This window comes from Trichomycterus rosablanca, chromosome 12 (genome assembly GCF_030014385.1).
Source record: "Trichomycterus rosablanca isolate fTriRos1 chromosome 12, fTriRos1.hap1, whole genome shotgun sequence".
Classification (NCBI taxonomy): Eukaryota; Metazoa; Chordata; class Actinopteri; order Siluriformes; family Trichomycteridae; genus Trichomycterus; species Trichomycterus rosablanca.
In genome coordinates, this window is record NC_085999.1 from 4,488,009 (window position 1) to 5,047,464 (window position 559,456).

The following is a 559,456-nucleotide window of genomic DNA, read 5'->3' on the forward strand; positions in this document are numbered from 1 at the left end:
GTGCAGTACAGCTCAGCGTTGTGTACGGAGAGACACACCCTGAGAGCACTCTCTTTTCATCTCTGTGCAGGCGCCATCAATCAGCCAGCAGAGGTCACAATTGCACCAGTCATGCGAGAGAGACCCCATCCGGCTTAATCCCACCCATATCTGAACAACAGGCCAATCGTTGTTTATGTGGCCGCTCATCCTTAGCCGGCAAGCAGAGCTGAGATTCGAGATCCCAGCTCTGGTTCCAGCGTGTGATTTTACCGCTGCGCCACCTGAGCGGCCTGATTGAATTTAATTTGATTAAAGATGAAGACTGAGGTGTTTATATGTGATGACATATTTGTTTACATGCACAATTAGTGACAGACACACTACTCTGTGGTGGTCCTGTGGGGGTCCTGACCATTGAAGAACAGGGTGAAAGCAGGCTAAAAAGATATGCAAAGAAACAGACTACAGTCAAAGTGCTTCTATATGGTAAGTGGAGCTGATAAAATAAACAGTGAGTGTAGAAACAAGGAGGTGGTTTTAATGTTATGGCTGATCGGTTATCGGAAGCTATTATTCTTCAATTTAATGGAAATGATTACCCACCTCGTTCACTCAGACAGAAATTGTATTCAGAATGGCCTCAACTCGACTAGGCTGTCCTGATTGAGCTATTAGTCAGATTATTAATGGATTATTAGGCTGGATAATGACTGGCACGGTTTCTTCACCCAATCATGCAGCCTGCTTCTGTACACTTCTGTACACTTCTGTACACTTGGTCCCTGGTCAAGAAGGGTAACCAAATTTAGCACGGGTACTTAGATACAGCGTGGGTAACTTGGCACTGGAAGCAACCACTAAATGTTGGGCTGCAGATTTATAAATACAGCCCATCATAGTTAACCATGCACTGTTAAAGGGGTATTAGTGTGCCTTATGTATTTAGAAGAAGTATGCATTTGTTTTTTTCAGTTCTCCCTAAACACGTCATTTTTTTTGCAGTGGTGAGTTCACACCTCACACATCCAGCAGCTGGAAAGACAGAGTGGTGTTTTCACTCACACCATGTAGTACACGTCTAAGAAAATAGAGAGAGTGAGAAAAGGAAGGGAAGAGAATCAGTAAATAAGAGAAGATCATTACACTCTGGTGTGAAAAGTAGCCTCAGGTGTAAAGAGCAGGAAGTGTCTTATTTCTCCTGTTACAGTAGCTTGAAGTGTGTGTGTGTGTGTGTGTGTGTGTGAGATGCTTTCCACACGCAGTAAGACCTCCAGTCGACACTGACTGAGAGGACCTGGTTTACAGGTGGTTGGTCTAGACATCTCGCTCCTCCCTGCAGCTTTATAGTGCATCCCAGCAGCATGAAGAGCTTCAGGCGAAACACACAACACTATCATTATCCAGCCCTTCTATTTACTCCCACACACTTTCTCATCACATCTGGAGCTATTTTCCCTTCTGGATACAGATGCCCTGTGCCTAGTGCACACCACACAGATCTCAGCTTGTTTTTTTTCCCCTTGATTATACACTAAATAATGTATTAAGTTAGCTCTCCACCAATGAATAGAGGTTACTATTTGAGTGCACTGTGTAGTAAATACAGTGAGGTTTAAACAAAGCCCTCCGACTTGCTGTCTGAAACGGTGTCTCCACTAAACGGTATCCATTTTCTATTTCTGCACTATTCAGGTAGTTACATATTGAGCTCTTATATATTTTAGATGGACTGAATTTATTAGTAGACACATTAGTACATGACTAATTATTTATTTACTTATTTTTTTCTATTTATTTATGCATTTTTAGCCTAGTCAATCTGTCTTCCGCTGCTGGGGGATCCCTGATTGCATTCGAGGAGGGTATGTTTCCTGCTCACGCCTCCTTCGACCCATGCGCAGTCCTTAGCGGACCCGTTCTTTTCGCCCATGCATTCTAATCAGGTACTGTGTTTAAAGACCCCACCCACATAGTCCGGTCATCCCGCCCTAGCAGACACAGTGACAAATTAGTGTCTGCTGCAGGCACTGCCAATTGTGGCCGCTAGATGGCGTCTATCAGAGTTTCGAACCGAGGAGTTCAGAATCTCGGTGCTCTAACGGAATATCCCGCTGAACTCACACGACACGTGATCACAAAATTTCTCAATGTTTGTATTGTACAATGGTTCGCAGTTTCCAAACTTATGTGGTTTGCATAGGCTTTAGTAGCCACGTATTGTCCATCTTCTTAGGCAAGGTTTTAACTGATTAACCTTAGGTGGTAAGGATGACCTGTACCACGTACAACCACGCCCTGCTGTAGGTTGTTGGGTACTAAAACATCAACGTGTAACGAATGGGCTAAGACGTGACACGAGAGGGGCAGACACACACGCAGAGATGTTTAAAGATGTGTAATAATAACAAAAGACAAGACAAGGATACACAAGACAAGATACTAACACGTGACCTAAGCTAAATGCCAAGCTAACTGCTAACTGCTAAACACACATGAAATCTGACTATACTATTCTAGACTCTAAGCTAAGCTAACACAGGCTACCTCCAAATATGACACTAAACACTAAACAAGCAAGAGCATGAGCGTGAGCAACAACATGAACATGAGCAAGAGCGAGACCTGACAACAACCAAAGATCTATCCAAAACCATGACAAAGTCAAAATAGCCTCCCCTGAATAATCCAATCATTGCGAAGGGGTGTCAACTTGAAACCATAAACAAGACCACCTCCAACATGTGCTACTGGAGAAAGGGGCGTGGCACATAAACATGAGCACTAGGAGCACAAACAGGCTTAATTTGTGACACAATGCTGCACGTATTTGTGTTTGTAAATTGAGAAAATTGAGTTGCAAAAAAGAATATGTAATGAAGACAAAGATGGGCGGCACGGTGGCTCGGTGGGTAGCACTGTCGCCTCACAGCAAAAAGGTCCTGGGTTTGATTCCCAGATGGAGCAATCCAGGTCCTTTCTGTGCGGAGTTTGCATGTTCTCCCCGTGTCTGCGTGGGTTTCCTCCGGGAGCTCCGGTTTCCTCCCACAGTCCAAAGACATGCAGTCAAGTTAATTGGAGACACTGAATTGCCGCATAAGTGAATGGGTGTGTGTATGTGTTTCTGCCCTGCGATTGACTGGCGTTCCGTCCAGGATGCTACTGTGTGCCTTGCGCCCATTGAAAAGCTGGGATAGGCTCCAGCAACCCCCACGACCCTAATTAGATAAGTGGATAAGAAAATGTATGAATGAATGAATGAAGATAAAGATGCTAGGTGTTCGGTCCCCAATCAGTTCAGTCCAAATGATAATGACATTATTTAAAGTGTGCTAACTTGACCATTAGACCACTAGCCCATTATTCATTGTGATGTTTGAATGTAGTCTGATTTATTTTTGTCAGCGATTAGACGTTTTTGGGGCTAATCTTAACTCTATAACTATAACCTTAAGTCCAACAATTGGCAGTTGTAGTCCAGCGGTTAAGGTACTGGACTAGTAAGAAAGGTCGTTCATTCAAGCCCCCGCCACTATCAGGTTTTCATTGTTGGGTCATTTTTTTGGTGTTGTTTTTCATTTATAATTTTTCCCCACTTTTTTCCCCCAATTTTCTCCCCTAATCTAGTCGTGTCCAATTACCCCGATTGCGTCCTCTATACTGATTCGACCCTTCACCGCTGACTGAGGACGCCTCTCAACTGACATACATACTCCGGCACGTACAGTCAGTACAGACTGCATTTTTCACCTGCACGAGTCGAGTTCATACACAAACGGGCACTGTGTAGGAGGGCCACACCCCCATCAGCATTATTCCTCAGCCCTGTGCAGGCGCCATCAGTCAGCCAGCAAGGGCCGCAGTTGCACCAGTTATGAGGACCGATGATCCGACTTTTTTACCCTCTAACCCTGAACAACAGCCAATCGGTGTTCATGCAGCCGCCCAGCCCAGTCGGAAGGCAGAGCTGAGATTCGATACGATGTATTCGAAACCCCAACTCTGGTGCGCTAGCGTACTTTACCGCTGCGTCACATGAGCGACCCCATTGTTGTGTCCTTAAGCAAAATTGCTTATACAATATGCTGTCACAGTTCTGTAAGTCGCTTCGGATCAAAGCAAGAAAATGTAAATATATAATCAAGGCCCACGTCTGTGATTTTGTGTTTGTGTGCATTGTGGGAGCTGGTCTACAGTTAGAGATGATAAATCCATAGTAAAATTAAGCTGTGGTGATAAAACACTAGCAGATGTGTCCTGCTCTCTCTCACTCTCTCTCTCTCTCTCTCTCTCTCTGTATCCTTAGCTTTCCAGTGTGGTGAAATTGGCAGGCAGTTGGAGGTTGTTTTTGTTCATATTTGTTGTTTTCTTTCTGAGGAACTTCAGACAAACACAACGCCCTCAGAGACATCCAGGTGGCTACAGTTCTAATTAGACCCAGGGGTTTCCAGTAAGGGAGGAACTGTGTACCAGTAATGATTGATGTGAGCAGACAGCTTTTTAAAAAATATATTTGGTTTACGTAGCACCATCATGAAAAGGCACAGATGACACGTCATTCTCAGGGTTCACAGACTGCACTTTTAGCCCATAAACGACAGGATTCCTGCAGTTCTGAGAGAGAACATGGAGACAGCCATGAGGTGAGGTCATTCCCATGTGCCTCCTATATCATCTTTACTAATACAGTCTGAAACACACATGGGGAGGTTGTATGCTGTAGACTGGTTTGGAATAGTAGGCACTGCCATCTGCTCCCTCTTTTAAATTGTTAAAGCATGACACGGCATTAAAAATTGATTTCACCTGGCTGACGTATTATTTTGCTACTGAAATTAATTTGAAGAGGAAAGAGTAGTGTACAACAGTATAGAATTACAAAAACCTTTCTGATGAGGACTCATGTGATGGACATGGCTTTAAGTAATCCCAGTAAAAAGACACATCAGACCATTATAATAACCCAGACGTCCAAACAACAAGAGGAACACGATGCAATCTGGTCAGCCATATTAAAGCTAAAGTGGACAATACAAATTCCAAACTAGATGAATAGTCAGTTGCTGGTAGCATGTCTGGAATCTTAATGATTTTAATTGTTTGGGATTTTCCCTGATAATAAGCAAATAAGCACAGATGAATCATTTAAGGGGCAGTGGTAGTCTAGTGGATAGAGCTTTGAGCTATCAACCGAGAGGTTGAGAGTTCGAATCCCAGCTCTTCCATTCAGCCATTGTTGGGCCCTTGAGCAAGGCCCTTAACCCTCTCTGCTCTAGAGGCGCCGTACGATGTCTGACCCTGCGCTCTGACCCCAGCTTCCAATTTCATTGTACTGTACACCTGTATATGTATAAATGACAAATAAAGGCGTTCCTCTATGATTAAATAAATATGGTATTGCCCTCTTGTCTCAACATTTATTTTTCAATTTTTTTGCTCAATTTTACATATTACTCAATCTTAGTCCTAGTCATTGGGTCAGACAGAACAAAGCAAGGGTCCAAACTGATTTGGAGTATCAGAACTTGGCATTAAACACATTCCAGCTTAGAATGTAGATACTGCTCCAGTGTCTGGGACAGACTATGCCTACCCGAACAAGTACTTGTTTAGTTGGCGCCCAGGTGGCACAGCGGGATATTCCGCTAGTACACCAGCGCAGAGATTCTAAACTCCTCGGTTCGAAACTCGGCGTTGCCACTGGTTGGCTGGGCACCATCTAGCAGGCATGGTTGGCAGTGCCTGCAGCGGACGCGGTTCTGCTGGGGTGGGATGGCCGGACTATGTGGCTGATTGGGGTGGAAGGGAGTTCCACAAAGGGCTGCGCACGGGTCGTAGCAGGCGTGAGTGGCGGTCTCGAGTGGCCACCTCGACTGCAATCAGGGATCCCACAGCAGCGGAAGACAAACTGACTACGCTAAATTGGGAGAAAATGGGAGAAAATGCATAAATAAAATAATAAAAAAGTACTTGTTTAGTTGTATAAAGCACATTTTGTAAATCATAATCTTATTTATTTAAGAACATTTCAATACCAAATCACCCTTGTAAATATGTTATTGCCCTGCATTCCAGATAAATTGTAGATAATGCTCCAGTTTGGGACAGTTAGTCCAGTGGCTGTGTCATGAAACCAATACAAAATGTTTAAAATCAGGAAAAGCTGATATCCTCACATTATAAGACTAATTAATAATTATTAATGAATTACAAATTAATTTGGAGTACCCAAACGTGGCATTAAACACATTCCAGATAAAATGTAGATAATGCTCCAGTTTGGGACAGTTAGTCCAGTGGCTGTGTCATGAAACTGATGCAAAAATATGTTTAAAATCAGCTTAAATCCTCACATTATTATTGTGATATGCATTAAAACTAAAAGAAAAATTATGATTTGACTAGATTACACAACTGAACTAGATTTGACACCCGCGGTCGTCCTCGATGTACATTAGTAATACAAAGAAACATCGGCACGGTGGCACAGCTCTGAGCATCTCATTAGATCTCTACGGTGATGAGTCAGGGCCACCCGCAGGTGGCTCCATTAAACTCTCTATGCATAAATGTTAATGCATCTAATAAACACTGGCAACACAGTGTGATGGTGCTGCCAGAGCTGCCTGTGGATTTTCACTCTACCTTTACTTTAGTAAATCTAAACAGGAGGTGAAGAAGTGTTACATCCACATACTGTATCTATTAGTGCATACACCGATCAGGCATAACATTAAAACCACCTCCTTGTTTCTACACTCACTATCCATTTTATCAGCTCCACTTACCACATACAAGCACTTTGTAGTTCAACAATTACTGACTGTAGTCCATCTGTTTCTCTACATGCTTTGTTAGCCCCCTTTCACCCTGTTCTTCAATGGTCAAGACCCCCACAGGACCACCACAGAGCAGGTATTATTTAGGTGGTGGATCATTCTCAGCACTGCAGTGACACTGACATGGTGGTGGTGTGTTAGTGCGTGTTGTGCTGGTATGAGTGGATAAGACACAGCAGCGCTGATGGAGTTTTTAAACACCTCACTGTCATTGCTGGATTGAGAATAGTCCACCAACCAAAAACATCCAGCCAAAAGCGCCCCGTGGGCAGCGTCCTGTGACCACTGATGAAGGTCTAGAAGATGACCAACTCAAACAGCAGCAATAGATGAGCGATCGTCTCTGACTTTACATCTACAAGGTGGACCAACTAGGAAGTAGTGTCTAATAGAGTGGACAGTGAGTGGACACGGTATTTAAAAACTCCATCAGCGCTGCTGTGTCTGATCCACTCATACCAGCACAACACACACTAACACACCACCACCATGTCATTGTCACTGCAGTTCTGCGACTGATCCACCACCTAAATAATACCTGATCTGTGGTGGTCCTGGAAGACTCCTGACTATTAAGTATGTAGAGAAACAGATGGACTACAGACAGTAATTGTAGAACTACAAAGTGCTTCTATATGGTAAGTGGAGCTGATAAAATGGACAGTGTGTGTAGAAACAAGGAGGTGGTTTTAATGTTATGGCTGATCAGTGCATATACAGGAGAAAACATATATAAATAGACACTAAGATGTCATATTTTAGTTAATCATGCACAGTTTACAAGTGCCTGGTCTAGGAGTGAGCATGTGATACAATGTGTGTGTTGGTGTAGCATGTTTCTAGCCTTCTGAACTCAGCAAACCTACTGTGTTTATTAGCTGTAATCAACCCCCTAAGTGTAAATCAGCAAGTCTGTACCAGTAAGCTTTTAGACAATTAATGAAATCCTTTAACATTTTCTTATTAGCAAACCGACTACACAGACAGGCCGCTTTGAATGGGCATGAGCAGTTTTAAAGCTAATTGTGATTGCGGTCCATCCTGATGCCCACAGGCTGCTGTCTCCTCTGAATTTCCTGTTAAAGGTGAGCTGAACGTTAACAATAATGGAAGATATATATATATATATATATATACTGTATATATATATATATATATATATATATATATATATATAAATATATAACCGAGCTGTGTTTCTGTCCAAAGATTTAATGCAGCAACATCACTCTAAGCCTACGGGCCTGATGAATTCACATTGTGATGTTGTTTGTTTCTACTAAGTCAATGGGGCATTTAAAATGACACTTTTATGACAATATGAAAGACATTTTTCTGCATAACCACCCACTTTACGTTACTAACTTGTGCAGTGACTTGAAATGGTTTTTGACCACAAAAATTACATTTTATTGTCTTATACATCAAATTTTATTACAATTTAAATTTTATCCACTATAAAGAAGATGAGAAAATACAAATACAGCTTCGATGCCTAGGTCAGAACACCTATTCAAATTTAGATTTAGGATATTCTGCTAGCACACCAGTGTCGAGATTCTGAACTCCTCGGTTCGGAACTCAGTGTTGCCACTGGTCGACTGGGCGCCATCTAGCGGGCATAATTGGCAGTGCCTGCAGCAGACACGTTTTGGCAAGGGCGTGATGACCGGACTGTGTGAGTGGGGTCTTCAAACGCTGTGTAAGGACCCCGATGAGCAGATAGAGAAGCGCCTGTGCAGAATGCATGGGTCAAAAAGGCTAAGGGCTGTGCGCGGGTCGGAGTCAAGTCAAGTCAAATTTATTTATATAGCGCTTTTTACAATGGACATTGTCTCAAAGCAACTTTACAGAGTCCAGGACCAACAGACCAAAAACCCCGGCTGAGCAAGCCAAGGTCGGAGGAGGCATGAGCAGCAATATACCCACCTCGACTGCAATCAGGGATCCACCAGCAAGGAAAGACAAACTGACTACACTAAATTGGGAGAAAATGCATAAATAAATAGAAAAAAAGAATAGAATGGCTTTATTTGTCATGTATACATATACAGGTGTATCCCAGCTCATTTGAAAGCTGGGATCAGAGCACAAGGTCAGCCATTGTACGGCGTCCCTGGAGGGGTTAAGGGTCACATAGGGTTAAGGGCCTTGCTCAAGGGCCAAACAGTGGATAAATGGCAGAGCTGGGATTTGAACTCTCAATCTTTTGGTTGCTAGCCCAAAGCCCTACTTACGATCCTACCACTGTCCCGTGCTACTCTAGCACATTGTGTGACATTACTTGCTCCAGTTTAAATGTGTATGTGTGTGTGATATATGAGATTCAGTATTTCTGACTATTGTTAATATTCATAATCAAGATTTACGGCGCTGATAACTCCACAGCTTAAAAAAAACATTATTGACAGTCTAGAAAACCCTCATTAACCTTTCTGCCCAGAGCAACGAGCACAAATCTGCAATCAGCCCCTTATTGATCTCAGTTAAGCATGAGCATGGGGATGATTTTTATTCAAACGATCGCTCGTTCGCTGGCACTTTTAATATCACTCATCTGTAATTCATATCGTTCATGAATTAGAGATGAGCAGTATGTATCGGCGATGTGCCAAGATTGTCACATTATCAGCTGGATATTTTTTTTGACACTATGAATCTTATATTTGTCATTTATGCATGAAGATTAGTATTCAGTGAAAATTCTGTCACATCTTCAGCCTTTCCTAACGTCCTCAGACACTCTCTTATTTCTCTGTGTTCACACTTTCTTTCTCTTCCTCGCTGTAATGTTTTAGGGTAATTTCCTCCTCTTTGACATGTTTTACAGTAAATCTGCACGGCATCCTGAGTTATTCACCTCATCTGTGTCTTACGAGATCTACATTTTACTATCAGTACATTTATTAGGGTCTGTGCGGCAGGCTGGCACCGTTCACCACTCTGGGAGGACAGATTAACAGCACTGGTACTACAGGCCCTAATTTAAAAGCACACTGTGTTTATGGTCCCCCAGTGTGCACGTATATGTGTGTCTGTAAACAACAGAGCCTGTGGACATAATGATGGACAGTTAGATGTGCATGAACAAAATACAATACACAATTACTTATTATCATCTTTAGGATTCACTTCATCCTGGGCATGGTCACGGCAGGTACAGATTTCACTTGGGAAGGCCACAAGACAGGAATATACACTGGACAGGGCACCACATATGTAATCAGTCGCTCACTCACATCTTACACAAATGATTCTATTGAAAATCTATGCAAACATGGGAAGAACATGCCAATCTCCACCTATTGCACCATCATAAGGTGAGGCCTAAACATAGATCCTCAGAACCCCTGTCATACAGCACTCACAATACTAGCTGCACCACTGTGCCACCAGTTCAGCATTCAAAATAGTCTTCGTATTTAGTCAAAATACATTATTTATTCAGAATATCATATCAGTTTCAGTTTTTAATATAATGTATTTAATATTTCTTGTTATAATCTAATATAATGTGTCATTAACACAGGATACGTGATCAAACTTGTTCGTTACAGACAAACTGAAAATGAGCCAGTGTTGAATAAAATAGGATGATGGATCAGATTATTCCTGGAGTTGAATTATTGAAAAAAACAGAGTGGCTCTCTTCCATACAGCACTTTAGATAGAGTTGCCAGATACAGATATCTTCTTACATTTACATTTTTGGCATTTAGCAGACGCTCTTATCCAGAGCGACTTACAGAAGAGCTGTCACAGTAAACATTTCTTTACTCTAGTTTAAGTAGACACCAGTCCAAGGATGCAAATCTGCTGAAACCCTGTTAGTTTAATAGTTTTATAAGGTTTTACCAAAGGTAAGTGCATGTTATGTATGATATGTATAGAGGACCACCTTCCTAATATTGTGTTGGTCCTTCTTTTGCTGCCAAAACAGCCCTGCAACTGTGATGCACTGTGTATTCTGACACCTTTCTATCAGAACCAGCATTAACTTCTTCAACAATCTGAGCTACAGTAGCTCGTCTGTTGGATCGGACCACACGGACCAGCCTTCGCTCCCCACGTGCATCAATGAGCCTTGGCCGCCCATGACCCTGTCGCCAGTTCACCCCTGTTCCTTCCTTGGACCAATTTCGATAGATACTGACCACTGCAGACCGGGAACACCCCACAAGAGCTGCCGTTTTGGAGATGCTCTGACCCAGTCGTCTAACCATCACAATTTGGCCCTCGTCAAACTCACTCAAATCCTCACGGTCGCCCATTTTTCCTGCTTCTAACATCAACTTTGAGGATAAAATGTTCACTTGCTGCCTAATATATCCCCCCCACTAACAGTGATGAAGAGATAATCAGTGTTATTCACTTCACCTGTCAGTCCTCATAATGTTATGCCTGGTCGGTGTATTCTAACTATGTTATTTTGTAGTACTGTAAGTATTGCACCTGAAAACCTCACTTGTACATTTAGATTAGTATTTAATTAATATTTTTTTAAAGCAATTTATACTTTTATCCCACGAAATCCTGGAATAGACAAACACAGGCGAAGAACAAAGCAGGGGACACTTGGGCTTGTTCGATTGGCTGGAGTAATTCACCACTCTGGTATGTCAGTTTTACGCTCAGTCTCTTCCATCATGCCTGCCTCTCTTTCTCCTCGCTCCTTATCTGGAGTTCCCTTTCAAAGGGATTAAACATCCGTGGCATCACCAATGCAGAATCCCAGAACAAAACAGAAGGAGCAGAGTGAAGAGTGTCATTCCCACCTCTGGCTTTTATATTAAAGGTGTCTCCAGCTCCTCCATACTGATGGAAGTCAGTGGACAGTGTTGATGTTTGCTTTGTTTATTGCACAGCATGTTCACAGACACGCCTCCACGCAACAAGAGCAGGATTTAGGTCCTAGCTGCTTTCTTTCTCTTTCTCTTTTTCCTCCCACCCATGGCAGCCATGCCAGCCTGCCAGTGCACCTGCCCTTTTCTCTCTGCTTATTAGCCACCAGTGTTTACAGTTAATTTGGCTATTCAGAACGGGACCTGGCCACACTGAGACATTGAGTTGTCTTTTGTGCTGTGGAGATCTTTTTTTGTTTAAAAGTCATTGAGATGCAGTTGGAGTAAAAAGCTCTATAGAAGGTTTGCTTCGGCTCATCCTGCCCGTGGGCATATTTCTAATTTTGATCATTTGCTTCCCATGAAGGAGTTCAGGACATTTCTTTCTCTATAGTAATGTCTTAGCTCTTAAGAACCTGCCCCTGATTTCCTTTCCTTTAATGCTGTGCACCAGATTGAACATAAACATGGGAAGTAGTTCTGGTAGAATTGAGATCTGGTGTAGAGTTGTTGTTGTTTATTAGGATTTTAACGTCATGTTTTACACTTTGGTTACATTTATTTATTGAGGGACAGTGGTAGCCTAGTGTGTAGAGCTTTGGACTATCAACCGGAAGATTGGCGGTTCAAATCCAGGCTCTGCTATGCAGCCACTGTTGGGTCCTTGAGCAAGGCCCTTAACCCTGTCTGCTCCAGGGGCGCTGTACGATGGCTGATCCTGCACTCTGACCCCAGCTTCCAAACAAGCTGGGATATGCGAAGAAAGAATTTCATTGTACTGTACACCTGTATATGTATACATGACAAATAAAAGATATCTTCATGACAGGAACGGTAGTTACTCATTACACAAGGTTCATCAGCTCACAAGGTTATGTCGAACACAGTCTTGGACAATTTAGTGTCTCCAATTCACCTCACTTGCACGTCTTTGGACTGTGGGAGGAAACCGGAGCACCCGGAGGAATCCCACAGAGACACGGCGAGAACATGCAAACTCCACACAGAAAGGACCCGGACCGCTTCACCTGGGGATCGAACCAAGGACCTTCTTGCTGTGAGGCGACAGTGCTACCCACTGATGTGCCTGGTCTGGTGTAGAGAAGAAATACAATCAGGTAATTGAATACGAAATGCATAAAAATAGTGATTGAGATAACCAAATAAACCAAGTATGCATTTAATGACTCCCTTGAGTAAGGATGCATTTTAAATGTACTTCAGTTCATTTACAGTCAGGGCAGATCGCATGATGAATTGCATTTTTAAAAGTCATTAAATTTATCAGGCCTCAGGGCTCATTAAAAATGATTAATATATTATTTAAGTGAGGACAGTCAAAAACTGCAGTATTGTAGGCAAAACTTAAAGCCACTGGTGTCAAAAAGAACTAAAGAAGTCCGGAGAGAAGCCCAGGCACCGCAGCAGGATATTCTGCTAGCACACCAGTGCCAAGATTCCGAACCCCTCGGTTTAAAACTCGGTGTTTCCACCGGTCGGCTGGGCACCATCTAGCGGGCATAACTGGCAGTGCCTGCAGTAGACATGTGGGTGAGGTCTTCAAACGCTGTGTAAGGACCCTGATTGGCAGATAGAGAGGCATTTGTGCAGAGTGCATAGATGAAAAAGGGTTCAGCAAAAGGGATGCATGCGGGTCGTCGGAGGCGTGAGCAGCAATATACCTACCTCAACTGCAATCAAGGATCCACCAGCAGCGGAAGACAAATTGACTACACTAAATTGGAATTGACTGTAAATTGGGAGAAAATGGGAGAAAATGCATAAAAATAAAATAGAAACAGAAGAACTGAAGTCCATGGTAGCAGTTTGTCTTAATGAAAAAATGTTTACATATCATCTGTTTTATTAAACTATATGCAGCAGAAATATGGCATTCATTTGGGATCTGTCTAATTGTTTGAACAGCGCAAGAAACGCAGCTCCATACCGGATCCGGCGGATCAGGAAACGTCTCAGCTGGGACACTACCGTCGATTACAGAAACAGTTTCTGAAAGATAAGCAAACCATTCTTCCTACAACTGCTGCATTCAGCATAAAACATGAGCTCTGCTTCTGTCATAAATAATAACCGGGGTGCACAAACAACTAACAAACAACGGGATTTGCTGAAGGAACGTCCCAGATTTTTCATACATCATTTTAATATCTGCCAGAGTTTTTCTTTTTCCAAGTTCTGTGGTGATTTGTTAATGTCATGCTGCACTGAACTGATTAGAGCAGCATAAACAGACTTACCTCTGTTATATAGCATAAACAGACTTACCTATGTTTTATATATTTTCTCATATTGCATGAGAATTTTATATCAAATTAACAGCAAAAGGTTAACACTTTAAGACATTAAAATCTTGATAGGTTTTAATTACCCCAGTATTTAGTGGCACCAAGTTAAATCTTATGCAACACATGAACTCGTAGCTGTTGTTGTTTTTAGTGGTTTGGCAATTTCAAGACATTTTTTATGGCTGAAATGGCAAAAACATTAATTACAGCATTACAGCACCACCACCATGTTACTTTGGTAGTTGAAGCTGGATGGACACTAATATACACCGACCAGGCATAACATTATGAGCACTGACAGGTAAAGTGAATAATACTGATTATCTCTTCATCACGGCACCTGTAAGTGGGTGGGATATATCAGGCAGCAAGTGAACATTTTATTTTCAAACTTGATGTGTTAGAAGCAGGAAAAATGGGCGAGCGTGAGGATTTGAGTGAGTTTGACGAGGGCCAAATTGTGATGGCTAGACGACTGGGTGAGAGCATCTCCAAAACTGCAGCTCTTGTGGGGTGTTCCCGGTCTGCAGTGGTCAGTATCTATCGAAAGTGGTCCAAGAAAGGAACAGTGGTAAACCAGTGTTAGGGTCATGGGTGGCAAAGGCTCATTGATGCACGTGGGGAGCGAAGGCTGGCCCATGTGGTCCAATCCAACAGACGAGCTACTGTAGCTCAAATTGCTGAAGAAGTTCATGCTGGTTCTGATAGAAAGGTGTCAGAATACACAGTGCATCACAGTTTGTTGCGTATGGGTCTGCAAAAGGGGGACCAACACAATATTAGGAAGGTGGTCATAATGTTATGCCTAACCGGTGTGTATGCTATATTATTGGTATGTGAAATCAACCAGAGCCAGTCACATAAATACTCACTGTATGGTATCATATGTTCTGGAGAAACACTAGCCATTTGGATGCCAGTAGTTGGAATCCACCTGTCAGCACCTAAAATAATAAAAATAGTAATAACAACAACAATACTAATAATCATGAACATAGATGTAAGAAAATAGTACTTAAATTACAGTATGTACATGATTATGCATTTTTGCTGTCATTTGAAGTAGCCTTATTATCATCTGGTTGTTGCACTTTAACGTGGGAAATGAATGGATGCCTGTTTCTTGGGGCCAGTGATAGCTCAGTGGTTAAGGTACTGGACTAGTAAACACAAGGTTGCCGGTTCAAGCCCCACCACCACCAAGTTGCCACTGTTGGGTCCCTGAGCAAGGCCCTTAACCCTCAATTGCTCATTGTGTTCAGCTCATTGTGTAAGTCGCTTTGGATAAAAGCGTCTGCTAAATGCTGAAAATGTAAATGTTTCTTTGCCACGTTGTAGTTTAAAAGAAGGCTAAAATGGCTACTGGAAAACTGATACTAATGGTAATTGTAAAGGATTAAAAATATCTATGGTTTAACACACTCAGTTTTGCTTAATTTGTGAATTAAATCCAGGAAGGCACTGCAGCCTTGAGTCTCAGGTACCACAATCTAGCAAAATATGGTCATATTAACAATGTCATAAGGATAATGACAATATGATCAGAATTAGTAGCAAAATTACTATATAAAATGCACAGAAAGCTTAAACTGGGTAGCTACTTCATCATTAAACAAGAGAATGACCAAGTTCACTCTGCCAAAGCAACATGTTCTAAAAATTTATGTTTTTACTCCAATTCTCTTGATGCATGCTCAATAATCCAGGTACACAAATCCCCAGAGTTGAATCAGTTCATCTGAATGCAAAGTTTAGTGTGGAGAACCAAATTGATACAAACTCCAGGTTGTGCCAATCATGATCTCATATGACCTCAATGTGAAAAAAAAAAAAAAAAATTGGGGGATGACTACTACTTCAAGACACTTTAATATTTTGTCTTAGGCATGTCTGAACACCCCCAAAAAAGGTCAAGGCCAAGATTACTTCTAAGTTGCCCTAACATCTTGATTAAAAAGACATTACTGTAGCTCTGTCTCTAATATAAAATCTTTCATTTCCGAATTAATTATTACATCCGTTCTGGGAGTCTGTGAATGAAGCAGCTCTATATACACCTTCAGGGAGCTCAGGTAATTTAAAGTTCATGAGTTTTCATATGCTGTAGCCTGCACCTGAGAAGCAGCATCATTAGTAAAACATAGAGAAGGTCTGAAATAATTCATCCAGTCTTCATTCATGTGGCTTTATGAAGGGATGTGATATTGTTAAAGCCAGTTGATCCTGGCCTAAGGAAAGACAAACCGAGTGGGTGGATTTTTCTGGAGTCTCTCAGTCATATTACTCCAAGCTTTCTTTTATTATCAGTGCTTTTAAATTTCATTTGAGGCCAAGGTTGCTCTCATAGATTCTCCTTAAGGCCCACGGGGAGCAGAAGCCACTGCCATTATATCAACATCTCAAAGCTTTAACCCAATCAAATCAACTACAAAAAATGTTACTTACTCACTGCTTAAAGTCTGGATTCATTTTATATTTCCATTGTTTTAAATAAAATGTGTGTGAGATAAGGGTGAATGTGACCTTCCGAAAATCAAACTGAATTGAACGCTACGGCTTGTTAGAATGAAAAATGAGTTCACTTCAAAAGCGTTGAGAGCATTGTGAGCGATGTTTGATCTCCACATGGCATTAGTTCATTCTTCAGCTAAACTGTTAGATTGTCTTAACCATCATTCGATAAAAGCTCTTTTTAAGTTTCTTATCTTTGAAGTGATTGATTCCTAGAAATAATTTTTATAAAAGCAGAAGCTGATGGTCGGTGATAGTAACTCTGCACGAATTAAGAGTATACTGAGGTTTATTACTACCTGACAGAAAAGCATATATGGTGACTTTTATTTACCATGTTTGATGTCTTGTAGGAGAACTTAAATTTATCTTGCATTTACACCAGAACAAAATCACATCTCGTCACAAATTCATGAGCTATATTATTATTATTATTGTCTTCTGAGAAGGCTTTCCACTAGATTTTAAGGCATAACTGCAGGGATTTGCTTTATTTAGTGCTGATGTTGGGCACCAGAATGTGATTATTTCTGGCATTTCAATTTTTCCAAATAAGATGGATAGGATTGATTTCACATTTGTAGATTTGTAGATTGTAGGAGAATTGTAGATTTACCTTGAATTTACTCTAGAACAAATTCACATCCCGTTACATTCAAATCCATGAGCTGTATTATTATTATTATTATCATCTTCTAAGAGGGCTTTCCACTACATTTTAAAGCATAACTGCAGGGATTTGCTTTATTTTAGTTTTGAGCAACAGGGTGTGATTATTTATTGGATTTCAATTTTCCCAAATAAGATGGACAAGATTCATTTCATCTATACCAAACTTTTCAAACAAGTCTGTACCACATGCAAGACATCCATGCTGACCGTAAAAAAAGAAAGAAAGATAAATAGATAGATAGATAGATAGATAGATAGATAGATAGATAGATAGATAGATAGATAGATAGATAGATAGATAGATAGATAGATAGATAGATAGATAGATAGATAGATAGATAGACCGAAAGAAAGACAGACAGATAGATAGACAGACTGACAGGTAGATAGATAGACAGACAGATAGATAGATAGACAGACAGACAGACTAACAGATAGATAGATAGATAGATAGATAGATAGATAGATAGATAGATAGATAGATAGACAGACAGACAGACAGACAGACAGACAGACAGACAGACAGACTAACAGATAGATAGATAGATAGATAGATAGATAGATAGATAGATAGATAGACAGACAGACAGACAGACAGACAGACAGACAGACAGACAGACAGACAGACAGACAGACAGGTAGATAGATAGACAGACAGACAGATAGATAGATAGACAGACAGACAGACAGACAGACTAACAGATGGATAGATAGATAGATAGATAGATAGATAGATAGATAGATAGATAGATAGATAGATAGATAGATAGATAGATAGATAGATAGATAGATAGATAGATAGATAGATAGATAGATAGATAGATAGATAGATAGATAGATAGATACTTTATTTATCCAGAGAGAAATTATTGGCTGCAGACTAACACTTGCCTCGAACACACTTTCTTTATCGATCAGCAATAATTTTTTACAGAGAGCTTTAACACTGTGCTGTACTCTCTGTATTCTTCAAGCACTTCTACCTGACAGTAGGTGTCAATAATGCAGTGGGGTATCTTCCTATCCAGCCTTCTCTCCCTTGGGCATGTGTTTATAGACAGATTGCCATGCTTAAATAATAATGAGCCTTCTAACTGTCACAATCAAGTGCAATGTCATTGTATGCTACAGCAATAACATTACCCTTTAACCCAACAGCCAAGTGCAGCTTCTGGGTACATAGAGGTTTCTTCTTTGCAATAAAAGCTTGATCATGGTAGCTCTTACAAGGACGATATTTAATAAATTGACTTGATGGAAGTGTGGCCAGGCTAAAGGTCATCAGCTCCTCAGAACGACCAACTCTGTTTGTCTATGATGATAAAACAAATGCTTCCGTTACCAAAATAACTACATTATAAACTTTTTTAAATGCCTGTTGTGTCAAACACAATAGCATGTTATCATTTCCGGCGTCCCACCAGCAGCCCACGGTGCTGTTAGCACATAAACTGAGTCTAAATGAAGTCATGTCTGATTTAAAACCTGTTTACTATCAGACCACCTATGTGGTCCAAACACAGCTGCTGGTTCTGTGCATTCAAATGGATGTTTGGCTCAATACCATAGAACACATTTGTTCACTCAAACTGTTAAGAAGGTACGTTTTGTCTTCAAGAAGCTGTCAAGATGTTCTTTGTAAATGTATAATCTAAGAATAATTCAATTACTTGTTTAGCACAAATTAAGAGAACACTGTTGTATAATAGACTATTGTTTCTATCATGAAGAAACAAGACGCTTCCATGTTTTTTGCAGACACGGCTTTGAAATAGTCCCAAATGCAAGGAGCCATGTTATTATGATGTCTAGTGTGCACAGAAAACCTAAAAACATAACAAAGGTCTTTGTCATTGTTACCTCCATTTAGAAATGTGACTTCAGTACTATTGGACAGATGGGCAGTTCAGTGAATGGGCTTTTTCAGTTAGGTTTTATTCAATGCGTCGCCTGGCCTGGCACTTTTACAGACACGCCCTTCCAACACAAGGGAAGACTTCATTTTAGGTTCAGGATTCATTCGCTCTCTTATTTCACCCATTCCAGCTTGTCCCTGCCCACTGACCATTCTTTAAGATTAACTAGCCCATTCGGAATGGTACCCGGGTAACATCCGCCATAAAGCAAAGTGAAACAAAAATCCCATTACAGCATCCAGCCATTACAATCAGGACATCCTGGGCTTCCCGGTAGGGACTTTAGCCATTGACAGCTGTAGGTGACTAAAATAAATCACAGTTAACGCCCCAACCACAAAAGTCAAAGTCTCTTAGCAACAACTTTAAAATAGTGGTAGCGTGGAGGCTTTGACAGACCTGCTTTATGCTTTATCTTAGAAAAATAACTTAATTACTTGTTTAGCACAAATGAACAGGACATTGTTGTATAATAGACTATCGTTTCTATCATAAAAGAAACAAGAAGCTTTTATGTTTTTTTTTTTCAGACATGGGATTGAAATAGTCCCAAATGCATGGAGACTTGTTATTATGATGTCTGGGGTGCATGGAAAACCTAAAAACATAACAAAGGACTCTGTCATTGTTACCTCTATTTAGAAATGTACTTAGAAGCTTATCTCAGAAAATGTTATATCTTCTTATATCACATAAAAATTCTCCTGATGTGAAAATGGTCTCGCTTTACTCCTGTACCAACCGTCACTCATCTGAGAAGGGTTTTTTATATATTTTTCTATGCATTTTCTCCCCTTTTTCTCCCTTTAGCTCGTTCAATTGCCCGATTGCATCATGCTTCCTCTCCACCGGTGCCGATCCCCGCTCTGATTGAGGAGAACGAAACTAACCCACGCCCCCTCCAACACGTGGGCAGCAGCCGTGTGCATCTTGTCACCTACACTTTGTTACTCGAGTGCAATGCGGATCAGCACTGTGTACGAAGAGACACACCCTGACAGCACACTTTTCCCATCTCTGTGCAGGCGCCATCAATCAGCCGGCAGAGGTCGTAATTTCATTAGTTATAAGAGAGTCCCTATCCGGCTTAATCCCACCCCTATCTGAACAACAGGCAATACGATGTATTCGAGCTCTGGTTCCAGCATGTGTTTTTACCACTGCGTCACCTGAGCCTAGATTTGTAAGCCCCATTTCCAGTTGGTAAAGACTGATTCACCTATTTGTAGAATGTGTTCCCACTTTTCTAAAGTCCAGTAGTACTGGGCTTTATGCAGAACTAGCCAACGCTTCACATTGTGTATGGTAATCTTAGGCTTGTGTGCCACTGCTTGTCCATGAAATACCAACCCATGTGGCCAACGACGGTCAGTTCTTGTGCTTATGTTGTTCTTACAGTCAGTTGTCTTGCAGCAGAGGACAAACAATATTAATGTGGTCCTGATCTGAGTTTGTCCAGCCTACCTGTTACTAGACACTACTAGATATTTTCACGTCAACAGCGGCACAATCCTGTCTGCTTGTCACATTGCTGCCCTGTTTAACAGGTGGCATCTTATGACTGTGCCATGATGAATGTTATGCAGCTCCTCAGTATGACAGATTCTCCTGAAAATGGTTGTCAATCAGAGTAGCGTAGCTGTATGGCTGATTTCATGCATCTGTTAGTATATTTCAGCTAATAAATTTGTAAATACATTCTGCATTATTAAAAAATGGTGTTGTCTTTAAGCAACATGTTGTACCAGCTGCTGCAAATTGACATTTTTATCATAGTAGAACAACAACTCTACTAAATAACTCTTGCTTATTCTAATCATCCTATCAGTGGAGTGGTTGAATGCACACCACACACCATATTAATAAACTCTTTTTAATTTGCTTGTTTATTTAAGTGGGTAGCACTGTCGCCTCACAGCTAGAAGGTCCTGGGTTTGATCCCCAGGTGGGGCGGTCCGGGTCCTTTCTGTGTGGAGTTTGCATGTTCTCCCCGTGTCTGTGTGGGTTTCCTCCGGGAGCTCCGGTTTCCTCCCACAGTTCAAAGATGTACAAGCGGGGTGAATTCCAGACCCTAAATTGTCCATGACTGTGTTCAATATAACCTTGTGAACTGATGAATCTTGTGTAATGAGTAACTACCGTTCCTGTAATGAATGTAAGCAAAGTGTAAAACATGACGTTAAAATCCTAATAAACAAACTTGTTTATTTTCTGTAGACACTTTATTCTGGGTCATGGTGGGTCAGGTTCTATTTCAGAAGCACTGCCTACAAGCCAAGAATACACCCTGAAATGGAAACAGGTCAATCATCAAACAATTACCCACATATTGACTCTCACAACAATGGTTAGCATTTTTCTGATGACAAAAGTAAGTGAATCAACACAGACACTTGTAACAGTGTGTGGATTAAACCTGGGTTGTTTGAGAGGTGCACCACCAACACTGCCTGCTCAGCCACCGTGCCATCCTGACATATAAATTCAATCACAAATGCTTCAGGATTCCTGTCGGGTCTGGGCCGGGACAACTAGAATATTCATTATGGACACTGTTATGAAGATTGACGTAAGGTGGATTTATCCCAGGCCTGTCATAACAAACTCCTGTGTATTGGCATATCGAAATGTGCTCCATAAATGTCACTGTGGTCTTTCCAAGATCACTTAACATGTCAAAAGCGTCATCTGTTAAATAACCAATAACATTAAGGGGCTATACCGGCGAGTGGGCCCTCTGTGTATTGCATTGTCATCATTAACGGGTGGAAATTCAAAGGCGCTGCGCTATACCGGACAGGATGACAGCCATATTGCACAAGGGTGAGCGTCTCCGATGGCAGCAGCAGCCTTCCTGCTTTATCGCCGCTGCCCACGCTCGCACCAGCAATCAGCGATCCACAAGGGGAGGCTCTGTCACTCATGCAGACTGACAGGGAAGTGGGCCAGGTTGCCGTGGCAGCAGCTGGAGGTTGATGATGCCGTTCGGATTGTGGCACACGGCTCCTCCAAGTCCATTGTGGTGCCAGCTGAACGTGACAGTCCGGTGACACAAATGAATGGATGCGTTTATAAAAGGCTGTTCTCCAGGGATGTGCAGACAGTTTGTATGAGGATGAAGCATCGAGCAGGTTTGTGTCAGAATGTGTTACCTCGTCTGTAAATAATGTGCCCGGTTAATATGTGAACACAGACAGCTCTTTCATCTCTTCTTTGATAGTTTTGAAGGATTAATTGGCTTTGTTGCTGCTTTCAATGACAGTGGGTGCTAATGGAAACAAATCTAACCTTAGATTCATTATGTTTTGCCACAATAACAGGACTAGTGCACACATTCATCCTATCCTAAACTACAACCCCTTCTTATTATTGAAGGTGTTTGGCCACACTTATTGCTAACAAGTGCAAAAAAATTATATATATATAAAATATATATATACACCGATCAATCATGACAATAAAACCACCTCCTTGTTTCTACACTCACTGTCCATTTTATCAGCTCCACTTACCATATAGAAGCACTTTGTAATTCTACAATTACTGACTGTAGTCCATCTATTTCTCTACATGCTTTGTTAGCCCCCTTTCATGCTGTTCTTCAATGGTCAGGACCCCCACAGGACCCCCACAGAGCAGGTATTATTTAGGCGGTGGATCATTCTCAGCACTGCAGTGACACTGACATGGTGGTGGTGAGTTAGTGTTTGTTGTGCTAGTATGAGTGGATCAGACACAGCAGCGCTGATGGAGTTTTTAAACACCTCACTGTCACTGCTGGACTGAGAATAGTCCACCAACCAAATATATCCAGCCAACAGCGCCCCGTGGACAGCGTCCTGTGACCACTGATGAAGGTCTAGAAGATGACCAACTCAAACAGCAGCAATAGATGAGCGATCGTCTCTGACTTTACATCTACAAGGTGGACCAACTAGGTAGAAGTGTCTAATAGAGTGGACACAGTATTTAAAAAATCAGCGCTGCTGTATCTGATCCACTTATACCAGCACAACACACTAACACACCACCACCATGTCAGTGTCACTGCAGTGCTGAGAATGATCCACCACCTAGTGCTCCTATATGGTAAGTGGAGCTGATAAAATGGGCAGTCAGCACAGAAACAAGGAGGTGGTTTTAATGTTATGGCTGATCAGTGTATATAATATATATATATATATATATATATATATATATATATATATATACACACACATTTTGTTTGTTTATTCATTTTCTTGCCTTTTTCTCCCAACTTTAGCGTATCGTTACTCAACTGCATTATGCTTCCTCTCTACTGATGCTGATCCCTGTCCTGTCTGAGGAGAGTGAGATTGACACACGTCCTCTCTGACAGGTATGCAGTACCGATACGGATCAGCTTTGTGCATGAAGAGCCACACCCTATCAACGCATTATCCCTCGACGCATTATCCCTCGAACCAGCCAGCAGAGGTTGCAACTGCATCAGTTATGAGGTCCCTATCCGGCTCCCACCCTGCATTTACAACAGCCAATCGTTGTTCATGTAGGTGCCCAGCTCAGCTGGATGGCAGAGCTGAGTTTCGAACCGACGAGTTCGAAATGTCAGCTCTGGTGTGCTAACATGCTTTACCGCTGCACCACATGAGCGCCCCAAAATTAATTATAGAAAATAAACTGTATTTCTTTAACAGACACTTTGGAGGTGCAGTAGTAAACTGCACTTGCTCACTAGCGATGGGATCTGATCCAGGGTTTGAATTCCCAGTACTGCTATTGACCAGTTGGCTATATCTGTATTGTACCCAGTGATTCTGAAGACGCCGATCCAACCACGACCCAGACCAGGATAAAGCAGCATGTAAATGCATGACTGTGCCACATGCAAAAAGGCAATGTCCATAAATGTTTGATGTAGAGGAAATCTGGTGGCCTGCAATGAGCCCTGACCTCAACCTCACTTAACACATTTGAAATGAATTAGAATGTCAAGTGTGAGCCATGTGTTATCATCCAAAATAAGTGCCTGGCATCACAAATACTCATTTAAATGGGCACAAATTCTCTTCGATATTTACCACAAAAAGTAAATACTGCTGTTGCCACAAATGGGAGGGCAGTTTTAATGTCTCTATTTTAATGTCATTTCTTGGAATGGGATGATGGGATCACTACACTAATGAGTATGGAACCACTCCAGGCATGGAGCTTACCTGAAAAGAATGCTAATACACTAAACAGTCTGTCTTCCTCTGTAGAGAAACACAAACAGAAGTCCAAGGCTTGGGCTGCGCTTTTCTCTGGCTGGACAGCGTTTTGTATTCAGCCGCTCCCAACAAAATGTCCTCTTGATTCTATTGATCTTTCTTCTCAATAATTAGAACAGTCCAGGCACCTAGATTGATATTTGTTTAAGTTTTGTTCAATAAAACGGGGTAAAAACTCAGGCATGGGCAGAAAGAACCACTGGAACAGAAGACTCAAGCAATATTTACCAGTTTAAAATAATTCAGGTATCAGCCGGCATGTCATTATTTCACAAACTGTCTCCAGCTCTCTGTCTAGCTTTGTAGTGCATCATTAGTGTTCAGGAACTCATTTTAAATTCCACACAGACATTAACCAGCAGCAGGGATTGAACACAGGCCACACCAACACTGCACGTCTGTACCACCGCGATCTAAAAACAACTAATCTATGAGGAGTCGTGTACAATACTTCTAATCCCAGTTGTATACAACTATTCATTACAGTCTCACATTATTAAATAATCTGTTCTTGTGTCGCCTCAATCAGTCAGACTCATTTCATGAGAAGCAACAATTGCATTTGGAGGAAAAATGAGCAAAGGCAATGCTATTAATCCAGAAATTGTTTTTCACTCTTAGTTATTAAAACAAGAAGGATTAGTGCGATTGTACAGTATTTCTCAAACAGATAAACAAACCATTGTGTCCTCAATCAATTTGCCTCCAGATGACCGACCATTTGTTTAACGCTTTTCCTTGCAAAAGTTTCCATTCTTTACTTCAGTGGAAACCAACGGGGAGTCAGATGGCTCACCGGGGACGAGCCACATATTTTTGATAAAGGAGAAGAAATAGCTTGTGTGGAGCCTTTCCACTAATTATCACAAACAGACTTCTGTTTATGTCTCCTCAGAGAAATCTTTGATTCAGAATTCATGCTTGTAATTGGTTTATTTTTTTCTGACTGTAAGCACTCACAGTGACAGCCAGTCTAGCGTAATTACACTGTCCAGTTATTACATCTACCCAGAGACAAAGCAATGTTCAGGGTAAGTGCCCACACAGACGATAGTAGAAACAGTACAGTGGCTTTGAAATGGCTTATAGCAAACTGCTTAAGTACGTACTGAATGTGGCACACTGCTCCTGTAGTATCCTGCATTCATAAATGATACTACACTGCCTGTGAGAACACAGACAAGGTCTTTGTATGAATGCAGTGCTTTTCATTTTCTTATCTTCCAAAAACGTGAAGTGGCTACTCTAAATTGTGCATGACTGGCAACTTGTTCATGAATTAATGGTTATGCATGTTTATTTATATTTTCTTAGTACAATTCATGTTTTACTTTGCCAGAATACAGTTGGGTTGTTGTTGTTATTATTATTGCATTTTCTCCAAATTTAGTCGTATCCAATTACCCAATCGGATTTTGCTTCCTCTACTGCTCCTTCTCTCTGAGCAGAGCCATCACTATCACACGCCCCTTCTGAAACATGTGCAAGAGCCGACTGCTTCTTTTTACCTGTATGTGGCGAGTTTATATAGCCACCTGTAACCACTGATCTCCATTCTCCCCCGTCTCCACAGTTCAGTGTAAGTTAGGAGCTTGGGTGGCCCAGCGGGGGTTTTAATCTTAACTGTGCTATCGGCCAGCCGGGTGTCTATACAGATATGATTTGTGCAGATATGCAGATGCCATTAACCAGCCAGCAGAGGTCGTAATTGCAGCAGTTATGAGGAATCCCCTCCAGCATCCCTACCTTTGGATGAGCCAATCATTGTCAACATAGGCCTGCCAGTAGCAGAGCTGAGATTCAGACTTGTGAGTTCCAGATTATTATTGTTTGTTGTTGTTTTTGTTATTATCATTATATAAATTATGATAAAATAGTGGTTTTAATTAATATCAGAATCAGCAATAACAGAATAACCCAAAAGCTTTTAGGTTACTGATTCAGAATATAAAAATGAAGTATTTGTATTCAGTCCAGGACACTTTTGAAAAGGCAGTATTATTTTAACTTTTGCATACTTTCCATTATTTTCCCCATCTGTATACTTTCTGTTATATTAATGAGATGTGCCATATGTTAGAGCTCTATTCTGTAACCATCAAAGATAATTAAATGCTGCATCCATATTTGTATTTTATAATATTTCAGCTGCTCAAAAATATGTTTGAATATTGCACTTCATAATGCACACCACTAGTTAATGGGGAAACAGGTCAGGACTGCAGGCAGGTCAGTCTACAACCTGCACTTTTTTTTTACTACTAACTCACACTTGTGTGAAATGTGAAGACGGCAGCTTGGCATTTTCTTGCTGCAACAAGTATGGACGTCAATAAAAAAAACCTTGTCTAGATGGCAGCCTCAGCGTTACTGGTATCTTGCTATTAGCTATAACACATCCCTATATCATGATATCATTGAACTATGTGTTGTAAATCACAATTGTAAGTCACTTTGGGTGGCTTGAAAGGTAAATCATTAGTGTATCCTGAGAGTACTGGAAATATTCATGCACACTACATCACCTTTTTCAGTAGGTTGTAGTATAGGTAGTACACATAGTATGGTCTAGTCTAGTCTAATCTTTTGCTGCTTCTCCATTCAGATCGTCTCCATTCATCCATCGTCCCTCAAGCTACTGATGGAATTACACTGCCCTCTAGTGTACTTACATCTGTTTCTTCTAAACTGTAAATCTGCACCATGGCAGATATGGAATATGTGCCAACATGGGGGCAAAGTGTGCAATCAGCCTCCTGATGTCATCAGCCAGACGTGATGATAACTCCATAAATACTTTAACAGCTGGACCCCCACAATGTTGACAGCATGACCCTGTTCCAACCCTGACACGATGCTTTCTACAGCCTACAGTCAATTCAAGAAAATAATCTTGCAAAAAATGATAGTCCCCTAAAAACACTTTTAAACCTCTCTCCTTTATCAGCTAATGTGATCTGATATTGGATGACTTCACCTTCCAAAAAGCTGCAGTACTGCATAGCTATACAATCACAGACCGAGCACAACGGCCACATTAGTGAAATAGACTCATGAAGCGTGTTCTGATAAATAAGCGCTCTTTACTTTAGAATTTGTGCTGGATGTCTTAATAAAGCTTGTTCCTGATCTTATCTACACCCACAAGCACCACTCTGAGGAGTGCAGGAGTTCATGAACTCGAAGCCGGAGAGCCATTGTGGTTGGCATGAATGACTCGGTGTGATGAGATCTTATCCAATAACTTCTCCAGACCACAGACTCTACTAGCTGCATGTCAGGAGCGTGTGATGTATTCTATCAGAGATAACAAGCTCACTTCCTTTTTCTGTCCTGCTGAATGGGTCTAGGGCCGTTAGATAAAATGTGCGTGTTTGTAAGGGGGAACTCATTGTTGAAACACACCGTTTCTCTCAAGCATAGAAAAGATATTGCAGATCTGCTTGTAAGGTTTACTTTAGCTTAGTCAAGCCACCTGAATAAAGGATGACAGCATACATTTCATCAGCAGTTATCATTTACTGCAATTTGTAAAATTCCAATATATTTTACTGAAGAAAGGCAAAATAATGATAGTCTAACATTAGTCCCATCATCAGGAAATCATCATCCATGGCTGAGAGAATATTTGGCCCCACTATCTGGGTGGAAAATTATTGTATACGATTGTGTTAAAAACACAACACATTATCCAACGTTATACAGCACCCATATCTATCACCCATTGTCAGTAGGTGTATAAAATGAATTATATAAAAATGTTATGCTTCCAAATGTGTGGTGACAGTTTGGTGAAGGTCCTTACATATTCCAGCATGACTGTACCCCATAGAGAAAACGAGGTCCATAAAGATATGGTTTGATGATGTTGGTTTGTAGGAACTCAAACCTTGGTTTAAAATGGAACAAGGATAAGTGTGTTCATACTTAGCATACTATACAGCAGCGGTCCCCAAAATTTTTTGCAGCACGGACCGGTTAAATATACGATTTAAAATAGAATAACTATAGAATGGAAAATCAGTGTGAATCCTGAGATTTTTTTGATGCAATGAGACGCTGCTCCCACCTAGTGGTGATTGGAGACAATAACACCCGAAGAGTTTTGGAAATTTAATTGCTGTTGTAGCGATCTCTAATTATTTATTCTTTCTGTGCAATCCGGTAATAAATGACCCGATATCGGTCCGCGGCCCAGTGGTTGGGGACCACTGCTATAGAGTGTCTGTGTAGCATAAATGCTTTAGTATTTTAACAATAACAGAATATTCAGGTACTACCCAGGCTGTACTGTGTAACAGAATGATCAGGTACTACCCAGGCTGTACTGTGTAACAGAATATTCAGGTACTACCCAGGCTGTACTGTGTAACAGAATGATCAGGTACTACCCAGGCTGTACTGTGTAACAGAATATTCAGGTACTACCCAGGCTGTACTGTGTAACAGAATATTCAGGTACTACCCAGGCTGTACTGTGTAACAGAATGATCAGGTACTACCCAGGCTGTACTGTGTAACAGAATATTCAGGTACTACCCAGGCTGTACTGTGTAACAGAATGATCAGGTACTACCCAGGCTAGTAGACAGGACTGTCAATTAAATTCAACTGAATTTACTTTTTATTTGAATAACACATTAACCAATAGACAGTTTTACAAAGCAACTTTACAGAAATGTGGGTCTAATGGCCTGCTTTTTTATTGTACTGTAATATGTAGATTTTTAAGGCAAATATATAAAGTTATTTGTACTCTGCCAAGTAAACATGCATATTCAGAAAGCCTTTAAATGTAATTTTTTACTACCATATTGTGATGATAGCATAAAACCGAAGCTAGTACGTGTCAGTATCATATCAATAACACAAGAAAAAGCTTTATGGACAATAAAATAAGATTTTACAATAAACTCAACTTGCATTTCTTTATGATATCATACTGATGCTCAAATAAATGAAAATAAACTTGATTTAATTAAGATCTATATTGCCGTTAGTTCTTCCACAGGAGGGGATTTTGCTTTTACACAGGAAACCGGCGAAAAACAATATTTCTCTCAGACAACACCTACACTATTCACACTGCCTGCCCCCCTGCTGCACACAGCAAATGCTTGAACAGGATTCCCTCTGTGCTGTTTTGTCTGGAGTTGAAAACACACACACACACACACACACACACATAAATGAAAACTCACATGCACACCACACCTAATGTTGTCTTGTAACAGGAACGTCTGTATTAAAGCACTTTTGCATTTGTTTTTTGTGTGTCCAATTGTCCGATTGCGTCATGCTTCCTCTCCACCAATGCCGATCCCCGCTCTGATCGAGGAGAACGAAGCTAACCCACACCCCTCCGACACATGGGCATTTTATCACCTGCACTTTGACGAGTGCAGTGCAGCTCAGCACTGTGTACAGAGAGACACACCCTGACAGCACTCTTTTCTCATCTCTGTGCAGGCGGCATCAATCAGCCAGCAGAGTAATTGCACCCGTCATGAGAGAGAGACCCCATCCGGCTTAGTCCCGCCCATATCTGAACAACAGGCCAATCGTTGTTCATGTGGCCGCTCAGCCTTAGCTGGCAGGCAGAGCTGAGATTCGATACGATGTATTTGAGATCCCAGCTCTGGTTCCAGCGTGTGTTTTTACCGCTGCGCCACCTGAGCGGCCCCACTTTTGCATTTGCATGATGCTGTGTGTTACATGTGTTGAGCATGGATACACAGTTACGTGGCTTTACTACTTTCTTGTTGTGTGATCTGTTTCTTAGCCAGTCCATCACAGAGCAAAGCTCACTCACTCACACCTAGGTGCAGTTTAGACTTTTAGACCGTGCAGTTATACGTTTTTGGAAGGTGTTAATAAATCTGAGTACCAGAAGAGATGGTTTATTGGGATTTTAACGTCATATTTTACACACTTTGGTTACATTCATGACAGGAACGGTAGTTACTCATTACACAAGGTTCATCAGTTCACAAGGTTATATCAAACACAGTCATGGACAATTTAGTATCTCCAGTTCACCTCACTTGCACGTCTTTGGACTGTGGGAGGAAACCGGAGCTCCCGGAGGAAATCCACGCAGACACTGGGAGAACATGCAAACTCCACACAGAAAGGACCTGAACCGCCCTATCTTGGGACCTTCTTGCTGTGAGGCGGCAGTGCTACCCACTAAGCCACCGTGCTGCCCACCAGTAGAGAAAAACCAATGTAGACTATTTTCCTACAGACAATAAGAGGAAATGATAAATAAATTAATAAATGCATATCTGCAAAAATCATATTTGTATAGACGCCCGACTGGCCGATAGCACAGTTGAGATTCGAACTCCCGCTGGGCCACTCAAGCTCCTAACTTACACTACCCGTCTGTGCTGCCAACCTTTTATCCTCCCTAAATTTCATTTGGTTGGTTCGGATGGATTACGAAGAGACTATATTTCTATTCAACAGGGCAATAAGGCTGAGGGTACAAAATGAGCTATGTGATGGACAGCATAAAAGCTCACCTAACATCCAGCAGACAGGCGCACAGCTATTAATCCCCAGCCTTTCTTACAACACACACACACACACACACACACACACGCACACAATGGGAAGGAGATAAGTCAGATAACTGTCCACCACAGAAAGCAGCCCATTGTGGTCAGAGATGATAATGTCTTCTCTTTGTCGTTCTCACTCTTCTTTGTCTATCTCCACATGCACTGAATCTATCTATTTTTCTTCTAGTGCCTTTTCATGTCTGTTTTTCCCCTCTGGTCTTTTGTGAGGGTTTTGAAATGTAGGCCTAATCAATTTTTTTGTTTGCTTCAGTCTCACATAAGGAAATGATTCTAATATATAAAAATGGAATGGGGGAGTTCAGTAGTGTATACACCGATCAACCATAACATTAAAACCACCTTCTTGTTTCTACATTCACTGTCCATTTTATCAGCTCCACTTACCATATAGAAGCACTTTGTAGTTCTACAATTACTGACTGAAGTCCATCTGTTTCTTTGCATGCTTTGTTAGCCCCCTTTCATGTTGTTCTTCAATAGTCAGGACTCTCCCATGACCACCACAGAGCAGGTATTATTTAGGTGTTGGATCATTCTCAGCACTGCAGTGACACTGACATGGTGGTGGTGTGTTAGTGTGTGTTGTGCTGGTATGAGTGGATCAGACACAGCAGCGCTGCTGGAGTTTTTAAACACCTCACTGTCACTGCTGGACTGAGAATAGTCCACCAAGCAAAAACATCCAGCCAACAGCGCCCCATGGGCAGCGTCCTGTGTCTCTGACTTTACATCTACAAGGTGGACCAACTAGGTAGGAGTGTCTAATAGAGTGGACAGTGAGTGGACACGGTATTTAAAAACTCCTTCAGCGCTGCTGTGTCTGATCCGCTCATACCAGCACAACACACACTAACACACCACCACCATGTCAGTGTCACTGCAGTGCTGAGAATGATCCACCACCTAAATAATACCTGCTCTGTGGTGGTCCTGTGGAGGTCTCGATCATTGAAGAACAGGGTGAAAGGGGGCTAACAAAGTATGCAGAGAAACAGATGGACTACAGTCAGTATTTAAAGAACCTCAATGTGCTTCTATATGGTCAGTGTAGCTGATAAAATGGACAGTCAGTGTAGAAACAACTAGGTGGTTTTAATGTTATGGCTGATCAGTGTACACCTACATTTCAAAATACACTTTTTCAGAAGATTGGTCTGCCAAAATCAGCTAGAAGTACCTCATTTAAAGCAATTAGCAAATTTAAAACCCAATGTACATTTTCATTAATTTCTTAGTTATTGTTTTATTCACTTTCACTGCCAGGTAACAATAGGTGGAGGGCAGTAATACACCTTGGATTACACTTACACTTACACCTAGTTAGAGTAGGAGGTAAATTGACTGCTCTAAATGACCTGTAAGTGTGGGTGTGATGTCCTACAGTGGACTGGCGAGGATCTATTCAGACCTTGTGTACATTATTTCTAGTATAGGCTTTAAATCCATTGAGATCTTAACCAGGAAAAGTGGTTACTGAAGATGGTTAGAAAAGCAAATGAGAATATCATACACAAAATGTTGCACAGACTTGAACCTTTAGTGTCTCAACAGAGTCTCTGTTTGATTTTTATTTTCCACATTCCACATATTCCATACATCAGAGGAGCAACAGGCAGCCGTGAGTCATTCCAACATAAAAACGTAAACAGCTTAATTTAAGACTTAATTTAAAAACCACTCACTGGTAGCATGTGATTTTATTTTAATTAATATAATTAATTATATCTAATATATTTAATATAATTAATTAAACCTAGAATTTCAGGAACCATGTTGCTATGCAGCACTTTATTTCCCCTGCTATGCCACAGTGCAGCTCATACATACATGGTTATATACAGTGTATCACAAAAGTGAGTACACCCCTCACATTTCTGCAAATATTTCATTATATCTTTTCATGGGACAACACTATAGAAATAAAACTTGGATATAACTTAGAGTAGTCAGTGTACAACTTGTATAGCAGTGTAGATTTACTGTCTTCTGAAAATAACTCAACACACAGCCATTAATGTCTAAATAGCTGCAACATAAGTGAGTACACCCCACAGTGAACATGTCCAAATTGTGCCCAAAGTGTCAATATTTTGTGTGACCACCATTATTATCCAGCACTGCCTTAACCCTCCTGGGCATGGAATTCACCAGAGCTGCACAGGTTGCTACTGGAATCCTCTTCCACTCCTCCATGATGACATCACGGAGCTGGTGGATGTTAGACACCTTGAACTCCTCCACCTTCCACTTGAGGATGCGCCACAGGTGCTCAATTGGGTTTAGTCCATCACCTTTACCTTCAGCTTCCTCAGCAAGGCAGTTGCCATCTTGGAAGTTGTGTTTGGGGTCGTTATCCTGTTGGAAAACTGCCATGAGGCCCAGTTTTCGAAGGGAGGGGATCATGCTCTGTTTCAGAATGTCACAGTACATGTTGGAATTCATGTTTCCCTCAATGAACTGCAGCTCCCCAGTGCCAGCAACACTCATGCAGCCCAAGACCATGATGCTACCACCACCATGCTTGACTGTAGGCAAGATACAGTTGTCTTGGTACTTCTCACCAGGGCGCCGCCACACATGCTGGACACCATCTGAGCCAAACAAGTTTATCTTGGTCTCGTCAGACCACAGGGCATTCCAGTAATCCATGTTCTTGGACTGCTTGTCTTCAGCAAACTGTTTGTGGGCTTTCTTGTGCGTCAGCTTCCTTCTGGGATGACGACCATGCAGACCGAGTTGATGCAGTGTGCTGCGTATGGTCTGAGCACTGACAGGCTGACCTCCCACGTCTTCAACCTCTGCAGCAATGCTGGCAGCACTCATGTGTCTATTTTTTAAAGCCAATCTCTGGATATGACGCCGAACACGTGGACTCAACTTCTTTGGTCGACCCTGGCGAAGCCTGTTCCGAGTGGAACCTGTCCTGGAAAACCGCTGTATGACCTTGGCCACCATGCTGTAGCTCAGTTTCAGGGTGTTAGCAATCTTCTTATAGCCCAGGCCATCTTTGTGGAGAGCAACAATTCTATTTCTCACATCCTCACAGAGTTCTTTGCCATGAGGTGCCATGTTGAATATCCAGTGGCCAGTATGAGAGAATTGTACCCAAAACACCAAATTTAACAGCCCTGCTCCCCATTTACACCTGGGACCTTGACACATGACACCAGGGAGGGACAACGACACATTTGGGCACAATTTGGACATGTTCACTGTGGGGTGTACTCACTTATGTTGCCAGCTATTTAGACATTAATGGCTGTGTGTTGAGTTATTTTCAGAAGACAGTAAATCTACTCTGCTATACAAGCTGTACACTGACTACTCTAAGTTATATCCAAGTTTTATTTCTATAGTGTTGTCCCATGAAAAGATATAATGAAATATTTGCAGAAATGTGAGGGGTGTACTCACTTTTGTGATACACTGTATATAAAGCAATGCAATGTCTTTGCCATTTAGTCCTCAGCTTCTTTTTGCTGGGTTTTATTTTTAGAAGGCAATTACTTTTTCACTATTCATGAGTTTAAATCTTTAAATACAATGTTTATTTATTAGGATTTTAACACCATGTTGTGTATAGAAACCAGAGCTTTCAGAGAAAACCCACACAGATATGGGGAGAACATGCCAACTCCACACAAAAAAGGACATTGAACCTAGGACCTTGTTGCTATGAGGCAATAGTGCCACACTTAGCCATCGTGCCCCCTTATTTAATGAATGGTATAATCATTTACAAGCTGATTTTTTGTGTTTACGAGTTCTAAAGATCTGAAACAATTAAATGTGACAGGTTAGCAATAGTAATAGAAAAAATGGATTAAGGGGGAAAATACTTTTACGCAGCGCTGTGGATGTGGAACTCAGATGGGAACAAAAAACACTTATTTATTTATTAGAATTTTAACGTCATGTTTTACACACTTCGGTTACATTCAAGACAGGACATGTACAGTAGTTACTCATTACACAAGATTCATCAGTTCACAAGTTTATATCGAACACAGTCCTGGACAATTTTGTATCTCCAATTCACCTCACTTGTACTGTGGGAGGAAACCGGAGCTCACGGAGGAAATCCACGCAGGGAGAACTTGCAGAACTCCACACAGAAAGGACTTGGACTGCTCCACCTGGGAATCAAACCCAGGACCTTCTTGCTGTGAGGCATCAAGTAAAGAAGTAAATGTACAGTAGCCATAGAAATGACCAGCGACAACCAAAGGTTATTATTTAGTAGTATTTACACCGATCAGCCATAAAACCACCCCCTTGTTTCTACACTCACTGTCCATTTTATCAGCTCCATTAACCATATAGAAGCACTTTGTAGTTCTACAATTACTGACTGTAGTCCATCTGTCTCTCTGCATACTGTTTTAACCTGCTTTCACCCTGTTCTTCAATGGTCAGGACCCCCACAGGACCACCACAGAGCAGGTATTATTTAGGTGGTGGATGATTCTCAGCACTGCAGTGACACTGACTTGGTGGTGGTGTGTTGGTGTTGTGTTGTGCTGGTATGAGTGGATCAGACACAGCAGCGCTGCTGGAGTTTTTAAACACTCACTGTCCACTCTATTAGACACTCCTACCTAGTTGGTCCACCTTGTAGATGTAAAGTCAGAGACGATCGCTCATCTATTGCTGCTGTTTGAGTCGGTCATCTTCTAGACCTTCATCAGTGGTCACAGGACGCTGACCACAGGGCGCTGTTGGCTGAATATTTTTGGTTGGTGGACTATTCTCAGTCCAGCAGTGACAGTGAGGTGTTTAAAAACTCCAGCAGCGCTGCTGTGTCTGATCCACTCATACCAGCACAACACACACTAACACACCACCACCATGTCAGGGTCGATGCAGTGCTGAGAATGATCCACCACCTAAATAATACCTGCTCTGTGGTGGTTCTGGGAGAGTCCTGACCATTGAAGAACAGAGAAACAGATGAACTACAGTCAGTAATTGTACTACAAAGTGCTTCTATATGGTAAGTGGAGCTGATAAAATGGACAGTGAGTGTAGAAACAAGGACTGTAGACCATAGACTTGTAGACTTGATTTTGGGGGAAATTCCAAGGAGTGGCAACACTGGGAATAATTGTGGAACCGAACCCAGCAGTAAAACCGGGCACTCACGATAAGAAAACACGTGTAAACAAATTAATTTAAATCTAACCGATCTGGCAACCTTGTGTTTAAGCGCTTGGTTCTGTGGATCACGTGACTAGAAGCCGGGCAGTCATATGACCGGTGAGCGCTGTTGTTTGGTGACGGTGGTTCGTGTTTGTACTTTTGTTTTCACTGAACAAAAAAAGCAACCAAACACGCCTGAGAATAAAAGTGCTGCTGTTACATAAAGATTTACATACGAGGCTTATATATGTACAACAGCTGATACATTTCTGGACAACTCGCTGTGAAAATGCGCAAATGTTTATGAAGCGACAGAACATGAACAGAACAGCTTTGCTTTAAATAACCTGAAACTCACAGAGCAACAGATGGCGAGAAAAAGTAAAAAGAAGGAAGCAAAAGAAACAGATTTTACATTATGTGTGGAGGTAAGAGACTGTTAGGACATGCATGTTTTTATAATAATGAACAATAGCGTTGACCTGCATGTGTACAGCTGAGGACTGTAATACTGTATTATCAGCTTTAGGAATATAGAATATAAGAATAAATGTAGAATATAGAATGCCTTTATTTGTCATATATACATATACAGATGTACAGTACAACTAAATTCTTTGTTTGGAAGCTGGGGTCAGAGTGCAGGGTCAGCCATTGTACGACCCCTGGAACAAAGGGCCTTGCTCAAGGGTCCAACAGTGGCTGCATGGCAGAGCCTGGACTCGAACTCTTAACTTTTCAGCTCAAAGCCCTACCCATTAGGCTACCACTGACCTTATAAAGGTCAAGGTTGGGTTCTTTTTCAGTTATAGATGGTCTACAGGTTTAAAACGCGTTTAGGTAGTTTGAAAATAGTGATTTAACAACAATCTTTAGCTCGGTGGCACTGTCGCCTCACAGCAAGAAGGTCCTGGGTTCGATCCCCTTACTGTGTGGAGTTTGCATGTTCTCCCCGTGTCTGTGTGGGTTTCCTCCCGGTGCTCCGGTATCCTCCCACAGGCCAAAGACATGCAAGTGAGGTGAATTGGAGATACAAAATTGTCCATGACTGTGTTTGACATTCAAACTTGTGAACTGATGAATCTTGTGTAACCAGTAACTACCGTTCTTGTCATGAATGTAACCAAAGTGTGTAAAACATGATGTTAAAATACTAATAAATAAATAAAACAGTGTAAGTACAGTAAATAAGGTAAATAGACTAGAATAAAAAATATAGAAATATATTGACTATGAAATGCAATTACTATTATACAGCAGTATGACATTTGAAGGTCCGGGTTGGTTTCTCTTTCAGTTATAGATTGCCTAAGGGTGTAAAACAGGTTTCATTAATTACATCAAATAGTGATTTAACTAAAATCTTTTTGTATCTGTATAATGAATTGAATTATTATTAGATAATCAATTTCAAGGCACAGGAAATGTTAGTTGGTACAAATACTCTTTATACTTTTAAGTTATTTGCACTGTCTAAAAATACCTATGTTTGTAATGACTGCATTGCACTGGAGTATATTTAAATAAATCTAATTACTTTGCATACACATGTTCATTTCTTTAACTCTTTTAGCTTTCTGTGGTCAAGCCGTAGCTTAGTGGTTAAGGTACTAGACTAGTAATCAGAAGGTCGCTGTTTCGAGCCCCACCACTGCCACGTTGCTTTTGTTGGGCCCTTGAGCAAGGCTCTCAACCCTCAATTGCTCAGACTGTGTACTGTAGCTGTAATGTAAGTTGCTTTGAATGAAGTCGTCTGCTAAATGTTAAAAATGTAAATGGTCACACTACATATTTTATAACAATACCTGCCATATTTTTTGTTATCACAGAAAAAAGACAGTACTAAACACAACTATAGTAGTCAATGCATCTTTTTCATTGGCAGTGTGCTTTACACCAGTCCATCTGATTCATGGCATTGTACTTGATGATGTAAGGCTTACATGCACTTGCTCAGCCATGGAAATCCATGCCATGAAGCTCCTGGTGCACAGATTTAGTGCTGATTGCCAGAGGAAGGTTTGGAACTCTGCAGTTATTGAGTCACCAGAGCGTTGGTAACTTTTATGCATTATGTGCATTCTTATTATATCTTATTACAGTACCACCCTTAATTCAGTGAGCTCTTTAGAACGGCCCATTCCTTCACAAATATTTATAAAAGCAGACTGCATGGCTGGGTGCTTGTTTTTTTACACCTATGGCAATGGGACTAAATGAAACACCTGCATTTAATTAGTCTTTTAATAACATTTTGTATTTTTTTGTTTCCAGCCCAGCAGTGGTGGTCGACAGGCTCAAGTTCATGAGGTCAAGGTTGTGTCCCAATCTACATGGCAAGGCTGGAAGAGGAAAGTGGCTTTGCTTCTGCCCTACATGTGGCCGAGAGCGAGTGGTCCACTCCAGATTCTTGTGTTTTTGTGTCTCTGCCTCCTGGGAACAGATCGTCTCATCAATGTATTCGTGCCCATTTACAGCAAGAACATAGGTAAGAGGCAGTGGCTGCTGCATGACGTGAACTGGTAAACTTTAAAATCAAAGGTGGGTTGGGTGTAAAATGCAGCTTAAAATAGGTGAATCGACCAGCACTCCATGCAGTGTTAGTTATCACACACAAGAGGGCACAATATTCAAACTTATGTCAGTGTATGAGCTTTAGTAAATGGAAAGTGTGTGCCTTTACAATCTGTGTCCAGTTCTTTCATATTGCAATAAGTGGACTACAGTTATTTATAGAAATATTTCTGGAAATAACTCTGGTCCTGCACTTTACACAACTGTCATACAGGCAGTATATATGTATAGTTATTTAGCAGCATCTTTATATAGTAATAGTTACAGTTGTATAGTTATTTATTTTTACAGTCCGGGTCTTTTCTGTGTGGAGTTTGCATGTTCTCCCCATGTCTTCGTGGGTTTCCTCCGGGTGCTCCGGTTTTCTCTCACAGCCCAAAGATGTGCAAGTGAGGTGAACTGGAGATACAAAATTGTCCAAGACTGATAAACCTTGTGTATAGGAACTACTGTTCCTGTCATGAATATAACCAAAAAGTTTTTGAAAAATGACATTAAAATCCTAATAAACAAACAAATCTGGGCTTGGGACCAGCACTATTATACAGGCAATAGCACTGCTGGGATTCAAACCCCAGATCTTAGCAGTAGTGGACTAGTGTGATTTACACCTCTGCCACCTGAGTGCCAGTTTGTGTAAATGTATGCAGTATTTTATTTTTATTTAAAAGCTAAAATTGTAATCAGACAAAATTGATGTATAAAATGTTTTGACACACCAGGCCACATTATGTATAAGTAAATGCTGCGTCTTTAGCAAATTATTAAAATAAAATCTGCAAATGTTAATGCATAGTTAGTTTATATTCTTAAACTTTATGTTGTGCTAACTTGCCCTGACCAATTGACCATGTCCTCTTTGCAGCTGACTAATATACCACAAATAAAGTGGTTATAATGAAGTGGTATTTCATTTTACGTTTTTGTTCTTACTTTTAGTTGTTCTTATCCAGAGGGACTTACAAAAGTGCTACCATAGTAAACGTTACCTTACTCTAGTTTAAGTAGACAACAGTCAAAAAATACAAATATGCTGAAATAAATAATAAATAAGAGCATTAGTAAGTTCATGTCAGTTTAAGTGCTTAGTAAAGAGGTGATGAAGGTTTTTAATCGTCTTTTGAAGACAGTAAGAGACTCAGATGTTTGGACAGACAGAGAAAGCTTGTTCCACCACTTGGGTGCTAGAACAGAGAAGAGACTTGATGCTGGTCTTCCTCGAGTTCTGGGTGTAGGATCAAGTCGAGCAAGACTAGTGGCTTGGAGGTTGCGTGATACAGAGCGGGTTTTATTAGACCTTGAAGGTAGCTTGGGGCTGGTCCATTTTTGGCTTTGTAGGTGAGTAAAAAACTGAATGTGTGCAGCTACAGGAAGCTAGTGAAGAGAACGCAGCAGTGTGGTGATGTGGCAGTGGTTTAGGTTGGTTAAAAACCAGGCGAGCAGCTGCATTTTGGATGAATTGCAAGGGTTTAATAGCAGGCATGGGAGCACCTGCCAGGAGGGAGTTGCAGTAGTCCAAGCGCACATCCAACCCACATTTTGTACTCCGCATAATTAGTTATGTCACCTTCCCCAAATATTTCATACCAGACCCACAATAAGAAAAAACCCTACTGTTGTTTTTACTGTTCTGCTTTTTCACTAAATGGCTATACAAGATGATACTGTCTTAGTTGTGCAGACAGTGAGACTCTTAGCAAGTCAATATATGTCCAGATGTCACATTCGTAACACTGGCACTAACAGTAACTTGTGGTTACTTGTGGTTACTAGTATGAGAACAGGAAGGTAAAAAAATAATTCAAGCCTTTAAGTTTCTTAGCTCCTTGTTGTTTTGGGCCAACTGCATGGCAGACCGACTCAAAACCCCTGAGCGAAATCAAAGCCCTCCCTTCTCACAAGTCAAAAAGCATCTGACTCTTTTCAAAGGAAACATGGGACAAAGACCAACTATGCTAAACCTTTCCATGGCCCAAAGCTTTGTTTCACTCCTTTCTCCTGCCTGTGCACCCCTTCTTTATTCTTCCCCTTATTCTCTCCCTTGTCCTCTTTTTTTATTTTATACTCACCTCACGTTGAGTATCCTCATACTGCTGATCATTATTACTAATTAGGCCTCTGCCTCTTTCAAGTGAGCATCTTCCCCCTGCTGTCCCAGACTGACTCAGGTTAACAGCAGCCATGAATTTCTCTGTCCTTTCAGCGCTCTGACGGCTATAGTGCTTTCTGTGAGATGAAAGCAGTCCCGGAGAGAAGTGAGCTTTTGTCAGGCCGAGTGAGGTCGGTGGGGTGATAGGGGAGGTCACCAACCCTGCCAGTCACGATTAGGGGGCATTAGGAGCCTTTAGCAGAGTTAACATGCTGGTACAGAGGGCTTTTTGTCCACAGCCCCCTCTGCCCAATGCCAAGGCTGAAAATCAGCTCACTCGCCAGCACGGCCAAAAGAAAAGTTGGGTTTTTTTGCACTTGCATTGGCGAAATTTCCCTTTATAGTTTTTTTTTTTTTTTTGCTTTTCTTTAATTCCCCCACCTTTTCTTCTTTCTTTTTGATGCTTGGTGCACAATCCAAACGGCCATGAATGTAAATGAATAAAAAAAGGTCCGAGTTCTCTGTCGGCTCAGACGGAAGCCCTCCCTCTTTAATATATCATCCTGAGTGGGTATGCACCGTGGCTCCTCTGCGATGCTTTCTATTCTAAGCTCATGCATAAGTCAGTGAGACGAGGACAAAGAAGTGAACAGTCTTTAACTGAGGTCATGGACTTAGGTTTGGTTCAATGAATCTTTTATTATATGTGTTTCCTTACTCAGTAACCAGAGTTCAAGTTCAATTCCTAACATGCTGGTTCAGTCTAAAAATATTGTATCAACAAATACCACGTATTATATCAAGGGTTTTATTTTATGCAATACACATATATTAATAAACTTGTCATTTAGTTGTTAGGTGTTGCTCTACCTAGTTCATATACATGGATTTCATACTGTTTGACCCTTAGTATTAGCTAGGCATGCCTGACCAGACAAAACTTGTCCCTCTTCCCCCCAGTACAGGCCCACATGAAACCAGACCCTCACCTGCCTCAGTATTCAGCCTTATGTAATAAACTGTATCTGTGTGCTGTGCTTGTACATTATACAGTAAATCAGCTGTCAGAAAAAGAGACGTGGGGAACACTCGCAACCACAGTGTGTATCTACGTCCTTCTCAAGTTCCTACAGGGTGGGGGAACAGGTGAGCTGCAAACACACACACACACACACACACACACACACACACACACACACACACACACTGCATATTCTGCATCACACTCTCTCTGCCCCCTTTATTGCAACCCTTAGCTGAACTCCCAGACATGCTCTATGTAGTGCCAAAAGTTTATGGACTCCCATTTTAATTATTAGGTGTAATACTTTTAGTCACACCGGTCATAACCAGATGTATAAAATCTGAACTTAAACATGAACTTAAAGTTTCAAATGCTTTTAAGGCACTTTTCTATTCCAACATGATCATTAAGAAGTGTTTTGATGTGTTTGTAGTGGAATAATACCTGTGAACTGCAGAGCCATGACTTTATCCACTTTGTACACCTTTGGTATACATTACAATATAATTTGCAAGCCAGACATTATTTTCATCCAACATCACTGTCTAATCTCATAAATGTTTTTTGACTGAATGGGCACAAGCTCCTACAGACACACTGTAAAATCCCAAAAGCATGGAGGCTGTTATAGTTCACCGGAATGGAACTATCAGCCAAAGTGTTTAAACCTGGAGAGATTTTTGAAGTGTTAATAGTGTTAAAATAATCAGAATTTAATTAAATCCTGCTAGCTCTTCTTCCAAGCCTGTATGTTGGACCATTTCCGTGTTTGTCCGTAATTACTTGATGTACTAGAGATTACCAACTTTTGGTAAACGAAGTTTATCTGCTTTGCTACACACAGCCTTTATAACAAACCTTATAAGCAGTCACAGAATAAAACAGAAATTGTGACCCATCCAAGTAAAGATAAGTAAACCTCTCACGTTGAGTATGTGCTTTGTTTAACCTGCTTTTCAGCTTAAAAAAGTAATTACATACAGTCGCAGTTGGAAATATTCAACCCCCTCACCTTAAAGGTTATGTTGATATGTTTAGATTAGAATAAAAATGTATAACAAGACATTTCAGTAAACAGAAGAAAGTATTGTTACATGCAGGCAATTTTGAGAACATTAGTTGACCATAATTTTGAATAGACTGTTATTCACCCCCCTGCCTCAGTACTTGGTGAAAAATCCTTTTACCTTGTTAATTTTTGTTTATCTTTTTATCTCTGGTAGGAACCTCAGGCTTTGTCAGTAACATGCGCTCCTTTCTGTGGACACGAGTCCAACAGCACACCAGTCGCACAGTACAGCTTCAGCTGTTTGCCCACCTGCATTCACTTTCTCTGCGCTGGCACCTGGGCAGAAAGACGGGTGATGTTCTGCGCAGCATCGATCGCGGCACCTCCTCCGTCACCAACCTATTAAAGTAAGCTTGCGTCCTTACGTTATCTTAACATAAATGTCTGTACTGGTTGTGTTTGTCTAATAATAATAGTTTTTTATCTGTTTTACAGCTACATCTTGTTTACCATCCTGCCTACTATTGCAGACATCATCATCGCCATCATTTACTTTATCTCATATTTTAATGCCTGGTTTGGCCTTATTGTCTTCATCTGCATGTTCCTCTACCTCAGTAAGTTTAGGAATTATTACATAATTATTGTTCCATTTTGTTAAAGTATTCTAATTGCTATATATTGTTTGATTAGTTAACATTGATTAATGTATTATTTAATAGTCTTTATATAATATACTATGAGCTATGATAGCAGCATGATATGATGTTTGACAATCTTTATTGCAGTGTTGGCATTTGCAATAGTAATTAGTCCAAACTAAGAGAGTTGCAGTCAAAACGAAAATTATTAGTACTCTTGTAATTAATCATATTTTTTGTAATTAATTTGCATTAATTAAAGGTTAAAGTTCTCTCATTACCTTGGTGGAAGACTGAGCTAACTGACCACTAAAAAACCAATTCCATTACCTTTTTACCCATCTTGGCGGCATGGTGGCTCGGTGGGTAGCACTGTCGCCTCACAGCAAAAAGGTCCTGGGTTTGATCCCCAGGTGGGGTGGTCCGGGTCCTCACTGTGTGGAGTTTGCATGATTCTCCCTGTGTCTGTGTGGGTTTCCTCCGGGTGCTCCGGTTTTTCTCCCATAGTCAAAAGGCTTGCAATTGAGGTGAATTGGAGATACTAAATTGTCCATGACTGTGTTCGATATGACCTTGTGTTTTCTGTCATGAATGTAACCAAAGTGTGTAAAACAAGTTAAAATAAACAAACAATTTACCCATCTTTACCAGGGGTGCCAATAATTCTGGAACTGACTGGAAGTTTTTAGTAAATGTTGAAATAGGTTCTGGCATAAACCAAAAACTTGCTAAACTGAGTGCTGGCCTAACTTTAACTGTGACATTGTGCTGTAATATTACTGGGTAACTTGTCTATTATGTCTTTAGTGCTGACCATCGTCATCACAGAGTGGAGAACCAAGTACAGACGAGACATGAACACACAAGACAACAATGCAAAATCCAAAGCAGTGGACTCGCTTCTTAACTTCGAAACTGTAAGTCACAGCTGAGCAAATATCCCTCTACAGAGATGAGCTTTTTTGATGAGTGCCTGTTGTGTTTAAACCTGCATCACAGGGCATAAATGACAGCTGTTTTTCTTTGAAGGTAAAATACTACAATTCTGAGAGTTATGAAGTCAGGCGCTTTGAGGAGGCAATCTTACAGTATCAGGTACATTTCATTATAATTATCGTATTGATTTTAAAAGTTGAAATTAACCTGTTAAGGATGTTTGGGTAGTTCTATGCAGAAATACCACCAAGGTTTCTGGGCAAAGCTGTTCTCAAGATTAACACCTTTGTCATATAAACATATTCAGTGTACAGTACAATAAAATCGTTTTCCCATGTATCCCATTGTTTGCATTGTATGGCACCCCTGGAGTCATGAGGGTTTAGGGCTTTGTTCAGTGACCCAACAGTGTCTGCTTAGCAGTGTAGTCCATGTTTCAGCTTCTGTTTTGGGGGGAAAAAATAGACATCAAGTTTTCCATGCCAGAAACTGAACGGGCCACTCGGACTCCAATGGCGCATCTGCTTTAAGTGTGTTGCAGTTCTCAATTTCTATTTCTATAGAATTAAGAAGTCACATTTTTGTATTGCATTTTACATATACATCTACAAACACAAAGAAAAGCTGGGACCTTTTGTGAAGTGTGTAGGTTATAATGTGGTTGTTTTAACTGAGTCCTTTGTTATGGCTTTTTCCTCAGTCCTCAGAATGGAAAAGCAGTGCCTCCCTGGCCCTCCTAAACCAGACCCAGAACGTCATCATCGGCTTTGGCCTGCTGGCTGGATCTCTGCTCTGTGCTTACTTTGTCACAGTGGATCAGTTTCAGGTGCAGTTTTCAAGTGCAATCTTCTCACCTTTTAGTCCTTATATTGTGTATTCATAATTAAGCGTATTTTAATTATTACAAATGTTGTTTCTTATAAATGAAACTAAAATATCAATATTGACATGCTAAGCTAGAAGCTAGAAGAATAATTGATTAATGTAAGGTCCACAAAGCTATGCGGTGGCCTACGAAAAAAAACTCAAGCATGCAGGTTTTAGAAATGCAGATAAATTGTGACGCTAATTTCGATCTGTAACCTAAAATTATTAGCATTCACACAACTTTGTCTAAATAATTGTGGCCAATATATTAAGTGATGATTTTTTTTATAAACGTGACTAGCTTTACAGAGAAGATTTTTTTTCTTTCAGTGTAATTCTGTGCACTAGAGTGTAGACTATATTTAATCTAGTTTAGTTCTGTATGCATGTGCATATTTGTCTTATTTTACCTAAATAATATGTTCTAGGTTGGAGACTATGTTCTGTTTGGAACTTACATTATCCAGCTCTATGTTCCTCTCAACTGGTTTGGCACTTACTACAGGTAAAGTAACATTTATACATCAAATTTTACTGGTTTAGAATTAAAATGCAAACAAAAAATACACAAGCCAGAGATTCAGGGTTTAAATCTCAGTGGTGCCATCAGCTGGTTGGGAAAGCCAGGTCAATAGATGCACTTATTAGTGCACTTTTAGTGCTGGTCCCAAGCCCTGGTAAAAGTTAGAAGTGTTGTGTCGGGGGGCGCCCAGGTGGCGCAGCGGGAAATTCTGCTAGCACACCAGCGCCGAGATTCTGAACTCCCCGGGTTGAACCTTGGTGTTGCCACCGTTCGGCTGGGCACCATCTAACGGGCATAATTGTCAGTGCCTGCAGCAGACACGGTTCTGCTAGGGCGGGATGACTGGACTATGTGGGTGGGATCTTCAAACACTGTGTAAGGACCCTGATTAGCAGATAGAGGCGCCTGTGCAAAGTGCATGGATGAAAAAGGGTTCAGCCAAGGACTGCGTGGGGGTCGGAGGAGGCGTGAGCAGCATTATACCCACCTCGACTGCAATCAGGGATCCACCAGCAGCAGAAGACAAATTGACTACACTAAATTGGGAGAAAATGGGAGAAAATGCATTAATAAAATAGAAAAAAAAAGAAGTAGTGTTGTGTCAGGAAGGGCAATCAGTGTAACAACTTTGCCATATCATGTATGCAGACCAGAACAGTCGGCTGTAAGGGTACCCTAAAATACAGGACCAGCCAAAAGGTAAAAAAAAAAAATATATATTAGATAATAAATTTGATTTCTTTCTTTAGGCTCATCCAGACTGCTTTTGTTGACATGGAGAACATGTTTGAGCTCCTAACAGAAGAGGAAGAGGTGAGAAATTAACACACTTAACCTACTTATAGTAGGACTGCATTTAACAAGCTAATTGTCTCTTATGCTGAATTTAATCCACATTTATTGTCACTTTTTAGTGTGTAAATAACAGCACATGTAGTTTAAATGAACTGAATAACAATGTGATCATGTAATATTGCTTGTAGCTGGTAGCTGGTGATTGGTACATTTGCAACATTTTCAGGCACTTTTGTCCAAAGTGATTTACAGTTGGGACTGTATAGAATGCAAGGAAATGAGGGTTGCGGACATACCTTAGGGGCCCAAAAACAATACTCACTGAACTACCACTTCCTTTCTATAGTCGGGAGTTTAACAAAAGTCATGTCCCTTTTTAATTCATTTCCTTGTGGAATCACCTTTAGGATTTTAGAATATCGTTTAGTATTGAATAGGTGCCGGGTGTGTGCGTTTGTGTGTGCCTGTGCCAGAGTCTCCATGCTGGTCAGGACTTGGGGCTTGGCCCCATCCGGTGGGAAACCTTTCCACAAAAACAGTCAACCAACACCCGGCAGCACCGCTCAGCATTCACAGCTCCTTTAGAAGTCATTGATATGGTAATGATGGAAAAATAAATGAAACAAAGCATTCTTTAGATGTTTCGATTTCTTTGAGTATATCTGGCAACCCTGTAACTGTTGCGTTATGGATTTCTGCACACATTTCTGCACAACTGGACCTGAAATTTTGCCTCATTTTACATTTTTATAAAACAAATTACGTAAATGTAATACTTAAACAGCAGAAGTTATTAACCCTGTTTCACCTTCTGTTTCTACAAATACAGTGCCTTGCAAAAGTATTCGGCCCCCTTGAACTTTTCAACCTTTTGCCACATTTCAGGCTTCAAACATAACGATATGAAATTTTAATTTTTTGTGAAGAATCAACAACAAGTGGGACACAATCGTGAAGTGGAACGAAATTTATTGGATATTTTAAACTTTTTTTAGAAATAAAAAACTAAAAAGTGGGGCGTGCAATATTATTCGGCCCCTTTACTTTCAGTGCAGCAAACTCACTCCAGAAGTTCAGTGAGGATCTCTGAATGATCCAATGTTGACCTAAATGACTGATGGTGATAAATAGAATCCACCTGTGTGTAATCAAGTCTCCGTATAAATGCACCTGCTCTGTGATAGTCTCAGAGTTCTGTTTAAAGCGCAGAGAGCATCATGAAGACCAAGGAACACACCAGGCAGGTCCGAGATACTGTTGTGGAGAAGTTTAAAGCCGGATTTGGATACAAAAAGATTTCCCAAGCTTTAAACATCTCAAGGAGCACTGTGCAAGCGATCATATTGAAATGGAAGGAGTATCAGACCACTGCAAATCTACCAAGACCCGGCCGTCCCTCTAAACTTTCAGCTCAAACAAGGAGAAGACTGATCAGAGATGCAGCCAAGAGGCCCATGATCACTCTGAATGAACTGCAGAGATCTACAGCTGAGGTGGGAGACTCTGTCCATAGGACACAATCAGTCGTACACTGCACAAATCTGGCCTTTATGGAAGAGTGGCAAGAAGAAAGCCATTTCTCAAAGATATCCATAAAAAGTAACCTGGGAGACACACCAAACATGTGGAAGAAGGTGCTCTGGTCAGATGAAACCAAAATCGAACTTTTTGGCCAAAATGCAAAACGTTATGTTTGGCGTAAAAGCAACACAGCTCATCACCCTGAACACACCATCCCCACTGTCAAACATGGTGGTGGCAGCATCATGGTTTGGGCCTGCTTTTCTTCAGCAGGGACAGGGAAGATGGTTAAAATTGATGGGAAGATGGATGGAGCCAAATACAGGACCATTCTGGAAGAAAACCTGTTGCAGTCTGCAAAAGACCTGAGACTGGGACGGAGATTTATCTTCCAACAAGACAATGATCCAAAACATAAAGCAAAATCTACAATGGAATGGTTCACAAATAAACGTATCCAGGTGTTAGAATGGCCAAGTCAAAGTCCAGACCTGAATCCCATCGAGAATCTGTGGAAAGAGCTGAAAACTGCTGTTCACAAACGCTCTCCATCCAACCTCACTGAGCTCGAGCTGTTTTGCAAGGAAGAATGGGCAAAAATTTCTGTCTCTCGATGTGCAAAACTGATAGAGACATACCCCAAGCGACTTGCAGCTGTAATCGCAGCAAAAGGTGGCGCTACAAAGTATTAACGCAAGGGGGCTGAATAATATTGCACGCCCCACTTTTCAGTTTTTTATTTCTAAAAAAAGTTTAAAATATCCAATAAATTTCGTTCCACTTTATGATTGTGTCCCACTTGTTGTTGATTGTTCACAAAAAATTACAATTTCATATCGTTATGTTTGAAGCCTGAAATGTGGCAAAAGGTTGAAAAGTTCAAGGGGGCCGAATACTTTTGCAAGGCACTGTATGTGTTATATACAGTAAGGATTATTCTTATATATAAAGAAGAACATTTAAAGGTCAAATTATCTATAGTAGGAATAACCTATGAGGGCTCAGTGATTTGTATTATATCACTAAGACATCCTGCATTCATAGTCTGCATTCCTGTCATGGAGCTTTGGGCTATCTAATGGAAGGTTGTGGGTTTGAATACCAGGTTTCTTGTGCAGACACTGTTGGGCCCTTGAGCAAGGGCAAATCAGCTTGGCTTCAGGAGCGTCATTCCCACAGGCCCTGTTGTTGTAGTGTGGTGTTGTTATTATGCAGGTTCTTGTTTGTATTTTGTGAATCTTTATAAGGTGTACTATTACTGTTGATATATGTAACAAGCTACTGAGGCCTTAATTTTCTTTAAGATTAATAATCTATCTATCTATCTATCTATCTATCTATCTATCTATCTATCTATCTATCTATCTATCTATCTATCTATCTATCTATCTATCTATCTATCTATCTATCTATCTATCTATCTATCTATCTATCTATCTACCTACCTACATTGACCCTGCACTCTCACCCCAACTTACAAACAAGCAGAAATATACAAATAAAGAACTTCTATACATATGTACTATACATGTGTGTCTGTATATATGACAAATAAAGGTTTTCCATCTGCCGAACCAAGTTGTTTCCTAATGCCCAAAAAATCTGGGCTTATTGCTTTACTGGGGCAGTCATACAACATTAGATTGGAAAATGCCAGTTTTAGTAATTTCACGATCCTTTGCACCTGTAAGTAGGCTGTTTAATAATCTGTTGTTCCCACAGGTGAAAGATGATGAAAATGCAGTAAATCTCCTGTGTACTGAGGGGAGAGTCGATTTCCAAAACGTATGCTTCAGGTACACTGCAGGGTAAGTTGAAACACATCATAGTAATTTAACAATAATACCAAACCAAGACCAAAACAATTAGATAAACAGTGTTGATAATCAGTGATAGATGCTTGTCTTAAAGTTTTTTTAATTATAATTTTAGTAGTAAATACTGCATATACACACATTCTGTCTTGAAAATAATTTATTCTGGAGAAATGTGCTTAACTCCAGCTCTAACCCTCCTGGGGCAGCTGTGTGACAGTGGTATCCTCCGGCTTGCATGTTTAGCCCCTCTATGGTGTTGCTTGACGGGCTATATAAAAAGAGAGGTTAAGACACTTTACATGTTTCTCGGGAGGCATGTTAGCTGTTATGCATTTGAGGGCAAAATTGGGAGTAAATTGGGAGAAATTGGGTAAAATCCTAAAAATATACAGCCTCTTTTGTACATTTTTAATCACCAGCAATACCCCCTGGTAAGTGGGGTGGGGGCAGTTTTAGGACACTATTGTGAGGCTTGCACAGATTTGCTTTTATTTTTATTGTGAACTTACTAAACACAAATGAAACCTTGTCTAGTAGCATTATTACGGCATGTTGGAACAGTACAGACAGTCTATAGTACTAAGTTTGTTAGCTGATTGGGTTGTGTATATCCATAATGTATATCCTATGTCTTTATTATCTTCATTGCAGGAAAGACATCATTAATGATGTGTCATTCACCGTGATGCCTGGTCAGACAGTAGCTCTGGTAAGGTCTCACAATGTTTGCTGTAGTATTGAAAAGTTACATGTACTGAAAGTGCACCATCACTAATTTTTGTCTTTAATACATGCTTCAGGTGGGACAGTCAGGATCAGGCAAAAGCACCATCCTACGGCTGCTCTTTAGGTTTTACGATGTACAGGAAGGCTGCATTCTGATTGATGGTCAGGACATCACAAAGGTGAGCATTTTTATTAGGATATGGTTCTGCCAAAACATTCAAATCCTTCCTCAAAAATGTTCATGACATTTCCTATGTGGTAACAGTTGTGTGTGACTGTAAGTGCTATATAATGATAGGCTAATGGTCATTATATGGGCAGGCATAAAAACCTGAGTAACTTAAAGGGCCAAATCATTATTAAAATGCGACTGGGTTGAAGTATCTTCTAAACAGCAAAGGGGTGCTCACAGGCAGTTGTTGTTGAAGTACCTACAGACAGTGGTCCAGACCGGTGTTTGGAGGCCAAGACTTATTGGTGCCAGAGGACATAAAGGCTATGATGTCTGTAGGAACCAACATAAGTCAAATAATAATTTGTTAGCCCACCACCAAGGAGAGATCGAGCTCTCGGTTTCGAATCTCACCAGCACTATGGACCTAGTCAGGTGTCTACCTTGCACAAATGGCTGTGTCTAAGAAAGGAAAGGTCAGCAGAGGTTAAAGATAAATTGGACCTGTGTCATCTGATTAAGGTGCGATGTGAGTGCTGAATGATTCACAAGGGAACAGTGTGACTCTCTGTGTGCTGTCTAATGAAATGAAGGTGCTGACAACTACACATCTATTAATATTATAATAATATTATTACAGCAATGAAGTTTTAGTTCTGGCTGGGTCATAAAAATGCTTATTTAATTGTGACTATTTTCTGGCAGCACTTTTGAGGCATTTAGCAATTGTCTTGTAAACCTGCGTCTATTCCCGTCAGTAAACATCTGCTTGCATCGACTGTTCGTGTTAATGCTGCGTGTCCTTGTTTGACACACAAAAGCCTTGATTTTCGAGACTGTTCTGTGACTGATGTACCTGCAGTTCAGCCACCCACTATTTGGCCTCTTTAAAACCTCATTTTTTACTGAAGTCTCACATATTAAAGTTCTTCTTCACAGAGTTTTTTCATAGCTGATACACACTGGAAATCCATTAAAAAATCTGCAGCTGGTTTTGTAATCACTTTAAAGTCAGGCTCTGCTTTTCTTGGCTGTTTGTATTATTCTGTCCTCCACCTGTATCCTTATTGTAATACGCAGCTGTATTAACCATCTTTAAAAGTAGTCTGCTAATGCTCTCAACAGTATATTGTGGTGGAATTATTATAATATTAATGTTATGTTTTCTTGCCAACCTAGTTTGAATCAGGTCATTTTAGTATGTTCATCACTGCCATGAACATCTTAAATATATATAAAATCCTGTTATTGAAATACACGGTACTCAGTATTAGCACAATGAACTGAATTTAAAAAATAATGCATAGTTTAAATGTCCCGACTGACAATAAGGATTAAAATGTTAAACACTAACTGCTCAGCTGGCGCAGCAGTAAAACACGCTAGCACACCAAAGCTGACGGATGGGAACCTCATAACTGATGCAATCACGACCTCTGCTGGGTGATTGATGCACAGAGTCGGGGAATGCTGATCAGGGTGTGGCTCTCTGTACACAAAGCTGATCCACATATAAACTCGCCTCGTGCAGGTGAAAAGATGCAGTCGGCTACTGCACACTTGTCAGATGGGGCATGTGTCAGTTCGCTCTCCTCAATCGGGGCGGGGCTCAGCACCAGTAGAGAGGAAGCATAACGCAATTGGGTAAAAATTGGACGTGCTAAAAATCGGGAGAAAAAAGGAGAAAATGCATTTAAAAAATAATAAAAAATCTATATTAAACACTGATTATATAAACAAAGAACATAATAAATCTGGTGTCTGCCAACACATGTAAATGTATAAATATGGATAATAATTATTTATTGCTTTCTTTTATAGTCTTAAGCTCAGAATTTGTGAGATTCAGAGATAATGATTGTGACAGATCTACCAGTTATAGAACATCTAGTGCAAAAAACTTTACAGCTATGAGTGAGCCGTCTTTAAAATGTGTTTAAAATACCGTTTATTCAGCATAACTCAGCAGATTTTTGCACTTAGAAGAATAAATAGTGTCAATCAGTACAAAGAGGAATAGAAGAAAACAGCCACTTTTACATAATTAGGCTCAATTAAACCAAGATTGGCATTAACAGTTTTATCTCACATTGCTGATGCTATAATATGTTTTATAATATGTATGTAGCACTGTAGCCTCACAGCAAGAAGGTCCCGGGTGCTGTTGGCTGGATATAATTTTGATTGGTGGACTATTCTCAGTCCAGCAGTGACAGTGATGTGTTTAAAAACTCCAGCAGCACTGCTGTGTCTTATCCACTCATACCAGCACAACACACACTAACACACCACCACCATGTCAGTGTCACTGCAGTGCTGAGAATGATCCACCACCCAAATAATACCTGCTCTGTGGTGGTCCTGTGGGGGCCCTGACCATTGAAGAACAGGGTGAAAGCAGGCTAAAAAGGTATGTAGAGAAACAGATGGACTACAGTCAGTAATTGTAGAACTACAAAGTGCTTCTATATGGTAAGTGGAGCTGATAAAATGGACAGTGAGTGTAGAAACAAGGAGGTGGTTTTAATGTTGTGGCTGATCGGTGTATAATAATGCTTCTGTGTTTTGTTACTGGTTTTAGGATAAGAGGGATCCGATGTAAGCTTATAATTCTGACTTATTTGATAAAGTATTATACAAACAGATTCTTAACATACTTGCTGTGTTATTAGATATTCTTTGTTGTTTAAAATTCTGAGCTGCAAATCACTCTGTATCCCGACTTTCATTAGCACTGGTGTGACCTGCTTACCGTGTGGAATCCGTAAGCTTGTAAAGCCTTTGAATCCTTTAAATCAAAGCAACTTCCTAACCTAACAGCATATTACCCATCTTTCCTTTCTCAATTATATACAAAGTCATTTTCCACCTTCAGTAAACACTCAGAAAGGAGTAACTGATATTTAGGGCACTGTGTGGTTTTGATGACTACCCCTATTTAATACCAAAGTAAAAGTTTTTAATTAGAATCAACCTTTTAAAGTAATGCTAATCCAAGCCCTACACGCTAAATCATGAAACGTTTTAATTATAGTCAGGTTAAAGAAACCACACCATTCAAAGAAACCACATTTGTTTACATAAGCATTCATACTATTAAGATTTTAGTGTTTCTTTCAGTCAGTCAACCAGCCTGTGGTAAATAAATCAGTCTAGCGCTGGTAAATAATGAATACAGAGCTTTATATCCTTCTGAAATGAGTTGTGGCTCATATGCACAATTCACTGCTGTTTGCTGGTGGAAGCCACCTAGAGTTCATCCTTCATGTCTTTCTGTCACTACTAGCCAGTGTTTCCTCACCTGATTGGTAGCTTTTTACAAACTACAGTTTACAGACAGCATTTTTACCTACACATAATTGCAAAAACTATTAGTTAAGATGTGTTTTTAGATGCTTCACATTCTACAGTCTGTAAAATTACTAAATGATCCAAACAGTTTTCTGTGCACAAAGGTCAGGGCCAAAAAACAGTTCTGAATTCCTGTGATCTTCAAGATCCTCGGCTGGTACTACATTAAAAACCAGAAGGCTTTTGCATTAAATATAATCTAATGACCTAAAATTACTGTAGGAGATGGTGCAGTACACTGCTGCGTCTACAAATAAAAGTTGCCTTATAACAAACACTTTAGAAACACTGACGACTTTTTGGGATCAATATTGTCATAGACAGACAAAATAGAAACCTGTGCTGTGGTCTTGACAAGTCTACCTATCTGCTTTTTAAAATAAAGGACACGACGCCCAGGTGGGGCAGCGGGATATTCTCTAGCACACCAGCCCCGAGATTCAAAACTTGGTGTTGCCACCGGCCGGCCGGGGGCTATCTAGCAGGCAGAATTTGTATTCATATCACTAAAAAAAAAAAGTATCAGATCCTCCAAGCTAAGTGGGTTTGTAGTAATATTCACTACTTTTTAGTAGTGTCTTGGCTTAATTATATAGCACTGTCACCTCACAGCAAGAAGGTCCTGGGTTCGATCCCCAGGTGGAGCGGTCCGGGTTCTTCTGTCTGTAGTTTGCATGTTCTCCCTGTGTCTGTGTGGGTTTCCTCTGGGAGCTCCGGTTTCCTCACACAGTCCAAAGACATGCAGTCAGGTTAACTGAAGATACAAAATTGTCCATGACCGTGTTTGACATCAAACTTGTGAACTGATAAATCTTGTGTAACCAGTAATATATATTATTTATATTATATATATATATATATATATATATAAAGAACACTTCTTTAGACCAGCGATCCCCAACCTTTTTTGCACCACGGACCGGCAGGGGCGGAGGGACTTAAAATAGAATAACTATACTGCTCACAAATGAGCTTTTTTTTGCTGCAACGAGACACTGCTTCCACCTGGGGGTGATATGAGACGATAAACACCCATGTGTTGGAAATAAAAGCAGTGTTTTAATGACTGATGTAGCAATCTCTAATTATTTATTCTTCCTGTGCGGCTCGGTAGTAAATGACCCACGGACCGGTACCGGTCCGCAGCCCGGTGGTTGGGGAGCTCTGCTTTAGACCACCGAGGAACAGGACTTCATATTGCTACCAAAGTTAAGGTCTACGTTATACTCTGAGGGTGTTTTAGTGCTGATTAGTTGGGCTAATTTGCACTTGGGTGAAGGCCCCGATAATGCTAGGACTCATACATTTGGATCAGCTTCATCTTTTTCAAGGATGTCCCATTTTTTAAAAATGTGTTGCAGATATAAGATATAAAATTGTTTAGTTAAACACTAAATATCCTCTCTTAGTATTACTTTCAACTGAATACAGAGCAATACAATTTGATGTCTGTTTTTACACTTTTCGGAACTGTCCCAGCTTTTTTGGAAATGGTGTATCTTTTATTGGTTAGTAAACAGAAATGTATTTCATGCAGCACTTTTGAAAGCTACATACCTGCTTTGTATTCCTCCTTACTTGTCTTGCCTCTTATTAATATTTTTGTCATTTTTGTTTTGCTTTTTGCTGGATGTTGGTTACATCTGGTTCCCCTCACAAAGAATTAGCATGGCATTAAGCCCAATTTAAAGTTCCAAATTTACCGATAATCAATATCTACACCAAGACGCACTCGTCAGCTTGAACCGTGCTGCAAGGTAAGCAGTTTATTTAGCCCAGGATTAGAATTGCAGATGTGCAGGTAAAGCTACAGTTTGTGATCATGTGCTGAATGATTTCTGCTCTGCTATTGTAATCTATCTCTGACTTGTTTTTGGGCTCGGTGACAATGAAAACTTTCTCTGGAAATCCCATTTCTCAAGAGACTGCGCTAGTCAGCGAGTCAAATACTTGGATAACTTGCACATGGAATTAGAAGAAAAACATCCTCAGTTTTGCCTCCTCTCAAATTCTCTTTTTTGCCGTCTTCACTGTCGTACAGCTTGACTGCACATTCCTGTCAGATTAACATGCACGGACATCAGCAGGAAGCATGAGTTGGGCTCGGCAGGCCTCGGGGAGTGTGAGTTTTCTCACAAAGCAGGCATAAGAGGCCATCGCTTTTATAGAGCAGCTGTCATCAGTTTAGTTTCTCATTCATGCATACAGCAACACTAGACTGTACTCTGTTTTGTACTTGCTGGTAAATGGGTGGAATTTATTAACACTGGTAATGAAATGTTGCCTAAACTTGCTTACAAAAATGCAGCTCAGGTTCATTTTCAGTATTTGAAGAGAGGGGCATTCATTAAGTTATTTTGTTGTGAAACTGATTTGCAATAAATACGGGAAAATTAACCTTTTAGAATTATTCTGATCTTTACCCAGTGCTTTTATAATACCAGTAGCAAGATAGCTCATTAAAAAGCACACTTCTTAATGGCTTTCAGTTGGTGAAAGAGGAATAAGGGTCTGGTGATGGTTTTTATTATTTGGACTGGTTCTACTGAATGGAAATATTATTTCACTGACATTTTTAAGAACTGTGTGCTTTCAAATTTGTGTAAAGAGTGACAGCATTACTGTTTCAATAGTCGATAAAAACATTTTTGGAAGAAGAGCTTGATAAGCCTGCACAGAGCCTTGTGTTTTTTGTACCAAACCCAACATTAAAATGATTGCACTCACAAGTAGCAATCATAGTGAAGGTGAAAAGCTTAATGTACTTGGGCATATTAAAGAAGAATTTAATTAGACAACAGATTAGCCAATAAACAAAATTTGGACATTTGTACATGCCAACAACGCCAAACGTAAACCCAGAGTACTGGCTGGGTTATAAAAAAAAGGTTAAAGGTGCTTGCGTGGCCTAACAATCTCCTGACTTGAATTCCATTAAGTGTTGGAAGGATTTAGAAATTTTAAAAAACCACAGGAGACACACTCATAACCTTGAAAGATTGAAGATGGTTTCCCAAAAGTAAATGGGCTAAACTGTAGCCCCAATGCTTCAAAAAGCTCATTATTTTTTTCCACTGATCTCTTAAAGATCTAATTGTCATCAACAGCTTAGCACTAATGTATAAGTCAAAAGTCTATTTGTGTATACATTTAGAAGAAATGTTTACTGAAATTATATAACAAATTATATACGTTTTTACTCTTTAGCCCAGTGGTGGTTAAGGGTGCTAATAGTGGTTTGCATTTGCCACTATAACAAGTCTTGAAGCATTGCATCCAACCACTTTCTTGGTGACTTAGCCAAACAGGGTCTACAAATTCTATTAAAAAAGCATACATGTAGAAAGGATGACTCCAACTTTGGCTTAATTCTAACTGCAATGTTAAATATATAGCGATACATCAATAAGCCATAATGCATTCATCATTCTGGAGTACTTTCCACTTACTGCTTAGGTACTCTTAACAAGGTAAAACCACCTTCAGCATCTTCAGTCATGAAGCAGCAACAACAATTTATCTGTGTTCATATCACAAAAATAAAGTATCAGATCCTCCAAGCTAACTGGGTTTGTAGTAATATTCACTACTTTTTAGTAGTGTCTTGGCTTTATCTCTATTGCACTGGTGGCTCAGTGGGTAGCACTGTCGCCTCACAGCAATAGGACCCTGGTTCTTTCTGCCTGTAGCTTGCATGTTCTCCCCATGTCTGCGTGGGTTTCCTCTGGGAGCTCTGGTTTCCTCCCACAGTCCAAAGACATGTTAACATCAGGTTAACTGAAGATACAAAGTTGTCCATGACTGTGTTTGACATTAAACTTGTGAACTGATGAATCTTGTGTAACTAACCAGTAACTACTGTTTCTGTCATGAATGGAACAAAAGTGTGTAAAACATGATGTTAAAATCCTAATAAATAAATACAGCACTGTTGATAAAAGTACAGGAATGCTTTAATACACAACTTCAACTCACAGTGACACGTAATTAGTTTCCATGTCCAATAGTCCAAAATGGTATAAAGAGGAAGTTGATCCTGATGAAATGTTCCCATTGTAAACCAGATGCCTGTGATTGTTGGTCACAGGGCTGCACACACTCACCCCTACACTCCCTCACACACCCTGGAAGTGGGAAACATCTGTTGGCTATTCTTTGTGCTCATTTCTCAGGGAAGAGCCTTTACGGAAATAATGGATCAACACTCGAGTCCCTGGGCCTTTGATGGTAAGGACAGCTCCAGGCTGTTTTTGTTCAGACTGCGGTCACTGATTCAGCTTTCTCGGTGCACTTTAGCTTAGTGCACTGTTTAATGAGAACACGCCAGAGGAGCCAGATATGTTAGTATCTTAATTACTATCCAAAGTTGCTTCGCAGTCTAATGGGCAGAGTGGCTGTAAGCTGGGAAGCAAAATGATGATAATTAAGGCACCTTAGTCATTTACATTTTCGACATTTAGTAGACGCTTTTATCCAAGTGACTTGCAGTTTTGTGACAGTATATATTGTCTAAGCAATTGAAGTGAAACAGTGAAACCTGACAGTGGTGGTGCTTGAACCAGCAACCTTTTGATTACTAGTCCAGCACCTTAACCGTTACTACTTTTAACACTTTTAAGTACTTTTAATAACGTTTGATTGTGAAGAATCAAGGCTGTTTGCAAACACGTTGACAGCTGTGGTAGGACAAGCTGCAAACGATTAATCCTGTAAGCCAACACATGCCACACAGACACCTGATAGGTCATGAGGTCTCTTAAACACACTCAGGTATTTTCCCTCCAGCATAAAATCAGGTGGCATTACCAGCCTAGATTCTGTCCCATTGACAACCGTTAATTGCAGCTAGTTCATCTTCACAGGTTTTGAGTCTTAAAATGAGAAAATTAAATTATATTGGCTAACAATGGCTTATCTTTGATCTCAATTTGTGCTTTAGTATCCAGATTAAAGTGAGTAAGTAAAACACAGCATGCCCATGACCCGAGCATTCTGTATTGCACTGTGCCACTAAGCAAACCTCACTGAAATAGACACGTTTTCTTGCTAAAACAGATGCAAGCCAATCAGCTCTTTCTAGATGCTTTACTCTCACCACAAAACACATAAACAGTGGAAGGATTAGTGTAATACAACACACAGTGACCATAGTGTTTGTGAAAACGAACCAATGAACAGAGTTTATTCCTAGACTAAAGATTAAGGATTTAATGTGGGCATTTCCACTGTCTTAATTTTAATGAATGTCCAGAGATGTGAACTAGTCAAGTCAAGTCAAGTCAACTTTATTTATATAGCGCTTTTTACAATATACATTGTCTCAAAGCAACTTTACAAAATCCAGGACCAACAGATACAAAAACCCCTGTTGAGCAAGCCGAGGGCGACTGTGGCAAGGAAAAACTCCCTGAAAATTACAGGAAGAAACCTTGAGAGGAACCAGACTCAACAGGGCCCATCCTTCTTGGGTGGTCTGGAGGATACTTTAAATAAATACACGATTTACACAAATCATACAAACACAGAATTGAATGATCTAAAAGTCATACAGTGGTAATAAATAGATAAATAAACAATTAAATAATAATAGAGTTGTTATCCGCTCTAGTCTTCAATAAAGTCTGTAGTGATTTCTTGTCGTTGCAATTACTCCAGACCCGTCACATCTGACAGGAGCAGCATCGTTGTCCCGGCAGTCTCGACTTTAATCCTTAACCTCGGCGGGTAAACAGGTTTCCATCAGAATGCCCTCGGGGTAAAACAACAGAGAATGTAGTTAATAATGTACAATGCTAGTTGACAAACAGTTTTACAGAGAGTTTTAGACTCCGGCAGCCCTAATTATTACAGCATAACTAAAAGGGAGAGCAAGCAGGTAACAAGGTCATGAAGGCTTTCACAGGACATCAGCGCCCACCTCTCCTACCCAAACCAGAGTGATTGGACAAGAGAGGCAGAACGACAGCGACCCAACATCCCTGATCACCACAAGTTTCTATGACCAAGAACCCCCAAGCTCTGCGCCTTTGTCTATACTAATCAAAAGCCTGAGAAAATAAATATGTTTTCAGTTTAGACTTAAACATTGAGACTGTGTCCGAATACCGAACAGAGGCAGGAAGATTATTCCAGAGTTGTGGAGCTTTGTAAGAAAATGCTCTTCCACCAGCTTTGGTCTTTTTAATTTTAGGAACTATAAGTAACCCTGCATCTTGTGAACGAAGTGGACGTGCTGGGTTGTAGTAATTAATAAGCTCACTCAGATACTGTGGAGCCAGACCATGTAGCGCTTTATAGGTTAGTAAAAGTATTTTGTAATCAATGCGAAATTTAACTGGCAGCCAGTGTAGAGATGATAGAACAGGAGTGATATGATCAAATTTTTTAGTTCTAGTTAGCACTCGAGCTGCTGCATTTTGAACTAACTGGAGTTTGTTTAAGGATCTACCAGAGCATCCAGTTAGAAGAGCATTACAATAATCTAACCGAGAAGTTATAAACGCATGGATCAGTTTTTCGGCGTCATTAACAGATAGTATATTTCTTATTTTAGAGATATTACGCAAATGATAGAAAGCAACTCTAGTAATATTATTAATGTGTGTATCAAAGGAGAGATCTGAATCTATTGTGACACCTAAGTTTTTTACATCTGGGCTGGGAGTAACAGAGAACGTGTTTAAGTTTAGCACCAGGTTAGACAACTTGTCTCTTGCAGCTTTAGAGCCAACAAGTAAAACCTCAGTTTTATCTGAATTAAGTAAAAGAAAATTACACGACATCCAGTTTTTTATGTCGTTTACACAATCTTCTATCTTACTGATTGTGTCAGTATCATTTGGTTTGGCTGATATATACAGCTGTGTGTCATCTGCATAGCAGTGAAAGTTTATGCCATGTTTATGAATAATTTCACCTAGTGGAAGCATATAGAGTGTAAATAATAGCGGTCCAAGTACCGACCCCTGTGGAACACCACACTTTACTTTTGTAGTTTCTGAGCATTTATTATTTACATAAACGAATTGAGAGCGGTCAGTCAAATATGATTGAAACCAAGAGAGTGCGAGTCCTTTAACACCTACTGTATTTTCTAGCCTCTCCAGTAAAATGTTATGATCGACCGTATCAAACGCTGCACTAAGATCTAATAGAACAAGAAAAGAGACACATCCATTATCAGAAGACATTAACAACTCGTTAACTACTCTAATTAATGCGGTTTCGGTACTATGGTTGGGTCTAAATCCTGATTGAAATTTTTCATGAATACAATTTTCATTCAAATAAGAACATAGCTGTTTGGAAACGACTTTTTCTAATATCTTTGAGACAAAAGGAAGGTTTGAAATTGGCCTATAATTAGATAAAACATGTGGATCAAGATTAGGTTTTTTAATCAGGGGTTTAATAACAGCACTTTTAAACAATTTAGGTACATACCCAAGGCTAAGGGATGCATTGATTAATGTAAGCAGGGGCTCTACAATAGCTGGGAGTAAATCTTTAAGTAAACGAGTTGGAACAGGATCGAGTATACACGATGATGACTTCGATGATTTAATCAACACAGTTAGTTCATTTTGGGAGATTGGATTAAAGGAATTTAGTTGGATTAACTCGTTACTATTATCACCAATGCTGCTCGGAGTGAGTCCATACTTAACATTGGCAAGTGACACACTCTGACTCTGAAGTCGTATTTTTTCTATCTTGTCATTAAAGAATTTTAAAAAATCATCACTGGTACAGTCGGGCGGTATATTAGATTCAGTTTCATTGACGTTTTTAGTTAATTTGGACACTGTCTCAAAAAGGAATCTAGGATTGTTTTTATTTTTCTCTATTAGGGATGAATAATATAAAGATTTAGCATTTATAAGTGCATGTTTATACTCAGTTAGAGCATCTTTCCAAGCAATCTTATACACCTCCAGTGTAGTGTGACGCCACTTACGTTCTAATTTCCGTGCTGCTTGTTTAAGTGCGCATGTGTGGTCATTGTACCAAGGAGCAAGTTTTTTCTCCCTAATCAGTTTAGTTTTGAGTGGGGCTACGTTATCTAAGGTTGTGCGCAGTACGGTCTCTAGGTTTTGAGTTGCCTGATCTAGTTCTTTAGGTTCTGATGCTGATATATTTGGTAATTCTGGTAGGCAGTTTATGAACGCTGCTGCAGTTGCAGATGTAATAGTGCGCTTACATTTAAAACGATTTGGTTGCTGTATATTATTGGACAGGGACACTTCATATATTAGTAGGGAGTGATCAGAGATTAAGTCATTCTGTGGTATAATTTCCAGGTTGTCTATGTTTATACCATAAGTAAGTATTAAATCTAAGGTATGTTTACAGCGGTGAGTGGGTCCTGTTACATTTTGGGTGATGCCTAAGGATTCTAAAATAGAATCAAACGCAATTTTGAGTGGATTACACTTATCCTCATAATGAATATTAAAGTCACCAACAATTAAAGCTTTCTTAGTTGATAAGACTAATTTAGAAAGAAAATCGGCAAATTCGTTAAGAAATTCTGAGTAAGGACCAGGGGGTCGATAAACAGTAACCAGTTTAAACATACTATTTTTATCAGATGAACATTTATTGGTTATGTCAGAGATAAGAACTTCAAACGAGTTTGTTATGGGAGATGATTTTACAGTAAGACCTATGTCTTTATCATAAATTGCGGCTATTCCTCCACCACGACCGCTAAGACGTGGCTTATGTTCATAACTGTAACCCGGAGGAGATGCTTCATTTAAACTTAGATACTCATCAGGTCTAGCCCAGGTCTCGGTTAAACACAGGGCACTAAGACAATTATCTGTAATTATTTCATTTACAATTACTGTTTTGCATGCAAGTGACCTGATGTTTAGAAGTCCTAACTTTAGTTTAACTTTACTAGGGTTTTCATGATGCTCATTTAGATTAATTTTAATTAAGTTATTATGACATACTTTTTGATTTTGTTTTGGCTTACACCTGCCACGGTAAACAGACACAGTCTCAATGGTTTGTGACCTAAGGATTCCGGGTGACGTCCGATGGCGACTCGCAGACAGTCGGTTAGGCCTGTTAGTCTGCTGCCTGGTCTTGGCTCTGGATAGTCATTTAACACTATCTGCCGCTACACTAACGCGGTGGTAAAGCCTGTCACCTATGCTGCAAGAAATGCGAGCAGCACCCTCCCACGTGGGGTGGACACCATCCCGCTTCAAAAGACCAGGCCTTCCCTCAAAGGTGGACCAGTTATCTACAAAATCGATGCAGTTTTCTGAGCACCATTTAGACATCCAGCGGTTCAGCGACAACAACCTGCTGTAGGTTTCGCCACTGGGTCGAATCGGTAAGGGGCCAGAGCACACTACTGCCTCAGACATCGACCTAGCTAACTCACACACCTCTTTAACATTACTCTTAGTAACCTCAGACTGCCGTAAACGAACATCATTAGTGCCGACGTGGATAACAATCTTCGAAAATCTACGATTAGCATTAGCCAGCACTTTCAGGTTTGCTCTGATGTGTTTTGATAGACCTCTGCCAGTACCTATTTCAACCTCTGCAGGAATCCTACTTTATTAACCATCAATGCAGAGGCCCACCAATGCAGAGGCCCATTTTAGTTTATGGAACACTTCATAAAACATTGAAAGACTTGCTTTAGTTGTTGTGTTGACAGGTACATGTGGTCACCAGACTTCTTGTCGAGGTGGTCTGTGCAGACTGGTATGGATCTGTCAGCTTGGTATATTGATCTAATTTTAAATGAATGGATGGAAGGAAAGTATTAAGATAGAACTCAGAGTTTCTGATGTAGATGAGAACTGAGCAGAACAAACTGGAGTCTATTATAAAGTGTGTGTAGTGATAATCAGAACCCTGTGTGGTGGATTGTGTGAACCTTGTGCTTTCTATACGTTTGCCCAGGTTAAGCACACATGGGTAGTTCCTTTTCATCAATCTTGTGCTTTTCAACCCATGGCTAAATGTACATCTGGTGAAAGAGACCTACAATAGTGACAAAAAGTTATGAAAGGGGTCATATTTTACTTTTTTTCAAATTTATGGCATTTAGCAGGCAACTTTTGTTTAAAGCAACTTATAATTGGGTTCAAATTTTATTGTGGGTTTAGAGCCTTGTACAGGGGCTTAGCACTAAAATTGACCAGCAAGCTTCTGATTGTTAGGCTATGAGTTACCACTACCACTAGCGTCATTTATTTATTATTGCATATTTGTCACATTGCTGCAGTCCAAAAAATTGCAGTCTATTCATTTTTGCCCGATAAAATTAAACACACTGCAAAGTTGTTGGGCTTAAATTTACATGATAGAGTATCTCAAAACATTTTTGTTTGATTCAGCCATTCTAATTGACAGATTCTTATTTTCTTCTCCAGAATAAAAAAAATCATCGTTCCATCACTAACAACAGGTCAATACAAGTCCTGATGCCAACAAAGCAACCACCACGTTGTTACCTACCACCACTATATTTAACTGTTAGAATAATGTCTGTATTATCAGACTTTTTCTGTAATTTTTAAGACCATAGTTTATTTATCCTAAACAATTTAGGGTAACCACTTGACTTTAAACTGAAGTTTAAAGGTATTTGAGATTAAATTCTGCCACACTTACTGATTTTAAGCCTGGCTGTCTTAGCTCAGAGGTTATCTATATAGACTCCACCAAAGTAGACTCTTGAGCGAAGTCCTAAACCCAATCGGCTCTGGGGCGAAGTATACCTGGCTGACCCTGTGTCTTATATACCTGGCTTACCCTGTGTCCTGACACCAGCTTTCAATCAAATAAAAAATTAATAAATCAAATAGTGGCGCCGCGGGATATTCCGCTTGCACGACCAGCCGACCGGTGGCAACACCAAGTTTCGAACCAGGGAGTAATTGGCAGTGCCAGCAGCAAATACTAATTGGCCACCGTATCTGCAGGGTGGGGGCCGGACTATGTGTGGTTGGGTGGGTCTTCATACGCTGTGTAAGGACCCTGACTGGCTGAAGAGACGCCTGTGCAGAATGCACGGGCGAGAAGAGGAGGACTGTGCACGTGTCGAAAGAGGCGTGTACAGCAACGTGCTCTCCTTGGATGCAATCTGGTGTCTCTGGTAGCAGCGGAAGACAAAATTAAGTGCGCTAAATCTGGAGGAAAATGGGGAGAAAATACATTTTAAAAAACAAAAAAATAAAAAGGCAATAGTTAAAGTGGCTTACCCTTACATCTGCTTAAAAACTAAAAGGGTTAACTTTTTTCAGAAGGGTGATACATGTGTTGGGTGACTTTGTCTCATTAAATGAAATGATATTGTTTGGCATATTATTTATTATTTTAATTATTTCAAATAACCTGTTCAGAGGTGCTGTAAGTTCTAGATTAATAAACTGCATTGTTATTTTTTCCTTACAGTTAACCTGCAATTATTCATCTTTTTGAATCAGTTTAAAAGACTCATTAGTTTAGGTCTGTTGCCTCATTTATCAAAGACTCTGAAGACTTTGTTTGTAATATAAGATGCACTGAGGGGTGTGTTGTGCCTCAGGAGGCGCCTCGTTCTTATCTTCTTTAAAAGAAAGAGGTGCCCCAAAGTGGCCTTAATAGTGCATGCTCGTGGCAACAGTGGTTCCTCCACCTGAAGTATCTGTCTCAGATGGTTTCATTTCCAACTCTCAAAGCAAAAAATGCCCCAAAACCACCAAAGCATAATTAGAGTTCAAAGAAATGACAGAAAATGACCAAAAACAATAGTTTGCTTTTTGAAGTTTTAAATACAAGGATGACAAAAAGCCAAACTCACTAAAACACACTAATACATGAAAAGTGTCCTTATTCACACACACACACACACACACTGTACTTGTAAATGTACGTGACACCATTACATTTTTTTTTTTTTTTTTTTTTTTACCTTTAGCGGTGCACGTTGTGCTCTTGGTGTGACCTTTGCAGGAGACCTACTTCTAAAAGTAGAAGCAGCTGTAGTTTGTAGTAGTTTGTAGACGACTGTGTATTGATAAACACCAAATGTTTTGAGTGTGATGTCTAGCATCACTAGTACTTTTTGTATCTGTATATGTAGTTCATTTAGGATCCTCTAAATCCTAAACCTTAGACTTAATCAGCTATGGTTCACACGTGTTTTTTTTTATATAATAACAAATTCATACTTTATGGGTGTTTTAATAAGCCTGCTTTACAACAAATGAGTGAATGTGGGAGTGTTTTGTTCTGTGATTGCTCAGCACCCTGTCCAGCTATAGAAAGACCCTGACCAGAAAGACACTGTTAGTAAATTGATATATGATAATGGCTAAGCTACTAATGCTTTACATTTAAAGTACACTATATATTGCCAAAAGTATTCGCTTACCTGCCTTCACACGCATATGAACTTTAGTGACATCCCATTCTTAATCCATAGGGTTTAATATGATGTCGGCCCACAGCTTCAACTCTTCTGGGAACTTTTGACCATTTTTCCAGAAGCACATTTGTGAGGTCAGACACTGATGTTGGACGAGAAGGCCTGGCTCGCAGTCTCCGCTCTAATTCATCCCAAAGGTGTTCTATCGGGTTGAGGTGCAGGCCAGTCAAGTTCTTCCACACCAAACTTGCTCATCCACGTCTTTATGGACCTTGCTTTGTGCACTGGTGTGCAGTCATGTTTGGAACAGGAAGGGGCCATCCCCAAACTGCTCCCGCAAAGACGGGAGCATGAAATTGTCCAAAATCTCTTGGTATGCTGAAGCATTAAGAGTTCCTTTCACTGGAACTAAGGGGCCGAGTCCAACTCCTGAAAAACATGGATGATTTGGATGGGTGAGTGAATACTTTTGGCAATATACTGTAGTGTATCTTCTATCTAAGTGTCCTTATTCACACACACATTGTACATGTAAAGAGCATGGCTTCCAGCAAACTGGCAATTGTTGCAATAAGAGCCAAAACGCAGCAGTGAAATGAATGTGTAGAAGAATAAAAGTGGCGCTGTTGGAGCACAGATGGCCCTCTATTATAAAAACCTGGAAAACCATTTGTGTTTCGCATGGCTGCAGTAAACCTCGTCTAACCCAGCTCAGTCTGATCTTAATTAGATCATAAATTTAAAACACTGACTCTTTTGCAAGACAAAAAATGTGAACAACAAATAAAACGTTAATGAATTAATAAGCGTTCAGGGAAGGAAATAAATTGAGACAGGCAAAAATAAACAGAAGGAAGAAAAGCAAATAAGGACTTCAAAGAAAGGATCTAATTTAGCTGGTGTTTGAAGTGAAAAAAGCTGAGACTGGTTCCACACACCACATGGATTAATAGTGGACGGGACAGGCAGTCTTTGCCCCCTTCCTGCATTTTTTTTCTGTTTTATGCCAGTATAAAACCAGTTTATAAACCAGTTATAAAACCAAAAAGTTGTAATTATTATAATGTGTTAGTTGTGGTCAGCCTACATTTCCTTTCGTACACCAGATTATTGTCCTGGCAGTGGCTGAATTAATCTTACATCAGGGACTTTCTTTTTTTGAATGTTTATACAAAGTTTTTTTTATTATTATTGTTTATTTATATAAATGGGGCTGGTTGTGTGGTGCAGCAGCAAACGACACTAATCCACTACTGCTAGGCTCTAGGGTTCAATCCAGAGCAGTGCTATTGGCCCACCAGGCATGGATGTACAAACATGATTGACTGTATCTGCAGGGGGGAGGCCAAGGCCCTCAGATGGACTGGCATCCTGACCAGGTTGTATTACTGCATTGTGCAGTAAAACATGAAAATGGAATAAGCCGGAGCACACTATCACCTTCCTACAGCACAGCTATCTTTCAGTACCAGGATAGTACCTTTGTCTGTTAAATACAGTTAATATAGCCTATATAGCCTATTACCTGGCAGGGGCGCGGGACCATGATCAAGAAGGTGCTTCACCCTGGGCGAGGTTCAGCCATTGCATTCAGGTTGTGCTGACCCCTGCAAATCCCCCAAATGTGGAAATCTTGACTGCATAATTTCTGATAGTGGGGGACTGTGTTTGTGATCTTCCCTATTTATCTGTCTGTCTATCTATCTATCTATCTATCTATCTATCTATCTATCTATCTATCTATCTATCTATCTATCTACAGTGCCTTGCAAAAGTATTCAGCCCCCTTGAACTTTTCAACCTTTTGCCACATTTCAGGCTTCAAACATAACGATATGAAATTGTTATTTTTTGTGAAGAATCAACAACAAGTGGGACACAATCGTGAAGTAGAACGAAATTTATTGGATATTTTAAACTTTTTTTAGAAATAAAAAACTAAAAAGTGGGGCGTGCAATATTATTCAGCCCCTTTACTTTCAGTGCAGCAAACTCACTCCAGAAGTTCAGTGAGGATCTCTGAATGATCCAATGTTGACCTAAATGACTGATGGTGATAAATAGAATCCACCTGTGTGTAATCAAGTCTCCGTATAAATGCACCTGCTCTGTGACAGTCTCAGAGTTCTGTTTAAAGCGCAGAGAGCATCATGAAGACCAAGGAACACACCAGGCAGGTCCGAGATACTGTTGTGGAGAAGTTTAAAGCCGGATTTGAATACAAAAAGATTTCCCAAGCTTTAAACATCTCAAGGAGCACTGTGCAAGCGATCATATTGAAATGGAAGGAGTATCAGACCACTGCAAATCTACCAAGACCCGGCCGTCCCTCTAAACTTTCAGCTCAAACAAGGAGAAGACTGATCAGAGATGCAGCCAAGAGGCCCATGATCACTCTGAATGAACTGCAGAGATCTACAGCTGAGGTGGGAGACTCTGTCCATAGGACACAATCAGTCGTACACTGCACAAATCTGGCCTTTATGGAAGAGTGGCAAGAAGAAAGCCATTTCTCAAAGATATCCATAAAAAGCCACCTGGGAGACACACCAAACATGTGGAAGAAGGTGCTCTGGTCAGATGAAACCAAAATCGAACTTTTTGGCCACAATGCAAAACGTTATGTTTGGCGTAAAAGCAACACAGCTCATCACCCTGAACACACCATCCCCACTGTCAAACATGGTGGTGGCAGCATCATGGTTTGGGCCTGCTTTTCTTCAGCAGGGACAGGGAAGATGGTTAAAATTGATGGGAAGATGGATGGAGCCAAATACAGGACCATTCTGGAAGAAAACCTGTTGCAGTCTGCAAAAGACCTGAGACTGGGACGGAGATTTATCTTCCAACAAGACAATGATCCAAAACATAAAGCAAAATCTACAATGGAATGGTTCACAAATAAACGTATCCAGGTGTTAGAATGGCCAAGTCAAAGTCCAGACCTGAATCCCATCGAGAATCTGTGGAAAGAGCTGAAAACTGCTGTTCACAAACGCTCTCCATCCAACCTCACTGAGCTCGAGCTGTTTTGCAAGGAAGAATGGGCAAACATTTCTGTCTCTCGATGTGCAAAACTGATAGAGACATACCCCAAGCGACTTGCAGCTGTAATCGCAGCAAAAGGTGGCGCTACAAAGTATTAACGCAAGGGGGCTGAATAATATTGCACGCCCCACTTTTCAGTTTTTTATTTCTAAAAAAAGTTTAAAATATCCAATAAATTTCGTTCCACTTTACGATTGTGTCCCACTTGTTGTTGATTCTTCACAAAAAATTACAATTTCATATCGTTATGTTTGAAGCCTGAAATGTGGCAAAAGGTTGAAAAGTTCAAGGGGGCTGAATACTTTTGCAAGGCACTGTATCTATCTATCTATCTATCTATCTATCTATCTATCTATCTATCTATATGTCTGTCTGTCTGTCTATCTATCTATCTGCCTATTTATTTATATGTATAGGAGTCAAAACCACAATTGTCAAAATGTAAAGTTTGGTTTGTGTTTATCTAATACCCAAATTATTTTTATGTCACCTTGTTTGGCTTAATTTATTTGATTTACTGATTTATCTGACCAGACAACTTTCTCCTTCTGCCTCAATGTCCAGTTACAGTTAGTCGAGCATATCCATTGTGCACACTTTTACTGGCCATTTGATAATACATCCCCATACACCAAAGAGTTTGATGCACTGTTTCTGATTCTTGGTTTGTCTGTTCTCAAATTAATGTCAGTGGGTACTCACCATGAGCAGCATTAGCAGTTTTAGAGATTATTTTGACCCAGTCGTGACTATAACAATTTGACCTTCATCAGAGTCACTCAGGTCTAAATGTATGCACATATTTGCTTAATTGTTCTGGACTGTGATGTGAGTGTTTCTAAATACGCTTTTCTGTTAGCGTTTGTGGGGCTGGTCACAATGTTTATTGATGCTGGTGCATACGCTCAGTACACAGTTAAAGGAAAAATAAAAAGGTAATTGAGGCAGCAAATAGGGAATATAGAAAATGGAATAAATCCTGCCTTAGGTGTAGATAAATAGATGTGGGGTTTGTGTTAGAGATTAGATAGTAATTAGACTGATAAATCCTGGATAATGGGACCCTGTTGGTTGGCTTGAACTATAATCACAGTGGACAATCTGAATGAGTATTGATTGTAAGAACCTTGTTTGCTTGCTTCTGATTTTAGTGTTTATTTGTCAGAAATGATTGTGCCCAACTGGGATATTTACAGAAACAATGTTTTTTACCTTTATTAATGTCTGCAAAGTCTCTCCACCATTGTAGTTGTGATGAATTTGTACTTTCTTTATTTTTATTGGATTTTTTTTACTTTAACATTCTTCAGCAGTGCAGGTTGTGCTCTTGGTGTCACCTCTGCAGGACACCCACTCAAAGGGAGAGCTGCAACAATACTGAAGTAGTAGACAATTGTAGATAGATAAATTAATTGAATTGTGGGTGGTGCCAGACCATGAAGATGCCTTCAGTAAAAGTGAATGAATTATAAATGCAGAGCTACCAATGCATTATTTTAAAGCATCTTCTCTAAGTCAGTACACTTCAATGGTGGCACAATGGCACAGTACCTGGTGTTGGTTCTTCTGTGGATTTTCTTAAGACATAATGTGTGTTGGATTCTAAGTCAGAATAAAAAATAGTTTGGATTAATGCTGCTAAACAAATGACCTGCACTATAATCAGTCCTTTATTTGTGGATTTTTGTGTGCAGGTTAAACAAAGCTCTCTCCGGTCGTATATTGGAGTGGTACCTCAGGATACTGTCCTGTTTAACGACACTATCCGAGACAACATTCGCTATGGACGCATCAGTGCCACTGACCAGGAAGTGGAGGAGGCGGCGCTGGTTGCTGACATCCACCATAAGATCTTATCCTTTAACGATGGTGTGTTACTTTATAGCTGCAAAATAAGAGTGTCTCTATTAACATGAATTAAGAAAACATCAAACCTCAACATTTCAGCTCTCAGCTAAGTGTAAAATAGTAGCATGTTAAATCTGTCATTTGTTTATGTCAATTATTTGCCATCTACATTGGACTAATTTTAACTTTTAACTACTATAATCTAGTATTACTGTCTGGTTAACCAGGCTTGTTATGCTTGTGAAAACAGTAAAACGTCTTTGGACCTGTCTGTATTCTTTCCCTAATTAAAATATCATTATATGTTTTAAGCTACATATAACTGAATTAAGTAGCATGCCTAGTTATTCTGACCTTTGGTTTTACATTGTGTATAGTTTTTGAATCACTCAAGCTCTCTTAGCAAGCAGGTTAACTAAAGGTCTGGATGCATTATTAAAGGCATGCATTAAAAATGTGTTTGTGATTTTTATGTTAGGATATGACACTCAGGTGGGCGAGAGGGGGCTCAAGCTAAGTGGGGGTGAGAAGCAGAGGGTCGCTATTGCTCGAACTATTCTAAAAGCCCCCCAAATCATCTTGCTGGATGAGGTGAGTAATGCCCAATGAGATTATCAATATCAGAGCTGTGACATGAAGCTGTTTCACCTAATTACTAATTTAACTGCTTTTAGGCCACTTCTGCTCTGGACACACAGACGGAGCGCAACATCCAGGCCTCTCTCACCAGGGTGTGCGCCAACAGGACAACCATTGTGGTGGCCCACAGGTAATCAGTAGCTCTTGTTCTGCCATGTCCGCTCAGGTTCATAAGATTAATAATACTATTGTCATACTGCACAGAGAACAAAGTGCTTCTAGTTAAGGTGCATTTGAATGTGATCAAGGCTTGCTGTAACCCCACTCACCCAAGCCCTCTGGGGTCTAGGACATAAAAGAGAGAGACGTTTTTTTTCCATCAGCTCCACTAAATCCATGGCTTTATCCTTCAGATAAGATCATGTATTTATACAGAATTCAATGTGGCCATCCGCAGAAGATCTCAGGTCCTAATTAAATTAATCCATTTGTCCTTAACTTGGTGCCCTCAAAGTGACAATTCTGTCTGATGTGTGTGATTTAATCATGTTTAGGACTGTTCGAACAGACTAATAAAGGAGACTGAGAGAACAGAAGTTTGGTTAGAGTTGAATAATAGGGCTATACAGGTACATGAAGTACAAGTCAAAGCACAATTAAAATTATTGCTATGTTTATTGGCTGCTCCCGTATTTATTTATCATTCTGGTCTGCATCACAGACATATTTTTATTTATTTATTAGGATTTTAACGTCATGTTTTACGCTTTGGTTACATTCATGACAGAAACGGTAGTTACTCATTACACAAGGTTCATCAGTTCACAAGTTTAATGTCAAACACAGTCATGGACAATTGTGTATCTTCAATTTAACTCACTTGCACGTATTTGGACTGTGGGAGGAAACCAGAGCTCCCGGAGGAAACCCATGCAGACACGGTGAGAACATGCAAACTCCACACAGAAAGGAGCGTTTCTGGGACCTCCCTACCTGGGGATTGAACCCAGTTGTACTTTTTAAACACAGCTCTCCTTTGTTCTGGGTTTGGAACCGGGAGTGACAAGTGCACCTCTCAATGACTTGGCTGTTTTGGCTATCTCGCCCCCTCAGACATAGCCAGTCATGTCCTTGCAAGTATGTAATATTTTGAATTTGGGTATATTTAAAAAAAGTTTATGAAAGCATGTGGCACATTATTGATCATTTTTCTGAATTTTTAACTTCTGGTATCACCAGAGGTACCTTTGCTTTTACTCGGAGTTATGGTGTGTTTTCTTTGTGTGTGTGTTAGTTATTACTGAGGTATTAGTTCAGATAAGGATGTGATTAAATGCTTGAGCACATTTGATGCCACTTCATGTTCTTGCTCTTTCTCATATTCCCCTACTGCCTTCCTTCATCCAGATTCTGTTCTCTCAAGCACTCGCCCGCTTCTCATCCTGCCCGTCTTTTCTTTGGTTTCTTCTGTATTTCTATTTCTTTTTGTCTTTTCCGTCGGCCTCTTCTGTCCTTTTTCATCCTCAACGTGTTCGTCCCCCTTTTTCTCACTTCTTTTTCCCCTTTAGAAAATTGCAAACACATGCTTTGATCCCGTCCAGCCTCTGAGACTCTGGTGCCACTTTGATCTGTTTTGGTGTGGTGGTTGCGGGGGGTGGCAATCAGTGAAGAAGTCTCGGCGCTTTTGTTTGAAGATGAAGAGTGACTGTGGGAGAAGATGACCTGCAGAAGGGCGGGGTGTGAATGAAAAGACACTGCGGCGTGTGCGTGTTTGTACATGCGTGTGCAAGCGTTATGGACCTCTGTGTTTAGCTGAGTGTTCCTCCGAACAATGAGATCACATCGTTGGTTCCTCTTTGTGTTCGCCAAGGGCAAAGTTGATGGAGTTTCCATGAGAATGGACTTCAATTTATGCAGAAGTGAACTCTCCTTTTGTCTGATGACTTAGTTTGGGCATCTAGAAAACTTTTTATATCCAGTTCTTCTTAACCTGCAGTTATGCATAAACTTTTGAAGGCTGTAGGTCATTTTAGCAGGTAGTACTGATGTATCAAAGTTTGTAAATGTTGTATTGAAATAGAAAATATATTATATTATTATATTTTTAACACTTATTAAATGACCTTTACAGTTTGTCACTATGGAAAACAGTGTGCATCATGGATTCTTCTTGTATTAGATCTGCATTACTGTTTATTTCTCATATACAAAAGGGCGGCACCGTTACCTCACAGCAAGAAGGTCCTGGGTTCGATCCCCAGGTGGGATGGTCCGGGTCCTTTCTATGTGGAGTTTGCATATGTTCTCCCTGTGCCTCTGTGGGTTTACTTCAGGTGCTCCGGTTTCCTCCCACAGTCCAAAGACGTGCAAGTGACGTGAACTGGAGATACAAAATTGTCCATGACTGTGTTCGATATAACCTTGTGAACTGATGAGTCTTGTCTAACGAGTAACTACCGTTTCTGCCGTGGATGTAAGCGAAGGCAGTAAAGCATGACGTTAAAATCCTAATAAACAAACAATATGCTAAGTAGTGCAGTAGTGCTGATTGAACTATGGTTTAATTTAATTGTGTAATATAATTGTTTAATTGTTCTAACCTACTGTCTAAACATTAACGTTTAATCCTTGATGATGTTGCATTAATCAACTCTCATGGAAGTGATAGCTCAGTGGTTAAGACTAGTAATCAGCAGGTTGCCAGTTCAAGTCCCACCACCTCCAGGTTGCCACTGTTGAGCTTATGAGCAAGGCCCTTAACCTCAATTGCTTACATTGCATTCAGTCACAATTGTAAGTCATTTTGGATAAAAGCAACTGCAAAATGCTATAAATGTATATAAAACTCTTTAGTTGATTATATGTGATGCTATTCAAGTTGTTTAATTTGTAAAGAATGTATTGAAGCTTCCATGATTGCAGAATGTGTAGATACAATCAATGACACGATTGCAGAATGTGCAGTTTTGACATTGGCCTGGTTACGTTGCTACACATATGCAGGTTTTTGAATAACAAAAGAGATGTGCTCTTCTTAAGTAAACAAACTGCTTAGGTCTGATTTTAGCATTGATTGCAATGCAATAACAGATTTACCCCAATCTATAATGATAAAATGTGTTTTTACATAAGTATTTAAATGATCATATAAGATTACTGTGCATATAAATGTAGTCATTGTGACACTGCAAGCTTTTCTTCATGACTGCAATCAGAAACAGATTTATTTGTTTGTTTGCAGGTTGTCCACGATAATTGCATCAGACCTGATCCTGGTTCTGCATGAAGGCCAGATCGTGGAGCGAGGAAGGTTGGTGAATTTTTACGATCTGATACTGCGGTTAAGTTTAGTTAGGACCGTTTGTTTAGTTATAATTGTCTTTAAAGAAATGTGACCCTGCTTACTTCATGCTCAGTTGGGCTGAATCAAGAAAAGTGTGTGTGTACACGACCACACACTTGTATGCGTTTCCCCCTGGTTGGGGCTGTTTTGAGACGGGGTTCCAGATCACGCGGGGTGTGGGCTGCTCGGACATCCAGAGACCGTATCCTGTCTCTAAGAGAACGAGCACAGGCTCTGACAGCCCTGAGGTACAGGCTGCTGATCAATGGATAACACCAAAGTCACTACACGCTCACCCTCTCTTGCTAATGGCGTTTTTCACTGACTCCTGTTCTAACGCTCCACACACAGTTCTGTCCTTTCCTGCTCTTTGATATATGATTCGCTCCTCCAACTGGCACAGATTCTCATATACATTTACACTCGCACAGCTACAGGCTATAGGGATGTAACCCCACACTCTGCACATTCAGCTCTGACTGACAATGCGATGTAAACACACAGGCTTTTAAGCCACAGGGACTGAATATCGGAATACACACTCATTCATTTACCATCACACACACACAGGAAGTGCAGGGAAAGGTGAAGGGTTAATGCTTTTAGGAAAGAGCAGATAATTAAAACACCTTGTCCAGTCCTTTGGCCAAAAGGAACAGGTAGCTCTTCCAAAAAGACACTTCTTTAAAAAAAAGTAGTCTACACAGCCTATAGTAGTCTGTCCAAGAGTATTACACCTCCAGATTGAGCCTGTATCACCCTGCTTTTACTGCTGTGTGTTTTTAAGAGTCATTTCTTCCATCTCCAGCCATACATTGTTTGTTTCAGCTCTAAAATAAATCGCACCCTTATCAAATTTGACCTTAGACCCTCCTAGCTGGCTCTTGCTTTTAACCGATCTAATAGAAGAGGTGCTGGAGCTCGACCTTAGGTAGTCTGCACGTAATACAATTTTAAGCTTCTAACTGCTGACACATTTTTGGAGGTAACCGAGCCTCGCCTTGATCTGCAGCTATGTTAGAAATTATGTAACGTAATTCCTCCAGTCTCTGATCAATCATTGGTACCAGTGTTTTCCAGCATGTTAGAAACGTTCAGCCAGATGTCATGTCTGAACCCTGTTACAGTTGTGTGCTCAGTGATCAACAACAGTCACGGAAAGTACAAAAGAAAATAACCAGAGGATATAGAAAATCAAAAACTGTCAAAGCTTTCAACTTTCAAGCTTTTGAACTTCATATTACTTCAAAGTAGAAACAACGTCTTTGGTGTAATAGCAATGTAAGATCATTTTTAGGACATATAGGAAACAGCAGATCATAGAAAGCCTCTCCTCTGCTTTTAATCCACTTTGAAGAAGTTTTTGAGGTTAATACTAAGGGATAACATGTATCCTGATAATTTACTTCTGATAAGTTCGTTTTAATTTAAATGACTTATTTTAGAGTGTGATCATGCACAGTTGTAGCCTAGCTGTTAAGGTAAAGGTAAAATGTGATTCATCAGACCAGGCCACCTTCTTCCATTGCTCCATGGTCCAGTTCCGATGCTCACGGGCCCATTGTTTGCGCTTTCGGCGGTGGGCAGGGGTCAGCACGGGCACCCTGACTGGTCTATGGCTATGCAACTCCATACTCAACAAACTGTGATGCACTGTGCTGTGTATTCTGGCACCTTTCTATCAGAACCAGCATTAACTTCATCAATTTGAGCTACAGTAGCTCGTCTGTTGGATCGAACCACACGGGTCAGCCTTCACTCCCCACGGGCATCAATGAGTCTTGGCCGCCCATGACCCTGTCGCCGGTTTACCACTGTTCTGTTCTTGGACCACTTTTGATAGATACAGATAGCTGCAGTTTTGGAGATGCTCTGACCCAGTCGTCTAGCCATCACAATTTGGCCCTCGTCAAACTCGCTCAAACCCTCACGCTCGCCCATTTTTCCTGCTTCTAACATCAACTTTGAGGATAAAATGTTCACTTGCTGCCTAATATATCCCCCCCACTAACAGGTGCCGTGATGAAGAGATAATCAGTATTATTCACTTCACCTGTCAGTGGTCATAATGTTATGCCTGGTCGGTGTATACATCTAATTAAATAATAGAAAAAGGAACACTGTACATAAAAATAGAATAAACAAAACAACCATGACATAGACAGTACAGCATCAGACGAAGTGTGCAATGAAGATGTAAGATTATTACAAGTAAATAAGATGCACTTGTGTATTGACTGCATAAGGGAGAAATGTGGGAGCCACACATGTGATGTGCAGCATGTATGATCAGATCCATGTGTATTCTGTTAAAGCGGAGATGATGTTGTGATTCCGTGTTGATGTTGCAGACATGAGGAGCTGCTGACCATGCAGGGACTGTACACAGCCATGTGGCAAAAACAGCAACAGCAGCAGGATCCAGAACCACAAGAGAATACAGACGCCCAGAAACAAGAAGCTGAAGATTAAACACAGACGAGGTGAAACTGAAGAACTTGAAGGACTTGATATGTCCTGTAGTTTAGGTGATCTCAGGTCATGCCTGGAATAAGGACAATAAAGGAAGCTCATTTATAAACATGTACTGTTTAGCACATATCATGACAAGCTGTTACTTTATGGTTTACAATGTTATGACATGCTGTCTATTAATTCTTAGACGATCGCATATTTGTACTGTTGGGTGCTTTGACGTCTAAATTTTTAGATCACACTTTTATTTTTTCACCAAAAGAGTGCAGTCAGTATTGTCATGCACAAAGCAAAATGTTTTAAGAACATTTATTTTATTCTTGTTATGGGATTATTATACAGGTTTGAGATTATTCATCCAATTTCTTAACAATTGTTGCAACATATTGGCAAACGTAATTTTACAAATCAAAGCTTTATGTTAGAAAAGTTAGGATATTTTGTATAATGCTGCAAAACCAACAATCTGTGATTTGTTCATTCTCTTAAACCTTTATTTACCTGACAAACGTACAAAGAAATTTAATGACGTTTAATGTTATGACTGTAAATATTAAGAGATTTAGGTTTTGGTTCTTGCAATACACTCAAAAAACATGGGACAGGGCAAAATAAGAGTGAAAAGTTTAAAACGTTCCTCAGTAAGCAGGTGAATTGGCAACAGGTGATGGTATTATTGGATATAAAAGGTTTATTCACTGCAAGCAAAGCTGGGTTGTCGCTAACCACTTTGTGACAGTATTTGTGAGAGAATTAGCAGTAAGTTCAAAAGAACACAATATAAGGCAATACGTTAGCTCACATTTTAGTTTAAGGGAAAAATGGACGTCAAGTTAACCATGCAAAAAGGACCATCCAGGCTTTTTCAGTGAAAGGTGACTTGCATATGTGTGAACATATCTCTGTCCCAACTTTTTGAATGTGTTGCAGGCAGTAAATAATACATTTCTTTAAATTTAAAAATACAATGAAGTTGTTCAGTGAAAACATTGGAAATGGTTTGATCGAATGACCAAATCACAGATTCTTCTTTTTATGGCATTTTACAAAATGTCCCAACTCGATTAAGAAATGGAGCTTGTTGGGAAATCAAATTTGATTTACATGAGTAAAGCAGGCACAGGAAATGATCTTTTAAAAGTGCAGGTTGATCCCAGCTGCTTCAGCTCCCTGAGCTTTATACCAGTCAGTCAACACAAAACAGCCTTATTACAAAAAAGTGCCATGATATGTGTTCAGCAAACCAAGATCAATATGCAACTTGAGTTCACTTAACCAGATTTTACCACTGATTTAACCATTTAAAAAGCATAATGCACAAAACAACAGCTGAGATATAAACTCTCAGCTATAAATGCTTTGGAGCACAAACACATCTGCCAATAATAACCTTAAAGTTTGCAACAAATGTCAAGAAATAGGTTGAATAAGCTCTAAAGTGGTGCAATGGAATACGTGTTTGCCCAATAATCCAAACCTCATGAGTCTGAGCTTTAAACACCAGCACAAGCAGCTTATGTTTGAGGGTTAACACATTCTCCTGTGTTAATTATGTTTCTGGCATTAATGAGATTATGTGTTTGAAAACCAAGCTCAGAAAGATAAAATTGACTGGCTGTTTGTGTTTTATTCATTCATTCATTCATTCAGGGTGGCGGTGGGGCTGATTTATTGACATAAAGGCAGGAAACACCCCTCCAGTCCATCACAAGCGCACACACACTTACAATTTTTAATAGCTGACTGCATGTCTTTGGACTTGTGGAAGGAAACCCACTTTGACAAGGGGTGAACATGCAAACTCCACACAGATTCTCGGCCAGCCGGAGAATCAAACTCAGGCCCTTTTTGCTATGAGGCGACAGCGCAACCCATTTTACCACTATGCCGCCACTATACATCATGTGTCTAGATGTTTACAATTTCTAAGATCTATTTTATCTATTTTTTTAAATAGCTGTAAGTCAGCCAACTTGTTAATCTGAATTTGTTTGTGATATGTGAACAGTAGTTTAAGTATATTGTATGGCCAAAAGTTTCTGGACGCTGCTTCTAGTTATTGAGTTAAACACCTTTTGGGTGAATTATAATTGTTACTCAATTCACAAATCTTCTTGTGACTAAACGAACACACTCCAGTATCATCTGGAAAGCCTTTCAGAGGAAGCTTATGCTCACAGGCTTATGCTCAAGTGTCCACATACTTTTATCCATATGATGTTCTACAGAAGCTACAGAACTTTATTGTTTTTAAATACCAAAGAAGTGAAGAATTCATTGTTTCATGACTACATTCTTTTGTTTACTCTATTTGTAAGATTTTAGAGGAACATGCTGCTGCTGATGTAACTGCATTTTGCACCAATTTTGCATTGATTGTTCATAAAACACTCATGTTATATACAAATAAACATGTTATATACAAAAGTTAATTTATTTTGAGTATTTACATAAGAACACACTGATTTAACAACCAACAGAAACAATGACATCACAATTCTTCTGTTTAGCAGAACATGACATTTACAGAATGAACACATTTATGATCTTTACAAACACAGACTATATTAAAGTCAGTTCTAGTAAACTGTGTGTAGCTAACATGCGCTGAACATGGTTTACTGAGAGAAAGAGAGGTGTACGACTCAAATCTCACAACATTTTTCTATTATATAGAACAAGTAAAGGGTTTATCAGGAACTGTATGTTTCGAATTTGGCTTAAAGCATCTCACTTGCTTTCCATGCAATTAATATGTCAGAATTTAACGGGTACAGTAGCTCAGATGTGTGTACTGATGCTTGTAGTACAGTGGTACCTTGAAACTCAACGTCAATTGGTTCTGGGACTGGCATTGCTTTGAGTTTCAAGGTATTTTTTCCCATAAGGATGTTTGGGGAAACCTGTTAATGTGTTCCATGATCCTGTGGAACTGCATGTATTTTAGGCTAATGTAAAATAATTCTGTTGTTTTTGACACTTATACACTGAAAATAACACAAATATAATATAAAAACACTGAAATAAAAAGCTGATTATTACAATTTCTCAGAACCTCGAGCTGTAACACAAGTTTAAAAGTGAAACAGTGAGGAAAATCCAGATGAACACATACATGTGGAGCTTTCAGAGTGAATTTGATGGTTATTGTACACAAATGCAGATTCGTCTCATATTCACACTTTGATGACGTTTTATCGCACCGCTCAAGCCGAACGCTGTTCATTGTTAATTTGAAATTAAATAAATACATTTTTAAAAAACAAACTGAACACGTTGAGTTTAAGGGAAATATTGAGTTTAAGGGTACAAATTTCTTGACGAAGGGCGTTGAGTTTAAAAGATTTTGAGTTTAGGGGACATTGAGTTACAAGGTACCACTGTATTGAGATGCTAGTGTCACTTTTATAGTGTACTTATGTTTCTTTGGGAAAACAACAGCAGAATGTTGATTCTACATATAGACTTTTACCAGTGGGCACAATTGGACAATAATCTATCACATGTCTAGAGCAGAGTTTACAGGAATTAAGTTCATTTTAAAATCCTCATCAAGAGCAACATGTATGCGGACACCAGCTTTAGTCAATAATATTCATGAACATATATTAAGAGGCAACAACTCAAAGTTAAATAATATTACAGAACTTGCATTACAAATACTTTTGATTTAGCAGATTTAGAAAAAAAACTAAAACATGATAAAATTATGAAAACTTAAATTTGTACCTTTTCATGTTCTAATAATTTAAACACAGAAAAAATCAGTTGCAGAAATAATTGAAATCCCAGGACTGCCGTGAATGACATTTCCCGTACATGTTTTCTCTGTTTTTGCGTCATAAATGAAAAACTGAACTAAATGGGAAACACAGCTAAGCCATTACCGCAAGCGCTTAAGGGCCCTACTCCAGGGCAGTGACAACCCGGCAACGATCAGGCTTGAAGAAGTTTTGTTTGTTTGTTTATTAGGATTTTAATGTCATGTTTTACACTTTGGTTACATTCATGACAGGAACGGTAGTTACTCATAACACAAGATTCATCAGTTCACAAGGTTATTTTGAACACAGTCCTGGACAATTTAGAGTCTCCAATTCACCTCACTTGCATGTCTTTGGACTGTGGGAGGAAACCCATGTGGACATGGGGAGAACATGCAAACTCCACACAGAAAGGACCCGGACTGCCCCACCTGGGGATCGAACACAGGACCTTCTTGCTGTGAGGCGACTGCTACCGACTTAGCCACCGTGCTGCCCGCTTAAACAAGTAATCTTCAGATTACTAGTCCAGTGTGTTAAATGCTGATGTCTTTATCAGATTAAAAAAGAAACAGTATCAGCGTACACTTTATACGATCGCCTAAATAATCAGCTACCTGATGGAAGCAAATATTAATTATATTATTTGTGTGCAAAACAAAATTGTGTCTAACTTAAACCTGCATTTCCTGCGTCCTCCACTGCTACTAATCCACTCCTCTGTACTGACGTAGGTAAGAGAATTCAGAAAAAATTTACCTTACACAGGTTAGCAGGAAATCCTAACACATATAGAAAGTAGCCTTGCATAAGCCTGAGCCTGTCATAGGAATTATTGTCATGACTTGATCATGGCTATGCCTAGGGTGCTTAGGGGTGATGGAAAGGGAAACATAGATTCGTCCTGAAATGTTCAAGTAAGCATGAGGTGTGTGGTGGAGAAGCCTTCTCCAGATATGGCACAGGCATTGATGCACGCCGGAACATTCTAGCTGTAAACAGGTCCAAAAGCCCAGTGGCTGATGGTTAAACCCCAGCAAAAAAACATTGGAACGGTCTGTCCTGCTGTAAAGTGTAGAGTTGGGTTCAGAGTAAGCACATCATCCAGGTTATTTTTTATATCATGTATATTTCTGCTTTAATGTTTGTCCTCTTTTAGTTCCTTTTGTTTGTGCATAAGCCCATTTATGTTCATCCACATCTTTCCAGCTTTTTCACTGAATGGCCTGGATCCAGTGAATCGTACATGTTGAGTTTTATTCTTGTCCAGCCAGTTACTAAAGCAGCTGTCTGAATCTAGGATTAGAACCCATGAAGAAAAGCCCCAGTGAGCACTAAGATGACCGAAAAGCCATTGTCTCTAGTCTGACTGCTGGTTATAATGGAATGAATGAGCGCGAGACTGTAAGGCTGATGAAAGAGAGCGAGACTGTACTGAAAGAACACGAGTTCCTCTCAGTTTCTCTTGCCGTCGTGGGGCTTGCGTCTGCCATGGTGCCAAAGCGCTGTCGGCAGGTTTTGGCAACCCATGTACTCCTTTCTTATTTCAGCCTCGGTGAGAGGGGGTGTTCCGTTACACGGGGCTCCCGCCAGAGTCACGTTCAACAGGCTCGTCCCATCTTCTGCTAGTCGAGGTATAACAGCATTCTGGTAACCGATATAAGAAAACAAAAATGTTAGCATGTTATAATATTGGCGATATCATACATAATAGCATACACAATCCACTTTTTATTTTGTTATTTATTTTCATTAATCTCTGTATCTTAGTCAGTGTTGCAGCAGGTCTAGTTCCACCCGGAAACACAGGGTGCAGGGCAGGAATATCCATCACAGGGCTTCGGCCATTGACCATAACTAATACTCAATCCTTGATACTGGTATCATTATCAAATAAAATAATGGAGAATGGTTTTTATTGCATTGAACGTCTGTTTTTCACATACCTTACTGAGGTGGTCTGTGAGGCAGTGGGATGGATGCAGGGAGGCCCAGAACTGGGCTGTGTTTCCCCAGGGCAGGCTGTTGAGCAGCACCACCACATTGAGGTGTTTAAAAGAACTCTTAAGTCTCTTGGTGAGAACTCCAGTGTAGCTCTGTTCCACAAACAGCAGCACTCGACTGGCCCTGCAGCCTGCCAGGTCAGCCAGTAACTCCCCCACTGTGTAGCGCTCCTTCAGATCTGCCTACACAAACAGAGCAAAATCTTTAACAGTGAACGCTCTTTTTCTTCCCCTTTTTCTTGCAGCTGATCCCATATATCAGAGTCACCACAGTGGATCTGGTCTGGATAGCAGATTCGGCAGTTTTTACATCGGATGCCCTTCTTGACACAACCTCCTATTTTTATCCAGGCTTGGGACCAGCACTGTGAGTGCACTGACAGTTGCACCTCCCAATGGCTAGGCTGTTTCAGCCATCCCACTTTGGACATTAGTCAATCGTATTATTGAAGATGCCAGATTGGTTGATAGCACTGCTGCAGTTTTGAGCCCAGATCTTAGCAGTAGTGGGATAGCGTACTTTACCGCTGCTCCACCCAAGTTCATACAGTGTACACTCTATATGGCATTTATTAATTTATTCATCTACCATGTTGAGTTCATTCTGGTTCTTTTTGTACATTTTATGGCCACTAAAAGTACTAACCAATCACTAAACCACAAGGGACCATGCACTAATGACTAGCACTCATGCATTACCCAACATAACACTTCAACTTATATTTTCTAATTCAACACACAAAATGTATCTGACTGTCATTTCTTTGTATGTGTGTGTACCTGCCTCCTCGCCATTTATGTTGGGCAGTTGTAGCCTAGCAGTTAAAGTACTGGACTAGTAATTAAAAAAAAAGAAGCCCCATCAATTCCAGGCTGCCACTGTTGACCCATTGAGCAGGGCCCTTAACCCTCAATTGCTTAAGACTGTTTATTGTAAGTCGCTTTGGATAAAAGCGTCTGCTTAGTGCTTAAAATGTAAATGTTGTATATGCAGTGATTGTCCTGCTGCAATAGGTTTTTCCTCTGTTCAGACGCTTATCCGTTGTTCAGAAGCTTTTACTATTATTTGGTCTTATCTCTTTCCAGTATGTAGCATTTACTTTTGATTGACTATCCACTGTGTTGACTAAGCGACATCAAAAAAGTAATATATTCTAACATGATACAAAGTCCATACACATCTTAAGCTTGTACAGTTTAAACCAGCGCTATTTAATTAGCTACCTGGGAGCCAGATCTACTTCTTTAGTAAATGCTAACTAATAAAATCATACATACAGTTATAATTAGTCTGCATAAATATATACCAGTACTTAAATGTGGACTAAGCCTTTCTCTGATAGTCATGAGACTTTTCAGTGAGGACTTTATTGACACCTACAGACTGGTTGCATGTAGTGGCGTGTTTATGGTAAAACGTTGGTAATGCAAAATAATTAATAAGTACGAGGGATCTTCAAAAAGTTTCCACACTTTTATATTTTGGTTGGAAGCGGTGAGGGTGGGAGGAGGAGTAATCGGTTGTGTATGAGGGACTGAAAGAGCTTATAGTCCATCTGATTGGATTTAGCGCCATCTGATTTCCACCTTTTTGGACGCTCAAAGAAGCTTTAAGTGGAAGAAGATTTTCACATGATGATGTGAAAGCAGCGGTGCATTAGTGGCTACACACTCAACCAAAAACATTATTTGCTGACGCAGGGAAAAATGCATCAGAAAGACTATGTAAAAAAGTGATTTTTGTCATTCTTAATAAATAGAGTTTTTGAAGAACCCTTGTAAATAACTAATAAATCACTGACTAATTGAAACTACACACCATTAACAGAGAAAATAAAGGAATATTATGAGACAGAAGGTAAGGATTTATGGTATGACGAGTTTTTGAGTGGCATTTAAAAAAAACATTTCCTGTTGTCCAGTCCACTGTGTGCTTTTGTTCAAAGAACTATGACTTGGCTTGAGTAGAATTTCTATTTGGTTTGGGGGGCAACTATCCATATGGAAGCTCTTAAAAGTTGAAAGAAGCTGCTTTTTCATAGGCAGCTGACGAGTCTGTGGTCCTGAGCCTGTGTGGTCCAGGTTTCTCAAGTCCCCCCTTTGACACTGCCATCCCTGTCTGGAGATCGGGTTGTTGCTTTTGTCCCTGGAGAGTCTGTGCCTATTGTTACAGAAGGGAGGGCTTTAGGACAAAGTCTGGACCTTTTCGTCTGCCCAGCTCTGAGCATAAGGCCTGGATTACTGAGCACCTTTAACACGGGATGGTGGGATTTCACTGAGGTCAAATTAATGTGCTTTGTAAAGGGAATATAATTAAATGTCTTCTTGCTCTGAAAATAGATTATTAATAATAAATGAAAGATTGGTTTAACTGACAAATCTATTGTGCTTTGAGATGAGAGTACGGCTCTATGTGCTTTAATAAGCTTTTAGGCTTAATGTAATACTCAGTGACATCTAATATAATTTAATCTTTTATATTGAAGCTTTAAGATCTCTGAGGAAGAAGACTTTACTTCCGTGTCATTTGTATGTGGCTCTGGCATTAGATGTTTTTTTTTTTTTTTTTTTTTTTGCAGTGTTTTACAATCCAATGTTCCAAAACCACGCCTAGGTATGAGGGCGAAAAGATAAGCTCCCAAACACCAAAGAGCAAGAACACTGGAGTTTTGTTTCAAGTCAATAAAGGGTACACTGAGATGAGAGAGGGCAAGAAAGGTTTTTTTTAACCCACTTCTGTCACTAAATGGCTTTTTTGTTGTCTTTGATTCTGCAACCGGCACTTTGAAGTGAAGGGCCGTTCTGATTTATTGAGGGGGGCATTTCATTTATTCACGAGAAGATAAGGGACTCTTGCATTCCAGAGGTCTGCCTAAGCTTGTGGATGTTCTGCTATAGCACCGTCGTACACAGAGAGCAGCGGTTTATGTGATCAGGTTGTAAAAACTCACAATGCCGTTGTCGTTGCGGTCCCACAGCAGCATGGTTCCGTCGTTGCGTGTCGGGCTGTTCAGGTAGAGGACGAGTGTGTCTGCGCAGTGCTGTTTGCGGCAGATGTAGGAGATGTGGTTTCTGATCACCTCCTTTTCAGTAGCTGGGTACATTCCCTCTGCCTCTTTAGCTATAAGATAAATTAACATTATAAAATTGCATTTGATTCAGTTATCAGGGTAAATGAGGGTTTGTGGCTGTGCTGGGAGGAACTAGAATGCCATAATCACTAACTAATAGGTGAATTGGCTGCACTAAATTGCTTCTAGGTGTAAGTGTGGGAATGTGTGTGGCTCTTGAACAGACTGGCACCCTGTCCAGGGTGTGTGTTGCACCGGACCCACCATGATCCAAACCAGAATAAAGTGATTAGTTAAAATTAATATTATTTTTCTGTGTTCACTTCGGTTCTCCAGTTTTCTATTTTATTTATGCATTTAGCGTAGTCAATTTGTCTTTGCTGGGGGATCCCCGATTGCAGTCGAGGTGGGTATATTGCTGCTCACGCCTCCTGCGACCCGCACGCAGCCCTTAGCAGAACCCTTTTTCACCTATGCACTCTGTACAGGTGTCTCTCTATCTGCTAATCATGGTCCTTACACAGCGTTTGAAGACCCCACACACAAAGTCCGGTCATCCCGCCCTAGCAAAAACGTGTCTGCTGACCGTTAGATGGCGCCCATTTCAGAATCTCGACACTAATGTGCTAGCGGAATATCCCACTGAGCCACCTGGGCGCCGTCAGTGCTGTTTTATTAACAACAATGAAACAAGATTTAAACAATGTACCATGTTGTGTATTCTAAAAATACACAAAAAATGTGATGATGTGATGATGATCATCTTCAATAGTCAAGAAACAAAAACATTCAACAGTCTTTAGTTTGTGCATTTAATTTGTTAAATTTCTTTAATGAATATAAAAAGAGGACAAAACTTACGACCATGTATGCACTATGGCTATATTTCCTATAGAGTACACTGTTAAAGTGTAAATATGAATATTTCCACAACTAGTGCACAATACAGGACATAGAACCAATAGTGAATTTGTCCACTACAAGCGTCCTCCTGTATTGTTTTATGATCTGCACTGTTACTGCTTTTAATTGAGTAGAAACTTTGCTGTAACACGAAGAATTAGAATTGTTTTTCCACTCTAATGTTGTCTTGTGGTAAAATTCATCTTTTTGGAATTTGGTTTGTACATAACATTAAATTAAGTACAAATTAAGTTCTCACCTGCTACCTGTCCATTTCCTGCAAAGAAAGTTTTGATGTGATCCTTATGGAAGCCGTTGTTCATCAGCATCTGGTAGAAATGCAAAAGATTCTGCACATGACGCTGGTATGTGATCTGTTCCTGCCAGCCTCCTGGACATCAAAGGTAAACAGGAGGATTAGGGGTCAGGTAGTGCACCCTCACTGAGAAGATGCTCAACCTCACATGAGTAAAAAAGATTCAGATAAGAAAATCATATTCTATTGTCCTTGTATGCATTATAGTAATGATTCTACACTCACTGAGAAACAAAGACATTAAGTCGTAATAAACATTCATTTCTGTCTAACCTGAGAGTAGGACTGCATGGTCACAGGTCTGGTAGAGGCGGCAGGAGAGATGTGTGGCAAGGGGCTGTTGGTGGCATCGTCGGGTGTTTTTATTGAGTTCACAGCTGGAAATGGGCACACTGGGACTAGTGAGGGGCAAAGGCTGCGGGCATTTGGCAAACTCTGGAAGATCTGTCACAGAAGTAACAACAAGCACATTTTATTAATTAATACTTTTTTTTTTAAACATTCATAAATAAAATTTTACATGGTGCAGTAACATGGGTCATGATGGTTGTATCCTTATATCTGCTCACCGCATATAATTCATTTAATGTCATTTGATTTATATACAGTACTTGTTAGCAATGAGTGTGACCTAAAAATCATATGGAAGGCAATATGGTGTATATTATACAAATTGTATGTCGGTGGTCATGGTTTTTAAATGAACGTCCAACAATCTTATGGTATATACTGTACATATACTGTATGTGTATGCACACAAATATATGTATGTATGTGACGTATGTGACAAAATGGGAACATAAACTTTAAAGCCTGTCATTTAAAAGTCGTTCTGCATGATTCTACTTGATTTCAGACAGTAATTTGATTGGTATATTTTTATATATACTTACATCTATTATCAGATGCATTAAGATGTAGTAATAGAGTTACAGTACAGAATTTTGGGTCACACTGCCATGTGACACGGGCCGCAAACTGTCCAACACCTACAGGCTGAAAAACCCTAATTTATTCAATAATGTGTTTTTTCTATTCCATTTTCATGTATTACTGTTTGTTTGTCTTGGTCAGGAACACTGAGGGTCCGGTTTTTCCAGAAACAGTGGGCACAACGCAGTAACCTACCCAGGCAGGACACCAATACATCACAGGCCACTGGCCACCCCAGCTCCCCATCCCACACACACACACACACACTGGACATAACTAGTCATGTCTGTGTGTAAATGCTTTACCAGCTGCTGGGTATTCAAACCCTGTATGCCAGTGGTAATGGGCTAGGGCTATTTACTGCTGTACCACCTGAGCACCTGTATCTACCTTTTATTACCATTTGTACACTTATTTGTCACAGTCGTACGGCATTAGGCAGCAGATAGCTGTTCTTTGTGATGTTGATATCCACCACTATGACCGTAATTTACATTATTAACAATACACGCTTGCAGCTTACTGGTGAGCTCTAACCGGACACAGACTGCAGACTCCAGAATAGAGAAGTTTGGCATGGATCTGATAACATTTGCCTCTCTGTCCTTCACTTACCTACGCATCGTAGGCGCTGAGTTCGGTTGCTGTCTTTTACTCCCACCACACGGGGCAGAAAGTGAATTTCACAGAGGCCGCTGCTGCGCTCTACATGGCTCAATCTGGACACAGCACTCTTACGAACCCGCGCGCGAGCCATCGAGCGGTCACTGCGGCTCCTCCTCCGCTTCAGCTGGTTCTGGCAGCGAGTTTTTAGAGCCAGCGTCATGCACTCCTCTCCTGAAAGGTATTCAGTTCATTTTATGTGATGAAATGAAAAGGCTCAGATATGTCAAGTACAAAACAGTAATAAATCCATCAAGTTACTGCTGCTGCCTGGACACTTTTGTACATTTGAATACAGAAATATACTTACACTTGTAAGGAACAGGTCATGGTAAGTTAAGGATTTTATTCATGCATAATCCTTAATGCAGCTATTCATTTTTTGTGTGTGACTAAATGATTAAAACAAAGAAAATCTGCTTGGTCAAAAAATATACATACAGCAAGTTATATTATTAACTGGTTGTATCGAAGGTCCTATAATATTATTAACTTTGTTGCAGGGCTTCCTACTTTTTCATTAGTGATTCTTATTGACAGGGCAGGGCAGCCGTTGCCTAGCAGTTCAGGTGCTGGACTAGTAATCGAAAGGTCGTTGATTCAAGCCTCACCAGTGCCAGGTCGCCACTGTTGGGCCCTTGAGCAAGGTCCTTAACCCTCAATTGCTTAGACAATATACCGTCACAGTTCTGTAAGTCGCTTTGGATAAAAGCGTCTGCTAAATGCCTAAAATTTAAATGTATTGACTAGAACTGGTGACTTCTCTGTGCCCATATAAAAAATTGTAAGTTGCTTTGGATAAAAGCGTCTGCTAAATGCCGCAAATGTAAAGGTAAATGCAATGGTGCCCTATTTATAGTGTATATCCATCTTCAACCTTGTCTCAGTCTGTCAATTTGGTACAGGCAGAGATCTTAATCCACACAGCACCACAATGATAAGAGCCAATCAGAAACTAGTATAATTCAACCATGGGTAATTTCAGAGATCTACTAAAATGACCCTTGAACTGTAATGTTTCATTGGTTTACTGAAGCCGTATTGTCATCAAATGCCCTAATGTATCTTATTCTCTGTTTGCAGCCATGTATGGACCTGGGAACATTTTAGATGTGGTCAAACAAACCTCAATTTTTTCCCATTTCCCGCATCTTTAGATTACGTTGTCTAGCTTGGACTAAAACACCCAAAAACATTACCAGCCTGCTTTCTCTCTTCAAGTCCCTGGACTGAAGCCACTTCCTTTACCTTCATCATCTCTGGCATACTTAGTAATTATTACACTTCCACAGACTGCTTTAATTCTGTAGATCGTAAGCAAAGACAGGGTTTGGTCTGTTTATTATTGTAATAAATTACTTGTTTGCTGCAAAATCAGAATAGTAAAACAAAACATGCTCATAATAATAAGAGCAACCTTTACCGTTCCTCAAATACCAACATACAGTATGTTCTTAGAATTATGCTTAGCATCAAGGATCACATCACTAACAAGGGTCAATTTACTCTAAAGAAGATAATTGGCAGCTAGGTGGTGCAACTATCACCCCCCCCCCCCCTATTTTTGCATAGCCTAAACCTTTGGAGTAAAGTGTGCTTCTGTACACCTTACAGAGCACACACACTCACTGGCCATTTTAAAACTTACAAATTAAGGGATTTTTACGTCTTTATGACGTAAAACATCTTTTTAAAAGCTTAATAGTTGTGTACAGCTGATGGTTCAACATGCATAGATTAATGTACAGTAAAAATCAGGGGAAAAAAAGAAAAATCAATAATGAATGGTAAATGCTAAGTTATATATTATAAATGTTAAGATTTAAGAATGTCATATATAATATATTAATGTTATATATAAGAATTGGAAAAGTGTTTTCCCATTGTTTGTTGTAAGAAGTCATTTTCAGATCCTTGCTTTATACTATTATGAAACAAAGGTGTTTTTGGGCAGCAAAATGTCATCATTGTTAAAAACACTTTTACTTTTGACACCTTTATTTTAAGTGTTGGTGTTTGTTGCTATTATGAAAATAATAATATCATTATGAGGATGCGAACTTAATGATTATTTTCCCTTAAAAAATTCAACCTTCACTTTTAAATTATATCAACAATAATTTTACAATATTTGTGGGGTGGCACGGTGGCCTCACAGCAAGAAGGTCCTGGGTTTTATCTCCAGGTGGAGCGATCCGGGTCCTTTCTGTGTGGAGTTTGCATGTTCTCCCCGTGTATGTGTGGGTTTCCTCCGGGTGCTCCGGTTTCCTCCCACAGTCCAAAAAACATGCAAGTCAGGTAAACTGGAGATACTACATTGCCCATGACTGTGTTTGATATTGAACTTGTGAACTGATTAATCTTGTGTAACGAGTGGCTGCCGTTCCTGTCATGAATGTAACCAAAGTGTAAAACATGACATTAAAATCCTAATAAATAAATAAACAATATTTGTGATGCTATAGAATCGGTTTCTGTTGCTGCCAGGTTGATTTTTTTTCTTTCTTTCAATGATTTGTGGATCAACATTGCAAAATTTTAAATAACCGTTTAAAACAATGTATAAATGTGCGCTTAAGAGCTCACTCACCTAAATAAATGCCCTCCATGTGGGCACACTTCTTTTTGGTCACAGTAAAATCCACGTAGAAGAGGAGCACAGGGTGACCGAAGCTCTCACCCGGACTCGGGTCCAGCACCAGCACGGCGTCGTGCGCGTTGGCACCGGGGTACTTCTCTCTCTCCAGCCCGCTTTCTCCCAAGTACCCGACTTTTTCAGCGGGGTAAGAGTCCGGCAGGATGACCAACACTTTACCCGTGCTGGGATCGGATGAGTACACGGCTACACCGCTCGGGTGCATGTGCGCAAACCTGCGACACTCGCTCTCCGGCAGAGCCACCCTGCGGCACAGGTGCACCTTCAGGTACTGAAACCCAGCCTTCACCCAGCGCTCCAGCCGAGCCGGGACCCCGGGATGCCCCCCCACCAACAGCACCAGCAGCACAGCCGAGACGAACTTCATGCTTCCGAGCCGTAAAGGCGGAGATCCCAGTGCGTTTGTGCTGCTTTAGATCAGAACAGATGCAGATCGAATCTTTAAAGTTGCTCTCGGCGGGACAGTGACGGTGTGATCAGGTGGGGAAGATTCGATCCTCCTTTATGAGACAGGACATTAAAAAGGGTCCGGGCAGCAGCATCCAGCTGAAAGTGAACTGCAACACTAACTCCATCCCACAGGCGATTACATGCCGGTAAAACAGGGGAAGGAGGGGGTGAAGGAGGGGGCAGGGGGGCATTGTTGATGGTCATCCCACCTGTCACTCAGATGCCATCACTTCAAGTGGCCAACAGTATCAGAGTTATGGAATATTATAGATAGCTTCTATGATAGTACTGTAGTTTAATAAACTCAGTTGTATAGCGGTAAAGGTACTGGAATCAAAAGGTCGCTGGTTCAAGCCCCACCACTGCCAGGTTGCTGCTGTTGGGCCCTTGAGCAAGGCCCTTAACCCTCAGACTAATTTCTCAGACTGTATACTGTCACACTACTGTAAGTCGCTTTGGAAAAAGGCGTCTGCCTTAAATGTAAACTGTGTCAACTTTTTTCCAATTTTGATGATAAATGCAGAATTAGGGGGCCATGCCTCAAAGTACAATTTACATTCATGGCATTTATGACGACTTACAGTTATGATCGAATACCATGAAACCATTTAAGTGTTAAGGGCCTTACTCAGGGACCCAACAGTAACAACCCTGCTGATTACTAGTCAATTACCTTAACCACCAGCTACCACTGCCCTATAAGTAATCATAGACATCATAGAACTTTTTACACAATCACAATAACAATGTTCTGTCTCTGTTTCTGTGTGTTTACTTTTTCACCCAGCATATTTTCAGAAAACTAACAAAAATCATTAAATAAATGTAAGTACGTAATAACATGGTGCAATAATGTCAACATGGACCAAAATCACTTTGTAGTGGCATCTACAGTTTATCAGTACATATACACTCAAATATCATATCAATGTTGAATGGTATGTGAAATGTTGGTCCCTTTTGACAGTATGGTGTCAGTCGTGTGCTGCCCGGACACGGGCGTTTCACTGACTGTTACCAGCAGGTGGCGCACTAACTGTATTTATTTACCAGCGTTGCTTAGTAAGTCTTAATACAGTAGCCACTAAATAACATTATAAAATCCTTCCACCCATGAATACATTGTTTTACTCAATTATTAAGGTAGTTATGTGAAATCTTAGTTATTCATCTGTAATAAGTATTTATTTATTGGGATTTTAACGTCATGTTTTACACTTTGGTTACATTCATGCAAGAACAGGTAGTTACTCATTATACAAGATTCATCAGTTCACAAGTTTAATATCAAACACAGTCATGGACAATTTTCTATCTCCAATTCACCTCACTTGCTCTTCTTTGTACTGTGGGAGGAAACCCACGCAGACAGGGGGAGAACATGCAAACTCCACACAGAAAGGACCCGGACTGCTCCACCTGGGGATCGAACCCATGACCTTCTTGCTGTGAGGCGACAGTGCTACCGCCCTATCTGTAATCATTAATTAAGTTTTTCGCTAATAATGTGGCATTGAGTGAGGAATTACTTTATTATGACAACAATAGTACTGCAGTGGCAACCTGGCAGTGGTGGGGCTTGAACCAGTGACCTTTCGACTACTAGTCCAGTACCTTAACCACTAGGCTACAACTGCCCTATTATTTAGTGTTACTAGCAATAATATAATAATAAGTGATAGTAATTATTATTCAATTCTAACAATACTTAAAACAATTATAAATACAACAGTGATTTTATTGTAGACTAAACAGATATTTTACTAAATTGCTAAAAATATTCGCTTAAAATATTATAGTGGCGCACATAATCATGGGTCCTGGGGACCTAGGATTGGTTCTGGTCTTACTTTAATATATCTGAGGGTGCGGCATGGTGGCTGGGTGGGTAGCACTGTCGCCTCACAGCGAGAAGGTCCGAGGGTGGAGTGGTCTGGGCCCTTTCTGTGTGGAGTTTGCATGTTCTCCCCATGTCTGCATGGGTTTCCTCCGGGAGCTCCGGTTTCCTCCCACAGTACAAAGACGTGCAAGTGAGGTGAATTAAAGATACAAAATTGACCATGACGGGGCGGCACGGTGGCTAAGTGGGTAGCACTGTCGCCTCACAGCAAGAAGGTCCTGAGTTCGATCCCCAGGTGGGGCGGTCCGGGTCCTTTCTGTGTGGAGTTTGCATGTTCTCCCCGAGTGGGTTTCCTACGGGAGCTTCAGTTTCCTCCCACAGTACAAAAACATGCAAGTGAGGTTAATTGGAGACACTGAATTATTGCCCTATAGGTGAATGTGTGTGTGTGTGTATGTGTGTCTGCCCTACGATGTGTGTCCCGTCCAGGGTGTTACTGTGTGCCTTGTGCCCATTGAAAAGCTGGGATAGGCTCCAGTTTGCTTGGGTTTTTTACTGGGTATTCTGGTTACCTATCTTCTTTCACAAACAAGCATGTGAATTGTGGATTTACTGCTTTAAATGATTAAATTGAAGCGATAAAATGATTGTGTATTAATTTAAGTTAATGCTGGTATGTTGAAGGGGTGTGCATGAACTACAGCAGGTCGGTGTGTGCTGTTGCTAGGAGACAGACAAAAGCCCGGGCTAATACAACACGGAGAAGCGGGTAAACATGGAGAGCCGGTACAGCTAACAAGCTACTGCTTCCTAATGCACGCCGACATGTAACCTGTCGTTCCGTTTCAGGTAGGACACGCTTTACAATGTCTAACTCTTTACACTGATATTCGCTTAAATTTGGTTAAAATCTTTACAAAACGTGAGGTTGACATAGCTAGCCTAATGCTAAAAGGCCGCTAGCATAGCTTAGTAGCAGACTAGGAAAATCAGTGGCTTTGGTAAATAAACTAATAAACATGTTAGGAGCTAGTTCCACAGATAAAACACAGATTTGCTATTTCTGTCTTTTTTTTTACTTTTTCATAATGTTTGTTAATGTTCGGTAGTTATAATAAAAATAACTGGCTGTCACAAACAGCACACTAAAAAGTATATCTAGTGCTGGGAGTCGATTCCTAAAAGAATCGATTCCCTTGTTTACTGTACTGTGCATTAAGAATCCGACTCCGAATCTGAAACTCTGCAGTCGATTCCTGAAAGAACCGATTCTCTTGTTTCTTGTGCATTAAGAATCCAACTCCGAATCTGAAAATCTGGAGTCGATTCCTGAAAGAACCGATTCCCTTGTTTACTGTACTGTGCATTAAGAATCCGACTCCGAATCTGAAACTCTGGAGTCGATTCCTGTAAGAACCGATTCCCTTGTTTACTGTACTGTGCATTAAGAATCCGACTCCGAATCTGAAAATCTGGAGTCGATTCCTGAAAGAACCGATTCTCTTGTTTCTTGTGCATTAAGAATTCGACTCCGAATCCGAAACTCTGGAGTCGATTCCTGAAAGAACAATCTGGAGTCGATTCCTGAAAGAACCGATTCTCTTGTTTCTTGTGCATTAAGAATTCGACTCCGAATCCGAAACTCTGGAGTCTGGAATCGATTTCACAACTACAGAGATTCCCCAACTGTCAGTCAGATCAAATCTAATTAAAGGTTCCTGTAGTTGTCTGTGCTAGATTTGTATTGGTTAAATCCAAAACAACAACAACAACAACAACAAGGCCCTTGGGTGTCTTAAAATTTAAGACATAATATTAAGAATAATTTTATTATTATGATCTTAATTTACAGAGCATGTGTTGATTTAAAAAGCTAAAATCTAAACAGCACAAAAAACAGTAGTTTGAAGGCAGTATTTGAATATGCTTAGTATAGTGGGGTAAAACAAGCATTCAACCATTTTGTTGTTAATTAATATACTTTGATAAAAAATAGTAATATTTATATAATTGTGGTTCAGTTTTTACCTATTCCTGTGATTTGTCTTCAGTTTCTCAGTGTCACAAGGGTCCTTCCTGTTGACTCTAATTTCAAAATTTCGAAATTTTAAAATTGGAGAACAGTGGGGACAGTGGTAGCCTAGGTTGGGAGTTTGAATCCCAGCTCTGCCATGCAGCCATTGTTGGGCCCTTGAGCAAGGCCCTTAACCCTCTCTGCTCCAGGGTCTCGGCCCTTGAGCAAGGCCCTTAACCCTCTCTGCTTCAGGGTCTCTGTACAATGGCTGACCCTGCGCTCTGACCCCAGCTTTGCGAAGAAAGAATTTTGTTGTACTGTACATCTGTATATGTATATATAACTGACTATTTTAGAAATCAGTATTAATTCCTTGGCGTTGTTGTCTATTTAAGCAATAGAACACTCGAGCTCGTGTGTTATCGCGAATAACATCACGGCTGTGATTTGGTCGCAGGCACGAACCGAAGGCGAGTAGATCATCACAGCCGTGATGTTATTCGCGATAACACACGACCTCGAGTCTTCTATTGCTTTTATACAACAGTTTTTACAAAATAAAGAAAGAAAATAAATCAAAGAAGCCCTGAATTTCATATTAAATATGCTTTAATATTGACAATACCTTCCGCCAAAAAGTACTTCCACAATGAATATAAAGTTTAACACTACAAAGCAGACGTCCCAAGTTGCAAAAACTCATTTCAGGGAGGTAAGAACAAGAAGAAGAAGAAAGCAAGAACCTCCGAAGGGAAAAAAAGAAATAAAAAAACCTCTCGCACACACCAAAGGCTATGGATGAAAACAGAACTACTAGGAGCTGCTAACTGGCTTAACTAACTGTTCACGTTACAAACACATTAATGTTCCCTAAATAGTGCACTAGATTGTGTATCAGATCATGGATATATGTTCCCTACATAGTGCACTAGATAGCGAATTAGACAATTGGTTATGTTCCCTACACAGTGCGCTAGATTGTATATCAGATAACGGATTTAAAACGCGACCGGGAATAAAGTCTGTGTCGCCTGCGTGCGCGTTTGTGTGCATGAAGCTTTTCGGTCGTTAATGGCAACGCGTCAGCGGAGTAATACCATTGTGGTGTGAAAAGACCGTGCTGTTATCACGAATATCAGCACGTTTAGAACGCTTCTCAACCAATCAGATTGTAAGGTCGGAACTACCTGTTGTATAAAAGATAAGATAGATATAACAGCTTTTTTCGCCAAAGCTGTGGCCCCCATCACATACCACAGAACTGAAAAAGACACACAAACACAGGACTATGGGTCACACACGGACTATGCAGCATTTGCGCACACAGTCAGTATTTAGTATTTAATATTTAAAGCTATAAATGTAAATTTACTTAAGAGTGTAAAATTTTATTTTAATCTTATTTTTAGAATGTAAATATTTTTTGTGATTACTACTACTGTCTTTTTTCTGTACTGCTGCTACTCTTGGAGAAATGCCATTCGAAATTTCATTGTACCTGTGTATAGTCACTATAAATATTCTATTCTATTCTGTATAGTTTTTCTTATTGTATTTTTTTATATTTACATGTTACATATAAAGACTGAATACTGCTAACAATTGTTTAACATACTATAAATACTTTTTTGTTCTTAAATACAAAGTCAAATTACGTTGTGTGTAAACTTGGAGGAGAAATATGCACTGTAAGGAGACTATATTAAATAAAAAAACTATAGTGTATACTGTATATACATGTAATTATACGCATTTCTGTGTGTTTTGTGTTTACATCATTTAATTGTATTGTTATTGTATTATTGGGGGAACCTAAAACCTAACAAAACAAATAAAAACGTAATAAAACAAATCGCTTATCTCTAGCAAATAAATAAGCTAAATACCATTGATATTCAATATTACTGAGCAGTGTATATAGTATATAGCAGTGTCAGAAGTTGTACTGCGTACAGCGCATGCGCCCGGTACACGCGCATGCGTAAATGGTGCATGATACGAGCTGCCAGTCCGGCTGAAACAGAGCGGCTATTGACAGCGCTGCTCCGGTCCACGTGTGTCCCTCTCCGGTTAGCTTACACTGCTAAATGACTGCACATGGCAGCTAAACTGTTCACAAGCTGACCCGAGCTGGATGAACTGTTTGTTCCGCGGCAGAAATGGTAAATATTTGCTTCCATGTCATAAAGCTTGCTAGCTACCAAACTGAACAACAATGGTAGCGGTTGTAGCTAATGGTATTTACACGTGATATGTTCTCTGCTTTATGGTGGTTGATTTAAACATCACAGTATGTTTACCTAGTAGCGTCTGCTTTCTCATAGGGTCAGTTTATATAGCTAACAAAAAAACATTGTCCATATTAATTTGGCTATTTATAGATAGGACAGTTTCATAAGGTTACCAATAGAATTGGAGTGTATGTTAAAATTGTATCACATTAATTAAATGTATTTGTATAAGGTATTCACATTTTTAGACTTGCTAACTGCAGTTAAACGCCAACACATTATTGTGCCATACAGAGGCTCAGTTTGGATATTCTGTATAGTTTAGAAAAAACATTTCACATGGGAAATGAGACAGATTGGAATAAGATGATAATGGAATACTTTGGCAGCAACTAGGTTACCCCTCCATGTAATAATCCAGAACAGAAAACCTGTTCTTAGAATGATCTATTCACACACGAGGTTGTTACCTTTTATTGTTGAATACTATTTGATCTAGTCTACCCCTCACATTCCAGCAAATTTGTAGTATATAACAAGTAACTTTATATTAAAGTGCTTTATATTCAGTTCTGTTGATTTAAGATAAGGCAAAACATCAAATTTCTGTGATGTAGCATGAACTATACACCGATCAGCCATAACATTAAAACCACCTCCTGGTTTCTACACACACTGTCCATTTTATCAGCTCCACTTACCATATAGAAGCACTTTGTAGTTCTACAATTACTGACTAGTCCATTTATTTCTCTACATACTTTTTAGCCTGCTTTCACCCTGTTCTTCAATGGTCAGGACCCCCACAGAGCAGGTATTATTTAGGTGGTGGATCATTCTCAGTACTGCAGTGACACTGACATGGTGGTGGTGTGTTAGTGTGTGGTGTTCTGGTATGAGTGGATCAGACACAGCAGCACTGATGGAGTTTTTAAATACCGTGTCCACTCACTGTCCACTCTATTAGACGCTCCTACCTAGTTGGGCCACCTTGTAGATGTAAAGTCAGAGACTTTTGAGTTGGTCATCTTCTAAACCTTCATCAGTGGTCACAGGATGCTCCATCAGCGTTGCTGTGTCTGATCCACTCGTACCAGCACAACACACACTAACACACCACCACCATGTCATTGTCACTGCAGTGCTGAGAATGATCCACCACCTAAATAATACCTGCTCTGTGGTGGTCCTGTGGGGGTCCTGACCATTGAAGAACAGGGTGAAAGCAGGCTAAAAAGATATGTAGAGAAACAGATAGACTACAGTCAGTAATTGTAGAACTACAAAGTGCTTCTATATGGTAAGTGGAGCTGATAAAATGGACAGTGAGTGTAGAAACAAGGAGGTGGTTTTAATGTTGTGATCTTTCTGAATCATGTTTACTAACTGTATCCTCTTAGAGCTGCATGTTGCAAAGCCAGGCACTGATTTCAAAGTGGCCTGACAGTATATTTGGTCCAGATTACCTACAAGACTTCCAGAACTGACTGCATTTAAACGTTTTAATAAATAAAATTGTAAATCACTTTTTTTTTTTTTTTTTAAGTTTGTAGGTATTCTCTGGCTTGGCGACTCAATCTATTAGTATTCCTGCTGGGAGAGAAAAAGATGGCACTTCATGGCTTCCAATGGAGCTGAGGACTTGAGGAGGTCTTCTCGGCCAACTTTTGCCCTCCAGCCAAAATCTGCAGCAGTACATTGGTCCAACATAAATGTGTCATCTGCTGTCATCGAAAGGAACAGGCATTATCCTTCAGCCCTTAGCCACTCTGTATCTCTGCCTAATGTGCATGTGGCATATGATCGGCCCCATCGTTTCTCAGGGATTTACTCACAGCGTCACTCTTCATCTGTACCTAGAGCAGCTACAGCTTTATCCAGGGTAGTGAATGCACAAAACACGGGTGCTCGTTCTCCTAATAGTAAAAGAACACCCAGTATTGTCTCCAAGAGCTCACCTAATATCAGTGGTTTAAGCTCCTGTCACCTAGAACCAATTGTCCAGAGCTATCAGGCGCGACGGCACATTGATCCACCTTCTTTAAAATCAGGACTTTTAGGAAAAAGGACTTTTGCACCTTCGCCCTCAATTTATCATAGTTGTCCATCACCACCTAAGACTTCCTCTCACAGAACTTCTGTGAAACTTAAGAAAACCATGCCAACAAATAAGTCTTACCCATTGCTGAGCAGTAAGCTCAAAAGCAACAGCAATGGTTTAGTACAACCCTCCAGTGCCAAGGTGCCTACAGATGTCAAGCTTGAGAGAAATCCTGTTGAAAAGTCTAATGGTATCATTCATGCCATGGGAGATTATGAAGCTGATTTAATCAAACCCGCCCTAACAACTGTGCCTAAATACACAGATGTGCCTATAAACTCCGTCTCTGTGGCTCAGGATAACAAAATAATAGAAGACACCAAGGAGAATGAGCATGTGGTGGCGTGCAGCATGGAGCATGGCACAAGTGAAGCACCTCAGAGAGTGAGAAAAGTCAGCTCTGAGGTACAGTTCACAGCTGCGGTACAAAAGCTCAACAAAAGCATGGTACAAGTGAGCAGTGGGACACTTAATGGTCATAGTGGACCATTTAAGGCCAACTCTGATTCTCTCTGCCACAGGACAGCAGTAAAGACCGGGATAACCACAAGTGCCAATACCTTAACAAACGCCTCATTATGCCTTATTAATGGAAATGGAGAGTTTTGTATGGACACTGAGCCCTCAGCTGGCCTTTGCTCAGATATCAGCGCTTTTTACAATGGAGTAATTCAGGACAGTGTATGTGCCATTAAAGAGGATGTTAGTACCAAAATGGACTCTCCTCAGTCTCCTACTGTTTACTTTGTAACGAACCAGATATCTGCCATAAATCTCACAAAAGAGAGCAGCCACCACCCCTCAGGAGAGAGTCCAAGCCTCTGCCGTATAAATGTGGACAACAGGGCACAGACCCATTGGCAGGACTTTGGGTAAGTTTATGCATATGTTATTTTTATAGAATTAAATGTGAGGTTTTTTTGGTGGCTGAATGTAGGGCTGTAGAACTGGACCATGTAAATTTTACATCACATTACTCAAGACATATAGTTTATTATTTTTAGAGCTTTTAAATAATGACCACTAATAACATGTACAGTGCCATGAAACAAGTATTCAACAAATTTTTTTGTTTGACTTTTTACGTACGTAATTGTGTTCAATTTGATTTTGAACAGATTGGTACAGAATTTTACCCATCAATCTACTTTTAATGAACCATAAGGAAGCAAAATTTCATCCTTATCAAACACTTTATCCTGGTATGGATGTTGTGGAACACTGGGCGCAAGGCAGGGCATCAATCCATCACAGGGCTACATAGGCAATCGTGTCTGAGTAGATGCCCAGTCGGTTGATAACACCACTGGGGCAAGGTTCATCTTTTAATGTCTCAATGACCCGAGACATACAGCCAACACAATAGTGGAGCGGCATCAAGGCGATTTAATAACCAAGAAGTCTTCCAGCTGTATTTGCTCCAAAAGGGGCTTCTACATAGGGTATAAAAGGGTCTGTAAATATGGTTGAATACTTATTCCCTTTTGCTGTTAATACACTGACGATAAACAACGCTAGATTTAGGAGCAGTAACTCCATCTGTTGGTATTTCATACAGTTACAGTCAGTCTTTGATAACATTTAATATCACAATATGCTCCTGTTTCATTGCTTATTCCTGGTGTGTTTATGATGAAGGCAGACCTGTTGCCTTTTATAAAGCATAAAAGTTAAAGCTTTTTAAATAGATTATACTACTTTTGCTAAACGTTGTTGAACTGAGCTTTCAGGTGTTTAGGTTTTAGGAGTAAAACTCTAAACATGCCCAACTGCTTTTCAGGCAGGACAGTGTTGTCCTAGTACAGGATGAGGAAGAGCGCCCAGCCGAGTTAGGGAATGTCTGCAGTGACAATTATGGTAAATGTTTATATTAATCTAATTCAACAATATTTATGACTACTTTTTGAGGTTATAAGATAAGATTCCTTTATTAATTCGAGTGTTACAGCAGCTCCAGTACAGTGTAAGTACAGTAAATAAAAATAGAGTAGAATAAAATAAAGAATTATACAAAAAATACTATTATACAACAGTATGGTAATGGTTATGAAAAAGAAATAATTTTTGTTTTCTTACCCTCCCAGATGGACCAGATTCTGATGCCTCCTCGGCAATCTCTGTTGCAACCTCATCCAAGTAATGTGTTTGTTATTTATAATAACAGTATGTAGAGGTATTTTCTCCTCTTCTGTTAATGCCAACAAAATAAACTTGAAGTAACGATAGGAAAACATTGTGGTTCATAGAGTTTACACCAGCTTTTATTCTTTGACTGTGTTTTTTGCTGGTCAGCTGACACCCCCCATAGTTGTGGCAAATACAGGGCTTTCGTTTTGTTTTTATTCTAGTGGCTGCTGTGCTTCAAAAGCTACAAAGCACAGGAGCCAGTGGAATAGTCTATCAGTTGTGAACCAGTGTTAAAGTTGGAACTCTCCCTCTCTAATGCTAAATGAAAGGCAAATTGTGTTGGACCTTACAGGCTATTGTTGGTTGACATCCCTGCTGATGGTCTTTTAGTTATTGTTTTGGCTAGTTTTTTTATGTGCTGAACGTAAAGGCCCATGTTGTGCAGGGCCTGGAACTGAAAGCTATTTCCTGTTAGTATTAGCCATCGTTGTAGTACCTGAGCCAGAGCAGATAACCGACTATGACAGTCATGTAAGTTACATTTTCCTTGTGAATAATTTATATTTTTGTGCTGTATCTAACACCAGATCCTGTTTAACAGATAAAGCCTTAACTTGTATTTTCACAAGTTGTTTTTTTCTTAGTCTTTCTATAGTCAATTTTGGAATGCTGTTTTAGTTATTATTTTAAATTTCATTTAATAGCATTACCAGTTTTTGCAGATTGCATATACCTTATTAAAATACCAGATTAAACAGATTTATATATCAATTCTTATTATTTTTGGATAGTCTAGCACACCTCGGTCAAGATAGTTGTCATGGTGTAATATAATAGTTATGTGGTGCATATTAGCATATACACTGATGAGCCAAAACATGTGGACTACCCACCTAATATGCTGTCAAAACAAGCCTGACCTTCTGAGACCTGGACTCCAAGATATCTCGAGGAGTCCTGTGGTATTTGGAACTAGGACATTTCCAGCAGATTCTTTAACTTCTGTATGTTGTGAGGTGGCTCATCCTGGTGCCTCTTTCATGGGTAAACAATGCACGTGTGCCTTACAGTCCACATGATCTTAGAGAAAGCTAGGTTCATTGGACTGGTTTACAACCCTTACTTTGAAGTCTATGTGCCCTTTAGCACACTTCTTTGTATGTTTTTGACCGTGGACAGAAGTTAGCATGGAGTTAGAAGGGTTTAATGCTCTTGTGTTGACACACATATACCTCATCACCAGTATTTAATTTATTCGTGGATTGAGGCTTAATAGCCCTTCTTTTGGTCTGTACCACATGTCATAGGTTGATGGGTACTTACCATGGCTGCCTTTGTAGTTTGGGACATACTTCATCTCAGTTGTTTGGCCATAACTATTTGGCCTTAATTAAAGTCACTCGGGTCTTTATCAAATCTGCTTTGTTTAACACATGCATTACGAGTAACTACCATCAGCTGAACATTTAATATCCCTGACCATAACATGCAATAGTTAGGATAGAGGGTTTGCCGTGCACATTAGAGGGGTTGTCCAAATGTTTTGGCTGGTCAGTGTATATTCATATGAACCTTTTTGATTTTAACAATTTTGGTTTCTTAAATTGGATTGTGTTGCAGCATTGAGGAGCCCATGAGCTCTGAGCTGGAGGATGATCGGGAGGTAAAGCCAGCATTGGTGCCAAGCCTGTTTCCATTCCTACCGCCTACACTGTACTTTAGTACATACAAAGAAAGAGGTCAGAACAAACTCACAGCCTTGTTTCCTTATTATTATTACTACATGTCATTCAGTCATTTGTAAAAGTCAGCTTGGTAATACCTATTTCCTTTACACAATAAGAGAAGTGTAATAATGGATCAAATCAGCAATTATGTGTACTGTGTATCTGAAAAACACTTGTTTACTTTCTGCTGTACATTCTGTGCTTGTGTGTTTCACCTACAGTGGAGCCGTTGCCACCAGAGCAGAGGAAACTCCTAAAATGGAAAATGAGTACTGTGACCCCTAACATTGTCAAGCACACTGTGGCTAGGTCTTATTTCCGAGCTACCAAGAGTGAGTCAACATGACTTTTATTTATACATACACATTACTAAACAATCCATAGTGTTGGTCTTTAGTAATATGCAGGTCTGCTTATATTTAAACACCATTTAATTAAAGAACGCCACACAAAGGGTGTAATTTTTCACCCTCACTAACAAATATAATATTTATTATTAAAATAAATAGGAAGCCTTATTTGCTGGACTTGGATTAGGTAACAAAAATTGCCATGTATTTTAGAGCTTTCCTTGTTTTCAGTGTTTTTTACTGATTATTTCTAAGAATTTCAATATTTAATCTAATCATAGACAAGCTGTAATTGGTGGTTTTATACAAATAAACAACCAATGTCTGCCCAACTGGTGCGTGAAATCTAAACTTAAGAAGGTCTGAGCTGTCCATACATTATTAATGCACACATCTTTAAGTAGTTAATGTACTGATTGTTTTACTGTTCCTTAATATTAAATGTCTTTGGCATTTGCCTGCAAAAAATCTTACAAAGTGACATTGTGTTGTAGAGAACCATGACTGGCTGGGCTGTTGGGGACATCATATGAAGTCACCTGGATTCAAAGCCATACGAGAGTACCAGAAGGTCAGAAATCCTATATATAAATCATATATATATATATATATATATATATATATATATATATATATATATATATATATATATATGAGTAACCATTGAGTTTGAAATATCACAATGCTTTGCACTGTCAGCAAAAAGTGCAGGATGTTCACATCTGTATTAAATAAAATACAGTTGTTACTTTTAAAATCCATAATTAACTATTTGTCCTGAGGTCTGGATAGTATAATTGGATATACAGTCTAGCTACACACAAACACACACACAATACAGCTGTAGCACTTACCTCCTGTTGTCAGGTGTTATAGATGCGTTGTGCTAAAGTATGGGTGAGGGATCATGATCTATCATGGTAAAAAAACAGGATCTGCCACATGCTCAGGCTCACCACTGTGGACCACACAATTATCAGTTCAACCAGTTTTAACACCTACTATACATAATCTTGTAAAAAGATTCTGGGAAACGGGAGAAATTTTAGTCTGTGTAGGGCAAGGCCAGAAACCACTGTTGAATGTGCATGACCTTTGAGCCCTCAGGTGGCTGTCATGCTCCTGTGATAAATATAGCCACAAGGACTGGGGACTACTTTAGAACACCATTTGTCACTCAACACAGTCCACCGCTGAAACTTTATTACACAATAAGAAAACCATGTTTTAATTCTATGCAAAAAGACCTGGGCCAGAGTTCTCTGAGCCGGAGCTCATCTCAGGTGGACCTGAAGACAGTACAAATGTATGCTATGGTCAGATTAATCTCTTGAACCTTTTTCTGATATCGGTCTGGATGGTCCTTTTCATCTTTGGGAAGGAGAACCTGATGTCAGCTGCCCACAGTACACATTTCCATTGTCTTTTGGTCTATCCAAAATATTTTCTAAATTGTCAGTTCAATAAAGATGCAAAACACTGAACAAATCACAGATAATCATTTCATGTACGTGATTAAATAGCCAATACAACAACCAAAAAAGTCATGTAACCAATAAAATAAAACACACCATTCCATCGACTGCAGTGTAGATGTGTGTGTGTGTGTGTGTGTGTGTGTGTGTGTGTGTGTGTGTGTGCGCGCGCGCGTTTATGAACGCTGCTTATCCATGTTTAACATTCTTTGTTTCTGTTTGACAGCTGAACCACTTTCCAGGTTCCTTTCAGATAGGACGGAAGGATCGTCTGTGGCGGAACCTGTCCAAGATGCAGACGCGTTTTGGCAAGCGAGAGTTTGGTTTCTTCCCACGGTCCTTTGTGCTCCCACAGGACATGAAACTGCTGAAGAAGGCCTGGGAGGACGGAGGAAGCAGACAAAAATGGATCATCAAACCGGTACTGCTTGGCATTTGGGTCGTCATGAAGTTTTAATATGGTAATTTCTAGTGGTTCATTGCTGTTTTATGTTCACTGGTTTTACAGCCGGCTTCAGCCCGTGGAATTGGTATTCAGGTTATTCACAAGTGGAGTCAAATGCCACGCAAGAGACCACTCCTCGTGCAAAAGTGAGCTTTTTTTTGTTTGATTCTGAATTTTGGGTCATTTAATCTGTCTTGTTGTTCTGTCTTGTTTATTTCCAAGTAAAATTACTTGCTTAGGGTGAAGGTTATTATAAGAGAAAGTGTGGAAAAAGTTCATGGGCTTTTTAGACTTACCTTGTTTTCTTCCTTCTGTGTAACCTTAATAATCCACAGATACCTTCACAAGCCCTACCTCATCAGCGGGAACAAGTTTGATCTGCGTATCTACGTCTATGTGACCTCATATGACCCACTCCGTGTTTACATTTTCAATGACGGACTCGTCCGTTTCGCAAGCTGCAAGTGAGTCACCAAATTGAAATAAATACACCAATATAAAAATATAAATGCAAATAAATAGTTTGTAGCGTTCATAATAAATTTGCATTCATATATTGTCTGCTCGTTGTTGCTTTTTACACTGTAGATATTCGTCTTCTATGAAAAGCTTGAACAACAAGTTCATGCACCTGACAAACTACAGTGTAAACAAGAAGAATTCAGAGTATCAAACCAACAGCGATGACAAGGCCTGTCAGGGACATAAATGGTAAATATTACTCGGTATATTTATGTTCTGAGCTTGGATTAGCCTGCAGATTTGATGCTTTAGCATTACATTTGATATTAACAGTAGCTGCACATATGCATGATGAAAATAAGTTTCAAATGTCCACTTAAAATGACTGAAAATGTGAAAATAAATATTTTGGTATTTTTATCTCCTACATAATTCCAATTAAATGCATTTTCATGTTGTAACATTACACAAAATATTTAAAATTCAAGGTGGTGAATATCTATTCGAGGCAATGTAATACAGTGGTACCTTGAAACTCAACGCCAGTTGGTTCTGGGAGTGGCATTGAGTTTAAAAGGTATCGGGTTTCAAGGTAATTTTTTCTAAGGATGTTTGGGGAAACCTGTTAATGTGTTCCATGGTTTCCTGGAACTGCATATATTTTAGGCTAATGTAAGATGATCAGAGTTAGAATCAGACTTTATTGGCCAAGTATACTCACACATTTGACTTTGGTTATACAGATGCTTGTAGTGCACGATAAATACAATAAGGACAGTCTTATACACACACACACACACGTACTCTCTAACACATATTGGGGTTGTTTTTTACACTTATACACTGAAGATAACACATATAAAAAACATTAAAATACAATTGAAAACAGTTAATCAATAAAAAAATGTAATAAAACCTGCACTATGCCTTTACTTCTTATCATGGAGAACCTTGTCACATGAGAAGTGTCAAAACTGCTTTTTCGCTGCTGTACTGCTATTTTGTATGAAGTGTGGCGGTGCACAAAGCTTAACGTGACTTATTGTACTAAAACGAGCTAGAAATGTTTACTAGTGGAGAGAACTTATGATCAGTAATAATTAAGAGAATTTTAGTGTTTCTATGTCGTTCTTTTAATACTTTTTTTTTTTAACTGAACATGTTAAGTTTAAGGGAAATGTTGAGTTTAAGGATACAAATTTCTTGACGAAGGGCTTAGAGTTACAAGGTACTACTAGATGTAGTTTTCCACTTTTATTGTCTTCTTTTCAACATTTTCTTTATTGATTACATTTGTAAATGCAGCACCTCTAAAATTATAATCACTGTTTCCATTTACAAAAACATTTTACCTTTAAAACCTCGGATAAAAGCTGGATTAATTACAAAAGGAGCTAAAATGTTTTGCTTGCTTTACGGTGCTTTGCTGCCTGCAGGGCACTGAAGGCGCTCTGGCAGCACTTGGATTCCAAAGGAATCAACCGCACTCTTATCTGGGAGAAGATAAAGGACATGGTCATGAAAACAATTATCGCGTAAGTGTAATGTCTCTTAGTCTTTAAATATGTCTGGCTTGACCTATGACTTGGTCTTAGGACAGAATTTTCTGGCGCACCTGTTTTCGGAAGGTTGTTGGAAACATAAGTGCTGTTGATGTGAGCTAATATTTTCTCTGGTAGGTCTAATAAAGTTATCACAATTACAGTCAGTTCAGTGCTTATCAAATCTCCTGTTACTAAGAGCTTACTGTCAAGGTCATTGACTGAACTGGTTTCTTTAGTCTTGAACATCTTGACATTTTTATGATGATGATATGATGATAACATGGTTGTGTTGTAAATACAATGCCATCTTAACATTTAATGAACTGATTTCATAAGAAATAGCGCAGCGTACATGTCAAAGGGAGTGTGTGATTGTCTCTGGCTGAGGAAGACGTCACAGTTGGACATTTTGATAGATTGAGAGTTAGATTGGGAGTAAAAGGACAAAAACTGAAGTAAAAATACTTTATTACTATTGGCACAACAAAAACACGATCTTCCAAGATTAAAGTTAGATTGTAGCTACTAGTCTTATTTAATTATTTTGCATAGAATTAAATATATTAACTAATTAAAATGGATTCTGCCTGTATCTTAAATATAAACTTTGACAAAAGCATCATTAGGTAATATACGAACATATTCTTAAATTTTTGTGGTCAGTAACCCTATTTTCACAAACTCATCCCGATTCTCCCTTATGTCAGTGCTTTTTTTTTTTTTGTAAAGAAATGCATTTTCACAGAATATGAACTTAATCAATAATTTAGTTCAGTATTAAATTTCCTCTGTGCTGCAGTAACTGATACCAGCAGTCTTGGCTCCACTCATGAATTGTTAGTTTTTGAAAATGCAGTGAAACAGCACTGATTGATTAGACTTAAAATCAGTTTATCTGTTGGTCGTTGGTTTGGTACATCCCCTAATGTTTACTAAATGATTCTCTCTCATTGTAATTTTCTATTTTAAGCACTTGTTTTATTAAAACAATTATACATTTCTTTAAGAAAGGTATTCTCTGTCCATTACCAGGTCGGACCCGTATGTAAACACCCTTTTGAAGACGCATGTGCGCTCCCCTTACAGCTGTCATGAGCTGTTCGGCTTTGATATCATGCTGGATGAGAACCTGAAGCCGTGGGTTCTGGAGGTCAACATCTCACCCAGGTATTAAAAAGGTATCTTGATTTTGCACCACCAGAACATGTTGTTCAATTTTTTAATACCAAACCCTCTCTGTACAGTCTGCACTCCAACAGCCCCCTCGATGTGAGCATTAAGGGACAAATGATTCGTGATGTGCTGAACCTGGCTGGCTTCGTGCTGCCCAAAAAAGAGGACGTGGTTTCCAACAGCAGCTCCACCAGCAGGTCAGAACCTGAACTACAAATAAGAATCTTTCATGTTCTGAAGCAATAGAAGTTTAATCTTGTTTAATCTGCTCCTGTGTCATTGTAGTTGAGCCAGCTGTTGTGCATAGTGGTGGTTACGATAATCACCAAGAGCATCCTTTTCATTCCTTTTTATCATATGAAGCCTTTCATTCAAATATACATTTAAAAAAGAGAAATAATCTTTGTGTATTTAGGTGGGATTTTTCTGTTTTGAAAGACATGAATAGAAATCAGTCAGTAGTAATATTGCATGAATAAAAATTCTGCAGTTCTGCAGGACTTGGGTGATTAAACCACTGGTGTGTTTTGCCCTTTTGCCCTTCAGTTTGTGCGATGGATTGCGAGAGAGAACAAGATCAGAGTTGTCTCCAGATGAGAAGCTTAAAAGAGCCTTCTATCTCACTCAGCGCGTTTGGGATCAGGTACCCACACCAAATGTATGGCTTTCTGTGTCAGCTGTGTGACATTTTGCAGCGGGAAGTAAACTCCGCACTGCTTTCGCAGGAGTTTTTCTCCACGGTTTTAGATGTGCTGACCCCCGATGATGTGCGAGTTCTGGCTGAGAGTGAGGATGAGCTGACTCGTCAGGGAGAGTTCGAACGCATTTTTCCCTCCCCTGCTTCCTCCCGCTACCTCCGCTTCTTTGAGCATCAACGCTACCTCAACGTCCTTCTTAACCAGTGGGAACAGAGATATTACCAAAACCGGAGCAAAGGTGTGTGTGTGTGTGTGGTGTGTGAGACACTTGTGTGTTAGTGCTGTGACTTAGATGAACGATCAATAATACACGCTGACCTGTGTGCAGGTATTGAACTGCTGAAAGGTCTGTGTCAGAAAAAAGTGCACTTAGGAAACCTTGATGACGCTGCACATCATGTGAGTAAACATGATCAGTATAGCTGGTCATTTTGAGCTTTTTCTTTATATCTTTCATGTGTTTTTTTAATGACAAATGTTGAAGTGTTAATATTAGGGATGCATCGATACCATTTTTTTCCCCAACCGAGTACAAGTACATGTATTTTTGTACTTGCCGATACCGATACCTATTTAGAATACCGATTATTTTTTTTTTAAACAAAAACACACGTGAGAAGTGACGAGAAGTTTAATGAGACCACGTCCAAAAATGCACGTCAACAAGTAGCGAGCGATCAAAGTGTTTGTGCGCTGACGTGATGAAATCAAGGAGGAAAAATAAATGAATCTGAGTGGATTTGGCAACACGAATAGCACGGATTGTTCTGTAGTGAGTTGGAGGTTAATAAATATTTTTGCAATGTTGGTGTTTTGTTGTTATGTTTTGTAGAGAACGATCAGGTCAGAAATACTGTAAAACGTGTGTGTGCCGGTGTATTCTGATATAAACTATATCATCCCCCTGTCCCACCTGTTTACACTCCTCTCCTGCGTTGCCCCTCACACCGTATCCTGCGTTCTCATTGGCTGTTCGACATGTCACTCATTCCCAGTCGCACATTGCTAGAAAACTCGAGCGCTCGGTGAGCCGGTCGGATCGAGTTGTTGGATAGTTCACACTTAGCCTTCGAGAGCCGAGTTTTGATCGCCGAGCGAACGCCGAGTTGCTCCCGAGCCGGCAGATCTAGCGCCGACCGGCCGCCGAGCGAAAATCAGGGCAAAAATCGTGTAGTGTGAACCAGGCATAACGCAGCAACGTGCACTAGGCACACGGTATCGGATGTTTAGTATCGGAGCCTCGTTTGCGAGTACGAGTACGAGTTAATGAGCGCGGTATCGGTACTCATGCATCTCTAGTTAATATTGACAAAACGGTTCTGACAACTGAACATCATCAAATTAATTTAGCTTTCAGTACACCATACACCTCTAGTAAAAATGAGCTTTTATTCTTATGCCAAGCATATGTCAATTTCACTACCCTGCAATTAGCATGAGTGGACACTTCATAATGCATATTGCAGTGGTGTTTCATTTAACATCTATTTATTACCCATTCCATAATGCAATTAAATATATAGTAATTATAGTGAGCTTATCTACAGCTGTTCCCGGCGGCACGGTGACTCGGTGGGTAGCACTGTCGCCTCACAGCAAGAAGGTCCTGGGTTCGAACTCTAGGTGGGGCGGTCCGGGTCCTTTCTGTGTGGAGTTTGCATGTTCTCTTCACGTCTGTGTGGGTTTCCTTCATGAGCTCCGGTTTCTTTTCACAGCTCAAAATCATGCAAGTGAGGTGAATTGGAGATACAAAATTGTCCACGACTGTGTTTGATATTAAACTTGTGAACTGATGAATCTTGTGTAACGAGTAACTACCGTTCCTGCCATTAATGTAACCAAAGTGTGTAAAATGTGAGGTTATAAATAAATCAATAAATAAACTACAGCTATTCCCTTTAGTGCCTTGATTTTTTTTTTTTAAGTTAATCACAAATCTTGTTTAAACAAATACTTTTGTTTTGTATTTGTAGTGGTCTTCAAAAAATCGACCCAGATCTGACCTCCACAGTACTAAAACAGAGCTGAGCAAATCAAGGTATGAGAACAGCATGAGTTGGATATTTTACTTTAATGGGTTGGATATTGCATTAGCTACTTTTCAGTGTGCTCTGGTAGTTTTAATAGTGGAGAGGTAAACTAAAAAAAATTGTTAAGCAATGTTTTTAGATCATTCTACTGAAAGCTACAGACTGGAGGCAGTGGTGTGTTTATACTGCCTGGGTGTAACTGTGAAATAGCCACAGGAACTATTCGGAACTATTCTATTCTGAGAGCTGAATCTGACATAGTGAGTTTGTGTCGTGTAATGTGAACAGCTGAGCTGCTTGTTGAAACTTGACCCTTAGTGCAGTGCAGTGCAGTGCAGGCATTCCCTGTGCACACAGCAGAAATCATATAGTCTGGTATTAAAATGTCATTAACTTTTCATAACGTAATACACCCCAAAGACTAAAAAGCAAACCAGTGTAGTAATTCTTGATTTGTTCAATAAAAGTAAGCATTTCGCAGGGTAAAGCACTGTAGCTACATCCAAATAGATAACAATAGTCATCAGAACCAGAATATATGACGAGAATTAAACAAATACAAACATTTACTGGAGCTCAGAATAATATTTAGTGTGACATGCACTCTGCTTTGTTTAACTGAACCTGGTTGGTATTTTAGTGATGCCCTCCCAATTCAACCAGCTCAGGGTAAAGTGTGTGTACCATTAACCAGTGGGGGGCACCATCACAGTTACTCAAACAACACCTTAATTCATATAAAGTCTCTTCATAAATTCCTATAAAGAAACGTATCATCACCCACTTTGACTTTTTGAAGATGGAACATTTAATTTAGCCTTTGTAATAGTCATAGCAGCTGACATGGTGTTAAGAATCAAACAACCAAACAAAACCAGTTTGGTTGGGGTCATTTATTTTGATTTAACTTGTTGTGGCGGCTGTCGGGACTGTGCATTGTACAATTAATCTGCCTTTTTAAAGCCTGCAGTTCAGTTTGCCAAATTGTGATGGACTTGGTGATAAACAGCACACTTCTAGTTATATTTAGAGGCAATACTTGTCATGTAATTTGTTTTTCCTTTTTAATTTGTGTTTAATGGTTCTATATCACTTCATTTCAACTTTTGTCTGCAGTACTACGGTAATTTGTGTTCTCTAACTCTTTACATGTGTCACAGTGTTACAGCGAGTCAGAATGTCGGCTCCCAGCTGGAAGACGATGACGACGACTGGTCTGATGAGGCGCAATCCACTACCTCGAGTATTCCAGACATGAATCTGATGGAATCAGAGAGCCTGAGCCAAAATGTGGCCAGTGCCAACCTGCATCATCAGGACTATCAGTGAGGATAATCATGTACTCGCAACATTAGTGCTAACTTGGTACTCACAACCTTCAATTCAGGGCTTCCAATCAACAAACAATGCATTAACTTGCACACCTAGTAAAGGCTTAATGGGTTTTTTTAACACCAGGAACTCACAATATTCATATCCCTGCAATATGTTGAATACATATGAGACAGGAAAGCTTTGTAAAAAAGTCACAGAAATGTCCAGCCAAATAGATTACTGTTTTTATTCACAAACATTTTTAAAATAAAAGGTGCAGTTTTGAAGTATGAAGTGGACATGTCCAAAACACACATGTATGTTTATGCGGTGTTAATATATGCAAGCTTTTCCTGTACTGAAGGGAGCTAATCTGTAGGTATGCCTGTGTGCAGCAGCCAATCAGATTCCTTTCCCGGTTTGTTTACATTTTAGGACTGTCCACTTTTGGGGGCCAGTACTACTTATAACTGACAGATTTGTTAAAGAGTTTCAATTGTAGTATTAATAATAAATAATAATAAATTTATAATATTTTATCTCCAGTGAAGAATGAGAAGAATTGTTCTGCTTTAGAATTTTCACATTAAAACTGTTTGAAATAAATAAACTCTTACAGCCTCTTTATTATTTGTGAAGGAAGTCGAGTAGAAATTTTTTTTACAGAGAGCAAGTGCATCCAAAAACTGATCAATCTCATGGAGCAGGTTTACAATATGCTCAGAACTAAAACAAACAAAAAAACCTATTGAACCACATTGAGTTTCACACATTACATTAATTTGTACTTAATGTTGTCATGTGGGGGCCTCATCACAGGCCAAGAATAAGTTGAATTCACATCACAATGTGGATTGTGTTATCTGGAGATGGCGATCACGAGACGGCATTGGAAAAAGCTGACCCACCTGTGCGGCTAGCCATCGCAAAGTGATGATTATGTAGTGATATGTCGTCATAGCTTGCGATTAGGTTTTTCTGTAGCACCTATGGCACCAGATTCAGTTCAATGGATTGGTATCATTTGCTGATCCATGTAAATTATTGAATTGATATCCACTTCTGTAAGAAGTTAAATTTGCTGTTTAAAGTGGTGTCTGCATACAGATGTGGCCAAATTGTTGGTATTTAGTTATCTGAAGCTGAAACTGAAGTGTATCGTATCCACTATTCTTTATTTTGCATTATATAAAACAAACTTCTGATTTACAGACAGTTTATCCAGTGCCTGAGACAGCAAAGCAACTCCAAAACATCAGTGATTCTTCATGTTTCATAATAGCCTATATGGATATTTAAGCTTTATACTGTATATATAAGCTTATTTTTCATGTAAACAGAGTTTGTGATTTACAAAAAACTCTTTATCACCACAATGCAAATGTTTCTAACAACTGGTTACCTTCTTTATTTTATAAGTGGAATATAGGGGTACAATTATTTTATTATGGCCATGTTTTTATGTCAGTGATTATGGACAGCGTTCCAAATGCTTTATTAAAACTATTGGTATATATTAAGTCATGAACCTGAGTCTTGTGCTGGTCGAAATAACACAACTTGGTTACACCTGCTCATGTTAGATGCTAGATTATTTATTCATGTTTATTATAAATTTTTATTACAAAGGTTTAAGAAAAAGCTACAAAGCCATATTATCCTTAAGTGAAGCAAGAAGTAATCAGCCCCGGATGAGTCCACCATGCTCCTTTTATACCAAATCATGATTGTCACCTGTTACCAGTGTGGGATGTTTTGAAACCTTTTTTGCCTTCGTTCAAACTTTGAGTGTGTTGCTGGCATAAAATTCTAAATGTGTTTATATTTCCAAAATGCAATTGAGTTTATCAGCAACATTAAAAGTTGATTCTTTAAATTTTTGTCAGTTAAATAAAGGTTCTAAATTTGAAAATTAACAAGATTCTTCTTTTTATTGCATTTTCCAAACCGTCCTGAATTTTTCTAAAAAATGAGGTTTATAGTTATGTCTCTGTACATAACATCTGTGTGTCGTACTTTCTCGTCCTATCTTTGTCATGGAGACAAAACAAAAATTGTTTAAACAACAGAGCAATGTTTGTTTAACATACAGGTTTTAGGCACCAGCGCATTCAGGTTAGCACACTCTAATGTCTGTACTCACACATACATAAGCTGCGTTTTAAACTACCTTCCCCTATTTACATATACAAACAGCAGCTCACAAGTGGTCTAAAGTTAGGTAGCATCAAAACAGATCATCTGTTCATCATGCTTACTTACTCATGGTGACAACGTCCATGATTTAACACTACTTCACACATTCTACACTGTTTAAAATGAATTTGATAAAAATTTAACACCGTACTTGAGTTTTCATGCCTGTTCCTGGTCTCTTACTCTTGTGTTAACAACTGCATGTCTCATCATAAAAAAAAAAGTACATTTTAGTTTAAATAAGATTAAAAGTCAGGTTTTGCCATTTGGTCCAAGCAGGTACTTGTTTTTCACTGAATACTTTTGGCAATGGGCAGTCATGCTGATGAAGGATCTTGTTTGGATGTAAGAGAGCTGTACTCCATGTTCCATAATGCAATGCAGCTATAAATAATGTTGCAACCCACCAAAGAAAATAATTTGTACCTCTAGACTTTTCTGCACAGCTAGATTTTACTTTGTCTTGTATGAATTAAATGATGTATAATTTTAGAGTAGAAGGATATTTTGTTAATACTGCTGTGCCAGTTATTTTCCAGCTGATCTTAAAACCTACTGCTGGTCTGTATGACCTGAAGTTGGGTTACAGCATGATTAAACCAACAATGAAATTTCTTCAGCTGTGATGTGTTGTAAACATTATAAACACCGCCCAGAGATATGTTCAACACTTATGGGTATTAGAGGATCTCCAAGAACTCACATTTTCCTAGAGACTCAGGAGTATTTTCCAAAATTTCAACCTTTAAACAGTGTAGAAGCAAAACAGGCTTGCTTCGCTGTGGCATAAAGCACAACATTTCATCCAGAGCCTTTAGCACTTCACCAGAACCACAGATAAAAACCTTTGTTAGTGCAAAAACTTACAGGCTGACTTGATAAATGGTGGGTCAAATGTGTCAGTGGTGACCATAAGATCATCACTTAACACCCAAGGACATCATGACTGGAATTCATGACACCACTCTTGACCAAGAAGTACATGACAGGTCAACTAGATAAATCGTCCTGCAAAGTTTTTTTCCTCCCGTCTTTTAGTGCGTCCAATTGCCCGATTGCATCATGCTTCCTCTCCACTAATGCCGATCCCTGCTCTGATTTGAGAACAAAGCTAACCCACCCCCCTCTGACGTAGGCAGCAGCCGTATGCATCTTTTCACCTGCACTAGGCGAGAGCTAATGCAGATCAGCACTGTGTATGGAGAGACACACCCTGATCAACGCACTCCTTCCCCGCCCTTGTGCAGGCGCCATCAATCAGCCAACAGAGGTCGTAGTTGCACCAGTTACAAGGAGCCTCCTACGAGGAAAAAGCCTTATCCGGCTTACTACCACCCAACCTCTGTATGAACAACAGGTCAGTCGTGGTTCATGTGGCCGCTCAGCCCAGACGGATGGCAGAGCTGAGATTCGATACGATGTATTCGATGATACGATGGTTTCACTGCTGCGCCACCTGAGCGGGCCCTATTCGAGTCGAGCTTTATTTGGTTGAGGATCCATTTGTTTGTCGTCTGCTTCTCTGATGTAAATCTGGACAGAGAATTAATAAATAAATTGGAATTTATTGATCAAGCGGAAACAACACATTGATATGGCGTATAAAAAAGTCATGAATTAATTCTTAGATGTTCCTGTTGGATAAATTTAAATATTTAGGTACAGGTGAAGTGTTTCATCCAATTTTCATCCTTTTTTCAGTCTGAAAGAATCAGTAGAAAATCTAGTACTGGCCGGAGTTGTGAGTACCAGAAGCGACCCTTCATACCACATAGGAGGTAAAAATAGCTGCTTCCATAACAGTACACTCTAATTTTAACACATTTCAGTAGCTTCCAGCTACTGTAACTAAGTATTTTCACAAAATGGTGTGTTTTTAAACATTTTCCTAGATTTTTCCTGCACATCTACAAGTGTTTGTGATGTTTTAATGCCACCTCAGTGAGCCAGTTTATGTAAACTATATATTTTAGTCATTGTAAACATTTAGAATTTCATGAATACCACTGTCATGTTGATAAGGTCAGCTTTCTAAGCTGTTAAAATTGATAATATTATGACTCGGCATGTTCAATACATGTTTTATAAGAATATAGCTCAAATGAGTTCAGATTCTTTTGTGCTGTTAACTATATCATGTCGTGTTTATGTGAGCACCAAAGAAATGGGCCACTGTTATTCTCCAAATTATTGCAGCAGCTTCTAACTGAGAATCCAAGCCCTGCAGTCCAGCCTCTCTGCTGTGTACACAACGTCAACTACCACAACAAGTGCAGTGTCCCTTCCCCCACCGGCCTGGCCAGTCCCCTGCATGCCTGGATCATCTCCTGATTTAGACAGGGCTGCTTCGCTTTACTTTGCTCGGGTTGACTTAAGTGCATTTGGAGCCTGATTAGTGCAGGAGAGCATGGACAGTGATCCTCTAAGTTCGGTCATGGACCCAGTTCCTGAGGTAAGACACAATCACTGTGTGTATGCATGCAAGACTGAGATACAGAAATGTTTAAGCAACAGGTGCAGTGTTTTGGCCAGAGATTAGATAAGAGTATGCAGCACTTAAACAATTATGTAGGAGTGCAGGTGGGTGTGTTGGCATTTCCATGTACACCCGAACCGTGGTGGATATTATGATTTATTAAAGTTCAAATCTCGATGGAATAGAAACCACTTTATCTAAATACACTATTAATCTGACTGAACATTTGTAAACTTGTTGAGGTGCTTGTTGCTTCCCACTTTCTCTGACTGTAGATCAGGGGGTAAAGTCTTTTTAAACATTATATAAGAATATGTTTTCTACCTCACCTCATCATTTACTCAGCACCATGTACTGACCAACACTTGTCTCTAGTCTTGCCTCCCTTAATTACTTTTTAGATTAGAAATGTTTTTTTATTTTTATTTTTATTTTAGGCCTTTCTTGTATTTATTGTACTGTTGTCTATCTGCACTGTGTACTGTACTGTCTTGCACTTTTTGTTCTGTGTTGCACCCTGGTCCTGGAGGAACGTTGTTTCATTTCAATATGTACTTGTATATAGCTGAAATGACAATAAAGCCTCTCTTGAACTCTTGAACCAACATTCATTCTACGCAACACCCATTGAGAGCAGTAAGTGTTGAATAAAAGTAGTGATGCCCGATGACCATTTACTTAATCCATAAAGATTTGTTGAAGTCATCATAGAAATAACAGTTCAGCACAAAGTAGTAATCTAATAGGAATTAAAATGTTATTATTTAATATAGGTATAACGAAGAATACGGGAGATACATGCTTCACACATTTCCTAAGGACAGCATTTTATATTTTATTTAATTGTTTATAGTGAGAATGCAGTAATTTAAGTCAGATTTTTGCTTCTTAATTTGGGCTGATAAACATACAAAATACAAAGAAACTATCAATACTCAACAAATCAGACCACAAGGTTATTCTACTAGTTTTTTTAATTAGTTCAAATGCATAATTACATGAGGTGTGTGTATGGCTTTTTTTTCTTTTTTTCTCTTTTTTCTTAGAATTTCCCCCCCAATTTTCTCCCCTAATCTAGTCATATCCAATTACCCTGATTGCGTTACGCTTCACCTCTACCGATACAACCCTCCACTGCTGACCGAGGAGCTTCGCAACTGACACATGCTCAGTACCGACTGCATCTTTTCACCTGCACGAGGCGAGTTCATATGTGGTTCAGCCTTGTGCACAGAGAGCCACACCCTGATCAGCATTATTCCCCGACTCTGCGCAGGCGCCATCCATCAGCCAGCAGAGGTCGTAATTGCACCAGATATGAGGAACCCTGGTCTGGCTGATCCCACCCTGTGAACAACAGCCAATCGGTGTCCCTGTGGCCGCCCAGCCGGATGGCAGAGCTGAGATTCGATACGAAGTATTCGAAATCCCAGCTCTGGCGTACTAGCATGTTTTACCACTGTGCCACCTGAGCGGAATAAAGGCAATTAGGATGTAATTAGTTGGAGTTAGCAGCTAAGCATTAGCTAAAACATTAAGCTTTTCCAGCTGCAATTTATACTGTACGTCTACAGTGATATGATAACAGTTGCCAGGAATGCCTTTCTATGTCATCTCATACTTTACTGTGCTGAAAGCACTTACAGTTGCAAAGATAATTATTCAAGCATCAATTTAAATAGCTTAGCACACCGACTACTCAAAATTATTTAAACCCCTAAATAGAATCCCTTATTATTGTAGTGTTGTAGTTACTAACTTGTTTTATTCTTTCTGGAATGTTATTTCTTTAATTTGGTGACACGGTGGCTCGGTGAGTAGCACTGTCGCCTCACAGCAAGAAGGTCCTGGGTTCGATCCCCAGGTGGGGCGGTCTGGGTCCTTTCTGTGTGGAGTTTGCATGTTCTCCCCGAGTCTGTGTAGGTTTCCTCCCACAGTCCAAAGACATGCAAGTGATGTGAATTGGAGATACAAAATTGTCCATGATTGTGTTTGACATTAAACACTTGAACTGATGAATCTTGTGTAATAAATAACTACTGTTCCTGTCATGAATGTAACCAAAGTGTAAAACTTGACGTTAAAATCCTAATAAATAAATATTTATTTAACTTAAATGATTTATTCAGTAAATGCGGCGTCCTGATTAGTATTGTGGTGGATCTGGCGCCCCCTAGAAACACTTGGTCTTTTTGTAATGAATTCTTCACTGCAGTATTTATTCATTACTTTATAGCACATACAGTATATTTAGATAGTAACCCTTTAGCTGCAAGTAATCTAGCAAAAAACACAAAGGGGAATCACTAGATTTGCTCCCTTTACTAGATCATACAGCTATCAGTCATTTACGATGTTTTACCTAATCAGCAGCTTTAAATTTATCTAGAATTATGGCTCTGAGTTGAAGAATGTTATGTTTTTGGTCATCAAAATACAGTACATTGTAATAACAAAGGCAAAAAATAGAGAAATGCTTACACTTAATAGGTAAATAGACTCATGTGGCTGCACTTTTATTTAAATAATGAATGCATATTATTCTGCTACCTTTGTTTATATATATATATATAATAACTTTTTCAGGAGGTTCCACTAGAAATGGATGATGACTGCCTTATGATGAAGAGGATAGGTATCTGTTGTTTGCCAGTTTTATTTACCATCTTTGCAAACCACCTTTTTATTATGGTCTGTCTGTCATTTGCCTTTAAATATTTTTTAATAGTCAATAATAGAAAACAAGGATCATTTTATTACCTCACAAGTGCTGCTCCTTAACTGGAGCTTGTTGTAGCGTATAGTTTGTACAATAGTTTGTGCCTGTACTGGCTGCAGAGTCATGCTGACAGATCTGCAGCAGGGTTCTCCTCCGCTGCTTTTTCCTACAGAGCCTCTTCAACATCCTGACACGTTCGACTATACCAAGTTCTTCATGAGCCACTGCTGCTACGATGCCATACCAACCAGCTCTAAACTGGTCATCTTTGATACCACTCTGCAGGTAGGCTCCACCGCACGTATGTAAAACAAGTCTAGTATATTCTCTATTAACTATATAATATCAAACACATTTGTAATGTCTCTATAGTGACATGTAAGTCTAGAGGAGTCCTAAAAATAAATGTTTGTATTTGAATGTTCATACTGACACTCGGGTGGTTCAGGGGTCTATTATGCTCCATGGTATGAATCTCAGCTGTGCTATCAATCAGCTGGGTAACTACGCAGACATGATAGGCTTTGTCTGCGATTGACTGGTGCTCTTCCCAGTGTAGGATGCGGGTAGAAATCAGGGTACAAATATTCAGGCATTTTGAACAGTTGGTCAGACAAAATAACTGTGTATCGATAAGCAGTGACCCCTTTCTCTAACCCTAAACCAAAATGCCTCCCATAGCATGCACTCATCACGTTTCCCCACTTAGTTTTTCCTTTATTAAATTCTGTTATGCTCACAGGATGTGTCTTACTGCAGGTCAAAAAGGCGTTTTTTGCATTGGTTGCTAACGGAGTCCGAGCTGCGCCGTTATGGGACAGCAAGCAGCAGCGATTTGTAGGTAAGTGGACCTGAGCACACAGTGCTGTACATTTCAACCTTTAAAGGTTAAGCCATTTCTGAACGTGAATCATATTACTGACTCAGCTGAACTGTGTGATAAGTCCAACTGAATCTTTATTAATGTGTTCATTCTTTATCTTTTATGCTCTTAAGTCTTGTATTTTAAAAGGCATGAATAACTCATAAATATTTACCCAATTATTTGATATTCCAGCATCAACATACAGTGACTTTGCAAGACTTTACATACACTTGTAATGTCCATGTATGTCACGTTTAGTGATTTCTGCACCCGTCCGTTTTCTGACTGAATTATTTAAACAAAAACAACAAAACAACTTTAATAAATTTGAGTTCCATTATGTGTTACAGTATTGGGTGTTTTCTGAAACATGATGAAAATCGGATGGGTCAAATATATACAAAATCCTCCTACAGGTGAACACTATAGAATTAGAGAATTAAATATAAATAACTGAAAAATTACATTTGACTTGGCATCTTGGTTGAATGGATCATATCTGTCTTTATAAACAGCTTTTGAGGAACTAAGGATTTATGTCACCTATTTTCCTTCTGTCATTATTTCTAACCTTTATAATAATCCCTTATCTGATCTGATTTTTAACATTCAAACACTGGCATGTCATGTTTTTTATGCTTTTAAATAATTATGGTTTTAGAAAGCATATGATGTTCTTTATTTTCCACTACGTTTAACAATAAATGCTGTAATTAATAACTACCACATACAGACAACATGATGTCCAGTACAGTATAAAAATATATAAATATTTATATGAACATTTACACCAGTCATCTGTGCATTACAAAGCTGGGAAATCAGGAGCACAATTACAGAGCACATCCACATGGCCAACATTTGCTTTCTGTGCCATAAATATTCACCCTATCATTTACAGCAAGGCGTCAATTTTGCCAAGCAGCATAACTCAACTGAGTTAACAAAACAAGAGCTTAGATTTTCCTGTGTGGTTAATGTAAAAAGTTAACTGAATAATAACTGGCTCAATATGCTAATAAATTATTTAATCTTGCAGTGTGAACATGGCCAAAGTGGGTCTTTCAGTGTTGCCCCCCCAACCCTGTATTTAGAAAGTGTTGAACCAGACAATTGTGTTATATACAAGGAAACCGATTGTACTTTGAACACTTCTAATTGCAGAATAAACATAGCTTGTAATAAAAATGCTAGAAATGTTCTTGTTTGTTTGTTTAGCTCCACTCAATTTACTTCCATGTCTTTTAACCAATCATGTTAACATATGTCCTTAAACTTTTAAGCAGCTCTGCTGAGAAAGACATTACAAAATACAGTATAACTAGGCACCATGCTCTGACTCATTAGGAATCTCATTTCAGTGCTTAATTTGAAATGAATTGGCCTCCCTGGTGCCCACGTTCTAACTTTAGCCAGACTGGGTGCTGGGACAGGGACAGGGCAAGAGAGTGTTCTAATTCTCAACCCTCTCCCAAGGGTATTAATAGCTACACGATCAGACTAGTCTACCATGCTAAAAGTATTTTGAGAAGTGTTAGTGTAGTGAATTTTGAATGCTTTCGTGCATGTCACTTACGACACCTGCTCTGGTACAGCCCTAGTTGACCCTGAGCCAGTGGATCATTGTTTTGAGGTCGTTTGTGTTTATTATTAGGTGTTCATTATTTTCTCTATTGCACTTTTTATCTTTACAGGGATGCTGACTATAACAGACTTTATTAACATTCTCCACCGATATTATAAATCACCCATGGTAGGTGTTTCTGATTTATAAACTACTGTGTAAAGTTAGATCTAGCAAAGAAGTCTTTTATTTAATTATATGAGTCATGTAAATGTACTGCTTCTATTATTATTATTGTACCAGATGCACAATTTGCACATACTTTTTTGCATACAGTATATTGTATATATGCACGTTGTACATTCACTACACCTTACTTACTTTGTTTATATTTGTATTAGTTTCTTTTCCTTTGCTTATTCAACTACTGGAGGGCAATAATTTCGCTCAGGATAAACAATCTATCTATCTATCTATCTATCTATCTATCTATCTATCTATCTATCTATCTATCTATCTATCTATCTATCTATCTATCTATCTATCTATCTAAAGTGTAAAAGAAGCATGTGTCCTACTTATTCTATAATTTCTAGGTTCAGATCTATGAACTAGAAGAGCACAAGATCGAAACCTGGCGAGGTGATTAAAATTATTTTGTGTACACTTTCGTTTTGTCATTTCCAGTTAGACTAGTTTTTAAGCTTGTTGTCCTTCATATTGTTGCAGAGATCTATCTTCAATACAACATCATCTCTCTGATCAGCATCACCCCTGAGTCCAGGTAAAACTAGAACCACCTCGACCGTCCTTTGTCTTTTGTATTTTTCCTTATAGTGTCACGAGTGACAGAGTTATGTTTGCCACCATCAGCCTCTTCGATGCCATTTACTCCTTACTGAAGAACAAGATTCACAGGCTGCCGGTTATAGATCCAGAAACAGGGAATGTTCTGCACATCCTCACCCACAAACGCATCCTGAAGTTCCTTCACATCTTTGTGAGCATTTAATTTTCAGAATAAGTTTACATTTAGATTATAAATATTTAATGTATAATTAAATCCTCTTTTTAATGGAATTTCACAGGGTTCCACGATCCCAAAGTCACGATTCTTACTAAAGCAAATTCAGGAGGTTGGCATCGGAACGTTTAGAAAGATCGCCACGGTCCAGGAGAGCGCCACTGTTTATGAAGCATTAGCAATATTCGTCGAACGGCGAGTTTCAGCCCTGCCTGTTGTGAATGAACAAGGTATTTTCTATTAGAGATACCGGTATTAGACTATGTATTTCTATTCTATTCTATTAGCAATACTATTCTGAAGCATGTCTTTTGTCTGTAGAGAAGGTGGTGGCCCTCTACTCACGATTTGATGTAATTGTAAGTAACTCAGTTCTGTTTTTGCACCACACCAGAACAGGCTGTACATGCTTGACCTACATGAATATTTAGAAACTGTGCCAGAAATAAACTGTGGAAATACACGACCTGATCGACAAAGCCATTCCTGAACCTCACATTTGCTATATAGGGCACTAGATGTTGTGAATAAGCCATAATTATGCTGAAGCCCATATAGTAAAAGCAGTTGTAAAGAGTATTAAAAATCCTTACTCAACTGCTGCATCATAACAAATGAAAGTGGTAAAAACAAGACACTGGACAGAGTCAACATGCCAACATCGAGTTTAAATGCAGAAAACATTTGGGTGATGCACTAAAAATGCCAGTGTGGTCAAACAGGTCTGTGAAATCAAGTATATAAAATAAAATTGTACGCTTTTGAATTCTTTGCTGTCCCTGTGTAAAAAGACATTAAGGAGGCCCAGAGGACATTAACAAGTTTGGCTCAAGAGCTCAGCGCAGTCAGGTTAATTTGAGATACTAAAAAGTCCCCCTAGGTATGAGTGTGTGCCCTGTGACCTGTTGACCTGCCCAGTGACCCACTGCAACCCTGAATAGGATAAGGCGAATGTAAAACAGACAATAAATTACTGAATGAATGAATGATGGTCAGGTGTTCACATATTTTGACTAAATTGTGTATATTATGATACTATACTAATTTTACCATCTATTTTGATGTCTCTTTGCCTTTCTTTTGTGGTATTTGGATGCTTTGTTGTTTTCTTATAAAACAACAGCTATGACTAACCAATGCATCATCTACTTTCTTGGTTGTAGAACCTGGCTGCCCAGAAAAATTACAACAATCTGAACATGACAATGCGAGAAGCCATTGAGAGCCGCTCATGCTGCATTGAAGGAGTGCTGAAGTGTTACCCACATGAAACCCTGGAGACCATCATTGATCGAATAGCTGAGGCTGAGGTAAGTCACATTCTAAAAAAAAAGTGCCAATCAGGTGGCGCAGCGATGAAATACACTAGCACACCACAGCTGAATCGTTGGTTCAAAACTCAGCTCTGGGCTGGGCGTCTACATGAACAACGATTGGCTGTTGTTCATACAGGGTGGTCCCAATTAGGGACCTCATAACTGATGCAATTATGACCTCTACTGGCTGGTTGAGTCCAGGAATAATGTGTTGATCAGGGTGTGGCTCTCCATTCACAATGCTGATCCGCATGAACTCGCCTGGTGCAGGTGAAAGGAAGCAGTCAGCTACTGCACACGTGTTGGAGGGGGTGTGTGTTAGACATGGCTCTCCTCAGTCAGGAGTGGATATCAGCATCAGCAGAGAGGCAGCGTAATGCAATCAGGTAATTGGATACGACTAGATTAGGAGGAAAATTAAGAAAAATGCAACATGATGCAGTTTTCACTTTTCAATTTTATAAACAATAAAAAATCTTTGACTACATTGGCGAGATTTGGCACTTCAGATTTCATGGGCTGCCTGCTTTTTCTAGGTTCACCGATTAGTCCTGGTGGATGAAGAGGACAGGGTGAGAGGAATCATCTCACTGTCTGACCTGCTTCAGGCGTTGGTCTTGACACCTGCAGGTATTGATGCTCTATTCTCTTAACTCTCGATAAGAAGCACTCCTTATTACCTTCCTCGAGTATCTTCTTGTTCCAGATGTGCTGCTATTTAAGTGCAATGACACTCTTCTAACGTGCCTAATTTGCCATAGCATTGTGCATTTCTTCTCCCTTTTCAAAAAACCTTGGTAATGCAGTACCTGTACAGACAGAGTTAGGGTCCTGTGCTACTACAGCTGTGGGGAACAACTTATACTGAACTAAGCTGAACTGTTGGCATGAAAGTTTCAAACCAAAAAAACTCTGCAACAATAATAATTCTGTATTGTCATATTGCAATTGTGCTGCTTTTTTATTTTATTTTAATTTAATTCTTCGTCTAAAATTATAACTTGTATTTTTAATGGCAGGATGTGCCAGACAACTTGCTGGACAAAGTTGCTCTGTGATTATTAAGTGCTCACTAGGCTTTTTCTTGTAACCAGAACTTGTAAGTGTAATAATGGGGATCTGATTTTTGATTTTTACTTCTAATCAAGTGCACTGTGTAGGTAATTGCTTACTTGTGCATCTCTTGCTATACACAGAGCTAAACAGTGGAGACCTGGAAATAAAACACCATTTATTCATAGCATGAGTCTGTTTTTTACTGATAATCTTCAAACCTGATGACTTACTTAAATGTATTAAAATTATTTGTATTTTTATTTGCTGCATTGATACCTACAACTTGATTAGAATTAAATTTATGCACTGAAAGTATATTAAATACAATACAATAATATTAAAAACAAAACAGGCTAAATACGTTCCTCTTCTGTGTCAACCTTGTATTTATTTAGCCAGAATACATCATGTGATTGACAGCAATTAATAGATAGTAACACAGTTTAATGTCTAATAAATGTTGTCCATTTCTTTTTGAGATCTACGTTTTGTTTCCTTCTTCATTCCACTGCCGTGTTGGAAACACACATTTACTTTAAATTACTTTTACTTTTAAATGAGTTTTAAATGATTGTGACGACACTCACTGGTTACACAGTAGTAAAGAACAAACACTGTCTGATATAATATGTATAATTGTTTCTCGTTATGATCTTTGTGTGAAAAGGGATTGTAAATATTTGTTTTTGGATTTTCAAATTGATCTGCATACATATGATTAAATTGTATTGATCTCATTGTGAAAATTGGTTTTGACAGCCTGCATATGAGGTTTTATTAGTAAGGTTCCTGAAATACACTGTGTTGCACAATCCCCATTATAGACATGTATTATACTTTTGTAATATGCTTTGTTTAAAAATCTATCATCGCCCAGTTTCTTTTAAAACTGTTCTTAAACTCTAAATCATGCAGCAGGTAGATTTAACCTCTACTTTCTGATAAGTATCATTTAATCTCTCAGGCTGAAGGTCAGTGTTTTCATGATATGTTCTAGTGAGGTCGACAAATGTACCCACCTAAATTTAAGGTAACTTAATTCATTATGGATGATTATGGTTAACTAGTTTTTTTTGCACAATCAGTTGTTGATGCAAAGTTAGATTGCATACAAACTAAGAAAAAAAATCCAGCCGATCTTTGTATATTAAGATTTGACCAGTGTAGTAAGAATCATATTTCATGTTATAATCAGTAAATGAAGCCATGTTTGATCAAATATTATCATGTGTTAAACAAGCTTGAATTAAACGTTTCATCACATTGTATGTAAAGTACTTTGTCGTTAATAAATGAATGCAACTTTTCTCTTTGTGCATTTTTATTCCAGTATTCTGTTCATCTTGATGGTAATGTTGTATTGACCTTGATGATAATGTTGTATTGACCTTGATAATAATGTTGTTTTCACTGCACCTCATGTAATTTGATATTGTTAAGTTTAAAAAGCAATTGCTGTTTTTTCACAAAAGTGATATGGACGTTGGATAACTTTGTCTGTGAGGTAAATAAAAGATTTTTTTTACTCAAGCACCAACGTGTAATTATTTTGTTGAATGACCTGAACATCTGTACCGTTTTCAGGTAACAGAAAGTGAAATAAAGCTCAGGTCAGCAGATTGAGTTTATTTGCACATCCTTCATTCACACACATACAGACATTCAGCACTGCACCTACAAATCATGTCATACTGGTTTAAAAATACATAACTGTTATTTTCAAAACACAACCCATGTGTTTAAACTTATATCTGTTAATGTAGATGTAGTTACAGACAATGAAAAGAAAAAACTTAACCCTTAATTGTTTGCATTGTATTTAGGCACAATTGTATGTTGCTTTGGATAAAATAGGCTGCTAAATGCCATAAATATAAATATCAGAAAGTTGGGGAGGCTTGATTTATTAATTTTATATAAATCATGATAAAGCACTAATAAATACATAAATAAAGTAATAACCATAATAGTACGTAGTTTGGCTTGAAGCCCCTGCTGAGCTGTATCTCATATATAAATAGTATATACTGTAGAATAATGTACAGAAAACCACCAGATCAAGAGCCAACATGCATGTAGGCTAACTGTTGTTGACATTACAGTTTGCAGGACTTGCTTTTGGTTAATCTTAACTCCCAATTTTAGGAGCATTGGGTAAACACGAATAGTTCCTGCTAGAAGGTGTAAATACCAGGAGAGATAATGAAGCAGAACTGTTAAAACAATGTAAACAACACAGATTCTAACCGAAAAAGCAGCATCTAAAACACAGAGCCAGGCTGACTGTTTACATTCCTACTGATAGTGACATGGGCAGGTAACCCAAAAGCTGTTTTCTCTACAACAGTTCAATTAAAATATATTTATTTACAATACACTTTATAATACTATGGTATTATATATAGAGTCTGAGTTTAAATGACTTTTTATTTTAAAGTACGTACATGAGCCAAGTTTGACACATTTAGAAATTCTGATTCTTTTTTCATAATCCCGTCCTAATCGATAATATGGGATTTAAAGTATGTATATGATACAGTAATATTTGTTTCATAAGATATAATGTTCAGCACATCAGGTGCCTTGATCTGCATATTTACCAGGGGTGTGTTTGCTCACCTAGCAGTTTCATACATCCTGGTCTCACTTAGCAAACACTGTTCCTGGCTGTGATGTTGTGTAACACTGTGATATATACCAAATTTATCACCCAACTTCTTTAATCAAACTGATATGGAGAACATCATTTATTCTCTGACTAAATGTAGGATTTAGGTTGTATTATTTTACTAAATGTGTAAATTGTGGCTTTTAACATTTTATTGTACTTTATTTTGGTCTAACTTTACAGACATATGGACGGATCAGTTATAGATGCCATCAAATTAGTGTAAACATGATCGTGACTCATGTGCCATGTGTTAAACACATTTATGGCTCAGTAAACACCGGCCATTATGTTGCACCGCTGATTCCTGCAACGTTTTCTGTGGCTCGATATAACATACTTTGTACAAAATAGTATTTCTTTATTTTTTGAAAATGTGACACAATTCATTAGGTCAAAAATGTACATTAATCTAATATTTGATTATACACTGATCAGCCATAACATTAAAACCACCTCCTTGTTTCTACTCTCACTGTCCATTTTATCAGCTCCACTTACCATATAGGAGCACTTTGTAGTTCTACAATTACTGACTGTAGTCCATCTATTTCTCTGCATGCTGTTCTTCAATGGTCAGGACCCCCACAGGACCACCACAGAGCAGGTATTATTTAGGTGTTGGATCATTCTCAGCACTGCAGTGACATTGACATGGTGGTGGTGTGTTAGTGTGTGTTGTGCTGGTATGAGTGGATCAGACACAGCAATGCTGATGGAGTTTTTAAACACCTCACTGTCCCTGCTGGACTGAGAATAGTCCACCAACCAAAAATATATAGCCAACAGCTCCCCGTGGGCAGCGTCCTGTAACCACTGATGAAGGTCTTGAAGATGACCGATTAGGGGTCCTAGGAAAGAGGGGGGCATATTTTTAGAGGGCCCTGGTTATGAGAGCCTCTACCAGGGGGCCCTAGAGAAGAGCAGGGCATACCATTAGAGGGCCCTTGATCACGAGGGCCCCTGCTATGGGGCCCTTGACTTCCATAGAAGTCGTTTACCATGGCTCCTTGCGCGGGGTGGGGGTGGGGGTCAACTCTTTGCCCAGGGGCCCAGACTATCCTTAATCCATCCTTGACTGTAAAGAGACAGTTTTGGAATTTTTTTCCTTTCTTACCTTAAGATAAGATAAGACAATCCTTTGTTCGTCCCGCAGTGGGGAAATTCACAGTGTTGCAAAGGGATAGCAAGGCAAAGCATAGCTTGACAGAGACCACTGTTTAATGCCACACATAGATGATTAAGAATACCGAATTTTATGTTATATGTAACAGTGTCTTCGTTGCTGCATCATGTTGCAGGACTCTACACAAACACACAGTTGCAGGTTAATTCCTCCCCTGTTTATCCTTTTCTTACAGAAAGGTAAATATACGTGACAGGGAGGGATTGTTGTCTGTAGTAAGGAAGTGTCAGTAAAACGTACATGAAGTCACTTGGAGTTTTGTCCAGCGAACATCCTTCTTATTCTGTGTGGTGTAAAGGAATATCAGGGAGAGCTTTTATATGTGTCCTCATTAACAAAAAACTGTAAAAAGAAAGGATGGATAAGGACAAAACTGACTCTGGATTACCAAGGTAAGCACAGCTCAGAATTGGTTTATTAATAATCTAAAATGAGACTTAAATATGGTGTGAATATGCCATTATATCCATGTTTAGCTTAAATTATTTGCATTATTATTTAATGAATTATTTAGTTATTGCAGTTGCATTATTTGTTGTTATCTGAGTCCATTTTAATGAATGTTTAAGATAGACAGCGAGAGAGAGAAAGCATAACTTTTCTATATTACATCTGTCAATATTTTTTACTTTCCAGCAAAGGTGTTTTTGGACTCAAGGTAAAGAAGAAGAAGAAGAAAGGCAGCAAAAGTCTAGTCTTTGCAAACAGCGCTGCTCAGGGTACAGCCTTAAAAACAAACACATAATCATGTGAAGATGAAGTCATTATAGGGATTAACTTCATATCATTGCTGACAGATCACAAAGTTGATCCTGTAAATTAGTTTACTAGTACATAGTATTCTGACATAACATTAAAACCACCTCCTTGTTTCTACACACACTGTCCATTTTATCAGCTCCACTGACTGTAGTCCATCTGTTTCTCCACATACTTTTTTAGCCTGCTTTCACCCTGTTCTTCAATGGTCAGGACCACCACAGAGCAGGTATTATTTGGGTGGTGGATCCTTCTCAGCACTGCAGTGACACTGACATGGTGGTGGTGTGTTAGTGTGTGTTGTGCTGGTATGAGTGGATCAGACACAGCAGTGCTGCTGGAATTTTTAAATACCGTGTCCACTCACTGTCCACTGTATTAGACACTCCTACCTAGTTGGTCCACCTTGTAGATGTAAAGTCAGAGACGATCGCTCATCTATTGCTGCTGTTTGAGTTGGTCATCTTCTAGACCTTCATCAGTGGTCACAGGACGCTGCCCACGAGGCGCTGTTGGGTGGATATTTTTGGTTGGTGGACTATTCTCAGTCCAGCAAGGACAGTGGGGTGTTTAAAAACTCCAGCAGCGCTGCTGTGTCTGATCCACTCATACCAGCACAACACACACTAACACACCACCACCATGTCAGTATCACTGCAGTGCTGAGAATGAATCACCACCTAAATAATACCTGCTCTGTGGTGGTCCTGTGGGGGTCCTGACCATTGAAGAACAGCATGAAACGGGGCTAACAAAGCATGTAGAGAAACAGATGGACTACAGTCAGTAATTGTAGAACTACAAAGTGCTTCTATATGGTAAGTGGAGCTGATAAAATGGATAATGTGTGTAGAAACAAGGAGGTGGTTTTAATGTTATGGCTGATCGGTGTAGTTGCCGACATTAACCTGATCTAATCCTTTTAGAAGAACCTGAGACCAAAGCTCCTGATGAAGAACCATTAGTTAAAGATCCTTTAAATGTGCCAGCTGAAACCGCTGAATGTGCCAGTAATCTCGTCCCCTCTCAATATTTGTCCTTCAGAGAACATGTCAATACTAAGAGGTACCAAACTATAGATCTTTGCTTAATTTTATATTTAGTTTACACATTCAGTCTTTTGTAATACTTTTCATTGTCTTAATAGATCCAAAACTGTTGCTAAAGTTTTGGAAACTGAAAGCAGGCCACAGACTTTCCAGGTAGAAATGTATTCACTTTAGTAATATTTATACATAGTACCTATTTAATGCATACAATCAAAGAAATGATTTTGTTTTGTTACAATTCTCCGAAGATCTCCATCAATATCACAGAGGCCAGACAGCTGGTGGGTGAGAATATTGACCCCAGTGTGGTGATTGAAATTGGAGATGAAAAGAAACAAACATCGGTAAAAGAGAGTACGAATGCACCCTTTTACAATGAGGTAACGTTTCTTTAACATACAACGTGTTTAAAACCTAACCTGTAAATATTTAGCTGTATATTGTTTTATTAACCTTTATCATTTATTCTCCACAGTACTTTGTGTTCGACTTCTTTGCCCATCAAGAGATCTTTTTTGACAAAGTTATTAAACTTTCAGTAAGTATTCAGTATGTATTAATCATTGAATGTTTATTTTATTAATATTTAGATTACATTTAGAGATGCAAATATGGTATTTGTATTTTAAAAGGTGATGCATTCAAAGATCATGAAAAGCTATTGTATAGGAGCATTCAGAATTGATGTAGGAACTGTCTACAATCAACCTGGTGAGAGCTGTCTTATTTAAAGATATTATATATACTGTAGATGTGTGTGTGTGTGGGGGGGTACTTCTTTAAATCAAAAGTCTTGTCCTCTTTATTCTAGGTCATCAGTTCACTAATAAGTGGGCAGCTCTTTTCGATCCATTAGACGTCAGGACAGGAGTGAAAGGCCACCTGAAGTGTGACATCTGTGTGACAGCCAAAGGAGACGTGTTGCCCCGTTCTCAAAAGTTTTCTGATGCTGAAGAGCAGATTGAAAAGTATTGCCTCATCATTTTAGTTATTTGTTTAAAACATTTAGGCCAAGGGTGCTCGCGGTAAAGCACGCTAGCTCACCAGTGCTGACATCTCAAGTATAAGCTTGCAAGTTTGAATCTCAGATCTGCTTACAGCCAGATAAACAATAATTGGCTCGTCCAATGGAGGGAGGCTGTACGGATCCTTTATAACTTCTGCAATTATGACCTCTGCTGACTGATCGATGGCGCCTACTTAATGAGACAGGGAATTATGGAGATTAGTGTGTGACTCTCTGTGTGTGATACGGATCTCCAAATGAACTCGCCTCATGCAGGTGAAAAAAAGCGGTTGGATACTGTACATGTGTCGGAGGGAGCTTGTGATAGTTATGGCCTGACTCAGTCAGGAATGGAGGTCTGCAGTAATTATTATTTATAATAATAATTGGATACTACTAGGTTGGGAAGAAAATTGGCGGGGTGCATAAAAACTTTTATGACCATTGTCTTGTATCCTGTTCACTAAATTTAGTTTCACTTTATTCATACCTAAAACAGAACAGCCTATATAAAAACTTTTTAACTAGCTGGCTAGGTAATTACAATAAACACCTTAAATAAACATTGATAATATTGTTTATAGAAACAGGTTAATTAGTCCTTTTTTTTTATCTCAAACAGTGCCATTTGTCCCACATGTTTTTGCTTAGAAACATTTGAGGTCTTGATACCTTTTATTAATTACCTACCTGAGATCTTGTAGACACCAGTGCATAATAATAATAACAAATAACAATAACAGTTAAAAAGGCACTGCAATAAGCTGGTATAAACATTAGGGCTATTTTGAAGCTTGATTGGTATAGTAAGTAGTTTATTAGATCAATTTATGGGCTGTGGGAGTAAATTTGCTTACGATCCAAATAAAGATGTTAGTGGGCCTGATTACCATGGCCCCCTTATGCCCCTGGGTGATGACCCTCCCTGTACTGCAGATAGTTACACTACGGCCTCTTGTTTTGATATCTGCTGTTTGGTTTGGTCTTACAACCGTCTATGGAGAATCTGATGGGAAATTCACCATTTTACAGTAGAATAGAATAGAATGCCTTTATTTGTAATTTATACATATACAGGTGTACAGTACAACAAAATTCTTCCATTGCATATCCCAGCTTGTTTTTGGAAGCTGGGGTCAGAGCGCAGGGTCAGCTATTGTTTGGCGCCCCTGGAGCAGACAGGGTTAAGGGCTGTTTTTTGCTCAAGAGCCCAAAAGTGGCTGCATGGCAGAGCTGGGATTCGAATTTTCCAGTTTGAGAGTGTTCAATAATTATATCATAATCATCTGATTAAATGTAAACATTACTAATATTGTATATATTTTTTCTCTATCCAGGAACCCGCTGCTACCTGAAGGCTTTCCCTCGATGCGACCATGGGCTAGCTATTCTGTCAAAGTCTATCGGGCAGAAGGTCTTCCCAGAATGAACTCTGGCCTCATGGCCAATGTAACCAAAGCCTTTGTTAGTGACAACACAGCTCTCATAGATCCGTATGTGGAGGTGTCATTCTTCGGCCAGACAGTAAGTGTTGTTGACAATTGATGATTGAATCCAGATTTTTACTTCAGCATTTACAGTAAATTTCACTCTGGCATGAATCTTTCCAACAGGGACGGACATCCACCCAGAAGAGCACAGCAGACCCTGTGTGGAACGAACAGGTGGTTTTTAAAGAAATGTTTCCTCCTTTGTGCCAAAGGCTAAAAATTCAGATATTAGATGAGGGAAGCATGAATGACGTAGCGATTGGGACTCACTATATTGATCTGCGCAGAATCTCCAGTGACCAGGATGGAGATAACGGTATGTCAACCTGCTCATCATAGAAACCTTCATAGTAGCCAGACATGTTGTAACTCACTCACTCACTTTCTTAACCGCTTATCCAATTTGGGTCATGGAGGGTGCTGGAGCCTATCCCAGCTTTTTAATGGGCGCAAGGCACACAGTAACACCCTGGATGGGGTGGCAGTCCATCGCAGAGCACACATACACACACATACACACACACACATTCACCTATAGGGCAATTCAGTGTCTCCAATTAAGCTGACTGCATGTTTTTGGACTTTGGGAGGAAACCGGAGCTCCCGGAGGAAACTTACATGGACACAGGGAGAACTTCGCACAGAAAGAACCCAGACTGCCCTGCCTGGGGATTGAACCCAGGACCTTCTTACTGTGAGGCGACAGTGCTACCCACCGAGCCACCGTGCTGCCCACATTTTGTAATTTTCTTTCCAAAGTCCTATAAACCTAAATAGAATACAAGCATAAGTTGTATTATTTCTTTTTCCTTTCCTAGGTTTCCTCCCGACATTCGGTCCAGCCTGGGTCAACATCTACGGTTCATCCCGTAACTCAACTCTTGTGGATGATAGCCATGATATGAATGAGGGAATTGGGGAAGGGGTGTCATTCAGAGGTAGGATTTACATCCAGCTAACTGTGGAGATCCTGACTGGAGGGGCTGAGTCGAAGTCTTTGCTCTCCCTCAAGACTCCTAAAGATGCCAAGGGAGGAAAGGGAGCAGCTAAAGACCCCAAAGCTGGAGCAGGAGGAGCAGGTGGAGAGGAGGAAAAAACCAAGGTCACAGGCTCAATAGTGCTACCTGTGGATCCACCAGAAATGGTGAATGTCTAAGAAAACCATCCCTACTATTTCCTTTGGTGTCCAAATGTCTTATTATACACCGATCAGACATAACATTATGACCACCTCCTTGTTTCTACACTCACTGTCTATTTTATCAGCTCCACTTACCATATAAAAGCACTTTGTATTTCTACAATTACTGACTGTAGTCCATCTGTTTCTCTACATACTTTGTTAGCCTGCTTTCACCCTGTTCTTTAATGGTCAGGACCTCCACAGGACCACCACAGAGCAGGTATTATTTAGGTGGTGGGTCATTCTCAGCACTGCAGTGACACTGACATGGTGGTGGTGTGTTAGTGTGTGTTGTGCTGGTATGAGTGGATCAGACACAGCAGTGCTGATGGAGTTTTTAAACACCTCACTGTCGCTGCTGGACTGAGAATAGTCCACCAAGCAAAATATATCCAGCCAACAGCGGACTGTGGGCAGCATCCTGTGACCACTGATGAAGGTCTAGAAGATGACCAACTCAAACAGCAGCAACAGATGAGCGATCGTCTCTGACTTTACATCTACAAGGTGGACCAACTAGGTGGGAGTGTCTAACAGAGTGGACAGTGAGTGGACACGGTATTTAAAAACTCCAGCAGCACTGCTGTGTCTGATCCACTCATACCAGCACAACACACACTAACACATTTACATTTTTACATTTTCAGCATTTAGCAGACGCTTTTATCCAAAGCGACTTACACAATGAGCAATTGAGGGTTAAGGGCCTTGCTCAGGGACCCAACAGTGGCAACTTGGTGGTGGCGGGGCTTGAACCGGCAACCTTCTGTTTACTAGTCCAGTACCTTAACCACTGAGCTATCACTGCCCTCCATGTCAGGGTCACTGCAGTGCTAAGAATGATCCACCACCGAAATAATACCTGCTCTGTGATGGTCTTGTGGGGGTCCTGACCATTGAAGAACAAGGTGAAAGCAGGTTAAAACAGTATGTAGAGAAACAGATGGACTACAGTCAGTAATTGTAGAACTACAAAGTGCTTCTATATGGTAAGTGGAGCTGATAAAATGGACAGTGAGTGTAGAAACAAGGAGGTGGTCATAATGTTATGCCTGATCAGTGTATACTCTAGATATAAAGTTACCAATCATTTGAATTTTTATTTGCCTAGATTAGTGATGAGGACAAGGAGAACTTCCTGCTGTTTGGTGCTGTGTTTGAGGCTACTATGATTGACAGGAGGATTGGTGATAAACAAATTAGCCTCGAGTTCACAATTGGTATTATTATTATTATTATTATTATTATTATTATTATTATTATTATTATTTTTCTCTTATAACAGTAAAATATGGAACAAAAATTGGATCCCATCTTAAAAATATTTGGTCTGTTTACTTTTCCGGCTCTTCAGGAAACTTTGGTAACTTCATAGATGGTACTGCTCAAACGGCTTCCAAGAAAAAAGTGGAGAATCCTTCAAGCCAAGAAGCTGATACAACTTCTCTTCTAGAAAATCAAACACCACCAATGACCTGCAAGTCCACCACACCACCTGAAAAACCTCTTATAGGACATAATAACAGGTACCTTCAGTTGTTCTTCGATGTACTCTGAGTCATTCTCTGAAACAAATAATAATAAATTCTACTCTATTTTTCCTTTTCTGTGCAGGACCTACTTTTATTTACCTTTTTTAAATAATAAGCCTTGTGTTCATATATGGAGCGCTTGGGAAAACTGGACATACCGTCTCCACCAGTCCAACATGCTGGATAGGATAGCCAAAATGTTTGTGAGTTGTTACGCAGTATCTGGACATGACAGATAGTGACCTGCTGATGGTTTACTGTTTATGATAATGTTTGTGTTGCGCCTCATATCTTATTCAGGAACAAGGTGTGGCCAAGGTGGCAGAGCTGGAAAAGCTGGTGAATCCCAATGCAGAGCCTCTTATGAGAGCTGTTTTACAAGAATTTTGTAAAGATGCCAGGTTCAGTAGAGGTCTATTACTTACAAAAATGCTGTCAATCATCCAATGTGGTTTTTTTTTGTTTTATTGATACAGTGAAGTACACTTGAACTATATAAACACATTATGTAAACTGAAGTGAAATAACACAACTACAGTTACAATGAAACATTAAATATCACCATTATTCCTATATTGTTAAAGAACACTTTAGCTGCTCAACAGTCTGGGGTCTCCGTTGTTGTTTATTGTGCTTTACAATGCACCACATGTTCCAGTTGGAGGCAGTTTACAAATGCAGACAGGCCAGTCTAGCACATGCAACCAAACACAAACTGTCTTGCCATTTGTCTTGCCAAAACAAGCAGAGATGTCCCTGAAAAATTTGTTAATATAGTACTTCAATTTGCATTATAGAGTCTTAAATTACATTTGTAGATGCAGCAACCAACTGCATAACCGACAGTTGTTTTCTGAAGTATTCCAGAGCCCATGTGGTCAGTTTTTAATGCAGTGCTTTCTGAGGATTTTAAAGTTACAGACATTAAATCCTTTTTGATCTTGTCCTTTTTGCACAGAAATTGCTCCACATTCTCTTTTTTTCATTTGATCTTATTTACTGTTTGTGGTAAAATTCCTAAATTCTTTGCAATTGTGTACAAAATTATAGTAATCCACATACACCAATTTTAACCACATTATGACCACCTTCCTAGTATTGTGTTGGTCCCCCTTTTGCTGCCAAAACAGCCCTGCAACCGCAATGCACTGTGTATTCTGACACCTTTCTATCAGAACCAGCATTAACTTCTTTAGCAGTTTGAGCTACAGTAGCTCGTCTGTTGGATCGGACCACACGGGCCAGCCTTCGCTCCCCACGTGCATCAGTGAGCCTTGGCCGCCCATGACCCTGTCGCCGGTTTACCACTGTTCTTTCCTTGGACCTCTTTTGATAGATACTGACCACTGCAGACCGGGAACACCCCACAAGAGCAGCAGTTTTGGAGATGATCTGACCCAGTCATCTAGCCATCACAATTTGGCCCTCGTCAAACTCACTCAAATCCTCACACTCGCCCATTTTTCCTGCTTCTAACATCAACTTTGAGGATAAAATGTTCACTTGCTGCCTGATATATCCCCCCCACTAACAGGTGCCGTGATGAAGAGATAATCAGTGTTATTCACTTCACCTGTCAGTGGCCATAATGTTATGCCTGGTCGGTGTACTTCTCAGTCTTACATTGCCTTAGTCCCAACTTTTATGGCATATGTTGCAAGCTTCAAAGCAGCAATGAGTGTATATATACTGTATATAATCTAAATCTATTGCATTGCAAGACTAAAATCACTACTTTTTCTTTTTACTTGCATTTTACCTGCTGTCCCAAGTTTTCTGGATTTGAGTTTGTAGAAAACAACCAAACAATACTAAAACTATCAGTCAATTAATTTCAATTTTACACAATACCTAGCAATGTGGTTAAAATACTCAAGCTTGTATACACCCTAATACAGCACTGTTTTGCACATACAGGGAGTTTATCGGTTTTGCTGAGAACAAGGTGAAGAAAACTTATTTAAACGTGTTGGATAAGAAACGGCTCATGCTGTGCAAGCAGGAACTGGTAAGAGTGTTAATCTTTCTATTCGTGAATTTACCTGTGATGGTTTGGCAGTCCTACATGCTTGTCTCTCACTGTGTTTCAGGAGAGTATGATTGGTGTAGCAGGAACCATCACTGAACTAAAGAGGAAACCCCTTACTGTCAAAGAGATGCTGGCAAAGGCGCAAAGACTCAGTCACAGAATCAGATTCCTGGTGGAAGAGGTTAATACACAGACCATTACTGTCAATTTTTGTCTTTTACTGTCTTTTTACTGTCTGTTAAAATCCTGTCCACTGTTTTATATTTTTCTCAGCCCCAGCACACCCTGCCAGATATATTTGTGTGGATGCTCAGTAATAATAAGCGTGTGGCGTACGCCCGCATCCCTGCACGCCACCTGCTTTACTCTGAGAACCTCGTGGAAAAAGGAAAAGACTGTGGAAAGATCAAAACCCTCTTTCTTAAGGTATTGCACATTGAGTAGACACATTTTATATGAAAATATAAGTATTAAGACAAGAAATAATAGAAGATTGTGTCTTTTTTAGCCCCCTTCTAAGCGCAGCACAGGCTGGATAGTCCAGGCTAAAGTGGATGTGTACCTCTGGCTCGGCACCAGCAAAGAGACTTCCTATATGATGGAAAATCTCCCAGAAGGCTTTGAGCCACAAGGTGTATTATCAGAGGATGGCAAATGCATCTTTCCAGAGACAATATTTTTCAAAGGTAAAGCTTACACTCCTTTTCATACTTATTTTACTGCCATAACAGTTTGATTGTCATGGACCAAAGCAGACACGTTTATTAGGACACTTATGGGTTGTTGCATCTTTCTGCAGCTCTTGATCCTCAGGGCCAATACATATACAATTAAAGATTAAAACATGTCAAGTGTGGAAAAATGATAAAATATATATAAAAAATATCATTGATGTTTACAGTATTTAGCAGACACTTTAATCCAAACTGACTTACACCTGTGTTTGTTTGTTTGTTTGTTTATTAGGATTATAACATCATGTTTTACACTTTTGGTTACATTCATGACAGGAACGGTAGTTACTCATTACACAAGGTTCAGCAGTTCACACAAGGTTATATTGAAGACAGTCTTGTACAATTTAGTGTCTCCAATTCACCTCACTTGCACGTCTTTGGACTGTGGGAGGAAACCGGAGCTCCCGAAGGAAACCCATGCGGACACAGGGAGAACATGCAAACTCCACACAGAAAGGACCCGTATCACCCCACCTGGGGATCAAACAGTGCTACCCACTTAGCCACCGTGCCGCCCCTTACACCTGTGATCAGATACAATCCACGCGATGAACTACCAATACCCTGGTATAACAATGTAACACAGTCAACACAGCAGAAGAATTTAGTCATACATTTACTATAATCAGGTGTTTGCTTGCTTGTTTGAGCACAATTTCTAGTGCTCAGGTGCTTGGAATAAATCATGTCGTAATTGTAAATTGCCTTAAATTTAAGTGTTTGCACATTGCCCAAATATAAATGTACAATACAAATATTGAGCCAACTATTATTTTTAAAACCATTAGGTGCATGTGCTAGTAAGCTGGATAAGAGAGATATTTTATATATATTTTAAGTATAGTGCCAAAGAGGAAAATCTAGATAGCAAGATGAGATGAAAGGGGGATTAATTAGCCTGGTTAATAATAAATAATAAAAATAATACCTTGCAACTATTAACTAGTTCAGATTTCTGTATTCATGGAAGTACAAACTGTACAGATTTCTTTTGTTACCCTGTTAACAATAGCATACAATAATTGATGACCTGCAGGTGAGGCACAATACAGTCCACACATAACTTGAAAGAAACCACAGGGGATTTAATGTGTGAAGGAATAAGTCCAGTTCATGATACAATACTGTTCTTTTTTCACCAGAAAAGCATGAGTTTCAGCTGAGGTCTCATATGTACCAGGCTCGTGGGCTTATAGCAGCAGACAACACAGGCCTCTCAGACCCCTTTGCAAGGGTGTCATTTCTCTCCAACAGTCAAGTTACTGCTGTAAGTATGTGTGTTATACTAATGGCAAACTGGACTTATTGCTGTCAGAAAACTTAGTAAAGAAAATATGCACATTAATTTCTTTTTTAATTGTTTTAGATAATTAACCAGACTCTAACGCCGACCTGGAACCAGATGCTGATATTGAATAAGGTGTCTCTGTATGGAGAGCTCAGTGAACTGGTGAAAGAGCCACCTCTGGTTGTTATTGAGGTCTACGATGATGATGCACTGGTGAGAGTTTCACTGTACTGGATTTCTTTTTCTTAAAAATGAAGCGTAATTAATATGTAGTTGATGACTTTAAATATTTGATATTTTGACATATAGCCAGTATGGAAGAATCAAGGTTACTGTAATGTGTCTTTTAATTGTATTACCAGGGAAAAGCAGAGTATCTTGGCTCCACTGTAGCTGTACCAGAGGTCAGGCTGAATGAGGAAATGTATATTCCCCCTCAGCTACAGTACAGTGCTCTGTACTGTGGTGGCCTGTCCGGTGGAGACATACTCGGAGCTTTTGAACTCATTCAGGTAAGAATAATATCACACAAACTGTAATATTTAATATATCTTTCTCAGGTTCAGAGTACCAGCAACCTTCTGCTTACTAGTCCTTAACCACTAGGCTACAACTGCCATAAATCTCTGAGATTTTAATGATGTAACTTGCTCTCATGGTGAAAATAAATTTCAGCTTTAACTAGCCAGCAAACTACTCACAAAATGTTGTGTTAAAATACTAACTAAAGTACTAACAACATAACTGATAATTTGACACAGAATTTAGTACAGTTGTACAGTTGTATCTTATGCTAAAGTTTGGACACTGTGGTCAAATTATGTTGTTGTATTGATTTACTATTTAAAATTGAAAACGTAGCCTCTACAGGAAACACAATTCTGCACATGTAATGCTTCATTACTGCTTATTTGCTTAATGCAAACATAAAACATGAAATATTTAATGTTAGACTGTATGAGGCTTAGAACACACTGGCTTAATTTATTGTTATTTCTAACACTAATATATTGTACAGTACATCATGGTGCTCTAAGCTATTTATTTTGTGTTACCCTCAATGTAAAGACAGGACAAAATCCTTTACCTGCCATAGAAGAGCCAGAAGGTGGGAACTACACTGTACCCTCTTACATTCGACCTGTGCTATGCAAGTACAGAATTGAGGTAAGCTGAGCATTAATGTATATTATTCTCTAAAAATGAATGCTGTGTGGTGAGGTGAACATCTGTCTAGTGTAGAAATTAGCATTGATTTAATTGATACATATAATCACAATTAGACTCAACATTTATGAGCAATTATACCACCTAAACAGACATGCTGATGCAACAGTACAGCCCCCTGGATCTTGATCTCTTCATGCAGATTGTTTAGTAAGGAGATACTGATACGCAGTCCCTCACACACGTGTGTAAAGACAAAGCTAAACTAAATTTTACCTTAATAAAACTTTTACTGAAGCTTAGATGGTAAATGACATGCAAACAGATGCAAACAGGTTTTAGAGCCAAGAGCAAGAAAGCCATCCAGGCCCACTCTTATAGCCAATAGAATAGTTTTTATCTAATATTAGCTCTAGCTTGCTTGATCTAATTACTACTTAACACTAACACTGGGAAGGGGGATTAGAATTGCAAGCACCAGTGAAAAATTATACAAAACTTGATCATGATTAAAATATAAATATATGCATTAAATATGAGATGATGTGGTGGCACTGCAGATGATGTTGGTGGCATACAGTTCATGGCACCTGGGTTTGACCCTTTTCTTCAGTTGTCTGTGTTCAGTTTGGAATGCTATTTCTCTGTCCACATGGGTTAAGTTTGTGTAGGCCCACTCTGATTTTCTCACACCTTCTAAATAACATGGCAGTCCGAGAGGTGACCACTGTGGAACCTTCTCCTGAGTGTATTTCCACCTTGTGCACTCAGTTAGCCTCAGTCTCAGATTACCATGTCCAAAATAAAATAGACCTGAATATGAATATGTGAATGTCATGTTTAATGCAATATTTTTGATTTAGGTTTTGTTCTGGGGTTTAAGAGAACTGAAGAAAGTACAGCTCCTTTCCGTGGATCGGCCACAGGTCTTCATTGAGTGTGCAGGAAAGGGAATCCACTCGTCTGTGATACAGAGCTACAAGAGCAACCCAAACTTTAGTGTGATTTTGGACTCATTTGATGTGGTAATGCTAAATGTTCTAGTTGCAATTTATTGTTGATAGTTTCATTATTGTGCTCTGTGTGTCCTGTAATACCGGGTTTTAGCAACCCACCATCTTATGTAGCTACCTGAGATACAATATACACGGATCAGCCATAACATTAAAACCACCTCCTTGTTTCTACACTCACTGTCTATGTTATCAGCTCCACTTACCATATAGAAGCACTTTGTAGTTCTACAATTACTGACTGTAGTCCATCTGTTTCTCTACATCTTCACCTTGTTCTTCAATGGTCAGGACCCCCATAGGACCACTACAGAGCAGGTATTATTTAGGTGGTGGATCATTCTCAGCACTGCAGTGACACTGACATGGTGGTGGTGTGTTAGTGTGTGTTGTGCTGGTATGAGTGGATCAGACACAGCAGCGCTGATGGAGTTTTTAAACACCTCAATGTTACTGCTGGACTGAGAATAGCCCACCAACCAAAAAAATATCCAGCCAACAGCGCCCTGTGGGCAGTGTCCTGTGACCACTGATGAAGGTCTAGAAGATGACCGACTCAAACAGCAGCAATAGATGAGCGATCATCTCTGACTTTACATCTACAAGGTGGACCAACTAGGTAGGAGTGTCTAATACAGTGGACAGTGAGTGGACACAGTATTTAAAAACTCCAGCAGCGCTGCTGTGTCTGATCCACCCATACTAGCAAACACACACTAACACACCACCACCATGTCAGTGTCACTGCAGTGCTGAGAATGATCCACCACCCAAATAATACCTGCTCTGTGGGGGTCCTGACCATTGAAGAACAGGGTGAAAGCAGGCTAAAAAAGTACGTAGAGAAACAGACTACAGTCAGTAATTGTAGAACTACAAAGTGCTTCTATATGGTAAGTGGAGCTGATAAAATGAACAGGTAGTATAGAAACAAGGAGGTGGTTTTAATGTTATGGCTGATCAGTGTATATATTTAACTGATTGTATAAACATGTATACCGGCATCCATTTAATAATAGAGATTCCACATGCACAATGTTACTAATTTTGCATAACATTCTCTTTAGCAATCTGTTGATATTAACTTATTTTCTTCCTTTGGTCATCCGTGCAGGAGCTGCCTGAAAATGAGTACCTTCACCCCCCTCTCACTGTAACTGTGGTGGACTGGAGAGCCTTTGGGAGAAGCACTTTGGTGGGCAGTCATGTCATAAACAACCTGGGCTTGTTCAAATACACTCCTCCAGCTCTGCCCCCTTCCAGAGCGCAGTCCCAGGACACACTAGCTATAGAACGTAATGAGCTTTTATTTTAGACATGCACCATTGTTCTGTCTGGATAAAAACAACATTTCACTTCTTTTGATTTCTGCTGAAATGGATGTGTTTTAACTTCTAGCTGCACCGCTTCCTGTACAAGAAGGAACTGAGGCGCAGTCCAGTGGGGATGTTAGCGTTACTATAGATCCAGAGGTGTGTAAGATCCCTGTAACTGAACCAGTGCCTCAGGACAAGGAGGTGAGTTAAAGATACACTACAGTGTTTTTAAACCTTATTTACATCCTTTAATGTCTGTAGCATATGGACAATTACCACTGCTAATGTTTCCCTCTACTGTAAATCATTTAAAAACTAATTTCAAAAACAAGTTTTGTTTAACTATACACAATATTTAGATAATTATAGTTCTCATACAGGCACCTGAGGTAGAATCTCTACATTTCATATGTATTATTATACAACCCCAAATCAGAAAAAGTGCGGACAGTATGGAAAATGCAAATAAAATAAAAATGCAGTGTTTCTTACATTTACTTTGACTTTTATTTACACACTGAATATACTAGCCCTAAATTGCCCCCGTCCCAACTTTTTTTTGGAATGTGTTGCAGACCTGAAATGCAAGAATGGATGTTTATTAATACATTTAATGTAAAAAGTTGAGCAGATAAAACATGAAATATCTCAGGTTCATCCTGTCTGCAATCAAATAAAGTCAAAGTCAATGTAAGAAACTCTGTGTTTTTTTATTATTTGCTTTTTCCATGCTGTCCCAACTTTTTCTGATTTGGGGTTGTAGGTTTTTTAATAGTAATAATAATAACATTTATTTTACATCAATATTATCATGTATATACATATAAAGCATAGCTCCTTGAGCAAGGATCATAAAGAATAAATGTAAACAAACTGCTCCAGGTCTTATAAGCACACAGTTTCACAGACGTTCCTGCAGGCATACAGTTGCGATCAGAAATATTCAACCTCCCAAAGAAAATAAGGATTTATTACTCAATGTATTTGCAGAGCTTATTTTACTTTAGATTTTATTTAAAACATGTTTATGTAATTGTATTTGTTTTACTTCCAACCCTGTACAGATAAAATACAGTTAGTGATCTAAAGCCAGACTTACTGTATCATTAAACTTGTTTTTATATCTGGTTTGTTCACTCACTTTCTTAACCGCTTACCGAATTTAAGGTTGCGTGGGGGTTCTGGAGCCTATCCCAGCTTTTCAACGGGCGCAAGGCACACAGTAACACCCTGGATGGGACGCCAGTCCATCACAGGGCAGACACACACACACATACACACACTCATTCACCTATAGGGCAATTCAGTGTCTCCAATTAACCTGACTGCATGTTTTTGGACTGTGGGAGAAAACCGGAGCTCCTGGAGGAAACCCACGCGGACACAGGGAGAACATGCAAACTCCGCACAGAAAGGGCCTGGACCACCCCGCCTGGGGATCGAACCCAGGACCTTCTTGCTGTGAGGCGACAGTGCTACCCCTTGAGCCACCATGCCACCCCTTGAGCCACCATGCCACCCCAGATAACAACAGTACAGATAAAATACAGTTAGTGATCTAAAGCCAGACTCATTGTATTATTAAACTTGTTTTTATACCTGGTTTGTTCATGGCTGATCAATTTTTATAATTGTTGTTTTTCTTTGCTACTGTCGCCCTCAGCTTGCTCAATAGGGGATTTTGGCCTGTTGGTCCTGGATTCTGTAAAGTTGCTTAGAGACAACGTCCATTGTAAAAAGCGTTATATTAATAAATTTGACTTGACTTAACTTTAAAATGCAGGATGTCATCACTCAAACCTGCACATGTATTTTTGTATTTTGTCATTTTGCTCGGAACTGTTTAATAACTGTTTAATAACTTTATTATCCTGCAGTGGCTAAATATTTTAAACAGTTTTAACAGTTTCAATTTCTTTAATGTTATTACGTCTCTATCACAGAACTGGTGAGAAACCACAACAGTTAATGTAACAGAAACTGAAAAAGGCTTGAGATCTCTGTTATATTGTACATTTGTGATGTTTTCCCTACCAAAGAGGTGATTTAAACCTGCAATAATTTTATACAGTCAGTGCGGCTTTTGGGTTTAAAACATAATTTTACCAAAACTGCATTTTGCAACACCAATTTTACTGATTTAGTGTTTTTTCTACATATAAAGCTTTAAATGTGAATATTGGGAATGACAAATGTAAAAAGCATAGTATGAAAATAAGCTTAAAACTCAGATTTGTATTTTATGTTCATTTGAATTGGTGTTTTAAACCATAAATACATGTCACTATTCTTTGTCGTAGTTACACACATGCTTTAAATGTGTTTAGGATGTTTGGTTAGAGTGATGTTAAAAGACACAGGTGTATTTAAAAAACACAACACAGCACAGAACCTACATTCACTCTCTACATACACACTCTTCCACCTTTTTGTCCAGATCAAAGAATCTAGAAAGAGCAAGCGAAGGTCTTCAAAACGAAAGAAACGCACGGCCGCTGATGAGTCTGCTGACAGCGTCATTGACTGGTGGTCCAAGTACTACGCATCAATGGAGAAAATCCAACTGGTCTGAATAAACTCCTCTTCAGTACAAACAGAATTACAGTCTGGATTATTTAGCTTGTCTTTATGGTCACGTATAACATTGTCACCCGCAGGTAAAACAAAGGGAGATCAATCCATTTCCTGACCTTTATGAAGCTGGTAAGAAATTCTTTAAGTTCCAAACCCTGTACAAATTACCTTCAGTTCCACTGGCTGTATCCCTTTGCTCACATGCACGTGTTGTCATGTATTGCAGTTCCTTCACTTCACAATTTGATCTCAGATGGAATTTCTACTCTGGGTAAGAACATCTGGTTTGTGGTTTTAACTATAATAATGAACAGGTCACTGACAGACATTTACATTTTCAGCATACGTCTGTATCCAAAGTGACTTACATTACAGTGACAGTATACAGTCTGAGCAATTGAGGGTTAAGGGCCTTGCTCAAGGCCCCAACAGCAGCAACCTGGCAGTGGTGGGGCTTGAACCAGCGACCTTCTGATTACTAGTCCAGTGCCTTAACCAGTAGGCTACAATTGCCTTGTACAACAGACATTCTTAGCCATATAGAAGTACAAACCCCATTTCCAGAGACGTTAGAGGGATATTTGTAAAATGCAGGAAAAACAAGAATCTCACTCACTCACTTTCTTAACCCCTTATCCACTCAGGGTCGCGAGGGTGGTGGTGGGGTTGGAGCCTATCCCAGCTTTTCAGTGGGTGCAAGGCACACAGTAACACCCTTGACGGGGCGCAGGGCAGACACACACACACACTCATACACACACCCATTCACCTACAGGGCAATTCAGTGTCTCCAACTAACCTGACTGCATGTCCTTGGACTGTGGGAGGAAACCGGAGCTCCAGGAGGAAACCCACACAGACATGGGGAGAACATGCAAACTCCACACCGAAAGGACCCGGACTGAGGATCAGACCCAGGACCTTCTTGCTGTGAGGCGACAGTGCTGCCCACCGAGCCACTGTGCTGCCCAAAAACAAGAATCTGTGGTTTGTTAATTTGTTTAGAGCCTATATTTTTATAAACCCTGAAAAAGCTGGAGCGTTTTGTAAAATGTGATGGGGACAAAAATATGTGATTTGATGATTTGTAATCTTTTTTGAACTAACAAAAGTTAATAAATGACCAACTAGATTGTATTTTGTAAATTAAGTTGAGGGTGTTGTGAGCATTGTAGATATAAAATCAGGATCAACCAAAGGCCCAGTTGGTGCAAGCGAACCTTCATAAGCTGCACATGCTTTATACCAAATTATAACTCAAAACTTAATGCTTATATGTTGTGTCACATTTTACCCTTTAGGTAAAGGAATGAAAGAAAAGAAAAGAGAGGTCTTGAAGGGCTCTGTACTGGAACAGCCCAAAATAGCCACCTTAACAGTAAATATAAATAAACCTTATTTATAAAAATAAAAAAAATTATTTGGAGTCTGTCAGTTATACTGAAAGGTTTTGGGATCACCTAAATAAAACTGATGTCGTCCTTTTCTACTCCCTGTAGATATATGACAAGGAGCTGGAGGCAGAGTTTGGTCCTTTCGATGACTGGGTTAAAACATTTGAGCTCTTCCGTGGTAAAGCAAATGAAGGAGACAGCTCTGGTGCTGAGAGGCTTGTAGGAAAGTTCAAGGTAAAGTAAATGGCAAAGTAGTTTTTACATACCAGTATACCTCCCATACATGTTTGTTTTGATTTTAAATGAATACTAAATACAATTACGGTTTACATATGCTGTATAATTGTCATCTTCAGGCTGGGTTCTGTCTGTATAAGCTGCCTGAAGGTGATGAAGGATCTACGGATCCAGGAGAATATAAAATAAGCCAGGGAATTCCACCCAACAGTCCCGTAAACGTCCTAATCAGAGTCTACATTGTTTCAGTAAGTTTACTGTCTATCAGTTCAGAAACACTTTACTTTAATATACAGTCAAATGTCTACATACACTTGCTGACAGTGACACTTTCAGGATTTCTGGTGTTTTTTTACCCTTTTTTTCCTGCATGATTGAAACCTTTTTGTTTATTTTTGGTTTTTGGAAAATCTACTTGGTCAAATACATACATACAGCAACTTAAATTATCAATCTGACAGTGTAGAAAGTTGTTTAATTAAAACTTTTGACAGTTCCATTAATTAAGTGGTTTTGCATGTTCATCCTGTGTTGGCGTGGGTGTCCCCTAAGTGCTCCACTTTCCACCCATATTTCAAAAACTATGGACGTGAAAAATTCTGAAGGTGAAATGATTACTCTAATTTGCCCCTGGGTAACTGAGTAAATTGGTAAGCTTGTCAGTCTTTAATGGATTGGCACCTGCCTTGTTGTACTGTGTTCCTGCCTTGTGTACAGTGTTTCCAGGTGTTTCAAGACCAACCCTGGCCATGTTGAAGTGGTTAGCGAAAATTATAGATAGTCAGGTTTGCTAACAAATAGTTTTGAGTATTTTAAACATACTTTATCATGATGTTTCCAAGATGCGTATATTAACCTCCTCTTCCAGACATTGTGGCTCTTGTGTGATAAAGTCACCCCACTGACAAGTGTAAATTGGCAGCAAGTTAATTTGGTGCAAACAGTTTACATGCATATTACCTCAAATATTTGCAATAAGTAATGGCATTTACATTTTACATTTTCGGCATTTGGCAGACGCCTTTATCCAAAGCGACTTACGTTACAATTACAATATACAGTCTGAACAATTGAGGGTTAAGGGCCTTGCTCAAGGGCCCAACAGTGGCAACCTGGCAGTGGTGGGGCTTGAACCAGCAACCTTTTGATTACTAGTCCAGTACCTTACCTGCTAGGCTACAGCTAATTAAATTATGTATTTGCCACTCTGCTGCTGTAAATTCTTATTAGGCCTCAAACCTCCATCCAGCTGACCCTGATGGAAAGGCAGATCCTTACATTGTGCTTAAGCTTGGAAAAACTGAAATCAAAGACAGGGACAATTACATCCCCAAACAACTGAACCCCGTGTTTGGCAGGTAATACATTCAAACACATGAGCAAGAAGAACGTTGTTTGCATTTGTTGTGGTTGTTTTTTTATTAACAATTTGTTAAATTGTTTTTCTCTTTTCTCTCCTAGATCTTTTGAAATCCTTGCCACCTTTCCTAAAGAATCCTTACTAAAGGTTCTCATTTATGATTTTGATTTGGTCGGTGGAGATGATTTGATTGGTGAGACTGAGATTGATTTGGAGAATCGTTTTTATAGCAGGCACAGAGCCACCTGTGGCCTTTCTACTGAATATGCCATGTGAGTAAAAACCTGAATCATTGTATGACTTCAAATTGAGTTCCAGGTCTATTTGTTAAATTGTGTTAAATTATTGTTTTTAATAGGTATAACATCTGCGCATCTTTATTTATCTGTACCATTATTACATTTTATTTCTATTGTTTTTCTTTCTGTATCACTTCTAGTGATAGCTACAATGCCTGGAGAGACGCCATTAATCCAAGTGACTTGCTGATAAAGCTCTGTAAAGAAAATAAACTGGACCACCCGGTTTTTAGTCCTGGAAGAATAACCATCGGAGATAAAGTTTACACTGGCAAAACTGTATTCATAGATGAAGGTGATGAGCTCTTCAAATAATAATATAAATGTTCTTAAATTATTGTATGTTCCTAATAGCTGAGTGTGTGTGTGTGTTTCCATTTCAGACCAGGTGGTCGAGTCTTATGAACACTTGGCTCTGAAGGTGCTACACAGATGGGAAGAGATGCCCGGTGTTGGCTGCAAACTGATTCCAGAGCACATTGAGACCCGCACTCTGTACATAAAGAATAAGCCTGGCATGGACCAGGTAATACAATAATAATAAATCAATAATAATATCAATTAACCTGTTGTCTTATTTGTAGGGTGAAAGTTCTCCATAACCATTACATTTCTGGTTTGTCTGATAAGGCTCTTACTATTACGATCTCTAATCAAATTATTAATTAATTTACTTTTACTGTTTTATCTTGGCCAGAATTGCCATAGGCACAAGACTGGAATGCACTGTGGACAGTGACAGTCCATCCCGGGGTAGCACACACTCACCCATTCCTTTATAGCAGCCAATCTACCTTCTACCAACTATTGTTATTCCTAAATGTTGGGCTTATTGTAGTTACCCATAATACAAATGTTAAATGCAGCAGAAATTACAAGGCATAAAGACCTGAGTGACTTTATTAAAGCTCAAATAGTTATTGAAGCAGGGACTAACCACAAACCGCTGACAGTTTGTTGGGCAGCCTTGACACATTGATGCCAGGGATGTGTAGTCTCAAGCCAGTGAAAGTTCACGATGCCTATCCCTGTCCACCGTCAAAAGTACACAATGAGCGTGCAGGCATCACTGGAGAATGGACGGACTGGCAGTTGTAGCCAAGCGGTTAAGGTAGTAAACTAGTAATCAAAAAGTCGCTGGTTTGGGCCTTACCAATGCCAGGTTTTCACTGTTGGGCCCTTAAGCAAGGCCCTCAGTTGCTACCAATTCACCTGCTTATTGCGGAATGTTTCAAAAAGTATAACTTATATATATTTTATAAATGTTTAACTCTTATTTTGCTCATTTTTTAAATGTGTTACAGGCATTAAATTGGTTTGATAGTCAAGTTAAATTAAGCAGACATGATTTTTTTTTTTTTGCGCCCAGTTTGAGTAAGCACAATTTCATAGTGCACTTTGGCGCCCTCTGTCGGCTGCACAATTCCCTTGCTGGTCAGTAGCGCCTCCTCGGACATACACATCTACAGCTGGCCAATGGCAGATTCTTATAAAGAGTTTAAGCACGCCCAGAGGACCATGCTCTTTCTTTGTATTCTTCTGCCCCGTTCTGAACTATAACTAGACAGTAGGAATTGATGTTGAAGAGGCAAGGAGGTCACAACTTGGCCGTCCCTTTCTCAGACTTGGCTAATTGTACATGGCAAGTGCCAGGCTAGACTGTAGGCACAGCATAACTTTAGGGTCTTGGCAGTTCTCTGAGGTTGGCAGGCATGTTTACCATTTAGATCAGATTGAAGGTAATTATCCTGTAGATCTAAACAGCAAGAGGGTCCTGGGTTTGATTCCCAGGTGGAGCAGTCTGGGTACTTTCTGTGTGGAGTTTGTATGTTCTCCCCGTGTCTGTGAGTTTTCTCCGGGAGCTCTGGAAAAAAAGCTGGTTTAAGCCCCCCACAGTCCAAAGACGTGCAAGTGAGGTGAAATGGAGATACAAAATTGTCCATGACTGTGTTTGATATTAAACTTGTGAACTGATTAATCTTGTGTAATGAGTAACTACCGTTCCTGTCATAAATGTAACCAAAGTGTGTAAAACAATGTTAAAATCCTAATAAATACATGAATAAATAAATTATCTGTGTGTTCATAAGGGTCAGCTGCAGATGTGGGTAGACATCTTTCCCATGGACATGCGTCATCCTGGACCTCCTGTGGACATTTCCCCTCGCAAGCCCAAAGGGTGAAACTGCATATCTACAAATAAATATACTAAATAATAAGGCATCTTTGTGCTGCTCAGTTGCTGATGTGCTCTTATTTTATATTTACAAAGTTACGAGCTGAGGATCATAATCTGGAACACAGAAGATGTCATTTTGGAAGACACAAATTTCCTAACAGGCCAACAATCGAGTGACATCTATGTCAAAGGGTAAATCTGTACTGTTACTAATGGTACCAATGTACAGCTGTCTCAGTACAGTATGATATGTGTGTGGGATTCAATATCAGTATAGACGAATACTAAGAAAGTGGTTGTTCTTGCTGTTTCCTAAGGTGGCTGAAGGGCCTTGAAGATGATGGCCAGGAAACAGACGTGCATTATAATTCTCTGACCGGTGAGGGCAACTTCAACTGGCGCTTTGTTTTCCCCTTTCACTACCTCCCAGCTGAGAAGCAGGTGGTCATCAGCAAACGAGATCATATCTTTTCTCTGGACAAGACAGAACAGAAGCTGCCTGCAGTCTTAGTGCTGCAGGTGTGGGACTTTGAGAGGCTGTCATCTGATGATTTCCTGGGTAAGACACTAAACACTTCGAGTTCTGTGTTCATTTGCATGATCTGTGATGGGCCAGTGGGCGTCTCATGCCTTCATGGTATCAAATTCATCAGTGGATTGGAAAGTACACTAATCAGCCATAACATTAAAACCACCTCCTTGTTTCTACACTCACTGTCCATTTTATCAGCTCCACTTACCATATAGGAGCACTTTGTTGTACTACAATTACTGACTGTAGTCCATCTGTTTCTCTGCATGCTTTGTTAGCCCCCTTTAATGCTGTTCTTCAATGGTTAGGACTCTCCCAGGATCACTACAGAGCAGGTATTATTTAGGTGGTGGATCATTCTCAGCACTGCAGTGGCACTGACATGGTGATGGTGTGTTAGTGTGTGTTGTGCTGGTATGAGTGGATCAGACACAGTAATGCTGATGAAGTTTTTAAACACCTCACTGTCACTGCTGGACTGAGAATAGTCCACCAACCAAAAACATCCAGCCAACAGCATCCTGTGGGCAGCGTCCTGTGACCACTGATGAAGGTCTAGAAGATGACCGACTCAAACAGCAGCAATAGATGAGCGATCTTCTCTGACTTTACATCTACAAGGTGGACCAACTAGATAGGAGTGTCTAATAGAGTGGACAGTGAGTGGACACAGTATTTAAAAACTCCAGCAGTGCTGCTGTGTCTGATCCACTCATACCAGCACAACACACACTAACACACCACCACCATGTCAGTGTCACTGCAGTGCTGAGAATGATCCACCACCCAAATAATACCTGCTCTGTGGTGGTCCTGTGGGGGTCCTGACCATTGAAGAACAGGGTAAAAGCAAACTAAAAAAGTGTGTAAGGAAACAAATGGACTACAGTCAGCAATTGTAGAACTTCAAAGTGCTTCTATATGGTAAGTAGAGCTGACAAAATGGACAGTGAGTGTAGAAACAAGGAGGTGGTTTTAATGTTATGGCTGATCAGATCCAGTGCTATTCAGTGGAAATCTGTAAGCATTGAAGGAGACATCATGTATATATTTAATTTTTTTCAGGCTCAGTGGAGTTGGATCTACATGGGTTTCCCCGTGGTGCCAAAACAGCAAAATTATGTAAGATGGACATGCTAACAGACATCAGTGACTCTATATCCATCTTTCAGCAAAAACGTGCCAAAGGCTGGTGGCCTTTTGTGAAGGCTGAAGAGCTCACGGTATGTAACTGAGGTTTTTTTATGGTTACTTACTTACCCACGAGAAACAAAAGCCCAACTTAGCTAAAATCTTCTAGCCTAGTGTTACCACCAGTGTACATTATTGAAATGAATATTTTAACTTATTTGCTCAAGGGAAAAGTGGAAGCAGAGTTTCACTTGGTGACAGCGGATGAGGCAGAGAAAAACCCAGTAGGACGAGCACGCAAGGAGCCAGAACCACTGGAAAAACCCAAGTAAGATTGATGTTAGATTTGAATTCTTTTTATGTATTTCTATGTGAACTGTATTCCTCACTTTACTTTTGTTTCTTCTTTCTCTAGTCGGCCAGATACAACCTTCTCCTGGTTTGTAAACCCCTTCAAATGCTTCTTCCATCTGATCTGGAAGAACTATAAGAAGTACATCATCGCTGGCCTGGTGTTACTGATCCTGGCTGTGTTCCTCGCTTTGCTGTTCTACACTCTGCCAGGAGCAATAAGCAACAAGATCGTCAGTGGATGATCAACGATACGTGGTCATGAGGCATTCGGTCTGTCAGAGAATTACTCATGACAAATTATTGCACTGTGAAAGACAAAAGGCTTTTATATTGATGGTCTTTACTAAGAAATACTTATAACAAATCTCTTTGTAGGACTGTTGTAGTTATTTAAACTTAAAAGATGGATATATTTACTGATAACTGCAGTTTAGCTGATTAAAATGCCAGTGAAATAACCAAAGACATTGTTAACACTGTCAAACTCAAAATATTTCTTTGTGCATGCAAACGGTGCATCAGCAGTAATATTTTGCTACTTACTTTAGATTTAATTACATTTTGTTCGCAAACATTTCTCAACAACTGAGACTTTAACAATAAATTGTAGGGATGTAACAATTCACCACAATACAGTTAATAACCAGTTTAAAAATTCCACGATTCAAATCGATTTGACATGTAAAATGAATCGATATTCACTTTAAACAGCAGAGAGCACTGGCACTATACACCTCGCCTGGTTGACGTCACTGGCGCTATACACCTGGTTGCCAAATTCAAAATTGTTTTGCATAGTTTGTACCTACCTCAGAAATAAAAGGGCATTCATTATTTAGATAAATAAAAGATAATCACAAATACCGTATTTTTTTTTTTTTTTTAAGAGAAATAATAAAAGGAAACTTTGTCATAATTTCGTATCATGAACCCGGTATCGTGAATCGCATCGCATCGCGGGTAGAGTGTATCGTTACATCCCTAATAAATTGAAAACAGAAATGCATAATTTTTCTACATTGTTTTTAAGGAAATGCCAAAACATTTCTACTAAAGACAAAAAGGGGTTTTTATTAATCATTTATTTAAGCATAAGAAAAAAGACGTTTAAAAAGTACAATAAATGACATCTGTTGGAGATTGACAGTGGTAGTGTTTTCAATAAAATGTTTGCATCTTAAAATGATTTTTTGATTAAAAAAAATCTACTCTACATTCCTTCAATCCAACACTGTTTTTATAATGAGACAGAACTGACCGTTTATAATTATCTTATCCTTACAACGTCAAAGCAATAAAAGTTCATATAATGGAAAACGAGATTCTCAATGTTTTTTTTTCTCTAAAAAAAAATGAACATATAAAGTGGATGATATGATGAGTCATTTAAAGGAAAAATCCAACATTAATCACACACACACAAAATGCTATTGAACTACACTGATAGCTTGTAAACCATGAAGGTTATATAGTTAATATGGTTAAAGTTAATCAGCTTTATATATATACAGTGGCAAGAAAAAGTATGTGAACCTTTTGGAATTTTATGGTTTTCTGCATTAATTTGTCATAAAATGTGATCTGATCCTCATCCAAGTCAAGCGTATTGACAAATATAATGTGCCCAAAATAATAACACACAAAAATAAATTTTCTTTCAGGTCTTTATTGAACACACTCATTCAACATTCAAAGTGGTAGTGGAAAAAGTAAGTGAACCCTTGGAATTAATAGCTGCTTGACCCCCCTTGGCAGCAATAACCTCAACCAGGCGCTTCCTGTAGCTGTGGATCAGACCTGCACATCGTTCAGGAGGAATTTTAGCCCATTCTTCCTGGCAGAACTGCTTTAGCTCCGTCATGTTCCTTGGACGCCTCATGTGTACGGCTCTCTTCACGTCAATCCATAGCATTTCTATAGGGTTGAGATCTGGGCTCTGACTTGGCCACTCCAAAAGGCGGATTTTGTTTTTCATAAGCCATTCTGTTGTGGACTTGCTCCGGTGTTTTGGGTCATTGTCCTGTTGCATCACTCAACTTCTACAGAGTTTCAGCTGGCGTACAGACACTCTCACATTATCCTGTAGAATTTTTTTATACACTTGGGAATTCATCTTCCCCTCAATGACTGTAAGCTGGCCAGGAACCTGATGCAGCAAAGCAGGCCCAAATCATGATGTTCCCTCCACCATACTTGACGGTTGGGATGATATTTTCATGATGATGTGCAGTGCCTTTTTTACGCCAGATGCGTGTTCTTTCCAAATAGTTCAATCTTAGTTTCATCTGTCCACAAAACATTATGCCAGTACTGTTGTGAAGTGTCAATGTGCTCTTTCGCAAACTTCAGGCATGCAGCAATGTTCTTTTTAGTAAGCAGCGGCTTCCTTCGTGGTGTCCTGCCATAGACACCCTGCTTGTTCAAGGTTTTACGAACTGTAGACTCATGAACACAGATGTTAGCCTGTACCAATGCCGCCTTTAAATCTTTGGCTGTCACTCGGGGTTGTTTCTTCACCTCATTGATGAGTCTCCGTTGTGCTCTTGGGGTCATTTAGACTGGGCGCCCACTTCTTGGCAGAGTAGCCACAGTCCCAAATTGTCTCCATTTGTAGATTGTTTGCCTTACTGTAGACTGGTGAATTTCTAAAGTCTTTGAAATCACTTTGTAACCCTTTCCAGCTTTATGTAAATCAACAATTTTTGATCGTAGATCCTCTGAAAGCTCTTTTTGGCGAGGCATAACTTACATACGCGTATCCTTCTTGTGTGGAGCAAACTCAAAAAGTCTAAGTGGTTTTTTATCAGTCAAAGTAGCTCTAGTCCACACCTCCAAACTCATTTTCTTAACAAGACTCCAGGTATGCTAACACCTGACTCCAATTAGCTTTTTTGAGATCATTAACTCAAGGGTTCACATACTTTATCCACTAGCACTATGATGTTTTTATTGTTGTTCTCAATGAAGACATGAAGTATTACAATTTTTGTGTGTTATTATTTTAGGCACATTATGTTTGTCGATACGCTTGACTTGGATGAGGATCAGATCACATTTTATGACAAATTAATGCAGAAAACCATAAAATTCCAAGAGGTTCACATACTTTTTCTTGCCACTGTATATATATATATATTAGGGCTGTCAAACGATTAAAATTTTTAATCGCGATTAATCTCAGAATTTCATATAGTTAATCGCGATTAATCGCATAAAAAAAAATCTGTGTAAATGTTATAGAAAACAAGGATTTTTATGTGAAATGTTACAGTTAAAATGGTGAACACATTTTATGCTAAATGTACTGATGTTAAAAACTGCTGGGACAAGAGAAAACTGTAAGGGAGTTTTATTCACTCACATACTAGGCAGTATATGTCAGATTGTAGTTTAGAATTTCTCCATCAGCAAACATTGTAGATCAGCGGTGCTTTAGGTGGGATAAGGCGTAGTTATTGTAACAGACTTTTCTGTGGTTGTATTGTGACAATGGTTTGATGGCCGTTTCTACACGAAGTGAGTGTGTTTTGACCCTTTGGGGCTTCCATAGCGCATGGACTAACGTGCTTGACTCAGCTTTCCGGTATTTGGTACCTTAACAGAATAAGTTAATAAAAGTGTTCTGCTCCCGACAACTTGTGAATATAGCGTGTATTTATTTCTTTATAAGTGCATCACTACAACGCTCGGTTACATTATGTTAACAAACCGCAAATGAAAAACGGTGGCAAGTCCGACATTAAAACGTTTGTTTTAACATAATGTTAACATAATGTAACCGAGCGTTGTAGTTCTACCAGTCAAGTCTCAACATTAACTAGAATTTGCGTTAACGGCACTATTATTTTTAATCGCGTTAAATTGAAATCGCGTTAATGCGTTATTATCGCGTTAACTTCGACAGCCCTAATATATATATATATATATATATATATATATATATATACATACACAGGGTGGGCCATTTATATGGATACACCTAAATAAAATGGGAATGGTTGGTGATATTAACTTCCTGTTTGTGGCACATTAGTATATGGGAGGGGGAAAACTTTTCAAGATGGGTGGTGACCATGGCGGCCATTTTGAAGTCGGCCATTTTGGATCCAACTTTAGTTTTTTCAATGGGAAGAGGGTCATGTGACATCAAACTTATTGAGAATTTCACAAGAAAAACAATGGTGTGCTTGGTTTTAACGTAACTTTATTATTTCATGAGTTATTTACAAGCTTCTCTTTGTTTACAGCCATTGACATGTCGCAGAGGTTAACACGTGAGGAGCGGATAGAAATTGTGTTGATGTCTGGTAAACGCAGTACCCGGGTCATTGCAGCAGATTTCAATGCAAGACACCCTACGAGACCACCCATCTCCCATGCTACAGTTAGCAAACTGCTTGCCAAGTTTCGTGAAACTGGTTCAGTGTTGGATTTGCCAAAATGTGGACGCATGAAAACTGTCACTAATGAAGAAACATCAGTGGCTGTCCTAGCTTCATTCAGCAAGAGCCCACAGCGTAGCACTCGCCGCATGTCACTGGAGAGTGGCATCAGTCAAACATCCCTTCGGCGGATATTAGCTACTCACAAATGGCACCCTTACAAACTCCAGCTGCTGCAGCATCTCAACGAGGATGACCCAGATCGGCGCACTGAATTTGCAGAATGGGCAAAACAAAAATTGGAACAGGACCCTCAGTTTACACAGAACATTTTGTTCAGTGATGAGGCAAACTTTTATGTGAATGGTGAGGTTAACAAACAAAACCACCGCTATTGGTCTGACACTAACCCACATTGGATAGATCCCTCCAAGACTGGAACACAAAAATTGATGGTATGGTGTGGTATATGGGGTACAAAGATAGTGGGGCCATTCTTCATCAATGGAAACCTCAAGGCCACTGGATATTTGAAATTGCTACATGATGATGTGTTTCCCTCTTTATGCACTGAAGCTGGCACGTTCCCTGAGTTTTTCCAGCAAGATGGTGCACCACCACATTATGGGTGTCAGGTCCGAGCATTCCTAGATGAACAGTTTCCTGGAAAGTGGATTGGTCGTCGTGGGCCAGTTGAATGGCCCCCAAGGTCTCCCGATCTGACCCCCTTAGACTTTTATCTTTGGGGTCATCTGAAGGCAATTGTCTATGCTGTGAAGATACGAGATGTGCAGCACCTGAAACTACGGATACTGGAAGCCTGTGCTAGCATTTCTTCTGCGGTGTTGCTATCAGTGTGTGAAGAGTGGGAGAAGAGGGTTGCATTGACAATCCAACACAATGGGCAGCACTTTGAACACATTTTATAAGTGGTCAAAAACTTGTAAATAACTCATGAAAGAATAAAGTTACGTTAAAACCAAGCACACCATTGTTTTTCTTGTGAAATTCTCAATCAGTTTGATGTGTCACATGACCCTCTTCCCATTGAAAAAACTAAAGTTGGATCCAAAATGGCCGACTTCAAAATGGCCGCCATGGTCACCACCCATCTTGAAAAGTTTTCCCCCTCCCATATACTAATGTGCCACAAACAGGAAGTTAATATCACCAACCATTCCCATTTTATTTAGGTGTATCCATATAAATGGCCCATATACTGTATATATATATAATTAATTAACTGTTTTTTGTTTTTCAAAAAAGACAGAAATTGTGATTTTTGGTCACTTAACAAGCTTAAGTCTGCACTCCTTTAGTAAACCAGCTACACCTCTATCTGGCTCTGCCCCTAATTCAGCTCAGCTGAGTCCTGTGATTGCAGTGCGTCCTGAACCCTTGAGTTTCTGTAATCTCCTCGGCCTCAGTGTTGAATTTTTGTTGGTGGTATTGGTTGGTATTTTGCTGCAAATGGCTGAAAAATGGTGAGTGAGATAAAGCCCTTGTTTTGTGTACAGTACAAACAGTAAAACCTGATTATCAAACAACAAATTAACATCAAGTCTATCACAAACGTATCACGTTTTTAATTTAAGGTGGACTTTTCCTTTAAATGTGTCAGATCATTAAAAAACTAAAATAGTGAACACTCTCGGTGGCTCTTTGAGCCTTTTAAATCTTAAACAGCATTTCCAGCAGGTGAGCAGAACAAACTCTTGATCCTCTGCTGTCTACTAAAAATGCATAAACAAAAAATGGGTACTGGTGCTGTATGCAAGATTTAAATTCACCATTTAAAGCCGGTATCATCCTGCCTGTAGTGAGGAAAAATGGGTGGCTGTGTTTCAAATGGTATACTACTTATACTACTTATACAAAGCAGACTCAAGCGCAGTGTGTAATACACGATATAAACACATTTCCCAGTATTCTACGATAAAACAAAACTGGATGGGGTTTGTATTATCCTCTGTTTAAGGGTTTGTTTAGTGTCATGAAGCAAACACTGAAAGTATGGATGATGCATTAACAGAAAATGCTGATTATTTTGTATGGTTTACATGCCTTCCTTAACACTTGTGCTACACCTAATCAGTTTGTTACAATCTACATGTTGTTCTACTGGCATTTACTTTGCTGTGACTGGGTTTTAGCACTTTACTTGTACTCTACAGTGTGCATGTGTAAAACACGACCATATGAGTTTAAATACTTTTTGTCTTTTTACTAAAATCTTGATGCTTTTACTTTCTTACTTTAATTCAAGTACTTTTACTCAAGACGGTGTGTAATACACAATATAAACCAATTTCTCAGTATTCTACCAGACCTAACGATATCAAACAATGTTTATAAAAACTGAATGGGGTTTGTATTATCCTGTTTAAGGGTTTGTTTAGTGTCAGAGAGCAAACAGTGAAAGTATAGATGATGCATTAACAGAAAATGCTAATTATTTTCTATGCTTTATATGTCTTCCTTGACACTTGTGTTTTTGGTGTCATTCTGGATAATACACTCTTATCCACTAAGACTAGCCGGCTACAATCGACCAGTTTGTTACAGTCTACATGTTGTTTTAATCTTTTAGTAAGTCAAATGTTCTACTGGTATAAACAGAGCTGTGTGCTTTACTTGTACCCTACATAGTGTGCATGTGTAAAACACAACCATATGAGTTTAAATACTGTGTTTAAAGTAAAGACTAAAGACGGTGTGTAACATACAATAAAAATCAATTTCCCAGTATTCTACCAGACCTAACAATATTAAAACTATGTTTATAAGAACTGGATGGGGTTTGTATTATCCTCTGTTTAAGGGTTTGTTTAGTGTCATGAAGCAAACACTGAAAGTATGGATGATGCATTAACAGAAAATGCTGATTATTTTGTATGTTTTACATGGCTTCCTTAACACTTGTGTTGTTAGTGTCATAGTGGACAGTACACTCTTATCCACATCTGACCAGTTTGTTACAATCTACAAGTTGTTTAATCTGTTAGTAAACCAAATGTTCTACTGGTATAAACAGAGCTGTGAATAAGTTTTAGCACTTCACTTGTACCCTACACAGTGTGCATGTGTAAAACACAACCATAACAGTTTAAATACTTCTTGTCTCTTACTAAAACCTAGATGCTTTTAATTTATTTCAAGTACTTTTACTTGAGTCTGGATTTTGGCTACTATAGCTCCGCAAATCAAATATGTAATACCAGGAATCTTCAAAAAGTTTCTGCACTTTTATATTTTGGTTATAAGCGATGACTGTGGGGGGAGGAGTAATCGGTCGTGTCAGAGAGACTGAGAGACACTTATAGTCTGGATTTAGCTCCATCCGATTTCCATCTTTTTAGACACTCAAAGAAGCTTTAAGGGGAAGAACATTTTCATGTGATGTCAAGGCAGTTGTAGCCTAGTGGTTAAAATACTGGACTAGTAAGCATAAGGTTGCTGGTTCAAACCCCACCACTGCCAGATTGCCACTGTTGGGGTACTTGAACAAGGCCCTTAAACCTTCTATTGCTTAGACTGTATACTGTAAGTCGCTTTGGATTAAAGCGTCTGCTAAATGCCAATAATGTAATGTAAATGTCAAAGCAGCATCAGTGGCTACACGCTCAACTAAAAACATTTTTTGCTGGCAGCATTAAAAAGTTGGTACAACGCTGTTAAAAATAAATCGTAAGGTGACGATGTAGAAAAGTGATGTTATTTGTTTTTAAAAGTCTTAATAAATAGAGTTAAAAAAGTGAGGAAACCATTGTATTTAACTACCAGTTTAAGTACAAGAATTTAGATCAATATCTATATTCAAATAACTCTTATATACTGATTGTTCCTATATACTGCACACTATTGCAAGAGCCGTATGCAGTACACCATTTAAAACACAGCCACTAACAAATATCTTACAAAAAATTAACTTCACAGTATCTCTGTCCTAAAATCTAATTTATAACACATCCGATCACTGGTAGGACTCTGATCCGGTTGCTGAAGTTCTCTGCTGCAGAAATGCATTGGCGCCAGGCTGCATTTGACCCTCAGTCATGCCGAGTCTCTGTGCTGTCAGTAGAGGACTGGTGCCCATCTGCAGTGGCATGGTGTACACCCCAGACTCGGACTGAACCGCGCCCAGGCTAATGTTTCCCTGCTGCATGGTGGCGACCCCTCTCCTCCTGCCATTGCGCTGGGCGTAGAGTACCTGTGTGCTGTTGAAATGTGCCGTCTGTGCCATCAGACAGGCCTGCAGCTTGCGTTTGGCTCTCCAGCGAGCCACTCGGAGTCGAGTCTTCTCTCTGCGCTCCTTCACCAGGTCGGCCAGGAGAGCCTGAGGGAGGCTCTGTTCCAGCTCCCGCCGCCTCGTCTCGCTGCGTTTACGCACCTCGTTCCGTTTGCGCTTGTAGTCCTCGTACACGGTCAGGTCTTTACAGTAGGGACGCATGTGTCTCTGTGTGCCAGCTACAGCCAGCTGAGACTGAGTGTCTGAAAGCAGATTAAAACAAATAGAAGGGGCTAGTTTTAGGGTCAGCTAAGTTGGGGACACAGTGGAAAGGGAATACATGGCCCAGAACCTAAAGTTCTGTAGGCAGGGTGACTTGCACAAAACATTAAGTACATTTATGTCTATATAAAAGTGCAAATAATGTAAGTCTAATTTGTCTAATGAATTTTAATGAGGAAAAAAATACACAAAATGTAAACGCACACTAATACATATTTGTGGCCTAAAATATCCTAATATACATGAGAATTCAAAACAGAGTGGAACTTAATCATGGAATTAAAAAATAATAAATCTGATACACAGAGCACCTCTAATTCTGTGTTTGGAAAACAAAAAACACAAAATTCTGCAAACTGCCCAAACCAAAGAATAAAGATCTGCCAACTACATGTTAGGACGTGACCAGTAAAAAAACACCAGGCTTAGGGTAAGGAGAGCCGTATTCAAATAATGACCAGTTTACCAAGTTGCAAAAACAGAAACCAAGTTTTAATAACAAAACAAATAATTGGCATACACATAAATATATGGGTAAATGTAAAATGTTAAGCGCTGCTTAGTGAATATGCAAAAACCTCAAAATGAGTTAAAAAGGCCAACTTTATACAATATCACATTTATTTTTAATTAACGACATTTTACTACTAATCAAACTATTAAATCTAACACTTTAAATGCATTGTTATACCATTTCTTTGTATTTTTTGTATTTTTAATGACAAACTATTGCACACTATTCCTAATAAGTGGACAAGAATTTCAAAATGAGCCATATATCCTGTTGTTCCATGATATGCACATGTCTCCTTTAGTCCTTACAGATTAAATGTATGTGCAGTCCACTGTTGCTTACCTAATGTAAACAATAAGGTACATGTTACATCTGGTAATTCTCAGGACGTCATTATTTGTCCTTTTTACACCAATTTCACATCACTTGGCTCCAATGTACATCGTTTTAATTGCTTGTGATATAAAAATTAATTAATCCCCACTACACCCAAAACCTGAGTACTTGTTTACATTTTCAGCATTTAGCAGACACTCTTATCCAACGCGACTTACAGTACTGTGACAGTATACTGTCTAAGCAATTGATGTTTAAGGGCCTTGTTCAAGGGCCCAACAGTGGCAACCTGGTAGTGATGGGGCTTGAGTCAGCAACCTTTTGATTACTTGTCCAGTACCTTAACCGAGTACCAGTACAACTGCCCTAATATCTTGGAGATAATCTACAATGCACTGCAAACTTTGTCTTCAGCTACAATAAAACACTGGAAAAATACATTTTAACAATTCAGATTTATTTGAATTTCACTCTTTAAATAAACACAGAGGCAATAATTTAGAGGTAATAATTTACACATCTTACAACTTTTTGTACTAAAAACTTACAACTTTTTACAGTACTAGACATCCAACAACAAATAGGCATAAAATAATTACAAATAAGACAATTTACAATGGATCTAGCTTTGTTGCTAAGGTAAATGAAACATGAAAAATGTAAAGTATTAAACTCTTTTAAAATAAAAAAAATTATAATAATGTACAGTATCTGACTGTCTGGTGCCATCTGGTGATGAAAAGAAGGAATTACACGTCCCATCTTTTCCACTACATACACCTGATTCTAATTCATTAATCACTAATCTCATAAAATCCTCATGTTGTAACCATACATACACTATACAAACATACACCGATCAGCCATAACATTAAAACCACCTCCTGGTTTCTACATACACTGTCCATTTTATCAGCTCCACTTACCATATAGAAGCACTTTGTAGTTCCACTGTTTCTCTACATACCTTTTTAACCTGCTTTCATGCTGTTCTTCAATAGTCAGGACCCCCACAGGACCACCACAGAGCAGGTATTATTTGGGTGGTGAATCATTCTCAGCACTGCAGTGACACTGACATGGTGGTGGTGTGTTAGTGTGTGTTGTGCTGGTATGAGTGGATCAGACACCGCAGTGCTGCTGGAGTTTTTAAACACCGTGTCCACTCACTGTCCACTCTATTAGACACTCCTACCTAGTTAATCCACCTTGTAGATATAAAGTCAGAGACAATCGCTCGTCTGTTGCTGCTGTTTGAGTCGGTCCTCTTCTAGACCATCAGTGGTTACAGGATGCTGCCCACGGGGCGCTGTTGGCTGGATATTTTTGGTTGGTGGACTATTCTCAGTCCAGCAGTGACAGTGAGGTGTTTAAAAACTCCAGCAGCACTGCTGTGTCTGATCCACTCATACCAGCACAACACACACTAACACACCACCACCATGTCAGTGTCACTGCAGTGCTGAGAATGATCCACCACCTAAATAATACCTGCTCTGTGGTGGTCCTGTGGGGGTCCTGACCATTGAAGAACAGAATGCAGAGAAACAGATGGACTACAGTCAGTAATTGTAGAACTACAAAGTGCTTCTATATGGTAAGTGAAGCTGATAAAATGGACAGTGAGTGTAGAAACAAGGAGGATATATACACAAAACTTTAACATATAACATTCATAATTGTACTCTTCTCCTTTGAAGTTGTCTAGCTTTCACCCAACTCTGTTGCAACATAATCCTCTTGTCCAGAGGCAGGAGTCTAGTGGACGCTATCGCCCCTCTGGCTTTTTTCTCCCGGTACCTGGAAAAATGGGCTGACATTATTATTATTATTTTAACCATAAGATCCTATATAAAAAAAAGTTACTCTTGGTATTCTACTCCAACAATAAGTAATGGTTAACCTTCGCCGTCTTTCCGCGAGCATGGCTGCTCTCTTAACCGGATCTGCGTTTATTCTCTCTCTGTATCTCCTGGTCTTTTCCATGTTGATTTGTTTATAGTCTAAAAACAACAAAAATTACATGTTACCTTTTATTCCTAATTTCACTCACAGCATGTAGGAAGACAATTCAACTACAGTTCGGTATATACAGTGGTGTAAATTATTTTAGCTCAATACACAAAACATTACCCTAAGTAAACAATTTATTTTATCCAACCACTATTTTACCCTAAAGTATTTACACTTGGTTACTCAGCCTTTAACAGCTATGACTGAAACAAAAGTGTTTCATCAATTTGATTTGAGGATTTGCACAAATGTTTAACCCACATGTGAACTACTCATTTCATTCTCGCAATAGAAAATGTTGAAAGTAAACTTAACTTTGTATACAATCAAATGATGCCTCAGCTTCAGCTCATGGACAGATAATCTGAAATTCACCTTATGTTCTGATAGAGGAAAATGACTTACTCTCTGATAAGAGCCAGTCCTCTAGGTTCTGAGGTGTCACAGAAATAGCCTTGCAACCTTTTTAAGACTGATGGCTGTAATATTTATTTATTAGGATTTTAACGTCATGTTTTACACACTTTGGTTACATTCATGACACTCGTCTCGTTACACAAGGTTCATTAGTTCACAAGTTTAATATCGAACACCGTTATGGACAATTTTGTATCTGCAGTTCACCTCACTTGCATGTCTTTGTACTGTGGGAGGAAACACACAGACACGGAAAGAACATGCAAACTCCACACAGACCGCTCCACCTGGGGATCGAACCCAGGACCTTCTTGTTGTGAGGTAACAGTGCTACCCACTGAGCCACCGTGCCACCCGTGATGGCTGTAATAAAGCCTGGCCAAGTAACTAATAGCATAATCACTTTTATACTGGCTGTTTAAAATCATTTAAGCTGAAACTCATGTAACACATGCTAATACATAACTGTGGAAATGAAATACTTTTACACCACTGTATATGTTCATATTTATTCCAATTATTAAACAGTAGAGATTGTGGCTCACCTCTTGATCTGATCTCGAGCTCTTCAAACACACTGGACATGTTGAAACCTCAAACCAGCAAGAGTCTTCGTGTCAGTGCTCATTTATTATAAATGAACATTTTAAATCACCAAGTTAACACGTGTTATTAGTTCTGTGAAGTGTTTAAGGTACTGGACTAGTGATCAGAAAGTTACTGGTTTATACCCCACACTTGCCAAGTTGCTCCTGAGCAATGCCCCCTAACAATCAATTGCTTCAGTCACAATTGTAAGTCACCTTGGATCTCATCTTATAAATGTAAAACAAACATATAATGTAACTTTATTCAACCCAGTAAAATTGGTGAAATCTGACTAAAAGCCTGTGGAGTAGGAAAAAGCAAAAAGATCATAAAATCTGATGATTGTGTGTTCCAGATAATCCAGCAACTGTTCCAGACAAACAGAGCCACACACACACAAACACCACGTTTGTGGTTATTTATTCTGCACATTGCTGTGTGGACACAGTGTGTGTACTTGACTGGCCTGCCCATCGTGAAGTGGAAGAACAAGTATCAGGCAAGAACAGGTGAAAATTCCACTTGCAAAGCTTTAACAATTAGGAACAATTAGAAAAGATGATGGAACAGTGGTGAACACACCTCTGTCCCAACTTTTTTTTGGAGAGTTTGCAATTATCAAATTCTAAACTTGCAACAAAATACACAGATTATTGATTTTACTGCATTTTACAAATATTCCCAACCTTCCTGGAAATTGGGTTCATAATTAGAAAATTTTTACTTGTATGCAAACAATATTCATAGACAAAGTACAAACAGCCATTATCAGTGACTTTGCTATACTTAAAAGGGATGTAAAGATATGAGCATTGGTTTTTTTAATGATACGTGGTCTCAATACAATGCTGAAATATTAAGACTGAACAATGCTCAGCAAATCAAACGTCACTGTAAATTTTTTATACAGTAATAGATTGAAATACAACAAATGTAATGTCGGTATTTATAATGTATATACTGATTATGGTTAAGTGATGTTTAGTAACGATGTTACAGAAGATAAAACAGAAAAAATCACAAAAATAATCTACTAATATAATACTGAATTGATAATATTAATTTTCAGCACAATTATCACTCTACCTGTCTGATTCAGACTTGCACTTACACACACGAGGGAGATTTTAGTGATGAATTTAAACGATACACTGTTTGGTTTAAACACTTGCATGTTTGTGTTTTTTTTTTTTCTGTATCAAAAAGGCATCATATCATGGAGCGGTTTTGTTGATGCATATTAAATCATGCAATTCGTCAGTATCAGTACACCTTTAATTCTTCTATTATAGAATAATGTAATATTGTGGTTGGTTGCTACAGTTATCCATTATACTGTATGTAAGTAAAAGAAATATTCAATTCTAGCTGTTCTGTCTTTTGTACTTGTACTGTTAAGTCTTTGTTGTATCATGCTACTGGGGCTTTAACTATCTTTGGTATCAGTAAAGTACTGACCAACTGACCGACCCACCAACAGTAATACCCCCCCCCCCCCCCCCTTCTATGTTCAGTTCACTCTCATCTAGGCCTGTTTCGTTTAATCAGTGCATGTTACCTGTTCATTCATTTTGGTTTAATACAGGCATTAAAATAGTAACAAAGATCCATTTGTGCACTAACATTATATATATGGAGATGATAATCAATCAGTTCTTATAAATAAAAAGACTTACATGTGCTTGGAGTCACACCCATGAAGACTGAATGTTCAGTGACCGATGAACTGGGGATCTGGAGGCACTGTTTGTTCGCTGGCAGCTCCATGGTCATTCCTGCTCCTCCCATGTCCTGCTGCAGCTCTATAACCGGACCCTCCGAGGTGGATGGGTCGACTTGCTCCTGCTTCACCTCAACAATTTCAACTTCAGCTTCCTCCTGTTTGACTTTAAGAGGAGGCGCTATGCAGTCTGATGTGGCTGGGTTTAACGCTTCACTCGTCTGAGCCACAGGGAGAAGGTTCAGGTCTGAGAGGTCTGTGTGTTCGGCTTCTGCGGATGTCTGTGGCGTCGGACCCCACAGAGGATCGTGGTTTTCCGGCACAGTAATGTTCACCGTCTCCACTGCAAACAAAAAAAACAGACACAAATGAATAGTACTATAGTTTGTATATCATCCTTTTAGAAAAGAAACTACTTTTTTTTTTAAAGGAGAGACTTTACAAACCCCATAATTAATAAATGCAATAAAACAATATAAAACATTTATGTAACTTAAAAAAATGACAAGATTGCAAATAATTTTGGTTTTTCCTCATTTAACATATTTATTACTGTAACAAGATTCAGGAAATCTGGAGAAATCTCAGTCAGTGTAGGGCACAAGTGGAAACCACCTTTGAGCCCTCAGATGCCACTGCATGAGAAAGTCATGCTCCTGTGATTATTTATTTATTTAATTGGGATTTATTTGTTTATTTATTTATTAGGATTTTAACGTCATGTTTTACATTTTGGTTACATTCATGACAGGAACGGTAGTTACTCATTACACAAGATTCATCAGTTCATAAGTTCAATATCAAACACAGTCATGGACAATGTGGCATCTCCAGTTCACCTCACTTGCACGTCTTTGGACTGTGGGGGGGAAACCGGAGCTCCTGGAGGAAACCCACACAGACACGGGGAGAACATGCAAACTGCACATAGGAAGGACTGGGGATCGAACCCAGGACCTTCTTGCTGTGAGGCGACAGTGCTACCCACTGAGCCACTGTGCCGCCCTATTTGGGTTTTAATGCCATGTTTAACACGTGTAACTTTATTGCAAGATAGTTATTAAGTTTTTGTCTGCTTATTGTATCTTATTATTTGTGTTACTCCTGTGATAAATAGCAACGTGAGTTTGGGAGTCTTTTGGAAAACTGTTCTTACTTAACACAGTCTACCGCTTCATTAGGAAATGCAACCTGAAACTCTAAGATTAAAGATTAAGATATCCTTTATTTGTCATATACACATACACAGTTGTACAGTACAATGAAATCCTTTCTTCGCATATCCCAGCTTGTTTGGAAGCTGGGGTCAGAGCGCAGGGTCAGGCATCGTACGGCGCCCCTGGAGCAGACAGGGTTAAGGGCCTTGCTCAAGGACCCAAAACTGGCTGCATAGTAAAGCCTGGATTTGAACCGCCAATCTTTGGTTTGATAGCCCAAAGCTCAACCCACTAGGCTACCACTGTCCTCAAAAGCTGATTCTGACTCAAAGCAGGTAGCAGTGCCGAGAATTGAACCCGAGAGCTCAGAATCTCGGCGCTGGTGGGGTAGCGGATCATGCCGTGGCGCCACCTGAGTGCTCTCTATTACACAAAGAGAAAACCATACATGAATTATATGCTTAAACGCTTTTAAGCTCATCTAAGATAGAAGCATGTGCTGTGGTCTGTTATGTCCACTGCTGCGTTCTCTTCACTGGCTTCCTGTAGCTGCACGCATTCAGTTTAAAACACTGATGCTCGCCTACAAAGCCAAAAATGGACCAGCCCCAAGCTACCTTCGTGGTCTCATCAAACCCCGCTCTGTACCACGCAACCTCCCAGCCACCAGTCTCGCTCGACTTGAGCCTCCACCCGGGACTAAAGGAAGACCAGCATCAAGGCTCTTCTCTGTTCTAGCACCCAAGTGGTGGAATGAACTTCCTCTGTCTGTCCGAACATCTGAGTCTCTTGCTGTCTTTAAAAAATGATTAAAAACCCACCTTTTTACTAAACACTTAAGCTGACTTGTACTTACTTACACTTCCATTTCTTAAAAAAAAAAAAAAACACTTACAGGTTTAGCAGATTTGTGTTCTTGGACTGTTGTCTACTTAAACTAGAGTAATGAAATGTTTACTATGGAAGCGCTTCTGTAAGTCGCTTTGGAGAAGAACGTCTGCCAAATGCCGAAAATGTAAATGTATATGCTAAAGCGTAAGTTATATTTCCATTAGTTTGGAAGTGTTGAAGTATTCCTATTGCCATGATACACATGAGATTAATCTGTTGATGCATGCTCAATAATCCAGGTACACAAATCCACAAAGTTGAATCAGTTCATCTGGACACAAGTTTGTTGTAGAGATACTCGGATTGAGTGACGACAAACTTGTGTCCAGATGAACTGATTCAACTTTGTGGACATGAGATTAATGTTTTTTTTTTTTTACTTTTTTACCTTTTAACCCCAGATGTGCTGCTGGTCCTTGCACCTCCTGGTTGTGGGGCTCATTGTTTGGGTAGGTCTCTGTTGGGGTGGGTTCCTGGTGAATCACAGTTTGGGGTTTGGCTGTATGAACTGGTTCTGAGGTGCGGGGTTTGGGGGCAGTAATAGGAACAGGGGCAGTAACTGGGAGAGGGGCAGGAGGGTGAAAATCACTAGGGGAGGTGGTTGAGGTGTTAGAAGATCTTCTGACGGTGGGGACCTGGTCTCTGCTGGGGTCAGCAGGAACATGCTGTGTGTTTGTAGATGTCGGTACTGAGAACTGACCCAGTGTGAGTCTGTGCTGCTGAACAAAAGCGTGTCTGTCTTCTTTAACGCTCACAGCGCTGATGTACTTCTGCCGCAGGATCTTCATCTGACACCGGGAGGTCTCCAACATTTTCCTGATGTCCTGGTTCTCCTTCTCTTTAGCCGACATTTCTCTGCGGAGCTGCTCGAATTTGAGACTCACCACCCGGATCATCTCACCCAGGACGGTCTCCACAGCGGCGTTTACTGCCTTCTCTATCACCACCCCCATCTGCCCTCTCATCAGAGAGATCGTCAAATTCACGTCCATACTCAATGCCTTCCGATTGTACCCGCTTTAATGGTTTATTTTGGATCTAAACACGTTATCCGCTTCATCAGAAGTCTTTAAATGCCCGATTTAAACCGACTCTAACGTTACCTTCCGTGTCCCTTGTTGTCTGGGTGCCACATCCCAAGAAAGCAAAACAGTCAGGCTTAGAATTGACTTCCAAATCGCTCCCGGTTTACCAACAAGTGCCCCTAGCTAGTGCGTACAGGCTCTTCTTTCACACCCTACAAAGTGCCCCTATGTAGCAAATAAAGAGCCAATTGAGACTCGACCTAAAGTAACGTCCGCTTTCTTCTTTGTTCTTACTCTCAGGTAGGAGAACGCGTTTTCAGCACAGCGGTTGAGTTTTACTGCCACCTACTGGGTAAGCACTGTAGACCTTAAATGGCCCGGTTGACCGTGTGTGGCTCAGTGTTTATAACAAGTTTTATCATGATCATGCTCGGGTGGGTCCGGAGCGCTGGAGTGCTCAGCACTCTGTTGCAGCAGCTCTCAACTACTTTGCTCTTTTCTGCTTTTTCTTTTTACTCTATTGTTGTATAGGTTGTATGAGGTTGTATAGGGCAGTTGTAGCCTAGTGATTAAGGTACTGGACTAGTAATCCAAAGGTCGCTGGTTCAAGCCCCACCACTGCCAGGTTGCCACTGTTGGGCCCTTGAGCAAGGCCCTTAACCCTCAATTGCTTACTGTCACAGTACTGTAAGTCGCTTTGAATGAAAGCGTCTGCTGAAAATGTAAAATGTATGACACTTTTTTTAATTGTAGTGATTCTGTATTTATTTTTTAAAACATGACAATTAATTGCATTACAGAGTCAGTATTTTATTTATAGATATATAGATAGATATAGATATAGATATAGATATAGATATATATATTTACATTTAATTTTACTCTATTTACTTTACTTACTGTACTTACACTGGACTGGAGTTGCTGTAACACTTGAATTTCACTTATGGGTATCAGTAAAGGTATCTTATCTTTATAAAGCACTAGTCTCAAGAGGATGTTATGCTAACCACTGCAGGGCACACTCACACCAACAGGCATGCTCTGGTGAGGTGAAAGAAAACCCAATGACCTGGAAAAAAAACCCAAAGGATAAACATGCCAGCCTCCTAACTGATGGTGACTGGAGGGCTCGTTTAAACGCAGTTCCTTGGAGCTGTATGGCACCGACTTATCCTGCTGTGACACTACACCAGAGATGTTCACAAGTCACAAAATACGAGTCCGAGTCGAGTCACGAGTCTTTAGGATAGTCCGAGTCAAGTCACGAGTCAGTATAAAAAACACAAAGCATATATTGGAAATGTAGCGTAAAAATAAACCAATAATCTGTAATTTCAGATAAAAAAACAACAGATTAGCGACCGTATTTTGCCGTTTTACTTCGTGTCTTTACTTTCCTAGGTACCAGTTAAAAGCTTCAACTGACGTTTTGTTTTTATTGCAAATTACGGCACAGTGGCCAAAATCCCAAACACAGCAAAATATCCATAACCACTGCTTACCTTACCTTGTTCCAGATGCTATTAAATTTATAAGCGTGTGTCCCATTAGGAATATAATCCGTTATTTTGTAAATGTGCTTATGATTAAAAACCTCCAAACTTTTCCCAGTTGTGAAGTAAAACACGAACTCGTTAGAAAGCCGATCAAGTGTTTCATTACCACATCATCTGTGTGACGCTGCAAACTAAATACATGCAAATAACAGCAATTCTTACTAATAATTAAAATCAGAAGGTCTGATTGGTTCAGAAAGTGGTTCTTTGAAGCATTAGTGCCAATTCTGTAGGAGCGTTCCATTCACATTATCTGTTACTGTGTAGTGCACAACGTAGGGTATTCCACCATTTTAAGTGAGATTCATATTCAAATGAGGGAGTAGGGAGCGACGCTTCATCACTACGCCGGAAGCTGGCTGGAACATTTACCCATTGCGTGCGTTGTGGGTTAAAACGGCTGGAGGGATATTAGAGAGCAGAAAATGACACGATCAGAATGATGTCGGATCATATATGACATGTACAGTGGTGTTAAAAAAAAATAGCAGTCCGACACCATTAACCTGATAAATCACTGTTTTTAGTAAAAATGCTATTTCTACATAGCAAAAAATTTACTTGAAAGTGTAGTAGAGTAATGAACACAAAACAAACCCAACAATTAGGACATGCATGCCACTCATTCTGAGTAATTGAAGCATTGACTGAAAGGGGCTTGTTCAAAATAATAGCAGTGAGGAGTTCAATTGGTGAAGTCATTCATTCTGCAAAAGAACGGGTGTCAATTTTGGCCCTTATTTAATGTAGGAGGGGGGCAAATGTTGCACAGGTTGGTCGTAGCACATTTCCTTCTGAAATACTGGGTAAAATGGGTTGTTCCAGACATTGTTCTGATGAACAGCATACTTTGTTTAAAAAGTTGATTGTAGAGGGAAAAACATACAGAGAAGTGCAGCAAATTATTGGCTGCTCAGCTAAAATTATCTCAGATGCCTTGAAGTGACAACCAAAACCTGAAAGACGCAGAAGGAAGCGTGGAACTACTGTTCGAATGGATCAAAGAATAGCCAAAATGGCAAATACTCAGCCAATGATCACCTCCAGAAAGATCAAGGAACATCTGAAGTTCCCAGTAAGTACAGAAGATGATTAAGTGAAACCAATTTACCAGCAAGAACTCCTTGCAAAGTCCCGTTGTTAAGAAAAAGACGTCCTGAATGGGTTCAGATTTGCCAAGGAACACATTGACTGGTCCAAAGAGAAATGGCTCAACATTTTGTGGACTGGTGAAAGCAAAATTGTTCTTTTTAGGTCTAGTGGCCGTAGACAGTATGTCAGACGACCCCCGAGCACTGAATTCAAGCCAAAGTTCACTGTGAAGACAGTAAAGCATGGTGGTACAAAATGATGATACGAGGGATCATGGATCAGTTTAAATATATCAGAATACTTGAGCAGATCATGTTGCCCTATGTTGAAGAAGAAATGTCCTTAAAATGGGTGTTTCAACATGGCAATGACCCAAAACATCTTGGTTACAGACAAACAAGATCGAGGTAATAGAGTGGCCAGCACAATCCCCTGACTTCAATCCCACAGAGAACTTGTGGGCTGAAATCTGAAACACGTTTTTTTGAGGCAAAACCCAAAATTGCAGAAGAACTGTGGAATGTCGTCTAATCATCCTGGACTGGAATACCTGTTCAGAGGTGCCAGAAGTTGGTCGACTCCATGCAACACAGATCTCGGAAACAATTGTTATGCCACTAAATATTAGTTCAGTAATTTAAAGTAAAGTGAAACCTTAAACATTTTCAGTTCATAGATAATTTTTTTGAGTTTTTAAAGAAAAATGCTGGCACTGCTATTTTTTTGAACATCCTAATATTCATTTTTCTTAATTTTCTGTAAAGGATTAACACAAACTGGCTAAATTTAGTTAATGTTTTGATTTAGAATTGAAAGTGTAGTATTTTCAGTGCATTTGCATTTATGGAAATAAAAGTTATTATAATGAATTTGTGCTTTATTCGCTTTTTTAAAATCACTGCTATTTTTTTTAACACTACTGTAACTAATGTTGCTGACTTTGGTTGTCCACAAGTCATTTTTTGCGAGTCACGAGTTGAGTCCCCTCTCTGCACTACACTGTGCCACTAAACGGTTTAAAAAGTATTACATTTTAGTCATATATAATTTGTTATATTTGTTATTTTAAAATTTTATACAGTGTTTTTTTAAGGTGCGTAGGGTCGAATCTTTGTTTGTTACAAGATAAACTACAGCAGCTGATTGTGTTTTGCCCCCATTACCACAGTACCATTAGATGCTGTTTTTTTATGAGCAGTAAAGATTGTGGTAAAGCAAATGGCTGTTGTGCGTATAGATATCGCACATGGCTGTTCACACTTTATGCTATAGGTCTGTTATTTCTATATGGTAAGTTAACTGTGAATTTTTCCACAAAGCATGAAGAAATGTGTTTGAGATGTGGATGTTCAGCTATGTCTTTATTAACCACAGTAAGAGGTTAGGGTTCGTTGTTGTTCACTAAATGTGTGTCTAATTTTAATTGATCAGCATTCTTTGTAAACACCTTGTAACACTGTCTGTTTAAAATATTCTATAATGCTTGTTTTAAGGACATCCTTCATAGCAGATCCAGGACTGGATCTTAGTACCAACATTAGATGTGGAAGTTGATATGGGCTTGTGGGATGTTGTAGCTCCAAGATCTTGTTGAGGACCTTGTTCAGGTCACCAAAGTGGCAACTTTTTAACCAGTTTCATTTCTAGTACTATAACACTGAGCAATTGCTACCTCCAACCATGTGACAATGTCAGAATTATTGGCACTCATTGGAGGTTTATATGAACAAGCTAAGCATGTTCATATGGGGGGGGGGGGGGGGATGGCAAGGTGCACTGGGGCCCATGGCTGGGGGGGGCCCTCCACGACATGAACTAAACCCCCCACCGCACTGCCTCCCCATTGGCTGCACTCGTCAGGTCGTTATTATTATATTACAATATTGTAGCTGCGATATGTGAGTGACATTCAGCTCAGCCAATCAGAATGCAGCAACCGGTTTATACATGTGCGTTCAGACTTCTGCAGTTAGTTAGTTTTGTATACAGTGTATCACAAAAGTGAGTACACCGCTCACATTTCTGCAGATATTTAAGTATATCTTTTCATGGGACAACACTGACAAAATGACACTTTGACACAATGAAAAGTAGTCTGTGTGCAGCTTATATAACAGTGTAAATTTATTCTTCCCTCAAAATAACTCAATATACAGCCATTAATGTCTAAACCACCGGCAACAAAAGTGAGTACACCCCTTAGTGAAAGTTCCTGAAGTGTCAATATTTTGTGTGGCCACCATTATTTCCCAGAACTGCCTTAACTCTCCTGGGCATGGAGTTTACCAGAGCTTCACAGGTTGCCACTGGAATGCTTTTCCACTCCTCCATGACGACATCACGGAGCTGGCGGATATTCGAGACTTTGCGCTCCTCCACCTTCCGCTTGAGGATGCCCCAAAGATGTTCTATTGGGTTTAGGTCTGGAGACATGCTTGGCCATTCCATCACCTTTACCTTCAGCCTCTTCAATTAAGCAGTGGTCGTCTTAGAGGTGTGTTTGGGGTCATTATCATGCTGGAACACTGCCCTGCGACCCAGTTTCCGGAGGGAGGGGATCATGCTCTGCTTCAGTATTTCACAGTACATATTGGAGTTCATGTGTCCCTCAATGAAATGTAACTCCCCAACACCTGCTGAACTCATGCAGCCCAAGACCATGGCATTCCCACCACCATGCTTGACTGTAGGCATGACACACTTATCTTTGTACTCCTCACCTGATTGCCGCCACACATGCTTGAGACCATCTGAACCAAACAAATTAATCTTGGTCTCATCAGACCATAGGACATGGTTCCAGTAATCCATGTCCTTTGTTGACATGTCTTCAGCAAACTGTTTGCAGGCTTTCTTGTGTAGAGACTTCAGAAGAGGCTTCCTTCTGGGGTGACAGCCATGCAGACCAATTTGATGTAGTGTGCGGCGTATGGTCCGAGCACTGACAGGCTGAGCCCCCACCTTTTCAATCTCTGCAGCAATGCTGACAGCACTCCTGCGCCTATCTTTCAAAGACAGCAGTTGGATGTGACGCTGAGCACGTGCACTCAGCTTCTTTGGACGACCGACGCGAGGTCTGTTCTGAGTGGACCCTGCTCTTTTAAAACGCTGGATGATCTTGGCCACTGTGCTGCAGCTCAGTTTCAGGGTGTTGGCAATCTTCTTGTAGCCTTGGCCATCTTCATGTAGCGCAACAATTCATCTTTTAAGATCCTCAGAGAGTTCTTTGCCATGAGGTGCCATGTTGGAACTTTCAGTGACCAGTATGAGAGAGTGTGAGAGCTGTACTACTAAATTGAACACACCTGCTCCCTATGCACACCTGAGACCTAGTAACACTAACAAATCACATGACATTTTGGAGGGAAAATGACAAGCAGTGCTCAATTTTGACATTTAGTGGTGTAGTCTCTTAGGGGTGTACTCACTTTTGTTGCCGGTGGTTTAGACATTAATGGCTGTATATTGAGTTATTTTGAGGGAAGAATAAATTTACACTGTTATATAAGCTGCACACAGACTACTTTTCATTGTGTCAAAGTGTCATTTTGTCAGTGTTGTCCCATGAAAAGATATACTTAAATATCTGCAGAAATGTGAGGGGTGTACTCACTTTTGTGATACACTGTATATGACTCGCCGTGTGGCCCCAACATTGAAGTTCGGGTGCTGGACCTAGGCAGTCTAAAGTGTTGTAACATTCATTAAAGTCCTGACTTAACAGTTAAAGTGAACTTTACCTTGTTGTGTGCCTTTATATTTATATTTAAACTGATATATCAGTATTCATTCCATATATATTGAGTTTCATTTTATATATATCGAGCTTCATTTTATATATATCAGTTTTCATTCCATATATATTGAGTTTCATTCCATATATATCAGTGTTTGCTATATATTTCCTGTTTGGCTTGCCATTATATATGTATATGAAATATGTTGAGGGGGGCCCAAAATAATTTTTTTTGCACTGGGGTCCATGAGATCCTAGAAACACCACTGATGTTACCATTTATATTTTATTTAGATATTTCACTGGGTGTACACATATGAGGTGATAATGGAAAATTCCTTTTGTTATTCCTTAAAAGTGACAGAAGTATGTTGACAAGTTATAAAGGCAACAGCTGTAAAATAGATATATGGTTGTTGTGTTTGTATCCACTTTTAAGGTGATTATTTAGAACTTTAAAATGATCTGAGCTATAATCTGGTACCTGGAATATAGGCATGAGGGCATTTTGTCCCCACGTAAAATAAGGTGAATTGCAAAATCTCTTTTGCCATCAGGCAAACGTTTCAAAAGCATAAAGGCCAGAACAACAAGACTGACCAACAGTGTTTACCCACAGGCAGTCAGGCTTGTGAACAAACATGGACTGTCACATACACAACTCACCTCATGAGCATTGAACCTCCTCATACAATGCCCAATTGCACATTAAAATGACTGCTGCTTCTTGCACATAATGTTGCATAATTAGCACGTTTAAAAAATCGCTGCTATAGCCTATTCTCAAACACTGCATAATTTTCCTGCACCTTATATGACTGCTGCTACATGCCTTTTTTACTGCCTTAGTTTATTTCTATTTTTATTCCTTTGTATATAAAAAGTTTTTATAGTTTTATAGTTTTTATATTTTAAAAGTTTTTATTCTACTAGTTTAATTTTGTTTTATGTATAATATATACTTATAATTGGCGTTTGGAGGACGAACAAAGTAAGAATTTCATTGTACAGTGTAACTGCTGGTTCTTCTGTGCACATGAAAATAAAACTCTTGAATCTTGAAAGAAGGAAAATTATTTAAAAAAACATTAAATATTTTTATTGACGCTGAAGTGACGGGCTTTGTGACGGGACTGAAAATGAGCGGATGTAGTTTAAAATATGTGAACCAGTTTAAAAAGCAAACACACCATCAATTAGTCATCATTTTTGTTTACACTGGTAGCAACCTTTGACGTTTTGCATCTGCATCCTCAAAACTACCCATGTGTCGAAACCATCCAGCAGTGGTATTTACGTGAAACCGCAATATCACTGTCAATAAAGCCTACGCTGAATGTCTTACACACTTAAAAAAACAGAAAAAGTATATCCTAATAAAAAGCAATTCTAAGCAAATGGTCACATGCTGGCTGTGTATAACCAAAGCTCTAGTTATGATGATTAATTCAAAAGCCAGAAAACACGTCTGCTATAAAGCAAAAGCTGCTAAATTACAAATTACATTGACCACAGTTAAGAGGTTTTTATTGCCTTGTGTTTAGAAGCTGTCACACACAAATGTATCCCCCACTTCTCTTTAGTCAAGTTCACACAGCACCCCAAAGATTATTATGTTAAGCTCATCTGCAGCAGCGCTCCAGCAAAGTCTAAATTCTGGCAGACCTGTGACCATCTAGACCAATTTTCCCCACAGTATACAGTGACTGTTTGGCAGAACTGCAAAAGTGACTTTTTTATGTACCTTTTATTATAAACTGTAGTCAAACTAAGTAGTTCTATTTGGGGTTTTTTAATAAACGAATAGCTGTTGAAAAAGAACGGATGTGGTTTGAAATGTGAGCCGATATGTGAATAACACACACACTCCATTAATTAGTCATCATTTCTGTTTACAGCACCAAGCTGAAACTTGGCAGAAAAAAAAAGAAATATCAAGCCCAAGAGTATTTTTTTTAGCCTAAGCCAAAAAAACAAGACAAGTCTATGCTCGATACCATCACAGGCTAGTAATGCTAAGAATTGTTTATATTTAATAAACTAATCATAAGATGTGAGTCACATGCTGGTTGTGTATAAACCCACAAAGCCGTTATGAAGGATTTTTTAAAATACCCCCGTTTTACTACATGGTGCCATAAGAACCGTCCATTCAGTCATTTATTCATTTTTTTAACAACACTTTATTCTGTTTAGGGTTGCAGTTGGTCCGATTCACTAAGTGAAAGGCAGGAAAACACCCTGGACAGGTCACCAGTCCATCACAGGGCAAATACGCACGCACGCACACACACACACACACACACACACACACACACACACACACACACACACACACACACACAGAGCAATTTGGAGTAGCTCCAGTTAGCCTGACATTGAACTGTGAAAGGCCCCAGGTGGGGCGGTCCGGGTCCTTTCTGTGTGGAGTTTGCATGTCCTCTCAGTGTCTGTGTGGGTTTCCTCCAGGAACCTCGGTTTCCTCCCACAGTTCAACAACATGCTAGTGAGGTGAACTGGAGATACAAAATTGTCCCTGACTGTGTTTGATATTAAACTTGTGAACTGATGAATCTTATGTAATGAGTAACTACCGTTTCTGTCATGAATGTAACCAAAGTGTTAAAATTTTTATAAATAAATCATATGCACTGTGAAAGAAAATTGGAGCACCCATAGAAAACCACGCAGACACAGGGAGAACATGTAAACTCCACAAAGAAAAGACACAGAACGCTCCTCCTGGGAATCAAACCCAGGACCTTCTTGCTGTGGTGTGATAGTGCTACCCAGAATGGATACAGAACGGATACAAACATATCATGTCAGTGTGAGAATAGTGCACCATCCATTTACATATACAGCATTTAGCAGACGCTTTTATCTAACTTACAGCAGTCACAGTCCGAACAATTGAGGGTTAAGGGTCTTGCTCAAGGGCCCAACAGTGACAGGCTGGCAGTCGTGGGGCTTGAACCAGCAATCTTTTGGTGATCCCATGTAGGTCAATTACCATTAATGGTAAAAAGGGGGCTGGAAATTGTATTTAGCAGTAAAATGCTGCAGTCTGTTATTGGTACCCTTTTTAAATATGGTTAATTTACCATCTCACTGTGATAAATTAGCTTAATGTTAGAAAGTATGAGAACAACTATTGCTTTAACTAAACTAAATGAATTTTAAGAACCAACATGTTAAATTATATTTTATGACTCATTTTATTCACCAATTACATCAAGCATTATAAGAGAAACTTCTGCTGTTATGTTGGGATGAACAAAGTACTAAACTCAATACCCAGTACTGTCATACCTATGATTTTGTTAATGCAGATTTACTTAAAACATAGATAACATCTGTTCAGCTGGTAGAGTGGGTGGTTTCTGGATGGCACAGTACAAACCACACATCGAACCTGAATAAAGTGATGAACAGAGATTTACATTTTCAGCATTTAGCAGACGCCTTTATCCAAAGTGACTTACAGTACAGTTACAGTATACAATCTGAGCAACTGGGTTAAGGGCCTTGCTCAAGGACCCAACAGCAGCAACTTGGCAGTGGTGAGGCTTGAACCAGCAACCTTTTGATTACTAGTCTAGTACCCTAACCACTAGGCTACAGCTTGCCCACAGCTTAAGAAATGATGTTTAAATAATTAAAGGTTTAATAAAGGTTTATATTTGCATTTTAAAATGATGAATAATGAATGATAGTGCTTTACAATATATAACAAAGAATTTCATAAATCCACAAATTTTATTGTTTAAATAACAATGCTATCTAATCTCAGTGCTGTTAATACATTTTATATATGCAGAAATACATCAAGCGCAGATGCCTGCAACTATAGAACATAAAGCTAGCAGTCTAGAAGTGTGACGATGCAATGATAAGGTAATAGCTTAACAAAATGTGCATTTTAGTTACTTTAAAGACAATATACACCGATCAGGCATAACATTATGACCACCTTCCTAATGTTGTGTTGGTCCCCCTTTTGCTGGCCCATACACAACAAACTGAGATGCACTGTGTATTCTGACACCTTTCTATCAGAACCAGCATTAACTTCTTCAGCAATTTGAGCTACAGTAGCTCGTCTGTTGGATCGGACCACACGGGCCAGCCTTCGCTCCTCACGTGCATCAGTGAGCCTTGGCCGCCCATGACCCTGCCGCCCATGACCCTGTCGCCGGTTTACCACTGTTCCTTCCTTGGACCACTTTTGATAGATACTGATCACTGCAGACCGGGAACACCCCACAAGAGATGCAGTTTTGGAGATGCTCTGACCCAGTCGTCTAACATCACAATTTGGCCCTCGTCAAAATCGCTCAAATCCTCACGCTCGCCCATTTTTCCTGCTTCTAACTTTGAGGATAAAATGTTCACTTGCTGCCTAATATATCCCCCCCACTAACAGGAGCCGTGATGAAGAGATAATCAGTGGTATTCACTTCACCTGTCAGTGCTTATAATGTTATGTCTGGTTTAAAGTATTAAAGTAGTCAACCTTATAAGAGCTGGATTCAACAATTTTGTACACAGTAGGCCTAGTTTGAAATGAACGTTCATAAAACAAACGTGTGAATCACACTGTAAATCCCAAACCATTTGAATGCGAGTTGTGGTTCACATCTCTGATGGTCCCTGCCAGTTGCTGCACCCGGCGCATGTCCATGTATTCTGCATTTTTGTCTGCATTGTGTCGTTTCTTCTGAAATAGGTTAGTAGGTTAGGAATAGATCACATGTACATTTAAAAAGGTAATACGTTCCTCCTGTAGTGCTTCACCGCAATATTTTGTGCTCACGTTCGCATTTTGATCAGAAGCTTCTAAGAATTTTTAGAATGCAACATACTATAGTAAATACGTTTAAGTGTGGGGGTTTATGGTCTGTCTGTCCTGAATACTGTAAACTTGCTTTGGGACAATGTCTAATGTAAAAAGCGATATACAAATAAATACATTTTGACTTGATTTGATAGTTAAACACAAACTTGCTTGTTTCAAGGCACTCTAACAGGAGGACTGTTTACCCACTTGATTAATTATTTACAAGAGAAAATGAGATATGAAGATGTCATTCTTACCATGGGTTTGAAGCGATTTTGCTGCAGAAGAAGGAACAGAAGAAGAACATTTGAAAGCTTATTCACATCATGTATTAAGTCAGTATTATTGAACTGGGTCATGTGGAAGTGGTGATTATTTCTTTTTGCATTTAAATTAAGAAGAATGATTTAAGTCCAAAGTTTTCATTCACTTGTAATGGACATGTGTCAAAGCAGTCTTGACATTTCAGTGATTTCTGCAATTGTTCTGTTTCTGTGACTAAATGAATAGATTTTGTTATTGTGAGTTTATTAGTTATAGATTTAAAAAAAAAAAATAATAGAAGACACTGGACTGTACTGAAGTTTGTAGCTAAATAAATAAAAAATTAAAAAGCTACATCATTTAAACCTTTTAACACTGTACATTTTTGTTAGGCATTGTGGTCTTTCTATTTAAAAATCTGATGTAAATTATACATACAATATAACACGTTATAACATAGTGCTTTAATATGCTTTATAATTCAGCTGTTCCCCCAATTGCACCACAATTTAAATAGCACAAATTAAAAGAAAACATTGGTTACCTGCATTGGAACATAGGTCAGCGTCAGCTCTTCTGATCTCCTGGTCTATTAGGGGGGGGGAGATTTTGGTAAGGGGACATTACTTATATGGTAAGAGTAGCATTTTATTGCTCCAGTATAATTCCTTTAAACATAGGAAGCATTAAAACAATAATAATAAAAATAAATACATTTACAAGTATGTGGACTTACTCTCAGTCTGATGTACATTACAGTAATGAGCATGCTGTAGAAACACAGGAGATGAACAGCTCCTATCAGAACCCAGCTGAGTGGGCCAGAAAGGGTGAACGCCCCATCAGTAGGGCAACCGGTGTCCACATCCGTGCAGTTACATGAGTTTGTAGGCTTTGGAGATTTAATACTGAACCCTTAAAAACAGTGTGAAGAAAACTAATTACCACTTTGTTTAATAATGACACTTTACTTCACTAAGTAGTATGTCAGCATTAAAATGACCTGCATTCTGTGTAAGGACTTTGTTAGTATCCAGCGAGCAGCGGTGCTGAACGTGCACAGTAAGAGAAACATTATTACCAGGTTTACATGATTACTGGCCTGAAATCCAAGTGGTTTTAACACTGTTTAATTTAAGATTTAAATTTGCTGATGTTTTTAAGATTGCTGTCAAAACCTATTTTAGTGTGCATATAAATGCACTCTTTGTGTTTTATTTCGAAACATAAGGCTCACCTGGAACCAGTTTAATTTCTTCCCCTTTTATGATTTTGACTGGAAGTGGGTGTTTTCTGTAAACTTCACATTGGTATTGCTGGTTTTTTTCCTCGTCAGTAAGATTCTTCATAGTAAACTTGAACAGGTTTTTCTCTTTTGAGACGTAACATGCTTTATTCTGTGTCCGTATTTGATCATCTACCATCTCACACATCTTGGTGTGACCAGCATTCATGATTGCACCCAAAGTCCAGTTTTCTGATCCATTATGCAGGCAGATGACACTGACTGAGTCGCCTTCGTTGAGGGGGTACTGCAGAAACGTTCTCACAGTGAAGTCGGCACATACTGGAAAATAAATAAAAAAATGATGAATTAGCTTTACCTAAAACTGTTTACGGGCCGCACGGTGGCTAGGTGAGTAGCACTGTCGCCTCACAGCAAGAAGGTCCTGGGTTCGATCCCCAGATGGGGCGGTCTGGGTCCTTTCTGTGTGGAGTTTGCATGTTCTCCCCGTGTCTGCGTGGGTTTCCTCCGGGAGCTCCGGTTTCCTTCCACAATCCAAAGACGTGCAAGTAACATGAATTGGAGACACTAAATTGTCCAGGACTGTGTTCCATATAAACTTGAGAAGTAATAAATCTTGTGTACTGAGTAACTACTGTTCCTGTCATGAATGTAACCAAAAGTGTAAAACATGACGTTAAAATCCTAATAAACAAACAATATGATGTGTAATAATATAATAATACAATGAATCAGTTAGCAGCAGGAAATGATTTGATACAGCACAGAATGCTCCAGAATAACATGGACTACTATAAGAAAAGCAACTAGACTTAACATACAAGAATGTAATTATTATTTTTTTTAATCTGAGTTTATACATTTAAAGCTTTCTAGCTTTACATAGTGCCACTGTTCAGGTTCTGTAAGTTGTCTTATTTAAAAAGAATAACCACTTACCATAGTGAAGTGTGAAAGAGAGGCTCAGAAGAAGAATGAGATATGTGTCAGACATGTCAACTAAGTTTACAAAGAAGTGAGTGAATGTGACACCTTGGAAACTCCTCTGTATATTTTGAACAAAGCAGAGAAACAACAGGAAATGAATAGAATGATCTCAGAGGCTGATTTTCACGTAGGTGATGGTACAGATAATGTGAATATGTGCAGCATCAGAAGATTCTAGTTTGATACACATCTCGTATTCCTGTATCTAGACACGTGATGGTAACGTTATCATGATTGATAAAGAGCATAAATAAAGAGAAGTTTACAAATATAAACCCCATTTCTGGAAAAGTTGAGATATTTTATGAAATGCAGTATAAACATGAAACTGATTTGTTAAGTGATGGCAGTATTTGTCTCTCTAAAATCCCAATATACGCATCTGCATCAATGGTTCCTTCACTTATATGTACATTACTCATCATGTAACCACTTTAGTCCCCCCATTCATGGTTCCACTGTCTTTCGGTCCATCTGACATGAGTTCAGTTCCAGGGAACTTTTAATTGATGCACGGCTTTCTCTTTGCATAATAGAGTTTCAGGTTGTGTATACTGATGCAGCGGTGGACTGTGTAAAGTGACAACAGTTTTCCAAAGTACTCCTAAAGCCAGGTGGCTATACTGGTCATGCACATTCAACAGTGATTTCTGGCCTTGTCCAACCCAGACTGAGATTCTTCCTGATTCACAAAGACATAAATAATTTGCTGAGATTGTTGTTAATCGATTGACTCATTTCACGCAATTTGGCACAAGGTGGTGAGTCAATTCCATCCATTGCTCGCAAAGACTGAGCCTTTGGTAGATCCTTGTTTGTAGGCAATCATCATTCCTTCACCTGCTTAGTGTAGAATGTTTTAAAATTGTCAAAATTCTTTCACAGTGTTTTTGAGTGTTTTAGGCATTAAATTTAACATTAGTGTATTTACAAAGTATAATCAAGCTAAAACATTAAATGTCAGGTTCAGTGGAATTCACAAATCACAGTTTTATGTTTTACTGCATCTTATAAAATGTTCCATTTCTTCCAGAAATGCTTTTTTTTTTCTTTTTCTCCTTCTTTTCATTTTTTCATTTTATGTCATTAAAGCACTTTAAGCTCTATCCATAGCTTCTCTGGTTTTCTGCCAATTATGTCTAACATTTAAAATCCTTGAAGGACTTGTGATATAATCTCCAGGTAATACATTTACATTTTTGGCATTTAGCAGACGCTTTAATCCAAAGCAACTTACAGTCTAAGCAATTGAGGGTTAAGGGCCCAACAGTGGCAACCTGGCATTGGTGGGGTTTGAACCAGGAACTTTCTGCTCACTAGTCCTGTACCTTAACTGCTAGGCTATAACTGCCACAGACACCTGATGGTTTAATTGTTTAACCTCACTTAGAACTTGCACATTAGAAGTCTGTTTCTAATTGCAGTTTTACTGTCGCCTCACAGCAAGAAGACATGCAAGTGAGGTGAATTGGAGATACAAAATTGTCCAGGACTGTGTTTGATACAAACCTTTTACAAACCGTTTCTGTCATGAATGTAACCAAAAGTGTAAAACATGACATTAAAATCCCAATAAACAAACAATAAACAAACAATTAAAGCTGAGCTTATCAATTTCTTAGTGCAAAGAATCAAAGAGAAAACTAGTTAGTAATTAAAAACCCATTACTAGCTTGATTCCTGTTTCTAACCATGTTAGACCATGTTGTCCAACTGTATTTCCCTCCCTCTTATTTCCTCCATAGTAGACAGTGTGTTTTCCTGATTGAAAGTGTCTCAGTCCTGACATTTTAGTTCACTGATTCCAAAGATGTTGATGTGTAGATGATCCATTTCCCTCTTCAGCTGCTTTGACTTCTTTTCTTATCTATCAACCTCAGCAACTAGGCATCCAGAGGACTTCGACACTGTCATGTCAAACACACAAGCTGTACCCAGCTGTTCCTCAGTAACAAGTTTAATGCCTTTTTAATGAGGGTCCCATCTTCTGGCAATATGCTGAAATTCATTCTGTTTTTCCTTTTCTGTTTGGTTTTCTTGGTACAGTACAGAAGTAGTTTACCGTTGCCTTCTGTTAGGTTTTTCGGAACATAAAAACGTACATTTAATATGGGAAGCGTTCCGGCAATCACCCACGTGCTCCCTTTGTTCAAAATGGCGCCGGCCTTGCTCCCTTAGTTCAAAATGGCGCCGGCCAGGCTCCCTCCCTGACTCCTACCGAAGGGGGGGAGGCGGAGCCCTGGGTTTTTTAGCACATTTCATTGGCTCCAACAGCAGCGGCGGAGGAGGAGCCTAGACTAGTTTAAAAGAAGGGCGCGCTCAGAAACCGGGTCTCTTTCTTGGTGGTTGTGTTTCTAGACTGCAGGAGAAAGGAGCGCCGATTGGCTTAGCTCTGACATATATTCACAGATCATTTTTACACTTAATAAAGTGTTTTAAAGAGTACTTTCTGGACTTCCCGACTGCTTTCTTCAGGACCTTTTGAACTAAAAGATCCGTCCTAACACTTCCTTCGACCTTCTTTCGACCTGTCCATGGGAGTCCAGGCAGCATAGCTCTCTGCCCCCTGATGCACTCAAGCCTTCTCACCTCAATCAGGGACCATATCATATTATGAAAAGTAGCTTTTGCTAAACTTATACATAGTTTTGTATTATTTACATGCCCATGATCTACTCATTATGGTCTTGAGACACAGTTGAGAGACACTGGTATGAATAATTCAGATTAATACATAATACAGTTGGATATTAATTCCAACATGCTTAAAGCTTTTTGTTTTTATAGCCTAATTAAAATGTTTTAATGTGAGTTTGAAGCTTTCAGAATGGCCTCATGCATTTTTACCTTAAAAGTCACTATTTCACCTCGTAAGTTGTTTTACTTCTGCTAGCTATGTCAACAAAAATATATGTGACTAGGTTATAATGGTTTAACAGAGTTAATGAAATCACTGCTGTTTAATTGCAGTGATTGAACAAAACTCAGAGAACTGAAAACAGTTTGAGGACTGGTGTATTTGTGTAACTGCTGAGCTAGTGCACTTGTATACTGGTTTCCTAGCAAATGTCCCAGTTGTGGTCTGGTTGCTTGTAGTTCAAGTAAATCATTGTAAATGATACTTTGATGTGTCCATAGCATGTTTTGTTAAAAACATGAGGCTGGCTATTACAGTATCTGCTAGCACATCCTGTTTTTCAGATTAAATCTAGATGTACAGACAAGGCTCATTATTGAGGCAGCATGCAGTTGGGTTTGTTTGCCTGCACTGAGTAAACTACCTGCACACTGTGTTGTTTTTAATTGTTAATAGCCATTACTGTTTGTTAAAACCGTTTCTTAATTGTTAGGACATTATCTCTACAGTAGTAGTAGTAATGCAGTACTTGTTCCCTATGATTTTAGGTCAGCACTGTGAAGCATTTTCAGCGTTTTCAGGGACGTGTGGTTCATCCGATGTACAGCTTTCTGGTTAACAGTTAAAGATAAGATTTAAGACTTGCACACTAGCTAACTGCAATATCAGCCCGATTTTGCTGTCGCAGCCAAACGTGCTTATACTGAGTAAGAATCGTAGGTCTTAAACACACAATGTGACATGCTTACTGAAATCCAAAATAGGAGGATGGCAAAGAATTATGCAAAACAAATAAATGCAACACTCACCGTGACATATGTTATTTGAACCAAATTAATTACAATAATTTATAATGATACATACTAGACCATGACCCTGTCACAGTAGCAAACACAGTGAAAATATCCTTCCTATTTTCTCTTTAAAAAAAAGACCATTTAATGTTTTGTTTTATCAAGCCATGTTTAAGCTTGTTTTGAAGAAAACAGACATCAGATTATACATGCCAAAAATGAAAAAGACCATCCAGACTGTTACCAACAAAAGCAGATTCTGTTATGGCATGGGGGTTCACGGCATGGGTGATCTTCATATATGTGACAATACCATTGATGCGGAGGCTTATATTGGTATTTTGGGGCGACACATGCTGCCGTCAAGGTGACGTCTTATCCCAGGAACTTCATGTCTATTTCAGGAGGAGAATGCCAGGCCTCATTCTGGTTGAGTGGCTTTATAGACATCGAGTGTGTCTGCTTGACCAGCTTGCTTGCTGTCCAGATTTGTCTCCTATTGAAAATGTATGGCACATTATGAAGAGGAGAATCAGACAACAGCAAACACAGACTGTTGAACAGCTCAAGTCTTGTATACAACAAGAATGAGCAAATATTTTACTAAACGTCATTATTGAAAACACTGAAAATATTTTCTTTGTCCTTTTGTCTAAAGGTTTAAGTGAATTAACACATTACAGATTTCAGTTTACTGCATTTACTGCAAGTGTCCCAACTTTTCTGAAAATTGGGGTTTGTAGAATATGGTTTATGGCCATGGGATTTGAGACATGTATAAAGACACTCTTGGCATTCTTGTATACAATTCCGTTGGCACCACCTCCCTGCTGGCTGAGTAGTGCCACAGACTAGCATGTGTCCCCTCCAAAGCGTGCTCCATGCTGCACTGTATTTTTGCACTATTAGTGAGGACAATCCCCATGTGAACCTCCTTTCCCCAGACACAGTCAATTGTACCTGTTGGCAACCAGTCAGTAGCCCGAGCTCTCTGTGGTGGTGAGCTAGCGCATTAACCACTATACCAAGAGCATTATGTATTTAAAATGACAAAATATTATGTAATACCAGAGCAATGAAAAAGAAAAACTAAAAAAACACCAAGTTCATCATTGTGTATGTATCAAGCAGCCAAGTTGCTCAGGCTGTTTCTATTTAAACCAAATTACAACTGTGACTGAATACAATTCAATCAGTTAATATGCTTGCTCAACACTGGCAACTTGGCATTGGTTGGCCTTGAACCAGCAACCTAATGATCACAAGTCAAATACTTTAATCCATTAGTTACTACTATGGATTGTGTATGACCATTTTGGCAAATTTCTTATTAGCATAAGGTGACAGTTGGCTTATCTGCTCATCACTGGCAAAATTCCACTGTTTCACTGGTGCAGTAAAACTATCCCTGTTAATATTTGCACAAGAAAATCAAAAGATGTAGTTACTCAAAAACACTTTTAAGAAATGTTCAAAATCAATAATCTTATATTAAGTTTGTTTGTTTTCTAATCTATTTTGTTGGCCAAAAATGATGATTTAATCATTTAGTTACAAAGAACAGTTGCAAAAACAATTTTTACAGACTACCTCGACATGCAGGCGTCTTACAATTGCTGTACATAAGACAAAAATGTCCCAAATTTTAGTTCTGTTCACACACTTTAAGTGTGTCACACATATTCTGTACATGATAATGACGTGTTACTCATTTGATCTAACTGAGATTCCTGTTTTCTAAAAGATTTTCTAAAATCTACAGTATAAAACTGGTATAAAGGATTAGGATTTTCATAAAGCATTATTATTATTCTCATGAAACATTCTACTGAAATAAACGATCACAGTGAACGACAGAGCGAGGTCTGTCTGAGTCAGTACTTCTTTTAATCGAGCTCATTAAACAGTCATGACATAGTAGCGATACGTGCTTGTGGTTAGTTCTTACAGGAAAACACACAGACTGATTTTACAGAGAGTTTATTCGACAGTTCGTACCAACGTTACACATTTTTACACTTCCATAGGAAACAACACGTCATAATGTTTCTTTTCCACTGAAAATTTAAAAGAAATTGCACATAAAAAACAGAAAAGGATTTTACACAACATCAGATGATGCAACAGAAATGGTGGTATTTTATTACTATTGTAGTAGAGTAGGGCCGTTCTTATAATACAAGATCAGTTGAATATCACTGATAATTGCTGTACAGATCATGTGAAGTTCTTGTAGTCACCTTTCTGTGAAAGAGTTTGTAGCGTGTGGTTGGACTTCCGCTTTCTTAAGATTATCTTCATTATCTGTGCAGATAAAAACAACACCATAATTATCACTGTCATTAAAAACAATACTTGAAATGTCAAGTGTGTGTGTCTGTCCACATGTTAAAGAGACAACACATGTTGCTCAATTATTTGAAGGCTGCTTTGCTTGTCAACCTGTTCAAAACATTATATTAACAAGCTAATATGACTTGTAATTAGTAAAAAGTGCAAATACAAATACATTTACACCACCTTATTCCTTTAATTCCCTCTTCCTCAGCTATTTTAAACCATGTTGCTACAATTTCATGGTATAATATAATGATAAATTGGTTTATATTGTATGCGCTGCTCCCCATCTACCATAAGGGCAAATAAATTAATGAACAAACATTAACCTGTTCCTGACTCAACAAAACAGGCTTTTTGGCTAGTATAGAATGAACTGATCATAAATACAGTATCAATAGTATTTGTAGCTGTATTTTTCTCAACATAAGAAGTGGGGATTACGGCTCACACGGACTATGCAGCATTTGCACACATATTCAGTATTTAATATTTAAAACTACAATGTCAATTTACTTAAGCATAAAGTAAGTTATTAGAAATTTCTTTGTACCTGTGTATAGTAACAATAAAGATTCTATTATATTATTCCAAAAGTAGGCAGTGGTCTTAATTAAACTCTCTGAAATGAAATTTATATATAGGGACTGGGAGGGTGAACCTGTAGGCCTGTGCTTTAATCTTTGAGAGGAGCTTAAGGTTTCTAAGGTTTCTACAGCTGTTCCTGGTTTGTTGTAACCACAAGTAGTAAAACTTTAAAAAGTAATGTAAACACATTTAAAGCATGGTTAAGACATTATGTTACCTGTATAATGAGGCTGGCCATGGTGATCATGAATATTGCATAGAGCAGAATTAAAGGAAATACATCTGTTTTGTTTGGATACGTTTCTGATACTTGCTGAATTCTAGCTTGCACGTTCTCAGTAGGGCAGTCTGGACTCTCTAGAAAGAAAAAAGAAAACAGTTCAGATATAACAGAAAATGTACTTTAATTTCAGCTCAAGCTATTATTAAACGTACGGTGTATTCGTGGTAGAAAATGGAATTTGATTAAAGAAAACACAAAGGTATTTGCAGCGCTATTGACGTCACACAGTTTTATTTTTCTGGTGATTCAGATCTAACAAGTAGGTCGGGGAGGCCCCATTTCCACTAAATCTACCACAACACCCAGATGAGAAGAAGCAAGAGTTTCCAGAGCTAAACTCTTGTCACGTTACTAAGATTCTGGCTCCCTCTAGAGTGATCATTTTACAACATTATATAACAGACCAGGGGTTGATCACTATTGCATCAGGTTGGTTGCATTACTAACCAGTAGCAAGTTTTATGGGCTGTTAATCTGTAGTAACAATTGGCCTATCATGGCTCTCACATCTTATAAATCTAAAGTCTAAAGTTGTGTAAATATGAAAGGTTGTGAAAAATGATTAACATCCTAACATCTATTAGTTCATGAATTGTTTATGATTTGACAGATCCAATACCAGGACTTTTTTCATTTGATCCACTTTGACGTGGTTATTGATGCAGGTTATTTACGTAAATGTAAGATACAAATGTGCGACCATCATGCCTTGGGGTTTTGCATTGTTTACAGAGAGTCGATTGGTACACCCCTACATTTTTTAACAGCTGCAATGTTATGACATCACCAAACCTTAATTTAAATAGAATAAGTTGAATAATAGGACAAAGGTTCAGTTTAAAAGCCTAAAGGAAATTCATTTCATTTATTTTCATATAATCATTATACATTTATAAAAGGTTATTTAAATAACAAACACAGAAAATTTTATTTCAAGTTATGAAAGGTTATGGTATTGTGAAATGTTTTGTGAAACAGTCATCTAGTAAGGGGTTAAAAATTGAGAGTCATTGTAACAGACCTACGTTGTAATAATTGACTAATGAACGTAGAAGCATGTAATACTTGCATTTATACCACTGTTATTCAGAATCACTGCTTTATTAGATACATCTACTCAGACAACTTAATTAACTAGAAAATTAATTAAAGCAGTTTTAATGGGCAGTTTTATTACAGTAAACTGTTAATAATAATAAAAAACCATGCAACTAATAATTTCCTATGTATTTACTATGTATTTATTTACTTGTAGGTTTTGATAACAACCTGACCATGGTTGGACGGGGTGTAGCGTCACCCAAAATCTTTGCCAACAAGGCAGGAGTACATCCTGGGAAGAGTGTCATTATATTGCACAGTAAAACAATCACACATTAACACACTCACCTAGACCGAGGGAGAGTACAGAGCAGCTAGTCTGCCTTTATAAATACCTGCTGCACCATCATGTCACCCTGGTTTAATTTACTGAAATGAGTATTTTTGTAGTTTTAGTCATTTTAGCTGTAAAGCCTTTGTTCTGTTTTCATTTTGACAATGTCTGTGAAGGTTTTTAGTCATCTTCACTATTTTATGTCTGGTTTTACAAATCATCAAGTTTAGGTTGTGAATACACAAGCTTAAAGCCAGCAGACATTTAGCCACTATTTTGATTTGCTACTGCACAGTGGACAACAGTGAACCGTATGAGAGCAGTCTACTAAGTCTACTAACTGCTGAATGTATTGACTGTAATGTAATACTGACCAACACTGTAGCTAAAAAGGATTTGACAGCTTATTAGTTACTGTTTTATTACTTGAATAATCGCAATTTACAAATAAAAAAATGAAACATGGCTTCAGATTTGCCTGTTCATGTTCATAGTTTGTTTAAATTACCTAAATTTAAGTAATTTATATGCGAACAAACACTATGATGACTTTTTAGATCTAGTCTCTAAGGAATTTACTTTGAAAACAGACAATAAAACCAGTAACCAAAATTTAAACCTAGATTTATTAATAGGTTCTATTAATTGTTTTGACTTAATAAACTCAGAGCAAAAATAAACCAATGAACTGGAAGTTAAATTGTTTAAAAAATGAAGGTCGGCTCTCTTACCTGGAATGTACACCAGCGTGCCATTCCCAAACTCGCTCCGGTATGGGGGTGGGAAGAAGACTTCTAGTTGGCATCTGTACAGGTCAGTGTCCTCTCCTTTTAAGCCAAAGATGGTCAGGTCCACTCTCTCTGTGCTCACATTACCTATACAATGCACTGCACCATCTGTCACTATGTGAGGGTTCGAGACATTGACAAAGGCCCTGCAGATCCTTTCTTTTCCATACATGCCTTTATAAACAGACACTTGCATCTCCAGTGGTAGGGGCTTTGTCTTGTAAGTGCAATGCAAAGACACTTGTCCCTGTCTTCCTACTGCATAGTACGGTTGAAAAACATGGAAAGCTGCAGGGCATGAGAAATAGAGATAATAATTGTTAGTAAATGTCATTATGGCAGTGATATGTGGCAAATATATATCCAGAACTATATTTTAAAAGATACTCACCATGCCCCAGTGGGATGCCCATGATCACTGTGATAAGGATAACAATCATTGTGTACCTCTGGGTGGTATTTCCTATTCTCCTTTTATGCTTGAAAATATTTAAACTATTGTGGAAAGCTTCATGACATCATTACTGTAGCAGGAAACCTCAGGCTGACGGTAAGTGCCCGTATTCGATGCTAATTTTTTTCTACATTCGCATGACATATCATGCAAGTTTGCTGCAAAGTGGTGGAAAAAATGTTGAACGTTGAATGCTGCAAGTGCAAAAAAGCAATATATCAGCAAAATGAACCATATACGAATAGGGCTTTAACCAGTCAGTCAGAATGAAACCCTGATAACGTAAAATGGAAACAAATTCTGGTATTTCTCTGAAATAATTGTGCTAAATTAATATGTTTGTGTTTGAATATGCATATTTGATATGTGCTGAGTGTTACAAAAGAATATTTTGATGGAATAAATATGACTGAAATGGCATGACGAGCTGTATTTTAAATTCGATAATGATTAATACTGATTGTTTCTCTGCCGTAATTTTGCATGCAGCGGCCAAATAGTCTGAGACAGCCAGTGAACATGCTTATACTTCAAATTTAATGCAATGTTTTCTTTATTTTTCAAATCAAAATCAGCATAAAATAGAGTGAAATGTTAAGTCCTTTTAAATTTTTTTTTAAAAAGTATAAGTAAGCACTCAAAAGTGAAGGGAAATGAAAGTGTTTCTACAAAAGGTCAGATTTCTATTAGTCGTTACAATTGAAGCACATGATCAGACCGATGTAATTAGATGCATTTTTCAGATCCAGGACTAATTTCTTTTCAGCATATAAGGAGAGGTGAAGTTTTCCTTCAGAATATGACAAGACGCTACTGTACCAAACACCTTTCAATGGTTGCAGTCAGACCAGCTTTATTTGTATAGGTACAGAAGTTACCAGCTATATTATTTATTAATCACTCAAGAGGAAGTAAGAAGTTTAATAAGAAGTTTAATTAGGCACAAGTTTAATAACATTGCAGAGGTTTTTATATCACCAAAATAATATTTAAACTTCCTTTGTGTGTATAATTTTAATCCATATTTTTTGTACAGAGCAGTTTGTTGTTTGAAAAGTAACATATATAAAAATAGCATAAGTCATTACAAGGTTATCATGACATGCATGTCCCTTACAGGTAGACCTAAACTTCAGACTATAACTGCAGGAAGAACAATAAAACACTGTAAACAACACATTCTTTCACTGTATAAAACAGTAACACAACATCAGTCCATTTAATCTGAAATGGTTGATTGAAGATCACTGATCTTTTATATCTAAAGTGTTTTTGTCTTCCGGTCACATGCTTTTGTATTTGTGGTGGATGGCAGCTGGAGTTTGCTAAACTCATCTGGCTCTTTGGAACTCTCCCGGCTTCGTGTTGTAATAATCACTCTCATATGTATCTGCACACTTGAGTTTCCACTGGTTCAGAAACACAAACAAGATACAAACAGGACAGATAATAAAACATACAAAAATAATGTCATATATACTTAAATACAAAAACAGATATTTGAAAAATTAATGAATTAATGCATAATTGTGTATGTTATGTCTATACTTTTGTGACTGAGAGGGGAAGAGAAAAGGACCCTTAGTAAAAGGTATGAAAGTATCCAAAATAAAATACAGCACAGGAGACAATATCAGTTAAACAGAGACCCGGGGTCACCAAATATTTTTTGATAAATCTTTTGTTCCTGCCGTTTTCTTTTTTTGTCAAAATGTTTCTGCTGTATTGAAAATCAGGTCACACAAATTAATGAACTTTTAAAATGTGTTTAATCAGATCAAACATGGGGACAATATAGAGAACCAATTTACCTACTAGCCTTATTTTTATAGAATTTTAATGATTTCTGCAGCTTTTTCTGTGACTAAATGATTAGAAAGCATACAACACAAAAACAATATAAACCTGTAGACCTAAGACAATATAAAACAATATGGCCCTATCTATCTATCTATCTATCTATCTATCTATCTATCTATCTATCTATCTATCTATCTATCTATCTATCTATCTATCTATCTATCTATCTATCTATCTATCTATCTAACTATCTATCTATCTATCTATCTGTCTATCTGTCTATCGATATGGGTTCTTATTAAAGACCATAATTAACTACAGCTGATGACTGCTCTGTGCCCATATATATTAGGCAGACAGAAATGCAGCATAAATAATTTAAATAATTTCCTATACCACAAATGTCATTTTTATTTTTAATTTTTATTTTAACTTGTAATGGTTGGTGTATGTATTTATTTGTACCAGCATAATATAATGAGGTATGCATTTTTATTATTTAGTCAGTGAGAAAAGAACCATTGCAGAAATAACTAAAATCCCAAGACTGACATGTATATTAAAAATATTTGTCATTTTTGGCCTTGACAAACTTCAGACTTTAATTTAAATTATAGATGGATGATGATGACTAGGTGTTTGTGTATTTGTGCTGCCCTGCAGTCAGTCTGCACCCTGTTCAGAATGTTTTTCTGTCTTGTCTTGCACTCAGTGTTTTAGAATGGCAAAAGACCCATAACAACCCTGACCAGGAAAACATGATTAGTGAAAATAACTAAATTAATAAATTAATAGTTATAGATAAAATGTATCTGACTAAAGAAGAACCACAAAATAAAGTTGAAGCACAACTTCTGTGTGATTTGGCTATCTGGTTGCGTGTGGGAACTTACACCAAAGTACCAGGTGACCATTGTGCAGATAAAGCTGTACAATGTGAGTAAACCACAACCTGTGGTGAGTAGTATCCAGGACAATGACTTTTCCTCATGTGGACAGAGAACTGGATCTATAAAACAATAACCAGAGTATAAAGTTACCAAGCGCAGGATTTAGAAATATGGATGAAATTCTTCTGGCTCCTGATGAGTTAAAGGATAATACCTTTAACAAGCAGGAACATCTCGGTTGTTCTGTGCTGGACTATGCATTTGTACAGACCGGTATCATTAACTTGAGGCTTTTCTATTAAGTAATAAACAGTGTTATTTGTAATATTCACATGAAATCTTAGATTTGCCTCTGAAGTGTTTGCTATTTCATAATGTGTAGAATGTATTTCAGATTCCTTGTGTAGACTAATAGTAAAGCTCTCTTTTTCATTTTCTTGCAGATCTGGGCACTTGATTGAAGCAGCGGTGGTGTTTGAAGTCACAGTCTGTATTGTCAGGTCTGAAAACAAAATAGCAATTGTTTGTAAGGTGAAAAAGAAGTCAGGTGGTTATACAGGGTGAGGATGTGGTCTATCACCATCCTTCTCTTACTTTTCAAATGTGCTCTTTCCTTTCACTACGGCTGACACGTTTTAGTTTGATGTAATGAAATTACATCATTCAGATAACAATGTTTACAAAAAGACTCTAACTTTAAGACCTTTACAAATAATAAATATGATGTACTCCATTAAGCATATATAATTTCTTTAAAGACTAATCCCTTCCAGAGAGTGAGACCTTAATGCTGAATCTGTTCTTCACACAAACTTTATCAGTTGCCAGATTTAAGTAGTGAATTACGTTTATATACTAAATAAAGAACACAAACCTGTGCATTTTTCTTTGCCTTTGAAGCAGGATTCAGAAGAGGCTGAAAAAAGGAAGAGGAAAGTAACAAAGCAACCGATCCAGTAGTCGAGCATATCTGCCTTGCTGTTTTTTTCAGAAGTGACAGTTGAAAGCACCTTGTTCCTGTTCTTCACTACACATGGGAGGAAACCCTGATAAACAAGCTAAACAAAGACAAGTTGTGTTACATGCAAATATATTAACTGTCTTATTTTCTAACTGTCTAATCCTACATTATTGTAAAGAAACACAATCCACAATAGACGTTTACTGCTTTTACCTGGCTTGTTTACGTTATGTAATGAAATGGGTTAAAATTATGCTCACTTGCAGATGATTTTTTTTCTTGAATTTCAAAGAAAAAGTAGACGAGAAACTTTCCATATGATGCAACCTAATTTCTTAAAGAATGACTACCCACACTTATTAAATTTTCCATTCTTTTTCTAAAAATGTGTTGTTTTTCTGTGTTGTGGTGACTGAAGGCCTTTCAGCTATGAATCACTACTTTCCTTTGGTTGGTCAAATTACCATAGTAACTGTCTGGTGTTACTTCTTATTTACAGTATTAGGACATTTTATATTTGTTGGCATGGGATTCGTTTTTTTTTTTCTGTGAGTGTCTGAATGGCAAAAAACTTCATTTGCATTTGTTATGACGCATATGTTGTTGTAGTTGGCAGTGACAGCTGCTGAACTTAAATGACTGTAAATGCACTGTACAACACAGTTACTAAACCAATTAAATATGTAAATGATTTCTGATGACTAAACAACTAATGTATTGTGCCCCAAGTCCTGACAATGTTCATGTCATCTTTGCCTTTAAAATCCATATTTACCCAGAATGTCCATGGATATTTGGACAGAATGGCTTTGTACACAGAGTGCATGTGCTTGACTGCCCTACCTGCAGTCCAGATCTGTCTCCTATCAAAAATAAGCAGCACATCATGAGGAAAATCAGACAACAGCAATCAGGGACTGTTCAGCAGCTTGTATCAAGCAATAATGAGGAACAATTCCACTTTCAAAACCTGAACCTGCAACAATTAGTGTATTTAGTTCCCAAATTATGATATTTAATTAGTAGGAAAGGTGATGTAAACATGGTAAACATGCCTCTGTCCCAACTTTATTGAATGCGTTTCAGAACACAAATTCTAAATACAATTAATTTGGTTTGGTCTGTGAAAACATGTAGGTACTGTTGCTTTTTCCCTATCCATCAAGTGTTTCTACACTCGTAGATGGTGTATTTGGCATTGTAAATAGTAAGTGTAGTTAAGTTTGTAAATGTTTGTGTTTGTGTTGCCCTACAATCAACTGACATCCTGTCCCAGTGTTAATGGGTGGCACCACAACCCTGAAAAAGAGAGAATTATATTTGTAATATACTGGTGCTGGTCATAAAATTAGAATATCATGAAAAAGTTGATTTATTTCAGTAATTCCATTCAAAAAGTGAAACTTGTATATTATATTCATTCATTACACACAGACTGATATATTTCAAATGTTTATTTCTTTTAATGTTGATGATGATTATAACTGACAACTAATGAAAACCCCAAATTCAGTATCAGAAAATTAGAATATTACTTAAGACCAAGACAAAAAAAGGATTTTAAGAAATGTTGGCCAACTTAAAAGTATGAAGATGAAAAGTATGAGCATGTACAGCACTCAATACTTAGTTGGGGCTCCTTTTGCCTGGATTACTGCAGCAATGCGGCGTGGCATGGAGTCCATCAGTCTGTGGCACTGCTCAGGTGTTATGAGAGCCCAGGTTGCTCTGATAGTGGCCTTCAGCTCTTCTGAATTGTTGGGTCTGGCGTATCGCATCTTCCTCTTCACAATACTCCATAGATTTTCTATGGGGTTAAGGTCAGGCGAGTTTGCTGGCCAATTAAGAACAGGGATACCATGGTCCTTAAACCAGGTACTGGTAGCTTTGGCACTGTGTGCAGGTGCCAAGTCCTGTTGGAAAATGAAATTGGTCAGTTGGTCAGCAGCAGGAAGCACGAAGTGCTCTAAAACTTCCTGGTAGACGGCTGCGTTGACCTTGGACCTCAGAAAACACAGTGGACCAACACCAGCAGATGACATGGCACCCCAAACCATCACTGACTGTGGAAACTTTACACTGGACCTCAAGCAACGTGGATTCTGTGCCTCTCCTCTCTTCCTCCAGACTCTGGGACCTTGATTTCCAAAGGTAATGCAAAATTTACTTTTATCAGAGAACATAACTTTGGACCACTCAGCAGTCCTTTTTGTCTTTAGCCCAGGCGAGACGCTTCTGACGCTGTCTCTTGTTCAAGAGTGGCTTGACACAAGGAATGCGACAGCTGAAACCCATGTCTTGCATACGTCTGTGCGTGGTGGTTCTTGAAGCACTGACTCCAGCTGCAGTCCACTCTTTGTGAATCTCCCCCACATTTTTGAATGGGTTTTGTTTCACAATCCTCTTCAGGGTGCGGTTATCCCTATTGCTTGTACACTTTTTTCTACCACATCTTTTCCTTCCCTTCGCCTCTCTATTAATGTGCTTGGACACAGAGCTCTGTGAACAGCCAGCCTCTTTAGCAATGACCTTTTGTGTCTCGCCCTCCTTGTGCAAGGTGTCAATGGTCGTCTTTTGGACAACTGTCGAGTCAGCAGTCTTCCCCATGATTGTGTAGCCTACAGAACTAGACTGAGAGACCATTTAAAGGCCTTTGCAGGTGTTTTGAGTTAATTAGCTGATTAGAGTGTGGTACCAGGTGTCTTCAATATTGTACCTTGTCACACTATTCTAATTTTCTGAGATACTGAATTTGGAATATATTTGATATATATATATATATATAATTTGAAAATATATATATTACAGCTGTTATTTACTTACAATCTATACCAGCCTCATGATGTAATAAGTCACATTATACAAACAAGTATCTGTATAATCACAACACTCAGACAACACACTACAACAACAGGACCTAAGGGTACATATGGAGGTGTTATTTCAGTAAATATGTACCCTTAGGTCCTGTTGTTGCAGTGTGTTTTCTAAGTGTTGTTGTGATTATACAGATACTTGTTTGTATAATGTGAATCTCTGTAGTGTGTACTATTACTTTTGACCTTTGATTTATGTACAGAACTTGCTACTGAGGCCTTAATTTCCTTTAGGATTAATAATTTGGACATACTTTAACATCCATTTCCCCTCCTAAACAAGTCTCCAGTTCCTTAACCTTTACTTAAAATAATTATTAAATTAGGGACACTATTCAACTCTACTGTTTAATACAGTTCAACAGACCCTTCTATTAAAGTTAAACTGCTTTAACTCCTACCAGGCATTATTTTACAATGACACATACAAGCCACATGGTGGCAGAATAAACACAAAACGAGCTTAAAAACCTACCGTACATAAAACCACCACTTTTACTGACCAAGTTAAGAGCAAGACTTTTAATTTAGAAAGGACCATGTTTTTTTATGTTTAAGTCCAAGACAACACATCTAAGTCTTATATATATATATGAAAGTTAGATTGACCCAGACTGTCAGTGTGGAATGTGTAGGTTACAGGGGGATACAGTAAGTCAAGTCAAATTTATTTGTATACCTCTTTTTACAATGAACATTGTCTCAAAGCAACTTTACAGAATCCACGACAGGCCAAAAAATCCTGTTGAGCAAGCCAAGGGTGACAGCGGCAAGGAAAAAATCCATTAAGAAACCTCACTGTTGTATCCCAACAATAATGTGTGTCAATAATGTGACATCATTGTGTTTAGTAGTTCACATGCTATTAAGTACCTACTGTGTTGTTGGGTGTATATCATCAGTTAGCTTAGCCTGCTAGCTAGCAAGCCAAATTTCAACTAACACCACACATGATCTGTTTTAAAATTACATTTAGTAATGTAACCACAGTAAATGAAAAAATTAACATAACTTGAGTACAAATCAATTCCCCAAAATAGACCAGTCCATGTACTGTACAATGCACAGAAATGTGAGAAAGCTCTACATGTTCAATGTTAATATGAATATGAGTAACAGCACGGCAATTTAGAATTGTGATGCTACATTACCAAAACAATGGGCTGGTGTCGGGTGAAAAGGGAAAATGACTGTAGTGGTCTCACTTTTGCTTCGAGCAGTGATGAGTCATAAGCTGTGATTTATCTGATGTGGTTAGTGTGTAGCCTCAGAGCACCGTCAGTATTATACTCTCAATGTCTAACTCTATATATAGACTGCTCAAGTTTCAGCCTTTGAAGCCCCTTCACCCACCCCTAAAAAAAGAAGAGAGGCTTTTCTGACTGGGAAAGCCCATGTAATACATTTTGATTGAGCTTCTGTTCTAAACTGTTTCTTCTGGGTTGGGCATTGAACTTACAAGTCCAGTGATGATGGGTTTACATTTACTATTTTGTTAAAATACTAGACCAGCCTAATCTTAAGACCCAAACACCATTGAAAACCTCTAGTGTCATCAAGAGAAAGACACTCACAAGCCATCAAAGACAATCTGCTTTATTTTTTGTACAAGTTGTGACATAAATTCACCCAACAACAATGTAAAAGACTGCTGGAGATGCACGAAAGATGCATGAAGGCTGTGATTGAAAGAAGGGGTTATTCTACCAAATAGTGATTTCTAAACTCTTTCAAAACATTAATATTGTTTTTTTTTTTTTTTACAAATTACTCTGAATTTCTTTGCATTATGTAAGGTCTAAAAACACTGCATCTTTTCAGCTGTTATTAGCAGCTTTAAATGACATTTTTAAATTGAAAAAAATATTTTTATTAGGAATTTGAAAGAAAAGTTCTCACAAAAAAGGTTTATTTCACTCACACACCTATAAATAAAAACCAAAAGAGCTGGAACTTTGTGTAAAATGCAATAAGAATAAGAATCTATAAACTGTTCATTCTCTTATTTGAATTTGTTCATTCTGACCAACTTCATCATATTTAATAAATATAAACACATTTAAATGTAATGTCTACAGCACCTGTGGGACAGAGAGAAAATAAAAATGAAAAGTTTATTGAATATTTAAGTCACAGCATTTTCCGCAAAGTGCAGGTGAAATCGAAACCAACAATGGTATTATGATTGGTTATAAATGAAAGATGCAAGCAAAGATGAGTTGTGGCTCGAGAGAACTGTCAATCAGGTCAAAAAGAACATTTTTCAGTGTAAGAATTCTAATAATTTTGGTCTTTTATCATTTACGATAAAATCTCAAGAATGTGCTGGGCAAGACTGGAAACCACTGTTGAATGTTCATGACCTTGTAGCAACCGTCTCGCTTCTGGATAGGGAACACAGTTTGTCATGCATCGGGAAATACAAAATGAAACTCTTAAATACAAAGCCAAACTTAAATTCTAGGCAGAATTCAAGCTATAATGGGCAAAAATGTACTTGCATAACTGCAGCAACTGGCACCACGAGTTTACAAATTATTAAAGATTGTAATAAATATGAAAGGTAATTAACAATGGTAAATGTACATCCAAATTTGTTGAGTGTGTTGCACTGTCGCCTCACAGCAAGAAGGTCCTGGGTTCGATTCCCAGGTGGAATGGTCCTGGTCCTTTCTGTGTGCATGTTCTCCCGTGTCTGCGTTGGTTTCCTCCCACAGTCCAAAAACATGCAGTTGAGGTGAATTGGAGACACTAAATTGTCCATGACTGTGTTTGACATTAAACTTGTAAGCTGATGAATCTTGTGTAACCAGTAACTAACTGTCCTGTCATGAATGTAACCAAAGTGTGTAAAACATGACGTTGAAATCCTAGTAAATATATAAACATTGAAAATCTTAGCTTTGCACCTTTGTCAGGATTTAAAGAGGATCTGGCAATCTGAACCTTCTGTAAATAAACAGCGCAGTGCGAATGCAACACACTGAGAAAATCTGGCAACCAACCTAGTGTTTGAATAATAAATTTCCTCAACAAATTTAATGAACGCATCATAGAAATACCTGCCAATAATAAATAGAAAAATACATTAATGCAAATAAAATAAATCAAAGCTGTTTAACAGATGTAGGGAGGAAGAATGCTGTTTATTACTGCGCATGATCAGGGCTGCACTGAAGAAACTGAAGACACCGTCAACAAGAAAAAGACTTAAACCATTCAAGAATTAGAATAGTTTTACATAATACATGCAGTTAATTACTCAACATGGTTCAATATACCAAACTCGCTTTATCAGGCTGCACACAAAGCAAACAGGACGCTGCTTAACGTCCAACTGCAGGGCTGTGTTTCAATCCGCACAAAAGATCCTATAAAGTGTGCTCGAAAATGTGGCCTCGCTGATAGTCAGAATCTGGTTTAGGACACTATTTAGTGTATATGGTGTTAAATGGAACACAACCGCACGCCTCAGCTCTGTGTGGAGCCTGGTATATGGAGTTTTATGCTGATTTATTGCGTGAACGCTAAACGTTTCAGTTATTCAGTCACATAAATAGAACAAATTCAAACAATTTACATTCAAGAGTGACATTAAATACATAACACGGTTCTTATAAGTGTATGTAAACATATGACTGTTTAACAATGACTCGCTCTGTCTGACGTGTCACATTATTTGTAAGTGCACACAAACACACACACACACACACACACACACATCACTAATGTCTATAAATTTGGGAGTGAATCAGACACACACACACACATCACTAATGTCTATATATTTGGGAGTGAATCAGACACTCACAAACACACACAAACACACACATCACTAATGTCTATACATTTGGAAGTGAATTTGACACACACTCACAAACACACACACACACTCACAAACACACACACACAGCACTAATTTCTATAAATTTGGGAGTGAATCAGACACACACACATCACTAATGTCTATATATTTGGGAGTGAATCAGACACTCACAAACACACACACAAACACACACACATCACTAATGTATTAATACATTTGGAAGTGAATTTGACACACACTCACAAACACACACACACACTCACAAACACACACACAGCACTAATTTCTATAAATTTGGGAGTGAATCAGACACACTCACAAACACACACACACATACACAAACACACACATACTTAAACACACAAACACACACACAACCACACACACACATACACAAACACACTCAAACACAAACATACACAATCACACACACACAAACACACTCACAAACACACACACATACTTAAACACATACACACTTAAACACACAAACACACATAACACACCCACACACACAAACAAAAAATTAAACACACAAACACACAGACTACACAAACACACACACTACACAAACACACACATACTTAAACACACAAACACACACATACAAAAACAAAAACACACAAACACACACACACAAAACAAACACACCTAAACACACACACAAACACACCTAAACACACAAACACACACACACACAAACAAACATACCTAAACACACACACAAACACACACACACAGACAAAAACAAACACACCTAAACACACACACTTACACACAAACACAAACAAACACACCTAAACACACACACAAACACACACACACAGACAAAAACAAACACACCTAAACACACACAAACACACTTACACACAAACATACCTAAACACACACACACACACACACACACACAGACAAAAACAAACACACCTAAACACACACACAAACACACTTACACACAAACAAACACACCTAAACACACACACACACACACATACACACACACACAAACAGACTTACACACAAACACACAGACTACACAAACACACACTCACAAACACACACACACACACAAACACACACACTTAAACACACAAACACACACAAAACAAACACACCTAAACACACACACATACACACTTACACACACACACACAAACACACACACACAAAAACAAACACACCTAAACACACACACAAACACACTTACACACAAACACAGACTACACAAACACACACATATACTTAAACACACACACACAATCACACACACCCAAACACACACACCCACAAACACACACATACTTAAACACACAAACACACACACACACACACAAACAAACACACCTAAACACACACACAAACACACTTACACACAAACACAGACTACACAAACACACACACACAAACATACTTAAACACACAAACACACACACACAATCACACAAACACACACATACTTAAACACACAAACACAATCACACAAACACACACATACTTAAACACACAAACACACACACACAATCACACAAACACACACATACTTAAACACACAAACACACAAACACAATCACACAAACACACACACACACACGCGCGGATTGAGCGAGGGTGCTGACGTAAGACGGGCAGGGCCAGTGCGCGCTCCCGCAGCCGCTGGCCCAGATCGGGGATGGACAGGAAACAGCGGCGCGCATCGGTCCGGCAGCAGCGGTAACAGCAGTAGAGGCAGGGGCGGCAGCTCCCATCGGGGCAGAAACAGAAGCACGGGGGCATAAATGCTCTTCTGGGGTAAAGGAGAACCTGTAGTGAGCGGTGGTGAGCACATTGACGTGGTGTTTAAAGCCTAAACGATCCAGTGTGTGTGTGTGTGTGTGTGGATCTGAGACACACACGTCGGCTGTTCCTTCCCATATCCATTGTGGCTGCTGTTCGCCTGGAAGAGACTAACAACACTCATCCTGGATTTAACAAGGTAAGACAGGCTGTGTATTCTATTCGATCTCTTGCGATGTGGGTGAACATGATAAATTTCACAATGCGGCCAGACAGCTGAGATGAAACAGGTTTCCTCGGGGCGCTTTGTTGCTTTTACGCGTTAGCGTGGATTGGACGGCGCAGATCTGCGCGCTTTACCGATTACTGAACAGGATCTAAATGCACCAGGGACACGGTGGAAATCGAAGCTGTTCAGATTACATCTGGGCTTTGGATCAGTTTGGAGGGGATGGTTTTCTCCCATTGCACATTATTTTGGCATCTGGATTGGGAATTGCAGCAATGGCAGTATCTGGGAGGCTGCTGTACGTTTTCTTTTGATGGATCATTATTAAGCAAGCCTGCAAACATATTCAATGCATATTCAACCCTGTGGTCATTTACTTATCAATGTTCGAATGGATTGAATCATCCCGTTTGTGCAGTTTCGGACTGCCCCATCATTCCCACCCTGAATCCGGGTTGCCTGTGCTGGGAGTGCTGGGTGTGTTTTCACTGCCCACTCCGTGCCTTTGCATACGAGCCTGCAGCAGCTCGTGTTCATGTGCTGTTAATGCAGTGCGTGTGCTACATTGCAGGCTATAACATGCAGTGTAATGTTATACGAGGCGTGATTGGTGTGATTATTTTAGAAGAGCCGACAGCAGCTGCTACTCTGCAGTAAACATCACAAGGCCCAAAGCTCAGTCTGCACAGGCGGTCATGAAGCTGTGTGTCAGGTGGCTTCAGATTGACATGTTACATCTCATTCACATGCACCCCTCTTCTCATTTTTTCCACAAGGGTTGGGTGTCATTTGGTCTGATTTCTTTGATCTGGGATGCTCTCACTTTGATTTAGGACTGTGCAGTTTTTAAATGATTATTTTTGTTAAATAATATGTTGTGTAGATGGTATACATACAGTCATATGAACGATCGTAAGCTTTTAGTTATAATTATTTGTCTGCACTTTGAATGCAAGGCTTTGTAAACAGTGTTAACTGTTTTATATTTTTGTAATGTTACTATTGCTTATATGTAGACACTAACGGGCAGTTGTAGCCTAGCGGTTAAGGTACTGGACTAGTAATCAGAAAGTCGCTGGTTCAAGCCTCACGACTGCCAGGTTGTCACTGTTGGGCTCTTGAGCAAGGTCCTTAACCTTCAATTGCTTGCACAGTATACTGTCACAGTACTGTAAGTCATTTTGGAAATAAGCGTCTGCTATATGCTGAAAATGTAAATGTAATAAAAATGTAGACACTTAAACCCTAAAAAGGTTTATGTATACCATCTACACAACATATTACTTAACAGCAAATAGATGAAGTAATCCAAACAGTGACATGTAACATCCATCCATAACATTAAAACCCCCTCCTTGTTTCTACACTCACTGTCCATTTTATCAGCTCCACTTACCATATAGGAGCACTTTGTAGTTCTACAATTACTGACTGTAGTCCATCTGTTTCTCTACATACCTTTTTAGCCTGCTTTCACCCTGTTCTTCAATGGTCAGGACCCCCACAGGACCACCACAGAGCAGGTATTATTTAGGTGGTGAATCATTCTCAGCACTGCCGTGACACTGACATGGTGGTGGTGTGTTAGTGTGTGTTGTGCTGGTATGAGTGGATCAGACACAGCAGCGCTGCTGGAGTTTTTAAATACCATGTCCACTCACTGTCCACTCTATTAAACACTCCTACCTAGTTGGTCCACCTTGTAGATGTAAAGTCAGAGACGATCGCTCATCTATTGCTACTGTTTGAGTTGAGTAACAAAGCATGCAGAGAAACAGATGGACTACAGTCAGTAATTGTAGAACTACAAAGTGCTTCTATATGGTAAGTGGAGCTGATAAAATGGACAGTGTGTGTAGAATCTAGGAGGTGGTTTTAGTGTTATGACTGATCGGTGTACATATACACATGTACAGTATAATAACATTCCTTTTCCACATATCCCAGCTCATTGAGAAACAGGGAGCAGAGCAGGGAGGGTTAACAGTAGCTGCATGGCAGAGTCAGGATTCAAACCCACAACCTTCCAGGTGGTAACCCACAGCTCTACCCACTAGGCTACCACTGTCCTGGTAGATGATACTGGTTTCATAGTTTACAAATTATAAGTCTAAACAAAATGGAGAGATTAAATAAATCTAAATAAATAAAATTAAATAACTTATATATAACACAGATGATATATACATTTTTTTTGCAGTTTATGCCACTTAAAACACAATAAAACTTTATGTATATCAGTATTGAAATCAATGTTGCAAAGGTAGTGAATAAGCCATTATTTTACATTTTTACAGTTAAGCACAGGTACTCAGGTTCTTTCAGGTTTTTTTTTTTTGGTGTATTAGGCTTGTGACCCCTATTCAAGGTGTAAAATAGCAGAAGATGGTAGGCTCATGATCAGCCCCTAGGCTGTTTTGGGTCACCTGCGGAGAGGTCATCAAGCCGTCTGTAAACTGATAGCTGATACACACAGTTTCTTCTTACACTCTTTATTTCTTGTCCTGAGCTGTTCACACTTAATTCCTGGATTTATATTTCATTAAAGTTTGTTTTTAACAGTGCGATTATCATTCGGAGCATATAGACACAATATGAAACTGATAAGTAAACTTGGCCTGCTTTGTTTGTTGTTGATGGAGGTGTGTAGATGCAGGTCCATACAAGGACGGACATGAACACATGCTTTCAGTTTGAAGTGGGTGGGACACTTGTTAGACCATTGAAAATGTCTGAATCCTCGCTCTTGTGTGTACCCAGCTTTTCAGACCCAGGATCAACACAGTATAATTCTTTAGCAAACATGTTATCCTGGATAAAGGACAAATGACAGACAAGAAAAATTCACAATGAATTGTATAGCATGGGGCAACACTGCCAGAACAAACAGATTAAATGCATTATGTGAATGTTGTTGCCACCATCCAGAATGTCTGTAGTGTTGGTGTTTTTTTTATAATGAATGGACTTATATAGTTTTTTATACTATCAGTATTTGATCAGCAATTTGTTTGTTTGATGCCTTGCCAGTAAAGACCCCTGGACTAAAAAGATTTGTTTCCATTATTTAGGAAATGGATCTTATGAAGTGCTCATGATCAATCACACACGTCAGACATGCGAAGGATGTGGAAAGCCCTACAGTGCCGTTACATTAGGTTACACTATCCATTGAATTATTTATTTTTTGTGGCCCTTTCACCTCTTCAGACAGAGCAAATCAGATGCCTGGCTGACCAGTAGCACTCAGATTGAATCAGGATCTATATTTTCTCTCACCCTTGTAGTCCTTCTGTCATGGTCAAGTGCAAATATTGTACATGTTTGGTGTTGCAATAAGTGAAGAATATGTTTGAAACAACTGAGTAATTTGTAATGTGTCATGATGTCTATAACAGCCTCCACTCGTTTGTGAAGGCTTTGGAGGATTTTATTCAGTAACTAGAGCATTAGTGAGGTTTGTTATTGATGTTGAACTGGCTTGTAGTCTGTATTCCTAAAGGTCTTGCACAGGTTTGAAGTCAGGGTTCTGTGCATGCAAGTCAAACCATTTTAACCTCACTGAGTGAGCTGGAGCAATGACATACAGTTTTCATCTGTGGCATGTTTAGATGATTTCATCCAAAGTGACCTACAATTGTGACTGAATACAATGCAAGCAGTTGAGAGTTAAGTGCCTTGCTCGGGGCCCAACAGCAGCTTGCCTACAAGAAAGAGTCAATCGCCTGGATCATGGATGGAACCAGAACTTTATTATCTCTCTTAAAAAAAATAAAATAAGGCCGCTCAGGTGGCGCAGCGGTAAAAACACACGCTGGAACCAGAGCTGGGATCTCAAATACATCGTATCAAATCTCAGCTCTGCCTGCCGGCTAAGGCTGAGCGGCCACATGAACAACGATTGGCCTGTTGTTCAGATATGGGCGGGACTAAGACGGATGGGGTCTCTCTCCCATGACTGGTGCAATTACGACTGCTGGCTGATTGATGGCGCCTGCACAGAGATGAGAAAAGAGTGCTGATCAGGGTGTATCGCTGAGCTGCATTGCACTCGATAAAGTGTAGGTGATAAGATGCATACGGCTGCTGCCCATGGGTCGGAGGGGGCGTGGGTTAGCTTCGTTCTCCTCAATCAGAGTGGGGATCGGCATTAGTGGAGAGGAAGCATGATGCAATCGGGCAATTGGACGAGCTAAAAAAGGGAGAAAATGCATAAATAAAATAAAAATAAATAAATAAATAAAATAAAATATATTTATTATTTAATTAATGAATGCTCTTTTATTTCTGAGGTAGGTACAAACTATGCTAAACAGTGCTGCACATTGCCCTTTTAAAATTATATGAATAAATGAATAATACAAAAAATCCCGTACAACTCTGTGTAGTGATGTCAACCAGGCCAGGTGAATAGCACCAGCGCCCTCTGCTGTTTAAAGTGAATATCGATTCATTTTACATGAATTACCGATTCGAATCGTGCCACATGTGCACCGATTTTTAACTGCCTTGTGGTGCATCGTTACATAGTTTTATTAAACAAGCCAGGCACTGTTGGTATTTTTGCACTTTTGCACATAACGATACACCTGATGCCATGCGTTCAGGCGGGTCAGCCAGTTAAACCAGAAGACAACATGAGATTTATTGTTCCAGTAAAGCATTTATGTGGTGTCAGAGTCAGATGGCATTGTGCCATACACAACTCGCAATGCACTTAGTAATATTGGTCTAGTGTGCAGCTGCTCGGCAAACTACGAAGCTCCTGCCAAGCAGTTCCTGTCCTGACGTCGCCTCCAGAGAAGATTTGGAACTGGGTAATAAGTATTCTGAGGACAGAATGAGGACAGACACAATTTACACCATGTTTAGCGATTTGATTTGGTGAGCTTACTGATCAGCTGTCGTTGCCTGATGTTCCCACTTTACATCAACAGGACGTATCGTTGACCATGGCAGAAAAACTGACTTGTAGGTGGCATCCTATTAGTATGTCCTGTTCTACAGATGTTTCATTTCTATAGAAATTGCTTGGCATGTTTGTCTTTGTACCTGTTGGCAATAGGTGTGGTTTAACTAGCCAAACCCACATATACACATACATTTAACAAAGCAGTAGAAAGTTTGTAATTAGTGGGTGGTTAGAACTTACTTATTATTTTGTAACACTCAAAGCCTAAGCAGATTTCTGTATCTGCAGACTGACATGAATTAGATGACAAACCTCTGAAACATTTGCAAGTTGAGCTACATGAAGCAGAGTTGGAGCAGGAAGCTGGACTCCACCTCAGTCCCTAATTCAGAACTGGCCTCGCTTGCAGAAATGATTTCATGTCGCTGTAAAAGTGGGGTGGGTTCAGTTCTCGAGAACCTAAGGACCCTGAGCTGCACAGCACTAACCCAGATAGCACAAATGGTGTCGTGCTGAAGAATCCGTCCTCGTATTGAAGCATTAGTTTGCAGTGGCCATCAGCTAGTTTGTCAGCTGCAGTGGCCATCTTGGCCATGACTTCCAGCTGGTGTTTCTAGGACTGAAACTAGATACACGGTCACTTTACACAATATTCCAAAGAAAGACAAAATAAAAACCAGGGATTAAAAAAGGGCTGTAATTCGGACTGGAAACAATGCTTGAAATCTGGCAACCAGGACCTTCTGAGCTGAGTTAGTGCATCTGTCATCCCTGGCTGTACATGATTTTATACACGTTAACATTACATCATATTTTCCAGCACTACCTAATCCATACTGGACACGCACATGTTTATATAAAGTGACTAATGACGAAACATCGGTGTTTGCTTTTAATGCTCATTTACATGAGGACTGCTAAATGTTTATAACTATTTAACACTGAATGGTACTTGGGTAAAGTATATTTGTCACATTTGGCCACTTTAAGTAGCAGAAATGCTGTACAAGCATTAAAAAATCACACTTATCCCTAGAACCTATTATCAAGCAGAACAAAGTTGGAAGTCAATAGTTTATTATACTTCTCATACTGTAAACATCTGTACATTTTTCCTACAGAACATTCTTACAGAACAAGTTTATTTAAAATGACTACTTTTTTTATCTTTTCTATGAGTACTACTTTTTTATCTTTTCTATGTCAGGCACCAGCTCACTAAGTCAAATTCCTTTCTTGTGAAAACTTACTAGGCAATAAATCTGGTTCTGTATCTGATAAGTGCAAATGCAGTCTTGGACATGTTACAATTTGTGTGTTTACTTCAAAACCTTATTTAAGTGTAGGAAACTAATCACAAACTAGTTCACTAAAATATTATATACACCAATTTAAAACAAACAACTATCAGTTGGATTAAGTCGCCTATATGTCCATGGCTCTGTACTGTATATGGGAAAGTAAGAAATAAAAATGTAGACAATGGCCAGTCCATCACAGGGCAGACACACACACACACACACACACATAGGGCAATTCATTGTCTCCAGTTAACCTGACTGCATGTTTTTGGACTGTGTTTTGAACCGGAGCTCCCGGAGGAAACCCACGCAGACACTGGAAGAACATGCAAACTCTGCACAGAAGGGACACGGACCGCCCCACCTGGGGATCGAACCCAGGACCTTCTTGCTGTGAGGCGACAGTGTTACCCACTGAGCCACGATGCTGCCGTGTTCATCCTTTCTTTTTAATTTAACATTGATTTTCTGAAATTCACCAGTTTCATCTGTTACAAAACAGCGCCAGAGCACCAACACCATGCCTGAGAGTAGGTGCAGTGTTGTTGGGTTGAAATCCTTTAAACTTACTTTTAGTCATTGTATAGTGATTGTGAAGCAGGAGCTTCTTGCACAATAATGGTAATGTAAAGCTTGCTTGACTGTGCACATTGACTCTTTTGTTCCAGAAGCTTCTAATTTATGGCAGATTTTCTGATGATTACTGTATGACATCTCACTGTCCAAATATACTCTTAATATAAGACAACTGTAAGAGACCTGAGATTTATTAAAAACAAATAAATAAAAAAAACTCCAGTTGACATTTGTGATGAATTTATTATCTTTAAAATATTTATACAGAGCTTTTTCGATTGTAACACTTGTGGCTCAGTCTCATTGGTGCAGTCAAAATTTTCTTTTTCATTTATATAGACACGGAAATCAGCTTCTATAATCAATTATTATTAACTAATGAGGAATTAGCAGGCCATCCTAGAAAGTTAAATGACATTAAAGAACTTTTTACTCCATCATATGAAATATATACAGTATATAAGTTAAAATCTTTTGACCTAGCAGATATGTTTACGAAATCTACAGTAAAGAACCTCATCTGTACATCTAAATTAATAAACTACACAACTGTATAAAAAGCAAATAGATTAATCAGAAAATGCATTTTTAGGCTGTGTGTTTGGAAGTGTATCTTGGGTTTCCGTTTTTGCTAAGAATTCCTTTCTTTTTGTTTATTATTAATAAAAAGTCTTTAGTGTGGTAAGTTGATACTGGAATTACAGCGGTATTATCGCTCTTATTCTCCACAAAGCTGACGGTTAATGATGCACAGGCAGACATGGCCCGGGGCGCAGGAGGATTTATGGGTTATTGCAGTTTCCTCACGTTGAATGGTTTTAGTTCAGCGTTGACTCAGTGCTCAGATGAAATACTGGGCGTGTTTTACTTTCTGTTTTCGCTGCACCAGGTGTTGTGTTAGTCAGCGGGATCAGTTCATACAGAAGTGCACTTTACTGATGTGGTGTCCTGCCCAGCAGGATTGTTTGCGCCGTGACTCGTCTGTGTTGGGTAAGCGATGAAAATGACTTATGCCCTTTTACCTAGTGATTTTGGGAAACACTCATGACTGCCAGTTAGTGGATTCGTCCGAGTCAGCAGAATGTTTGTTGTGCTGACTGTAGTTGAGATATTACACGTGGATTAGTGGTCGGCATTACTGAGACGGTGCTAAGATATAATTTGAATCATGTTGTTAGTTATGTACTGTATTTATATTTAAGGTTTGTTATTGATTCATTGCTTTATTAGTAAAATACATGTTGTTTGAGTATTGCTCTTGGTTAAAATGTCATTTAAGTGAATCTACTGTATAGTACAATAATAGTTGTTATTAAAGCAGCACACATGCACAATTGTATTGCATATTTTACTCAAGGGGGTCATGCCAAATTCTGCACCCCTGTATTTGAAGAGCATGGTGCATACAGTACTAAGTTGAACATGAAAAGTATTATAATTTATTTAATAAGAAATCTGCTATGTATACCAATCAGCCATAACATTAAAACCACCTCCTTGTTTCTACTCTCACTGTCCATTTTATCAGCTCCACTTACCATATAGAAGCACTTTGTAGTTCTACAATTACTGACTGTAGTCCATCTGTTTCTCTACATACTTTTTTAACCTTCTTTTACTCTGTTCTTCAATGGTCAGGACCCCCACAGGACCCCCACAGAGCAGGTATTATTTAGGTGGTTGATCATTCTCAGCACTGCAGTGACACTGACATGGTGGTGGTGTGTTAGTGTGTGTTGTGCTGGTATGAGTGGATCAGACACAGCAGCACTGCTGGAGTTTTTAAACACCTCACTGTCACTGCTGGACTGAGAATAGTACACCAACAAAAAATATCCAGCTAACAGCGCCCCATGGGCAGCGTCCTGTGACCACTGATGAAGGTCTAGAAGATGACCGACTCAAACAGCAGCAATAGATGAGCGATCGTCTCTGACTTTACATCTACAAGGTGGATTAACTAGGTAGGAATGTCTAATAGAGTGGACAGTGAGTGGACATGGTATTTAAAAACTCCAGCAGCGCTGCTGTGTCTGATCCACTCATACCGCACAACACACACTAACACACCACCACCATGTCAGTGTCACTGCAGTGCTGAGAATGATCCACCACCCAAATAATACCTGCTCTGTGATGGTCCTGTGGGGATCCTGACCATTGAAGAACAGGGTGAAAGGAGGTTAAAACACCACATGTAATAATTATATAAAACGTAATAGTTTAATAGTAGGTTTTATTGCATGTTTTTGTAATAAGCTTTGAATTAAAGTTTAAAGCAGCCAGTGTCAGAGGTCAGGCTCCCAACAGCCTGCATAAATGTCTCATGTCCACTGTGTCCCTAGAGAAAAGTGTCTGTTTCCCATCTTTATCTCATAAACAGATCCTGAGCAGAAGCGGCGTGTTGATAAATGTGCTGAGAAGTTGCAGAAGACTGGAAACCAGTGTTTTTTAGATCTGGTTACTCTCGCCCGCCACCGCTGACATCCGGGTTTCACGCTCTGCGGTGCTATCGGCTGGCCGCTCGTCTACACAGAAATGATGGCTATGTCTGAGAGGAGGGAGAGCCACAGCCTGGGATAGATTGGTGTCTAGTGTTTCCCGAAGAAATCGAACCTACTGCGACCCAATAAAAACTTAAGAAGAAGAATAAGAACTTGTGGACACTTTTGGTGTTCAGTTGGCTTCGTAACAAAACTACTACTGCTCTTTAATGGCTGTACAGAAGGAAGCACACGGGAACGCTGGCTGGTAAAGGAAAACACTGCCAACTGGTCGGTCTTTGCACTTGTTCTGGCTACTCAGGATCAGCCCAGCTAGTCAGTGAACAGGTGGAGAACAATCACTTTTTTTCACACCTCACCAGTTCACTGTTTCCCACAAATCTTCAGAATATAACTGGTTCAAGTCCCACCACTGTACATTCCCACAGTTAAATCCAAGTTGTCTTGTTTCACTGTAGCAAAAGTAGAACTGATCTTAGAGCCTCTGTAAGAGTGCAGGATTTTTAAGGTGCTCTTTAAAACGGATGTAACGATGCACCACAAGACAGTTAAAAATCTATTCACGTGTAACGATTCAAATCGGTTTACATGTATAATTAGTCGATATTTACTTATCGATTTACTTTAACAGCAGAGGGCACTGGCGCTATTCACCTCGCCTGGTTGACGTCACTACAGGGTTTCCAGGTTCGGAATTTTCCAGCCAAATTTATTTATGTGAGGATACTTTCTTTATTTGTATTATTCATTTATTTATTTAATGTAAGATTTATTTCATTTTAGTTTTTTTTTTTACACAAAAAGGGAAATGTGCAGCATTGTTTTTAATAGTTTGTACCTACTTAAAAAATGAAAGGACATTCATTATTTACATAAATAAAAGATAAGCACAAATACAGTATTTTATTTTTTAAGAGAAATAATAAAAAGAAACTGTCATAATTTGTCTTTAATTCCATTTTGTTTAAAAAATCGGGAAAAAATCCCAGTATCGTGAATCACATCTCATCGTGGGTAAAGTGTATCTTTAATCATACGTGCTTTTTAGAACCGATCTGATGTTTGGATAATCTAAGCTGATTCCTCTTCATTTCTCTTTCTTTTTTTTGGCCTAGTCTTCTTCCTGCCACATGGCAGGATAAGTGTTGTCCTTGGGGAGGACTGACTTGCTGGGAATTAGGATCCTACAAAGTTAATAGCATTCAGTCCTCAACTTGCCTGTCCTATTTAACACCAAGTACTTACACCGATCAGCCATAACATTAAAACCAACTTCTTGTTTCTACACTCACTGTCCACTTTAGCAGCTCTACTTACCATATAGAAGCACTTTGTAGTTCTACAATAAACACCTCACTGTCACTGCTGGACTGAGAATAGTCCACCAACCAAAAATATGCAGCCAACAGCGCCCCGTGGGCAGCGTCCTGTGACCACTGATGAAGGTCTAGAAGATGACTGACTCAAACAGCAGCAATAGATGAGTGATCGTCTCTGACTTTACATCTACAAGGTGAACCAACTAGGTAGGAGTGTCTAATAGAGTGGACAGTGAGTGGACACGGTATTAAAAAACTCCAGCAGCGCTGCTGTGTCCGATCCACTCATACCAGCACAACACACACTAACACACCACCACCATGTCAGTGTCACTGCAGTGCTGAGAATGATCCACCATCTAAATAATACCTGCTCTGTGGGGGTCCTGTGGGGGTCCTGACCATTAAAGAACAGGGTAAAAGCAGGTTAAAAAGGTATGTAGAGAAACAGATGGACTACAGTCAGTAATTGTAGAACTACAAAGTGCTTCTATATGGTAAGTGGAGCTGATAAAATGGACAGTGAGTGTAGAAACAAGGAGGTGGTTTTAATGTTATGGCTGATCAGTGGCTGTATTTTTCCAGCATAATATCGGAGGTTCAGGGTTCCTGACTGTACGCTGATTCTAACAGTCCATTAAAACAAAAACAGTGTGGTGGAAATGCTGGTGCTCGGTGCTTAGAAACATAAAATAAAATAAAATACAGTATGTTGTGATTTGGGGTTTGTGTACCTGTACTGTAGTCCTGATTTATTTCTTGTGTTATACAGAGATGTAACATGTTTAGAAAACACAAACTGATTTGATATTCATTACAGACATTCCTGCTCTGTTTTGACATGTCCAGTGGTCCTGTCATGATTCCAGCTGTTTTACTCAAACACTCCGAGCCGTGACTCTTCATGCCCTGTTTTAACTACGATTTGGCTTTTTTCACTTTCATCTTTTTTTAACACTTAATTAATTTTGGTTTCTTTTGCCTGCCAGTGTTTGCTTGAATTATATAACCTGCTTGACTGAATCATTTGGCTTTTTTGTCATTGGAGCGATATAAATCTCAGCTGCTTTAGTGATGTGTCATATCACCACCGTTATCTGGTCCCTGCGGGGTCACATTTTCAGTATTTGTTTATTTCTGTATTTGGGCACTTTAATCCCTCACATTTACTGAAGTATCATTTGAAACACCCCAGCACTCGACCATAAACAGAGTTTTGGAAAAAATACAAGAACTCTCCAATATGAACTATGACAGAAGATTCTGCTGGTTTTCGCAACACTGTGGTTTTGCTGGTAATGAAAAGGCAAACTAAACCTCCCCCATCAGATGCTTATATCTTATATCTGTGTACATGAAAAATATGCTGAAAGGCCGCTTAGGTGGGGCAGCGGTAAAAACACACGCTGGAACCAGAGCCAGGATCTCGAATGCATCGTATCAAACATTAGCTCTGCCTGCCGGCAAGGCTGAGCAGCCACTTGAACAACGATTGGCCTGTTGTTCAGATATGGGCGGGACTAAGCCGGATGGGGTCTCTCTCTCATAACTAATGCAATTACGACTCTGCTGGCTGATTGATGGCGCCTGCTTAGAGATGAGAAAAGTGTGCTGTCAGGGTGTGTCTCTCTGTACACAACACTGAGCTGCACTGCACTCGTCAAAGTGTAGGTGATAAGATGCATACGGCATGCTGGCCACGTGTCGGAGGGGGCGTGGGTTAGCTTCGTTTTCCTCAATCAGAGCGGGGATCAGCATTGGTGGGGAGGAAGCATGACGCAATCGGGCAATTGTACGCGCTAAAAGGGAGAAAAAGGGAAGAAAATGCATTACAAAAAAAAACAAGAACAATATATATATATATATATATGTGGCAAACAGAATGGAACACACAATGTGAAAATAAAGTGTATGAAATATGTCCGGACATTTTCACCAAAGTAAAAATACAACCAGAGAAACGTATTAATCAGGTGGTTTATACCAGGTGCTGCATTGGACACACACATTTAACACACTCGTATCTTGTAAAGGCGAAGCTACAACACTCTGTGGTATTTGCCAAATACCCATTCCTATCAAACACATAGTGAGCGAATGCCCTAAATACTTACGAGAATGACAATGTATAGCAATGCCAAAAACTATGGGAAAAATTTTTAACAAAGCCAAAATAGAAACAACATACTAAAACAACATTTGGTAGGCTGATAAAAAACCTACCCTTCCTGCCATGAATATAACCATTGTGTAAACACTGCGTAAAACATCTAAATAAATACAAACATTTTGGAACACACTATACTTGTAATTGTGGTAAATTGACATGAATCTGTTGGCATTTTTATCAGCTTGTGAGCCTGATGAGGTCCCAGGTACTGATCAGGTTACTGACCAGGTTACTGACCCAGGTACTGAACCAAAATAGCAATCATGACTAAACATACACGGATCAAAATGTATGTGTATATGTGAGTATATATATAGAGTGTGTTCGAAAAGCTAGTGAGCTCTCTACATAGACAGAATTTTACATCATCCTATGCACGCTCCTGAGAAGGAGGCTGTTCGAAATCCTAGATGCCTTAATAAGCTGTCTAGTTAGGCATCTTAACATTTCAATGTTATTTTGACTCAAGAGCGAGTGAGCATTGGAAGCGTCCTTAGTGATCAAGGCAATCCCAGCATTCAGTGCGGCAGCTCTTCTCTCACAGAAAAATAAAAAAAAAACATGGCTGACGGGGCGGAGAAACGAATGGAGTTACTTTCAAACGTAAATAAATTATTTTAGATTTTTAATTTGTATCAACTTGCACAAGTGTTTTTATTTGCAAGTTCGGGCTTGTCAGCGAATTTAATTGTTTTCGGTACACGAAGGGAGATGTTAGTTAACATGCTAGCGCACTGTGCCACCCCATCCCATTGGTTTGAATGGCAAGATGCTAAATGCGAAACCCGATAGAATTGCTGTCTAAGCAGCGCAGTTCGAATAACCTGACTTATAAGTCATTGACTTATTAGAATCCTATCTACTGAGGCAGCTGCCTATGTAGGCAGTAAGACAGCAAGGCAGCTCCCTAGGTTTTCGAACACACCCAAAGATTTTTATGTATCTGCGTGTATACAGGCTTTATGTATATGTATGTATATGTATGTATATATATATATATACAATATTCACACTCTTATTGCAGTATGTTGCACAATATAGATTTAATATTATGTCCAGTTCTTGCACAACTGTCGTCACTCTCGCACACTTGGTTCACTTTAAAATACTTCTAATTACTTCTATTTTTTAAATTATATTTAAGCTTCTTTCTTAATTTTAGTTTTTACATTTTTCTATTCTTCTACACTTTTAGATTTTAAAACATTTCAATTTTTTTTGTATAATATATATTTTTGTCTACTTTGTTTATTTTGTAATTACTGTGGCCAAGCAGTCACAAAAGCATTTCACTGCCTGTTATACTGTGTATGACTCTGTATGTGATGAATAAACCTTGATTTGAATTTGGATTTGGATTTGATCTCTGGTCCGCTTGAAAAAAAAACTAGAGTTTTACTTTAACTATGCCTTGGTGCAGATCGTGTCATGTGTGAATGTGATTCACTCCTGTGGTCAATCATAAAATAAAGCAATTAGCGAAATTGTTACGTTAAGTGTCTCTGTTACGCAAGGATTTTGTATCCCTTATGAAATCTGTTGTGTATATTTTTTACTAGGCAACTAAGCTTTGGATTTTGCATCTGATTTGAGCTAGATATTCTGTTTTATGTACCTTAGTCCTCATATAAATCTAAACAAAATGAACAGAATAAAAAAGGATAAACAGATTTTGTACCACTTGATTTTGGATTTATTCCTCCCAATCTAGTTGTATCCAGTTACCTGATAGCATTTCCCTTCCTTTACTGCTGCTGACCTCCACTCCTGACTGAAAAGGGATGTGACTAACACACCCCACCTCGGACACGTGTGCAGTAGCCGACAGAGAGTCAGACACTGATCTCCATTATCCCCCGTCTCTGTACAGGAACAATAGGCCAGGTCATGATTGTAGCAGTAATGAGAACTCCGCTTTGGCATTCCTATCCTCAGACGAGCCAATCATTGGCTGCCGGTAACAGAGCCGAGATTCAAACCCGCGAGTTTGAGACGTCAGCTCTGGTGTGCTAGCATGTTTTACCGCTGCGCCACCCGAGCGCCTGGATTTAATTCTTGGCTGTCTCGGCCTGTTTATTTCAAATTCACTTTCATACTGAAAGTACCGGATTACATGTAGCGGTTATGACACGGCTTTGTGTTATTCACACATTATTGCATCCCAAAGCGGTTAATACTTGGACCCTTTTTTTAACGCTGTCAGCCCTGGACACACAGTGTGCTGCATACCAACCAACACATAACCAACATGTGGGATTTTAAGTAAAATGACCAAAAATAAGGTTTAAACAGTTTGGTTAATCTGTAGTGTCTTTTCAAAGTCATTAATTAATGTATTTAGTAATCATTCACAATTTTGATTCCTTACTTGACTTGTAAAGTTGCTTTGAGACAATTTCTGTTGTAAAAAGCACTATAGAGATAAATTTGGCTTGACTTTACTTGGACACAGACACATCTGAGTAAAGTTATTTTGCTTTTATCATCTTACTGTGAGGTGTATTATTATATATAACCAGTGTTACGTATTTACTGTTTTTAATAGAATTCTTACCATTATTTAGACAGACTGCACACTTTTTGTATTAAGACCTCATGACATTAAGACCTCATGACAGGACTGATGCAATTACGACCTCGTCTGGATGATTGATGGCGTCTGCACAGATTGGAGGAATAATGCACACCTGATCAGGGTGTGACTGTCCGTACACAAAGCTGATCCCCATATGCACTTGCCTCGGGCAGGTGAAAGATGCAGTCGGCTACTGCACATGTGTCGGAGGGGGCGTGTGTCAGTCTTGCTCTCCTCAATCAGGAGTGGAGATCAACATCAGCAGAGAGGAAGCGTAATGCAATCGTGTAATTGGATACGACTACATTGGGAGGAAAATTGGAAAAAATGCAATGCGATTTTTTAATTCCCTTAATTGTTTTTTTCAACTGACAAAAGTACAGGCATATTCTGGTTGACTGTCCCAGGTATCTACAGGGGCAGCAAGGACTTGATTTTCACCCAAACTGTGAGATAAATTTTTGGCAAAGTTTTTTTTTTTTAATTTTCTATTTCCCCCAGTTTTTATCCCCTAATCTAGTTGTGTCCAATTACCCTGAATACTGATTACCCTCTATACCCTAATTACCCTCAATTACCCTGAATACTGATTACCCTCTATACTGATTCAACCCTTCACCGCTGACTGAGGACGCCTCTCAACTGACATCCGGCACGTACAGTCAGTACAGACTGCATTTTTCACCTGCACGAGTTGAGTTCATACATTGACGGGCACTGTGTACGGAGGGCCACACCCCCATCAGCATTATTCCTCAGCCCTGTGCAGGCGCCATCAGTCAGCCAGCAGGGGCCACAGTTGCACCAGTTATGAGGACCCATGATCCGACTTTTTTACCCTCTAACCCTGAACAACAGCCAATCGTTGTTCATGCAGCCACCCAGCCCAGTCGGAAGGCAGAGCTGAGATTCGATACGATATATTCGAAACCCCAACTCTGGTGTGCTAGCGTACTTTACTGCTGCGCCACCTGAGCGGCCAATTTTTGGCAGAGTTAAAGCTGGAACAAGAAACAGAACAAGAGAGACTGACTTGATCTTTAATAAAAAGAAGAAAGAATATTCAGTGATCCTTCCATGAATGTATCCAATGTTAAACCATGGCGTTAAACCGATAAATAAACAAATAAACAAACTGACACCAGTACAGTAAAGACTTTTAATGTTTTGCATGATATGGTAAGGGAGGGCATTAGTGCCCTTGGCATGGGTGACTTGCATATGTGTGTAAGGTACCATTCATGTGGAGGCATCAGTTATATTAGAAAATGCCTCCAGCTTTGTTCCAACCTGACTGTGCACATTATTTTGGCGGAAAACTTACGGCAAGTCAGGCCAGGCCTACCAGAGACTCACGACATCTGAGAGACTACTTGTTTTACACTTCATTTAAAAGCATGCTACTTATTATTTATAGCAAAGAGGTCTGCTACATTTATTATTGTAAAAATCTATTTATTATTAGGTTTTTGGCCTACAATTACAAAAGATCACACACATACACATGCACACTGCACTTGTCCCTTGTTGGAGCCAACATCATTTGCTTTATGCAAATGTGTTAGAACTTGTTTCCAGCACACATGCAGTCTCATCTAAAGAGCATTTATACATGTTTTTAATTCATTCCTCTTCCTCTCGACTGCTGTATTATCAGCAGTAGTTCTGTTTGAATCTCTGGTGCCACGTTCTTGTCGTTGCATGTGCAGTAGCTGATGCCCATCATGTTTGTGTTCTGAAACTATTTTTCTGACCCACCAGTGGCACCTGTGTGCACAAAATAACCATTCCACAAGATTAAAACGGAGCCATGTGCCCACGCTGCCATTCACCCTGTTATTCTGTGTGTGAGACTGACAGGACTGCTACTGTATGGTGAAATCTGAGCCGGATTGGGAAATGTGGTTCCCTTCCCCAGGCTCTGGTGTAAATTTACTGTACAGAAACGGTCGGGTTAAGCTGGTGGGATTCCTACGTGGAGTTTCTCTTTTCTGGGGAGATTCAACTGGTTTTCCTGCCTGTCAAAAGTCTGACTTTGATTAGTGAAGCTACGATTGCCTCCACAGATCACAGGCTGGACTGTTATGAAGTATGGGACTTTTAGAAAGCTCAGACAACTTTTTCTTGATATAACTAGTAAAAAAAATAGGAATCTTTAGTAATAGGAAGTGGTAAAGCTGGTAAGACTTTAACATCCATCAGTCATTCTGTAAACGCTGCTCAAACTTTCTTTCACTGTAGAGATTCAGGCACATTGCAGACTTGGCCACATCTCATCAGACCTCACACCTCATTGATAGCTGGAATTGTTCAGATAGCAGATTTTATGCTTTATTGTACATTTTCATTATTGCGTTTGTCTGAAAACCTAGCGATCTCTCTACATAGACACATTTTATGTAATCCTACGTGCGCTCCCGAGAAGAAGGCTGTCCGAATTCTTGGATGCCTTAACATGCTGCCTACTAATGTGTCTAAATTGAAATCAATAATCTGACCTTCACTGAATAGTAAAGGCAATTTAATTTGATTTTTAATTTGTATAAAAGTGCACAAGTGTCATTTATTTGTAAATTCGGGCTCGTCAGGGACAGTTTAGCCGTTTTCGATACACAAAGGAAGATGTTAGCTGGCGTGCTAGCGGATTGTGCCGCCACAGCCCATTGGTTTGAATGGCCTGATGCTAACTGTGTTAGCTTAGTAGGCTAAAACTGTGGTGACGTAATTGCCGTAATCGTTGTCTAAGTAGTGTGTATAAATAATCTGCCTTATGAGTTTGAGGTCTTATTAGAATCCTCTCTACTGAGGCAGCTGATCAGGTAGGCAGTAGGCAGCAAGGCAGCTCACAAGGTTTTCGAACAGACCCATTATCTGAAGTTTATGAAGTTTATTTAAAATCATAATGTACATCAGTGTTGTAGTGGTGTGGCATGTATAAACATGGTTTTTATTACATTTTGAGTTAAAATGTTATGTAATTACAGCTGTTACATTTGATAAATGTGTTAAATATACAGTGTATCACAAAAATTAGTACACCCCTCACATTTCTGCAGATATTTAAGTATATCTTTTCATGGGACAACACTGACAAAATGACACTTTGACACAATGAAAAGTAGTCTGTGTGCAGCTTATATAACAGTGTAAATTTATTCTTCCCTCAAAATAACTCAATATACAGCCATTAATGTCTAAACCACCGGCAACAAAAGTGAGTACACCCCTTAGTGAAAGTTCCTGAAGTGTCAATATTTTGTGTGGCCATCATTATTTCCCAGAACTGCCTTAACTCTCCTGGGCATGGAGTTTACCAGAGCTTCACAGGTTGCCACTGGAATGCTTTTCCACTCCTCCATGACGACATCACGGAGCTGGCGGATATTCGAGACTTTGTGCTCCTCCACCTTCCGCTTGAGGATGCCCCAAAGATGTTCTATTGGGTTTAGGTCTGGAGACATGCTTGGCCAGTCCATCACCTTTACCCTCAGCCTCTTCAATAAAGCAGTGGTCGTCTTAGAGGTGTGTTTGGGGTCATTATCATGCTGGAACACTGCCCTGCGACCCAGTTTCCGGAGGGAGGGGATCATGCTCTGCTTCAGTATTTCACAGTACATATTGGAGTTCATGTGTCCCTCAATGAAATGTAACTCCCCAACACCTGCTGCACTCATGCAGCCCCAGACCATGGCATTCCCACCACCATGCTTGACTGTAGGCATGACACACTTATCTTTGTACTCCTCACCTGATTGCCGCCACACATGCTTGAGACCGTCTGAACCAAACAAATGAATCTTGGTCTCATCAGACCATAGGACATGGTTCCAGTAATCCATGTCCTTTGTTGACATGTCTTCAGCAAACTGTTTGCGGGCTTTCTTGTGTAGAGACTTCAGAAGAGGCTTCCTTCTGGGGTGACAGCCATGCAGACCAATTTGATGTAGTGTGCGGCGTATGGTCTGAGCACTGACAGGCTGACCCCCCACCTTTTCAATCTCTGCAGCAATGCTGACAGCACTCCTGCGCCTATCTTTCAAAGACAGCAGTTGGATGTGACGCTGAGCACGTGCACTCAGCTTCTTTGGACGACCAACGCGAGGTCTGTTCTGAGTGGACCCTGCTCTTTTAAAACGCTGGATGATCTTGGCCACTGTGCTGCAGCTCAGTTTCAGGGTGTTGGCAATCTTCTTGTAGCCTTGGCCATCTTCATGTAGCGCAACAATTCATCTTTTAAGATCCTCAGAGAGTTCTTTGCCATGAGGTGCCATGTTGGAACTTTCAGTGACCAGTATGAGAGAGTGTGAGAGCTGTACTACTAAATTGAACACACCTGCTCCCTATTCACACCTGAGACCTAGTAACACTAACAAATCACATGATATTTTGGAGGGAAAATGACAAGCAGTGCTCAATTTGGACATTTAGGGGTGTAGTCTCTTAGGGGTGTACTCACTTTTGTTGCCGGTGGTTTAGACATTAATGGCTGTATATTGAGTTATTTTGAGGGAAGAATAAATTTACACTGTTATATAAGCTGCACACAGACTACTTTTCATTGTGTCAAAGTGTCATTTTGTCAGTGTTGTCCCATGAAAAGATATACTTAAATATCTGCAGAAATGTGAGGGGTGTACTCACTTTTGTGATACACTGTATTCTTTTTCTTAGTGTGCTCACTGCCAGGAACATTTCTGAAATTCAGCTAAGACGTGTCTGAAATGGACTGATTTTTGTTCCTCTGTATAATTCTGGAGTGAATTTGGGTTTATATGGACGATCCTGGAACTGGAGCTTTTTTTAATTATAGCATTATAAAATTCTCTCAAAACATAAAGACTTTAATTTCACCTGAGTTCTGCTGTTAAGGGCTTTTGCTGAATTTACATGGCACATTTTGCTCTGTGAATTCGCGTCCCTAAACAAAACATTTGCAAATGAAAGTCTGCTGAATAAAAAGGCTTAGAAACAAACCTTCAGATTAGGATCGTCTTCTCTTTCATTTATTGTGCTGGTTTGTTTACTTACATAATCATATAATATCATATAAGTTCAGTTTAAGAAAAGGGTTTTCACAATACCATAATATTAACTTTGATAAACCTTTAAACACAGAATGTTGTGTACCAAGCATGGTCAAACACAAATGACCAAGAAGAATACTTTGAGGGTTTTTCAAAAAGTTTCCACACTTTTAAAACTATTTATTTATTAAGAATTTCAAAAACAAACTCCATCACTTTTCTACATCATCACCATCGTACCAACTTTTTAATGCCATCAGCAAAAAATGTTTTTGGTTGAGCGCGTAGCCACTGATGCGCCGCTGCGTTCACATCGTCATCACTTGAAAATCTTCTTCCCCTTAAAGCTTCTTTGAGCGTCCAGAAAAAATCACTCACTTTCTTAACCTCTTAACCAATCAGCCTATCTCAACTTTTCAATGGGTGCAAGGCACACAGTAACACCCTGGACGGGGCGCCAGTCCATCGCAGGGCAGACACACATACACACACATCCATTCACCTATAGGGCAATTCAGTGTCTCCAATTAACCTGACTGCATGTTTTTGGACTGTGGGAGGAAACCGGAGCTCCCGGAGGAAACCCACACAGACACGGGGAGAACATGCAAACTCCACACAGAAATGACCGGGACCGCCCCACCTGGGGATCGAACCCATTGGAGATCGAACTTCTTGCTGTGAGGCTACACCCACCATGCCGCCCAGGTGGAGATCAGATGGAGCTAAATCGGGACTATAAGCATCTCTCAGACACGACCAATTACTGCTCCTCCCACCCTCACCGTTTCCACCCAAAATATAAATGTGCGGAAACTTTTTGAAGATCCCTGGTATATTATTTACACTGTTTGTGTGTATAGTTTTGTTGATTTTTTTATGCTTCCAATTTTGGCATCAGTTTAGCGGAGATGCTTTTCACAGTGAGATGATCTGGCAAAATTAGTGTAGAGGTGCTCCAGCAGGCGTAGACCCTGCTGAACACCAAGCTAATGATCTGGTGTCCACATACTTCTAACCATATTGTTTTTCTTTTGGAAAGAATGTATCCCTTGGATGCATTAACATGTTATTGTGTTTTGAACATGTGTTTAAACAAGCTGTTTAAATGTAGGCTAGTATAATTGTCTACAAATATTACTACTCCAATGCGATGATAGCCCTTGGTGCTCAAGCTATTCAAAGAGCACATTCAAATTACTTCCTGCTCATCTATGCACATCCGAGTCAAATTAGCGCTCACAACTTAGACACAGTGCCAAATAAACGTGTCAGCCAAAGCAAAAGACTGAATGTTGAACTGTTTGGCACATACCTTTGTTAAAAAAAATGATAATGTTTTGCAACACAAATTAATAAATGTGGTGAAAATCAAGAACCAACCCAGTTTCTGCTCCAGCCACTCAGGATTTGTGTAAAATGATGAAGCTAGGATAATCTAGCATTCCTCCATGTGATAATGAGATTTCAACTACTTAAAAAACAACTGACCCACATAGACGAAACTTTTACAAAGCGACTTTGTACTGACAGTTAATCTCACTTTCTGTTCTCCTTATTGACTGGAACAATTCCTGGCTCTACATGATCCATGCCTTTACCTCATCCCCTCGTATACGGCTAACATCTGGTCCCAGCTGCAGCATCTACACGCCCGGCTGTTTCTCCAGCTCTGACATCAGTACATCACTGGCCAGCGATTGCTCACACAAGAGTCCGTACATGCTGGAACAGATGTTGGGCCGTGCAGTTTAGCTCCATGTGGGAACTGTTTTTAGACCATGGGAATCGGTCCATTTTATGAGATGGACTCATTCCCATGCCTGCTGTTTGCATTAACAGATACGTGCATCCATTTATCTCGTCAGCATGTGTTGTGTAATGATGTAGAAAATAATAGTAAAGTGAGAACTCTGAGAAGTAGCCTTCAACTCCAACAAACCCGTTACACCCCCCATTTCAGTCCTGTATTTATATACACCGATCAGCCATAACATTAAAACCACCCCCTTGTTTCTACACTCACTGTCCACGTTATCAGCTCCCCTTACCATATAGAAGCACTTTGTAGTTCTACAATTACTGACTGTAGTCCATCTGTTTCTCTACATACTTTTTAGCCTGCTTTCACCCTGTTCTTTAATGGTGAGGACCCCCACAGAGCAGGTATTATTTAGGTGGTGGATGATTCTCAGCACTGCAGTGACACTGACATGGTGGTGGTGTGTTAGTGTGTGTTGTGCTGGTATGAGTGGATCAGACACAGCAGCGCTGCTGGAGTTTTTAAATACCGTGTCCACTCACTGTCCACTCTATTAGACACACCTACCTAGTTGGTCCACCCTGTAGATGTAAAGTCTGAGACGGTCGCTCATCTATTGCTGCTGTTTGAGTTGGTCATCTTCTAGACGTTCATCAGTGGTCACAGGACGCTGCCCACGGGGCGCTGTTTGTTGGATATATTTTGGTTGGTGGACTATTCTCAGTCCAGCAGTGACAGTGAGGTGTTTAAAAACTACAGCAGTGCTGCTGTGTCTGATCCACTCATACCAGCACAACACACACTAACACACCACCACCATGTCAGTGTCACTGCAGTACTGAGAATGATCCACCACCTAAATAATAAAACTGTGCCAGATCAGGTATATGGAACAGAATGACCCACTGTGGTGATTCGTAAATACAACAGTTCTAACCTACCATGCAGCCATATAAATGAAAATATAAATTAGACCCAAATTATAAAGACATACTGATCATGCCATAAATCAAAATTACACAAATATGTGTTAAACATGACGTTAAAATCCAAAACAAACAAACACCTCAACCCCTAAATACAAGAGGAATAAAATCAGTGTTTCAGTGTAATAAGGTCGTCTGAGACCCACTTCTTTCATGTAGACCAATCAAGAAAAGCCAGACTGATCTGTTGATGTCTACAGCACAACCTAAACTCACACTAATGAGCACGCTGTGTTAAGCTGTCGTGTTAAGGTTTTGCCCTCGGTGGTACAGTCAGAGCTGGTAACCTCCCTTCCCCCCTCGACACCGACTGTCCTCAGGCAGGTCAAAGCCGTTCTGTCACATAGGAGTCCTGGCTTTGAAATTAGACCTCAGTCTTTGTCTTGCATCAATACACAGACACACAGACACACACACACACACACACACACACACACACAGCTGCCTGCAGCATCTGTGGCAGCGTGGATGCTAAATGAATGTGCGTAATCGTGCAGCTCTACACTGTCTGAACTGTGTGAATGAATGCAGAATCTGTCTGCTCAGATGCAGCAGGATCAGCGAGGGAACCTGCACACCGAGAATTTAGGTCAGTCGTGTCTGATCAGTGGTGAAGTTAAGTGATCCTGTGTGATGGCTCTGCCGTATCAGACCCCGACGTCAGACCGTACAGCGTAGTACCACCAGCTTTAGTTTCATGTGCCCAGTCGTCTGCTATAACAAGGTTTGGCGTCTAGATAATCTTTAAAGGGGTTTTGGCTTAAACGTAGGTGGAAACAAATTTTATATATTTTCTTTTTATGCATTTTCTCTCCTTTTTCTCCCTTTTTAGCGCGTCCAATTGCCCAATTGCATCATGCTTCCTCTCCACCAATGCCGATCCCCGCTCTGATTGAGGAGAACGAAGCTGCCGACAAGTGGGCAGCATGCCGTATGCATCTTATCACCTACACTTTGATGAGTGCAGTGCAGCTCAGCATTGTGTACAGAGAGACACACCCTGACAGCACTCTTTTCTTAATTTCACGGACCTTGTTTATCAAAAGTCACAGAATTCACGAATTTTTAAAGAAAATAGCCACATTTCACTCATAAATTGAATGATAGAATAGATAAAAGCTACAATACGCAGCACAGCTACCTTAACGGTTGAATGTAAACTAGAACATTCAGCAACAGTCTCAAAGACGTAAGTGCTCGTCCGTGTTTTGACACCCCTTCCCTGCGTTACCTGAGTCGTGTTTTTAGCTGCTTTAGACTTCGACATCTTGGATATTTTGTCTAACCGATTGCTAATGTAACCGAGCGTCTTTAAGTCAAGTGAAGTCAAATTTATTTATATAGCGCTTTTTACATGGACATTGTCTCAAAGCAACTTTACAGAATACAGGACCGACAGACCAAAAATACCTATTGAGCAAGCCGAGGGCGACAGCGGCAAGGAAAAACTCCCTTAAAATTACAGGAAGAAACCTTGAGAGGAACCAGACTCAGCAGGGACCTCCATTCTCTTTGGGTGGCCTGGAGGATACTTTAAATAAATAATAGTTTGCTGAGTTTATAAAGTAAGAAATAACTTTACTTAGACAAACTATCGGGAGCAGAATACTTTACTGGTTTGTTCTTTTGAGGCGCAGCTCAGACTACACAGAGATGATCATGTGTGTAGAGAATCACATTGCATATTGCGCATCATGTTAAATCACTAAACACAAACGTTATATTCTGAATTTTACAGTACACTGAATATTACATGGGAAACGGCTCATTTTATTTAGGTAGAGCCTTATGTATAGGTTATTAGTCCCATACGAATGGTTACACACACTTCAAACACACAGATCTTTTTATTGTGTACTTCATCTAAACAATCTGTACCTGACTTACATTTACATTTTCGGCATTTAGCAGACACTTTTATCCAAAGTGACTTACAATTATGACTGAACACAATTTTGAGCAGTTGAGGGTTAAGGGCCTTGCTCAGGGGCCCAACAGTGGCAACTTGGCAGTGGTGGGGCTTGAACTGGCAACCTTCTGATGGATAAAAACATTATGATGTGTGTAGTCTTTTATATGGACAAACTTTGGCCAAAAGCAGCAAGGTAACATTGGTGCTTTATGGTGTTTGGCCTTGCAACTCTCCCAACTACAAACCACCTTAAACTGCCATATCTGTAATATGGGAACGACTCGCTCCTGTCCTGTCTGTTCCTTCTTCCCCTTCTCTAATGTATTTACATTAGGATGTGTGTGTATCAGATTTCCTGTGTAGCCTGAAGGACAGAGGCCTGTGGGAGAGTCGATTCCAGTGCAAATCTCTCTCTGCCGCGTCCGGTGTGGCGATTGTGCTGGGGACATGATGAGCTCAGAGGCTTCGGCCTTTATTGAGTTTCCTGTTCCTCCAAGCACGGCTCTATTATTTGAATTTTAAATGCTTAGGTTCTTTCGGGTCAGGCGTGTTCGTAGTGTGGTGGGATAGGATCTGAGATTACTCAGACTGAAGTAGACTGCTGGGATTCACCAATATAGGAATACAGGACCATTGTTTTTTTGGTTTAGATCAATAATTACATTATACACACAATATTAAGTAAAACCTAATATCATTTATCATGTATTTATGGAATTAAGTTATTAAACACCTATATCACCCTTTTTGAAGGGAATTGTTTCTTTAGATTTACTTAATTAACCAGTTTAAGCATTTAGTTTAGCTAGTGTAACCAGTTTAGCTTACCAAACCCAGTCAGCATTTAAAAATAACCATCACCTTTCCAACTAGTGTCCAATCTGCATCTACTTCTTATTACCTGCCAGTGTTCCCACACAGAGTGGTATCACGCTAAAATCCACATGACCACCCCTCTCATGCAGGCACTGAATTGCATAGGGTAACCTGTTTAGTTGTGTTTGTGTGGACGCCCGGCCAGGTCAGTGGCTCTGCGTGAGATTCAGACACTCTGCAGTGGTGTGTTAGCACATTAAAACACTGCTCTACACTTTAGTCCCTATTGTGTAACGGTTCTTTGTATGGGGATCAGATTGGATTGAGGACCAGACTGGATTTTATTTTAAAATCTCCAGCGGGGCGGCACGGTGACTGAGTGGGTAGCACTGTCGCCTCACAGCAAGAAGGTCCTGGGTTCGATCCCCAGGTGGGGCGGTCCAGGTCCTTTCTGTGTGGAGTTCGCAGGGTTTCCTCCGGGTGCTCCAGTTTCCTCCCACAGTCCAAAGACGTGCAAATGAGGTGAATTGGAGATACAAAATTGTCCATGACTGTGTTCAGTATAAACTTGTGAACTGATGAACCTTGTGTAATCAAAGTGTAAAACTAAAATCTCTAGCATAGGTTGTCTGGTAATACTCTGGTAAATACATTATAAAACCTAAAATAACATTTTAGGAGTAATGTTTGTGTGGCTGGAAGTGGCAAAAGTTGTTTTAATATTTTACATGCTCATTTACATCCTACATCTTTCTACCTAAAAATCAGACATTGGTGTTGTGCTTTAAAACTGTGATATTTGAATGACTTCGGTTCTGAGCGACTGACCTGTTCACTTATAAATGTGTACACACCACACTCACATCTCCGACACATTTGTGTTGTGGGTTCTCTGTAGCCATCATGACAATGACTGAACTGTAATATTTTAAACAATCTGAGCTGCGGTGCGCCGAGTTTATTGACCTTGGACTGAAATCTTCAGACACCTAAGAAATAATAAACTCCTGAGCCTCCTTCCTGGTGCCTGGATCTTTTGGAGAGCTTTGCAGGGATACCTTTTCTTTCTGTCAGCCAGGAACAGCACAGTCCTTCCACGTTTTCTTTCCACGTCCGCTGCTTGAATATCAGTTTAGGTTTAGCATTTCTTTAAAATCTTAGCGTGGCAGCACTGGCCAAGCTGTAAAAGTAAGTGGACATTTGTAAAGAGGTTAATTTGCACCTTGGTTTTTAAATAGAAAAGGAAAAGCCACAATCTGGTGGTTTAAAATCCTTATTAACTGAGAGTAAAGCTGTCATGTAGGTAACATAGGTTGCATAATGCATATTGTATCACACTTGACTGTATTGATGACTATTGCTTGGCATTTTGGGGGGTGAATCTGTGGTTTATATTAGCTGTCAGTCAATATGTGACTTATTTAGCTTTAGTGTGGTTAAAAATCGAAACTACTTTTTTGTTAAACCTACTGCTTATTCACATTTTGTTGTAGCCGAGTGGTTAAGGTACTGGACACCACTGCCAGGTTGTAACTGTTGGGCCCTTAAACAAGGCCCTTAACCCTCAATTGCTTAGACAGTATGCTGTCACAGTACTGTGAGTCGCTTTGGATAAAAGTGTCTGCTAAATGCTGAAAATGTAAATGTAAATTTTACATAAATGTCATTGGTTGCCATTAACTAATCATAGTTAAGCAATAAATAAATTGTAGCTTTCATAAAATGTGGGCTGTATCAAGGATACGTCATTCTTTATTTTTATTCTGGTTTGGTAGCAGAGGGAAGGCTCTAGGACGCAGGACTCCTTATGCCAGGTTCACACTACACGACTTTCCAAGTCATCAGGTCGCTGTACAGTTCACACTACACGACTGGATCTCTTGTAATGGAGAGTCTTTCAAGTCGGTGTGGCTTTCACACTACACGACTGATCAGCGAATCACAGGCGAGCTTCTCTGGTCTCCCAAACTACATGAAGCTACATGAACAGCAGGGATTGTTCTATAGTGAGTTGGAGGTTAATAAATATTTTTTGGAATGCAGCGTTCGTGTTTTGTAGAGAACGATAAGGTCAGAAATACTGTAAAACGTGTGTGTGTGTTGATGTATTCTGATATAAACTATATTACGCCCCTGTCCCACCTTTTTACAACTCATCCCCTGCGTTTCCCCTCACCCCATATCTTGCGTTCTCATTGGCTGTTCGACATAGCACTCGTTGCCAGTCGGGCAACTCGGATCCAGATATCTGGCAAGCTAGATATCTCTAGTCGGTTGCCGAGCCGCTTGGTTGTTGAGTAGTTCACACATAGCGATTGAGAGCCGAGTTTCGATCGCCGAGCGAACACAGAGTTGCTCCCGAGCCGGCAAATCTAGCGCCGACCAGTCGCCGAGCGAAAATCATGTATGTCCATGGGTATATTCATGGGTATGTTCAGTACCAGTGCAGCCTACATTCTGAATCTCACAGAAATCTGATTATATACACATTTATGCTTGTAATTAATTAATTTAGTTTGTTTAGTTTTATCTTGTTTTATTAGGATTTTAATGTCATGTTTTACACCCTTCAGATACATCCACAACAGAAACGGTAGCTACTCGTTACACAAGGTTCATCAGCTCACAGGGTTATATCGAACACAGTCATGGACAATTTACCTCACTTGCACGTCTTTGTACTGTAGGAGGAAACCGGAGCTCCAGAGAAAACTCACACAGACACGGGGAGAACATGCAAACTACACACAAAAAGGGTGTTCGAACCCAGGACCTTCTTGCTGTGAGGCGACAGTGTTACTCACTTGTTAGCCACCGTGCTGACTCAATTCATTTCATAAATAACAGTGACCAATGTCCAAATAAGCATTACTGCTAAACTGATATTCAAGTTCAGTGGGTCTGATTTATGTTTCATTTTTCTAAATTTCATTAAGTCATTCATTAAGCTTTTACTACCAAATCCTAAACTGCTCAGTCCTGCTGTAGGCAATTCAGCCGGTTTACTGTTGATGAGGTGTGTGTGTGTGTGTGTGTGTGTGTGTGGAGGGGGGTATACACTGTTAAATGCTTATTCTGCAGTAAGTGAGTACTAAGTAAATTCCTCAAGACAGAAATAAACTGAATGGAAAACTGAAAATGATTAACGTTTTGTACATTTTTTGGCAGGACTGATTGAGGACTTTTTTTCATTCTGAAGTTTCTGTGAGCTGGAGCAAGCAAGAGCAGAACTCATCCAAAGGTAAGCAGGTTTCAACTGTGACAGAAGGTTTATTGATATTTTTATTGCTGCTTGACAAATTTGTCCTAAATTACTGTTTCGTTTGTTAATAAGAGCGTTCTTTAAAACTCTATTTATTAAGAATTTCTTTTTAAAACAAACAACATCACTTTTCTACATCGTCATCTTCCGCTGCTGAGAGATACCAGATTGCACCCGAGGAGAGCTTGTCGCTGTACACGCCTCTTCCAACACATGCACAGCCCTCCTCTTCTCGCCCCTGCATTCTGCACAGGCGTCTCTTCCACCAATCAGGGTTCTTACTGAACACCCACACAGAAGTCCGGCCCCCACCCTGCAAAGCTTCTTTGAGTGTCCAAAAAGGTGGAAATCAGATGGCGCTGAATCTGGACTATAAGCTCTCTGATTCTCCCAGACAAGACAGATTACTCCTCCTCCCACCCTCACCATTTATAACCAAAATATAAAAGTGCGTAAACTTTTTGAAGATCCCTGGTTCATATTTTTACCTGTTAGACCACGTAAAATCAAATAATGATAAAAAAATTTTTTACTGACGCACTAAGGTGGCGCAGCGGGATATCCGGTAGCACACCAGCACCGAGATTCTGAACTCCTCGGTTCGAAACTCGGCGTTGCCATCGGTCGGCTGGGCGCCATCTAGCGGGCATAATTGGCAGTGACTGCAGCAGACACTAATTGGCCACCGTGTCTGCTAGGGTGGGATGACCGGACTATGTGGGTGGGGTCTTCAAATGCTGTGTAAGGACCCTGATTAGCAGATAGAGAGGCGTCTGTGCAGAGTGCATGGGCGAAAAGAAGGGGTCCGCTAGGACTGAGCACGGGTCGGAGGAGGCCTGAGCAGCAACATACCCTCCTTGAATGCAATTAGGGATCCACAGCAGCGGAAGATAAATGGACTACACTAAATCAGGAGAAAATGCATAAATAAATAAAATAAAATGAACTTTAATGGTTTAGCTGAGCTATAAACAATAAATAATTAAATAATTAATAATAATTATTATTTAGGACAAAGAAAACCATTTAAAATAATCGTCACGTGAGCATGTTTATCTGAATCACTGGTGTAAGTTTGGGTATTTGACGGCGTTCTTGCCGAATGATCTGGTGTAAAAGTGAAACCATGTGAGGATCGTCGAGCTTTTTCACTGCTCTCCTCTTGAAGTCATCTGGCCTGTTATCACAACGCTTGCCACAGTTTTCATCACACGTGTTATTAACCCTCCCAGTCTTTGTAAAAAAAAGGAAACTTCAGCACCTCTTTACCCTTTGGGCCCTGCAGGGCTGACTCTTTAACGAAGCTGTCTGCCTGTCTGCTTTAGTTTTAGTCCTAATGAAAGGGGACACGAGTCTGGCATCCTACAGCTTTTGCTCTTGTAACAGTATATTGAAGTTCCTTCTTCAGGCCGAGAGGAAATTATGTTTGTTTTGTGTTTGTGTGTTTACCAGATCATCAGCACATCTGCTGGTAGATGTTACAGAGATGTAGTTATCAGGGATTAGTTTTCCTAAAACATCGTAGCGCTGGAATAAATAATTAACAAAATTAATGGTGATTTTGGTGAATTTGCACTCTTTGAATACATTTATACACCGATCAGCCTTAACATTAAAACCACCTCCTTGTTTCTACACTCACTGTCGATTTTATCAGCTCCACTTACCATATAGAAGCACTTTGTAGTTCTACAATTACTGGCTGTAGTCCATCTGTTTCTCAACACACTTTTTTAACCTGCTTTCACCCTGTTCTTCAATGGTCAGGACCACCACAGAGCAGGTATTATTTAGGTGGTGGATCGTTCTCAGCACTGCAGTGACACTGACATGGTTGGTGGTGTGTTAGTGTGTGTTGTGCTGGTATGACTGGATCAGACACAGCACGCTGCTGGAGTTTTTAAATACCGTGTCCACTCACTGTCCACTCTATTAGACACTCCTACCTAGTTGGTCCACCCTGTAGATGTAAAGTCAGAGACAATCGCTCATCTATTGCTGCTGTTTGAGTTGGTCATCTTCTAGACCTTCATCAGTGGTCACAGGACGCTGCCTATGGGGCGCTGTTGGCTGGATATTTTTGTGGTTGGTGGACTGATCCACTCATACCAGCACAACACACACTAACACACCACCACCATGTCATTGTCACTGCAGTGCTGAGAATGATCCACCACCTAAATAATACCTGCTCTGTGGGGGTCCTGATCATTGAGGAACAGGGTGAAAGCAGGCTAAAAAAGTATCTAGAGAAATAGATGGACTACAGTCATTAATTGTAGAACTACCGGTGTAGATAATATGTCCATTTAAATTACCTCAATAAGTGACAGGAATAGTTTTTTTCTCCCTAAAATTTAACACTGATTTAAAGAGGTTGTGTTACATGATCAGTATTGGTATAAATGACACATTGGTCACATGACCTCAGAATTGAAAGGCATTGTTTAATGTCAAGTTTCACCAATGTGTCATTTATACCAATACCAATAAATAAACAACATTAGTCAGAGGTATGAGATCTGCAAACAATGGCTTTCAGTTCTGAGGTCATATCTCTGATTAATGTTGTTGATTTATTGCTACGTTACACAAAAGCCTTAAGCTGTTTTATTGATACGTGGTATTATTGCGTGATCTCATACCATTTAAATGAGCAATATAATAAATTAAAAAAATTATTCAAGCTTTTTTTCGAGAGTCTAAAACGCTTATCGTTAAAAAGCGTCGCAAAAGCTATTGTGCCGCTACTTATGTGAATGCGCCTTTACTGAATGGAATACAGTATTCCAAAATCAAGCATCTCTACGATTAAGAAGCATAAGGAAACAATTAAGAAAAAGGTAAAGTGCAGTTTTTTTATCGTGTTTTTTTTAATGGATTTTTAACTGTTTTTCAATTGTATTTCAGTGTTTTTTATATTATATTTGTGTTATTTTCAATGTATACATGTTAAAAACAACCCCATTAATTTACATTAGCCTAAAATAAATGCAGTTCCACGGGACCATGGGGCGCATTAACAGGTTTCCCAAACATCCTTATCGGAAAAAATACCTTAAAACTCAACGCCTTTTAAACTCAACGCACCTCCCAGAACCAACTGACATTGAGTTTTAAGGTACCACTGTACAAGTAACACCATAGCTCTAAATCCCCTCTATCTAATTCTGAAAGGATTTTGTAACACAATGTTGGGATTTTACTCTCATATGAGCTGTATTAACAGCTAACCTTAACTTTTGTCCTAAAATGTCAAACCCCGACCTCTCTTGGGTAGATTCACTGCTTGACAGGCAACATGTGAGAGGTTTCAGTGTATATATGTTTAGCTAAATGAAGTATAATTTAACCAATTCAGATAAATATATAAACACAAATCTGCGTTTTGTAGCATCTAATTTGTGTAAGCACCTCAGCTCAATAAAGACTGTTAACGCTGTCATTTAAGGCCATTTAAGTCTGTTTGTCCTGAGTTTTAATTTAATGCTGACAAAAACCAACAGTATGGATGTAAGAAATAGCAAGAATGATTGTTTATATTTTTTAAATTTAATTTCCAATGAAACTAAGCCATATTCTGACAATTGTCTGCAGAGATATGAACACTTTCCTGTTTACATTTTCTGTTTCTAGTCTTTTTAGAATAATATTTCCTGTGCAATTGTGATTATTTGTGTATTTTTATATATTTTGCTATTGTATTAGGTGTAAACCTTGGCTTCATAACAGTGTTTCCACTGAGCCAACTAACTACTGCTTTGGACAACTTAAACTCAAATAGATAAATAATTAAATAAAATCCTTAGTTTTTTAATGCATTATCAGATAAAAGTGAAGGACATTATTAGCTGTTTATTTAAAATATGCTTTTATATGAATGTTTATCATTATTAAATTAACTTTTTTGTATCTGTTATATTAAATACAAGATTTATCTGACTAGATTCTTGACAGGTAGGCTAGTAAGCATTTGGAGTTTTATGTTTGTTTTTAAATCAATTTACACCTACATTTGATTTACACTGTATTACTATTTCTGTTTCTTTACAAAAGGGCAACATGGTGACTCAGTGGGTAGCACTGTCACCTCACAGCAAGAAGGTCCTGGGTCCGATCCCCAGTGTGGAGTTTGCATGTTCTCCCCGTGTCTGCGTGGGTTTCCTCCGGGAGCTCCGGTTTCCTCCCACAGTCCAAAGACATGCAAGTGAGGTGAACTGGAGATACAAAATTGTCCATGACTGTGTTTCACATGGGCGGCATGGTGGCTTAGTGGGTAGCACTGTCACCTCACAGCAAGAAAGTCCTGTGTTCAATCCCCAGGCGGGGTGTTCTGGGTCCTTTCTGTGTTGAGTTTGCATGTTGTCCTCGTGTGTGCGTGGGTTTCCTCCTGGAGTAAGTTAACTGGAGACACTGAATTGCCCTATAGGTGAATGGGTGAGTGTGTGTGTGTGTGTGCCCTGTGATGGACTGGCGCCCCGTCTAGGGTGTTACTGTGTGCTTTGTGCCCATTTAAAAGCTGGGATAGGCTCCAGCACTCACCGACGACCCTTATTGGATAAGCGGTTAAGAAAGTGAGTGAGTGTGTTAAAATTTGTGAACTGATGAATCTTGTGTAACGAGTAACTACCGTTTCTGTCGTGGATGTAACCGAAGTGTGTAAAACGCGATGTTAAAAAAAATCCTAGTAATAAATTCTGAATGAGAACATTTAAACAGTGAAAATAAATTATATTACAAATATAAAATCATCTGTTGCAAAGAGCTTAATCCTGCCTGCACTTAGGAATTCCCTGAAAAAGCTCTGTCATCTGTTTAAGAGACATTAATAACAATAAAGAATATCATAAGTATGTGTTATCACATCTAAATAGCTGGTTTATTGTGACCAGGCATCTTTTTACCCTCTATAATTTCATGACCCAATCAGCTGTGTTAATCAGCACCTTCATGAACTGAGAAGCCTGAATGTCATCGGCCTCAAAGCACAAATGACTCAAAGTTTTCTTCAGTGTCTTTGCAAAGACTTTACGTTTCTAACTGGACTTATTCAGCATCAGAAGCTGAAAGATGTGCCGTTCCAGGCCTGAGGTGGTTGTTTTTCTGCGTCTGTTTGCTGTTCTTGGCCCCAGAGGAAACTCCCGACTCCTCACACGGCTCAGCCGCTGTCTGATTCTGACATAAACCGAACCACAACCAGACCTCGCCGACTGGAGCTCTGTCAGGCTTTGACGTCGTCTGAGGTTAAGATGCGATTATTCACCATGGGAGAAAGTGCCCAAGAACTGTTTGAATTGTGTGATTGTGGGTGTCTTTATAAGCCACCACGAGCTCCTTCAGGAGAATCTGAGCCACTCGGCATGGCGGCGGCGACGTGTCTGTCTTCATTGTGGCTCGGTGAACAGAGCGGTCTGTCTGCGCTTCCTCTGTTCGTATACAGCGTACGTTCCTGTTTCGCCTCGTGTTGTTTTTGTGGAAGACTTTCAGGCTTGTTTATCATAATTTGTAGGTCCAGAATTGCAGTGAACCTCTTGCATAGTGAGCATGCCTGACCGTTTTGGTGACTGATGTGTCTTGGGAGTTCTTCAAGATAAGGAAAGTATGAGTGGGTACAGGATGAGATTAAATAGATGGATGTATTCTGGGTACTGGGAGTAATGCAGGGTGGACAAATTTACACGCCAAGCAAAACAATGCAGCATGTGTACTTAAGTGCCCCCTCAAATGGACAAAAGTATCGGGACACCTACACATTACACCTATGGGAGCTTTTCCCATCTCATTCTAAATCCAGAGGCGTTAATATTGACCTTCCCTCCCCCTTGCAGCTATAACAGCTTTTACCCTTCCGGGAGGGCTTTCTAGAAGATTTTGTGGCTGGGGCATTTTTCTCATTCATCCAGAAGAGCATTTGTGAGTTCAGAGATGTTTAGGAACCACAGCAACTCAGCCACACAGTTGATCGTGGAATATCTAGGAGGAAAGATATGAGCTGTTACAATGCCAGCATCCTATTACAGTACCACACTTGAATTAAGTGACCTCTTTGGAATGACCCATTATTTTATAAATGTATATAAAGGCAGACTGCATGGCTAGAAATCCTGCTTTCACCCTGTTCTTCAATGGTCAGGACCCCCACAGGACTACGACAGCGCAGGTATTATTTGGGTGGTGGATCATTCTTAGCACTTGCAGTGACACTGACATGGTGGTGGTGTGTTAGTGTGTGTTGTGCTGGTATGAGTGGATCAGACACAGCAGCGCTGCTGGAGTTTTTAAATACCGTGTCCACTCACTGTCCACTCTATTAGACACTCCTACCTAGTTGGTCCACCTTGTAGATGTAAAGTCTGAGACAATCGCTCATCTATTGCTGCTGTTTGAGTCGGTCATCTTCTAGACCTTCATCAGTGGTCACAGGACGCTGCCCACTGGGCGCTGTTGGCTGGATATTTTTGGTTGGTGGACTATTCTCGGTCCAGCAGTGACAGTGAGGTGTTTAAAAACTCCAGCAGCGCTGCTGTGTCTGATCCGCTCATACCAGCACAACACACACCAACACACCACCACCATGTCAGTGTCACTGCAGTGCTGAGAATGATCCACCACCTAAATAATACCTGCTCTGTGGGGGTCCTGACCATTGAAGAACAGCATGAAAGGGGGCTAACAAAGCATGCAGAGAAACAGATGGACTACAGTCAGTAATTGTAGAACTACAAAGTGCTTCTATATGGTAAGTGGAGCTGATAAAATGGACAGTGAGTGTAGAAACAAAAAGGTGGTTTTAATGTTATGGATGATTGGTGTATATGATATCCTCTTACTGGCCTTTTTATTAGGAACCCCATACTAATATTGGGGTAACTAGCTCAGCTTTGAACTCTGGATCGTCCAGTGCTATTGGCCAGTTGGGTGTCTACACAGACAAGTTCGGATAGAAGTAAGGAGGGTTTTGTCATTGGGCAGTGATAGCTCAGCGGTCAAGGTACCTGACTAATATTCAGAAGGTTGCTGGTTTAAGCCCCACCACCACCACCACCACCACGTTGACACTGTTGGACCCCTGGGCAAGGCTCTCAACCCTCAATTGCTCAAATTGTTTTTAATGATAATTGTAAGTCATTTTGGATTGCCAAATTAAGTATGAGAACCAGAATTATCTACTGTTTTTTTTTTTTTTTACATCTTATCCAGTTATGTTGGGATGTCCACTTTTTTAATTTTAATTATATAGTGTATGAATACTAATTAAAGTGGATTTAGCCCAAATTCTATATTTTACTAATTTCTGTACATGAGATATTTGATCTCGGCATCGACTCAGGATTCCTAAACGGCCTGAGTGGTGCATCTCTAGAGCTTCAGGTCACGTTTGGTAAATTATTAATCACCAGCAATAGCTTTGCTGCAAAGTACATTTACATTAATGGCATTTAGCAGATGTTTTTATGCCAAGTGATTTACAATTGTTACTAAATACAATGCAAGAAATTGTGGATTAAGGGAGCTCAGGAGCGACAACTTGATGCAGTGGTGGGGCTTAAACCAGAAACCCTCTGATCGATACACCTGCACCTTAACCACTGACCTTCCTTTGCTGTACTAATATTAATTCTCTCACCCTATTGGTTTATTTTGTTTATGGTAATTAATTCATATCTTTTGTTCATATTGAGCAGCACGGTGGCTCAGTATGTAGCACTGTCACCTCACAGCAAGAAGGTCCTGTGTTCGATGCCCAGGTGGGGCAGTCTGGGTCCTTTCTGTGTGGATTTACTCTGTGAGCTCAGGTTTCCTCCCACAGTACAAAGACGTGCAAGTGAGGTGAAGTGGAGATACAAAAATGTCCATGAATGTGTTTGACGTTTAACTTGTGAACTGATGAATCTTGTGTAATCAGTAACTGCCTGTTCTGTCATGAATGTAACCAAAGTGTAAAACATGTTAAATTCCTAATAAATAAACAATAATAAACATTTGTTCGTATTTATAGTACAAAATTGAAACACATTGTATTAAAGTCAATATGAAAAGGTAAAATACTAGTTTCTCATTGCGGTAAATTCTCAAATTATTCGAGCTGATCATATGACTACATAGTTTATATTATGCAGTTTTAGGTCATCATCAGCGCTTGAGTACGTTTTGCTCTGAGGACATGGCAGGCATGATTGTGTATGCTCAGCATTACATTGTGTACATTCTTGGCTGCTATACAAAGGCTCCTGGCTTTGCTTAAAAGGCCATCTGAGGCTGAATGACTCAGGCTATTGATTTACAGCGCAGTGGGTTATGTCTGTTTGCGTGCTCCGAATGCAGATTTACTCGTCCTCCTGCTGTGTAAAAAAAAACCAGCAAGCATCAGCTGCACTGGTACGTTTGAAATCATCAAACCATAATGAGAGGCACGGCCCACTTTGGGCGCTCCTGTTCATGGTGGGACTAGGTAATTATATATAATGGTAGCGTGTGCGGTGCTGGTGTCAGCTGTTTCTCCAAATGTGTGTTGGCTCGGGGACAGAATGAGGGCATCTAGTTTTATTCGCAAGTTACTACAGTGTTTGGTTCACACAGTCTCACACGCCCAGTTTGACTCTTCACACTCGCCAGTGGGAACATCTCAGGTATATGTTAGAAGGGGAAGAGATTAAAGTCTTATAAAGTATGTATACACCGATCAGCCATAACATTAAAACCTCCACTTACCATATACTGTAGAAGCACTTTGTAGTTCTACAGTTACTGACTGTAGTCCATCTGTTTCTCTGCATGCTTTGTTAGCCCCCTTTCATGCTTGTTCTTCAATGGTCAGGACCCCCACAGGACCACCACAGAGCAGCTATTATTTGGGTGGTGGATCATTCTTAGCACTGCAGTGACACTGACATGGTGGTGGTGTGTTCGTATGTGTTGTGCAGGTATGAGTGGATAAGACATTTTTAAACACCTCACTGTCACTGCTGGACTGAGAATAGTCCACCAACCAAAAACATCCAGCCAACAGCGCCCCGTGGGCAGCGTCCTGTGACCACTGATGAAGGTCTAGAAGATGACCGACTCAAACAGCAGCAATAGATGAGCGATCGTCTCTGACTTTACATCTATAAGGTGGACCAACTAGGTAGGAATGTCTAATAGAGTGGACAGTGAGTGGACACGGTATTTAAAAACTCCAGCAGCGCTGCTGTGTCTGATCCACTCATACCAGCACAACACACTAACACACCACCACCATGTCAGTGTCACTGCAGTGCTGGGAATGACCCACCACCTAAATAATACCTGCTCTGTAGTGCAGCATGAAGGGGGGCTAACAAAGCATGTAGAGAAACAGATGGACTACAGTCAGTAATTGTAGAACTACAAAGTTCTTCTATATGGTAAGTGGAGTTGATAAAATGAACAGTGAGTGTAGAAACAAGGAGGTGGTTTTAATGTTATGGCTGATCAGTGTAAATATTGTTATTTGTTTAATCATATACGTACATTTCTAGTCAACATAGGCCAATTTTTTTTTATATAAATAGACTACAGAGCTTCATGTAACATGAGTGATCTCTTCTGATGAAAATGCCAGGCGAATGTGGCAGCATGACTTTGTTTCTTGGTTCTGTGGCAGCGTTCCTTCTTTCCCTTCTTGTTTAGTCTATCTGGCGGACCTGTGTGTTTTTCCCTGGTGTTTACCAGTGCAGGCTGGGTGAGCCACCATGCATGCTGCTGTATTTCTGATGCTTAGTTGTGCATAAATGATTATATTAGTGGTGCCATTTTTTATCTGCCAGGCCACAAGAGGTGTCCTTAAATCCCTCTTTCACTTCTGTTTAGTTTGTCTCATTTATGGTCTTTATTTTATTTCAGTATGTCTCTTTAGTTGAGCTTACTTTGAGTCTAAATACTTGGGTAAAAATGAGCTGTATTGAAATAATCTTGTTTGGGTCGTATTTACTCCTTGATTGACGTGTTAAAAACATTGCTAGATGACACTGTGGTTTTAAGAAAACAGCCTTTCTAACCTACACCGACTAAGCATAACATTATGACCACTGACAGGTGAAGTGAATAACACTGATTATCTCTTCATCACGGCACCTGTTAGTAGGTGGGATATATTAGGCAGCAAGTGAACATTTAAACCTCAAAGTTGGTGTTAGAAGCAGGAAAAATTATCAAGCGTGAGGATCTGAGCGAGTTTGACGAGGGCCTAATTGTGATGGCTAGACGACTGGGTCAGAGCATTTACAAAACTGCAGCTCTTGTGGGGTGTTCCCGGTCTGTAGTGGTCAGTATCTATGTACAGTGGTAAACTGGCGACAGGGTCATGGGCAGCCAAGGCTCATTGATGCACGTGGGGAGCGACGGCTGGCCCGTGTGGTCCGATCCAACAGACGAGCTACTGTAGCTCAAACTGCTGAAGAAGTTAATGCTGGTTCTGATAGAAAGGTGTCAGAATACACAGTGCATCACAGTTGCAGGGCTGCTTTGGCAGCAAAAGGGGGACCAACACAATATGAGGAAGGTGGTCATAATGTTATGCCTGATCTGTGTATATGTCAACTTTTTTGTGATCATCTGAACTGTTTGGTAGAGGCTCATTAAAAAAATACTGTTTGCAGTAGTAAAAAATATAATTGTTTTTTGTTGGTTTAGTCTAAAGAAACTAAGAAATGCAAAGAAATAATTTTTTAAACATTGATTTTTTTGGTGAGACTGTTAAAGATTGCAAAAGCAGTGTCTAGGATGGCTATTTTTCTCTGTTTGGGTCTGTTCATCCTCTAAAACTGTGTGCTCTGTTTCTAACCTGATCTGACCTCCTGACTGACAGATGGCAAGTGGTTGAAATACTTGGCTACGTTTTTGTTCCAGTGTTAAATTTGGTTCCTGGGAACCAGCTGTGATTGGGCCAAAGCACAATAACAGTCCTTGAAACCATGGCTTTCAGCAAATATTTAGCATCTGCATTATTACTTTTCCATGATTTTTGTACGTTTGTATCAGTGTTTGTTTTTTAATCCTGTATTTTGTAAATTGCCAGCGACTGCCTGACCACAACCCTACGGAAAATGTTTGGGATTATTTGGAGTATCAGACCTTGCCCAATATTGAAGCTTCTTGACCTTGCAAATGTTCTTTTGACTGATCGAGAACAGCAATAGGATCTCCTTATTAATGTCCACATGTTTGGGAAGGGATGCCCAGCATGCTGATCATTAGGCGTACACATATGTTTGGTCGTATAGTATAACTCGTTTAAACTGACCTACGCCTGAAGTGCTTCTAAGAAGCAGCTAAACAATGACTTTGAATGCGGAAATTCATGGTTTATTAGACCAGTAGGAGATCTTTTAAACGAGGGGGTGGGTAGTAAACCGGACATAGTAAAAGATCAAAACACACTTTTCCCCTGTTTAGACAAAATATCAGTATGCTACAGGTGTAGAATGCTGCAGTATATAGTATATTATACACTGATCAGCCATAACATTAAAACCACCTCCTTGTTTCTACACTCACTGTCCATTTTATCAGCTCAACTTACCATATAGGAGCACTTACTGACTGTAGTCCATCTTTTTCTTTGCATGCTTTGTTAGCCCCCTTTCACTCTGTTCTTCAATGGTCAGGACCCCCACAGGACCCCCACAGAGCAGGTATTATTTAGGTGGTGGATCATTCTCAGCACTGCAGTGACACTGACATGGTGGTGGTGTGTTAGTGTGTGTTGTGCTGGTATGAGTGGATCAGACACAGCAGCACTGCTGGAGTTTTTAAACACCTCACTGTCACTGCTGGACTGAGAATAGTCCACCAGCCAAAAACATCCAGCCAACAGCGCCCAGTGGGCAGCGTCCTGTGACCACTGATGAAGGTCTAGAATATGACCAACTCCAACAGCAGCAATAGATGAGCGATCGTCTCTGACTTTACATCTACAAGGTGGACCAACTAGGTAGGAGTGTCTAATAGAGTGGACAGTGAGTGGACACAGTATTTAAAAACTCCAGCAGCGCTGCTGTGTCTGATCCACTCATACCAGCACAACACACACTAACACACCACCACCATGTCAGTGTCACTGCAGTGCTGAGAATGATCCACCACCTAAATAATACCTGCTCTGTGGTGGTCCTGTGGGGGTCCTGACCATTGAAGAACAGGGTGAAAGCAGGCTAAAAATTTATGTAAAGAAACAGATGGACTAGAGTCAGTAATTGTAGAACTACAAAGTTCTGATAAAATGGACAGTGTGTGTAGGAACAAGGAGGTGGTTTTAATGTTATGGCTGATCAGTGTATGTTCATATTTTAAAAATGCCACTTTGGGTCATTTCTTACTTATTTTAGGTCCCAAGTTCATTAAAATAAACAATTACGTGGCACATAAAACAGTGTTTTGTAGTATTTTAAAGCTTTAGTAAAGCTTTAGTAAAAAAAAATCCAAACCTATTATGTTGGGAGGAAATTTGATTTGATTAGAACAAGAACTTCAAAAAACGGGTCTGTTTGAATTAACGGCTGAAACAGTCAAGTGAGCTTTACATCAACATCTGCTTGGTGCCGTTTATGGAAGATTGCAGTTGTATCTGTAACTGTATGCTTTCTATTGTATACAGTAGGCTGAAGTGGAACCGCTTGGCTCTTAACAACAGGAGCTGGCTAGATTTGGTTTGCATTTCCTCTTAAAGATATTTTGTTTATAATTTTCGAGTAGTCAAGGTTAGCATGTGGTTTATTCAAATAAAATAAAGTCATTTCCACCGTATTAAAGCCCAGAGCTGACGTCACTGGTGTGCTTTAGCCTCTAGATGTTGAATTTGTGCTGGGTAAATAACTGAAAGAGGTCTTTCATGATCACCCTGTAGGAAAAGTCTTGCTTGTTCCCGCTACTTGTGCAGTTTGTTACGCAGACAACTGTGAGCAGGAGCCACCCAGGAGTGTTCCGCTGCCCCTCCATCACCACATGCGTTTGTCCTGGGAGTAACCGGAATGGATTCATGTTTATCCTGGGAGGTGACGTGGAAAAAAGCAACAGCTGAATCGTCCTGAATAAATACGCGTGTAACTATTAATAGCCAGGATTTATTTCAGTCACAACACAGGGATATTTTCACTTCAAAGACGTGTCTGGAAATCTGTGGTGGCATCAGGTGTGGACTGATTGACGACTGGGCTGAATGGTGGCCAGTGTAAGCACTGCAATGTAGCACCGATCTGAAAATTCTGGCAAATCCTGATTCTGCCGAGTATGTGGCATCTCTGTGAACGTATAGTTATGCATAACAAAGTTACTAAACTTTCTGGCTATTACTGGTTTTCTAGCTACTGGTTTTATCACATTTATGATTATTTTAACCCTAAAATTAATCACCAAAACAGGAAAATCTGAGTTCATGTGAGGTCGTTAGAACCGGATGTTTAGCCACTCACTTGTTGAAAGCAGATTTTAAGTTTTCTAGCTCAGTAACACTGTGGCCTGTTAAAATCACAGCACAGTGTTCACGTGTTCAACTTAATTTTAGGAAAGTCTGAAAGCTGTAAAATTTGGCTGTATAGAGGAAAGTTGTTTACACCCCTCTGCTTACCTCAAGGTGTAAATGTCAGTAAATGCAGCGTAGGATTACAGATCAGTCCTCATTGTTTTAGATTTTATACAATTCTTATTCTTTCTTTTTGAAGTCAGGCTGAATAGGGCTTTTTTTTGGGCTGAAAATGTGGTTCATATTTATACTTGCTTACTGCTCTCTGGAGGTAATAAAGGAAGGCAGTCTGGAGGCATTCTTCAGCCCTGACACGACTGAAATATGGTTCAAGGCAAAGTTTTATTAACGATTATTCATCTTTTGCATCCCAAAAAAATATGCTTGTCAAAACAGAAAGGGCTGCTGCTTTCCTGCAGTGTGAAAACTGTGTTACAAACTGTGTTAATATGTATAAATAATGATTTGACTTTCTCAGTCATTGACCTTAAACATTCTATTTTGGGAATCGTTAGTATTAATTATACCATTTTGTAACAAAAGGTCAGAGCAAGCAGGACACAGTTGTGTAAACATCATTATGTTTATTACCAAAAACAAGGAACATGACGTTGAAATCCTAATAAACAAACAAACCAAAAACAAGGAAAACGCAGCTACACAAACAGGATTAGATCATTTTAGAACTACTAATGCAAACTCAGACATTTGTTTGTTCATTTGTTTATTAGGATTTTAACGTCATGTTTTACACTTTGGTTACATTCATGACAGGAACAGTAGTTACTCATTATACAAGATTCATCAGTTCACAAGTTTAATATCAAACACAGTCATGGACAATTCAGTGTCTCCAATTCACCTCACTTGCATGTCTTTGGACTGTGGGAGGAAACCGGAGCACCTGGAGAAAACCCATGCAGACACGGGGAGAACATGCAAACTCCACACAGAAGGGACCCAAACCGCCCCACCTGGGGATCAAACCCAGGACCCTCTTGCTGTGAGGCGACAGTGCTACCCACTTAGCCACCGTGCCGCCCCATTTATCAGATCCTATCATTCTTATGGCATCAATGTTAAGTATATCAGTTCTTCAATTGTTAATACAAATGGCAAAACGAATGGGACAGCAGACCTCATAACAAACTATATGAAATAGAGCCAAAAGTAGGACAATGCTACACTAGAATGGACAGTCGACTAAATCAGACTATCCTTACATTATCCTAATGCAGAACTGGACACTTCAAGCTAACACACAAGCACCTTCTTACAGGGGATGATGCACCAACTTGCCAGCTGTGTAAAGATAGACTAACAATTAAACACATACCGACAAACTGCCAAACACTAAACACAGAAAGACTGAAATTCTTTAATGAGAACCTTTGTTTATACAAAACCTACAAAACCTGCTTAAGACAACAGCACCAGGGAAAATACTACGTTTATTGACGCATTTAAATCTAAAACATCTATAATTTGTTTTAAAGAACAATACGCAACCGATGTACCGCCGTATAAATAGCCTCAACTTTTTAACTTTAATTGTTAATAAACAGAGAATTGGGATAATTTGATTAATACTGGGACAAGGGGAACACACAAGTAACTGGAGACAGGAACATAGAACCAGCAAGAAAATAAGAACATACTAATTGAACCCTACACCAATGCTAACGCTAACACTAATTTTAGGAAACTTGACGCACCAGCACTGAGTTTCTGAACTCCCGTGTTCGAGGCTCGGTGTTGCCACCGATCGGCTGGGCTCCTTCTGGCAAGCGCGGATGAGAAGAGGAGGGCTGTACACGTGTAAAGAAGGCGTGGGCAGCGGCGTGCTCTCTTTGGATGCAAATCTGGAGTCTGTCAGCAGCGGAAGACAAACTGGATGCGCTAAATCGGGAGGAAAAATGGGGAGAAAGTACATTAAAAAAATAATTTAAAAAAACTTTAAGAAACTGACAGGCCTCTAATCTAAATTAATCTATCTCAAAACTCAAATTGGAAGTGCTAGCCCATGTGCTAATTCTAGTGCTAACGCTAAGCTAAGGATAACTACAAAAACACAGAGACAAGACTAAATATTAGAGCAAGAGAGAGCAAACCAGGAACGAGACAAAGTCATAAACAGAAACCAGGACAGGAATACAGACTGTAACTAGTGTACAGGATAACACAAAGCACTGATACAGCGCCAGTAATAATCACAGTATCCGCAACACCAACAGTCACAGCTAGAATCACATACCAGATCAAAATGACCCGCAGTGAAGGTACATATATACACAAACCAGTGATTGACAAAAAAGGAACAGCTGTGGGTCAGGGGCAGAAACCAAGGGGGGCGTGAGACAAAAACAAAAGCAATGAGTCCATGACAGGGAGGGACTGAGACTGTTATATTGGTTTTGGGGCAAATATTTCAACAATAACTGAAAGGGCAGTTTTATATAATTGTGATCTTAACAAATTAAACATTATAGCATCTTTGTACAGTCTTTGTAAGACCAAAGTTGATTTTCCTTCAGTACCAGAAGCCCATAGTCGATCACCAGTGTGATGCAGTGTTATTATATTACATAACTACTAAAATTAATCCCTTAACACCAGCCCACCCACAAACTAGTAATAAATTATGTATCTGTTAATGCCTACAACTGATCTGACTGCCTTGTACAGTAACTTCTGTCTGCTTGTGTTTTTGACTGATGCTTTATATTTTGCAGTAACCTGTCTGTTACTGAACATGATGAGTGTTAACAGCTGTTAAAACTAATAAATGTTTTTATTGTATGACCTAAAACTCGGGCACAACAACCCTCTATGTATGTGCATTTCCTCGCCTTTGCGCTTGATGCCAAGCCTGACTCATATGTTGAGAAACCACATTCATCTGATGTCAGCTGAAAACAGGCAGGGTTGCCATGTATGGAAAATAAAGTCTTGCCTAAATTCAATCCTGGTGAATGGAGTTCTTTGTAAAGTCATTTTATTTTCACTGAGAATCTAACAAGCAAATGTGGGTTTAATCTGTGTTGGACTTCCTCACTCAGCCACTTGGCGCACTGTCGAGGGAAAATCAGAAGTTGGATAATGTGTGTGAGTCCTAAGTTTTTAGGTATTCTTGGATTGGCTTTTGAAACAACAGGGAATGATAAAATAAGAAAACAGTTAGAGATAAAATGATTACTGTAGTTGGATCCATGGAATTTCGTGGCACTGTTTGTATCCTATGCTGTTCTGTGTGAGGTGAAGAAGCTTTCCATCAGGTCCTCAGACTGTGTGTGTAGATGGGTGTGGCTCATGCTGGCATTACTGACGTTTATGACCTTATACAGAGGTGGTGCTGTTTTAGTCTGCTATATTTAGTTCATTTTAGGCTTGAACAATGTATAAGTGCGCAGTGGCTTATTTTATTTAACAGCATTTACATCAGCCATGATCATTACAATACTGCAACATTGCTCTTATTCATAAAAATATATTTTGCCACTGTTTGCCACTTGATATATAATTTCACTTTTGACTATTTATACCCCTGTGAACCACATCAAGTCTCAAAGTCTGTAGATGAAAACAATTTTACAAATCATTTTTTGTGTCCATGACGCGATTTTCATGGCCTTGAATTAGGTGGGGCCTTGGTTATTAGCTATAGTGAGCGACAAAATACAAAGCTTGAGAAAATTTAGTGTGTTTTTTTTACCTGCACTTTCCTTTTGGATCAGATTCTGTTTGCATTCTGTAGAATAAAGATCTTTCCTCTGAGTCTTTAATCAATTTTTGGTTTGGCACATGGCACAAAGTACCAATAAGATTCAAACCTAATTTCTTTTTAAACAACATGTTTTGGTTTAATGCTTAAAAATATGCTTTTAATTTGAAATATTTTTCTTTATTGGTTCCTCAGATCCTTTGTATTTTTTCCACAAATATTTGTGGCAACATTAAAAACAGCCCGCTGTTCTCTTTACAGCCCTTCTGTTATCCAGACTGGTGTGAATGAAGCCTTTTGTTTTTCAGTGTGTGATACACTGATCAGCTATAACATTAAAACCACCTCCTTGTTTCTACACTCACTGTCCATTTTATCAGCGCCACTTACCATATAGAAGCACTTTGTAGTTCTACAATTACTGACTGTAGTCCATCTGTTTCTCTGCATACTGTTTTAACCTGCTTTCACCCTGTTCTTCAATGGTCAGGACCCCCACAGGACCACCACAGAGCAGGTATTATTTGGGTGGTGGATCATTCTCAGCACTGCAGTGACACTGACATGGTGGTGGTGTGTTAGTGTGTGTTGTGCTGGTATGAGTGGATCAGACACAGCAGCGCTTCTGGATTTTTCACATACCGTGTCCACTAACTGTCCACTCTATTAGACACTCCTACCTAGTTGGTTCACCTTGTAGATGTCAAGTCGGAGACGAGCGCTCATCTATTGCTGCTGTTTGAGTCGGTCATCCTCTAGACCTTCATCAGTGGTCACAGGACGCTGCCCACGGGGCGCTATTGGCTGGATATTTTTGGTTGGTGGGCTATTCTCAGTCCAGCAGTGACAGTGAGGGGTTTAAAAACTCCATCAGCATTACTGTGTCTGATCCACTCATACCAGCACAACACACACTAACACACCACCACCATGTCAGTGTTACCGCAGTGCTGAGAATGATCCACCACCTAAATAATACCTGCTCTGTGGTGGTCCTGTGGGGGTCCTGACCATTGAACAACAGGGTGAAAGGGGGCTAACAAAGCATGCAGAGAAACAGATGGACTACAGTCAGTAATTGTAGAACTACAAAGTGCTTTTATATGATAAGTGGAGCTGATAAAATGGACAGTGAGTGTAGAAACAAGTAAGTGGTTTTAATGTTATGGCTGATCGGTGTGTAAATAATTTTAAGGCTTTCCAGTATGAAGGTATTAACTTAACGGTCATTATAGTTTTGCAACCTAAGCTGATACACAACACAACCTGCTTCAGCACTCGACGGTTCCATCCTCTGAGGATTCATGGCTTAATACTTTACATCTGAGCTGTTAGTGTGTCTAAATGTTTCCACTTTTAAGTCACAGCACTTGACGTTAACCAGGACAGACAGTTACTGTCAGTGCAGACATTTCATCAGATGAATTGTTGGATAGTTGGTATTTAAGGACACTGCAAAGTTGATCAATTCGTGTGTTGGCTGTTGGTAAGTGAAAAAAGAAGCGAAGCGTCCACATACTTTTGACTTTACAGCGTGTAACAGAAGGAAATGGACGCAGGAGGTTATTTAGCTCAGCTGTGCTTCACTTCCTGTGTTTTGTCCTTTTGTTGTGACAGTCATGAATCTCCTGGATGTGGACTTGTTTCTGCACTGACTCTCACATCTGGAAAACTGGAGCTGGAGTCTCTTGCTGATTCATTTTCCACCAGCGGCTCAGGCAGGCGAGCTCTCCCCGAGTATCACTGAATTTGTTTTTCTTCTTGAAATGATTGTAAAGGGAAAGAAAACAGGAAAAAATCTGCTCTGGATTTCATTTCTGCGTCTCTCTGTTTTCTCTCCACCACGGTTTAGGACTCGACCTCGTGTGAGAGGCTCATTGTGGTTTAATACAAATACAGCTTATTACGGTTCAGTTTGAAACTAAATATTTAAGATCGAGCCCAACATGGCCGCAGTGCTGTTGAATGTGCTGAATGGTTGTTAACACTGCTGTGTTTCTGACCAGCTTTGAATTATTTGTGTTGTTGTTGGACAGTTATCTTCATTCTCTCATACAGGGGTTTTCTAGTGCTGGTCAAGGCGGATGTGCAATGCTGGCTGTTTTAGGACTAAATATTTATGTCTTTGATTTATTTGCCTGAGTGAATATTAAAACTGCATGGAAATCACCCATTTGGTCATGATTATTGTTTTTTGATTTTGCAATTGGTAAAATTGTGCAGTACATTTATATTTTCAGCATTTGCCAGATGCTTTTATCCAAAGCGACTTACAGTACTGTGACAGTATACAGTCTGAGCAATTGAGGGTTAAGAGCCTTGCTCAAGGGCCCAACAGCAGCAACCTGGCAATGGTGGGGCTTGAACCGGTGACCTTTGGATTACTAGTCCAGTACCTTAACCACTAGGCTACAACTGCCCTCAGTATTTAATCTCAGCACTGTTTTCTGTGTTATGATGTTTGGACCATAAAGCTGTTGGTTTGCACCATTACATCACATCACATTACTGTTAAAACTAATAAACGTTTTTATTTTATGACTCAGAACTCGGGCACAAAAACCTTCTATGTACAATGTCAATTGGTTCTGGGACTGGTGTCGAGTTTTAAAGAAAATAACACAAATATAATAAAACACTGAAATACAATTAAAAACAGTTAAAAAAATTAATCAAAAATACAATAAACCCTTTACCTTTATTGTTTTATTATGCTTCTTAATTAGTGGAGAGAACTTATAAGCAGTAATAATTAAGAGAGGTGTAGTGTTTCTATGTCGTTCTTTTAATACATTAAGTTACAAGATAATTTTAGACTCTCAGAAAATCTAATTCTCACAATTTCTCAGAACATCGAGCTGTAACACAAGTTTAAAAGTGAAACAGTGAGGAAAATCCAGATGAACACAGATACATGTGGAGCTTGTGTGCACAAATGCAGATTCGTCTCATGTTCGCATGATGTTTTACCGCATCGCTCAAGCCGAGCACTGAGTTGAGTTTCAAAGATTTTGAGTTTAAAGGACGTTGAGTTACAAGGTACCACTGTATGTGCATTTTCTAGTCTTTGCGCTTGATGCCGAGCCTGACTCATATGTTGAGAAACCACATTTATCTGTTGTCAGCTGAAAACAGGACTGGGTTGCCATCTACGGAAAATAAAGTCTTGATGAAATTCAGTCCTGGTGAATGAAGTTCTTTGTAAAGTCGTTTTATTATAACAAGCAAATGTGGGTTTAATCTGTTTGTGACCTCCTCCCTCAACGACTGTAAAATGCCATTGTAATAGCAACGATGACTGTAATAGCAATACTGTAAACACTACAGAGAAACACTAATTAGAGAAATCTGGCAGCTTTTAGTTTTTATTAATGAATTGTCATGGTGTTTATGGTCAGATTATGGAGATGTTTACAAAAGATTATTCAGATGAGATTTTTCATTGGGTCTGATTTCAAAATATACAACCACATACTAAAACCACATTGACTCAAGATGACACAACAGACAAGGAGACGGATTAACAATAATTATCCAGCAAATCCACCTAAGCCTCGGCTTTATAAGCATATAAATGACAGACTAGCGCAAAGGAAATAACATTAATATTAACAAGATCAATCAGTTCAAATATATATTTTTTTCTATTTTATTTACGCATTTTCTCCCATTTTCTCCCAATGTAGTGGAGTCAGTTTGTCTTCCGCTCCTGGGGGATCCCTGATTGCATTCGAGGAGGGTATGTTGCTGTTCACGCCTCCTTCGCCTCATTCTGCACATGTGCCTCTATCTGCCAATCAGGGTTTTTGCACAGCGTTTGAAGACCTCACCCACATAGTCCGGTCATCCCCTGTAGCAGACACGGTAGCCAGTTAGAGTCTGCTTCAGGAACTGCCAGTTATGCCCAGCCGATCGGTGGCAACACCGAGTTTCGAACTGAGGAGTTCAGAATCTCGGCGCTGGTGTGCTAGCGGAACATCCCGCTGCGCCACCTGGGCACTTCAAATACTTTATTTAAGAACCTTAGAGAATTATGACAACTCTGTCTTGTACAGAATCAGATTGGTGTGATGTGCTTTCAGAACCTTTTCTTTGCATCAGCTTAAATAATATAATAATAGTAATTTTTATCATAAAATCATTGTATTGTTTGTTTGTTTGTTTATTAGGATTTTAACGTCATGTTTTACACTTTGGTTACATTCTTGACAGGAACGGTAGTTACTCATTACACAAGATTCATCATTTCACAAGGTTATATCTCCTTATGTCTCCAATTCACCTCACTTGAATGTCTTTGGACTGTGGGAGGAAACCGGAGCACCCGGAGGAAACCCACGCAGACACGGGGAGAACATGCAAACCCCACACCGAAAGGACCCGGACCGTCCCACCCGGGGATCGAACCCAGGACCTTCTTGCTGTGAGGTGACAGTGCTACCCACTTAGCAAAATCATTGTTTACATTTATCAGTGGAATATGGGTGAAATTATGGGCACACATTTTTTGGAGGGCACAATATTAAAGGGATTGGGACAGTTGTAGCTTGTGGTAGAGCTTTGGGCTGTCAATCAAAAGGTTGTGGGTTTAAATCCTGGCTCTGCCATGTAGCCACTGTTGGGTCCTTAAACAAGGTCCTTGCTCTCTCTCTCTCTCTCTCTTTCTCTCTGCTCCACTGACATGTAGAAAAAGCATTTCATTGTACTGTACATGTGTATCTGTATGTATGACAAATAAAGCTACTCTATTGTATTCTATCCTATTACAACATTCAGCAAACACAAGCCATCAGCTAAAATAATCTGGGTTTTCCTAGAGCTGTTTTTGTTATGGTGCAATTTCACCCCGTCTCACACCTCTGGCATGTTTGTATATTGATATAATGTGCTCACTAATAAATATTGTACTTGTTTTCCTTTTTGTTACTAAACATAGATCAAGAATTTAATCATAGCATTTTAAATTTGCTCTTCTGTAGAACAAATGTCAGACAAGCACATATGTTTATCTGGTCAGCAGTGGTTACCATCTTGCTTCCCTCCCAATAATCCCCTTTTTGCTTAGTTTGTTTTAGTGAGTTTAGCTCAGGTTAGAGACATCTGCAGTTCTTTAGATGTTATTCTGGCATCGTTTCAGACTTCCTGGATGAGTTTTTGCTGACCTCTTAAAAATATTTAACAAGCCGTTCCCGTCGGTGCAGATTCGCTGCTGTTCCAGGTTCCCTTTATTTGAAAATACAATTGAGAAATAGTGGCTTTGTAGCTCTTTTTGGGATTTATACATGATGGCATTGTAGAGTTTCTGTAAAGATTTTACACTAAATGCTCGACTTTGTTGGTGGGGTTTAAGTAAAACAACAAGCTGGCTGTGATTAATGAGATACCAGACCTCCACCAGGGGGCTGTGAGCAGACTTAGTGGTTAAAGACGAAGTTCAGAGCAAAACCTCCACATCAGCACCAGTACATAAGCTGCAGATCTGTGACCAAACGTACTCGCTTTAATTGATCAGTCACCAGTGAGCACTGATCTATTTAAGCAACAGAACACGAGAGGGAGTGTGTTATCGCGAATAACATCACGGCTGGGATTTGGTCACAGGCACGACCTCGAGTGTTCTATTGCTTTTATACAACAGTTTTTACAAAATAAAGAAAGAAAATAAATCAAAGAAGCCCTGAATTTCATATTAAATATGCTTTAATATTGACAATACCTTCCGCCAAAAAGTAGTTCCACAACGAATATAAAGTTTAACACTACAAAGCAGACATCCCAAGTTGCAAAAACTCATTTCAGGGAGGTAAGAACAAGAAGAAGAAGAAAGCAAGAAAAAAAAATAAAAAAAACCTCTCGCACACACCAAAGGATTATGGATGAAAACAGAACTACTAGGAGCTGCTAACTGGCTTAACTAACTGTTCACGTTACAAACACATTAATGTTGCCTAAATAGTGCACTTGATTGTGTATCAGATCATGGATATATGTTCCCTACATAGTGCACTAGATAGTGAATTAGACAATTGGTTATGTTCCCTACACAGTGCGCTAGATTGTATATCAGATAACGGATTTAAAACGCGACCGGGAATAAAGTCTGTGTCGCCTGCGTGCGCGTTTGTGTGCATGAAGCTTTTCGGTCGTTAATGGCAACGCGTCAGCGGAGTAATACCATTGTGGTGTGAAAAGGCCGCGCTGTTATCACGAATATCAGCATGTTTAGAACGCTTCTCAACCAATCAGATTGTAAGGTCCGAACTAACTGTTGTATAATATTCAATTAGATCATTGATTAATTAATGCAGTATAATGAACATGACAAAAGCAACTAGAAATGATTTTATTACTTTTCACAGCATTGTGTTTGGGGGAACGTGGTGGCCTCACAGCGAGATGTCCTGGGTTAGATCCCCAGGCGGGGCGGTCCGGGTCCTTTCTATGTGGAGTTTGCATGTTCTCCCCGTGTCTGCATGGGTTTCCTACTACTGTAAAAAAAATGTACGTTTGGTGAACTGTAGATACAACTTTGTTGTGATGCAGTTTGACATTGAACTTGAACTGATGAATCATGGGTAACATGTAAATACCTGTCCTGTAGTGAATGGAACCACAGTTTAAAACGTGACCGTAAAATCCTAATTAATAAATCAAAGATTAAATAAAAAACTTGGGTAAACCAAAAATGAGCTTAGTAAGATTTTAAGGAAGTAACACTCTAGGCTGGTGTTGGGGGGGGGGGGGGGGGGTGTTTACCATGAGATGTTGGACATCCTTTTTCTCGGGTGTGTTGCAACAAGAGGAAACAATTTTAGATGCTTTATTTTTGACACCAGACTTAAAACAAGATTTGAAACAAGAACTGGTTTAAAAAGGGCGAAAAACAGAACTTTTATAGGTAATTTTCCACCAACGTAAAGAACAACAGGAAAATGTGACAAAACTGACTCATCGTTTCAGGATGCAGTGATTTCACAGCTTGTAAAAAAGCATAAAAGCAGTTCAGTTACTTCATTTGAGCCGCCATTTAATTAATCAGTTTAAATTACCTGGTAAAGGCACCCAGGTGGCGCAACGGGATATTCTGAACTCGGCGTTGCCACCGGCGCCATCTAGCAGGCATAATTGGCAGTGCCTGCAGGGAGGGATGACCGGACTATGTGGTTGGGGTCTTCAAACGCTGTGTAAGGACCCTGATTAGCAGATAGAGAGGCGCCTGTGCAGAATGCAATGGTGAAAAATGGTTCTGCTAAGGGCTGCACGTGGGAGGAGGCGTGAGCAGCAATATACCCTCTTCAGCTGCAATCAGGTATCCCCCAGCAGCGGGAGACAAATTAACTACACTATATTGGGTGAAAATGGAAGAAAATGCATAAATAAAATAGAAAATAAAAAATAAAAAAATAGCTGGTATAGTCTTGCTTATGAATAACTTTAGCCAACCATGATTATTTGAGATGACTTTCAATACCAGAGAAAAGCAGGACTGTAGAACCAGATGATTCATTGCAAACACCTCGTATATTATGGCAATGGATTGGCATCCTGCCCAGGGTGTGTTACTGCTTTGTGCCCAGTCATTCCAGGAAACCAAACCCACCATGACCCTGATCGGGATAAAGCAGGAGTAAAACATGATAAAATAAAATCATCAAAGCAAGGTGGTTGTTTCAGAGAGCAGATCATATTTATTCTTAATTCATGAGCTGTAATTTCCTCAAATTGAATGAGGGAAAAACAGAAGTATTGGTTCTGGGCCCCCAGTATGTTGCCTATGACTTTAAAAAGGGACTTGGGTCATTGGGCTATACAGACGAATCCTTACCCCAGAAACCTCGGTGTTATTTTTGATTCTGAGCTGAATTTCTCAATGCATGTAACAAAGCTGGTACAGGCTTGTTATTTTCAATTGAGAAATATCACTAAAATCAGAAAAATGCTCTCCTTTCAGGACACAGAGAGGATTATTCATGCTTCTGTATCGTCACGCCTAGATTATTGTAACGCTCTTTTTACTTGTCTTAGTCAAGGGGAAATGGCACGGCTGCAATTGGTCCAAAATGCAGCTGCCCGAGTACTCACTAGGACTAAAAGACGGGAGCATATTACCCCGATACTGGCATCGTTGCGCTGGTTGCCTGTTGCTTTTAGGGTTCAGTATAAATTCTGGTTTTAACATTCCAGGAAGTGTATGGTGATGGACCAGAATATATTTCTGACCTTTTAGTGCCGTATTCCAGTGCCAAGGCTCTGAGGTCCTCCAGTCAGGGGCTTTTAGTTGTCCCTAGGACAAAGTGGAAACGTAAGGGAGACTGTGAGTTTTCCGTGTATGCTCCTAAGTTGTGGAATACCCTGCCCTTGGATATTAGACTTGCTGGGTCAAAGGAGATTTTTAAAAGAGGGCTTTGAGAATGGACACTAGATGATGTTTCCTGTTTTATTGTTTATTAGATGGAGCTGCACTGTTTGTGTGGTTAATGTCTGTTTTTATTCCACCCATGGATGTAGCTGTGTTGTTTTTCTGGTTTTATATGTATTTTATGTGTGTTTTATTTTTATTTTATTTCTTTCATTCATATCGTATCTTATTGATTGTGAAGCACTTTGTAGCTTGTCTTAGAAAAGGGCTATATAAATAAATGTTTACTTACTTATATTCATAATGATATAAAAAATCAACAATAGGGCAGTGGTAAAGGTACTGGACTAGTAATCAGATGGCCACTGGTTTGACAACCACCAAATTGCCTAAGTTGGGCCCTTAAGCAAAGCCCTTAATTGCTTGATCACAATTGTAAGTTGTTTTGGATAAAAAGCGTCCGCTAAGTGCTGAAAATGTAAATGTAAATATTAATGAATTCTCTAATGGCTCTTACTTGTGCTAAATCTCATCTGTCTGTTGAATAATGGGCAGGTTACTGTAGTTAGAGAGCATGTTAACTGGAATCATACAGGTTCAATAATACAGCAGAAACAAACCAGTATAAACCGGGTCTGGTGTCTTGTACCTGACGAATGAAGTCTTGCACCATCCTTCACCAACACGAGGGATTTGCTGTTTGGTCCGAGTTCACTACAGGCACTGAATCTTCGTGTTTATGGAGTTATGAAATCATAGATAATTATAATTCAGTTTGTTGAGACGTAAACATGTGATCTAACTACTGTGGAAAATGAGCTCTGTATGCATATTTAATCAGAGTCAGACGATTATGTAATAATTACAGCAGGGCTCCTCTTAATGTGTGTCTTATACAGAGGATTATCCACTATAGCCAGAAATATGTGGACACCCCTACTAATGATTAAATTCAGTTTTTTCTGCCACCACACTGACTACTAGGCACAAAAATCAAGTAGATGTACTAAATTATGTTCTATATAAATTACGAAGGGTGACGTGGTGGCTCATTGGGTTGCACTGTCGCCTTACAGCAAAGAGGTCCTGGGTTCAATCCCAGGTGAATTGGTCTGGTTCCTTCCTGTGTGGAGTTTGCATGTTTTCCCTTTGTGTGTGTTTTCTCCGGGGGCATCGATGTCCTCTCCAAGTCCAAAGACATTCAAGTTAGGTTAACTGGAGCTACTAAAAACTGTCCTAAATGTACTGTAGGTGTGCAAATTTGTGTTTGCCCTGTGATAGACTGTGATAGACTAGTAATCAGAAGGTCACCGGTTTGAGCCCCACATCCACCAAGTTGCCAGAGTTGGGCCCGTAAGCAAGGCCCTTAATTGCTTTATCACAATTGTAAGTTGTTTTGAATAAAAGGTATCTGCTAAGTGCTGAAAATGTAAGTGTAAATATTAATGAATTATCTAATGGTTCTTACTTGTGCAGAATCTCATCTGTCTATTGATAGACTGTGATAGACTGGCGACCTGTCCGGGGTGTTTCCTACCTTTCACCTAGTGAATCGGCCACTGCAACCCTGACCGGGATAAAGTGGTGGAATCCGTAATTTATTCGTTAATTGTCTGCCTTTATAGAAGAATGAAGTCTGTGATGGCCCCAAGAGTTGGGAAGGGGGTGCAGCCTCCTATTTATATCCATGCTATTGGTCCAGAATATCCAAAAAGCTATTAGTTATGTATCCGCATGCTTTTAGCCATATAGTTTACATCCCAGCTGTTTCTCTATGCACATTCTAGTCTGAGAATTGAGGCTGTCGCATTCACAGCGTGAGGAATCTTCTCATGTCTCAACCCCACTTTAGAGCTGCCACTCTTTAATTTTAACAGCATGTGGGAATGCCTACACTTCCTCATGTTTTAATTCAGTTATTATTAGAGTATTTGTGTCCTAAAATAAATCTAAAAGCATTTGGAAATGTTCTTCTCCTCCACTTGAAGTTCATCACGTTGCTCACATCGTGTTCTTGCCCTAATGACCCCTCTGGATTTTGGATGGGGAGTACTGAGTTCCCTCTTCCTCTCCAGGGTGAAACAGAGTTTGGGGAGGAGAAGAGTTCACATGGTGCTTTGATGAGACTTGGAATCTTTATCTTCTCCAGAGACACCCCGCTCACCCTGATCTCTGACACCGAGGTCACAGAGGGGATTAAGTCAGGTTAGTGGAGCTGTTCTCCGCTTACTGACCGCGTGGAGCTGACTGTGAAAACGGCAGAATGAGTTTGACGTCGCAGGACAGGAATTGCAGCTATTTGCGAACTGCTGAAAAAAGTTGAGAAGCACATTCCAGCTGAAGGTCCGTTTTACAGTAATTCCAATCTGTTACACATCACTCAGGCCTCCTGTGCAGCCTCGGATTACATTTTAGAACACAAAAATCTGGGGTGCTTGGGTGGGGCAGAACTCTGATGCACTAGTCCACCGTTACTGAGATCTCTTGTTCAAACCTGACCTGTGCTCTTGACCCAGTCAGGCATCCAACAGGCACAGTTGGCTGTGTCTGTGGGAGGAAAGGTTAAATGGGTTTCTCACTGCTGCAGCAATTGCGGCCTCTGCTGGCTGGTCAAGGCACCAGCACGAGGGATGGTTGACGCGGCTTGTGACTGCAGGAGTGTCTGACAGGCTGCAGCCTTATTATTTTTATTAACATATAATAATCACCATTTCCATTCATAGCCAAGTCAAAGGAGCATAACTGATACTGCTGTCTAGTCATGAGCTGGGATTTAACACTCGCCAGTCTGGCCAGTTTGGTAGGACGATAGTAGAGACAAAATTTAATTAAATGTTTCCTGGCTTAAGAGAACAGTGGGATGCCGCTCAGGTGGCGCAGCGGTAAAAACACACGCTGGAACCAGAACTGGGATCTCGAATACATCGTATCGGGTCTCAGCTCTGCCTGCCGTCTGGGCTGAGCAGCCGCATGATCGACAATTGACCTGTTGTTCAGATATGGGTGGGATTAAGCTGGATAGGGTCTCAGACATAACTAATGCAATTACGACCTCTGCTGGCTGATTGGTGGTGCCTGCACAGAGACGAGGAAAGAGTGCTCTCAGGGTGTGTCTCTCCATACACAACGCTGAGCTGCACTGCAAATGCATAAACAAAATTAAAATAAAACAGTGGGATGTTGGTTTGTATAGATGATTTACAGAAGATGATTGTGTTGTGCAAGCTTCAGGTTACAGCTTTAAATAAAGTAGCCTAATAAATTTCACTTAGTCTGTTAATGGCTAATTATCCTTATAATGTAAGATAATCAAATCAATTTTATTATCAGCTGTTCAGCATAATAAAGACACACCTGAATACAAACTTACACAACATTCAGTGTATGTATGACTATGTATGATTGTCATAGTCATGTTTAAGGGTTTAACCCAATAAAACAGCATGTGTAAATGACACTACTTCTAAAGGTAAACTCTTTATTTCACTATTTGTCCTACGGTTTTTAAGCTCAGACAGTGATATTCAGCATATTCAGATATTTCTGCTCTCTCCAGGAACAGTAAGCTGTATTTTGTTGACTTTAGCTTCTCCTTAGTGGAACGTTACATAACCTCACAGATGTTTTTCTTCGGACACAAATTCCTGAGATAATCGCTATGTACAGTATTTTTCTCCGCTGCCCCGTCATAGTGCATGAGCTGTGGATCGTGGCCTTTTCTGGTCCTCCCATTAGGACTGGTGATCTTACACAACACACCAGGCCATGAGGGAGAGTGAGGAATCTATTACATCCTGTCCACTTCCTGTCCACATTAGGCTGTCCTCCTCCACACAGATCAGTGTCTCCGGTTTTGTGAGGCTGCGTTTGCGGTGGATGTGAGCGGAATGTGATAGTCAGCAGCACCGCAGCTGCACGTGGCTGCTCGGATGCCAGACTGGCAGCAGGACGCTTTATAAAAGAGATGTTGTGATTAAGATTAGATCTAACAGCCTGTATGTTAAAGAATGTCAAGCTTGTACATTTTACCAGTGTTTACTAGTTTTAAAACTATGTCGTACATTCATGTCTAATTTTAATTGTGGTTATAAAAAAAAATAGGGTTTATTGTCATTGGGAGAAAATGCTGCTGTATTTCTCTTATCAAAACCAGCTTCTGGTTTGAATAACTGTGTCTTACCATAAAACAACTTCTAGATCATATTATAGTACATTATAAGTACAGTGGTACCTTGAAACTCAGCGTCAAATGGTTCTGGGAGTGGCGTTGAGTTTCAAGGTATTTTTTCCCATTAGGATGTATGGAAAACCTGTTAATGCGTTCCATGGTCCTGTGGAACTGCATATATTTTAAGCTTATGTAAAATAATGAGGTTGTTTTTGTTATTTATACTGTTGACAATTGAAAAACATTAATTAATTAATTCATTCATTTTCTTATCCACTTATCCAATTAGGGTCGCGGGGGGGTTTTCAATGGGCGCAAGGCACACAGTAACACCCTGGACGGGCAGACACACATACACACACATTCACTTATAGAGCAGTTCAGTGTCTGAAATTAACCTGACTGCATGTCTTTGGACTGTGGGAGGAAACCAGAGCTCCTGGAGGAAACCCACGCAGACACGGGGAGAACATGCAAACTCCGCACAGAAAGGACCCGGACCACCCCATTTGAAAAACAGTTAAAATTACAATAAAACCTGCACTTTACCTTTATTTCTTTATTGTTTCCTTTTGTTTCTTAATCGTGGAGATGCTTCATCTTGGAATACCGTATTTCGTTCAGTACCGGCGCATTCACATGAGAAGCGTCAAAATAGCTTTTGTGCTGCTGTGCCATTATTTCCTATGAAGTGTGGTGGCGGTGCACAAAGCTTAACGTGACTTAGTGTTTCTGTCCCCCTCTTTTAGTACATTAAGTCACGTTAAGCTTTATTTTTAACCAGAAGCGTTTTAGACTCTCAGAAAAGCTGATTCTGATTCTTACAATTTCTCAGAAGCTCGAGCTGTAACACAAGTTTAAAAGTGAAACAGGGAGGAAAATCCAGATAAACACAGATACATGAGGAGCTTTTAGAGTGGTTTTGACGGTTATTCCACACAAATGCAAATTCGTCTCACTTCAATGACGTTTTGCTGCACACGTGTCGAGTTTGAGATAAACGTTGAGGGTACAAATTTTTTATAGTGTCAAGTTTCAAAGATTACAATGATTTTATTTCCTAAGGCTCATTCAGTTACAGTCACAACTCTGCTCTTGTATTCTGTAGATGGACCTAGTGATCTCTATTAGGTGTCTCATCTCTATAAATGTTCATTTTAATAGTGAAAGCATGACCTCTTTGATCCTGAATTAGTACTCCTGCTCTGTGGAGTGTTATAAATATGGAACACCGGCTTAGATCTCTTACATACACACGCACACACCCATTCTTACTGATCTAGGCTGTGTGAGCAGGAAACATGCGTGTGTGTGTATGTGTGTGTGTGTATGTTTCAGACAGGGAACATCCCACGCCCCTAGCTTGCCGGTCCGCGCCCAAATCACAGGGCAGCTAACCATAGGGAGCTAATTGTAGCGCTGCTGCCTGAAACGATTCTCTTTAATTCCCTCCATGTTCTCCCGCTCAGTCACATTCAGATCCTATTAAAAACCCCTCTGTTCTGACATGGGGAAGCCTGGAAAAGGAACGTAACATTGATAAAGGTACCAAACTTAAAATGTTTACTGCACTGAACGGGCTTTTCAAAGATTTGGTTTTAAAATTGATCCATAAATGGCACTTTTGATTAGTTATTTTTTGTTGTGCTGATGTCTCATCATGGTGGTGTTGTGTGTATTAAGTTGTAATTGGCTAAAAGTGTAATAAGCATTTTTAAAGACACCACACCCTGATTCCTCCCACCCTAACCACACTCCTGGTGCCTCACCCACAGCTCTAAAGATTGACTTTAATAATCACTTTCACTCCTCTTTCTCAAAACTATAAATAACTCTTATAAACAAGAGCTCGTCCCTCACTTATCCTGTTTAACCAGATACACAGTGACAACTTACATATTTAATGTAGAGAGAGGTGGAACAAGTATTCAACATCTTGTGTTCTATTTAATAGACACTGATCAGCCATAACATTAAAACCACCTCCTTGTTTCTACACACACTGTCCATTTTATCAGCTCCACTTACCATATAGAAGTACTTTGTAGCTCTACAATTACTGAATGTAGTCCATCTGTTTCTCTGCATGCTTTGTTAGCCCCCTTTCATGCTGTTCTTCAATGGTCAGGACCCCCACAGGACCACCACAGAGCAGGTATTATTTAGGTAGTGGATCATTCTCAGCACTGCAGTGACACTGACATGGTGGTGGTGTGTTAGTGTGTGTTGTGCTGGTATGAGTGGATCAGACACAGCAGTGCTGCTGGAGTTTTTAAATACCATGTCCACTCACTGTCCACTCTATTAGACACTCCTACCTAGTTGGTCCAGCTTGTAGATGTAAAGTCAGAGATGATCGCTCATCTGTTGCTGCTGTTTGAGTTGGTCATCTTCTAGACCTTCATCAGTGGTCACCACCACCATGTCCGTGTCACTGCAGTGATAAGAATGATCCACCACCTAAATAATACATTTACATTTTCAGCATTTAGCAGACGCTTTTATCCAAAGCGACTTACACAATGAGCTGAACACGATGAGCAATTGAGGGTTAAGGGCCTTGCTCAGGGACCCAACAGTGGCAACTTGGTGGTGGTGGGGCTTGAACCGGCAACCTTCTGTTTACTAGTCCAGTACCTTAACCACTGAGCTATCACTGGCGCTAATACCTGCTCTGTGGTGGTCCTGTGGGGGTCCTGACCATTAAAGAACAGCATGAAAGGAGGCTAACAAAGCATGCAGAGAACCAGATTGACTACAGTCAGTAATTGTAGAACTACAAAGTGCTTCTATATGGTAAGAGGAGCTGATAAAATAGACAGTGTGTGTAGAAACCAGGATGTGGTTTTAATGTTATGGCTGATCGGTGTATATTGCATAGACAACCCTGAAGTAACTCGGCTTTGTTTTTGAGTGCTGTGTACTGGCACCGTCTCCACTGTTTCAGCATTAGTGGGCGGTTTTTGCTCTGGATCAGTTCGGTGGAATGTTAATGTGCTTGTGTAGCTTGGAATAGTTTGTTTTTAAGTTCGAATATAGACAGATGTGTATTTAGGCCCCAAGTTTGTTTATTAACGTGGGAGTTTTGTCTATTTGTTGACCGTGATTGCTCAGTTTATGAAGAGCATTCATGAAGAGAGAGGTTGATATTCAAACCTACTGCTGTTTTGATGGACTGGGATGGACTGCGTAACACACAAAGCGTAAATCTCATGTTTATGTACCACAGCCGTTACTGTCCTCATTATTAATTCATACATAACTTTGCTGGCAGGAGCTTCACAGACTTTTTACACTCCCTCACATCACTTTGTAGTTTTTAGTGGCAGTTTTGGTAGGTTGGTGTGGAAAATAATGTTTGATCTGTGCTCGTTAGCCAATCCTGTAGTCCTGTAGCCAATTTAAACATGAACACCAGAGGGCGCTGTAAGATCATCACTAGCTCCAGCCCATAACAAACTGTACAAACTCAGCAGAGCTGAAATCATGTCAGATATAGACTCTGTAATTTTAGGCCCCAGATTGTGCATCAGGCCAAACACAGATTACAATCAAACACTTAATGTGTCATTTATGACCGTGAAACACGACAAACCTTTACAGCAAAGAGCATTAACTGAACTGTTCAACAACACAGAACGGGCACATTCATAAAATTCCTGTCAATAACAAATCTAAAGCAACATATAACGGACGTACACAGATAACAGACATAACTTCACTAAATACAACAGAATAGCGACTCCCCTACTTTTTGTTGATCCATAAAAGCCGTATCACAACCTTTTCTGCTTTCAACGTAGCCCAAGAACAGACATGGTGTTAAAAACTGAACACTAACACTGTGAATTCAGCAGTATTAGGATAAAGTCATACAGGGTGGCACAGTGGCTCTGTGGGTAGCACTGTTGTCTCACAGCAAGAAGGTCCTGGGTTCGATCCCCAGGTGCAGCGGTCCGGGTCCTTTTTGTGCAGTTTGCATGTTCTCCCTGTGTCTGCGTGGGTTTCCTCCGGGAGCTCCGGTTTCCTATCACAGTCCGAAGACGTGCAAGTGAGGTGAATTAGAGATACAAAAATTGTCCCTAACTGTGTTTGATATTAAAAACTGATGAACTGATGAATCTTGTGTAATGAGTAACTACCGTTTCTGTTGAATGAATGTTACCAAAGTGTGTAAAACATGATGTTAAAATCCTAATAAATAAATAAATTAGCTGGATGTGTATATAAATAGGTTGTAGGCCTACAGATGTTCCTAATAAGGTGGCTGGTAAGGTGCATTGAGTGTACATTCATGTAATGTTCATTAACGTGAGCAATATATTCAGAGTAACGTATTATTTCCTAATCAGACATAGACGTGCCGTTTTTAGCGGCTTTTGAAAAGGCAATACAACATTGTTCACTCTGTTGGGTTTCAAATCAAATTTCAAAGCTTGTTGCATTGTGATCTGAGAACTAATCTTAATTTTGCTGAAGATTTTTTTTAATGGTGCTTGCCACAAACAGCTGATTGGAACTGTACAATGGCAAGTTGGCTTTAGGTAGACACAGGTCTTAAGTTTTAAGACTACTAAAATAATAATTATGTTTTTGGTGACAGACTATATATTGTTTGGAAATGATATTTTTGCTCTAATCCGCTGTGTGATTGTGTTCCAGATGGAGCAGTTTTCAGATGATGAGCTGGACCATGCAGCTGAGGAGGACAGTGACAAGGAAGATCAGGACCTGGACAAAATGTTTGGAGCATGGCTCGGGGAGCTTGATAAACTGACTAAGGTGCGGGATTATTTTAATATGCTGTTATTACTCTTGCCTTTGATTAGGTTGTGTTGCATCACAAATTATTGGCTTATTACACCTTTTAAGAAAGGTCACACAGTCAAAATAGGCTTGTGTTCTGTTATCCACCAGTAAACAAACGTTAAGAAAATAGTGGTTGTGTGAGTTATGGATACTGGACTGTTTATCATGGACGTGTTATGTATTACTGCTCAGACTACATTTGGGTTGATGAACTACACTGATAACATTAAAAGCACCTCCTTGTTTCTACACTCACTGTCCATTTTATCAGCTCCACTTACCATATAGAAGCACTTTGTAGTTCTACAATTACTGACTGTAGTCTATCTGTTACTCTGCATGCTTTGTTAGCCCACATTCATGCTGTTCTTCAGTGGTCAGGACCACCACAGGACCAACCACAGAGCAGGTATTATTTAGGTGGTGGATCATTCTCAGCACTGCAGTGACACTGACATGGTGGTGGTGTGTTAGTGTGTGTTGTGCTGGTGTGATTGGATCAGACACAGCAGCCCTGCTGGAGTTTTTAAACACCTCACTGTCACTGCTGGACTGAGAATAGTCCACCAACCAAAAATATTCAGCCAACAGCGCCCCGTGGGCAGCATCCTGTGACCACTGATGAAAGTCTAGAAGATGACCAACTCAAACAGCAGCAATAGATGAGCGATCGTCTCTGACTTTACATCTACAAGGTGGACCGACTAGGTAGGAGTGTCTAATAGAGTGGACAGTGAGTGGACACGGTATTTAAAAACTCCAGCAGTGCTGCTGTGTCTGATCCACTCATACCAGCACAACACACACTAACACACCACCACCATGTCAGTGTGCTGAGAACGATCCACCACCCAAATAATACCTGCTCTGTGGTGGACCTGTGGGGGTCCTGACCATTGAAGAACAGGGTGAAAGCAGGCTAAAAATGTATGTAGAGAAACAGATGGACTACACATACAAAAATACAAATTAAAAGTTTGACATGGACTGAATAATGTTTGGGATTTAAGCACAGAAATGAACCACAGCCAGAAAAAAACTTATACATGTAAATAAATGTAACCATGAAGTAAACTTTGACTTTACGCGAGTGTTTAACTGATGGTGTGTGTGTGTGGGCTGGACTGAAACTGTTTGTATCTGTTCTTTTGTAGAGTCTGGATGATGGAAAGGAAGAAAAAGTACAGAAAGCTCCTCTCAGACAGGAGACCAACATGGCAAACTTCTCGTACCGCTTCTCCATATACAACATCAACGGTCAGACTGCTGTTCCACACTTTATACCCTCACTGACACGTAACTCTAAACGTTAGCACTGTACTGTTACTTACAGCTGTTTTACACATACAGAGAAGTGATCAAGTGATAGACAATGAGCAACACGTATTAAAGTCAGTGACTCTCAATCTGCTTAAATTTGCTCTAGGTATTAAGTGTACACTATATGGCCAGAAGTATTTGAACACCTGACCATGAGATTGTTGGACATCCCATTTCAAAAACAAGTGGCATTAAAATAGAGTGACCTCTTTGTGATCCTTTCAACTATAACAATAGTCTTTTGAGAAGGCTTCTCACCAGATGTATGCATGTGGGAATTTGTGCCCATTCAGTGAAAAGAGCATTTGTATAACTGGGCACTGATATTGGACCAGAAATCTTCAATTGATGTTCCAGTTCATTCTTAAGGTCTCTGTGCAGGTCTCTGAAGTTTTGCTTCTTTATGTCTTTATAGAGCTTGATTTGCAGCAATAGTTTAGGGAAGACCCTTTCCTGTTCCAGTATGAACGTACTCCTGTGCTTAAAGCTGGAAGCAGATAGTTTCCTTTATATTGTTTATTTATTACACCCATATAAAATGAAAACGGGTTGGCAGACAGTGATGCAGTTTTATACCTAGTTCACACTACTCGATTTTTGCCCTGATTTTCACTCACTGACTGGTCGGCTGATTTGCCGGCTTGGGAGCAACTCGGCGTTCGCTCGGCAATCGAAACTCAGCTCTCAATCGCTATGTGTGAACTACTCAACGACTCGATCCGAGCGAAGAGAGATATCTAGCTTGTCAAAAATCTGGATTCGAGTTGCCTGACTGGCGATGAGTGCTATGTTGAACAGCCAATGAGAATGCAAGATACGGTGTGAGGGGAAACGCAGGGGAGGAGTTGTAAAAAGGTGGGACAGGGGCGTAATATAGTTTATATCAGAATACATCGGTACACACACAAGTTTTACAGTATTTCTGATCTTATCGTTCTCTACAAAACATAACACCAATGCCTCATTGCAAAAAATATTTATTAACCTCCAACTCACTATAGAACAATCCCTGCTGTTCGTGTAGCCAAATCCACTCAGATTCATTTATTTTTTCTCCTTGATTTTATGCTGCACATCAGCGCACAAACTTTGATCACTCGCTACTTGTTGACGTGCATTTTTGGACGTGGTATCATTAAACCCCTCGTCACTTCTCACGAGACAAAACGTAGTTTGGCAGACCAGAGAAGCTCGCCTGCGATTCCAGTTGGTGATGGTGTAGTGTGAAACCCCCTATCGCCGATCAGTCATGTAGTGTGAAATACACACCGACTTGAAAGACTCCCGATTACAAGAGATCCAGTTGTGTAGTGTGAACTGTACAGCGACCTGACGACTTGGAAAGTCATGTAGTGTGAACTTGGCATTAGACACAAGTTGTGGGGGAAGGAGTAAACATGTTAGATTAAACTGAGGCATTTCATATGAACTAATAGTTTTTTCTGGGTAGCTACACTACTATAGGAACAATAATATTTAAGTATTGATGTTTGGGGTCGTATTTGTGACCGTCACACCCTTCACAGTTTTTAACCCCTTCTGACACTGTTTGCATTTCTTGCTTCGTTTTACAGAGGCTCTAAACCAGGGCGACTCTGTAGATCTGGACGCTTTGATGGCTGACTTGTGCTCCATCGAGCAGGAGTTAACCACCGTCGGCAAATCGGGAGGCTCCGCGCGGCTCGGCCTGACCGGAGAGGCCAAGGTACGCCAGAAGCCTCCGGCTGGCCGCAGCCAAAGCGTGAAGCACACAGGGGGTAGCGGAGGCAGCAGCGGAGGCAGTGGAGGCAGCAGCAGTAGCAGCAGCACTCGCGTCTCGCCCGCCTCCACCATCAGGCCCACACTGGCCTCCAACTTCTCCCTGGACGACATCACCGCCCAGTTAGAGCGGGCCTCGAAGAGCATGGACGAGGCTGCGCGCCTCAGCACGGCGTCCTTCGCTTCCACTTCCTCAGCTCCGTACTCCTCCTCCACCATGCGCAGGCCTGCCCATCAGCATCACCGGCGCACTGGCTCAGTGGGGACCGTCATCGAGCACGATGTGAGGTCCATCGTGCACTCATCTCGCTCCAGCATCAACTCCACCTCGGCGTCCAGTGTGGACTCACTGGACATGGACAAGCTGAGGCTGCCAGAGCAGGACGGCATGCACCATCAGGGCCATCAGAGCTCAGAGGTAACTCCCTCACCCCGTATTTAAAACCTATACTGTTATAATTATTGATTATTGATAAATAATCAATAATTAATGTGTGTGTGCACTTCTTTGAGTCTTGATCATTTTGAAGTGATGCTGATGTAATGTTTATTACAAATAAATAATGATCGCCCATATTATGAGACACACTATATGGCTAAAAGTTTGTGGACACTCCTAACAGGTAAATGAAATTAATTATATAAAAGAAAAGGTTTTATTTCATTTACAACAACTTTATCCTGGTCAGGGTCACAGTGGGTACCGTTTCACCTGGAAACACTAGGTCCAAGGCAGGAAATCCTCTGGACAGGGCGCCAATCTATCGCAGGGCCTCAAACAACCCCCTTCCCCACCAACGCTAATCATGTCTGTTTAGATGCCCGGATCTCAACAACATTGAGGTAGCGTACTAGCGTAGTAAACCATTGTACCAACCGAGCCCCTAAAAGAAATGATGGGCATTCATTTTCTGTACCATCATGAGTGTGTCCCTGTGCATAAAGACACAGGGTTTATGTGTGTTATAAGTCCCTGTGTTTATTACTTTTGATTACCCTTGTGTTTATTAGTGCCTGATCTCAAAAAAAGAAATTCATTAAGACCTTGTGGAAGCCTTCCAAGAAACATGGGTGGATATTCCACTAGCACACCAGAGCTGAGATTCTAAACACCCTGGTTTGAATCTCAGCTCTTCTACCGGTCGGCTGGGCACCATCTAGCAGGCACAATTGGCCATCAAGTGTGCTGGGTCGGAAAAGACTGGACTAAAAAGAAGGCGGGGTCTTCAATCGCTGTGCAAGGACCCTGGTTAGCAGACTGAGGCGCCTGTGCAGAAGTGGATGAGCCTCATGTTCAAATCAACTAAGGCACGGGCAAAGAAGAAGGGAGCAGATGAATATACCCTCCTTGAACGAAGTCAGGATCCCCAGGAGTGGAAGACTATCTGGTTACTATAAATCAGGAGAAAAGGGGAGAAAATGCATAAAATAAATAGAATGTCCAACAAGCTTATGGTTGGGTTTCCACATACTTTTGGTTGTATGGTATTATTTTTGTTCATTTATGACCCTTACAGTAGCAGAGACGAGACAACCTGCTGAAAAACCTCTCTGCCTTTTTTCCCCGGCGTATTTTCACTAATTATTACACCACTGATGTCTCTGTTTTTCTCTCTTGCTCGAAGCACTCGTATTTGGACAGGGAGACTTCTCTGATTCTGAAAAACATTGCAGGAAAACCCTCTCACTTGCTGACAAAGGTGACACCCTGATTTCCTTCTTCCTGCATGTGATCACTCCTCTGGTGCTGGTGGCTTTCTAACCCTGACTTTGCAGAACAGCAGTACCTGTGCATGTCAGATTTTCCTTTAGTTTCTGATCTGGATGTGTTTGAATAAGGACGATTTAAATTTTATGGACTTTATAGGTTTTGTGTTGTTTCCTCCTTGTTTCTTCTCTGTCATGCATGCTGACTTTACCTTGTTTATACCTGGTTTGACCTTAAACCCAGATCTTCCCATTTATTATGCAGTATTTCATATGTGCATGGTGTTTTAAAGATTTATAACCAGTTTGTGTGTTTTTTGTTTATAAAATGGAAAGGTTTGGATTGCTTTGGTAGGGATGTAACGATACACTCTACCCACGATGCAATGTGATTCATGATACTGGCTTCACGATACGATTTTTTCCAGATTTTTTAAATTTTAAATTGAAGACAAATTATGACAAAGTTTCCTTTTATTATTTCTGTATTTGTGCTTATCTAATATTTATCTAAATAATGAATTCCCTTTTATTTCTGAGGTAGGTACAAACTATGCCAAACAATTTTGAATGAAGCCCAATTTGGCTAAAAATCTGGCAACCAGGCGTATAGCGCCAGTGACGTCAACCAGGCGAGGTGTATAGTGCTGTTTAAAGTGAATATTGATTCATTTTACATGTCAAATCGATTTGAATCGTGAAATTTTTGAATCGGTTATTAACTGTCTTGTGGTGCATCGTTACATCCCTATGCTTTGGACTTAATCTACACTGCCTGTACATGTCATGTGTTGGTAATGTTGATGGTTCTAGTGCTAGACACAATCATTATCACTCTAAAACTGAGTAGGATCTCATTGTCTGGGCTAAACCTCATTAGATCTGAGCTAAAAGGAGTGACGAGGAGGAGTGTTGTCTAGCACTACGACTGTTTGGTGTTAATGTTGAGAGCATGTGTTTGCATGTGTCAGCATTCTGAGTGATGATTCAGCTTCTCTGAGCTGCTGGTAAATTTTACAACCAGTCTGAATGTTAAAAAGGCATTCTGGCCAAAAATGAAAATACAACCAACCCACTCATCTGAGCAGTGAGCCGGTAATCCTTTTCTTTTAATTTCTAATTGTTTTGCATTGTCTCAATGTGAATATACTCAGTTATCCTGCACAGCCTACACAACACTCAAACTGGCCAAAGAAGGTGTAGCACAAACCTCGTGTAAAGCCGTTAGCCGCATTTTTACATTGGCCAGCTTTAAATTTTTAGAGACCTGCTACTTTATTTGTATTCCTACAGCACTCAGGCCGGCTTCTCGACCAGACAGTAGGAATTGTTACTGGCAGCATTAAGGAGATAATTCCCTATTAACCTTCTCATCTGTCTGTTGACTCGAGTGTCAGTGGCGCTGGACTAGTGTATTAGACTGCTGTGCCAACCACACACCCTGAATCAAATTTTAAAAGTAAATATTAAAAACTATTAATAAAAATATTATTGATATTAATCTCAGGTATGTGGGAGAGCAGTGAGGAGAGGGGTCATAGAGGTGCAGCACTTAGCCCATTACTCTAATGAGTCTGTGATCAGGCCAGGTCATGTTTAACGATCACGGTGCTGCAGATCGCTGACTCCACACGGCCGAGCTCGGCTGACGCAGTCGTCCTGCAGTAAGAGCACTAATTTAGAACTGGTTTAAATGTCTCCTGATATCCTAATTAATTGCTGTAAGCCTGACAGTTCATTTTCATCGACCACTTCGTTTTCACCAGGGTCGCTGCAGGTTCGGTTCCGCTTAGGGAACACCTGGTGTGACGCAGGAATAACCTGGACAGGGTGTCAATTCATCGCAGCGCTTAAGCCACCCATCACCTAACCCTCCACTACAATAAAGATGTCATGTTTTGTAGATGCTCGGCCAATCAATAGCACAGCTGGGATTTGAATCCAGATCCTACTGCTGTGCCACCCAAGCTCCTGTATGATTTTGTAATGTTTTTAAACAGCAAAATTAGTACTTACAATTGCAATAGATAGTTAAACATTTTTAGGTACATTTAGGTTCTAGGACTTTTCTGATGTCTATGATTTTCAACGTTTTTCTCTAGAGCAGCGGTCCCCAACCTTTTTTACATCACAGACCGGTTTCATACAAGATATAATTTTACGGACCGGCAGGGCGGGAGGATTTAAAATAAAATTATAAGACGAGCATAATAAAAAACACAAAGTAACAATATTATTAACCAATGATGGAAAATCAGTGGGAACCATGAGCTTTTTCCGCTGCAACGAGACGCTCCCACATAGGAGTGATAGGAGACAATAACACCTGAAGTGTGTTCCTGTCCAGTCTACTCCGTAACCATCTCCGGCACGGACATGCTCGATGCAGCAGGCATGTTTACAAATGGGTTGTGGTTAGGTACGAATAGGTACGTGTCAAACTCGTCAAGAGGAACAGATGGATGTTATTAAAAGAGAATCTAGTTTTTTAAAATAAAACATCTTTCAGAATGTGTAAATAAAACAGAAAAAATACATTATTTATTCATTCTGTGCAGCCCAGTAATAAATGACCCAGGGACCGGTATGGTTAAGGACCACTGCTCTAGAACTATATGACTGGCAAACATCGTTGTGCAAAATTTGTGGATTATTTATTTGGTGTAGAAAGTTCCAGAATGCTATTGACCTTTACAAAGCACATGGAACAGTGGTATATTCCAAGGTCAGGAATACCACTCAAACTGTGACATTAATCTTAGAGTGAAGTTAAGTAAGCTGAGTGAATGGCCAAAAGTAATCCAGGAAACACATAACAGCAGACCATGATTTAGAAGCTTCTGGAACACAGAAGAATCTGTCAACAGTCAAGCAAGCTTTAGATCACTATAGAAATGTGAATACATGGACAGAGAAAAATAAAATAAAGTCAAGTCAAATTTATTTATATAGCGCTTTTTACAATAAACATTGATTAAAAGCAACTTTACAGAATCCAGGACCAACAGACCAAAAACCCCTGTTAAGCAAGCCGAGGGTGACAGTGGCAAGGAAAAACTCCCTTAAATTTACAGGAAGAAACCTTGAAAGGGACCAGACTCAGCAGGGACCCATCCACCTTGGGTGGCCTGGAGGTTACTTTAAATAAATAGTATTTAAACAAATCATACAAACACAAAACTAAATTGAACTAAAAGTTCAGCAAAAAAAGAAATAAATAATTGGAGTTCTTCATTGTTTAGTCTGTGACAAAGTCTGTTGTAAGTTCTGGACATTTTTGGTGCAAACACGCCAGGTTTCCATCCCATCTAGCAGGAGCAGCATTGTTGGCACTGCAGTCTCGACTTGCAGTCTTATGCAGTGCAGACAGGTGCTTTCTGTTTTACGTAGCAGCTTTTAAACCTATGGTAAAGCAAGCATGTAAAGCTTGTCCGACTGTGAACAGTGTCAACTATTAGTGTTTTGCCTGCATTTTTATATTCAGAGTTGAGATGCTTGCATAGCTTGTTTGCTGAATCAGGTCTGATACCCCAGAGTAGGCCTGCTCTGTGGATTGGTTGTGGTTGGTGGTCGAGTTGTTGTGCTGTGCAGGAGTTAAGCACTGTCCTGTTGTATTGGGTTATAACAAGGCTTTAGTGGTGTGCGGTCAGTGGAGTGAAAGCACGAGGTCAGGCAGAGAGAACGTGCAGGCTCAGCTGTGGTAATCCTCTTTATCCTGAGAGTGGAGATAAATCTCTCAGCGTTCCTCACGCGTTACAGATGCTCTGCTGAGCCGAACCAGAGCAGGTCGGTCACCAGCTTCATTATTTTATGGAAATCTTCATGCCTTTCATGGCTGATTAGTTACATATGATTTGGTTCATACCTAAAATTTCCATGGGTCATAAATCTCTTATTAGAACCTGTCTCGTACAGATCTGACAACATAAAGATCAACCGTACAAATCTGACAACATGTTCAATTTTCTTATTTTTTCCTTTATTTTAGCATAGAGCACCTAAGCTGGTGATTTTATAGTCAAGCCAAATTTATCAGTATAGCGCTTTTTACAATAAACATTGTCTCAAAGTAACTTTACAGAATCCAGGACCGGCAGACCAAAAACTCCCTGTTGAGCAAGCCGAGGGCGACAGTGGCAAGAAAAAACTCCCTTAAAATTACATGACGAAACCTTGAGAGGAACCAGACTCAGCAGGGACCTCCATCCTTCTCGGGTGCAATACTTCGGTCTCATACTGCTCATTACAATAATGCTATTATTCTCCTTTATTAGAGTGTCTGATATCTCTGACTTTTCCCGAAATCGCCTGTGGTGAGAACACCTGTCCCAGACACCCCAACACAGCTGCCCCACCCATTTACACCAATACGCACTTCAGTATCCCAGTGTTTCTACTCACTGTCCCGGCAGGAAGGCAACTTGGAGCGTTTATCATTATTTAATTACCTAATTGGTCAGCGCTTCCTGTGCTGTACACTTCTGGTTTGTGCTGTATGGTGGGAAACAGAACATCTGTTCAGAATTCTGTCCCAGCTGTTGAAGAAATAGTCCATGTATTTCAGCGTATTCTGTTACCACCTCATCTGTAATGCATTCATAATTACTCTCTCATAATGATGATCATTTTGTGTACATTTTACTATATTGACAAATAAAAGAGTGCACTGATGTAAACTTACTCAATTGTTTACAGTTTAACTACACTATGCATGGAAAAGTCTGAGGATATGACAGTCATGTCCCTACAAACCAAATCCACCAGTCCAAACACTGACTATTCCACAAGCTGTTTAAGAGCTGATTGGCCATGTTTTGGGTGGGAGAAACAATATACCAGCTTCCCCTATTAGCCATGCTACACCAGTGCAATAGGGTGAAAATTGATTTGGACGTTGGACGTTGTTCATTCCCGGTCTGGTTCCTTACAAGGTTTCTTCCTGTAATTTTAAGGGAGTTTTTCCTTGCCACTGTCACTCTCGGCTTGCTCAGCAGCGGTTTTTTGGTCTGTCGGTCCTGTATTCTGTAAAGTTGCTTTGAGACAATGTCCATTGTAAAAAGCGCTCGACATGACTAAAGCAATGGTTCTCGACGTTCATCCAGAAGTGTCGCATAATAAGTACAAAAAAGATTATTAACCATTGCAGTTTTGATTTATATTCAACTAGTAATAAGACGATGACAAATCATTTTCTGAAGTTGAAAGACAATTTGTTAAGTGTTTGCATGGTTTAATGAAATTTAATTGTACACTATACACATTATACACTGATCAGCCATAACCACCTCCTTGTTTCTACACTCACTGTCCATTTTATCAGCTCCACTTACCATATAGAAGCACTTTGTAGTTCTACAATTACTGACTGTAGTCCATTTGTTTCTCTACATACTTTGTTAACCCCCTTTCACCCTGTCTTTCAATGGTCAGGACCCCCACAGGACCCCCACAGAGCAGGTATTATTTAGGTGGTGGGTCATTCTCAGCACTGCAGTGACACTGTCCACTCTATTAGACACTCCTACCTAGTTGGTCCACCTTGTAGATGTAAAGTCAGAGACGATCGCTCATCTATTGCTGCTGTTTGAGTTGGTCATCTTCTAGACCTTCATCAGTGGTCACGGGACGCTGTTGGCTGGATATTTGTGGTTGGTGGACTATTCTCAGTCCAGCAGGGACAGTGAGGTGTTTAAAAACTCCAGCAGCGCTGCTGTGTCTGATCCACTCATACCAGCACGACACACACTAACACACCACCACCATGTCAGTGTCACTGCAGTGCTGAGAATGATCCACCACCTAAATAATACCTGCTCTGTGGGGGTCCTGACCATTGAAGAACAGGGTAAAAGGGGGCTAAAGAAGTATGTAGAGAAACAGATGGACTGCAGTCAGTAATTGTAGAACTTCAAAGTGCTTCTATATGGTAAGTGGAGCTGATAAAATGGACAGTGTGTGTAGAAACAAGGAGGTGGTTTTAATGTTATGGCTGATCGGTGTATGTACGATTATTTTTATGTAGGACAGTAAAGCATAGACGTGATTTTTTTTTCGGATGATTTTAAGACTTTTCAGCTTTAGTTCCTTTTTCTGCCAATTTTAGTTCAATAAGCAGCATCTCTTGCAGTAGGGATGCTGTGTGTGTGTGTGTGTGTGTGTGTGTGTGTTATTGTGAACCGATTAAAGGCATTAGAAGCCATAGAAGTGTCTGTCCCGTTGAGATGGCTGCTCCAGTGTACAAAGGATAATACAGTTTTATTTGGCATGATCTCAAGCCCGCTGCACATCTGTCTCACACACATGGATTTGGATTGTGCTGCCTTCAGAAAATGAAATGAGCTCAGTGTGTGTAAGTGTGTCGGACTGATAGGGGGAGGGTTGATGGTTTTGCCCTCCCTCTTCTCGTGCGCCTGCTTTCACCGTCTGTCCCGGTGTGCTGTGGATTTCCCCTCTGTTGTGCTCCGTGCCTATGCAGAGGAATCCACAGACCTGTTCCTGTGTTTGGCTTTTCTCTTGCTTGTCTTAATGATACTGGATTATGAGGACAGTTCTTTTGCCTGTGTGGACAGCTGCTTCAAAATGACCTCCTGCTTTTCTGATTCATGTGGAGCTTCAGAGTTCAGGACCTGTGACAGAGATGCATTTTCTATTCGGGCATATCAAAGCAACTTTTGGCTGCTGTTTTGATCCTGTTAATACAAAGCATTGTTTCATTTTAACCTTTCTTATGCTGGATCTGAGGCGTCTGAGGCACCGGCTGCCTGGCTGAACCTCTAGTTAACATGGGTTCTTGCTGGAAAAGCCAGGTACCGTTGGAATGTAGGGATGGTGTAAACCAGGCAGGAGTATTAATGTATTGTCATTAAAATGTATTAAATGTGTAATATACATGTATGTCTGTGTGTAGGAGGAACAAGCAGCCAAGGTGAAAGCAGAGAAGATCCGAGTCGCCCTGGAGAAGATTAAGGAGGCACAGGTTAAAAAGGTGAGAGTTCCTCATCATCTAAAATCAGCACACCCAGCATGAGCTGATGTAAAAGCAATTACTGACTAATTAAACAAATGGAACCCACCACCTTTTTACACATACTTATGGCTGGATCGTTACTAGTGAAATATTTAATAGTATTTTTACATGAAGTAGTAATTGAATAGTATTTTATAAAGATATGGTGGCGCAGTCGGTAGCTCTGTCTCCACCAGGGGCTTTTCTGTGTTGGGTTTGCATGTTCTCCTTGTGTGTTGGGCTTCCATAAATGACACTGTTGACAGTCAGGAGTGCTTGATGTTGTCATGTGCTAGGAGGCTACCGAGCAAGAAAGAAGCCTCTGCTCTAAAATCGTGTGTCATGATTACAGCAGCTTCTAAGTAAGTACTTCTAAGGGCAGTTGTAGCCTAGTGGTTAGGGTACTGGACTAGTAATCGAAAGGTCGCTGGTTCAAGCCCCACCACTGCCATGTTGCCACTGTTGGGCCCTTGAGCAAGGCCCTTAACCCTCAATTGCTTAGACAACATACTGTCACAGTACTGTAAGTCGCAATTGTAAAAGTCGAAAATGTAAATGTACTTAGTACTGATGTAAAGCTTGCTTGGACAGTGCAACCTGTGTTCCAGCAGCCGTTTTTTTGGATTACATTTGATAATTTAAACGATTCTCATCCTAGCAAACTAGAGGAACAGTTTGAGTTAAGAATTATTTTTAAGATCAGTAGTAATAGAAACTGGTACTCATTACAGGATGATGTGATTTGGCTGTTACAATCCCGAGATTAATAGTTTCGACACGGTGGCTCAGTGAGTAGCACTGTCACCTCACAGCAAGAAGGGCCTGGGTTCGATCCCCAGGTGGGGTGGTCCTTTCTGTGTGGAGTTTGCATGTTCTCCCCGTGTCTGCGTGGGTTTCCTCTGGGAGCTCCGGTTTCCTCCAACAGTCCAAAAACATGCAGTCAGGTTAATTGGAGATACTGAGTTGCCCTATAGGTGAATGTGTATGTGTGTGTGTGTGTGTCTGCCCTGTGATGGACTGGTGCCCTGTCCAGGGTGTTACTGTGTGCCTTGCACCCATTAAAAAACTGAGATAGGCTCCAGCACTCCCCGTGACCCTATTTGAATAAGCGGTTAAGAAAGTGAGAACGTTTCATTGATTATTGCCTCAGTATCAGTACACTTCATCAAAACCTCTGTATTGTAATACTTCTGTATGAGGATGAAGCTGATGTAATTCCTGTTACACTGTAAATAATTAGTTAATCTATATTTTAAAGGTAAGAAATGATGTGTGTTTGTGTAAAGTTGTAATGTAGTGGTGTCTGTGCTAAATAGGTTTGGAATAGCAAGTCTGAGTGTGTTGACAGAATTAGGTCAGTATTAATATGCAGCGTGTAAAAGGAAGAGAGGGGGGCGAGCTGGTTCACATGTATGGTTCACGGCATTTAAATAATGCTGTTAATTTAGGTTCTGATGGTAATTTTAGGAGATTTAATTAGATTTTGAAGGATTTTAAGTAAAGTGGATTCTAAAACACTGGTCTGACTGGGTTCTCTGTCAAATTTACCAGCTGAAATGACACAAAATCAGAAATCAGTGTAACAGTTAAAACCAGGTCAGATTCCTTTATATTGGCAAAATGACTTAAAGCACCAATAAGGTTTCTTTGGATTAGATTACATTAGCTACATGAAGACAAAAGACTGGTCTGTAGGTACTGCCAATACTGGATAGCTGTTATTTACACCGATCAGCCATAACATTAAAACCACCTCCTTGTGTCTACACTCACTGTCTATTTTATCAGCTCCACTTACCATATAGAAAAACTTTGTAGTTCTACAATTACTGTAGTTCATCTGTTTCTCTGCATGCTTTGTTAGCCCCCTTTCATGCTGTTCTTCAATGGTCAGGACCCCCACAAGACCACCACAGAGCAGGTATTATTTAGGTGGTGGATCATTCTCAGCACTGCAGTGACACTGACATGGTGGTGGTGTGTTAGTGGATCAGACACAGCAGTGCTGCTGGAGTTTTTAAATACCATGTCCACTCACTGTCCACTCTGTTAGACATTCCTACCTGGTTGCTCCACCTTGTAGATAGAAAGTCAGAGATGATCGCTCATCTATTGCTACTGTTTGAGTTGGTCATCTTCTAGACCTTCATCAGTGGTCACAGGACGCTGCCCATGGGGCGCTGTTGGCTGGATATTTGTGGTTGGTGTACTGTTCTCAGTCCAGCAGTGACAGTGAGGTGTTTAAAAACTCCAGCAGCACTGCTGTGTCTTATTCACTCATACCAGCACAACACACACTAACACACCACAACAATGTCAGTGTCACTGCAGTGCTGAGAATGATCCACCACCCAAATAATACCTGCTCTGTGGTGGTCCTGTGGGGGTCCTGACCATTGAAGAACAGGGTGAAAGCAGGTTAAAAAAGTATGTAGAGAAACAGATGGACTACAGTCAGTAATTGTAGAACTACAAAGTGCTTCTATATGGTAAGTGGAGCTGATAAAATGGACAATGAGTGTAGAAACAAGAAGGTGGTTCTAATGTTATGGCTGATCAGTATATATAGTTAGTTACTTGTTTTCAGTGGCTTATTTTATAGTACTATAGCCCCACTTTCCCTGATTGCAAATTCTTTACTGCTCACACCACTCCCACCCTGACCACAAGCCTTGCTCTACATAAATCATCCACCATCCAGGTACCTCAACCAGCCAGGGGAAGTCCCATCAACCTCTCTCCCTCAGTTATGCGTGATAGGACACCCAACCAGGTCGATCGCACATCTGAGATTCAAGCTCAAGATCTCTGTGCTGTATACTTTAGGGCTTTTGATCCAGAATGATCTCTTTTCCAATATATTTTCCAAAATATTTACTTTTCTGAAATCAGCATTTATGGTCATTTTTAAATAAGGCTATTATTTGTACAGTCACAAACAAGTCGTGGTACAGAGAGAAGCAGTTTTTATGTTTAGTAAATGACACTGATATTAAAGCTTCGATATTGAAGATACTGATCATAATAACCAAGTCAAACCTTGTGTCACTACTTGTGTTTTAGGATTATGCAGTTCTGGACAAACAAACCTACAAAGCAGATTATAGAATAATTCATATTATGCTCTATTGTGTCGTTGCTGGTGGAAAGCAGTACAGTAGTGTTCAAACTGAGATTCTAATATACTTGAAATTCTAGACTCATTACTAGGGATGTCCCGATCCGATCTCAAAGATCGGAATCGGGGCCGATCAAGGCATCTTTAACTGATCGGAAATCGGCTTTACTAATGCCGATCATAACCCGATCTTTTGTTTTACGTCAGCATGTCCGCTGTGTGGAAATACTTTAAATTGGAAAGTGAAACAAGTCCAACAGTGAAGTGTAATGTCTGCAATGCGAGCATTTCACGAGGCGGTGGGAGCAGAGCTGCGTTCATTACTGTAGAATTTTACTGTTTATATGGTGTGTGAGTCGAGGATCACTCCGGTTTACAAAACAATAACTTTTAATCCGAGTATGAAAACTTCAGGACCATAACATACAGCTTTTACGAGTTTACGTGTTACAAGACTGAACGACATCTCAGTATCAAGCACTCTGATTGGCTTAGTTATGTAACCGAGCGTTGTAGTGATGCACTCGCTTAATAAAGAAATAAATACACGGTATATTCACAAATTGTCGGGAGCAAAACACTTTATTAACTTCTTCTGTTACTGTACTGAATCGCGGACAGCTAGAGTCGAGCACGCTATCCCATGCACTATGGAAGCCCCAAAGGGTCAAAACACACTCACTCCATCAAACCATTGTCACAATACAAGCACTTTAAGAACTGGCTTTCCTTCATAACAAAAGAGTGACCTTATTTTGGTATTCAGGTTTTACTGTAATGCTGTTAAGTAACTTATTTGTTTTTTTATATTCAAGTTAAGCTGCTACACCACTTGTGAGTGGAGATTTTTGTTCATTTTTAGTGTATCACTGCATTAAACAGAATTATGTTCTTTGAATATAAAGTTCAAAGTGAAACTGTAATTATCTCACTTCATTTTTACTATAATGCTGCACTAGGTTTGTTTACTTTTATTTTGTAAAAGAACATTAAGCAATAGCTTGGATGCAGGCAATTTTTTTCCTACAGCACTGCAGAGCTGTTCAGTTGTTAAACATGTACATTGAATTAATTTGAATAACTGTAATGTACTTGAAGTGTGCACCGTGTGAACAGTATTATCTAGTTTTTATCTAGACAATATCTAGAAAATATCGGGAACAAAAAAAAGTGATCGGGACATCCCTACTCACTACTACTGATTTAAATAACAGCACGGGCAGCACGGTGGCTAAGTGAGTAGCACTGTCGCCTCACAGCAAAAAGGTCCTGGGTCTTTTCTGTGTGGAGTTTGCATGTTCTCCCCGTGTCTGTGTGGGTTTCCTCCGGGTGCTCCGGTTTCCCCCCCACAGGCCAAAGATGTGCAAGTGAGGTGAATTGTAGATACAAAATTGTCCTAGACCGTGTTCGATATAACCTTGTGAACTGATGAATCTTGCGTAATGAGTAACCACCGCTTCTTCCATGAATGTAACCAAAGTGTAAAACATGACGTTAAAATCCTAATAATAAACAATAAATAACAGCACAAGGTTCATCCCCTTACATGTGAACACAAGTTACAAATTAAACATGTGTAAGAACATCATAGTTTGAAAAATGTAGTGAAAATGCTGTTCTGTGCAATTATTTAATGAATAAACACAAACAGTGGCAGTCACTCAGTCAGTCGTTCTAAAAGATCAAATCTAATCTTCTGTCTATCGTAGCTGGTGATCCGGGTGCACCTTTCTGATGAGAGCTCCAAAACCATGATGGTTGATGAAAGGCAGACGGTGCGTCAGGTGCTGGACAGCCTGCTGGACAAATCGCACTGTGGCTACAGCCTTGACTGGTCCCTGGTAGAGATGATCAGTGAACTCCAAATGGGTAAGTGCCTTATTTTACGTAACACTAATATAGCTCTCACCTATTTCCTAATCATGTAAATTTTTTTATTCTTTAAAAGTGACATGAGTTTAACCAATGTCTAGGGCAGCGGTGGGCAAACTACGGCCTGCAGGCCACATACGTTAGACTGTTTAATCTGGCCAGCTGAGTATTTACTAAATTGTCCTAAAGTCGCATTAATTTCACCTTTTTCCTGCAATACCCTGCGTTTTAATTGATTCCACTAGATGGCGCACGAAAAACACTACCGATCTTTGCTAAAGCCGAGTCTATCTGGTCTACACTATTCATTCGTCACATTTGCCATCGCACTGAGCTTTACTACCCCTCTGGATTCACCTATCACCCCAGCATGATCAAACCACTTGGCTGGTTTAACACGTCTCACATAAACCAATAAATTATGTCGAAAGTGCTGCTTTAAACGCTGATATGGTTTTGTTTAGACGGCGATACACCAAGTAGAAACAATGATAAAATTAATAACACATACAGTGTATCACAAAAGTGAGTACACCCCTCACATTTCTGCAGATATTTAAGTATATCTTTTCATGGGACAACACTGACAAAATGACACTTTGACACAATGAAAAGTAGTCTGTGTGCAGCTTATATAACAGTGTAAATTTATTCTTCCCTCAAAATAACTCAATATACAGCCATTAATGTCTAAACCACCGGCAACAAAAGTGAGTACACCCCTAAGAGACTACACCCCTAAATGTCCAAATTGAGCACTGCTTTTCATTTTCCCTCCAAAATGTCATGTGATTTGTTAGTGTTACTAGGTCTCAGGTGTGCATAGGGAGCAGGTGTGTTCAATTTAGTAGTACAGCTCTCACACTCTCTCATACTGGTCACTGAAAGTTCCAACATGGCACCTCATGGCAAAGAACTCTCTGAGGATCTTAAAAGACGAATTGTTGCGCTACATGAAGATGGCCAACACCCTGAAACTGAGCTGCAGCACAGTGGCCAAGATCATCCAGCATTTTAAAAGAGCAGGGTCCACTCAGAACAGACCTCGCGTCGGTCGTCCAAAGAAGCTGAGTGCACGTGCTCAGCGTCACATCCAACTGCTGTCTTTGAAAGATAGGCGCAGGAGTGCTGTCAGCATTGCTGCAGAGATTGAAAAGGTGGGGGGTCAGCCTGTCAGTGCTCAGACCATACGCTGCACACTACATCAAATTGGTCTGCATGGCTGTCACCCCAGAAGGAAGCCTCTTCTGAAGTCTCTACACAAGAAAGCCCGCAAACAGTTTGCTGAAGACATGTCAACAAAGGACATGGATTACTGGAACCATGTCCTATGGTCTGATGAGACCAAGATTAATTTGTTTGGTTCAGATGGTCTCAAGCATGTGTGGCGGCAATCAGGTGAGGAGTACAAAGATAAGTGTGTCATGCCTACAGTCAAGCATGGTGGTGGGAATGCCATGGTCTGGGGCTGCATGAGTGCAGCAGGTGTTGGGGAGTTACATTTCATTGAGGGACACATGAACTCCAATATGTACCGTGAAATACTGAAGCAGAGCATGATCCCCTCCCTCCGGAAACTGGGTCGCAGGGCAGTGTTCCAGCATGATAATGACCCCAAACACACCTCTAAGACGACCACTGCTTTATTGAAGAGGCTGAGGGTAAAGGTGATGGACTGGCCAAGCATGTCTCCAGACCTAAACCCAATAGAACATCTTTGGGGCATCATCAAGCGGAAGGTGGAGGAGCGCAAAGTCTCGAATATCCGCCAGCTCCGTGATGTCGTCATGGAGGAGTGGAAAAGCATTCCAGTGGCAACCTGTGAAGCTCTGGTAAACTCCATGCCCAGGAGAGTTAAGGCAGTTCTGGGAAATAATGGTGGCCACACAAAATATTGACACTTCAGGAACTTTCACTAAGGGGTGTACTCACTTTTGTTGCCGGTGGTTTAGACATTAATGGCTGTATATTGAGTTATTTTGAGGGAAGAATAAATTTACACTGTTATATAAGCTGCACACAGACTACTTTTCATTGTGTCAAAGTGTCATTTTGTCAGTGTTGTCCCATGAAAAGATATACTTAAATATCTGCAGAAATGTGAGGGGTGTACTCACTTTTGTGATACACTGTACATTAAAAAAATCACATTCACGCATGTGTAAACATGCACATAATAGGGTGTCTGGCATTTCATTTATATTCAAAAATTCATCCTTTAATCACGAAAATAAAGATTTAAATGTCACCAAAATTTTATACACTGGCAAAAAAGGGTGACCAACAACACTGTTCCAACTGAAACTGAATAAGGTAGGTGGGCAATCTTTATTTCTTAGATTTCACATGACTTTCACATGTAATTTATATTAGTTCCAAACCCCCACCCCGGCACTCACCCAGCCCGTCTGTCAAATTTTAAAACCCAGTGTGGCCCTTGAGCCGAAAAGTTTGCCCACCCCTGGTCTAGTGTAACCCACATTAGAATCAGAAAATTTATCTGCTCTTTTTGATAGTCTAACCAGCACTGTTGTCTGGCTGGTGGGCACAATGGCATTACTCTCTCCTATTGATTAGTTTATAAACTATGACTATGAACTAATGTACAATGTTATGCATAGCAGCAGAATTTAAACATACAGTAATAATAATAAAGTATCATATGATTATGTATTATTATTAAAAGTAAACAGAGGTGATAGCTGGCTTCATGTGTCTTATAGAAAAATGTGCCAGACCTCAACCCTGTAGACAATTAGCCAGTAGGTGGGAGTTGGCTGACCCCATTCGGGGGAGTAAATGAGGTTAAATATGTATCAGTCCAGTCTGACCCATTAGATATCTCATAGATTAGCTGTGAGACTGAGTGCATAACTAAAATACCAACATGATTGGTCAGTGTAATCACGGTCTGTAGGAGGGGCAGCACATGAACTGAGCGCCTAATTTATGTCTGTTTCATGAGAGAGTCCAGGATCAGCAGGAAGAAGGAAGGATGATTTGAGGTCAGCGCCACTGCAATGTGCATTGTTTAATACTAAGTGTAATACTGAACGTAGTTAAAACATTTAGGATTTACTGAATCATAAGATACTGAATTTACTGTCATGTTAATCCTCCCACAGATCTTGGTACCACGTTTTTTACCACTCTCACTACTGACATTGTGGAGTGGTTAAAATTGTCTATGATCTATTACACGTCAGTCTTTACCCTATAATGCAGTGGAGATTGCTTAGATAATTGTCTAAGGATATAAATGACAAGGTAAATATTTCAAATCCTGATTCTGGGCTAAGCTACAACATGATATACCTGTTGTGAGGAAGACAAGTAGAGGTGAAGTTAGAGGTAAGACAGAGATGGGATTTGGGTAAGGCACACCACTGGCTATAACAGTTGGTCTAGAGGATTGTCCTTCACTTTTGGATGGAATGTGTCACTTGTGTTGCTTGTCCCCTTTATATGAGCACATAGAAGTCAGCAGTTATAGTCAATAATTGATAAAGATATCTAAATTTATATTCATTTAATTTGAATCAGGCATATTTAGAGGAAATCGGTAAATTCATGACAGAACTTAAATTTACTACACTGTCAGTGTGTCTCTAACATGTGTCTCTTACATATCTGTATACTTTTTATTGTATCTTCACTAATCTTTTATTTTAATTATAATTGGTTTAGTTTTATTTTATTAAAATGTATTTAGTTTGGCAAAAAATGACTTATCAAAATAGAAGAGAATTCCTCAAGGACTTTTTATCTACATAATGTATTAACTGCAATCATTTATTTGGTCAGCAGCTTCACAACTGTCTCTCATTTGGTAGATTATTTACTCATTGACTTTACTGTGGATTAACACAAATATGATTGCTTCTGAGTATGTATTTTGCTTGTTAAGTGAAGTTTTTGTTGTGTTTATTAGGGTGGATTGTGTAATCTAAAGACAGTGTATGTATACGGTTAAGAAGTGATTTTTAGTGAGTTGGATGTTTAGTCCTGCAGCCTGAGTAAACGCGTGCACTTACTATAATTCAGATAAACGTCACTGTCACTACAAGTTTGTCTTTCTTGTACACAAGAGATCATGAAGTCATAGCAGCTCTAGAGCAATTAGGTACTGAACAAAACTTCATTCCAGTGTGTCTAACGAAAGCCTGAAGGCATTTGACCCATCATAAGGACACACGTTTAATTTATCTCAATTCCACAGATATCCGTGGCCAGACGTTTGAGTAGACATAAATATTTCTGCTTTCTGTGTCAAGGGAATGAATTCCCTCTTCCTTGTCAGTCAGATAAACACGAGCCAGATATACACACTGATGTAGAGATAGTTGAATTTTCTTACTCTGTAACAGCCATGTCTCTTTTAAACCTTTTTAGTACCCGGCCTCTGGTTTAATGGACATCTTATAACCTCTTAATGCTTAAATAATTAAGTTCATTTCATGTTTTGCATTTCTACAAGTGTTTTACTGCCCTATAATGCTTCATGAGCAGCAGTTTAAAAATAGGTGGTGGCTTATTATATGCTTCTTAGAGGAAGCATGCATTTGACCCTTAGTCTTCAAAATTACAGATCCAAACAGGACTATACATTTAAATGAAGCTTTTCATGTTTGCATGTTTTTAGAGCGAATCTTTGAGGACCATGAGAACCTAGTTGAGAACCTGCTGAACTGGACTAGAGACAGTACCAACAGACTCATGTTCATCGAGAGGATTGAGAAGTACGCTGTCTTCAAGAACCCACAGGTGAGATCCATGTTTGATTACAGTCATTTAGGTGGGATTTTCTTTTTTGGTAAATTCTGTGTTTGAATTGGAGTCACACTGGGATTAATATGACCAAAGAAAAGTGTAGTAAAATAATTATACTCTTTAACATGTCTTAACTTTAGATTAGATTTAGCTCAATCATTGTTTTATATATAAAACAGGTTTTGTATTTGTTTAATAAATAAGGATAAAACAGTGGGGTGTGATTTTTGTTTGATTATTAAAGAACAAGACACATTTTTACTATTACTTTATAGTTTATACATTTAATGTTGAAAAGTTAGCTCCCAGTGTCACATCCACATCACCTTTTCTATACATTACTATTTTTAATAGTTTGGGAACTGAGGATACCAACTTGAAGTTTTGCAAGCTGCTTAACTGTCCATGGTCACTGCTGTGTAATTCTTTTCATGATTTGCTTTACGTCTTCAGTAAAATACAGATCTAGTTTGCAGGCAGGCCAGTCAAGCACGTGCACTCGCTTTGAGTAAAACATATTTCTCTCTAAAATCCCAGTATATGCCTCGGGTTTGAACCGTATGGTGGGGTTCAAACCGGCAACCCTCTAATTACTAGTCAATTGGCTCATGATGCCTCCCTTTACTATGACAGATGTTGGCTTTTGTACCTTTCACTGATGACAGTCTGGATGGATCTTTTCTAACTGGGTGTTTGGTTGTTGTGCAAAGGAAACATTGCTTTGATGATAATCTTTTTTGCTCACTTTTTTTTAGAACTATTTGTTGGGGCGGAAGGAGACATGTGAAATGAGTGACAGGAATAAAGACGCTTTGTTAGAGGTAAAAGAAAACTTGTAATTCCTTACACACTCCTGTGGACATGTTGAATTTATGGGATGGTAAATGTTTGAAATCTGGTCTGCATCATGACATTTTCTGTTCATTTGCAGGAGTGTTTTTGTGGAAGCTCGATCAGTGTACCTGAGATGGAAGGTGTCCTCTGGCTCAAAGAGGACGGTAAGAAGTCGTGGAAGAAGCGATATTTCCTTTTACGAGCCTCCGGAATATACTATGTGCCGAAGGGAAAAGCCAAGGTTAGTTCTTACTCAGCATTTCCTGTTCTTGTTCATTATATATAACTTATTAAATACTATATCTTCTTTGTCCCGTCCACACACCCATACATACAGCACACACTCGTGCACAAAGACTTCACTTACTGACGGATATATTAATGGTGTCAATTATTCCTATGCAGCCAATTATTGATTCCAGTCAAACTAGGGGCAAAGGGAGTGATATTTTCTGTTTTCAGAGTGCTTTTTGCAGTTGAGGGGGGTATATTGCTGCTCACGCCTTCTCCGACCCGTGTGCAACCCTTAATGGAACCCTTTTCCACCCATGCATTCTGCACAGGCGCCTCTATCCGCCAATCAGGGTCCTTACACAGCGTTTGAAGGCCCCGCCCACATATTCCGGACATCCCTCCCTGCAGGCACCGCCAATTATGCCCGCTAGATGGCGCCCAGCCGACCGGTGGCAACACCGAGTTTCAAACCGAGGAGTTCAGAATCTCAGCGCTGGTGTGCTAGCGGAATAACTTGAAACAGTAAATGTCTAGTAATGATTCTTCTAGCAATAAAGCTTTAATGTTTAATGTGTGGGGCAAAAGCTTAGTAATATATGTTTGATGTCCAAATTCAAATGGTTATTAAATTTTTTAAAATCAAGGAGTCAATTGATAAAGATGCTTATTTGTCAATCCCCTTATTGCTGACATAATTTAGGCAAACATATTTACAGTAAATATATTATGTACAAAGGATTATATTATTGTGTCCAATTCCATTATGTATTATTATGCAACACACATGATTGGTTAAAAAGTAACATAAATGCTCCAAATAATCAAATAAGATTTTATTTTACTTTGAAACAGATACTACCAAATATCTACAAAAGCCAGTGTGATGTGAAAATTGACAATATTCTTCCAAAGCTTCTCCACATTACTACTTTTAAATGATAAACTATTTTTGCCCAATAATTAGTCAATCCTGCCTAGTTAAATCCTTCTAGTTACTTTACATTACATTTACATTTTCGGCATTTAGCAGACGCTTTTATCCAAAGCGACTTACAGTACTATGACAGTATACAGTCTAAGCAAGTGAGGGTTAAGGACCTTGCTCAAGGGCCCAACAGTAGAAACCTGTAGTGGTGGGACTTGAACCAGCGACCTTTTTAATTACTAGTTCAGCACCTTAACCACTAGGCTACAACTGCTTTTCTTGAAGTTTACACAGTTGATAGTTGATACAGTTAAGAAACACATAAAAACCACATTAATTTCCCTCGGGATAAATATCTAAAAAAGTATCTGTCTGTCTGTCTGTCTGTCCGTCTGTCGGTCTGTCTACCAATCATTATTGGAACACAAACTTCTCTGTCCAGGCCCTCAAGTCTTGCAGCGGTATATTACGCTAGCCTTCTACCGCTGGGGTCCAGGGTTTGGATCCCCAGGGGTACTATCAGCCGGCCAGGCATCTAAATACAAACATGATCGGTTGTCCTGTCCGAATGTGTTACTATCTGATTTCTAGTTACTTTAGGGGCACTTTTACTTTTTTCAGATGCCAAGTCTCTGACACAGCTTCTTTCTTTCCTGGTCCCATAAACTAAACACGTTTTCTATAACCAAAACTGTGGGAATACAGCGTTTAATCACCTTTACCTTTATAACGATTGTAACAGCAGGGAGGGTGCAGTGGCTCCCCTAGTGGACGAAAAAGGTCAAAGGAATATAAATAATTTCATTTGTAATAGTGTTATTGAGATTGGAGCAGAGACATGATGAAATGGCTTTGCTTTAAACTGAACGACAGATGCCCATGTGCCCTGCAAAAGCATGGGCTGCTATACACTCATTTAATTTACTGTGTTAATTCTGCTCTAATAAACTATCTGATTGCCCCAGTTCTGGTTCAGAGCTTTAGCCATGTGCATTAGGGTCCTGTAATCTAAACCAATGTTTTTTTATCTTTACTTAGGATCAGTGGTTTCCCTTTATTATTATGTTGTGACTCAAAAGCACTTCCTAACCTTTTTCATTTAAAGGTGCAAATGATGAGTGCAGTAACAGCACCAAACATAAAAAGAAATACAGTGGTAAATGCAGCCTGTCGTATATAAAGTTACTTATAACAAACAGAATCATCAGTGTACAAAAATATTTTAATGTTTATTTAGGGACAAATGGAGGTGCTCTTAGATCTCAGTGCTGGTCTGAAGAAAATATATAATATTATGAGGGTTGTGTTAGCGAGGGCATCCGGCATAAAAACTGTGCCAAGTCTGTTATGTGGACCAGCTCCACTGTGGTGACTCCTAAATACTGGAAAGCAACCAAAACAAAAAAAACATAAGAAAATTAAAGTATTTGTGTCATTCTTTGTGGTACCATTAATGCTGCTTGGCTGGGTGTAAGTGTGTTTTCCAGATGTTTTTCACAGTAAAACAGTGGTCTGTGAACCATTCTGTGCTGATCTGGCAGTTTAGAATCACTGATGTATGCTGTACAAAAATGTGTGTAAATAAAAATCATACAGAGTTACTTGTGTCATATTTTGCATTTTGTGCTTTATTTACTGTACTATTCTCTTCTTATGTGGTGCAGACGTCTAGAGACCTGGTGTGCTTTCTCCAGCTGGATCATGTGAACGTGTATTTAGGACGAAATTACCGCAGCAAGTACAAAGCTCCCACTGACTACTGCATGGTCCTCAAGGTACAAAAAACTGTTACTGCACAGATGTGTCTTTATTTCTTCTTTCACTTAATGGTTGTTTGGTGCAGAGATGATATTCACATCCTGTATTTGAATCCACACAGGCTTATCAAACACAACTGAAATACCCTGCTGTTACTCTATAATGTAGTGCAGTTTTACTCGGCTTGTTGCTTAAAATCCACATGCAGCTGTATGCTGCCCTGTACAGGCTGTGTGGCCTGTATGGTTTTGGTTTTCTTTCCCCAAAAATAAATTAAATAATGTGGGTGACACGGTGGCTCGGTGGGTAGCACTGTCGCCTCACTGAGAGAATTCCTGGGTTTGATTCCCAAATAGATTACACCTTCATGTAAACATAGTTTTTAGTCAATTTGGTTTTTACTGCCATCTAGAGGAATTCTGAAAAAAATAAATTTGAAACAGCTTTAGTAAGTAGACTCTTAAAAGTCCTCTATTTTTAGTCCTTTTTTTGCAGGACTTCATCTTGTTCATTAGTATTTCATCTGCTCCCAATAAATCTGATTTATTCCAGCAGCAATGCAAAATTAAAATACATATATTAGCATTACTAAATGTTCCATGTATTGTGATTTTCTTTTGCAGCACCCTCAGATTCAAAAGAAATCTCAGTATATCAAGTACCTGTGTTGTGAAGATGTCCGAACTCTTCAGCTGTGGGTCAATGGAATTCGTATTGCCAAGGTACCTGCTCGTTTGTGGATGAGAGTTTAGACTGTAGACATTTCAAGCTTTTTTAACAGGATCTTTTTTGTACAGTATGGGAAGCAGCTGTACCTGAACTATCAGGAGGCCATGAAGCGCACAGAGGCAGCTCACGACTGGTCATCTCTGTCTAGTTCCAGCATCAAGTCTGGCTCCAGCTCGTCCAGTCTGCCAGGTGAGAGAAAGTTCACAGCTTGTATGTTTGTAGGAGCAGTTTTTGATTCTGATTTTCTGGTCTGCATGAAAGCAGGGGTCTGGGGTTTTAGTTCAGGTTCTGACTGTGCTGTGTGTAAATGTAAACTGCTCCCTAAAACAAGAAGAAATAATGTGATTGGCTTAATGTGTCATTTTACTTTATTTTGCAACTTTTACTGTCTTTTACTGTCAACGAACATAATGCTGTGATCAGTGGATAAATCACAGATGTTATAGTAATTATATTGATTCTCTGAGAAAACAGGATGATCTCTAATTCATATGGACCAGGGATGGAATTAAACACAAGTTTTTGTGATTTTGCACGTGTGCTGCTTAGACCAATAATAGATCAGTGGTGAGCAGAGCAAAGATGCACTAGTTAAATTTGCAATTCATCACTTAAATGAACAATAATAGGAATCATAACAAGGTTTAACATTTAATCTGCTATTCTGCAAAGATTTCCTACACAATAAACCTCAAAGTAAAGAGATTTACAATCAAACTGTCTAAATTGGCCTAAAAATGTGAAACAAGCAGAAACATAATGGAGGAAAACCCCCAAATGTCTGTTAGTGCATGCTTTAGATTTACTTTATAATGTATTACAAATTGAAAACCTGTAGATGAAGCTGAACCATACCAAGCATCAAATACAAAAGCAACGTGTGATCTGTAGGAATGCTGTCAAAAACTGTGGACTTTGTGGTCCTAATACTCTCTGTAATTACCCTTCGGGGATCAATAAAGTGTTATTTTATTTTAATGTTCTCACTACTTATGTGTGGTCGTCCCAGACCACCTTCCAATGTGGTTTAATTAGTCAAATTTGCAATTATAATTAGAGCTGACCACTTATGATTGGACTACTTGTGAAATCTTTTAAGCCAGATGTAAACAGGACCATAGACATAGACCATAGGGTGTTAACTAACAATAGGGTGTTAACTTACAAGAACCATTTGGCAAAGACATTCTAGGGAATCAAACAGATAATCTTCTGATAACAGGCCATTCAGGAATCTTTTTCTTTGTTTGTTGTTTCTGTACTCCACTTATTATTTATTCTGGTTCACCTCTCGTTTACAGAATCCCAGTCCAACCATTCGGACAGTGGGGTGTCGGAGACGACGTCCTCTGGTCACGTACGCTCTCAGAGTGTGGTCAGCTCCATCTTTTCTGAGGCCTGGAAAAGAGGAAACCAGGCTGATGATACCAAGGTGCCCTAAAACACATCACCACTAGCACATTTAACCACATATAACCAGATCATCACCATCAATCATACCGCTAGTTTTTAACCATCATCCCATCACCGGCACTGTCAAAACCCTGAACATTAAAATTTTGACATTTTCTATTAACCCTTTAATGGTGTCACCAAAAAAATAATGTTCAAAAGGGTTTTTTGCATTTCTTAGTTTCTTGGGACTAAACCAACAACAAACAATTAATATTTTTACTACAGTACTTTTAATGAGCCTCTACCAAACAGTTGAGATAACAAAAATGATCCAACTTTCATGGATGATTTTTCAGCTGCAGCTTCAAGTTGACATAGAGGTTAGAAAGGCTGTTTTCTTAAAACCATCTACCAATATTGTTTGAGTTTAACACATCAACCAAGGAGTAGATACGGCCCAATCAATATTATTTAAATACAGCTTTTTTAATCCAAGTATTTAGACTCAAAGTAAGCTCAACTAAATGGTTAAGCTGACCATTAAAAGGTTAAAAAACGTGAAGATAGAATATGAAGATGCATTAGTATGCATAAAAAAATGATCTGAATCCAATCATGAGCTCCTAAACGACTGGTTTAATCCAGCTAAATTGATTAAATCATGCTTGTTACTTGATGATTAAAGTAAACTATGCGACTGTACGTTTGCAGAACTAGTATAGTGTAATTGCAGATGTTCTATAGCAGCGGTCCCCAACCTTAATTTCACGGACCGGCGGGGGCGGTAGGATTTAAAATAGAATAACTATAGAATGGAAAATCAGTGTGAATCCTGAGCTTTTCTCAATGCAAGGAGACGCTGCTCCCACCTAGTGGTGATTGGAGACAATAACACTCGAAGAGTTTTGGAAATTGAATTGCTCTTGTAGCGATCTCTAATTATTTATTCTTTCTGTGCGGCCCGGCAATAAATGACCCACGGACCGGTACCGGTCCGCGACCCGGTGGTTGGGGACCACTGCTGTATAATATTGGTGTTTATTTCTGTTAATAAAGTTTAATATTTAACTCGCTGGGCGCTCAGGTGGTGCAATGAAAAATTATGTTATCCCATGAATGCAGGGATCAAGGGTTCAAATCCCCAATGGGGCTCTCTTAGTATATTGGTTTGCTTTTTTGTACATCGCAGAAACATGGTATTTAACCAGGCATGTGTAGAGTTTTTATATCCACTGAACTTGTCCTTGTGTGTGATTCTAAGACCGTGAGTGCAGACAGGCCAGTTCACTGTGAGGAGCTGTGCTGATTTTCTCCTCTCCTCTCCTCTCCTCTCTTAGGGTGCAAAAGTCAAGTCTCGCAAGCTCCTTCCCCTGTGTACTGGTGGGAACTGAGGTTAGGGGTGTGAATCCCTCGTAGTGAAGTTCCCCGTGTCCTAACTTTAGAGGCACTAACCAGTCTGTTCTCTGTAGATGTTTCCACTCCTTCTGTGTTTTGGTGAATGCAGCATAAATGCAGGGTGGAGTGAGAGTTTTATTGTCCATGGCTTTAATGAACTAATTAATGGATTTCTGCAAAGCACTAGTTTAATGTAGCAGGATTAACACAGCGTGTAGCTTGAGTGCACTGTGTGTATTAACAAAGTACGGTGTGTGTTTGTGAGAATGGGATTGTGCTTCAGAGAGGTAAAATGATCAAGTCTGTTTTACTGTATTTACTGTATTAACTAATTATTTACACAATTTAGCGTAGTCAATTCGTCTTTTACTGCTGGAGAGTCCGGTTGTGTCCGAGGAGGGTATATTCGCCTGCCTCACGCTCCCTCTGATGTGTGCACAGTACACCAACCCCTTCTTATTCGCCCACATGTTTGGTGAATTCACGCATGAGGCCAGTATTCGAGCGCGGAGAGCCACACACTGATCCCCGCGCTCCTCCACTTCCTGTACAGGCGCCTCGAGCTACTAACCAAGGTCCACATTTGTCCGGTCTTTTACCCACTCAGCAGACTTTAAATGGCCAATTTTGTCTGCTTCAGGCACTGCCAATTATGCCCAGCCGACCGGTAGCAGAGCTGAGGTCCGAACTCGGTAGTTCAGAATCTCAGCACTGGTGGGCTAGCGGAATATCCCGCCGCACCATTGGGCGCCCCTAAAGAGACATTTTTGCTTACTGAAGCCTAGTGCACTACTTTATTTCCAGTACGTGTGTGGTAAGATCTGCTCAACAACTCTATTTCATCAGTCACAAATCAGTCATTGGAGCTCTGATTGTTTTGACCATGTTTGAAATTCGGCACTACCCATCGACCAGCTGCAAGTCCAGAAACAGCCAATGAGAGAGTAAGAAAAACAGAGCGCATGTTATTGTACCAGTATGAAAAAAACCCAAACAATTAAGCTGCTCTCTCTCTTAAATACCACAGGCACGGTGGCTAAGTGGGTAGCACTGTCGCCTCACAGCATGATGCTCCTGGGTTCGATCCCCAGGTGGTGTGGTCCGGATCCTTTGTGTGTGGAGTTTGCATGTTCTCCCCGTGTCCGCCGGTGCTCCGGTTGCCTCCCACAGTCCAAAGACGTGCAAGTGAGGTGAACTGGAGATACTAAATTGTCAATGACTGTGTTCGATATAACCTTGTAAACTGATAATTCTTGTATAATGAGTGACTACCGTTTCTGTCATGAATGTAACCAAAAGTGTGTAAAACATGACGTTCAAATCCTAATAAACTTAAATACCACACAGTGTAATTAATCCAGTAGTGTGCTTTTGTAGGACTTTATGGTAGGGGGTGGTTTGAGACACGAACTTCCAGCTTCTTGGTTTGAAAAGCTTTTCATTGCTTTGTGTGTGAACATATTAGAACCAATTAGTAGGGAAGCACAATGACTCGGTGGGTAGCACAGGTCCTGGATTCGATTCCTAGGTAGAGCAATCCAGGTCCTTTCTGTGTGGAGAAAAAAATACACAAAAATGCAGGATGAATTCGGATACTGAGGGCAGTGATAGCTCAGTGGTTAAGGTACTGGACCAGTAATCAGAAGGTTGCCGGTTCATGCCCCACCACCGCCACTGTTGGGCCCCTGAGCAAGGCCCTTAACCCTCAATTGCTCAAAATTGTGTTCAGTCATAACTGTAAGTCGCTTTGGATAAAAGTGTCTGCTAAATGCTGAAAAAGTAAATGTATACTTACATTATTTTAAGATTAATTCCGATGTCAAGGGAGGGTTTTGTTTTTTAATCATCCTACAGTGCTCAAAGATGTGCTATGACACTGTGGTAGTTCTATATGAGGTTACTGTGATCATACAAAAACATCTAAACTGTGTCAGGCTCAGTGTTGTGGTGTAAAAACGACAAATCATATCATATCTTACATTTGTTTCACCCCAAGTGTCAAAGCTGGTCCAGCAAAAACCAGGCCTGTTCACACCACCTTCTTCTCAACCTGTCTGTTAACATCTGTATGTACATGGTACTCAGTAGTGCTGGACATTATCAGTAGATGTCCAACACTGCAACACTAAACACATTCCAATCTTCTATGTTCTTTCTTTTCTACAGATGAGGATGGACCCGCCTCCACCCACGCTGCCTTCTAGAGCTTCTTACCCTCTCCAGCTTCCCCAAATGCCTCAATCTGTCCTACCTCATGCAGGCTACCCCAGCTCATCACCCCAGTCCTCTCCTTCCTCACCTTCACCACCTACTCCTCCACCTCCTCCACCCCTGCCCAACTCCACCAGCTCTGCACCCAGCAAGTTTAACAAGTACAGCACCATCGCCAGGATGCACAACATCTCCCAGGCTCCCAGTCACTTCAGACAGACCCCTCTATTGGCAGCCATGCAACAGCAGCAGCAGCAACCTGTGCCTCCAACCCCTCCGCCTCAGTGTGCAAAACCATCAATGAACAACATAGCAGCGGCATCCGGCGGCCCACCTCCACCTCCCCCTCCACCTCCTCAATCAATGCCCATGCCAGGATCTGCCATGGCAGTGCTCAAGTTAGGCCCTCCAAGCCCTCAGACAGAGTTTATTCCTCTGCCACCTCCAGAGGAAGAGCACCTTCCTCCTCCTCCTCCTCCCTTATATCACATACAGAGCAACGGTGTCTTGCCTGCTCCGCCACCTCCGGAGCAGTTTAAGTACCCCCCGCCTCTCAGTACCAACGGCCTGCAAGAATTCTTAGCTAAGAAGTTTCCTCACATGAGTTATGACTTTTCTACACTTAACCAAGATGATGAGCATCCCCCACCTCCGCCTCCTCCTGAATGCTTTTCTCTTCCACCTTTTCAACAGAATCCTCCACCTCCTGCCCCACCCAAAACTTTTACTGTTGGATTTCCACCCCAGACAGCCCCCAAACCAACTGGACACTGCCTTTCCCCAGTGTCCCCTGCAGCTCCTCCTTTGTCTCCTACTCCAACCTCTATGAAGAAGCAGCAGAGTTTCTCCGGTAGCCATAGTCCCAACCAGCCCCCAGCAACCCTCCCAAAACAACACAGTTTCTCCTCCAAGGCACTTCCTTTATCCACCGCCACATCACCAACACCATCCCTGGTCAAACAGATGGCAAACCAGTTTCCAGGAACACAAGATGGCTCTAAAAGCCCGGTGTCCCCTCCAGTGGTAAAAACCAAACCCAAGTGGCAGCCAGGAGGGCAGTTTCAGCCCCAGTCTCCAGAGTTTCCGCCTCCTCCTCCTGAGAGTAGTCTGGGCTTTCCTCCACCACCACCCCTTCTTCAAGAGACAAGTCCCCCCTCTTCCAAGGTGGGGTCACCACTGAAGAAATCGCCTTCCACATCATCCAACCTTTCAGCCGGTTCAGCAGGAAAGAAGCCTCCACCGACCCCCCAGCGAAACTCCAGCATAAAGTCCAACTCCTCTATAGAGTACCAGGAGTCAAAAAAGGTGGAGGATCTGGTGAGCATGTTTGCTCAGCCTGGCCAGCCTACTTCCAGCTCCGTCTCCACTCCTTCCTCTACAACAGGCTCACCATCCAAGGACTCTTCTACAGTCTTACGAGCATCTACAAAACCTGGGAAGATCAACCTGGCAAACCTGCCACTGGCTCTACAGGGGAAACCAAGCCATGGCCAACCCAACTCTGACTTCCCCTCTCCTCCTTTCGAGTGTGACTTTCCACCACCTCCACCTGACTCGGAACTCCTGCCTCCTCCTCCACCCATGGAGATGCACACCGGAGCTCCCAAAGTTGCTGTGGTGAACCCTCAGCCGCAGCTTCCCTCCAACATCACGACGTGGAAGCAAAGCTCCCTGAAGAAAACGGCTCCTCCGACTATGCATCGTCGAAGCAGCGGAACACCAGAGCCCTTGGCGCTTTCACCACCACCGCAACAGGTCCCTCTTACCCCTTTTAACTCTCAGATACCCCCCACCTCCCCTAAGGCCAACCTCTCCATGCAGCCCAATTTCCTCGAGGACCTTAACAGAACTTTAAAGAGAAAGTCTATGTCTAGACACGCCTCCCTGCCTTCGTCACGCATCTCGGCCAAACTGGAGCCAGTGGTCACTATGGACGACATGGCACTCCCGCCGCCTCCCCCAGAGCTGCTGCTGGGCCAGCAGAACAAGGGAGGCTACACAGGTGCCAATATCTCAGGCTATGCAACACTTCGACGGGGGCCACCACCGGCACCGCCTAAAAGGGACCAAAACACCAAACTGACCAGCGACTGGTAGATAAGGAATGCGCTGGAAGCTGTATGCGGACTGTCTGCTTTTCTCCAGTACAAATTTTACAGGCCATAACAAGAAAATGAATGAATGAATGCATAAAGAATACTATCCATTATTTTAGCCCAAGTTATTACCAGAGTATAAAAAAGCAAGCCAAATCTCCTACAGTAAAAGCTTCTCTGCGTGTTTGTGCCGCTTTGCAGTTACATGTAAGCAGTTATACATAAAGAAACTCTGCCATTATTATTATGACTAGGTACTGCATGGACTCCTTCGTGAGCTAAGGGGAATAATATGTGTATAATAAAATATGTATTTGGAATTTTGGGGTGGGGAGGGCACTTTTACCTTTTTTATATGAAATTATTTAATACCTGAAATATATTCTTATTTTAAAGTTTTTAGTTTTTGAACCCTTGACTGTATAAGTTAAACGTGAATAGACAGCAGGATTAATGAAGAGATGTGTATTTGTGTGTGTTTTGTCTGAGTGGTTTGGTTGATCCGCTCTCAGAAACGGCTCGGAGGTCTCACCCTTATTAAACGTGCAAAAGGAATTTACCCCAAAACACAAAACCAGTTTGTTGCAATGTTTAAGCTAAGTTGAGTTGGACTTTTTCACATCCCTAGAGGGTTAAAGACCGTATGTTTTAATATTATACAGCTTGATAAATATTATCAAAAAAAGGTGTTCTGTTGGTCAAGTTAGTACTGTTATGTTTCACATTCAGTTGAACCCATTACACATGTGAAGGGCTTTTTAGCCTCGCCGTGTCTGAAATTGGATGTGTTCTGTCTGTTGGTTACAATGATACCTGTACATAATGCGACTCTTCCTGACTTTAACAGCTTTTATTGGTTTTGTGATGATCAAGTTTTTTGTACACAACTTCTCCACAGCATCCTTCAGTACTCATTAAAAAAACGTACAAGTCAGACCAGATCAGATCTTTTCATTTCATTTTCTTTGCAAATTAAAAACAGCATGTGTAGGTGCCCAGGTGGCGCAGCGGGATATTCCGCTGACGCACCAGCACCGAGTTTCTGAACTCCGGGTTCGAGGCTCGGTGTTGCCACCGGTCGGCTGGGCGCCATCTGGCAGGCATAATTGGCAGTGCCTGCAGTAGGTACTAATTGGCCACCGTCTCTGCAGGGTGGGGGCCGGTCTATGTGTGGGTCTTCATACGCTGTGTAAGGACCCTGATTGGCAGAAGAGACGCCCGTGCAGGAAGCACGGATGAGAAGAGGAGGGCTGTACACGTGTAAAGAAGGCGTGGGCAGCGGCGTGCTCTCCTTGGATGCAAATCTGGAGTCTGTCAGCAGCGGAAGATGAATTGGATGCGTTAAATTAGGAGGAAAAATGCATTAAAAAAATTTTTTTTTAAAGAATGAAGAAAACAGCATGAGCTTAGTTTTACTGTATTTATGTGGAAAAGTTAATGATGAAGACTGATTTCTGTATTTTTAAAGCACTTTATATTGCTCTAAATGGTTTTTATCTGGTGGATACACACACTGACAGAGCGAGGTCTGTGTCAGCCTACAGCATTTATTGTAGCTTCTGTGGCTCCACATGATCCTTACTTGTTTAGCTGATTCATTTCTATAAGAATGGTTTACCTGTGTATTTAGGGGCTGCGCAGTGTTCCGAGTGTTCTGAGTGCACATTACTAATGACGGTTGTTAAAGTCAGGAGTGGTTTAGACAAGATACCTGGGGAAGTAAGTGTCTGTTGCATTTAAACTAAACAATATAAATGTGTAACTTCTGCAGTAAGCCGTGTCTGTTTTGATTTCTTTCATTTGTCTGTGTTAGCATGTGATCATCTAATTTTATCCTGGTTTTAATACAGTGAAGCGATTTTAAAGTACAAAGGATACAGTAAGTACAGTGAGGTAAAGAGGAAAATCTGAGTAAAATACAACATATTTTATAAATCATAGTTTTTATTCACACCACCTGTATCACCTTTGTTTAATAGTTATTTGTCTTCTAGATACCTAATCACGCGAATGAACTGGTAAGCTAGTTTAGCTAAATAAACACCAGCAGATTATTTTCTGACAGGTTTTACCCATCTTACCTGTTTTGAAAAAGCATGAAATATAAGCAGTCACATTAAAGTTGGTTCACGATCACTATGCCACCATCTATGCTCTGAAAGTGCTAAAGAATTGTCACTGAAACATCTTCAAAGGGTAACAAAGCTATTTTGATTTTATTTCATCAAACCACGGAAAAAAAGTTAATGTGTTAATTAAGCATTTTTCTGCTTAAATTTGATCTAGTTGATCTACAGCATATGTTCAGTCAGCACAGAAAACATAAAAACAGAAAATGTGTCAGTGCATCTCTGGTTAATTCATGCTTTCTTTAAAGACCCTTTGTTTTATAAATTTAGTCAACGATATAAAGAGCTAAATCTAATATTAGACCCATCAGTGTGAAGATTCTGTGGTCGTGTTATCACCTTATATGAATATTGCTTTTTTAATACATCATTGATGTTATTCAGCTATAACAAAGTCACCTAGACAGGATTTCCATACTTATCTGAGTACAGTGAAATACTGTGGAACAGATGTGCCAGATGTGGACCATTACACATTTTATAAATTTATTTTATCTGTATTTTATTTTGGTGTTCTATAATTTTCTGGATTTTACCCCCTTTATTCACATTATATAATTCTAGTATTTTCCAATTCCAGATTGTGAATCTGCTGAAAAAGACCCTGTCTGACCTCTCGCTGATTGTGTTTATGTGGATGCTCAGGTCGGTGGGTTCAAATACTCTGCAGTGTTGTTTCGTGCTGCTCAGTAATATCTGTTTTATCCCAAAGCAGAGTGATTGGGTTGTTTGTATTTGTGCACCAATGCTTGTGCTTATGGATGCAGTCAAAGGAGGCTGTTACTTGGGCACAGAAAGGTTACATTTTATTCTCAATCCTTCTACATATTATTATTAGGTTACATTACAGATTTTTTGGTAATTTTTCATTTGTTTAGAAATACATAAGAGGCTTCATTTAGCCATAGAAAAGCAATCTGAAAGACTACAATAAAATACAGGCCCCTTACAAGTGACTTTATGAGTTTATCTGTATCTAAGAAACTACTGTAGCTACTGTAATATTATTAAATGAGCAGATTGTTAAATCAGTTAAAGACAAAATCTAAAATCAAACACCCATGTGTGGTTCCTGCCACAGTTTAAATACCACTAAACAAAATTCTTATGAATGTAGTAAATGATCCATAATACATAAAATATCAAGAATTAAAGCAACATGACAGAAATATTTGCAGCAGGGTGGTGAATTTGGCAGCTGCTTGTTTTATTCACACTTCCATTTCAGACACTCATTCGATCGTGGCAGCCAACCGCTGACGAAGCTTCGTCCTGTCATGTCTCCTACCACAGAAATATCTCCTCACTGCTGGAGCTTACCGAATTTTCTCCACATGTCACCCACTGCACAGAAACAGAGTTTCCAGAAACACGAACTGAGCTGCAACACCGAGTCTCAGGCTAAACACAACGAGAAAGCAGGTATGTGTCACTGTAGAAAAGTGGCTAATATGACAAAATGTCAGGACCAGTATGTTAGATGTCTTACTGTGGACAGTCCCCATGTGAAATGGCATCTGTCTAGAGATCCTGCGAGAGATTTGAGACACATCGTCTTCCTCATGTCAAAATCAAGAACTAGATCAAGCGTATTCATGTCCACCAGTCTGATCTAGACAAACAGACACAAATATCAGGCATTAACTGCATGTAAACATTATTCAGCATGGTGATTTATTTAGACACATCATATCAGAAACATGTCACTAATTTTTCCTTATAAATCCAGCTGTATAACACTACTGGGCCAATAGTAAATGTGGTTGAAAATTACAAACACTTGAGTTTGAATAAAAAAAATCAACAGTAGAGCTCACAGCTACACCGATCAGCCATAACATTAAAACCACCTCCTTGTTTCTACACTCACTGTCCATTTTATCAGCTCCACTTACCATATAGAAGCACTTTGAAGTTTTACAATTACTGACTGTAGTCCATCTGTTTCTTTACATACTGTTTTAGCCCCCTTTCACCCTGTTCTTCAATGGTCAGGACCCCTACAGGACCACTACAGAGCAGGTATTATTTAGGTGGTGGATCATTCTCAGCACTGCAGTGACCCTGACATGGTGGTGGTGTGTTAGTGTGTGTTGTGCTGGTATGAGTGAATCAGACACAGCAGCGCTGATGAAGTTCCACTCACTGTCCACTCTATTAGACACTTTTACCTAGTTGGTTCACCTTGTAGATGTAAAGTCAGAGACGATCGCTCATCTATTGCTGCTGTTTGAGTCGGTCATCTTCCAGACCATCAGTGGTCACTGCACTGCTGAGAATCATCCACCACCTAAATAATACCTGCTCTATAGTGGTCCTGTGGGGGTCCTGACCATTAAAGAACAGAGTGAAAGGGGGATAACAGCATGCAGAGAAACAGATGGACAGCAGTCAGTAATTGTAGAACTACAAAGTGCTCCTATATTGTAAGGGGAGCTGAGAAAATGAACAATGTGTGTAGAAACAAGAAGGGGGTTTTAATGTTATGGCTGATCAGTGTATATTTAATAGTGAAAGTAAGAATATTTCCATGTGTACGAGGTGAGGAAGACTTAAAATAATTGAATCTAAACTGCTGTGTGTCTATAAAAAAAATACTTTTTAGTGAGGCTAATTAGACAATTTTTATATTGGAATCATTAAAGTGGAGTCTTGTGCGGAAGTTTCATGATGGTACCTGAATCACAGACATTAGAATTACCTGACGAACAGTCATGCTAGTTGCCTTGTACAAGTTGAAGTGTTCATTATTTCAGTAAGATGTTTAGAAATTATATTGTTTAAAATTTACTTAATAAATACAACGATCAGTACTGGGGACACAAAAGGCACCGAATTGTAGGAATGACCGGTGTGTGATTATGATCCTTTATTGCTTGCCATTGTTTTTTGGCAGACAGTCTGTATGCAGATAAACACATCTGCATTAATCAACCTATTCCATTTACACTTACAGATTTTGTTAATGTGGTCAAACCTTGGTCTGACCACCTTAGTCAATCCATTTTGTCAAACAAAGTTATACAAACTTTTTAATACAGTTAAATAATACTTTGATTTATATTGTTTATATGGTTTTATCAATGCATGATCTGAACAACACCATGCTGAAAAAACAGATTAACTATATAGAATTAGACCCTTAAGACGTTTAACTGCTGAATTCATATAAAATATTTAATAAATGTTTCACTTAACCCCTTTGACATAAACATGTTTTTGATATCATAAACAGATTATTAGTGTTTTGCAGTGCAGAAAAATGAGATTTAGGTTAAAATCATTGTATTTATCTTCTAATGAAGCTTGCAGTAAAACAAAGCTTGCCACCCTTGTGTTGTTTGAAAAAAACTCCAAAGATTTTAAATGCTTATATAGTAGTTTTCTTGAAATCCAGTTCAACAGTATAAAATCTATTTATATATATAAACTACTATCAAATTTATTTAAGATTAATATGTTCCACACAAATAACTATAAAAACAGCAATGTTCTGACTCACCTGAGATGCACTGATGGTGCAGTAAAACCAGGATAATTAAACATAATTTCATTGTCTTTTGTTTCAATATCCTTTATTCCTTCAGTCTCAGATCAGTACTGTTTGCTCTTTATATAAAGGCTATAAAGGTATGCAGCGTGCCAAAGCAAGTACCCAGCCTGACTATCAAAGACCTGCCAAGCCATATAATTTAGTGCACAGTGAAGACCCTGGCATTAATGAAGCCCAGGGACTTACCTGAGGGGACCATGGTCTAGAGAAAAGTTTCTCCACTTCACTCTGGGAGGCCTGCTGCCCAAAATAAGACATCTACTAATATAACATACAAACAAGTGATCAAAAAATCTATGTGCCAAATCAGGAGTTAAAAGCAGAAAATGCTTAAACCTGTGTGTTACAACTGGGCATCCAGTTCTGGAGTTGCTGTAAAAAATCTTCAGCAGGCCATAGGAAGGGCACCAAAAAAGAAAGGCAAATAAATCTTTGTTTATTTAAACTTTGCACCATCTTAATAGTTATTTAAGGTAAGAATTTATCTGTACAAAACAAAAAATGAGAATTGCAAAAACAAATAAAACAGAAAACAGAATGAGCAGGTCATTTCTAAATCATTTGACTTGTATTTCACTGAGAACATATATAGACAGGATAGTTGCCGTTTGGTGTTTGTTCTTTGTAAATATATACAGATGTTCATATGTAGTTGCTTTATACTTCTTCAGTATTATCCAGACAGTGGAAATTATAAATGTTTTAGCTATTGTAGCCTTTTTATGATTTTGGCAGCTCAACAAGCTTTTGTTGCACATAATTGCTGTGTTCTCAGCTCTCTCATACTGACTGATTAGGATTAGAACTGTGGGTCGCCTTACATTCATACCCCAGTGAAATAGAAATGTACTTATTACTTAAGTGCTAATTAATAAAGTAGTTGTGCTTGCTGGGTTGAGGCCTGGTCAGGTGTTGTTTTTTTCTGTCTTTTGCTCTGGCCTATTTTTTTTTTTTTTTAATCTGACAGTAAATACCTACTTTAGGACTCTGTTTCATCATATTACAGCCTTACCATAGCACTGGTAAAGTCAGGTGTCACTGAGGATACCAATCTGCCAACCTTTAGGTATTTTCTGCCTGGACATTCCAAACTAAATCAGAAGTGAGTCAGTCAAAACAGATCTCATCTATGCTTAATCTCCACTCTTTAACACTAACATTAAGCCCATATAGTAAAAATCTTTGATCACACTGACCACTAATAAGAGGAACCATCACGACCCTTGCAGTTCTTTGCTGGCTAGTCTTCATTCATATCACATCTCTGTTATAAAGCATCTGATTTACAACCTCTATGTTTTCTCAAGTGAATCCTACACTAACAGCAGGCTGCTGGTATCTTCATCTGTGAGACTTAAGCACAAAAACACACACGTACACAACATGCTTCACACTGGAATTTGCTTCCTGCTCATTGTCTTCTTCTAGTTTACGTTCTATTTCTGTAAACCGTACCTAGTACACAAATCTGGCTTATACTTTGGTAATCTATAGATTGACATACATATTTTCCACACTTTCTGTTTTAAAAGCTCAGAAATAAAATAACACCCTTAATTAAACAGGTCAGTAAAAAGAGCTGAATTTTAGAAGCACATAACATTATTTTTACATTATTGTAACATTTTAAGTATTCCCATCAAATAATCACTAACCAAAAAATAGAGACCAGACAACAATTTAATCCAATAAGTTTATTGCACAGCTCAGCCAAACATTTTTGATCCTGTGACCTCTTTGGTCTGAATGGCAGCTGATCGGAGTCGTAATGTGTAATGGTCCATTTTTTAAAGGCTGGTGTAAAGTGCTGTTTTGGACACTTATTTCACTTCCTGTCACATGAACCATTTTAAAGCCCGCTGGCAGTTTAGAAATTCATCATTCAAATGTTTGAGGAGTGATTGGTGGTTGTTCTGCTTGACCAAGTGTCTTATTGTGCCCCAGGTCCCAATAATGTGAAAAAACACAATTGACCATGTAACAAAAATAGAAACATATCAGTCTTGTAAAAACTAGTTTAGCATTAAGAAGGTAGTCCATTTTAATCTGCAAACAGTTACTCCAACAGCTTGAGACAGTGGGTAGCTTAGTGGGTAGAGCTTTGGGCTATTAAAGATTGGCGGTTCAAATCCAGGCTCTGCTATGCAGCCACTGTTGGGCCCTTGAGCAAGGCCCTTAACCCTGTCTGCTCCAGGGGCACCGTACAACTCTGACCCCAGCTTCCAAACAAGCTGGGATATGTGAATTTCATTGTACTGTACACCTGTATATGTATATATGACAAATACAATATATCTTCTTTTAACTGTACTGCCAAATTGGCTGCATGAAAACTTGTAAAGGCTGCAAGGGCTGGACAGTCGGCTAACAACTGCAGACTGTTTGGGCTAAATTGTGTCCCTGGTTGGAATAAGAGTACGGCTCCCCTAACCTAAATCTGAACGCTTAGTGTTAACCCATTAGGAACACAATTAGAAGTAAACAGCTAAAAAGGGATTAATGCACCAAGCAGCAGTTATTTTTCTGATTAGCAATATGTAATGTTTTAATGTATCACAAAAAGCAGTACATTTGTTTTTCAGGTGAATTACTAAAGCACAGGATTATGACGCTGATTTACCAAGCTAAAATTTCTTTATTTTAGGTAATGTAAGTGGAAAAAGGCCCTTAAACAGCACTTCTACACTGATACTTAATATGCATAGTACACCAACATGCTTGTCCAAAAAAAAAACAATATAAAGGAACACCACAGCATGTTAATTCATAATGCAACTTCACAGTTAGTTTCTTACATATAATTAAGAGTTATACATTTTATTTATAGGTGATATACAACTGAATACTCTCCGAAAGGCTTTAAAAACTGCAAAACTATACTCATTCTTCTGTATTAAGACATTTCTGCCAGCAAAAAAGAAACCAGTTTAAACCATCTGCAAAACTGTGCTTTTGTATCAAGTCAATACAAAACTAAAGTCTCTGAAGCATCTCATGTCTGTCTGTGTAAGTAATAGAACTCTGCTGCCATTTTATTGCTCCTCAAACCTGCCACCATCTATTCCATCATGGATTTCAGGTGTGTGAAATAATTTCCCAGTTGTTTTTCAGTTTTGCAACTCATTTTAGAAAAATCTATGGGGTACATTGTAATAGTGACGTAATGGTGACCAAAACTGTCAAGCTTCACATAAACATTATAAAATTACAATATGGCACAAAAATATATTTAACAATTCATCAGCACCCGAATGCATAGTCACACTATGAAAATACCTCGCAAAAGCATTAACTACTGAGTAACAATAATTCACTTCTACAATAAAACTGAAGGAAAAGATGAGAAAATTAAAATATACTCTTTTATTGAGCATGCAATTTGTGAAGCACTGCACATCATATCAAAGCTAAAACTGGCTTTTAGATTATCATAACACAACATATAACTAAAAAAAGGAATAAAAAATAAAGTAAGAGATTTACTAACACTCTTGGTCTGTCACAAAGTGTGAAATACCCAATTTCTTAGCTTGCAGTTCTTTGTAACATGTTGGTTATAAAACAACCGATGGCAAAGGATTAAACACTCCTCAAAGGGACCAACTGGGATGTACTGACTGTTCCATAGTTTAAAATCACCATCCTCCTCTTGTTTTATTTACACTGCTCAGCCATAACATTAAAACCACCTCCTTGTTTCTACACTCACTGTCCATTTTATCAGCTCCACTTTCCATATACAAGCAATTACTGACTGTTGTCCATCTGTTTCTTTACATACTTTTTTTAACCTGCTTTCACCCTGTTCTTCAATGGTCAGGACCCCCACAGGACCAGGTATTATTTAGGTGGTGGATGATTCTCAGCACAGCAGTGACACTGACATGGTGGTGGTGTGATAGTGTGTGTTGTGCTGGTATGAGTGGATCAGACACAGCAGTGCTGATGGAGTTTTTAAACACCGTGTCCACTCACTGTCCACTCTATTAGACACTCCTACCTAGTTGGTCCACCTTGTAGATGTAAAGTCAGAGACGATCGCTCATCTATTGCTGCTGTTTGAGTTGTTTGATCTTCTAGACCTTCATCAGTGGTCACAGGACGCTGCCCACGGGGCGCTGTTGGCTGGATATTTTTGGTTGGTGGACTATTATCAGTCCAGCAGTGACCGTGAGGTGTTTAAAAACTCCATCAGCATTGCTGTGTCTTATCCACTCATACCAGCACAACACACACTAACACACCACCACCATGTCAGTGTCACTGCAGTGCTGAGAATGATCCACCACCTAAATAATTGCTGCTCTGTGGTGGTCCTGACCATTGAAGAACAGGGTGAAAAGGGGCTAACAAAGCATGCAGAGAAACAGATGGACTACAGTCAGTAATTGTAGAACTACAATGTGCTTCTATATGGTAAGTGGAGCTGATAAAATGGACAGTGTGAGTGAAAACAAGGAGGTGGTTTTAATGTTATGGTTGATCAGTGTATATCTAACAGTATGATCTAGCAATTTTCCCTTTCTAATATAAAGTTACATCTGGCTCTCCACTTTACATCCTCGGGTACAATAATCTCTATTGGCCATTTGGGTTTAATAAATACCTAAGATTTATTTACCTATAATGTCCTTCTCTGAGTTTTATAATGTATAAAGTAAAAAAAAAAAAAAAGTACCTGGTCCCTGTTAAATACGTTATCAAACCTACTTCAAATATTACTGTATTCACAGTAGTTTGATCTAGCTTATGCATTCTTTACATTCTACTGCAGTGTTTTACCAACTTTCTCCACAAGTCTACAGCAAATTTATTTAGATTTATTTACCACTTCAAAGACACCTGTAATGCCTACCCTTCTGAGGAGAATGTAAATAGTCTGTATTAATAAAGTAGGATGTTCATTATGAAAAGCGCCGTCCTCTTCAGTATAAGAAATCTTATCTTTAATTACAAAACTACATCATTCAAACACAATAGAATAGTGGTTGTGTTTTGAATCCTTCATCAAACAAAACGGTAATCGTAAGTATCCTCTAATAGTGCATTTCTGTCCCTCATGGTGAAACATTGACCTGTTGTTCTCAACCACTCATGTATAAACTCAGCGAAACACCCTTTCTTCTTACCCATCTTCTATCACAGCTGTATATGTGCAGACCCATGTGATCTGGTACTGCCACTGGACCGTATGGGATCAATCCTCACTTCCTGAGTGCATGATGGACTCGACATAGTTACCAGGGAAAAGTCCAGTGCTATCGTTTAACACTCCCTCATACCAGCCATCATCATTCTTCTTAATAACATATATGATGGTGCCCTCCTGGAATGTGAGTTCATCCTCTTTGTCTTGGATGTAATCATATATGGCCACCACTGCAACGGAAAAACATTTATTAATAAAGTAATAAACATATACACCGATCGGCCATAACATTAAAACCACCTCCATGTTTCTACACTCACTGTCCGTTTTATCAGCTCCACTTACCATATAGAAGCACTTTGTAGTTCTACAATTACTGACTGTAGTCCATCTGTTTCTCTGCATGCTTTGTTAGCTCCTTTCATTTACATTTACATTTTCAGCATTTAGCAGACGCTTTTATCCAAAGCGACTTACACAATGAGCAATTGAGGGTTAAGGGCCTTGCTCAGGGACCCAACAGTGGCAACTTGGTGGTGGCAGGGCTTGAACCGGGAACCTTCTGTTTACTAGTCCAGTACCTTAACCACTGAGCTATCACTGGCCCTTTCATGCTGTTCAATGGTCCACTGAACCACCACAGAGCAGGTATTTTTTGGGTGGTGGATCATTCTCAGCACTGCAGTGACACTGACATGGTGGTGGTGTGTTAGTGTGTGGATCAGACACAGCAGCGCTGCTGGAGTTTTTAAACACTTCACTGTCACTGCTGGACTGAGAATAGTCCACCAACCAAAAATATCCAGCCAACAGCGCCCCGTGGGCAGCGTCCTGTGACCACTGATGAAGGTCTAGAAGATCAGCAACTCAAACAGCAGCAATAGATGAGCGATCGTCTCTGACTTTACATCTACAAGGTGGACCAACTAGGTAGGAGTGTGTAACAGAGTGGACAGTGAGTAGACACAGCATTTAAAAACTCCAGCAGCGCTGCTGTGTCTGATCCACTCATACCAGCACAACACACACTAACACACCACCACCATGTCAGTGTCACTGCAGTGCTGAGAATGATCCACCACCTAAATAATACCTGCTCTGTAGTGGTCCTGTGGGGGTCCTGACCATTGAAGAACAGAGTGAAAGCAGGTTAAAGAAGTATGTAAAGAAACAGATGGACTACAGTCAGTAATTGTAGAACTACAAAGTGCTTGTATATGGAAAGTGGAGCTGATAAAATGGACAGTGAGTGTAGAAACAAGGAGGTGGTTTTAATGTTATGGCTGATCAGTGTCTATTATGGCAAAACTGGGAACTGAAGTAAAAAAAATAACTATTGACCATGACAAAAGACCAAAGAAACTCAACCTTAAATGAGCAAATGCAGTATTATATTACCCATAAACAATTAGTAAATACATTTGGATAAATATATATTCATTAAAGATGACCATTCCTATTACAAACAAATATATTAATAAAACAATCAGGTATGATCTTCAGATGAACCTAGATCTATACAGGCTATTGTAACTTTAGATGAAAGTAAGTAAACACCTTTCTCTAGGTAAGCACGCGGCGCCCAAGGTGGGTCCTCCTCAGCATAGGGATCGCTGTATTCAACCACAGCCGACTCTCCTTCTTCACCGTCCTCCAGAGGTGCAGAGGGCACCTCTTCAAACACGTTATCATCTGTAGGTGGAGATGGAGTATCTGCAACTAAAGTAAAATTTAACAGACACTTTAGAGTGCTTTAATTAAAACCCCACGCAGCAGGTACAGGAATAGTTCTGACAATGAGAATGAATATTAATAACTGTCGTCATACTGTCAGTGAATCACACTCACACAGCTCTACGAATGAACACATGCAAATAGAGAGCAGTGCAACACATCAGGTGCTCCAGATACCATTAAATATTCTTCACAGCCATAAACATTTAGACTTTTGCAGTTGAAATCTACAGCAAACAGAAGACGTAGATTTGCTGCAAGAAACTCTGTAAAGCAGTGAGGCACTTACTGGTCTCCTGAACTCGAGCCACAAAGCCCATCAGAGGGAGCTGAGGAGTGATCTGCAGGATGGATGGGGGAATGGGTGCCACCACTGATGCACATGCCACACATGAAATAGAAGAAACAGAAGAAGCAAAGCAGGCGTGTGAAGAGAAACTGTGTTAATTGATAAACCAAAGCTGATAAAATAGAAATAAAAGAGAAAGAAGAAAGAGTGAGAAGTTAATTTAATGTGATTTTGAACGAACATATTTGCCATTATTACCAATCAATCTACACTTAATCATATAATGACAAAGTAAAAACTTCTACTACTACTAGGCAGGTGCATCCTGTTTGCTTTAAATATTCTGAAGATGGGTCTACAACTCAACTGGAGTCCATCTGTTGCAATATAAACTGATTGTAAACACACATCATATACAGGGTGTCCCAAAATGAACTGACATTTTAATTTTTTAATAAAACACATTTTTTATTTGAACATTAATAATGTTTTTGCTTTATTTGAAAGTAAAGACATGGAGGTTATGTATGAAACAGAACATCTGACAAATGACCGCCTCGACCGCGGCAGGACATGTTCACTCTTTTGATGAAATTTTTCATGACACGTTGACATAATTGCTGAGAAATTTCAGCAATGTTGTGTCGAATTTCTTCTTTGAGGTCCTCAATGGATTGTGGTTTGTTGGTGTACACTTTATCCTTAAGATAGCCCCAAACAAAGAAGTCTAACGGCGTCAAGTCACATGATCTTGGCGGCCAATTCACATCACTAAAGACAGCAATTTAAAAATCTCTAACTCTGCTTTTGCCGCGAACAAATGCCGGCAAATTTAAAATGTCCGTTCATTTAGGACACCCTGTATATAAAATATTTTTTTTTAAAAACCAAGTCATTATGTCTAAGGAACTGTCTGTGGATCTCCATGATCAAATCGTTGCAAGGTATAGATCAGAAAAAGGATAGAAAGGATAGAACACTAACAGAGCTTAAAAAATCCTGTGCTGAGCTTGAACAACCTATTGGACAACCATCTCAGCAGGACTCAAACGGGTGGCCACTGTAGTGTAAAATACTTAGGACATACTGCTTATATCTTGCTAATGTTCATGTAAAGGACTCATAAAGACATGATGAAACAGATTCTGATTAAATGAAAATAAAACTCTTGAGGCAGAACAGCAAGCATTATGTCTGGTGAAAAAAGGGACCTGGCTAATACTATCCCTACAGGCAAGCATGGTGGTGGCTGTATCATGCTACTGAGGTGGTTCTCGGTGCCCGGGACATGGGAACTGGTAAGAACTGAGGGTTGAATTATTCAAACATATACTGGAATATCCTTAAAGAAAACTCCTGTGCACATGCAAACTCAGACTAGAGTGAGACTTCACCTTTCAGTGGGACAGTGGTAGCCTAGCGGGTAGAGCTTGCCCACTAAAAGGTTGTGGATTTGAATCCTGGTTCTGCTACACAGCCACTGTTAGACTCCTGGGCAAAACCCTCTTGGCAAATTGATCCTAAGGGTCTGTTAAGCTCCTGTTCGACAGGCCCCTACCTTTGCTCTGGTTGTAGTGGGGTCCTCCATTCTGCTGGCTGGCAGGCATGGCAGACTGGCTGGTGACAGAGGGTGTGCGACGATAGGGCAGAGAACCTCCAGCAGTGGGTGAGATCTGTCTAGGGACAGGCCTGTTCATGCTGTAGAACTGAGGGGCAATGCCTGTGCCAACAGAAGAAAATAATAAAACCAAAGAATGTCTCAGGTTCAATCTTAAACTTTAAAATAAAATATTAAAAACCATCTTAATTTTGTGAGATGGTCATAATTGCCAACTCTGAATTGCTGCCGTTGATGTTTGAATTAATTTATATCTTATATTATATACATTAACATATGTACAGTACAATTAAATTCCCAGCTTTTTTGAAAGGGGTGGACGGTCAGTTGATTACAAGTTGATGGCCGATATAACTGTAGCGGTGAAGGACGGGTCTACTTTTTCCTATTTGGTGTTTCCAGGTACTCACGGCTGTGGCCTGGTACTAGACATGCTGGTAGTTGTCAGTCCCAGGCTCAGTGGTTGGAAAACCTGGAAATTTAACAGCCTACAAATAAAATAATATTACCACCCTGTATGACAGGTCCACAGCCATGCATCCAAGTGGACCTGTCAGCTGGACAAAGCGCATGCCTTTGTTATATGGTTAGTCGTCCCTGTAGTCAAAACTGACATGAATGATAATGAAAAATACAAGTGCATGTGAACTACGACCATGTATGGGTTAGTACAGAACATAACTTATCCCTTGATCTCATTTAAGTCGTTATATCTGATCATTTAAAATAGTCTTTCTTAAACTGACCTACCATCAGTGTATTTTAACATGCCTGTGGTAACCTTGTCTAGAAGGGAGGTGAAGGACTCATTGGAAATTGAGGATGTAAAACAAACTGGGTAGGTGTCAAAGATGAGAAAACACATTAGATTTGATGGATGGTTTTCTCAGAAGACAATGTCTTTAATGCCTTGTTCTCCTGATCTAGTTATATCCAATTACCCAGTTATATCTCTCCTCCATTGCTGCTGACCCCTACCCTCAATGAGGACGGACATACTTGGCACATGCCCCCTTAAATACTTGTGCAGTTGCCAACCATTTCTTCTCACTGGACCCCTGTCCAGTGTTCACCATCTCTGTGCAGGCAGGAAGAACATTTGCAATCTACTGGTCTAGCTCGCTACTACATAGTTGTGTTTATTTATTTATTTTTATGTAACCTGACCAACAATATAGTGTACTTAAAACATGTTTTACTTTAAGGATGGGATGAGAGGAAGTGAGATGTTATCATGGTACTAATCTGAACATTAAGATGCACGTGTGGATTCTGACAACGAGCAGGCAGGAGTGGGAGCTCACTCACCTGGTGCAGGGGAAGTTAAGGAAAAGGAGGTGGCGCTTGCTGCAGAGGAAGCAAGGGGTTGAGGGGGAGGATGGGGTTGAACTGAAGCCTCAGTGTTGAAAGGGAGAGTGGTATCGTGTTCAGAGGCGGCAGTGGAGTTGGTTGGGGACTGGGTGGGGACAGAATTAAAGCAGCTGGATGAAGGCTGAGTGGAGTTAAGTGAGTCAGAAGGGCTGCTGGCGGCACCAGCCACAAAGGCTTTGGAGTTGATGAAAGATGTAAAGGACAAAGAGGAAAAAGGAAGGAGAAAGCAGGAGACTAAATTAAGTTGTACCATTTTGTGGACTCGTGTGGTCACAAACTAAATCATCGTTTAGTTAATCGTGATTATTTATGATGGCGGAAAATAGACAATAGGAGTTGGTTTAAGAAACACTGAAAAATACGAAATTCATGGTCAGTGACATTTCAGGTTTCGCATTTGAATTGCTAATCTCAGTCAAAGACTTACAATTAAATAAAACCTATTATTGAGCAAACAAACAGATTAATCAAATGTCTTTATGAACACCAAATAATACTGTTTTAATACAGTTTTGTTCTCCTTATTAATGGCTGTTTATCATCAGGGCGGCACTGGTAGCACTGCCTCACAGCAAGAAGGTCCTGGGTTCGATCCCCAGGCGGGGCGGTCCGGGACCTTTCTGTGTGGAGTTTGCATGTTCTCCCCGTGTCTGCGTGGGTTTCCTGCGGGAGCTCCGGTTTCCTCCCACAGTCCAAAAACATGCAGTCAGGTTAATTGGAGACAATGAATTGCCCTATAGGTGAATGGGTGTGTGTGTGTGTATGTATGCGTGTCTGCCCTGCGATGGACTGGCGGGGCGCTACTGTGTGCCTTGCGCCCATTGTTTATCATCAGGTGTACATGCAAGTACCATCTTTATTTTATAAGTTATGCAACAATAATTATGGTAGTTATTTGTATGACCAGTTAAATTGGAACTAGTTGGAACAGATGGTTAAATTGAGACACCTTGCGATGTAGTTTTATACATTTCACCCTAATTCAACTCAACAGCACTTTTAAATCAACCACTCTAATTCATTCATTTAAATGAAATTTTGTATTAAATAAAGTGAATGGTATTTTTAAAAAGAGCTAATAAATTATTAAAAGGTGTCTATAGCCAAATTAGCCAAATAGCACACACAAAACGTTTATATTACCATAGTTTATATTTTCAATCTTAAACTAGTAGTAGTACTGAATTCACAAACTTTGACCTGACAATTCAATTTATCAGTTTATTCTATTTTAACTTTATAATAATGTGCTGAGGCGCTATGTAGCTTACAAGATGTGAAACAGAAAAACACATTTTTCACAAAATCATTACCTGGAAAAGCATTAGGCGGAGAAGGCGTGGGCACAGCGATGGGCACACCTACGCTGCCACTCCCACTGTTTTCTCGACTGCTGCTGCGGCTGCTGGGATGGCTGCCTCCACTGCTTCCACTGCAGATGACAGAATTAAACACAGCCAATCAACGTTCACACTGCTCACAACATACTGACTGAAGTGTCAGATCTGAAATTAAGTGCTATCGAAAACTCGAGCAATTCATCCACATTCTATGATTGAAGGTTTAGATTCATGAACCAATTTCACACACAATACTCCCAGATTACACAGCATGCATAATTGTGTAAGCAAGTGCTAATGTTAAACAAGCCATCAAATTTTTTTAAGCTTGATCCTGTTCACCTACACTCTCTTTTCAGACTTACAAATCAAAAGTTATATATTAGCATTTTACTACTGCATATTTACTCTTGTCCGTTATTACACTGACCTGTATCAGAAATCTATTTCAAGCACAGACCTTTCCTGTTTTTATTTCTAATTTAGAAAGCACACAAACCATGGTGATTCTAAAAGTGCAGCTCATCATATAATCAGTTTGATTTACTAAGATTCGGGCAATAAGGGGCAGCCAATATCAGTTTTGTTTTGTCTAATCATTTTCCCCTCAACACTCTGTGGCAACAAAGCAGAGCAAGCTTGAAATGAACCTTAAAATGTACTACCATAAGAGAATAAGTAATAATATAAATCAAATAAAGAATATTTAAAATGCTGTTAAGACATACTGAAGAAAAGGGGAGCTGTGTTCTAATCATCAAGCAGAACTGTTGCATTTTTAAAGATTACACATTCTTCATGCTGTTTGCATTCTACTACCATTTCAGATTTCTGCGTTATATGTGGCCCATTTACAGGTTAAGCTCATCGGTACAGAATACAAGCATGATGTTTTGATAATGTATAGATTTTCATCCTGTTCTTGCTCTTTTCTGCATGCAGGTTGAGAGCATTTACTTCATTCTTCGATGTGCCATGCTGAGTGCTATGTACCAATCCACCCACTTGGATTAAATGGTTTTGATCATTCGTCCTCCTCAAGAAATGTTGTGAAAATGCTTTTGTGCTGAACTGCCAGTACTGATGGTGCCACTGCAGATGGCACAGACAGACAGTCGGCAGAGCAGTTATGTAAACTCAAACAGGCTAAAGAAGTTCCAGGTTTTAAAAGAAGAAAGCGAGCTAGCAGAGTGTAGGCAGAAGTCTTTCATTTCACAGGCTCCAGAGAGAGTGAAGACAGTAGGTAGTGAATCATTATGCTGACTCCAAGCGTCCTTCTGCACAGGAGGGTTTTTATTTTACAGATAAAAGCCTCTTCTCCAATAATGCTTCTTTTTTCTGAGATGTGGCTTATTCAGCAGTTACCACTGTTGAATTACTATTTTGACTGGGAAATGTCTAGCTTTACTATGATGGGCTAATTAAAATTTGCATGTTTAAAAGCTACAGGTATCTGTGCTTACACACGTAATGTCTACTAAATTGCAGCGTGTTTTCTAATAACAGCTTTATTGGAGTTTATTAAAAGCACAGACGGGAAGCAATGGTAAATGAAAAAAAAGAACATGGCCTATTGCACTGGCCAGCAGAAGTACCTGTATGTGCGGGTTCTCTGGTTAAGTGACGCTGTGCGCACAGGGCTCTGCTGCTGCCCGGGTGCCATGTTGCGCATCGGACTGGGGACGTAGTCATTGGGAACCACAGGGGGGCGCACTGGCTCCAGTGTCCTATACGGGGAGTGCCTCCTAGCAAAGACATTTTAAAATCATGCATTGATTTTCAACAAACAAGGTGAACGTTAATGCTTTTCTACAACTAGTCATAAGTGGAACAGACAGCCAAGTCAAAATAGGGATGCACACATAAAACTTAAATAATTTTGATGATGCTGCTAATTAAAAATAAAACTATAATATGTAATAAAAGGGTTTGTATAAAAGCCAACCTGCCTGTGAAAAAAACCTGGGAAATCCCAATGGGTGCACAACAGGCCAATCACACACACACCCTTGTGATTTTAAATGTAGTTCTAATTAGCAGCCATTTATGGTTTATGATTTTACTCTCCTGCAAAGTTGTTTCCTTGATAATAATAATAATAATAATAATAATAATAAAAATAATATGCAGGCTGTTGTAAAACTGAATTATAATCAACATGAATTAAATAGGACACTGGGATGGTGCTAGCCCACTACAACTCTGATCCAAGTGGTGCAATCCATTGGCGAAAGCAATGAATTGGCTGTGAATAGAGCCGTGTGTGCTTACGCTTATGAGCTACATCAAACTGTAAAAAGGTAAAGGTCTCCTGTACTTTGACTGAAAGAATGATGATGAATTATGAAGATCCAGTGAACATAAAAGATCATATAAGGATGGTGTAGGGTTATGGCCTTGAAGTACTGCACTTACCCTATGGTTCCCTTTCCTGACAACGGAGGGCTTGGAGGTTTCTGTGTGGGTGGAGTGGTCCGAGTAAGACCCCCCATCTTCATGTTCTGTGTGTTTACCTAAAAAAGATTATAAATAATTATCTGACGGAAACAAACTAAAGGATAGTATTTTACACTATATATAATACTTAAAATACAGCCATTCACTCGCACGGGCATTAAAATTACACTATCACACACAAAAAGACTTTACCACTTCACATTTCTGACAACAAGCCAAAATCAGTGTGAAAGTTCCCATTTGCACAGTGTTGGCAAGGGAGTAATCAGATATGCACAGAGAGAAAGGAAGCAGCTTGTGCCACCTTGGCAGCTTAACATACTGGCAACTGGTACACAGGGGTCACAGTTTATAAAGAGCCATAAAATAACAAAACATGCACACTTACGCTTAAGCAACGTGGAGAATAAAGCAGAGTTTATAACTAATGAAAAGTAAGATTACAAAAAGGAAATTTTCCCAGAATTAAATGACTACCACTAACAGTTTACTGACATTATTTATTATAAACCACTCACATGCAATTTACTTGGTAAAATACACCTGAATTAACAATTTACATTTCAAACATTTATATGTTGTACAAAATAAACAGATAAAGTAAAACAAATAAATGTATTCTATTCCCCTGTCATTTTAATTTGTGTGGTACAGAAAGATAACTATGTCGACACTTACCACTCATCAATAATCCTAAAATTCTAACTAGGCATGTAACGATACACTCTACCCACGATGCAATGCAAATCACAATACTGGGTTTGTGATTTTTTAAACTGAAATTCAAGACAAATGATGACAAAGTTTCATTTTATTATTTCTCTTGAAAAAAACCAGTATTTATGATTATCTTTAGTTTATTTAAATAATGAATGTTTTTTATTTCTGAGGTAGGTACAAACTATGCAAAACAATTTTGAATTAAGTCCAATTTGGCTAAAAAAAACCCCAAATCTGGCAACCAGGCGTATATCGCCAGTGACGTCAACCAGGCGAGGTGTATAGTGCCAGTGCCCTCTGCTGTTTAAAGTGAATATCGATTCATTTTACATGTCAAATCGATTTGAATCATGGAATTTTTTAATCGGTTATTAACTGTCTTGTGGTGAATCGTTCCATCCCTAATTCTTACCACCATGTAGTCTCCCGGCCTGACATCCAGGCCTGTTACAACAATTACATAACTGTCTAATTGGCAAAAAATATGAATTTGACTGATTTTGTTTAAGCTGATAATGCTCAGTAAGCTGATATATGTTTTAGCCAAAATGATATTAAAGAACACATGCTGACATGTTCAGTGTAAGCAGATTATTATACAAGTGACATGCAATTGTAAATGACTAAATTTCATAACCGTAACAGGTCTAAGAAAAACACAGTTCAGAAATTCAACATCACAGATAAATGTGATGGAATGTGACGTTCAACATGTGAACATCTGATCTTGAGCTTGTTGAACACTGCATTCCAAAACCATGTGCCTTAAGTCCCTCCCTATACTTTATGAACTGTCTTGCAGTCAACGTTTCAATGAATTCCAAATGAAGTACTTTAGGCCGTAAATAGTACGTGTGTGATCACAGATACACTGTGATTTTCACACTATCATTATCACAGAGCTTTATAAGGATACAATGAAATGAAATGAAAAAAAACTGCACTGTCAGGCCCTGAATTGATCACTACAATACAAAATGTAAATGTAATGTAAAATGTAAATGTAAACAATATGGCCTTAATATTCTTTGACTGAAACCACTGATTTGCCTAACTGGACAAATCAACATATTAAAAACTATCATTCTTTGACTGGTCAATATTAGGAAATCATTCTCCCTCTTACATTAGCCAAGCTGCTCATGACAGACTGTAAAAAGCCCTTACCTTGCATCTAAGTAACCACTTAAATCAAGCATGAAGCAGAAAAAGAAGTCAGGAAAAACACACACAAGTTAGTAACATTTAAGGGTAGAGCTGCACGCTATTAAAAACCTGATTCTTTTTTTAGCAACGGTTTGGCCAATTGGGGAAAAGCAATTGTACATATAATTTAAAATAGGCAATAACATACAACTACATTGTACATTAACACTTTAATGAAAATAAGACTGCTAATTAGCCATATACAGCAATTAAGAGAGATGCTTATATTCAGTTAGATGCTGTTTGTTTGTTTGTTTGTTTATTAGGATTTTGCACATCAAACACAGTCTTGGACAATTTAGTGTCTTCAATTCACCTCACTTGCACGTCTTTGGACTGTGGGAGGAAACCGGAGCTCCCGGAGGAAACCCACACAGACACGGGGAGAACATGCAAACTCCACACTTGCTGTGAGACTAACTTGCTTCCCGTTAGATGCTAATAATTACACTTGTTTTGGAGTTTATAGGTTGTGCGATTACTCCTGTTTAAACAGTTATCATTTTGCTTGTATGGCTTAATGCAACTAATGTGTTTGAAACACAGAGAGTAAAAATGTTGCATTGAGTAAGTGATTGGTCAGACAAGTAAACTAAATTAATAGGGAGCTCATAATTTTAGGTATTCATAAAAGCTTTTCAATATTGGCAAGCTAAGGTTAGATCAAAACTGTGCTCAATATCATTAAACGTGATTAAATGTGCAGCCCTAGTTCAGACATTAGGTTAAGCAACACAACATTGGTTAAGACAAAAAAAAATGGTAACAACCGTTAGAAAACACAATCATGCTTTGACCTTTCACTATTATTTCATATGAAAAGTGACACATATGACCTTACCTTCACTCCATGGCCAGTGTCATCAAGGACGCTGTAATCAATCGGTTTCCGAATGTACCGTACTGGCCGCTCAGGATTGGCTGGAGCGATAATTTTGTGGGTGCGGGAGGTGTTCTTATTGGTTGTTAAGATGCCAATCTCTCGTCTTGCCACCTTCTCCTTATGTATATCCACTGTCTGTTGTTGGGGGTACACAAAAACACAGAGAACCGCTTAGGACTAAAAGCACAACCAGATCAATGCTGGGAAAATGCTGGCAACAGCCCACAGGCAAAATACACAGTGAAAGTGTTTTGAGGCCTTGAGACTAAAACCTGTGTGTTGTAGTATATATATGTACATCTGTGTGTGACTAACCACAAATCTGACTGCCTTTAGGAAGAGGGGTGTTTCATTTCTGTTAACGTAAACATGGAAGCAAGCAGCTTTTGTAGAAAATGGTCAACAAGAAGAGAAGGCTGATTAACATAAACCCTTTAGCGTATTGCTGACAGCTGTTGTGTGTGGGTTTGTCTTGGTGTCCACTGCTGCAAATTCTAACCTCTCCAGGCAAGGCTTGGTGATTTTCAGTATTGTGTTACGGTGATGCTTTAAGGTCCTACCAGCCAAAAGAGAGCTAACATGAGATATGGGGTGGTGAAACATACCACAAAGTAAAACAGCATGAATTATTTAACTGAATTCTTGAATTATATTGGAGTTATTTTTATTAATTTTCCCTAATTTCCTTTTTTTCCTAATGTAGTCAGTTACAAGGGGAAAAATCGGATATTTTTTCCTGCTGCTCCCGACCCCCAACAGAGGGAGGCTGTTACGCGCCCCCTCAGACAGGCTTGCTACCACCCGCCACTTCTTTTCACCTGCTGGTCTTGGTGGGGTCTCAAATTGCACAGTATAAAGTCCAGACGAAAACGGTAAACCACCCTGTGCAGACGGGGGTGGGAAATGGAAAGTGGGGTGCCTATACAAATTACTGTAAAAGCTGTACACAATCTGAACAGTTTAAAATCCGATTGCTCCCACTGGTTTTGTAGTTTGGTGCAACTTCACATTAAATGCTTTACTGACTTTAATTACATAAATGACCATAATGAAGGTCCATAATGGGTTTATTGAGTTCTTGCATCAGTAAATCTTTTGTTTAAGGGATCTGATATTTGTTTATTTATTTATTAGGATTTTAACGTCATGTTTTACACTTTGGTTACATTCATGACAGGAACGGTAGTTACTCATTACACAAGATTCATCAGTTCACAGGGTTATATCAAACACAGTCATGGACAATTTAGTGTCTCTAATTTACCTCACTTGCATGTCTTTGGACTATGGGAGGAAACCGGAGCTCCTGAAGGAAACCCACACGGACACGGGGAGAACATGCAAACTCCACACAGAATGGACCCGGACCGCCCCACCTGGGGATCGAACCCAGGACCTTCTTGCTGTGAGGCGACAGTGCTACCCACTTAGCCACCCCGATCTGATATTTAACACATTGTGTATTGCAGGTCTGTTATGGCAAATGCATTAATTGTTTTATTCTGGTGAATTATTCCCAGACTTAAGTGTGAATAGAGTAAAAACTAAGCAATTTCAGGCAAATGCATTGGCGTCACTTGCTTTCAATGAATGCTTGTGAGCTCACCTGTGAGATGTGGTTGATTGAGGACTCCATGCGCCGGAGCTGTGACGCCTGAATATCCAGCATCTGCAGCACATTATTAGCGAGTGTGTTGATCAGATAGGCGACACTGGCCAGGGACTGGGTGGTGTAACTTTTAGTTTCCTCGAATGCTCTGTGCTTATCTGGGGACTGAGGTAAAGGCACAGGGAGAGACAAAAATAATATTAGAATATTACACCAAATAAATATGTATGTATACTAATAAATACTCATTTTGTAAAAAAACTGAAACCATTTACATTTAAAAGAAAGAAATAATTGCTGTCCAAATTTCTCTGGTTTTGCATAAGAAAATGTAAATAAGTGTAGTTGATAAGGGAAGCGCTGGATTAGCAATAGAAGATGGAATTATTCAAGTTATGATTAAGGTCTAATTAAATGTTTTCTTTTTCCTAAAATGTTGTTTTAGCTCACTTTTATGTAAATCAGATTTCTTTGGCCTTTTAACATCAATACATAAACTATAGAAATATTTAAATACAACCAAAATTAAAATATAACGTTATACCTGTATTTTAAGTGTGTGTGTGTGTGTGTGTGTGTGTGTGTATTTTAGACTTCTTTAGAGCTATTGCTGAAATGATCAGTACTAAACATGACAATGTGCATATATTTTTATAATGCATCAGTATTTTATGGCTGTTTGTGTATGAGAGAGTAAGAAAAAGATTAAGGTCATCAAGATTTGCACTTTATATTTACAGAACATACAAACTCTATTTAACTACATATTCAACATAATTTGAATTCATATTTCTGCAGTCTTGCAGCTTTATGTGTAAAGAGGTTGCGCTCCCAACAGCACCCCAACTACATTCTTTCACTACAATAAATCCACGTATTATACACAGTCAGGCAGTGAACAAATCAGCTTGTGTTTAGAACAGTGCAGAACAGACAGAGAGGCTAGACAGGACTGCTGGATAACAGGGAAGCTTAGTTTAAGCATGATCCACACGTTTCAGTGCTTCTAAAATTTGTTTACCATCTTTTTAAATCTTCATATATATTCATGTTCTTTACATCATAGATTTTATAGCACCCTAGATGTTGTTTTGAAGTGTTTTTAGATTTTATTGAATTAAAAAATATTTACTAAAATTATACACCGGGTTGTAGTTCTTAGTTGGGCACAAACACTTTCATTGTGGGGAAAACAAAACTAAAATACAACACTTTATGCAGTGAAAATACCTTTTCACTGTAGGGAAAAGTGGGTATGTTCAAAGAAGGTAACTGGATCAGTTGCATTTTCACCTGGACATAGTTTGGCACTGCAGTGTTTGCTCACAGCAAATTATTCAGAGCTATGTGATTGCAACTGAGTCAGTTCAGTGAGATTATTTTATAATCTACATTGGACACCGTACACAGCTTAAAGCAGACAGGACCCGGTATCTCTGTGTGTGTTCAGCTGTGTGATGTGAGGAATGTCAAGGTCTCAATATTACTCAGTTTATCATATTATTGGCTACTTTGAGTCCTAGACTGAAGTGTGAGATGAAAAGTGACGATATGTTGGAACACAATCTTAATCTTTGTGAAAAGACTGTGCCGGGAGATGTACAACCAGTTTAAACATTTTAAAGCTAATTGGACTTGTTTTGAGCAATTTGATGATAATATTGTATCTATGTGCTAATTATAATTAGTAAAAAGATCTGGTGAACCAGTAAATTAAGTTGTTTTTTTTCTTTCATAAAACTGATGCAAGTCCACAGTTTCTCTAGGTAGGAAGAAGCTGACTGGATTTGAACTGTTGGGCTCACCTCTCCTTTTACCCTTTAAAATGACAACACAGCCCTTACATTTATTTTAAGCTGTACTACTGTCTAGAGTACAGTATTGAAGTAAAAAAATATACATGTAAACTTCAGTAACTTGTCTTTTTATTTTAATTGCTTGTTAAAGCTGTGTAAGTCAAACACCAGCCAAACAAATGACCACCAGTTATAGTTAAAAAAAACATCTGTCAAATTGAAGTTTACCATAAACATACAGTGTATCACAAAAGTGAGTACACCCCTCACATTTCTGCAAATATTTCATTATATCTTTTCATGGGACAACACTATAGACATGAAACTTGGATATAACTTAGAGTAGTCAGTGTACAGCTTGTATAGCAGTGTAGATTTACTGTCTTCTGAAAATAACTCAACACACAGCCATTAATGTCTAAATAGCTGGCAACATAAGTGAGTACACCCCACAGTGAACATGTCCAAATTGTGCCCAAATGTGTCGTTGTCCCTCCCTGGTGTCATGTGTCAAGGTCCCAGGTGTAAATGGGGAGCAGGGCTGTTAAATTTGGTGTTTTGGGTACAATTCTCTCATACTGGCCACTGGATATTCAACATGGCACCTCATGGCAAAGAACTCTCTGAGGAAGTGAGAAATAGAATTGTTGCTCTCCACAAAGATGGCCTGGGCTATAAGAAGATTGCTAACACCCTAAAACTGAGCTACAGCATGGTGGCCAAGGTCATACAGCGGTTTTCCAGGACAGGTTCCACTCGGAACAGGCTTCGCCAGGGTCGACCAAAGAAGTTGAGTCCACGTGTTCGGCGTCATATCCAGAGGTTGGCTTTAAAAAATAGACACATGAGTGCTGCCAGCATTGCTGCAGAGGTTGAAGACGTGGGAGGTCAGCCTGTCAGTGCTCAGACCATACGCCGCACACTGCATCAACTCGGTCTGCATGGTCGTCATCCCAGAAGGAAGCTGACGCACAAGAAAGCCAGCAAACAGTTTGCTGAAAACAAGCAGTCCAAGAACATGGATTACTGGAATGCCCTGTGGTCTGACGAGACCAAGATACACTTGTTTGGCTCAGATGGTGTCCAGCATGTGTGGCGGCACCCTGGTGAGAAGTACCAAGACAACTGTATCTTGCCTACAGTCAAGCATGGTGGTGGTAGCATCATGGTCTTGGGCTGCATGAGTGTTGCTGGCACTGGGGAGCTGCAGTTCATTGAGGGAAACATGAATTCCAACATGTACTGTGACATTCTGAAACAGAGCATGATCCCCTCCCTTCGAAAACTGGGCCTCATGGCAGTTTTCCAACAGGATAACGACCCCAAACACAACCTCCAAGATGACAACTGCCTTGCTGAGGAAGCTGAAGGTAAAGGTGATGGACTAAACCCAATTGAGCACCTGTGGCGCATCCTCAAGTGGAAGGTGGAGGAGTTCAAGGTGTCTAACATCCACCAGCTCCGTGATGTCATCATGGAGGAGTGGAAGAGGATTCCAGTAGCAACCTGTGCAGCTCTGGTGAATTCCATGCCCAGGAGGGTTAAGGCAGTGCTGGATAATAATGGTGGTCACACAAAATATTGACACTTTGGGCACAATTTGGACATGTTCACTGTGGGGTGTACTCACTTATGTTGCCAGCCATTTAGACATTAATGGCTGTGTGTTGAGTTATTTTCAGAAGACAGTAAATCTACACTGCTATACAAGTTGTACACTGACTACTCTAAGTTATATCCAAGTTTTATTTCTATAGTGTTGTCCCATGAAAAGATATAATAAAATATTTGCAGAAATGTGAGGGGTGTACTCACTTTTGTGATACACTGTACATCATAAAGTGTTCTTAAGCACTGGAATATTTTACCATGTACACAGCCCCTACATCACAGCATAAATGTTCATTAAGTAGGCATGTAGGTCAGATTGTAGGGCCCTCCTCCAGGATACATGCTGACACTAATATGTAGATCCACCGCTCTGTGAATAACAGTGGCCAGCACTGACGACATCAATGCGAAAACACAGTGCACTCTTAAGACAGCCACAAACCCTCAGATACAAACCCCCAGCTTACATGCGACTGACTAAGTAAAGAGAGTATCCTAATCTACAATAGGTCTTTAATGATGATAAAAAATTGTAATTAATTTTGGTAAAGCCACTGTCAGACCTAAAACATGCAGAACTTAAATGTATACTGAACAAAAGAGCAAGAGCAAAAAACAAGTCAGTGGATTGTATTCTGATCTCATTTACAATAAATCCATCACCTAAAAAAGTAATGAATGTCTTACTGAAGCACTGAAAAGTCACATCACAGGGCATTTCAAATGAAAGCCACTAAAAATTCAGGGCATTGTCCAGAATAATAAATGCTCCCTAAAGGCTCAACTACACTAGACCTGCCGATACATGTTTATTTAAAGGAGAAATTAATTTCCTATACCAGAGAGTTGTATAAGGCAGATTTATTACTTCTAATTACTTTTATTTCTTTTATTAACTAGCTTTTATTAACTTGAATAATGCTTTAAGTTCTTAGCAATGTACAGTCATAAAACACTGTATAATGTTTTTCCTTGTCTCATCTTCTCTGCATTTGTCTTCATCTTGCCTTTTATTCTATCCCTGCTTCCACCTCTCCAATCTTAGCCTCTATTCCTTTTCTGCTTCATTAATCCTGACCTAGCTCGATGTTCGTTTTCTCTCGCCTAAGGAGAAAATACTGCACAATGAAACTGGGTTCTGCACTGTTTTATGTAGGTTTTAAGGAAGTATCAAAAATCAGTCTGAGTTGAGTCATGCATTCTAATCCTCTCACCAGAACAAGAACCAATGACTAAACTTCAACTTCAGGTTTGTTGCTTTAAACATGTACATTTACAGTACACATGCTTCTCACCAGATGAGCTATTAAATGTAATAAATGTGAAAAAAGAACCAACAGCAGAAAAGTTCACTACAATATACTGTCTTTTTTAATTCAATAAAGCAAGTGTGACTTATTGATATGAACTAATTTGATATGAAGCTTTATTGAACAGTGATTTGTTTTACATTTTAATGGGATGCTACATGTATTTGCATTTACATATTTCAATGTGTACTTGTAACATAGCTGAAAACCTCTTGAATCTTACATTTTATTTAATGCTATTTTCAGGAAAGTCCCATTAAAACAATCAATGCAAGGTGTTAGTGTAACAGCCTACTAGTCCACCCCCTAGTAGTCTTTATTTATTTATTTATTAGGAGGTGTCATTTTTTACACACCTTGGTTATATCGATGACAGAACAGGTAGTTACTCGTGACACAAGATTCATCAGTTCACAAATTCAATGTCGAACACAGTCACGTACAATTAACCTGACTGCATGTCTTTGGACTGTGGGAGGAAATCAGCGTACCTGGGGGAAACCCACACAGACACAGGGAAAACATGCAAACTCCACACAGAAAGGACCCGGACCACCCCACCTGGGGATCAAACCTAAGACCTTCTTGCTGTGAGGCAACAGAGCCACCGTGTCACCCCCCTAGCAGTCTTTAGTTAGAATAGTTTTACCTACCAATTTACATCTTAAAAACTTCTACCACGCCAAGCCTCAACCAACCAGGGCAACATTCTTTTTTTCCACCAGCTTAATTGCACTACAGGGCCACGTCAGGCACAAGGTTCTGGATACCCTGCTTTACTGTTATCCATGCACAATGAAAAGCTATTTCCCTTTATGCTCTTATTTATGAGCCACTAACAAATCAAAATCTGTGCAGCTGTGAAAGAAGAATGACGGCAGCTCAGCAGTGCACCGGTATTAAGCAGTCAAATTAAAAATCAATAACCATATAAATCATTTTAAAATAATACTTTCAAGCTGACTGAAAAACATCAGGACATTATATCCATTCACACAAGGGCTAAAGTGAGAGATTTTAGTTTGTACGGCTTTACGCCTCAACTTTCACAAATTCAGAGCCGTAAAGGTAGCTGTAGAAGTCTACATTAGAACACTGAAACATGCCAAAAGTATTATTGTTAGAGACAGAAAAAGGGTCAAGAACCTCTTAATTCATCCTATGTTGCCCTTATATGTAGCTACTCAAAAGGCCAGCAGTGCCCACAGAAGACAGCACCAGCTATCTCTACCATAAAAGGACAGCTGTTTCCAGTAGACCCTCTCCCTGTATACAGTACCAACAGAATTTTTAACCTTGTTATAGCCAGTCATGCCCCAACAAATAATTAAATGAATTCAACCATGATTAAACCATATTTCATCTCATTACACACTAAAATAAAAGGTGCATCATTGACCATAAAATAAAAGGAAATGGGGATTTAATTAAACATACAGTAGAGTCATCAGCTAACCTCATGATTATGTATTTCTGGCTGTCAGACTGCATAGTTACTGTAATTACAAAAGCATCATGTGTGACTGATCATCACTTATAGAGCACAAAGGAGGTGCTTATCATGCACAAGCTGGAACTGGGCTCTCAATTCTAAAGGCAAGAATGGAATTAAAAACAAATATGCTTTTTGTACCCGTAATTTAATATTTAGAACAGTTTCTTTCACAATTTCATTTGTATGGCACATATTTAAAGCAATACAGCTATTAAGGTGGTTATTTCCCCCTCATATACCATATCCACAGTTGTAGTCTGTAAGGAAATGCACATGTGCACAGAAATGTGTTTGTTTGTTAGGATTTTAACGTCATGTTTAACACATGTGTGTCATTTAGTGGCAACAATAGGTATTACGTATCTGTCTTTATATTTTGGTCCATTTTATATTTTCATCTTATTTTTATGGCTGCGTGGTAGGTTAGGACTGTTCTTGTGCTGTCTTGTGTAAGAACTTCTTTTATGGTTTCAGGCATGTGCACTTGTTTTCTTTCCTTGGTGTACTTGGGGAATTCCATCAGAATATGTTTTATTGTTGCAGGTGTTTGGCAGATTTCACAGGTTGGGGTTTTTTCTCCTTTTACCAGGTGTTGGTGGGTTATTCTGGCGTGGCCGATTCGGCACCTTGTCTATATGACTTGATCTATGCGTCGTCCCTGATGAATTCTTGGTTTAGCATTGACATTTGAGTGTATTTATATATATATATATATATATATATATATATATATATATATATATATATATATATATATATATATATATATATATATATATATATTCTTTATGCATTTTCTCCCCCTTTTAGCGCGTCCAATTGCCCGATTGCGTCATGCTTCCACTCCACCAATGCCGATCCCCGCTCTGATTGAGGAGAATGAACCTAACCCATGCCCCCTCCGACACGTGGGCAGCATGCCATATGCATCTTATCACCTACACTTTGACGAGTGCAATGCAGCTCAGCGTTGTGTACGGAGAGACACACCCTGACAGCACACTTTCAGCCAGCAGATCAGCCAGCAGAGGTCGTAATTGCACCAGTCATGGGAGAGAGACCCCATCCGTCTTAGTCCCGCCCATCTGAACAACAGGCCAATCGTTGTTCATGCCGGCAGGCAGAGCTGAGATTCGATACGATGTATTCGAGATCCAGCTCTGGTTCCAGCGTGTGTTTTTACCGCTGCGCCGCTTGAGTGGCCGACATTCGGGTGTATTTCACGGAGTTTGTTGGTGGTCTGGGCGTTCCATTCATTTTGCCATTTTTCCTTGATGTCGAGATTTTTTATGGTTTTAAATCTGTTGATGGGATTTTGATGTTTGTTGTATGTCGTCTTGTTTTTTTTCTCTAGCTAGCTGATCCGCTTTTTCATTCCCTGCTGTGTCCTGGTACCTAGCATAGTTTTATGTCATATTCCAGTTCGCACAGAAATGTGTAGAAGATTAATAAAGCATACATTTGGGTGAAAGCTTAGCTTTTTGTACTGATATAAAAAGTTCCTAAGACATTCACCATTTTGAAAATGAATGATAAAGTATTAAGGTGTTACATCTGACACCTTGCCATGTCAGACACCATCATAAGTGTGATACCACTCTAGAGCTTTTTATTTTTATTTAGGCATGTATGGGTTGTCATGCTCAGTCTAGTTCTGATGAGTGAAAATTGGACAGGTCTATTTGCATGTTCACATAAAGGCATCAAACTGACAAAAATGTTCCTAAATGTGCAGCAGTGGTAAATGCTCACATTATATGCAATATGTGCTACTTTATGAGCACACGTCACCCTGCAGAACTAAAATATTGTGCAAAGAAATTTATGACATAAGGTCAATATGAGAAATTTGTTAGATTAAAAAACCACACATGATGGAATTGTTTTGTTTAGCTTCATAACTTAAGTCGATTTCTTCTATGAGCACAATTGGGCAGGAATGTGTGCACAATGAGTGCGTTTTAAAAATGATTTCTTACTCTCAACCACAAATAATAATTAAAATAATGAAATGTATTTGGTGAATACATTTAAATTAGAGATGGGACGATCGATCGGCTATGAATCGGTATCGGCCGATTTTTAATCAAAATATGCTATCGGCGATATTTCCTAAAAGTAGCCGATCCGATCGTGTGATATATAAAGATCACATTAAGTTAACAGCTCAGTGGATTGATCCAGACTTTGAGCTACGAAGCACCAACCATCACATCACCATTCATCAACAATCGTACAGAAACCACAGTGAAAGCTCTTCATGACCTAAAATAACATCATTAACTTTGTGCATCATACATACGATGTAATTTTGCTGATTGTAATATTTACTTTAAAAAGATAATTCAACCCGGTCACATCTGAGTCGATTCTATCAGCACGTTATATAAACTCCTGGTTCACTTTGGTAAATCGTGAGCGGTTCTTACTTGTGATGTAGATGAGAACAGAAAACGTTACAGAGCCAATCAGAGGCAAAAGTTTATTCATTACCAAATTCGTTAGTTCAGGATCATCTGCTGAACTTTTAGCTCCTTAGACGGAACGAGTCTGACGGTCGGTTACAGATCTGTGCTAATATCAGTGTAATGAAGCTTTTTAATGTAAGAGAGTCACACAAAATTTTCTGTAGTAGCTGGTGTTTATTTAAAACCACGACATTTAATTAATAACAGTAAACACGGAGAGATAACCGAGAAGAGAAACTTACGCTTCGCGAAAAATGACTCGTGAATCAATGAATCACTTATAGCGATACCGATACAGTGAACAAAGCGTCTCTTCTAAAGGCGCGCACACACACACACACACACACACAAACACGCGCGTGCGCTGCTCCGGTTTATCTTCACTGTGAGGCTCTTTTTAAGTTTATTTATTTTATTTACTGCTAACCCCCGCCCCCCCCCCCCCCCCCCCCCCCCCCCCCGATCGCAATCGGCTATCGGCAGATGTCCCTGAAAGGAGATCGGAGATCGGAATCGGTGCCAAAAACCCCGATCGTCCCATCTCTAATTTAAATGATGTAAAAGTACAAGCATTGAGTTAACATTTCAGCAAAAAAATAAATACTGCATCACAACTTAATAGAAATGCAACTCCTTTATTAAATTCCCCTTTCCACCATGAGCTTACGTGAAAGGAAATACAAGGCTATTTGTAGGAAAAATCTACATGTCATACTGTCTTCATAGTTGTAACCCAAACAAACATGCTAGAAAAAAACACAGCAACCAAGAGTCCTGAATGTTTTCAGCCTCTTCAAACTGCACAGCTCACTGCAATCAAATGTGGTTCTAATGACCTGTAGCACAATGCTCAGCAGTGACTAACCAAAGCCAGCTGGAAAGAGCTGGAACAGGACAATATTACTCCTCAGCACAGTGTGAATCACACACGTCATTGGGCAGTGGTCACAGGCACCGCTGATAGTCCACCTACTGAAGTCATGGAGAGGGAGGCAACCAAAATGAAGTCATACAGCAAAACAGAGCCAAAACACTACAGGAGTCCTCAGAATACAGCCAGATAATGCTATTTACTTCAATACAGATCCACTATAATGAGAATAATGCAATTATATAATGCAATTATAATAAAGAACTAAATTCTATGAAGAACAGCCCTTATGCTTCTGTTTTTACCTACAGAGTTCTATGCATGTAACTACTAGTATAACCCACTAGTATATTGTAAAAATTGATTAGTGCCTGTTACTTTTACTAGCATAGCTAGTGAGTTTGTGTGGCTTTACAGTAAAAACCATGCTGCTGGAAATAGCAATGCCAGAGTTACAAAGGTTTGAATCCCGAGCTGGGCTCAAAAATACATAAGATGCACAGCATTACAGGAATCTAGCCAATGGGGGACACGTATCAGTGCTGGTCCCAAACCTGTATAAATAGGATGTTTCTAAGCACATTCTTTTATAACAGAAAACTAGGCAAACAATATTAAGAACTTTAAGCCATTTTAACTTACTACATGGAGTCATTAGCAAGCAACAAAAGAAGTTTTGAGGCATAACGAAATCTTCACAGCAGAAAAGTAGGACAGGTTCTAATAAGGACTGTTGACATTTACGTTAATTTAAAAGCAGAGACTGAGCATAGCAAGAGTCTGGAAAGCCTGCATCACCAAGATTAAGCTGTCACTGCAGAGAATGGGTTCACACAGTATGATGTTCATGCATCATGGTGCTTAGGAGCTCAAATAATATTAACAAGTTTGCAAGATTGCACACGTTTTTGCAACTACACTGCAACAGTACTGAATTAATTTGCATTTTAAGCGGTCATGTTTTCAATTTCGACCATTCACTTTTTAAAATAAAAACAGTACCTGCAGACAGTACTCAGCCCCTCGTGTTAATAAAATATGGAAGCAATAAAATGCAGTTCAACTCAAATTGCAAATTTCTAAATTGCATTTTAAACTTTTCCTCTTTTTTTGGGGGTTAAGAACAAATATCAAAATATCAAAACTGATTTCAACATTCTACATCCAAGCTTTGCTTAGCTATACTCACTAACCGGCAAGTCACTAACCAGATAAACAAACTAAAGCTATTGTTTTGGACACATAATGAAAAGAACCAGTTCACCAAATAAGACAATTATGCCTGGAAGAGTTGAAACGGTAGTCACTCATTACACGAGGTTATATCGAACACAGTCATGGACAATTTTGTATCTCCAATTCACCTCACTTGCATGTCTTTGGACTGTGGAAGGAAACCGGAGCTCCTGGAGGAAACCCACGCGGACACGGGGAGAACATGCAAACTCCACACAGAAAGGACCCGGACCGCCCCACCTGGGGATCGAACCCAGGACCTTCTTGCTGTGAGGTGACAGTGCTACCCACTGAGCCACCGTGCCGCCCCAAGAGTTGAAGGTAAAGAACTGTACACATACAACAAGTACTAACAGGGTATGTGTTCCTAGTAAGTTTAAAGGGTATTGAAAAATCCCCACAACACTGCTGCACCTGCTACATTTTACCAAAACAACACACACTACCATGTTACACCACATTAGAAGCATTACAGTGCTGAAAATACCCCACCACTTATTCACCGTGTGGTCTATGAGGGTTCCATTTGATTGATTAATCAAAGTACAGGGGTGGAAATGTATAGAGCAACAGATGGGCGACAGTTTATCTGTATAGTAGGTGTAATTTATAAAATAACCAAAGAATAAAAGTACAAAATAGGTAACTAAAAGTGCCAGGTGAGTGTACATATAAATCATACATACATGCCCCCAATACCATCTGTTGCTACACTTAACTTCTGTTTACAATGGAGTTTCTCAGTCCCGCATTTGGAGTCAAACAAAACTGTAAATTACAATGTTTTTACTTTTCTAACACACCTGATTGAATGTATAAATAATTCACAAACTTGCCATGAAGTTAAGTCGGGTGTATAAGTACTAAAAAAAAGTTAAAAAGTGCAGTAAAGGAGCTCAGATTTGAGAAGTGTAACTGTACCTCTCACACTGAACTGTACTGAGGGAGAGAGAGGAACCGTTGGGATTTAAACGGTTAGCTCGATGCTAACACAAACCGCTCGACTTCACCAAGTTGAAAACACCGTAATAACGCACATGAGCGCTTTACCTGAATGTAATTGCTCTCGCAGTATTCCGCCACTCTTTCGAGGTTGGTGAAACTATCCAGCAAAGCTCTTCGTCCGGCAGGAATTTCTTCCTCCAGCAGCATCTGTAGCTCCGCCATCTTTTACATCTTCCTTAGTGTGGGAGCTTTCTCACAAACGCGCTTCTCATGCACGCGCATTGGAAACCTCGGGGAGGGATGCGCGTACTTAAACTCCCGTTATTCCACTGGACAAATCCCAAACCGCTTCCGACTGGATATCTAGTGCACTACACAGAGCGTTAAAAACTGTGCTCATAAGCACTATACATGCACACTCGATAGGGAATGGGAGTGATTTTAGATTCAACCCTGGGGAGTATCGGCTTTACTGTGAGAGAGTAGAGTGGAGCGTTGCTGATAGCAGCGGTCTGAGGATAATTTCTAAACTTTAATTTATTACATTTAATCATGTCAGACTTGTAGTTCTACAATTACTGACTGTAGTCCATCTGTTTCTCTACATATCTTTTAAGCCTGCCTTTACCCTGTTCTTTAATGGTCGGGACCCCCACAGAGCAGGTATTATTTGGGTGGTGGATCATGGTGGTGGTGTGTTAGTGTGTGTTGTGCTGGTATGAGTGGATCAGACACAGCAGCGCTGATGGACACCTCACTGTCACTGCTGGACTGAGAATAGTCCACCAACCAAAAATAACCAGCCAGCAGCGCCCCATGGGCAGCGTCCTGTGACCACTGATGAAGGTCTAGAAGATGACCGACTCAAACAGCAGCAATAGATGAGCGACCGTCTCCGACTTTACATCTACAAGGTGGACCAACTAGGTAGGAGTGTCTAATAGAGTGGACAGTGAGTGGACACGGTATTTAAAAACTCTGATCCACTCATACCAGCACAACACACACTAACACACCACCACCATGTCAGTGTCACTGCAGTGCTGAGAATGACAAAAATCTATAAGTAGGGATCTTATGAATCTCTGCAAAGGAGATGTTCCTGTGTTATAGTGTCATTTAAATAAACGGTAGTCTTAAAAGCAATGTGTGAATACAACATTTTAATGAATTAAACAAAGATGTTTATGTTCTGAATGTGTTTTGTGGATGTGAATTGTGTTATGTAATATGTACTTGTTAGAACAGCTTATAAGCATAAGTACACTGGTACAGTTCAATGTGCATATTTTTATAGATGGGAGTAGGTGAGTAAGTAACTGTGAGTGAGTGAATGTGTGTTGCCCTGCAATGAACTGACACTCTAGGGTGTATTTCTGCCATCATAACAGTGAGTTAAATTAATTATTAAAACAAGAAAACCCCTGTAACTAATATCAATAGTCTAATGATTAATATCAAATGTCTGGATATGCAATACAGCTTTGTATCAAAAAGTATATTTAATTATATTTCCCATCTAACATCCTCTATCCATCCATCTAACATTCTCATTTATCATCTAACAAACCATCTTCCATTTAACTAATTCCATTAGTGATGTTATGTTTTAGGATGGGATTTCACATTTCTCCTCATGCTGTGGATACTCCTCTAGTTCCATTGCCATTAAGTACTCTGTGGAACAAGGACATAAAATATGGTTAGATGAAAACTATAATCAGTAATGTAAACTATTATTAGTTCCACTCCCACATCAGCGTACCTTCTGTATAGTCCATATCTGGTCTGGTGGAGATGAAAACCCAAGCCAGTCCAACAAGTAAAGCTATAACCAGATTCACCACAATCCAAGGCTGTAAAAACTGGTGCTCTGAACCTGGAGGCCTGCACAAAAACAGAACTACCAAGAATGCTGTTTGGAGAAGATTTTATAAACAGGTGCATGTGCAATAATTTTTATAAAATAAACCATTTAAAACTGTTTTCAGTCACAGTTAAATAAAGATTTGGAATCCCAGGAGCATCAGTAGCCTATTAAAATGCTTTTATTTCTGAAAGAAAATGCTCACCATAGAGTTGCATTGGCTTTGGGGTACAGGTTGATCCGGTCGCTGGTCATCTGCTGACTCAGAGATAAAATAAGAGCTAAAAAGTAAACTGAAAACACAACTTCATTTTAGTTCAACTTCCTTCTACTTCAAATTTTAAGACATCATTGATATTCCTGTGTTAATTTTGGCTTACAGAAAGAAGCAAGGGCTACTGGATCCAGTGTAAGGAACCCTCTCAGGGCCATAGAGGACTTGGCCAGATTCACCCTGCAAAGGAAGGTGAGGAAAATGGTCATGTTTTTAACACCACGTATTCTTCAGAAGCCTGGGTTAAAGTGCAGAGTCAGCCACTATTCTTCACCCATGGAGTCAAGAGAGTTAAGGGCCTTGCTCAGGGACCCAACGGTGGCTGCATGGCACAGCCGGGATTCTCACCCACAGCTTTCCAGTTGGTAACCTACAGCTCTACCAACTAGGCTATTGCTGTCCATAAACATACACACACACACCTGTCAAATGCAGAAACAGTGCAAACAGCAAGCAGAAAGTAGAGTAGAGACTGAGTTGGATAGGCTAAACTATGGTAGTGCTGCAGCAGGTTCGAAAGTGTTTTCAGTTGCTCCCCAGCTAGCACGTAAACAACAATAATATTCCACACAGCGTAGCCTGCCAGGAAACCATGACAGAAGAGGCCGATGATCCTGTAGAGGTAAACAGAAATAATCAACATGATGCACTGAAACAGACTGAAACAATATTTTGAGTCCTCAGACTCTCACTTACCTGCTCCCACAGTGAACTCTCATGGCAACGTCCCGTGTGTTCCACACAGATCTTACTTCCATAAACTCCTCCAACTCCTCATGACTGAGGTCCAATCCTTCTGTTGCTTTAAATTGGCCTGCAGACATGGATGACATGGATGTTCCATGGACATTTGTTTGTGAATACAATAATATAATAAAAATAATACTGTTAAATAGTAGAGAAACAGTGCACTGACTAATTTACGCATCTAAATCAAATCAGAACCTAAACTAGTCTAAAAGTAAGGGATTGTTGCTTGCCTTAGCAGTAATGGGACTACAGTGAAGAGCATTGTCAGCTACAGTCTTTCAATCCACTTTCAAAAAACTAAAGACATAATATATGAACTAGCAACTGTATTTGTATTGTGGCGTGGGTTTTCTCTGGGTGCTCTGGTTTCCTCCCACAGTCCAAAAACATGCAGTCAGGTTAATTGGAGACACTGAATTGCCCTATAGGTGAATGTGTGTGTGTGTGTGTGTATGTGTCATGGACTGGCGCCACGTCCAGGGTGTTACTGTGTGCCTTGAGTCCATTAAAAAAAGCTGGGATAGGCTCCAGCGCCCCCCACCACCCCACCCCCGTGACCCTGATTGGATAAGCGGTTAAGAGAGTGAGTGTATTTTCTTGTTAATTAGCAGGTTTTTATTATTGATTTCTGGAGGGTACGGGACTTACGGTTTCTCTCTACAAACACTTTGCTGAGAGGTTGACTAGAACTCGGTGCAGAGAACAGGGAGCGATGAACAACAGAAGTGTGTGCAGTAATAACATTGTCATCCTTCTTCTGGTTTCCCACATCATTGGTCTTCTTATTATCTGTAATCCTAGACTTTCTACAAAAAAAACATACACCGATCAGCCATAACATTAAAACCACCTCCTTGTTTCTACATACACTGTCCATTTTATCAGCTTCACTTATTATATAGAAGAACTTTGTAGTTCTACAATTACTGACTGTAGTCCATCTGTTTCTCTGCATACTTTATTAGCCCCCTTTCATGCTGTTCTTCAATGGTCAGGACTCTCCCAGGACCACCACAGAGCAGGTACTATTTGGGTGGTGGATGATTTGCAGCACTGCAGTGACACTGACATGGTGGTGGTGTGTTAGTGTGTGTTGTGCTGGTATGAGAGGATCAGACACAGCAGCGCTGATGGAGTTTAAACACTTCACTGTCACTGCTGGATTGAGAATAGTCCACCAACCAAATATATCCAGCCAACAGTGCCCCATGGGCAGCGTCCTGTGACCACTGATGAAGGTCTAGAAGATGAGCGATCGTCTCTGACTTTACATCTACAAGGTGGACCAACTAGGTAGGAGTGTCTACTAGAGTGGACAGTGAGTGGACACGGTATTTAAAAACTCCAGCAGCGCTGCTGTGTCTTATTTACTCATACCAGCACAACACACACTAACACACCACCACCATGTCAGTGTCACTGCAATGCTGAGAATGATCCACCACCTAAATAATACCTGCTCTGTGGTGGTCCTGACCATTGAAGAACAGCATGAAAGGGGGCTAACAAAGCATGCAGAGAAACAGATGGACTACAGTCAGTAATTGTAGAACTACAAAGTGCTTCTATATGGTAAATGGAGCTGATAAAATGGACAGTGAGTGTAGAAACAAGAAGGTTTTAATGTTATGGCTGATCAGTGTATTTATAGAACAAGATTACTAGATTAGTATTAAATAAAGTGTTAGTTTAATCTTAAACAAGGTTCTACCATTTTTAATGTCAAATGACATTTTGTGTATTTTAAGTTTAGTCAAGATTAAGTATTTCCAAAATGTTCAGTTTGCCTTGACATTTTTAAAGTCTTACCTCTTCCTTTTGGATTTCCTATTGATGTTCTCTCCATCTGTGTAAACCTTTTCTGCAGCTTCATTTACAGCTCCCCTCTGCTCACTCTCCAGATCTACAGACACGCATAACAAATATGTGAAGAAAACAGGAAAGAGAAAATACAAAAACAAGCAGTAAAGAAGGAATGAAATTCACAGTATGAAATTTACTTTACCAATAGTCTGTGCTTTCTTTTTCCTTTTCTTCTTCAGTGGTGGAATGTCCTGAATCTCAGGGCATGGATCACCCCTGTGTTCCAACACATTTCCTCTGGTCAACACTCCCATTTCGACAGTAGGCTCTGAATCTACTGGACGCAGCAGGTATATTAATATAAAACCAAAGGTGCAGAAGTCTAATGCACTATCCCACCACCACATAGACCTGGGTTTCAGTCTCAGTGGTGCTACCAGCCTGGTTGTGTGCTTAGTAAACACAATTTGCCATGCATGAGGGAGAAAAGGTCGAATGGGAATCAACTATCTGCCACTGCAACAACTACTGATGGCATGGCAAAATACTCCTTACTGGTTAGGCTATTGTTTCCCCCCCCCCCCCCCCCCCCCCATTTTCACCCCTAATCTAGTCGTGTCCAATTACCCTGAATGCGTCCTCTGTACTGATTTGACCCTTCACCGCTGACTGAGGATGCCTCTCAACTGACATGCGCCCCCTCCGGCACGTACAGTCAGTACAGACCGCATTTTTCACCTGCATGAGTCGAGTTCATACACCGACGTTCACAGTGTACGGAGGGCCACACCCCATCAGCATTATTCCTCAGCCCTGTGCAGGCGCCATCAGTCAGCCAGCAGGGGCCGCAGTTGCACCAGTTATGAGGACCCATGATCCGACTTTTTACCCCTAACCCTGAACAACAGCCAATCGTTGTTATTGCAGCCACCCAGCCCAGTCGGAAAGGCAGAGCTGAGATTCCATACGATGTATTCGAAACCCCAACTCTGGTGCGCTAGTGTACTTTACTGCTGCGCCACCTGAGCAGCTTGGTTAGGCTATTGTTATAAAATAATAAAAGGTCAATTTTAGTAGCTCAGTTAGGTAGAAATGTAGAAATTTTTAGTAACATCAGTTATAATATTGAATTTGCTGATTACTAACAAAACTATCAGGACAACAAAGATGCTTAAACGTCATACCCTTTGGCTTGTTCACTCCACTGATTTTCTTTTTTTAATTTCTTTTCCTGGATTTGACAGACATCTTGTCTATATAAATGACAGAAGATCAGATCAGATAGAAAATCAGGTTGTCCCATCTACAGTATGTCTGCAGTTAGTGTAAACTTTGGGAAGTAAATTGGGTACATTATGTGAAATTGGGTACATTATTAAAATAAACACAAATCTGACTAGATAATTAACAATATTTGAATAAAAATGTTTATGACATTTAGATAAAAGTGTTCTATACAGTGTTTTTTACAGCATTGTTTACAGTTCTGTTAACTCAGGGGCGTAACTACCGGGGGTGCGGGGGGGGGGGGGGGGGGGGGGGGGGGCACTGGGGTGCACTGGGGCCCATGGCGGGTGGGGGCCCTCCACGACATGAACTAAATCCCCCACCGCACTGTCCCCCCATAGGCTCACCAGGTCATTATTATTATATTACAATATTTCATTAAGTAAAATATTAAAAGTGAGTGAGTACCTTTAATTCATTCTGATATAGCATTTATATATACAGATACAAATATATATGAAATTTGTTGGGGGAAGGGGGGGGCCATTTTTTTGGCCCATGAGCTCCTAGTTACGCTACTGTGTTAACTCACTTAATTATAAAGTAAAGTTTCAATGCTGTAAACAATTCAGAAGAATCCAAATGTAAGAGATTCGCAATTATCAGATTTTTAAAATGATTTTTATTGATTATTATCTATTTCCTAAAGAAACTGAGCTTGGTTTTGAGGACTTAGCAGTCCAAGTGAACTTGAAACTTAAACTTAAAAAAAATACTCTACACAACTTGACCCATCATATGGCTATGAAATAGCAATAGCCTACATTGTTACACCAAGCGGTCATTGTTACCCAGCAGCACTTAAATCAATAACAAACTGGATTCATAACAAAACTTCATTCACAATCAACAAATGAAGTCTCAACCAAACACAGGTGACATGGATTTAACAGCTGCTTTATTTACATCTTGCTGTTAAACATTTAAGCAAATAAAAGAGAGATTAACTTACTGCCCCCCTTCCATCCATTATGCTCAAGCTGGACTCATGGTCCTGTGTAGCTGTTTAGAGACAGCAGGTCAGCCGTTTAATCCACAGTTAAATCCACACTGACCAGCATCTGCTAATGAGAGAATTACTGAGGAGCAGATCACTGTGTGTCTTAGAGGAACATTATAAGATACAAGCACACACACACACACACACACACACACAGACACACACACACACACACACACACACACCTTTTGTTAGTTATGTCAAAAATGTATCTGCAATGGGGGAGAAACTTATAATGGCAGTACAAATAAGCTTTTTTTTTTATTTTTCCAAATTAAAAAACAAATACAAGAGGGCTTGTAAATTTCATCGTTTAGAACCTGTAAGTGGGCGATGCATGCCTCACTAAGGAGACACCGGGTGTACCTGGCATCTGCAATGTTATAAAGAATGAACCCAATAGCAGAATACTTAAAGCTCTTTTACACATGCATGTTTACAGATATGAACTGGTAATTCACCAACCTGAAATGTCTTGTCACGGTTAAGATATAAAACAATTGTACAGTACTGTAAATATTGTGTTGGTTCATGTGCAAACAGAAGCTAATAGATCTGATAAGTAAAATACTGAGACAAGGCATTTAAACGTTTTAAATTAAAAGCAAAATGAAATCAAAAACAGTATAGAGACAACATGATGCAGCATTAAAATCAACTGTTAGGATGGATAAGATTTTCCAGACAGTGTCTGGTCTGTCTCTGTAATGTTACAGGTGGAGACCTGTCATGATTTTGATGCTGCATTAGGGAACAATGATAATAAATGAACTGGAACTGTGGAAACACAATATCCGCTGCAATTATGAACCAGTTTTAGCTTTTTGGCTATTAAATCAATAAGGTCTAATGTATCAAATATTAGGCAAACTTACAGAACCAGTCACTGAGTTACTGCATTTTTTTAAGATCAGAAATATTATGTAAGGGTTAGGTAATTGTGACATGGCAGTGTTAGCAAAATATCCTGCTATTATAAAATACTATCATTCATTTTTGTTGGGCGACAAGGTGGCTAAGTGGGTAGCACCGTCACCTCACAGCAAGAGGGTCCTGGGTTCGATCCCCAGGCTGGGGTCTGGGTCCTTTCTGTTTGGAGTTTGCATGTTCTCCCCGTGTCCGCCTGGGTTTCCGTGTGCTCTGGATTCCTCCCACAGTCCAAAGACATGTAAGTGAGGTGAATTGGAGACACAAAATTGTCCATGACCGTGTCTGATATAACTTTGTGAACTGATGAATCTTGTGTAATGAGTAACTACCGTTCCTGTGATGAATGTAACCAAAATAAAAACATGATGTTAAAATCATAATAAACAAACATTCATTTTTGTTAATTTGTTGTATCATTTCACTGATGTCCTGATTTAAAGCAAAATTGAGCTCTGCAGAAAAGTTTAGAGTTATAAAAGTCTTGTATTAAGCAAAATGACAACAATTAGTGTCCTTAGTTCCCAAGTGATTAAAAGGTGTAGTTAATAGGAATAGTGATGTAATCACTCCTTTAGTGGGAGTGTGTTGCAGGCATCACATTCTGAATTTGTTTCTATTTACAAAATACATTTGGTCAGTGAAAACCTAAACACATCTTTTTGTACTTGTGTCAGTTAAATAAGAACTCGAAACAATTTTTATTATTGTATTTATTGCATTTTACTAGATATCCCAACTTTTCCAGAAATGGGGTTTGTATGTCTAACGTATGTAAAACCCAGCTGTGCTCACAATGATCTTATATTAACAGTCAATTTAATAAGGATAAAGACACGTGTTTATAAAAACATTAGTTTATAATTCAACAAATTTATATATTTTAAAAAAATTCTAATTTCCACAAATATAAAAATATTTATTACATTATTAGCTAATATTACTGATCAACTTCCCCATTGTTTTCTTATTACTTTAATCAGTTAAACCTTTGATACATTCACATAGAGCTGAAATCCAAAGTTTACATTTACTAATAGGGGAAGTGATGTGTACATCACGGCAGTCATGTGATTTAAACATGTTCTCCAAATGAATACAGGTTGTTCACAGTCAATCCAGCTTAAATTACCACGAGTCTAGAAGCCACTATTAGCTCAAGTAAAGAAAAAGAAGAGTAGCAGTAACTGAAGTGTAACTGTTAAAGAAATAAATGCAACAATAAATCAATACAAATAAGAACTGCCGCTCCCTAAAAATACAACGTGTAACTATACAGTAACCAGCAAACATAATCTGTTCTACAAAAACTAAACAGTAACGACAGTAGGTGGTGCTTCAGTAACTACAGTGCCTCGTGTCTGTTAAGTGTGCCAGTGCCTCATTGTTTTGTCCTGATGTGGCCATCATGTCATCTAAAAAGATCTAAAACATTTTTAAATCCTGATGTAGTCACAGTAGTGGGCAGTGGTAGCTCAGTGGTTAAACTACTAGACTAGTAATCATAAGGCTGCCGGTTCAAGCCTCATTACCACCACCCCTGAGCATGGTCCTTAACCCTCAATTGCTCAAACTGTATTCAGTCATAATTGTAAGTCACTTTGGATAAAAGCATCTGCTAAATGCTGAAAATGTAAGATTTATGATGGGTATCAGCTTTAATGTCCTACAGTCCACATCCAGACTGAGTAGAACTGCTTTAGTCTGCAATGCCTGGCAGAAATGGCATCACATGCCTCATTTTCCCTTATTTACTCATTACGTTAGACGAATTTACAGGACATGCATAAAGTATTGCAGTGATCTACACTTTAAATAATAGCTTATTGAAGGTGACCTCATTGGGTCTTTGGGTGGTGCAGCAGTAAAACATGCTAGCCCACTACTGCTGAGATGTGGGGTTCAAATCTCAGCTGTGCTATTGAACATAAAGGCAAATACTATGGGGCATCTACACAGACATGTTTAACTACAGCTGAGGAGATCGAACAGGCTGGTCAGTGGGAGGTGAACTTATCAGTGCGCTCTCAGTAATAATAATAAGGACAAATCCAGTGTAAAAAATGCCCCCCCCCAAAAAAAAAATGTAACATTAAACGTGACCTTGTTAGGTAAAATGTTACGCAACAATCTTCCACACAATTCTTGGTTGTTAATTCTTCACTGCAAAACCATCTTATAACAGTAGTGTAGTCATTTCAGATTATACTTCTCTTTTAACAAAGGTATATAAATTCTAACTTTCTACACCCTCATGTTACATCAGTATAGTGCTGAAAAACACACTATATGCTTTCTTATAAATACAGTACAAAGCACATATTTGAGAGAAACATTTTAAGTTAAATCTTTGTTTTACTTTGTTAAGCAGACGAGTTAAAACCCATTCAAAATCATATAACCATTTTCAGCTAACTTACTAAACAAACTTCTATATTTTTTAAAGACTTTTATCATTTGTCAGTTCAGTAATAAGCAGCAAATAAAATCAGTAGGTTTTCACACACTTTAAAGATATTATCTGATAAAGCAGGTCCTATAAAGGGGGTCAGTTTTTGCTCCTCCCAGTTACAGGTTTCTCACTGTGTCTGTGCTGGAGATGTAATGATCCACATCATCCACTTCATCCACAACATGCTGCCTCTACATGACCCTGCTTTTCTCATTCTGAATCTGGTAGTAGCAAGCCTGTTGAGATAGAGTAAATGTAAGCATAAATACTGTAAGCAAAACACTGTACTGTGTTAGAAAAATCACAACACAAGGAATATAATTTCTTTGATGACTCTCGCTAATTGAAGATAAATGCAATAAATGTAGGGACTGACAGAGATAAACACAACACTGCAAAACATCTTTTACACTCCATCATTTTATATGGCTTAAATATATCCAAATGAAATGAATCATTACACCGAGTCAAATACATTTAGCTGTATGTTATACAAAGTGTAAATGCCAAGAGATTACAAATGTTTTTTTTATACGAGCGTCATATATATATATATATATATATATATATATATATATATATATATATATATATATACAGTATATATATATATATATATATATATATATATATATATATATATATATATATATATACATATATACAGTATATACACAGTGGGGGAAATAAGTATTTGATCCCCTGCTGATTTTGTAAGTTTACCCCTTGAACAGTCTATAACGTTTATGGAAGGTTTATTTTAACAGAGAGAGAGACAGAATATCAACAAAAAATCCAGAAAAAAAACATTAAATAAAGGTTATAAATTAATTTGTATTTAATTAAGGGAAATAAGTATTTGATCCCCTAGCAACCAGCAAGAATTCTGACCCCCACAGACCGGTTATGTGCCCATGAGGCACACAAATTAGTCCTGTCCCTTTATAAAAGACTCCTGTCACAGAATCAGTTTCTTCCGTTCAAATCTCTCGACCACAATGGGCAAGACCAAAGAGCTATCAAAGGACATCAGGGACAAGATTGTAGACCTGCACAAGGCTGGAATGGGCTACAAGACCATCAGCAAGACGCTTGGTGAGAAAGAGACCACTGTTGGCGCGATAATTCGAAAATGGAAGAAATACAAGATCAGAGTTAATCGCCCTCGCTCTGGAGCTCCATGCAAGATCTCACCTGGTGGGGTAAGAATGATTCTGAGAAAGGTGAGGTCAGTCCAGAATTACACAGGAGGAGCTTGTCAATGATCTCCAGGGAGCTGGGAGCACAGTCACCAAGAAAACCATTAGTAACACACTTCGCCGTAATGGATTGAGATCCTGCAGTGCCCGCAAAGTCCCTTTGCTCAAGAAGGCTCATGTACAGGCCCGTCTGAAGTTTGCCAATGAACACCTGAATGATTCAGAGAAAGCTTGGGAGAATGTGATATGGTCAGATGAGACCAAAATTGAGCTCTTTGGCATCAACTCCACTCGCCGTGTTTGGAGGCAAAGAAATGCCCGGTGGGGATGGTGTTCTTGGGGTCATCCCAGCTCCCTTGAGATCATTGACAAGCTCCTCCTGTGTAATTCTGGACTGACCTCACCTTTCTCAGAATCATTCTTACCCCACAAGGTGAGATCTTGCATGGAGCTCCAGAGCGAGGGCAATTGACTGTGATCTTGTATTTCTTTCATTTTCGAATTATCGCGCCAACAGTGGTCTCTTTCTCAACAAGCTTCTTGCTGATGGTCTTGTAGCCCATTCCAGCCTTGTGCAGGTCTACAATCTAGTCCCTGACGTCCTTTGATAGCTCTTTGGTCTTGCCCATGGTGGTCGAGAGATTTGAATGGAAGAAACTGATTCTGTGACAGGAGTCTTTTATAAAGGGACAGGACTAATTTGTGTGCCTCATGGGCACATAACCGGTCTGTGGGGGTCAGAATTCTTGCTGGTTGCTAGGGGATCAAATACTTATTTCCCTTAATTAAATACAAATTAATTTATAACCTTTATTTAAATTTTTTTTTTCTGGATTTTTTGTTGATATTCTGTCTCTCTCTCTGTTAAAATAAACCTTCCATAAAAATTATAGACTGTTTAAGTCTTTGTAAGGGGGTAAACTTACAAAATCTTATTTCCCCCACTGTATACATACAGTATATATATATATTGGTGCTACTGAAATAAGAACAACATGTGATATATTTAGCATGTTCTTCCTGTCTCTTTTTCCTCCAGGTATTTTAGTAAATATTGGCTGCACTTTTGTATGGACAACCATCTCTGCAGCACTCCATTAACCATGTTTTTATGGTGGAGTGGTGAAAGTGGCCACTGTTCATTACTTTTGCAACATTAGAAAAATAATCTGTAGTTTGATGCAACGTTTGGGCAGAACAGCTACCACTGATGTCTGGTGTAAAACAGGCACCGCTCGTCACCTGGAAACTACCTACAGAGAAACATGGTGGTGGTGGCATGGAGTCCTATACAAAAAGACGTGCAGCTGTTATTGGTGCCAGTGGAGATTCTACAAAGTATTAAATAAAGGGTCTAAATACTTTTGGGAACAAGAGATGAAAGTTTTTCTAAAAACTTCATCATTTAGGTGATTAGTTATAGATTGATGGGAAAATGGCAGTTATATCCTTTCACAATTATGAGAGCAAAAAGTCAAGAAGTCTAAATACTTCTGAATCCACTATGTATTAGTCCTAATATATTAAATCTATTTAATCTTTCTTTATATAAATGCATTTACAACTGCACTTTAGTGACAAATTCTTATCCAGACACAATCATGTTAACTGAGCCAAGTGAAATAATCAGATGTAAACAGCGTCTTAGTCTCGGGTTGTTGAGGTTGCTAAATAAATGAGTGCAACTCTTAATAAAACTTAATAAAAATACTAAATGTGTATATTAATTAAGTGTGTATGAGAAGATACTGAATCATACTTTCAGAGTGGTGAACATGAGTCCGAGTTCACCGTGCTGTAGAGCAGGATCCATAAAGTCCTCGATCAGGCTCACCTCAGATCCAAGGTTTCTGATTCTGAATAAACACACAAATAAAATAATACAATAATATAATATAATATAATAAATATTATATAATAATATAATAATAATAATAATAATAATAATATAAAACACTAACATTAAGGTAAAAAATTGCATATCACGTATTTTGTTAACATTTGGCCAATGTACACCAGACAGTCAAACCCAACTGAAATACTGCCCTAATCTGTCTGCAGCTCATGTTTACTTTTTAAGGAAATAAACCAGCTAAAGACTTATTTAGCATTTAATCCTACCGTGCACGAAGAACTACATAGAGGAAGACTGGAAAGAGGTCATCCATGCCCCACATGAAGTCCTGGCCGAGCATGCCTTGAACTTCCTGCGTGAGTTCCTCAAAGGTCATCTGAATCACACGGAGCTTATCTGCAGGAGTGAAAGTAAAGCTGCTGCCAAGAAAGTGAAATAAAAAATGAGTTCCAAAGACAAAATGAAGTACCAAAAACCCAACCACACATACAAACAAATGCCCACAAACAAGTGAGGTACGAGCTTTCATTCACCCGATCTGCTGCAGGGTCTCCACAGCAGTCGCAAAGCAAACGTCCATAGTGCTCGGCAGCACCTGAAAATTACAAACGTTTTTAATATATTGTTAACTTGTGTATATATATATATACAGTGTATCACAAAAGTGAGTACACCCCTCACATTTCTGCAAATATTTCATTATATCTTTTCATGGGACAACACTATAGACATGAAACTTGGATATAACTTAGAGTAGTCAGTGTACAGCTTGTATAGCAGAGTAGATTTACTGTCTTCTGAAAATAACTCAACACACAGCCATTAATGTCTAAATAGCTGGCAACATAAGTGAGTACACCCCACAGTGAACATGTCCAAATTGTGCCCAAAGTGTCAATATTTTGTGTGACCACCATTATTATCCAGCACTGCCTTAACCCTCCTGGGCATGGAATTCACCAGAGCTGCACAGGTTGCTACTGGAATCCTCCTCCACTCCTCCATGATGACATCACGGAGCTGGTGGATGTTAGACACCTTGAACTCCTCCACCTTCCACTTGAGGATGCGCCACAGGTGCTCAATTGGGTTTAGTCCATCACCTTTACCTTCAGCTTCCTCAGCAAGGCAGTTTTCATCTTGGAGGTTGTGTTTGGGGTCGTTATCCTGTTGGAAAACTGCCATGAGGCCCAGTTTTCGAAGGGAGGGGATCATGCTCTGTTTCAGAATGTCACAGTACATGTTGGAATTCATGTTTCCCTCAATGAACCGCAGCTCCCCAGTGCCAGCAACATTCATGCAGCCCAAGACCATGATGCTACCACCACCATGCTTGACTGTAGGCAAGATACAGTTGTCTTGGTACTTCTCACCAGGGCGCCGCCACACATGCTGGACACCATCTGAGCCAAACAAGTTTATCTTGGTCTCGTCAGACCACAGGGCATTCCAGTAATCCATGTTCTTGGACTGCTTGTCTTCAGCAAACTGTTTGCTGGCTTTCTTGTGCGTCAGCTTCCTTCTGGGATGACGACCATGCAGACCGAGTTGATGCAGTGTGCGGCGTATGGTCTGAGCACTGACAGGCTGACCTCCAACGTCTTCAACCTCTGCAGCAATGCTGGCAGCACTCATGTGTCTATTTTTTAAAGCCAACCTCTGGATATGACGCCGAACACGTGGACTCGACTTTTTTGGTCGACCCTGGCGAAGCCTGTTCCGAGTGGAACCTGTCCTGGAAAACCACTGTATGACCTTGGCCACCATGCTGTAGCTCAGTTTCAGGGTGTTAGCAATCTTCTTATAGCCCAGGCCATCTTTGTGGAGAGCAACAATTCTATTTCTCACATCCTCAGAGAGTTCTTTGCCATGAGGTGCCATGTTGAATATCCAGTGGCCAGTATGAGAGAATTGTACCCAAAACACCAAATTTAACAGCCCTGCTCCTCATTTACACCTGGGACCTTGACACATGACACCAGGGAGGGACAACGACACATTTGGGCACAATTTGGACATGTTCACTGTGGGGTGTACTCACTTATGTTGCCAGCTATTTAGACATTAATGGCTGTGTGTTGAGTTATTTTCAGAAGACAGTAAATCTACAGTGCTATACAAGTTGTACACTGACTACTCTAAGTTATATCCAAGTTTCATGTCTATAGTGTTGTCCCATGAAAAGATATAATGAAATATTTGCAGAAATGTGAGGGGTGTACTCACTTTTGTGATACACTGTATATATATATATATATTATATATATTATACTGTATAATATATTATACAGTTCAGTGTCTCAAAAAACATTTTAACAATTAACTACATTAAAAAACAGTAATACTGAAAAAATTATTGATGCCACTTCTAATTGTAATACTAACTTTGATCAAATGCAACTCATTATCTTTCCATGTAGGAAATGTGTGAATTAGCTGTTTTAGTATATATGCAATAATAAATAGCATTTCTCTTTCTAATTTCTACAAATAGCATTTCTCTTTCTGACTTCTATCAGTATGGTAGACTCAATCTAAAAAAGAAGTGGACAACCTCAGTTCAGTCCAGCACAAAGAAGTTTAGAAATATGAAATATGTTACACTACCTTACTTTTGTTAATGTATTTTCCAAACATCCTAGTTTGTTATAAACTAGTAGATCTAAGTTTTCCTGACTTATTATCTACATTAACCCTCATGTTGTGTTCAAAGTGCCTTTTTTATTTTTTTGTATTTTGTTTATGCATTTTCTCCCCTTTTTTTCTCCCGACTTTTAGCGCATCCAATTGCCCGATTGCATCACGCTTCCTTTCCACTAATGCCGATCCCTGCTCTGATTGAGGAGAACAAAGCTAACCCACACCCCCTCCGACATGTGGGCAGCAGCCGTATGCATCCTTTCACCTGCACTAGACGAGTGCTAATGCGGATCAGCACCGTGTACGGAGAGACACACCCTGATCAACGTACTCCTGCTGCACCACCTGAGCGGCCCTGAAGCGCCTCTTTAACAGCTCACACAACATCCTGAGCCATTTTTAATTAGCGTGAAACTTCATGACTATTCTTAATTTTAGAGACTAGAACAATAATGATTAAAAGCAACATATTTTTATGTGTTTTGTTTCTGTCTGGCGCTGAGGGTACAGCAGATTTTCGCACACACACACACACACACACACAAACTGTGTCTTAAATCTTCTTTATCAATTATTTGTATTTAACCAGAGGCTTACCTCCTTTTTCTCTCCTAAAACAGAGATCGATACTGGCCAGAATTTTCTAGAGAGAAACAAAAATTCTATATTTAATGTTATAAATATGATGTCCAGATTGGATGAACATCAGTAGCAAAGCTGATAATGTCCTAAAACACTGGATTGAAATTGGAAATTTTTTATGACACATTATGCACAGATCATCCCTGTGGACCAATGGGTGACGTCTTAAAGCATGAAGCCATATACACTGATCAGTCATAACATTAAAACCACCTCCTTGTTTCTACACTCACTGTCCATTTTATCAGCGCCGCCATATCACATAGAAGCACTTTATAGTTCTACAATTACTGACTGTAGTCCATCTGTTTCTCTGCATACTTTTTTAGCCTGCTTTCACCCTGTTCTTCAATGGTCAGGACCACCACAGAGTAGGAATTATTTAGGTGGTGGATCATTCTCAGCACTGCAGTGACACCGACATGGTGGTGGTGTGTTAGTGTGTGTTGTGCTGGTATGAGTGGATCAGACACAGCAGCGCTGATGGAGTTTTAAAACACCTCACTGTCACTGCTGGACTGAGAATAGTCCATCAATCAAAAATATTCAGCCAACAGGTCTAGAAGGTCTAGAAGATGAGCAACTCAAACAGCAGCAATAGATGAGCGATCGTCTCTGACTTTACATCTACAAGGTGGACCAACTAGGTAGGAGCGTCTAATAGAGTGGACAGTGAGTGGACACGGTATTTAAAAACTCCAGCAGCGCTGCTGTGTCTAATCCACTCATACCAGCACAACACACACTAACACACCACCACCATGTCAGTGTCACTGCAGTGCTGAGAATCATCCACCACCTAAATAATACCTGCTCTGTGGTGGTCCTGACCATTGAAGAACAGGGTGAAAGCAGGCTAACAAAGTTTGCAGAGAAACAGATTGACTACAGTCAGTAATTGTAGAACTACAAAGTGCTTCTATATGGTAAGTGGAGCTGATAATATGGACAGTGAATGTAGAAACAAGGAGGTGGTTTTAATGTTATGGCTGATCGGTGTACATGTTTCATGTTACATTTGGCACTTTACATCAGCATTTATATTATTTAAATAAAACACATACAGGCTATAATAACAAATAATAATAACTGGGTGTTAGTTTAGTGACTCACTTAGGCACTCCCAAAAAGGTAAGCAAAGACAGGTCAGGCTGCCTGTTGAGGTAGAACAAACTCTCTGTGTACACCTCCTCCTCACGCTCCTTCTCCAGAGCGTACAGAGCAAAGAGAAGAGGATAGAGACGAGGTAACAGAACCGGGAGCAGCAGGCCGGAGCTACTCACAAACAAGCTGCAACAGATAAACACACACAGACACTCAATAGAAACTCACACGCATTATACACACATTTTCAACAGGTTTTAACAGCTGCAGGGGGCAGAGATGAAGATACTGAGAGTTTTATTGGGAGTGACGAGGATGGACAAGATTAGGAACAAGTTTATTAGAGGGGCGGCACAGATAGGATGTTTTTGAGAGAAAATAAGAAAGGAGAGATTGAGATGGTTTGAGCATGTGCAGAGGAGGGATGAGAGTTATATCGGGAGAAGGTGCAAAAATTCTATCTTTAATGTTATAAATATGATATCCAGATTGGATGAGCATCAGTAGCAAAACTGAGAATGTCCTAAAACAGAGCAGAGTTGAAGATGCTGAGAGTTTTATTAGGGGTGACAAGGATGGACAAGAGGGGTGGCGCAGATAAGAATGAGGAAGGAGAGATTGAGATGGTTTGAGCATGTGCAGAGGAGGGATGAGAGTTATATTGGGAGATATAACCCCTTCTTTTTACCTGCCAGAGATGGGTTCACACAGAAAGCAGTATTGCATACAAAAATAAAATACATGTGATAGATCTGCTACAATAATTAAGTAAAATATTTATTTACTTCTGGCCATTTAGTGTACATTTTTAACCAAAATGTGAAAGTTACTTCACAGATGAGCTCACAGATGTTCTTACCCCTGCTGACCAATGTTTGAACAAGTGCTGCTGTTTAGTGTGCCACTTAATCTTCTCTCTGAGGTGTCAGGAATAAACCCCCCCTCTTCAGGCAGACCGGGAAACAAAAACCTGATAGAAGAAACAAAGAACCCACAATAATTTTATCAGAGCAATTAAAAGTCCAACAACAGTCACTGCAGTGGTGATGCCACATTCAAGAAACAAGCAGGTTAAACAGTTATAGGATACTCAAAAAGTTCAACAGTCTCCGGTCAGCTGTAGCATTTTCTAAAGCACATAGCAGTTACCTGACAAGCTGGAATATGTGTTTCAAGTAGGACTGGATCTCTTTCACAGCCTGCTCTAAGAGCCGTCTATTGGATCCCACACCCACGTAGGTCATCCTATACACAGTGACCAGCGTCTCCAGCAGCCAGCCCAAAGGATGCAGTGGAGTATCAAACGCCTGTGTGGATAATATGTGAAATGAACACATTAATTTAAGGCAAAATGTATTTCAATTATGTTTATGCACAATGTAGCCATTAATATATAATTTTACAGAAGTGATGAAGTTGATCAGCCAGGACACCTAATGCTTGCTTTATCAGTCTGCACTGAAACTGTAAAGCTAATGCCACTTGCAAAAAATGTTAATCTAACTTAGACAATTGATCAAACATTTAGTACATGTACATGCACCCTTTGAGTCTGGTTCCTCGAGGTTTCTTCCTGTAATTTTAAGAGAGGTTTTCCTTGCCACTGTCACCCTCGGCTTGCTCAACAGGGGTTTTTGGTCTGGTAATTATCTGTAGAAGGAAGACTATGACTTTTAAGACTCAACAATAAAGCAGTTTGATAGTGGACTTGCTGGGAACTAATAACACTATGCTGCCATGATTTCCCCACTCCTCCTCCAGCAGAAGGTGACTTTTCAGCACTATTGAAGATCCCAGTCAGCCTACTTCCCTCAGACACATCAAAATTTGCCTGTTAAATGCCCGGACAGGCTGATATCAAAGCTTAGATTTGAACCTGAGAGCTCAAGATCATTTTTAACCACATACAATAAATGTAGAGCATATATTCATATCAAAATATTTACATTGTCTCCTACTATTTTATTCGTAGTATTTACCGTAATGTTTTAATTAAGATAAAATAATATAGTTGTTCTAAAAATCACTCCCTATCATTTAACATCAATATAAACCACAATATAAAACCACCCATAATTTTGTAACAAAGAAGCCTCTAACCTTGACGAGGTAGCGGCGAATGTTCTCATAGGATTCGGCGGTACAAAGTCCATTGTGCTGAGGAATTACTTCCAAACTCTCCAGCATCTTACACTGCGAGCGACTCAGAGCTTCAGAACTGCACACACATATATATATATACAGTGTATCACAAAAGTGAGTACGCCCCTCACATTTCTGCAAATATTTCATTATATCTTTTCATGGGACAACACTATAGACATGAAACTTGGATATAACTTAGAGTAGTCAGTGTACAGCTTGTATAGCAGTGTAGATTTACTGTCTTCTGAAAATAACTCAACACACAGCCATTAATGTCTAAATGGCTGGCAACATAAGTGAGTACACCCCACAGTGAACATGTCCAAATTGTGCCCAAAGTGTCAATATTTTGTGTGACCACCATTATTATTCAGCACTGCCTTAACCCTCCTGGGCATGGAATTCACCAGAGCTGCACAGGTTGCTACTGGAATCCTCTTCCACTCCTCCATGATGACATCATGGAGCTGGTGGATGTTAGACACCTTGAACTCCTCCACCTTCCACTTGAGGATGCGCCACAGGTGCTCAATTGGGTTTAGTCCATCACCTTTACCTTCAGCTTCCTCAGCAAGGCAGTTGTCATCTTGGAGGTTGTGTTTGGGGTCGTTATCCTGTTGGAAAACTGCCATGAGGCCCAGTTTTCAAAGGGAGGGGATCATGCTCTGTTTCAGAATGTCACAGCACATGTTGGAATTCATGTTTCCCTCAATGAACTGCAGCTCCCCAGTGCCAGCAACACTCATGCAGCCCAAGACCATGATGCTACCACCACCATGCTTGACTGTAGGCAAGATACAGTTGTCTTGGTACTTCTCACCAGGGCGCCGCCACACATGCTGGACACCATCTGAGCCAAACAAGTTTATCTTGGTCTCGTCAGACCACAGGGCATTCCAGTAATCCATGTTCTTGGACTGCTTGTCTTCAGCAAACTGTTTGCGAGCTTTCTTGTGCGTCAGCTTCCTTCTGGGATGACGATCATGCAGACCGAGTTGATGCAGTGTGCGGCGTATGGTCTGAGCACTGACAGGCTGACCTCCCACATCTTCAACCTCTGCAGCAATGCTGGCAGCACTCATGTGTCTATTTTTTAAAGCCAACCTCTGGATATGACGCCGAACACGTGGACTCAACTTCTTTGGTCGACCCTGGCGAAGCCTGTTCCGAGTGGAACCTGTCCTGGAAAACCGCTGTATGACCTTGGCCACCATGCTGTAGCTCAGTTTCAGGGTGTTAGCAATCTTCTTATAGCCCAGGCCATCGTTGTGGAGAGCAACAATTCTATTTCTCACATCCTCAGAGAGTTCTTTGCCATGAGGTGCCATGTTGAATATCCAGTGGCCAGTATGAGAGAATTGTACCCAAAACACCAAATGTAACAGCCCTGCTCCCCATTTACACCTGGGACCTTGACACATGACACCAGGGAGGGACAACGACACATTTGGGCACAATTTGGACATGTTCACTGTGGGGTGTACTCACTTATGTTGCCAGCTATTTAGACATTAATGGCTGTGTGTTGAGTTATTTTCAGAAGACAGTAAATCTACACTGCTATACAAGCTGTACACTGACTACTCTAAGTTATATCCAAGTTTCATGTCTATAGTGTTGTCCCATGAAAAGATATAATGAAATATTTGCAGAAATGTGAGGGGTGTACTCACTTTTGTGATACACTGTATATATATACAGTATATATATATATATATGATAATCATAAAACCCTAATGCACCCAAATTCTAATTATATTAAAGACATTATTTTAAGTAATTATTATTTTAGGACACCTCTTAATCATACTTACGTAACAGTGTGTGTGTACCTGTGCATCCGCTCCCTGCGGCTGGTCGTCAGTATCACCGCGATGTTGTCCCAAGCTCGCTCGTTCTCTCCCAGTCCTGGAGTTTCACAGCCCAGACGACTCCAGCATTCTTTAAACACAGCCCCCCATTTCTCTTCGGCAGGCACTACGTGACGGCCGATCTTGCTACACACACACACACACACACACAGACAGTCAAACAGACCTTAATATAACATTGCTCCTTATAAGACGGTAGGTACAAAGTTGATGCTGCTAGGTGGATTGGTCAACTAGACGTCCACATAGCCATACACACCAGTTGAGGTCAAAAGTCTACATAAGCCTGCTAGGAACATGTATGTCTTGGCAATTTTAGAAGTTCAATTATTTCTGCAATGGCCTGTGACTGAATGACATATCACACATCAATGCTAAAATACAATGATGCTAGATCTGCTAGATCAAAAGATATGGCAGGTTCCAATAATTTTATATTAATTATTATTCTTACGAAATTTGTTGTTTTCTGGCATGTAAGCAACAAATATGCAGTCCATACATTTTATTATAGATGTGAACTTTATCTTTGTCTGTCTGCAAAACTGTTGCTTTAAGGAGCTGATTTTAAATTAGATGCCTTTTCCTCACATAGTAGCCCTTAAGTCCATGTGGCTGTAATGCCTGCTTGACTATGGACACTGACAAATTTCATTGGCTTTCAATTTGTGGCAGAACTATTTTTCAGTCAATCTGAAAACTACAGCTATTGACCATCTTGAATCTGACCAACCAGTAATTTTCATTTACAGCAATTAGCAGACGCTATTAATGACAATTGTAAGCATATACAATCTAAGCATATGAGGGCTAGGGGCCCTGCTCAAGAGCCCAAAAGATGTCATAAGTATACTTACAACGTCTTCATCTTTTTTTCCTCAGTGTCATAAGGGCACAGCTTCGAAAAGGTTCCTGATACCTTCAGTTCAGATCCCCACTCACCCACAAAGATGCCCTCAAAAGAGTCTCCATGAGGCATTGACAAAACCCCCTGTAAAATCACATTAATGAGATCAGCAGTACTTCATTTTATCCATGTTATTTGGATGTACATAATCTGATTTCTCTGTTATACCCTTCCATCTAATGTCCAGTCATCTGAAAACTCTCCTTCAAAGGCAGTGTCATCATCGCTGAACAAAAGCCCAGTGCCCTAACATGATAAAAAATAATTAGGCTTCATGTAACATGTTTCATATAATATGAAAGTGTCATGAAAAGCAACTAACACTCACCGTCATCTTGTTATTATTAAATTGTCCCTCAAAATACAGGCCAAACTGGGTGACCACAACACCAGTGCCCTGCCGCTGGTCATCCTGCCACATCCCCATGTACTTTTCACCTCTAAAAGTAAAGAAACAGGTGTTAAAGGTACACAGAACAATGCTGAAGGTTAGTAAAACATCACTAATGCTTTTTAATGCAGATTTTTCTCCCAATCTAGCCATGTCCAATTAGCTGATTGCATTTTGCCTTCTCTTTACTGCTGCATATCTCCACTACTGACCAAGGAGAGCCGTGACTAACACGTCTGCAGAAATCATGATAATTAAAAAAAAATCCCCACAACCTTGTATTGACTGTATTAACGAATTTGTAAGCTAAATTATTTTCCTTTTTTAATCATTTGAAATAATTCAGTGTAAAAAAACTTTTTTTTCATTTCATCAACTGCTTTATCCTGATCAGAGTGGATTCTTTTCCACCAGGAAACACTGAGCGATAAGCAGGAATACCATGAACAGGGTGCCAATCTATCACAGGGCTTCAGGTATCACCCTTCATCAGACATAGCCAATCATGTCTGTTTTGCATTGCATTGATGTACGTGTAACCTGGATAGACAATTAGCATCACTGAATGTAACCAAGCAAAACGCATACAGCGACTTCGGACTTGTTTCAAATGACTCGGACTCGACTCATGACTCACAAAAAATGACTTGTAGACAACAAAAGTCAGCAGCATGTGTTAACATTATATATATATATATATATATATATCATCCGACATCATTCTGATCCAGCCGTTTTAACCCGCAACGCACGCAATGGGTAAATGTTCCAGCCAGCTTCCGGCGTAGTGATGAAGCGTCGCTCCCTACTCCTTCCTTTGGATTTGAATCTCACTTAAAATGATGGAATACCCTACGTAGTGCACTTCACTGGAACAGCTGGTGTGAATGAAACGCTCCTACAGAATCAGACCTTCTGATTATCATTTATCTGTATTTATTTTGTTTTCAGCGTCACACAGATGATGTCAATGAAACGCTTTTTTGGCTTTCTAATGAGTTTGTGTTTTACTTCACAACCGGGAAAAGTTTGGAGGTTTTTAATTCTATGCACAATTACAAACTAATGGATTATATTCCTAATGGGACACACGGTTATACATTTAATAGCATCTGGAAGAACATAAGCTAAGGTAAGCAGTGGTTATGATTTTTTTTAATGTGTTTTGGATTTTGGCCGCTGAGCAGTGATTTATCGCACGCTTTTGTTTTGCAATGAAAACAAAACGAATCAGTTTAAGCTTTTAACTGGTACCTTCTTGTTACGGAAATTACATTCATTTGCACAATGACTAGGAAAGTAAAGGCACTAAGCAACATGGCAAAATACATTCACTAATCTGTTGTTTTTTATCTGAACTTACATTTTATTTGTTTATTTCTACGCTACATTTCCAGTATATGTTTTGTGTAGATTGACTCGTGACTTGACTTGGACTCTAGCCTAAAGACTCGTGACTTGACTCATATTTTGTGACTTGTGAACAAAATGACGGTTTAGTGACGGTTATGGTCAGCTGTAATTGTGTCCCTTTCATTTCACCTCTAAAGAATAAAGATGAAGGGAGAGGAAAGAGAAGAGAGGTGTAAATAAGTGATGGATCAACTATCTTAACCATTATAATAAAAACATGTTAGCATATTGTTAATTGTCCCTATGCATGGCCCTTTGTGTACACTGTGTTCCAAATTATTATGCAAATAATATTTTCTCAGATTTTCCAAAATTACCTATATGAATTGCAGTCATTGTAATTTTCCAGTCATTAACTATTAGAGTACAATTGAAAGGTTTTTGAACAAACTGCCAATGATAACAGTATATTTAAAAAAAAAATAAAACACTCAAAATGCATGTTCCAAATTATTATGCACAGCAGAGTTTTCAACCTTTTCATTTTTATAAAGAACAAAAAAATGGTCATTTGTGAAATTATAAGCATTAGCAGGTGTTACAAACTGAAATCAAACAGTTTTCAAGTCAAAACTTTATTCTAGGTGATGTTACATTTGCACATAGGACCCCTTGTTCGAAAGGAGCTTCTGAACTCTCTCGTACATTGAATTTGTCAGGTTTTGGATGGTATCTGCTTCAATTGTTTTGCATGAGGACAGAATACCCTCCCAGAGCTGTTGCTTAGATGTGAACTGCCTCCCGCCATCATAGACACTCCTTTTGATGATGCTCCAGAGGTTCTCAATGGGGTTGAGGTCAGGGGAGCATGGGGGCCACACCATAAGTTTGTCCCCTTTTATGCCCATAGCAGCCAGAGATGCAGATGTGTTCTTTGCAGCATGAGACGGTGCATTATCATGCATGAAAATGATCTTGCTGCGGAATGCACGGTTCTTCTTCTTGAACCATGGCAGGAAGTGCTGTTTGAGAAACTCCACATACATTATGGAGGTCATCTTTACCCCTTCAGGGATCCTAAAGGGGCCGACAATCTCTCTCCCCATGATTCCAGCCCAAAACATTACTCCACCTCCTCTTTGTTGGCGCCGTAGCCTTGTTTGCATGGGGTGTCCATCAACCAGCCATCCTCCACTCCATCCATCTGGACCATCTAGCGTTGCACAGCACTCATCGGTGAACAAAACAGTTTTGAAGTCAGTCTTCATGTATTGTTTGGCCCACTGGAGCCGTTTCTGCTTGTGTGCAGTGGATAGAGGAGGTCGACAGGATGGCTTACGCACAGCTGCAAACCTCTGAAGGACCCGGCATCTTGTTGTTCGGGGGACGTTGGAGGCACCAGCAGTTTCAAAAACTTGTCTGCTGCTATGACAAGGCATTTTTGCAGCTGCTCTTTTAACCTGACGTAATTGCCTGTTGGAAAGAGTCCTCAATTTTCCCTTATCAGCACGCACACGTGTGTGCTCTGAATCAGCTACATACTTCTTGATTGTGCGATGATCACGATGAAGTGTCTTGGCAATGTTGATTGTAGTCATGCCTTGACCTAAACACTCCACAATTTGTTGCTTCTCAGCAGCCGACACATCCTTTTTCTTTCCCATTTTGGCTGAAAATGTAGGCTGCTTAATAATGTGGGACAGCCTTCTCAAGTAGTCTTGCCTTTAATTGGACACACCTGCCAAACTAATTAGCACAGGTGTCTGCAATTGCTTTCAGTGATATAAAGAGCCCTGACACACATCACCATCAATGAGTTTAACTGACAAACAAAAAAATTCTTACCTTATCACTCCTAAACACTTTTTGCATAATAATTTGGAACACAGTGTATTTTCTTAGGGCTCGGCTGGGGTAGGGGTATGCAGCAGTGGAGGATAAATATAACCAGGGTATTTAGAAACAACTAGCTTGGAAGAAAAAATAAATGCATAAATATAACAAAACGCAGATTAAATGAACAGACTGCAGTACTTGGTGATGTCGTCAAAGATGCCGTAACCAGTTTTCTTGTCGTTGACCCAATGACCGACAAACACACTGCTGGTGGAAGAGGAAGCCTGTCGGCCACTGCTCAGCATGCCATGACCATGACGCAGGTTGTCCTGAAATGAGCCCTCGTACACCTCACCTGTAGCATACCTGTTCATACAACACACACCCAGTCACCAGCGCAGCCTACAATCACAGAAATGATTAACCTGTTTAACATTACATAACCTTTTATTAGAAACACCAGGCACATTACCGGTAGGTTCCAAAGCCGTGCATTTTGCCCTCCTTCCAGTGACCCTTATAACGATCAAATGTCTTTAAGGCCATGTTGGGCATCATATAGTCTCCAAATCTATAGAGAGAACATGGTAATGTAGCATTACAAACATGCACTGTAAACTGCTAACACAGGTGTGTATGGGCATAATTTATTTACAAACCCGTCCTCCAGGCCATTCTTGAAATTACCATAGTAAACTCTACCATCAGGCCACTTCAAGTCACCTCTGTTTAAAAAAAAAGATAGATAGATGGATAGATATACAGATATATAGATAAATAGATAGATAAATAGATATACAAATAGACAGAGATAGATAGATAGATAGATAGATAGATAGATAGATAGATAGATAGATAGATAGATAGATAGATATACAAATAGACAGAGATAGATAGATAGATAGACAGATAGATAGATAAACAGACAGACAGACAGACAGACAGACAGACAGATAGACAGATATACAAATAGACAGAGATAGATAGATAGATAGATAGATAGATAGATAGATAGATAGATATACAAATAGACAGAGATAGATAGATAGATAGACAGATAGATAGATAAACAGACAGAAAGACAGACAGACAGACAGACAGATAGATAAACAGACAGACAGACAGACAGATAGATAGATGATAGATAAACAGACAGACAGACAGACAGATAGATAAACAGACAGACAGACAGACAGACAGATAGATATACAAATAGATAGATAGATAGATAGATAGATAGATAGATAGATAGATAGATAGATAGATAGATAGATAGATAGATAGATATACAAACAGACAGAGATAGACAGATAGATAGACAGGTAGATAGATAGACAGGTAGATAGATAGATAGATAGATAGATAGACAGGTAGATAGATAGATAGATAGATAGATAGATAGATAGATAGATAGACAGGTAGATAGATAGATAGATAGATAGATAGATAGATAGATAGATAGATAGATAGATAGATAGATAGATAGATAGATAGATAGATAGAAATAACAATAAAAAATTAATAATAATACTGAAAGCACATGAAAATAAGTAATCCATATTCGTTTGTAAACAGTTTTCGTTCTGCACTTACATGCCATAAGGTTTGCCTAAAAGCCAGCGACCACCGTACGCGGCATTTTTGAGCCGGCCCTCCTTAGAGAACGTATATGTGGCAGTGCGAGAAACAGGGGGCTCTGTCCTCTGACCGCCATTGAACCCATGTGCATCTACACCCACCCCCAGCACCTCATCCACAGCCTGATGAATAACTTTCAGCCACTTCCCCTGTACACAGAGAAAGAATAAGACATGTTAATAACTGTCTTCTTACTTTAGTCATAAAAGGAACAGGTATTTCAATACACTGCTGAAACCAGCTGACTTGCTGACTCTCTACAAGCTTGGTAAACCTTTACAGGCATTAATCTGTGTGCTGTGTTGATGTTGGGTCTGTGGATGGTTGTTTCACAAATATTCATGGCTCATGATTTCACTACCAAGCACAGCTGGCAGTGTGGGTGGCACATAGCAACAGAGACCCTGTAACATGGATATCCTTGTCTCTTCTCACAGTATTTGAGCTTTTTATGGTAATGCTTAATCCTGCATCCAAGTGGGTTTTCTCCTGGTGTTCTTGTTACTTAACGTCGCTCAATAACATGCAAAAGGTGGATTGAGTGCTTAAGATGAGTATGTGCTGCTCTTTCCAGGGTGCATTCCAACAAATGTTAAACCCAATGTGACCCTGAACAAAATTATTTGGTTACAAAAGAAACTAATTAGTGATTTACATATCTATTCTACTGACTTCTATTATGGTGCATTATACACTCACAGACCAACCTTGAATGTCCACTTATTAGCCATTTCATGAGCTACACCTACCTTATAGATGCACTGTGTTGGTATACAGTTATTAACTGTAGTCCATCTGTTGCTCTGAACAATGTGCCATCCCTCTCCACCATATTTATTAACCCCCCCCAAACCAGATATTATTTGAGTGAGTGGAAGTACTGCAATGAGACTAACATAATAACAACTGGGTAGTATATGTTGTACTGGTATTAGTGTATCAGGTGCAGCAGTGTTGTTGGGATTTTTGGACACCTCAGACTCAATGCAGTGCCCACTGATAAATGACTAGAGGATTACCATACTGTACATTGTGTAGCTCTAGTCTCTTACTGTACACCTACTATACTGCTAACAGAGTATGTGTTCTTAATGAAGAGGCCAGTAAGTTCAAACAGTACATAAAAATCCCAACAACACAGTTGCACCTAATTTACTAATACCTGTACAACACACTTTAACATGTCATCACAATATTAGTGTCAACTGATTGATAGATGGGGTAGAGAGGGTTGACAAGGGTACAGAGCAACAAGTGGGCTACAGTCAGTAATTGTATACCCACAAAAAGGATCTACATGATAGCTGTAACTTATAAACATGGCTAATGCATGTACAATTAAGACGTGTTCCTAATAAAGTCCTTGGTGAGTGAGTCACGTTATGGTATACAGTAATCTTTTAACAAAATGCTAAAATGTGTTGAATTCCAGCATAAAAATCTGTCATTTTAATACATAGTATTTAATAATAAACAAATTCTTAGTGGTCATCTAAATTAATTGCCATTTTTGCAACAAATGTGCATTTCATGCAAATTACACCTGGTGGAAGGTTAGAAAACTGCTGAATACAAAATAAATAGAAGACTTCTACCTTCTCCAGAGGTGTAGATGCCAACAAGGTGAAATTTTCTTCAGGGGTGGTCAGCTTTAGTCCCAGCCTGACAGGAATATTAGATAAGCATTAGAAGTAACCAATTATTAACACAATCCTCTTTAGTGACACATTCCCAGCTGATATTGTTATATGTACAAACGTAGTAGACAAAAACTATAATAGTGTGGTGGGTTCATTCTCTGTAAACCACTGTAAAATGTAAAGGGTGTGGCCATTGTTTACCTAATTATATTGATAATTTAAAGTTGAACTCATAGGTTTGAGGTGGAAACATTCTCAAATAAACAAGCAGTTAGATGGACTGGGTAAGAAACTGCTGTTGTGGTGGATAGAGGTGAAGAATAATTTAACTTACAAGCCAAGGTTTTCATCCGAGAAAGGTTCCACCCAAAGCGTGGCCAGTGGATAGATGTAGTAAGAGGAGAACTAAGAAAGAACACACAGCACACACAGCAAATTACTTTACACAGTAAAATAAAAAACAAAACTAAAAAATAAAGACACAGACGTACTTCAAGTCATTAACATTAATATGAGCAGCAAGTGAACCATTTCTTACAAGTTCTCACATTGACAGATTTAAACTATGGATGTTGATCATTAATAAACAACCAGCTGTTGGGAAAAGAGAAAACTAAAACTAGTTGATTGTTGATTTGAATTAAGAACGAATATAGAGATGTCTTGTACATCGCAAGCAAAAAATGATCTGACTCAGCAAACAATTTGACATCCTTAGTGCATTTGTAGTTTACGCAACCTTATGCAATTTTACACCATTTACTACTTTCCAGAGTTGCATTAATTTTATTTTGGCTTTGGTTGCCAATTCATGTGTGAAAATGATATCTTAGTCTTTGACCCTAATGAATCTTGGCATTGTCATCTGCCCATCTCATCAGAAAAATAAAAAAAGCTATAATGTGGGAAAACACTGAAACAGAACCGAGAAGCAGGAGAATAACAGGATGTCTGGGTCTAGAACTGTCACTTATACAAAATGAAAGAAAAAAGTTGAACTAATCAACAGAAGACGCCCTTTTGTGATAAGCATAAAGCAATCTGCATGTTGCACGATACTAAGAATAATACCACAACAAACCAGCAGAAAGAGATTGACAGGCCAGCTTTGCAAACCAAGAATGAATTTGAGCACAAAGGTGTGTAAGCAGACATACAAAAGGTTGTCATATATTTTAAATATGTCCAACAGTAAAATAATTTTAAAAGTTAACATTTGCCAGGTTATGGGTGAAGGTACAAAGACCCCTCTTTTTTGACACGATCAAGCTAAAAAAAAAAAAAAAAAAAAAAAAAAAAAAAAAAAAAAAGGATGTAGCCACAGCCATCACACAGTAAAACAACATTACACCCTTAAAACACAAGTTTTTTCTGCTAAGGGCAAAACTAAAATATACTTACAAACTTCTTAGATGAAATGTTACCCTAAGTGAAAAAGACAACCATCACATGAACTTACATTTAAAAACATTACAGGAAACACAGAAAATGTACAAGGTAACAGTAAACACACTCACCTGTGCATGAACAAGTGCATCATTGAAGAGAATGAACCTGTTGACCGAGAATCTTCCAGAGTTCTGCAGGGTCAAACCTTTACTTCCACTGTCGCACACCAGCCTCCGGGACGGCTTCCGTAAGCACTCCTGTTCAAAATACACACACATGCATGAACTGTAACAGCACGAATGATTGATAGAATAAAAGAGCACTAGAATAAATAGATGCACAAAACCTTTTTCCCCCGATTTTCTCCCCTAATCTAGTCGTGTCCAATTATCCTGATTGCATCCTCCACTGATTCAACCCTCCACCGCTGACTGAGGAGCTTCTCAACTGACACACACCCCCTCCGACACGTGCTCAGTACAGACTGCATTTTTCACCTGCACAAGTCAAGTTCATATACCGATCAGCACTGTGCACGGAGAGCCACACCCTGATCAGGATTATTCCTCAGCCCTGTGCAGGCGCCATCAATTAGCCAGCAGGGGTTGTAATTGCACCAGTTATGAGGACCCATGATCCGGCTTGCCCCTAACCCTATGAACAACAGCCAATCGTTGTTTATGCAGCCGCCCAGCCCAGCCGAATGGCAGAGCTGAGATTCGATACGATGTATTCGAAAACCCAGCTCTGGTGTGCTAGCATATTTTACCACTGTGCCACTCTATTTGATGCACTAAAATTAATAATGTTTAAAATGTAATTATTTAAAATAATCAATCTTTAATTGGTAACCACGCTGACTCTCAGCAAGCAAATTGTGTTAAAGTATTGAGAAAGTACTTTTTTTAATTACTACAACATTTAAAGGCTTCATGCTGACATATTGTTTGTGTTGTACTATGCCAACAGCCAAGTCAAACTTTCTATGCTAATCTGACTAATTTAACTTTGGAAGCTACACCTACCTTATAGATGAATTGTGTTGGTATACAATTATTAACTGTAGTCCATCTGTTGCTCTGAACAATGTGCCATCCCTCTCCACCCCATCTATCACCCCCTCCCCCCAACCAGATATTATTTAAGTGAGTGGAAGTAATGCAATGACTAACATAGTAATACCAGCTAGTATATGTTGTACTTAGGGATGCATCGATACCATTTTTTCCCAACCGAGTATGAGTACAAGTACATGTATTTTTGTACTTGCCGATACCGATACCTATTAAGAATAACGTTTTTTTTAAACAAAAACACACGTGAGAAGTGACGAGAAGTTTAATGAGACCACGTCCAAAAATGCACGTCAACAAGTAGCGAGCGATCAAAGTGTTTGTGCGCTGACGTGATGAAATCAAGGAGGAAAAATAAATGAATCTGAGTGGATTTGGCAACACGAATAGCACGGATTGTTCTGTAGTGAGTTGGAGGTTAATAAATATTTTTGCAATGTTGGTGTTTTGTTGTTATGTTTTGTAGAGAACGATCAGGTCAGAAATACTGTAAAGCGTGTGTGTGTACCGGTGTATTCTGATAAAACTATATTAATTAAGCCCCTGTCCCACCGGTTTACACTCATCTCCTGCGTTGCCCCTCACACCATATCCTGCGTTCTCATTGGCTGTTCGACATGTCACTCACTGCGAGTCGCACATCTCAGATCAGATCTCTGACGTGCTAGACGAGCGCTCGGTGAGCCGGTCGGATCGAGTTGTTGGATAGTTCACACTTAGCGATCGAGAGCCGAGTTTTGATCGCCGAGCGAACGCCGAGTTGCTCCCGAGCCGGCAAATCTAGCGCCGACCAGTCGCTGAGCGAAAATCAGGGCAAAAATCGTGTAGTGTGAACCAGGCATAACGCAACAACGTGCACTAGGCACACGGTATCGGATGTTTAGTATCGGAGCCTCGTTTGCGAGTACGAGTACAAGTTAATGAGCGCGGTATCGGGCCGATACCCGATACCAGTATCGGTACTCATGCATCTCTAGTTGTACTGGTATGAATGTATCAGGTGCAGCAGTGTTGTTGGGATTTTTGGACACCTCAGACTCAATGCAGTGTCCACTGATAAATGACTAGAGGATTACCATACTGTACATTGTGTAGCTCTAGTCTCTTACTGTATACCTATAACAACAGGGTATGTGTTCCTAATCTGACATTTAAAGGCTTCATGTATTAAGGCTGACACATTGTTTGTGTTGTACTATGCCAACAGCCAAGTCAAACTTTCTATGCTAATTTGACTCAGCTGGCCAAAACTGCATTTGGAAGTCATCCATGCCCCTTATAAAGCTTCTCTACCAAGACCTGCCATCACAACTAGCCTATTAAGCAAATGTGCTACATACAGATCATACTGGCTCAAGTATGGGTACTTTGGACCCCTAACAGATGTTTATGAACAAACCAGCTCCAAAACTCACTTGGCCCTTTCCCGAGAAGTTCTTCCAGAAGGTGTAGGTAGTCTCAGCATCTTTCCTCTGTTTGCTGAGGAGTTGGGCCAATCCTTCAAACTGTACACAGCCAACCTGAATCATGTGATACTCAACAGAGCTCTGAAAAGCACAGATTTAATAGTGCATTTAGTTTAAGAGCATCTACAATACATTCATGTGTGATGTGTCTGCTTGGTGGGATATCCAGGTACTTCAGGCACTCACCACATCAAAACAGGTAGTCAGCTTTAGAAGAAGACGACTATAGTCCTGCACATGCTGCAGTGGCATGTAGAACAGGTTCAGCAGCAGATCATTCGGTGCAATGTTTTTCTCCTTGAGCTGCAAAAGCTTCTTTACCAGTTCAAGCTTCTTTCCCAAACATCCTCTTAAAAGAGACAAACCAGTTCATATCAGCAAATAAGTTCTGGGTCGTGTTGAGACCAGTGATTCATAAAAGTTTAAGCATAGAGCTGATGGTCAGAGTTTGCATTCATGAATTACTATTTCATCCAAATGCAAGTTAATTTACAGCAATAATGAGCCTATAGTATAAAACTGTGAGCTGCAGCTGTGACACTACAGGTTGAGAACCACTGCTTTAAAATGGATTATTATGAATAAAGAACAAGAAGAGCAGTTTACATACTGTGAGGACTTCACAAGAGCTTGGAATCCTCCCATCACAAGAAAGTTCCCTACAGGACTGCTGTAACTGCAAATGGTAGAAAAACACATCAGTGGTGCCTTTACAAAGAATTTATGACTACTAAAAATATCTAAAAGGTACAGTAATGGAAAACCACATTTAAAAGGGCACAATATCAAGTTGCACTGTAGGCAAATGCTGTAATAAATACACTTACTCTTTATAGGTGTCTATAAAAAGGGCAGCATTTTTCAACATGGACAAAGACTTGACATCCCTGCTGTTCTGTAGGAAGTTGGTGAGAGAAGTGGCATGCTGCCCCGATAGGTGACACAGGCGACTATAATGTCCTACCATGGACTGGAACAGCAATGTGGAAGTCTTGCCCAAATATGCACTAACGTTGTCTAGAAGAAAACACACAACAATTATGATCAAATGAGCAGCTTACATTTGTGATCGAATACAATCCAAGCAATTAGGTGTTAAGCGCCTTGGTCAAGGGCCCAACAGTGGCAACCTGGCAGCAGTAGGGCTTGACCCATTCTGATTACTAGTCCATAACACTTTTTTTTTTTTAATCCAAAGCAACTTCCAAATGTGACTGAATGCACTGACAGGAATTGAGGGTTAAGGGCCTTGCTCAGACAACTTAGTGCTGATGGGGCTTAAAACAACAACCTTCAGGTCACTAGTCCAGTAGCTTAACCACTCAACCACCAACAAATAAAGAGATAAAGAGAGTAAATGACTGAATAGATGGATGAGGTGTGCATGGATGGAAAGGTGGACAGGTGGATGGATGGTTTGCTACACACCCCGAGCCAGTAAGGGTTGAAGTACTTGGTTCTTCACTTTGCTCAGTGTGCAGTAGAACTTCCGCTCTGCTGATGCCAGCTCATGTAGAGTGGCAATGAAACCCATCACATTCTGATCAGCCAGTGCCAAACAGCTTAGTCCTCTTGCTAAAACACTTCTCACAAAGCCAAGCTGGAGATAAAAGCACACAGACAATAAAGTACACATACAAATTATGATCAGTACTACAACTCATCTCTGTTCAGAATTCCTATACATTAAAATTTCAGTGATGAATTGTTCAGCTATAAATTAAGTAACATCATGATTTTATTACAATTAGTGGTAAGTGATTATTAGTTGCAGTGTAATAAGAGTTTGTGAATACTAACGTTCATGAAGAAGGGCAAAAGAGAAGGCGTTTGGGTGCATGTCCCGGTAGGAGAATCCTCCTGCACCTGCTCACCAGTGTAGTACAGAATGGGCTGTAAGCAGTCTCCATCGGCTAGCAAGACAGTGTGGGTCATTCCTCCCGCTACATCCCACACACGGATACCATCAGACATCTACAACAGTGTGGGCAGCAAGAAATCAGCAAGCACAGACTTTAGCACACATAAGAAAGTATTTGGCTCTTAATTTCTTCTACATGTGCAGATTTGTCACACGTATATGTTGCAGATTATCAAACCACTTTTATTATAAGACAAATATAACACAAGTAAAAAAAACTAAACAAACAAAATCATTTCTTTAAATGATGAGTTAGTCCATATTTTAAAAAAGTAATCGTCCCCTTAGCTACTTAGTCAACCAGTTAACCAAATTCAATTGACAATTAGGTTCAATCTCACTAGCCACATTGAGGCACGATTACTGCCCGACCTGTCAAATCTCAACATCAACTAAAGGGAGATTCTTTGTTTTAAAACTTACTTCTGGCATTTAACTTTAGTAACATGATGCCTCTTAAAACAAATCTATTTTACTATTAAGATTTTAGCTCCTGTGTATTTAATGAACCAGAACATATTTTATTATCAATTTCAAACAGTAATTCCAAACATTTACAGTAAATTCAACAATAAACTGATGTTGGATCAAAATCAAATATATGGATGACTGAACTGATACCTGCACAAGCTGTGGCACAGTGGTAGAGCTCACGTGACCCAACTGACCAAATGTATTGCAACCCCAGGAATAAGCCTGACAGAGACAAAAGAATCAATGATCAGCAGAATAAACACAATCTAGATCAGACCTTATCTGCTAAATTATAAAAAGCACCCTATGTGGACCAATTTAATATGGCTGTCCTGTATTGAGTAGGGATGTAACGATGCACCACAAGACAGTTAAAAATCGATTCACATGTGTAACGATTAAAATCGGTTTACATGTAAAATGAATCAATATACACTTTAAACAGCAGAGGGCCCTGGCGCTATTCACCTCGCCTGGTTGACGTCACTACAGGGTTGCCAGGTTCGAAATTTTCCAGCCAAATTTATTTATTTTGTTTAAAAAAAAATCGGGAAAAAATCATATCGTGAACCCAGTATCGTGATTCGCATCGCATCATGGGTAGAGTGTATCGTTACGTCCCTAGTATTGAGGATACGATTTGTATAAGATGCTGAGTTAAAACAACTGTAATGCATTTTGTAGTTTACAACATAGAACATACACAGCAAGAATATGACACAAATAGTTCTAAATCTGTGCCTGTGATACTTTAAATTATCTTAGGTTCCTAAAAGGATGGTAATACTGGCAATGATAAACTTTTTGGGCTTCCTCAAGGTTAATCAACCCATCCAGACAGATTGATTAAAATCTGATTGCAATCTTTGGAGCCCTGCATTCTCTGGGACCAAAATATCCCGACCTACCCTTTATGGCACCTAAATCAGTATGTCAGAATGTAAATCAGACTCAGAAAGATACTCAAAACAATATCACTTTCAAGATCGAAAATGTATTCTAAAATTCACAGAATAATACCTCACACTGAGCAGTCAGAGCCAGGGAATGAAGTGATCCAGTAGCAATCTTCACGATTTCCTTGTTGCTTAAGCTCTTGATGCAAAACGGCTGCAGCCTAATTGTAGTAAGAGTATATAAATGTTTTCATCCAACATTAAAATGGACTTTTCTGAATAAATAATAAATGATACGGTAAAGATTTACCTGGGTAAAGTGTCTCCATGACCCAGCTGACCCTCCTCACCCCTACCCCAACTCCACACTTCTGTGTAAAGAGACGGGAGGAGATTCTCCTTCTCCTTCTCTATAACACTTGAGTTTGTCATACTAGTTCCTCCCACTTTTGTCCAGTTAAACTTATCTGGAAAATTTAAAAGAATTGTCAACAAAATATTTAAAAAATAAATTTTATCAGCTCCACTTACCATATAGAAGCACTTTGTAGTTCTACAATTACTGACTGTAGTCCATCTGTTTCTCTACATACCTTTTAGCCTGCTTTCACCCTGTTCTTCAATGGTCAGGACCCCCACAGGACCACCACAGAGCAGGTATTATTTAGGTGGTGGATCGTTCTCAGCACTGACATGGTGGTGGTGTGTTAGTGTGTGTTGTGCTGGTATGAGTGGATCAGACACAGCAGCGCTGCTGGAGTTTTTAAATACCGTGTCCACTCACTGTCCACTCTATTAGACACTCCTACCTAGTTGATCCACCTTGTAGATGTAAAGTCAGAGACGATCGCTCATCTATTGCTGCTGTTTGAGTTGGTCATCTTCTAGACCTTCATCAGTGGTCACTGGACCTTGCCCACAGGGCGCTGTTGGCTGGATGTTTTTGGTTGGTGGACTATTCTCAGTCCAGCAGTGACAGTGAGGTGTTTAAAAACTCCATCAGCGCTGCTGTGTCTGATCCACTCATACCAGCACAACACACACTAACACACCACCACCATGTCAGTGTCACTGCAGTGCTGAGAACGATCCACCACCCAAATAATACCTGCTCTGTGGTGGTCCTGACCATTAAAAAACAGGGTGAAAACAGGCTAACAAAGCATGCAAAAAACAGATGGTAAGGAGCTGATGGACAAGGAGGTGGTTTTAATGTTATGGCTGATCGGTGCACTAGAACGGTAAGATATTCCTGCATTGGAACCAGATTTCCTAATGGAACCAGACTCGCTGTGACCGTGACCAGGAAAAAGTGGGTGATAAGTTAAATAACATGCCACCAAATAATGCCTCCAACTTTAAAGCAAAGGCACCGTACACAAAGCAAAATCTATTAAGACATAGTGTGGTGTGTAAGAACCACCATCCTCTAAAGAACCGCTGCTTCAATCCCACTGATCATTTCTGGGATGAATTCATATTTTAACTCTATAGTAATGCCAATGGTTATGAAAGGGATGTCCAAAAGTGATGGTAACTCTAAAATAACTCTACTACCATTGACCAAAGTCCTAATTAAAGCCAGTAGTTAACAACATTATAATAAGAAAAATTAAAATACCTGATGAGAGCAAGTTGGGTAATGATCTTCTGCGATTAGATTCCTCCATTTCCTCAATCAGGATGTTAGACAGGCTGGCACTCCTCTTGTCTTCTAGGAACTTGTCTGAACACTGATCGTTACCAACAGTCACTACACTTTCATCAGAGACCTCAAAACTATTACTGGCTAAAAAGTCACAAGGACTGACCCTATTTATACCGGAGTCTTCAGAGTCTTCATCACTAACAGAATCTCGCACTGGTAAGGTACACAGACCAGTGTGGCTATTTAAAAATAAGCTTGTAGCATTGCATTCTTGTAAATCAACTGGTGCAGAATCTAAAAGCTTGGATTCAATACCATTGCTCATGTTAACGGTTGCTAGTGATGATAATACGGTTTTGCTACTTTGCTCCTTGAGAGATGTCTGACGGCTAGGTGGTTGCGAGCCTTTCCTGGAAGGAGTCTCAAACTGCTCTAAGATGGACTGGTCAGAGATCCTTTTGAGGTAGTCTTTCACAGCTTGTTCATCTGGGTAAAGAGAGCTTTTGGTATTGGTAAGGTGTCGAAGTGGAGGGCTGGAACTGTCTGGAGCTGGTTCGTTCATTGCTGGTGTTTCAGTGTCATTACTGTATGATCCATCTACAGCTTCCTGAGAGAGGCAAGCATCAGACAACCCAGTGGAGTTCTGGAGATCAGGTTTTGGGATCTCCTTTGGTGTCAAGGCTGGAGATTCCTGCCTTGATCCTTGATCATGCTTTGCATCAGTTAGTTCCACCCCTAGTGGACAGTAATGGTTGTTAGAAATGATCACATGATCATCTTTGTCAATCATAGTGTAAAGTGACTGTTTGCAGTGGTTACATTTATTGAAGGACTGTTGACTGGACCCTGAAGGGGGTAGTGTGTGAACCAAAGCCAAACTGTGGAACTCGCCACAGGCAATCTGCACCACATATTTCCCCGTTAAGTGCTCCACCTTCTGTGCTTTCCACACTGGAAACACAGTGGTCACAAGGCCCAACTGGCAGCCACTTCCCCAGGCCCAAACCTCATGCTTCGTTGAAAGGGCTAATGTATGCTGAGCACCACAGGCCAGATCCTGGATCTTGACCACTTCTGAAGGTACAGTGTCATCATCCACAATGTTAACAGGAAATGGATCAGGAACCAGATTTAAACCAGTGATACCACACTGACCATGGGAGTTCTCCCCCCACATGTACACCACTCCATTGTCTGTTATGGCCCCACAGTGAAAGCTGCCTGCAGAAACACGAACCACAGACAGGTCAGTTAAAGTGCTCTCAAGGATGGGTTCCACTGCCTGGGAAGTTAGGTCTCGTCTCCATGGAAGCTCTCCAAAGCAGTAGACGAGGCCACCTGGGGAAGAAGGACATCTGAGTCTTAAAAACACAAGAAGTAATAAAGAGTTCAGAGTAAAAAGTGGTATATAGTATATACCATAAGAAACCTCGGGTAAAAGTACTTTTATTTTGCACTGTCCCAAATTTGACAGAATTTTTTTTATTACAAATCATACAATCAGCATAACAATATGAAGTAAAATGTATAATTTCATAGTGTCATGATTCCAGCCTCTATGTGCTTCTGGAACTCAGGTGTACCTGCCACGCCCACCTCTCCAGGAGCACATGTAAAGCTTGTTGTCAGTGAAGCAACTCCCCTTATGATGATTGGTCCCCTGATGCTAATAACCGACAGCTGCATCTTGTTTAAGGGGAAGCATAGGACATAAAAGAAGGCAGTGGTGGACCAGTCTTTGGAGACTATTTTGGATTTGATTTGCCTTTTTTCCTGTCTGTTTGCTCCTCGCGCTGGTGCTTTTGAATTTGGTTTGGAGTCTGCTTTGTCTCAGTCTGTCTGGTTTGCTAGTTAGCCTGATAGCCTCTGCCTGTCTGCCTTTATTTGTTAGCCATGTTTAGTCCTGTTTTAGTCTAGTTCCTGTTTAGCCTTGTTCATGTGTGTTTAGATTAGTGTTAGCATTTAGCATTAGCATAGGTCACATGTTTGTTTGTCTTGTATAATTCTGTCTTCTGTACCTTTGTCTAGTCTTGTTTTGTTATTAAACACTGTTAAACATGTCTGTGTGTGTCCGCCCTTTCGTCTCGTCTAGCCCAGCCTTCTAGTATTTGACATGGTCATATTTATAATAGGTAAACAATAGATGTATTTATTTAAATGAGTTTCTGATAAGCAAATCAAATCCACATGCTTAAACTCTTCTCAATGAAAATGTTAAGACTCAAAACAATCTGACATTTTGTACAAAGGAGTACAAGTGAGCCTACTTGCTGTTTAGTAGTTTTTACATTTTAATTGTAATGCTGTATGATTTGCAATAAAAAACATCATTTTCAATTCAAGAAAAATGACAAACATGTTCATTGGTGGCCTCAGACTTTGGCACGTCTGTATAGTCAGCTGAATCTAACTCATTCATAACAAGATTTTAACAAATATCTCAATAATTCTGGTCCTGATCCACTGAATGATGCAGTTCCACAATATTTGCTTTACTTTTTCTTCAATATCTGTCCCAAAAACTTGTCTCTTGTTTTTCTTTTTTTTATATATTTTAGTGCTGCAAGTAAAATAACTAACCTTACCATTAAGTAAATCTGATTTTGAAATTATTAGGATGTACCTTCTGTGAGCAGAACTCCATGGCTGGTCCCTAGTGCAGCCTGACGCACAGGCTGACTCAGGAGCAGCGGCACTGGTTCAACAGAAGATGAGTAGCCTTGCCACCTGTGGGTTACACCCCTCACTCGGGAGCATTCCTTCTCTTCAGAGCTGCACAGGAAAACATAAGCCATTCATTAATAAATGACTTTAATATAATGTACAAAGCATCCATAATGTTAACTGGTTAAAGTCGATATGCTGCAATTTGCACAATAACTGGTTAAATTACAGTATTTAAATGTATGAATCTGTGCATTTAAGTGCAATTTAAGCAAACGCAGTCTGTAATTTTCGTAGACAAATGTGTGTGTGTGATATTGTAAGCTTATACTGTGCATTACAACTGTTAAACACATACAGTATTGCACATGATTGACCAGATGAAAATGCTATGTTAATTTAAGATGCTTAAACATGAGCATCTCAGAAAACATGCTCAAAAACTATTTGGTGGATACACTCATTATAAGCTTTGTGCAGACGCTTGGTACTAAATCATTTTTAAAAATGTGTGAATGAAGTTTATGTGAACTTAATATGCATGTAAACAATATTAACTTTCTATTAACTTTCTAATAACTATCTAATTAATTATTAATGCTGCGTCATCATACTAACTAATGCCCTACTTTCAACTTACTTCTTTTGGGTCTCCATCAGTTTGTTAGATGGACTGGCATCTTCACACACTGCCAGCGGTCAGTTTCTCATTTTCGGCCTTGGTGTGTTTAAGCCATCACTAAGGGGATTAATCAGGTCAAATCATTAACTTATTTTTACTTACTATATTAAAAGGTGCAAGGTCACAGTATTCTAAAGGTGGAAGAAATGTGTGATTAATTTGTACCAATTTTGTACAAAATCTTTAACACTCTTATTTTTGTCATACCCTTATCAGTATCATAGTTAAAATAACTTGTAGATAAGGTATAATGGTACTGAATGTGTGCAGGAAAAACAAATTCTCTTAACTGCAAAACAACAGTGAAGTGAATAATAAAAAAAAAATCACAAATTTATTCTTAAATGTCTGTTTTCTTAATCTGTGTGAAATCATCTATTTTGTCCATACTGTAAACATGTGGTGTTGTTTGTACTGAAGATTGCTACACTAATTCCTGCTGTATTTACAGACTCTAAAGGAAATGTAACTTGACTGGTTTTAAGTGTGGCTCTTGTTGTAGTTGCATATTTCATTTGAAGTTGTGTAAAAAAATCACATGTAAATATATTATATTACACTAAGACCTTATATTACACTAAGACCTAGGCAGTTGTAGCCTAGTGGTTAAGGTACTGGACGGTTCAAGCCTCACCTCACATTGTATACTGTCACAACGATGGATGAAAGTGTCTGCTAAATGCAGAAAATGTAAATGTAAACTAGAAAAAAGCATGTATATACAGGGGTTGGACAATGAAACTGAAACACCTGTCATTTTAGTGTGGGAGGTTTCATGGCTAAATTGGACCAGTCTGGTGGCCAATCTTCATTAATTGCACATTGCACCAGTAAGAGCAGAGTGTGAAGGTTCAATTAGCAGGGTAAGAGCACAGTTTTGCTCAAAATATTGCAATGCACACAACATTATGGGTGACATACCAGAGTTCAAAAGAGGACAAATTGTTGGTGCATGTCTTGCTGGCGCATCTGTGACCAAGACAGCAAGTCTTTGTGATGTATCAAGAGCCACGGTATCCAGGGTAATGTCAGCATACCACCAAGAAGGACAAACCACATCCAACAGGATTAACTGTGGACGCAAGAGGAAGCTGTCTGAAAGGGATGTTCGGGTGCTAACCCGGATTGTATCCAAAAAACATAAAACCACGGACAATGTGAAACATGTATTGTTCTCTGATGAGTCCACCTTTACTGTTTTCCCCACATCCGGGAGAGTTACGGTGTGGAGAAGCCCCAAAGAAGCGTACCACCCAGACTGTTGCATGCCCAGAGTGAAGCATGGGGGTGGATCAGTGATGGTTTGGGCTGCCATTTCATGGCATTCCCTTGGCCCAATACTTGTGCTAGATGGGCGCGTCACTGCCAAGGACTACCGAACCATTCTGGAGGACCATGTGCATCCAATGGCGGTGCCGTGTATCAGGATGACAATGCACCAATACACACAGCAAGACTGGTGAAAGATTGGTTTGATGAACATGAAAGTGAAGTTGAACATCTCCCATGGCCTGCACAGTCACCAGATCTAAATATTATTGAGCCACTTTGGGGTGTTTTGGAGAAGCGAGTCAGGAAACGTTTTCCTCCACCAGCATCACGTAGTGACCTGGCCACTATCCTGCAAGAAGAATGGCTTAAAATCCCTCTGACCACTGTGCAGGACTTGTATATGTCATTTCCAAGACGAATTGACGCTGTATTGGCCGCAAAAGGAGGCCCTACACCATACTAATAAATTATTGTGGTCTAAAACCAGGTGTTTCAGTTTCATTGTCCAACCCCTGTATATTATTATGAAACACCTAGTATCATTGATGAAGGCTGTGATAGCTCAGTGGTTAAGGTACTGGACTAGTAATCAGAAGGTTGCCGGTTCTCAAAATTGTGTTCAGTCATAATTGTAAGTCGCTTTGGATGAAAGCATCTGCTAAATGCTGAAAATGTAAATGCTAATGACAGACTCAGACAGCCTGTAAATGAAAATGTCTGTTATATAAATATTTATTTTACTTTATACTGGGGCGGCACGTGGCTAAGTGGGTAGCACTGTCGCCTCACGGCAAGAAGGTCCTGGATTCGAACCGCAGGTGGTGCGGTCCAGGTCCTTTCTGTGTGAAGTTTTCATGTTCTCCCCGTGCATGCGTGGGTTTCGTCCGGGTGCTCCGGTTTCCTCCCACAGTCCAAAGACATGCAAGTGAGGTGAATTGGAGATACAAAATTGTTCATGACTGTGTTCGATATAACCTTGTGAACTGATGAACCTTGTGTAATGAATAAGTACCGTTTCCTTTCATGAATGTAACCAAAGTGTAAAACTTGATGTTAAAATCCTAATAAACAAACAAACAAACAAACTACAAACTATAAACTTTATGATTAGGAAACTAAACACTTTTGTCACTTTTGGTCATATGGTGGCCAGTCAGGATGTGAGATAACATTATTATAATTGACTATAGACTAGAAATGTGAATGGTGGTGTTGTGTTTGGATTGTTTGGCAGTACATGATGACTATATAAGTGTAGGAGAGATGAGCAGTTACTTGGTTATTATTATTTTGGTGCATTTTTCTACCTAAAGTCGTTTAGATTTCTGTTCCTGATACAGAACACTACGGAATCCCGTGACCTGTACATTAGCTGATTAAAAAGTAGTAAATTATAAAATACTGGATGTTAAAACAGGTATTGTGCATGTGATAGTAACTGTGTAGCTCATACTGTAACATTAGAGTCACTTTATACCAACTTTACCTAAAGTAAACAAACTAATACAACAAACCTGAAAGTATCACAGGCTGGTAAAAGTCTGAATACATGAATACTTACATGTCTTCTATCATTATTAATCGTGCAGCTTTTACAGAACACTTTTAATCTGATTAAACCGAACCATTGTTGATTTATTTCCTGAGTTTTAGATCCGTTGCTGGAAATAAAAACAAACTTTGACAGCGGTTTCGCTTTGACAGCGCCCTGTTGTTAATGCATACTTCTGTACTAAACAGTATTAACCACACAGCGACGCCCCACCGTTTACTTCAGTAATAGTGTTGTTCAGTAGCATACTAGTTAGTACGGTAGTACGCTGACTGAAAGTAGGCATGGAAAGCGTCGAGGGACAAACAGGAAAAGTCACCACGCTTGACTAACAAACAGAAACGTGTTCTGAACTTTATTTAGCTTTAAATGTTATGCTTGAATTTAAACTAATCGCATTATATATGTAATCTAAAATTCAAACTCGAAATGTGCAGAAAACAAGTGTTTAATTTACATTTTCAGCATTTAGCAGACGCTTTTATCCAAAGCGACTTGCATTATACAGTCTAAGCAATTGAGGGTTGAGGGCCCCAACAGTGGCAACCTGGAAGTGGTGGGGTTTGAACCAGCAACCTTCTGCTTACTAGTCCAGTATCTTAACCGCTAGCCTACAACTGCCCACAATTTGAGCTAAGTTGTGGTCATTGCTCCAAAATCTACTGCAAGTTATCTTTAAATCACAAGCTTGATATAGGTTGTAGGTTAGTAAATAACTTAGTACCAAGTTGCCACTGTTGGGCCCTTGAGCAAAACCCTTAACCTTTAATTCCTGGGATTGTACATGGTCACACCTGATAAAAAGTCAGCTAAAATGTAAATATAAATAGTGCAAAAACGGACTGATAAAGCAAGTAAAAGCCTCTTACAAAAATACATCAATCCACCCCCTGCTGGTGAAAAAGACAATGTAACGTGGTGAACAGCAGAGGTCAGACCAACACCACTTTTAAGCAAATACAAGAACCTAAGGGCCCCTAAAATTTCTCATATTTAAGACAAAGATGAACTCAAAAGGAACTAATCTTGAACTGAGATTGTGATGTGTTTTTTAGGAAACGATTGACACAAAAGAGTGTAGACAGCTATCTGTAAATTTACATTTGGTATAGAGAATTAATACATACTGCAGACATCCCCAAGTTGCAAAAACTCATTTCAGGGAGGTACCCCCGGACCGTACCTCGACCCCGAACCCCCAAGCCCAAAAAAAAAAACCTCACACACAACAAAGGATATGGGAGATAACAGAACTTTTAGGAGCTGCTAACTGAGCTACTAAGCTAACTGTTCGCATCACAAACACATAAATGTGTACTACACAGTGCACTAGATAGTGTGAAAGATAATAGATTTATGTTCCCTACATAGTGCACTAGATTGTATATTAGAAAAGAATTTATGTTCCTTACTTAGTGTACTAGATAATAGACTTATGTTTCTTACATAATGCTTTAGGTAGCGTATTAGTTAACGGATTTATGTTCCCTGCATAGTGCACTAGATAGTATTTTAGATATGAATTTATGTTCCCTACATAGTGCACTAGATAGTGAATTAGACAATTGGTTTATGTTTCCTACACAGTGCACTAGATTGTATATCAGATCACAGATTTATGTTCCCTACATAGTGCACTAGATAGTGTATTAGATAACGCATTCATGTTCACTACATAGTGCACTAGAAAGTATAACTAGATGATGATTTGTGTTCCTTACATAGTGCACTAGATAGTGTATTACATAATTAATTATGTTCCCTACATAGTGCACTAGATTGTATATCAGATAACGGATTTAATACGCGATCGGGGAAAAAAGTCTGTGTCGCCTGCGTGCGCGTTTGTGTCGCTCTTGGCCGCTCGTTCTAGATTAAGGGAGATTTTATCTGACTTGCGGGCATCAGGGAGCCGCTATGTATATACGGGAGACTCCCGGAACTTCTGGGAGACTTGTGATGTCTGCATACTGTGCATAAAAAGTACAACCCTAAACCAGACAGTTGGGACAGTATGGAAAATGCAAATAAAATAAAAATGCAGTGTTCCTTACATTTACTTTGACTTTTATTTGATTGCAGACAGGATGAACCTGAGATATTTAATGTTTTATCTGCTCAACTTCATTTCATTTGTTAATATACATCCATTCCTGCAGTTCAGGCCTGCAACACATTCCAAAAAAAGTTGGGACGGGGACAATTTAGGGCTAGTAATGAGGTGAAAAAAACTAAATAATGATGTGATTTCAAACAGGTGATTGTAATCATGGTTTGGTACAAAAGCAGCATCCAGGAAAGTCTTTGATAAGTCTTTGATGAGCAAAGATGATCAGAGGATCTCCAGTTGGTCAACAAATGTGGGAGAAAATAATTGAAATGTTTAAAAACAATGAACCTCAAAGAAAGATCGGAAGGGATTTGCATATTTCTCCCTCTACAGTGCATAATATTATTAAACCATTCAAGGAATCGGGAGGAATTTCAGTGCATAAAGGCCAAGGGTGCAGGTTAAGCTGAACGCCCGCGATCTTCGATCCCTCAAATGGCACTGCGTCAATAACTACGTGGGCAAGGGATTACTTTGGCAAACCTTTGTCAAGCACTACAATACAGAGTTATTACTGTGCAAAAAAGAAGACTTATGTTATCCATGTCCAGAAGCGGCATCGACTTCTCTGGGTTTGGAGGCATCTAGGATCTAGGGGTTGTATGTTAAGTACATATGTAGTTAACTGTCATTTTAAGCCAAACAAAACAACTGCTCGTGAAACTTCTTGTACAACCAAAACAGACACTATTATGCTTCTGCTATTACAGTATCACTGTCATGATTCTGAGAATGTTCCACTGAGCAGATAATATCTGGTAAACATTACTGTGGTATTTCCATTATTGTTAAGGGTAGAGAAAGAGTCAAAAATTGTGGCTAACAAGCAAATATTTCTTAAACCACAATATACAGATAAGTAACAAATAAAAAAAATTATTAGAAAGTCGCTGGGTTATCAAAAGCTATTAGAACAAAAGCTACACAATGGTTTGGCACATAGTCTAGAAGTTAGAACTGTAGGGGAGATGGAACACCAGTGTAGTGAAATATATTTGTTCAAGCTGTTGTTTTGATTATGATGGTGATGATGAAAAGCGATACCTAACATGTTGGTCCAAAATCTTCCTTTGGGCTGAGAACTGGTGAACAAGGCCAAAGCATGTGGTTCATATTACTTTCACACCCATCAAACCATTCATGAATCCCTTGTTTCCAAGAGACTGGGGCTTTGTCATGGAAGAGACAAATCCAAACAGCATAGAAATGTTAAATTATTTTATTTGATACTCAGTCTAAACTATCTTTATCAATTTGCAGTGTCTCTTACTTAATTATGGACAATTAGTCCAAAAATATGTCTAAACTAATTTTGTTTATGATTCTTATTTAATCTGTCATTAATCTATACAAATGCCTGAATGACAATTTTAGTTGAACAGCGTAGAAGTTAGTTGTCGGTGGCTGCAATTACAATTTCTGGAACAGAATGTTGTCAGACAACCACATTATGAAAATTCCAATCTCATTTTAAAGATGTTAGTGAAAAAAAGACCAAACAGAAAGCAGTAAAAAAACTTTGGGAAGCAAAAACCACTGGTAGTAAAAGAAGCCAGTGAAGGATTGGCAGGTAAATCTCAGCATGACTCTCAGTGCAGCCAAGAGTCTCACACGCACAGTCTGAACCCTCCTCACTGCTCCTCACGTTCGTGATCTCAGCTTGTTTTCTCGTTTAGTGCTTTCTATATAAAACGCAGGGCTTTGCCCTGTGGAGGTGGACCCAGCGGCTTGGTCTGTGTGGTCATAAACGTTAACACAAAGCTGAGTGGGAGTGTGAGAGAGTAGATGAGGAAAAGAAAGAAACAAAAAAACTATGATGTTTAATTTCATTCAAAACTATGACAGTTAATTTAGCCGTCAACACTAACTGTTATGCATCAGTCCCTAGCCTGTGATACATTTACAGTTATTTAGCTCATCTGTCAAAGTCATTAATAATAATAAGTCTGGAAGTGTAGTTATGTGACACAGTATATTTACAGTTAAGGTCAAATGTTTACATACCCTTGTAAGTGATGTGTACTGTTTGTCTTGGGATTTCAATTTCTGCAACAGAATAATTAAAATACAAAACATCTTCACAAATGTAATTTATACCATAGGTTAATAATAGGTTTATCTTGGCTTTCAGTGTCAAAATGGTAAAGTCAAAAGTGTGGGATTCATAAGAATGCCTATGGTTTCCAACAAGCTCATGTACAGTGCCTTGCAAAAGTATTCAGCCCCCTTGAACTTTTCAACCTTTTGCCACATTTCAGGCTTCAAACATAACGATATGAAATTGTAATTTTTTGTGAAGAATCAACAACAAGTGGGACACAATCGTGAAGTGGAACGAAATTTATTGGATATTTTAAACTTTTTTTAGAAATAAAAAACTGAAAAGTGGGGCGTGCAATATTATTCAGCCCCCTTGCGTTAATACTTTGTAGCGCCACCTTTTGCTGCGATTACAGCTGCAAGTCGCTTGGGGTATGTCTCTATCAGTTTTGCACATCGAGAGACAGAAATGTTTGCCCATTCTTCCTTGCAAAACAGCTCGAGCTCAGTGAGGTTGGATGGAGAGCGTTTGTGAACAGCAGTTTTCAGCTCTTTCCACAGATTCTCGATGGGATTCAGGTCTGGACTTTGACTTGGCCATTCTAACACCTGGATACGTTTATTTGTGAACCATTCCATTGTAGATTTTGCTTTATGTTTTGGATCATTGTCTTGTTGGAAGATAAATCTCCGTCCCAGTCTCAGGTCTTTTGCAGACTGCAACAGGTTTTCTTCCAGAATGGTCCTGTATTTGGCTCCATCCATCTTCCCATCAATTTTAACCATCTTCCCTGTCCCTGCTGAAGAAAAGCAGGCCCAAACCATGATGCTGCCACCACCATGTTTGACAGTGGGGATGGTGTGTTCAGGGTGATGAGCTGTGTTGCTTTTACGCCAAACATAACGTTTTGCATTGTGGCCAAAAAGTTCGATTTTGGTTTCATCTGACCAGAGCACCTTCTTCCACATGTTTGGTGTGTCTCCCAGGTGACTTTTTATAGATATCTTTGAGAAATGGCTTTCTTCTTGCCACTCTTCCATAAAGGCCAGATTTGTGCAGTGTACGACTGATTGTGTCCTATGGACAGAGTCTCCCACCTCAGCTGTAGATCTCTGCAGTTCATTCAGAGTGATCATGGGCCTCTTGGCTGCATCTCTGATCAGTCTTCTCCTTGTTTGAGCTGAAAGTTTAGAGGGACGGCCGGGTCTTGGTAGATTTGCAGTGGTCTGATACTCCTTCCATTTCAATATGATCGCTTGCACAGTGCTCCTTGAGATGTTTAAAGCTTGGGAAATCTTTTTGTATCCAAATCCGGCTTTAAACTTCTCCACAACAGTATCTCGGACCTGCCTGGTGTGTTCCTTGGTCTTCATGATGCTCTCTGCGCTTTAAACAGAACTCTGAGACTGTCACAGAGCAGGTGCATTTATACGGAGACTTGATTACACACAGGTGGATTCTATTTATCACCATCAGTCATTTAGGTCAACATTGGATCATTCAGAGATCCTCACTGAACTTCTGGAGTGAGTTTGCTGCACTGAAAGTAAAGGGGCTGAATAATATTGCACGCCCCACTTTTTAGTTTTTTATTTCTAAAAAAAGTTTAAAATATCCAATAAATTTCGTTCCACTTCACGATTGTGTCCCACTTGTTGTTGATTCTTCACAAAAAATTACAATTTCATATCGTTATGTTTGAAGCCTGAAATGTGGCAAAAGGTCGAAAAGTTCAAGGGGGCTGAATACTTTTGCAAGGCACTGTAGGTGTTGACTGTTATGCAGCTGTTGCTGTCCTGTAAGTTATCTTTGTTAAAAATAATAATAAAAACCCTCTCTTTTAGTGCCCAGGTGGTGCAGCTGGATATTCCGCTGGCACACCAGCGCCGAGATTCTGAACTCCTCGGTTCGAAACTCGGCATTGCCACCGGTCGGCTGGGCACCATCTAGCAGGCATAATTGGCAGTGCCTGCAGCAGACATGTCTCTGTTAGGGTGGGATGACTAGACTATGTGGGTGGTGTCTTCAAACGCTGTGTAAGGATTAGCAGATAGAGAGGCGCCTGTGCAGAATGCATGGGTAAAAAAGGGTTCCGCTAAGGGCTGCATGCGGGTCGGAGGGGCCGTGAGCAGCAATATACCCACCTCGACTGCAATCAGGGATCCCCCAGCAGCGAAAGACAAATTGACTACGCTAAATTAAGAGAAAATGGGAATGCATAAATAAAATAGGAAAAAAAACTCTCTTTCATGAATTGTGTTTTTTAATATATGCTGGGTCAAAATATACATACAGCAAGTTATATTATTAATTTGGTGACACAGAAATTTCTTTAATGGCCTACTAATGTCTTTCTTATCACTAATAGTTTGACTGTACACATTAAAAAGTGCATGGAACAGAGGTAAAGTCTGAAAGAAAACTCAAACAGTCATCTCTAACTACTCATCCTATTTTAAGACTTTGCATATGTTACACCTTCTAGCATAATACATTTTAGGTACATACTTTTAGGTTTTCATTTCCTTTACTGATGTCACCAACTGGGCCTGTGTAAAAAAGTGATTGCCCCTCTTGGTTACTGAATCTGCTAATTACCCAAATAGCAATTGGGTAAAAATAGCTAGGTTTGACTTAAAACACACAAGTCTGATTACTTGCAGGCCTTTTGAATCAAATCGTCATTTAAACTGATCCTTTTAGCAATGTATTGTTAAAGGCTAAAGAACACGCATTACACTACACCACGATTAGGTAAAAGTCTGGAAAAAAACACCCAACACATATCAGTTTGGGCCATTTTTACATGAAGCACAGTGAGAGCCATTATGTCCAAATAAAGAAAGTTTGGAACAGTTGTGAATCCTACTAGAAGTGGCAAACCTGCCAAAATTCCTCCAAAACACATCAACGGCACAACCAGGAAAATAAAAAAAGAACCCAGATGAACATCTAAAACCGTACAGGCCTCAGATTTGGGGAGCATTCATGATTCACTCATTAGAAAAAAGTATCAAAATAATATCAAAGGTTTTGCAGCAAGACCACGATCCAGAGTCGCCTCTGATTAACACAAAAGAACCAAAACTTTTTGAAGTGTCAAGTGTCCTAGCACAATCCAGACTTGAGCTTGAATGGTGACTCTGTGGCATGAACTAAAATGACAGTTAATGTACCCTTTGTTTTTACCACAAAAGTGATAGATGCATGTTTTGGACGTTTTGTTTTCAGCCACGGTTTACATCTTTTACAAGAAAATAAAAGAAGAGCAACTATTTTTTAAAATGTTTTTAAAGCATTTAAAGGGTTTGAAAGCTGTTGCATAAGATAAAGTCATATTTTCTTTAAACATCATATGTCATGGGTATGTATAAAGAATGTTTAAATAATATACAACATATACATATACAAGTATATGTATATATAATTTGTGGTGTAATCAGTCACAGAAAAATTACTTTTTGTCTGTATACATTTGACATCAGTTATATCAATCAACTGTGTTTACAATGTGCCAGTTAGTACTAGGCTACAGTGTATGTATAAAACTGCCTGAGGTCAGTATCATCACTTTCAGATGTAGTGTTGTATGTGTAATCATCTCTTTCCTTGTTTAGCCCAATAACTCTCTGTTCATTCTGGTGCAGCCAAACCTAGGTGTGTCACTGTGAGTCCTCACAGTCCCCTTGGTGTAGATTCGCAGTGAGAATCCATGAAAATGCTAAATAATTTAAATTTAAATGACAAGCATCGCAAAAGAGTTACAAGAATGCTCCACACCTATAATCATGTGTTTGTAATTACTAACTCCTGAAAGAACCATTTGAGTTGACACTGAAACAGTTTATAGGTCCTTAGTGGTGACACAATCGAGCAGCTTTACAAGGATGTTCATGGAACTTTACTAGATTCCACTTGTCATCTTTAACACGTTTATGTGAGATCTAAAATGTCTGTAAGAAATGCTCTGTTTCCTGCTCTCAGCTCTGCAACAGTCAGACAAGGCACATCATAGAGATACTGCAGTGTTTCTTCATCTAACCTGTACATGTCTTAAACTAAGATTTTAACCCATTCAACACAAACTCATTTACTTTCTTATGTTCTTGTGCCCCAGTGCACAATACAAGGCCCGTAAAGACTGATCTCACCTTAACCCCTGCAACACATTTGGGGTTAATCAGAATGTCTGTTGTGAACCAGGCCTTCTCGTCCACCATCAGTGCTTGAACTCACACAGAGTTGAGGCTGTTATAGCTGTTATAGCTTTCCATTATTGCCCATTGTTCTAAAGTAAGATGCTCAACAAGCTCAGACGTCCACATACTTTTGGCTACATATTGTATGTCTGGTCCATTTAGACAACATCAGACAACAACATGTGAGGTTCTTCCTAACAACCAACTCTTGTACTGACTGTACATTTTATATCCCTTGATTATTTTTGCCCTTAATGCCAGAATCAGCTTAGGAGTGACAAAACATGCAATGACCCAACAGCCCATGTAGGAAAAAACTGCCCGCATGGGTGTCATAAAAAGCATGCAGATGTATATATTTTTAATTCTATTAAATTACCTTATCGTTACTAAGGTGTCAGACATGTTAACTTCTTCTGATACAGAAAACATTTACCTCGAGTTTTCACCTTAGCTGCAAAGTGAGAGGACTAAACCAGGTCTGCATGAAAGGGCTGGCATAATTGTGGCACGCCAGGAGCTTTGGGGTTGGCATTTGCTTTCCATGGACCAAAGTGATTCACAAACTTAACACATTGTAGCTTTTATAAACACACTAGCCTATTACTGATTTGCACATTGTGAACATGTACAGGAAACAAGGTACAATGTGTTAAGTTTGTGAATCACCTGAAGGATTTCTCCAACTGCCCCTCAGTTTGGTCCATGGAAAGCAAATGCCAACCCCAAAGCTCCTGGCATGCCATAATTATGCCAGCTCTTTCATGCAGACCTGATTTATTCCTCTCATGCTAAGGTGAAAACTCAGGGGAAAAGATGGGTATATTATGTCAGGTTGCCTAGCTGTAAAGGAAGATGCAAATGCATAGTATCTGTATTCCTAGACAATTAGCTTAATACTTCTTATCTTATAGCAGGCTGGACCCTGTGTGTAACAGCTGGAATTTATGGTGAAGCAATAGTATGGCTGAGGCAAAACAGCTGGGTGAATGATACTTTATGTTGGTCTTTAATTGGACCCAGCTGCAATCCATCAGTAAATCTCGTGTAATGGGATCCTGATATTATATTTTTTACACACTACCTCTGACGATGGTTAATAATGTTCTGAGTTGGATTTCAGCTTAGTACATGTTTGTATTTTATATTAAATCACTATTAGACTGAACTTGGTTGGATTTCTCAGCCCTTTTCTGTCACCTAAATCAAGCAGGCAATATTTTTTACAACAGTGCTGAGTGAGTTTGATTGGATTGGCAAGGACATCGCTGAACAGATCAAGGTTACACTTCCACACTTTATGATATGTATTTTTAAGATCTAAGATTATTCAGAGGTCAGATTTTGACTGTTTGTCTATGTTAAGTTTAAAAAAGTAAATCAAATACTCAAATACTGCCAGGGTTTGGCAAAATACTATAATAACATATTGGTTGTTAAATAGTAGTCCTAACACATTTAGAATGAATTATGGTCAAATTTACAAGTCCTATTATTTATTACTTTATTACTTTATTGAGGTAAGATATAACTCAAGGATATATTGTTATATAATCCCAAAAAATAATAACAATTATTAGGGATTCATTTATTTAATGTTTTCTTAATATCTAGTTTTAATCCTTCTACAACCCCAAATCAGAAATTCTCCACACATTCTCTACTGGGGAAAAGTCAGGACTGCAGGCAGGCCAGTCCAGTGCCCGTACCCTCTTCTTCCTCAGCCACGCCTTTGTAATGTGTGCAGCATGTGGTTTTGCATCGTCTTGTTGAAAAATGCATGGACATCCCTGGAGAAGACGACGTCTTGAAGGCAGCACATGTTGCTCTAAGATCTCAATGTACTTTTCTGCATTAATGCTGCCATCACAGAAGTGTTAATGACCTTTGTCAAGGGCACTGACACCGCCCCATACCATGACAGACTCTGGTACTGACACACCCCATACCATGACAGACCCTGGTACTGACACACCTCATACCATGACAGACCCTGGCTTTTGGACTTATTGCTGATAACAGTTTGGATGGTCTTTTTCATCTTTCAATAATTTTCTCACACATTTGAGGACAAACTGGAGATCCTCTGATCATCTTTGCTCATCAAACACTCAGCCTTTCCTGGATGCTGCTTTTGTACCAAACCATGATTACAATCACCAGTTGACATCACCCGTTTGGAATCACATCATTATTTAGTTTTTTCACCTCATTACTAGCCCTAAATTGCCCCCATCCCAACTTTTTTTGGAATGTGTTGCAGGCCTGAAATGCAGGAATGGAGGTATATAAACAAATGAAGTGAAGTTGAGTAGACAAAACATGAAATATATCAGGTTCAAACTGTCTGCAGTCAAATAAAAGTTAAAGTAAATTTAAGGAACACTGCATTTTTATTTTATTAGCAATTTCCATGCTGTCCCAACTTTTTCTGATTTGGAGTTGTATTTTTCACAGCCCTATCCTGCTAGTAAAGCCAATATAGAGAATGTAACACATTGCAAACATGTGTAACACTGCGAGTGCTACGGTTCTTAGTTATTCTGCATGAACTTTCAAACCTTTGCTAAAAATCAGAATTCTGATTCCAAGTCACAGTCTGTGTCGTGTAAAGCATTTAAACATCTAATGAAGCAAAAGCCACAAGAGACGTCATTCCACTGCTGTGATCCCGAACACTAATATGTGATTGCATTTGTCTGGCCGTGCAAAAGAATGCGTGGGGATCATGCATGGAACCCTCTGACCCCTGTTCACTTCCATCATCCATCCTACAGAGGAAGCAGCTGCACTGGGAGAGCCGTCTGGGCCTCGGTGGGAGGGGGGGGGGAGTGTGAAAGCCAGGCCTTTACCCCTATCACAATCCAAAACCAATGGATCAGTGATCAAAGCAGCAGGCCAACATGTGAAGCATGAGGAGAAATGAGGCTTGGTGTGGGGGGAGATAAAAAGTAGGACTGGGTGTAATAAGTATGGAATGGAATAAAACCAGGTATAATATAAATTATTGTGCCCTTATTACAGAGAGTTGTTCTCTTTAAAGGGATGAGATCATTTCAGAATGAACTACAGCTCAAGTAAAGTAAAATCCACGTTTATCGTTCTTTCTATTTAATACTGCACTCTTCAGCGCTGTGCCATTCTACCATTCAAATCTACCGTACATAATATTGTGAAAAGATTCAGTGAATCTAAAGGAATCTTTAGATAGACACATACGCACCTTTTTGTACATCCATCTGCACATTTTTTATATTTGCCCTGTAGTTTATATAGTTTATAATTTATACTTCAGTTTTTCTGTACTTACAATTTATACCAGCATTATGATGTATACCAAAATTACACCTCCATATGTACCCTCAGGCCGTTGTTGTTTTGTGTTGGTGTGATTATACAGATACTTGTTTGTATAGTGTATATTGTATAGTGTATAATGTTTGTATAATGTGAATCTTTGTAGTGTGTACTATTTCAATTTATGTTTATATAGTTTATAGAGATACTTGTTTGTATAATGTATAATGTTTGTATAATGTTTGTATAATGTGAATCTTTGTAGTGTGTACTATTTTGATATATGTAACTTGCTACTTAAATTCCTTCGGGATTAATAAAATAGCCATCCATCCGTCCGTCCGTCTGTCTATCCGTCCGTCCATCCATCCATCCATCCATCCATCCATCCATCTATCCATCTATCTGTCTGTCTATCCATCCGTCTGTCCGTCCATCCATCCATCCATCCATCCAGCTATCCATCCATCTATCTATCTGTCTATTCATCTCAGTCTGTGCAGTGCAAGGCCGAAAACCACTGGTAAATGTGCATGATCTTTGAGCCCTCAGGCAGCACTGCATGAGAAACCATCAGGCTTCTCTAATAAATTCAGCCACACGGGCTCAGGAGTACTTCAGAAAAACACGATCACATAACACAGTCCACCGCTGCATTAAGAAATGCAACCTGAAAATCTATTATGCAAAGAGAAAGCCAGATATCAGCTGTATTCTCTGCATTTGAGGTCATCTCAGATGGATACAGTAAAACCTTGGTTCTTGAACTTTTACTCAAATTATGGCCTAGAAATACAAGCACCAGCTGTTTTTTGTTTATCCAAATCAACAACATTATTTCTAGCTCTTAAACTGTCTGTGATCTTTGTTTCGTAAGCACTTGCAACATCAGCTGCACTGATGGCCCCTTTATTTTTTTAGTATGGTGCTGATCGTAGTCACGGAGCAAACTGGCCAATCAAAATTGGTTAGTTGAGAAACTAGTATGCGGTCGACAACCGTATACATACAGAGACATTTTTTTCTGAAATAACATGGTCAAAAACCGATTCCCTTAATATGGGAAACGTTCGAGAACTGAGGTTCCACTGTATATCAATAACATACCCACTTAATATTTAAATAGAGACAGCAGTGAGAGAAGAACCAGCTCATAGACTCTGGGTCTACACCCTAGATGGGTGTGTTTGAAAACCTAGTGAGCTACCTTGATGTCTACTGCCTACATAGGCAGCTGGCTCAGTATTCTAATAAGACATCGACTTATAAGTCAGGTTATTCGGACGCACTACTTAAACAGCGATGACATCAGTTTTCGCTTACTAAGCTAACACAGTTAGCCTCATGCCATTCAAACCAACGGGATGAGGTGGCACAACCCGACAGCATGCCAGCTAACATCTCCCTCCATGTACCGAGCAGCCTTCAATGACGTAAAATGCTGTCTATGTTTGTTTGTTTATTAGAATTTTAATGTCATGTTTTACACTTTGGTTACATTCATGACAGGAACGGTAGTTACTCATTACACAAGATTCATCAGTTCACAAGGTTATATCGAACACAGTCATGGACAATTTTATATCTCCAGTTCACCTCACTTGCATGTCTTTGGACTGTGGGAGGAAACCGGAAAACCCATGTGAACATGCAAACTCCGCACAGAAAGGACCCGGACCACCCCACCTGGAGATCGAAGCCAGGACCTTCTTGCTGCGAGGTGACAGTGCTACCCACTTAGCCACCGTGCTGCCCCACTGGGTTTCACTGGGTTTTTAAACAGACCCTATAAAATGCTGTATTGAATTCACAACCCACTTTCTGTGCATGCAACATTAAGCAAATATAAACACATTCTTGGCTTATATAGTCCATCAGTTCATACAGGTCATGGTGGACCTTTTTCTGGCCCGTGTAGGCATGCCATGTTCCATGGCCACCTTCCCGATAGAGGAGGAGAGTACTGGTCTCCTGACGGACTCTGACAGCCGTGTCGGATGAGCCTGTACGGTAGGGCTCATGGGCCAGGCATGCCTGAGCAGGAAATGAGAAACAGGTGCACAGATGAAAGCAGAGAGGCTGCAGAGGGGCCCCCGAAACCAGAGATTCCCCCTCTGTCTCTCTGAGACTTGGCAATGTGTAGTCACCTGTCAGTCTCCCTCCGTCTGTCTCGCTGAGCTGATGTGTAACCTGAGCATACAGAAATCACTGACGTCTATTCTATTGCTTTTATTTATTATCAGGTATTAAGCATTACACTGCAAGAGAACGTCCTGTCACCTATCTGCCCTTGCCCTCACACTACTGTTCCCTCTCATTCTAAATCTCTAGCTCCTGTCTCTGCCTCCTTGATTCAAGAATGAGGACTCTAGATCAGCAAAAGCTTGTGAATTTCTCGAGCCATAACACATGAGCAAACAGGCTTGTGAATTTCACTGCCAATGATTTCTGAACATTGTCCAGTGAGGTTCACTGGGCTGATCCGCATTAGCACTCGCCTAGTGCAGGTGAAAAGATGCATACGGCTGCTGCCTACGTGTCGGAGGCGGCGTGGGTTAGCTTAGGTCTCCTCGATCAGAGCGGGGATCAGCATTAGTGTAGAGGAAACATGATGAATGAAGCTAGAATCCAAAAGTGTAGGGTAAAAGTACTGAGTCACAGTTAAAATGAAAGAAGGACAAGGAAACATGGCTCTGTATTTTCTCTGCTGCTCCCGTTAGGGGTCGCCGGCGGATCATGATCCGCATTATTGATTTGGCACAGTTTACGCCGGATGCCCTTCCTGACACAACCCTCCCTATTTATCCGGGCTTGGGACCGTCACTACAATGCACTGGTTTATGCATCCTAGCAGCCAGGTACCTATAGGACGATTCAGTGTCTCCAGTTAGCCTGGCTGCATGTTTTTGGACAGCAGGAGGAAACCGGAGCACCTGGAGGAAATTCACGCAGACACGGGGAGAACATGCAAACTCCACACAGAAAGGACCCGAACCACCCCACCTGGGGATCGAATCCAGGACCCTCTTGCTGTGAGGTGACAGTGCTACCCACTTAGCCACCATGCCACGACAAGGAAACATGACTAACTGTCCTAAATCTGTAGTGCCATAAGTGTCAGTGTTCTCTACATCACTGGAACTTATAATATTAATAACATTTCATTGTTACACCCCTAGTTTCACAAGTTCCCATGTCCCTGTAGTGTCCTCCAAAAGGCAGTATAATTTATAATTTATGATTTATTTAATAATGCTGATAAAAAGCAATTAATTTATTCCACAAAACATGTTTCTTAGCATTCCCCTCATCGATCAGTAAGAAATAAAATCTAATCAGATTCTTCCAGTTTCTACAACGTTTGCACCGGCCCAGAGGAATTAACATGATAAACATGATCTGACAAAGCACGGCGTTTTTAAATCTCAAACACAGCGAGGTTAGGATTCGAGGCCTAGATTTTCCACATTATTATTTTACCATTTGGAACGGTCCACTGCTGCACTCGAGGTCACACTGAAGCTTGATCAAAGGCGAAGTACGCATGAATGTGCTCCCTCTGCAACCGTGACCCACAGTGCCAAAGCCTTTCTCCAGCCAAACTCATAAACCCTCCGCACGACCCGTGCTTCTGCGCTCAGTATTTACGAGGCTGTGTGGGTATGTGCGAGTGTGTTTGCTGGTACGGTATGAACTATGTGAGTGTGCAGTAATGTGCCAGTGAGGATGGATCCGAGCCCAAACAGGGATGGGGCCGTCCCACAGCCTGTCGTAAGAAAAGCCAGTCACGCAGAGGTGACCGGGCAACAGACGAGCTCAGGAAACACATTCTGCCTAAAGGAAATGTGTGAGGGTTTAACAGGAGGGCACTATGCAAGGAATCTTTACTACAAATACGAGGAACGGTTAACCCCTTTTTTACAAGATGCTTGGGAAGTTATATTATTACATCAAAGATTTGTGTGTAGCAACCAAACTGTGTTACCTAAATACAGCAGTAAAGCCAAAGCAAGTGCAGATCGGTCAAACCCGTTTTTTCTCCCACACATTGTGCAGTATTTTTGTATTTTTGTTATTTAGTTCTGAAACTGTTTGCCTAATTAAGAGGGAAAATGGGCACAAGATGTTTTGCCATTTGCTGTTTACTTGCAGCCAAAAAAAAAATGATACAACCAGATGAATTAATCAAGCAACTGCATCTACTGCAAGTAAGACATCTAAACAAAGTTTGTTTGTTTGTGTATTAGGATTTTAACATCATGTTTTACACTTGGGGCGGCACGGTGGCTAAGTGGGTAGCACTGTCGCCTCACAGCAAGGAAGTCCTGGGTTCGATCCCCAGGCGGAGCGGTTTGGGTCCTTTCTGTGCGGAGTTTGCATGTTCTCCCCGTGTCTGCATGGGTTTCCTCCGGGGGCTCCGGTTTCCTCCCACAGTCCAAAAAAAAACCATGCGATCAGGTTAATTGGAGATGCTGAATTGCCCTATAAGTGATTGTGTGTGCATGTATGTTTGTCTGCCCTGCAATGGACTGGCGTCCCGTCCAGGGTGTTACTGTGTGCCATGCGCCCATTGAAAAGCTGGGATAGGCTCCACTGAAGACACTGAATTGTCCTATAGGTACCTAGTCGCTAGAATGCATAAACCAGTGCATTAAAGTGCCGGTCCCAAGCCCAGATAAATAGGGAGGGTTGTGTCAGGAAGGGCATCCGGCATAAAAAAATGTGCCAAATCAATAATGCGGATCACGATCCACCCGCGACCCCTAACGGGAGCAGCTGAGGAAATAGAGGGGCAATAAATGCTCCCAGACACTTTGCAAACCTGTGGAGAACATGTCAAACTTCGATCAGGTCGTATGGCACCAGCACCATCTGCTGCACCACCATGTGACATCTAACTTAAATTACTGTTAATACAGAGCTCCAAATTGGCCATCAAACCTAAAAATAAAGCTTAACCATGATCAGTATAACAAGCATGAGGACGTCTGAGACTGGTTTGCTTCCCAAAAGATTCAAACACCTTCACAAACCTGAGGAAGCACTCACTAAAAACAAACATTTGCCGCTTTTTGGTACAGATAAATGTGCTGTTTAAATGAGAAGCCTGCTCAGTGAAGTCTGGCACCAGATCTTGTGTAGTTAATACTCTCAAGTCTATTAAAACCACATGTTTGGATTCTGATTAAAGACTCATGCTTTTCTTCCATAAGCTGGCAAAAACTGTACATTTGTACAAATATATAAATGGATCGAATAAGTACTGCCATCATCAAACCCATTATTCTTGTTTGGAAAGGGTTCCCAGGGAAGGCCGATTTTGTGAGGTATTGTTTGCCAGAAAGTCCTTCAAAAGTACCAGCAGGTCAACTTGAGGTGTTCCTGACTATAATAAATGATCAAGATAAGAAAATGCGTGGTCTGTTTTTAATTCACTTTCACCACTCGTACAGTGTCCAGCTCGCTGACAGCTCTGCTGTTAACCAAGGACGTGTCTCATTTACACAACATAAATCATAAAGATTTGTTTCATGAGCAAGAGAATCTGAAGTCTGATACAAACTAGAATTTCAACAACACTTTGTACTTTGTAAAACTACAGGTGATCTTGTTTACAGCCTCGTTCTGTAGAGCTGAGGTCCAAGGGTACGTGTTGCTGCATTACTCACATGTGCTCAATATGTTCCCTCCAATATATTGATGTAAAATAATAAATAAATATATTTCACTCACTAGCTTTGCATAAGGTTAAAATCTATCAGTGTTCCATCAGTTGTTAATATGGCAGGAATGTTTCAGAATGACAGGACCCCCCCGCCCCCCTTCTCAACACCCCCCCACCCTGGTCGATTTGCCACTCATAATAAAACCAAAACATCTGCTAAACTGGAGGTCTGACTTTTCCAACAATATGTCAAGTCAAATTTATTTGTATAGCACGTTTCACAGTGGACATTGTCTCAGAGCAACTTTACAGAATCCAGGACCAAAAAGCCCTAATAAGCAGGTTGAGGGCAACAGCAGCAAGAAAAAACTCCCTAAATATTACAAAAAAGAACCTTGAGAGGAACCAGACTCAACAGGATTCATCCTCACTGGGTGGCCTGGGGGATATTTGAGTTCATTAGAATTTGATTTAATAAACAAGATTTAAAGATAAAATGATTTCTGACAAATGTTATAGCAAGTGAAAGACATAAAAATTCATCATCGGTCAGTTAAGTCTGTGTAATAATATTAATAATAATAATAATAATAATAATAATGATTATTATTATTCGTTCTGACCCATTCAACAGACATTATTTTAATTTCAGAAGGTGAAAAGAAACTGGACACAGAGAACTGGTCATGCTCATAATTGACAGTGCACAGAGACACAATTTAAACTGAAACCCTGAAACCTGGAACTTTGCAGCACAAGCAATTTTGTGCCACTGTTCCACTCATTATTATAATAATAACAATAATTATTATTATATCATTACTGCATTATATATTAATACTTTCAGTGACAAAACCACTCTAAAAGACTTTTAGAAATCTGTAATAATAATAACAATAATAATAATAATAATAAATGTTATTTTTTATTATTATTATTATTATTATTATCATTATTATTATTATTATTATTATTATTATTATTATTCGTTCTGACCCAGGTTGCTGTCAATCAACAGGCATGATTTTAATTTCGTAAGGTGAAAAGAAACTGGACACAGAGAACTGGTCAAGCTCATAATCAACAGTGCACAGAGACAAAACTGAAACCCTGAAACCTGGAGCTTTGCAGCACAAGCAATTCTGTGCCACTGTTCCACTCACTATTATTATTATATCATTACTGCATTATAAGTGCATACGTTTAGTGTCAAAACCACTCTTAAAGCCTTTTAAAACAACAATTTTAGTACGTCCCTTTACCTTTGATGTTGTCCTTCCACTGGGCTATATGAGTAAGCACTTCACCTGAGCTCCAGCAGGGGGCAGTAAGGCCTGAAGAGAAAGTGATGACAGGTAGTTGCATGGGGTCTCCTGCTGTGTGCATGAGCTTTAACGCCACTGCACGGTTCTCTCATGAAAATAAACGACTTAATGGACAGCAAGCGGCAATACACAGGACCAGCATGGAGCTTTACATTATGGATGCACTGAGGTTCTCTAAATTATATTTATGACGATTCGTCCTGTGTTTAAGAGGTGGGAGTGCCTTGAGAAGTCCCACACAGAAATGGCGAGAAGATGCAAAACTCAACACAGACTGTAATTCTAAATCCATAGACATGAATATGGAGTTGGTCCTCCCTTTGAAGCAGCTTTTACTCTTCTGGGAAAGTTTTCTATTCTTTTGGAGAGTGTCTGTGGAAACTGCACATTCACCCAGAAGAGCATTTGTGAGGTCAGGCACTGATTTTGGATTGGAGGATCTGACTCACTATCGCTGTTCTAGTTCCAGCCAAAGGTATTCAGTGGAGCTCAGGTCAGGTTCTTTCACACCAAACTAACCAAACCATGCCTTTGTGGACCTTGCTTTGTGCACTGGGGCACAGTCATGCTGGAACAGAAAGGGCCTTCCCCAAACTGTTTCCCTTAAAGTTGGAAGCATACACTTTGACGGCTTTTATGCACTATGCGCCTCAGCAATCCCTCTTCTGTAACTTTATGTGGTCTGCCACTTCGGGGGTGACTTGTGGTTCCTAAATGCTACCACATCTCAATAATACCACTCACAGTTGATCGTGAAATATCAAGGATATATATATACACGATCAGCCATATCATTAAAACCACCTCCTTGTTTCTACACAATTTTATCAGCTCCACTTACCATATAGAAGCACTTTGAAGTTCTACAATTACTGACTGTAGTCCATCTGTTTCTCTTTCTCTACATACCTTTTACGCCTGCTTTCACCCTGTTGTTCAATGGTCAGGACCCCCACAGGACCACCACAGAGCAGGTATTATTTAGGTGGTGGATCATTCTCAGCACTGCAGTGACCCTGACATGGTGGTGGTGTGTTAGTGTGTGTTGTGCTGGTATGAGTGGATCAGACACAGCAGCGCTGCTGGAGTTTTTAAATACCATGTCCACTCACTGTCCACTCTATTAGACACTCCTACCTGTAAAGTCAGAGACGATCGCTCATCTATTGCTGCTGTTTGAGTTGGTCATCTTCTAGACCTTCATCAGTGGTCACAGGTCATGGGGCGCTGTTGGCTGGATATATTTTTGGTTGGTGGACTATTCTCAGTCCAGCAGTGACAGTGAGGTGTTTAAAAACTCAATGAGCGCTGCTGTGTCTTATCCACTCATACCAGCACAACACACACTAACACACCACCACCATGTCAGTGTCACTGCAGTGCTGAGAATGATCTACCACCTAAATAATACCTGCTCTGTGGTGGTCCTGTGGGGTCCTGACCATTGAAGAACAGCATGAAAGGGGGCTAACAAAGCATGCAGAGAAACAGATGGACTACAGTCAGTAACTGTAGAACTACAAAGTGCTTCTATATGGTAAGTGGAGCTGATAAAGTGGACAGTGAGTGTAGAAACAAGGAGGTGGCTTTAATGTTATGGCTGATCAATGTATAGTCATTCAAGTCCCTAAACGTATATAAATAATAGTCAACATCCAAATTAAAAAGGTTTCTTTCACTCTCCCTCTCTCCCTCCTTGGTATAAAAGAAAGTCTGCCATCTGTATATCTGAACAAAAACACATTAATCATACAGTAAGTAGTTATGGTGTGTATGACGTGAGTGATGACAGGAAAAACCCACAACAATACAGCAGAATTCAGGGACACTCCAGAGCTCATGCAGTTATTTATTCCACACATTAAAAAGCAGAGCTCGTGTTTTACTTAGCGAAGGAATCCAGGCCCTGTACCAAATCCCAGCCAAGTGTTTTGCTGTTTCTGTAGCTACCGACATGAAGGAAAGCTAAGTGTAAATCTATATACTTATTTTATGAAATAATGACAGAATAGAGGAAAAAAATCTATAGGGTGTATTATGCAAACACGAGACTGAATTATTGATGTAAGAATTCAGTACAGTGCTTGTAATAATCCAGAACCAGTGTGGTATGGAAATACAGATGAACGATGTTTTATAAAGTTAATAGGGGGTCAATTTATAACCAGAATCATTGTGAAATCATAAACAGGTGATGCAACCATGCTTGAGAGCAAAAGGAACATTCAGAAAAGGCCATGTCCTTTAGAAGTAAGAATGGTTTGAGGCTCGGCACTTTGCCAAAATTTGTATCATTTAAAGTTAGTGCTTTTGAAATTACCTATTTAAATCATAACAACATTTTTACAATATTATAATATTACAATTATTTTTTATATATTTATAAGTTACACTGAGAAGTGTTGAAGATTTGGTTTGCCTGAAGGGTCTGATGCATTAAATAGTCAGAAGCAAACAATATTAGCTACACTAAATGTCAAAAGTATATGGACTTTTGGACTAATTATCAGGTTCAGGTGTTTCAGTCACACCCATCACTTAGAGCGGTGTAAAATTATTTGTACAATATACACTGTGTTGTATCTTTCAGGCAACAGATTGGGAAAGGTTATTTCCTGTTCCCGTATGAAGTCAAGTCCATGAAAACATGATTTAAAGAATTTTGTTGTGTAGGAGATTAAATGGCCTGCACAAACGCAATTTGAAATGGAACGTCAATTACATGCCAGGGCTTTTCCTCCAGTATCAGTCCTGACCTTACAAATGCTTTTTTATGTAAACATACAATACACTGCCAAAGACACACTGCAAAATCTTGTGGAAAGTGTTTCCAGTATAGTGGAGGATTTTAAAGTGTAAAGTGTGGGTCTAATCTCTTAAAGATGTCTAGAAAGACCATGGTCAGGTATCCACATACTTTTAGCCATTTAGTGGATTTTGAATAGCTTCCTAGCTGGTTATATTAACTTACTTTCTTAGAAATACTTCGTTACTTGCAATCAAGTCTGTATGTTCTGAACTTAAATTCTGACTGACCTGGTTTGTGAGACGCTTGGCCGGGACACGAGCACATGGGTCATTTTATTCTGCCATTCTGTTCCTCTTTTGAGTGTCAGTTCCCTCACATCTGCCATCTCCACACCGTCCATCCTGTTAAACATACCTGAACTTTACAAACACACAACAGAATACACACGGCAGTCTGGCACTCACACAGAACACACACGTTTACATCTTGTGTCGTACTTTACATCGCTCTGTCGTACTTGGACCAGGTCTAGACAACACATGCTTTCAATTTTCCTGCTCATGACATCATGGCTACCAAATTAACAGACAAAGGTGACGAACACTGAAGGCAAAAAAAAAGTAAATGTGTAATGTAATGATATCCTGTTGAAAGGCAACTTAGCAAACTGCAATTACACGCGTATAAAAACAGCTTTTAGAGGCTCAGAAGTTGCTTGTTAATGTAAAGGTGTCACTGAATTTTCTGCTGTGTTTGCGTTCTTAGCCGTTTGCTGACAGGCTGCAGTTTTTCTGTTTTCTGTAATAATTATCTGTGTTTTAATTCTTATTAATTTTTCTAAACTTAAGCTTTAGACCCAGTAATTCTCAACATATTATATCTAAAAATAGGCAATGATAGTTCTGTGCTTAAGGTACTAATAATCAGAAGGTTGCTTGTTCAATTAACCAAAGCATGCAAATATCAAATATGGTCCAAGACTATTTCCTCTTGTATATTTTTTTCCCCTCCCATCGGGCAAAAGATACAGGACAATTAAGACTCGAACAAACAGACTGAGGAACAGCTTTTTCCCCAGAGCTGTAGCCTCCATTACACCTCCACACCCACAGCTACTGAGACAACAAACCAAACTGTCTTGAAGCCGGCCCTCCCCAAGCTGCTATTTAAAGCACAGATCACTTTAAAAATGTACATAAATATACTATTGTGCAATAACATATATATATAGGCATCCGTCAGTCTCGGGAGACTATGGAGTTGTGCACTGTTCAATTTTTGCAACATCGGTTGTGGCTTGTCAGGCCTATATGGGAATGACAGTCTCTTCCACATCTTGTGCAGATGAAGCTTGATGCTGGTCCCTCAGCTGCACTTAGGGCTTTCTTCTTCTGGCGTTGTACCTCTGTCTGTTGAGCTATTTTCTCTTCAAACTTGGAGAGACCCTTCTGCATTGTATGCTTCCAGGATGATCGCTTGGTGGCCAGGGCTTCCCAAGTGTTGAGGTTGACGTCCAAGGCTTTCAGGTCTCTTTCACAGACATCGTTAAATCGTAGCTGGGGCCTGCCCGTTGGACGCTTTCCTTCGGCTAGCTCTCCATACAAGAGGTCTCTAGGAATGCGCCCCTCGTCCATCCGGACAACGTGTCCAAGCCAGTGCAGCCGTCGTTGCTTAAGTAGGGTAAACATGCTGGGGGTGCCAGCCCTCTCGAGGACTGTGGTACTGGGCACCCTGTCCTGCCAGGTGATGTTGAAGATGGTAAAATTATTATATAATGATAATAATTACTACCTGTCAACTCATTTCTCATATAATTTGTACTTTTTTTAATATATTTTAATATTTGTTATCCTATGTTTTTTTTTATTATTGCTGCTGATCTCACTGAGAGCTACCAAACAAAGTCTCGTTGTATAACTACAATGACAATAAAGTCTTATCTCTTATATTTAGTTTTGTGACAGCACTCATGAACTGTAGTGGGCCCTCGATAAAATGAATTTATTCAGTCATGTACAGTAAGTTTAAATACAAACAGCTTTCTCAGAATATCTATGGAGGAATCATTTTACACAAAGTTACATTAAACCCAATTGCAACATGAGCTTATTTCTAAATAAGTTAGTGTCCTAAACAAAGAAACATGTTACACAGAAATGTTTTAAAAAATGTCAGGGCTAAATGCACATTTTACTATTCTTTATCACCAGCAGTATCTACTGTACCTGGACTTTAGATCGAGCCGTACGTTACGTCAGTAAAATTCGGACCAGATTTGATGGTCTTGGTTTTGTAGGACAGAAAGTACAGGCAGACCGCTGCTTGTGGCTGAGGCCAGTCTTTGCTCTTGGAAAATAAAATCAACGCATATTTAAGCTAACTATTACCATATTTCAGCATTTAAAAAAACCAGCACTGACCAAACAGTCTTTGCCATTTTCACTGTGGTTATTTTTTTTTTTTAGATTTTGCTTCCAGCACCAGCTTTCTTCTTTTGGTGATTGAAGCATAACTTCATAACCCCCCCACCCCCGTTTTGTGAATTTTTGATGGTCAAATGACAAATTTGTACATCTTGTGTGGAAACTCTGTTTAGGTCTGGTCAAGATTTTAAGACTTCCATCACTAGGCTGCGGTAAGTACAGAGATAAAGAAGGAACGGGAGGGAGGGAGCGGCCAGTCTTCTGATTCCATCTGTCTTTCTGTCTGTCTGTTTGTCTGTCTGTCTGTCCGTGTCTACCTGTCTGTATGTCTGCCTGTCTGTCTACCTGTCTGTCTGCCGGTATGTCTGTATGCCCGTCAGTCTGTCTGTCTGCTGTATGCATGTCTGTCTGTATGCCTGTCTGTCTGTATGCATGTCTGCCTGTATGCATGTCTGTCTGTATGCCTGTCTGTCAGTCAATCTGTCTGCATGTCTGTCTTTCTGTCTGTCTATTTGTCAATCTATCTGTCAATCTGCCTGTCAGCCTGTCTGTCTGTCAGTCAATCTGTCTGCATATCTGCCTGTTTGTCTGGATGCCTGTCTTCTGTCTGTCTGTCTGCCTGTCTATCTGTATGCCTGTGTGTCTGCCTGTATGTCTGTATGCCTGTATGTCTGTATGCCTGTCTGTCTGCCTGTATGTCTGTATGCCTGTATGTCTGCCTGTATGTCTGTATGCCTGTATGTCTGTATGCCTGTCTGCCTGCCTGTATGTCTGTCTGTCAATTCTTTTTGCAAATTACTCGTAACATATAACACAATTTGATGGGCACAAAAGTCCAGACATGATTACTAGACAGTACCAACTATAACCCTGTCTTTCTCTTAAATATCTAAAATATAAGAGCTGATGCTGAACGTATAGAAAATTCTGTGAATAATTTGGGTGAAGCTGGTGTGGGCGAGCAGAGTAGCTTGGCACAGTTCAGACAGACAGTTCAGACAGACAGGACATGATGTTGATTCATACACAGCTGTCTGCAGAATGTTCAACAAGTGAACGAGAAATGCCGGGAAATGTACACGTCTGTCTAAACTCTAGAACAGGTAGCGAGGATACACAAACACACATGGACACGCCTGTACATATACAGCGGTACCTTGAAACTCAACGTCAACTGGTTCTGTGAGTGGTGTCGAGTTTTGAAGGCGTTGAGTTTCAAGGTATTTTTCCAATAAGGATGTTTGGGAAACCTGTTAATGCGTTCCATGGTTCTGTGGGACTGCATATATTTTAGGCTTATGTAAAATAATGAGGTTGTTTCTGACACTGAAATACAATTAAAACAGTTAGAAATCTATAAAAAAATACAATAAAAGCTGCATTTTATCTTTACTTCTTTATTGTTTCTTTATGCTTCTTAATCATGGAGATGCTTGATCATGGAGTATCGTTTTCCATTCAGTAAGATTTTGAGTTTAGGGGACGTCGAGTTACAAGGTACCACGGTAATGAAAAATATATTTCAGCACAGTAGTGTAAACACAACCTTTCATACACACACACACACACACACACACACACACACACAGTGCACTGTGTATTTAGGACCATATTTAAAGCTGGAGATGTGTCTGAAATAAAGTGTAATAGGTAGGTCTGAAGGTATATTAGGTTATTATATCAGCTGGGTGGCTGCTTATAAAAAAACAATACTTGCATGGACAACCATCATTTCCGGAAAAGTTGGGACATTTTGTAAAATGCTCTAAAAACAGAATTCATTTTCTTTTGAATCTTTATTTTACAAACAAAATCACAAAGCAAGGGTTTTTTTTTTTTTTACTGTGAAAGACCTAAATTATTATGAGATGTAAAATTTGTTTATATTTACAAAATACAATCAAGCTGGTCAGACAAAACAGTAACAGTCACTTTCTTTCTTTTCAGTTAGATAAAAGTTAAAGGGAATTAAGGAATCACAAATTTTTTTGTTTTTCCTCATATAGATTATGTAAATCACAATTAAGGTTGCCATGTTTTTCCAATGTAGAGCTCTAATGTAACACAGATTACAACACTCAAACAAAAACTACAGCACCATTAGCTCCTCCTTGTGGAGTAACGTCTCCCTGCTAAACATGAATTAGTGAGTGAGTGGGAAAGTGAGAAAATTGGAAGAAAGTCCAATTAATTATTTTACATTTAAAAAGCACCTGTATTAAAAAATATAGGAATACAGGAAATATAAACTCCAGTGGAATTGCACTGTCTGTTTATGGTGAACAGGGTAAATGGGTACTTACCAACTACCTGCCACCTGTAACTTAAAAATCAAACATTTGTTATAATATACAGCATCCAAATATTTGTTGTAATAAAAAGTAATGCATTCATTATTACAGCATGGTTGAGCTTATAAAGTACAATGATATTGCTATACAGTAGACCCTTGAGTTACGAACAGTTTACCTTACGAACATTTTGGGTTACGAACGATCTGTTTCAACTTAACGTACGAACAAATTTCGGATAACAAACCGAAATTCGCGAAACACGTGACGTCACGAACAAGTTGACTCCGACCGTCTCTCTCTCTCTATATATATACAGTGAGCGAACATTCGGACAGCGGACAGTGTTTTTTCGGTGTTGTCTTTATATTTTGTAAAATTCAATATTAAAATGGCCCCAAATAAGGTGAAGGAAATAATAGAGAAATATGAGAGTTATTGTTGTTTCTGGTAGATACATATTATAAAAAAAAAAAAAAAGAAGGAAATGTATTATGGTGTATGGTACAGCACACGTACTGTACTGAAACGTGATGTGGTTTTTTATGTACAGTACTACTGTGTATTGTTGTTTATTATTGTTTATTACAGGAATGTCTGTTCTATAATTTAAGATTAAGGGAAAATATACTTGTATATACCATTTAAGACATTAGAGAGGTTAGGTAGGGGGTTTGGGAGGTCTGGCACGGATTAATTCTATTTACATTATTTCTTATGGGAAAAATGGGTTTAACTAACGAACATTTTGACTTAAGAACAGAAGTCAAGGGTCCACTGTACTTTTTACAGGTTTTTATGTGGACAAACAAAAGTTATTGGACAATTTAACAGTCATGGGAAAGAAATAAAACCTAAGTGCAACTCAAAAAAGATTATAGGACTGAGCTCAGAATTAACATGTACCCGTCAGGGCAAATAAAGTTGTACATTCTCACTACTCTGTATGTCTTACAGTTGAAGTTAAGTTTGCCTACACTTGTAAATGGCATGTATGTCATATGTTTGGCATGTATGTCATGTGTTCTTCTTAGTCAAAAATATAAGTACATGTAGGTACATTATAAATTTGAAGCTCTCAAGTTCTACGATGTCATTAAACTTTGTGGCATGGTCTGTAAGATCTCAGTGCCCATATATGGGGCTAGTTTGACTGCCTAATAAAATTATATATTGGGGTGCTTGGGTGTCTAATGCACTAGCCTGCTATTTTTGAGATTTCAAGTTCTTGAGTTTGAATCTCAGCTTTGCTATCGACCAGTCAGGTGCCCATACAGACATGATTTGCCATGTCTAGGGAGAGAGAGAGGTCAATGGGGTTGCACATTTGTGGCCTCTGCTGGCTAATTGAGGGTGCTGTTTGAGGGGCAGTAAATCAAGAATAATTTTGTGGGACAGTACTACTCAGCATGGCTGGATTAATGACCGGGCCAGTGGGGCCAGCGCCCAGGGGCCCTCGAGGTTAGGGGGCCCTAGCCATGCTTTTGGGGCCCCTAGACCTCTACAGAAGTCGTTCACCCTGGGCCCTTGATCCTCTAGGGACCTAGAGATTGCCAGGCAAGCTACCGTACTCGCTGACCCTACAAGGGGAGGGGTGTGTGCCAATCGAGTGTTGCCCCACCAAGGGGGAGGGGGCGTGGCGGAATCAGTGTATGCAACCGAGAGCTGGTTCACCAAGGGGAGGGGGGCATGGCGCGAGGAGAGACGCAGAGATGAAGTGCCAATCAATACATTATAGACTGGGGCAACCCAATATTTTCTTTTAAAGGGTTCCGTGACTGAGCAAAGGTTGAGAAACTCTGGTTTAATGTATTAATCTATTTATGTTTTTGGAGGGGGCCCTGGGCAACTCTTTGCCCAGGGGCCCAGACTATCCTTAATCCGTCCTTGCTACTCAGTACTCGATACTGCTCTCTGTGAGATACCATGATTGCAGGTGAAAGGAAAGGGCTGGCAACCATGTGTGTGTGTGTGTGTCTGAGGGGGTGTGTGATTATCTGCAGGTCTCCTGGGTCAGAGTCAGGGTCTGCAGCAGCAGATGAATTAAAATAGTTTAATTTAACACAACTAGATTGGGAGAAATAAACTATACTGTCACCCTATACTAAGAGGAAATGTGATTATCACATGGGTGACACTGCTCACAGTCAAGCAAGCTTTATAACACCATGGATTTAGACACTGACAAGCAAGAATGAGGTGCATTTTGTATGTACACAAATACAACCACTGACTGTAGCCCACCTGTCAACAGATCATTCTAGTCAAATGAAAAGGGACCATCACAATACCGAAACACCAATGGTGAACCATTCTTAGCCCAGCACTTACACTGACATGATAGTTTGTGTGTGTGTGTGTGTGTGTGTGTGTTTGTGATACAAATACAAGATATAAGCTATCCTTTATTTGTTACATATACATATACAGTTGTACAGTACAATTAAATTATTTCTTTGCATATCCCAGCTTGTTTGAAAGCTGGGGTCAGAGCGCAGGGTCAGCCATCGTACAGCAACCTTGAGCAGACAGGGTTAAGGGCCTTGCTCAAGGACCCAACAGTGGCTGCATAGCAGAACTACTAGGCTACCACTGTCCCTAAATAACTTAAGTTACTGCTGGATCAAGAATAGTCCAACCAGTGCCAAAAGCTTAACCAACACTGTATTTGAGTTAGGAATTAGATGACAGATGGACGACTATTAATGCAAACTATTTATAAAAATGTTGAGCAAAGTAGATTTATTTAAGTGTCCACTAAGTGTAGAATCATGTCAACCAACTTAAGAATATATATGTTTATGCTATTAAAACTCTTGGACAAAGAGTTGCTCAAATCTTGCTCAAATGTTTGGAGTAATTTTGCAGGGAAATTCTTTATCCTAGTCAGGAATACTGCAGATGTGAGAAAAATGTGGCATCACATCCTGGATGCCAGCCCATACCAGGGCATTACACTTACTTACTCACAGCTCATCCATCAACTAAGATGTTTTAGAAGTTGTACAGCACAAACACACCCAGTTGTGACAACACAACTCTTCCACAGACGAGCTGTGGTTTTAAAGCCTCTGATAGGTGTGTGTGTGTTTTATTTTCTAGTGCAGACGTATAAGTGTTTCTGTTCAAAAGAGCGAGCGTGTGGACTTTACACCTTTCTGGCACATAAACCCACATGTCCCGCTCTTATTTTTTCCCATGATCTGAATGAAGTTCACTCTGACCGGCTCTCATCGAGCAAGACCGGGTGGCCACTGGATGGAAAACCTGACACATTCCACATTCCACAACTGTGCAAATAAGCAGAATGAGTTTTCAGATAAAGTGTATGTCTGTGTGTGTGTGTGTGTGTGTGTGTGTGAGACAGGAGTAGATTTCTACATGCACTATATTGCCAAAAGTATTTGCTCGTCTGCCTTCACACGCATATTATTCTTAATCCATAGTGTTTAATATGATGTTGGCCCACCCTTTGCAGCTATAACAGCTTCAACTCTTCTGGGAAGGCTTTCCACAAGGTTTAGGGGTGTGTTTATGGGAATTTTTGACCATTCCTCCAGAAGCGCACAAGAAGGCCTGGCTCGCAGTCTCCACTCTCATTCATCCCAAAGGTGTTCTATCAGGTTGAGGTCAGGACGGTCAAGTTCTTCCACACCAAACTTGCTCATCCATGTCTTTATGGAACTTGCTTTGTGCACTGGTGCGCAGTCATGTTGGAACAGGAAGGGGCCATCCCCAAACTGTTCCCACAAAGTTGGGAGCACGAAATTGTAACTGATGTTACTGTGTACCTTGCGCCCATTGAAAAGCTGGGATAGGCTCCAGCACAAATGAATGAATGAATGAAAATACAACAATAATTGATAACTGACTTCATTGATGTGATGATCAATTTAACAAACAAAGCTGATCAATATTACCTGTATCAGCCATTAAAGTTTAATATCCAGTGTTACGTGCCAGTACAGCACGTTTTTTTTTTTTTTTTTTTTTTTGTAAAGGCACTGCCTCTGGAAAGCGTGTAGCCGTGCACATTATGGTAAGTAAAAACTGATTACCTGCTTTAGACTTAGGCAGTGGACCAACACAGTCAACCAGGATTCTTTCAAATGGCTCACCCATCACAGGAATTGGACACAGAGGAGCTGGTGGAACCACCTGATTCGGCTTTCCTGTAACCTGACAAACATGGCAAGAACGACAATACTGTGCAATGTCTCTCTTCATTCCAGGCCAAAAGAAATGTTTAAGAATGCGATCATAAGTTTTGGTAATGCCTAAATGGCCTGCCCATGGACTATCATGAGCTAAAGACAAAACCTGCCGCTTATATATTGCTGGAACCACAATCTGAAAGAAACTCTTATGCTCAGGATCACTACGTGAACTCCACTTGCGCATTAAAACATCATTGTCAAGAAAATATGATACAGACTGGTCAGGTGACTCTGCTTTACTAACCATGGTAAAATACTTACTTAACCCTGGATCAGCTTTTTGTGCTTCTACAAGCTGATCATGATCAACCGCCAGTTCTATGGTCTGCCTACCACTGACACTACTTGGACTTTTTGGTTCCTTCTGCTCCAAATTGGTATTACCTGCAGAACACCAAGCTTCAGACCTGTCACAATCCATAAGAAAAGAATCAGACAAATCAACAACATCTTTCAACTTTTTTGATTGAGCACGGGTAAACACACAAGCAGGAAAAAAAATTTTATCATCAGGAAATGGCAATGCAAGGTGCGGAGTATTCAAAACCTCTAAAATTGGCAACACCTTACCTCCAGCAAGGTCATTTCCCAATATAAACTCAATGCCTTTTACAGGTAAAGCAGAACAGACAGCCACTCTAAATGTCCCAGAACATAGATCAGTAACCAACTTAACTTGGTGTAAAGGTTCCTTGATGTAACCCATTTCAAGCCCTTGACACACAGCAAAAGAGCCACAAAACGATTGGTCAGAAAAAGGAAGCACATTAGCTAATATAAATGACTGTGCAGCTCCAGTGTCCCTCAATATTATGATGGACCTAAGCTCTGTATCTCCTACCAAACCAACACAGCCCTTCAAAATAAATGGCTGATAACACGGGTCAACATCACTTTTCTCACAGGAAAGACTTTGATTACACTGTGAAGAACCGGCAAGTGCTACTGGTTTTGTTGGACCAGAACTAAAATTTTGCTTACTTTGCCTCTCATGCTTCTTTTTTAAGGCGAGACAGTTGGCAGCAAAATGCCCAGGTTTATGACAATAAAAACATTCTTTAATGCTACTCTGTCGTGGAGGTGAGGAGCCACAAGAAGATTGCCTTGGACTAAGAACAGGTGACTGGTCAGCTTTAGGTATTTTAAAACTCTGCTTGTGAGTAAGGACAAATTCATCTGCTAAGACTGCTGCTTGAGAAGCCGTACCAACCGACCGTTCATTCAAATACATCACAACACGCTCTGGTAGACAGTTTTTAAACTCCTCCAACAGCATTAGCTCTCGTAGAGACTCGAAATCACGAACTTCACTAGCAGAACACCATTTATCAAACTTAATGCTCTTGTCTCTCTCAAATTCTACAAACGTCTGAGTAGAAAGTAAACTGTTGGCGATATGCCTCTGGAACCCGCTCATATGCTCTTAAAATGGCTGCTTTAACAACCTCATACTGATAACTGTGACTCAGTGACAAAGCAGAGCTTACCTCTCTCGCTTTTCCCTCTAACTTGCATTGCAACAAAAGTGCCCAGACATCCTTTGGCCAGTGTAAAGTTGTAGCAATTCTCTCAAAAATATTAAAATAGGTGTCTACCTCACTCTCTCGGAATGAAGGTACAAGAGAAATATACTTAGTTACATCAAATGGCATAGTATGTAACTCAGACACTGTAGACCCAGTGGACTGTACAGCCTGTGCTTGTGCCTCAGAAGGAGACACAACAGAAGAACCAACAGGAGGTGAGGGTGTTGTGGAAACCGCCTGTGGTAGCTGGACTGAAACAGGCTCCCTTGTCTTCAGCTCCAGTTCACGCAGTCTAATCTCCTTTTCACACTCCAACTCCATTTTACGCACTGCAAGTTTAAAATCAAACTCAGACTTTCTTACCTCTGCTCTTTCTTTAGCCTGCTGCTCAAGACGCGCCAAACGCACTTTAACTCTCCCTTCTGTTAAGGACACAGAAGACTGCAATGAACCAGGGGAGAATGGATCAAAACGAGGAAGAGTACCCCTTACCTCAGGACCTGCAAAAGCTTTTGCAGTCATAACCGGTGTCGTTAGCTCCTCTAAGTCTACCGGCGCCACCCCCTCCTGTATAGTTTTCTGGCTCTCTGATACTTCCCCCTCAGGAGAAAGAACCGAACCAGTACACGCATCTTCAGTAGTAGTGTCCACCACTGGACTTACCGTTAACACATCCAACTGAACTAAGCGTTCAACAATCAACTTGCGAACCTCAGATTTTAACAAAGCCCTTGATATGGAGAGACCAAAATGAGCCGCTATTTCCACTAAATCATCCTTTCTACACATATTTAATATCTCAAATGAAGGATTAGAAATAAACTCTTGAAGACTAAACTTAGCAGTAGCCATTTCGACTGCTCTACAGCGCTACACCACCCTACTTATAGTACACCAGTTAAACAGTCAGAAGCAAAATGCAACACACACAACCACCCCACCAACCAAAATCACACGTCTTGGTTAAAAAGAAGACGAGCCCCCAAATGTTACGTACCAGCCCTGAATGTGGCTAGGGGTTGCGGGGCTGGTAACATGTGGACATGTGAGTATGGGTGGTTTGGTGGAAGGATAACACACAGGACAAATCTTTTGTAAACGTATTGAGTTGTATTTACAATAATTTAAACGGGGAGTGCACAAATACAGGAACAACAACGAACGGTACAGTCAAATAAGACCTTAAACTTACAGTTAGGCCCCGAAACTGCCCACACACACAGTGAAGGTGAACAATGGACGGTGCCAAAGAAAAGAAAAGAACAAAAAAACCTAGTCTGCCTAACCCGGCCTAAACCTACCCAAAAATACACTTTGTGGCAACCGCCCCTAACCTAATGAACTAAACAGAGGCCTTACTGCGTGTGTGCACATGTAGAGCCGCGCCCAAACTTCCCTGTCCACCTTCCGGGTACAATGGAGCAGTACAAATAAACACAAAACAGGAGTTTAGGTGATCAGACACTAAGTGGGACAAATAGTCACTACAAAAGCAACGTTTCATGAACTCAGCTTCCACCATCAACTCTCCCGCCCTGCTGCCTGGAGTTGTCCTTTTGTTCCTGATGCTCCACCCCTTTCCAACCAGCAGGGCTTCCCATTGGTTCCCAGTCAGCACCTATGGAGTAGCAGGAGAAAACCAAAACAGGACACAAAAAAAACAAACGTGCTGTACTGGCACGTAACATCCAGTTATCAACTATGCTTTCGAGTTTAATGGGAGTTTGACATTTCAGGTAATCTGAGTGGTAGATTTTGTTAAGAAGCTTTGTGTTCAGGTGCACCACCGACTTTAGCTACACAGCTAACCTGACCCATTCTGATGCCTAATTTTGTCCCTATAATGAAAATGTATGTAATACAGTTATAGCTGTACATGCATGGTCTAATCAATGACTAATAGAGATAATTAATAATCCTCCAATATGAATAGATTAGATTAGATTCAACTTTGTCACTGTGCAGAGTAAGCAAGTACAAAGCCAACGAAATGCAGTAGCATCTAACCAGAAGTGAAAGATAGAGATTATAAACATATATTACAGTTAAAGTGCAGAAGTGACCAGATAAGTGAAATGAGGAGACATATAAGAATATTAAGAATATTAAACAGATGATGTTGATATTATGAAAGGTTATTCAGTAACTCCAGATTATATAAGTGTCCATTAGGCTAAGAACTCATACTTAAGACAAATCTACATTAGCTATGAGGTAGAGCACCACAGGAAGCATTGCAAATGGTAAAAGTGAGCTCCATTTGTGTAAGGTGTAACAATAATAGAGACTCCACACCTACCTCAACTACGATAGTAACACCATGGACCTTTGACATAGATGGAACTCGCCTGTGATATTAAAAAAGTAGACTTGGCCAGTAAAACAGGGAATTAGAGAAAAATCTGAGTGGGAAGAAACCACAGAGACAGCCTTGTGTGTCTCTTCTCATTCTCAAGAACATCAGAACCGCAGCATTCATCACCGAACCTCGTGTGTATTTGGCCTGCCGCTGCTTCTGAGCTGGATCGCCTGTTTGGTGTCTCGTGGCTCACCGCAACTTTGTAGAATTATATTGATTAATGGCAGAAATATTCAGCAGGGTGTTGGTCATATCACATACTGTAGCAATTCCCACAGTTACACTGTTAGTTTATAAAATCACTTCCAGCTGGAAAAAATTCTTCTATTCATTTTAATCTCATTTTTGAGCTTGTATTCAATATTTGAGCTTGTATTCACCTCTACATGCCCTGCTTGTGTATATCTTTCTGTAGGTGAGTATTCAGAGGACTGTGTGCTACTGTCTGTGTGTAACTGTAGAACCCTGAACTCATTCTTACATTCCTGCTGTTTGTTTGCCCGTCTCTGTCTCCATTTGTGTCTGATCTTGCTCTAATCGTGGCGAGCCGAGCATGGCATGGATCGTATAACGGAACACATCTATCACTCAGGCTGTATTTGTCCAGGCTTCGTCCCAGAGTAGGGTGTGGGAGAGAGGGCGGAATACAGGGAGGAAAATGGGGAGCGGAGGTGGGGGGTTAATGTGAACAGGAACGTCTTTGTAAGTCGCCATCTTTTTCGTTCCCCCAGCGCCATGACATGCAGGCCCGACAATGGGGCTCCTTTCATGACTTAGGAGTCCAGGCAAGGGAACATGAAGGAGAAATCGGTTTGCACTGCTCTTCAGCACTACATCAAATTCATGTCACATTCATATCCTCCATGGGGGAGCCACACACCCATTCTGCACCTAAATGTTAATTCCACATCACTTATCCTTACTATTTTTACACACTATAAAAGCATCTGTAAATCTGTCTGATTTAAGGAGCTGTCTTAACGTTGGTTAGGGGAAACGGAATATTTGTTGGAAAAATTGAGTATGCGATTTCCATGTGCATATGTGCAATTTCCAGTCGTGTACATCTGTGTACTAGTGATTTATCACTTCGTTTCCAGAGATAATTTGTGGCTGAAGTTTAAACTTTCAGATCACATTTATCAACGTCTTAAGCAAGTACATGTACATTTAAAATTAAAAAAGGAAAACCAAAGGCTAAAAACTCAGAGAATGTGTGGGAGGTTTGGGTGGTTTGTACTTTGTGCTGGAAGGCTGAGATCTGCTGAACATTTAAATAAGAGAGTAGGAGGCTTACAGAAAATGTTATGGGGTGTGAAAATGTATCAGAATCATATCCAAGATTTTACTCTTAAACACGCGCTGGTAAAAGTGATCGGTTTATTTTAGCTAAATCATATTTCAAACAGCTTGTATTAATCTTGTGGCGCCTTGACATTGATCCAGATACTTGAGTCTGTACTTGGTATTGATTCTGGGCTTGTGAGGGAGGAGGGTGGAGGTCTTCACAGCCAAACTCCTTTCAAAGTGTGGATGAACTGCACAGTTCTAACATAATTTCTGCTGTGTGTAATAACTTTGCAAAACAGTAGAGAACAGGAACATTCCATTATTCCTATCAAGACTCATTTAGGAACTAACATGTAGATAATCAGCTACATTGGTTTTTTGTGCTTTTTAGTAAATCCTTTCAAATTTTGGCCACAATAATTTCCAAAAAACTGTTACATCACCTTTTTATAATCTTATTTCCTGAAAGTTTGAGGAATGATACCACAAAATGCCACTTTTGGAACATTCCACAGGTAGTGCTATCATCAGTGTCTATAAAAGGGGTGTAACCAAGCATCTTAATTGTGTACTGGCTTGATAAGGAAAGAAATAAGCGGTACATCAACACATTATTGGGAGCGTAACACTTGATAATGACTTATTTAGATTAGGCGCAGCGCAGGCGCACATGAAAGATAGATCATGTGTGGGGAGTACGCTCTTCCATGGATCATGGAAACACACTGAACACTGAATTATCCATCACACATGGTCATAACACTACACCACAGAAGAGTGTTACCAGTATTACCAGAAGGTTTCCGAGTACTATTTAGAGTGAAGTTACCCACGATGTAGCATTTAGGATGCAGCTCAAGACAAAGCCAGGAAATCCCTTTTAATGTGCTTTTTAATATCTGATGTCTATCTGTCATAATCATAGATGTAAGCTTTAGGGTCAGAGCAAATAATAAACTGTGTTTCACCGGTGTAAAAAGCACATCATGCCTATACATCATTATTGGTTGCGGGGCATAAAATATTTGGGTTAAAGGACTGGCAGCTACACTCAAAAAAATATGAACTCCGCAGTGCACTATTACTCCCGAAATAGAATGACAGTACACCAGTGTAAGGAACAAATACCTTATTAATGACAAAATAGTATTTTAAAGATGTATGTTGTTTACTTAAGTTTTTCTTTATTTGCTTAGGGATCAATGTTGGCCAAACTCCAGTTCTGCCATCATTTTCAGGACATTCAATGCCATAAACATTGCTGAACATTAAATAACACTCAGGAGACCATCTGTAAAGGGGCAAGAAACATGATTAACTGTTCAACTAAACAAAGAAGCATTTTACATCCTCTGTAGATTGGGGGTAAGCATGATGGTTCAGTGGGTAGCACTGTCGCCACACAGCAAGAAGGTCCTGGGTTCGATTCCCAGGAGGAGCGGTCCAGGTCCTTTCTGTGTAGAGTTTGCATGTTCTCCTCATGCCTGAGTGGGTTTTGTCCAGGAGCTCTGGTTTCCTCAGACAGTCAGAATACATGCAGTCATTCCCCCTAGTTATGAGTGTGTGTGTGTGTGTGTGTTTGCCCTGTGATGGACTGGCAACCCATCTAGGGTGTTTTCTTGCCTGCTTGCCCAGTGAGTCAGACCCACCGCGACCTCTAATAGGATAAAGTGGTGACAAAACAAGGAATAAATGAATGAAATGGGTTTGTAGATTGGAACAACAAGCCAATTATTCCTAAACTTCATAATATATACTAGAAGAAAATAAAACAACAAAATAATAACTACACCAAAATGATGTAATAATTTGACATTTAATTGGTTTTGACATTTAATTTTGTATGTACTTTGGAATGCAACATTTTCTCTGCATGTACTGTTGTTTTAACTCTGACCTGATATTAATGTGAACAATTAGGAATAAATCTAATCTATAAAATGACTTAAACTATGTGTCATAAAAAAGACTTTGCATAATCGTAGGGATTAACACAAGGCCTGTGTAGGCTAAATGAAGTGTCTGTGATGAGCAATATACTGTAGCTTTAACAGATCAGTAAGATACGCTGGAACATTTATGCCATTAGACTTTGTAATGAATGTAAAATTCAGATTGTACACCGATAGTAATTGGGACACCTCGTTCAATCCTTCAGGTAAAACAATCCTACTAAACTATTCTGCTTGTGTAGTGGCCGCAGGTTTACACACATGAATAGTCTTAATTCTTATAGTGGAGATTACCAGGTAAGCCAAAACACGCTACAGTTCATTTCTTTCTATAGGGCCTGTTTCTTTTCTTACTTTAGCTTTTCTTAGCTTCAGATATGCGCCGTTAATCATGATCTTCCCTTGGCTCATTTCTAACTTCAGTTCCTTTTCAAGTTGCGTTCGCTGTTTTTTTTTACAGACCACGAGAGAGCCCGTGCACTTGCCAAAAACATGGATCCATTACACTTTCTCAGAAGAAGAAAGGGGAAAAAAGTACATGCTTACGGAGCACCCTGGTGACTCTGAGGTCCTGAGTGACTGCGTAAAGTGCTTATAGCAAGAAAAGGCTCTGGATTTTGTAACTGCACTGTTCCCGTATTTTATTTCATGTAGTAGATGGATTTAACATATCACAGGTGCACTGGGATGATAACATGGAGTAGAATTGGTTCGCTCTATTCTGTTGATAAAATAGTGTAATTATAAGCATATTTCCCACAAGCAGTTACAGCCTGACTGACTATGTAGACTCTAAGGTTTCCCTTATTACATTACTTAAGCACAAGCCCAGTGATTAGATTATTGCCAAAATCAAATTTTTTGAGTTATTTAAATATTCTGTGCATGTAAACGCACCTCATTGTGACTTGGTGTCACAGCTCCCAAGCTGACACTCTACTCAGTTCCTCCTTTGTCTTTTATTGTTAGATGTTTAATGTTGGTTTCTGGTTGAGATTTCATGATTATTCTCCCAGTTCTCAGTTTAGCATCAGCATAGCAGTTAGCCAAGTGATTCGTTTTTTTTTTTTAAGAGTTCAAGTTTAAGAGAGGCTTTATTGTCATTTCAGATATCTACAAAACAACCTTCCTCCAGGACCAGGGTGCAACACAGAGCAAAAAGTGTAAAACAATACAATATACACAGTGTGGATAAAACACAGTATGATAAATACAAAAAAAACCTACAATGAATGCAAAAAACACTTCTAATATAAAAAGTAATTAAATGAGACAAGACTAGAGACAAGCTTCTGGCTTGATTCATAGTTTAGTGTCAGTTCTTTCCTATTATGTCAATTGTCACTAGCACTAGCACCCAGTACTTAGTCACAGTCATTATATACATAGCAATAGCATTTTACAGCAGTTAATATTCTTGTCTAGTCTATAGTTTCCCCGATTGTTCCCCTATGCAAAGCTCCTCTCCTCTGCGCCCAGAGATACACAAGCATTTGGACTGCTCAGAACAAAGGTCAGATTAAACAAAGCAGAGCTATATGTTAATAATTTAGTTTGTTTGTCCAAAACGAGTGCGTATGATCCTAAAAAGTATACAGGTCGAAGCATTATAATATTACATTCTTCTAGATTTACAATAAAATAGTATTTTTACAGCAAGACAATGATGGAGGGCAAATAAAGGAAGACTATAAACTGGGAATTAATACTAATAAAAAGGAAGGGTTGGGTGAGGATTGAGGGATTTAACACACATTTATTTGAGGTAGGATTGCTTGATTAATGGGGCCTTTTTCATTTTGCTTTTTAATTTATTGTTTTAATTAAAGGGACCTCCTGGAGAGAGGCTTGTTTTGTAGCCAGACCGACAGGGCTACTGAGGATAAGATAGAAAGTAAAAAAAAGACCATCAGACTAACAGAAATGTAAATATCAGAGATCTCACAACAGAATGTATGAGTACAAAGCCTGACAATTTTTGGAGCTTTTTTGATGAAAGGAAAGATAATGAGGTGTTTCTAGACCTGTCATGTAAAACATACTTCATTACTTATTACTGTACATCTGATTAGTTTTAATGGTTTAGAATTATCAGTTCAGTCTTTATAAGTATTAGATAGAAAGCGGTGGTTTCTGGCGTGTTTCCTGCAGCCAGTGGCGTCCCTGCTTAGTCTTTCATTACACTGTTCTGACCACATGATTAGACACTTTATCTTCACCTTGTTTGTTTTCAGGACTAGAACATATAGTGCTCACTACACCAGTAATTTGCTGGGTGGAGTTGGACTGGAAAAAATTGAGAAGTTGACATGCTCCCTGATTTTACCTTTATTTTCTAAAAAAGATAAATGACCCATAGATTATTGTTTTGGTTGGTTAGTTATGTACCAGCAGTGTGCTGTTTACTGGAAATACAGAATTGCAGCATATAAAGGTTCATGCTCAAAGGCTAATAATATACAGTGTAGGTTTTGGTAAGAACTATTTTATTAACAAAGCCTATAAAAATACAGTTTTTGCTGACATTATTATTGGGGCACTGCCTGCTGCTACACAGACCACAAGGAGGAAGAAGTCTTGGGTGTTGCCATCATCCATAAATGCAGATTGGTTTTGGTTTTATGCCGCTCCAAAACAGCAGTTCACGTTGGAAAAGAAAAGATACAAAACCAGAATTGGTGCTACCTTTAACTGTAGATCTGTAAGAAACAGGGCGGGGCAGTAATAAAGTACAAGCATTTTTGTTTATATAAATTAAATATATGTATCTACTATATTTTATGTTAAATATGTGTATTGAAGATTTGTATTCAGTTTAAGCTACAATAGAGAATGCGAGGATTTAGAATACAACTACATTATACTTTTAAGGAGAATATTTTGTATACTTTACAATATAAATAAAAAAATTAATGCATTAACAAAGCACGCTTTACATTTTGTCTGCATCTAGTCCCAGCTTAAAAGCCTAATGCTGATAATGAAATTGTAAAATGGGGTGAGAAGAAAATATCTCAAGATTAGCTTTTCTCTTGCAGTCGTCTACTTGATTTCATATTTTCTTAATTCTTTATGATAAAATCATTAAAGACACGAGTCTGTAGTAAATAAAGAACTCATAATTAAATGTTTAATATCAATTTTCATTGGACTGTTTTTGGTTTGGGCGGCATGGGGGCTCGGTGGGTCGCATTGTCACCTCACAGCATAAAGGTCCTGGGTTCAATCCCCAGGCAGAGCGGTCCGGGTCCTTTCTGTGCGGAGTGTGCATGTTCTCCCCGTGTCTGCGTGGGTTTCCTCTGGGAGCTCCGGTTTCCAAAAACATGCAGTCAGGTTAATTGGAGACACTGAATTGCCCTCTAGGTGTGTGTGCATGTGTGTCTGCCCTGCGATGGACTGGCGTCCTGCCCAGGGTGGTACTGTGTGCCACTTAAATGGATAAGTGGTTAATAAAGTAAGTGAGTGTTTTTGGTTTTGCTATATAATCAGTTGCATAAATGAATCCAGTAAAATATTTTTTATTTTTTAGCTTATCTTGGAAAAACAGTAACATCTTGCTCAACCCTACAATGGTGTCATAAAGATGTCATATGATTAACGGTCGCAACAGCCTGTACTTTTCCACTAGAACAAACAATTGTTGATGATAATTTTTCCACTTTAATACATACAGAGATTTGGCCGCCCCATCCAAACTCATGTTCCTCCATCCTCTATGTGAAACATGTACAATTATTGCTCATGTGCTGAATTTAAAATAATGGAAAAATACAATTAAAATAAAATCGATTACTTGTGCATTTTTACTGGGTTAAATTTAGCTAGAGCATGGCATGAAAATGTCATATGCTATGTCAATGCTACCTGCATCAAATATGCTAACATCTGCGGGATCTTCAAAAGGTTTTTCACACTTATATTTTGGTTATAAGCGGTGAGGGTGGGAGAAGCAGTAATCGGTCGTGTCTGGGAGACTGAGAGATGCTTATAGTCCGGATTTAGCTCCGTCTGATATACACCTTTTGGACGCTCAAAGAAGCTTTTTTTTCTTTTTAATTTATGCATTTTCTCTTATTGCATTCCAATTTAGTGTAGTCAATTTGTCTTCAGCTGCTGGGGGATCCCTGATTGCATTAGAGGTGGGTATATTTGCTGCTCACGCTTCCTTCAACCCATGTGCAGCCCTTAACGAAACCCTTTTTCACTTATGCACTCTGCACAGGCGCCTCTCTATCTGCCAGTCAGGGTCCTTACACAGCGTTTGAAGACCCCGCCCACATAGTCCGGTCATCCCGCCCACATAGTCCGGTTATCCCGCCCTAGCAGAAACGTGTCTGCTGCAGGCACTGCCAATTATGCTTGCTAGATGGTGCCCAGCCGACCGGTGGCAACACCGAGTTTCAAACCGAGGATTTCAGAATCTTGGTGCTGGTGTGCTAGTGGAATATCCCACTGCGCCACCTGGGCGCCCAAAGAAGCTTTAAGGGGAAAAAGATTTTCATGTGATGATGATGTGAAAGCAGCGCTGCATCAATGGCTATGCGCTTAACCAAAAACATTTTTTGTTGATGGCATTAAAAAGTTGTTAAAACGCTGGAAAAATGCATCGGAGCGTGACTGTGTAGTGATGGAGTTTGTTTTTGAAATTCTGAATAAATAGAGTTAAAAAAGTGCGGAAACTATTTGAAGAACCCTCGTATTATCTGCATCTGACTATGCTTTTTCACACAATTGATAATGTATTATAGCTTTCAGCCTGACTGGCTGAAGCCTGCCCCTGTACTTAGCATTAAAGATGTTTAAAACATTAGCAACCTCATCGACAAAATCAATCTACTTCCAAGCTGATGAGATTAGTAGCTCTAGCAGTCAATATCAACCAACTGATGAGTCAATATTAACCTAATGTCAAATAAAAATCCCTCTGAGGGTCGTACACGTTTTATTACTGCCACTTTAATGTAATCCACATACACACACACACACACACTTGATACAGCTGGGTATACACACACTGCTGTTGTATACTACACACTAAAAATAAATGCACGAACAGTTGTTTGCAACTCAAGAGACCCGTGTCTCAATACGCAACTCGATATGCACCCGTCTGCCCCCCTGTCAATCAAACACTGAGAACTTAATCTAGAGACACACATCAGATTGAGATGTAGAAGTACACACAGGAGGAGGGTGTGTATCTGGGCAAAACAGGAAGAAGAAAGATAGATTATTGCTTTTTAAAGCACATAATTAGCAAATTTTGTTTATGATCAGGATAAAAATGAACCAAAAGCCTGTAGTGGGAACACTGGACGCAAGACAGGAAAACAAGCTGGACTGGACAAGAGTCTATTTACTCTGTTAGTCTAAACTAACAGAAAGGACCCTGACTGTCTGGGAAATGTGAGGTGACAACACTTCCCAGTGCACCACTGTGCCACGCCCAATTGCTAATCAATTGCTAATCAGCTAATTATGCATTTTCTCCCTTTTTAACGGGTCCAATTGCTTGATTATCATGCTTCCTCTCCACTAATGCCGATCCCCACTTTGATTGAGGGGAACAAAGCTAACCCATGCCCCCTCCGACACATGGGCAGCATGCCATATGCATCTTATTGCCTACACTTTGACGAGTGCAGCACAGCTCAGCATTGTGTACAGACACACCCTGAGAGCACTCTTTTTTCATCTCTGTGCAGGCACCATCAATCAGCAGAGGTTGTAATTGCACCAGTCATGAGAGAGAGACCCCATCCGGCTTAACCCCGCCCATCTGAACAACAGGCCAATCGTTGTTCATGTGGCCGCTCAGCCTAGCCGGCAGGCAGAGCTGAGATTCGATACGATGTATTCGAGATCCCAGCTCTGGTTCCAGCATGTGTTTTACCGCTGCGCCACCTGAATGGCTATCAGCCAAAGCTTTAATCAAGGAAAGTGATTGCGCAACCAGTGGGCGGCACTGTGGCTAAGTGGGTAGCACTTTCGCCTCACAGAAAGAAGGTCCTGGGTTCGATCCCCAGGTGGGGTGGTCCGGGTCGTTTCTGTGTGGAGTTTGCATGTTCTCCCCGTGTCTGTGTGGGTTTTCTCCGGGTGCTCTGGTTTCCTCCCTTAGTCCAAAAAATGCAGCCAGGCTAATTGGAGACACTGAATTGTCCTATAGGTACCAGCCGCTAGGATGCATAAACCAGTGCATTGTAGTGCCGGTCCCAAGCCTGGATAAATAGGGAGGGTTGTGTCAGGAAGGGCATCCGACGTAAAAACTGTGTCAAATCAATAATGCGGATCACGATCCACCGGCGACCCCTAACGAGAGCAGCCGAGGAAATAGAGTAGAAAAAGTGTGTGTTAATGGGGGTAAAGGCAACACCATGTAAACAAGTCAGTGTCTTTACCATTGCAGGGCAGACACACACACACACAATTACACAAACCCATTCACCTAGAGGGCAATTCAGTGTCTCCAGTTAACCTGACTGCATGTTTTTGGACTGCAGAGCAAACCCATAAACCCATACAGACACATGCAAACTTCATATAGAAAGGACCCGGACCGCCCCGCCCCGCCTGGGGATTGAACCCAGGACCTTCTTGCTGTGAGGTGACAGTGCTACTCACCGAGCCACCGTGCCGACCTAATTGGGACATTTTCAAAGCAAATACTAATATGAGTTATTGTTTTGTATAATGGTTTTCAGATAGAAGAATTAGTACAAGGTTAAAATCTATTTACATGTGACATTACAGCTGTATCGACTCTACACATGTGTGTGTGTGTGTGTGTGTGCGCATTATTATTCGTAGATATACTGTAGCTAAAGAGCAACAGCTTGTTTCATGTATCAGACCTGCAGATGGTGGTGTAGATAATGAAGCATCATTACAGAAAGAGAGGGAGAGAGAGAGAGAGTGTGTGTGTGTGTGTGTGTGTGTGTGTGTGTGTGTGTGTGTGTGTGTGAGAGAGAGAGAGAGAGCGAGAGAGAGAGAGATGAATGAATTTATTCCCATTTCGGTGCTAATGAAAAATACCAGCTTGTACAAAGGCAGTGAGACGGAGCAGAAGAAAAGCAGACGAGGGATTGAGGGAATAAACGCTACAGGATGTGTTGAAACGTTGTGCCGTGTGTCTTTGCTGCAGAAAGGTGTACGGAGGGATAATTATTGTAATATAAACAGGACAGCGGGAAGCCACTGAGTACTAATGAGGGCTTATCACATTCTGCCAGTGCAGCCTGCCAAAAACCTCAACCAGCCATCGCTCTCACATGCTCTGTGTGTCGAGTTTCTCTTATTTATACAGTTCAAGTCATCATGAAACACACGAAACTGTTTCTCCTTACTAAAAATCCATCTGGTTAATTCCAAAAACTACCCCAAAATCATGATGGTCATAATGTAGGTACGGTACGGTAGAGAAGCTGTCTAATTGTTGAGAACACAGTCCAATGTCAAGTGAGCTTGACATCACCATGGACTTATAGGCTGAAGAGCAACAAGAAAATCTTGTAACTGCAGTTTGCTGCTGGTCACATTAACAAATAAAAGCAGAATCAGGAGCTTTTTTTGCTCTGTGATTTCTAAATCAACCGCAAAGTAAAGCTCAGTTCATTATGGACGGTTTCATTTATGTTCCCACAGCTTCTAGTTCAAATCAGACCTGCTTTTCAGTGGTTCTTGGATTACATCTGACCATCATGTAGATTGTAATGGGTGCAGTTAAACCAGCCCTAGTTATTTGGGTACAGAAAAGTCATCAACTGTTGGTATATGTTATAGAGAACAAGGATGAATTAGGTTAGGTCAATCTAATCAAAGTTTATTTGTTACATACAAAGTCATACACAGTACAACTGGCTGTGAAATGCTTTTGTAAGTGCCTGACCACATGAATAATTACAGAATTGGACAAAAATATTACTACAGGAAAGAAATGTTTTTTAAAATGTAAAAAAAGTGTAGACATTTTAACTGTCATTACAAAAATAGGAGCAATTTAAAGAGAAAAAGGAAAACAAATGCTCACTTACTCACTGTCTTAACTGCTTTTCAAATTAGGGTCGGGGCGGTGCTGGAGCCAGCTTTTCAATGGGCGCAAGGCACACAGTAACACCCTGGACGGGGTGCCAGTCCATCGCAGGGTAGACACACATACACACACACACACCCATTCACCGAGAGGGCAATTCAGTATCTCCAATTAACCTGACTGCATGTTTTTGGACTGTGGGAGGAAACCGGAGATCCCGGAGGAAACCCACACAGACACCACCCCGCCTGGGGATCGAACCCAGGACCTTCTTGCTGTGAGGCGACAGTGCTACCCACTGAGCCACCGTGCCGCCCAAACAAATGCTGAACATAGTAACATTATAATGGTTACTGTACATACTGAACATAATAATGTGCAACATTACTTTCCCTTTGGGAATAATAAAGTGATCTATCTTTCTGTCTATAATGTTGTGAACGTTGTGATTATTATGTACAAATAAGTAGTACATGAAGTACAAATAGCTTGCGGTAGTCTTGGCCTTCAAGGAGCAAAAATGCTTCCCAGACCGTAACAGAGAAAACAGTCCAAACACCACTTAATGGATAATATACTGTATATTACTGTTTGTTAATTCTAGGAGGGTTGTCATGAAACTGACACACTTCTCAAAGAACACAAATTTGTCAACAGCTGTTTTGGACAAAATTGAAAAGTGCTTCAATTATAAAGACACAAACAAGAACAGTTAGCAAAACAATTACAAATCTATGCGTGCCATTAAATGCACGTACAAGTAAATGATTTACTTCAACAGTACACGTCTCTTACAGGTGGATAAACTACTGACTTCAACTGTTTACATATAAAGCAGTGGTATTCAGCCAGTTGGTGGTACTGTAGGCACACACAACACAACAGTAACATGAGTGCTGTGTGAAGTGTAAACAACCTTCCATCCAATACATACGCTTTCAGTTCAGCTCACTGTTTCCAGTAACTTCTTAATCCTTTTTAAGAGACAGTTGATTGGTAAAAAATGTAGATGTGTGATTGTTCTGGTTCACCACGTTACTGCACATACACTTTTTAGATACACATTTCTGGTGTGTTCATTCAGTGATTCTTTTATAAGTTACACCTGCCCTATAGATAACCTTTGTTGGTATACAATTACTGACTGTAACTTATCTATTTTACTGTATAGGGTAAACATACTATATACTTCGTATACATTAAACATTACACATGAACATTTGTGGTTGAGTTTATAAGACAACAGTTATAACAGATATAATAGACAATCTCCACCCAAGGATTTCTGGATGGTCTTTCTGTCATTCTGTATTTACAGATCCACGAGCATATTACTGTCTGTTTCTGTTTCCTTAGCTCAGTTCTTCTTATAGAATAGAAAGCTTTTATTTGTCATATATACATATACAGATGTACAGTACAACGAAAAATTCTTTCTTCACATATCTTCAAAGTCAGAGTGCAGGGTCAGCCATTGTACGGTGCTCCTGGAGCAGAGAGGGTTAAGGCCTTGCTCAAGGGCCCAACAGTGCCTGCATGGCACAGCTGGGATTTGAACTCAACCTTTCAGTTGATAGCCCAAAGCTCTACCCACTAGGCTACCACTGTCCCATTATTCAGTTTCTCCATCATATGTTTGCACGCTCCTAAGACTCAGCTTAAGGCCACTTTGTCAAGCTACTTCTCATAAATGAAGTAACACAATAAGATATCAAAGTCAATATGATATTGTATGTTTAATATTTTAATAAATGGATAATTTACATGCATTTTAAAAAGAGAATGTAACTTTATTATTTAAAGATGGGTTTCAATTACTAGGTTTAATTTGTAAAAGTAAACAAGCAAATCTAGGAGCTGGTATTAGTTTACAGGTTTGGTAAGAACTGTTGAAATTAGCCGTGTGAACATAAAGACAGATTGGCCACTCTGTGACCCTGACCAGGATAAAGCAGTTGATGAAAATACAAATTAAAAGAACAATAAGAGGTTCTTCTGCCATCCATCAGACAAGAGGATGGGTAGATAGGTAGAGGTGGATGGGTAGTACCCATAGATTAGTAAACTGAGACATTTTAGACATATTTTCCAGAAAACTTGGGACAGTAGCTTTAATGTCAATAAAAATTGGCAGCAATGATTTGCAAATAATTTCTGACTTGTGTTCAATTAAAAACAGTAAAAGCCTAAAATATTGATTACATTTTTTCATGTAAATTTACTTATTTTTATTTAAATGGCTGGAACATGTTCCAAAAAGTTGTGACGGGTATGAATACCACTGTGTTGCATCAGGCACTGGTAGCTCAGTGGTTAAGGTACTGAACCAGGTTGTTGGTTCAAGCCCCACCACCACCACCAAGTTTCCCCTGCCGTGAGCAAGGCCCTTAACGCTTGACTACTTGAATGTAATTAGCTACAACTGTAGGTAGTTCTGGGCACGGTGGTTCGGTGGGTAGCACTGTCGCCTCACAGCAAGAAGGTCCTGGGTTCGATCCCCAGGTAGGGCGGTCCGGGTCCTTCCTGTACTTTCAGAGTCTCGGGCAGCATTGGATAACTACGAACAGAAGCATAAAGCAGCCTTAACAAATGGAGCTGAATTAACTGTGTTGAGGATGCAAGAATATAAAAAAATAAACGTCAGGGTTATTATAAACGCAACAATCTTAACTCACTGAGGGAAAAGAAGGAAGTGAGAGATGTTAATACACACATCCTGGTTTTTTTTCTGTTTTCACTTCAAACACATCTCAGCTATAAATGAACAGGGCAGACGCAGTTTATTCTACCTGCCTTCGTACGCAAAATAAAAAGGAAACAATCTGTGAAACAACTTGAAAGATTCCCTGAGGAACACACTCACAAGTGCTCTCTCATCTCCGTGTCTCCACCGCCAACGTAAAGTTTCATTAGGAAAACAATACAGACGCAACGCAGGCCTGTAACTGCATATTAATAGAAACACTGAAACAATCTGCACACGCAACACATATTAAAATAATCATTTTAAAGTTTAAAGTTTAACCCTAAAATAATTTCAGGTAGCATTGCAAATGATTACGAGCTATAGAATAGAATGCTTTTATTTGTCATATATACAGATACACGTGTACAGTACAACAATATTCTTTTTTTGCATATCCCAGCTTGTTTTGGAAGTTGGGGTCAGAGCGCAGGGTCAGCCATTGTACAGCACCCCGGGAGGGCCCAACAGTGGCTACATGGCAGAGCTGGGATTCAAACTGTCAACCTTTCAATTGATACCCCAAAGCTCTACCCATTAGGCTACCACTGTCCCATATGACATTCAGACATAGATGGATGTGCAAGCAGAACGATTTGACGACTGCAGGTATTTAAACCGCAATGGGTCATGGCAGAGCACACATCTGACCGCATTTAATGTACAGTATGCTAATAAATGTGATGACATGAAACTGATTATTGCTTAATTTAACTTATTCCACAGACCTTGACAACCAGTTGCAGCAATACATAGACATGAGACGTCTTAAAAACCATTGGCTTCATTTAGATTTTTTAAAATCACATACACCGATTAGGCATAACACTATGACCACCTTTCTAATATGGTGTTGCCCCCCCTTTTGCTGCCCCATATGCAACAAACTGTGATGCACTGTGTATTCTGACACCTTTCTATCAGAACCAGCATTAACTTCTTCAGCAGTTTGAGCTACAGTAGCTCGACCACACGGGCCAGCCTTCGCTCCCCACGTGCATCAGTGAGCCTTGGCCGCCCATGACCCTGTCGCCGGTTTACCACTGTTCCTTCCCTGAACCATACTGACCACTGCAGACCGGGAACACCCCACAAGAGCTGCAGTATTGGAGATGCTCTGACCCCGTCGTCTAGTCATCCTCACGCTCGCCCATTTTTCCTGCTTCTAACATCAACTTTGAGGTTTAAATGTTCACTTGCTGCCTAATATATCCCCCCCACTAACAGGTGCCGTGATGAAGAGATAATCAGTGTTATTCACTTCACCTGTCAGTGCTCATAATATTATGCCTGGTCGGTGTATAAATGAACATGTACACATTAGACAATACGGTAAAGTTATTATAAATAGGGGTTGAGCTTTTGGGAAGGTGTACTAGGCACTAAAATTCTTATATTTGCGTATCAATGATTCCATAAAGTAACAGGGGCTTCGGACTGAACAAAATATATTTTATTAATCTCCAATAGCCTGTTCATCATGAGAATGCAAGATTATGGTGGGCAAGGTTTGAACTCTTGAGCTGTGTGGCATTCACATTACCTGGTGGGTTATCATGCCACCAGCTTAGTGGCAATACAGTAATCTAGCATTCAATCTAGTATAGTATTTTGTGACACTGTATAAATGTTACTATCACAATCAACTATAATCATTATAGAAGCATGTTTAAAGCTCCAGTCCACATCTTAACTCTGACCCCTCTCCTTTGTTTTAAAGAAAGATGAATCAGGCTTCGCTGGAGGTTGTGGCTGATGAAATTCTCAGGTTTAGCAGTTTAATCATATTAAACTACACAAACCACAAGGATTCTTGTAACGATCACTCCTTTACTATGATACACCAGTTCTGGATGATTTTATTTAGAAGCAGAGTGAGAGTGCTCTCAGTGTTCAGAGTTGTGAATTGTCAGACTTTTTCTAGTATAACTAATCTGCTGTATGTGCATTTTTGACTAGTTCTGTGGTTCTGGAGAGTGTCCAGGCTCAGTAAAGCTCTGAAACGATTGGGCCGTCTCACTGTCTCGGAATGCGTGAATCCCGCGAGGAAGGGATCAGCAGTTTGGCCCATGCTGAAATCAGAGCTGAGGCCTCACACTGAATGGGACCCACCCAACCATGTACAATCAATGAACCTGCCCTCACACCCAACCCCTGCCTGAATTCCTATTTTTGTGCTAATTAGCAGCATTGCTGCTTTCTATCAATGCTGCCAGCTCTGGATTTCTTTCCATACTGGGGCTCCAGAGAGGGGGTGGGGGGGATCTCTGGGTCTCGTAGGCCATCACTTTAAAATCTGTCAGGGGAAGATGGTTGTCTGGGTTGGTGTCTCTTATTTTTAACTATATAGGGGTCTAAGCTTTTATTCTAAACATGATGACATTGTCAGAACCAACTGCATTGACCAGAGTAGAAAGGGGAAAGAAACAATAAGGTGGGAAATGGTCAATAATCTTCATGCACAACATAGATAGATGGATGGATGGATGGAATAGATAGATAAATAGATAGATAGATAGATGGATGGATGGATGGATGGATGGACGGACGGACGGAATAGATGGATGGACGGACGGACGGACGGACGGATGGAATAGATGGATGGATGGATGGATGGATGGAATAGATAGATAGATACTTTATTGATCCCGAAGGAAATTAAAGACTAAATGTGTTGCATGAAATATTTAATACAGTATATATACAAGAGCGACACGTTGGCTAAGTGGGTAGTCGTGTTCCCTGTGATTGTGTGGGTTTCCTCCGGGGTTCCGGTTTGCTCCCACAGTCCAAAACATGCAGTCAAGTTAATTGGAGACACTGAATTGCCCTATAGGTGAATGGGTGTGTGTGTGTGTCTGCAGTGCAATGGACTTGCGCCCCGTCCAGGGTGTTACTGTGTGCCTTGCACCCATTGAAGTTCAACACTAAAGTCTCTCAGCAGCCCTGTGAGAGTATATTTGCTATATGCACTATATATTATATACATATTGTGTTTGATTATCTTTAAACCTTATTTAACCTCTAAAAACAAAACTGATTTTGAGACTAAACCCACACAGTAAATACAGCTGATTAAGAACCTCAAAGTGAGTAAAGTGCTGGGGTTCACCATCATAAAGAGGTCTTAGATTAAAGGGTTTATGTTCCGAATGTGACAGAGTTTATGTGAAGTGAACTAACTTTTTGGTAGATGGAACACCTTAATTTGCCATATATACATATACACACATATACACATACATATCTATCTATCTATCTATCTATCTATCTATCTATCTATCTATCTATCTATCTATCTATCTATCTATCTATCTATCTATCTATCTATCTATCTATCCATCCATCCATCCATCCATCCATCCATCCATCCATCCATCCATCCATCCATCCATCCATCCATCCATCCATCCATCATGCACGACAACTTGGGACTAGCCAGTTCACCTTCTGCACGCTTTTGGAAAGTTTGAAGGAACCCCATGCTGAGATAAGAACAAAATGCAAAACCTCCCACAGTCCAAAGCTCCGACTGAAGGACCCCATGACCCATGTTGTTGTGCAGCACCCACTCTACCAGCAGTGCCACCATGCTGCCCACGTTAACTTGCAGTTATTTCCAACTTTGAAAATGTGTTCAGCATCGGTATGTTTCAAACAGTTAGAAATAACAGAATCCCACTCTCATCGTGTCCTGCTGAGCTGAAAGCTCCACACAGACCTCTTTGTTCTGTAGACAGGAATTGAAAATTAGATTCCACTGAGCATTATTATACACACTCACACACACACACACACACACACACACACACACACACACACACACACAGATCTGAGAATGGTTGATGGCTTGTTTAGTTCTTATTTCATGTGCAATTTTGGTCTGTTTGTGTGAAGAAGTTGAAATCCCACATCTTCAAATGATGTGGCATATTTGGAAAATTGCTTATTTCACTTCCCACTGCAGATAAGATCTTGCAACTTAACGTCCCTTCATTCTTGTTTACTTCTTCTGGTGGTTTGGAGAAAATGTCCAGCAGTGTGGTTGGGTCCTACAAAGGCTGTGTTTTCCGCTAAACAGCCCGCCTGGGTGGCCTATAGACTAAATTGCTGAGTCTGGCCCTGGGGAGCTAGGTGAAAAACCCCACCATTTCATAGTGCCCAAACCACCGGGGCTAATTCTGAAACTTCAGTGGTTCAGCTCTGAGTGGACACTTAAAACTCACAAACAAACTAGCTATTTACTTTCAGATTAGTTGTTTAGCCTCTTTGACATAACTGGGCCAAACTAATATTATTTATTTATTTATTTATTAGGATTTTAATGTCATGTTTTACACTTTGGTTACATTAATGACACAACAGGTACAGTAGTTACTCGTTATACAAGATTCATCAGTTCACAAGTTTAATATCAAACACAGTCATGGACAATTTTGTATCTCCAGTTGCACGTCTTTGGACTGTGGGAGGAAACCGGAGCACCCAGAGGAAACCCACACAGACACGGGGAGAACATGTAATCTCGTCTTAAAATCGCCAACAGCTTTGTCTCTGTCGAGTCATGCTGGTATTTTGTTTGAGAGCATTGTATGCCTATTTAAGGCGGCGGTAGCATAGCGGTTATGGCTCTGGGTTATCAATCAGAAGGTTGAGGGTTCAGTTGACAGTTTGAATCCCAGCTCCACCAAGAAGCCACTGTTGGGCCTTTAAGCAAAACCACTTACACTCTCGGTTCCAGAAATTGAAAATGGATGACCATGAACTCAGGCCTCAGTTGTCCAAAGGAAAGTACTTGGAGACATGTAGATAAAAACATTCTACTTGTACTTGAGCACATTACTTCATAAACAGCTGAGAACTTCCTGCTCCTCTAATATACCCTAAAGGCACCAGGCTTTTACATTTTAGTTTGGGGCTTCTACCATAAGTACTTCTGATGAAGCAGAAACTAAGATCAGGCCATTACACTGGAGAACACACGATGCACGTAGGACCTAAACAAACGTGCGTGTGGTCAAAACTGTGTCTTCCACCTTAAAAGGAAATTTGTTTAATAGCACATTACCACTGAGAATCTTTTACTCAAACATCATAAAACTAATATATGACCATATAATGATGGCTCTTAATGTTTAAAGACACTCGAACTGTAAACAGATGAAGAAATATAATATTTCGAGTTAGGGCGGCATGGTGGCTTGATCGGTAGCACTGTTGCCTCACAGCAATAAGGTCCTGGGTTCGATTAAATAATTATTTAATTATTTATATCCCTATTCTCTCCCCTATTTTTTCCCTTTTTTTTTATAAATAATTATTTGTTTTATTCATATTCCTATTGTCCCCTATTTTTCCTAGTTTTTTTTATTTTATAAATAAATAATTATTTAAATAATTATTTTATTCATATTCCTAGGTTTTTACTAGGAATATAAATGTCCCACCTCTCAAATTCTGCTTACATTTAGATCATGGTGGGGTGGGTGGGGCGCCATCTCCTGGGTGTAACCAGCTTTAAACCCAGTGCTTCCCTGAGGAACCCAGAGCTGACCTGATGAAAATTAACTGATATCTGCACTACTATCTTGCCCATAATGTGTTGTTGTTATTAATGATGACGCCATTATTCACTCCATCATCATTTTGCCCCTTATATATATATTTTTTTTTAAAAAGAAAAAGAGCTGTAACAAAGCCAGATAATAAAAACTGTTGTATGACAGTAAAGGAATCAAACAAATCTGAAAACAGTCTGTATCTGCTTGTTTTAAATGGTAAAAGAAAACCTCTGCACTGTGGTGACTTACAATTTATGCAGCAGAGAAATAACCAGATAGTGTTTGGTTGTACTGCACCCCTGTTTATTGACATTCATTTATTGGCTGTTTAACCACCGCTTTATTCTATTCAGGGTCACAGTGGGTACAATTACCTGGTCGAAGGGCAGGAAACACCCTGTACAGGTTGCCAGTACATCACAGAGCAAACACACACACACATTCATACACAAACAGAGGGTAATTTCAATAGCTCAAATTAACCTGACTGCATGTCTTTGGACTTAGGAGGAACACTGGGAGAACATGCAAACTCCACACAGAAAAAACCCAGAACGCTCCACCTGAAATCAAATCCAGGAGCTTTTTGCTGTGAAGTGAAAGTGCTACCCACCGAGCCACTGCCCCTCCCTGTATAATGACAATAAAGTTGACTTGAGTTTGGCTCAAACACACTGTTTTGAGTTATTTTAACCATTTGAGTGCCTTAAAGGAGCAAACATAATGATATCATGATTTATTATATCATTAAACAAGCGTTTTCATTCAATTTGCCTAAAAGCAAAACTAAAGGTTTTCATTTAATCTGGCCACGAAAATCTAAACAGGCATTGTTTGACTAGTGCTGCGTACTGCAGCTGATCCTTATAAGGTAGCAGGAAAAATTGGCTTGAGTCTGTGAGCTTAAAGACGCTCATCTATATCATGCAGGACACGAAGCTGCTCAGGGGTCAGGAGGAAAAAAGCAGGAAAATAAGACGAATAATCCAGAATCCTTTGCCAGCAGAATGAGCTAAGCTTAATGACACATTATGAATCACAACCTGTACATATTACACAGGGGAGAAATGGAAACGGAAAGAAAGAGAGTCTTTAAAAAAGTTTAATCCTCAATCAGAAAGATTAACGACAGATGCTGATGGGGACTTCAGCAATGGTGGGCTAGCACAACACATCGCTGTACCACCTGAGCGCAGGACAGAATATACTTTTTCGGTTCAGCACATTTAGTAAGAATCCACACCCAGCTAACAAAACGTCCTGGATTCACTGCTTTATTCGTAAAGGTTTATAAGTGACATTAAAATAAGGAGAAAATAATCAGTCCTTTTGTTTCTGATGTATTGAGCTGATATTTCCTCTCAGTCAGAGTTTAGATCCAGACAGAAGGAGATGAAAGAAAGGTGACATTTCTTTGAACACAAAGTCATGCCTGGCTTGGTCAGCAGGAACTGAATGCCCTCCAGATATGCCGTCGCAATTGCTAATTAATTTTTTTTGGAAAATGAGAGCACTTCTTTTCTCACACAGCAACACGCACAGATCATTTTACGGTATACAAGCAAGATTTCCTTCCATTCATGTAAAATAGAAACCTTTTAATTAACTCATTTATTTATTCATCTATTAATTTATTTTTTTATTTATTCCATGACCTTCTAGTCAGACAGCAGAGCACTTTCAGTAACAGACTCAGCTCCAACATCCAGCTCCACTGTAACAAGGAATGGCGATCTCACTGTATAACACTTCTTCACTGTGCCGGGAAATTATAGTACACTGAGGCACTATCAGGACTATCAGGATAGACTCATGGGGAATGATCTGCCACCCTGTTTATAAAGCCTACACTGCACATCTGATAATATGTACTGCATAGGACCCTTTTATTATAGTTAATTATAATACATTTCTTTATTCTATTTATTCACCTACATAGTATTGTCTATCTATCTATCTATCTATCTATCTATCTATCTATCTATCTATCTATCTATCTATCTAATCTATCTATCTATCTATCTATCTATCTATCTATCTATCTATCTATCTATCTATCTATCTATCTATCTATCTATCTATCTATCTATCTATCTATCTATCTATCTATCTATCTATCTATCTATCTATCTATCTATCTGCCTGCCTGCCTGCCTGCCTGCCTGCCTGCCTGCCTGTCTGTCTGTCTGTCTGTCTATCTACTGCATCTACCTATCTATTTACCGGTCTGTCTGTCTGTCTGTCCGTCCGTCCGTCCGTCCGTCCGTCCGTCCATCTATATTAATCACCCAGTCATGGTGACTCTGAAACTACTTTTTGTACAGGGTACCAGGCACCAGTTCGTCACAGAGCATTAATCTCTCAGCTAATTTTGAATTGGCAGTTCACGTTCAGCACATTTAGTTCTCAAGCTTTGGCAGAAATGTAACCAAGCTTTGAGAGCTGTGGTAGCATGTGGCTAACCACGCTGAAACTAAAGCAAAATTAATTAACACACAGATGTGTATTCAGGATAAACACCAGGTGCTGACACAAACATGTGAGTGTGAACAAACATGCACTACAGACGGAGTGTACCGTGCACGTTACGTAACATTAGTGATGATTACACTGCAGGCTTCAGACATGATGTGTGTGCTATCAACAGGTCAGAGACAGCTGAGATACACAAGCACCACTGCTGATATTTATTTATGATATCATCGCTTCTATTGCTCTCAGTAACAGAGGTGCTGGACTTGTTGCTGTTTAGATCTCACTGTATTGATCCATACTGATTTATCTAAATGGCTCATGGCTCAGCATGTAGCGTTGATGCCACAAAGGTTCAAGGTCCAAGGTTCAGTCCGATGCTTTGGACTTAACACGACCATCATCATGACAGAGTGTTTAGTGAAGATGAATCAGTACATAAAGAAATTAATTATGTCCAACACCAGGGTCTGACCTCACTTTCTTTGGACTGAATTTGCACCAATCCGGTTGCCATTGTTGGACCCTTAAACAAAGGCCCTTAACCCTAAATTGCTTAGACTGTATACTGCCACTGTACTGTAAGTCGCTTTGGATAAAAGCTTCTGCTAAATGCTTAAAATGTAATGTAAATGTAGGGGTAAGTCCGACAGACACATTCCTTAATACTGTGGACAGCCTTTCCAAATGAGTCAAGACTGTAATGTTACTTGATTTTGAATAGCATGTTTAACAAATTCATTGTCAGTAGTCCACATACTTCTGGCCCTATTTTCCCATATTTAGCTCCCATATTTAGTCCACATACCAGACGATTAATCGCATTTAAAAAAAACTGTGTAAATGTTATAGAAAACAAGGATTTTTAAGTGAAATGTTACAATTTAAATGGTGAACACATTTTATGCTAAATGTACTGATGTTAAAAACTGCTGGGACAAGAGAAAACTGTAAGGGAGTTTTATTCACTCACATATTAGGCAGTAAATGTCAGATTGTAGTTTAGAATTTCTCCATCAGCAAACATTGTAGATCAGCGGTGCTTTAGGTGGGATAAGGCGTAGTTATTGTAACAGACTTTTCTGTGGTTGTATCGTGACAATGGTTTGATGGACGTTTCTACACGAAGTGAGTGTGTTTTGACCCTTTGGGGCTTCCATAGTTCATGAACTAACGTGCTTGACTCAGCTTTCCGGTATTCGGTACAGAAGAAGAAGTTAATTAAGTGTAATAAAGTGTTCTGCTCCCGACAACTTGTGAGTATAGCGTGTATTTATTTCTTTATTAAGCAAGTACATCACTACCACGATCGGTTACATTATGTTAACAAACCGCAAATGAAAAACGGTGGCAAGTCCGACATTAAAATGTTTGTTCTACCAGTCAAGTCTCAACATGAACTAGAATCTGCGTTAACGGCACTATTTTTTTTAATCGCGTTAAATTGAGGTCGCGTTAATGCGTTATTATCGCGTTAACTTCGACAGCCCTAATATATATATATATCATATATATATAATATATTTATAATATATGCAAAGAAAGAATTTCATTGAACTGTATACGTGTATATGTAAATATGACAAATACAGGCATTCTATTCTACTGTATTCTATTTTATTCTATGACAACAAAAAATTCTTCCTTGGCTCCTTGGTGACCCCGACATCCCTAAAGGTCATTTGCATTTTCAGCTATAAAAAAAGCAGCACTAATAATGATATAAACCAATTACTCGATTAGCATTGCGATTATAATTTCATTTGCATTTTACGGTTCTTTCATTCACTCTGAATGTTGGTTCTTTCTGGATCTTTGCGTGGTTAATGAAGTGTCTCTGTTTGATGTGAATCTACACAGGTGGGACATTTGGTCAGTATGCTAAGCTATTTAAGACCGGCTGTGAAACGGCTGCAGCCGCATCGCCACTTCTACCCTTCATGTGCCATCAATACAGTCAGCCTGGGTGCGAGCGAACCTATCAGAGCTCTGCATATGACAGTCTGGTGTTAAAGCGAGGAGGGTGTGCGTGCATGTGGAGGGCGCTGCGAGGGGATAAATGTGCTACACCAGTTGGTCACATGACACCTGTGCTTGATGGTTCTCCCTGCAGGGGTTCTGTCTATTCCTGGACTGGGCCTCTTTTCCAAACACACACACACACACACACTTACTCAGGCATGCCTCTGAACGATGTAAAAATTGAAGGTTTGCATTTGCATAGAGATGAATATCCCAGCCTGGGCTTAAATTAAGTGGACAAAAATGTGAATATTTTAGATTTACTAATCAGACGGAGAGTGTAAGTATAGACAGACAGATGGTTCTTTCCTCTGCATAATTATTCTGATCATGAGTCAAATTCAGATTGCTGTGGGTGTTGGACTTGACAGGCAGGCTCACATCAAATGCTGCCAGATAACGCTCAAAGAGAGCCAATACACACACACACACACACACACACACATGCACACAGGCAACAGCCTCATTTAATTAAGCAGCACGTACATGTGCCATCCGAGTAAGAGCAATAAACCAAAATTTTAAAATATAAATCATGCGAGAATATGAATCAATGACAGGTGTCTATTAAGGGTCAGTTGTACTATAATGAATGCACAATACTGTTTGTTAACAATATAACATCAGACAGCTTTAGTCTAGCTACCTCATATTCTCATTTGCAAACTTATACACACACACACACACACACACACACCACACACACACACACACACATATATATATATCACACACACCGATCAGCCATAACATTAAAACCACCTCCTTGTTTCTACACTCACTGTCCATTTTATCAGCTCCACTTACCATATAGAAGCACTTTGCAGTTCTACAATTACTGACTGTAGTCCATCTGTTTCTCTACATATCTTTTAAGCCTGCTTTCACCCTGTTCTTCAATGGTCGGGACCCCCACAGAGCAGGTATTATTTGGGTGGTGGATCATGGTGGTGGTGTGTTAGTGTGTGTTGTGCTGGTATGAGTGGATCAGACACAGCAGCACTGATGGAGTTTTTAAACACCTCACTGTCACTGCTGGACTAAGAATAGTCCACCAACCAAAAATATCCAGCCAACAGCGCCCCATGGGCAGCGTCCTGTAACCACTGATGAAGGTCTAGAGGATGACCGACTCAAACAGCAGCAATAGATGAGCGATCGTCTCTGACTTTACATCTACAAGGTGGACCAACTAGGTAGGAATGTCTAATAGAGTGGACAGTGAGTGGACACGGTATTTAAAAACTCCAGCAGCGCTGCTGTGTCTGATCCACTCATACCAGCACAACACACACTAACACACCACCACTATGTCAGTGTCACTACAGTGCTGAGAATGACCCACCACCCAAATAATACCTGCTCTGTGGTGGCCCTGTGGGGGTCCTGACCATTGAAGAACAGGGTGAAAGCAGGCTAAATAAGTATGTAAAGAAACAGATGGACTACAGTCAGTAATTGTAGAACTACAAAGTGCTTCTATATGGTAAGTGGAGCTGATAAAATGGACAGTGAGTGTAGAAACAAGGAGGTGGTCATAATGTTATGCCTGATTGGTGTATATATATATATTACTTTAGTGGAGCACACTAAATCTTGTTGTACATGTAGAATGACAATAAATGTATATAGAAAGGTGTGTGTTTAAATCCTGGCATAACCCACTTGGCTCCAGGGGCATCGTACAATGGCTGACCCTGCGCTCTGACCCCAACTTCCAATCAAGCTGTGATATCTGCAAAATTAGTTTCATTGTACAGTATGCATGTATATGTATATGACTAATTAAGGCATTCTGCCTGCCCTAGATTCATTGTTTTACCGCTATCAACCTTTATTGTTTGTTTATTAGAATTTTTACTTTGGTTACATTTATTACAGGAACAGTATTATTACACAAGGTTCATCAAGTCAAGTCAAGTCAAATTTATTTCTATAAAGCTTTTTACAGTGGGCATTGTCTCAAAGCAACTTTATAGAAACCAGGACCAACAGACCATCAGTTCACAAGGTTACATTGAACACAGTCATGGACAATTTTGTATCTCCAATTCACCTCACTTGCACGTCATTGGACTGTGGGAGGAAACCGAGCTCCTGGAGGAAACCCATGCGGACACGGGGAGAACATGCAAACTCCACACAGAAAGGAACCCAGGACCTTCTTGCTGTGAGGCGACAGTGCTACCCACTTAGCCACCGTGCCACCTGCAATCAACCTTTACACTAATCAATATGATAAATATAAATGATTGTACAACTATGTGTCCACTGACACATACACACATTATTTAAAAAATACATTTTAAGGCTATATTAATTGTAATTTACATTTACTTTTTCCACATTTAGCAGACGCCTTTATCCAAAGCAACTTTCATTACAGTTACAGTATACAGTCTGAGCAATTGAGGGTTAAGGGCCTTGCTCAAGGGCCCAACAGTGACAACCTGGCAGTGGTTGGGCTTAAACCAGCAACCCTCTGGTCACTGGCCTAGTACCTTAACCACTAGGCTACAGCTGGCCCTTGTTTAAACTCTTATTGGCATAGAATACATGACATAACCTTGTTTTTCATTTATATTCAGATCATTTTTTTTCATTTATACACATAGTATGGTTAACCAAACTAGTCCGACCATGATGCAAATGACAGTTTGCCAAAGGGTTTTAAACTCTGAATAAAATGTTGATTGGCTTTTCAGTTACAAGCCCGGACCTGTTTATATAAAGAGGCCCTTAATCCTGTCAAATTGAAAATATATCTTGCGGATAAACGGACGTTGACAACACCCTGCTCTGTCATCAAAAAATATTGATGCATCACTTCCTCACAATTTACTAACAGCACTTTCAGTGATTAGAATATTACAGCACGTACATGTGCCATCCGAGTAAGAGCAATAAAGGTTTTTGAGATTGTCGACCCTAATCTAAAAAAAAAAAACTGTAAAAAAATCTCCACTTATGGCACACGCTTTCAAACAATTTACCAACAACACTTTCAGTGATTATAGTGATTACAATATATTGTATATTACAGCTCTGGTTTCCACCCATCAGCCAAAAACATGGATCTGGTGGATTGGCTGTATAAGTGTACGCTGGCCTGCGAGAGATTAGCGCCTTTTTATTAGCACTCAAATAAGCAATCATTTAGATCAATGGCATGTAGGTTAAGCATCTCAAAAAATGGATGTTAAAGCTGCAATGCGAGTTTACCTTGTTTTCAAACACGTGCTAAACAAACGAAGCCTTTTTACGTCCAATTAAAGCAATTAGTTGATCATGTGTATTGTGGTAGTAATGGGTGTGTGGCAACAGCCGGTCCTTCCTGCTTTTATCCGGTTAAAGGAATAGACAAACATTTCAGAACGGTGTTAGCTCTATGTGTCGACTTCCCTCCCCAGCACCTCGTCTCTGCCTCGCCATCGAGGTGAGAGATTCGGCAAACCCTTCTACATCATCACCTCCCATGCTGCCATTTGTGGAGTGGCCGAAGTGGGAACACACACACCTCATTTGCTTTTAGTCACATTCCCTTTTGGGAAGTTTGTGGCAAAGTTGATAAAATAAAGGTTTTTATTATTATAGGGACAGTGGTAGTCTAGTAGGTAGAGTTGCGGTTATTAATCAAAAGATTGGGGGTTTGAATTCCACATCTGTTGGGTCACTGTTGGGCCTTTGAGCAAAACCCATAACCCTCTCAGCTCCAAGAATGCCATACGATGGATGACCCTCCACTTCCACAGATTAATTATTATTATTATTATTAAGATAATTGTGACACCATAACATTTTAATCGAAATTACTGCATTGCTCCCAGTGATTCTGGGAAAACTGGACCTACTGTGACCCTGACCACGAAGCAGTAGGGCAATACTCTACTAAACTGAGCCAGAAGGTGTGTATGTGTGTACATTATTTTATAATATCAGTTATTCATTATTAAAGACATCTATATTATCGGCAGTGTGTTAAATAGGTTTTAGCTGGATTAAAACATTATTCTGCGGTAACAATGACCGGCTTACCAGACCAAGATTTGTTCTAGTCCTAAATCCTCATCAATATTTATTTACAGTCCAGCACAAAATATAATAAATGCTTTTATTTATTACTTAGCATCTAAAAATCATCTCTTTTCTCACCAACATTTAGACCTGGGACACACTGAAACCCTATCCAGATAATTTAGTATTTAGTAATGCAATATTATTCCTAATCATTTACTCTTAGATATTTTCCAGCTTTCCTCCCAGGGAGCAATAAAGTACATCATAACAACATCAGTAAATGTCCTTCAGTAACAGTAATGTTGGGACAGCTCGTGTTCCTGGGCATCATGAAGAGATGTGGTCATTTAGAGTCTCAGCATCTGCACTGTGCTGCCTGCCGAGCGCAAATCTAATCAAAGCCCTGATTATCAGCTCACCCGCTTTCTGAGCCTCTCTATGGGAGATGTGGATTCATTCTCTTTGATGAAAGGTAAACTTCTAAACAATGGGGGCAGAAAAACCTATACAGTGGAATTAATCCAGCAGTGGAGGTGCTAATAGCATTTGGGGTTAAAAGAGGTGATTGAATTTAACACAGAAAGAGAACTGAAGCAGCTGATAAGACTCCCGATGGCAAACTGGATAAGAGAGCTGAGACATTAGCATACAGGTTTCTGCACTGTTTAAAAAGAAAAGTATCACCCATGTGTTATTTTAAACTGTTAAAATAATCTCCAGAGAGGAATAATAAAAGTTTAGAATTGTTTATGATGTATTCATGAATATACAATTTAGAAACACTACAAGTCTCCCTGCCACTTCATTATAGCAAAGTGGGTAACAAGTATATTAAAGAAAGTTAGCTATATTTTTATTTTGTGAACGATTCAGCATTTTTAGGATGAATGGATGAAGAGTAAACTGGTGACTAAAAGTAATTTATTAGACGAGTCAAATAGAACAGAATGAAAAAATATAATTTCCAAAGAAGATAATAATAATAATAATAATAATAATAATAATAATAATAATAATAAATGAATAAGTCAGTATATCAGTGCACACTTTTTAACATCACATTTACCATCCTTTTACACAGCAGTGACATTCACTCATTTTTCACTTACTGCTTTATCCTGGTCAGGATTGTGGTGGGTCCAAAATCCACCTCCTGTTTTTGTAATGTTTTCATAAAAAATTTTTTATAATGCCCAATATCTTACAGACAGTGACTGGTAGTTTGTTTGTTTATTAGGATTTTAACGTCATGTTTTACACTTCCGTTACATTCATGACAGAAACACAAGTTCACAAGGTTATATCGAACACAGTCATGGACAATTTTGTATCTCCAATTCACCTCACTTGTACATCTTTGGACTGTGGGAGGAAACTGGAGCACCTGGAGGAAACCCACACAGACACGGGGAGAGCATGTAAACTCCTCACAGAAAGGACCCGGACAGCCCCACCTGGGGATCGAACTCAGGACCTTCTTGCTGTGAGGCGACAGTGCTACGTGACTGGTAGTAAAATGTAAAAGGAAGTACTAGGACCCACTTTGCTGTATGGCACCCTGTGCCACCATGGCACCCACAGCAATACCCAGTTTTAAAAAAATATACAACCGAGACATTTACACTTACTTATTTATAAATAACATAGTTATATATCTTCTGTACTGTACTGTGTAAATATAAAATATACATTTTACTTATTTTAGATTGTATAGAAGTGAGAGCCTGCTGATTATGCATTGATTTATTTTATAAATAAATGTATTCGTTTATTTATTCATTTATTCATTGTCTGCTTTAAATAGAATACATAACCAGCATGTTGTTTTATTAAATATAAGTTACAATCAGAAACAGAATTGTGTCGCATAAGATCCAAGGTAGAAGTGAGTCTCAGATAAACACGAATGCTCTGCAGACGTACCGTGCAGCCTACATTCGTTCATGCACTCCGAGCATTCAGCGCTTTGGCCTAGTTACAGAAGTCCAGAAAGCTGCTGTAGTGTAAACCCTCCTGCCACAAAATGTGTTGAGGGCTCGACAGGGCCTGCAGCTGTAGCTGTCTGTGAGCCACTGAGATATTTCAACAATGCTCCTAAAATATACATGGATAATCTGAGAAAATGTCAACAGCATGATGGAAATCTGTTAGCAAGTGCGTTTGTTTCAACCAGATCGAAGAACTGGGAAATGTTATATTTATATGTAATAACATGGTGAACATGGTCTTACTATAACATCAAACTAAAATGAAAAGTGCAAACAGATAAAAGCACAACATAACAAATTACTGCAGCAGTATGAAAGCTCTCCAAAAAGGGGACTTAATACAAAAAGTAAATATAAAATCTAAAAAGAGTGGTACATCCACTCCACCAACTGGCCTAGCCCAAGCAGTGGATCCCGTCCAAAACAATTCAGATGTGACTGTCAAAAAGCGCTGTTCCCTGAAAAAAACATAAACATAAAATAGACAGGACCACGCCGAACCAGAATCAACAGCAGGTTGGCAACAGTGAAGTCAGCAACTCTGTGTAGAATAGCCCATGATTAAATAAAAAGTCATACACACCTTCATGCTTCCTGATGGCCATAATAGCATGGCAAATGGGCATGATACTGTAACCTGCGCTCCCTGCCAATCTTTGTGGCAGGTGGATTTGTTACACAAATAAATACATTAAAAAAGTGTTGTCTGTTAGGCCAATGAGCCCTAATAAACAAACATTCAATTCAAATACAGCTACTGTTGTATGTGGACACCTGACAATGAGCTTGTTGGACGTCCCAGTTGGAAAACCGTGGCATCATGAATTATGATGCCCCTTAACTTTACTCCACTGGGTAGGCTTTTACAAAAATTTGTGTCAGTTCATACAAACAATAATTTGTAAGGTCAGACACCGCTTTGCTCACAGCTGATACTCCAATTCATCGCCAAATCATGTCTTTTTGAATCTTACTTGTGCATTGAGACACAGCCATGCTAGAACTGCAGAATGGCTTTTTAAATGTTTAAACCTTATAATTTATTTTATATTAAATCAATGATATGCACTTTTTAGCAATGGGTGTGGTAGCTCAGTGGTTAAGGTACTGGACTAGTAATCAGGTACTGGACTAGTAATCAGAAGTTGCTACTATTGGCTCCCTGAACAAGGCCCTTAACCCTTAAATTGTGTTCAGTAATATTTGCTCAGTCACTTTGGATAAAAGTGTCTGCGAAATGGCACAAATGTAAATGTAAATGGGTGTGGCTGAAACACCTTATTAATTATTACATTTACATTTTTTGCATTTAGCAGACACTTTTATCCTAAGCGACTTACAGTACAGTGACAGTATATTGTCTAAGCAATTGAGGGTTAAGGGTTAAGGGCCTTGCTCAAGGGCCCAACAGTGGCAACCTGGCAATTATTAATTACTAAGTACTTACTTAAATTACCAAGATAATTGGCAATTACCTTAGTAATTAGTAATTAAACAACTCAGTAATAAGGATATTTGGCCATTTAGTGCATTTTAATCCACTATTTTATCCTGGTCATTGTCGTGTGGGTCTGGTTTCACGGGGAAACAGTGAGTGCAGGGCAGGAATACCCTGGACGTGTCACCAATTCATCGCAGGCCTTCAACCACCCCCCTCTCGGACATTGCTAATTATGTCTGTGTAGGCGTCCAGTCGACATCTTTCTGTCTGAATTATTGTTTTTCACCACACTATCAAACCCAGAAATAAAGTAAAGCACATGCAACAGCTTAACTGCACACTGAATGCAAACAGGCTGTCTGTAACATTCTGATGATAATAATTTCTCACAATAATACATTAGTGTATTATTTTATTTTATAATTAATTTACAGAAATTTGCTTATATTTGGGACAGAACTATGTTCATTTTCCTGTGCAGACGTGGGCAGTTTGTTATCATCATTAGCTGCTGGATAACTCAATCAAGCACTGCTTATACTGTCTGTCTGTCTCCAACGTCTTCCTGTTGTCTTTATTAGCTTATTTATGTCCTTCATTTAAACTTGTTAAACCTCGAACGTTCAGCTAACAGTGTACACAACAGAAATACAAGCTGAAACTTGTATGGCTGACAGTTTTATTTCTGTAATGGCTTGGCAGTGAGCTGAAATACTTAAATGCTGATCTTTTGTGACAAAATGTGGTGGTGAACCAACCAAGATGAACTATTGTTCACAACAACATTAAATCAATAAACACATATAACTGACGTTTTACATTTGTAGAAATCAACAGCTGTGTAAGGAAATAATACACTTGGGTGCATCCCTTCACATTCATCATCTTCATCATTATAGATCTAATAAACATTTGCAGACACCCTGTATCAGGGTCCTCAATCCACCGAGCTGGCATGGCAATCCATGAGCTTGATAGAAGTGCAGTGATGTAGTTCCATCTGGATTACTGAAGACTGACCAGTACAGGGCTGAGTGAACTTGACCCGGTGAAGCATGGAGTGAAGAAGTCAGGCTTCAACAAGCGGATGGTCAATCATATGGTGAAGCAGTGCTGACCATATGGCCTGAACCTGCTTTGTGCTCTCCCAGCATGCCAAGACTGACCCTCAGTGTGAAGGCCTGCTCCTCTTCTCCACACCTATTAACTCTTATAAAGACTAGACACACACACACACACATATACCCACACACATACACACACACATCCTCATTCATTCAATGATCCACTAACTCTGCTCAATCTCCTCCACAACTATTAACACTTATAAAGACTACACACACACTTACACACATGCACACACAGATACACATACACACACACACACACACATACACACACACACACAAATCCTTATTCATTCAATGATCTACTAACTCTGCTCAATTTCCTCCACACCTATTAACTCTTATAAAGACTAAAGTTCCAACACCACCTCATACACACACTTCCTTATTCATTCATTCATTAATTTATTCAGTGTCTCATTCATTCAATTACTAATCCTGCTCGTCTTCTCCACACCTATTAACTTTTATACAGACTAATGCTCCCTCACTACACACACACACATCCTCATTCATTCATTTGTTCATTCATTCATTCATTCATTCACTAACCCTGCTCCTCTCCTCCACGCATTAACTCTCATATAGTCTGATGTTCCAACACCACCTCATACATACATACACACAGACACATACATCCTTATTCATTAATTCATTTGTTCATTCATTCATTTACTAAGCCTGCTCCTCTCCTTCCCACCTATTAACTCTCATACAGTCTAATGTTCCAACACCAGACACACACATACACACTTTCTCGTTCATTCATTCATTCATTCTGCTCTTCTCCTCCACACCTATTAACTTTAATACAGACTAAAGTTCCAACACCACCTCATACACACACTTGCTCATTCATTCATTCATTCATTCATCTACTAACCCTGCTCCTCTCCTCCACACATATTAACTCTCATACAGTCTAATGTTCCAACACCACCTCATACACACACTTCCTCATTAATTAATTAATTAATTAATTCATTCACTATTAATTCATTCATTTCATTTTTTATTAATGTATTTACTAACTCTGCTTGTCTTCTCCACACCTATTAACTCTTATACAGACTAAAGTTTCAAAACCACCTCACACACACTCAGTGACACACACACACACACACACACACACATCATTTATTCATTAATTCATTTATTTATTATAAATCATAAATTCATTCATCCACACCTACGAATTGTTATACAGTCTAATGCACCCACACCACTTCACTTACTCATCAAATCTCATACAAACTAATGCACTTCACCTCTTCACTCACTCGGTCGCTCGCTCACTCACTTACTCATACATTCATCCATTCATTAATTTAATCATTCATTTATTCTCTCGAATTTCCCCAATAATGGAATCTTATCTTATTTATTCATCCTCTAATTCATTTACTAACCCTCCTCTCTTTCATACCTATTAACTCGTATGCACTATTAACATCACACAAATTCACACACACACACACACACACTAGAACTTGGATCTAGGATCCATATTCAGGATGGTAAAGCTGTGCAGCATTAAAGTGGGTTGATATTTAAATAAAAACAAATACAAAAAAAATATTACAGATGATTCTATACAACTTTGAAAGGTAAAACATTCTGCTTTCCAACCCAGTTTTAACACAGTTGCACTTAGATATAAAAGTTTAAATGAGAGTTGAGTTTTTGTTTCATTTAACCAAACAAAGAAATCACTTTTATTTTAATGCCATTGTAAACATTATTATGGTGGAAACATGACTTAAGAGGAGTCTCATTGTGATGGATTCCTTCAATTACTTTTTTGCAGCAATTAGCATGTCAACTACAAGCCCTCTTTCTGATGGAGATCGCCGAGCCTGCTGAACCATAGAGGCTAAAACTCCCCTTTGTTGGCTGAATGGCCCAGAGAATAAATCGGAGGTGGGGGAGAGACCACTAAAAGCACTTGTTTCCATCTAAAAAGGAAAAAAGCTGCTTGTTTCTTTTCTCAGTACACCCAGCACAATCGCTATATTTAACCACAATTCCTTAAGGCATGTAGCTTTCCTAAAAGGAAAAGAAGCAAAAGGTAGAGAACTAAATAAGAGCAGAGGTAAAAAAAAACAAAAAGGAAAGGAAACAGGTTTCATTCCTGCAGTGGTTGTTTTTTGTTTGTGTTTCACACTAGGCCGGGGCAGATGGGATCCTCTGTGGGGGAAGTAAAGGATTCTCGATTAGCTGGCACTGCCGCCCTCCCCCACACATTAGCATAACCATTCCTGATGTGTCGTGCTGGAGGAGGGAGGGATCAGCCTGACTGCCTGAGGTATACACTCACCTCCTACACCCCCCTCCAAAAATCCACTGACCCATGAGGGAACCGAGCCACCGGTGCAACAGATGCCAACTACATCTGTTTGTAAGACTGTAAATAAACAGAACTATATAAACAACAACAAGGAGAAATAACAGTCGAAAAGGAAGAAAGCACTCGAGGAAACCGCCACCCCCTTTCGTGGTCTTGCAAAGAATGCACTGTCATGTCACCCGGAAAAGTGGCTCCAGACGTGTTTAGGCTCTGGCTGAAGCTTGAAACTCCACCTGTGCACACGTTTACGCGATTAAACATACAAATAGGGTGCAGCAGTCTCTGAGCTCCTGCAGAAGATTAGTGCATCACAGTTGCCAGTTCTTTGATGTGGGACACATTCAGAAGCTAAAGCCAACATTAACTAGCTCTGCTGTTGTTGAAAATGATCAATGGATGAAACTGGATGAGGGGGAAAGAATGCCGATATAACCACTGCAGACTGACCCGCGGCTTTTAATCATTTATGAACAAATGCCACCATATAGGGATCCAGAAACCTTAGAGAATTTTAATGAGGCCTGTTCGGATTCATCTGTTTTTCAGTAACACATCAGCAGGACCAGGCAATAACCAAATACGAGTATTCAGAATACAATCAGTGTAAACAGTGGAGCTCAGTGGTTAAGGCACTGGACTAATAATCAAAAGGTCGGTTCATGAACCACATCAGTCAAGTTGCCACTGTTGGGCCTTTTGTGTGTGTGTGTGTGTGTGTGTGTGTGGTGTGTGTGTGTGTGTTCATTCGTATTCAGTCCAAGACTTTCATTTTTACACTTCATCATTTCCTGTTTTACCACAGTTTTATCCTGGTCAAAGTCACGGTGGTCTGAATCATTGGGAATATATAGAGGAGTATATAAACTTACGCTTACAGAACTGGTGTGCACTACCGTATGATTACACTGACTGAGTTGTGTAGCGTGCAACGTACAGTGATTTTAGGTTTTTATAGTATATATGCAATACAGTCTATTATAGTACATATGCAATAAATTATATTATAGTACATATGCAATACAGTCTATTATAGTACATATGCAATAAATTATATTATAGTACATATGCAATACAGTCTATTATAGTACATATGCAATAAATTATATTATAGTACATATGCAATACAGTCTATTATAGTACATATGCAATAAATTATATTATAGTACATATGCCATACAGTCTATTATAGTACATATGCAATACAGTCTATTATAGTACATATGCAATAAATTCTAGTATAGTACATATGCAATAAATTCTAGTATAGTACATATGCAATCAATTCTAGTATAGTACATATGCAATACATTCTATATAGTATATATGCAATCAATTCTAGTATAGTACATATGCAATACATTCTAGTATAGTACATATGCAATACATTCTACTGTATTATTAAGCAATAAGCCACTCAAGACCGTGCGTTACTGCTATAATTTTATCACGGGGAAAGACGTTTCCCCGTGATAAAATTATAGCAGTAACGCACGGTCTTGAGTGGCTTATTGCTTTTATAAAACGGCGGTTAACATAAAATATAATAAAATACAACAATGTTCAATTTATAAATGTTTATATTTACAAAAACACTTACAAAAAGCATTCTTCATCGACCCCAGGTAGTTCGTTAACAGTGTTGCTAGGCAACATGATGGCGAACATAACATTCACTTTTTCTTTTCAGTGGCGTATTAATATGGAATGATGTGAGGTGGTCCTAGGTGTGCATTCATCGGGGATTTTACAACGGCTTCGAATGCGGCTCAGCCAATCAGATTTTAGGACCGGAACTATCCGTTTTATAATAGTACATATGCAATACATTCTATTATAGTACATATGCAATACATTATAGTATAGTACATATACATTCTATTATAGTACATATGCAATACATTCTATTACAGTACATATGCAATACATTCTATTACAGTACATATGCAATACATTCTATTATAGTACATATGCAATAAATTCTATTATAGTACATATACATTCTATTATAGTACATATGCAATACATTCTATTATAGTACATATACATTCTATTATAGTACATATGCAATACATTCTATTATAGTACATATGCAATACATTCTATTATAGTACATATACATTCTATTATAGTACATATGCAATACATTCTATTATAGTACATATACATTCTATTATAGTACATATGCAATACATTCTATTATAGTACATATGCAATACATTCTATTATAGTACATATACATTCTATTATAGGACATATGCAATACATTCTATTACAGTACATATGCAATACATTCTATTATAGTACATATGCAATACATTCTATTATAATACATATGCAATACATTCTATTATAGTACATATACATTCTATTATAGTACATATGCAATACATTCTATTATAGTACATATACATTCTATTATAGTACATATGCAATACATTCTATTATAGTACATATGCAATACATTCTATTATAGTACATATACATTCTATTATAGTACATATGCAATCAATTCTACAGTATTATAGTACATATGCAATACATTCTATTATAGTACATATGCAATACATTCTATTATAGTACATATACATTCTATTATAGTACATATGCAATACATTCTATTACAGTACATATGCAATACATTCTATTACAGTACATATGCAATACATTCTATTATAGTACATATGCAATACATTCTATTATAGTACATATACATTCTAATATAGTACATATGCAATACATTCTATTATAGTACATATGCAATACATTCTATTATAGTACATATGCAATACATTCTATTATAGTACATATGCAATACATTCTATTATAGTACATATACATTCTATTACAGTACATATGCAATACATTCTATTACAGTACATATGCAATACATTCTATTATAGTACATATGCAATACATGCTATTATAGTACATATGCAATACATTCTATTATAGTACATATACATTCTATTATAGTACATATGCAATACATTCTATTATAGTACATATGCAATACATTCTATTACAGTACATATGCAATACATTCTATTATAGTACATATGCAATACATTCTATTATAAAACGGATAGTTCTGGTCCTAAAATCTGATTGGCTGAGCCGCGTTCGAAGCCGTTGTAAAATCCCAGATGAACGCACACCTATGACCACCTCACATCATTCCATATTAATACGCCACTGAATCGAAAAAGTTAATGTTATTTTCGCCCTCATGTTGCCTAGCAACACTGTTGATCAAACTATTTTGCGTCACGGAAGAATGCTTTATTGTAAGTTTATACACGATAAATACATTTATGAATTAAACATTGTTGTATTTATTATATTTTTTGTTGACTGCCGTTTTATAAAAGCAATAAGCCACTCGAGACCGTGCATTACTGTTATGATTTTAGCACGGGTGAAGAAGTTTTAGGCACTCCGCTTCGCGTCGTGCCAAAAACGTCATCCCCGTGCTAAAATCACAGTAATGCACGGCCTCTCGTGGCTTATTGCTTTATTATAGTACATATGCAATACATTCTATTACAGTACATATGCAATACATTCTATTATAGTACATATGCAATACATTCTATTATAGTACATATGCAATACATTCTATTACAGTACATATGCAATACATTCTATTATAGTACATATGCAATACATTCTATTATAGTACATATGCAATACATTTTATTATAGTACATATGCAATACATTCTATTACAGTACATATGCAATACATTCTATTATAGTACATATGCAATCAATTCTAGCATAGTACATATGCAATAAATTCTAGCATAGTACATATGCAATCAATCCTAGTATAGTACATATGCAATCAATTCTATTATAAAACAGATAGTTCTGGTCCTAAAATCTGATTGGCTGAGCAGCGTTCGAAGCCGTTGTAAAATCCCCAATATACGCACACCTATGACCACCTCACATCATTCCATATTAATATGCCACTGAAAAGGAAAAGTACAAACTTGGTTATTGCGAATGTTATGTTCGCCCTCATGTTGCCTAGTGACACTGTTAATGAACTACCTGATTTGGCGGAAGAATGCTTTTTGTAAGTGTTTTTGTAAATAAAAACATTTATAAATTGAACATTGTTGTATTTTATTATATTTTATGTTGACCGGCGTTTTATAAAAGCAATAAGCCACTCGAGACTACTATGTCTACTATGATTTTATCACGGGGAAAGACGTTTTAGGCACTCCGCTTCGCGTCGTGACAAAACATCCGTCCCCGTGATAAAATCGCAGTAACGCACAGTCTCTCGAAGCTTATTGCTTTATTATAGTACATATGCAATACATTCTATTATAGTACATATGCAATACATTCTATTATAGTACATATGCAATACATTATATTATAGTACACATGCAATACATTATATTATAGTACATATGCAATACATTCTACTATAGTACATATTGCATAAATTCTTTTATAGGTTATATGAGTTGTTATAACTCATCATTGCTGAGATCTGGGTTCAAATCTCAGTGGTGCTCGCAGCTGGTCAGGTATCAACACAGATAAGATTGGCTATGACTGAGAAACTGGGGGTGGCCAAAGCTCTGCAATTGATTGGTGCCCTGCCCAGGGTATTCCTGCCTTGCACCCAGTGGTTTCTGGTAGAACCAGGCCCACTATTACCCTGACTATTTCCCTGACCATGATAAATTGGGTGATAAATAAATGAGTATATAAAATATATATAAATGACTAGTGTAATATCATTCAACATGCCAACATAAAAAATATGGGTAAACAATTTAGGCCAGTGTGTCCCAGTACTGATACTCAGGATTTCTTCAGTGCATTTCTAATGAGGACCTACATGACCTATATGTTACAGCTTGAATGTAAACATTAAGTTTTGTAGTTTTTGCACTCTAAGAGCCCTCCTTAACACTAACAATGAAAGACCATGAGCATGTATTCTGTAATCTGAGAGACAATTTGCCACATTTTAAAGAAGCGATGCATTATATTTGTATTTTAAAATTAATCAGAAATCATTTTAGCTCCTATTAGGATTGACAGGAGACCAGTGATAGTAAATAAACACTAAAAATACTGGCCAGCTCTGTGGAACATCTAGCGTCTTTACTTTACTGCCGACTCACGCATGAATTATAGCGGCTGAACTCAAACTGGAGGCTCCGCACTAAATCACTCAGACACACAACTAAAAGTTACAAACCTTTTATAGCTGCAAAAGGCTAAGTGTAAATAACAAAGATAGGTGTGTGTGTGGGTGTGTGGGTTAGGAAGGTCAGCAGCTCTAAATGGGACTACACTGTCCACTCACACAGGCCATTACAGCGACCGGGGTAAGTATTTACAGCCGGGGCTATAAAGCACTTTGTCACAATTCAGCAGGAGGCTTTCAGAGCTGGAGGAAACACTCATTAGCAGAGAATGAGAGAAAGAAAAGAAGAGAAAAAGAGATCGAGAATGAAACAGAGAAGGAAGAAAAGAGAAAGAAAATAGCAGAGACCCTGCATGCTGAAGATAATAAAGTGTAAAGGTGAACACAGGCTGTGATAGTGATGAAAGGACACATGTTGTCTTAGTGTGCTATAGAGGCACGCTCAGGTAGATGAAGAGGTGATTATAGATATTTAAATCAATACTAACGGTTCCACCCAGAAACAATGGGTACAACACAGTTTTACCCTCGACAGGGCAGCAGAGTTTCATGTTCCCGTCCATCGAAGGGCTTTGGTCACCCATCCTAGCCCTCTCAGCTGATAGTACCACTAGATCCGAATCGAGATCCCAGCAATGGAGAGCTAGCATAATAGACCACTGCAACAGCCCATATTTACACCATCGCCCCTATTTACATCATCAGTAGAACATAATAAAGAACAATGATTAGTTTATTGGGGTTATTATGTACCTAAAATGTGTATTTAAACATGTGTTGGTTAGAATTTTTCAGACGTTATCAGATTTCCTTAAATGTAATAATGCTTTTTCTCTTATTATAAATATCAGAATATGCTCTTAATGTAATTTCAGTAACCTGACAACTGCTGAAATAAATAAATAATACTCAAGTGATTATTTCTTTATTTATTTTTGCTCTGCACTTCATCATGGAATCGCATCAGAATCACAGTAGGTGTGGCACCGCCCAGAAACATTAGGCACACCCTGTACAGAGCACCGATCCATCACCGGGCAGAACACACTCACACATTTACTCACACACAGCAGGAGTACTTTTGTTCAGGCACCTCATTTTCTGCGTAATTTAGGAAGATGAGAAACACCCTCAGTAACCAGAGAACTCAGACACGAGCATAAATTCTTACAGTCCAGACACCAGAGACCAGACACAAGGATTTAACTCCGGACCTCAGGAACTATGATGCTGTGTGGTATCAGCTGCACCACTGTGTACGACGGTTCTTAAAAAAGTTTTTGCACTTTTTTGACTCTATTTATTAAGAATTTCAAAAACAAATAACATCACTTTTCTATATAGTCACCTTCCGAATGCATTTTTCCAGCGTTGTACCATTTTAATGACAATAGCAAAAAATTTAAATGAGTTAAAAAAGTTAAAAAAGTGCTGCTTTCACGTCATCATCACATGAAAATCCTCCTCCCCTTAAAGCTTTTTTGAGCGTCCAAAAAGGTGGAAATCAGATGTAGCTAAATCCAGGCTATAAGCGTCTCATTCAGTCTCTTAGACACGATCAATTACTACTCCTCCCACCCTCACCGTTTCCAACCAAAAGTACGAGGCAATCAGGTGGCGCAGCGGGATATTCCGCTAGCACACCAGCGGTGAGATTCTGAACTCCTCGGTTCGAAACTCGCCATTGCCACCGGGCATAATTGGCAGTGCCTGCAGCAGACACGGGTCTACTAGGGCAGGATACCCGGACTCTGTGGGTGTGTGTGCTGTGTAGGGACGTTGATTAGCAGATAGAAAGGTGCCTGTGCAGAGTGCATGGGTGAAAAAGGGTTCCGCTAAGGTCTGCACACAGCTCGGAGGAGGCGTGTGCAGCAATATACTCACCTCCACTGCAATCAGGGATCCACCAACAGCGCTAAATTGGGAGAAAATGGGAGAAAATGCATAAATAAAATAGAAAAAAAATATATAAATATAAAAGTGTGGAAACTTAGGGTCAGGTTAACAAAGTAGCTACCTGAACTAGATGTGTTTTTAAAAATATTATGGCATTTTGCGGGTAATTACTGTCGAAAGTGACTTTTTTATTATAGTGCTAGTGAACTAAAGTGATACAGAAGTAAAACAATTATTGTATAGTAATATACAACATAATATAATATACAACATTTTAAAAATACAATCTACAGATCAGACTGACTAAGATCTTTAGAAAATACAGATGATTGTAGTGTTTACTGTTTTACCACGTTGGCGTACACCTTTACTCTCAACCCCCTTAATTATCAGCTTTTCCTGTAAAGTCCAGGTCTTGCTGTTTGACTTCGGCTAAGCCAGGGTTAGGCAGTACACATGACCCCGAGCTGGCATTGTGAGCCCTGAATGCACTCAAGGGTCAGCACTGCTTTCATCTTAGCTGTTGGAACTGCTATGATGGCTAATCAGATTACATTAAGTGGTTGCTAATGTGCGTGCTTTTGATTGGATTAAGTGCCAAATAAGCTGACTGTGCATATAGGCAACTTAATACTGTTATTGTATAAACTAAAAAGAAAGCATATTGGTTTTTTTCAGCACTGAAAAGTATTTTTGACTAAACAGTGATCCCTTGTAACTCAACGTCCCCTAAACTCAAAATCTTTTAAACTCAACGCCCTTTGTCAAGAAATTTGTACCTTTAAACTCAACATTTCCCTTAAGCTCAACATGTTTAGTTTGTTTTTTAAAAATGTATTTATTTAATTGTAAATTAACAATGAACAGTTGCTTTGTACAGCGCATGGCTTGAACGGTGCGATAAAACGTCATCAAAGTGTGAATATGAGACGAATCTGCATTTGTGAGCTCTGAAAGCTCCACATGTATCTGTGTTTATCTGGATTTTCCTCACTGTTTCACTTTTAAACTTGTGTTACAGCTCGAGCTTCTGAGAAATTGTAAGAATCAGCTTTTTATTTCAGTGTTTTTATATTATATTTGTGTTATTTTCAGTGTATAAGTGTAAAAAACAACCCCATTATTTTACATTAGCCTAAAATATATGCAAGTCCACGGAACCGTGGAACGCATTAACAGGTTTCCCAAACCTGACTGCACATCTTTGGACTTGTGGGAGGAAACCAGAGCACCAAGAGGAAACCCACACAGACACGGGGAGAACATGCAAACCCCACACAGAAACAAGGATCAAACCCAGGCCCTTTTAGCTGTAAGGTTGTGGAATGTAGGTGTGTATTTTACACACATTTAGCCAAATGTTATAAGTAGTAGAATTCACAAATGTACTCAGTTTAATAAGATGGTCAAAGAATGAAAATGCTGGTTTCTAAAGGTCACGACTGAACTTATATCTGAAGTAGATCTGGAGAAAAAAATAGGAGCTGTTTTATATCCAAGCGCCTGTTGAATAGTAATCATGAAAACAAGCCTAAATAATAAATAAGCTTCTTTATTCATCATCTGCTATTACAGTAGCCATGCAACAAGCTACATTATTAACTAATGAGAAAGGTTTGTTTGGATGGCACATCATTTTCTTTTTTATATTTTCCTCTCAATTTTCTCCCGAACTGATCATATCCAATTACCCGATTTATATCCCCGCCTCTACTTCTAATTCCCTGGAATACCAAAGCTTTTATACACTGTCATGAACTGACTATAACATGAAGCAGAACACACAACAGCTAGCAAAGAATGAAATTCAGTTTTTCAATCATAGGTGGAATAGGGGTCAAAACAACCTTATCCAAACACACCTAAATCAACAAGGTTTATTCCATCAGGGATGAAATCTGGGTCTGGATAATGTGATTAGCTGTACTGAGTTATTACTACTGTATTACAGCACCGTCCAAGTGAATACAGATTGAAATTCCTGCTCTCTAACACACAATGCTCGAGCTTTGCACAGAGGCCTTCTAGGAATGTTTTAAAGTGTACTGCTCTGGGCCTGAGCTCAATTGCTTTACTAAGCCTTATAGCAGCCCCATTCCTAACCTCATATGGACCTATGAGCTCTCAGCCATAGCACCGACCCAAAGATGCTATCAGGTGCAGGATGGAGCCAGTCCTCAGACATGTTTCGGAAAGAGCCTCAGAGATCCTAATGCTGCAGGGCTGGATCATTAGCGTAATGTCGCTGTTGAGAGACGCTCCTGTCTCTGCTGACTCCAACGTGTCGAAAGAGAAGAAGAAAAATAGAAAAAAGTTTTTACTGTTATCATTAAAGGTGAATCTAGGACTGAAAGTCAGCTGTGTACAATTGTATACTTTCACTTTGTGTTTTGGACAGAGAAACAGTAACAGCTCAGGAGTGTACACGTACTGGACAGTGTACAGGGCAGTGTAGCCTAGTGGTTAAGGTACTGGACTAGTAATCCAGAGGTTGCTGGTTCAAGCCCCACCACTGCCAGGTTGCCACTGTTGGGCCCTTGAGCATTGCTTAGAGAATATATTGTCACGGTACTGTAAGTCGCTTTGGATAAAAGCATCTGCTAAATGCCGAAAACGTAAATGTACTGGACTAGTAATTAAATGGTCACATGTTGTCGATACTGGGCCCTTAAAAAAGTAACCCTCAGTTACTTAGATGGTATTTAGTCACATCACAAAAAGTTTCCCCGTTTTTATATTTTGGTTGGAAGCAGTGAGGGTGGGAGGAGGAGTAATCGGTCGTGTCTGAGAGACAGAGAGACACTTACAGTCCGGATTTAGCTCCATCAGATTTTCACCTTTTTGGACGCTGAAAGAAGCTTTAAGGGAAAGAATATTTTCATGCGATGATGATGTGAAAGCAGAGCTGCATCAGTGGCTACGTGCTCAACATTTCTTGCTGATGGCATTAAAAAGTTGGTACGACGCTGGAAAAATGCATCAGAAGGCGACTGTGTAGAAAAGTTGTGTCATTTGTTTTTGAAATTCTTAATAAATAGAGTTTAATAAAAAGTGCCGAAACTTTTTGAAGACCCTCGTATATATATATACAGTATATAATATAATGCCGTATTTGTTTATAAACATAAACTTAATTGTAAAAAAAGTTACATCAAACTTAATTAATCCTAACTAGAACAGTGTCACCCATGTTTCAGCAGTTTCTAATTCATGGCAGATTTTCAGTGATTTTTCAGTCTGACCACCTAATTTAATTTCCCCTCAGGATTTAACACATTGTTCTTCCAAGATATTGACAAGAGATCAAGTTTCTATGCATTTTTCAACAGGTGCAATTAAACTATCCCTATTTACATGTACACAAGTCTATCCATCCCATCAAATTAATAATTTCATTTGTTGGATTTTTTTCACTTGTCACATTTCGGCACAATCATTTAATACTTACTTTGTTCTGACCAGGGTCACAGGGCAGGAATACACATAAGACAGGAGACTAATCTCACAGAGCATTATTTACTCACACAGTGTGTTTTACTGGCTCTAAATTAAACAAGATTAATCAGTAGACAAAAGCTTGTGCAGTAATCTGAGCATTGTCAGCTAAGCACACCTCATCCCCTGATCTGTAACAGGACTCTTGGTACTGTGTTCCAGTTAGTTTAATGCTAAAACTCTGAATCCATGTTTGATTAGATTTTTGCAGACCTTTAAACACAAATGACTGGTCGTGGCTTATAAATGACTACATTAACCACAATGCAGGACTGTGCAGTGCAGAACTAGCCTAGTGGTTAAGGTAATGGACTAGTAAATGAAAGGTCGTTGGTTCAAGCCCCGCCACCACCAAGTTGTCACTGTTGGGCCCCCGAGCAAGGCCCTTAACCCTCAATTGCTTACATTGTAAGTCACTTTGAATAAAAACATCTGCTTAATGCCCCAAATGTAAATGTAAAGGTGTGTGGGGCTAATAATGGGGATGTGGTGCAGGCTGAGAGAGCTAGTGTAACTGAAGTGGGGGTGGGGGCAAACAAGAGAGAGGGGGCTCTTTGAGATGCAGAGGGGGTTAATTCAAGGCACAATGGGGTGAGCTGACAGGGCTCAGGACCTGTTCCAAAGAGCAGGGCCAGGCCAGCAGAGGCCAGCGAGGTCGTGTTCAGCCTGGTGTGCCACTGAGCCTGGCTTTAGGGGGGTGACGGGGGAGGTCCCGCTGTGAGGCCCTGGGGGGGTATTTTAATCCCCTCTTACTTGGACAAGAGATTAAGAGATTCCTGCTTTATTTCTCCAAATTTCCTGCTGCTTCTGAATTCATCCAGACAGGCGGCAGTTTGGGGTTTTATTTTTTTAGCATGAAGCAGGCAGAATGGAACACGAGGCCACGGCGGCTTTGATTCGGTGTACTTAGCTGAAAATCGATGCCATTGTACAAGGACGTTTGTAAAGATTTGACACAAAAGCTTGTCTAAAGTCAAAAGCTCAGGAAGCAGGGTGTCGATTTGACGAGCCACTAAAACGGGGAGAAAATGACCAAATGGCAAAGAGTGTCAATGAATGTGAGAAAGAAAACCTGAGAAAGCAGGAAAGTTACACAGCAAAACTGAGTGAAAGGGAATGATGTTGCAAGAGGGAAGTGGTGAAAGAAAACAAAAAGAAAACATTATGACAGGATATTGGCCACAATGACTGAACTTTTCTCAGCCCCAAGAAAAAAAACACACAGCAACAAATAAGCGTTCCAGTCATGGCTGCCATGTCCCCTGGAGTTTGGTGCACATTTCCTGAATGTCTCAAGGCTTTTTCAAGCCATTCTTTTGAAAAGCAGCCAGTTAGATAGTATCTCACTGACAGCGAAACCTCCAGCATTCAGCCCTAGATTCAGCCAGGCAGGAGCCAGCGCGGGGTCAAGAGCTCCGAGCCGGGGGTCTTGTTCCACTGTTGATCCAGCAGGATACCTTAAGGAGGGCTCTGAAGCGATGCAAACACTCCCATGTTTCCTCTCTTGTAGACGCCAACAGTTTAAAAAAAAACAGCACTGTTGCAGCTTTGCCAATCCCTGCTGATCTGTCAGATAGGTTAGCATGCTCATCTGCTAAACGCAAACACTGCAGGCTACGCTGACAACCAAAAAGATGTACGAGCAATGCACTGCTGATCTCATCAAACCCTGCATCGGTAGGTTTGTGCTATCAGATAAATGGAGATCGGAGGTGATCTTGTGTGGCAAAATGGTAAAAAATGGCACTGCCTGAGTTCTTGGGGTTTGAACTCTGACTTGGCTCACAAATATGGGGCATTTGTAGCCTAGCGGTTAAGGTACTGGACTAGTAATTGAAAGGTCACTGGTTCAAGCCCCACTACTGCCAGGTTGCTACTGTTGGGTCCTTGAGCAAGGCCCTTAACCCTCATTTGCTTAGACTGTATACTGTCACAGTACTGTAAGTCGCTTTGAATAAAAAGCGTCTGCTAAATGCCAAAAATGTAAATGTAAATACTGAAGGTCCATGGAGTTACACAGATCAGTTCATCCTGAGTGTCACTCCAAAGTTCAGATAAGTAGAAGGGCTGTGTCAGGAAGGGCATCGGGCGTAAAAACTGTGCTGGATCAAATATGCAGATGAATGATCCGCTGTGGCCACCCTTAACGGGAGCAGCCGAAATTAAAAGAAGAAAAGGAAGAAGATACAAGGAAATTAGACTCCTTGCTAGGTATTAGGTTACAAACCCTGAAACAAAGTTCAGTTTTTACCTTGCCTGAAGATGAACATGGCATCTCCAAATTCTAACTCTATTCTGATATACTGATAAATGCAGATTTTAATTCCTACAGCTTAGTTTTGCAGTAAACCTCAATTAAAAATTAAAAATGTTCAACACAAAATCACCTTAGAAACACAGCAGATCTAGAAAGCTTCAGTAGCTTTGATTTAAATAAGCTAAAGAGTCGCATTCCTGTAGGTTTCTTGTTGGATGACTTCTTCTGTGGTTGACTTGCAGTGTATAAGGTTTCAGGACAAAATCCAGCTCCTTTATGAAAGCAGACAAAGAATATAAACATGGTCCAGTAAACAAAATTCAGCTCTTGCCCTTCTTAAGTCATGAACTCAAAGTAAACAGCACAATTTAATCTTAGCTTTTCTGATACAGTGGTACCTTGAAACTCAACGTCAATTGGTTCTGGGAGTAGTGTTGAGTTTAAAAGATGTTGAGTTTCAAGGTACTTTTCCCCATAAGGATGTTTGGGAAACCTGTTAATGCGTTCATGGTCCCGTGGACTTGCATATATTTTATGCTCATGTAAAATAATGGGGTTGTTTTTGACACTCATACCCTGAATATAACACAAATATAATATAAAAACATTGAAATAAAAAGCTGATTCTTACAATTTCTCAGAACCTCGAGCTGTAACACAAGTTTAAAATTGAAACAGGAGAAAAATCCAGATAAACACAGATACATGTGGAGCTTTCAGACTGGATCTGATGGTTATTCCACACAAATGTAGATTCGTCTCATATACGCGCTTTGATGACGATTTACTGCACCGCTCAAGCCGAGCGCCGAACAAATTGACTGTTTATTGATAATTTGAAATCAAATAAATAAATAAATAAATAAAAAACTAACTGAACACGTTGAGTTTAAGGGAAACGTTGAGTTTAAGGGTACACATTTCTCACTGAAGGGCACTGAGTTTCAAAGATTTTGGTTTTAGGAAAATCCTAAAAAAGTTAGGAAAGTTTACATCCTGCAAAGTTAAATCTGTTGTGTAGTTTGTAGTTTGTTTTATGGTCAAAGTTCAGGAGCAGTTTTGTCTCTATTTTGAATAGTTTAAAACCACTCAGACAGCATTCTGATCACCTCAGACAGCTCAAAATAAATTCTTTATCTATTTCATATCAAGGCAGAAAATCTCTACATGGATATTCAGGCTTCTGACCTACATGGCTCACATGATGTGGTTGAGCTGCTTTGCATTCCTGCAATAACACTCATTCCAACCTCACCATGTACTGCAATAAGGCCATGAGAACCCTCGTCCAGCCCCCCACATGAACCTGCACACAGGCATGACTAGATTTAAATAGCCCCTCGGAGAGCAGAAGCCTTTACTGCCAGCCTGTGAAAGGAAAAAGCCTCAGGCTTCTAAACAGCGTATCCATCACTGAAGAGACAGCCCCCAAGTATACTGTAAACATGTACAATAGGCCCTCGTCACTCAGAATGATGCGCTGTCACAAAATTCATGAATAACAATGGACTGAAGTAACAATTCGTAAAGATGTGATAGTTCAGAATTTGTCATGAGTCAGGGTTTCAGCTTCATTGAGCATTATTACTGATTTATTTTAATAGTATTTGCTCACGTGCATTACTCCTGAGAAAGTTCTTGTCCTCGGTGCTGCCACCTCAACTTTTTAAAGCTCTTAAGCTACATTGGGGCACAGCACTACAGTACGTTAGCTCACTAACTTTGAGATCCACAAAAATTCACCTTTTAATATTAGAGGCGCTATCTGCCTCTATGAGGATAATTTCCTTTGTACTGAGTAAAATGGTCTTGCTCAAGGACCCAACAATGGCCAGAATAAGAACGCACAACATTTCAATTAATAACACATTATCTACCCAGTACGGGGCGGCATGGTAGCTCAGTGGTAGCACTGTTGCCTCACAGCAAGAAGGTCCTGGGTTCGATCCCCAGGTGGAGCAGTCTGGGTTTTTTCTGTGTGGAGCATGTTCTGTGTGAGTTTCCTCTGGGTGCTCCGGTTTCCTCCCACAGTCCAAAGATGTGCAAGTGAGGTGAATTGGAGATACAAAATTGTCCACGACTGTGTTTGATATTAAACTTGTAAACTGATGAATCTTGTGTAACCAGTACCTACCATTTCTGTCATGAATGTAACCAAAGTGAAACATGACATTAAAATTCTAATAAATAAATCGACCCAGGACTGTATGTTTAAAAAATAAAAAATTAAATGTAATAAGTGTAAAGCAAGACTAGAACTTTGTATTTGAATATTTAAATCAGCATCCTGGGATACAACATAAAGTACTAAAACAGCATTTAGCCACTGGGATTACCTGAGCACACCTGACCATTCAGATGCTGTGCTTCTATTTAGCTCATACCCAGCTTAAAGAAACAGTTTTTGCCATAATGCGTCATATTTTCATAGCTGCAGATCTTCGTTTTGTTTGACATTACACGTCTGCAAAGAGTGAACCAGACAACAGATACCTTTTCTCAACCATATCAGATCTCACGTAATCTTTAGAAAGGTAAAAAAAAAAGATATAAGTAGATACAAATAAATCAAACAAAGACCCAGTAGAGGTGGAGGAGACATAAAGGTAAGAAGAGAGTCCTTACAGTGACCCCCAGCTGAGCCAAGAGGCTGCCCAGGATTTAAAGCTGTTTATGCAGCTGTTGGAGGCACCCATGAGATCATGACACTGGAAAAAGCACACACACACACACACACACACACCCTAATTCCACACCTTTTGAAGTAACATGGAGGATCTAAAGTTTTGTCATGATAATGCCGCCCCATGAGGGTTTTTTTTACGCATCCATCATTTTGTGTAAGGAACATTTCTCTCATGTTGATCCTATTAATGGATGATTTGAAAATCAAAGGTTTTTAACAAACACTGATCACATTTTAAACCTAACCTCTATCCAGCGCAATTATACTGTATGAATGGGGCGGCCAAAGCTGTGCTTTAGAAATGAATGTGCCCACGATGGAACTGGGTGACTGGAAATGGAAATAATCATTAACTGTGGAGAACTTAACACATTTTGTAAATGTTGAAATGTTTAGGGGATTTGTTCCAAATGTATTATCACTGTATATTAATTATTAATTAGAAAATTAGCTTCTACTAAGTACACAAAACCTACAGCTAATGTTAGTTAATACAACCAAACCATTTCAATATACAAATTTAAACTTTGCAAATTGTACCTGCACTGACAGTTTGCAATGCAAACCTTTTTGATAAGAAATATTAAATTTTATCACAGAAATCTTAAGTGATTGACGCTTCACAACACACGTAATGTAATTGATTATGTTCCTGTGTTGTAAAAAGAACATAAATAATACAAACTTTATATGTAAACCACATTAAATTGAACATATTCGAGCAGACGTTGAAACAATTAATAAACAGTAAAATAAATACATTTTAGCAAAGCATTATTATTAACTCTTAATTAAGTTTATTGTGCATTAAACTGTATCTTTTCAGAAAATGTATGTATATGAGTACCAGCCCAGTGTGGATCAGATTATAATCAGATATCCTAGGCACACAACACACTAAATGACCACACAAAAACCACTGAATGCATGGAATGAATACATCCTGGACAGGATGCCAATTCATCACATACAGACCCCGTTTGGGTATAACATCCAACATTAACTGTACCATGCTGATGTGCATGTAGAAAAGAGGAGCCTTAAATCTGAAACTATTTCCTATTGCCTTCAGTGGAAAGTTACCACTCTTACTACATGAGCACTCATGGTGGCTGGGACACCTATCTGTGTAATCACCCATAATGACAAACACTTGTTCTATCATTTTACAAAAGTATTTAAACCCTTTGCTGTGGTCCAAATTGTGGTCAGATGCATCATGTTGGCTAGAACTTAATTAAAGTCCACCTTGATTTGAATTAATTGTACATAGTTTGAAAAGGCACACAACTGGGTCTATAAAAGCTTAAGTTTAGAGGATTAGACAGACCAGACAGACAGACAGAGCAACAGACTGACCAGTCAAGACAAGACTAGACAAGACACAACAAGACAAGACAAGACAAGACTGGACAGAACTTGACAGGACAGACCAGTCAAGACCAGTGAAGACAAGACAGGACAGATCAGTCAAGACCAGTGAAGACAAGACAGGACAGATCAGTCAAGACCAGGTAAGACAAGACAAGACAGACCAGACTAGACCAGACCAGACTGGCACTTTATTGATCCTGAAGGAACTTTGGCCTTAGTAGCTTGATACAACAACAATAACAGAACATAATATAATGACTAAACAGTACTTAAACAAGAACCAAAAGTAGCAGCACGATACATATAGGTGAGATGGTGAAACTATACAAGAACCAGTAATTAAATATTGAAACTGTTGATTCTTTATAGAAATAATCCACCATGCATAGATGAATGTGCAACTAGCTAAAAATAATCTGACATGTCAAGCTAATGGCTGCATATGCGTAGATTAATGGATAAAAATGACAAATCTATTTATAAAGAATAGCACAACCAAGGGGTCCGAAATCCACTGTAGTTACTAGAAAATGTAAATCACAAAAAATATGGGTTTTTGCACTTCTTTACTACAACGGATTAGTGCCCCGGTGTATGCCAGTTTACAGGTACCCACCACAAACCTGAACAGAAATGGTTGCTAAAGGTAAATAAATAATTAAATGTACTGCTCTAGTGATCTAAAGTTATATAGAACTGCATAAGAATAGCTTTGTTAAGCCAAGCAACAGCTCTAAAATAACAGTCATATACATTATATGGCTAAAGGTATGTGATCACTCATTCTAACTATTACTGGAGGTGTTTAACCCACACATATTGCTAAATACACTCATTCAACTTTTTGAACTTGATGCCAATGGTTTTGAAATGGAATGTCTAACAAGGTCATGGTCAGGTGTCCACATACTTTTGGCCATGTTGTTTATTTTAACCTAGGCTGGCATAATAAGTCTTTAACAGGTTTTCTGTTGTTTTTTATTCTTATCCAAAGAAACATATATTATTTCTTATTGTAATTACCCGAACACTACAGGTGTGGTTAAGATTGGGTCCAAACTCCGAACATCTGTCGAATACAAGACTCTATAAAGCTCCATGTTTGAGGTGTTTCAGTCTGGAGTGGAGCCACTGGAACAGACCATGCAAAAACAAACACCATTTGTCTGGGTGTAATAAATCTGAGAGAAACATGTCCCAAATACCGAGCAACCACTTCTCACTCACTTCCTCCAAAAACAACAAAGGAGATACATAATCAATAGTCAAAAGTGCAAAAAGTGCAGCATTCACTCTCCTCGTTCTGTTATTTATACAACCACAAACTTACAAAATGCTGTTTCATTTGAGATTCTTTGAAGAGCAGAGTACGTGGGAAAAATGCCATTAATTATGTCTGATCAGCCATAACATTAAAACCACCTCCTTGTTTCTACACTCACTGTCCATTGTATCAGCTCCACTTACCATATAGAAGCATTTTGTAGTTCTACAATTACTGACTGTAGTCCATATGTTTCTCTGCATGCTTTGTTAGCCCCCTTTCACCTTGTTCTTCAATGGTCAGGACCCCCACAGGACCACCACAGAGCAGGTATTATTTAGGCGGTGAATCATTTTCAGCACTGCAGTGACACTGACATGGTGGTGGTGTGTTAGTGTGTGTTGTGCTGGTAGGAGTGGATCAATCACAGCAGCGCTGCTGGAGTTTTTAAACACCTCACTGTCCCTGCTGGGCTGAGAATAGTCCACCAACCAAAAATATTCAGCCAACAGCGCCCCGTGGGCAGCGTCCTGTGACCACTGATGAAGGTCTAGAAGATGACCAACTCAAACAGCAGCAATAGATGAGCGATCGTCTCTGACTTTACAATCACAAGGTGGACCAACTAGGTAGGCAGGTCTAATAGAGTGGACAGTGAGTGGACACGGTATTTAAAAACTCTGATCCACTCATACCTGCACAACACACACTAACACACCACCACCATGTCATTGTCACTGCAGTGCTGAGAATGATCCAACACCTAAATAATACCTGCTCTGTGGGGGTCCTGACCATTGAAGAACAGGGTGAAAGCAGGATAAAAAGGTATGTAGAGAAACAGATGGACTACAGTCAGTTCTATATGGTAAGTGGAGCTAATAAAATGGACAGTGTGTGTAGAAACCAGGAGGTGGTTCTAATGTTATGGCTCATCGGTGCAGCTGCAAGTTGATCTTTGGATATTGTTTAAGCGTGTGTAGTAAATTATAATTCTAGATGAGAGGTATCAGAGGTTTGTGAACATGATTTTCAAAAATCCCTTTTTCAAACCAAGGACTAGCCTCAACCACACACAGAAGTTTGGAAAATTAACTTGCTCACCATCCACCGTTCATGTTCTAGATTAAGTTGAGGTCAGGGTGCTAAAAAGACATATTTTTCTCTTAACCAATTACTTAAATAACATCACTGAGGAAGGGAGCATTGTCCTGCTAAAACCAGGAGTCACTTCCAAAACTGATGAAAGTAGAAAATAATGTGGTGTACGCCACTCCAGATTATGCTTTGCATTAGCCATGCTTTGTTACCAGAGCCAATCAAGCCCTTAATAAACAGTTCAAGTACTGACATATCTTTCAGAGGCAATCTGAAACTCTGTGAGCATTTGTGGTTGAGCTGTTGTTGTTAATAAATCATTTCATTCCACAACAATAGCATAGCATGGCAGAAATCTGATAAACAGACTCTTTAAGAATAGTTAGTTCATTCTATGACAGTGTTACATTAAGCAGGGTTGTAAGGACATCAGCGTTAGCTTGTGAGGATGGAATGATTATGTTTGCTTGTGTAACTGAAACAGCTGAGCTCATGTATGTCTGTCAGCTTGTAATGCGGTGTAGTTTATATCTACTCGCCTTGGGCCATGTGGTGTCTCCAAAAACTGAAGTAAGTTCTCCGAATGCCTCTGTTCCTACAAGGCCCTCAAATCCTCACACACCTGTGCAAACACCAAAGCTTGTTAAGAGAGTCTGGGCCACAAATATAGATTTAATATGACATAAATTTTCAGAAAACTGACTTATAAAGTATGTTGCTGACACTTAGACTGAATGTGATTTATGAGAGGGTAAATATTGTCCTAATTCCCAGAATCCAAGAACCAAACCAGGGTAAAGGGGCAAGGGCGGGTCAATTTGTGAGCCCTATTTTTGGTATCAGTCAGGTGGTCCGTGGAAAGAAGGTCTTGCTGTTGGTTTGGGGAACAATAATCTGTCATGTTGGCATAACATTAAAACCACCTCATTGTTTCTACACTCACTGTCCATTTTATCAGCTCCACTTACCATACAGAAGCACTTTGTACTCCTACAATTACTGACTGTAGTCCATATGTTTCTCTACATACCTTTTTGGCCTGCTTTCACCCTGTTCTTCTATGGTCAGGACCCCCACAGGACCCCCACAGAGCAGGTATTATTTAGGTGGTGGATCATTCTCAGCACTGCAGTGACACTGACATGGTGGTGGTGTGTTAGTGTGTGTTGTGCTGGTATGAGTGGATCAGACACAGCAGCATTACTGGAGTTTTTAAATACCGTGTCCACTCACTGTCCACTCTGTTAGACACTCCTACCTAGCTGGTCCACCTTGTAGATGTAAAGGCAGAGACGATCGCTCATCTATTGCTGCTGTTTGAGTCGGTCATCTTTTAGACCTTCATCAGTGGTCACAGGACGCTGCCCACGGGGTGCTGTTGGCTGGATATTTTTGGTTGGTGGACTATTATCAGTCCAGCAGTGACAGTGAGGTGTTTAAAAACTCCAGCAGCACTGCTGTGTCTGATCCAACACACACTAACACACCACCACCATGTCAGTGTCACTGCAGTGCTGAGAATGACCCACCACCCAAATAATACCTGCTCTGTGGTGGTCATGTGGGGGTAATTGTAGAACTACAAAGTGCTCCTATATGGTAATTGATGCTGATAAAATGGACAGTGAGTGTAGAAACAAGGAGGTGGTCATAATGCTATGACTGATCGGTGTATATTTTTAGTCCCTCTGGTGGAGAATTGCATATAAAGCTGCGCTCATTCAATCTTTATTTTGATGTGGCAGCCACATTATATAAGTGTCCTAAAAATGTGGAACACTAACTACTCAGTTTGTAATTTCACACACTTGTGGTGCCGTGTAAATTATTTAGGATGCAGCCCAGCGAGCAATCCTTCAACATATGAACAGTTTTAGAAATACAGGAATGTGTTAACAGTGTTTACACTCCCCCTACAAAGCACAGTTTTGTCCTTTTGGCTTTTGGTCCTTACAGCGGATCATTCTGGGCTGCTAACACAATTTAGCTCCATTTTTATGTCAAATGGCCTTAGTGAGTCAAACGTCATCCCAGTGGCTAGGCTGTTCAGCAATTCCCCATCCAGCCAATCAGATCTGTGCAGACGCATGACTGGCTGAAAGCACCTCTAAGATTCGAACCCAGGATCTCAGCGTTAGTGGGTTAGCACACTTAGTTTACCAATGTGCCACTTGGTGGCCACCTAAATTCCCCATTTAATGGCCAAAATCATTTACATTTGTGGCATTTGGCAGTTTTATTTAAAGCGACGTACATTTTTATGACTGATTAGGGTTAATGACCTTGCTCAGGGGCCCAACAGTGGCAGCTTGGAGGTTGTGGGGGTTGAACCAGCAACCTTCTAGTCCAGTACCTTAACCACTGAGCTACCACTGCACATCCTAAATTATAAAGACTGTACTACACACCTGTTAATATTAACTGCAATGAACACTTTACTACAGTTTAGTATATTACACATCTCATCTAACAATATTTACTGCTAGGACGGCATGGTGGCTAACTGGGTAGCACTGTCGCCTCACAGCAAGAAGGTCCTGGCTTCAATCCCCGATGGGGTGGTCCGGGTCCTTTCTGTGCGGTTTGCATGTTCTCCCTGTGTCTGCGTGGGTTTCCTCCAGGTGCTCCGGTTTCCTCCCACAGTTCAAAAACATGCAGCCAGGCTAATTGAAGACACTGAATTGTCCTATAGGTACCTAGCCACTGGGATGCATAAACCAGTGCATTGTAGTGCCGGTCCCAAGCCCAAATAAATAGGGAGGGTTGTGTCAGGAAGGACATCCGGCATAAAAACTGTGTCAAATCAATAAAGCGGATCACGATCCACCGGCGACCCCTAACGGGAGCAGCTGAGGGAATAGACATAGTGTGTACAACATTACTTGTGTACTTTGATACTTCTATCTATCTATCTATCTATCTATCTATCTATCTATCTATCTATCTATCTATCTATCTATCTATCTATCTATCTATCTATCTATCCATCCATCCATCCATCCATCCATCCATCCATCCATCCATCCATCCATCCATCCATCCATCCATCCATCTATCTATGCTTTATTGCATAATAAGATAATAAGGTAAATGTGATTCCATTATGATTACATTTTATTGTGAATGTAAATGCACTCATTAATGTCTTTGTCCTCTAATGTGAAGTGTTATACGTTTATACAATTTTAACTGGGTGTAATTTATTGAAGGGCAAATATCATACTTGTCAAAGTTCACTCATGCTAAAAGGGGACCATGGTAGAGGGGGCGAGCTGGCCTCAGATTGCAGACCCTATTTACAGTTTCAGGCAGTCACGTGGTCCTCATACACTTAGCCTTGTAAGGACTATAGGAATGCCGTATAGAGGAGAAAGAACAAGAACGTAAGGAAAAGAGAGAAGGACGAATGTTAAGAGGGAGGGAAAGTGCAGGGGTGAAGAGAATGTGTGGGGGAAAATTTCAAAAGGAGAATCATGGTAGAAACGCAGACAAAAAAGTAAATGTAAGGCGCACAGTTCTGTCTGACGTCAGTCTCGTTCCTGCTGAATGCATCTGGGTGTAAATCACCTTCCATTAGTTCTGGCAAGGTCAGAGATGGGAGCAGGAAGCGAGGAGCGGCTTTTAGATGAGGAGATGAAAGTACAGAGAGAATCTGAGGAATGATGCGGGAGTTTTGTCAGCCACTCAAACCGAACTCTACAGAGAGGCCTTCAAACCCCTCGCTCTGCCTCTGTCCATCAATCCCTTGGCCACAGTCTTTACTGTCTCTTTCACTCTTTGCTTCTGTTCCCTCTTTTAAAGAACTGAAGCTCTCCCCCCTTAGCTTTTGGGATTTACACACAAACAAGCACGCACACACACGGCCTAATTCATTCCACTTCAAAGCAGCTCCACATCGACCTTTCTCTCTCTCCCAACAAATCACTTTTCTTTCTCTCGCTTCTCCTGGCTCTTTTCATTCTCCTTCTCTTTTGCTCTCGCCGATCCCACATCGCAGCAGCTGGAGCAGAAGAATGAGCGAGAGCGGGATGCAGAAAAATAAAGAAAAGTGCAGTTTGAAATGAAAAGACCTGCTTTCTTAGGTAAACGCATCTCCACACTACGTTTTTTTCTTTCACTTACTGCTTTCATCCTCCTGTAAACCAGAACAGCGGCTCACTCTGGGTGCGTGGAAACATACGGTTAAGTGTGTTTACGTGTACAAAATACTCAGAAAGCTTTGCATTACAGAACATCCAGGTAGTAACTGTTGCATTAATCTCCCCTTCCATAACAATAGTAATCTACAATCTAAGGCAGATGGAGTGCCTTTATTTGTCATACACCGATCAGCCATAACATTAAAACCACCTCCTTGTTTCTACACTCACTGTCCATTTTATCAGCTCCACTTAACATATAGAAGCACTTTGTAGTTCTACAATTACTGACTGTAGTCCATCTGTTTCTCTACACACTTTGTTAGCCCCCTTTCATGCTTTTCTTCAATGGTCTCGACCCCCACAGAGCAGGTATTATTTAGGTATATTTTATATATATTTTATATATTTTATATATATAAATTATATATTTTATATTCTCAGCACTGCAGTGACACTGGCATGGTGGTGGTGTGTTGGTGTGTGTTGTGCTGGTATGAGTGGATCAGACACAGCAGCGCTGCTGGAGTTTTTAAATACCGTGTCCACTCACTGTCCACTCTATTAGTTTGAGTTGGTCTTCTTCTAGACCTTCATCAGTGGTAACAGGACGCTGCCCATCGGGCGTTGTTGGCCAGCAGTGACAGTGAGGTGTTTAAAAACTCCATCAGCGCTGCTATGTCTGATCCACTCATACCAGCACAACACACACTAACACACCACCACCATGTCAGTGTCACTGCAGTGCTGAGAATGATCCACCACCTAAATAATACCTGCTCTGTGGGGGTCCTGTGGGGGTCCTGACCATTGAAGAACAGCATGAAAGTGGGCTAACAAAGTATGCAGAGAAACAGATAGACTACAGTCAGTAATTGTAGAACTAGTGCTCATATATGGTAAGTGGAGCTGATAAAATGGACAGTGTAGAAACAAGGAGGTGGTTTTAATGTTATGGCTGATCTGTGTATGTACAGACATTGAACTTTTTAGTTTGCTGCCAAACAGAATCTAAAACTATTTCTTATAATCCACCGACTAAAATGGTGTGTGACTGAAAACGCTTCCTAAATCAAATTTTGGCCAAAGTAGTGGCCTCATGCATGACTGCATTCACACCCGGTCATTTAATCCTGGAGTGCATGTGTGTGTGTCTGGAGCAGCCAGTGCAGAACATAAAGCACTGCAGTGTCTGACGGGGAGCGTTTTCCTGCATTTCAGACAGGCGGTCACCACAGTGGGGTGGTCTGCAGATAAGTGCTGTGTGCCACAGGGGTCACATTAACAACCTGATGGTCAGAGAGATGAAAGATACTGAAGGAAAGAGCCAGGGAAAAGTGGACCATATGGGACACACTGAATATATACATATATACATATACAGTGTATCACAAAAGTGAGTACACCCCTCACATTTCTGCAGATATTTAAGTATATCTTTTCATGGGACAACACTGACAAAATGACACTTTGACACAATGAAAAGTAGTCTGTGTGCAGCTTATATAACAGTGTAAATTTATTCTTCCCTCAAAATAACTCAATATACAGCCATTAATGTCTAAACCACCGGCAACAGAAGTGAGTACACCCCTTAGTGAAAGTTCCTGAAGTGTCAATATTTTGTGTGGCCACCATTATTTCCCAGAACTGCCTTAACTCTCCTGGGCATGGAGTTTACCAGAGCTTCACAGGTTGCCACTGGAATGCTTTTCCACTCCTCCATGACGACATCACGGAGCTGGCGGATATTCGAGACTTTGCGCTCCTCCACCTTCCGCTTGAGGATGCCCCAAAGATGTTCTATTGGGTTTAGGTCTGGAGACATGCTTGGCCAGTCCATCACCTTTACCCTCAGCCTCTTCAATAAAGCAGTGGTCGTCTTAGAGGTGTGTTTGGGGTCATTATCATGCTGGAACACTGCCCTGCGACCCAGTTTCCGGAGGGAGGGGATCATGCTCTGCTTCAGTATTTCACGGTACATATTGGAGTTCATGTGTCCCTCAATGAAATGTAACTCCCCAACACCTGCTGCACTCATGCAGCCCCAGACCATGGCATTCCCACCACCATGCTTGACTGTAGGCATGACACACTTATCTTTGTACTCCTCACCTGATTGCCGCCACACATGCTTGAGACCATCTGAACCAAATAAATTAATCTTGGTCTCATCAGACCATAGGACATGGTTCCAGTAATCCATGTCCTTTGTTGACATGTCTTCAGCAAACTGTTTGCGGGCTTTCTTGTGTAGAGACTTCAGAAGAGGCTTCCTTCTGGGGTGACAGCCATGCAGACCAATTTGATGTAGTGTGCGGCGTATGGTCTGAGCACTGACAGGCTGACCCCCCACCTTTTCAATCTCTGCAGCAATGCTGACAGCACTCCTGCGCCTATCTTTCAAAGACAGCAGTTGGATGTGACGCTGAGCACGTGCACTCAGCTTCTTTGGACGACCGACGCGAGGTCTGTTCTGAGTGGACCCTGCTCTTTTAAAACGCTGGATGATCTTGGCCACTGTGCTGCAGCTCAGTTTCAGGGTGTTGGCAATCTTCTTGTAGCCTTGGCCATCTACATGTAGCGCAACAATTCGTCTTTTAAGATCCTCAGAGAGTTCTTTGCCATGAGGTGCCATGTTGGAACTTTCAGTGACCAGTATGAGAGAGTGTGAGAGCTGTACTACTAAATTGAACACACCTGCTCCCTATGCACACCTGAGACCTAGTAACACTAACAAATCACATGACATTTTGGAGGGAAAATGACAAGCAGTGCTCAATTTGGACATTTAGGGGTGTAGTCTCTGAGGGGTGTACTCACTTTTGTTGCCGGTGGTTTAGACATTAATGGCTGTATATTGAGTTATTTTGAGGGAAGAATAAATTTACACTGTTATATAAGCTGCACACAGACTACTTTTCATTGTGTCAAAGTGTCATTTTGTCAGAGTTGTCCCATGAAAAGATATACTTAAATATATGCAGAAATGTGAGGGGTGTACTCACTTTTGTGATACACTGTATATATATATATATATATATATATATATATACAGGGGTTGGACAAAATAACTGAAACACCTGTCATTTTAGTGTGGTAGGTTTCATGGCTAAATTGGACCAGTCTGGTGGCCAATCTTCATTAATTGCACATTGCACCAGTAAGAGCAGAGTGTGAAGGTTCAATTAGCAGGGTAAGAGCACAGTTTTGCTCAAAATATTGCAATGCACACAACATTATGGGTGACATACCAGAGTTCAAAAGAGGACAAATTGTTGGTGCACGTCTTGCTGGCGCATCTGTGACCAAGACAGCAAGTCTTTGTGATGTATCAAGAGCCATGGTATCCAGGGTAATGTCAGCATACCACCAAGAAGGACAAACCACATCCAACAGGATTAACTGTGGACGCAAGAGGAAGCTGTCTGAAAGGGATGTTCGGGTGCTAACCCGGATTGTATCCAAAAAACATAAAACCACGGCTGCCCAAATCACGGCAGAATTAAATGTGCACCTCGACTCTCCTGTTTCCACCAGAACTGTCCATCGGGAGCTCCACAGGGTCAATATACACGGCCGGGCTGCTATAGCCAAACCTTTGGTCACTCGAGCCAATGGCAAACGTTGGTTTCAATGGTGCAAGGAGCGCAAATCTTGGGCTGTGGACAATGTGAAACATGTATTGTTCTCTGATGAGTCCACCTTTACTGTTTTCCCCACATCCGGGAGAGTTACGGTGTGGAGAAGCCCCAAAGAAGCGTACCACCCAGACTGTTGCATGCCCAGAGTGAAGCATGGGGGTGGATCAGTGATGGTTTGGGCTGCCATATCATGGCATTCCCTTGGCCCAATACTTGTGCTAGATGGGCGCGTCACTGCCAAGGACTACCGAACCATTCTGGAGGACCATGTGCATCCAATGGCGGTGCCGTGTATCAGGATGACAATGCACCAATACACACAGCAAGACTGGTGAAAGATTGGTTTGATGAACATGAAAGTGAAGTTGAACATCTCCCATGGCCTGCACAGTCACCAGATCTAAATATTATTGAGCCACTTTGGGGTGTTTTGGAGAAGCGAGTCAGGAAACGTTTTCCTCCACCAGCATCACGTAGTGACCTGGCCACTATCCTGCAAGAAGAATGGCTTAAAATCCCTCTGACCACTGTGCAGGACTTGTATATGTCATTTCCAAGATGAATTGACGCTGTATTGGCCGCAAAAGGAGGCCCTACACCATACTAATAAATTATTGTGGTCTAAAACCAGGTGTTTCAGTTATTTTGTCCAACCCCTGTATATATATATACTGATCAGCCATAACATTAAAACCGCCTCCTTGTTTCTACACTCACTGTCCATTTTATCGGCTTCACTTACCATATAGAAGCACTTTGTAGTTATACAATTACTGACTGTAGTTCATCTGTTTCTCTACATACTTTTTTAGCCCCCTTTCACGCTGTTCTTCAATGGTCAGGACCCCCACAGGACCACCACAGAGCAGGTATTATTTGAGTGGTGGGTCACTCTCAGCACTGCAGTGACACTGACATGGTGGTGGTGGACACCCCCTCAGCCCCCCACCATCCCTGAAATTACGCAATCATGTCCGTGCCGATGCCTCACCAGATGATAGCGCAGCTGAGATTCGAACCCTGAATCCCCAGATCTCGGCAGTAGTGGGCTAGCATGTTATAAAGCTCTTATAGAGCATGGAACAGCGGTAGCCTAGTGGGTAGAGCTTTGGGCTATTAATTAAAAGGTTGAGAGCTCAAATCTCAGCTCTGCTATGCGGCCAATGTTGGGCCCTTGAGCAAGGCCCTTAACCCTCTCGGCTCCAGGGGCGGCAAACAACCACTGACCCTGCGCTCTGACCCCAGCTTTGAAACAAGCTGGGATATGCAAAGAATGAATTTTGTTGTACTGTACATCTGTATCTGCATATGTGACAAATAAAGGCTTTCTATTCTATCTGCAGAGAATAAGAGCACTATAGATTTGTTTGAGAGACAAACTCAGAAACCATTAAATAAAACAATGAGAAACAAAAGAAGGGTGTAGTTCCTTCAAAGACACATGGCACAATTGAGTCAAGGCCCCTGATCTGTGACCTCTGACCTTGCAATCGCCCAGGGTCAGGACACTGAGCAGAGCCTGATGACAGACTTGCTACAATCCGATGGAGGGCCTGAAAGATAGGAGGAGGAAGAACGAAGTGGGGGGAGGTGGGTGGATTGTCTGTCAGTTAGCAGTTTCGTAGCAGTCCCTGAGTTTTAATGGAAAGGGGTGTTGACTGATTAATATGCATGAATTTGGGAACAGTTGTGGTTTTGTGCTGGACTGTGCTTTTCTCACACAAGGTGGGACGGCCAGAGGAATGAATGCTCTGGCACTCTGAAGCCTAGGAAAGAAAGAGGAAGGCAGAGCAAGCTGAAAGGAAGGTGCTGGACAAAGGATGGATGGGGGAGGCTTCTCTGCTTTTCCATCAAACAAATTAAGAAGAGGCAAAAGAAAGGAGGCTGGTCCCTGAGTGGGGGTGATATCAGTTTTCCTCAGATTTTCAGTGATCCTTGAGCCGACCAGAATTCTGAACCTGATCCAAGCTCGCTTCTTGGAGTGACAATAGAAATCAGAGCCAAGCGTGAAACAGTTTAAACTATTAGTCACTTTTTTAGCAGAGCTGGAAACTAAGCTAACATAGAAAAACATTCAATGATGGATATCTCATCTAGACATTGACGTACTATGGAAAAAATACAGCCACCAGAGCTGAAACCTCCAATTACATCAACAGCAAAGTTTTTTCCTTATATATGCTAACGTGCAAAAGGTTTTAATCTCCCTTTATTTTCATTTCCAGCAAAGATCCGTCATCAGAACATCAGACAAGGACGAATGCCTTAAACATCCCGTGTCCTTATTCTTCATTTATTTTTCCTTCCAAAAGTTTCTCTCCACCACACCTTACCCCCCACCCCCATCCTTATTCTGGACATGCAGTAGGAGGACTATTGTTCCTCTCTCCCAGCATAGCCTGGGGCCCTACAGGCTGGCTTGTCATGGTAATGGGGCTGAATGATGTGGTAATAGGATGTAAATACCACTATACTCTTTAACATACCACCAACAGCACACACATTCAAAACTTTGCTCCCTGTCCTGCTCCTCCCTCGATTTTTTCATGTTCCCTGTTCTCTTCCTCCTCCTATAGGCAGAGCTGAAGAGAAATAAAACGAGGTACATACTGGTCGTCGAGCAAATCGAAGTTTGAGCAGACAGGACAAAGAATTTTGGTCGGGGCGAGTCTTCAGTTCGAGATATAAGAGGTAATGGAGGGTGAAGGTTTTAGTCAGTCTGACCACAGACAGCAGCCATTTCAGACACTGTTATAGAGCTCGTAAAGCCATTACACACCACTGTCTCCACCATCATTAAGAGATTAGAGACTTAGCCATACGCCTGCCAGCCTTTTGTCATGATATAACATGGATTCAAGGACACAAGACTAACAACGCCAAGAACACACAAAAAAGAAACAGGATAACAAGCATGTCTGATGAGCACAAACACTCAGTACTGATGTTTATATTATTGTAAAAAAAATTAATAGATTACTCTGGTGTTTCCTCTATCTAATCTTTGTCTACTATGGATAGCATGTAAGTGGTTACCAACACACGTAGAATGTAATCAGACAAAATACATACTTTTCCACCTAAAGATGCAAATTGTGCCCATGATGGCTCGGTGGGTAGCACTGTCGCCTCACAGCAAGAAGGTCCTGGGTTCGATCCCCAGGTGGGGCAGCCCGGGTCCTTTCTGTGTGGAGTTTGCATGTTCTCCTCGTGTCTGCGTGGGTTTCCTCCAGGAGCTCTGGTTTCCTCCCACAGTCCAAACACATGCAGTCAGGTTAACTGGAGATACAGAATCGTCCATGACTGTGTTTGACATTAAACTTGCGAACTAATAAATCTTCTGTATCGAGTAACTACCGTTTCTGTCATGAATGTAACCAAAACGTGTAAAACATCATGTAAAAATCCTAATAAATAATAATATGTGCACATTTATTAGGTCAGGCACTGATAAACAAGATGATCTGGTTTGCAAGTGAAGTTTTTATTAATTCTAAAGGTGTTTAATGGGGGTTAAAGTCAAGGCTCTGTGTAGGCAACTAAAAGTCAGTTTCTCGCCACCAAACTCATCTAACTTTATGAAACTTGTTGTGTACAAATAGGCTAAAACAGAAAAGGAACTTTCCATACGGTAGCCAAAGAAAAGCTGAACACAACTCAATAATTATTAAGTGTTTTCATATGATCTTTGGCATTTAGTGCAACTGAACTTGCAACAGAAGAATACTGGCAACAAACTTGATTATCTACACTAAATTCTTTCTTTTGGAAATCTGCATTTACAAAGCTGGAATTGATACTTAAGCAAATCCATTGATTTGTGCTTGACCCAAGTAAAGCACCCCGCCAACGCCCCCAAGAACAGGCCATGGCTACATATTATATTGGATTATAGTGAACACAGGGTCTCTGGGGGTTAAAAGCTACACCAGTACAGAATGATGTGAGAATCCACTATAAGATGCCCACAATCAGGATGTGGAGCTACTATATGGTGAGTCTGACAGTTTTCTGCCCGCTTGCACAAACTCTGCTTTATACTGCAGTTAATGAGCTCCCGGTGGCATCATGGCGCCCGTGCACAACAAAGCAAGGTCAAGCTTGTGCAATGCCATTCTTTAATTAGTGCAGGAAGGGCAGAAAGGGAAAGAATGCACATGAAATCCAGGATGGGATGAGGGTTGGAGTACATGATGGAGAAAGAAGATGTAAGATGGACTGATAGGGAGGAGCAACAGAGATATGGATGGATCGCAGATAAAAGAAAGAAGGAAAGAGGGTCACCCTCCTGCCGGGCTCATCCCAGCTGATAGCTTTATCTTTCCTTTCTTCCTTTGTTTCACCCGCTCTTCCTCCCTTAATTCACTTTATCTCTTTCTCTCTGATTACCATGTCCCCTCTCGCTCCTCCGACGTAACCCGTCATACCCTCACTTTGACGAGAGACGAGACAAGCTCAGGGAAACGTCATTCAATAGACTTGTGCTGTGGGTCTGATGATAGACACAAATACGCAGAAGACTTGATTAAGATGCACCGGTTGATCTCAGAAACAAACAATTTTTTTTCATCCCGTCGTCTTTTAGCTTTCACATGGTTGCATCATGCTTCAGTGGAGTTTCACTCCTGCTACAGCATATCAGGTTCACCACTGGCAGCTGCATTGTTATTCTGAGGTTCAGTTCTGGTTTAATATACACCCAGTTCTGCCATCTAACTTTGCTGTTAGTCACAACTAAAACCAACTTAATTTGTACATTCTGAAATACGAGGGTTCTACAAAAAGTTTCCATACTTTTTAAACTCTGTTTATTAAGAATTTCAAAAACAAATAATATCACTTTTCTACACAGTCACCTTCCGATGCATTTTTCTCAGTGTCGTACCAATGTTTTAATGCCATCAGCAAAAATGTTTTGGGTTGAGCGCGTAGCCACTGATGCACCGCTGCTTTCACATCATCATCACATGAAAATCTTCTTCCCTTTGAAGCTTCTTTGAGCGTCCAAAAAGTTTAAAATCAGATAGCGCTAAATCCAGACTGTTTGTGTCTGTTAGGATTTTAACGTCATGTTTTACACTCTTTTTTTTTTTTTTTTTTTTGAAGATCCCCTGTAGTTCAAACATGCTGTCTGCACAATAACATGCCAATCATTTAAAGAACAAACTGCAAAAGCAGTAGCAATGTTTTTAGTTGCTGATGATAGTATTTGCACAATGGTAAAGTGAAATGTTACATTATTCTGGGATGTTGAGCATAACCAGACCTCCTCAGGGCGAGGCCTTGCCATTTCAGTTGGGCTTTTGACTATTGTCGTCCAATGTTGTTTTTTGCTTCTTTAGCATTCTGATGTTTATTTATTTCTGTTTTCTGGCTTATTGTGTCATTGCATTATTCACTATAATTAAGTTCCTTTCTTCTGTAAAATGTCTTAATATCATTTTTAACTCATTCTTCCCTCAATAAATACAAGCTGTCCACTTACCAAAGCAGCAAAAAGCAGCCAAACCATGATGCTTCCTGCACCATGCTTCACTTCTGGAGTAAGATTTTCGTGTTGCTATGCAGTGGTAATTTTTTGTCACATCCATGCACAGAACACGGTCCGTGAAGTGCTGTGGAATATCCAGGTGATCTTTTATAGTTGAAGATGTTCTGCAAAATAAGGAGGGTGGTGTCAGGAAGGGCACCTGGTGTAAAACTGCACCAAATCAGGTATGCGCAACAATATGGGGGCAGCAAAAAGTCAACAAAAAATCAGTGGTTTGCAATGTGCATTCAGTTTAACACATATTTTATTTTTTTCTGGAGTTTGTCAGGTACTTTGGGGTTAACTGTGGGCTCTTTTTCATACACTTTTGCACTCCACGTTGCTTTTGGTGGAATCTTTGCAAGACACCCAAATCTAGGTTTGTTTGTTTGTTGATTAGGATTTTAACGTCATGTTTTACACTTTGGTTACATTCATGACAGGAACGGTAGTTACTCATTACACAAGATTCATCAGTTCACAAGGTTATATCAAACACAGTCATGGACAATTTAGTATCTCTAATTCACCTCACTTGCATGTCTTTGGACTGTGGGAGAAACTGGAGCACCCAGAGGAAACCCACGCGGACACGGGGAGAACATGCAAACTCCACACAGAAAGCTCCACCTGGGGATCGAACCCAGGACCTTCTTGCTGTGAGGCGACAGTGCTACCCACTTAGCCACCGTGCCGCCCCCCACATCTAGGGAGAGTATTGTAGACTCTGAGTAATCCAGTCTTTAATACTTTTCTAGTATTTTCTCAAGTTGATTCATTTCTACAATCGTTTATGATTACATTTTTTATCTCCAGTAACTACTAATACCAGTAAAAATAAACAACTCTTTGTACCAAATTAATGAACTATATTAATCTACAGTACATTGTCTGAATTTATGTTAAGTAAATATTAACTGTGCAAACATTATCAAATAAAACAAACATTAGCATGTAGACCAATAATTTAACAATTAAGTAAACAGTGCTTTAAGTGGTTAACATAAGAATTGTAAATATTAAAGAATTTTTTTATCTTTATCCTCCTGAGACCCAGCAACACATTTTTGTCCTCTGTGGGGGGCATGAGTCTGAGATCACTAACTCAAGCACTATTTATACAATCCATTTGATTACTACTGTACTGTATAGAGTACACCCTGGGCTTTTCAGTAATGTCACATTTGTAGGGGTGTGGCAAACAGAGCCACAAAATGGCTGCCATCTTATATTTCACATTTTATGGCAACAAGCAAGGTAAGAGATCAGTGTTTTGGTGATATTATGTTTCTGTTGCTGAAAATCAAATTGTTTCACCGATATGAGTCTTAACTTCAATTTAGAAAGATTTCAGAAATGTACAGCAATTTGGGTGTGAAATGGGTGTTTCAAAACAGCATTTCATACAAATTAAACAGCTACTACTCTCTGAGATAGTTAAAATCCTACATTTTCCTTGTGAATGACTACTTAAATGTTCTCGTGCATCATGGACAGCTCAAAGCTACCAAATTCTTCACTACTGGACAATGTGAGAACAAAATGTTAATTTACACTAGAAGTATTAATACATAATCACATAATTACTACTTAGAAAATGTAGATATGCTTAGGGCATGATTGCCAGAAGTCATATTCCAATATTCCAAAAATACTCCTACTATAGAATTTTACTGGAAGTGTACAAGGTGTACATGATAAGAAGTACTGTACATCAATTGCATTGTATGACGTCCAAAACCCTGTTTTATCTGGTTTAGATCAGTTCCAATGTTTTAGCTGTTAACGGTGGAATATTCCACTGTCCTACAAGGTCACTAACAAGATATATAAGTATGTTTATTTTTCCCAATGTGATTGTATTTACAGAGCCTCTGTGTGAGACTCGGTCGATGTGATCCTTCTCTGCAGACAAGATTAAAACTCTTTTCTATTCACAATCCAATCCGAGGTTTTTCATTAAGGGTTTTTCCACCACAACAATTAAAAAAGTTTGTGGTTCCAAACTGGTACTAAAGTATGTTTAAAGATCCATTTTTAACCTTTGGCATGAACATTAAAGTTTCTATTATTTTCTGATTCTCACACACGTAATGCTTAAACTTGATCTCATGTCATCAATTAAAAGCCCTGACTTTTGGCAGTCTAGATCACCTGTGTCTACACACAGCATGGACTGTAATTGTCTTGGAAGAAGACCAATTTATCTAAAAAAAAATACAACCTTTTTAAATATTAGGTTTTTTAAGATGTTTATTGTAGGTTTTTCTATATGTGACACAATCTTTATGGTCAAACGTGTTCCTTACATTTAGTTTGACTTTTATTTGATTGCAGACAGGATGAACCTGAGATACTTCATGTTTTATCTGGTCAACTTAATTTAATTTATTAATACAAGGGCAGTTGTAGCCTAGTGGTTAAAGTACTGGACTAGTAATCAAAAGGTCACCGGTTCAAGCCCCACCACTGCCAGGTTGCCACTGTTGGACCCTTGAGCAAGCCATTTAACCCTCAATTGCTTAGACTGTCACAGTTCTGTAAGTCGCTTTGGATAAAAGCGTCTGCTAAATGCTGAAAATGTAATGTACCACACATTCCAAAAAAAAGTTGGGACGGCGGCAATTTAGAGCTAGTAAATAGGTAAAAACTAAATAATGATGTGATTCCAAACAGGTGATGTCAACAGGTGATTGTAATCATGGTTTGGTACAAAAGCAGCATCCAGGAAAGGCTGAGTCTTTGATTAGCAAAGATGATCAGAGGATCCAGTTTGTCAACAAATGCGTGAGAAAATTATTGAGCTCAAAGAAAGATTGCAAGGGATTTGCATATTTCTCCCTCTACAGTGCACAATATCATTAAACTATTCAAGGAATTGGGAGGAATTTCAGTGCATAAAGGCCAAGGGCAAGCTTAAGCATCAATTTCTGATTTAGACTTATTATTTGGTGGTGCAGGAAGTCCTAAAATATAATTTAACATTGTGTTATGTACATTCTGAACCCATATCATTAGACTATGTTACTGTGTGCATGTTCTGGACCCAGCGGGAGGGGTATTTACATATTTACTCATTTATTAAAATACACACAATACATTTACAGGAACGTGTAATACAAAGTAAATGTACCAGTTAAAGTGTGATGATTTTAGGAGAGATGTGTAATAAAAATGTGTAAACTATTAAAATATTAGATCTATTATTGCCTCACATTCCAGACATGTTTGGAACTCCAGAACCCCTTTAGAAAGTGATTATTTCACCAGCTGTGGACACATATGACCAGCTAATCCTGACAAATCCAGCTGAACCAGGAAACGAGTTCAGAAAAGGGTCAAAAACAGAAGGATAAGAAAAGAACAAGAAAACAGAGGGAAAATATTAAACAGCATCAGTATATGATTAAAAAATAAATGTTGTGACAAATCTGAACACAAAGACAAATCATTTGCAGTCAGAGGCGTCCCGCAGCTCGTCATGTGATCTGGACTTCAGCTATTCAATTGAATGATTCCTTAAAGGATCTTGCTACCCTTTCACTTCACTCTTTTCCTTTTTTTTAGCTCAGTATCACCTCTCATACAGCTGAGCCTCGAATCCTTGAGTTTTGGATTTCAGATGATAATATATTCCAGCCACAAAGCCAGTTGAACAATGCTGCATATAGAAAGAGCTCTTTCCTGGCCTTCCTAAGGAGTGCTTATTTTCTGCCCTGTGTTTTGAGTTTCTCTGCCTTCTTTAAATGACAAAGTAAATCCTCATGGCAGCCCCCTACAAAATCCTCCCGCCCGCCCCCTACCCATAACCTCCGAGCTCCAAGACAGGCCAACAAAAGGGCCCATTTGCACGGTGTGAGGGCATAATGCAGTTATTAGTGTGAGGAGCTGCAGAGGGTCAGAGGGGGAGAGCCACCCTTCTGCCCCGCTACAATGCAAGGCAGTGGGCTGAGCCGGGGGGCTTGGGGTGCTGGCCATTCTGCCTTTCTTGCAGGACCTTCTTTCATCAAAGAGTCACTTGATTCACAGCTTTATAATGAAACGTCTCTGTTTTAGAAATAAATTACTCGAGAACGAAACTGGCAAATATCTCAGGGTTTTCCAGTACAAAGTGCCACAGTTTGTACAAAACCTCGTCTAGCATCCTGCCATTTACTGCATAAGGCCTCCAATCATTCTAATCCCAGTAAGATTCACATACCATTCAATTTGGCCACTGAATAATGGTTTGATGGTTCCCTTTATTAATAACAGTCTTAAGAAGGTTTGCTTTTGAGACAGTTGCTAGGTTATGTCCCAGTAAGTAAAACCAGGGCCTGATTTTCTGTCCCCACATCAGAGCAACTAAAACCAGAGCTAGACTAATCAGTCTTGCCCATTTCTACCACTGAGACCTAACTGACAGAACTTCAGACCCAGCTTCGATCCACTACGCTCAGTTATTAACCCTCTTTTCATCCCCTGCTCACCCAAAACAAGACGACTTTGATGTAGATTGTTTCAGCTCTGATTTTAGTTCTTACGTTTTTAGGTTTAACACAGACCATGCTGGGGGAGATAACGAATACATCATGCTCAGTTAACACTTCACCAATCTTACTGTGGCTCATGAGATGGCAGAGAAACCTCAAACATTAGATCTTCTGTCTAAATGCACATCACATATGTACTCATATATGTTTTAGGGATGTGCAAGACTAGACAACAAATCCTTACTTTAGTCTGGAACTCATTAGTAAAATTACATTAACACACATAGTCATTATAATAGTCATTTCATTTAAGTAGGTTTAATAATGGTTTTGCTTAATATTTATTCAAATAGATTAATATTTTTAATCAGATGTACTGATTATACTCTGTTTTAATTTCAAGGACACCAAGTGTGTTCACCTAGCCACTGAAATGAACAGAGCCAGTGGTTTAGTTCAGTCTGGGGTATTGGGTTCGGTATGTAGCCTTTGGTACATACAGAAATGTATTCCAATATACATTATATTAAACGCAAGAATAATTACTTTATTGACACCTTTTCTGTACAATACATTTTACATATTCGTTTAGTCAATTTCAGTAACTATTGTTATACACCGATCAGCCATAACATTAAAACCACCTCCTTGTTTCTACACTTACTGTCCATTTTATCAGCTCCACTTACCATATAGAAGCACTTTGAAGTTCTACAATTACTGACTGTAGTCCATCTGTTTCTCTACATACATTTTTAGCCTGCTTTCACCCTGTTCTAAAATTATTAGGACCCCCACAGGACCACCACAGAGCAGGTATTATTTAGGTGGTGGATCATTCTCAGCACTGCAGTGACACTGACATGGTGGTGGTGTGTTAGTGTGTGTTGTGCTGGTATGAGTGGATCAGACACAGCAGAGCTGCTGGAGTTTTTAAATATCGTGTCCACTCACTGTCCACTCTATTAGACACTTTTACCTAGTTGGTCCACCTTGTAGATGTAAAGTCAGAGACGATCGCTCATCTCATCTATTGCTGCTGTTTGAGTTGGTCATCTTCTAGATCTTCATCAGTGGTCACAGGACACTGCCCATGGGGCGCTGTTGGCTGGATAATTTTGGTTGGTGAACTATTCTCAGTCCAGCAGTGACAGTGAGGTGTTTAAAAACCTACTCAGTGCTGCTGAGTCTTATCCACTCCATACCAGCACAACACACACTAACACACCACCACCATGTCAGTGTCACTGCAGTGCTGAGAATGATCCACCACCTAAATAATACCTGCTCTGTGGTGGTCCTGACCATTGAAGAACAGGGTGAGAGCATGTGAAAAAAGGTATGTAGAGAAATAGATGAACTACAGACAGTAATTGTAGATATACAAAGTGCTTCTATATGGTAAGTGGAGCTGATAAAATGGACAGTGAGTGTAGAAACAAGGAGGTGGTTTTATTGTTATGCTTCATTGGTGTATAATAAGGTTATAGTGGATCCAGAGCCTTTCCCTGAAACGCTGGGTGTTATGTGTGAACACACCCTGATAGAACAGCAGTCTATTATAGGGTTTCATTTACTTACATTCTTGCTGACACGTCTGTACAAATGAAATTAAATTGAATATTTTAAATGGCATGCTTTTTGGAAGATATGAGGAAACTGAAGTACCCTGAGGTAACCCACACAGACATCCCAAACTCCACTCAGAGATTAGGATCAAACCCAGGACCTGGTCCAGTCAGTCAGTGCAATCCTTATACAGTATGTGGGAATATTTATTAAGGCTTTAATGGCCGAAGGCAAAGTTAATCCAGAGAGCCGCGAGCTTATTGAATTTCAAGCTGTGGTTTAATACTAGACTTAGTTTTAAGATTGTGACATTTGAAAACAATTATTGTAGTAGTATGTATTTCAATGTTACAAGAACTCAAAAGCTTAATAATAATCAGAGTGAACCGCCTACATCACCTGACTGACCCCTCTTAGAGAAATTGTGTCAGGGTATAAAAACTGTAATTATTGTAAACATTGTATTACATTAATTTAGTCTCATTACCATATCAGTGGTTTGGTTTGTTTACCCACAATCTTTACAAATGCAAATGAATAGATAGATAGATAGATAGATAGATAGATAGATAGATAGATAGATAGATAGATAGATAGATAGATAGATAGATAGATAGATAGATAGATAGACAGACAGACAGACAGACAGACAGACAGACAGACAGACAGACAGACAGACAGACAGACAGACAGACAGACAGATCACTTTATTAATCCCAGAGGGAAGGTCAAGTGTAAATGAATAAAGGCTAATTAGTAAAGGCTTAAGGAATGAACACAGTTGTCATCGATGCACTGATATGTTGGACTATTTTTTGCTGGGTGGAGGGATCTTTTCATACGTTTTGCCTGTCCATGGCCCAACAGATCACTGGACTGAATCTGTTCAGTACAAAACTTTGAAACAGTAACAAAAAAGCTGAAACAGTAAGAACTGGTCCACTGGGTAATATCAAAAAGATGAAAGAAAAATTAATAATTGAGCATAGTAATTGACAGAAGGTCTGAATATAAGCTTTGTACATTTGACCTTTTCCATTCTTGTCTATTTCCAATCTTTGGTCTGAAATGCACAGCTGTGATAAAAGCGAAGGCTCCTGAGCTCCTGACGAGGATCACACACCGCAGGCAGACAGAACGTCTGCAGCGCGCCTGAGCTACAGTACAGTGGGAGTAGGCCAGAGGAAGATAGTCCTGTCCAACGTCCTCTAACTGCCACAAAGCAGATTCATAATATCTCTCCTTCTATCAATCCCGGCATCCGCGGAATGTGCTTTGGCTAACTCAATAGTCAGACTACTATCAGACCTGGGGTTCAGCCTACTGTCAGTTTATTGATAAAACAGTCTCTCTGTTTCATGCCTTCACTCACTCCAGCCTTTCATCTGAAGAGTGCTTCTTCAGCCCGGAAGCTGTCAGAGTGATCTGCCAGACCCGAGACTCCTGGCATCATCGTAGCAGTAGAAAGAAGACTGAGCAAAAGCACTGGGAAAATATGCAGCCATGGATTTTTTATTGCTATTATAGCTTTCAATCACCACACCACAAACACTGGCTCATGTGACACACACAGAAGTAGCAAGTACAGTTATTCCCTGCGCAGACCAGTAAAATATGTCTGAAGATCAGATCAGTGGTTGTTTGTAGCTATTTAGCTAAATATAAATGATGAATTTTTGAACAGGTTCTTTTTTCATAAAATTTTCACTATAATAGCAGACATAACCAGTCATGTCTTTATGTAGATGCCTAAACGGCTTTTAGCACTGCTAGGGATTTGAACCTTGGGTCCAAGCGGTAGTGAGCTAGAGTAATTTACCACTGAGCCACCAGAGAACCCTGGTTCTTCTAAATAAATCAAAATAATCATAGCGGCCACACAATACTTATCTCGATTAACTGAATTAATGTAATACTACAGTAAATGTATTCACTTAGCATTTGCTTATGTTTCATGCTTGTACATTGCAAAATGTGAGGTGAATTTCATTTGACTGTGTTGTTTATACCGTGCTTTCTTATGGGCTATTTCATGGCAGGATCAGTTGTTATTTTACTTATGACTTATAATGGTATTATTATATAAGATATATAAGGTATTATATAAGTTGTTTTGTCATGATGTTCTTAGATATGTGGTTTTAGTTTTGTGTGGAGTCAAAAAAAGATTCCAACTCTTACCTAAACTGTAACCAAGCTGTAATTATGTTCGAATGCAGTCGCAGAATCAGCTTGGACCAGTTAAAACAATCTATGATATCACTTTTCTAATAATAATTCTAATAATCGAATACTTATTGGTCATGTTTGAGTCAAAAACAGGCAAAAATCTTGGTTATTAGGTAGACAGACACGTTTCTGCTACTTATGAAGAAGAGCAAACTCCATCACCCTACTATTAACAACTATTAATAAATTGTGTAACCTGTATAACTTGACATGGACTAGTAGAATAGATTTTGGGAATCTTGTTGCAGTTAATATGTAGACCCATCTAAAAAGCTTTGTTATTTAAATGCCATGTTTTGTATGCTAGTTAAATATAGGTCTGTCTGAAGACCTAGTGAGCTGCCTTGCTGCAAACTGCCTACCTGAGCAGCTGCTCCAGTAGAGAGGATTCTAATAAGACATTGAACTTATAAGGCAGATTATTTAGACAAACCAGGGGGCTGAGGCGGCACAACCAGCTAGTACGCCAGCTAACATCTCCCTCTGTGTACCGAAAACAGTTAAACTGTCCCTGACAAGCCCAAATTTACAAATAAATGACACTTGTGCACCTCTATACAAACTAAAAATCACTGAAAATGTATTTACATTTGAAAGGAAAGGAACATTTGAAATTTTTTGTGAGAAAAGTTGGGCCGCACTGAATGCTGGGATTTCCTTCACCGATAAGGAAGCATCGGACGCTCCCTCGATATTCAGTCAGATTATCACTCAGAATTAAGGCACCTCAGTAGGAGCATTTTAAAGTATCTAAATAGCGCGCAGGATGGCGTAAAATTCTGTCTATATAGAGTGCTTAGTAGGTTTTCAGACAGACCCCACCTCTAGTTTATACAATAAACTATTTCAAGTGGTAGAATTTTTGTAAATCTCTTCAGGTGCCAGTATGAAATAGAAAAAAGAGAAAAAAGATTAATACAAACACAGAGAGGACAGAGATGCTAGAATAGGGGGAAAAAACATTTTATTTCTTAAAAAAGAAACAACAAATCTTTGATGGTTGTCTGAACTGAAGGTCTGTGGTGCCAGGGTGCATGTCTCCGAGTTTCAGCAGACCAACACTGCCAACTTAACTCCAACTCAAACACACAAGCATACACAACTTATGCTGCATTCAACTAAAGCTGGTAACTCTATTTCTGACTTAAAATTAATAGAGATTGTCCCATTGTCCCTTACAAAACTTCCACACGTGAAGAAAGTGGACCATAGAATTCGCTACAGAATCAAGAAGTTACAACGGTAGGCAAAATGAGGAAGTGAAAGCAACGTCATTCAACACATGAACTACAAGGAAATACCATCAGCACAAAATTGAATATATCAGTGACTGAGACATGCACAGGTTACAAAATTTGCAGGATGTGGTCCTAATGTTTTGGATGATCCGCATATTCCAACAACTTGCAGTTCATCTTTAGCTCAAAGTGTTTTTTCTGGCTCTACAATTGACCATTGATTTGCCCCTTAAGCAAAAATAATTAGCTGGAGGTATTTGCATGATCTAAGTAAACTAAATGTGATGCACAAAGAAAGTGGTTGACACACACACACACTCACACACTCACTCACTCACACACTCACTCAGTCATCTGACAGCCTAGGATAGCCAGAGGGGCTTTGGAAGCAGCCTAGCTCCGCAGGGACTGATTAATACAGACATGTCTCCAAGCAGAGGAGCGTATCTTACCCTCATCCTTTATAAAAGCAACACACATACACACAGAGACACACCAATAAACGTACACATCATACATACATAAACCTTTCAGTTCCCTCAACATCATGCCATAAACGGACACACATACACAAAGCTCCAAAGAGTAAGTCGCACATAAACAGTCACACTTGAAACATTTGTCTCTCCGGCTTTAACAGTGGGCGTGTGGTGAGAGCTGAATACAGCTGTGAGCGAGTGAGTGAACCCCTGCCTCAGCACACAAGCCTGCTTTCCTTTCATCCTGCCGTCCCTTCGCTGCAGCCTTTTGTCTGGATGTGCTAATATCCTAAGCGCAGTGCTCCAAACTCCTCAAGCCTACTGTGAGAGAGGGATCGATTTTGCACCCAGCCCTACTTTTACACCCTGGGTTATGTCTGCGATCTTTCAAAAAAAAAAAAAAAAAAAAACATACACACCTTCACATAAACACACAGGCCTCTAACCTGCAGGCAGCAGAGGGAGGGAGAGGGAAGACTGGGCATTTGAGTTCATTGATTTCCTGTCAGGCTAAAAGCCCAACCTGCCAAGCAGTACCAGACTGCCTCATCTCAAGTGCTAAGAGACAGTTCATCTTAAATCCATGAATAAAGGAAAACTTACAACAGCCCATCAATAGTGAGAGAAGTCTGACATATTTTTTATTTGACCTGATGAGAACCTCACTGTGAAATCTAGTTTGATACATAATAAAAAGTTCAGAGGCAGCTGGGTTGGTTATCGTTTGGTAACGTTGATGTTATCATGTGTAAAGATTGTTACCTCTGGTACTCACATCACCAAGAACACCAATATGCAGGGAAAATGATTTAATCCTTACTGTTATCATTCTTTTTTGTTGCTAAATATCATCAGACAGGTACTCACAATATACACAAATCAGCCATAACATTAAAACCACCCCCTTGTTTCTACACTCACTGTCCATTTTATCAGCGCCACTTACCATACAGCACTTTGTAGTTCTACAATTACTGACTGTAGTCCATCTGTTTCTCTGCATGCTTTGTTAGCCCCCTTTCATGCTGTTCTTCAATGGTCAGGACCCCCACAGGACCCCCACAGAGCAGCGTCCTGTGGGCAGCATCCTGTGACCACTAATGAAGGTCTAGAAGATGACCGACTCAAACAGCAGCAATAGATGAGCGATCGTCTCTGACTTTACATCTACAAGGTGGACCAACTAGGTAGGAGTGTCTAATAGAGTGGACAGTGAGTGGACACGGTATTTAAAAATTCCAGCAGCACTGCTGTGTCTGATCCACTCATACCAGCACAACACACACTAACACACCACCACCATGTCAGTGTCACTGTGGTTCTGAGAATGATCCATCATCTAAATAATACCTGCTCTGTAGTGGTCCTGTGGGGGTCCTGACCATTGAAGAACTGCAACGGATTGGCATCTCAACCAGGGTGTGTTACCACATTGCACCCAGTGATTTCAGAGTAATCGTACCCAATGCCACCCTGACCAGGATTAAGCAGAAATAAAACATGAAAATGAAATGACAAACTTTTTGGAAGCTACAGTCCAATCATGATGATAGAAAAACCCACAGGCAGTTTAGACAAAATAACATAGCAGGAAAATACAAGACATGATGAGGGCAGTTTTTGTCCTGTAGGCCAGTCTGTATATTGGTACTTGGTATCAAACCAGGACATCCCTACCATGCTCCAGTCTAAAAATACATCAGAGGATCTTAGAAAAAAATAGGAAAGATGCATGAAGCTGAATAAATGACCCAGTGAATGACCCATCACATGCAGAACAACCACATAAAGACCAGTTGTGAAAAAATAGAGAAAAATGTAAACGTCAGCACAAACCATAAGCAGAGGTCCCATGTCATCAGGAATTTGTGACCAGTTGTGCCAGTGTCACCCATTTACATGAACAATTATGTTAGGACTATAGGCTGTATAATTTCACCACAGAGGTATCCGAATACTGTATCTGCTAGTTGCGCACAGCTGTTTAACCAAGATCCCTGATTCAACGCGGGTTGTCTATCCAGCTGTCGGGGTGAAACGATGAATTGCACCTTTATTTCTATTGCACAGGCACTTCATTGTTTCATCCTAATGGCACTTGGATTGAACATTTGGCTACCAAAAGATTAAAACTGCTTTTGTTCTGGCATGTGAAGGATTCCTGACAGGAGTACATACTGAAACAAAATGCTAGTGCACATGGACGTGCTTATCCACACACGCTCAGACAGTAAACAGAAAGTTCTCTCTCGTTAAAGCCGAGCATATGTGTAAGTATTCCCTGCCGTCTGAGGGGTCACCGTGTTTATTAATCCTCCATCAGAATGTCACTTTCAAACAGTACAGAGCTCCCACAGGGGGTGCCCCGACTGTTTTTTCTCTCTCCAGTGATAAACACAAAATGCCCTGCCCCACCCATGTTAGTTTACACAAGTCTGTTAAACATCCCATGCCTCTTGTGGCTCTGCCGGCACCCCAGAACCAGGCCGCACAGTCAGAACAGCCTTCCTGCTTATTTGCCAGCATAGCATACACACAGCGGATTTGTGCCGCATAAATCATTCTTTCATCGCCTGCCCCCCTCTCCCTCTTTCCCGGGCGCCACGTTTTTTTCCCCCCTCCAGATTGGGGAAGGTAGCGTACCGCTAGCCAGCACTGTAGCCACTCTGTAAACCGCTGACGGATTGAAGCCAGCTGGCTAGGAGAGCAGCACTCTGCCTAACGTTCCTGCCCAGTTTGAGTGCACTTCATCCCTGCCACCTTCTCAGAGGCCGGCAGCAGAGAGCCGTCCCCGCAGAAACAGCCGCCGCATTCATTCATGCCCTATTTTTCAGTGTTTAGTCAGCAGAAATATTGAAGGCACTGGAGCAGTTTAAGGCTTAGTGGTACAACATTTTAACTATAGTATTTTCTTCCATTTCTGACACCCTATAATCAGCTACTTGTCCTGAATTACATGGTTCTGTGTGAATTAAATCGGGTTTGTGAAATGCTGATATTTACTTCTTGTTTTTTTTTATTTAACATAAACATGCACGAAACATAGAGTTGTCTCATTGTACATGGCTTTCCTGTGCCATTCCTGGCATAAAATAACATAGTTATGAATGTCATAATTGTCTAATATTGCAGATCTTTAGCTCGGATGGTGCAGCACGCCAAAAATGAGATCTGCGTTTGAATAATAACGGTACTATCAGCCAGCCAGGAGTTTACACAGACATAATAATTGGATAGGTCTAAGGGTCTAAAGCCCTGCAATGGATCGGCGCTTGGTCCAGGGTATTCCTTCATCCTGCTCAGTGTTGCCCAGTGGAACCGAACCCTCCACAAACCTAAAAATGGGGGAAAAAATGTAGTCCACTTATTTTAAAGGTACTATTTATCATAACAATGTTATTAAATGCTGTACATTGGGTTTGTTTAAATGACAGTAGGGCTGGTTGATGATGCATCCTTACTATTAAAATTGATAGTTGATTTTTTATCTTCTTATATGAGGGTCCAGACTTTTTCACGCTCTGGTACTCTATTCTGATTAGAACCCCAAAACCATCCCAACCATTAGGGTAGTGTATTTGTGTGCATTAGTGAGAAGCTAAAGCTGGGCAGGATCAGAAAATCCGAATTATCATTGGGTTGCTTTTAAACATTGTTGTACGAGAAAATAAAGAAAACCGAATCGATTTTTTAAAACGTTTTGACACTATACACCGATCCAGCATAACATTATGACTACCTCCATGTTTCTACACTCACTGTCCATTTCATCAGCTCCACTTACCATATAGAAGCACTTTGTAGTTCTACAATTACTGACTGTGGTCCATCTGTTTTTCTGCATACATTTTTAGCCTGCTTTCACCCTGTTCTTCAATGGTCAGGACCTCCACAGGACCACCACAGAGCAGGTATTATTTGGGTGGTGGATCATTCTCAGCACTGCAGTGACAATGACATGGTGGTGGTGTGTTAGTGTGTGTTGTGCTGGTATGAGTGGATCAGACATATGGAGTTTTTAAACACCTCACTGTCACTGCTGGACTGAGAATAGTCCACCAACCAAAAATATCCAGCCAACAGCGCCCCGTGGGCAGCGTCCAGTGACCACTGATGAATGTCTAGAAGATGACCAACTCAAACAGTAGCAATAGATGACCAATCGTCTCTGACTTTACATCTACAAGGTGAACCAACTAGGTAGGAGTGTCTAATAGAGTGGACAGTGAGTGGATACGGTATTTAAAAACTCCAGCAGCGCTGCTGTGTCTGATCCTCCGCAGTGCTGAGAATGATCCACCACCCAAATAATACCTGCTCTGTGGTGGTCCTGTGGGGTCCTGACCATTGAAGAAAAGGGTGAAAGCAGGCTAAAAATGTATGCAGAAAAACAGATGGACTACAGTCAGGAATTGTAGAACTACAAAGTGCTTCCATATGGTAAGTGGAGCTGATAAAATGGACAGTGAGTGTAGAAACATGGATGTGGTTTTAATGTTATGGCTGATCAGTGTATGTTATGTATGCTGAATGAGTAACTGAATACTTTTAAAACAGTGCACTAAATATTCAGCTGTAAATATTTTTAGATATTCTGCCTGATGCTCTGTGTAGCTATAATGTGTGTGAGACAAGCTATAAGAGAGAAAAGTGTGTGTGAGTATGTGAGTGTATGTGAACGATGGGGAGGGCATGTACACAGCTTTTTTCAAACCCACACTTTGATGATCCCACATTTTTCAAAACTGTTTTACCTAAAGAGCATACCAGCAAACGGCTGTGTTTAACTTAAACATGCTGTGTTTACACTACTGGGACTTCTTCCACTGTGAAAGGGCCTCAGTTGAATTAAGGGATTATTAAAATGATGCATGGTTTTGACAGCGACCACTTGAGTTTGACAAATAACACAGGAACATCTTCCATCCTGTGGAAGCTCTTAGAGCTGCTGAATGCTGAGCTGGAGCTCTGTTTGCTGTTAAAGATACAGACAACTAAGAATGAGAATAATTGAACCCATAGAAATATAACAAGAGCAAACCATGGTGCTCCACAAGACTCTACAAGGCTTTATTGTCATCTACAGTAGTTCATAATAGAGCTTTTAAAGTCGGTGATGCTAAGTGGAGCCAGAGGAAAGTTCCTGTCTCCTTTTTCAGCTCCACACACCCCAGTGCTGCAGGCATGAGAAGGCAACCATCCACCAGACTTGAGGGACTTTTACAACCCTAATTAATAACAGGTCTGGCTCTGTACTCCTCCCACACACATACACACAGTGTATATGTGTGTGTGTATATATATAAATATAAATGTGAACGTTCTAGTGAAAGGTTTTAAACTGAATACTACCGCTTCACTTTGAATAAAGCTGGGCCGGATCAGAATATCTCATGTACAACATACAAACAATTAATCTAACCCTGTTACATCAGGGTTGTATCAGAAACCCCATTGTAAGGGCTTAAGTATTTTGCGATCCTGCCACAACCTCACTCTTCACCCCTTTTTAAATTGCATTACTGTAAAAAAGTGCATATTTTACAAAGTGTTGGCTATGTTTTTGCCCTAAAGATTACAAGTGTTAGTTCTATTTATCCGAATAGCATTTTAACTGTAAAAGAAGCTCCAAAATAAAGCCTAAGCTAGCAGAATTATGACATACCTAAATGTAGTACGTATTCCAAAATTTTACTTCTACTACAGGGCAACTACAGGGCACTAGTAGCCTAGTAGTTAAGGTACTGGACTAGTAAGGTCTGGACGAAAGGTCACCGGTCCAAGCCCCAGCACTGCCAGGTTGCCACTATTGGGCCCTTGAGCAAGGCCCTTTATCCTCAATTGCTTAGACTGTATACTGACCTAGTACTGTATGTCGCTTTGGATAAAAGCGTCCGCTAAATGCCGAAAATGTAAATGTACTTCCTTCAAAAGTAAACACGTTTGATTGTTCTGCCCAAACTACATATTGCATGTAGCATTTGTAGCCTAGTGGTTAAGGTACTGGACTAGTAATCAAAAGGTTGCTGGTTCAAACCCCACCACTGCCAGGTTGCCACTATTGGGCCGTTGAGCAAGACCCCTTGTTCTTGGTCATATAGAAACTTGTGGTGATCAGGGATGTTGGGTTGCTGTCGTTCTGCCTCTCTTGTCCGATCACTCAGGTTTGGTGACGGTGGGGAGATGGGCGCTGATGTCCTGTGAAAACCTTCATGACCTTGTTACCTGCTTGCTCTCCCTTTTAGTTATGCTGTAATAATTAGGGCTGCCGGAGTCTAAAACTCTCTGTAAAACTGTTTGTCAACTAGCATTGTACATTATTAACTACATTCTCTGTTGTTTTACCCCGAGGGCATTCTGATGGAAACCTGTTTACCCGCCGAGGTTAAGGATTGAAGTCGAGACTGCCGGGACAACGATGCTGCTCCTGTCAGATGTGACTGGTCTGGAGTAATTGCAACGACAAGAAATCACTACAGACTTTATTGAAGACTAGAGTGGATAACAACTCTATTATTATTTAATTGTTTATTTATCTATTTATTACCAGTTATGACTTTTAGATCATTTAATTCTGTGTTTGTATGATTTGTGTAAATCGTGTATTTATTTAAAGTATCCTCCAGGCCACCCATGAAGGATGGGCCCTGCTGAGTCTGGTTCCTCTCAAGGTTTCTTCCTGTAATTTTCAGGGAGTTTTTCCTTGCCACAGTCGCCCTCGGCTTGCTCAACAGGGGTTTTTGTATCTGTTGGTCCTGGATTTTGTAAAGTTGCTTTGAGACAATGTCTATTGTAAAAAGCGCTATATAAATAAAGTTGACTTGACTTGACCCCTAACCCTTAATTGCTTAGACAATATTCTGTCACAGTACTGTAAGTCGCTTTGGATAAATATAAATGTAAAATGTAAATGTTTGTAAGCAGAAAATTCTCCTGTGAGCACCTTGCGGCCACAAGGTTGACAACTGCTTCATTGTAGTTTTATGCCTATTAAACTTTGAGTGCTTACAGGAGATTTGGGGCATTGGAGTGGCACAAAATGTTTTTTCATGGTCACAAAAAAAGTTAGTAAAATCAACTTTTCCCTCAAAACATAATCTTTCTGGATTCTGAATACGGCTTTCATTACTTAGAAGTTAAAGCTGGGTGGGATCAGAAATTCTGAATGATCACTGTTCTACTTTAAAACATTGTTATACGTTTTATGGTGACTAAAAAAATTTGCAAAATCAATCCCTAATAAGAATATAGGATAGGAATCTGGAAGTCCGAAAGAACATAACCGGCTCAGTCTTATGGGTGGGAGAGATGACATTTGGATTTCCCTTATGAGTTTAATATGAGTTTATGGAAAGAAAGTTGGTGTTCTCTTTCAAGCATGGTCACCTCCAGTTAGGGTTGCCAACCGTCCCGTAAAATACGGAATCGTTCCGTATTTGGAAACTAAATGTGGTGTTCCGTATTGAACTGATACGGGACGCGCTTTGTTCCGTATTTTTATCAATGGAAGAGAAATGCTGCAGATTAGACTGTTCAATACTAGAGCTGGGCGGTTCCTGAATCACCCGGGTTAATGATTCGAATCTTTGTACTGAATCAGGAATCACGAGTCTGAAATCTTAATTAACCCGGATCCTACGAGTCCTCTGACTGGCTGCTGCTAAGTACACAAGGCGAGTGAGCCGACTCACTGGAAACACCTCTGACTCAGATGATTTGGCTGAACCGGCTTCACTCCAGTGTATGAATCTAAGTAATAAGTTAAATATTTAATAGTTAAGAATTTACCACCACTATAAATACTTCACTGTTTGAGTAGCGCAGTGGGCAGCGCGCATCGCGCACGTTCTTCTGCCCTAGGTTCGAATCCGGCTTAGGGCGAAACTAAAGTAACACAAGCAGGGCCGGCGCTATGAGGGGCGCTGGGGTGGGCATTGCCCCAACCCTCCCCCAATTTTCTTACTGCCCCCCTAAGCAACGCAGTCCAGAACCGGGCTGCATGTCGGTGTTAAGATGGATTATGTAAAAATGTTGTTTTCACTATTGAGAAAAAATGTTACATGATGTTTATGCATGTTCTTTTACCTAAAATATGGTTCTAATTTATCATTAAAGAATGATAAATCCCGTTTACCCTGTTTACCCCCCCCCCCCCCCCCCCCCCCCCCCCCCCCCCCCCCCCCCCCCCCCCGCTCAGGTAAACAGGGTGTTCCTTATTTCCAGTTCTGAAAGTTGGCAACCCTACCTCCAGTTCAACAAGAGGTAGTGGTAACTCTTGTTGAACTGGTAGTGGCTCTTATCCACCAAGGCTAATATCTGTGATGGACTAGGAGACTGGGTGGGTGGGAAATTTTGTAACTACTGTGGCTCAGCAGTCACTAGCATTTTACTGCCAATTGTATTGTGTATGACTCTGTATGTGACAAACAAACCTTGATTCTGGGAGCAATTTTCACTGTTCTGTATATGGCATTGAGATACAATAGGTTTACATTCCACTCATTGTGAGGTGGTACACCTTAAAGACAAATCTTCTGTACTTTTAGTATGTTACTTTTTCTTGACTTGAGAATGTACATGTAGCTTACCTTAAAGTCTTACAATGTACACAACACATTTTAATACAACACTATTTTCCCATGTTAAAATAAACATATAACAATTATACATTCTTGAGTGTACAACTTCAACAATGAGAGCCATTTTAGACCCTCTTCCAATATCGTGCAACAAGTTTTATGCAACTTGATCCCACTAAGTCCACAGCTTTTTGCAAAACAGCATTCAATGTACTGTAACTACATTTATTGTCATCACCGTAATGGCACCAGGTATAATATAGGGCTACTCTTCATGATCACAAACCCATTAGCCCTATTTATATTAGACTGTGGCCCATTACCAGGAGTGATTGAGTCTCCAGTCATTTATGATTCTCAGTAATGTGTCGCCTGAAGGCACTCCTCGGGCGCTGCCACAGAGTCCTGAGAAACCCGCATTTCTTGTAGCTCTCGGCTCTCAGTTATCATCATTCATTCTGTTTAGCAGTCCCTTTCCATTCCATTGTTGTTTGTACTGTGACTCACACTCAGCTCATGAGACCCCATCTCAAGCCTGCCAGAAGCTGCTCACATTCAGACAGGAATATTTGGATAGGGCTACATAAAGACAGATGTATATGTGTATGTGGGGATAGGGGTATACAGATAGGGGTGAACAGAGACTGCTGTATGGATGGATAGTAATATATAAGTAACATTATATAGAAAGGGATACACAGAACAAAAAGAGGACCCCCCTCTGGTAGTTATTTGTACGCGTGTAGAATGCAGCAGACATAAAGACCTACGTGACTTTAATTAAGGCCAAATCATTATGGCTAGATAACTGGGTTAACCATGATGACTATCCACTGATGGTGGTCTGAAGAGGGACAAGCCACTAACCACTGACAGGTTGTTGCACAGTCGAGACTCACTGATGCCAGAGAACAAGAAAGCTTTGGTATCTGGTATGAACCAACAGACAGGCTAATCACAAAATTGGTTACTCTAAATTGCCCCTACTTGTAAGTGATTGACTATGTGATGCCCTGTGATAAATTGTCGCCCTGTTGGGGTAGTATTCTGCCTTTTTCCACCAGTGAGTCCTTTTCCATTACAAAGTATCCTACAGTACAACACAGTATGCATCGGAATCCAGAATTATCCATAACATACAGGTTGTGCTATTGTCCGCTTCCAGTTGCACAATGGTACTCATGAAAGCAGAAGGAGTTCATTTACATTTTCAGCATTTAGCAGATGCTTTTATCCAAAGCGACTTACAGTGATGTGACAGTATATTGTTTAAGCAATTGAGGGTTAAGGGCCTTGCTCAAAAGCCCAGCAGTGGCAACCTGGCAATGGTGGGGTTTTAACCAGCGACCTTTCGATTACTAGTCCAGTACCTTAACTGCTAGGCTACAACTGATTTCACTGAAGGTAAGGCTGTGACAGCGCTTTCTACCAGATAATGAGAGCGAATACACACAATAACAATGTACACAATAGCAGTAACAACAACAGGATGATTTTTGGTTTATACCACTATATCTGGTGTGCTGTTGTTTGTTTGATTCTGTTTAACAAATCAATAATTTGCACCATTTCTCACCCCCACCAACACGGCCCGCTTCAAAACACTCGGTTCTTCGTGAAGTAGGAAGGGGTCACTTATAAATCTGGGATCCAATAACTGTGAGATCACAGATTTTAAAATGTACTGTACCATAGGGTATCATTCAGTGAAAACAGGACATAAGAGAACATAAACAGGGAGATACGGACATGAAAACATGGTGTTTATTTTCACCATGTGCTGTGAATATCGTACATCTGCATGAAATATCTGGAGAACAGCTTGTACAGTGTTCTGCAAGTCTGAACAAACATACTAATAAAGAAACACCCAAACCCTTCCACTACGTAGACATTCTCACATACTACATACTCCTCTTACAGATGTATGCTCCATCAATGTCATAAGCATCCTTACACCTCTGCGCTCTTTTGTACAAAACTTGCTCAGCCAGTGAGTGTAGATATGAGCCAACATTTTTATCCAGCTCAGATGTGTAGACAATATTCCGGCACCACCCGTCCTGCTGGATGCAGGGTCTGTGCCTCAGGGAAATGTAGCCGAAGACACACATCAGCACGGCAGCTAATTTACCACAGTGATATACACTTGGCCCGAAAAGATGTGACTTGAAGCACTCACAGACCGCACTTAAACGTCTTGTTTGGCTTGTTTGTGTATTCTGTGTTGAGTTATGCACCACAGACACTTGCAGCCCCACTGCCTTGGCAGACTTTGGAAAACCAAGCGCTTGACCAAAGCAAAACAGGCTTTCACCTAGAAATTTACGGACCTGCTACTGAAAGAGCTGAGCAACAGCTACAGGAACTTCATCCAGTGACAAAAGAAATAATGAGAGTGAGAGAGAGGGAGAGGGAGAGATTTAAAGAGCTTACTGTTACATCTGCATAGAAATGTTACAGCATTAAAATGTATTCCACAAGAAAGTGACACGAGTTGTCTAAACATATAAAGCACTGATGAACAAAATGCAGTCATCTGAGGACAACTGCTCCAGACCAATTACTGCAGCTTATCTCTAGTAAAAGCTGTTCTGACAAGCTTCTACATCAAACATCCAAAACACAGAGGCATCTATCTGTGTGAAAGGAATAAGCCTAATAAAAACATTAAAAAATGGTGATGTTTAATTTATTATCTTTATTAGGTCTGCTATGCACAACCTTAAGTCTTAAGTTTATTAGTGCATAATCAATATATACAAACGTACCCCGAGTGACTCGAGAAGGCTTATCTGAGTCTGTCAGAAACAGATGATGATCTAGGTTTTTCATGTAAACAGTTTTAGTTCACACTGAATGGTGCACAAACATCCAGTAAGCGATTAGAGGAGAATATCTCAGACTGGTTTTAACTGGCAGGAAGGCTGCAGTGACTTAAATAACCAGGTTTTACATCTGTAGAGAGCAGAAAAAACACCTTAGGTCTCTTAGGTCTCAGTAATGGAGTATGTGTGCACTAAAGAACCTAATTACTGGGTAAAAATTCAGCTTTCATTATTGGATCTCTCACAGTCCTAAATCCATTTTTTACATTCAGCTGAACAGTGTATGTGACTTTTTGAGTATCAGAATCAGATGTAACAACCAATCCAATGATGAACAAATTGTTTGTAAGAATGTGAACACACTCAATAAAACAAGAACAAAAACACAGAACCTCTTTGTTGGTGTAAACTGTCCTGTGAGCAGCTGAAGTCATTCTGAATTGTACAGGCATTTGTGATTAATAAATATGAATGTACATCGATCAGGCATAACATTATGACCACCTCCTTGTTTCTACACTCATTGTCCATTTTATCAGCTCCACTTACCATATAGAAGCACTTTTACTGACTGTACTCCATGCATGCTTTGTTAGCCCGCTTTCATGCTGTTTTTCAATGGTCAAGACCATTACAGAGTAGGTATTATTTAGGTGGTGGATCATTCTCAGCACTGCAGTGACACTGACATGGTGGTGGTGTGTTAGTGTGTGTTGTGCTGGTATGAGCAGTGCTGATGGAGTTTTTAAACACTTCACTGTCACTGGTGGACTGAGAATAGAAAATATCCAGTCAACAGCGCCCCGTGGGCAGCGTCCTGTGACCACTGATGAAGGTCTAGACGATGACCAACTCAAACAGCAGCAATAGATGAGCAATCGTCTCTGACTTTACATCTACAAGGTGGACCAACTACGTAGGTAGGAGTGTCTCATAGAGTGGACAGTGATTGGACACGGTATTTGAAAAACTCCATCAGCGCTGCTGTGTCTGATCCACTCACACCAGCACAACACACACTAACACACCACCACCATGTCATTGTCACTGCAGTGAGAATCATCCACCACCTAAATAATACCTGCTCTGTGGTGGTCCTGTGGGGGTCCTGACCATTGAAGAACAGGGTGAATGCAGGCTAAAAATTTATGTAGAGAAACAGATGGACTACAGTCAGTAATTGTAGAACTACAAAATGCTTCTATATGGTAAGTGGAGCTGATAAAATGGACAGTGTGCTAATCAGTGTATGTGTGTGTATGAGTTATTTCAGTCTGTTTAGTTCTTTGTGCACTCCAGAAGGAGCCCACCTCACCCACAGGGAGTATTGGCTCGATGGATCAGACATTAAATATTCCATGTAAAGGCAGCTAAAATAAAATACATTCAAAAAACTACAGTGTTGGCTAACTCTGCACCCCCATCTAATCCCAAACATTTTACCAAGGGGCAGGATTATCCCATAAATATCCTCAAGTTATCTGAGGCGTTTAATGTTTAAACATTCTTGCTTAATTCTCTGGCTCAGAGAAATGCTTAATATTTACAGAAATAACTGCTTCTCTAATCCCATACTGATTTTATTCCAACCCATGTGGCCCTGTGATTATGATTAGACCTGTCTGGGTAGCACTCTTGGGAAATAAGTAAAGGCTTACTGCTAACATCGCTAAGACTTCTTTATAATGGGAATATTATTAACTATCATTTAAAAAAATACAAAGCATTAATTACTACAGTAGACCCTTGACTTACGAATTTAATTGGTTCTGAAGGGCTGTTCTTAAGTCAAAATGTTTGTTAGTTAAACCTATTTTTCCCATAAGAAATAATGTAAATAGAATTAATCCGTGCCAGACCTCCCAAACCCCCCCTTACCTAACCTCTCTAATGTCTTAAATGCTCTTTTTTGTTATAAATACAAATATATTTTCCCTTAAATCTTAAATTATAGAATAGACATTCCTGTAATAAACAATAATAAACAACAATACACAGTAATACTGTACATAAACACACATCACATTTCAGTACGTGTGCTGTACCATACACCATAATACATTTCCTTCTTTTTTTTATTAAATGTATCTACCAGAAACAACAATAACTCTCATATTTCTCTATTATTTCCTTAGTTACAATACAATTAGTATTGTATTTTGTAGGTGCAATTGCACGAAAAAAAAATACTTTAGTCAGCGGACTTCCTTCTTCTCTCTCACTCACTGTCCCCTCTGTCTGATACACAGTGACAGCTACTGGCAGGAGTAATTATACAACAACAAAAAATAATAGATTTGTTCATTTTCTCACCACTATACTTTATTTGCACCTTCTTTTTGGCCATTTTAATATAGAATTTTACAAAATATAAAGAAAAATACCCTGAAAAAAAACACTGTCCGCTGTATGAATGTTCGCTCACTGTATACATATATAGAGAGAGAGACAGCCGGAGTCAACTTGTTTGTGACGTCACGTGTTTCAAGAATTTCAGTTCTTAATCCGAAATTTGTTTGTACGGTAAGTGGAAAAAGATCGTTCATAACCCGAAATGTTCATATGGTAAACGGTTCGTAACTCAAGGGTCTACTGTATATGGGACCTAAACCCATTTCACTAATACAGTTCCTAACCCTGGGGCTTAACATTAAATTATTCCTTGTGGGTTTTTTTTTTCAATATCAAGATCAGATATGTGATGAGTGATGCATGAAATATTTAAAAGTAGTGCTATCATAAACATAACAATTTTGCAAATGTTATTAACTCATCCATCACTCTATTAGAGAAAGCAGTGACACACACAGTGTGGTACTAACTGGTGCACTGGATTTTTGGCAGAGGGGCAGTAAATATTGACATTGTTCGTACCAAATTTAACTTGGCTACGTTTCTTGAAGTGATTAACAGTCAAATTAATTATGTCAAAACCCTTACAGCAAGTAAGTGATTAATGTGTGCTGAAAATAAACGAATAAGCTAGAAGCGTGTAGTGATACACACACAGCCAAAAGGTTGTTTATCCATATTAAATATATCAGAACCGGGTTTAACTCTACCATGAGACGTTTTTAAATTGCCTTTTCTTCCACATCTTTGTTTTTTCTCCCACATCTTCCCTCTTTTTCCCCTCAGAAACAGCATGTTCAAGATATGAGGTGAAGCCAAGTGTAGATGCTAATAGGGTCCAGTGGGAGAGAACATAATATTAATGAACATGAACACGCTTGCAACTGTCCTAATCAACTGCAGTACTGTATATCTGATAACTCTCAGCCATAGCACACAGAATTGGATATTTTCTTCATTACTACCTCAGATGGAAGTGTCTTTAAAAAGAACTACATTACTTTTAAGCAACTTAAACACTCACTTTTTTTCAATAAGCATAATGAGTATGCAGGCAAGTATGAGTTGTTGTTGTGTGCTTTATCAGCAAGTTCACCAAACACATGAGCAAATGTATTAGTACAGGAACATCACCATACCTCCAGTATCCAGTACTTTTAGTTATGATAAGGAATGCAGAGCCTTGACGGTGCCATAGATTTGATAGTGAGGTCACTGGTCCAAATCATAAGCATATACACTGATCAGGCATAACATTAAAACCACCTCCTTGTTTCTACACTCACTCTCCATTTTATCAGCTCCACTTACCATATAGAAGCACTTTGTAGTTCTACAATTACTGACTGTAGTCCATCTGTTTCTCTGCATGCTTTGTTAGCCCCCTTTCATGCTTCGATGGTCAGGACTCTCCCAGGACCACCACAGAGTAGGTATTATTTAGGTGGTGGATCATTCTCAGCACTGCAGTGACACTGACATGTCCTGTGACCACTGATGAATGTCTAGAAGATGACCAACTCCAACAGCAGCAATAGATGAGCGATCGTCTCTGACTTTACATCTACAAGGTGAACCAACTGGGTAGAAGTGTCTAATAGTGTGGACAGTGAGTGTACACGGTATTTAAAAACTCCAGCAGCGCTGCTGTGTCTAAGCCACTCATACCAGCACAACACACACTAACACACCACCACCATGTCAGTGTCACTGCAGTGCTGAGAATGATCCACCACCTAAATAATACCTACTCTGTGGTGGTCCTGTGGGGGTCCTGACCACTGAAGAACAGGGTGAAAGCAGGCTAAAAAAAGTATGTAGAGAACCAGATGGACTACAGTCAGTAATTGTAGAACCAAAAAGTGCTTCTATATGGTAAGTGGAGCTGATAAAATGGACAGTGAGTATAGAAACAAGGAGGTGGTTTTAATGTTATGGCTGATCGGTGTAAACAGACTATAGATTAATACATTTTAATTGTACAATTTAATAAAGAATTGAGTTACAGTTTAGCCACACTTTTTTGCCTTTTGAAAATGTAACCTAAATGTAATTTGCTCATCCCTGTATCTGGAGCAGTCTGGGTCCTTTTTTGTAGGGTTTGCATGTTATCCCCATGTCAGTGTGGGTTTCCTACGGGTGCTCTAGTTTCCTACCACAGTTCAATAACATGTAAGTGAAGTGAATTGGAGATACAAAATGGCCTGTGATTGTGTTTGACAATAAACTTAAACCGATTAATCATGTCGATCTTGTAACTACCGTTACTGTCATGAATGTAACCACAAATCCTAATAAACAAACAAACAATAATTTTCTCTATTATTTCCTTTAAATTTGAATGTGAGTGGTACTGTTTCAAGAAACTCTTTATAGATCTTGACTGTAAACTTGAGATACTGAGGTATCTGTAAAAAATGATGCAACCCATAGAAAGTAACAACCTACATTCATAGTAGGAGTGGAAAGACAGAGAAAGTGAAAATTATGCAATCATCAAACACAGGACAAAAGTACTAGCGTGAGAGAATGGGAATGAGAATGGCTGGCAGCTCAGATTTGAGGCGAGGCAGCCTCACTAGCTTCTTGTGATTGATGTTGAAGTCCATGGAGCAGCTTATCTCCCTCAGCCCTCACATTTACATACTGACGATCCTCACACTCGGCTCTCTAGCTCAGATCTATTTTTAAAATTTGCGCCAGCAGAGAGCGAGGAATTTTTTTATTCCCTTTTAACAAGTGAAAAACTGTGGTCATATATGGTTCCAACATGATTATTAATTGATTCATCAATAACTGAGAGATGTGTTAACACATTTAGAGATTCTGGAATCTTCAAGTGGTTTTAGAAGTTTGACATTTGTGACACTGTGATTATTTAACTAAAGGCTCATTATGTAAAAGGTTTAAAAGTAACATTGTGTGGCATTGAACTGACCTTCTAAGACAAAGCAACTACAGAAATCATTAAAACACTGACCACCTGTTTTGGCTGTATCTGGATCTACTGTGGCTGTTATGCACTGTTGTCACACACTGTTTAGTACACACTATGAAATTCAGTACGCAATCAAGTAATCAGGCCGGCTAGCCATCTGCTCGTGTCCACTGCAACTGAAGGGAATTAAAGTATTTGATAACTTGATTTCATTACCAGTGTTTTATCACTTGATTTACATAATTACTCTTTCAAGAGTTAGATCAGTATTAAGATGAACAAATAGACTACCCAAATCATATATACAAACCATATTTTTAAAACATATTTTCACATTAACAATTGTGATTGTTGTCCTGTGATAAATGACCAACCTGATTTAAAGTTTTGTTTTATTTTTTTAATATAAATATTTAATAAACAATCCAATGAAAACACTTATAACCAATACTTTGAAATGGGGGAGTTCTCACCTCTAAACTGCAACTAGTGTTTCAGTATTAGCTGTCTCCTGGTTTCTTGCCACCTATTTGAATTGATATGAGGCTTATTCAAATGAAAAGAACCAAAACATTTACGTGTTAAACAGGCCTGCACAAACAGCCCAGAATGCTGTATAGTCGATGTGGGAATGGGTGTGTGCCTGTACTGTTGCAGTAAAACTGCAACTTCTTCACATTTACATATGAACCCTAGTAGCTATTTCGCTTACTTTTAACTAACATTAGATCTAATGCTTTTAGTCCAACTAAAAAATTACTGCACTATGAAAAGCAAAAGAGGTGTGTGAAACTAACTAATGTACAGCCGAATAGAGTGCTGATATTCCCACAATAAAAGAAAATCTCCAGATGTATCACATCTTAACCTTTCTTAATGTTCTGGAATATGTTTACCTATCAACATCTTATCTTAAAATGATTCCATTTGGCCAGTATAATCTCATTTAAAGGTGACTTGTCATTTGATGACCATTCACTTCTTCAAAAGAACTAAGTTACAAAGGCATTAGATAAAAGTCTACATTCCAGGTCAAGATAACGAAATCAAGAAAATTACCAAAAGACTTCGCTTTTACTTTCCACTTTAACTTTCATGTCTTATGTCTATATATATATATATATATATATATATATGTCTATATGTCTATATATTTGTTGGCGATGTTTGTGATCACAATTTTATGGAATTCGTTATTGAAATATTTTAACAGAATCTGTCTAAACACAGTTCATATTTAATGGATTCAAGGATTAAAAATCTGTTTTACCTTGTTGGTAAACTGTATGGTCTATATGGTTATCCAAAGAATTAATAATATTCGTACAATTTAGTGTTAAGTAGTTTTGACCTGTTTGATGTTAATGTTGCAGTGTGTTATGGCAACACAGAAAATAGCAGTGTTTGATGTAATTACTTCAATGTATATAATTAGGATGTAATGAATGACATTTAAATGTATGATGCATTTATTAGGTTATTAGGTATGATAGGGCCAGTGGTAGCCTAGTGGGTAAAGCTTTGGACTATCATTGTCATACTATCAGCCACTGTTGGGCCCTTGAGCAAGGCCCTTAAAGGGGTGCCGTAATATGGCTGTCCCTGCGCTCTGACCCAAGCATCCAAACAAGCTGGGATATGCGAAGAAAGAATTTTGTTCTACTGTACACCTGTATATGTATATTATTATTATTTATTAGGATTTTAACGTCATGTTTTACACACTTTGGTTACATTCATGACAGGACAGGTAATTACTGGTTACACAAGATTCATCAGTTCACAAGTTTAATGCCAAACACAGTCATGGCCAATTTAGTGTCTCCAATTCACCTCACTTACATGTCTTTGGACTGTGGGAGGAATCCGGAGCTCCCGGAGGAAACCCACACAGACACGGAGAGAACATGCAAACTCCACACAGAAAGGACCCGGACCGCCCCACCTTGGGATCGAACCCAGGACCTTCTTGCTGTGAGGTGACAGTGCTGTCGGTATATGTATGTATGACAAATAAAGGAGAACTACTTGAGGGCAGTTGTAGCCTAGCGGTTAAGGTACTGGACTAGTAAGCAGAAGGTCACTGGTTCTAACCCCGTCACTGGTTCTAACCCCACCACTGTCAGATTGCAACTGTTGGGCCCTTGAGCAAGGCCCTTAACCCTCAGTTGCTTAGACTGTACGTCGCTTTGGATAAAAGAGTCTGCTAAATGCCGAAAATGTAAATACTAATGTATGAGTATCTTTAGGGCAGTTGTAGCTTAGTGGTTAAGGTACTGGACTAGTAATCAGAAGGTTGCCGGTTCAAGCCCCACCATCGCCAACTCTCAATTGCTCAGATTGTATCCTGTCACAGTACTGTACGTCGCTTTGGATAAAAGCGTCCACTGAAAATGTAAATGTTAAAGCACTTATTAAGTGAACACGTCATGCTAGCTGGCTCATATAAAGTATAGTGTGGGCTTTTTGCGAATTTTAACATTTCTATTCACTTATTTATTAAATGCATTAATCAATGAACCAAATGATTATTATTACTCATACTGTTGTTTAATAAAAGCAGCGTGAGGTTTTATGTATTTATTCAAAACTACAGCAACATTTTTACTTCAGCTTAAGCTGCTGAGGGGAAAGTTTCTAGTAGTGGAGGCCCGCTCCTATGACTTTCCTTGACCAATCAGAAGAGAGAAGGAAAGGAAAACAAAACTCGTGATTGGTCAGAGAAATCTCAAGGTTTCAAGGCGCCCCGTCGTGACGAGCCGCGATCTGAATGGGGGACGCCTGGAAACCGACGACACACATTACAGTGTGCGCACCGAGGGCTTGAACTCAAACCTTACTGAGAGAGAGACGCACATGTACTACACGCATCACAGCTAGCGGAGACTCAGCACTGCTGCAACTACTACTGCGACTATAGGGAAGCTTGTATGCTGGAGAAAGTTCATGCATTGTGTTCGATCTTCATGTTTTTAACTTAGATGCGCACGTCGGGACGTGGATGAACTGTGCGCGTAATCGATGGAAAAGTTACTGAGCGGATTTTCTTTTGCGCCTTCACAATGAGATCGGACTAAACGCAGCTTGGAAAAGACAAACAGTTATATCGAATGGACTGAATATTTGTGCAGTTTTGTCCACGCTTGGATATTGACTGAATTTGCAAAAGAGCGCATCTACTGGAAATTACCGCAGACGCTTGCACTGGAGAAATTTCCTACTGGACTGATTACGTGCAACCTATTTTCATATCATTTTATTTTCCTTTTTTCCTAAACGTGCAACAGTCCGTGTTTTTTTGTTTATTTTTTTTCTTTCGAAAATGATGCGCCGTGCGCAATGTGTTGCTTCTTTTTTAGCAACTTTATTCCTGGTATCTCTCGGCCAGTACCACAGCGAGAAAGGCATCTCGATCCCGGAGCACGGTTTCTGCCAGCCCATCTCCATCCCCCTCTGCACGGACATCGCGTACAACCAGACCATCATGCCCAACCTGTTGGGCCACACCAACCAAGAAGACGCCGGTCTCGAGGTGCACCAGTTCTACCCACTGGTCAAGGTGCAATGCTCGACCGATCTCAAGTTCTTCCTGTGCTCCATGTACGCGCCGGTGTGCACGGTCCTGGAGCAGGCCATCCCCCCGTGTCGATCGCTGTGCGAGAGGGCCAGGCAGGGCTGCGAGGCGCTCATGAACAAGTTCGGCTTCCAGTGGCCGGAGCGACTGCGCTGCGAGAACTTCCCCGTGCACGGTGCTGGAGAGATCTGCGTGGGCCAGAACACATCCGAGGCTGGGAGTCCAACATCCGATCCGACTCCGTACGTGCCCGAATTGATCACCCTGCCCCCGAGTTCGGGTCGAGGTGGTCAGCCGTTTACATGCCCGCTCCAGCTCAAAGTACCATCCTATCTGAACTACCACTTTATGGGTGAGAAGGACTGTGGTGCGCCGTGCGAACCTTTAAAGGCCAATGGACTGATGTATTTTCGGGAAGAAGAAGTTAAGTTTGGAAGACTCTGGGTGGGCATCTGGTCCATCCTGTGCTGCGTGAGCACTCTTTTTACAGTCCTGACATATTTGGTGGACATGAGGCGCTTTCGCTACCCAGAACGCCCCATTATTTTCCTGTCGGGCTGCTATTTCATGGTGGCGGTGGCTTACGCGGTGGGTTTTTTCCTTGAAGATAAAGTGGTCTGTATTGATAAATTCAACGACGATGGCTACAAAACTGTGGCTCAGGGAACCAAGAAGGAAGGCTGTACGATCTTGTTTATGATCCTGTACTTTTTCGGCATGGCGAGCTCCATCTGGTGGGTCATCCTGTCCCTCACGTGGTTCCTCTCGGCCGGCATGAAGTGGGGCCACGAAGCCATCGAGGCCAACTCGCAGTACTTCCACCTAGCAGCATGGGCTGTTCCGGCGGTCAAGACGATCACGATCCTCGCCATGGGCCAGGTGGATGGAGATCTCCTTACTGGGGTGTGCTACGTTGGCATCAACAGCGTGACCTCCCTGCGCGGGTTCGTCCTCGCACCCCTGTTCGTCTACCTCTTCATTGGCACCTCGTTTCTGCTGGCTGGCTTCGTTTCACTTTTCCGCATCCGCACCATCATGAAGCACGACGGCACCAAGACGGAGAAGTTGGAGAAGCTGATGGTGCGCATCGGGGTGTTCAGTGTGCTCTACACGGTGCCCGCTACCATCGTGATCGCTTGTTACTTCTACGAGCAGGCTTTCCGGGAGCACTGGGAGAAGACGTGGCACATGCAGACGTGCAAACGCTTCGCGGTGCCATGCCCCGCAGGTAACTTTGCACCCATGTCGCCAGACTTCACAGTATTCATGATCAAATACCTGATGACCATGATTGTGGGCATCACCTCCGGATTTTGGATCTGGTCCGGCAAAACCCTGCAGTCGTGGCGCAGGTTTTATAAAAGACTCAGTAACAGTAACCAGGGTGAGACGACTGTATGAACTGAATTCTCTGAGCATTTGAGCCTAAACGTTTTAAACTACAGCCTTAGTGAACAGACACACTAATACACATCCAGCCATTATGCCTTTTCTACTCTTATTTCAGTTGTTTGTGGACACTCAAATGTGCCAAGAAAACACACAGACTTACAGGTCATTTGTGTTAAAATTTTTGTCCATGTGAAAAGTATTAGACTATAAATCTTTGTAACTGTGGACTTTAGAAAAATAAAGGTACCAGAAGAGGTTCCTGACCAAAAGTATTTTTGTCAGCATGAACTGACCAATCATTTTCAATCATACAGCCTACATTATGTGAAATGTTCTTAGTTGATGTTCTAGAATTATTCATAATAAGACCAAAAATGGTTCTTCTCTGTCATAAGGAATCTTTTCTGGCACCTCTGTTTTCAATAATCTGTGATGACCGTACAGATGTGTTGGTAACCTGCATAATTCAGGGTCTAGAAGCGGATCTTTTCACTTGCTTTAGACTTGAATAGGCATATTTAATGTAGTGCTCATTACTGCGGAATAGTGATCCTCTACATGAACACTGACCATGTTTTAATTGCTACACACATGTAGGCGATCCTGGTTTTCTATGGACTTGTATGTGTTTTTTAAAGCCACCCGCTGACAATCCTGCATCGTTCATGTGGCACAAAAGCAAAAGCGTGTCAGGTTGTGGGTCGGAGGCCTACATGCATGTGTCCAGCTGGGAAATTATGCAAGCTCATTTAACTTGTAAATAATCACCTTTTCTTAAAGAATATATGTATTTATGAAGATAATCTCGCTGTTTTTTACTTGATTTTTTAAAAAGAAATTGGTAAAAGGACATTTGTATATGTACAGTTTCACTGAATAAAATGATTAGATTTTTAATGATCTGCTTTATATAAGTTTTCATTTCTTTTGTTAATGATGATCCACTCTTTAGTAGTATTTTTGTTCATATAAAATATTTGTAAATTTATAACAAGGTATTTCACTTTTGTATGAATTATTATTAGGGGAAAATTATGTATTATTCGACATCAAATAATAATTGATACATCACAAAGGCCCAACATTAGCAAGCCAATATTTTCACTCAGTTTTAACTTATTTTGTTAAAAACTAAAATAAACTGTTATAGCATCCCCTAATTGTAATATTATTATAATATAAATAATATAATGTTACTATAATTACTATAACTATAACTAGAACAGAATCATTCATTGTTCTCTTGGCTACATAATACATAAATCCATCAAATTCTTCTTTTTCTGCTTCTAATAATAATAATTGCATTAAAATTATTATTATTGTGGAATCACATTCTAACGGACATTAGGGCACACACATACAGGTCTTTTGAAACAACTATTTTTGCTTATGAAATTACGGTCATCATCAGTTATGGTTGGATAAAAAAATGAACCGTTTTTAAAGTTATTCCTTCAATTTGACATCTATAATACCTGAAACCCTTAAATTTTATAAAATGATTTTTATTATTGACATTATGAACAGCGGAAACAGTAATAAACCAAAATGTGTTTTCATTATTATGTCTCATATATTTTTTTACTTATCATCCAACACTCAAAGAACCTTTATTGGCATGACAAATAAGGACATTCATATTGCCAAAGCAAGTTACAGAGAAATATTAAAAATAAAAATAAGAAAGAACAAATATATACAAAACAGTTACATGTGCAAAAATATAAAATAGAATAAAATATTAATAAAAACAGTGCAAAATAATAACAATAAAAATGATAATATTTACAATAATGAGGTAGTAATAACTATCAGTTTGTGTGTGTGTGTGTGTGTGGTCACACATGGTCACCCACTGTCCGTCACCTTAACACACACACACATTTAGCTGAAACAGAAACAAGCGATTGCTTTCTTTTGTAAAAAGGCCATTACACAGATTAATCCAGATCAGTATTGTTTTGTGAACTATGAAAGAAAATCATAACTGTAATAATAAATGGGGGGGCAAAAGCTAAACAATTGACCAGAACATACTGTGGTTTAGTGGAGGAATTGAACGCTAGAGATACACAGCGCCCCCTGTGGGTACATGGTGTCGAAGAAGACCTCTCACCATCGCCTTTGAACTAACCTTGTAAGGATGAAAAGATTGTTATGCTTTATTTATTTCACAGCTTATTTCTCGCTAGGATCAAAAGTGCATTTGTTAACATTCAAAAGCAACTTAAAAGAATAAACTTTAGTTAAATATCAGTAATCTAATCAAGCTGTAGTAATTCAAGCTGTAGTAAATATTTGAAGTGAATCTGTTCAGCAGATGCTTTTATTTAAAGGGTTAACGGCCTTGCTTTAGGGTCCAAAATCATCAAAATGCAAATGCTGGGATTTGAACTTAAAACATTCTCATCTGCAAAGTTTTAACCAACAAGCATCCATTTGTATATTGTGAGATCTGAAGTAAGATTAAACACTAGTGTTATATCAGATCCAAACTAAAGTATTTTGTGTTACTTATTTTTTTTGGAACTGGTAGAAGCCATATGTACGTAGCTCTTAAAATTTAAGGTTAAAAGAAAGCCATCACACCATAAATAATAATAAATTACATTAAGTTGTTCTATTGTATTTGTAATTAAAATAATGTAGGTACATTTGACCATGTTCTTAACACTTGTCTAGATTACTTTTAAAAACTGCCACCATTACAAAGACGCAGGTCAATGTGTTGAATTTCAGGATGTGGTAGGTCCAGTAAGCTATCCATAATGAATGCAGGGTGAAAAAGTAAAAAAACCTTTCAGCACACACACTTATATTTTCAGAGCATGGCTGTGTGTGTAGTTGGACTACGAAGAGGACTACGAAATACAGAGTACAGAAAATATGACTATTTTATCTTGAGTTGCAGTGAAGCTACATATCATGTTGTCACTGCCCATGTTAAAGCTGTTTATAGACTACATAATGTAGACATTAAAATGAAATTCTGTAAATTATCCACACAACAATATCATCAGGTTTAAATTTGGATTGTTTAACCAGAAACAGTAGCAGTGGATCAAAATGTAAAATACTAAACTGATTCATACCAATTAGATCCACATAACTGTAGTGGGTAGCAGCAGTGGACTTTTTAATCTGGTGCTTTTCTCCAGCATCAATCCAGTGACACATGAGGCTAAGCCTGGTAACCATGCTTACTAACTGCTTATAAACACCAGCATGCATACCAGCGTTGGGCCCTTATTCAGTGTCTGAGTAATCGCTTTGTCTGGAAGTTCAGCAAAAAGAAGACACCCGCTGTAGAGAGGTTGCTAATCCCAAACATTTTATTATATACCCTAATCATCTCAGCACGCTGTCTGGCAGTTTTTGTACTTAGTTTTTAAAAGTATGAGCTCATCTAGCTGTAAAATATTTCACTACGGTTAGACAGGACAGAGGCAAACACAGGAGTTCACAGCGGTACCGTGGCTCGCAGACTTCCTCAGCTGGGAGGAGAAAATCTCACTTCTCACGCAGCTTGTCATGAGGTTACGTTTCTGCAGTGTGAAATAATCATTTACTGTATATTTAAGTTGAATAAAAATGTCCTCTGGTGGGTGGTGGAAGTTTATTCTAACAAATTTTCTTTAGAAATAAAAACATTAATGAAATGTGTGACAAGAGTGATTAAGTATTGGTCAGTTAGTTCAGCAGCTTTGATTATGGATTATTCATTGGGAGGCCACTGGTTTAAGCCCCACCACTGCCAAGTAGGGCCCATAAGAAAGGTCTTTAACCCTTAATCACTTGCTTTGTACTCAGCTACAATTTTAAGCCTCTTTACATAAGTGTCCGCGAATATTGTATGTATTGACCATATTAAAATATATCTTGTTTATGACTTTATGAAATATTTTATTTAATGTTTATGAAACATACCAAAACGGCTAAAATTAGGTGTTTTATAGAAGTGTAAGCTAAAAACAGCACTATAAATCTACCTCATTACATTTTTACCAAATTTCTGGATCAATCATATTGCATCAGGATCTAATGTGCTAGCATCCCAACATTCTACAGAAGTAATACAGAGAGCAAAGTGTGTATTAAAGCTCTCTGTAGAAATTCACCACAGTGCAGTAAAAGATGTCACCAGCATCTGTACATGTCAGAGGAGAGACACTAGGGCAGCAGCCCTGTTCGGCTAGATTGGGTGTTGTGCAGGATGTACGAGCAATGAGGATTTGTCTCCGTCCAGATTGAGATTAAAAGATTATAAATTAAAACACCTCTGCACCTCCAGTCATGGGCAGCATGGTGAAAACCCTGGTCTGTAAATAAACAAACAATGTTTTACTGATCATGCTCATTTTTGTACTACAAAATCAGAAAGATTCAGCCATTCATCTCCATAAAAGCCACTAAGGCTCTTGTCTTTATCATTTTGAGGCCGGGCTCTGCACTATTTTCTGCCAAACTTTGTGACAATATTGTCAACCAGTTTTAAATGGACACCATCTACTGCACATAATATTGTAAAAAGATTTAGGAAATAAGGTGAACTCATGAGTGACCACAGACTGCTGAGCAGCTGAAGTCATGTAATAAGCAAGAATGGGCAAATAGTTTGTTGCAATTCCACTTGCAAAAGAGCTTTACAATTCAAGTTGCAAAATAGCCACAATTAGTATGTTCATTTCCCAAACCATTAAAAGTGTAATTAGGAGGAAAGGTGATGTCACACAATGGTAAACACGCCTATGTCCCAACTTTTTTGAGTGCGTTGCAGGCATCAAATTCTAAATTTGCTTATATTTACAAAATACAATTAAGTTGGTCAGTGAAACACTGGAAATTCTTGATTTTATTGCATTATACAAAATGTTATACAAACAATTGTCTGGAAATATTAAAATTGTTAAAGAAACATCTCTACTAGAGCTTTTTTATTATTAAAATACGAGGATGCAACTGCTTATAAAAATGTAAGATCGCATTTGTGAATGGATGATAAGATTGTAGCATTAGAACCTTGAATTGTGTAAAATACATTTATGGTACATGGCAGTGATGAAGCCAAATAAACAGACTAGCTATAAAACTCTTGCTTAGTTTGCTTGTATCTGCCACAAATAGAAACAAGTGGGATTTTAGTACTTAAGTCTTAAAAAATATCATTATATTCTTAACAAATTAAATGGCAGCTTATTATGTATATGTATTTTATATGTAGGTAATGTCTGCATACAGCCAGAAGTCATGCCAATTAAGTGGTAAAATTCTAGCTACTCTACCACCCTCAATTATTTAGATATTAAAACTGTGAACCTTAAAAATAACCACACTTTGAAGTTGAATGTGATTTACTTCAAGAAGAACTAAATGTGTTCCTGTTTTAAGTAAGAAAAGTATGAAAGACACTAAACAAGAGTAGTGTAGGCCACTAAATAAAAGGCATTGAAGTTTACGTCTTCCTGACACACTTCCCTCCTAAATAAATGGCCCATGGCCCCGTCTCTACCTACTCAGTGCTTTTATTGGGTTATATTACACTGTCTCTGTAAGAGGGAGGTGCAGAGTGTGGTGGAAGAAACTGTTTCTAAAAAGTGACACGACTTCACCAGTCCAAAAACCCTAATTAAGGGGTGACCCATCTAAAGCAGAAGACAGGAAGTGAAGAAGAGTTGTGGGTAATCCAGCCCTGACATTCTCTTTCCTTTGTTTGAACTTTAGAATGGGTGAAATCAGGATAGCCCCAAACAGCGAGCTTGACCTGGAGGTAATCTCTGAGTTGCAGCCAAGGAAACAGAAACAATTCTGTCAGGAGGAGTTTTCAAAAGCTTAGCAACAGCAAACAGAGGCTATCGCAATGGAGTCAGACATGAGTGTGCTAACGTGTAAAAGTAGCAATTTTCATTCAGTGATACTTAACAGGCCTTAGTATGTGTTACCAGAATATTCGACAGCTCCTCAGAAGAGTATAGCAACATACGCTCAGCGACTGGTGAGTATAATAGAGTTTTCTTGTTCTATAAAAACTAGCGCGGTGTCACAGTGTTCTGTACGGTTTACCTCAACCATCATCTTATGATCACTGATATATATGCAGGGTTTCATTCCAAGATGCATCAGCCATTGTCTTATTATAAGTCATGGTCATTTATTTCTTCGGGGATCCCATAGGTCTGAAGCACTGGGTGCAAGGCAGGACATCACTCATTAATACATACAGTGGTAGCTCAGCGGTTAAAGTATTGGACTAGTAATCAGAAGGTTGCCGGTTAAAGCTTAACCACACTGCCAAGTTACCACTGTTGTACCCCTGAGCAAGGGCCTAAACCCTAAATTGCTCAAATTGTAAAAGTTGCTTTGAATAAGGGTGTCTGCTAAATGCTGTTCACGTAAATGTAATGTATTTGCAATACCCCACTCATACATTCCTGTCTGGGGTGTGTTACTGTACTGCACCCGGTGATTCTGGGGAAACCAGACCCACCACGACCCTGACCAGGATAAAGCAGTGTAAAGCATTATGGAAACACTACCAGGGACAGTGGTAGCCTAGTGGCTAGAGCTTTGGGCTATCAGCTAAACGGTTGAGAGTTCAAATCCCAGCTCTGCCCTGTTGGGCCCTTGAGCAAGGCCCTTAACCCTGTCTGCTCCAGGGGCGCTGTACATTGGCTGACCCTGCGCTCTGACCCCAGCTTCTAAACAAGCTGGGATACACAAAGAAAGAATTTCGTTGTACTGTACATCTGTATATGTATAAATGACAAATAAAAACATTCTAATTCTTCTCTATATGGCTAAAAGTATGTGGACATCCCATCCCCAGACCATGGGCAGTATCTAGGGTTAGCAGTATCACTACTCTTGGTGAATATAACAGCCTTCACTTTTCTGCAAAGGCTTTCCACAAGATGGTCTGTCTCCAGTCAAAAGACTTTTTGTGCGGTCAGGCACTGATATTGAACAAGAGAACCTGCCTCACAATCAATGATTACAGTCATCAGAAGTTTTTCTTATTATTTCCTATTATTTATTTGGATTTTAACTTCATGTTTTACACACTTTGGTTACATTCATGACAGGACAGGTAACACAAGATAAAGAGTCCAGATTTTAATGTCAAACACAGTCATGGACAATTTGTATCTCCAATTCACCTCACTTGCACATCTTTGTACTGTGGGAGGAAACCCGGCGCTCCCTGAGGAAACCCACACAAATACAGTGAGATCGAACCCAGGACCTTCTTGCTATGACGTGACAGTGCTACCCACCCAGCCACAGTGCAGTCCCGTCAGAAGTTTTTAATGGGGTTGATGTCAGAGCTCTGTGCAGGCCACTGGAGTTTGTTCACACCATACACATCAGATCATGCTTTTATAACCCTGGACAGGGGACACGGTCATGTTGGAACAGGAAAGGGCCTTCACCATACTGCTGTCAAAGTTGATGGCATATAATTCATTTTAAATCGTTGATTGTGTACACCTGTTAGCAATGAGTGTGACTGAAATACTTGCAACACATACTTGTCAAATACATTTGGATCTGCCACCTCTGGCTAGTAATACTATGGAATAGTGTAATGAACCCTTAATGTATATATTTAAAGTGAAATGTAAATATAATTTTAATGAGCCTTAAACTGCTATTAAAGTTATTTTGCCTATTTATATGCCTGTGTAACACTGTGACTTTGTGAGGCGCCCAGGCACACCAGCGCCGAGATTCTGAACTCCTCGGCGTTGCCACCAGTCGGCTGGGCGCCATCTAGCCGGCATAATTGGCAGTGCCTGCAGCATACATGTCTCTGCTAGGGCGGGATGTCCGGACTATGTGGGTGGGGTCTTCAAACTCTGTGTAAGGACCCTGATTGGCAGAGAGAGAGGCGCCTGTGCAGAGTGCATAGGTGAAAGAGGGTTCCGCTAAGGGCTGCGCAAGCAGCAATATACCCACCTCGACTGCAATCAGGGATCCCCAGCAGCGGAAGACAAATTGACTATGCTAAATTGGGAGAAAATGCATAAATAAAATAGAAAAAAAAACACTTGGTCTGCTGTAATTGAACAGAAACATTTAGTTTAGTCTATGTTGCCACTACATGAACATTTGTGCATATATAACTCACAGATATCGAGGAGGAGCATCACCATGAAAGAGTTTGTTCTATCACTACTGAGTCGCGGCTGTAGCCATGTGGTCCAGACAGATGGCAGCAGTCAGTGCGGAAGACTGGAAGTCTGTTTTGAACCTGAGGTATTTACCGCACTGTGTGTATCCATTAAATAAGAAGATTTCACAAGGCACCTAAACTTCAAAATTGGCCCTGATTTGAACATACTGCAGCGTTTAGAGTGTCTAAGCCATCAGATGACAGGCAACAGTTCAATCTGTGAGTAACTGGACAGAATTGACTCCATATGTTCATCAAGATTTGAAAAATAAAACAATGAGGTTATAATTCTGTCTGGCAGCCTTCGGTTCAGAGCAGGTTTGTGAACGCTTTGGAATTACCTGGATTTCTGCGTTAATTACTCAGCGTGTTCTGATCCTCATCCAAGTCATCATCATGAACCTACTTTCATGAACTAATGTGGCACAGTTGTGTTTGATCCTTTTTTCCATTATATTGACTAATCATTCACAGTGCAGCCTGTAGAACTTTTTTAGAAGCAAAGACTTTTCTTGTAGACTTGCACAATAGAGAACAGGATATTTTCTTTATTTTATCATCGTATTGTTTTCACAATGCCAAAACCATTATCATTCTGTTGTTAACTTATTCATTGTTTAGTTAGTGTCATGTAGTGTCTTTCAGCTTCAGTTGAAAAAAGCCACCCTAATATTTTTAAATTTTTATTTAATTCTTATTTACCACTTTACCCTGTTTAGGGTTATAGCAGGTCTGGTACAAGACAGGAACACCCTAATCAGGAGGCCAATCCATTGTGGGGCTTCAGCCATCTCCCTCTTAGACATAGCTGATCATGTCTGCACCACTAAGATTCCAACACGGATTTCAGTGTTGGTGGGCTACCATAACTGTCGGACTACTGTGCCACCCTAACGTACTGTAACCCTGTTACTAGTTGAATTCATGTTCCACCAAAACAATCTCACAAACGTTGCACACCATAATGCTCCATTCACCATGTTTTATAGTTAAGATAAGGTTTTGGTGTGTCTGCATTTCTTCCAAACATGGTATTGTACGTTCTGCCAAAACATTTACCATTTTCATCGAAATGGTATGAAACCTTCAGGCAGACATCTTCACTTCACCTCCTTTGCAGTATTGAATGTTTTTGGATGCCCGTTTGCTGGCAAAGTCATAACAGCTGCAATTTTTTCCATTCGAAGACAATTTGTATGTTTTTAATTCAGGATGAGCTTTTCCAGTTTTATAAATCTGTACAGATGTCAGAGGTCTTCTTCTGGTTTGTAGTGCACATCTCATCTCTTTAACTGAGAGTTGATAGAGGTTCACAGAGGTTCACATCATTTCTGTAAATAATTACCCAAAGTGTAAGAACAGTTAAGAAAGCTATTAAACATGGTGTGGAACAGAATGAGCGGGTGTATTATCACATTTGATCATTTTCAGACCACACTTATGAGTCATTCATGGAGAAATCCCAGTAATTCCAGAGGATTCACAATCTTTTTCCTGCAACTATATATTGGCTTTCACTGGATTAAAAGTAATTGGACAATTTTCTCCTCAGTTTCCTGGCCCGGTTTTGTGTTGTTACATCATTTGTTCATGTGCAGGAGAGCTAACAAAATGTCAAGTTGATTCTAAATGTGGCAACTGCATCTGGATGCATGATGCAGCTGTTCCACCACATGAGGACCAAGGAAACGTCAGTGAAGAATCATAATATGTCTCAGGACAAGAACAAAATCTTTAAGTCTGTCAAAATCGATTGGTTATGAGAATGTAATGTGTAACATGCAACAATGAGTGTCAATATTTGCAGAAGCAAACAACCTGACAGGGCTTAGAAAACTTCAGCAGTCAATGACTAAAGATCACCTTCAATCAAGGAAAAAGATGATCATACTGACATAGTGACATACATCACAAAAAATGAATATATCACCCTGCCGTCAGTTCAACTTAAGATGCAAATTATTGGCTTCAATAAAGGAAAGGAAGGTTTCAGTTCAAAAATGCCAAAAAATTATCAATTTAAATCTATTATGCTATACAAAAGGGGCAAAACCACAAAATTATATTACCATACGATTACTCATGTCTGCAGTGGATATTTCATTTAAAGACATAAATCAAATCCAGCCACTATTACAGATTCCAATCATTAAATGCAGCACATCGGTGGATGCTTTTCTCCTACATAATTCTACTTTCTGTCAGGACTACTTCAACTGGAAATCCCAGCCTCCTCTGCTTCGCCTATCCGGCAGCGGTCAACTGCTTAATGGAGTTGAGCCCACGCCACCTAAAACCTACAGCACCAGAAGAGGCCCGCTTATTCTGTACTCGGAAGATTTTGCCCTGTCCACCCACCAACCAGAGAAGGTCAGCAAGAAGGAAAAGGCTTTCAAGTCTTCCAGAGAGGATGCAGATGGACAGCTGCACACGCTTCAAGATTTGACTGAAGCCGCCCTGGCGTACGGTGTAAAACAGGTACCTGAGTGCCCATAAAGAACGCATTGACATGTTGTATCTAATAAGTAAAGCAAAAGAACACAGTGAAACACTTTGCATGTCTAAAGCCTCATAATATTTAGTATACAGTGCACTATATAATATCACCAATCACTAGAATGTATACACTGATCAGCCATAACATTAAAACCACCTCCTTGTTTCTACACTCACTGTCCATTTTATCAGCTCCAGTTACCATATAGAAGCACTTTGTAGTTCTACAATTACTGACTGTAGTCCATCTGTTTCTCTGCATGCTTTGTTCGCCCCCTTTCATGCTGTTCTTCAATGGTCAGGACCCCACAGGACTACCACAGAGCAGGTATTATTTGGGTGGTGGATCATTCTCAGCACTGCAGTGACACTGACATGGTGGTGGTGTGTTAGTGTGTGTTGTGCTGGTATGAGTGGATAAGACACAGCAATGCTGATAGAGTTTTTAAACACCTCACTGTCACTGCTGGACTGAGAATAGTCCACCAACCAAATATATCCAGCCAACAGCGCCCCGTGGGCAGCGTCCTGTGACCACTGATGATGATGAGGTCTAGAAGATGACCAACTGAAACAGCAGCAATAGATGAGCGATCGTCTCTGACTTTACATCTACAAGATGGACCAACTAGGTAGGAGTGTCTAATAGTGGACAGTGAGTGGAAACGGCTGTGTCTGATCCACTCATACCAGCACAACACACACTAACACACCACCACCATGTCAGTGTCACTGCAGTGCTGAGAATGATCCACCACCTAAATAATACCTGCTCTGTGGTGGTCCTGTGGGGGTCCTGACCATTGAAGAACAGGGTGAATGCAGGCTAAAAATGTATGTAGAGAAACAGATGGACTACAGTCAGTAATTGTAGAACTACAAAGTGCTTCTATATGGTAAGTGGAGCTGATAAAATGGACAGTGAGTGTAGAAACAAAGAGGTGGTTCTAATGTTATGGCTGATTAGGGTATATTTTATGACACAAGCATTATTAAGTATTTTCTTGCATTTGGGTCAAATCCATTCCCATGAAACTGTATATGTGCTGAGCATTTTCCAAATCATTACCTACTAGATTACTGAAAATATGATTGCTCTTTTTTCCAGGCAAATCAGGTAGTTCTGAGTCAGATTTATTCATTTTAGAGGTCCAGATCTGCTACAAATCATCCATTGTGCAGCCCTGGCTGAGGTGGAATCCTGATGGCTGACTTAAAGAGCAGTGGAGTAAAGAGAGAGGGCAGGCTGTCGTAAATCTCCCAGCCTTTTACTGCCTTGCTGAGTTTAAACTTAGGTTCGGGTCAGGGTGACGGGCTTCACATTAGTATTAGTTTACCAGGCCTAGTAAGTCAACGCTGCTCTATTCTGGTCTCGCAGTAAACACTTTCCTGAAGGAAGAGCGATTAAGTGGTGTATATTAATTTTACATCTCATTCACTAATCTTCCCGTAAGGCTTCACAGCAGAACCTGGACGCGGCTGATAAGCGTGTACGCTCCACACACTCTCACCGCTCAAGGTGTCTCAGATTTCCCTCCATTCCATCTCGTTTGACCTCAGCGGGGAATGAGCTGCAAATCTTAATACAGTTGTCCTAAGGGACTTTAAATAAGCAGACAGTCCAAAATCTCTCTGCAAATGTAGCACTGAGGCTGGTTGCTGCCTCATTATATGAGCATTAATCTTTCCAGCTTAGCTGAAAGGCAGATTTACAAAAGGAAAATTACAAACGCACACATGCACACATGCAGTTTCAACACTTGTGAATCATTTAAAATGACTTTTTTCTGTTAATAACTTCTGTTAATTTGTTCTGATCATCTAAGTCTTAGTACTAGACCAGTACATTAATCTCCAGTATACACACACATCTGTCACAGTTTACACATGTTATATTCATTTCTGTATTCCAATATGAACATGAGCAATTGGTAGAACTGGTAGTTTGCTTGATTGGTACCATTATCACCAGTTTCATTTAAACGTTTAAGCAATAATTAAAGCACAGTTAAAAATCACCCTCCCCCACTAACCAGGACATACAGAGTTATGAATTCATTTTGTTATATAAAGAAATCTGATGAGTCTGAATAGACCAAATCAAAACATCAAGATTAAAGAAAGCGAGGAATGCGATATCATGTTCAATCTACATTTTTTTGTTTGGTTGCTTGGTCTTATTCTGGTAGTTATTGTGTGCTGAGCTGTAAACAAACCAATGTGCGAAGCTACACACAGACCAACACAGGGTGAATTCTGTTTATCCAAGCATAGTTAAAACATGTAGTTTACAAGATTTTAACGTTATTAAATGTGCTTAGAAAATTAGATGAATGCTGCACAAAAATGTAAAATTTAATTGTCTTAAAAAATGAAGCTTTAATGAAACAAACAAAACAAAAATAATGGCAAATAATATACAGTCTAGAAAACATTTTTCTGAAAGTTTGTCTTTTGCAAAGACCTGAATGCATAAATGCTTGCTTCAATATCATCCTGTCAAAGATTTCCCACCTAGCCAAACCCTATTCTCACACTATAAGACTTATCATAGGACAGCTGAGCATGCATAGAAATGAGCACTAACATTTTAAGGCTGGAAACAACCTCAACACAACTACATAAATGCAAATGCTTTTTTTCCTATGCAATATATTTAAGTGTTGTTTCCTCAGAGGCTGCTAACTGGTATCTAAAATAAATTGTAAAAAAAAAATTACATGCTTTTGATGTTACAGCAGCAGCGTGGGAGAGGTCCTTTTCTGTTCCATCATTATGATGCCTTTGTGCAGAGCCTGCACACAGCCCTGACAATGACCCCACTGTAATGCTTTAGAAGCCAGCCCTTTTCTTACAACAGGACTGTCTGACCTTGCATATGCAATGATTCCATTTATAATGTTTAAACCCATCACTTCCATGTGGAGCAGAATTCTTCAAAACTTTCATTAAGGCATAGTACACAGAGGCAAAACATAAGGCCCCTTCAGAAAAAAAGTGTGTGACTGCTTAATCTGTAAGATTTGAACATGTCACAGTCGGGGATATAATAAATGTTGGGTTGGTAGTGAATGCAGCTGGTATGACCAGGCATGAAGGCCTAAGTGACTTTACTAAGGACCAGATCATTATGGCCAGACAACTGGCTTGTAGCATCTCTAAAACAGAGAGGGGTGCTCATAGGTTGTTGGGCAGCTAAGACTCATCAGTGCCAGAGAACACTAAGACTGTGAAATCTGGTGCGTACCAATGCAACCCTAATGCTCTGTAAGACGATCCACCTTGCAATATACAGAGATCAGTAACGAACTGGTACCAGAGGAGTCCTTCAAATGTCTTGTGGAATCCATGTTTTGATAGCATATTAGACGGGTGATTTTTAGAATAATGTTTAATAGGAATGTTCCAATTCGACCGCATCAAGGGCCAGCTCTGAGTCCATTCTGGTTTGCAGTAGTCTGGATTGGACAGTGTGGTAGAGAGGTGAAGATAAGAGTACAAGCAGGGTGAAGTGGGTGGTGTAGAGTGGCAGGGGTGATTTGTGATAGAAGGGTATCTGCTGGAGTGAAAAGGAAATGTTTACTAGACAGTAGTGAGACCTGCTATTTTAGGTTATATGGTTAAAGGCGGTGACACTGACTCAAAGACAGAAGAGGAACCTGAAGGTGGCAGAGGTGAAGATGCTGAGAAACTTGTTGTAAGTGATGACAATGGACAGAATTAGAAACGAGTTTATTAGCAGGTTGGATGTTCTGGAGACAAAGTTAGAGAGGAGATATTAAGATGGTTTGGGCATGTGCAGAGGAGGGATGAGAGTTCTATCAGGAGAAGGGTTCTGAGGATGGAGTTGCCAGACAGAAGAAGGGATGGAGAGGAATGATTCACTGTGGCGACCCCTAACAAGAATAGTCAAAAGATGAAGAAGGAGGAATGTCCCAGTCTCATACCAGGCTCAAATGCTGGACTAACTCAAAAAACACAGAATTTTCTATTCTGATCCTTGGACATAATCAGTATATCATTTGTATCTGCATTGACTGGTACTGATTAGCATTATGATCAGAACTGGATCAGAACCGGTGAAGATTTATATAAAATAAAAGCATCAGATTAGTAGTAAGAACACTTAGATAGAGGCTCCTGGAGCAGCTGGAATCTGTAACCCAGACAGACAGATTGTCAGGCCAAAGTGGAAATGCTGCAGGTGATGAAAGCTAAATGTAGTAATCAGCGTGTTTAGGGATCGAGACGCACTCCAGCATGGAGACGAGTCCTCGGCGTGGGTGGCCCGCATGTCGACCGCCCCGTCTGTCACGTTCTCCCTTCAGCTGAATGTAAACAAAACAGGTGTGACCCACAGCCAGGATCTGAGAACTGGTGCAGACCTTATCACTGCACATCTGAATTCATGTAAATCGTTTTCATACTTTTACAGACTGATGCAGATGCTGACAAAACCAAAATAATCACTGCATTGCTCGAATAAGTCAGAAGATCTACACATAAAGGTTTTATAAACACACACTGCGGAATCCTTCTGCATCTGGCTTTCTCTCTTATGGTTTTTTAAGGTAAATGCTTTATTAAGGAGACCTTATCAGGCCTGAGCATTTACCAACCTGGCAACATGGTAAAATGTTCAGTTCAGGACATCAGGACATTTAGTACACCTATTGTTTTATTTTTAAGGAGTGGATGCTCAAGTGGAGCAGGGGTCTAGTGTTGAAGCCCATCAGAAGATATTGAGCACTTAGTTCTAATCTCAGCAGAGCTATCAACCTGTCCAAGTGTCCTACAGATGTATGGATGCGGACTCCTCCTGGCAGGTGAAATGAAGCGGTCGTGACTGAATGCATTTCAGAGTGGAAACAAGATAGTCTGTGGCCTCTTTGTTCAAAGCAGGGGTGGTGCAAGAGGAAAAAGACTCACAATCTGGGATTTGGAAACTACTGGATTGGGAGAAATAGGGGAAATGCAAAAATTATGTCTAAATGTTTGCTATCTGTTGTTCCTTTCAGGCCAGGCCAGAATGCCCTACTACCATTACTCAGCCCCTGTTTTCATTACCGAAACAAACTACAAAGCACTTACAGCTGCCATACAACAGGACAGAAGAGAAGTGGAACTATGTAACCCACAATACAGGTGAAGGTCAGTCTATTCCGAAACACATCTGCTCACCAGATACGGAAACAGTTGCTTGTTTGTGTAGAGTCTGGCGTTCAGAGTAACATATATAAACCATGTGCAAAAGTCCTTTTGTATTAATAATGAGGGTCAAAAATATGTCCACAGTAATTACAGTACAGTTTCCATGATACATCAGTGAATTGAATCTAAATGTTTGCAGAAAGAGAAGAACACACAAGTCACCTGAACTTTACATCATTCTACAGACCAGTGCAGGTGAGATATCAGCCCCGTTTCATGTGTTCGCCCCAGCCTCATCGACCTCCACCGGGTCCTCTCCCCGTTATAACTCCCAAACCAGCTCCCAGATGCAGCGTGGACGGGCCTCATCTGGCACCAGGTATGACATGTCTACCATAAACATGTAAACGAACTGAGGTTGCCATGATCGATAAAGTGTGACAAGAAAATGAGATTTAAATGCATTGCAACACTGGTAAACACAAAGAGTGAGTCACTCATCAGAAATGATTTGGTTTGGGTTGTGATTTTATTACAGTGGCAGCCATTCAACTGGAAGATAATTACATTTTTAGAAGATGTAGTTTACCAAACTATGAATGCCTTCTATTCATGACTCAAGTTAAAAGCAAGATTATTGCGCATCTTATGCCCTTCCAACAACAAGTCAGTTACAAAAACAATCAATCAGTGTTTGAGTCTTGAACTGTATAGTAAAGCATATCTGCAAAATTATCATTAACTTTACTTAATACTTATGTTATTATTGTTAGTGCCTAAGGTTACATACACTGGAGGTAAAAGTAAGCCAAATATGGTGATTTGAGTGAACACAAATTTGGGTTTCTTATTAGTTTTATATGACAGTGTAAGATACAAAAATTACACTGATATGGTACTAAAATATATCAGTATAAATCTGGTCTTTGTATTAATATAGCTAGATTGAATGACAAGTGTGTGTGAACTTCAGGTCCTCTTAAAGATGTTTAATGGGGTTTAAGTCCAGATTATGGCTGGGCCACTGAAGTACCTTCAGAGACTTTCCCCAAAACTACAACAGTCTTGCTGTGGCAAAAATAGCCAGATTGGTCATAGGCACATGCAAATGTGATTAACAAAATATTTTACTTTTGATTATACTTTGTCCATTATTTATTCATTTTTGCAAACCTATTTATGCTGGAAAGCACTGTTGTGGGTCCAGCACCACCCAAACACAGCAGCCGCTGGTCAGAACACCAATTCATTTAGTGGTATCAAACACTTACAGTAAATTTAGAAAGTGACAATGACCAAACTAGAGGATCTTGGTATGGTCCACGTCTATGACCCATGCTACTGTACGCAGTGCACCCAGTCTGCCAGCTGTGCCAACATTCCAATATATTCTCTTTGATGTAGCTATGAATTAAAATTCTCTTTATTTATATATGGTGGACTACTTTATCCAGAGTGACTTACAGAAGTGTTTTGAACACTTTTCATACTTAAGAACTTTTGTCTTTGTGTTAAAATACTTTTGTTTTCTTTCCAGTCAAAAAAACAATATCTGGGTCCAATAAATGTGTTTCAAATTTGTCTACAGGTGAGCCTGCATCCTTCAAGTCACTAGGTCAAGAGGACCATCCTATAACAAATGACAGAAAGACAAGCTATAAAGCAGAAGTATGGATACCCAGAGTTCAGATGAGCCCAATACCTGAATTTGATGCTTGGGAAGAGGGCATAGAACAGCATGAGGACCAAAAGGCCAGTATGATAACACCACAATCACTGTTTCTGTAGCAAACTGGTGCAAATTGTCATCTTGTAAGCCTATTTTATTAAACCCCATTGAATCTTTTAAGGGTAACAGTCTCAAAAGTCAAGGCATCATTTGCCAAACATGGGCACCAGTGGAAGCTCAAAAGCAGGAACGAGCAAGATTTAAGATCCTAAACATCCTAAACTACAGCCCTAAACTAAAATGTATATTAAAAGAATAAATAGCTTATTCAAAGCTACCAATCCAAAGGAGAAGGCAAATACTGGTGTATTAGCACAAAACCTGGACCTTTGAGAAATAGAAAAAAGTAGTATAGTCTGATGAGAGTAGTCTGATCCTTCCTAAAAATGCTCTTTATAAAGGATGCTCTAATATTCCAAAAATTGCTTCTCAGGACTTAAATAACAAAATTCCAAGAATAATAAAAGTTTCTCCAAAGGCAGACGTTTGCAGTTTCTGCTGTTTTTACATTAATATACTGGTAAATGCTTCTATTATTTTGTCCATCACTAGTACACTGATGGTTTATTGAAAGGAATTACTGCAATGTTGGTTTTTTGTTCAGAAGCTTTCAGAAACCAATTCACCCACTCAAATTCTGCTATAGGCTCTGCCCTAAGCAACTTTCCACTTTCTACACTTTTTTCCAGTCTTCAACACTGACACTTGACACTGCTGATGTAGGAAAATGGCCTTTAATGTGGAAATTGGTAGAATAAAGCAGAATAAACTGAAAGAGGAGAGATATTTATGACATTTATTTGAGGATCATCAATTGAAACTTTTCAGACAGTTCTGTTTCTCCTTTCTAGCCAATTTTACTGTGACATAAAAACCTTAACCTTTTCCTCAATAGCTTTATCTTTCTTATTTTTCACATACACTCACCAGGTTACTGAGCATTTTACTGGCTACTCAAAGGACGTAAATAGTCAATGGAAACAAAATTCAATAGAGAAAGGTGCAGAGGAAGGTGTTTGCTCTCTAAAAACCACCAATATGGACCTCTCTTTGGGAAGCAGCCACCTTTCAAAAGTTTTAAATGACAGAAAGCACACTGAGGGGCAACATCACACAGTTAGAGGTAAACAACTATATAAAACCATTTAACACAGTTAAACCTCTCTTTAGCACCTTTGACCAGATAAACTGAAATGATTTGTGCTCTGTATCTGCTTTAGTGAAACAGAATCATACAGTTGAGATGAACATGAGAAAAATTAACGAATCTTTTAATTCCAAATATAATTCTTATCATCTACCTCCAATTAAGGACGTTCATCCCCTAGGCTCAGATCTCAAAGAACAGGAGGTAAGTCAGTATTAGCAACACAAAACAACCTTTTCTGCTTCATGTTATCATTGTCAGTCCAGTACAGTACAATACATCATCAGCCTTTGGATTTAATTAATAATGTACATTTTAATAATGTTATTTGTGATTTACTGTGTAACTTAGTTAAAATCTTAAGAAAAATGTTAGTAGGGTACATTTAATATCTATTACTGTTTAACATCCAGTATTAATGCAGATAATCAGCATTTGCTTTTTCTGCCTGAACTTTCATTCTATTTAACTGCACAATGATCACACATGTACACAATCTACAAGCTATAATTCATTTTATATAATAAAATGAATTAAGAGTATTGTTTGTTATATTTCTAATGTAAAAATTAAAATATTTTAAAGAAGAAAGGAAAGAACAAAACCAAAAATGGATCCCTGTCGACCCCTAAACATACTGATTCCTGACTGCACTCATTTCTGTGTTATTTTGTTCCATAGCAACATTGTGGAACAACATTTTTGGCAGAAGAAAGTGTTTACATTAAATACTGGCATTTCAAAAATGTTTGATTTCTTTGCTTTATCATTTACTTCACAAGACTGTTCAACACTCAGGGTCTTGTGTTATTTTAAATAACATTACACTGTGGTTATCTATCTTATCTGTCACCAAATTATAGCCATGATGCTGTTTGCGATAACCATGCTATTTGCGTCTACTAAAAACCTGTATAATGTCAGCATTCCACAAGATTAGCAAATGCCTAAGCATTTCTTTTTTTTTATGGGACAAGCACTGTGCTTGTCAGGGATATTAAGAAATTAAGTAATTTTTACAGTCTGATTTTTTTTATTTAAATGTGTAGATTTTTTAGACAGTCGCACAAACCAGCCTCCGTAGTTCAACCTCAAGACAACTGTGGCAAGATAAGAACTGCCTAGAATGGCAAAAGGAAAAACCTAATAAAAACCCAACCCGAACCTGTTATCCTAGGACACACCAGGTGCAATATTTAAAAGAAGTATTTAAAAATGGTTTTAAAAATGTACCAATAGACCATACTATGTCTGGGCTTTTACATGTTGTCTTTGTGTATATAGTTTTAAATATTGTATGTTGTGATATACACTGATCAGCCTTAACATTAAAACCACCTCCTTGTTTCTACACTCACTGTCCATTTATCAGCTCCACTTACCATATAGAAGCACTTTGTAGTTTTACAATTACTGACTGTAGTCCATCTGTTTCTCTGCATGCTTTTTTAGCCTGCTTTCACCCTCTTCTTTAATGGTCAGGACCCCCACAGGACCACCACAGAGCAGGTATTATTTGGGTGGTGGATCATTCTCAGCACTGCAGTGGTGGTGTGTTAGTGTGTGTTGTGCTGGTATGAGTGGATCAGACACAGCAGCGCTGCTGGAGTTTTTAAATACCATGTCCACTCACTGTCCACTCTATTAGACACTCCTACCTGGTTGGTCCACCTTGTAGATGTAAAGTCAGAGACGATCGCTCATCTATTGCTGCTGTTTGAGTTGGTCATCTTCTAGACTTTCATCAGTGGTCACAGGACGCTGCCCACGGGGCGCTGTTGGCTGGATATATTTTTGGTTGGTGGACTATTCTCAGTCCAGCAGGGACAGTGAGGTGTTTAAAAACTCCATCAGTGCTGCTGTGTCTTATCCACTCATACCAGCACAACACACACTAACACACCACCACCATGTCAGTGTCACTGCAGTGCTGAGAATGATCCACCACCTAAATAATATCTACTCTGTGGTGGTCCTGGGAGTCCTGAGCATTGAGGAACAGCATGAAAGGGGGCGAACAAAGCATATAGAGAAACAGATGTACTACAGTCAGTAATTGTAGAACTACAAAATGCTCCTATATGGTAAGTGGAGCTGGACAGTGAGTTTAAAAACAAGTAGGTGTTTTTATATATATATACAGTGTATCACAAAAGTGAGTACACCCCTCACATTTCTGCAAATATTTCATTATATCTTTTCATGGGACAACACTATAGACATGAAACTTGGATATAACTTAGAGTAGTCAGTGTACAACTTGTATAGCAGTGTAGATTTACTGTCTTCTGAAAATAACTCAACACACAGCCATTAATGTCTAAATAGCTGGCAACATAAGTGAGTACACCCCACAGTGAACATGTCCAAATTGTGCCCAAAGTGTCAATATTTTGTGTGACCACCATTATTATCCAGCACTGCCTTAACCCTCCTGGGCATGGAATTCACCAGAGCTGCACAGGTTGCTACTGGAATCCTCTTCCACTCCTCCATGATGACATCACGGAGCTGGTGGATGTTAGACACCTTGAACTCCTCCACCTTCCACTTGAGGATGCGCCACAGGTGCTCAATTGGGTTTAGTCCATCACCTTTACCTTCAGCTTCCTCAGCAAGGCAGTTGTCATCTTGGAGGTTGTGTTTGGGGTCGTTATCCTGTTGGAAAACTGCCATGAGGCCCAGTTTTCGAAGGGAGGGGATCATGCTCTGTTTCAGAATGTCACAGTACATGTTGGAATTCATGTTTCCCTCAATGAACTGCAGCTCCCCAGTGCCAGCAACACTCATGCAGCCCAAGACCATGATGCTACCACCACCATGCTTGACTGTAGGCAAGATACAGTTGTCTTGGTACTTCTCACCAGGGCGCCGCCACACATGCTGGACACCATCTGAGCCAAACAAGTTTATCTTGGTCTCGTCAGACCACAGGGCATTGCAGTAATCCATGTTCTTGGACTGCTTGTCTTCAGCAAACTGTTTGCGGGCTTTCTTGTGCGTCAGCTTCCTTCTGGGATGACGACCATGCAGACCGAGTTGATGCAGTGTGCGGCGTATGGTCTGAGCACTGACAGGCTGACCTCCCACGTCTTCAACCTCTGCAGCAATGCTGGCAGCACTCATGTGTCTATTTTTTAAAGCCAACCTCTGGATATGACGCCGAACACGTGGACTCAACTTCTTTGGTCGACCCTGGCGAAGCCTGTTCCGAGTGGAACCTGTCCTGGAAAACCGCTGTATGACCTTGGCCACCATGCTGTAGCTCAGTTTTAGGGTGTTAGCAATCTTCTTATAGCCCAGGCCATCTTTGTGGAGAGCAACAATTCTATTTCTCACATCCTCAGAGAGTTCTTTGCCATGAGGTGCCATGTTGAATATCCAGTGGCCAGTATGAGAGAATTGTACCCAAAACACCAAATTTAACAGCCCTGCTCCCCATTTACACCTGGGACCTTGACACATGACACCAGGGAGGGACAACGACACATTTGGGCACAATTTGGACATGTTCACTGTGGGGTGTACTCACTTATGTTGCCAGCTATTTAGACATTAATGGCTGTGTGTTGAGTTATTTTCAGAAGACAGTAAATCTACACTGCTATACAAGCTGTACACTGACTACTCTAAGTTATATCCAAGTTTCATGTCTATAGTGTTGTCCCATGAAAAGATATAATAAAATATTTGCAGAAATGTGAGGGGTGTACTCACTTTTGTGATACACTGTATATATATATATATATATATATATATATATAAGCATTCAGAAAACAGCACAGTGCTGCTATCATTAATTTGTTACCAGACTTAAATAGGTACCAAATATATCCAGACACAATCGTTGGTAACTAACCAAAGTCTGACCAAAATCAAATGCCAAACATTAATACTTTTACAAAGTAAATAACACTACGGTGTTCTTAAGCTCAAAACAGGAAACACAAGGAGAGAAAACCGTAACGAGTCAGTGCCACGCCTGCCAGATATACATCAGCCTAACGTCAGCACAGAGACCACCGCTCCCAAAGCCCTTGAAGGACCCTTACTCAAAAAAGTACTTGTGCTGCCCCCTTTACCAGAGAGACAAGGTAAGTCCTCAAGGAAACATGGTGGAAACATGGTTTACTACGCTCTAGTCAACATTAATACAACTCAACACACTACTGACATTTAATCCCAGTCCTGAGGCCCTCCTGCACTGGACATTGTTGTGTTTTCACTGGTACACACCTCACTCAACTCTTCCGGTAATTACCAAGTCCTTTGTGAGTTAAAACAGGTGGGGTGACAGAAAAAAACACAAATCTCTGAATGGCAGTGGGGGCCAGGACAGCTTCCCCTTCCTGTCACTTGTGTCCCTGTATCATGTTCCCACCCTTTTATCACGGTGACAGAGCATTAGCAGCTTCAGGGTTTTGTCTCTTGCCTCTGTCTCAGACAGTCTTCATGGTCTTCCTGGGGAAATGGAGGATGTCCTGCGTGGTGAAGTGGAGCAGAAAGGGGAGTCAATCAAAAGAGAAGAAAGCAGGCCCATCGAAGATGGATGCAGACTGAATGCAGCAGAAAAAGACCACCTTTTATGGTTTGAGCCCGAAGAGGACAAAGGTATAAAAACACACAGATCCTTCAACATCTCTAACAGTGACCCTTTTAAAATTTCATACCAAGTACACACCTTTTTTAATACAATGGAAAATGGAACAAAGGATGTATGGTGGCACAGCAGGCAGTGTAGGTGCTAAACTGTATTAGGGCCCTGGGAACATAAGTTTAATCCCTGGCTCTGGTCATGGTCTGTATGGGTTTTTGCATGATCTCTCTACGTCTCTATAGGTTTTCTTTAGGTAGTTGAGTTTTCTTCAAATTCGCAGTTGGTGTTAGTGTGACCCTGTCATAACTGGTGTTTTGTCTAGAGTGTATTCCTGCCCTGTACCCAGTGTTTCCAGCTGGTGCCAGACCCAACCTGACTGTAACCAGGACACTGTAGATAAATAAAATAGACAATGAATTAAATGGATGGAAAAAAATTCATTTGTTCTTGTTACGCCTGTATGCCGGGGAAATGATACACCTCCATACCATTACACAGATAAAATACCTTTGGCACTCACAGATCTGAGTAGTCACTCTTACCCAAGAGCGCTACAAAATCGGACATGCAAATACATCAGTTTATAAAAACAAATACATAAATCATTCATAAAATAACAGACTAATGATACTGTGTATGATTGGTTACAGTTTAACGTACAGTAGCAAAACACTGTTTAACTTTGTACTTTTTAAGTTGAATAACATTCCAAAGAATGAACAAATTACACATTATTGTTTTTTTTCAGTGATAGCTCAGTGGTTAAGGTGCTGGACTAGTAATCAGAAGGATGCTGGCTCAAGCCCCACCACTGCCAGGTTGCTGCTTTTGGGCCCTTGAGCAAAGTTCTAAACCCTCAATTACTGTACTGTAAGTCACTTTGGATAAAAGTGTCTGCTAAATGGCAAAAATGTAAATGTAATTGGAAGGTTGCTGGTTCAAGCCCCACCATCGCCTAAGCAAGGCCCTAACTTTCAATTGCTTAAACTGTATTCAGTCATAAATGTAAGTCGTTTTGGATAAAAGCGTCTCCTAGATGCCGCAGATGTAAATGTACCAAAAGAAAATCTGCTTATACAGTAAGACAACATATCCATGGTCTTACATTTCAATAGTATTTCAATACATTTCAATCTTCAATATTACATAAGCCTTTTATGGTGTATAACTAATTTGTTGGGTGGCACAGTGGCACAGCTGCTAGTGTAGGTGCCAGAAAGATCCAGGGCTCTGGGGTCCTTGGTTCAACAGAGTTTCCTTGTACCTCTGGAAAACAAAACTAGGTGTAGTGGCTACTCCAAACAAGGAGTGAGTCAGAAAATAGGTAAGTGTATGATGTCAGGGACAGTGGTAGCCTAGTGGGTAGAGCTTTGGGCTATCAACCGGAAGATTGGGGGTTCAAATCCAGGCTCTGCTATGCAGCCACTGTTGGGTCCTTGAGCAAGGCCCTTAACCCTGTCTGCTCCAGGGGCGCCGTACGATGGCTGACCCTGCGCTCTGACCCCAGCTTCCAAACAAGCTGGGATATGTGAAGAAAGAATTTCATTGTACTGTACATGTGTATATGTATGTATGACAAATAAAGTATATCTATATATCTATATGTCCAGTGTTCAGGGTGTATTCCCACTTTTTGCCCTGCCTCTCCAGTAAGGCTTTAAACCCACTGCAGCCCCAATTGGGATGCAGAATATACAAGAGAGAACAAATGAATAAATGAAGGAAGCTTGCTTATTTAAATAAATTCATTCATTTTGTTTTTATGTTTTTCATGGTTTATCCTGGTCAGGGTTGTGGTGAGTCTGGCCTCCCTTATTTCACTGGGCACAATGCAGGAACACACCCCAGCAGGATGCCAATCCATCACAACAAAACACAGCTTTATTGTATAGTCATAGTGTTTTCGTGATATGACCTGCTCAGTTGCAAGAGCTGAAAATCACATGTTTTTGTTTAACGTTTTTCATGTCATGTACAGTTGGTAGGGGGGATGTTATGATTGAGTTGCTTCAAATAACTTTAAAACTATCCAAACATGACAGAATGGTACCCTGCTAATTACAGATTCATAGTTCAAATAAACCCGCATTAACGTTATAGATCTTGTGATGGAATGAAAGTATTGCGAACCAGTCAAGCAAAGCATAAACATTTATGTTGCCAGGTTTGGACCTACTCTAAAAGCATTACAGCTGAAAACGTCACTTCATGATTTGATAGAATACAATACGTCTGTCTGAAGTGCATCCAGATCAACATTGCTGTAGGAGAAAAAAATCTGAGCAAAGGCCAAATGCAAATCTTTGCTTTTACTGGCTGGTTATGGATAAATAAATTCCACTTCTGAGAGGAATGCATTTCCAAATAAAAAGTGAAACAAGTAATGCACAGGCTAATACATCATACCGCTTTATTGACCAACTCCTTAATATGAAGTCTTGTCTCTGGTCCCTGTTTTCATACAGATGTGTCGACAACCTCCCATTATTAGTTCCCATGGAATCAAAACAAGCTAAAGCACACAAACCTGAAGTGTCTCCCTGACTAAATCTAAAGCAAAAGCATTGCCTCCAAGTGAGAAATCACAAGCTCTTTGTACATCTCAGCCCAAGCCTGGCTGCAGTTAAATAGACTCTTTAAAGCGGGGCAAGCAGCAGGGTGAGTGTCGGGAATATTCACAGCAGGGGGATGAAGAGATCTCTCAGAATGATAGCAGCAAACGTGCACTAGTCTGGTCATCTCTCATGAGATTCTGATTTTAGAAAACCACGGCCAAAACATTCTTTACAAATGTAAAGAACTCTAGTCTGGCAGAGACCAAAGCAGGAAAGGAAAACAGACATGGGAGTCCATCCATGTTTGCCATGTTCATATACTGAGTAACATTCAGCAAGATCTAATCAACTACTTGACTTTTTAAGCAGAACGAGCGTACAGATAAACAGCCATTTCATTCCAAGTTCCGTTGAATTCGATGACAGAAAACATGGAGAAGATAAATGGTTTAAAGTCATGCTACACCACAAAGCTGGAATCCGTTGTCAGGGTTCAAAACAGCCATCCAACTATAAAAAAAATAATAATAATATAAAAGTATTAAAACATAATCATCTACGAGCCCCCCACCCAAAATAAAACACTGTCAAAACATAGGATTTAGAATAATTTGTGAACAAAATGTAATGTTTAATGAACAGGCTACTACCAAACCTGTACCCAAATCATTGCAACAGTTATATATACATTTTATTTAACTGTTTGGAATGGGTGTGACTAAAACACACAAATATAATACATAGTAATCGTGTCCATATACACACCATATAGTGTAGGTGCAAAATATTAAAAGTATTCATATTTCCTGTCAACATTAGACTGGCGTTAATCACATCCAACACACTGTCATTTCAATCTGTTGATAACACCAGCGCTGTTCCAGGTGTTAAAATGCCATTTTGTAAGGTCTGTCAGTATGGTACAGACTGTCATCAGAAAAAATTAGTTAAGGAACATTAAATTGTGTCTAATTTTAGAGAAACATAAACTAATTCATTTACATTTTAACAACTTACAGTACTGTGACAGTATATATTGTCTAAGCATTTGAGGGTTAAGGGCCTTGCTCAAGCGCCCAACAGTGGCAACCTGACAGTGGTGGGGCTTGAACCAGTGACATTTCGATTACTAGTCCAGTACCTTAATTGTTGCGCTACCACTGCACTTCACCATTAAACAGTGTTCCTTGGGGTTAGTGTCAGTGTAGCTTTAGTAGTGTTAGTCTTTGAGAAGAGTTCCAAACTGACTGAGGGAGGAAAGGCCGGATAGGGTTTCTCCCTGCTGCCGCTGCAATATGCAACCCCGGGACTGGTCTAGGCTCTGACATGAGTGGTGGGGAATTCTCATAGAGCTTCGGTTTCCTCTCACTGTCCAAAGACATGCAAGTGAGGTGAATTGCAGACACTAAAATTGTCCATGTCTGTGTTCGATATAATCTTGTGAACTGATGAATCTTGTGTAATGAGTAACTACCGTTTCTGTCATGAATGTAACCAAAGTGTAAAACATAACGTTAAATAAACAAACAAACAAACTCATAGAGCACAGCATGTCTCTCCATACAAGATATTGCTCTGTGTGAAAACCAGCCACTGGTTGGTGAAAAGTCTAATCCAAATCTAATTATTTTACTGAACAGGTATGTTAGAGTAAAAGTTCAGGCACTTGTCAGAAATCCCAGATATCTGTGCACATAGTATTTTTCAAAGCCTTTTATTTCACATTAAAAATAGCAATCATATAAAAATGTTGGGGGCGGCATCGTGGCTCAGAGTGTAGCACCGTCGCCTCACAGCAAGAAGGTCCTGGGTTCGATCCACAGGTGGGGCGGTCCGGGTCCTTTCTGTGCGGAGTTTGCATGTTCTCTCCGTGTCTGCGTGGGTTTCCTCTGGGAGCTCCGGTTTCCTCCCACAGTTCAAAAACATGCAGTCAAGTTAACTGGAGACACTGAATTGCCCTATAGGTGAATGGGTGTGTGTATGTGTGTGTGTGTCTGCCCTGCGATGGACTGGCGCCCCAACCAGGGTGTCACTGTGTGCCTTGCGCCCATTGAAAAGCTGGGATAGGCTCCAGCACCGCAACGCAACCCTAATTGGATAAGCAGTTAACAGTGAGTGAGTAAAAATGTTGGATCCTTATACTGAGGTCCTCAACCTATTTGTGGACACCCAGATTAAAGGCTTACAGTTTTTATAAAGCCAAAACAACCCCACTCACCACCCACATTTATATTCTATAGCATTGCTGTAAAGAAGTGCAAATTTCACAGAGTGTTAGCTACTATCTAATATTTCATTTTATTAATATTTATTAATAACATATTGTATTATAGACATTCATATCAACAAAAAGCATTTTACTGTAACATCAAAAATGGAAAACATTGCATTAGAAGTATCTGATTATCAGTATCTTTTTGTTATCCATTATCCCACCATTCAGCATTCATGTGACAGAATTTCAAGAAGATTTAAAGCTGTTTTAAGGTAATAGGTGGGCCTTCTACTTGTCAGCTTTTACTTGGTAGCACTGATGGTCTGTAACGCGTTACTTAGTAACATTTTTCAGTAACGAGTAATCTAACGCGTTACTATTTCCAATCCAGTAATCAGATTAAAGTTACTTATCCAAGTTACTGTGCGTTACTATTTTTGTCATTTTCCTTAGTGAAAAGATATTTTTGCTTTCTTCTTGGCAGGGGCGGAGCCAGGGGGTGGCCAGTGGTTGCCATGGCCACCATAAAGTAAGCTTCGGCCACCCCTCTGGCCCCCCCACCACCGCTTTGCCGGCAATTTTTTTGCGGAAGCATTTCTGCACGCAGGAGCAGCGCACCTCAGATGAGTAGTTCTTCACCAAAACAGTGCAGTAATACACTCAACATAAATAAACCACCAACGCAATTACAGAAGTACAGTAGTACTAGTTAGTAGTATTCGTGGCGCGCTACGAGTAAAAGCGCCAGCTGGCTCTGCGCATTCCAGTGTTGCCAAATTGGGCGGATTTTGTTGGAAAACAATTTAATAGCAGATAAATAACACTTCTATTTAAAAGAAAATCTTCCGTTTTAAGAAGCTCCAGCATTGTAGAAGGCTATTAAAAGTAAAGTCAATTTTCAATGCTGATTTAGCGTAATAGTGTTGGTCAGTCTGTTTCATATTCTTGAAAGAAAATTAAAATTAGTTTTCCATGCATTCACACTAGCATGTTCTGGGATTCAATTGAGTCTCATCAGTACACACAAGTTGGCAGCCAAATGATAAAGTATTGCAAAGGAATATCTTTGAAATATTCCGCATTATATAACTAATAAAGTAACTTGTAATCTAACTTAGTTACTTTTAAAATCAAGTAATCCATAAAGTAACTAAGTTACTTTTTAAAGGAGTAATCAGTAATCAGTAATCAGATTACTTTTTCAAGGTAACTATGCCATCACTGCTTGGTAGTAATATTTTACGTCCCAAATATATGGAATTCTCCGATTATCTTTCCTGGGTAGTTGCACAGTAAATGTTTTTAAAACAGTTCTTAATTTCTGCTATTTCTTTGATTTTTATTTAGAGCATCAGATGACCCTGGGTCCGCTGCCTCCGTTCGTAGGTCGTAGAGGTCTCGGGAAACAATGCTCTATGGCTCTTTACAGACAAGACCCCTGTGACCCCGCAGATCAGTCAGAGTCAGGAATCATCCGAGGCAGCCTTCCTTTAGAACTGAGAGGTAACTTTTAATAAGTCTGATTTTAAAAGATCAGGTTTCCTGTTTGTTCATAGAAAACATGTTGAATTTAAGCATTTAATAAGCAGCTTGTAACATACCAGTGAAATTTTCACGCTGTTCAATCAAAAGATGTGAAGTTCCTCATAAAGGCAACAAGACAATAAAGCAAACTTCTTTAGAACATGAGGATAATTACAGAGTCCAACAACAGTTACGTGATTAAACTTGTGATGTAACCGTAAGGTAATGTTATCATTTTCTTAATTTCATCATTCCTGAATCTTTTTTCCATCCATTGCTTGTTTTCAGAGTGTCAGAAAGGCGGAGTACTGGGCACCTTAATAATGGGCCCTGCTGGGGAAATCATACGCTTGTCTTTCTGGGATTCCTTAACTGACACTGAGGACCACCCAGCTCAGGAGGACGCCATAAGAGAACATGGTAATCAAGTTAGCTGCTTTTTACCTTCCAACACAGAGACCACAGAAAAACGGTGCGGTTGCTTAAGATGTTCTGAAATGAGACAGGGAGAGCTGAAGTATTTCGACACAACTGTGGTTTGTTTTATAGGCATTTATACACACGTAACACTAGGACTTGTCACAGTAATTTAGTTGAAAGTTTAAGTCTGGCACAAAATGCTGGGGGTGAAGAGGTCAACCAGGCAAGACAACAGACAAAAAGTGTGAAGCTGGGCAAGAATGTAGGGAAGGAAGGAAACAATTAGCATAAAATGCGTCTTTGTCTTAAGTTCTCAGGGTTATGACTTCTCAGGGAGTTTTGGAGCAGCCTTGGACCATCTTGCTGGAGGACCAAACTTCTCAAACAGGTCAATGTTCATTTTTAATTTGTTTATTGTTTGTTTATTAGGATTTTAATGTCATGTTTTACACTTTTGGCTACATCCATGACAGGACAAGTAGTTACAAGATTCATCAGTTCACAAGATTATATCCAACACAGTCTTGGACAATTTAGTCTACAATTCACCTCACTTGCATGTCTTTGGGAGGAAACCGGAGCTCCCGGAGGAAACCCACGCAGGGAGAACATGCAAACTCCACACAGAAAGGACCCAGACCGCCCCACGTGGGGATTGAACCCAGGACCTTCTTGCTGTGAGGTGACAGTGCTGCCCACTTAGCCACCGTGCCGCCCTTATTTTTAATAACTTTCATAATTAAAGCTAATAATACTACATTGTGTTTCAAATGGTTGGCACTTTTCTGGGAGATTGGTATTTGGAATAGACTGTAGATACAGCTGTAACTAGACTAAAGTGTAGTTCTAATTCTACTCGGATAATCCGACAGGGTTTGGAGAGCGTATTTTTCACCGTTTTTTACGCACTGCTTTTTTTACACACTGTGTCGAATTAGCACACCGTGCGTTTAAACTCCCTCCCACGTGACTTTACACAGGTCCAACAAAAGAATACTATACTGATACATGCAACTCCCCTCCCCCAATTTTGACTACTCCACATCTGGTAGTGTTTTGCAGCAGTGAGGTATCCCGGCCGGAGAAACTCGATCCCCTCCAGGCCAGGGCTTAATCCCGGCCCCGGGGCCTGGGTGACTGACAGAGGCTGTGTTTTCTCAAGCCGACCTCTGGAGCTGCTCTGTTTCCTTTATCCTGTCACTGGTCAGAAACTAAAAACCCCCCCATACAACTTACTCTACCCACCCAACCCCCTACTCCATCTCCTCTATCGACCCACGCTTTACCCTTCACCACTCCCCCCCCCCCCGCCCCCCTTACACTCCCAAAGCTGGGCCTCCTCAGAAACAGACACTTTCTAAATAAAGATTCTATAAGCAAAAGGCATAGAGAGCAACATGGTCTGCCTAATACTCTTACGTGGAGAGAAAATATTCAATAATAATCCTTTCTGGCAAAGATTTAACTCAATAACTTTAAATACTTAAATGTGAGCTAGAAGCTCTGAGAATGTGTGAATGTCAGCTAACTTCACACAAGTTAAAACCATGCAAGCTTTTTTTATTACCAAATTAATTTAAACAAAGAAATTGTGAATTAAATTGCTACACATCTCAGTTTTGTAACGTTGCACGTGTTTTATGTTTTAAAACAGACTTTTATTTTATCAGGAAAGACTAAAATCACTATATGTTTGAGCTAGCTTTGGTCTCTATTACATCCAGAACTCTCTTGTGACAGTTCGTACCACAGTAGCTGTTCTAATGACTGCCATACTAGTTTGTTTTACTTTAAAGGGGAAAACCAGACCAACAATGTATGTTGCTTTATGATTGATAGACCAAAATGAGTATGTACACTGCCTGACCAAAAAAAGTCACTGTTTGGATTTAAATAAGTAAATACTTAAGATCCTTTGATTGGATAATTACTGCAGTGATTAATATGTTTCATCTGGCAACAATACTTTTAACCCTAACTGATGCAATGAGAAGCTTCTCATTTCTTAAACCACCATGACTTAAGACGTATCCCATGGTCATGGTTGGGATATGTTACTGTTTATCACAAGGATCAAATTACTAGCCTCAAACAAACAAAGAAATCCAATGAGGAGAAGCTGAACTGCCAGGATTTGGGTTGGAAGGAGTTAGAAGGACAGTATTGAACCATCAACTTCATTCACAAAATGTCCATCATGCTCATTATGCAAAGTGGCGCCTGTACAGCCTCTGGACAGAGTATTAAGGGGTTGCTAAAGTTAGTCAGGTCTTGGCTTAGCCATATTAAATGTCAGTTGACTAACTGAAGGGACTGAATGATCAGGTTAACACATCTTCCTCCCTGATGACATTTGTGAAAATGAGGTTCAGGGAGCATGAGGAATCATTTTACACATACATTGGCCAGCACAGAGTCCTGATCTTAACCCCACTGAAAGTTTTTGGGATGGGGGGGCAATGTCACTGAGTGGCTCGAATCTCCCTTCATCAGCGACTTACAGTTACAGTCTGAGCAACTGAGGGTTAAGGGCCCAACAGCAGCAACCTAGCAGTGGTGGGGCTTAAACCAGCAACCTTTGGATTACTAGTCCTGTGCCTTAACCACTAGGCTACGGCTTGCCGTAATTAATATGTGATATCATATTAATGTATGATATCATATATCATATATATCATTAATATGTGATCTCAGCCAAAGACTATTGCAACATAAGAACAGGATGGATATAAATATTGTAAAATCACAAAGCAAAAGTTGGATCAATGAAATATTCTTGTTCGGTCCAGCAGTGTAAATAAATGCCTCTTTGACCTCAGATAATATTGTTCTTCACAGTACTCTCAAACCTTACAAGGAATGGGAAGTTTACCCCTGTTTACCCATTGTCAAGATCCTTTAACCTACTTTTTTACTTTTATTTTACTCTGCTGTGATGAAATATGAAGGCACTGTACATATTAGGATTTATCATTAAACCAGTTCAGGCTTGTTGCATGACACAGTTGCTAATTTAATAGTAATTTATGTTCAGTAGGCTCATCGCTGTAGACAGCTCAGAACATTAACCTGAACCTTAAACTTAACGCTTGTGTCCTTGGAATCATCAGCGGATACTTTATGTGTGGCCGTTCTGACACTGACAACGTGCTAACAAGCTCATAACAAAAATAGCCAGTGGTGTTGTAAAGTCGACACATTGTGATCTGGGGTGTATGAGGTTCCAGAGTGCCTGGCATGTTATAGATGGTTTAGCTGGAAAGTACTGAAGCAAAATGAGAAGTTTAAAAGCCAGAGTGTCTGTTTATGTAGACATGAGCCTGGACTGCAGTTAGCAGAGGGCTCATTATGCCAAAAGGCTTATACTGTATATATATACACTGATCAGCCATAACATTAAAACCACCTCCTTGTTTCTACACTCACTGTCCGTTTTTGTCAGCTTCACTTACCATATAGAAGCACTTTGTAGTTCTACAATTACTGACTGTAGTCCATCTGTTTCTCTACATACTTTTTTTTAGCCTGCTTTCACCCTGTTCTTCAATGGTCAGGACCACCACAGAGCAAGTATTATTTAGGTGGTGGATCATTCTCAGCACTGCAGTGACACTGACATGGTGGTGGTGTGTTAGTGTGTGTTGTGCTGGTATGAGTGGATCAGACACAGCAGCGCTGCTAAAGTTTTTAAATACCGTGTCCACTCACTGTCCACTCTATTAGACACTCCTACCTAGTTGATCCACCTGATCGCTCATCTATTGCTGCTGTTTGAGTTGGTCATCTTCTAGACCTTCATCAGTGGTCACAGGACGCTGCCCATGGGGTGCTGTTGGATATTTTTGGCTGGTGGACTATTCTCAGTCCAGCAGCGACAGTGAGGTGTTTAAAAACTCCATCAGCATTTCTGTGTCTGATCCACTCATACCAGCACAACACACACTAACACACCACCACCATGTCAGTGTCACTGCAGTGCTGAGAATGATCCACCACCTAAATAATACCTGCTCTGTGGTGGTCCTGTGGGGGTCCTGACCATTGAAGACTAACGCATGCAGAGAAACAGATGGACTACAGTCAGTAATTGTAGAACTACAAAGTGCTTCTATATGGTAAGTGGAGCTGATAAAATGGACAGTGAGTGTAGAAACAAGGAGGTGGTTTTAATGTTATGGCTGATCGGTGTATATTCAAGTAATAATGTGAATAATGTGGGTGCCAGTAGACACAATGAAAACATGTTAGTTATCAGCATAACTTTACTGCTTAGTTTTTTAAAGTAGATTACTTAATTATAAAGTAATGACACTACTACATTTCTACAGGAAAATGTAATTGGACTAAAAGTTTAACTAACTGTAAAGATACTTCTAACTTTTTACTCTTTACATACTAATCAGATTGCTTCCAAAAAGATCATTCTTTACATATACAGTACTCACCGTCTGTATAAATTATATGTAGTTTTAGTTTAGTCAGGAATGGGAAATATATATTTTTTACTTTTTATTCACTTTTTACTATTTACTTCACTCTGAGTGAGGAGGAAAAGGTGTGAAATAAAAGTGCCACTTCTGGTTGAAGCAATATGTTGTGGCCTACATTCCATTACACCTTGACACTTCACAGACGGGTCCGGCAGGGGTGGAAGGGCTCAGAGTGAGCAAAAGGGGAATAGAGCATGAATAAAGTCAGTTGGTAAGACAGAAAAATAGAGAGTGTAAGAAGGAAGCAGTATTAGTGAGTGAGTGATTGGAAGTAGAGCAAAATAAGTGAAAGAGAAAATGAGGGAGAAAAAAAGACCCATTTTGAAGCATTATGGGCGATTTGAGTCATGGACGATGAATATTGGGAACGTTGATTGGGCAAGTGTGAGGGTTTAGAGGTGCTGGACAGGTGGCAGGAGTGTGAAGAGACACGGTCGATACTTCGCTCACTGTGGTCTCATTTTTGCCAGAAAAGTGATGTAAAATTCTGCAGAAACAGTAAGAAATTAAAAGGGAATCAGATCATTTCTCTCTCACTCTTAGTCTACCTTCTTACCACACCCTTCTTCCCTGGTCCCTGACTTCAAAGCAGGGCTGGAACCCATTAAAACAGACAGACTTGTCAAAAAAATAAACGGTGCATTGCCGGTGTGGCGGCGCAGGAGAATCGGCCCCTGTGTGTCTGTCTATGTGAGTGTTTGTGTGTGCAGTCTACTGTGCTCTGTTGGGTCTGATCTGCTGCCCGAAGGCGTAAATCAAACACCGCAGATATATAGCCAAACACTAAAACACTAAGCATGCTCACCGCGTCGCTCAGGGCTGAGGACAAAGACGACATAAAACAAACATGGAACATTTTGAAGACAGTGTGTTTCTGAGTGAATGAACTAAGCAGGGGGGAGAAAAGCACGGTCCGACTGTTGATCCTGGTGTTAACCATGCAGTTTGTCAATTTCACTACTCGTGTCACCCTTTCTTTTCTTCAGATAGATTTAGTACACAGCCAAATGGCCAGATTTATAGAAACAATAAAGTTTAACAGTTTTACACACAGTAAAGTCACAGTTATGTACTTGGTATCCTACAGACACAATGGCGAGGTTGTATGTAGGGCTAATCCTCGAGTTCCCTCTGGTGGAATGAAGCTGCATTACTCATTTATTAGAACGGATCATTTATTAGTCCCGAATTCACCAACATAACCAAATAATCAGGGGATACCAATGATTTCTAAGCCCACATATGGTTTACTTCAGCAAGTCTGCAAGCATCCACAGCACTCCAGGAATGTGTACTGTTTAGGGTTGTGTAAAGTAAGACCTAACAGGTCAAGCAGGGTCAAGGAAGCCTCATGTTTACGTTTTCAGGATGGACACTTTTAGTGGTGCAATACAATTCTCTGTCTGCAAAAAGTAAACTGGAGACATCAAGGCATTGTTGCCGAAAAATGTAGGCCACTTATCTGTTTTATTTTATTATTATTGAGTTTTTGCTTGTGTAACCAGCATACACTGAGATCTGATTGGATTTTAGATGTGAGGAAAATCGCTGCATTTTATTTTACAGTACTATAGTAAATAGTTTGGCGAATGAGTACACCAATGATGATAATCTGAAAAGTAGCTTCAGTCCAACGAGTGTGCTTTGTTTACATGCATCATGTGTCAGTCAACATTATGCACAATCACAGTATAAAAACAACAGTTAATAAACTGAACAAAAATATGTAAATATCACAGTCAATACCAGATCAGTATTTTAGACTAGTAACAGCCCTGATACCAAATCTCAGTGTCACACTGATACATACTGTTAAAGACAAAAGTTTCTGTACACTAATGACACTTGTGTCACGCCAGTCTTGGGATTTTAATTAAGTTAAGACCATTCTCTCTTAGACCAAATCATGGAAACATACTTATGAGGAATCTTCAAAAAGTTTCCACACTTTTATGTTTTGGTTAGAAGCGGTGAGGGTGGGGGAGGAGTAATCGTTCATGTCTGAGAGACTGAGAGACTCTTATAGTCAGGATTTAGCTCCATCTGATTTCCACTTGTTTGGACGCTCAAAGAAGCTTTAAGGGGAAGAAGATTTTCATGTAATGATGATGTGAAAGCTGTGGAGCATCAGTGGCTACGCACTCAACCAAAAACATGTTGTGCTGATATTATTAAAAAATTGGTACTATGTAGAAAGTGATGTCATTTGTTTTTAACATTCTTAATAAATAGAGTTTAAAAAGTGCGGAAACTTTTTAAAGAACCCTCGAATTTATAAATAAAATAAAAAATGTTTAGATCAGGTAAAAGTTTTATGTTGAAATACCTTTAAAATTTGATTGTATGTCCCATGGTTCTTTTCACGACAGCAAAAAGCAACCATCAAGATTCTGGATGGATCTTTAACCACTTTATTTGGCAGAATTAGTGTTCAGCCAAATGTCTTGGTTTTCTGACACAAACCTTTGAGTACAATTCACCTTAAACATTCTAACAGCTGCCACTCAGGTGGCGCAGCGGTAAAACACGCTAGCACACCAGAGCTGGAATTTCGAATACATAGTATCGAATCTCAGCTCTGCCATCCAGCTGGGCGGCTATATGAACAACGTTTGGCTGTTGTTCAAACAGGGTTAGGGAGCTGGATAAGGACCTTACGATCTCTGCGGGCTGGCTACAGAGTAGAGGAATAATGCTGATCAGGGTGTGGCTCTCCGTGCACAAGGCTGATTCGCATATGAACTCGGCTGGTGCAGGTGAAAAAATGCAGTCGGCTACTGCACACGTTTCGGAGGGGGCGTGTGTCAGTTCGCTCTCCTCAATCAGGGGCGGGGGTCAGCACCAGTAAAGAGGAAGCATAACGCAATTGGGTAAAAATTGGACGCATTAAAAAAATCGGGAGAAAATACATTAAAAAAACATTCTCACAACTAAATATTACCCAGAACAAGTCATTCCAAAGCAGGTTTGTTGTAAATTTTAAGTCATCTCACTGGAACAATCAACAGACAAAATTAAACCTCCTGGTTAAAGATTTATGCACCATGATACGCCAATAAGCCAAAAACATTATGACCTAAAGGAATCCTGCAGCATTTGGCATTGATAACACTGAATTTTACCTTCCTGTAACTTATTAAAAACAAGCTACATACCAGCATGTTTTCCTCTTCTTACAGGAGAAATGAATGAAAGTGAATCAAAGGCTCAGCAGGATTACAAGGAAAAGCACAGCATTAACCGAGAGGTATGGGCCTGTGATTATATCACAGCAGCTTTTCTGCTTAAATGATGACGTTTCATGCTGAGTGACTGGACAGCAGTGAGGAATGAACACTGAAATATAGTCTCTAAAATCATGAGTGAACATGTCTAAACAAAATCAAGTGTACTGCTTCCAACCAGACTCCACAATCTGTGTACTGGCATGTAGCTCTGAGACACACGGTCAGATAAAGTAAAAATAAAGGGTTAGAGTTTGCAGAATTTGATGTTATACAAGTGTTCACAATGTTGATATGATTATTACACTGTATGCATGTGTTCATGACTTCTAAGGACAGAGCTTTAGCAAAACATATCAAAGCAGCGGAGACGGCTGAACGTACTGGGACTGATTTAGGAAGAATCAGAGAGGCACAAGGGAGCCTTCACGCCCCAGCTCACCTGTATACGGTTTGTCTCAAACCACAGCATCTGGTCTGGTGTAATGTAATCGTATCCAATCTAATCTCTTCATTCTTTCCAAGGTCTGTGCACCTGAGAAAAGATCAGAAAAGATAAATCACACGGCAGAAAATCCACCCTACAGCAAAGGTACACATGACACCTATGGCACCTGGCTTTGTACGGACAAATGTGCAGATAGGTGCGGATTTACTATCCAGATTCCTTTAGTTCCTTACTGATCTTAGTCACTAAATTGTTAGACTAAACCTTGCCAGCAATGCAAATGTAATAGCAAAAATATCCTGTTAATGAGGCATAGCAATGACTCCCACAGCATAGTCAGCATAGTGGGCAGCGTCCTGTGACCACTGATGAAGGTCTAGAAGATGACCAACTCAAACAGCAGCAATAGATGAGTGATCGTTTCTGACTTTACATCTACAAGGTGGACCAACTAGGTAGGAGTGACAGTAAGTGGACACGGTATTTAAATACTCCAGCAGCGCTGCTGTGTCTGATCCACTCATACCAGCACAACACACACCAACACACCACCACCATGTCAGTGTCACTGCAGTGCTGAGAATGATCCACCACCCAAATAATACCTGCACTGTGGTGGTCCTGTAGGGGTCCTGACCATTGAAGAACAGGGTGAAAGCAGGTTAAAAAGGTAGAGAAACACATAGACTACAGTCAGTAATTGTAGAAGTACAAAGTTCTTCTATATCGTAAGTGGAGCTGATAAAATGGAGTGTATCAGCTCCACTTACGATAAAAAGTGTAGAAACAAGGAGGTGGTTTTAATGTTATGGCTGATCAGTGTATATATCTGCATTATACACAATCCAGTCTCATAAATACCAAAATTATTATGTGTTAATTTGTTGGCATGGTGCAAAAATCACATTCTTTTAAATAGTAATTGATATTAATAAATGCACCACAAAGGAATACATGCAAACAACGATAAAGTAAAACAGTATCCAAAGAAAACTGATCCCACTGTTTTAGCACTGTCAAAAGAAGTTAAATAAATTATGTTGTGTCACTAGCACAAACAAATCAGAAAAAAAACATTGTAAGTTCCAATCGCAGTCCTTGTACAAACATTACCAGTATATTTCTTTAGATAAAAACCTTTTTACCAAAACACTTGTCTCAATGACAGAACGTTTTACTTTAAACAAAAAAAAATATGCACCGTCTAAGACCTGATCTGAAATCAGTAGAGCACTTTATGAGCCACTGAGACTTCAGTTTACTCAGCTGTGACATAAAGATATGTGATTCTGTCCTTAGAGAAAGACATCAAGAGACAGATAAGAGGAAGGACACAGAGTCGACAGCCCAAGGGAAGAGGGACACCTGGGTCACCAGAACCTACATCCATGTCTGCTAACAGCCCTCAAAAAACAGATCTTCATGCCCACAGAGCTACAGATGATAGTTTTCATACTCAAAACTCAGGACACAAGGCTCAGACAGAGTTATTAAACAAAAATGTGTGAGTACTGCTAAAGTTTATTTTATATTATGGTATAAACCCACCTGAGATGAGTATTTTTGTTGTTAACAGCCAAAGAAGCATGTTAAACTATGTCAGTAAAGTGCTTTTTTTATTAGACAACATTTAGATTGACAGCATTTAGCAGGCACTATTATTCAGAGCAACTTACACAAGTGCTTACTCAGTAAACATTTCCCTGCTCTAGTACAAGAAGACAACCGTCTAGGAACATGAATCTGCCAAAGCCCTGTTAGGACAAAGATGTCTACGTAAACTAATATTTATGCAGCAGTGGGGTGATGTGGCAGCGTTTGCTTGCAGCTG

The 559,456-nt window shown here is 39.8% G+C and overlaps 13 protein-coding genes, 1 long non-coding RNA gene and 2 other non-coding genes across 31 annotated transcripts; 8 read left to right on the plus strand and 8 right to left on the minus strand.

Moving 5' to 3' along the window:
• The first annotated feature begins 36,410 nt into the window (after positions 1-36,410).
• Positions 36,411-77,762, plus strand: abcb6b (ATP-binding cassette, sub-family B (MDR/TAP), member 6b). The gene is made up of 18 exons (XM_063006325.1): positions 36,411-36,470; positions 38,317-38,530; positions 41,759-41,851; positions 42,953-43,145; positions 43,234-43,355; positions 44,187-44,296; positions 44,409-44,474; positions 45,016-45,141; positions 45,611-45,687; positions 46,455-46,518; positions 49,744-49,829; positions 50,490-50,547; positions 50,639-50,743; positions 71,215-71,389; positions 71,847-71,959; positions 72,043-72,137; positions 75,189-75,257; positions 77,642-77,762. The coding sequence occupies exons 1-18, from the start codon at positions 36,411-36,413 to the stop codon at positions 77,760-77,762; spliced, it is 1,947 nt and encodes a 648-aa protein (XP_062862395.1).
• On the plus strand, positions 67,991-68,155 carry LOC134324759 (U1 spliceosomal RNA). The gene has a single exon (XR_010014222.1). It is a non-coding gene; the product is annotated as a U1 spliceosomal RNA (small nuclear RNA).
• A 4,352-nt stretch (positions 77,763-82,114) lies between the features above and the next one.
• si:ch211-67e16.11 (uncharacterized) lies at positions 82,115-92,441 on the minus strand. The gene is made up of 7 exons (XM_063006652.1): positions 92,009-92,441; positions 89,371-89,592; positions 88,096-88,266; positions 87,766-87,897; positions 86,484-86,653; positions 83,476-83,715; positions 82,115-83,176 (listed from the first exon to the last, which is right to left on the minus strand). Exons 1-7 carry the CDS (start codon positions 92,439-92,441, stop codon positions 82,985-82,987), a joined length of 1,560 nt encoding a protein of 519 aa, XP_062862722.1. The 3' UTR covers positions 82,115-82,984.
• A 2,669-nt stretch (positions 92,442-95,110) lies between these two features.
• On the plus strand, positions 95,111-114,660 carry ttll4 (tubulin tyrosine ligase-like family, member 4). Of its 2 annotated transcripts, none has more exons than XM_063005820.1 (19): positions 95,111-95,213; positions 100,156-101,582; positions 102,491-102,567; positions 102,795-102,846; positions 104,458-104,576; positions 104,786-104,896; positions 105,409-105,485; positions 106,616-106,810; positions 106,898-106,980; positions 107,170-107,298; positions 107,423-107,545; positions 108,733-108,831; positions 109,873-110,007; positions 110,085-110,210; positions 110,560-110,656; positions 110,739-110,949; positions 111,040-111,110; positions 112,685-112,749; positions 113,902-114,660. In XM_063005820.1, exons 2-19 carry the CDS (start codon positions 100,228-100,230, stop codon positions 114,068-114,070), a joined length of 3,294 nt encoding a protein of 1,097 aa, XP_062861890.1. In that variant the 5' UTR covers positions 95,111-95,213; positions 100,156-100,227; the 3' UTR covers positions 114,071-114,660. The 2 variants fall into 2 exon arrangements, with proteins under 2 accessions (XP_062861890.1, XP_062861891.1); XM_063005821.1 differs by lacking the exon at positions 95,111-95,213 and adding an exon at positions 98,419-98,540.
• Positions 106,515-107,200, minus strand: LOC134324145 (uncharacterized). Its single transcript, XR_010014151.1, has 2 exons — positions 107,131-107,200; positions 106,515-106,767 (listed from the first exon to the last, which is right to left on the minus strand). It is a non-coding gene; the product is annotated as an uncharacterized LOC134324145 (long non-coding RNA).
• Positions 114,661-118,603: 3,943 nt separating the features above from the next.
• Positions 118,604-128,795, plus strand: prkag3b (protein kinase, AMP-activated, gamma 3b non-catalytic subunit). 4 transcript variants are annotated; one of them, XM_063005466.1, is made up of 14 exons: positions 118,604-118,703; positions 121,314-121,362; positions 121,619-121,731; positions 122,206-122,287; positions 124,006-124,064; positions 124,472-124,517; positions 124,605-124,659; positions 124,749-124,875; positions 124,964-125,129; positions 125,221-125,258; positions 126,063-126,209; positions 126,752-126,845; positions 127,235-127,314; positions 127,412-128,795. In XM_063005466.1, the coding sequence occupies exons 1-13, from the start codon at positions 118,659-118,661 to the stop codon at positions 127,303-127,305; spliced, it is 1,092 nt and encodes a 363-aa protein (XP_062861536.1). In that variant the 5' UTR covers positions 118,604-118,658; the 3' UTR covers positions 127,306-127,314; positions 127,412-128,795. The 4 variants fall into 4 exon arrangements, with proteins under 4 accessions (XP_062861536.1, XP_062861535.1, XP_062861539.1 ...); XM_063005465.1 differs by having other exon boundaries at positions 118,605-118,703; positions 127,235-128,795; XM_063005469.1 differs by lacking the exon at positions 121,314-121,362 and having other exon boundaries at positions 118,681-118,703; positions 127,235-128,795.
• Positions 128,796-131,482: 2,687 nt separating this feature from the next.
• Positions 131,483-155,996, plus strand: fer1l6 (fer-1 like family member 6). The gene is made up of 42 exons (XM_063006653.1): positions 131,483-131,517; positions 131,762-131,844; positions 132,811-132,949; positions 133,032-133,086; positions 133,182-133,313; positions 133,409-133,471; positions 133,566-133,644; positions 133,745-133,901; positions 135,277-135,463; positions 135,553-135,745; positions 136,248-136,573; positions 137,724-137,832; positions 137,967-138,138; positions 138,227-138,347; positions 138,445-138,545; positions 140,062-140,152; positions 140,235-140,354; positions 140,447-140,599; positions 140,682-140,859; positions 142,053-142,177; positions 142,277-142,411; positions 142,561-142,710; positions 143,267-143,365; positions 144,229-144,390; positions 145,493-145,688; positions 145,771-145,895; positions 148,132-148,260; positions 148,352-148,397; positions 148,495-148,539; positions 149,570-149,646; positions 149,768-149,896; positions 150,019-150,147; positions 151,130-151,257; positions 151,361-151,531; positions 151,699-151,853; positions 151,942-152,084; positions 153,649-153,737; positions 153,831-153,929; positions 154,055-154,296; positions 155,335-155,492; positions 155,628-155,728; positions 155,816-155,996. The coding sequence occupies exons 1-42, from the start codon at positions 131,483-131,485 to the stop codon at positions 155,994-155,996; spliced, it is 5,508 nt and encodes a 1,835-aa protein (XP_062862723.1).
• An 8,078-nt stretch (positions 155,997-164,074) lies between these two features.
• Positions 164,075-173,386, minus strand: si:ch211-67e16.4 (uncharacterized). Its single transcript, XM_063006383.1, has 3 exons — positions 172,671-173,386; positions 170,191-170,577; positions 164,075-164,627 (listed from the first exon to the last, which is right to left on the minus strand). The coding sequence occupies exons 1-3, from the start codon at positions 173,272-173,274 to the stop codon at positions 164,110-164,112; spliced, it is 1,509 nt and encodes a 502-aa protein (XP_062862453.1). The 5' UTR covers positions 173,275-173,386; the 3' UTR covers positions 164,075-164,109.
• A 9,537-nt stretch (positions 173,387-182,923) lies between these two features.
• Positions 182,924-185,589, minus strand: si:ch211-67e16.3 (uncharacterized). Of its 2 annotated transcripts, none has more exons than XM_063006514.1 (5): positions 185,535-185,589; positions 185,343-185,387; positions 184,792-184,812; positions 184,309-184,411; positions 182,924-183,109 (listed from the first exon to the last, which is right to left on the minus strand). In XM_063006514.1, exons 1-5 carry the CDS (start codon positions 185,565-185,567, stop codon positions 183,033-183,035), a joined length of 279 nt encoding a protein of 92 aa, XP_062862584.1. In that variant the 5' UTR covers positions 185,568-185,589; the 3' UTR covers positions 182,924-183,032. The 2 variants fall into 2 exon arrangements, with proteins under 2 accessions (XP_062862584.1, XP_062862583.1); XM_063006513.1 differs by having other exon boundaries at positions 184,309-184,414.
• A 7,234-nt stretch (positions 185,590-192,823) lies between these two features.
• cd28 (CD28 molecule) lies at positions 192,824-196,493 on the minus strand. The gene is made up of 4 exons (XM_063006558.1): positions 196,445-196,493; positions 195,997-196,341; positions 193,825-193,964; positions 192,824-192,986 (listed from the first exon to the last, which is right to left on the minus strand). The coding sequence occupies exons 1-4, from the start codon at positions 196,491-196,493 to the stop codon at positions 192,900-192,902; spliced, it is 621 nt and encodes a 206-aa protein (XP_062862628.1). The 3' UTR covers positions 192,824-192,899.
• Positions 196,494-208,475: 11,982 nt separating this feature from the next.
• On the plus strand, positions 208,476-307,420 carry raph1a (Ras association (RalGDS/AF-6) and pleckstrin homology domains 1a). 2 transcript variants are annotated; one of them, XM_063005630.1, is made up of 16 exons: positions 208,476-208,832; positions 237,888-237,960; positions 272,372-272,491; positions 273,673-273,775; positions 275,413-276,014; positions 277,222-277,296; positions 284,211-284,288; positions 289,137-289,296; positions 293,942-294,063; positions 294,825-294,890; positions 295,001-295,144; positions 297,727-297,837; positions 298,444-298,542; positions 298,618-298,738; positions 299,851-299,981; positions 303,506-307,420. In XM_063005630.1, exons 3-16 carry the CDS (start codon positions 272,372-272,374, stop codon positions 305,645-305,647), a joined length of 4,074 nt encoding a protein of 1,357 aa, XP_062861700.1. In that variant the 5' UTR covers positions 208,476-208,832; positions 237,888-237,960; the 3' UTR covers positions 305,648-307,420. The 2 variants fall into 2 exon arrangements, with proteins under 2 accessions (XP_062861700.1, XP_062861701.1); XM_063005631.1 differs by lacking the exon at positions 277,222-277,296.
• Positions 307,421-315,616: 8,196 nt separating this feature from the next.
• abi2a (abl-interactor 2a) lies at positions 315,617-341,660 on the minus strand. 3 transcript variants are annotated; one of them, XM_063006679.1, is made up of 11 exons: positions 341,542-341,660; positions 329,702-329,869; positions 328,054-328,230; positions 325,245-325,342; positions 324,425-324,574; positions 322,803-322,921; positions 321,427-321,663; positions 320,059-320,220; positions 318,501-318,584; positions 318,035-318,196; positions 315,617-316,707 (listed from the first exon to the last, which is right to left on the minus strand). In XM_063006679.1, the coding sequence occupies exons 1-11, from the start codon at positions 341,656-341,658 to the stop codon at positions 316,526-316,528; spliced, it is 1,656 nt and encodes a 551-aa protein (XP_062862749.1). In that variant the 5' UTR covers positions 341,659-341,660; the 3' UTR covers positions 315,617-316,525. The 3 variants fall into 3 exon arrangements, with proteins under 3 accessions (XP_062862749.1, XP_062862747.1, XP_062862748.1); XM_063006677.1 differs by lacking the exon at positions 321,427-321,663; XM_063006678.1 differs by lacking the exons at positions 318,501-318,584; positions 321,427-321,663.
• Positions 341,661-342,977: 1,317 nt separating this feature from the next.
• tmem237a (transmembrane protein 237a) lies at positions 342,978-347,378 on the minus strand. The gene is given in 10 exon segments (XM_063006655.1): positions 342,978-343,113; positions 343,202-343,323; positions 343,509-343,596; positions 343,684-343,757; positions 344,000-344,191; positions 344,274-344,391; positions 344,976-345,133; positions 346,137-346,230; positions 346,333-346,464; positions 347,315-347,378. Coding segments are annotated over 10 exon segments (1,110 nt in total). The 3' UTR covers positions 342,978-343,045.
• A 2,688-nt stretch (positions 347,379-350,066) lies between these two features.
• Positions 350,067-386,144, minus strand: als2a (alsin Rho guanine nucleotide exchange factor ALS2 a). Of its 8 annotated transcripts, none has more exons than XM_063005488.1 (34): positions 386,064-386,144; positions 383,189-383,287; positions 382,508-382,656; positions 379,858-381,222; positions 378,547-378,703; positions 378,361-378,457; positions 377,488-377,562; positions 376,746-376,919; positions 376,374-376,545; positions 375,773-375,962; positions 375,556-375,621; positions 375,132-375,294; positions 374,895-375,026; positions 372,535-372,663; positions 372,419-372,442; positions 371,352-371,422; positions 370,973-371,039; positions 369,333-369,526; positions 368,399-368,464; positions 368,212-368,310; positions 367,938-368,105; positions 364,488-364,599; positions 364,328-364,405; positions 364,110-364,243; positions 363,214-363,378; positions 361,337-361,454; positions 360,386-360,543; positions 360,096-360,206; positions 359,246-359,422; positions 358,088-358,133; positions 355,384-355,445; positions 355,117-355,266; positions 354,755-354,851; positions 350,067-352,032 (listed from the first exon to the last, which is right to left on the minus strand). In XM_063005488.1, exons 2-34 carry the CDS (start codon positions 383,203-383,205, stop codon positions 351,988-351,990), a joined length of 5,028 nt encoding a protein of 1,675 aa, XP_062861558.1. In that variant the 5' UTR covers positions 383,206-383,287; positions 386,064-386,144; the 3' UTR covers positions 350,067-351,987. The 8 variants fall into 8 exon arrangements, with proteins under 8 accessions (XP_062861558.1, XP_062861557.1, XP_062861556.1 ...); XM_063005487.1 differs by having other exon boundaries at positions 355,117-355,269; XM_063005486.1 differs by having other exon boundaries at positions 363,196-363,378.
• Positions 386,145-464,764: 78,620 nt separating this feature from the next.
• Positions 464,765-464,837, plus strand: trnat-agu (transfer RNA threonine (anticodon AGU)). The gene has a single exon. It is a non-coding gene; the product is annotated as a tRNA-Thr (tRNA).
• A 52,509-nt stretch (positions 464,838-517,346) lies between these two features.
• Positions 517,347-520,323, plus strand: fzd7a (frizzled class receptor 7a). The gene has a single exon (XM_063005438.1). It carries the CDS (start codon positions 517,813-517,815, stop codon positions 519,463-519,465), a length of 1,653 nt encoding a protein of 550 aa, XP_062861508.1. The 5' UTR covers positions 517,347-517,812; the 3' UTR covers positions 519,466-520,323.
• Positions 520,324-559,456: the final 39,133 nt, after the last annotated feature.

What these genes read in the sequence shown, in the direction of transcription:
- si:ch211-67e16.11 (XM_063006652.1), bottom strand. Translation starts at nt 92,441, where the DNA reads ATGAAGTTCGTCTCGGCTGTGCTGCTGGTGCTGTTGGTGGGGGGGCAT. An exon ending in TCAGCGCCTACGATGCGTAG is followed by an intron (nt 88,267 to 89,370) that starts GTAAGTGAAGGA and finishes CTTCTGTGACAG; the next exon opens with ATCTTCCAGAGTTTGCCAAA. An exon ending in CCATGCAGTCCTACTCTCAG is followed by an intron (nt 87,898 to 88,095) that starts GTTAGACAGAAA and finishes TTTGATGTCCAG; the next exon opens with GAGGCTGGCAGGAACAGATC.
- als2a (XM_063005485.1), bottom strand. An exon ending in ACCCAACTTGCTCTCATCAG is followed by an intron (nt 378,704 to 379,857) that starts GTATTTTAATTT and finishes TAAATTTTCCAG; the next exon opens with ATAAGTTTAACTGGACAAAA. An exon ending in TTAATAATAACAAGATGACG is followed by an intron (nt 364,406 to 364,487) that starts GTGAGTGTTAGT and finishes TTATCATGTTAG; the next exon opens with GGCACTGGGCTTTTGTTCAG.
- abi2a (XM_063006679.1), bottom strand. Translation starts at nt 341,658, where the DNA reads ATGGCGGAGCTACAGATGCTGCTGGAGGAAGAAATTCCTGCCGGACGA. An exon ending in ACACTGGCCATGGAGTGAAG is followed by an intron (nt 325,343 to 328,053) that starts GTAAGGTCATAT and finishes AATCTTTTTTAG; the next exon opens with GTAAACACACAGAACATGAA. An exon ending in GCGTGCTTACCTAGAGAAAG is followed by an intron (nt 316,708 to 318,034) that starts GTGTTTACTTAC and finishes TTTCCGTTGCAG; the next exon opens with TGGTGGCCATATATGATTAC.
- ttll4 (XM_063005820.1), top strand. Translation starts at nt 100,228, where the DNA reads ATGGCTTCCAATGGAGCTGAGGACTTGAGGAGGTCTTCTCGGCCAACT. An exon ending in TCTGTTGCAACCTCATCCAA is followed by an intron (nt 102,847 to 104,457) that starts GTAATGTGTTTG and finishes ATTGTGTTGCAG; the next exon opens with CATTGAGGAGCCCATGAGCT. An exon ending in GCCTGTCAGGGACATAAATG is followed by an intron (nt 107,546 to 108,732) that starts GTAAATATTACT and finishes TGCTGCCTGCAG; the next exon opens with GGCACTGAAGGCGCTCTGGC.
- raph1a (XM_063005630.1), top strand. Translation starts at nt 272,372, where the DNA reads ATGGAGCAGTTTTCAGATGATGAGCTGGACCATGCAGCTGAGGAGGAC. An exon ending in CTGTCTTCAAGAACCCACAG is followed by an intron (nt 294,064 to 294,824) that starts GTGAGATCCATG and finishes ACTTTTTTTTAG; the next exon opens with AACTATTTGTTGGGGCGGAA. An exon ending in TGCCGAAGGGAAAAGCCAAG is followed by an intron (nt 295,145 to 297,726) that starts GTTAGTTCTTAC and finishes TATGTGGTGCAG; the next exon opens with ACGTCTAGAGACCTGGTGTG.
- abcb6b (XM_063006325.1), top strand. Translation starts at nt 36,411, where the DNA reads ATGGCGAGAAAAAGTAAAAAGAAGGAAGCAAAAGAAACAGATTTTACA. An exon ending in TCCGTCACCAACCTATTAAA is followed by an intron (nt 43,146 to 43,233) that starts GTAAGCTTGCGT and finishes TCTGTTTTACAG; the next exon opens with CTACATCTTGTTTACCATCC. An exon ending in CGCTTCTTAACTTCGAAACT is followed by an intron (nt 44,297 to 44,408) that starts GTAAGTCACAGC and finishes TTTTCTTTGAAG; the next exon opens with GTAAAATACTACAATTCTGA.
- fer1l6 (XM_063006653.1), top strand. Translation starts at nt 131,483, where the DNA reads ATGGATAAGGACAAAACTGACTCTGGATTACCAAG. An exon ending in CAGTGCCTCAGGACAAGGAG is followed by an intron (nt 145,896 to 148,131) that starts GTGAGTTAAAGA and finishes CTTTTTGTCCAG; the next exon opens with ATCAAAGAATCTAGAAAGAG. An exon ending in AGATGGAATTTCTACTCTGG is followed by an intron (nt 148,540 to 149,569) that starts GTAAGAACATCT and finishes TTTACCCTTTAG; the next exon opens with GTAAAGGAATGAAAGAAAAG.
- cd28 (XM_063006558.1), bottom strand. Translation starts at nt 196,493, where the DNA reads ATGATTGTTATCCTTATCACAGTGATCATGGGCATCCCACTGGGGCAT. An exon ending in GGGCATCCCACTGGGGCATG is followed by an intron (nt 196,342 to 196,444) that starts GTGAGTATCTTT and finishes CATGCCCTGCAG; the next exon opens with CTTTCCATGTTTTTCAACCG. An exon ending in CACGCTGGTGTACATTCCAG is followed by an intron (nt 193,965 to 195,996) that starts GTAAGAGAGCCG and finishes TTTTCTTTCTAG; the next exon opens with AGAGTCCAGACTGCCCTACT.
- prkag3b (XM_063005466.1), top strand. Translation starts at nt 118,659, where the DNA reads ATGGACAGTGATCCTCTAAGTTCGGTCATGGACCCAGTTCCTGAG. An exon ending in CCTTATGATGAAGAGGATAG is followed by an intron (nt 121,363 to 121,618) that starts GTATCTGTTGTT and finishes TTTTTCCTACAG; the next exon opens with AGCCTCTTCAACATCCTGAC. An exon ending in TGAAGTTCCTTCACATCTTT is followed by an intron (nt 124,876 to 124,963) that starts GTGAGCATTTAA and finishes GGAATTTCACAG; the next exon opens with GGTTCCACGATCCCAAAGTC.
- si:ch211-67e16.3 (XM_063006513.1), bottom strand. Translation starts at nt 185,567, where the DNA reads ATGCTCATTACTGTAATGTACATCAGACTGAGA. An exon ending in TAATGTACATCAGACTGAGA is followed by an intron (nt 185,388 to 185,534) that starts GTAAGTCCACAT and finishes CCCCCCTAATAG; the next exon opens with ACCAGGAGATCAGAAGAGCT. An exon ending in AAAATCGCTTCAAACCCATG is followed by an intron (nt 184,415 to 184,791) that starts GTAAGAATGACA and finishes AACCTATTTCAG; the next exon opens with AAGAAACGACACAATGCAGA.
- fzd7a (XM_063005438.1), top strand. Translation starts at nt 517,813, where the DNA reads ATGATGCGCCGTGCGCAATGTGTTGCTTCTTTTTTAGCAACTTTATTC.
- si:ch211-67e16.4 (XM_063006383.1), bottom strand. Translation starts at nt 173,274, where the DNA reads ATGGACGTGAATTTGACGATCTCTCTGATGAGAGGGCAGATGGGGGTG. An exon ending in AGCACATCTGGGGTTAAAAG is followed by an intron (nt 170,578 to 172,670) that starts GTAAAAAAGTAA and finishes TTTTGTTTGCAG; the next exon opens with TGGAGACGGTGAACATTACT. An exon ending in GGGTGTGACTCCAAGCACAT is followed by an intron (nt 164,628 to 170,190) that starts GTAAGTCTTTTT and finishes ATCTGCTTTCAG; the next exon opens with ACACTCAGTCTCAGCTGGCT.